At 44.0% G+C, this 576,716-nt stretch overlaps 5 protein-coding genes, 1 non-coding gene and 1 pseudogene across 6 annotated transcripts; 2 read left to right on the top strand and 5 right to left on the bottom strand.

The window, feature by feature from the left end:
• Positions 1-162,098: 162,098 nt before the first annotated feature.
• Positions 162,099-398,670, bottom strand: LOC136128512 (ATP-binding cassette sub-family A member 13-like). The gene is given in 52 exon segments (XM_065884331.1): positions 162,099-162,191; positions 162,835-162,914; positions 162,917-162,968; positions 164,192-164,297; positions 185,572-185,664; positions 197,883-197,986; positions 199,976-200,110; positions 205,533-205,683; positions 236,739-236,848; positions 239,136-239,328; positions 243,877-244,046; positions 244,048-244,131; positions 246,759-246,915; positions 250,755-250,870; positions 251,803-251,897; positions 251,900-251,979; positions 256,430-256,484; positions 274,188-274,323; positions 279,168-279,255; positions 280,996-281,042; positions 281,045-281,116; positions 283,313-283,386; positions 290,613-290,704; positions 296,938-297,186; positions 302,989-303,038; positions 309,444-309,655; positions 309,658-309,673; positions 310,058-310,215; positions 313,768-313,964; positions 318,076-318,284; positions 319,707-319,716; positions 320,501-320,681; positions 338,235-338,366; positions 339,960-340,061; positions 342,239-342,430; positions 342,433-342,465; positions 342,468-342,609; positions 343,868-343,982; positions 350,619-350,689; positions 350,691-350,929; positions 352,163-352,339; positions 366,304-366,364; positions 366,366-366,395; positions 370,737-370,850; positions 379,327-379,466; positions 382,394-382,547; positions 383,500-383,664; positions 387,257-387,451; positions 394,063-394,193; positions 395,342-395,421; positions 396,129-396,295; positions 398,665-398,670. Coding segments are annotated over 52 exon segments (6,111 nt in total).
• A 192-nt stretch (positions 398,671-398,862) lies between these two features.
• On the bottom strand, positions 398,863-417,842 carry LOC136128511 (ATP-binding cassette sub-family A member 13-like). Its single transcript, XM_065884330.1, is given in 15 exon segments — positions 398,863-399,092; positions 399,663-399,785; positions 400,227-400,403; positions 401,752-401,830; positions 401,916-402,087; positions 409,731-410,168; positions 410,170-410,521; positions 410,524-411,174; positions 411,177-411,221; positions 411,224-411,539; positions 412,409-412,553; positions 412,555-412,706; positions 412,708-413,696; positions 414,142-415,046; positions 417,712-417,842. Coding segments are annotated over 15 exon segments (4,905 nt in total).
• Positions 417,843-435,793: 17,951 nt separating this feature from the next.
• Positions 435,794-483,013, bottom strand: LOC136128510 (ATP-binding cassette sub-family A member 13-like; annotated as a pseudogene).
• A 967-nt stretch (positions 483,014-483,980) lies between these two features.
• UPP1 (uridine phosphorylase 1) lies at positions 483,981-508,989 on the bottom strand. The gene is made up of 8 exons (XM_065884076.1): positions 508,914-508,989; positions 500,406-500,469; positions 491,045-491,159; positions 489,264-489,422; positions 488,126-488,240; positions 485,319-485,528; positions 484,934-485,080; positions 483,981-484,179 (listed from the first exon to the last, which is right to left on the bottom strand). The coding sequence occupies exons 2-8, from the start codon at positions 500,447-500,449 to the stop codon at positions 484,040-484,042; spliced, it is 930 nt and encodes a 309-aa protein (XP_065740148.1). The 5' UTR covers positions 500,450-500,469; positions 508,914-508,989; the 3' UTR covers positions 483,981-484,039.
• Positions 508,990-510,200: 1,211 nt separating this feature from the next.
• On the bottom strand, positions 510,201-528,585 carry C9H7orf57 (chromosome 9 C7orf57 homolog). Its single transcript, XM_065884329.1, has 9 exons — positions 528,531-528,585; positions 521,285-521,470; positions 519,429-519,537; positions 519,007-519,163; positions 517,867-517,964; positions 516,185-516,390; positions 513,972-514,034; positions 513,473-513,544; positions 510,201-510,358 (listed from the first exon to the last, which is right to left on the bottom strand). Exons 1-9 carry the CDS (start codon positions 528,583-528,585, stop codon positions 510,201-510,203), a joined length of 1,104 nt encoding a protein of 367 aa, XP_065740401.1.
• A 6,760-nt stretch (positions 528,586-535,345) lies between these two features.
• On the top strand, positions 535,346-575,652 carry SUN3 (Sad1 and UNC84 domain containing 3). The gene is made up of 10 exons (XM_065884121.1): positions 535,346-535,467; positions 539,484-539,545; positions 548,385-548,488; positions 552,811-552,851; positions 553,898-554,069; positions 555,343-555,427; positions 562,802-562,917; positions 563,962-564,129; positions 574,249-574,341; positions 575,344-575,652. Exons 1-10 carry the CDS (start codon positions 535,346-535,348, stop codon positions 575,461-575,463), a joined length of 1,083 nt encoding a protein of 360 aa, XP_065740193.1. The 3' UTR covers positions 575,464-575,652.
• LOC136128679 (U6 spliceosomal RNA) lies at positions 549,873-549,979 on the top strand. Its single transcript, XR_010656262.1, has one exon. It is a non-coding gene; the product is annotated as a U6 spliceosomal RNA (small nuclear RNA).
• Positions 575,653-576,716: the final 1,064 nt, after the last annotated feature.

Raw genomic sequence — 576,716 nt, 5'->3', positions numbered from 1 at the left:
CAAAACACACCACCAGACACAGTCCTGCCCACCAGAAACACAGATCCAGCCCCACCCACCAGCACACAAGCACCAGTCCCCTCCACAAGGAAACCTACACAAGTCACTGAACCAACCTCACCCACTGAAGGCAGACACCAAAAACAACAGGAAATATGACCCTGCAGCATGAGAAAAGTAGACCCAAACACAGCAAGTTAAACAAAATTAGAAGACAGAGAAATATGCAGGAGAAGAAGGAGCAATGTAAAAACCCACCAGACCAAACAAATGAAGAGGAAATAGGCAGTGTACCTGAAAAATAATTCAGAGTAATGATGGTAAAGATGATTCAAAATCTTGGAAATAGAATGGAGAAAATACAAGAAACGTTTAACAAGGACCCTGAAGAACTAACGAGCAAAAAAAAAATGATAAACAACAAAATGAATGAAATTAAAAATTCTCTAGAAGGAACTAATAGCAGAATAACTAAGGCAGAAGAATGGATAAGTGACCTCGTAGGGAAAATAGTGGAAATAGCTACTGCAGAGTAGAATAAAGAAAAAAGAATGAAAAGAATTGAAGACAGCCTCAGAGACCTCTGGGACAACATTAAATGCACCAACATTTGAATTATAGGGGTCCCAGAAGAAGAAGAGAAAAAGAAAGGGACTGAGAAAATATTTGAAGAGATTATAGTTGAAAACTTCCCTACTATGAGAAAGAAAATAATCAAGTCCAGGAAGCACAGAGAGTCCCACACAGGATAAATGCAAGGAGAAACACACCAAGACAAATATTGATCAAACTATCAAAAATTAAATACAAAGAAAAAATATTAGAAGCAGCAAGGTAAAGGCAACAAATAACATACAAGGAATCCTCATAAGATTAACAGCTGATCTTTCAGCAGAAACTGTGCAAGCCAGAAGGGAGTGGCAGCGCATATTTAAAGTGATGAAAGGGAAAAAACTACAACCAAGGTTACTCTAGCCAGCAAGGATCTCATTCAGATTCAACAGAGAAATTAAAACTTTTACAGACAAGCAAAAGTTAAGAGAATTCAGCACCACCAAACCTGATTTACAACAAATGCTGAAGGAACTTCTCTAAGCAGAAACAGAAGAGAAGGACAAGAACTACAATAACAAACCCCAAACAATTAAGAAAATGGTAACAGGAGCATACATATCAATAATTGCCTTAAATGTAAATGGATTAAATGCTCCAACCAAAAGACATAAACTGGCTGAATGGATACAAAAACAAGACCCGTATATGTGCTGTCTACAAGAGACCCACTTCAGACTTAGGGACACATACAGAATGAATGTGATGTGATGGAAAAAGATATTCCATGCAAATTGAAATCAAAAGAAAGCTGGAGTAACAATTCTCATATCAGACAAAATAGACTTTAAAATAAAGAATATTACAAGAGACAAATAAGAACACTACATAATGATCAAGGAATCAATCCAAGAAGAAGATATAAGAATTGTAAATATTTATGCTCCCAAAGTAGGAGCACCTCAATGCATAAGGCAAGTGCTAACAGACATCAAAGGGGAAATCAACAGTAACACAATAATAGTAGGATACTTGAACACCCTACTTTCACCAATAGACTGATCATCCAAAATGAAAATTAATATGGAAACATAAGCTTTAAATGATACATTAGTCAAAATTGACTAAATAGATATTTATAGGATATTCCATTCCAAAACAACAGAATACACTGTTTGCTCAAGTACTTATGGAACTTTCTGCAGGATAGAGACTACCTTGGGTCACAAATCAAGCTTTGGTAATTTTAAGAAAATTGAAATCATATCAAGTGTCTCCTCTGACCACAATACTATGAGAGTAGATATCAATTACAGGAAAATAAAAACTGTAAAAAATACAACACATCGAGGCTAAACAGTACGCTACTAAATAACCAAGAGAAGACTGATGAAATCAAAAATGCCTAGAAAAAAATGACAATGAAAACATGATGGCCCAAAACCTATGGGATGTAGCAAAAGCAGTTCTAAGAGGGAAGTTTATAACAATACAATCCTGCCTCAACAAACAAGAAAAATCTCAAATAAACAACCTGACTTTACACCTAAAGCAAGTAGAGAAAGAACAAAAAAATCCCAAAGTTAGCACAAGGAAAGAAACCATAAAGATCAGATCAGAAACAAAAGAAAAAGAAATAAACAATAGCAAAGATCAATAAAACTAAAAGATGGTTCTTTGAGAAGATAAACAAATTGATAAACCATTAGCCAGACTCATCAAGAAAAAAAGGGAGACAACAGAAGTAGAAACACAAAAGGAGAAGTAACAACTGACACTGCAGTAATACAAAGGATCATGAGAAATTACTACAAGCAACTACATGCCAATAAAATGGACAATCTGGAAGAAATGCACAAATTCCTAGAAAAGCCCAACCTTCTGACACTGAACCAGGAAGAAATAGAAAATATAAACAGACCAATCACAAGTAATGAAATTGAAACTGTGATTTAAATTCTTCCAACAAACAAAAGTCCAGGACCAGATGGCTTCACAGGTAAATTCTATCAAACATTTACAGCAGAGCCAACACCTATCCTTTGCAAACTCTTCCAAAATATAGCAGAGGGAGGAACACTCCCAAACTCATTCTGTGAGACCACCATCACCATGATACCTAAACCAGACAAAGATGTCACAAAAAAAGAAACTCTTCAAGCCAGAAGGGAGTGGCAGGACATATTCAAAGTAGATAAAAAAAGAAAACAACAGGTCAGTATCACTGATGAACAAAGAGGCAACAATCCTCAACAAAATACTTGCAAACAGAATCCAACAGCACATTAAAAGGATAATACACCATGATCAAGTGGAGTTTATCCCAGGAATGCAAGGATTCTTCACTATACGCAAATCAATCAATGTGCTACACCACATTAACAAATTGAAAGGTAAAAACCATATGAGAATCTCAATAGATGCAGAAAAAGCTTTTGACACCCATTTATGATAAAAACTTTCCAGAAGGTAGGCATGGAGGGAACCTACCTCAACATAATAAAGGCCATATATGACAAACCCACACCCAACATTGTTCTCAATGTTGAAAAACTGAAACCATTTCCACAAAGATCAGGAGCAAAACAAGGCTGCCCACTCTCACCACTACTATTCAACATAGTTTTGGAAGTTTTAGCCATAGCAATCAGAGAAGAAAAAGATATAAAAGGAATCCAAATCAGAAAAGAAGAAGTAAAACTGTCACTGTTTGAAGATGACATGATACTATACATAGAGAATCCTAAAGATTCTACCAGAATCTAGCAGAAAAATACAAGAGGTAATCAATGAATTGGGGAAAGTAGCAGGATACAAAATTAATGCACAGAAATCTCTTGCATTCCTACACACTAATGATGAAAAATCTGAAAGAGAAATTAAGGATACACTCCCATTTACCATCGCAACAAAAAGAATAAAATACCTAGAAATAAACCTACCTAAGTAGACAAAAGACCTATAGGCAGAAAACTATAAGACACCGATGAAAGAAATTAAACACGATATGAACAGATGGAGAGATATACCATGTTCTTGGATTGGAAGAATCAACATTGTGAAAATGACTATACTACCCAAAGCAATCTACAGATTCAATACAATCACTTTGAAACAACCAATGGCATTTTTCACAGAACTAGAACAAAAAAATTCACAATTTGTATTGAAACACAAAAGACCCTGAATAGCCAAAGCAATCTTGAGAAAGAAAAACGGAGCTGGAGGAATCAGGCTCCCCGATTTCAGACTATACTACAAAGCTACAGTAATCAAGACAGTATGGCATAAAAACAGAAATATAGATCAATGGAATAGGATAGAAAGCTCAGAGATAAACCCACGCACATATGGTAACTTTAACTTTGATAAAGTAGGCAAGAATATACAATGCAGGAAAGACAGCCTCTTCCGTAAGTGGGGCTGGGAAAACTGGACAGCTACATATAAAAGAATAAATTAGAACACTCCCTAACACTATACACAAAAATAAACTCAAAATGGATTAGAGACCTAAATGTAAGGCCAGACACTATGAAATTCTTACAGGGAAACATAGACAGAACACTCTATGACATAAATCACAGCAAGATCCTTTTCAACCCACCTCCTAGAGAAATGGAAATAAAAACAAAAATAAACAAATGGGACCTAATGAAACTTAAAATATTTTTCACAGCAAAGGAAACCATATACAAGACAAAAAGACAAACCTCAGAATGGGAGAAAATATTTGCAAATGAAGCAACAGACAAAGGATTAATCTCCAAAATATACAAGCAAACTCATTTCTTTCTCTGAAGAAGATATACAGATTGCCAACAAACACATGAAAGGATGCTAAAAATCACTAATCGTTAGAGAAATGAGGATCAGAACTACAATGAGACATCACCTTACACCAGATAGAATGGCCATGATCAAAAAGTCTACAAACAATAAATGTTGGAGAGGGTGTGGAGAAAAGGGAAGCCTCTTGCACTGTTGGTGGGAATGCAAATTGAAACAGCTACTATGGAGTACAGTATGAAGCTTCCTCAAAAAACTAAAAATAGAACTACCATACGACCCAGCAATCCCCCTACTGGGCATATACCCTGAGAAAACCATAATTCAAAGAGACACATGCACTCCAATGTTCATTGCAGCTCTACTTACAATAGCCAGGACATGGAAGCAACCTAAGTGTCCATTGACAGATGAATGGATAAAGAAGATACGGCACATATATACAATGAAATATTGCTCAGCCATTAAAAGAAACGAAATTGAGTTATTTGTAGTGTGGTGGATGGACCTAGAGACTGTCATACAGATTGAAGTAAATCAGAAAGAGAAAAAAAATACTGTATACTAACATATATATGTAATCTAAAAAAAAAATTGTTCTGAAGAACCTAGGGGAAGGACAGGTATAAAGATGGAGACGTAGAGAATGGACTTGAGGACACTGGGAGGGGAAGGTTAAGCTGGGATGAAGTGGGAGAGTAGCACAGACATATATACACTACCAAATGTAAAATAGATAGCTAGTGGGAAGCAGCTGCATCACACGGGGAGATCAGCTTGGTGCTTTGTGACCAACTAGAAGGGTGGGAGGGAGATGCAAGAGGAGTCGATATGGGAATGTATGTATACATATAGTTGATTCGCTTTATTATACAGCAGAAACTAACACAACATTGTAAAGCAAGTATACTCCAATAAAGATGTTAAAAAATTAAATACAAAGCCATATCAAAAAAAATATACTGTCAGTGTTTACTTTTGAAGACAGGACTCAGACATGAAATGTGGTCAAGAATTTCACTTACGCTTTTGTATCCTTCTGTATTCTTTGCATTTTCTAATTTTAATTGTTTACCTATTTTACTTTAAATGTGTGTATCATTGATGACTGTTTTGAAGTGAGGTTAAGAGCTGTATTTTATGTTCGTGTCTGTGTGTGTCTTTTGTATTAAACAGACCTACTCAATGATATATTGAGGAAATTATGTTCCTCTGGGATCTCTCTTTTGTCTCATCTCTCACAATGTGTTGGGGAAAGTTAATTTTTCTCTCCCTTCTACAATTTCTCTCTTCCCTCTACATGACCTATATCCCATTACATTGTATCAGGAATGGGAATATTCAAATGTGAAGAAACTATTTTTGCAGTAAAATGAGATGCTCTTTCCTGTCCATGACTAGAGAAGGAATCTAAGATTTAGGGAATGTGTTTTGCCCAAAGCCAGTCTCTGAGAAAAGGCTTTAAAAGGCAAAAAGTTCAAGGAATGAGGAATGTTTCCCAGTTTCATTAATGTGGGATTATGACTCTCACCAGTCCAGTGGGAGGTTTTCCTCAAGGCAGTAGATGTTTTTCATTTGAAGTATTTGAGGAAGAATATAATCATCATGAAACATCTCACTGTCTTTCTTTTCCTTTCCATCTGCAAACCTACATGCTGCTTCAACAGGGGCAGCAGGAATAGAAGGTGGTGGACACCCATCATTCCATGGATGCTGGACCTTGAGGGATTTACAGACGCCTGAGGAGGCTAGCATTTGACAAAAATGTGGGGCGCTTTCTCGGAAAGTAAACCGTTGGACAGAATACGGGTTCAAGAGAGAATGGCGCTTGGAGCCTTGTGGGACTGGGGAGAAGCAGGGAGTAAGGAGCATCCACAGATGCGCCCTGGGGTGACACTCAGAGAGGCTGTTAGGAGACTCATCACCTTAGCCCCTGGCTTTGGTACTGAGCACAGTTGAATACGTACGTTCCATCATGGTAGGATTCCTGTTCACATTAGATGCTTGGGGATCGCGTGTTTGACCACCAGGTGTATCCCCTCCTGCTGCTCCAACTGCTGGCTCTCTCTGGAGAATTACCAGGGTGTTACCCGGTGGGAATGGTGCAGTCTTCACCGCCATCCTGAAGCCGGCCTTCAGCCGGTGACTAACCAATTGGGATGAAGGGTTCCCTTACCTCCAGGCAGGCAGGGCTGCGTGACTGTGGTCCAGAGCCCTCCCCTGGATGGGTCAAGTTCAGGCTGGCCTTTATCTACGGTTACATCCTCACTAGCTTCTTCCCTCTCCTCATTCCCCCCACTGCCCTTCTCCTTATGTTTCCCGGACAACACTGTCTTAGTAATTGCCAGGCTCCCATGCTCTGCTCACCAGGAACCCATCCTCAGCAAGCTCTGTGTACACGTGTGGCTTCCCACGAATTCCACAGGCCAAGGAAAAGAGGATTGTAGGCAGCTCAGTGGTCTTTTCATGTCTTTTCATGCTCTACTCTCACCCGCTTCCCGAAAGTGCCCTCTAATCCTGACTGCCAATCAGGTTACTTTACCCATTTTGAACTGTATCTAAATGGAATTAAATACGTGCAAGCCTTTGTGTGTGGCTGCTCCCACTCAATATTATGTTGTGATATTTGTCTTTATTGTTGTACAGTTATAATGTACTCATTAAATTGCATATGTAGGGCTTCCCTGGTGGCGCAGTGATTGAGAGTCCGCCTGCCGATGCAGGGGACATGGGTTCGTGCCCCGGTCCGGGAAGATCCCACATGCCGCGGAGCAGCTGGGCCCGTGAGCCATGGCCGCTGAGCCTGCGCGTCTGGAGCCTGTGCTCCGCAACGGGAGAGGCCACAGCAGTGAGAGGCCCGCGTACCACAAAAAAAAAAAAAAAAAATTGCATATGTAATAATCCATTTTATGAATGCTCTGATGAAATTTATTTGTCCATGTTACAGTTGATGGGCATTTGAAATTGTTAGATTTTGACCATCATTAGTAGCACTGTGATGAACATTCTTACCCATGACTTGATGCCCACATGCATACACTCCTGTGTCATGCATGTTTTTAATTGCATTGTTGTCTTTGTAAGACTTATTTAAGTATTTCTAAATACAAGCCTGTTGACAGCTGTGTTTGTTGCGGACATCCTCTACCATTCTCTTGGTCACATTTCACTCTCCCAGGGATGTCTCTTAAAGTACAGAAATTTGAAGTATAGATCAACTATCATTTCCTTTAAGGTGTATTATGTCTTCTTAAAACTTTCCCTATCCCGAGGTTGTGAAGTTATTCTCCTACAATAACATTTAAGCTTTTTTAGGTTTCCTTTTACATTTAGATCTAGAATCTACCTGGAATTAATGTTTATATTTGGTGTGAGGTAGGGATAAAAGTTATTTGTTTTTGTTTGTTTCTTTGATTTTGATAGCTAATTGACTCAGAACCATAACAAAAGAAGACATACACCCTTTTACTATTCTGAAAATCCAAGTTTATCATAAATCAACTGCTTATACCAGTACATGTCTGACTTTGGATTCTCTATTCTGCTCCACTGGTCTGATCCACATTCAGTGTACTGTTGCCAGATGAAGGATGTTGTGTAGCTTTCTAAGAGGTTTTGATATGGGGTAGAGATGTCTTCCTACTTGTTCTTCTCCTTAAAAATACCTTGCCTATACTTGTCCCTTTGCAATTTCATGTAAATTACAGAACCAACTTGTTGATTCACACATTCTCTCTCACACACACACAAAGGCATAAATGGATGGATTATTATTGTGAATGTGCTGAATCTATTGATTATTTTGGAGACTGACAACTTTGAAATATTTATTCTTTTTATCTATGAATATGATTTCCCTTCCATTTAATTTAAGCCTTCTTTATAATATTATTTAATAGTCTGATAGAGTTCTTAAACCATTTTTGTACATTTATTCTTATATATTTACATATATTTGATGTTTTGCTGCTAATGTGAATTATATCTTTTATAAACTTTATTTTACAGCTGCTAATCAGTAGCATAAAGAAATACATTTGATTTTATTTTTTGGCCTTAAATCAAGAGACCTATTTTTTAATTTTCATAATTATCTATAGATATTTTTAAATTTCAATGTGTCATGTGATGATATAATTTATTTTTCTTTCCTATCCTTATGTATATATAAATATACACACAAGTATGCATATAAGAATATATATGAATTTTGCATTGCTGAGGTCCTGCAGTGCAAATTTGAATAAGAAGTGGCAGCCACACCCCTGTTAATTAAACAAGGAGGCCATTAGACCTAGGCAGCTTTAATGCCTTAGCAGCCTAGCAAGCAAACCAAAACCTAAGCCTGTAACGCCTCAAGGTTAAGAAATCAAACACAAAGACAACCTGTCACAAACGCCAACTGTGCTTCCCAAATAAGGTAACTACTTAAGCTACAGTCAATCAAGTAATGGTCTTGCTTTGCTTCTGCTTCTTCTCTGAGTCTTTCCCCAGCTCTTGTGTGAGAAGCTCTTGTAAAACCTTGCATTTTGGTGCTGTACGACTCAAATCGATCTTTGCTCAAAGAAACTCTTAAAACTATTAAGATGCCTCAGTTTATCTGTTAGCACTCCCAATTCCACACATCGGCTTTCAGTATTTTACAATTTAGTGTGATGTTTGCAATAGATAAATTAGACATATGCATAATCAGACTAGCACATTATTAGTTAGCAAAGAATTTTTTTTATTATTAATAGATGCTAAATTTTATAAAATGTTTTATCTTCATGTAGTGATATGGTCATATATTTTTCTCCTTAATTCTGTTAATGCAGTGAATTACAATGATTGATTTTTTAGTGTTAAAACTGAGATTAAATTACGGAGCTAAAACTCCCAACTTCGTTGTAATATATTTATTCTATACTTATTTTTTAAACTTATATTTAAATATAAAATAAATTAAATTTGTATTTATAGATAGCTAGATACAGTTTGTAAATTAATTCTTGAGGGCTTTTTTGTCTATATGCATGGGTGAGATTCTTGATGTTGTTTTAATATCCTTGTCAGACTATTACATCAAAATTATGCTGACCTCATAAAATGAATCTCATAAAATTTAGTTTAGCCTTTGGAGTAGATTTTGTCTTTGTTAGTTGTTTACCTATGGGTTTAATCTCTATAGCATATATTAAACATTTCAAATTTTCCGTTTCTTTTACCTCAGTTTTGGTAAACTGTGTTTTTCTAGGACTCTGTTCATGTCATCTAAACTTTCAACTTTACTGGCATAAATGTGTTCAAATGATCCTTTTATATTTTTAATATCTGTCATATCCTAGTGATGCCCTTGTTATCATGAATGGTATTGATTATCATATCTCTCTCTCTTTCTCCCTCTCTCTCTCTTCCTTGCATCTTTACTCAGTCCATATAACACAGGTATTTTTTTTTCTTTTTCATTATTTCCTTTCTATTGTATTATTTCCTTTCTGCTGTTTACTTTGTGTTTATTAACAGTTACTTTACTCATTCTTTACATGGATTCTTAGAAAATAGATCTCCAGCCTTTGTCTTTTCTTTCTTCTTTTTTTTTTTTCTTTTCTTTTTTCTTAAACATCTTTATTGGAGTATAATTGCTTTACAATTGTGTGTGAGTTTCTGCTGTATAACATAGTGAATCTGCTATACATATATTACCATATCTCCTCCCTCTTGCATCTCTCTCCCATCCTGTCTATCCCACCCCTCTAGGTGGTCATAAAGCACCAAGCTGATCTCCCTGTGCTATGCAGCTGCTTCCCACTAGCTATCTATTTTACATTTGGTAGTATATATTAGTCCATGCCACTCTCTCACTTCATCCCAGCTTACCCTTCCCCCACCCTGTGTCCTCAAGTCCTGTATGTGTTTATGGCTATAATTGTCCCTGAACTCATGGCCAAGCTGCATTTACATGTTTGGTATTTAGCATTGTCCTTATCACTCAAATATTTTCTAACTTCTACTGATTTCTTCTTTGACACTTGGTTATTATAAGTGAATTTCTTGATTTCTTATAATGTGGGAATTTTCCAGCGTTATTTTAGTCATGGATTGCTAGCCTAATGCCTCTGTTTTTGTACAATATTTTATGTGTTTTAAAGGGAATTAATATCCTGAAGTTATTTAGTGCCGTATTCTATACATGTACATAATATAAAATTTGTTAATAATTTTTTTTTAAATCTCCTATGTTCTTGTTCTACTAGTTACTTACAATGTGTATTAAAAATCTCTCACTATAGTTGGGAATTTATCTGTTCCTTTTTTATTTCAGTCATTTTGTTTTCAGATATTTTGAAAATATGTTATTAAGTAAATAAAAACCTAGAAAACTCATGTTGATATTTTAATTATAACTTGAAATTAAATAAATATAAAACACATACTCATATGTACTATATGAGAATAGTAAAATATGTAATATAGTATAAAATCTACTTGTGTATAATATAAATACTAAAATATATTTCCTTATTTCTAATACTTTTTACTTAAAGCTTATGTTGTGTAATATTAAAATAGCTACAATAGCTTTCTTTTGGTTATGGTTTATATGTTATAAGTTTTCCACTTATTCTCTCCCTTTGATATTGTCTCTTATAAGAAATATATCATTGAATTTTGTTATAATTTTATTCTATCTGGGAAGATTGGTCTTTCAATGCTAAATCCATTCATATTTAGTGCAATTTCTATCTATTTAGGTTTTAGTTTATTACCTTAATATTTTTCAATTTGTCCTGCCTATTCAACATTCTTTTTAATCTATGCTATTTTGTTTGATTTTTTCAATTAATTGTATACATGTTCCTTTCCCATCTATTTGCTTGATAGGTATATATTCCTTTATAATTTTTTTGTAGTTTTCCTGAAGAATACTGAATGCAACCGTAACTTATTATTATAGACATGCACACACACACACACACACACACACACAAACACACACATACTGCAGGAACAATACAAAGATCTTAGAATATATTAGCTCCTTTTACTTTCTCTCAACTCTATACTATTATATATTAATTCTGTTTTTTTAATCCTATTATATATTATACAAATATTATATATGAAAATATAAATGCTTTCATAACATGTCTTAATACATAAAATTAATATGAATTTACTGAAATATGTAATACCTCATTACTTCATGAATGTTTTAGTCTGAGATCTTTTCCTTCTGAATAAAGGGTATCTTTAGTTTCTCTATTGAAGGGCTGTTGGTGAACTCTTATTGGTATTTCTTGGAAGTTTATCTCATTTTCTCTTTCTGTCTTAAGGGCATACTTTTAGTCTTTACATTTTAGTTTTTAAAAATCATATTTCTAGGTGTATTTTTTGCATGTATCCTTCTTAAGCCTCATAGTGTTTCTAAAATCTGTAGCTTAATAACTTGATACATTTTTAGAAAATTCTTAACCACTATCTTTTCAACTCCTCTTTCTTTCTCATTATTATTCTCTCCTGGGATCCCAATTACTTGTGGTCATTTTAACCTTATCTGATATACTGCTTTTGATTTTTTTCTGAATATCTCATCCTTTGGTCTCTTAGTTCATCAGTCTGGGTACTTTCCTCTGACCCATCTTCTAGTTCACTAATTCTTTCTTTTATACCCATGATATGGCCTCCCAAGCATATGTTTCTTTGTCTATAGTTTCTCTTGTGTTTGCATCATATATTCTTGCCATTTCAAATGACTTGTTATTTTTATTGAGTACTCAATATTTTATGTGAAATGTTGTATAGGTGATTTGAAGCTTTATATGATGCTGTCTTCCTCCAGGGGTACGTGGGATCCCAGATCAACGTAATCCAATCAGAGCTGAAAATGATTCCCAGCTGAGCTTCAGGCTTTGTGAGGAATGACTTATTCAGTGTGGACCTTTACTGCTAGTTTGTAGCTTTGTGGAGCCCAACACAAAGCCTGAGACTAATCAGAGCCCCTCCTCCCTGTGGTCCCTGAACTCTAGACTTTGTCTGCCTGTTTTCATGACTCTTTGAGAGTGCTCCTTGGCTTCTTGACATCACTGTAAAAGTTGTGAAATCAGTAAACACCTATAAAAGAGGCCCTGAATGACATACTTAGCTCTTGGCAACCCTCTTCTCCCAGATCTTTGTTCATACACTCTGAATGCCTTGATAGCTCTTGAATGTCTGTATTTTGGGGCCAGGGTGTGGTATTTATGTGGTCTAATGTTTTTATTGGATCTCAGTGTTTGTGTTTATCTGAACATCCTTACCCCAAACTGACATTGGCAGAACTCCCCACAATAATATCTTAATCTCTAATTCAGAAATATGGTGTCACGTACTAGCTCTTCTAGAATACCTAGATTCACCATTGTTTAAAAGAGATCCTCATATTATTTTATAACATTGTTGTTGATTAAATGCTGACAGTAGTAGCAATTAAAATTGTAAAGCATTAAAATTCCATTTAAAATATCTTATGAAGATCAAAATTTTATTAAAATGCAATTGACACGGAACGTGAATAGTATAGGAAGTGAAAAAGTCACAGTGAATGCATCTAAATGTTCTACGTCTCATCCCTCCAGGGTAAATTTTACATTTTCACATCTCTCGTAGCCAAGAGAACAGGATTAAAGTACATTTCTATATCCTTTTCTGGAATAATGTGGTAGTCATTCATCTGATAGGAGAATAATAGAACACTGTGCATCATGTTAAATTGGATTTAATGTGAAATGTATTTAACAAGACAATGCATGAGAAAATGTTATTAATTTTAAACGTATTCAATTTTTCATGCATCTTCACAAACGTTTTAAATGCAGGGACAATAGCACAGCACTGTTTAAGCACAAGGTTTTGAAACAGGAGGCTGAGGACTCTAAGGTTAATTTGGAGGAAAGGGGAACTTGCTTTCTAACCTAGCATAGTTCAGAGTCTGACAGGTTCCAAAATCTCTCAGTAGTCCTCCATGAAAATTATTTTTTTCTGATTTTTTTGTTATAAGGACCCAGGACTTAGCGGTTTTGTGCAGGTCCCCAAGTGCTGCAGGTAAGTACAGTAGAGATGGAAACTAACTTCTCTGCCTCCGTGTCACCAAGCACATAGCCTTCCACAATCTCAATTCTCTTCCTAGGACTATGGCGCCACCCTCTGTCCAGTACTTTGGGCACTACTGTAAATGTCAAAGCAGCCCATGTGCTCCTGTGATGGCTCTGTCGTGTCCCCAAACCAAACAGCAATGATCCTTCTGCACCCTCGATTTGGAAACTTACCGCAGGTGAGGACTGCCACTGTGTTGCAGCACAGTGCTTTCAGACACCTGCACATCCCTCTAGGAATAAAAAAGTCTGATTGCTTGTAGAAGAAAGGAAACCAATGGGGAGGATTCATCCTCAATCAGATTTGGGATATATTCCTTAGAGGAAGATGTCCTTTTGCCCATGGTTCTCCTAGTTAAATGTATTCATGTTGGGAAATTCCTTTCCTTATGTCTCCATATTTTTTCTTACTGCAAAAGAGAATGCAGGCACACCTTGTTTTATTATGCTGCATTTTATTTTGCTTTAAAGATTTTGCTTTTTTTTACAAATTGAAGTTTTGTGGCAACCTGGCATTGAGCAAGTCTATTGGTGCCATTTTTCCAATACCATTTGGTCACTTCATGTCTATGTGTCACAGTTCTCACAATATTTCAAATTTTTTCACTATTATATTCGTTATGGTGATCTGTGATCAGTGACCTTTGATGTTACTATTGCAAAATGATAATGACTTGTGGAAGGCTCTGATGATAGCAATTTTTAACAATAAATTATTTTTAATTAACGTATGTACATTGTTTTTTAGACATAATGCTTTGCATACTTAATAGACTACAGTGTAGTGTAAGAATAATTATAATTATGCACTGGGAAACCAAAACATTCATGTGACTTGCTTTATTTGATATTTGCTTTATTGTGGTGGTCTGGAGCAATATTTCTGAGGTATGTCTGTATTCCTTCAACTATATCATATTCCTGTAACTTAGATTTTGACATGTAGGTTTTGGATGATTGAAGAGGGCATTTTACAATGGGAATCGTGTTGTTTCAAAAGCTGTAGAATTTTTGCTGGCTAATTAATAACAATCATAAAATTGCAAAAACCCATCAGAAGGTAAATTAACCAAATTGACATACCTGAATTCAAACTTTCAAAATCAAGAGCTAGAGATTATTTTCAGGCCTGCTGATAGCTCTTCTGATAACACCCAGCTCCACATTCTGGCATGTGGCTCCTACAAAAGCTCATACCTTTGAGCTAGTTATGTAATGCACACATCTCTCCCCATAATCTGCAAGCCAGTGTAGCTCTGTCTTATCACGTAACAACTCTTTAACTCAGAAAGCATTTATTGAGCACAAACTGTATGCTGGAAACTTTTTCAGGCACTGGGAATAAAGTGGGGAAAAGACAGGCAAAATTCTTGACAGTATGGAGATTAAATTCTGGAGGGAGAAGAAGACAGTGACATTTAGACAAACAAAGAAAATGATATAATTTTAGATAGATGGGCTTTAAAGAGAATAAAATAGTTCCTTATGGCTTCAATGGAGATTAGGAGTTTCCACTTAGCCAGAAAGGTCAGGGGTCCGCCCTCTGAGAAGGTGACATTGCCTATATTATTTTGAAATTTCAAATGCTTATGGCTGCAGAAAAAGAGAGTTTCTTGTAGTAACTATGGTGCAAGGTATTTTTAGAGAGATCTCTGCTGACGGGGAAATAAAATTACAGAAGCTCATGAGTCAGTCCTCTTGGCACATCTAGGGCATTTGTATTGGGTTTCCATGGTTTTCTATCCTGTTTAATATTTGTGGGTTATTGATGGGAGAATGACAAATCACAACATTTTTGCTGAGTATTTAAGACTGTCTTAGCTTATTTTGTCAAGAGTGCCGTGGGTTCAATTCTTTAGCTGTAAAGATCCTCCCAATGTTCCTGCAATTAGAATTGCTAAGATAGCACTAAGGCCACCAAAGCACCAATCCATCCTCTCCCCTCAAATAAGTCAGTGCCAGACCAATGAATAATATTCATTATTTGATAAATAAACTCGTAATCAGAACTCCCTCCAGAATCGGTCGGATGTTAAATTGGTATTTGTACTGACATTCAGAAGGGTTCATTCTTCACAAAAGCATAACATAGCTGCAGAATGTATTCAGCAAACATGTAGAATCGCTCAGCTGAGGTTGGGAGGAAAGGTCAAGTTGATAAAATAAATTTGAGAGGAAGATGGATATCAAGGCATACTTGGGAAGTCTCATTGACCTTTATGTGCAAGGCAACATTGTTTCTAACATTTGAAAGCAATGCTGCTGGTTTTCTTTTTTTTTTTTAATTTACTTTTATTAAAAAAAAAAAAAAGCAAAAGTGAGGCCCTACTGTGCATATTGTCTGGTATGAGGTCAAGAAATTTGGAATTTAACCTGAGTCATCAATGTTTATAACCTTCTCTGCTTCTTTTGATAGGGAGAACAATTAACAATTGTGCATCATGTGCTGGGCACCGTTTATGACCCTTTAGTCACACACACATTCACTCCTCTTAACAACTCTATGAAATGGGGTCTAGTTTGTATCATTCTCATTTTACAGATGAGAAAATACAGGAAAGGAAACACAATTATAGATAAATTTGAGGGAGCATCAGTAATAATTAAATTATCATAAATTCAATGGTAAATAGTATTTGAAAAATTATGATAGAACCCTAAAGGGAAGGGCCTATGTGAGCTTGGTTCACGAGTGCTGTACCAGATGTGCATCCACGATAAGACCTAGAATCTGCATAACACGGAATAATGGTGCAGGAAGTTTGGTAATTATGCAAATAAATATCAAAAGGGAGAGATGCAGAAGTTAGTTTGAGGAGGGGGACCCCAGGCTGGGATAATGGGGAATGTGAATTCACTTAATATCGACCACGATGCTTCTAGTCCTGTTTGACAGCTTATACCAGTTGGATGCATTACTTTCATAGACATTAAACTACCAGAATACTTCCTCCCTCGGCCCCTACTCCTACACCCCCCTCTCTCCCCACTCACGCTTGCAGGCTGTCCCACTACTTGAAGGGCACAGGTGACCCTCCTCCTGCCGCATCAGGAACCACACTCGATGAATCATCTCCTTTCCCTTCGGCACCTTCCAAACGCTTCCTCCCACTGGCCCTTGTATCCTAACATATGAATCTGCATTTTTCTTCCATGGACAAAAGTCCTTCTTCAACTGTACATTCCCATCTGGCTAATGCTCTAGTCCTTTCCCTTCTCAGCTGAGACTCCAGAAAGAGAGGAAACCATCTCTCTGCTTCTCCTGAACCTACAGTTAGGTGATTTCCTTTCTTTCTTCTTTCCCGCCATGCTTGTTGAACCAGCTGGCTCCATGTACTGTTTGGGCAACTGCACTCTTATACCAGAGACCATGGGTTCGGGTCCTTTTTATTCTTCTCATGTGGGTAAGGCAGTTACACCTCCCAGGCATCCGTGGACACGTGAGTCTCTGTCCAACTTCTTTCACTCAACATAGCTTGTGAAATTCACCTGCATTCCTGCTTCTGGCGGAATTCATTTCCATTCATGTGTGGCTTTCCACAATTCATTTATCCATACTCTTGTCAACGTGTCTTTGGGTGGCTTTATTATTTATTTGTTTTACAATTACAAAAGCTGCTGCTGTAACTCTCATGTACATTTATCCAGGTTTAAATATGCAAGTGTTACTGTACGGTAATGTGCTCTGCTGGAAATGTTTCATCTTTGGCTGTTAAACTTTAATAGAGGGACTTCCGTGGTGGTCCAGTGGTTAAGACTCTACCTTCCAGTTCAGGAGGTGCAGGTTCGATCCCTGGTCAGGGAGATAAGATCCCACATGCCACGGGGTGAGGCCCAAACTAAAATAAATAAATAAAATAATTGAAGGAAATCTTTAAAAAAAAGGGGGGGGGGGGAGTTGGTGCTGTGCTTTCTGCCCAGCTCTCCTAAAACAAAAACAACAAAACTTTAATAGATGATTTCAAAGGAACTTGTAAAGAGATTGTAACAATTTTTCCCATGATCACTGTGTATAGTTCCTCTTGCATCACCTCTTTGTCAACACTGAAAATGCAATAATTGTTAATTTCTCCCAAACATGTGTGTGTGAAACAATGTCCCAAGGCTTTAATTTGTAATTCCCAAAGAATCGTAATACCTACTAAATTTATCATTAGGGGGATAAAGCGGTTTCATGTGGTATCTACTTAAACACCAACTTCGTTTCATGCTCAGACAGTTTCTGTTCGAGGAGAGCCACGAAGGAAAACTGGGAAGTGGAAATACAAGAACCGCAGACCCAAGCCATTCGGCTGCACCGTGTGTCTGTCACCTCGCAGTCAGAGAAGGCAGAGGGATGCTGTCAGAAACCTCACACGCTAGGAAAAAAGACGCAGTCAGAGAAGGCAGAGGGATGCTGTCAGAAACCTCACACGCTAGGAAAAAAGACGCAGTCAGAGAAGGCAGAGGGATGCTGTCAGAAACCTCACACGCTAGGAAAAAAGACGCAGTCAGAGAAGGCAGAGGGATGCTGTCAGAAACCTCACACGCTAGGAAAAAAGATTGAGAAAGGTGAAGTCTCATTTTTCTCTCCTTGATAAAAATACTTCGAGAACATAAATCCCAGCTGGAGGCCAAGTGGGAGCCATAACAGTATTTACCACAAATAAAGAAGGGAAAAGATAATGTGTTTCTGATTTCATTTAGCATCGAGATTGATTATTCTGTAACTTTAATGCCAGCAGCCTTCCTAATCAGGCTATTGGGGTAGGCGATAAATGACCTATAAGCAATAAACAGGAAGATTAGCTGGATAGGAAAATCTTAACAGCTATTATTACATGGAAGAAAGTAGGTTACAAACAGGATGTACCAAATGACCCCAACTCTGTGAAAAGATACACATAGGAATAAAAGTTCATGAATGAAATTCTAGAAATAAATACCCAAACATTTTTGAGAGATAGATGTCATTTCTGAAGTGTGGAATTACACATGATTTTTCTCATGTTTGCCAGGATGGACATGTACAACTCTTTAATAAGATAAATTACCAAAGAATATGAATGTCTGAGTACAACAAAAGAGCTATTTTACCCTGGCCAGAGGATACAATGCCCTTTAGCTCCAAAACTCGATTTGGGGTGTTGGGAAGAGTTCCAGGGAGGGGTGAAAAAATGTTCAGGAACAGAGAAGAGCACTTGCAAATATGTAGGGCTGTGTGTGTGTGTGTGTGTGTGTGTGTGTGTGTGTGTGTACACACTAAAATGGTAATGATTACTGAAGGAGGTGAGTTACGGGAGACTGTTATTTTGCACTACTTTCTTTTTTCTGTTTTAAGAATTCCGTTACACAAATTTGATGATCTCTTGTTGCATCCATGCTATAATGCTTTTGGTGGTGGTGGTGGTGTCCATGCAGCCTTGGAAATCATCTATACAACACAGTCTTAGGAGCATTTCAAAAATTTTCACCACCAACCATAGCATATGCATCCATCACACAGCAACATGGGCAATCATTACAATTACCAGAATTATTTAATCAGCTATGGAAGAATCTGGTCAATTTATAGATGAAAAAGGGCAAGGAGCTTTCTGATATTCAAGATGGTAAGTTTCACAGTTGAAGCTTATAATATTGATAAATTAAAAATTTATTAGATGTATAGCAAACAAAATGAATTTACAAAAATTCTTCTCTACATAATTTATTTATTCATTTGTCACACAAATAATGAATATTTATTATGTGCCAGTCACTGTTCTATGCTTTGAGGATACAGCAAAGAACCCAATAAGCAAAACTCTGCCTTCTGAAAATTGCATTTTAGTAGAGACAGGTAAACAATAAACAAATTAAATAGGTAAATTATATAGTGTGATGGAATGTGATGAATGCTGTGGAGAAAAATAAAGCCTGGAAAGAGAAACAGAAAAGGGGCAGGAGGTTGTGATTTTAAACAAAGGAACCGGGAAAGACCTTACACAGAAAGTAGAATTTGAGCAAAGACTTGAAGGACTAAAAGCAATGAGCCCTTCGAATACTTTGGAAAAGAGCATGGAGGTAGCGAGAAGAGCACATGCAAAGTCCCTGAGGCAGGAAGGAGGCTGGCCTGTTAGCAGAGCGTCAAGGGGATTGTCTGCAGGGGCTGTGGAGGATTCCATAGGTTCTTAGAGACCATTGATAAGACTGGATCTTGAATAAGATGGGAAAGACATTTGACATAGATTTTCACACAGTTGAGCAGGGGAAAAAAAGATGTACTATTATGTGCTCCATATTATGCTAAAAGTATGTACAAAGTGTTAGAAGTTTTTCCTCTTCTCTTAGGAGGAGGTAGGGGGTTCGAGACCCCACGTCTGTGCACTCCATCATGTTGACTGAGTGTGTCCACGTGACCACTTCAACCAATTTCAGTCTTCAGAGATTCTTGTCACCCTCACGTGTAGTAATGCTCACCTCACAAGTGTTTCAACGTCCCGCTTTTTGGTCACAACCTGTTTCTTTGCTCTCACAACCCAGAACCACCACAGCTCTGATCATGTAACTCTCACCATCACGTTTTCACTCGTAAGCCACTGGGACGTGAAGGGGAGCTGGAATGGCCAAGTCTCTGAAGCGGTGAGAAAGGTTCAAGTCATCTGAGAGTGAAGATGAAGCTGTCTTCACGTTGAAGGAGGTGCTGTAATAACCCCCTTCCTTAATTTTCTCCTTTAGCCCCACCCATTCAATCATTGGTTCATCGAACAGGCATGTATTGAGCTCCATCTGTGGCAGAAGACAATCCTGCATGCAAACATGCCTCTAAACTTAGAGTTTTGTAGCCTTGGCGGAAAGACACAAATATTGTGGTAGAGCTGAATGGAAAACTGGTACAAAATTTAAAAGAGAGGAAAGTCCCATTCAGGCAGTAAGGATGAGAAGAGGCTTTATGGTGGGTGATGGTTCTTGAATTAAGTGTTGATGGCCAGATATTAACCTCAGAGATGGGAAGGAGCATTTCCAGCCAAGTCACAGGAGCACTAATTCAGGGTGTTTCTTTAGGAACAACCAGGGCTCTTCTTTGTTTGATTTTTCATCCCTGGTACAATACAAAGCGCAACAGGAGGTAAGGATGTACATCTAAGCTGAGAAACCAAGAAAGCACAATTGTCAGAAATCCTGGGTTCCTACCTTCATGGCATATTTTTCAGGGAGAGTATAAATACCTAAGTCCTTATTCAGAATAACTGTTCTTCTCCGTGAGTTGCCTAATGGAAAGAACATTCAAAGACAGAGGGCATTACCATTTATGTGAAGAATTCTTAGCCCAGGTCACAATCCTGATGCCTATCAATGTCGGCTGAGCCATATGTACTGCTCCCCTTTTCTCTCTGCATGGCATGGGCACAGCTTGCTGGACGCAATCATACAGCAAGTGAATCTTGCACTGCCCTTGCCCTGTGTGGGACAGGGGTCTTAGGTGAAAGCTTGTGTAGGTCCCATAGGAGTCTGCTCTCGGGGAATACAGTTCTCTGGTCACTTCAGGTGAATGGCCAGGCTTTTCTGTAACAGCCACAATTTAACTCTTGCTTTGCAGGGAGACTCCTCCCACCCCCACTGGAGGCCTTCCTGGAGGAGGAGGGTGGAGGTTGGTCCATGAGGGGGACACATCACATTCTTCTCTGTTTCTCATCTAGAGCTTCTATTCCTCCTGCAAGACCATGCTGACCCTGTGTGCAGCCCTCACGGGAAGGTCTTACTTGACTGGTCCTGTTGTGCTGATGTAACATGGGGCTCTCTGGACGTGGCAGGTATTTATACCTGGCTCTTTCTCTTACAGGTACTGAGAATAGCTCCCTCTTAGCCCCCTTGCCATTGGTGACAACATCTTTCTATTTCTGCTGGTTGTGTATTCTTCCAGTGGCCTCAATCCACTCCATCTTGTTATACACTGAGGGCAGACAATCTCGTCTTTTGCAGGATCTTAGGCAGGGACATTCAGTCTTTCCACATTAAGTTTCATGCTGGCTAGCAACTTTACAGATGTCCTTTATGCTAATAGTTTCTTAGGGATAGATGTTGGATTTTGCCAAATTTTTTCTCAGCTTCTGTTGATGACTACATGGTTTTTCTTTTTAATGTGTGTATATAGTAAATGACAGTGATTGCTTTTTTATTGAGGTGACATTCGTATTATAAACAGTTAACAATTTCAAAGTGCACGATTCAGTGGCACTTAGCTCACCTGCAATGTCGTGAACCACACCTCGCTGTAGTTTCATATGTTTTGTCACCCCAGAAGAATACCTCGTATCCTTAAAGTAATTACTCCCCATTTCTCCCTTCCTTCACCCACTGGCCAACCACTGATCTGCTTCCTGTCCTTATGGATTTGTCAATTCTGTATATTTCATATAAAATGAATCATACGATTATGTGACACGTCAGATTCTTTCACTTACCATATATCTTCGAGATTCGACCAAGTTGTAGCATTTATTAATACCTCATCCCTTTTTATGACTCAATAATATTTAACTGTATGTACACCACAATTTGTTTAACCATTATTCTGGTGATGGACATTTGGGTTGTTTCCACCTTTTGGCTATTATGAATAATGCTGCTCTAAACAAGTGCATAAACGTTTCTGTGTGGGCATAGAAACTTGTCATATGTTTTTATTCCTCTTGTGTATTACATAAGAGTGGAATTTCAGTGTTGTATGGTAATTCTTTGCTTAACTTTTAAAATAACAGTCAGGCTATTTTCCTCTGTACTGCATGGTTGTACACCCCATAGGAAATGTATGAGTTCCTATTTCTACACATCTTTTCAAACACTGGTTAATTTCAGGTTTCTTTTTTGTTTTAATTCAAGGTGTCCCCGTGTGTGAGGTGGCATCTTTTTGTGTTTTCAATTTGCATTTGCATAATGACCAATGAAGTTGAGTGTTTTTCATGTACTTGCTTGTCATTTGCGTATTTTCTTTGGAGACAATGTATTCAAGTCCATTGCCCATTTTTAAAATTGGATTGTCTGTCTTTTTGTTGTTGAGTTGTGAGAGTTCTTTTGACATTCTAGAACTAAACCCTTATCTGATAAGTGACTTGCAAATATTTTCTTCAGTTTTGTAGGTTGTCTTTTTCTCTGTCTTGAGAATGTTCTTCAATGCAGAAAAGTTCTTAATTTTTATTTTATTTTTAATTTAATTTCATTATTATTATTTCTTTTTTGCAGTACACGGACCTCTCACTGTTGTGGCATCTCCCGTTGTGGAGCACAGGCTCCGGATGCACAGGCTCAGTGGCCATGGCTCACAGGCCCAGCCGCTCTGTGGCATGTGGGATCTTCCCGGACCAGGGCACGATCCCATGTCCCCTCCATCAGCAGGCAGACTCTCAATCACTGCACCACCAGGGAAGCCCAAAAGTTCTTAATTTTGATGAAGTCTAATTTATCTTTTTTTCTCTTGTTGCTTGTGATTTTAGTGTCAGTTCCAAGAATCCATGAATAGATTTAAGGTCATAAAGAATTATCCTTATGTTTTCCTCTAATAATTTTATACTTTTATCTCTTATAGAAGCCATTTTGAGTTAGTTTAGGTTTTTCTGAGGATTAAATACAATTATCACTGCTTCCCACACATAGTAAGAGCTTTAAAAACATTCGGTTTGATGTTATCATTGGGACCCAAATCTCCGACTTTATATTTACAAATTGAACAATTAGAAGCCCATAAATTCTTCAGGTGACCAAAAATACTATTTTCATTTTTCTTTCCTCCCACTCAAAATTAAAGGTTCTTCCAGGCTGTCACTCCATGCCCAAAAGCTCACCCCAAATTCAGGTATCTTCTGTTTTTCCAAATATTCTCCCTGTTAGCAAACAAAAACTCTCCCTAAGATCCTGTGTTTCTCCTCAGGATGTGGTCACTGCTGCCCTGAAAATACAGATTCCAGGGAAGCCCCACTGTCCAGGGTACCTGATGCCCCCTTATCATAACAATGTCACAACCCAGTCTCTCTTCCAAATGGAACTTCTCTGGATGATCAAGCAGGTTGGACATGAAAGGTGAGGAAAGATGGACCTATATAGATAAATTTTGGGGGGTGGGGGTTAGGAGAGAAATACTAGAAACACAGCATTGCAAATATTATACAGCTCCATCCTCATGTAACCAGATTGCTAGAGCCACTCCAAGGCCTTCAAAAGACCTGCACAGTTGAAGCCCAAGCTTCATCAGCTTCACAGTAGATCCTACTGGGTTTAAACATATTTGCTGATTCTTTTTTTTTTTTTTTTTTTTTTTTTTTTTGCGGTATGCGGGCTTCTCACTGTCGTGGCCTCTCCCTTTGCAGAGCACAGGCTCCGGACGCGCAGGCTCAGCAGCCATGGCTCACGGGCCCAGCCGCTCCATGGCATGTGGGATCTTCCCAGACCGGGGCACGAACCCGTGTCCCTTGCATCGGCAGGCAGAGTCTCAACCACTGCCCCACCAGGGAAGCCCCGCTGATTAATTCTTTAAATCCAACTACACAGTATAGCTTCTCAAATTTTTTTTTTTTCAATTTCCAGTCAAATGGTCAAGCAGGTTTTACCAGCTCAGAGTGGTACTACCACAATATTCCAACTTTGAATCCCAGCACTTTCCTCTCTGTGTGTCTACACCAGGCACACGGCCTTGACCCAGGCAGGGTCCTGACCCCAGCAGACCTTCTCTCCTGGGGTCTAGAAGCCCTTCAGTCTCACACACGGTCAGGGGTGTTTCCTTCTCTGATTCCTGATTATCTACACATGGGTCTTGTCTGATTCCAGCAGGAAGTGCTGGCACTCATTCAGGCAGTCAGTTTAAAGCTGTGGCACTGCTCACAGTTTTAACAGCGAGCTGCTTAAGAATCATACTTGTGCTTACTGTTACCAGGGCTAAGGTGGGGGGAGGGATAATTATATATTCTACTCTATATAGAATAGATAACTAATAAGGACTTACTGTAGAGCACAGGGAACTCTACTCAGTTCTCCCTAATGACCTACATGGGAAAAGAGTCTTAAAAAGAATGGATATATGTATAAGTATAACTGATTCACTTTGCTGTATAGCAGAAACTAACACAACATTGTAAATCAATTATAATCCAATACAACTTAAAAAAAAAAAGAATCATACTTGTGGAACTAAGATGTAAGGAAGCTTGGAGTAGAGGAAATGCCGAGCATATACTAGAAATACTAACTTTGGCTAGACACCAGGCACACAGGGCTACATGAGAAAAATACGGATTTGGTCCTCTTGAAATGTAAAGTCCAATAAACAAAGAGGAGAATAAGTCAGTAATTAATTCATCTGTTAATAAATGTTATGAAATAAATGCAAGCCAGACCTTTTTTTCATAGGGTAGTCAGAGATACAGAGCTAAAGCTTGTGGAATCTCTGCTGTAATCCTAGTGAACCAAATGCTTTTATTTTTTGGCTGCCTTGGGTCTTCGTTGCTTCGCGTGGGCTTTCTCTAGTTGCGGTGAGCGGGGGTTACTCTTCATTGTGGTGCGCGGGCTTCTCATTACAGTGGCTTCTTTTGTTGTGGAACACGGGCTCTAGGCATGCAGGCTTCAGTAGTTGTGGCACGGGAGCTCAGTAGTTGTGGCTCATGGGCTCCAGAGCGCAGGCTCAGTAGTTGTGACGCACAGGCTTAGTTGCTCCGCAGCATGTGGGATCTTCCCAGACCAGGGCTCGAACCCATGTCGCTGCATTGGCAGGAGGATTCTTAACCACTGTGCTACCAGGGAAGCCCACTAAATACTTTTAAATGTCACTCTACCCTAAGTGTTAGGTATTGCCATCTCTAGTTTAAATGAGGAAACAGGTTTATATAATTCTCCCAGAGTTAAAAAAAAAAAAAAAAAAAAAAAAAGAGCCACTGAATGTTTGAGCCCCCAAAGAAAAAGGACTTATTCCAATCAAAGCACAAGCTTTAAAAGAACCAGCTCAGATTGCTGGGCTTTTGCTCTAGGGGGCTGTGCTTTTTTCTGACAGCTACAGTTAGAATGTTAGCCGGTCGTCCAATATGGCAGTCACGGGCATATGGAAATAACTGTCAGCTTAAAAATGTTACTTAATGAGAGTTGAAAGATGTAAATAATTAGATGGTGGGATTTCTATCCTCTGTCCTGGGCCATTTCTGAGAGGTGATGGAGCGTGACCTGCTTTTTATGGCCGGCCTGGTAGAAAGAGTGAAAGTGCACCAAACACACAAAGGATACACCACAGGGGCAGAATTCCTCTGAAAAAACTAAAGGTCATTTATTCTAATAAAAATTGAAATTGAATACATCATTTTTTACCTGAAGAAACTGATGTTACCATCTAAAATCTAACATTAAATATCAACTTACTGATTCATAGGGTCCAGTCTGTCACCCCAACACCTGTGTCAAGTAGTACACCCTGGGTTTAAACTCTTAGGTTTGAGTTCCAACAATCTAATGTTAAAATTCTGAGTCCTAAACACAGGGGCTCCAAGACTTAAATAAGGGAACGCATATCTGAATAAGAGGCTCTAGAAGAGCAAGGCTGTTTTCTGAACTGTGTTAGGGTCCAATTTTAAGACTAAAGTTCCAAGATTTCAAATAATGAAAGTTTTGGTTGAAGAGAGAAAAGCACAGCAATCAAGATGTAAACTTGTTATTGTCTGAAGTTCTCCTATGCATTTGCCTTATAAAATATTCCTTCTACTTCACAGATGTTTAACTTAGTAGTTCCTACTAAAAGAAGTAAAGTTTAAAAAACTATATGGATGTAGGAGGTGGAAGAATGCCCTCCCTAATAAATGTCTGCGTCCTAACCCTTGGATCTTATAAATGTGTTACTGTACATACAGCTGTAGGAGAATAACGAGAGATGCAGCATTTCTGCCTTTGAAGGTAGAAGGATGGAACCAGGAGCCAAAGAATGTTGGCAGCCTGCAGAAAACAGGAAAGACAAGACGCTGAATCCTTCCCCAAAGCCTCCAGAAAGGAAACCAGCCTGACCCCCACCTTGATCTTAGCCCAGGGAGACTCATTTTAAGCTTCTGAACTACAGAACTTTAAGCTAATAACTTTGTACTTTTTAATCACAGACTGCTGAATTTGTTAGAGCAGTAATAGAAAATGAATATTATAGTGGAAATTCTCTTTTGTGAATAACTATAACCTCATTTCTATGTGATTTCCTTGTCAATGTAAAATAAATATTATGTCTTTTAAAATAAATAAGCCCTTTAATTAAAAAGATTTCAATTAACAGCATTGGGTATATGTCAAAGTTTCATATCTCACTTAAATTTATGAAAGAATATGCTTACTGTAAGAAGGGTTTTGGGCATGAAGCCAGGAAATTAGAAAATTGAAGCAAAAGGTAGCAGACAGTGAAATGTTTCCAATATTTTGTGTGTGTGTGTTTTTAAAATCAAAAGATAGAGGTTGCTAGAAATTCACTATCACTGGGAAACTTGCAGCCTGGAAGTTGGAGTGAGTCAGCACATGTTTTGCATGTGGTTGAGATAATTTTATTTTCCTTTTCAGTTGGATTTGTCAAAGGCTTATTAGGGATCAGTAAGAATCCCAAAGAATCCTTAGGGACCATACTGATCACTTAATGATCAGTATGAAAGGGTAAGCAGTTTATGCCAATTGGAAAAAGTTCTTATCTATTTTTCCAGAAATTCTGAGCAGTCTTTTGGAATGTGATTGCATAGGAATTCAACATAAATTAACATTGGTTTTTATGGTACCTAAAAGTATCACTTAATAGCATAGGAAAATATGTGACAGATGATATTTGAAAGAAGAAATGGGTTATAAAATTATCTGTATATATGATGTCAATTCTAAGAAAATTACACACAAAAAAACATATTGGCAGGAAAAGGTGTCCAAATGTTAACAATGACAATTCTTGGTAATGCTGTTTTGTGTTACTTTTCTTTTTCAATTTTTCCCTCTTTTGAATCTCATATACATTGCAAATTTCTACAATTAAATATAAAAGAACAAACAAATTGGAAGAAGAAAGACTAGTAGCATTTTTTTCCATAAACCCAAGGTCAGCTCAACATTAGAAAATCTACTTATGCAGAGCAAAGTGTTAAAGGAGAATAACAATATAATAATTAGACTTACATAGCTCATTGTATACCAGGCACTGTTCTAACAACATATATTCTACACTTGATATTCACAGCAATACTACAATGTATGTACTGTTAATATAGCCATTTATAGATAGTGGAACCGAGGCACAGTTTGTTTAAATATCTCATGTATGGTCTCACAGGAAGTAAGTGGTCAAAGTTGGAATTCAGACCCAGGGATCCAGATGCCCATGTGGGACAAAACGTTTACATTTTAAAGTAAAACTGTTATTGCAACATAAATAAGAAGAGGGCGTCCTTCAGATGCAAAATATCATGATCAATAAAGAAATACTCAAAATCAGATACAAAACAATGTAGTGTTTCAGCAAAACACTACAGATAGCAGAGAGCAGTGAGACAAAATTTTAAAACTAGTTAATATTTTTAGGGACTTCCCTGGTGGTGCAGTGGTTAAGAATCCACCTGCCAGTGCAAGGGACATGGGTTTGAGCCCTGGTCCAGGAAGATCCCACATGTCGCAGAGCAGCAAAACCCGTGTGCCACAACTACTGAGCCTGCACTCTACAGCCCGCGAACCACAACAACTGAAGCCTGCATACCTACAGCCCGTGCTCCGCAACAAGAGAAGACACTGCAGTGAGAAGACTGCAAACCACAACAAAGAGTAGCCTCCGCTCACCGCAGCTAGAGAAAGCCCGCTTGCAGCAACGAAGACCCAATGCAGCCAAAAATAAATAAACAAACTAGTTAATATTTTTAAACAAGGGAGTAAGATTGTAAATGAACAATTCTGTCAATTTTCTCACTATCAAGTATTACATTAGCTGTTGGTTTTATGTAGATGTTCTTTATTAATTTGTATAAAATCCTCTCTGCTCCAAATTTGCTGAGAATGTGTGAATGTGTGTTGGGTTTTGTCAAGTACTTTTTCTGCATCTATTGATGTGATTCTATGATTTTATTTTCTGTTAATGTGATGTATTATATTAGTTGATTTTTGAATGCTGAAACAGCTTTGCATACCTGGAATAAATTCCAGCTGGTCATGTTACAAAATTCTTTTTATACAATGCTGGATTCATTTTCTCATTCTTTAACAAGAGGAACCAAGAATCTTTGGAAAAGTGATTGATTGATTCTAGGGCTGAGGCAGGCAAATACAGTATGACCCTGGAGCAACTTTTAGTGCCAGAAAGTAAAGAATAGCTTTAAAAAAAGTGTGGCAATGACACATGAACCTACCTGAAAGACAGCTTACAGGGACAAAAGCAAGAAGACGCTGAGGAACAAAATAGATAACAATAATATTAAGTTGTAATCCAAAGAGTGAAATAAATATTTATGACTTTTGTACTGGTTGATAAATGATTGAATCTGCAAATAATGGTAAATATGAGCACACTTTTCTTAGAGAAGAACCTTAAACAATAAATGTGGAAGAAGTGAGGGAAGTAGAAAATCACTGTTAGAACATCAGAGTAATAGTTGCTGTAGGAACAAGCTGTTGATAAATGAAAACTCAGTAGAAAAACTTTTGTACGGGCTCAAATTATCTCGAAGTATCTCCTTACAAAGTATCTCCTTACACCATAGTAATTATGTGTTAATTACTATGGTGACTGTAACTTATGTTCACAAATTACATGAAACTTTTCTTTCCAGAAGGTAGAGCTGAATTACCCTGTCCTTCAGTAGAGGCTGGGTTCAATGAGTCACATCTAACAAAAAGGAGATTAGAATGAAAAATAACAACTTTTACTGGGATAGAACTTCATCAAATGATTGAGTTAATATCGTCAGTGGCAAATCATATTGACATTGTGTGTTCTCTGATTTGATGCAATGAGAAAAGCATTTTACCTCTGTGATAGTCTTCCCCCAAACCCATAACCCTGTCTAATCAGGTGAAAACATCAGACAAACCCAAACCAGGAAAATTTCACAAATTTCTGACCTAGTGCTTTTCAGATGTGTCATAGGCAAGAAAAGCAATAAAAACTGAGAAACTGTCACAGAAAGGTGGAGACTAAGGAAACAAGATGACTAAATGCAACATGGTTTCCTAGATTGGACATTAGTGTGAAACCTGGTGAAATTCAAATAAATAAATGATGAAATTCTATTTTAATTAAGAATATTGTACAACCTAAATGTCCATCGACAGATGAACGGATAAAGAGGGTGTGGTACATATATATGCTGTAATATTACTCAGCCATAAAAAAGAATGAAATAATGTCATTTGCAGCAACATGGATGGACCTAGAGATTATCATACTAAGTGAAGTAAGTCAGACAGAGAAAGACAAATATCATAGGATATTGCTTATATCCGGAATCTAAAAAAAATAGAGATACAAATGAACTTATTTACAAAAGAGAAACAGACTCACAGACTTAGAGAACAAAATTATGGTTACCAGGGGGAAAATGTGCGGGGGAGGGGTAGATTGGGAGTTTGGGATTGATATATACACACTACCATATATAAAATAGATAACTAACAAGGACCTACTGTAGAGCACAGGGAACTCTACTCAATACTCTGTAATAACCTAAATGGGAAAAAAATTGAAAAAGAATAGATATATGTATGTGTATAACTGAATCACTTTGCTGTACACCTGATACTAACACAACATTGTAAATCAACTATCCTCCAATAAAATCAAAGTTTAAAAAAAGAGTAGTGTACTGATGCTCATTTCTTAGTTTTGATAAGTGTACCAAGCTGATATAAGCTAAAATTGCGCAAGATCATGTTAGAAGCTTTAGTATCCTCATGAAGGAACCATAGTCTTCAGCTGAGGCAGAAGGCAGGAGGCTGGGGTGGATCAGAGGTGGCCTTGGACCTGGTGAGGAAGCTGGGGGTGTGCCCACCAGGTGGTCTGCTCTGGGTACATTGGTGGGCAAAGCTATGTGAGAAGTGCTGATAGAAAGGTGCAAGGACCACTGAAGGGATGAAAAGAATAAATTTGTGAATTTTGGAGGTTTAGGGGATTGGATGTAGAACTTAGTATATCAGCACTTAAATTTTCAGAGATAATGTCAAATAAAAACATACAGAGATGTTCAACCACATTAATAATATTTTAGTGAGATATTTTTATTTGGAAAATATTTTTTTAATTGATAGATAGCCAGTATTTGCAATAGTATGAAAATTCAGTGATCTAAGTCACTCTCGCTGTGAGTATAAATTGATAAAATTTCTCTGGAAGCAATCAAGCCATATTTTCAAATATATTCAAACAAATAAGAAGCAAGTCTCTACACAAAGAAATATCACTTGCAGGAACATATGTCAAAGAAATAAATAGAACTTGCAGATATGTACATAAAGACATTCACTGTAGCTATTTTTAATAACTGATTTTTAAAGTGTTAGATTTATAGAAAAATGGAGAAGATAGTACAGAGAATTCCCAAATACTCCACACTGTTTCCTCTGTTATTATTCCCATCTTAAATTAGCATTATACAGTTTTACAATTATGAACTGATGTTAATATATTATTAGAGAAAGCCCATTGTTTATTTAAATTTTCATAGTTTTTACCTACTGTCCATTTTCTGTTCCTGGACCCCATCCCAGGCACCAGATTCCATTGAGCTGTCATGTCACTTTGAGCTCCTCTTGCCTGTGGCAGTTTCTCAGACTTTCCTTGTTTTTGTGTTTTATTCCTTCTTTTAATGACCTTAACCAATTTTGAGGAATAAAATTAGTTTGATAATTTTCTCATGATAAGACTGGAGGACTTCCCTGGTGGTGCAGTGGTTAAGAATCCTGCTGCCAGTGCAAGGGACATGGGTTCAAGCCCTCGTCCGGGAAGATCCCACATGCCGCAGAGCAACTAAGCCTGTGCACAACTACTAAGCCCACGTGCCACAACTACTGAAGCCCGTGTGCCACAATTACTGAGCCTGCACTCTAGAGCCCGTGAGCCACAACTACCGAGCACACATGCCACATCTACTGAAGCCCTCATGCCTAGAGCCCGTGCTCCACAACAAGAGAAGCCACCTCAATGAGAAGCCTGCGCATCACAACGAAGAGTAGCCCCTGCTTGCCGCAACTGGAGAAAGCCCGCGCGTAGCAACAAAGACCCAACGCAGCCAAACTTAAATAAATTAAATTAAAAAAAAGAAAGACTGAAGTTATGGGTTATTGGGAAGAAGAACACAAGATGCAGTGCCATTTTCACCACATCATATCATGTCATCATGTCGTGATTTATGACTGTTGATGTTGACCTTGCCAACGTGGTAGGGGTTCTGTTTGTCAGGCTTCTCCACTGTAAAGGGACCCTCCCCCTTCCCTTCCCCACCGTACACACTGAAAGTAAATGCATCTGTGAGGTTCACACCTCAGGAGCAAGAGTGATACTCCCTTCCTCGAGGCTGGAGTTCCTATGCAAATAACTTGGAACTCTTCTGCATGAAAGGTGTGTCTTTACACCTTTATTTATTAATTTACTCAGTCACTTATTTGTATAAGTATGGACTCATGGATGTTTATTTCACACTTTGAGTTATCATTCAAAACTACTATATATATTTTGATACTAAAATTGATCCAGTTTTAATATGGGGAGCACTGTCAATCGGCTTCTGTGTTCCTTTGAAATACCCTCAACAGCCTGTGTGCATGTGCATGTGAGTGTGTGTACGTGTGAGTGCATGTGTGTATGCACATGTGGGCACACATTTGTGTGTGCACCTCTGTGTGTGTGTGTGTGTGTGTGTGTGTATTTGAGTGCTTCCTTACTTTCTAGCACTAGAGAATGCTCCAGGTTCATCTCTTTTTTTTTTTTTCACAAATTACCAAGGAGGCCTGGTTTCTTTTAGGGGAGAATATTACTAGAAACCAAAATCTGGTTACTGGATGTTTCTATTGTTACTGGGATTTTTGTTTCACCTCTCAGCTGACAGAGCAAAGAAGAGATGGGTTTCTACTAGCCCCTGTGCACCCGCATCTGTAAACACTTATACGTGTAACCACCTCTAACTGTATTAAGTAACCACGGTTCACATCGACATCTCTACCACAAGGATCACTCTGGTCTCCTTCTCTTGCTTTTTTGCAAATGCCACTCCCATAGTGAGAAACCTGACCCCACCCTCTGCCTTCCATTTACTTAATATACTCGCATGGGAAGTAACGCTATCGACTGGCGTAATGTGCTTATACACAGCTCCTTGTGCCTTTAGTGTCACAGACTAAATTCATTTCCAAAGTTACTTACACCCACACCTTCCCCACCCCGTTCCCTTCACTGAGACTCTTTCATAAGTTTGTAATACAATTAGATTCATTTCTCACAGTCTGCATTCCTTCCTGGGTCCCCAAACTCCTAAATGATTTTTTTTTAATACATTAAGGTTCAGTTTTCATGCCATAAAATTCTATGGCTTTTGTCAAATGCAAAAGGTCTTACATCCACCTTTATAGTTTCATACAAAGTGATTTTGCTTCCTTAAAATTCCCCGGTGATCCCCCTATTCACTTCTTCCCCCTCTCCTGAACTCTTGGCAGTCTCTGATCATTTTACTGCATCTATAGTTTTGCCTCTTCTGGAGTATCATGTAATTGTAATCATACAATGTATATGCCTTCTTACTCTGGCATTTTTCACTTAACAACATGTATTATCTTTCCCCTATGTCTCTTTTGTGGTTTGATAGCTCATTTCTTTTTATAGTTGAATAACATTCCATTGTATGATTGGACCAGAGTTTGTTTATCATTCACCTACAGGAGACCATCTTGTCTGCTTCTGGTTTGGTGATTATGGCTAAAGCTGTTATAAACATTTGTACAGGTTTTTGTGTGAACATAAATTTTCAATCAATTTGTTAAGGTTGGTAAGCCGATTGCTAGATCATATAGTGAGACCATGCGTAGCTTTGTATGAGATTACCAAACTGTCTTCCAAAGTGGCTGCACAACTTTGCATCCCCACCAGAAACGGGTGAGAGTTCCTGTTGCTCCCCAACCTCACCAGCATTTGGTGATGTCAGTGTTTTGGATTTCAGTCATTCTGATAGCTATATAGCGGTATCTCATTTACAATTCCTTGACAACAAATAATGGTAAGCATATTTACATATGCTAATTTGCCAAATGTGTATCTGCTTTGGTGAGGTACCTGGTTTGTTCCCATTAGTTTTGTGGATTTTTTTCCTTATTGTCGAGTTCAAAAGGGTCCTAGAATAGTTGCTGATTTTCAGTTTGTTCATTTTTTTCTTATTGTAAGAAGAGAACGACAACGTGTGAGCTCTTTACTTGTGGAAACTGAAACTGGAAGTTTCTGCAGTCATATTTCAATAGCAAAAGTTAAAAATAGTACTAATGTCCCAAACAGAAATCCCTGGAATGGTATCATGGTAATATGTCTACAGCATATGGTTAAATATCACATATCACGTGACTCCAGAATATGGGTGTATACAAACAAAGGAATCAGGGGTGAAACAGAAAACTGGTAGTTGATGGACTGATAATTTTAAAAAGGGTCCTATTTATCCATTCATTCATTCAACCATTATCTATGTTTGGGGGCCAAAAGAAGAAAATTTGCTAATTCCAAGAATTCTCAAATTGTGATGATATTAGCAGTGACTCATGGTATCTTGGAGGCCTAAATATTCTCCTGAAACCCCAGAAAATGCAATGGCAATAAATAATATAATTACCCCAGTGTCTATGACTCAGTTCAATGTGTTACCACTCTCATGTCTGAAGTCCTCAGCTCGGTCCTCAACTTCATAAAGAAAGGCCAAAGCTGGCACAACAGACAGAGCTCCCGGTGGGAAATAAAAATGTGTTCATTTAGTATGTGCCCAGTTGAATATCTCTTCTGAGATTCTATCGAGGGTATAGAATTGTTCCAAGTTAAGATAAATTCCAAAATCTCAAACAGACCCAGATACACAGTGATTTTCCACGAATATTGGTAAGTAACAAACCCTTTGTGGTACAAAGCAAGGTATAAAGGTATAAAGAGACACACTTCACATCCACCTCTCTCTCTGGCAGAATGAAGGAGTACAGGCGGGATGTATATTTTAGGAGTCCAACCTCTTCTAATACTTCTTATTGCAGATATTAAATTGCCCCCTCAGCTCCAAGCCCACCCTTCTGTCCCCTGCTCTGTGAGTTTGGGGCTGGGGTGCTTCCAGCACGTGAAGGGACATGGGGCTAGAGGAGAAGTGGGGGGCTCCTTCCTGTTTGTCCCCTGGAGTCCCTGGTGCAGTCCACAACAATGATGCCTCGTCTCCCCAGCAGCTGCACTCCTTTGGGAGGTCGGGGTCGCAGGTTCACAGCCTCCTCCTCTGGGCTCAGAGCGGGAGCACCTGATGACCAACCTCAGAGGACTGAGTTTCAACCACTCCTTCCTACTCACCACACCTTCCCGTAGATGCCTCCTCCCTGATAACTTAGAGTACACACTCTATGGGTCCAGTAGTTAACATTTTTATAACTAGTTAACAATTTTTAGTATTAAATTCTGACCAAACAGCTGGAAGTGTTTCTGTCTTTTGACTGATAGATCAATAAATTGATAAACATATTTGATTAAATGTCTATATGATTAAACATCCATATGATTAAAAGAAGAATATCCGTAACAGAGATAAAAGATGGTTGGAGTAGCTTCTATGTAACAATGTCAAGACCCCAAGAAACAAAGGTCATAAAGATACATGTTACCTATATATTTTAGACTACTGTTACTACTACTAGTAATAACAATAATTAAAAATACCTTGAAGAATAGAACAAACGTTTAAACCTAAAAACCTTACAAATTTTATGCAGCAAAATTTTTCATAATTACAATTGACAATGGCTTAATAACACATTCTAATACATCGTTCAGATCTGAAAATTGAAATATCTCTCAGAAAAGCAATTTGACACAGATTTCAAGAGCTGAAAAAGTGTCAAACCCAGTAATATCACTCCTGGGAATCTGTGATCAGAGTATTTTGAAAAAAAAACCATATAAGACTAAAAATAATTATTTCATTTAGTATTGTGTGTTAATAAAAATTGGAAATAAATCAAATCTCCAAAAATAAGATATTATTTAATTATACAAAGTTTACTGTGTTTATTGGTCTAATAAATATGATGTAGCTGTTAATGATTTTAAACACTATGTATTAACATGAGAAAATAATTATATTAGTATAAAGTAACTAAATGAGAATACAAAATGGTAACTTTGCTACGGTTATAAATATGTAAAACATATGAGTATAGAAAAAGAGAGATGGGAATGTGAAAACAAAAACAGAGATAAGAAGATTACAAGTGATTTTTTTTCTTAAGAGCTAAAATTATATATTTTTTAATGCTGATGTAGTAAATAAAATATGTTAAAATTTCATTATAATTTTAAAGCTTTATTTTCCTCAAGTGACTTTACAAATGCTAATTTTAATGAGCATACAATTTGAATTTAAAAGATTGTGAAAAGCATTGTTAGCCTCAATATTATAGAAAATCATCACCAAAGATAAGAATTCTGTTTGTTGGAAATGATACCGAAAGTGGGGGTCTGGCTGCTCGCCACTCAAAAGCCAATAAAGAGGCAAGGCTGGTGGAAAGGAAGGTTTGCTTGATTTCAGAGGCCAGCAACCAGGGGGAGAGCAGGCTCCTGTCCAAAGGCTGACTTCCCCCCAGTGACAACCAGTGGGAAAGAGATTTCATAGACAGAGGGAGGGGCCTACATGCAGAAACAGCACAGTCAGCTCTGACAGGCATCTTGAAACTGGTCATCGATGGCCTGACCAGTGTCATCTTGATTGTTTTAAGGACAGTTAGTCTTCAGTTCCAGGGTTGGTTTGTCCCCATTTCTTTGAGGCCAGTTCTCGGGATTGTGGTGGCTTATGTCATGGCAACAGTCTGGTCATCGTGTAGTTCACTTCTTCCATCTGCTGGGGGTTTCAGTATCTAGGAGACAGCTCACAGGACATGGCTCAGAATATTATCTGTAACCCGTAAGGAGGAACTAAAGGTCCTTGACTTTACCTAATGACTAAACTATTATTGTTTACTCTTGTTGGACTGTTTTCCTTTGTTTCTGCATTTTCTCACTTCTCTGATTAAACTTATTCTTTGGCTAAAGTTTTTCCCCAGACAAAAGGCAGGTGGAGGACATGGCGGGGCAGGGACCATAGGGTCCTGCTCCATTTCAGAAAGAGGAAAGGAAATGTTTTCTAAGGGTTAGGAAATAAATGGTGGTTTTTAGCACACATAGCTACTGAAAAATTTAGCCCTGACTCTTCATCAAATATATAAAATTTTGAAAAGTGCCAATGCAGCCCTGAGAATATTAGTTCACTATCAATTTTATGCAATTTCTTGTGCATCATTTGTTCCAGTGTCTAAAGATGAATTTTAAAATGATATATTTTTTAAAGATTTGCTGAACAAAAGAATTAAGTCGTCAAATAATGAACTCTGCGTTTTGCTGGTGAGTGGGAAAGCAAGGGCTGAATATTAAAAAAGACATGTGGCATAAACACATAAAAGACCCACAGAAATTCTAGTTTCTGGATCCTACTTATACCCTGACTCCTCCATGTTTTGGAAATGGTTCGACTTGTTGTCTGTAAATATCTTTAGCTGTAAAATTAATAAATCTCTAATACAGTCCTCAAAACAACAGTTTTTTTTCTGAGCTGTGCCTACTGCTAGGGCAGTTTGCATGCTGTTAACTAAGTGACAAGTCTGACACGATTCACTAGAGACTTTTAATATTAAAGATTGAATGATGACATCATTTATCCATTTGTAGCTAAGGGTGCTGAGGAGTAGGGAAGGAAAGAAAACAGATTATAAACATTATGCGACAAAATGTCATAGAGCACTGACTGCTACATTAAAATGCCGTAGGTTGTGTCTCAGAACAGCAGCAGAGCATAATGGTTGCACCAGACTCTGCTATTCAAGCAGCTTGTGGCTTCTCCGTGGGATGGATTTTCTTGGCTGCCTTAGTGACTGCAGGCTTGGCCACCTGCTTTGCTCAGCCCACTGAGAGCACAGGTACTTAGTTACCTGAGCCCCTGGGAGCAGAGCCTCTGAGAGGCATTGAACGGTTCAGCCACATCTTTCATCTCCTCTTCTCTGAGACAAGCAAGGTCTCAGGTCAGAGCTGCATGTTCAGGGAGGATCCCGGAGCAGAAACTGATGTGAGAAGTGCAGCTGCTGCCCACAGCTTTATGTTCAGCTTCAAAATGAAAATGGGAGACAATCCTAACACTCGTAAACAAGTTATAATATGTGGAACCGTTAAAATAATTTTAGGAAGGACACATGAAAGCATATTTATAGAGCATGATGCAACAAACATAAAACAAATCAAATAATCTAAAGCTACTCATGTAAAATGATTACGTTTAAATATGGCTTGAAAAGAAATCTGAAAAGAGGGGAACTATGGCACATTTTACTTTTTTTGCAAATTATTTTTTTTAATGAATACAGAAAAGGTATTGCTAAGATTATAGCATAAGCAATGTGACACTTTCTGGTGAGAGATGGCTGATTCTAGTTATTTATACACACACTTACAGTTTATTTTATATTTTTGAAGATTTAGCTAGTTAAGAATACATTTATGTTGTCTTCCATACCTACTTTGTTAAAAAGAGCACATGGGCAGAGATTGTACAAAAATCCTTTGAGAAGTGTTAGAAAAGCAGCAGTGAAAAAATGGACCACTATAACTATAAATCAAAGTGATGCATTGTCTTCACTTCCCACCCAGGTGCCCTAGAAAAATGAAACCACCCTGAGTATTAGAACAAGAGGAGAAGGTACCCACGCATTCCTTTGCAGGCCATGGCAGCAGTTGGAGAAAAAGCCCTCGGTGCCACTGCTTTGTAAATTCTCTTTCGATAGAGTCCCCATTTCTGTTTCACCACCTCCACATGGTGGATCCCATGGGAATGTTTTAAGAAGATCTTTGTCTTGGAATCATAATATTTTATTTCTGTGAAAGAGACTCTATTATAACCATTTGGAATAAAGCCAGAGTTAATCAAAGAGTCTGTCTAAAGGATTTGCATTTCTAAACACCATGTATGCATTTTAATGCACTTAAATAAGAAAATAATCTTGCACTACATTCTTAGTTTGACATAATGCATGGCGAACAGTGACTGCATTTAAAGGAATGCCTGGCACGATAAAGCATGCAGCTAAATGACATTTTTATGCACTGTGACAGCAATTCACTTGAAAACAGCTTTTTATTTAATACTTAGAAGAACAGAAAACAAACCATCTCTATATCACTCACTCCATATGCTCTTTGTGAGGCCACACGGAATAAAATCCTCACGTCTCCAATTCTGGAAAGCAGTGTTTCTATGAAACTAGTTAGTTTGCTCGTGTAGCTACGGGACTCTAATAACTATCCATGCTTTTCCTCTGATGTGGGATATTGAAAATTTAGAAACAGACTCAAAGCTGACTTCTAGAAATGTACGTGACTCTACACCTTGCATTTTATGGGCCCTGTGACCCTGCCACTGTTTTAATTTTTATCTTCATATGGATTTCTTCCACTTTTTTCTTAATTCCAATATTGTCTATATGTTTCTTTTAATTGTCTCCAGTCAAAGTAAAGAAAATAATAATTCCTGAACCTTTCTTTCATTAAAAAACATAAACAGTGCCTTTGACAAGGTTTCAGGACTTAGCAACCCGACCTGGCCTCCTGAGCTTGATGCGGACCAGATCCAAACACTTCCCAAGTGTGATCCCTGGAGAGAAGAGCCTGGAACACACTGGGACTCGGCTCCTGACCCCTCAGAGGCAACAGGAAACTGTCTGCTTGTCAGCTTCCTACCCAGAGTGCCAGGGGCTAAGTCAAACTTTCCTGGTCCTACACTCCCAGGAAAACCAGCTTGCTATCTACTTTTCTTCTCAAAGCTCTTACTGTTCTAAGGGCTCAAACAACTTTTTCCTTTCTTAGCAAGCAAAATCCTCTTTCAGAGAAAGTGATATTATTTGTTGGCATCTTACAGGGGCAATTCTTATCATTAATTTAATTGGTCTACAGTGGGGTTCCCTGGAACAGGCAAAGTCAACCAAGGAAATAGAGGCTGTACACTGTCTGCCCCCAGAGCTGCCTTCCTCACTCTTGACCTCCTGACCCTGTGCTGACTCCCAGGGCGGGGCTGTGGGCAGGACACAGAGGTCACCTGCCTCCACCAGACCTCCATGTCTGCCCGGGGTGGGGACGCTTAGCTCTTCACAGCATAGAGCTGGGTCTCCAATGTGTAGCTCTAATTGCCCTTTGGAACATCCTTAAAGAGAGAGCAAAGCTGAATAGCCCTGCCAGGTTGGCCTGTGGGCAGTACATCCCCTGCTTTCCTCCCATACTTGGCTGGGCTCCCAGACAAAGCAGCATCCCATGCTAGCAGAGGTGGGGTGTAGCCACCAAACGCTTGCCTCCCCCGTGCCCAACCCCACTTCTCAGGCAAAGACCTTGATTACAGAGCAAGATTAAGAGGACCTGAGTTCCCGGGACCTCATCCCCCCAGGCCACAAAAACAGGGTCACCTATAAGTCCCAGATTACAACCCTGAGCCCTCATCTAATAAATTACCATAAATTCGATCTGTTCCCTGTGGTCTCACGCTCAACTGTTTCTGAGAATTATTTCCCAGGTGATGCTGCTCCAGGGATGTTCCTGAGCTCACAGTGGGTGAAGTCCTTGCCTAGACAAATGCAAAACTGGAGACGAAGCATTTGGTAACTCTTATAGTAATTTCACAGATTGATGTTATGTGTTGAATATAACTATAAGTAATTAGGGCTGGTATTATGCTTTTTTTTGTTTTTAAAATTGTGTTTCTAGCATTTCATTTTTATTCTATTGTTTTAAAAGTGTTGATCCCTCACAGGTTAAGGAATAAAACAATGGAAAAGGGTCCTTTCCCACGGGTGGTTTGAGAAGCCCTGTGCCCAGCCGTGGCCGCCGTGAGGTCAGCTCTCACCCACCTGTTCTCTGCAGGGAAACTGGGATCCCGCCCAGACCTTGAAGCCGGTCTTCAAGCAGGTCCTCCTAACAGTCCAGCTCTAGTTTAAATAAATGAATGGAATCTGCAGCTTCTAATGCATGATGAATAACACAGCCAGCAACCATGTCCATGCCCTCACCTTCACCAAGACAAATGTTCTCGTGTTCGCAGAGCTGGCATTTCCATGACATTCGTAGCTTTGATATTAATGTATACATTTTTGCAATGTCATCTGAAAAATAGTGTGTGATACCAATGTTATTTTTATCTCAAGATTATTAAAAGGAATAAGGATAAACAGGCCTAACTTATCTGTTCAGATTCTGTAACTGGAAGAGCCGAGATTTGAACCGTGATATTGGGTGTCAGATTCCATGCTCTCACCAAAGCCCCAAAATCCGTTTTGATATAAGTAAGTGACACGTGGTATCTCCCTGTGGAATGATTGGCATTTCAAACTCCACACGTCCAGGACAATATTTTAATAATCCTCTCACCCCCGTCGACCCCCACTGACTTTCACTGAACCCCAATGATCCCCACTAACCCCACTGACCTCCACTAAGCCCCTGTCATTGACCCCAACTAACCCCACTGACTCCCATGAGCCCCGCTGACATAACTACCATCCCCCCACCACAGGAAATGGCGTCACTGATTTCTCATCCGCTCAGACCCAAACGTAGGAGCCAAGCTTGCTTTGTCTCTTTCTCTGATCACCCACAAAAACTCTCAGCAGAGATGTATGATTCTAATTCCCAAATCTCTGGAATGTATCTCTTTTCTCTTTGTCTCTGTTACTATTTGTATCAGTCAGGGTTCTCCAAAGAAACAAAAGCAATTGTGTGTGTGTCTGTGTCTTTGTGTGTGTGTGTGTGTGTGTGTGTGTGTGTGTGTGTGTGTGTGTGTGTGGAGAGAGAGAGAGAGATTGAAAGTGGTCGATTCATTTTGAGGAATTGGCTTGTGCAATCGTGGGGTCTGACGAGCCCCGGATCTACAGGGCAGACCAGCAGGGTAGGGACTCAGGGCAGAGCTGATGTTATAGCTTGAGTCCAAAGGCATCTGGATGCAAGTTCTCTCCTCCTCCAGGAGCCTCAACCTCTTCTCTTAAGTCTTTTAATTTATTGGATGAAACCCCCCCATCAGAGAGGAGAATCTGCTTTACTCAAAGTCCATGATTTAAATGTTCATCTCAAATAAAAAACACCTTTACAAAAACATCTGGAATAATGTCTGACTAAATACCTGGGTCCACCTGATGTGTAAAATTAGCCATCACGACATTCTAGCCAAGCCTCCAGGACGTTCACTTAGGTCCCTGTTACATCCCCCACTCGTGTCCTCCCACAAAACCTTCTCCTTACAGTGGAGAGACCTTTTCAAAATGTAAGCAGGGCGCCAGGTATTAAAACTTCCTGGGCTCCCCTCACTCTCAGAATAAAATCTGAACTTCTTTTCCCAGGGCTACCCGGCTGCCTGACTCAGCCCCACATGCCTTACTGGTCTCCTCTCTCCCCCTTTCCTCACAGTATTTCCCTTTCTTTTCATCCAACGGTCTCACTGCTGAAACCCAGTCTTCCTTTCCATCTCCCAGATCTTCCCAAGTCTCCCTCTAATTTCTTGTTTAGGTCTGAGTTCAATTGTCAGCGCAGAGAGTTTTTATCATTTCTGCGGTAAGAGAAGACACACAACACACGCTTGAAAGAATGAGTGAAGGAATGAATGTGTATGCATGTATGCACAGGATCCCCATTTGTCACGGCATTATTTGGTACCCGTCGGGATTCTCCCTTGGTAATCGTGGTAGGAAACAGTTAAATTCTTCTATCCTCTGCCTATAACTCTCCGAGGAGTAGTTTTTCACGTACACCTGGCAGAGTTATGGCAATAGAGTCTGATGGCCAGGAGTGAGTTAGGGACCGAATGGGTACTTGAGATGGAGAAACCTATCAGTCAAAGGGTGCTGCAGGCTCCTCTTTATTCCAGAAACTGAAAAGTTTATGAGCTTCATGTCTTAGGATCTTAAAGACCTCAGGGTGTTTTCTGAATGATGGTTTTAAAAGAGCAGAACCATTTTAACTCACTGATTAAGTCCGGAGTGTCGCAAACATAACCCTGTTACCTGGCCCCTCCATACCTATTAAAACACGAACTCAAACCTTATTTCATCAACACACACTGTAGACTTTTAATGGCTGCTCCTTATCAAGCGAGCTTTCTTTTGCCACGGGGTGTTTAGAACACTCTTGGGTTTTAAAGGGGAAATGACACCACAAAATAGAACACATAAATCAAAAAGGACATATTCGGAGAAAGAATTTAACAGCTGCTAAACAAATAACAGGAAAACTAAGATACTTTAGTGGGAAAAGCAGTCAGTTACCTTTTCTTTTCACCTATGAAGTAACATTTATTTAAGGGCATCTAGCGAATTTTTACACCTGTAACACAAAGCAAGATCATTTTGTCAATGACTTTGACATGATTTAGTCTATTCTTAAGGGCTTATGAAAATATTGTTAACATCTTCCAGGCACCAAATTATGTAAAAATGGAAGGTCATTTCACATTTTAGACATGCACTTTCTTTATGGAATTAATTACAGATCTGAAATAATTCTCATACCTTAGGCCCTTCATTGACACCTAAGGAAGCTGTAAGATCACAGAAGCTTTTCAAGATGGACACATAGGTAGTGACAGGTTTGCATCTACAAGGCAAGGAAGAGTCTTCTTCAGGTGCAGAGTTAGAGCAGGAATTACCTTCACTTTGAGTTATTACGGCAACGATTTCCTGTGAGCCTCTTGGAAAAGCCTGAAGACTTTTGGCTCCCTTTTCATTTGTTTCCGTCACCCTTGTAGACACACGTGGAGTGAGTGCCCAAAGTTCCCTGAATTGCACTCGATACTGAAAGTAAGCCTGGACAGGACCTGGTGTCTGCGTGGCAGAGGGTGAGCTCTGACGGGCTGGTGGATGGATAAAGGCATAATGTATACTTGCATGTGCTTCAGGTAATGAGAAACTGAGTGACTCGGATCAGCCGTTCTGACGAGGACTTTCAAAAATATTATGCGATATCACTTATATGTGGAATCTAAAAAACGATACAGGGAATTCCCTGGCAGTCCAGTGGTTAGGACTCCACACTACCACTGCCAGGGACTTGGCTCCAGGAACTAAGATCCAACAAGCCGTGAGGTGCAGCCAAAAAATAAAGAAATAAATAATAATTAAAAATTTAAAAAAAGAATAAAAAGTGATACAAATGAGGCTATTTACAAAACAGAAACAGACTCACAGACGTAGAAAACAAACTTAGGGTTACCAAAGGGGAAAGGGGTAGGGGGATAAAGTAGTTTGGGATTAACAAATACACACTACTATATATAAAATAGTTGAACAACAAGGACCTACTGTATAGCACAGAGAACTATGCTTAGGATCTTTTAATAACCTACAATGAAAAATAATCTGAAAAAATTATATATATACAAACTGATTCACTTTGCTGTACACCCGAAACTGACACAATATTGTAAATCAAATACACTTCAATAAAAGATATCTCAAACGTTTTACTGAAGGCTCTGAAGTAATAATAAGTTATTTAAGACTAAGCCACACTGGATGCAGTAGTGGGAGGAGCCTCACCTTTGGAGGTGGCTTTGCCTGTATCACTGGGAATCTGAGCAGAAAAGAGGCTGCATGGTGACATCAGAGCCCTGAATGCCCAGGAGGGAAACTGGCGTGACTCAAGGTTCCCAGTGGAAGGGTTCTGGTGACCCTCCCACGCCCTGGTTCGGAACAGAAGTGACAGGCCCTCCCAGCTCACTACTCAGCCTGGAAGCCCATCCCGCGGCCTGGAAGTTGGCTGCAGTGATGCCAGAGGGCCATTGTGTCAGGTACCCGACAAAAGAAAAGCAAACTCTCTTCAAAAAAAGGTAGAATTTTCCTAGACTTGAAATTATTTTTTTAACAAACTATATTTCAAATACGCAATCTATGGAGCACCGTTAAAAATAACCAGATAACTCGAAGGAAATTCAAAGGAAACAAACTATAAAAAGACATATGTAGGAAAGAATAAATAAGAATTCTTAGGTAAATACCTTAAAATAACCATTCTTATAATTTTTAATGGGATCAGAGAAAAGATTGAGAATTTTGGCAGAGAACTGGAAATCATATAAAAGAAACAAATACAACTTAAGGAACTAATAACAAAAACTAAAGACTAACTGAATGGGTTTAACAATAGATTAAACACACATAAAATAAAAATCAGCAAACTACATGATAGATCAAAAGAAAATAGAGTAAATCATGAAAAGACAAAAGTACAGAAAATGCAGAAAAGAAAGTAAGAGATATTGAGGATTCCATGAGCAGTCTGATATGTGTGTAGTCTGTGGCCAAGAAATAGAAGAAAGAATTTAGGGAAAGCAATATTTGAAGAGATCAAAGGTAAGGAACTTTCCAGAACTTATGACATGTATCAAACCAAAGTTTCAAAGAGCCTTAGAAACTAAGTTGGGGGGGGGGGGGCGGTGGGTGTTGATCATATTAAAAACACCTAAAAACAAAGACAAAAATAAATTACAGAGGGGGCAGTGGAAACAGCCATTGGGCTGAGACCTGATTCTCTCAGAAACAATAGAAGCCTGAAGAAAAAAAAAAAATGGATGATATCGTTAAAGCATGGAAGGAATATAACCCCCAGCTTAGAATTTTATAGCTGGTGAAAATAACCTTTAAAAATGAAGATGAAATTTTAAAATTTCAAACAGCCACACACTGAGGGCATTTGTCACCAGCAGATCTACAGGAAACAAATTAAAGGGTAGAATATTCTAAAGGAAAATAATAACGATAGAAGTTCAGATGCAGGATAAAGGGCAGCAAAATGTTCAATCAGTGGATAAGTATAAATGGACATTCATCTGTAAAACAAGAATAATAATTACTCATTCTATGTATTATCTTGTAACATATGACAAACAATATAAAATATGTATAACTAACATAAACAATAAATAAGGAAAGAATAAAAATGACTTAGACCAGGAAAAGTATTAAAATATCAAATAACATACATGCTGAGGAGCAGATGGTACCTAGTCTATCTCAGAGGAACTCTTTTTTTTTTTTTTTTTGAGGTATAATAACATACTAAATTGCATTGTTATTTATAACAACAAATGTTTTTTGTTAGTTTTACTTTTTAGTTTCTAATTTCTTATTTTTAACGTCTTTATTAGAGTATAATTGGTTAACAATGGTGTGTTAGTTTCCGCTTTATAACAAAGTGAATCAGTTATACATATACATATGTTCCCATATCTCTTCACTCTTGCATGTTCCTCCCTCCCACCTTCATTATCCCACCCCTCTAGGTGGTCACAAAGCACCAAGCTGATTTCCCTGTGCTATGGAGCTGCTTCCCATTAGCTAGCTATTTTACATTTGGTAGTGTATATATGACCATGCCACTCTCTCACTTTGTCATAGCTTACCATTCCCCCTCCCCATATTCTCAAGTCCATGCTCTAGTAGGTCTGTGTCTTTATCCCCATCTTACCCCTAGGTTCTTCATGACCTTTTTAAAAAATTTTTTCTTAGATTCCATATATATGTCTAAGCATACGGTATTTGTTTTTCTCTTCCTGACTTACTTCAGTCTGTATGACAGACTCTACGTCCATCCACCACATTACAAATAGCTCAATTTCATTTCCTTTTATGGCTGAGTAATATTCCATTGTATATATGTGCAACATCTTCTTTATCCATTCATCTGATGATGGACACTTAGGTTGTTTCCATCTCCTGGCTATTGTAAATAGAGCTGCAATGAACATTGTGGTACATGACTCTTTTTGAATTATGGTCATCTCAGGGTATATGCCCAGTAGTGGGATTGCTGGGTCGTATGGTAGTTCTATTTGTAGTTTTTTAAGGAACCTCCATACTGTTCTCCATAGTGGCTGTACCAATTCATATTCCCACCACTAGGGCAAGAGTGTTCCCTTTTCTCCACACTCTCTCTAGCATTTATTGTTTCTAGATTTTTTGATGATGGCCATTCTGACCGGTGTGAGATGATATCTCATTGTAGTTTTGATTTGCATTTCTCTAATGATTAGTGATGTTGAGCATTCTTTCATGTGTTTGTTGGCATTCTGTATATCTTCTTTGGAGAAATGTCTATTTAGGTCTTCTGCCCATTTTTGGATTGGATTATTTGTTTCTTTGTTGGTGAGCTGAAGGAGATGCATATAAATTTTGGAGATTAATCCTTTGTCAGTTGCTTCACTAGCAAATATTTTCTCCCATTCTGAGGGTTGTCTTTTGGTCTTGATTATGATTTCCTTTGCTGTACAAAGGCTTGGAAGTTTCATTAGGTCCCATTTGTTTATTTTTGTTTTTATTTCTATTTCTCTAGGAGGTGGGTCAAAAAGGATCTTGCTGTGACTTATGTCATACAGTGTACTGCCTATGTTTTCCTCTAAGAGTTTGATAGCTTCCGGCCTTACATTTAGGTCTTTAATCAATTTTGAGCTTATTTTTGTGTATAGTGTTAGGAAGTGAGCTAATCTCATACTTCTACATGTACCTGTCCAGTTTTCCCAGCACCACTTACTGAAGAGGCTGTCCTTTCTCCACTGTACATCCCTGCCTCCTTTATCAAAGGTAGGGTGACTATATGTGCATGGGTTTATCTCTGGGCTTTCTATCCTGATTCATTGATGTATATTTCTGTTTTTGTGCCAGTACCATACTGTCTTGATTACTGTAGCTTTGTAGTATAGTCTGAAGTCAGGAAGCCTGATTCCTCCAGCTCTGTTTTTCATTCTCAAGATTGCTTTGGCTATTCAGGGTCTTTTGTGTTTTCATACAAAGTGTGAAATTTTTTGTTTTAGTTCTCTGAAAAATGCCAGTGGTAGTTTGGTAGGGATTGCATTGAATCTGTAGATTGCTTTGGGTAGTAGATTCATTTTCACAATGTTTATTTCTTCCAGTCCAAGAACATGGTATATCTCTCCATCTATTTGTGTCATCCTTAATTTCTTTCATCAGTGTCTTACAATTTTCTGCATACAGATCTTTTGTCTCCTTAGGTAGGTTTATTCCTACATATTTTATTCTTTTTGTCGCAATGGTAAATGGCAGTGTTTTCTTGATTTCACATTCAGATTTTTCATCATTAGTGTATAGAAATGCAAGTCTTTTCTGTGCATTAATTTTGTATCCTGCTACTTTACCAAATTCACTGATTAGCTCTAGGAGATTTTTGGTAGCATCTTTAGGATTCTCTATGTGCATTATCAGGTCATCTGCACACAGTGAGAGCTTGACTTCTCCTTTTCTGATTCGGATTCCTTTTATTTCCTTTTCTTCTCTGATTGTTGTGGATAAAACTTCCAAAACTATGTTGAATAAGAGTGGTGAGAGTGGGCAACCTTGTCTTTTCCTGATCTTAGTGGAAATGCTTCGTTTTTCACCATTGATGATGATGTTGGCTATGGATTTGTCATATATGGCCTTTATTATGTTGAGGAAAGTTCCCTCTATGCTTAGTTTCTGGAGGGTTTTTATCATAAACGGGTGTTGAATTTTGTCGAAAGCTTTCTCTGCACCTATTGAGATAACCATATGGTTTTTCTCCTTCAATTTGTTAATATGGTGTATCACATTGATTGATTTGCATATATTGAAGAATCCTTGCGTTCAAGTGGAATGTAAGGATCAAGTGGAATAAACCCCACTTGATCATGGTGTATGATCTTTTTAATGTGCTGTTGGATTCTGTTTGCTAGTATTTTGTTGAGGATTTTTGCATCTATGTTTATCAGTGATATTGGCCTGTAGTTTTCTTTCTTTGTGACATCCTTGTCTGGTTTTGGTATCAAGGTGATGGTGGCCTCGTAGAGTGAGTTTGGGAGTGTTCCTCTCTCTGCTATATTCGGGAAGAGTTTGAGAAGATTAGGTGTTAACTCTTCTCTAAATGTTTGATAGAATTCACCTGAGAAGTCATCTGGTCCTGGGATTTTGTTTGTTGGAAGATTTTTAATCACAGTTTCAATTTCAGTGCTTGTGATTGGTCTGTTCATATTTTCTATTTCTTCCTGATTCAGTCTTGGCAGGTTGTGCATTTCTAAGAATTTGTCCATTTCTTTCAGGTTGTCCAATTTATTGGCATAGAGTTCTTGTAGTAATCTCTCATGATCCCTTGTATTTCTGCAGTGTGTTGTTACTTCTCCTTTTTCATTTCTAATTCTATTGAGTTGAGTCATCTCCCATTTTTTCTTGATGAGTCTGGCTAATGGTTTACCAATTTTGTTTATCTTCTCAAAGAACCAGCTTTTAGTTTTATTGATCTTTGCTATCATTTCCTTCATTTCTTTTACATTTATTTCTGATCTGATCTTTATGATTTCTTTCCTTCTGCTAACTTTGGGGATTTTTTGTTATTCTTTCTCTAATTACTTTAGGTGCAATGTTAGGTTGTTTATTTGAGACATTTCCTGTTTCTTAAAGTAGGATTGCATTGCTATAAACTTCTCTCTTTGAACTACTTTTGCTGCATCCCATAGGTTTTGGGTCATCTTGTTTCCATTGTCATTTGTTTCTAGGTGTTTTTTTATTTCCTCTTTCATTTCTTCAGCAATCACTTCATTATTAAGTAGTGTATTGTTTAGCCTCCATGTGTTTGTATTTTTTACAGATCTTTTCCTATAATTGATATCTAGTCTCATAGCATTTTGGTCGGAAAAGATAGTTGATACGATTTCAATTTTCTTAAATTTACCAAGGCTAGATTTGTGACCCATGATATGATATATCCTCGAGAATGTTCCATGAGCACTTGAGAAAAATGTGTATTTTGTTGTTTTTGGATGGAATGTGCTACAAATATCAATTAAGTCCATCTTCTTTACTGTATCATTTAAAGCTTGTGTTTCCTTATTTATGATCATTTTGGATGGTCCGTCCATTGGTGAAAGTGGGGTGTTAAAGTTCCCTATTTTGATTGTGTTACTGTTGATTTCCCCATTTATGGCTGTTAGTATTTGCCTTATGTATTGAAGTGCTCCTATGTTAGGTGCATAAATATTTACAAATGTTATATCTTCTTCTTGGATTGATCCCTTGATCATTACATAGTGTCCTACTATGTCTCTTGTAATAGTCTTTATTTGCTTCCTGGACTTGATTAACTATTTCCTTTCCCATATTAGGGAAGTTTTCAACTGTAATCTCTTCAAATATTTTCTCTGTCCCTTTCCTTTTCTCTTCTTCTTCTGGGACCCCTATAATTCGAATGTTGGTGTGTTTAATGTTGTCCCAGAGGTCTCTGAGACTGTCCTCAGTTATTTTCATTCTTTTTTCCTTATTCTGTTCTGCAGTAGTTATCGACTATTTTATCTCCCAAGTCACTTATCCCTTCTTCTGCCTCAGTTATTCTGCTATTGATCCCTTCTAGAGTATTTTTTATTTCATTTATTGTGTTGTTCATCATTCCTTGTTTCCTCTTTAGTTCTTCTAGGTCCTTGTTAAATGGTTCTTGCATTTTCTTTATTCTATTTCTAAGATTCTGGATCATCTTTATTATCATTATTCTGAATTCTTTTTCAGGTAGACTGCCTATTTCCTCTTCATTTGTTAGGTCTTGTGGGTTTTTACCTTGTTCCTTCATCTTCTGTGTTTTTCTGTCTTTTCATTTTGATTATCTTACTGTGTTTGGGGTATCCTTTTCACAGGCTGCAGTTTCGTAGTTCTCTTTGTTTTTGGTGTCTGTCCCCAGTGGCTAAGGTTGGTTCAGTGGGTTGTGTAGGCTTCCTGGTGGAGGGGACTAGTGTCTGTCTTCTGGTGAATGAGGCTGGACCTTGTCTTCGTGGCGGGCAGGTCAACGTCTGGTGGTGTGTTTTGGGGTGTCTGTGTCCTTTTTATGATTTTAGGCAGCCTCTCTCTTAATGGGTGTGGTTGTGTTCCTGTCTTGCTAGTTGTTTGGCATAGGGTGTCCAGCACTGTAGCTTGCTGGTTGTTGAGTGAAGCTGGGTGTTGGTGTTTGGATGGAGATCTCTGGGAGATTTTCACCATTTGATATTACGTGGAGCTGGGAGTTCACTTGTGGACCAGTGTCCTGAAGTTGGCTCTCCTACCTCAGAGCCACAGCACTGACTCCTGGCTGGAGCACCAAGAGCCTTTCATCCACTCGGCTCAGAGTAAAAGGGAGAAAAAATGAAAGAAAGAAAGTAAAATAAAGTTTTAAAAAATAAGATAAAATAAAGTTATTAAAATAAAAAATAATTATTAAGAAAAATTTGTATTAAAGAAAAAAAAATAATGGACGGACAGAACCCTAGGGCAAATGGTGAAAACAAAGCTATACAGACAAAATCGCACACAGAAGCATACACATACACACTTATAAAAGGAGCAAAAGGGGAAAAAATAATATATCATTGCTCCCATAGTCCACCTCCTCAAATTGGGATGATTCGTTGTCTATTCTTGTATTTCACAGATGCAGGGTACATCAAGTTGATTGTGGAGATTTAATCCGCTGCTCCTGAGGCTGCTGGAGAGATTTCTCTTTCTCTTGTTTGTTCTCACAGCTCCCAGGGTTCAGCTTTGGATTTGGCCCCGCCTCTGCGTGTAGGTCGGCAGAGGGCATCTGTTCTTTGCTCAGACAGGATGGGGTTAAAGGAGCAGCTGACTCGGGGGCTCTGGCTCACTCAGGCCGGGGGCAGGGAGGGGTACGGAGTGCGGGGAGAGCCTGCAGCGGCAGAGGCCGGCATGACGTGAGGCGCGCCGTGCGTTCTCATGGGGAAGTTGTCCCTGGATCCCGGGACCCTGGCCGTGGTGGGCTGCACAGGCTCCCCGGAAGAGGGGTGTGGATAGTGACCTGTGCTCGCACACAGTCTTCCTGGTGGCCGCAATAGCGGCCTTAGCATCTCATGCCCATCTCTGGGGTCCACACGTTTAGCCGCTGCTCGCGCCCGTCTCTGGAGCTCTTTTAAGCGGCGCTCTGAATCCCCTCTCTTCGCGCACCAGGAAACAAAGAGGGAAGAAAAAGTCTCTTGCGTCTTTGGCAGGTCCAGACTTTTCCCCGGACTCCCTCCCGGCCAGCCGTGGTGCACTAACCCCCTGCAGGCTGTGTTCACAACGCCAACCCCAGTGCTCTCCCGGTGCTCCAACCGAAGCCCGAGCCTCAGCTCCAGGCCCCGCCCGCCACGGCAGGTGAGCAGGCAAGCCTCTCGGGCTGGTGAGTGCCAGTTGACACTGATCCTCTGTGCGGGAATCTCTCTGCTTTGCCCCCTGCACCCCTGTTGCTGTGCTCTCCTCCGCGGCTCCGAAGCTTTCCCCCTCCGCCACCTGCAGTCTCCACCCGCGAAGGGGCTTCCTAGTGTGTGCAAACCTTTCCCCCTTCACAGCTCCCTCCCACTGGTGCAGGTCCCGTCCCTATTTTTGTCTCTGTTTTTTCTTTTTTCTTTTGCCCTACCCAGGTACGTGGGGACTTTCTTGCCTTTTGGGAAGTCTGAGGTCTTCTGCCAGCATTCAGTAGGTGTTCTGTAGGATTTGTTCCACGTGTAGATGTATTTCTGATGTATCTGTGGGGAGGAAGGGGATCTCAGCATCTTACTCTTCCACCATCTTCTTCTTTCTCTCAGAGTAACTCTTAAAGAATAATAACAAGAGTATAGAATAACCAACCTAATGCAGAGAAAAATACAAAAATACAGCAATCAGTCCAAAAGTAAAAGGGAGATAGAAAAGGCAGGGCAAACAGAAAGTTAAATATTTAAACCCCCCAATGTCAGTGATTCTAATTAATAAATACACTGAGTATTCTAATTAAAAGACAATGATTTTAAAATTGGATTTTAAAACATCAAACTATACTGATTTAAGAGATACATGTAAAACATAAGAATATGAAAACAGTGAAAGAAACAGTGTAGAAACAATGTATGTATCACCTAAACATGGGTTGATGGGGACCTGGTATGACTTCCAGATAAAGTAGAATTTAAGAGAAAAATATTACTAGATTTAAAGAATGATATCTCCTCTATCCATGAAATTATGAGAAATTTAAAATAATGGTAAATTTGTAGCTACTTCAAACATAGCCTAAAAAATATAAAAGGCCAAATTGACAGAACTAATCTAGAAATAGACAAATCCACAATAATATTGGAACATTTTAACACACTTTTCTCAGTAACTTAAAAGAAAAAACTATTAACATCATACTTTATGATAAAACACTAAAATTTTTCTTTAATGTGGACGATAAGAAGGGATACCAGCATACATAGCTCTATCCGGCGATGCCCAGGGTATCTCAGCCAGAGAAAAAGACAAGAAAATAAAATGGTATCAGGGTTGTAGCAGGTGAAACAGAAGTGTGTGATTCACAGATAATATAATGGCTTAAGTAGAAAGAGTCAAAAGAAACTACTGATAATGAACAGACGTGAGCTCAGCGAGATTGCCGTATTTGATCCAGGGTACAGTAATCTTTGACTTTTACAACGTATATAAGCCAAAGGGGATTTGTAGTAAATGAGACTGTGTGAAGAAATCCTAGAAATCCATGAGAAAAAGATGGAAACACAAGAAAAAACTCAGAGAGAATGTTCTATTCAGGAAGTCCCCAGAAGGTGACACCCAAATAATAGACAATGTGCTCTACCTCTTTAGCAATTCGATGAGTGCAGACTGTAGCCACAGTGACCTCATGTGAGGAGGAGGTGGAACAGTACGCATTGTGACACGTGGCTGGAAAGTCTGTCATCACTGCAACACGTTGTAAAGCCGTTTAACAGCAGCATCACCTGAATTTGACAATATGCATGTCCTATAACCTGCGGTGACCCCTTTCCTAGCTGTGTGTCCAGCAAAGCTGTGTGTGCGCCCAGGAGCGTGGGCAGGATGCTCACGGTGGCTTTATTCCAAATCTAATAGCCAAGAGCTGGAAACAAGCTAAATGCCCATTCACAACAGAGTGTACAGCCTGTGGTTTATTCAGACCCTGGAGTGTCAGACACCAATGCGACCAGGAGAGCCTCAGCCCTATGTGACCAACAACAGGATGAATGTCATGAACGTGACGCTGGCACGACCGGCAACATCACGAAGCTGTTACACCCCCTACGATTGGAACAGCAGGCGTCGAGGAAAGCGTTTCCTGGACCCTGGTAACTGAGCTGCAGAAGGAGCTGCCTGGAGGGAGGAGAGCAGCCACTGCCAGAAGCATCCACGGGGCTGAGGGGAGTCAGTGCCTTTCCCTGGCTGAACCCCCAGACAGAAGGGGCAAGGAGCGTGTGGGGAGCCCCCAGGTCAGGAGGCAGGCTGAGCAGGGGCAGCATCACCCCACAGCTGCCTCTCTGCCCACTCAGCCTCTACTCCCACCGCCCCTCAAGGGGAGAAATCCTCACGTCCAGCACAGCAGACACGGATCCCCATGTGCATTTCTCAGGATGGAAAGAGGGAGAAGAGAAACATAAGACATGGCAGCTCCTCCTCTGAATTTGCAGAGGATCACAGGCTGTCTCCCTTTTGTTATGCTAGCACCGTGGCTGTTTTTCCCTGGAAAGACGTCTAAGCCTTCCTTTACCCAGAACCCCTCCCTTCAGAGGGAATGACTTTATTGTTTTGCCTAAATTTCCTATCGAACATTATTGATGGTTTGGAAGGACCACAAAGCATGACAGTGAATCCCTTGAGTTCCAGACTCAGTCTTTTTTGAGCAACTACTCAACTTCTCCCTTGACATTTGGAACTGATGATCCTAGAATAGTAATCCCTGCGCATTGAGCGGAATGAGAGTCCCCACGGAAAGGTCAGGGCAGTCTCAGGATTCCTGATAATGGAACTGACTGTGATCCCTGGTAGAAAGATTATTTTCTAAGAAGCATGACTTCCCAAGCCCAGGAGGTCAAGGATACGGAAACAGAAAATAAGAGCTGAACTCGTGGGTGAGTAGGGGTAACACCGGATGAGGCCAATGCTGCTTTCACCACATGGTTCCCAGGCCGTGCATCCTGGTTATAAGGGAAGAAATTCTCCTTCCTGCCATTCTCCCACTGAAACTGGGTAGAAATACAGAAGAGGGCAATGTAGTCCATGGGGATCAGCACCCTGGGGCAAAAGTGAAGAGAGCAGCGTCATGGTGGAGTGAGGTGGACGTAAACAGAGCCCCCACCAGCCTGGAAAGTCAGGGGAGGCTTCCTGGAAGAGGAGGCACCTGAGCTGGCAGGTGAATGGCATGAGCCACTGTCATTTCTGCAATTCTGCCTGCCCTGGGCCTCTCAGCAAAGTCTACCCAGCACAGCCATCCACCCAAGGCTTCCTGTGCCGCCTGTCTGAACCTCACCAGCCCGGCCGGGATGGTCCGAGTCCGGCGTCAGGGCCTCACGCAGAATCAATGAGCCGGACGACCCTGTGCTGAGTCCACCCTCTTCCTCCGCCTCCGTCTGCACATCAGTTCCACTGCATCTGCCCCAGCTCTGTGCTGTGAAGTCAACAAAAAGAATGAAAGTCGTTTCGGGGGCAAACTTCTGGGCAAAACTGTCAGCATCTCTATCTGCTCTACCTTCCCCTTCTGATCACAGCTAGAGATTCGATCTTTGTATAACTGCCAACTATGGAGGTAGCCCATGAAATGCCCTTTGACTCAGAATAAAAGGAAGAGGGACAATACACGTGAGTAGCATGAGGAACCTGTTTTCCTCGTTCAAACAGAAAATAGTGGCTGGATCCCTGTGATATGAATGAAGCAGATTAAATTAAGTTATATTAATCAGGATTGAAATAACACATAAAAGGTTAAGACATGAAATGTTTCCTGAAAAGTGAGTTTTGTTCTCTTCACTGTGAAGAACAAGCAGAGTGTCAGTCATCATTTTACTGTCCATCCTCTGAAGACATAACATTCTCTACAATAATCCTTTCTGGCTTAGAACAAGAGATCTCAGCATCAGAACTAAGCCAGAGTCAAGAACGTGTAAATGCATTATTTCCTTCTAACACATGCAATTGTTTTCACTGATGCATAATTTTTAAATGCTGCAACTTCCTTGTCAGTATTGAGACAACAATACTGAACAAGTACGGCTTTGCCCCTTCCTTTCCTCTTTCCTTTGGTGTCTCGTTCCCCACAAGAAGCCCTCACCCTGGCCCACTCCTCCAGGTCAAACATTTTTCAGAGCCAGTCTGCACCTGGTAACTGGATCATCATTAGGAAGCCATCCGTTCAGCTATCTCTTCCAGGGACAGCTTGATCAAACATAAAGCTCATACTTGGCTGGTCACTGGGCAACTGCCTTATGAGCTCCCCAAGACCCCACACATCTGTGGGATTCATCGGCCTTTCTCCTTAGGTCAGGAATGAGCAAGGATTTCTCCTATAGACATGCAAATTCAGTTTTCTGAATACCATCAATGGAAAACTAATCAATCAAACTTAACTTCTTAAAGGTGGCCCCAACAAAAAGCACAGGAAAAGATGCTCAACATCACTAATTATCAGAGAAATGCAAATCAAAACTATAATGAGGTATCACCTCATACCAGTCAGAATGGCCATCATCAAAAACTCTGCAGACAATAAATGTTAGAGAGAGTGTGGGGAAGAGGGGACCCTCCTACACTGTTGGTGGGAATGTCGGTGCAGCCACTATGGAGAACAGCATGGAGGTTCCTTAAAAAACTAAAAATAGGGCTACCATATGATCCAGCAATCCCAACCCTGGGCATGTATCTGGAGAAAACCATAATTTAAAAAGATACGTGCATCCCAATATTCATAGTAGCACTATTTACAATAGCCAGGACATGGAAATGTTACAGCGGGCAGGTAGCTCGGTATGAGCAGAAACATGGGGGCAGGAGCCAGGGGGCAGGCAATCACGCATCTTGCAAACAGTGTGGGTCCATGGGCAGACCAAGAGAAGCAGGAACCTCCAGACTGACAGGAAACCACACGTTTTGGGTGATAAGAGTCCTGGAAGCAAAGAAAGGTGGGGGAAGGTGGGAATCTCCTACATCTGAATGTAACCTGTCACTCATTATGTCCTCATTACAATAAAATTAACCTGACCGATAAGAAGTACTCATCATGCACTGATGCCATGACATTTCTGATCTAAGCTAAATAAGGACAAAAATCCCTCCTCCCCTCGGGAAGATGGAGCTGGGATGGAAATCGGGGAATACGACCCCCAAACTCCTCCTTCCCCAGTGAATATTCTGTCCATTCATTTGTATGTCCCTCATAACCGGCTTGCCAAAGAAACCCAGGGCAGCAGCTCCTCACCTGTCTGCCTGTTCTCCCTCTGAGAGAGTATCCCTGCTTAGATAAACTCTCACTTGACTTTCTTAACCTCCTTCCTTCATCTCCGAATTCTTTCGTGACAAAGGAAGAACCTTAAATTCACTGGAAACAGAAGCAACCTAAGTGTTCATTGACAGAGGAGTGGATAAAGAAGATGTGGTGCATACATACAATGGAATATTACTCCGCCATGAAAAATGAAATAATGCCCTTTGCAGCAACATGGATGGACCTAGAGATTCTCATACTAAGTGAAGTACGTCAGACCGAGAAAGACAAATATCCTACGATATTGATCTTGGAGAGGAAGCAGTGAGTGGTGGCATGAAACGAGATCTTAATTCCCTGCCCCAGAATTGAACCTGGGTAGCCTGGAGGAAAACCAAGAATCCCAGCCATCACACCCCATGGCTCTTGCCTCCAGTGAAAAACGCATTTCTCACAGAGGCAAAACTGTAAAAACAGGTACAAAGCTTATTATTAGAGACATAGCACAACAACAAGTGGGAGAGCACACAGAGGAAGAGTTTATTTAGTGAAGATGGAAGCGAGGCAGAGATGCACAGCTGGAGAGAAAGGGTGTGAGCGCCCTCCCTAATGAGAAGGAGCCCAGTAAAGAGACGGTTGAGTCATTCATATAGGGCAGTACTTCCGCGTCTCTGTTTACCTCTGGACAATTACCTGGTTTCTTTTTCCACACCTGACCTGCCCTAGGACCCTCCCCAGCATGCATGAGCAACTCTTTTCCAAAATGGATTATAGCCCAGAGGCCTATGGGACAACCTTAGCATCACCTATTATGGGGTGGTGCCCTTCCTTTTTGACCCGCAAAGAGCATTTCTGCATATGTGCAATGTTTCCTTTGCCCCAAGGATGGGAAATGTATGACCCCTTGATCTTTTCACAGGGTTTAACCTCTCTCTGCCCCTGCCATAAGTGTCCAATACCCAGTTATCTACCCTATTCCTGTCGTTTCTTATATTGAAGTGCAAACCTTGAAATACAGACAGGAGTCTGATCATAAATATGGAGTCCTGGAGCCCATTTGTCTTTTGCCTCAGGAAATATAAACAGAGGGCTTGTAATGAATGTTTGGCCTGGAGCCCATCTTCTTCTCACCGCAGGAGGTGTGAACAGGAGGCCAGTTGTAAATGCCTACACTGGAGCCCATCTATCTTCTGCCTCAATATCACCCATATGAGGAATCTAGTTTTTAAAAAATTATACAAATCAACTTATTTACAAAACAGAAACAGACTTACAGACATAGAAAACAATTTATGCTTACCAAAGGAGAAATATGGGGGGCAGGAATAAATCAGGAGCTTGAGATGAACATACACACCCTACTATATCTAAGATAGATAACCAACAAGGACCTACTATATAGCACAGGGAACTCTACTCGATATCCTGGAATGACCTGTATGAGAAAAAAATCTGAAAAAGAGTGGATATATGTATGTGTATAACTGGATCACTTTGCTGTACACCTGAAACCAGCACAACATTGTAACTCAGCTATATTCCAATAAAATTAAAATTAAAAAAAAAAGGTGGCCAAGTGGGTGGGCCATGGAGATAAAGAAAGAGATCAGTGCTGTGAAGGAGTCAGAAGCTGAGACCAAGATGACCCCAGGGAAGCAGCTTTTACTGTAGTCTTACCAAAATTTCCATAATATATTTTTAATTTTAGGAAATCCTAGTATGCTCCTAAGTCAGCCCCCAGCAAAACTTCTCTAGGAGGGCATTAATGGAGAAAACATAGCCAATTAACATAATTAACTACAGCCTGGTGCCTGCTCTGATTCCCCTCTCAGCTCTCTGATCGAAATATCACCTGCTGTTTCCTAGGACACAGCTTGTATAAGACAAGATTAAAACTCAACATTCCCACTTTTCATAATCAGTTTCCCTGGCAACTGTTCAGCTTCATTTTGAGCCCAGTTTTTGGTTCCAGTGTCTCCGTTTGTCCCAACTTATTGTAAACAACCTACAATATCCAATTGCTAAGAGTCAGGGTGAGGCTCAGGTCAGCTTCAAAACTCAGGTGTCTAAAAAACTTAGTATTTAAAGTCCTCTTGCCCAGGGGTATAAGGCTGTCTCTGCAAAGCCATCTCTTGACCCTCCCAGTGTTGACACAGGGTTGAGAGTGATGGGTTTTTTGTTTGTTTGTTTGTTTGCTTGTTTTTTAATCTGGCAAACCCATGGAAAGTAAAATGTTGGTTCTAACAAGGCCAAGCCTCTCTAAATAAATAAATAGCACTGAGCCTTTGTCTGACAAGTTTCTGTAAATTCTACCTGTTCCACCTCCAATATTTCTGAGTTTGTTTCCTAGACACTGCAGCTCGATTATAGTCCAGAGTTCGTAATCCATGAATTACCTGTCATGGGTTCCATTTTACTCCTAAATAAATGCAAAAACTGAGACAAATTCTACTCATATTGAATTCTTTAGAAACAACCGCCTCTTTGTTGTTGTTTCTTTAGAAACAACCGCCTCTTTGCTAAAAAAAAAAAATCTATTTGGGGACTTCCCTGGTGGAGCAGCGGTTGGGAGTCTGCCTGCCAATGCAGGCAGGGGACACGGATTTGAGCCCTGATCCGGGAAGGTCTCACATGTCGCAGGTCTGCGTGTGCCATGACTGCTGAGCCTGTGCTCTAGAGGCCATGAGCCACAACTACTGAGCCCCTGTGCTACAACTACTGAAGCCCGCACGCCTAGAGCCCGTGCTCCGCAGCAAGAGAAGCCACCGCAATGAGAAGCCAGCGCACCGCAACGAAGAGTGGCGCCCGCTCGCCGCAACTAGAGAGAGCCTGTGTGCAGCAACAAAGACCCAATGCAGCCAAAAATTAATTAATTAATTTTTAAAAAAGTTTTATTTAAAAAAACTATTCAAAATCAAAGCTAAAATGGTACTTTGCCCTTGGAACACAATCCAGATTTCCCAAAGGTCATCTTTGGGAATTAACCCGCAACCCAGTACGTGAAGATAGCTCTTCATCATCCTTTATATATCAGCACTGACAGAAATATGACTGGTTCAGCAGAAATCTCTAGATTGCATTTATTCATTAATAATGTGTTACTTGGACTTCCCTGGTGGCGCAGTGGTTGAGAGTCCGCCTGCTGATGCAGGGGACGCAGGTTCGAGCCCCGGTCCGGAAGGATCCCACATGCCGCGTAGTGGCTGGACCCGTGAGCCATGGCCGCTGAGCCTGCGCGTCCGGAGCCTGTGCTCCACGACGGGAGAGACCACGACAGCGAGAGGCCCACGTACCGCAAAAAAATAATAATAATAAAAATAAAAATGTGTTACTCACATACCTGTAGAATGGGAGAGCTGGGAAAGTCATTACTCAGGCCAGCAATTACCTTTTACAGAGTGAAACTGAGATGTAGGCAGTGCCGTGACTGCACCCAAACCAAGAGGAGTGAAGCTTGTAGTGAACTCACTGTCTGGGACAGTGGTTCTCCACGTGTGGTCCCTGGGCGCGTCACCACCTGGGAACTTGCAGAAATGTAAGTTCCTGAGCCTCATACCAGAACTGCTAAATCAGAAACTCTGGTGATTTTAACCAGCCTTCCTGGTGGTCTTGACACAAACCAACATTTGAGAACCACTCACCTGAAGACTGGGATTCTCTCCAGCACAGGGAGTAAAATCGATGACTCATTTTCAGTCATCATTTATTAAGTAAAGGAATGAATTCCACATTCACAAAGCAAATGCAATGTGTTGGAGAATGAACGCAAAGACACGTGTCCTAATACCTGTGATGAAGCCCTTGTCACAGCAGCTGCAGAGCAGAGGGGGAAGAGAGGAAGATGCACTAGTCCCTCTCTGGATAATTTCTGGGAAGAGGGGCCTGTTTGTTTAGGACATGAGAGATTTCTGAGGACGGAGATGGGGTGAGGTCAGGGGGAGAGAATTTGAGGGAGTGACAACTGAACTCAAGTCAGGGGTTGTTCAGGTCATGGAGAGCAGCCTCTTGGGGCAAAGACCAGGGATGGTGTCAGGTGGAACATTTTGAAATTGAAACCTGGGACATTCAGTTCCTATCGAGTAATGGAATATTGGAGTCTTGATTTTATTTGTGGCTGAGGGGCAGTTTCCATAGTTATCACACGAGGAGTAATATGATGGAAGCTACAACCAGGAAGACAATCCAAGGGAACTTGCGAAAGGGAAGCAGAGGCTGAAAATGGGGAAAATAATTTAGGCACAACTATTAGAGACAAAACAAGAGAGTATAAGACATTGAGCTAGAAAATGATAGTAAAAAGAAGTAAGACTATAAAAATAATATTGTAGAAGGTGAAGCCGAAGAAGGAACTTGTGTCCCATGAGGACCGAAGGCTGTTGAGTAATGGTTTATTCCCGGCATCCAGAGGACACAGAACAGTCTGGAAAGTGGGTGGTGAGTCAGACTTGTTTGTGGTGAATTTGAAGGGATCTCAAGGTGAATCCTCGGGAGAACATTTTGAAGTAGGAATCGGTATTCCCATTGTACAGATGAGGAAAACTGAGGTTTAATAAGGCTCAATAACCCACCTAGGCTCACTCACCTGGAAAGTAGTGGAGCCCAAGTGCCAGACGCAGACTCGAGAGCTAATGCTTTAACCACTACTCAAAATGATATTTCAGGAGAAACACTTTCTTTCCTGCTCAGCGGTCCAGAGGGGGGATTGAGAAACCGCCCATCAAATGTGCAACCACCGTGTTCTTGGTGGCCTTTAAGTGTATGATTTCAGCAGACAGGAAGCTGATCGCTATGGAACAAGGCACCAGTGTGTGATCAGGGTGTGACACCAGGAATACGGGTCGCTTTTTAAGCGATTTTGGAGAGTGGGAGCCTAAGGAGGACAGTAAGGTGGCTGGGGGACTCACAGCCACTTGGATGAGAAGCCCTGAGTGTGTCATAGGCTGCGAGAAAGAACTTATGAAGAGAGAGTAAGGGAAAGAAATTCTGGTAATGTTCACGATTGAGGCAAAGGTTGAAAGTCGTGCCTTTTAAAAGAAGATAAGCATCTGAAATTTGGTGACAGGAGGAACAGGATGGGCATGCTATTTCTGCCAGTCTCCCTTCCCTACAAAAGCAAATCAGCGATGCTCATACAAGCAAAATGCTTGGTTGTGGGCAGGTGTCTGTATCCACTCTTCTGTTGAGGTCAGCCTGATGCCCTCAAGAGCCACAGGCAAGAAAGCCTAAGGCCAAGTCATCGAGTCAACAGAAGCAGGCCAGAGACACCCACAGGGTGCCGGCTGGTGTGGCCTGTGATCGTCCCGTCCAGTAGCACCCAGTAGGCCAGTCTTGACAGGGTCACCTTACAATGCCTGACTGACGGGCTGTCGGATTGGAATTGTCTCACTGTTTTGATTTGAGGCGGATAAAACTGAGGAGAGCAAAGTCACAGGTCTCAGCCGCGCCTGCAGAATTGAGGGTGGGAGGGTCGGAGGCGATGCAAGCTTCAGGCTCAGAAAAGATTTGCTGAAACAAGCCCTGGGATGCTCTCCACCCCACCCCCTTCTCAATTGCTATCCTGTTAGCCAGTTACCATATTTCAGGAACTTTAGTGAAACTTGACAAGCTCCCTGTGACATTTGCTGTAACCACAGCAGTGTTTCTAATATAACCTTTGAGAAAATTCAATCTGATACCAGAGACATGAAGGCTTTCATTTTGTCAAATTGCTCCGCATTCTGGCTCACGAACAGGGGAATAGGGCAGGAGATGCATACAGAGGGACGGTGGCAGTGTCCCTGGAAGCAGGCACACTCCAGGAGAATTTATTTCATTCCCCACACGGCTTTGCAATCCTCACTCTCAGCCTTCCCCACTTCTTCACCCCTTGTTCCAAACCCTTCTGTCCCCAGGATCCCCGCAGCTGACACGAGAAAAACATCAGGAACTCCTGGGCATCAGGTTCTACTTGGAAACGTTCTCTGCTCTTTAAAATATGTTCTGTACTCAGCCAACGTTTCCCCTGCCACTTCCAATTTTTGTTTTGCATCTTCTAAATTAAAACCATTCTGTTTAGGAAAAGTCAACAGACATGATGCAGGAAATGAAATTTAGACATATTATATTATATTACATTTTTATATTATACTATGTTACGTTATATATATTATACTGCTTTATATTAAAATGCATATTAATAGATTTACTTTTTTAATTTTTATTGGAGTAGTGTTGATTTACAATGTTGTGTTAGTTTCAGATGTACAGCAAAGTGAATCAGTTATACATATATGTATATCCACTCTTTTTTATATTCTTTTCCCATATAGGTCATTACAGAGTATTGAGTAGAGTCCCCTGTGCTCTACAGCAGGTAATAGATTTACTTTTAATGATTGTAAATTTGGGCAAAGTGCTTCACTCCCCTGAGCCCCAGTTACCTAGTCAATGAAGAAGTGGAATAACATCCCTGCACACGGATGTCGCGAGGATGCTGTGACACGTACATCCCTGTTGGGTGACAGGGGACAGCACTGAGTGGTGTCTGCCTTCATTTCCTCTCAGCTATGTGCTCCCAACACAAGAGAAGATAGTTTTATGCCATCATATCCAGCAAATGTAGCAAACTCGGGGGGATCGAGAGTCTAGAAGACAAAGAGCTCAGGAGTCACAGTTGGGTCCAAATTCCAGGCCTCCTTTACGCAGCTTATGTGCCTTCTCCCCGAATTGTGTGTCTGTGTCACAGCACCAGGGCAACACCTAAAACAGCTGTGTTCGCTCAGTGTCTATTGAATGAGGAAACAAATGAACGAATGAAGAAATGGACACATGAGCAAAAATCAGAAAATCTATATGACCAATGTGCTGCGGCATTTTTCCATTTTCTGACCCACGAAGAAACAACAGACCCCACACCCACCCGTGCTGCCGATTCCACACCAAAGTGTCTCTCCACCCAACTGAAGTCTTTGTGGGTGTCGAGTTCTAAACTGTAGCCCGAGGCTTCAGACTCTACCTAAACAGCACTTCTAAGACACCTGGTCCCCTGTTCGCTGCGTGACGCTGGGGAAAGCCCACGTACTCTGCAGCTTCAGCTTCTTCACAGATCAAATATATTTCTCTCAGCAGGACTGGAAAGAACAAATGAGAGAACAGTTATGAAAGTGTTTTCCTGAAAGTACTTTTACACACGCATACAGTCACCTCTGGGATTTCTTCCTCAGAGCACCCCCGACAGGGTATGTTTGAATCTAAGCTCATGAACATCTCCGGAGTGTCCCCACAGTGATGAGAAGCCATGCCTGTAGGGTCTCCCAGGCCTCAGTGATGACAGACGCCCCCTTTCCCCGGCCTTAGGGCCATCAGCAAAGCCTGTTTTACCTCCTTGAACCCCAATCTTATATACTTCCCGCTTTTCTTTTCTTCAATGTCTGTGTCTCCATGCTCAAGCACAGGGCTTGTCACCTGACTGCATGGAGGGTGTATTTAATATTTATGATTCGTCTGTTTGCTTATGCCTGCACGTTGTTTAGAAAAAATGGATCTGAGGCATTTGCATACAGTAGAATAGATTGAATAGCTAAGAACTTTGCATCAAAGAGAGAAAGGTAAACCACAGGTGAGGCATAAAGGAAATTTAATACATACTTGTCAGTACCTGCCATTCTTCTTTGCTAACAGAACTCTGTTTCATTTACCTGCTCTACCAAGTCATGTGTGAAGGGAACAGACTTCCAGCTCTAGGGGGATCCATCCCATAAGTCTAGCCCAGGGTTGGTCACCCCATCCCCTTCTGCTTGTTATTAGATTATGAAAAAGCGTGTGATACAATTTGCCCAGAGTCATGGGCAGAAGTCTGTGGACAGACTCCTTTTGCAGGCTTCAGCATGGTCATGTCTTCATGTGATGGGTACACCTGCCCGAGCTGTCCAGCACCATGAAGAGAAACCAACCACAAAAGCCAACATGCAGAGGCAGAAACACACAGACGGAAAGGAGGTGGTCTCATTGAGCCATCGAATTAACCAGCACCAGAACCACCACTGCTCCGGACTTCTTGAGTAAGTCAACACTTTTCCCATATTTCCTTTAATACCAGTACAGTAGGAGCTCCCCAGGACCCATATCCTAAATGTTGCTAAAAGTTAATACATAAAAGTGCATATGACAATGTGTTGAAATACTGTTCAATATGAATTACAACCGCAGCTAAAGCAAAGAGGTAAATAAAATTGTGATTCAATGCCCTGAATATCAAAAACCAACCATTTGTACAGAAAAAAGGAGACGCTTTCTGTGCTGAGACAAGAAACCAACAATCAAAAAGAGAAGCTCCTTCCGTGGGCTGTTATAAAGGGAACACAAGTTGATATGTTTGTGTCTCTGAAAAATCCTACACGTAAGCCAGGGAGGATGTTCAGGAAAACCACTCCCAGAAGTGAACAGAATGGTTACACGAGGGCAATGTTAGCTACGTGGTGACGTAGGATGTCTCCAGGAATAGTATTTCAGATACTCAGATTCTAGCAGATGGAACGGGGTGTATATTCCATAGTCCACAAATAAGTGTTTTATAGAGACCTGTATCTGATAACAAAGCTAAATGTTCTGGGCAGAATACGTGTATCGTTCAGTTATTCTGTGCTGCCCTCAGGGTCTGGCACATAGGAGATGCTCAATGTATAAGCTAAAATTTTAGTGGTAAACAGTCCTTTAATGTATTAGACACTCATTTAAATAATTATCACTCTGTCATTTTTTGGATTGCTATACAAATTTACTTCCTTTCATTTAATCCTCTAAATAGGCCAGTTGAAGACAGCCTTCCCATAGTTGAAGGCCTCTGAGGATATTTCTAGAATCCATCTTCATTGGACTTTCTCAGTCAGCAGTTGTTAATTGAATAATATCTGTCTGTTTGTCTCCCGAAGGTGGACATGCCAACCAGGGTCTTCCCAGGGCCTCCAGATCCAGCTCAATGCCCAGGTGGATCACCAATACATATTTTTCGTGACAATTAATAAAACATAAGACAAAACTTGTATTTTTCTACGAAACAAAACAGACTCACAGACATAGAGAACAGACTGGTGGTTGCCAAGGGGGACGGGTAGGGGAGGGATGGAGTGGGAGTTTGGGGTTAGCAGGTGCAAACCATTATATACAGAATGGATAAACAACAAGGTCCTACTGTAGAGCACAGGGAACTATATTCCATATGTTGAGATAAACCGTAATGGAAAAGAATGTTAAAAAAGAATGCATATACGTGTATAACTGAGTCACTTTGCTGTATGGCAGAAATTAACACAACATTGTAAAGCAACTATACTTCAAAACTTTTTTAAATATAAAAAAAAATAAAAGCATGCAAAGGGGAAAAAACTTGTATTTTTAGGTTTTTTAAAGAATAAGGGTAGATAATAAGGGCACTAAATGAGTACGAGTGGAGGTGAGGGCGGAGACAGAGATACTGAGAGAAGCTGAACACAGAATTGACCAGTTTCCCACCTTTCCCTGGCAGGAAGCACGGCTTGGCTCAAGGATCCACAGAGATTTTAGTTAGGCCTGCCCTGGGCTCTTGTAGATGTATTTGTTTCCATACAATAGAAAACAACCTCAACTTACCTCAAAGTCAATATTCAGGACGTTAGTTTAATTTCCAGTTGGAAGGCCCGATTGGAGAGGAAGTGTCATTATAATTTCAGCTTTTCCCACCCGTGTTCGTGCTACCATCAGGGACAGTAGTAACAGCACCTTGGTTTGCACGCATGCCCCATAGGGCACTGCACGAGCCTGTCCCCTGTCTGTCACCTGCGCTGTGAGTCAAGGTCACGACTGTCCTCAGATGTGAAACACGGGTCCAGGTCCCACAGGGCATCCAGGATGGCAAGCCAAGTGGGTCTGACTCCAAAGCAATGTTCACCGATTATCATTTCATTTTTGGTAACTTCCCTATCCAGTTTTCATCTAAACAGTTTTAAGTGCGTACCTTTTAAGGTAAATTATTGTTATTTTTTGCTGCTATTCCCACTGCTTCCTGCCATTACATTCAAGGCTGTTCCATTAGCAGCATTATGTCAAGTTTTGCCCATCTTATAGCCGCTTCTCCAGTATTTGCACCTCTCCTTTCTGCTGCGTGGCTGACTCCAATGTTGCCACAAACTCACACGAGCAGCCTCACTTGGGAGCATCTGATCCCCTAAATTCAGATCTACATCCAGGCTGCCGCATCTCTCAAAAAGGAGCTAAAACCACAAAGGGCAAATCTTTTTGTTCCTCCTAGGAGAAGATTGCCAATTGTTTTAAGGGGATTAATCACCAGGTCAAAAATGTCATAGTTTCTATTTAAAAAAAGAAAGAAAAAAAATTTAAAAAAAACAGAAAATGAGTCCTGCTGAAATCTATAATCAGCACCCCAAGCGTCACGGTTTATTAGGTGATTGTGGCCATGTGGCGTCTGCAATTTGAAGTGGAGAAAGATAATAGCTGCAATTAGGTGAACCCTCTCAAACTAATTTTAGCAAAAACATCTCAGAGATAGCTATAAATTTTCTGTTTAATATATGTAACTCTTCCGGTGAAATCACGTCTGTTCTTTGCAGAACAATTGATGCACAGGCAATGCTCATTAGATGAATTTAACACTCCCCTTAATTGGGCAATCTGGTATTTTATTAATTCCAAAGTAGCACTAATTTTCCAATATGGATAATTAAGATACACAAATATTGCTATCTTACCATCATCATTGAATAACGTTTGTGAACCTCAGATGCTTAGAAATTTCTCTAATAATAAGGAACTAAACTGATCCTAATAATACCTTAAATTATCACCATAATGAGATAAATATATAAAGTATCTTATAAAATAAAACAGTTCTACATAATTTTCCTCAATTAAATGTCACAACATTCTTGTGTGAAATTTAGAGAGCAATTCTATTGTCACCATTTATGATAAGGAAACAGAATTATAATCTAAGGTTAAAAAAAGCCAGTCAGGTGAATGACCCTGGCTTGAATTTGTTTTTTTTCGCTTGTTAGTTTTGTGTCACGCCATGCTTTTTCTAGTTGAGAAATCTCTTTTTTTAATATAGCATGGTAAAATGTTCAGATTCTTCTTTTGCGACATAGCAATGCATTGTGAGACTCCTGGTGCGAGAAAATAACTCTGTCAGTTGTTTCCTACACCTCTGGTCAAGCATAATGTGTAGAGTGCCGTAGAGGAGAAGCCCTGGGCAAAGAGCGGAGAAGTGGGCTGTGGTCCCTCTGGCCTCCTAACGCACGGTGGTTCGCGGGCTTTTCTGAAACTTAGCTTAATAGAATTTAAAATTAGCATAGTTATTATGGCTTATAGGTTTGTTGTGAAAATTAAATGAAATAATCTTATTAAAGCGCCTGACCGAGAGCTGACGGATGCATGATAAGATCTCCCAGACAGCGGAGAGCACGCGAGGAACCTATCCCAACACAGTCAAACCACGGTGCAATGAACCTTTTCTAAATGTAATGTAGTAGTTTCATGTTGCTGTTGTAACAAATGCTCACAAACCTAATGGCTTAAAGCAACACAAAAATGTATTCTCTTTCAGACTGGGAAGTCAAAAGTCCAAAATATATTTCACTGGGCTAACATGAAGGTGTTGGCAGGGCTGCATTCTTTCTAGGGGTTTTAGGGGAGAATCCGTACTCTTGTCTTTTCCCACGTCGAGGTGTCATCTGCATCCTTTAGCTCCTGGCATCTTCTTCCAGCTTCAAAGAAAGGGAGGTAGCCTCTTCATCCCTTTCTCTCCCTAATTCTCACCTCCCTCTTTCACTTGAAAGGATCCTTGACCCACCCAGATATTCTAAGATAATCTCTCCATCTCGTGATCATAAACTCAATCAGATCTGCAATGTGACTCTTACCCTATAAGGACAGGTAGTCACAGGTTCCAGAGACCAGGAAATGGACATCTTTGAGGGGCCGTTATTCTTTATAGCTACTAAGAACTGGCACGAAATTTACTGGTATGTAACCACCATTTATCATTAAAAAGAGATACATTTGTGAAGATTACAAATTGCTTGCATCGGATTGATATATGTGTAAATCAGAATACAAATTAATGACAGCAAGCTCCGAGCTGAGTGAGGATGGACAAGGCTTTGTTACAGAAGTCCTGGGGCCAACCTATATCTTTTATTTTTTTATTTTTATTTTTTTTGCTGTACGCGGGTCTCTCACTGTTGTGGCCTCTCCCATTGTGGAGCACAGGCTCCGGACGCATAGGCTCAGCGGCCATGGCTCACGGGCCCAGCCGCTCCGCGGCACGTGGGATCCTCCCAGACCGGGGCACGAACCCGCGTCCCCTGCATTGGCAGGCGGACTCTCAACCACTGAGCCACCAGGGAAGCCCCCAAGCTATATCTTTGACCTTGTTCAATTTTCTTTTCTTGAGCATCCAATTTTTTTCCAGATTTATTGAGAGATAATTGACATGATGTTGTGTAGGTTTAAGGTGTACAATGTGTTGATTTGATACATCTGTGTGTGTGTGTGTGTGTGTGTGTGTGTGTGTGTGTATATATTGCAATATGATTGCCACTGTAGCATTAGCCAATACCTCCATCACGTCACATAATTACCATTTCTCTTTTGTTGTGAGGCCATTTAAGATCTAGTCTGTTAGCAACTTTGAGGAATAAAACAGCACTGTTGACTATAATCACAATGCCGTGCATTAGATCTCCAGAACTTATTCATCTTCTAATGGGAAGTTTGTACCCTTTGACCAATATCTCCCTAATTCTTCCTTCCCTGGTAACCATCATTCTACTCTCTGCTTCTATGAGTTTGAGCTTTTTCAACTTTCACATCATCATTTTTGACGTCATAATAGAAGACCATCATCAAATTGTTGGCTATTGTGAAGTCTGGAAAGAATATAAGTTTCTGCTCATAGGTCAGTTTGGAAACTTCCTCAAAAGCTTAATTAATAAGCTTAACTTTGTGGGATAAATTTCAATGTGTGTATTCATGTAAAACAGCATGCCTGAATCCAAAATGACAATGGTGTAACCACAGGCTGATGTACACACACCCTTGCAGCAGGGATATCTAAATACTCACACGCTAAGGGTGTTTGCTATATCACTGAAGAGGATGTGCACTCCTTTCACTGGAATTATAGTCGTGGTGAGGCCCCACGAAGGAAGAAACTGGTTAAGACCAACATGAAGAAAAGCAGAAATACAGAGAAGAGACGTTTCTAGCCACCTTGATCCATGTGTACCTGAAGCCATTAGCCCTGGACTTTTCAGCATTGTCAGCCAATATGGCCTCTTGTTTTTAAACTCATTTGGGTTGTGTTTCTCTCACTTTCCACGAAGCACGCTGCCTATTCCAAACCTATGACACCAAGACACTTTGCCTGCTTTAGTCACATACTTGGATAATGTCTTTCTTTCTCGTTACAGTTGAGGGTATGCCTATGGGTTTAGTCCAACAGGAGTTTGATCACAGGTAGAGGTTTGCGGGTGAGCACGCTAATCTCTTTCCATTTACAATTTCATTTCATCCTCCCTGCAGCCCTTTGAGTTAGCGTCCGCATTTTGCAAGTGACGGAATCATAGCTTGTATGATTTTCCAATATTGTACACTTACCTAGTAACTCTCAATTCCTCAGTCCCAATGTGTCTGTTTGCTTACTTTATACTTGTTCATTATAACCTCACACGCTGGTCATTGTAAAAAGCTGAAACATAATACTCATCCTTGAGTTCTGTGCTTGAGTTGTCTGCTAAGGATGTGCTTCGCCAGAAACACATAAAGAACCAAGAATGTGTGTGTAAGTCATCCCAGTAAACAAACGCAAGGGTAGGGGAAAGTAAGTCAACAAAATGAGGAAAGCCCATAAAGAATGGACACTTGAGCTGTGAGCCACCAGGGGACTCTGGAAAACACGTGCAGTACGCCAGAGAGTCATTGCAACCAGTGGGGGATGTCGGCACATCTCTGGTCCAAGTTCACTCTCGATCCCAGTGCCACAACCCTGGGAAGAATTCCTCTGAGACTTTCTCCTTGACATTGATCAGCACGGACCCTAAGGGCTGTCAGCAGACCGCTTGGCAGGGACCCTGCAGAAGGAAAGGGCTGGTCTGAAGTGGCCGGGGCTGTACGGCTTCTCAGCAGCGTGTGGGCGAGGACATCCAGCCCTGGCTACGCATGCAGAACGTGATCCTTCAGTGACCTTGTAGCTCCAGCCCAGCCGGGTGATCGCCTTCCGTGCCCCTCTCACTGTGGACGCACACCTGTCCACTTGGGCGCCCCACACCCTCCCACGTACCCCCACATCTGCCAGGGCCCTGCGTCATTGCTTCCTGGTTGCTCGGCAACAGGGGATCAACTCTGACCCCGGGAAACCATCCTGCAGGCTGCACCTGTACCTGCTCCAGGGAAGTTCAGCCATGGGGCGGGGGTCCCTGACAAGTCTGTGCCCGTTAGGTCTTCTCCCTCCACCCGGGGTGCCTTGTGGAGCGTCCTTATACCTTCTAGTTACTCTTTGGCCACACGTTAATAATTACCCTCCAACTGTTTAAACCGCAGTGTGCTTTCTGTCTCTTGATCGGAACTGGATGGATATGGGGGCGCAGAGGAATCTGGAGCCAGCCCATCAGGTGAGGGCTGCTGCCTGGGGGATGCCAGGCAGGCACTCAGGCTGAGTGTTCAGGTGTTTCCCGTCAGGAATCTTTGCCTAGGATGGTGACAGCCAGGGGTATCGGGGAGGGTCAGGGACAGAGGTCTGCTCGATGCAGCCCCCATCCTGGGGACATGGTAGAAGGACGTCTGGGGTGCTGCTGGGAGGGGCAGGGGTGGCAGTCAGCAGGCAGGGTGGTCAGGCGTCACTGGAGCCATGCTAACACCGTGGTCCTTGCTCTCCTGCTCTCGGGGCCAGACGAGAACATACAGGAGGACATGAGGTGATACAATGCAATCTTCTGGAGCCCAGGGACCCATCCTCCTGTCTACCTCAGAGCAGATCTGGATTTGGACTGTGGCCCCACCGTTTTTTTTTTTGTTGTTGTTTGTTTATGGAAGTATAGTTGATTTACAATGTTGCGTGAATTTCTACTGTACAGCAGGAACTTGTGGTTGATCCACCCTTTATACCAGCTTACATCACCGTTCACGAGCTCTGTGAGGTGAACCAGCCGTCCTGACATCTCCTCTTTTCCGTCACCTGCACGGCAGGGTCAACAGTCCTCCCTCACAAATTTAAACTAAATTGCTCTCCATGCCCAGGGGTGTTTCGATGCCCCTGTTGCATCCACGGCTGATGAAGAAAACTCTACCTGACACAGAGGATGCTGCAGTCACGGTGCTAAGTTGGCCGGAGTGTGGAGACATAGGCCACCCTCGGATTGAGATGCTGCAGGCCTCTAGGGCTGAGTCTGGGATGAGGGAGGCTGCGGGAAAGGGCAGGGGGTACGGTGTTAACCCTGGAAACACCCACGACCAAGCACAGGCTGCCTAACATATATAAACACAGCCTGGAAACCGTGCAGTTAGCTACATAGCCTTGTGAGATGGAAGTGGACATCCCAGAGCCTGGAGTCAGGTAGCACATGAGGGGCCAGGGTCAGAATCAGGAGAATAGGGACAGGTGAGGACAGACCCCTCTGTGCCACCGTGGTCCTGGTAGACTCCTTGGTGGGAGGGCTGGAGTGCACAGGGATGCAGTTGGTCTGGAGTCCAGCCTAGGTCACTGACAAGTAAAGCACAAAGAATTCTCTTTGGGAGTTTGATGTCTGTCATGGATGAAAATCCCTTTGCCCTTTTTATAAAGATGCACTTTAGAGAAGTCCTTGTCCAGCCGTGTTATTCGCAGACAGGATCTGAATTGGGCAGATCATTCCAGACACTTAATCAAGCTCTTAATTCCAGAGAAGAAAAGAGAAGAAAACAGCTTTTTCTTCCAGAATGCTCTATGAAACGGGACTATTTCAATTCAGTAGCTCTACTTAATTATTACTGGGATGCATTGTGTGCTCTACCAAGGCTGTGCTGGTTTGCATTCCGCTGGCAATGGCTGCATGCCTGTCCCAGGCCACGCACACTGAGGCCCCAGGACTCACAAGGAGACGAGACTCATTGTCTGGCCTAGAATCATTGAGCCTCACTGGAGAGGACTGTGTTGACAGCATTCCAAAGTACAGGCAAGAGCAGGCAGTGGATACAGGGAAGGCATCAGGGAGGTGGCACAGGGCTGAACTAGAGCTGTAGATCGGCAGAAGATGAGAATTTCAAGTAAGCATTTCAAAACCTGAATTTCTGTCCTTGCACATTGTGACGGTTAATTTTATGTGCCAACTTGGAGGGTGTCTTTGGACAAGACTGACATTTGAATTGGTGAACTTTGAGTAGGCAGATCACCCTCCAGAAGGTGGGTGGGCCTCGTCTGATCAGTTGAAGGCCCGAATAGAACAAAAAGACTGGCCTCCGCACCACTGCACAGTGGCCAGCCGGCCTTGAACTTCACCTGCACCATCGGTTCTCCTGCGTCTTGAGGCCATGGCCACACTGCAGACTTGGACATGGCAGCCTCCAAAATCACGTGAGCCAACCCCTTATAATAAATCTCTTTATAGTATATATAAATGCACACACATGTATATTCACTCTCCATAGTTTCTGTTTCCCTGGAGAACCCTGACTAACACACGCGTGTTCGCATCAAGAAGGCAGCCTGAGGGTCCAACTTCATCTGCCAGCGTGGATCATGCACAGCACAGACAGGTGAGGTGGGACCTCCAGTGGCTGAAGCCCTTGGATAGAACTTTAAATCCACAAGACTGAAGCTTCCAGAAATCCAGGCCACCTGTGCCCCGAGCACTGTCAAAAGCTGTTATTCAACCAGGTATAATTGGAGCTTTTATCCCGTTTGGTAATTTTCCCAGCAATATGGATTGTCCATTTAGTTGGAAGTGGATGATTCCACTACCAATCAATTTTTAAATTGTTCCTTTCTAAGACAAATTGTGTGTCTGACACATGTGAAAAAGGATCTCCAAAACAGGTTTGGTAAAAAAAAAAAAAAAAAGAAGAAGTTTCAAAATAATGCACACAGTATGATTCCTTTGGATGAAGCCCAAACCCTGTTAAAAGTAAACAATATATTACTTAGAGATGCACGTATTGCTGGTGGGGTAAAGAGAACAAAGAAAAGCAAGGGGATACTTAAGATAGAATGTAGGACGGTGTTTCTCTCTGTGGGAGGACAGGGAGATACGAACAAAGAGGGCAGGCAGGAATTTCAGCAGCAAGGTCATTTCCTGCTTGTGTTTGAGGCTCATTTTAATATAATCCCTAAAGCGTGTGTGTGTGTGTGTGTGTGTGTGTGTGTGTGTGTGTCCATTCAAATTTTGTGCATGCAAACTAAAAGAAAAAAAATTACATGATAAAAAATGTACTTTGTGATTTCCTGGTCTAAAACAACTTAAAGTCTGATACAGGAACCCAGAAAATAATCCTAGATAGGTACACTTGTTCTCACAATGCATTCCAACGGTGGCTGCTGCCATGCTATAGTGTAATATTTAATTTGTTAAAGGCAATATCCAGCCTTTGTCTGAAAATATAAATTACTAAAACCATCCTTTGCCAATATATCATGAATAAAAGGTGAGCAAAGGGTAGAAAGCAGGTGAGATAAAAAGGCACATTTTAAAACGCAGCTCGTTCTAATGCAATGCATCTTGAAAAGACTAAGAGGATATTTCAAACTATTAAACTTGGGATGGGCTTTCAAAATCAGAAACATCACTGTGTTTGATTAAAAAAAAAAAAAAGATCCAGTAAGACAGGAATAAAGACACAGACCTACTAAGAGAATGGACTTGAGGATATGGGGAGGGGGAACGGTAAGCTGTGACAAAGCAAGAGAGAGGCATGGACATATATATATTACTAAACGTAAAATATAGAGCTAGTGGGAAGCAGCCGCATAGCACAGGGAGATCAGCTCAGTGCTTTTTGACCATCTAGAGGGGTGGGATAGGGAGGGTGGGAGGGAGGGAGATGCAAGAGGGAAGAGATATGGGAACATATGTATATGTATAACTGATTCCCTTTGTTATACAGCAGAAACTAACACACCATTGTAAAACAATTATACTCCAGTAAAGAAAGAGTGCATCACCACCTGTTCTGTGCTATTTGTAAGAGACATGTCTTATAAAACCAAACGGCCCAAAATGCTCAAAAAAATGAAAATATAGTGAAATGCATAAAAATAAAAAGCAAAAATGAAAGAATGGTCCTTTCATATTTTCATATGGTCCTTTCATAAGGAAGTCCTTATCAAATAAGAGAAAAATGAAGATATAAAGTATTAATGGAGCCAAAGAACATGAGTCTTCTCTATTTATCGATAATTGGTCCAATCTAGCACCCTGACCTCTTCATTCTTAGATGCCAAATTCTCAATTCAAGTTGCATCTGACTCCTCACCTCCACCCCTGCACAGACTGTGACTTCCACTTTACACTGGTCAATTCCTCTTCTCACTCTCCAAAACAACTCTCTCATTACTCATGATCTCAATCCTCCCTGACCCCAGGCTCTCTCTCAGCTCATGACGATGCTTTTTATTTCACTGGGAAAATAGAAGCTTTTGACAGAAAACCTCCACAACCTTCTACCCCTAGCATCTCTAAGCAGGTAGTCTTCCTTCACCGGCTACCAGGGGAAATGCTCCAATGCAACTGCCACTGACTCAACCTCAGACCCAAGCTCACACATCACCCCTCTTTTCCCCATTCCAAAGCATCTCTGGGGCACTTTCCCCATCTAATCCCAGAAGCAGCAGTGTTTACAGTGTTACTGGATCACGCACATCAGGATGCAAGTATGTTTTCATTTACCTGTTCTTTTAAAACCACAACGCGCAAAATCTCGATTACACTCCGGCTATGACTATACTCCTCTACTCTCGTTATGGAGAGTTTTCTGACTTGTCTGCACCCCCATCCCCATCCTGTCTTACATCCACTCTCCTTTCCCTAGACACTGCACTTGTGAAGGCACCAACTGGCACCTGCTAACTCCTGAGTCATGTCTTGGTCGGATCCCATTTGACACAGGGGATTTTTCCTTTTCTTGTTAGTGGATTATTTTCACGTGGCTTCCAGAGCACTGTACTTGCTTGCTTTTCTAATTTTCTCACTCGTCACTCCTTCTCAGGTTGCTTTGCTGGCCATCATCCTTTCCTTCAGCCTTTTCACAGTGGCGTGTCATGGGGCTCAATCCCCAAGGCTTCTTACTGTCAATTTCTACATTATTCCCTGTATGGTCCCATGTGGCCTCACATGTAAATGTCTTCCTTCTACACAGCAATGACTTCTACATACTTGTCTCCAGCATGGATTCCCTTAATGTCCAGAATTGCATGTCCAGTATCAGAGCCAACATTTCTCATAGATCTGTAATAGAACCCATGAATTTAACATGTCCAACACTGAGATCCTCATCTCCGTTAGTGGTAACTCTGTCTGGTGTTCAAGCCAAAAACATTGGGAGCCATAATTTTCTTCTCTGTTTTTAACCACAAAATATCCAGTATCAAAAACTATCTAGAACTCTGTCACTTTTTAGTACCCCCACCATTGGCACCCTGTTCTAAGCCAGCATCACACCTCCCTAATTCCACCCTTGATCAATTACTCCTTTTCCACTACCCACTGTCAGCAAGAGAGCAGCAAAAATCTATCATGAAAAGAGACATCCCATTATATTAAACTTCTACTCAACACAACCAGTAGCTACATATTTTAGTCCACGTAAAAGCCTAATTATTTTGTATTGATGTATAATTGACATATAACATTATGTTGGTGGCAGGTATATAACCCTGTGATTCAATACTGTGTATATTGCAAAATAATCACCATAATAATCTAGCTAACATCCATCACCACACAGAATTATGAATTTGTTTTATTGTGATGAGACTTTTAATATCTACTCCTTAGTCAGTTATTATTTTTCTAAAGCAAAATTACTTACCAAGTTCTCCAAGGCCCTTGATGACCTCTCCCCACCTGCTCTCCTGCTGCATTTTCCAAATCCCTACCTTCCTCTCACTCTGCTCCAGCTTTGCTGTTCCTGGGGTCTTGTATTTGCTTTGCATCCAGGTATGTATATATATGCTCATTCTCACCCTCCAAATGCCTCTGACTATATAATAAAATATACTTTCTCAGTAAGGCCATACTGGCCGGTACAGCTCAGTTGTAAGCCCACGACTCCTGTACTGTCTAGTCTATGATTCTGCTGTTGTTGTTTTCCATGATACTCACCAACTATGCTATTTATTGATCCATCGATAGTTTGTTAATTATCCTCCTCCCCATGTGAGAATGTAAGCCTCATGAGGGCAGAGATTTTTGTCTTTCTTATTCACTTCTGTAACCTCAGCATTTTCAGATAAAATAGAGATTGTTTTCCTCCAGCACATTCCCACCGTGCAGAGCCTGTCTGGAGGCACACAGGTCCTACTTCCACTTCCTAGATTATGTAGGACGTCTGTGTATCCTGCTTTCCTGTGCATATCTGGGGTCATATAATTGGGGTCTGACCCATGAAACGTGGGCAGGAGTGGTATGCATGGTTTCTGGACAGACCTGGCCACAGTACTGGAAAAATAATAACCCACACTGTCTTCTCCCCTGTGGAGGTGGATATTCATGTCATGTGATGAACCCAGATCCCTGGGATGCAACACAGGCAAAACTGGCCCAGGTGAAGCCACGTGGTCAGCATCAGACAGGACAGCAGTGAGGAAAAAGTTAACAGTGTGATGCTACCAATATTCGCATTTGATTTATAACTAAACTTAGTTTGGTACTGCCTAGCTAATGCACTCCCTCCAGGTAATTCTAAACCTTAAGGACACACTTAGACAAAAGAAAAGTGATCCCAGGAGAATTACCTTGGAGGCAAAAATGACAAGCAACAGAGAAAGTGAAAAATACATGAGTAAATCCAAATGAATATTGATGAATAAAATACAAAAAATAATACTGCTGTGGGAGATGAAATATTTACTTAAACATACCTAAGATCTAATCAAGATAATAACCTATAATTTGAAGTGCTTTTATTATCTAGGAAGAGCATAAAGTTATTATCTGAGGTTAAAACTAAGTATGAATATTAAATTTATAAAGTAACTCTTACTTACAAACAAAACTTCAGTCCACTCACCTGCTGGCAGTAAAGCCAATCTACTGACTCCAGGTTGTAATGGAGGGAAGTGCAGAGTTTATTGCAAGTGACAAACAGGAGGCACTGGCAGCTAAAACTCAAGAGACCTGAACTCCCTGCTGGCTTCCAGGAAAATGTTTTTAAAGAGAGGATGAGGGAGGGGTGTTATGGGTGCATGATCAGCTTGTGGACATTCTTCTGATTGGTTGGTGGTGAGGTAATTGGGAGTTGGCATCATCAACCTTCTGGTTCCAACCAGTCTGGGGTCTACGTGCTTCTGGGCAGCAAAAAGTTAAATTCTTCCATCTGGTGGGGACTTCAGTATCTGCAAAACAGCTCAAAGGACATGGCTCAGAATATTTTCTATAGCCCTTAGGGAGGAACTAAAGGTCCTTGACTTTGTTTAATGGAAAAACTATTATTATTTTATCTTGCTTGATTATTTTTCTTTGTTTCTGCATTTTCTCAATTCTCTGATTAAATTTGCTCTTTTGAACTTGGAGAAGGTCTAGGAGGCTAAAGTTTTTCTACAAAAAAGCGGCAGGTGGAGGACATGCGGGCTTTGTTCCAGGAAGGCCCTGTAGGGCCCTTCTTGGTTACTCCTGCATGCTTCTCAATAATAATAAAGTGTATAACTTCTATTTTTACAGGGGAGATAAAATATTTTAAAATAATCAGTCTAAAAGAAGGCAACAAAGGAGAGAAAAACATAAAGAAGAATAAAAAGATAGATTAATGAGTAAAAATTCAAATATATCAATAATTACAGCAAATATAATTGAACTAGAAGTTCTAATGGAAATATGAAGACTGTCAGATTGGAGTTGAAATACAGCTATATATTGTTTTCAAGCAATGTGTATAAAATATGAACACAGTAAATAAAATAAAATGAAACAAAAGCAATTTATGATACTTTTAATTTTTGTTTTCAGTGGTGAAAGAAAAAGATGATTTTTAAAAAGAACATGACACAGTATCCTTCTGAAGCCAATCTAATTACCATCAGTCCCAAATAATATATAAGAATAATTTAGTTGAAAATAACATAGGAGCCAAGATGGCGGACTAGGATGACACACAATTCATGTCTCTACATAATTAGGGCACTTACCAGACACCAGTGGGGGACCATGGACACACAAGGGGATGGGAGGAACCCCCAGTGACCAGTTGTTTCAATTACATTTTTATTTTTCCTAATATATATTTTATCTTTCTAATTTTATTTTATTTTTTATTTGTTATTGTACTGCTCCTTTTTTTTTTTTTTTTTTTTTTTTTTTGCCACACCACACACCTTGCAGGATCTTTGTTCCCAGGCCAGACGTCTGGTGGGAGTGCTGAGTCCAAACCGCTGAACTAACAGAGAACCTCAGACCCCAGGGAATATTAATTGGAGTGGAGCCACCTGGAGGTCCTCATCTTGGCATCAAGACATGGCTCTACTCAACTGCCTGAAAACTCAGGCCAAACAACCAGTAAGACAGGAATACAATCCCACCCATCAAAAACAAAAAAACTGAAATGACAAAAAAATATGTTACAGATGAAGCAAAGTAAAAACCTACAAGACCAAATAAATGAAGAAAAAATAGGCAACATACCTGAAAAAGAATTCAGAGTAATGATAGTAAAGATGATCCAAAAGCTCAGAAACAGAATGGAGAAAATACAAGAAACATTTGATAAGGATCTAGAAGAACTAAAGAGCAAACAAACAGTGATGAACAACACAATAAATTAAATTTAAAATACTCTAGAAGGGATCAATAACAGAATAACTGAGGCAGAAGAGTGAAGAAGTGAGTTGGAAGATAAAAGCGTGGAAATAACTGCTGAGGAGCACAATAAAGAAAAAAAGAATGAAAAGAATTGAGGACAGCCTCAGAGACCTCTGGGGCAACACAAAACACAACATCATTCAAATTATAGGAGTCCCAGAAGAAGAAGAGAAAAAAAAAGGGTCTGAGAAAATATTTAAAGAGATTATAGTCAAAAACTTCCCTAACATGGGAAAGGAAATAGTTGATCAAGTCCAGGAAGCACAGAGAGTCCCATACAGGATAAACCCAAAGAGAAACACACCAAGACACATAATACTCAAACTATCAAAAATTAAATACAAAGAAAAAATATTAAAAGCAGCAAGGGAAAAGCAACAAATAACATACAAGGGAATCCCCAAAAGATTAACTGCTGATCATTCAGCAGAAACTCTGCCGGTCACAAAGGAGTGGCAGAACATATTTAAAGTGATGAAAGGGAAAAACCTACAACCAAGATTACTCTACCCAGCAAGGATCTCAATCAGATTTGGTGGAGAAATCAAATGTTTTACAGACAAGCAAAAGCTACAAGAGTTCAGCACCACCAAACCAACTTTACAACAAATGCTAAAGGTACTTCTCTAGGCAGGAGACACAAGAGAAGGCAAAGACCCACAAAAAAAACCCAAATCAATTATGAAAATGGTAACAAGAACATACATATTGATAATCACCTTGAATGTAAATGGATTAAATGCTACAACCAAAAGACACCGACTGGCTGAATAGATACAAAAACAATACCCTTATATATGGTGTCTACAAGAAACCCACTTCAGAACTAAGAACACATACAGACTGAAAGTAAGGGGATAGAAAAAAGATAGTCCATGCAAATGGAAATCAAAAGAAAGCTGGAGTAGCAATACTCATATCAGATAAAATAGACTGTAAAATAAAGACTGTTACAAGAGATAAGGAAGGACACTACATAATGATCAATGGATCAATCCAAGAAGAAAACATAACAATGGTAAATACATATTCTCCCAATGCAGGAGCACCTCAATATATGAAGCAAATGCTAACAGCCATGAAAGAGGAAATCAACAGTAACACAGTAATAGTGGGGGAGGTTAGCACCCAACTTACACCAATAGACAGATCATCCAGACAGAAAATAAATAAGAAAACATAAGCTTTAAGTGACACAATAGACCAAATAGACTTAATTGATATTTTTAGGACATTCCACCCAAAAGCAGAAGAATACACTTTCTTCTCAAGTGCACACAATACGTTCTCCAGAATATATCACATCTTGGGTGACAAATCAAACCAGGGAAAATATAAGAAAACTGAAATCTTATCAAGCACGTTTTCTGGCCACAAAATTATGAGATTAGAAATCATTTACAGGAAAAAAAGAAAAGAAAAAACAGTAAAAAACACAAATACATTGCAGCTAAACAGTGCAGTGCTAAATAACCAAAAGATCACTGAAGAAATCAAAGAATAAATTTTTTAAAAACTTAGAAACAGGGCTTCCCTGGTGGCGCAGTGGTTGAAAGTCCACCTGCCAATGCAGGGGACACCGGTTTGTGCCCCAGTCTGGGAAGAGCCCACATGCCATGGAGTGGCTGGGCCTGTGAGCCATGGCCACTGAGCTTGCACATCCAGAGCCTGTGCTCTGCAACATGAGAGGCCACAACAGTGAGAGACCCGCATACCACAAAAAAAAAAAAAAAAGAAAAGAAACCTAGAAACCTAGAAACAAAGGACAATGAAAACACAATGATCCAAAACCTATGGGATGCAGCAAAAGCAGTTCCAAGAGGGAAGTTCATAGCAATTCAAGCTCACACCAAGAAACAAGAAAAATCTCAAATAAACAATCTAACTTTACACCTAAAGGAACTACATAAAGAAGAACAAAGAAAACCCAAAGTTAATGAAAGGAAAGAAATCATAAAGGTCAGAGCAGAGATAAATGAAATACAAACAAAGAAAACAATACCAAAGATCAATAAAACTAAGATCTCGTTCTTTGAGAAGATAAACAAAATTGATAAACCTTTAGCCAGACTCATCAAGAAAAAAAGGGAGAGGACCCAAATCAATAAAATTAGAAATGAAAAAGGAAGGATTAGAACTGGCACCACAGAAATACAAAAGATCATAAGAGACTACTCAAGCAAATATATGCCAATAAAATGGACAACGTGGAAAAAATGGAAAAATTCATGGAAAACCCAACCTTCCAAGACTGAACCAGGAAGAAATAGAAAATATTAACAAACCAATCACAAGCACTGAAATTGAAACTGTGATTAAAAATCTTCCAACAAACAAAAGCTGAGGACCAGATGGCTTCACAGTTGAATTCTATAAAACATTTAGAGAAGAGTTAACACCTATCCTTCTCAAACTCAAAAAATTATGGAGGGAGGAACACTCCCAAACTTGTTCTACAAGGCCACCATCACCCTGAATAAAGCCAGACAAAGATCACAAAAAATGTGTATATATAGACCAGTATCACTGATGAACATAGACGCAAAAATCCTCAACAAAATACTACAAACAGAATCCAATAGCACATTAAAGGGATCATACACCATGATCAAGTGGGATTTATCCCAGGGATGCAAGGATTCTTCAATATACGCAAAATAATCAATGCAATACACCATATTAACAAACTGAAGGATAAAAACCATATGATCATCTCAATAGAGGCAGAAAAACTTTTGACAAAATTCGACATGCATTTATGATAAAAACCCTCCAGAAAGTGAGCATAGAGGGGAACTACATCAACATAATAAAAGCCATAGATGACAAACCCACAGCAAATATCATTCTCAATGGTGAAAAACTGAAAGCATTTCCTCTAATATCAGGAACAAGTCAAGGAGGTCCACTCTCACCACTCTTACTCAACACAGTTTTAGGAGTCCTAGCCACAGCAATCAGAGAAGAAAAAGATACATAAGGAGCGCAAATTGGAAGAGAAGTTGTAAAATTGTCACTGTTTGCCGATGACATTATACTCTACATAGAAAATCCTAAAGATGCCACCAGAAAACTACTGGAACTAATCAATGAATTTGGTAAAGTTACAGGATACAAAATTAATGCACAGAAATCTCTTGCATTCCTGTACACTAACAATGAAAGATCAGAAACAGAAATTAAGAAAACAATCCTATTTATTATGGCAACAAAAAGAATAAAATATCTAGGAATAAACCTACCTAAGGAGGCAAAAGACCTATGCTCAGAAAACTATAAAACACTGATGAAAGAAATCAAAGGTAACATAAACAAATGGAGAGATATACCATGATTGTGGATTGAAGAATCAATATTGTGAAAATGGCTATATTACTCAAAGCAATCTACAGGTTCAATGCAATCCGTATCAAATTACCAATGGCATTTTTCACAGGACTAGAACAAGAAATTTTACAATTTGTATGGAAACACAGAAGACCCCGAATAGCCAAAGCAATCTTGAGAAAGAAAAACAGAGCTGGAGGAATTAGGGTCTCAGAGCTCAGACCATACTACAAAGCTACAATAATCAAGACAGCATGGTACTGGCATAAAACAGAAATATAGATCAATGGAATATGATAGAAAGCCCAGAGATAAACACATGCACATATGGTCACCTTATCTTTCACAAAGGAGGCAAGAATATACAGTGGAGAAAAGACATCTCTTCAATAAGTGGTGCTGGGAAAAATAGATAAATACACGTAAAAGAATGAAATTAGAACACATCTTAACACCATACACAAAAATAAACACAAAATGGATTAAAGACCTCAATGTAACCCAGACATTATAAAACTCTTAGAGGAAAACATAGGCAGAACACTCTATGACATAAATCATAGCAGGATCCTTTTTGACCCACCTCCTAGAGTAAGGGAAATAAAAACAAAAATAAACAAATGGGACCTAATGAAACTTAAAAGCTTTTGCACAGAAAAGAAAACCGTAAACAAGACGAAAGACAACCCTCATAATGGAAAAAAATATTTGCAAATGAATAAATGGACAAAAGATTAATCTCCAAAATATACAAGCAGCTTGTGCAGCTCAATATCAGAAAAACAAACAACCCAACCTATAAGTGGGACAGAAGATCCAAATAGACATTTCTCCAAAGAAGACGTACAGATGGCCAACAAATACATCAAAAGATGCTCAACATCAGTAATCATTAGAGAAATGCAAATCAAACTACAATGAGGTATCACTTCACACCCGTCAGAATGGCCACCATCAAAAAATCTAGAAACAATTAATTCTGGAGAGGGTGTGGAGAAAAGGGAACTCTCCTGCACTATTGGTGGGAATGAAAATTGATACAGCCACTATGGAGAACACTATGGACGTTCCTTAAAAAAACTAAAAATAAAACTACCATATGACACAGCAATCCCCCTCCTGGGCATATATCATGAGAAAACCATAATTCAAAAAGATACATGTACTACAATGTTCATTGCAGCACTATTTACAATAGCCAGGACATGGAAGCAAACTGAATCCCCATCAACAGGTGAATGGATAAAGAATGGAATATTACTCAGCCATAAAAAGGAACGAAATTGAGTTATTTGTCGTGGGGTGGATGGACCTAGAGTCTGTCATACAGAGTCAAGCAAGTTAGAAAGAGAAAAACAAATACCATATGCTAACACATATGTATGGAATTTTAAAAAGTGGTACTGGTGAACCTAGTGACAGGGCAGGAATAAAGACACAGATGTAAAGAATGGACTTGAAGGCACAGTGAAGGAAAAGGAAGCTGGGATGAAGTGCGAGAGTAGCACTGACATATATACACTACACACTACACATATGTACACAATGCAAAATGGGTGGCTAGTGAGAAGTTGCTGCTTAGCACAAAGAGATCAACTGGATGCTTTGTGGCGACCTAGAGGGATGGGATAGGGAGGGTGGGAGGGAGGCTCAAGAGGCATGGGATATGTGGAGATGATATATATATATATATATATATATATATATATATATATATATATATATACATGTAGCTGATTCACTTTGTTATACAGCAGAAACTAACACAACACTGTAAAGCATTTATACTCCAATAAAGTTGTGAAAAAAATAAAAGAAATAAAAACATACATGTAAACTATAGAAGAAAAGAAAACAACATAAAAAGAAAATGTGGCATGCTATCCAATGTTTTAATGCCAAAAATAATCACAAGTGTTAGGATGACCACATTCTACTGATAAAACATTCAGTTTGCTAGAAAAATATAACATAATGGTAGTTTTAAAACACACTTCTGAGGAAGAGGTACAACAAAGTACACAGGAGATCTGAGTAAACTTGCCCAAGCATCATAAAAAATAAAATAAATTCAATTCAATTATTGCAAAATACACATAGAATATATGACATCAACAAAATAAGACTACTTATTTTATAATTAAATTTTATAGAATTAAATACTACAGACTGTATCTCCTTAGCACAATGCAATTAGAAATCAATGAAAGAGAAATAACTAGAAATTCTTATATTTAAAAGATTGAATCCATAATTATAGATAACACATAGTCAAAGAACTAATATAAAAAAATGTAAATAGCTGTGAAACAAAAGATAATCAGAATAATACATCTCAAAATTGTTTGCAACTAAAGCCTTAACTAGAAGGAACTTTAGAATCTTACGTGACTTTATTAGAAAAAAATAAGGGAAGAAAACCTATAAGTCTCTGAGTGAAGCATCTCTCACAAAAGGATAATTTAAAAAATAAAAACAACAAAACAAAGCTCAATAAGTAAGCAGATATTATTAAACAGATGAGTAGCTATTAATGAAATAGAAAATGAGCATAAAGAGATGGTAAATAAGGCCAAAATTAAGTTCTTTGAAAAGAATAGTAACATATTTTTAGCAGACTGAGCAGGAAAAAGGAAAGAGGGGGGCAAAGATAACCAATATAAAGAATGGAAAAAGAAAGATTGCTATTGATTCTGCATATATTAGACAGATAGTAAAAGGATTTATGAATAACCTTATGGCAATCATTCTAAATTTTACCTGTAATGAAAAAAAATAAAAGTAATTGATTCAAAGAGAAATAGGTAACTTGGGAAATCCTCTAACTATTAAAGAACTAGAATCAGTAATCAAAAATCTTCCCACAGTGAAACTCTAGCACTGTGCGGTGTCATTGGCAAAGAGTATCAGATATTCAATAAAGAAATATTTCAATCTATAACAACACTTAGAGAAAACTGGGGGAAAAAAGTATAAAGACATACATTCTCCAACAAAAGTGAACTTACAACTCATCTCCTTTATAAATAAAGATGCATACATTCTAAACAAAATATTAGCAAACTAAATCCAGCAAAAATAAAAAGAAATCATATAATGACCAAGTTGTCTTTATTCTGGCAATTCAGTCAATGTTAAAATATTATTTCATCTAAGTGGAAAAAATATATGACCATCTTAAGAGACAGATTAAAAGCTTTTGATAAAGTTCAATTTTCGTTCAAAATTCTTAGCCAACAAGAAAGGGAAGAGTTCCTTCCGAAGTTTAAAAGGAAAAGGAAAAGGAAAAGCTGAGTTTAGTAACTAGCCTGGCAAATCAATAAGACCAGTGAGGCAGAGAGTCAGAAGCTTTCGCAGATAGATGGGCACCTGCAGACTCAGGACAGATGCCGGTCCCTGGCCCAGGCCGGACACCTTGCCAGGGAAGGAGAAGCCAGGCGAGATGAAGCAAGGCTGGATCAGGGCAGTGGGCACCCCCAGGCCCCAGACACCAACGTGAGTCCTGGGCTGCACGCAAGTGGGAGCTGGTCAGAAGCTGCTAACCTAGAAAGTGAGACTTGTGGGAGTATCTTTGCGCTGAAGCAAAGGGAAGGAGGTGCTCCAACACCCGACTGTCCCCCCTCAAAACATCTGCCCTATCTAAACAATCTAATAAAATATATTTCCAGAACTGACACATGGTGGAAGAAAAACCCAATAGAAAAAAAAAAAAAAACAACATTGGAAATAGTTGGGAAAATACATATTTTTAAGACTTTAAGAAGCAGCTTTCAAGTCTATCTCTTTTGTTTTTTATAGGCAATATTTTTTTCATAGTTTCCAGGAATGATCATATTTTGCTATATAACAAATTTTAGACTAAAGAAAAATAATTTTTTCAATCAATGCTATTATCCTAACACTGATACTGGACAAAGCACTCACAAAAATTATAGGTCAATCTCACTTACAAGCATAGCTTTATAGTAGGAAGAATAACATCCCCCTCCAAAATTTCTACATCTTAATTCCAGGACCTGTGAATACATCACCTTACATGACAAAAGGGACTTGCAGAGATGGTTAAAGTATGGATCTCGAGATGAGTAGATGCTCCTGGATCATCCAGGTGGCCCATTGTCATGAAGAAAGGTGCAGGCAGGAGGGCTGTGATGTGGGAAGCAGGGGCTGGAGCCATGGGCTTTCCAGGTGGAGGAAGGACCACAGCAGGAAAAGGCAAGGAATTCTCCCTGCAGCCTCCAGAAGGAATGCAGCCATGGAGACCCATGTGAGGATGCACCAGATCTGTAAGAGGATAAATTTCCGCTGCTTTACTCCACTACACTTGTAGTTGTTTTTGTAACAACAGCAACAGAAAATTCATTCGCAAGCTAAAATCAAAGCTTAACATTAGCAAACCAAATCCTCTAGTGCACTTACTTAAGGCCATCTGCCCAGAAGCAAACAGTAGGACAGATTCTGAGGCCAGTGATTTACTTAGGAAATGCTTCCAGGAAAACAGGTGCGAGAGGAGGGAAAGGTAAAGGGGAGAGGGAAGCCAAAAAGGGCACAGCTCAGGCAGAGTCCCAGGCACAGTGGCTTCAGCCACATCCTAGAGGGAGACTCCAGGGCTACTGGCATCCCAGGGATGCGTCCCAGCTCCAGGTGAGGAACTGACTGCTCTGGGGAATGTAAAATCGCAGGCACCCTGCTCTCCGTAGATCTACTAAGTGGCTCCAGGAGGTTCTAGTAGCCCAAGGGCAAGGCCCCAAAACACTTTCCAGGGGTGGGCTGTTCAGAAGCCGGAGGAAGGGTGAACAGAACCAGCAAATGGGAGCCCAGGGGATCTGGGCAGAGTGTGGGCAGAGTCCTAAAAGCCCATTTGACATGTAGTGTATGATGGTCACCTAGGGAATCACTCTGGAATTCACTGATAGTCTTCAATTAAGAAATCTATCAAAATAATCCAATAAATCAATAGCCAAAGGGAAAGAAATTATACGATCATGTCATTAATACTGTGAAGACATTCATTTATTCCTGTTGAAATTTCTTAATAAGGCGCATCTCTTTCATAAGTCATATTCAAATCTAGTGTTTACATGTTTTATCCCACAGTCCTTTCTGCCCACCACCCAGGCTGCATGCACAGGCATCCTTGCAGTTACGTATTTTTAAGGAGTGGCGTAAGGTGGGGTCACCAAAGGAATTTAAAGTAATGATAACAGAACTACCTTTACTCTTCAGGAAATTTTTACATGAAAATAAATGCCAGAAATTCTTTCAGGTAAACCTAGAATAACCAAATTGATTTATATTCCACCATTAGGGCATTTCACATTACTTTTTTCCCACAAACACGAGCATATCGTGTTCTGTTTCCTGTAACCCTCAGACCTTTCTCTTTATTGAATGCCCACTCTGTACCAGGAGGTCTATTTCTGCTGGAGTTATACCCTTGCAGTCAAGAAAATATCTACACAAAAATTTGTTTCTGTCTTTTATATTTTATCAGTTCAACTAAGATTACTGTATTATAACTTTTTTTAAGTCCAGCTTCTTATTACAGGGGATTTGGAGAGCAGCTGTGGAGTAGAAGCAACTGAAACGATCACCAAGCTGACTCATTTACCTGCACCTCACGATGGCTGATGGATTTAGTCTTCTCAAAGCATGAGGACTGCAGAACTGGAAGAGGTAAGGATGCTTGGCACACAGATCATGACCGGAGGACTGAGTGCAAGTGATTCTGACCCAACAATGTTCTCTGGACACAGTCAGGAAGTTGCCTCTGCTTCCAATATTTCAACATGGTTAACAGCTTGGACCAGTTCAGAAACCACAGAATGGGAATTCCAGAACTGTCAGCCTTCTGAATTCTCACTCTGCTAGGAGACATTATTCCAGCCAATAATGTCTTTCATATTTCTGTGAATATGTGTTTAACTTGGGTAACTCCCAAAAAGTGCAAAATTTTAAGCAAAATAAGAAAAGATTGGTTTTTCTTCTCCCATCTCAGTTATCAGGGCAGGAGAGAGGGAAAATTAAAATATTGGGTGAAATTCCACAGTGTTTTGGCCTAGGGTTACTTGCGTGGGTATCACCAAGTCCCAGCCATCGAATGTTTGCAGTGTTTGATGCTGAAGAGAACAGAAGATTCAAAATACATGAGCCTTGGGATTTCCCTGGCTGTCCAGTGGTTAGGACTCCATGCTTTCACCACGGAGGGCGGGAGTTCAATCTCCGGTCGGGATACTAAGATCCCACAAGCCTCGTGGTGCAGCGAAAAAAAAAAATACATGAGCCTTGAGAGCAACTCTTTGACATTCCAACAAGCCAGGTTTCTTCTTGGGTGTCCTTTTTTATCAGGCCAACTTAATTTTATGATGTACAACGTCATAAAACCATAAACTGGTGGCTGTAATCGTTATGTGGCCTAACCCAGGGTTCAAGAACAATGCTGAATGAATTCCTGGATTTAAGAATTGGGAAATTGCTCATAAAAAAAACTGGATTTCCAGCTTCTCTCTGAAAACTGGAAGTTCTGGCAAATCTGGGCTCATATTCCGGTGTGACCACGATCAGCTAAACTCTAGGACCAGCTGCTCCCTTTAAGACCAAGACATCGGGCTCCAGTCCCCACACAGCTGGCTTTCTTGATGGCACCTTTCCTACCTGGATCCTCCAAGGCTGCAGATCTCTTTTTTTAATTTATTATTTTTTTCACTTTCCTTCCAGTTTTATTGAGATATAATTGACATACAGCCCTGTAGAATTTTAAGGTATAGAGCATAATGAGTTGATGTACATACATCATGGAATGATCACCACTGTAAGTGTAGTGAACATCGATCATCCCATGTATATATAAAAATTAAAGAAATAGAAAAAAATTTTCCTTGTGATGAGAACTTTTACGATTTAATATCTTAACCTTCATATATAATGTGCAGGAGTGTTAATTATACTTGTCATGTGTACATCACATCCCTATTACTTACTCATAACTGGACGTTTGTACCTTCTGACCCGCTTCCTCCAATTCTCCATCTCCCTGAAATGGAGCAGGATCCCATGGTCCCTGCCCCCCATGTTCTCCGCCTGCCTTTTGTCTGTGGAAAAACTTTAGCCAAAGAATAAGTTTAATCAGAGAAGTGAGAAAATGCAGAAACCAAGGAAAACAGTCTAACAAGATTAAATAATAATAGTTTAGTCATTAGACAAAGTCAAGGACATTTAGTTCCTCCTTACGGGTTACAGATAATATTCTGAGCCATGTCCTGTGAGCTGTCTCATAGATATTGAAACCCCGAGCAGATGGAAGAAGTGAACTACATGATGACCAGGCTGTAGCCATGACATAAGCCGCCACAATTCCGAGAACTGGCCTTGCCGGGGACCAGCCCCAGCAGAACAGGTTTCTCCCGAAGGGGAGACGGAGTCGGCGTGGACAGAACGCAAGACACCTCAGAGGATGCAAGGATCTGCCAATTTATTGTTACAATTCCGAAGCTTTTTATACTGTGAGGCAATCTCACTTTCAATCTTAACATTCTAGTTCTCATACCAAAGCCACAAAATAAAGGTACACAACAGTAAAACCAAAGGTCATTTACATCAAAAGATTATATCAGCAGGTTAGGCAGGTTTTATGATCAGGTAATCCTCTTATCTCCTGTGGTCTCTTTCATCCCCTGTGGTTAGGTATATCTTGGTCACATCTAGGTCTGGAATTCTGTTTGCGGTTTCTTCACCTTTCTTAAAAGCAGATGTTCTTGTATTTGCACATTCTATTCAATCAGGCCGTTAATCAAGGTACAAACTTAAGCACATCCTTCTCTTAACAATTACAAACCCAAAACTCAAGCACATTCTTCTCTTAACAATTACAAACCCAAAACTTAAGCACATCCTTCTCTTAACAATTACAAACCCAAAACTCAAGCACATTCTTCTCTTAACAATTACAAACCCAAAACTTAAGCACATCCTTCTCTTAACAATTACAAACCCAAAACTTAAGTACATTCTTCTCTTAACAATTACAAACCCAAAACTTAAGCATATTCTTCTCTTAACAATTACAAACCCATACAGTAATAAAAATTCTCTCCCACAGGCTTTACACGTTCACCGTTATCCTTCAGACATCGCACATTTTTCCTTATAATTATTTGGGAGGCTTTGGGGGTGGACATTCTACCTTAAACCTATTAGCAAATTCCTTTACAAAATACTTACAATATATAATTTGTCCTTTATAAGCATTTCTGCACAAAGAGCAATGTAACTTGTATAAGCTTGCCATGTAGCCTACTTCATCCAGCTTTGAATACACCCAACGTAGCATAAGTCCTCCTCGCCACCTTACCCAAATATTTCCCAGCATATCTATTACTCCCCAGGGGGGCCATAGTTCATCTAGCTTTTCTTCTAACGTAAGCTCTTGCCACACAAATGCTCCTGTTGTGTTTCCCTGCACCCAATGTCCTGGCCTGGGAGTGGGGATTTCGGGTGTAGTCGTTGGGGGAGCCGGAGTCTTTTTTGGTTTTACCCTAAGTTGGGGTCTTTCCTTAAACCCTCCGTCGGCACTGGGGATATTTCCTAACATTAATAGTAATCCTATAAAAATCACTTTAAGCAAAACCAGGGGAAAACAAGGGGAACCACACAGAGGAGAGCTTTGCTTCTCCATATTTGTACCTGATAGTACCAGCTTTGCTAGGCACTATGGGTCTCGTCCGTGCTGAGACTCAAAGGCACTTCTTATGCGGCTCCCGACATCTCCCCCTTTTTTATTTTTTAAAAAGGCAGTATGCAATTCCACTTTGGTTCTATATACATTCTGGAGAGCAACTTGTATTAATCGGATGATGACTAGAAAAGAAATAAGAAGTAAAATTATAACTACTCCGGCAGCCCCATAATTTATTAAAATATGCATAAATGAATTACCATTAAAATAACTTTGTAAATTTTGTAAAAATTCTGCAGCAGCCTTAGAGGGATTCATATCATATTGTGAGGCTGCAATATCATGAATCTGTTTATGCAAATGTTCCAAATCAATTCCCAAATCACTAGAATTCCATACATTTAAAATATGCATTTGAATTTTTTCCCAGGAATACTCAGAATGATTTACTTTTAAGGGAGTGACACATATCCAGGAGTATTTTTTATGGCAAGTTAAGGATAAGCGAATTTTTAAGGCAGTAAGTTCTTGACCAATATGTAAAATTGCTTCCTCAAGGGCATCAACCTTAGTTTCTAATTTTCTATCTATAGCTTCTTGAGTAGCTAAAGCCAAGGATATATTTTTTGATAAATCATTAGCATATTGTGCTGTCTGTACCTCTTTCACTAAGGCATACGTTGCAACAGTAAAAGAGCTCAATATTCCTATCAATGCGGAAATCCCCAAAATTAAAGTAGCCACAAATCTTTTTGGCCTCATAAGTTCTCTAACCTGTTTTATAATTTCAGCTCCTGTATCTGTATACCATGGTTCATTAAGCATTACTGGCAGCATAATATAAGCTGGTCTTTTTAATAACATAATTGTTTTTATATTCATATTGGAGTTCACACAGGTTGTTAATGCACATTCATCACAAGTTATAAAAAACCTTCCATTGTTTTTTATAATTTGTAATTTTTCAGTTTTATTAGTCAATAATATGGAATATGGAGAAGTCACACAAGCCTGGATAAAATACTTATTCTCTTGAACATTAGGCCTTCTTAATATAATTGAACTTGTAGCTAAGGGCAATCTCCATAATTGTGGTTGAAAGGAAGTCTCATGGTTATTAGTAAATGTATATATAGGTGCTACCCATCCATGACTATTCCATCTATTTACTTTTATTTGTGAGGGAATCATAGATTCATTCCAAGCATAATTTGTAGCGTATTTTAGATATTGCCGGTAATTATTTTCAGGGGTATTAATACTCCAATCTGATACATAATACTTAGTTCCAGGAATATTAATATGAATTTCTTTATTATTCATACAGTATATCCAATAAGGATATCCACCACCATCATCAATCCATTTCCATTCCTCTGTTGCCTTACTTAAAGCATTATCACAATCTGGGTATCTTTGAGGATGTTTTGTGCTAACAAATTGTACTTTATTATTTACCTTATTTTGTCCCATAAATCTTCCTAATAACACCCATAAGTTTCTTTTAACATTATTATCCTCTTTAGGAGAATCAGTTAAAAAGGCTGAATTTACTATCGGTAAACATCCATTTTTTACACGATCTGATTTTCTTAACCTCTCAGAATTTAAAAAGAAACAAATCGGAGGAAAATCCGATTGTCCCTTAAAAGAAAAATTATTATTTATAACAAATTGTTCGTAGCCTTGTACATCATGAACACCATCAGTTAGTTCAGGAAATGAGGAAGTTACCGGAATAATAGCATCTTTCCATGTACAAGCATGTAGTATAGGAAAATCAGGAAAATAAGCCCAGTACGTATCGTTAGCATTTACCTGTACTGATAAAAGACTTAACATGGCCACAAAAAAGTTAGCGGTAGTCAAAGGTATTTTTTGAGTGTTTACAGCATTTTCAGCATCCTGGCAAAGCCTTTTTATAGCTCCCCACGTTACCCGTTGCGCATCTAAAGTAGAAGCAGCATATCTCCTCTTTTTTCCCCGGCGTTGGGTCCCAAGAAGCTTAGGCTCTAAATGCTCAGGAGAAGTTTGAGTCTCTCTATGACATGTGGACTTAAGTGATAATTGTTGCAGCGGGGGAACCAGCGTTTCTGTCATTGAGTCCTTCGGTTTCTCTTTCTCTGACATTTCGGGTGTCAGACTCATTTCCTGACAGACGCTTCGGTAAATTCCTTACCACCGGATGTCTAATTAGACGATCTGGTATCCAGATGGGTGAGTCAAAGGTCTGTGGAAAAACACAAGCATATCCTCTACCATTGGTTAGTAGTATGTTTGGTCCATTCCATTTTCCAGTTAACACATCTTTCCAAAGAACCATTGGCTTTGGTTTATCGTTATTAGCCTCCCAATGTATCATCATTGGAGTTTTTCCTTCATTATTCATATTTATATAATTGATTACAAATAAAGAATGATTTACAATATGATGAGGAGAAAAATATTTTAAATCTCCATTTTGCAATTTATAAATCATATTTTTTAATACCTGATTAGTTCTTTCAATTATAGTTTGTCCTTGTGGGTTATATGGAATTCCTGTATTATGAGTAATGCCAAACCTCTGGCACAATTGTTAAAAGGATTTTATAATTTCTTTTTGTATTTTATTAAAAGGTGGGGGCGGTGGAGGAGGCCCCTTTATGTTAGTCACTCCTTTTCCTAACTTTTTAGATTGAGAAGAAGAATTTTGAGAGGCTAATGGGGGAAGCCCCAACGCCCTAAAACTTCTTGACTGTGGTTTAGTTAAATTTTCTTCTCGTACAGGGAAAGCCCCAAGATCATACTTTCTTCTCTCATAATCATAAGCTGCTGCATCTAAATCATCTTGATCAGCAGGTGTTAATTCTTCATCATGGGTTGAATCTTTTAACAAAATAGGCTTAGATTTACCTTTTGACTTATTTACTTCCTCCTCTGAGTCAGAATCATAAATATTACAATCCTTCATAGCTGCCCCTACAACCTCAGCTTCCTCCGCAAATGACTTTGGAGAAAGTAAGGGTGTAGTTTCACTGACGTCCGGAGGATATTTATATGGATTTTTTTGACCTTCTGGTAACGGGGCCAAACTTTCTCTTATTAAATTCCACAAAGTAAAAGTATCTACAGGGACCTTTTCTGGCCCAAAATGATTATAATAAACCTGCAAAGTTTGTCCTACCTTTTGCCAGGTTTCTATATTAACCGTTCCTTGTTCTGGAAACCAAGGACATTGTTCCTGTACAAACTGAAAAAACTGAGTTAATTGCTTATTAGTTACCTTAATTCCTCTTCCATTTATCATATGTTTAACTATATCTATAAACAAGAGCCTCTCCTTGGACTCAGCGTGTCCCATTTTGACACCGATTACTCACCTCTCTTGCCAGTCCTTCTCTAACTGGGGGTCTGCAGCACCCTATGGTGAGACTCCTATCCGTCTGAAAAATATATATATACACTTACCCCTTCAGGTCCCTGTTCGGGCGCCACTTGCCGGGGACCAGCCCCAGCAGAACAGGTTTCTCCCGAAGGGGAGACGGAGTCGGCGTGGACAGAACGCAAGACACCTCAGAGGATGCGAGGATCTGCCAATTTATTGTTACAATTCCGAAGCTTTTTATACTGTGAGGCAATCTCACTTTCAATCTTAACATTCTAGTTCTCATACCAAAGCCACAAAATAAAGGTACACAACAGTAAAACCAAAGGTCATTTACATCAAAAGATTATATCAGCAGGTTAGGCAGGTTTTATGATCAGGTAATCCTCTTATCTCCTGTGGTCTCTTTCATCCCCTGTGGTTAGGTATATCTTGGTCACATCTAGGTCTGGAATTCTGTTTGCGGTTTCTTCACCTTTCTTAAAAGCAGATGTTCTTGTATTTGCACATTCTATTCAATCAGGCCGTTAATCAAGGTACAAACTTAAGCACATCCTTCTCTTAACAATTACAAACCCAAAACTCAAGCACATTCTTCTCTTAACAATTACAAACCCAAAACTTAAGCACATCCTTCTCTTAACAATTACAAACCCAAAACTCAAGCACATTCTTCTCTTAACAATTACAAACCCAAAACTTAAGCACATCCTTCTCTTAACAATTACAAACCCAAAACTTAAGTACATTCTTCTCTTAACAATTACAAACCCAAAACTTAAGCATATTCTTCTCTTAACAATTACAAACCCATACAGTAATAAAAATTCTCTCCCACAGGCTTTACACGTTCACCGTTATCCTTCAGACATCGCACATTTTTCCTTATAATTATTTGGGAGGCTTTGGGGGTGGACATTCTACCTTAAACCTATTAGCAAATTCCTTTACAAAATACTTACAATATATAATTTGTCCTTTATAAGCATTTCTGCACAAAGAGCAATGTAACTTGTATAAGCTTGCCATGTAGCCTACTTCATCCAGCTTTGAATACACCCAACGTAACATAAGTCCTCCTCGCCACCTTACCCAAATATTTCCCAGCATATCTATTACTCCCCAGGGGGGCCATAGTTCATCTAGCTTTTCTTCTAACGTAAGCTCTTGCCACACAAATGCTCCTGTTGTGTTTCCCTGCACCCAATGTCCTGGCCTGGGAGTGGGGATTTCGGGTGTAGTCGTTGGGGGAGCCGGAGTCTTTTTTGGTTTTACCCTAAGTTGGGGTCTTTCCTTAAACCCTCCGTCGGCACTGGGGATATTTCCTAACATTAATAGTAATCCTATAAAAATCACTTTAAGCAAAACCAGGGGAAAACAAGGGGAACCACACAGAGGAGAGCTTTGCTTCTCCATATTTGTACCTGATAGTACCAGCTTTGCTAGGCACTATGGGTCTCGTCCGTGCTGAGACTCAAAGGCACTTCTTATGCGGCTCCCGACATGGCCTCAAAGAAATGGGAACAAACCAACCCTGGAACTGAAGATTAACTGTCCTTAAAACAATCAAGAAGATGCTGGTCAGGCCACCGATGACCAACTTCAAGATGCCCGTCAGAGCTGACTGTGCTGTTTCTGCATGTAGGCCCCTCCCTCCGTCTATAAAAGGTCTTGCCCACATGTTGCCAGTGGGGGAAGTCGGCCTTTGGACAGGAGCCTGCCCTCCCCTGGTTGCCGGCCTCTGAAATAAAGCAAACCTTCCTTTCCACCAACTTTGCCTCTTTATTGGCTTTTGAGCAGCGAGCAGCTGGACCCCACTTTTGGTTACACCCCTACCCCCACCTCTGCTAACCACGAATCTGATCTCTTTTTCTGTGAGTTTGTCTGTTTGTTCTGAAGTATAATTGACCTACAGCTTTATATTTGTTCCTGTTACACAACATTTATTCCTGTTACACATTACGTTTTAAGCCAGAATGAATCCACACTGTATGAAAACAGTGACCATGGTGATTTGGAGAGAACATAAGACATAAAGTCAAGAGGACCAATTCACCGCTCCTCTGCTGTCTCCCACTTGTGTGACATTAGGAAGTTAATTCCCTCATTAGCAAAGTCATTTTGCAAATTTATTTGCTGAACGAATGTATTGTTGAATGCCTCTCATAAGCTTGTTTCTAGAATTGGGGTCCACAGAGACGTGACCTTGTACTTCTTGCAGGTCCAACACCGATCGCTTCTATGAGCTGCACTGATGTCGATGCCCATTCATTGTTTGTGTGGTGTGTTGCCCACTTCATTTTGCCTTCCCGGTGCTGAATCTTTTCTAGTTCTAGGTCATCAAAGAAGTGCTCTGCCGCTGTGCCAGAAAGTGCCATTGCCATGATCACAAACACAGCTGGATTTCAAAACAGACATGTGTTTGCTTGTGTATGTGTGTGTGTGTGTGTTTCTGATCTGAGGCACCAGTTTGAGAAGGAGATCTTGGGAAAGGGGTTTCGGGCACTTTGTCACACCATTAAATGCAAATAAAAGAAAACTTGAAAAGTGCGATTTCTGTCCTCTATCATGGATGGTGATTTAAGATTAGCAATATTTCTTTCAAAGCAGAATTGAAAAGACTTTACATTTTCTTGGAAGTATTGGAGGAAAAGAGCCACAAAGGTAACTGCCCATTCCCATGTCATGTTGTCTCTAAATGAAGAGGCTCTTCATTTAGTTCTATAAGTAATTGGTTTCGAATTTCAGTTATCTTTCCTTGTGCAATCTGGAGAGAGCCAACATTTGGGGCTGCTCTCAGTAGTTTATCTGAGTGCCCTCTGCAGTATGGCTGAACTTCGAAACCAGAATCTCATAATTGATTTAAGAGCAATGACTCTCAGTTGGACATACAATAGAAAAGATACGTTGTTGCTGTCTTTTAAAATTGCTTTACTATACAGACCATTTGAAAAGGGGGAAACAGCACACTTGTTTTGATCATAAGACATCGGAGTCTGCCTTACCTAAGCTGGCTGTGCCTCCTTTTTCTCTTCTGTAAAATGGCAATAATGGCAATGACCACATAGGGTTATTGTAGGGATTAAATAAATTAGTACATGTAAAGTGTTTAGGATAATACCAGACACACAGTAAGTGCTATATATGTGTGTGTTAAATTAAGGAGGAATAAACATTCTAATACATAAATCAAATAAATAATTATAATTAGTTAAAAGTAATAAATATCCTAGTTTTAAAGTTCTATTATTGAAAGCATGTGGTTTACTAGACAGGAGAAAACGCCTTTATCTGGCCTCTGGCACACACAAATGTGGGGTAAAGGCTAATATGGCCATTGTCAACGGTTTAAGCCAATATCAATACAATAGGGTCCCTGTCATCATCCAGGGAGAACACCCCACAGAACTGTTAAAATAAAAGCAGAGCAGAGCTTGGAGCCTAGAGAAGGGAAAAGTAGGGACTATTTCACAGATGCCGAAACTACAGGCATCCACATTAAAGGAGGAAGAGTTTGTCAGATTAAAAAGCAGTGATTTGGGCTTTCAATCAGAAGCAGGGAGAGGTGACAGCTCCGAGAATCAGAAGGTAAAGTGGGGCTCCTGTTTCTTTAGCAGGAGGGGAAGGCAGGAAAGGCTTGAAAATCACACTGGGGGGATTCACTTTGTCACGTGAAAACAGGAGGGTCCTTTGTGGAACCATCCTGTCAGTGGAGCCCTTTGGTTTTGTGTTCTTTGAGGGTTTTTTTTTTTTTTTCTTATTTCCAGCTAACAATACCCAGGTCACTCAAAATCACACTTTCAAAAAATAAACACGGAGTCTGGACTCTGTCACCAAAATGACAATTCTATTACACTTTTTTTTAATCTATTTTTATTGGAGTATAGTTGATTTACAATGTTGTGTTAGTTTCTGCTGTACAGCAAAGTGAATCAATTATACATATACATATATCCCCTCTTTTTTAGATTCTTGTCCCATATAGGCCATTACAGAGTATTGAGTAGAGTTCCCTGTGCTTTACAGTAGGTCCTTACTAGTTATCTACTTTATATAGTAGTAGTTATCTACTATATATATAGTATATCTATATATAGTTATCTACCATATATATAGTAGCTATCTACTTTATATATAGTAGTGTGTATATGTCAATCCCAATCTCCCAATTTATCCCTTCCCCCCCTTTCCCCCTTGATAACCGTAAGTTTGTTTTATACCTCTGAGTCTATTTCTCTTTGTAAATAATTCATTTGTACCATTTTTTTAGAGTCCACATATAAGCGATAACATATGATATTTGTCTATGACACTTTGTTAAAGACATAGGATGTTAGAGCTTCAGAGCTTAGACTTAATCAATTCACTTACTGATGGAGAGGTTGACCCAAGGAATACAGGAAATGGCTCAAATTCACCCAGCCATGGTCACAGAATCATGGCCAGAAATCTGACCTTTTAAATATCCATTGTGCTACACAGCCTCCCAAAATAAGGTCTCCACAACCCCTCCCCCGGGGTTGCATACAGACTATTCAAATGATGGATGTCTATCCCCCACCAATTCTGTAAAAACACCTTGTGCTCATGTCGAGTTTAGAGGACTTCACTCAGCAATCACTGGAAATAATCATTCAACCGCAAATCTCCTGCCAGTAACTGAATAACTCTGTGGTACATTGCAAAGTCATTTCTTAGAGTCTGACGGCTTCATCTGTTACCAAGGAGTGTAGAATGAAATTAGAGCTGTGCATGCCATGAACTGGGTCCTCGATCATTATCTCTGAGACTGTGGGCTGCAAGTTGCCTTTGAAAAAAAGACAACAGTGCCAGCTGATAGAACTGGGAAGAAACTCAGTGGCAGCATTTCTGAAGGATTACTTACATCTGTAGAAAATGATGAAGATCATACAAAGAATATTTGTGATAGGCAGAATTCTAAGATGACCCCTAGGGTTCTTGCTCCCTGGCATACACACCCTGTGTAAACCCTCCCTTGAGTGTGGGCAAGACCTTTGAATATGATGGAAGTCATTCTTGGAATTTAGGTTATATTATGTGGCAAAGGTGAAGGGATTTTGCAGATGTTCAATAATTAAGCTCACAAATCAGTTGATTTTTAGTCAAATGGGAGATCATCGTAGAGGGGTCTGACTTAATCGAATGCAAGTCCCTTAAAGTGGGACAGGGTTTTCCTTGAAGAGAGGTGCTTTCTCCCGCCAGCTTTGAAGAAGCAAGTCACCGTGAGTCCTACAGCTGCAAGAAGATGAATTCTTCCACAAAGTGAGGGAGCTTGGAAGGGGACCTAACCCCGGGCAAGCTTCTGACGGGAACGCAGCCCAGACAACCTTAATTGTTTGAAGCTGAACAGAGGACCCAGTTCAGCCAGGCCTGGATTCTTGCCTTCCAAAACTGTAAGATCATGAATGTGCATTCTTTCAAGCCAGTAATAACAAATAAATACTGTGCCCATGTGGGTGCTTACCGAGAGAGGATAATAGCTGGAATAGAAATGTCTATGTCCAGCCCTGATTCCTCACCCATGCTCTATGGGTTTGATGGGAAATAAAAAGAAACATACTGATTATTTGCTTGTCATTGACTTTCAGATCCAGTTTCCCCATTCTATTCTGTAATTTAGGGAGTTGGGGCCTAAAAATTACATTTCCCAGGCTCCCTATCCCACTGGTTTTCAGGCACATTTCATCAGTGGTGACTGGAGGGAAAGAGACGGAGGCTGTCTCTGCCCGCTCTCTGTCCAGGATGGCTCCCAGTGTGTCCCTGTCTCTCCTGTGGTTTAACGTCTTGCTGGGATGTCTGCACATCACCTCACCTTCCCCCAGCCTCCTTACTGCCCCAGCCTCCACCAGTTAACTCCCACTCCCGGAGCCTGATAAAGCCATTTCTTCATATACCCTTCCAGCCCTAGGGATGGCAGAGGTTTTGAGTTACTGTTTTTTTTAATTGTTAATCTGTTAAACTGTTCATCTCTGGGCTGCCTCGCTGTCTCATTTTTATCTTTTCCGATAACTTGGGAAGCAGTTCCTCCTATTAAATTTCCTCTTGTTGACTCTCCAACACAGGTGTGTGTTTTTTTTTTTTTCCCTTGCTACACCTTGGTTGACATGATCTGGGTCCTAGGAGTCATCTCAGAAAACAGACCTTTAAGATAAGATTTAGAGATTTGGTGGCTTAACATCTCAATTTTAACTACTTATGACCTCATCGTGGTTGGAAAATGAGATGCCAGCAACCAGTGGCATCACAATTATTTAAATTATCAACCATGCATGCTTGAGATAAAGCAGTATTTTATGATGATGGATTTGCGGGTCAGGTAACTACTTTGTTTTACTAATAAGGTAGCTATATGACACCACAAGGACTGAACAGAGATTGATTTATTCCAACTGTGCTGGAGAGGTTATGTTAAAAAAATAATAATAAGCTCAAGGTTTTAAACTCTTAGCTCTGGTCACAGTTAGCAAAACAAGATCTCCCTAGTGGACTTAAAAGAATCCCAATATTTTCCAAGTCTTAGAAAAAACTGAGGCATTAACTGGAAACAACTAAAAACCTGAGAAATGGATGGCAAGTTTGAATGACACTGAATCGAGCAGAGAGCTTGAGTCCCTGACACCCCGGGTCACTTCCTTTGTCTGAAGACTGGCTTTCTTGTGCTGATGAAGCTCAGGTAACAAGTTTACCTGAGGAAGTTCCCTCATCAGGTGATCCTGACTGTCCTCATACTTACAGTCACCGTCCTTAAGAGCCTCTGACTCGTGATGTGGGCTAGACACGACCCTCAGTGGAACACGAATAAAGTCTAATAAGGAAAGAGATTGGTAAGATCACATAGAACACATGTGGGAATAGATTCTCAGGCTATTGGAGAGAATGATGCAAAGCTAGGTCTGGCTGAATCAGTCAACACACATGCCCTTTCTCAAAATTCAGCATTTAATGTGCAAGTTGAGGTTAGAAGTACACTCGACTGGTTGGCTGAAGACTTGACTCAGTGATGTCCTATATTCAATAAAGTTGAAGACATCAGAAATTCCACGGTATAATAATATTTAGGAAGGAACAGAAAAGGCCTGCAGGTATTAGGATTTGGGTGCATCACGTAAACATGTTACACCTCCTCGGGGCCCCAGAGGACACAGCCTTCATGGAGGCCTTGTGACCTCCATCAGGGAGGGTGGATCACACTCTAGAAGCACCCTGCATGGCTGTGCTCTGTAGGAATGACGGGAGGGGAGTAGTAGCCGTAAATCATTGATTTTCTATGGCTTTGACTTTGGGGCCTTGCTGACTCTGGAGGGACTTCACCTCCCGAGGTTAACCAGCTCTCAGAGATGCTAAACAGCTGACCCAAGAACACTGGGACCAGGTAGCAGGGCATCAAGTGCTGTCCATACACTACAGAGCCTCCTGAACTCATTTAAAACAGACAACATTAAGCCTGCTTACCTTGCCTCGCCTGTTCCTTCTGGTAAAACCACAGTGAAGATTTTTGCCCAGACTTCCCTTCCCCCTCTGCCTCCTGGGAAATTCCAGCCCTAGTACCTCCCTGTGATCCCCTACAAGGCTTATCATGCCCCTTCATCTTGGGAACTGTGAGTAATAAACTATGTTTGCAATGGAATCGTCTCCTGGTCTGTTGGCCTTGCTATAACTTAAATGTTGTGTTTAATCGAAAACAGAAAACAGAAAGGCTGCATGGTACTGTGCTCTGATTTATAAATAATGATAAGATGTTACAATGGTGAGTCCAGGTGGCACTATTTAGCTCCCCCTCCCCCCAAGACAAGGCAGGCAAGATTTCCATAATAAGCAGGAGGAATAAAGTCTTCAAGCTGGTTTTACTCACAGGGAATCTATGCTGGTAGCCCTAATAATAAAATGTATGAGCAACCTACTACGGTTTGACTTTATAATTGAGAAAAGTAGAAAAAATAATCTCCAGACATCGATGAGCCATAAACATCTTAAACACATTTATAAGTCACCACAATGGAAACTGAACTCACTTTTTTCCCAATACACGCATCTAAGTCAGTTTACAAATCTGGACTCCTTGCCTGAAGAAGAGGCTAGGTGTCCTTGAGGAACTTCCTTTCCTCAAACACTGTCGTAAATATCACGTGTAAACCTTCCTCTCTGCTCTTCCCAAGTTGACCTGCAACCATGTCCCAGGGCGGCAGTGCTCAGGGAAAGAACAGTACTAAGGACTTTTGGAGGATTTTGAGGGAGTGACTCTTGGTTAATACTAATACCTGGGGTTCAAAGACATCCACCATTAGTGTGAATGAGGGCACAAGGGGGTCAGAAGATGAATGGATTTCTGACCCAAACCTCTGTCAAATGGGCTCAATGCCAGTGTTCACACACGTGTATAATACATATATATATACACACACATACACATGTACACACATGTGCATACACAGGGATACACACACACACACACACACACACACACACACATATATGGGTTTATTACAGGGAACTGACTTATGCGATTAGGAAACTGTGAGGCCAGCTAAGGATTCCAGTGTCTGTCATGTGGACGATTAGAAACGGAAGTGCCCAAGCTGGTGGGACCCCAAAGCCACAGGACACAGTCGTCCACGGCAGAAGCCTGGAGTCCTTCGCTCTCCCCAGAGAGGGTCTAAATCCATTTGTAAAGCCTTCTGGTTAATTAGGTCAAGTCCCGCCAATACAATCTCCCTAATTTAGGATCAACTGGGATTAGGGACTTTGATTACATCCACCAGACTCCCTCATGCCAGCGCTTAGATTCGCATTTGACTGAATAACAGGTGAGGGTGTGTGTGAACCTCACAACGGCTGCTGCTTCCCTTCCACCTTCCAGCTTTCACAAGGAATCGTTCTCGCATCCTCCTGAGAAAGAAGCCCAAAAGGGGGTTCTGGAGGACTTGGTTGAGTTGAAAAGGTTGACAGTCCACCAGCCATCACCGTCCACCCTTTGTCAACTTAGAACTCACCCACCACTCCTAACCCCGCACTCTACACACCCTCACTGACAGAGTCACACGTCTGCCTGACACGACACAACTGTCCTGTGTGCAAACCTAAAGTACGTTAACCCTCCCCCAGCAGGGATGCAAAGCCCTTGAGCAACGTTCACTCTTCTGTGACAGCCCGCGACTTACATGCCAAGATGTAAAATTAACTATAATTAGCATGTCTTACGTTAGATGATAAGAGAGTGAAAGAAGGAAGAAAACAAAACTATCATATATAAATTATATCCTATATTCTATGGACTGAATGTTTGTATACTCCCAAAATTTACATGTTGAAATCCTAACCCCCAGCTGGATGTGTTAGGAGGTGGGGCCTGTGGGTGGTACTTAGGTCGTGAGGGTGGAGCCCTCAGGTATCGGGATTACTGCCCTGACAAGAAGAGACATGGGAGCTTGGAATCCAACCATGTGAGGACACAGTGAGAAGAGGCTCACAAACCAGGAAGAGGCCTCACCAGACCCTGGACCTGCTGGAGACTCGCCTCTTGGACTTCCCAGCCTCCAGGCTGTGAGAAATAAATCATGTTGTGTAAGGCATCCTGTGTATGGTGTTCTAGTAGAGTAGCCAAACTGACTAAAACAGTCAAATGTTATATATAAAAATAAAAATAATAGTATTCACAATATTTTATATATATATATATATATAAAATATTGTGAATACAAAAACAAACATATTACTATTGAGATACAGGGAAAATACTGGTGACCTTTACTAACAGGGGTAGAGAGAGCAAACCTTCACAGGATCAGTAGCAGGACGCCGGGCACCAGAAACTTGTTACTTTGCTGACACGACACACCACATCTGGAACAGGGCCACAACTGGACTCATCACCTGGGTGAGTCGTTCCCGAGATCTGTTTGCCTCTGCGTGGCCAAAGGAAGTTGGATGCAGATGTGGTGGGAATCAGCATCCCCGTGAGTTTTAAGATCTGGATGGTGGCGCTGGTCTCTGCAAGTCATCTAGGGCCGTGGTGTTGGTTACCGTTTACTGTTTGTAGAGAGGGAGGCAACTGAAGTCACTAGACACACAAACATAGAACATACAAGAAAATTAATCACATCATTGCAGAGACTGGTAAGTATTATGGAAACTTGAACACTAGCAGAAACTGATGACTCTGGGGCGTTAAGGAAAGGCCTTAATTATATCTTAATTAAATGTATGTTTTCAAATGCTGTTTTAAAGGATTATTTCTAATTGATATCTAATATGGATTAAAAGCTACTAGTAGTCTCCATGCTTTTGGTATTTAAGACAGCTTTATCATTTGTGTAGAATCATAATATCATGATCACAGCTAATTAAAGAATAATTTTCTTTTTTTTTTTTTAAACATCTTTATTGGGGTATAATTGCTTTACAATGGTGTGTTAGTTTCTGCTTTACAACAAAGTGAATCAGCTATACATATACATATGTTCCCATATGTCTTCCCTCTTGCGTCTCCCTCCCTCCCACTCTCCCCATCCCACCCTTCCAGGCTGTCACAAAGCACCGAGCTAATATCCCTGTGCCTTGCGGCTGCTTCCCCCCAGCTATCTACCTTACTACGTTTGTTAGTGTGTATATGTCCATGACTCTCTCTCGCCCTGTCAAAACTCACCCTTCCCCCTCCCCATATCCTTAAGTCCGTTCTCCAGTAGGTCTGCGTCTTTATTCCTATCTTACCCCTAGGTTCTTCATGACATTTTTTTCCCTTAAATTCCATATATATGTGTTAGCATACGGTATTTGTCTTTTTCTTTCTGACTTACTTCACTCTGTATGACAGATTCTAGGTCTATCCATCTCATTACAAATAGCTCAATTTCATTTCTTTTTAAGGCTGAGTAATATTCCATTGTGTATATGTGCCACATCTTCTTTATCCATTCATCCGATGATGGGCGCTTAGGTTGTTTCCATGTCCTGGCTATTGTAAATAGAGCTGCAATGAACATTTTGGTACATGACTCTCTTTGAATTTTGGTTTTCTCAGGGTATATGCCAAGTAGTGGGATTGCTGGGTCATATGGTAATTCTATTTGTAGTTTTTTAAGGAACCTCCATACTGTTCTCCACAGTGGCTGAACCAATTCACATTCCCACCAGCAGTGCAAGAGTGTCCCCTTTTCTCCACACCCTCTCCAGCATTTATTGTTTCTAGATTTTTTGATGATGGCCATTCTGACTGGTGTGAGATGATATCTCATTGTAGTTTTGATTTGCATTTCTCTAATGATTAATGATGTTGAGCATTCTTTCATGTGTTTGTTGGCATTCTGTATATCTTCTTTGGAGAAATGTCTATTTAGGTCTTCTGCCCATTTTTGGATGGGGTTGTTTGTTTTTTTGTTATTGAGCTGCATGAGCTGCTTGTAAATTTTGGAGATTAATCCTTTGTCAGTTGCTTCATTTGCAAATGTTTTCTCCCATTCTGAGGGTTGTCTTTTGGTCTTGGTTCTGGTTTCCTTTGCTGTGCAAAAGCTTTGAAGTTTCATTAGGTCCCATTTGTTTATTTTTGTTTTTATTTCCATTACTCTAGGAGGTGGGTCAGAAAGGATCTTGCTGTGATTTATGTCATAGAGTGTTCTTCCTATGTTTTCTTCTAAGAGTTTGATAGTTTCTGGCCTTACATTTAGGTCTTTAATCCATTTTGAGCTTATTTTTGTGTATGGTGTTAGGGAGTGATCTAATCTCATACTTTTACATGTACCTGTCCAGTTTTCCCAGCACCATTTATTGAAGAGGCTGTCCATTCTCCACTGTACATTCCTGCCTCCTTTATCAAAGATAAGGTGTCCATATGTGCCTGGGTTTATCTCTGGGCTTTCTATCCTGTTCCACTGATCTATCTTTCTGTTTTTGTGCCAGTACCATACTGTCTTGATTACTGTTGCTTTGTAATATAGTCTGAAGTCAGGGAGCCTTATTCCTCCAGCTCCTTTTTTCGTTCTAAAGATTGCTTTGGCTATTCGGGGTCTTTTGTGTTTCCATACAAATTGCGAAATTTTTTGTTCTAGTTCTGTGAAAAATGCCAGTGGTAGTTTGATAGGGATTGCATTGAATCTGTAGATTGCTTTTGGTAGTAGAGTCATTTTCACAATGTTGATTCTTCCCATCCAAGAACATGGTATATCTCTCCATCTATTTGTATCATCTTTAATTTCTTTCATCAGTGTCTTATAATTTTCTGCATACAGGTCTTTCGTATCCTTAGGTAGGTTTATTCCTAGATATTTTATTCTTTTTGTTGCAATGGTAAATGGGAGTGTTTTCTTGATTTCACTTTCAGATTTTTCATCATTAGTATATAGGAATGCCAGAGATTTCTGTGCATTAATTTTGTATCCTGCTACTTTACCAAATTCATTGATTAGCTCTAGTAGTTTTCTGGTAGCATCTTTAGGATTCTCTATGTATAGTATCATGTCATCTGCAAATAGTGACAGCTTTACTTCTTCTTTTCCGATTTGGATTCCTTTTATTTCCTTTTCTTCTCTGATTGCTGTGGCTAAAACTTCCAAAACTATGTTGAATAAGAGTGGTGAGAGTGGGCAACCTTGTCTTGTTCCTGATCTTAGTGGAAATGCTTTCAGTTTTTCACCATTGAGGATGATGTTTGCTGTGGGCTTGTCATATATGGCTTTTATTATGTTTAGGAAAGTTCCCTCTATGCCTACTTTCTGGAGGGTTTTTATCATAAATGGGTGTTGAATTTTGTCGAAAGCTTTCTCTGCATCTATTGAGATGATCATATGGTTTTTCTCCTTCAATTTGTTAATATGGTTTATCACATTGATAGATTTGCGTATATTGAAGAATCCTTGCATTCCTGGAATAAACCCCACTTGATCATGGTGTATGATCCTTTTAATGTGCTGTTGGATTCTGTTTGCTAGTATTTTGTTGAGGATTTTTGCATCTATGTTCATCAGTGATATTGGCCTGTAGTTTTCTTTCTTTGTGACATCCTTGTCTGGTTTTGGTATCAAGGTGATGGTGGCTTCGTAGAAGGAATTTGGGAGTGTTCCTCCCTCTGCTATATTTTGGAAGAGTTTGAGAAGGATAGGTGTTAGCTCTTCTCTAAACGTTTGATAGAATTCACCTGTGAAGCCATCTGGTCCTGGGCTTTTGTTTGTTGGAAGGTTTTTAATCACAGTTTCAATTTCAGTGCTTGTGATTGGTCTGTTCATATTTTCTATTTCTTCCTGATTCAGTCTTGGCAGGTTGTGCATTTCTAAGAATTTGTCCATTTCTTCCAGATTGTCCATTTTATTGGCATAGAGTTGCTTGTAGTAATCTCTCATGATTTTTTTTATTTCTGCAGTGTCAGTTGTTACTTCTCCTTTTTCATTTCTAATTCTATTGATTTGAGTCTTCTCCCTTTTTTTCTTGATGAGTCTGGCTAGTGGTTTATCTATTTTGTTTATCTTCTCAAAGAACCAGCTTTTAGTTTTATTGATCTTTGCTATTGTTTCCTTCATTTCTTTTTCATTTATTTCTGATCTGATTTTTATGATTTCTTTCCTTCTGCTAGCTTTGGGGTTTTTTTGTTCTTCTTTCTCTAATTGCTTGAGGTGCAAGGTTAGGTTGTTTATTCGAGATGTTTCCTGCTTCTTAAGGTGGGCTTGTATTGCTATAAACTTCCCCCTTAGAACTGCTTTTGCTGCATCCCATAGGTTTTGGGTCGTTGTGTCTCCATTGTCATTTGTTTCTAGGTATTTTTTTATTTCCTCTTTGATTTCTTCAGTGATCACTTCATTATTAAGTAGTGTATTGTTTAGCCTCCATGTGTTTGTATTTTTTACAGATCTTTTCCTGTAATTGATATCTAGTCTCATGGCGTTGTGGTCGGAAAAGATACTTGATACAATTTCAGTTTTCTTAAATTTACCAAGGCTTGATTTGTGACCCAAGATATGATCTATCCTGGAGAATGTTCCATGAGCACTTGAGAAAAATGTGTATTCTGTTGTTTTTGGATGGAGTGTCCTATAAATATCAATTAAGTCCATCTTGTTTAATGTATCTTTTAAAGCTTGTGTTTCCTTATTTATTTTCATTTTGGATGATCTGTCCATGGGTGAAAGTGGGGTGTTAAAGTCCCCTACTATGAATGTGTTACTGTTGATCTCCCCTTTTATGGTTGTTAGTATTTGCCTTATGTATTGAGGTGCTCCTATGTTGGGTGCATAAATATTTACAATTGTTATATCTTCTTCTTGGATCGATCCCTTGATCATTATGTAGTGTCCTTCTTTGTCCCTTTTAATAGTCCTTATTTTAAAGTCTATTTTGTCTGATATGAGAATTGCTACTCCAGCTTTCTTTTGGTTTCCATTTGCATGGAATATCTTTTTCCATCCCCTTACTTTCAGTCTGTATGTGTCTCTAGTTCTGAAGTGGGTCTCTTGTAGACAGCATATATAAGGGTCTTGTTTTTGTATCCATTCAGCCAATCTGTGTCTTTTGGTGGGAGCATTTAGTCCATTCACATTTAAGGTAATTATTGATATGTATGTTCCTATTTCCATTTTATATATTGTTTTGGGTTCGCTACTATAGGTCATTTCCTTCTCTTGTGTTTCGTGTCTAGAGAAGTTCCTTTAGCATTTGTTGTAAAGCTGGTTTGGTGGTGCTGAACTCTCTCAGCTTTTGCTTGTCTGTAAAGGTTTTAATTTCTCCATCAAATGTGAATGAGATCCTTGCTGGGTAGAGTAGTCTTGGTTTCAGGCTATTCTCCTTCATCACTTTCAGTATGTCCTGCCACTCCCTTCTGGCTTGTAGGGTTTCTGCTGAGAGATCAGCTGTTAACCTTATGGGGATTCCCTTGTGTGTTATTTGTTGTTTTTCCCTTGCTGCTTTTAATATGCTTTCTTTGTATTTAATTTTTGACAGTTTGATTAATATGTGTCTTGGCGTGTTTCTCCTTGTATTTATCCTGTATGGGACCCTCTGTGCTTCCTGGACTTGATTAACTATTTCCTTTCCCATATTAGGGAAGTTTTCAACTATAATCTCTTCAAATATTTTCTCAGTCCCTTTCTTTCTTTCTTCTTCTTCTGGAACCCCTATAATTCGAATGTTGGTGCGTTTCATGTTGTCCCAGAGGTCTCTGAGACTCTCCTCAGTTCTTTTCATTCTTTTTTCTTTATTCTGCTCTGCAGTAGTTATTTCCACTACTTTATCTTCCAGGTCACTTATCCGTTCTTCTGCCTCAGTTATTCTGCTATTGATCCTATCTAGAGTGATTTTAATTTCATTTATTGCATTGTTCATCGTTGCTTGTTTCATCTTTAGTTCTTGTAGGTCCTTGTTAACTGTTTCTTGCATTTTGTCCATTCTACTTCCAAGATTTCGGATCATCCTTACTATCATTATTCTGAATTCTTTTTCAGGTAGATTGCCTATTTCCTCTTCATTTGTTAGGTCTGGTGGGTTTTTATCTTGCTCCTTCATCTGCTGTGTGTTTTTCTGTCTTCTCATTTTGCTTATCTTACTGTGTTTGGGGTCTCCTTTTTGCAGGCTGCAGGTTCGTAGTTCCCGTTGTTTTTGATGTCTGTCTCCAGTGGCTAAGGTTGTTTCAGTGGGTTGTGTAGGCTTCCTGGTGGAGGGGACTAGTGCCTGTGTTGTGCTGGATGAGGCTGGATCTTGTCTCTCTAGTGGGCAGGTTCACGTCTGGTGGTGTGTTTTGGGGTGTCTGTGGCCTTATTATGATTTTAGGCAGCCTCTCTGTTAATGGGTGGGGTTGTGTTCCTGTTTTGGTAGTTGTTTGGCATAGGTTGTCCAGCACTGTGGCTTGCTGGTCGTTGAGTGAAGCTGGGTGCTGGTGTTAAGATGGAGGTCTCTGGGAGATTTCCGCTGTTTAATATTATGTGGAGCTGGGAGGTCTCTTGTTGACCAGTGACCTGAAGTTGGCTCTCCTACCTCAGAGGCAGAGCCCTGACTCCTGGCTGGAGCACCAAGAGCCTTTCATCCACACGGCTCAGAATAAAAGGGAGAAAAAGTAGAGAGAATTAGTAGAAGTATGTGGAAAGAAAGAAGGAAAGGAGGAAAGGAAGGAAGGAAGAAAGAAGCAAAGAAGGAAAGAAAGGAGGGAGGGAGGGAGGAAGGAAGGAGGGAAAGAAGGAAAAAAAGACAGAAAGAAAGATGATACAGTAAAAATAAAATAAAGTATAATATAGTTATTGAATTAAAAAATATTTAGAAAAGAAAAAAAAAGGGACGGATAGAACCTTAGGACAAATGTTGGAAGCAAAGCTATACAGAGAAAATCTTACACAGAAGCATACACATACACCTTCACAAAAAGAGGTAAAGGGGGAAAAATCATAAATCCTGCTCCCTGAGACCACCTCCTCAATTTGGGGTGATTCTTTGTCTAAAGGAGGGAGGGAAGGAAGGAAAGAAAGAAAGAACGAAGGTAAAGTATAATAAAGTTATTACAATTAAACTTAATTATTAAGAAAAAGAATTTTTAAAAAAAAGTCATGGACGGATAGAGCCCTAGGACAAATGGTGGAAGCTAGAGTATACAGACTAGATGTCACACAGGAGCATACACGTACACCTTCACTAAAAGAGGAAAAGGGAAAAAAATCATAGATTTCGCTCCTAAATTCCACCTCTTCAATTTGGGATCATTCCTTGTCTATTCAGGTATTCCACAGATGCAGGGTATATCAAGTTGATTGTGGAGCTTTAATCCGCTGCTTCTGTGGCTGCTGGGAGAGATTTCTCTTTCTCTTCTTTGTTTTCACAGCTCACAGGAGCTCAGCTTTGGATTTGGCCCTGCCTCTGCGCGTAGGTCGCTGGAGGGCGTCTGTTTTTTCGCTCAGACAGGACGGGGTTAAAGGAGCCGCTGATTCGGGGCCTCCGGCTCACTCAGGCCGGGGGTTGGGGGATGGGGGAAGGAGGGGCACTGCGTGCGGGGCCGGCCTGCGGCGGCAGAGGCAGCGTGACGTTGCGGCAGAGGCCGGCGTGACGTTGCACCAGCCTGAGGCCCGCCGTGCGCTGTCCCGGGGAAGTTGTCCCTGGATCCCGGGGACCTGGCAGTGGCGGGCTGCACAGGCTCCGCGGAAGAGGGGTGTGGAGAGTGACCTGTGCTCGCACACAGGCCCCTTGGTGGCGGCAGCAGCAGCCTTAGCGTCTCCCGCCCGTCTCTGGGGTCCGCGGTTTTAGCCGCGGCTCGCGCCCGTCTCTGGGGTTTGCGCTTTCAGCCGCGGCTCGCGCCCGTCTCGGGGGCTCGCGCCCTCAGCCGCGGCTCGCGCCCGTCTCTGGGGTTCGCGCTTTTAGCCGCGGCTCGCGCCCGTCTCTGGAGTTCCTTTAAGCAGCGCTCTTAAACCCCTCTCCTCGCGCACCAGGAGACAAAGAGGGAAGAAAAAGTCTCTTGCCTCTTCGGCCGGTGCAGGCTTTTCCCCGAACTCCCTCCCGGCTAGTCGTGGTGCACTAACCCCTTCAGGCTATGTTCAAGCCGCCAACCCCAGTCCTCTCCCTGAGCTCCGTCCCAAACCAAAACCCGAGCCTCAGCTCGCAGCCCCGCCCGCCCCGGTGGGTGAGCAGCAAGCCTCTCGGGTTGGTGAGTGCTGGTCGGCACCGATCGTCTGTGCAGGAATCTCCCCGCTTTGCCCTCCGCACCCGTCGCTGTGCACTACTCCGCGGTCCCGAAACTCCCCCCTCTGCCTCCCGCAGTCTCCGCCCGCGGAGGGGCTTCCTAGTGTGTGGAAACTTTTCCTCCTTCACAGCTCCCTCCCACTGGTGCAGGTGCCGTCCTTATTCTTTTGTCTCTGTTTTTTCTTTTGCCCTACCCAGTTACGTGGGGAGTTTCTTGCCTTTTGGGAGGTCTGAGGTCTTCTGCCAGCCTTCAGTAGGAGTTCTGTAGGAGTTGTTCCACGTGTGGATGTATTTCTGGTGTATCCGTGGGGAGGAAGGCGATCTCCGCGTCTTACTCTTTCGCCATCTTCAAGGTCCCCCCCAAGAATAATTTTCTAATATCCATCCACATTCCCATCTCTCCAGTTCTACTATAACCCAGGCATCAGTATTTTCTCACGTTGTAGAGTGATCTCAATGCACAGCAGATATTGGGAAATCTTGCCCTATCCCTGTCTTTCCCGAAAGAAAGTTAGGTCTAGAGATTTGATTAGATTCACGTTAAACATCTGCCTTAAGAGATTCCCAGGTGATGCTGCATCTTTTCTACGAAACCACAACCATGGGCACGAGCTAGTCAGGACTCCCCACTACCAGTCACACTCAGATCTTCAGTGAAAGTCACATTTTCTCCTTTGCAATGAGCAAGTTATTTGTGGAGATTCTGTTTGCTTTCTGTGCCACAAAAATTCTATTCATCAGCAACCACCATGATTTAGCAACTGTTGAAATTTCTGCCTTAATTGAATTTTTCCAGAGTGTTGGAAAATTGTGATTTTTCTAATTCTCTCATTCTTCTTACATTTATGAGTTAGAATTATTCTTTAAAACAAAACATGAGCTTACCTTCATCAAAAGAGGTTTTTTTTAATCTTTAAAAATTTTTTTTAAACTGGACTGATGGATTTTTATTGCAGTATAATTGACCTATTACATTATATTAGTTTCAGATGTACTACATAATGATTCCATATTGAGAAATAATCACCCCAATAAGTATAGTTACCATCTGTCATTGTACAAAGTTACATTTTATTTCCTTTTCTTGTGATGAGGTTTAATATAAATTTTTATTGGAGTATAGTTGTTTTATAGTGTTGTGTTAGTTTCTGCTGTACAGAAGTATGGTTTATTTACAATGTGTTAGCTTTAGGTGTACAGCAAAGTGATTCACTTTTATATATACACACACATATATATACAGCTTTATATATATTCTTTATACATATATACATAATATTCAGTTTTTTATATATATTCTTTTTCAGATTCTTTCCCTTTATAGGTTATTACAAAATATTGAGTATAGTTCCCTGTGTTATACAGTAGGTCTTTTTTGGTTATCCATTTTATATATAGTAGTGTGTATCTGCTAATCCAGAACTCCTAATTTATTCTTCCCCCTCTTTCCCCTTTGGTAACCAGAAGTTTGTTTTCCATGTCTGTGAGTCTATTTCTGTTTCATAAATAAGTTAATTTGTATCTATTTTTTTAGATTCCACATATAAGTGTTATCATCTGATATTTGTCTTGCTCTGTCTGACTTACTTCTCTCAGTATGACAATCTCTAGATCCATCCACATCTCTACAAATGGCACTTTTTTGTTCTTTTTTATGGCTGAGTAATATTCCATTGTATTCCATTGTACCACATCTTCTTTATCCATTCATCTGTTAATGGACATTTAGGCTGTTTCCATGTCTTAGCTATTGTAAATACTGCTGCAATGAACATTGGGATGCATGTATCTTTTCAAATTAGAGTTTTCCCCAGATGTATGCCCAGGAGTGGGATTACAGGGTTATATGGTAACTCTATTTTTAGTTTTTTAAGGAACTTCCATGCTGTTCTCCATAGTGGCTGTATCAATTTACATTCCCACCAGGAGCGTAGGCAGGTTTCTTTCTCTCCACACCCTCTCCGGCATTTATTGTTTGAGATTTTTTGATGATGGCCACCCTGACCAGTGTGAGGTGATACCTCATTGTAGTTTTGATTTGCATTACTCAAATAATTAGCTATGTTTAGCTTCTTTTCATGTGCCTGTCTGTCATCTGTACGTCTTCTTTGGAGAAATGTATGTTTAGGTTTTCTGCCCATCTTTTGATTGGGTTGTTTGTTAAAAGGGTTTTTTTAATTACAGTATCAATATTACTACTTACATAATATGATTAATAGAACTATAAAATTCTTTTCAGTTTTTTTTTAACCCATAGGATGTAACCAGCTAAAGGGTCTATAATAAGATCACTGCATTTAAAATTGTGTACTTAATACTTAAAATAATTATTTCATTTTTGTGTTCACATTAACTATGGGTTCATTTGTTTCTTCTGTTTTCAGTTTCAGGGTGTGCTTTTTAAATAAATTTTATTTTTTTTAACATGTAAAATATTTATATGTTTCAAAAGTCCAAACTATATTAAAAGATACATGCAGGAAAGTCTTGGTTTCATCCCTATATCCTCTGTCCAAATTCTCCCTGCCTGCTAGGTAAGTATTTGAACCAGATTTTAGTTTATCCTTTGAAATGTTTTTTTCTCTGCAAATTGTAAGCAAATAATTGATCCTAGTGATCATTCCTTAATAAAGAGATTTCCTCATGCTTTTTCTTTATGGCTTGCTGAATTTTCAATTTGCAGAATAAACATTCTTTGTTCCAACAGAAAGACAGCGGTTATTGACCAGCAATGTCTGGCTTGGAGGAAGCACAATAAGTTCTGTCATAAGTCTGGGATATTTGCCATCCCTGCCTTACACCATGCTGTTTGCTTATAAACTTTTAAGGATTCGATTGTTCAGAAGTTATTCCTAAACTCATTGTATAATCAAAAGGCAAGGGGAAAATGTTATTAGTAGTTCTAATATGAATGCAATATTCTGAGACTAGACTGTAAAAATAATCCCTGGTGCACAAGGATGGAAGATTTGTGTGAAATAAAGTCATCTCTTGAAAAAACAGGTTCAGGATGGTCCAATCAGACTATAATAAAAGTGTCGTTTATTCATTCTTTCATTGACTCATTCATTCAGAATGTATTCAGTAAGTGCTAACTATGGGACAGGCAGTGAACTCAGCACAGGGAATACATGGTGAGCCAGACAGACGTAACACCCACCTTCATGGATATTACAACTGAATTGGAAAAACAGCCAGGAAGAAAGTCATAACAAACAAAAGGAAAACATTATTAAAGAGGGAGGTGGGACGAAACTGGGATATTTCATCCAATATATGGGTGAAAACATGGTTCCCAGAGGAAGTGATATTTAACTGAGACTTAGTGGATGTGCAGGACGGAACCAGAAGCCTGGGTCAGGCTGGACACTTTATGTGGATATGAACCGTTTGTGCAAAGACCTTGCCACAGAAAAGAGTTTGGTCATAGGTGAGAAATCATTAGCAATCCAGCTATGATAGAGCCCCTCACTGAGCTCAGCTTTCTCTCCAAAATGGTTCTTTCTTCTACTTTTCTTAATCTCACTCCTAAGATCCCAACACCCATCTGGAAAACAGAGCATCATCTTCAGTTGCTCTTTGTTCAGACCCCACTTCCACCCCCTGGTATCATCTGTTTTCTTCCGTCTCTTCCTCTCCATTGCTCTGACACTAGGTAATTCAGAGATCAGGAGCCACTCATCCAAATGTCAATTTTCGCCATCTTCAAATACATATAATGCATCTCTGCACAGTCAGTTCAGTTCCTCAGATCCTCTGTTAAATTCAAACATTATTATCACAGTCACACTCTGTTTCAAAGTGGTCACTTGGGCACAGAGGTTTCAGGGTACTTTTTCCTCTTACCCTTTTGCCTGATCTCACAATCAAGTCCCAGGGTGACAGAGGCATGATTTCCCTACTTCCTTACTCCTTTGTACATTTACACCCTTTGCCACGTAACTCTACAGTTTCTCCACTAAAGGGGGAAGGGAGCAAGGCTGGAGGCACCACCCCACCCTCTGAGGTGCATTTCCAGCAAAGGGCTGTAGTGACTGCAGGAAAGAGCTGACCTTGCCCAGGGAGGGCCTGGGCCCTTGCTTAACTCTTGCCCAGGGAGAGCCTGGGCGCTTGCTTAGCTCCTGGAGGTGACCTCTCATCCCTGGGATGTCCTGCTGGGCACTCTTAGCAACTTGTTTGGCCCTATGGTGAAACATACTGGGCCCTGTAAACCTTCATCAGGCCCACCTACCTGACACCTGCCTCAGCCGTCACCACTACTCCTGTGATGAAAGAATGGTGATTCTGAAAGTGAGACCACCGAGAGCTCACAGACCCCAGGCTCTATTCCAGGAGGCAGGTCAGCAGCCTGATTTTTCCAGATCGGATATCTTCTGAACACAGCTATTTCCACCTTCTTTCTTACAGATTGTACCTTTGCTGTGAAGCAGAGAGTGTCTTGACTTTAGTGGATGCAGATCTACAGGCACAATGAAAAACGATACAGTAAATATTGGTAATAAAAATATATTGCATTTTCATTTTCACAGTGACAATCTCTGCTCTGATCATTTTCTCAGGCTCTGCTGCTTACTCTCTGTGTGACCTTGAAGAAATACTCAACCTCTCTGGTCTCATTTATAAGATATGACAAATAACTGTAAGTAGCTTGAATGGTTGTTATGAGTTCAGTGAGTAAACACATAATACATACTCAGAATAATGCCTAGAACATTATTATACTATTGTGAGTATCCAATAAAACTAATTGTAATAATAATTATTATGCTCATATAAGAATTATTATCTGTCTAGGATGGGAATAACTCCTTAACTTTCCACACATGTCCTTCTCGGCTCTAGTCACAATGCTTAGAAGATCTTAAATTGGATATTTCATAGTATTAGGACTCTGAGGATAAAAGGTAATAATTGCTCACAAATTTTAAGGAGATCAAAAATGAACTGAATAGAACATAGTAAGTCACTCCATCCCCTTAAACCTAACTTCAGAGACAAGAGTTCAGAGCCGACTTCTGCTACCATCAGTACCAGGATAGCTGCTGTTTGACTCACCTGCCCATCTACCGAAACAAGAAAGTTGTGACAACTGCAGGAATCATTATCTGAAAGCATTAGAAGAAACTAAGACAAGGATCCTGCCTGCTAAAAGAGGAAATTTGAATAGGACAACATGCGGCAAATACAATCGGAAATCTCCAGCCATCCCAAGAACCAAGAACATCAGAACTGGAATCAATGAGAAAAGACCCTGAGATGATGCCAAGGCTGGGGAACCTGACAAGGATTTTAGAGCAGACGTCACAGAAATGCTTCAATATGCAGTTGCAAATTCCCTTGAAACAAATGACATGTTAGCAAATCTCAGCAAAAGAGTAAAAGGTATAAAAAGAACCAAATGGAAGTTACAAAACTAAAAATATAATAATGTTTTTAAACTTTCTGAATGAGCTCCATAGTAGAGATGACAAAATCAGTGAACTTGCCCGGTCTGAACAACAGTGAGAAAATAGACCCCTCCCCCCAAAAAGTGATCAGATCTTTAGGAATATATGGGACAATAATAGAAATTTCAACATGCCTATTTAAAGAAATAATGGCTAAAAATTTCCTAAATTTAGCAAAAGACGTAAACCTTACAGATTTAAATAATCTGAGTAAACCCCAAACAGGAAAGAAATCTACACCAAGACATATCATAAGTAATCTTCTGAAAATGAAAGACAATGAAAAAACTTGAAAGTAGCAAGAGAAAAATGACATTACCTATAAGAGAACATCATTTGCTATGAGAGTAGATTTCCCAGCTGAAATCAGAGAAACCAGAAGAAAGTGACACAACATTTTTCAAATGATATAAGAAAATGACTGTAAACCATGAATTCTATATCCAGTGAAACTACCCTTAAGTAATTGAAGAAAGAAAAACAACCTCAGACAAAGGAAAAGTTAAAGAATTTTTCACTAGCAGATTTACTGTTAAAGACTGAGTAAAGGAATTTCTTCAAAAAGAGAGAAAATAATAAAAGAAAGATACTGGAGCTGAGAAAGGAAGAAAGAATCAAAAAGCACAAGTACAGTGAAGTACGGTTTCCACAGCCCTCAGAGTGGTGCAATGTTGATACCAGTAGACGTGATAAGTCACGGGTGGTAGATGTAATGCCTAGAATAACACTAAGAAAACTATAAAAGAGATATACTCCAAAACACTATAAATAAGTCAAGATGGAATCCAAAAAGAAAGACAAATCAAAACAAAACAAAACTTCAAATAATCCACAGGAAGGCAGAAAAAGGGAAACAGAGAAATAAGAAATAAAGGGAACCAACAGAAAACTAATAAAATGGCAGATTTAAGCTCTAATATAGCAGTAATTACCTTAAAGGTAAATGGTCTGAATACATCAATTAAGACAGAGATTTTCATTCAGAGTGTATAAACAAACTGAATCCAACAATATGTTATCTACAAGAAATTCACTTCAAATGCAACAACAGAGGTAGATTGGAAGAAAGAAGAAACGGGATGGAAAAAGATATATCATGCAAACGTAATTCAAAAAATACCAGTTGCCTTAACTGTAGTTAAAGTTTTTAGCATTGAAATCCCTTTTTGGCATTTATAATATAAATATGTTCTAAGAGGTTGATATAACACAGATACTAGTAACTGAAGTTATCTGCTTAGAAATCAAATGTTTCTGCCTTTCCTGATGCTATTTAGAGGCAGAGAAAATTTATACACCTGCTAACTCAATCAACTTTGACAAGCTTAAAAGTGTCAAAATTTCTGTCAAAGACAGCCCCAGGAAACATATTAATGGGTTATCTGGGTTCCAGGTATGGTTAACAATTATCAGTGTTGTGTGCTAGAGAAAGATTTGGGTGAATATTGTCAACTTTTAAAGAGGAATACTGAATTTTACTGAAAGAAAAAAATAATAACCAATAATAATACATTTGGCTCTCTAATGATACAATTTTTTAGCTTACAGACTTATTCTCATGACTAGTAAAGCTACTGTAGAATTGGAAAAATGTTGACGGAAATAAATAAAGAGTAGAGAATCCTATAATCTTAACTGTAAGTTTAAATAATATTATCAGTCAATGAAAAAACAAGCAGGGCTTCCCTGGTGGTGCAGTGGTTGAGAGTCCACCTGCTGATGCAGGGGACATGGGTTCGTGCCCCGGTCCAGGAAGATCCCACATGCCGTGGAGCGGCTGGGCCCATGAGTCATGGCCGCTGAGCCTGTGCGTCCGGAGCCTGTGCTCCGCAACGGGAGAGGCCACAACAGTGAGAGGCCCGCGTACCACAAAAAATAAAAATAAAATAAATAAATAAAACAACAACAACAACAACAAAAAGAACATGCAAATAATATAAAAGATTGGAGCAATAATATTACTAAGTTGGTATAATTAGTATAACTAAAACTTGTACAGAAACCAAGAGTAGATGACTCTGTTTCATGTGCATACTTACTAAAGTTGATCAGATGTTGAGCCATAAAGGAAGTCTCAGAAATTCAGAGATTTTAGTCTGATCACAGGGAAATTAAGCTAAAATATGGTTTAAAACACCATTTTTAATTGTTAATAACAAATGTTGGCCAGGGCCTTGAAACTGGATCAAGACAGAATTTTTTTAAAACCTATATTACAGTGATCAATACACATTTGTAAAGGTACTCAGCACCATTGTTAGTCAGGAAAATGTTATTCAAAACCCAATGGGAGGGACTTCCCTAGTGGCGCAGTGGTTAAGAATCCGCCTGCCAATGCAGGGGATACTGGTTCAAGCCCTGGTCTGGGAAGATCCCACATGCTGCGGAGCAACTAAGCCCGTGCACCACAACTACTGAGCCTGTGCTCTAGAGCCTATGAGCCATGACTATTGAGCCCCTGTGCCACAACTACTGAAGCTCGCATGCCTAGACCCTGTGCTCTGCAACAAGAGAAGCCACTGCCGTGGGAAGCAATGAAGAGTAACCCCTGCTTGCTGCAATTAGAGAAAGACCACGCACAGCAATGAAGACCCAATGCAACCAAAAAAGAAAAAAAAAAAAAAAACAAACAAACAATGGGATAACATTACAGTCACCCTAAGGGCTGACATTTATAAAAACAGACAATGTCAAGTGCAGGGAGAATGTGGGACCATGAACCTCCAGACACTGCTGGTAGGGGAGAAATTGGCAAAACTGCCAAAATCTGCTTAGCACTAATTGATGCAGGCACAGTGACACAGCTGCTCCACGCAATGGAAATGCATTCATATATTTACCAAAATTGCTGCAAAATATTAATAGAAGCACCATTGACAATAGCAAAACTTTGAAACTACCCAAATGCCCATCAGCCGTGGAAGAGATAAATAAATCTTGGTGCATTTCTACAATGGAATATCACACAGCAAAAAAATCATTAAATGACTGCTACATGCAACAGCACAAGAAATTTCACAGATACAGTGTTGAGAAAAGAGATAAAAACAAAAATAAAATCCAGACACAAAAAAGTACTTACCACATAATTCAATTTATAGTAAATTCAAAAACAGCAAAAACTAATTTGTGGTGATAAACATGAAAATGGCAATTGTCTTCGGATGTGTAATGAAGGGGAGAGGTCATGAGAAAGTTTCTGGGGTGCTGACCATGTCCTGATCTGGGTGATAGTTACGTGGGTATGTTCAGTTTATAAAAAAAAAAAAAGAAAAAAATATCAATAATGAGATGTATAACTCTCAATCTATGTAGATTTGGGAGATGTAGAGATGTAGATTTGCTAATTCAATTGTATGTTTGCTTTACTTCAACAACTCTTAAAAAGAAATTAAAAGAGTCAACTCATTTTGAGCTCATCCAGTACAGCAAGTTACCATAATTCCACTGAATATATTGGAAGGGAGAATTGTCTTGATAAAACTTGAACTTAAAGGGAAATTCAAGATATCACTGAAGAAAGGATAAATTAATACTAAAAATTATAATTATCCTTTATGAATGTCAGTCACTTTTCATACATTATTTTTTTTGCTTCTTGCAATAATCCCATGGAATAGTCATAGCATATTCCCATAACATACATAAGGTAACTAAGGCTTAGAGAAATTAAAGATTATACAGCTTGCCAGAAGTGAGCTTTGAGACTTGCTTTATTCCAAAGCCTTTGCTATTACACAATAATGCCTTCTTTGTAATAATTGTCCCAAACTGAAGAAAGTTCCATCTTGTGATAGAAAAGCTTGGAATTCGAAGCATAGGACACACTCCTGTACAAAGGATAGAGCCAGGGTTGCCAGATTGAGTGCAGGAAATTTGGTTAAACTTGAATTTCAGATAAACAATGAATAATTTTTTAATGTAAGTATGCTCCCATTCAATATTTGAGATGTATTAAGCATATAAATGTCCCATGCAATTAGACATAGATATATTACAAATATATTTGTTGTTTATATGAAATTAGAATTTAACTGGGCATCACTTATTTTTGTATACTAAGTGTGGAGACCCCAGTTAGGGCATTGTTTCTCCACACTGGCACCAATGACATTATGAACTGGGTGGTTCTTTGGTGTGGGTGTCTGTCCTGTGCATTATAGGACATTTAGCATCATCCCTGTTCTCTACAGACCAGACACCACTAGCATCCTCCTGCCACAGTTGTGACAACCAAAAATTTCTGCAGATGTTGCCAAACGGCCACTTGGTGGGGGAGGCAAATGTCCTGAGGTCGAGAACCCCTGGATTTGGAAAAGTCAGGAAAGAGTCCACTCTGCTGGTGGTGCTGGTTAAAGGGTCCCACCAAAAACAGGGGCAGAAGAAGCCAAGCTGATATCAAGACTCAGGGTATAGCATTGCATCTGGGAAGTAATTCTTTCAAATGTTTAGGATAGAAATTCAAGTCATTTCTGCATAAATGCTTCCAAGGAGCTACTTCCTTCTGAGTCTTGGCTCACTACGTCACTGCTCAGAGTTTACATCCTCGTGGAAGTTATGTAGGAGAGCTCCTCCCTACAGCGTTTCTGGAAGAGGGACCTCCTTTGCCCTGAGGACACCTGGACCCAGATTCCTGCACCTGAGTTTATCAACCTCCATATTTCTCTCAAGGGGCTCCAGACATTCACTAACCAATCTCTTCAGCTGGGTGACCGAGGAAGCCATGTTTGCAGGAAGAGGAATGAAACATGAGGCTTTCTTACACTCCCAGAACCTCATGGTCACTTAGAACTATTTTCCAACCTGCCCGAATGAGAGTAGATTGAGCACTGCCCATGGAGCAGGCTGGCTGGGCATTGTGCATCCACATGGAGCATTCAGTGCGGGAATCTTCCCACCTGGGTTGTCTTTTTGCCCCAAACTTCTCCATCACCTCCCGAGAAGGCCAATGGGTCAGCACTCCCTGTCTGCAGGACAGGAGCCATGTGTTCACTTGGAACTTGGCTGCTGGACTTGGGAAGCCACTGATGAGTCTGTCTACCAAATGCTGATCCTCAGCAAGACCACATCCTGGATCACAGTGGAGAAAATGCACCATTGGCTCTGCTTCTATCATAGGATCGGCTGACCGGGGGCTCCACTCAGTGCACCGAGGGGCTGGAGATGGCCTTTTGTTTACAGGCTCAACTGCCTGAGAAACAAGCTTGCTTACCACCTGCTGGTACCACCAGTGGCACCCAAAGACCTGTCTTTGAATCACCATTGTTTTGGATTGGAAGGTGTGCTGCTGCACCCTGGTGACCAGATCACCTGGTAGGAACACCTCGTGCACGTTACCTGTCAGGGGGTTTAGGGATTTCATGGAGTAACCCAACTATGATGCAATCACAGTGCTCAGCACACGTCAGTTTCTGACTTTTTCCCTCCTCTAGATCTCGCTGCCCCTGGGAAGTGTGACCCTGTGCAGAAGTCCACTTTGCTGGGTCTCGGGACCCCATCCCATCTTCATGGGAACTGAACATGTATCTGTACCCACAACTGCTGGCTGGAGTCTGTCTTTATGACTAAAAGTCCCTCACACATTGGGCATCAAAACAGGAGCACGCCTGAGACCAGGCACGTCTCAGTGTCAGAAGCCCAGCTGTCAGTAGACTTTCCTATGGGCCAGGATCCCTGTTCTAGGCAAGCAAAGTCCAAAGAGGAAGCCTCAGAAGACCTTGGAGTCCAACCCTGGCACTAAGTCAGGCCCCTAAGCACAGCTGACTTTCCCATGCTTTGTTTTCAGGCCCCACTTCTTTCCCCAATGTCAACCCTTTTTGCAACAGAAGCCACTTTGACCAAAGTTTAAGACTCATGGAGTATCTGTCTGGAAACATCAGCCTCCAGGGGTCCTCTGCAGGGGACTCTTCCTTGAAGACAGCTCTTTAGGGACCCTTTGGAGCATCACTTCCATCCAGAGACTCTGCCCACATAAAGGGTCCAAGCCGGCAAATGCAGCTTCCTCATCAGCAGTGGGTGTTTATGCTCCAGCTGGGAGATACGCACTGGTGAGCCACAGGTGAACGGCCAGCGATGGAAGAGGTACTTGCAACCAGGTGTGCTGTTCGCAGACCGCACCCCAATCCCTGCCTTGAAAACAAACATGGTGCTTTGTGCATGTGAAGGTATATAGGTTGCCAGGAGGCTTCGAAGCAAAGGGGCAACTGGGACAAATGCATAGCATGATTTTAAAGGAAATGCATGAATAACAGATTTTGGAAAATCCAATAAATAGCTCTTTCCCCTTCTAATTTTAAGCCTTGGGTTATTTGTTTTCCTCAAGACGTTCATTAGCCTCAGACAGCATGTACTGTTCGAGTCTCCATTCTGTGCTGAGTGCCATTCAGAGAACATCTGTGCAGAGCAGCTCTTTCTCTGTCCCCCAGTCTCGCTGAAAGGGACCGGCCACACGAGTGCCATTCTCCGGGCCCAATCAGCCTGCCTCTTTCAGATGTTGAAATAGCATGTTTTCTGTACAAAGCAGATGCTCCAATCATTGATGACCAAATTATCTGAAGAGGTTGAGGAAAGGGTCTGAGGATGAGCCTAAACAGGAAGCTTTGCTGTAGATTTCAAAGGCTGCTAAAATTGGGCCTTTGTTTATGTAGAAAAGAAGGCAGTGAGAGAATAGGACAGATGATAAGTGACATTAAATTCCAACTAAAGCTGGGGAAGAAAATGAGCTCGTAGCTAGTTTTCTGTCACAAGGCACCATGTGACTGAGCTAACGCGGGTGTGTTGTTGAAATTCAGCCTCTGTGCACCAGGGCCTGATTAAATCTCGGAGGCAGAGTTTTGGGTGAAGTAGAAAAACATAGCTTTATTGCTTTGCCAGGCAAAGGGGGCCATAGAGGGCTAATGCCCTCCAGACTGTGTCCCGCCCTGGAGGGGGCAGTGAGGAGTCTTACAGTGTTCAAGAAGCAGGGTGTGGTCAGCTCATGGACATTCTTCTGATTGGCTGGTGGTGAGGTAACGGGGAGTCGGCATCATCAACCTCTTGGTTCCAACCGGTCTGGAGTCTCCGTGCCGGTGGGCAGCTTGCAGCTAACATCTCCCACCTGATACTGAGGTGGGGGCCTCAGTATCCGCAAAACAGCTCGAAGGACATGGCTCAGAATGTTATCTATAGTTCTCAGGGAGGAACTAAATGTCCTTGACTTTGTTTAACTGCTGAACTATTATTATTACTGTTCTCCTTTCTTTCTGCATTTTCTCACTTCTCTGATTAAATGTACTCTTTGACTAAAGTTCCTCTACAGACGAAAGTCAGACGGAGGATGTGGATGGGAGTCTATTATGGGAAGACCCCATAGGGTCCTGCTGGCTTACAGGTGGCCTGGCGTTGGCCATTCTCAAGGGTCTAACTAAAGGGGGCAGGCCACCCACAGGACAGCACCTGTAGGAGGGGGTTTAGCACTGTCTACTTGCTCAGCTGCCACAGGCTGAGGTGGCCGGTGAGGACTGTCCATGCTGCAGCATGAAATTAACATAGTTCTTCACTCTAGCAGCCCAGCTTGGGGTGGTGCACAGATTCAGTTCCCTTATTTATTATGTATTAATAATATGATTATTATTTTACAGATAGCAAGGTCATTAGAGGATGTCCCAGGTAGAGCCAGAGGAACAGAACAGACCTGGTATCTGCCCACAGAGGACTGAAGCTTTCAACAGCATGAAATAAGGGTGTATTGTTGAGAGGCTTTTGTAAGGCACCCAATTTAAGGCAGGTGCTCAGAAATAGTACCTGTTGTGTTTACTATAGTTTTTAATATTTTTTTGTGAGTTTGGGGATGGTCACCTTTATCCACAACCCATACCCAGCTCCTTTTAGACCCTCTTAAATTGTTCCTCTACCATCTGTTTCCCCTACTGGATTGTGAGCATCTTTTAAAGTCAGAGATATTCTCTGCACCAATTTTGTTCATCACCCTTTAGGGCCTAAAACTGGGCATTACACCAGCATTTATTTTAAAAAATATATTACATAGGTAGATAGATAGAGGGATGGATGGATGGATGGACAGAAAGATGGATGGATAGATAGATAGATAGATAGATAGATAGATAGATAGATAGATAGATAGATGATATACATATACATACAAATGTGTATGATCTGGATGGAGACCACGTTTGAAATGGGCTTTGAATCAAACCTCCCAGGAACACCACCAAGTGCCCGCTGTCAGTTCCCAGGCACACATCCTCATGTCCTTTACTACCTGGAGTCCATGAGCAATCGTCCCCTTCTCTTTTCATCAAACCTGAGGCCCACTTTTCTCGAGGCTGCCATGTGACCTTCTCTTCATAGCCTGGGGTGAAGGCAGCCTGGGCACATAGTGAGCTTCAAGAATACTCTTCTGTCCACTAAGCATGTGCATTTCAACACCACTCAGCTTGGCAAATCCCCCTCTGTGTCCTCACCCACACACCACACAATGCATGTGAGAGGTAAGTTCCTCCCCCAACTGATGGGTCAACCTAATGTCTCTTCCTCTCAGTCTCCATGTGATGGAACTCGTATCATCTGACACAAATTCCTGACTGGTCCATCCTCTATCCTTGTCCAGCTTCCCTCAAGGAATAGAATACACCCCCCTGCACTCTGTGTAGACTAAACCCCACTGGGGCCTCAGTCACCATTTATTTGCTCCTGGGTGGCTTTTGTTCTCCTCCCCCTGCAGCTATTTCACTTGTTTCTGGTCTTCAGATAGACCCTGACCTTTCCCTCTCTCTCAGCCTCTAAACTTTGGATGTGGGGAGAAAAGTACCATCTGAGACTGAATGCCTTTGGGACTTGCCTCTTTCCTTCCTCTCAAATGCAAAAATATCCAACTGAGATTGGAAGTCGACCTTCCCTTATCTTCTTGGATAGCAATCAGTCAAATAATCACAACATCCCTGCCCTTCCTTGACTTATGAGTGAGGTCAGGGACCACCCCTTATTCACGTCACCCCCATCTCCTCAATACCGCAATGATTTCCATGTCACGTCCAGACACCCACAGAAGGACCACTGCTTCTGCAGTCCTTCAGAGGTCAGCAATGGCTTCCTCATATCGATGCTCAATGAAACATTTCACTATGTAATCATTGGCATGCACAGAAGAAATATATCACATATGTAAATTAGAAACATTTAAAATGAAAACTTGCAAGCCCATTACCCACCTAAGAAAGAAACACCCAAAATATTTTAATTGTAACCCCTGGAAACTAGATAGCTCCTACCCATGTCATAATATATTACCTTCTCTTTTTAATAGGTAGTTTCATTCTCTTGCATTTCTATACACTAATGATGAAAAATCTGAAAGTGAAATTAAGGAAACACTCCCATTTACCATTGCAACAAAAAGAGTAAAATACCTAGGAATAAACCTACCTGAGGAGAATAAAAGACCTTTATGCAGAAAACGATAAGACACTGATGAAAGAAATTAAACATGATACAAATAGATAGAGAGATATACCATGTTCTAGGATTGGAAGAATCAACATTGTGAAAATGACTCTACTACCCAAAGCAATCCACAAATTCAATGCAATCCCTATCAAACTACCAATGGCATTTTTCACACAACTAGAACAAAACATTTCACAATTTGTATGAAAACAAATTCAAAACAAACTACAAGAGACCCCAAATGGCCAAAGCAATCTTGTGAAAGAAAAACGGAGCTGGAGGAACCAGGCACCCTGACTTCAGACTATACTACAAAGCTACAGTAATCAAGGCAGTATGGTATTGGCACAAAAACAGAAATATAGATCAATGGAACAGGATAGAAAGCCCAGAGATAAACCAACACACATATGGTCACCTTATCTTTGATAAAGGAGGCAAGAATATACAGTGGAGGAAAGAGAGCCTCTTCAATAAGTGGTGCTGGGAAAACTGGAGAGCTACATGTAAAAGAATGAAATGAGAACACTCCCTAATGCCATACACAAAATTAAACTCAAAATGGATTAAAGACCTAAAAGTAAGGCCAGGTACCATCAAACTCTTAGAGGAAAACATAGGCAGAACACTCTATGACATGAATCACAGCAAGATCCTTTTTGACCCACCTCCGAAAGAAATGGAAATAAAAACAAAAATAAACAAATGGGACCTAATGAAACTTCAAAGCTTTTACACAGTAAAGCAAACCATAAACAAGAGGAAAAGACAACCCTCAGAATGGGAGAAAATATTTGCAAATGAAGCAACTGACAAAGGATTAATCTCCAAAACATACAAGCAACTCATGCAGCTCAATATCAGAAAAACAAACAACCCCATCCAAAAATGGGCAGAAGACCTAAATAGACATTTCTCCAAAGAAGATATACAGATTGCCAACAAACACATGAAAGAATGCTCAACATCATTAATCATTAGAGAAATGCAAATCAAAACTATAACGAGATATCATCTCACACCGGTCAGAATGGCAATCATCAAAATATCTAGAAACAATAAATGCTGGAGAGGGTGTGGAGAAAAGAGAACACTCTTGCACTGTTGGTGGGAATGTAAATTGGTACAGCCACTATGGAGAACAGTATGGAGGTTCCTTAAAACACTACAAATAGAACTACCATATGACCCAGCAATCCCACTACTGGGCATATACCCTGAGAAAACCATAATTCCAAAAGAGTCATTACCATAATGTTCATTACAGCTCTATTTACAATAGCCAGGACATGGAAGCAACCTAAGTGTCCATCATTGGATGAATGGATGAAGAAGATGTGGCACATATATACAATGGAATATTGCTCAGTAATATAAAGGAACAAAACTGAGTTATTTTTAGTGAGGTGGATGGACATAGAGATTGTCATACAGAGTGAAATAAGTCAGAAAGAGAAAAACAAATACCGTTTGCTAACACATATATATGGAATCAAAAAAAAGAAAGAAAGAAAAATGAAAATGGTCAGAAGAACCTAGGGGCAGATGGGAATAAAGATGCAGACCTAGTAGAGAATGGACTTGATACGGGGATATGGCTTTGTTGGGGGAAGGGTAAGCTGGGACAAAGTGAGAGCGTGGCATGGACATATATACACTACCAAACGTAAAATAGATCACTAGTGGGAAGCAGCTGCATAGCAGAGGGAGATCAGCTCAGTGTTTCTTGACCACCTAGAAGGTTGGGATAGGGAGGCTGGGAGGGAGGGAAATGCAAGAGGGAAGAGTTATGGGGACATATGTATATGTATAACTGATTCACTTTGTTATAAAGCAGAAACTGGTACACAATTGTAAAACAATTATATACTAATAAAGATGTTAAAATATAAAATAAAATGCAAGTCTGATAAATAAAAATAAAACTATAAGACACTGATGAAAGAAATTAAAGATGATACACACAGATGGAGAGATATACCATGTTCTTGGATTGGAAGAATCAACATTGTGAAAATGACTATATTACCTAAAGCAATCTACAGAGTCAATGCAATCCCTATCAAACTACCAATGGCATTTTTCACACAACTAGAATAAAAAATTTCACAATTTGTGTGGAAACACTACAGACCCCAAATAGGCAAAAGCAATCTTGAGAAAGAAAAATTCAGCTGGAGGAATCAGGCTCCTGGTCTTCAGACTATACTACAAAGCTACAGTGATCAAGAGAGTATGGTACTGGCACAAAAACAGAAATATAGATCAATGGAACAGGATAAAAACTCCAGAAATAAACCCATGCACATATAGTCACCTTATCTTTGATAAAGGAGGCAAGAATATACAGTGGAGAAAAGAGAGCCTCTTCAATAAGTGGTGCTGGGAAAACTGGACAGCTACATGTAAAAGAATGAAGTTAGAACACTCCCTAACACCATGCACAAAAATAAACTCAAAATGGATTAAAGACCTAAATGTAAGGCCAGACACTATAAAACTCTTAGAGGAAAACATAGGCAGGACACTCCATGGTATCATGTGTTTTTAATAAATGTGTACAGTATGAAAAACTTGAAAATACTCATGAGTGAAAAATATTTAGGAAAAAAATAGATATTTTCATGCAATTATATACAGTCTCACTGTGTAAATTTCAAGGTAAGATTTTTGTTTCCCGTAAAACAGATCATTGTTCTATGAGAGAATGTTTTTTACTTGTCTTAGTGCATTTCTTTTGTCTCCTCCTGTGTTTCATTATTTTGCTCTATTCTTTATTTTTGTGTGTAAACAATATGCCAGTTAAAATGAAAACCATCTCACGTGTAGAAAAAAAGTCTGGATTTTAAAAACCAAGAAAAAATCCTTTCTAAATGACACCATCTGATTCAAGTAAAAAAATGACTTAAACACTAGTAGTAAAAGAAGACAAAACACATTTCATGAAGAATACAAAAAGAAATGTCTACTGAGTGTTTTAGTTCAGATGTTTCAGAATGCTGCTGTATGTTTTATGAGGAATCTGAGGGGAAGATTTCATAGCAGAAGGTGTTAGTGTGGTCTGTATTGACTTAAGTGGTGACCCAGCTGGACTGTGAAACTCTGGGATGCTTATGGATTCAAGCTGCTTGTTAAAGAGGAACTCCCCACTGTTGTTTAGAAATCCTTCCTCATTTCCTCTCTCCCTAAGCTTCCCATCCTCTACCCACTCAGTTTCTAGCATTTCAGTATCCTCTTTTCTGCTAAAGAACTTGTCCAGGTAACTGATGTAAGTGTTTTCCTTTGCAATTTGCTCTTCCTTCCTTACCTCACAACAAAACTGATGTATGAAAAAACAATCCTCCTCACCTCCCACAAACTGGCTATCACAAGAAGACTGGTACAAGCCTTCTAACTGAGCCAAATTGACCATTCTTATGGTCCAGCTTTCAGAGACACTGGAGCAGAAGGCTGCAATGTTGGCAAACAGCCAAGGTTCACCACAACTTCAGAGCATCCTCTCACCCTTGTCTGAAATGGATCTCAGCATCCGAAAGCTTCATCTTCGATGAAATTTGCAACTGTATCTTCACAATTTCAAAATCAATCATTCTGAACTATTTACTAAATCCCTCTTTGACAGTTTATAGGAAAAAAGAAAAACCCTAAATAAATCTGTGAAGAATTTTAGACAAGGAGTACACACAGTATCAAAAAAAAATTAAAAGATGAAGGAATGAAAGAAGGAAATTAAGTTTCATTCAAGGGAAAGATTAGTCATAAAATAAATACCATAATTTCTCATACATGTGCTATATTTGGAACAGAGGTCTAGCTTCTCAGCAGCCAGAGAAGAGGGAGGATCTTCTCAAATATTATTCAGAGAGTCTCACTGGCAACATAAACCAAGTGCATGGGTTTCACTGTTCCTAAGACAATGCAACGTTCGCAGCAAATACAGTCCCAGTGTCTTCATTGTAATTTGTCTAGCCCTGCCCCCGCAGTACCCAAGCCTGAGACTCTAGTCTATAAAAAAGATAACTATTTTTCCCCCCCACCATGAGTAACAAGACACACCAGTTCCTCAAGCTGGGATCATGTGTTATTAGCATCTGGGGTCTGAACTTCTTCCCCCAAGCTCTCACCTTTCTGTCACCAATTCTCCACTCAACATCTCAATTACTGTGGCTTTAAATTACAAGCAATAAAAAGTTCTAGTGAAAAGAGATATTACCCCCTCTAAGGTGTATTGTTTTGACAGCTGCTAGGAAAAGACAAAGTGGCTATTTATTAAGGTAAAATGTCCCACTCCATCACACCTGCACAGCAATTTTCCTTCTGGGTCTGGGCATCAATATTGCCCAGTAGTTATGCCTTTGTCGCTGCTAACATCACCTTGATTTTGCAGGAGGTCCAATAACTTAATGAGGAAAATAACAAATAGCTTAATAAAGATGCCTCTTTGTATGAATTATCATAGTGACAAGGAGCTGTAACAGGGACTCACAAGGAAGGTAAAGATACGTTTACTGCTACCATCAAATTTCAAATAATTACTTGGGAAAGATCAAGAAGGATACCTCTTTTAAAGAGCCCTGGGTTTCTTAAAAAAAAAATAAGCAAAGAAAGTGAAGAAGATACTTTCAATGCCATATGATGAATTAACACATGAATTTTTTTAATTTATTTTTTATTGAAATATAGTTGATTTACAAAGCTGTGTTAATTTCTGCTGTGCAGCAGTGATTCAGTTGTAAGTATATACATTCTTTTTTATATCCTTTTCTATTATTGTTTATCCCAGGATATTGAGTATAGTTCCCTGTGCTATACAGTAGGACCTTGTTGTTTATCCATCTTATATATACTAGTGTGCTTCTGCTAATCCCAAACTCCCAGGCCATCTCTCCCCCACCGCCCATACCCCTTGGCAACCACGGGTGTGTTCTCTAACACATGGATTTTTAAAAATCACTTTTGAGCTTATATAAAGCTCAAATTCTTCTAATTAGGGTTCTTTCATTTGTTTTCCTTCCCAAAGTTCTGTTCATATCTAAATAAAATTCCTCTTCTCATAAATATTATGAGTGAAATTAATTAATAGCTGTCTTATAAAGACATCAGTCATTGGATTTTGGTCCCATCATTGTGCTACAATATTGGAATAGAACTTTCCTTCCATGTTTTAGGCTTTGGGTTAAGCATTTTCTAATGTAGTTGTGCTTTGATGAAGGATCATAGCCTTCCCTCCTCCTAATCTCTGTATAACAGATATAGTAAATAGATTGGGAAGCCAAAGTCCTGATTTCTGCAGAGTTCGGTTTGAATCTTTGCTCTATCCGTCATGATATTGATGAACCCCAGCCAAATCAGCTCCTCTCACCCAAACCCCTGCCTCGGGGTTGCTTGTCTCAGGGTCTGCTTTTGGGAGAGCCCTCACCTAGATCATGTGTGGGGTTCCTGCCACAGAGGAGCCGCTCCCCATCATAACTTTCTTTTTGTGCATCCTTCTCTCCAAGCAACATTTCTAATCAGCATGTGTTTGAGAGGATTTCTTAAGTAATTTCCTTAAGTAAGTTTACAGATCCCAACCTATGTGAATTTGACTCTTCTCCTTATTTGTTAAAAGACAAACAGAATCCTATAGCAGTTTTATAGACAATTTTCTTTATTGCTATTTGTCCAAATGTGGCAAGATCTCGGTTACCCTGGGAAGTTTAAAGCAGACCCTCAATACTGATTTCCTGAGGTTTGTTTATCTGGGAAGGGAATCTCTAATCCGTGGCCACTGACACATGAACTAGTGTTAGGTAACAGTTTTCTCTACATTACTACAAAAAATACTGCTATTGAGATTAAAAACCATTCTGGAGAAAGCGAAAAAATCTAGGTGGAATTATTTATCTCTCCCAGCCCACTAGCTTACAGGACACTTGATTTTCAAGTTTGCTGTATAATCTACAGTTAACTTCTGTTTAAGAAAGTATACTGACCACCTGATAAAAACATGCATAGACACGCTGATAAAAACAAGAGAAATGAAACACCCAGTCTCTTTGTCACTCACAACCAAGGTATAATCAGAAAATTAAAACGCAAGGCTGTGTGTGCTATAGTGAAGCAGATACACAACGTGCTGTGGGGCGGGGGGAGAAGGGGCACATCCCCCCACACAAGGTTGGGTCCTGGATTCATGTACTTTCGCTGCAGACACCCCACCTTCCTAATCACTGCTCTGACCGTGACCTCATAGGACCCCAGTGCGTTATTTGTTGCGTGAATAGATGCCATTTTTCAGAACATTTTTGACCTAGGAAACATTGAGTCTGATTCAAGACAGATGCTCAGTAGATCATGATAGATCTGGATTGGTTTACAAACAGACTAGAAATGTGTTAAATGCAGCCATTTTTATCACGCTATCCCTGAGTATGAATTTTATTTAAAAAGCTGAAATGTAGGTGTTTTGAATGGCTTTTTGCTCATGTGTAATTTGGAGAGACTTTGTACAAATCCATATCCTCTTTGATGAGCTGAATACCTTCAGGGTAGACACCTGAACAGGTGATTAAAGTGTGTTGTCATAAGATGCTTATAGGGATGCCTTTTAGACCTCAGCAAAATATGTTCTTATAAAACACCTTCCTATTACGTTTAATTGGTTACCTTTAGAAATTCAAAGTCAGACGTGTATCTTTGTGGTGCTGAGGTACACTTAGAAGACACCTAGAATGCGTGAGGACACAGGCAAGTAATGGATGGCAATGTTTGCTTCCAAACACTTCTGCTCTTGTGATTTCCAAGATGGTGTGAAGAACAAAAGGAGCCAACCCACGAAGCTGGCACAATCGTTCTGATGGCACGTGCTGATGTTCATCAGATGCTGTTATATTTTCAGAGTAGGAAATAATGCATTGTATTTTTTTTTCAACAAAATGTCATGATCTGTTCTTTTTAATGTTTTCATGATCATTCTGGGTTTTTTTTTTACCCTGATTTATAAGAGTTATATGAATGTGTGATGCTTGACATTGGTGTTTTTTTTTTTTTTTTTTTGAATTAGTAGAAAAGAAATATAAGCACGCAATAGGGAAAAACCCAAAATAGATTGATAACTATATACTGTATATGAATGTGGTATACTTACTTTATCATAAAAATCCTTTTTTTCTGAGAATATTATTTTTTGCCATTTTCTCCATTTTATCAGATTGCAGAAGGATCCACAATGATCATTTCGTTTGATTTTCGTTAAACATCAGTACAACCTCCTGAATCAGAATGTATTATCATGGAATGTTACACTTCTTCAAAGTCATCTGGCAACTGCTCTTACTCTAAAAGAGGTTACCGGGTGCAGGAGGGGGAACTTGAGGTGAGAGAGCTTAAATAATTTACTGAAGACCCCAAGTGAGGAAAGTTGCTGTTCAAAAATGTCAAAATTTCGTTGCCTCTGAGTCCTTCTGTTCTTTCTCCCCTAAATCCACCACCTAAAGGAGAAAGCAAAACAACAAAATTAAGCTGTGCCAAAATAACCTCCCCATAGGATCCAATATTCCTAAACTATGGACGTAATTTCGTTGCAGACCCTGCTGCCTTGGGCACACTATGATACATCTGATGAGGTTCATGGTCAGAGAGAACTCGGGTCAAGTTCTATCTTCCCCTGTGTGACCTTCAGCAATTTGCCAACCTCGCTGAAGCTCAGTGTTTGGTCATGGTTTACTGGTTTCCATCTATTATTACATTGGAAAATGAAGGAAAAAAACAAAATTTAAGAGTAAATATTAAATGTGGAAAGGATACCAAGATATATGTCTAAGTGTAAAGCAAAATAGCACAGAGAATGAAATGAGGAGACCCACTGACATGTCCAACTTTAGGCTGTGCACCCCCAGGCGTGTGATTTTTGTTTTGGTTTTTGTTGTGTTTTGGTGTTTCAATTCTTCTTTGTTTATTGACTTGAAAACAAAACGTCACCTAATATAAAACTCTGAAATATTCTAGTGCTTTCTCGTCCCAATCTCCATAGGTCTGTACTGGATATATAAGACTATGATAACTCTTTTCATTTCCATAATTGATTCCACAATGAGAATCCATGTATTCTTTTTTTTTTCCCCCTTTCTTTAAAATTTTTACCTTATATTGGAGTATAGTTGATTAACAATGTTGTGTTAGTTTCAGGTGTACAACACAGTGATTGTTATACATGTAAATGTATCTATTCTTTTTCAAAGTGTGATCTTTGAAACTCTACCTTCCTGAGCCAGTTTTCTCACCTTGAAAATGGGTGTATTTGTGTCTGTCCAGCAGGGCCAGTGTAACATGGACATAATATACACTGTGGCATGTAACAGCACCGTTCACAGCTGCCTCATAGCAAGTGTTCACAGATGACTACAATATGATAAAATATTGTTTTACAACATTTTGTGATCATTCTTTTCCCAGAGGAAGGAATTTTTTCTCATGCAGACATCAGTATCTCACCGTTTGCACGCTGATTTGAACATTTCTTTTTTTTTTTTTTAACATCTTTATTGGGGTATAATTGCTTTACAATGGTGTGTCAGTTTCTGCTTTATAACAAAGTGAATCAGTTATACATATTGAACATTTTTTTAACATATTTATTGGAGTATAATTGCTTTACAGTGGTGTGTTAGTTTATGCTTTATAACAAAGTGAATCAGTTATACATATACATATGTCCCCATATCTCTTCCCTCTTACATCTCCCTCCCTCCCACCCTCCCTATCCCAGCCCTCTCGGTGGCCACAAAGCACCGAGCTGATCTCCCTGTGCTATGCGACTGCTTCCCACTAGCTATCTGTTTTACGTTTGGTAGTGTATATATGCTCATGCCACTCTCTCACTTTGTCCAGGCTTACCCTTCCCCATCCCCGTATCCTCAAGTCCATTCTCTAGTAGGTCTGCATCTTTATTCCTGTCTTGCCCCTACGGTATTCTGACCATTCTTTTTTCTTTTTTTTTTAGATTCCATATATATGGGTGAGCATATGGTATTTGTTTTTCTCTTTCTGACTTACTTCACTCAGTATGACAGTCTCTAGGTCCATCCACCTCATTAAAAATAACTCAGTTTCATTCCTTTTTGTGGCTGAGTAATATTCCATTGTATGTATGTGCCACATCTTCTTTATCCACTCATCTTCTGATGGACACTTAGGTTGCTTCCATGTCCTGGCTATTGTAAATACAGCTGCAATGAACATTTTGGTATATGACTCTTTTTGAATTATGGTTTTCTCAGGGTATATGCCCAGTAGTGGGATTTCTGGGTGGTATGGTAGTTCTATTTGTAGTTTTTTAAGGAACCTCCATACTGTTCTCCATAGTGGCTGTATCAATTTACATTCCCACCAGCATTGCAAGAGAGTTCCCTTTTCTCTACACCCTCTCCAGCATTTATTTTTTCTAGATATTTTGATGATGGCCATTCTGACCAGTGTGAGATGCTACCTCATTGTAGTTTTGATTTGCACTTATCTAATGATTAATGATGCTGAGCATTCCTCATGTGTTTCTTGGCAATCTGTATGTCTACTTGGAGAAATGTCTATGTAGGTCTTCTGCCCATTTTTGGATTTGTTTGTTTGTTTTTTTGATATTGAACTGAATGCGTTGCCTGTATGTTTTGGAGATTAATCCTTTGTCAGTTGCTTCATTTGCAAATATATTCTCCAATTCTGAGGGTTATCTTTTCGTCTTGTTTATGGTTTCCTTTGCTGTGCAAAAGATTTTAAGTTCCAATAGGTCCCATTTGTTTATTTTTGTTTTTATTTCCATTTTTCTCGGAGGTGGGTCAAAAAGGATCTTGCTGTGATTCATGTCATAGAGCGTTCTGCCTATGTTTTCCTCTAAGAGTTTGATGGTGTCTGGCCTTACATTTAGGTCTTTAATCCAGTTTGAGTTTATTTTTGTGTATGGCGTTAGGGAGTGTTCTAATTTTGTTCTTTTACATGTAGCTGCCCACTTTTCCCAGCAAATCTTATTGAAGAGGCTGTCTTTCCTCCATTGTACATTCTTGCCTCCTTTATCAAAAATAAGGTGACCATATGTGCATGGGTTTATCTCTGGGCTTCCTATCCTGTTCCCTTGATCTATATTTCTGTTTTTGTGCCAGTACCATACTGCCTTGTTTACTGTAGCTTTGTAATATTATCTGAAATCAGGGAGCCTGATTCCTCCAGCTCTGTTTTTCTTTCTCAAGATTGCTTTGGCTATTCGGGATCTTTATTGTTTCCATAAAATGTGAAATTTTTTATTCTAGTTGTGTGGGAAATGCCAGTGATAATTTTATAGGGATTTCATTGAATCTCTAGATTGCTTTGGGTAGTACAGTCATTTTCACAATGTTGATTCTTCCAATCCAAGAACATGATATAGCTCTCCATCTATTTGTATCATCTTTAATTTCTTTCATCAGTGTCTTATAATTTTCTGCATACAGGTCTTTTGTCTCCTTAGGTAGGTTTATTCCTAGATATTTTATTCTTTTTGTTGCAGTGGTAAATGGGATAGTTTTCTTAATTTCACTTTCAGATTTTTCATCAATAGTGTATACGAATGCAAGAAATTTCTGTGCATTAATTTTGTGTCTGCTACTTTACCAAATTCATTGAGCAGCTCTAGTAGTTTTTTAGTAGCAACTTTAGGATTCTCTATCTATGTTATCATGTCATCTGCAAACAGTGACAACTTTACTTCTTCTTTTCCAATTTGGATTCCATTTATTTCTTTTTCTTCTCTGATTGCTGTAGCTAAAACTTCCAAAACTATGTTGAAGAATAGTGGTGAGAGTGGGAAACCTTGTCTTGTTACTGATCTTAGTGGAAATGGTTTCAGTTTTCCACCATTGAGGATGATGTTCGTTGTGGGTTTGTCATATATGGCCTTTATTATGTTGAGGAAATTTCCTTCTATGCCTACTTTCAGGAGTGTTTTTATCACAAATGGGTGTTGAATTTTGTCAAAAGGCTTTCCTGCATCTATTGAGATGATCATATAGTTTTTCTCCTCCAATTTGTTAGTATACTGTATCACATTGATTAATTTGCATATATTGAAGAATACTTGCATTCCTGGCATGAACCCCACTTGATCATAGTGTATGATCCTTTGAATGTGCCATTGGATTCAGTTTGCTAGTATTTTGTTGAGCATTTCTGCATCTATGTTCATCAGTGATATTGGCCTGTAGTTTTTTTTCTTTGTGACATCTTTGTCTGGTTTGGGTATCAGGGTGACAGTGGACTCATAGAATGAGTTTGGGAGTGTTCCTCTCTCTGCTATAATTTGGAAGACTTTGGGATGGAAAGGTGGTAGCTCTTCTCTAATTGTTTGATAGAATTTGCCTGTGAAGCTATCTGCTCCTGGCCTTTTGTTTTTTGGAAGATTTTTAATCACAGTTTCAATTTCAGTGCTTGTGATTTGTCTGTTCATATTTTCTACTTCTTCCTGGTTCATTCTTGGAAAGTTGTGCATTTCTAAGAATTTGTCCATTTGTTATAGGTTGTCCCTTTTGTTGGGAAATAGTTGCTTGTAGCAATCTCTCATGATCCTTTGTATTTCTGCAATGTCAGTTGCTATTTCTCCTTTTTCGTTTCTAATTCTATTGATTTGTCTTCTGCCTTTTTTTCCTGATAAGTCTGGCTGAAGGTTTATCAATTTTGTTTATCTTCTCAAAGAACCAGCTTTTAGTTTTATTGATCTTTGCTATCGTTTCCCTCATTTCTTTTTCATTTATTTCTGATCTGATCTTATGAATTCTTTCCTTCTGCTAAATTTGGGGTTCTTTTGTTCTTTTTTCTCTAACTGCTTTAGGTGAAAGGTTAGGTTGTTTATTTGAGATGTTTCTTGTTTCTTGAGGTAGGATTGCATTGCTATATACTTCCCTCTTAGAACTGCTTTTGCTGCATTGTATAGGTTTTGGGCCATTGTGTTTTCGTTGTCATTTGTTTCTAGGTATTTTTTTATTTCCTCTTTGATTTCTTCAGTGATCACTTCGTTCTTAAGTAGTGTGTTCTTTAGCCTCCATGTGTTTGTATTTCTTACAGATTTTTCCTGTAAATGATATCTAGTCTCATAGCATTGTCGTCAGAAAAGATACTTGATATGATTTCAATTTTCTTAAATTTACCAAGGCTTGATTTGTGACCCAAGATATGATATATCCTGGAGAATGTTTCATGTGCACTGGAGAAGAATGTGTATTCTGGTTTTTTTGGCTGGAATGTCCTATAAATATCAGTTAAGGCCATCTTGTTTAATGTATCATTTAAAGCTTTTGTTTCCTTATTTATTTTGATTTTGGATGATCTGTCTTTGGTGAAAGTGGGGTGTTAAAGTCCCCTACTATGATTGTGTTACTGTCGATTACCCCTTTTATGGCTGTTAGTATTTGCCTTATGTATTGAGCTGCTCCTATGTTGGGTGCATAAATATTTAAAATTGTTATATCTTCTTGGATTGATCCCTTGATCATTATGTAGTGTCCTTCTTTTTCTCTTCTAATAGTCTTTTTTTTAAAGTCTATTTTGTCTGATATGAGAATTGCTACTCCAGCTTTCTTTTGATTTCCATTTGCATGGAATATCTTTTTCCATCCCCTTAGTTTCAGTCTGTATGTGTCCCTAAGTTTGAAGTTGGTCTCTTGTAGACAGCATATATATGGGTCTTGTATTTGTATCCATTCAGCCAGTCTATGTCTTTTGGTGGGTGCATTTAATCCATTTACATTTAAGGTAATTATTGAGATGTATGTTTCTATTCCCATTTTCTTAATTGTTTTGGGTTTATTATTGTAGGTCTTTTCCTTCTCTTGTGTTTCCTGCCTAGAGAAGTTTCTTTACCATTTGTTGTGAACCTGGTTTGGTGGTGTTGAAGTCTCTTAGCTTTTGCTTGTCTGTAAAGCTTTTAATTTCTCTGTCAAATCTGAATGAGGTCCTTGCTGGGTAGAGTAATCTGGATTATAGGTTTTTCTCCTTCATCACTTTAAATATATCCTGCCACTCCCTTCTGGCTTGCAGAGCTTCTGCTGTAAGTTCAGCTGTTAATCTTATGGGGATTCCCTTATATGTTACTTGTTTTTATCTTGATGCTTTTAATATTTGCTCTTTGTATTTAATTTTTGATAGTTAGATTAATATGTTTCTTGGCATATTTTTCCTTGGATTTATCCTGTGTGGGACTCTGTGCTTCCTGGACTTGATTAACTATTTCCTTTCCCATATTAGGGAAGTTTTCAACTATAATCTCTTCAAATATATTCTCAGTCCCTTTCTTTTTCTCTTCTTCTTCTGGGACCCCTATAATTCGAATGTTGGTGCATTTAATGTTGTCCCAGAGGTCTCTGAGACTGTCCTCAATTCTTTTCATTCTTTTTCTTTATTCTGCTCTTCAGTATTTATTTCTACTATTTAACTTCCAGGTCACTTATCTGTTTTTCTGCCTCAGTTATTCTGCTATTGATCCCTTCTAGAGAGTTTTTGATTTCATTTATTGTGTTGTTCATCACTGTTTGTTTGCTCTTTAGTTCTTCTAGGTCCTTGTTAAATCTTTCTTGTATTTTCTTCATTCTATTTCCAGGTTTTTGGATCATCTTTACTATCATTATTCTGAACACTTTTTCAGGTAGACTACCTATTTCCTCTTCATTTGTTAGGTCTCATGGGTTTTTGCCTTGCTCCTTCGTCTGCTGTGTATTTCTCTGTCTTCTCATTTTGCTTAACTTACTGTGTTTGGGGTCTCCTTTTCTCAGGCTGCAGGTTCGTAGTTCCCATTGTTTTTGGTGTCTGACCCCGGGGGCTAAAGTTGGTTCAGTGGGTTTGGTAGGCTTCCTGTTGCAAAGGGCTAATGCCTTTGTTCTGGTGGATGAGGCTGGATCTTGTCTTTCTGGTGGGGAGGTCCGCATCTGGTGGTGTGTTTTGGGGTGTCCGTGGCCTTATATTATTTTAGGCAGCCTCTCTGCTAATGGATGGGTTTCCTGTCTTGCTAGTTGTTTGGCTAGGCTGTCCTGCACTGTAGCTTGCTGGTGATTGAGTGGAGCTGTGTCTTGGCGTTGAGATGGAGATCTCTGGGAGATTTTCACTGTTTGATATTATGTGTAGCTGGGAGATCTCTTGTGGACCAGTGTCCTGACCTTGGCTCTCCCACCTCAGTGGCACAGCCTTGACGCCTGGCAGGAGCACCAAGAGCCTGTCCTCCACATGGCTCAGAATAAATGGGAGGAAAAAAGAGAAAGAAAGGAAAGAAAGAAAGAAGATAAAATAAAATAAAACAAAGTAAAATAAACTTATTAAAATAGTAACAAAAAAATTTTAAGTAAAAAAAAACAAAAAACACAATAAAACGGACAGACGGACAGACAGAACCCTAGGACAAATGGTAGGACAAATGGTAAAACCAAAGCTATACAGACAAAAATCTCACACAGAAGCATACACACACAAACTCACAAAAAGAGAAAAAGGGAAAAAAATAATAAATCTTGCTCTTAAAGTCCACCTCCTCAATTTGGGATGATTCGTTGTCTATTCAGGTATTCCACAGATGCAGGTACATCCATTTGATTGTGGAGCTTTAATCCGCTGCTCCTGAGGCTGCTGGGAGAGATTTCCCTTTCTCTTCTTTGTTCACACAGCTCCCTGGGCTCAGATTTTGATTTGGCCCCCCTGTGCTTGTAGGTCGCCTGAGGGCATCTGTTCCCTGCTCAGACAGGGGTTAAAGGAGCATCTGATTCAGGGACTCAGGCCGGGGGGGAGGAGGCGTATGGATGAGGGGTGAGCCTGCATCGGCAAAGGCCAGCATGATGTTGCACCAGCCTGAGGCACACTGTACATTCTCCCGGGGAAGTTGTCCGTGGATCACGGGACCCTGGCAGTGGCAGGCTGCACAGGCTCTCAGGAGGGGCGGTGTGGCCAGTGATCTGTGCTTGCACAGAAGCTTCTTGGTGGCGGCAGCAGCAGCCTTAGCATCTCATGCCCGTCTCTGAGGTCCACGCTTTAGCCGCGGCTCACGCCCATCTCTGGAGCTCCTTTAAGTAGTGCTCTTAATCCCCTCTCCTCGTGCACCAGGAAACAAAGAGGGAAGAAAAAGTCTCCTGTCTCTTTGGCAGGTCCAGACATTTCCCAGACTCCTTCCCAGTCAGCCGTGGCGCACTAGCCCCTTCAGGTTGTGTTCACACTGCCAACCCCAGTCCTCTCCCTGGGATCTGACCTCCAAAGCCTGAGCCTCAGCTCACAGCCCCACGCGCCACGGTCGGGGAGCAGACAAGCCTCTCGGGCTGGTGAGTGCCGGTCGGCACCGATCCTCTGTGCGGGAATCTCTCCGCTTTGCCCTCTGCACCCCTGTGGCTGCGCTCTCCTCCGCAGCTCCAAAGCTTTCCCCCTCCGCCACCCACAGTCTCCACCCACGAAGGGGCTTCCTAGTGTGTGGAAACCTTTCCTCCTTCACAGCTCCCTCCCACTGGTGCAGGTCCCGTCCCTATTCTTTTGTCTCTGTTTTTTCTTTTTTCTTTTGCCCTACCCAGGTACGCGGGGAGTTTCTTGCCTTTTGGGAGGTCTGAGGTCTTCTGCCAGCGTTCAGTAGGTGTTCTGTATGAGTGGTTCCACGTGTAGATGTATCTCTGATGTGTTGTGGGGAGGAAGGTGATCTCCACATCTTACTCTTCCGCCATCTTGAAGCTTCTCCATAAACATGTTTTTATGAAAGCATTATACAACCTGGTAAGGAGCGGAGTTTCTCTTGGATATCGGATGCTCACTCTGACTTCAGTGCTGCCTGTAGCAACCACTATTTCAATGCTCGTCCACGTGTTACTGGTTTTATCACACTGGACCAGTCAACTGCCTGCCTGCAGTGTCCATTTCCTATCTTTTAACCAGAATCCAGCCTCCTGTGGGTCACAGAGACCCCAGTTGCAGAAAGATGGTGTGCAGAGGCCCCATGCCAGTGGTTTAGAGTTCAGGAAGAGGCTACAAAGTAAGCATTTTCCAAGGTTTGGCTTCAACATCCTCCCCAGCCAAAACATCAGGAAAAACAGAAGTTTTATCTTGAACAGATGGGATTGTTGAAATCAGAAAGAACCACGTCCCAGCCCCACAATGGTACCAGCCACAAGCACTTAGAGCATCAAATATTCAGGCAGTACTAAGCTGATCCAAACACAGCACAAACAAACAAAACACAAGATGTTCTTTACTGCCCCTTTCTCATAAAAGGGTGAACAAGATTGATAAAGAGAAAAATAACTTTCCGTGGATGTCATTTTGCAGAAATCATTTTTATGGTAAAACTATGTGAAAACACCTTTCTTAGACAAACTCCTACGTATGTAGACAAGCCGTTAGTTGCAATAGGAGATAAATAGATTGAACGCGTGCTCCAAACATTGCTTATTTAATAAGGCAATTTTTCAAGGCCCTCTAACAAAGAGTAGCCAGGGCAGAGCAGCTCCAATGAAGCTGCCCTTTGGCAAGAATGTCCCCAAACTGAATGCACCCAAAGGGGCAGTGTGCCTGCCTCTGGGCTTCCCCGGAGGTGGGCACATGACTTTTTTGAATTCTAATCTTGTCAGAAAGTCTGGACGCCTCTTTTGATTCCATGAGTCAACTTTTCTCCCTGAGAAAAGTTTCATGGCAATGAATGTGCATTTTCTCTGTCATTTTTTCATTCTAGCAATTTGATGGAGCTGATCTCTGGTTACAGTTAAAAAAAAGAAGTCATCCATGGAGACCTAAGCAGTGTTCAGGCTTCAATGAAGCATCTTGGCTTTATCTGTAAAAAAATTTCCAGAAAAGGACTAAACCTCCAAAAATTCCTTTCACCAAAATTGTGCTTGCTGCAAATACCTTACTAACTAGATGAATCTTGTTAACATTATCAGTTATGTTAGACTTTTGCAGACACCATTTTTTATCTGCTAAGACAGTGTTGTCTTTTAGGGAAATGTTAGTACCTAAAGGATATGCTGAAATTTCCACGTAATGAAATTTGAATTATATTTTCTATTCATTGTATAATGTGGTTTTTACAAGAAGTGATTATTCTTGAGATTACTAAAAGAGGAATCAAGAATGCTCCCTTCTGTAACTGAGCAAATGCACGTGTTTACAGAATTACATGTCATCTGACGACAGCAGGGTAAATGTTCTCTTTTGTGTACGACAATCCCTTGGGCAAGAAAGTGGATGCGTTTCAGAATTATTCACAGTGAATGAATCTCAAAATGGTAATTCTGTGAAAATCTCCCATCTTAGAAAGTGTGTGCAATGCATTTAAGAATCAGAATAATTAAAATTTAAATGGGTCATGTACCGTTAATTCCATGTCTCTACTTGGAGGACTTCAGTAAAATTATAAGAAGGTTAATTCCTAAGTCAGCAGGATATAGAAATAGGCATAGACATGTGTGTGTGTGTGAATATTCTTAATAAACTAGAATAACCATTCAAGGTCCACACGGCCACTCATCCCCTGGGAGATGTGTCTTCTGGAGGCTCAGATGAGGACAGCAAACCAGTCCTAACACACGAGCACGTCCAAGTTGGTGCATTGTGTCTGCAAATGTTTCACTGTCCAGAGCAAGCGCCACAGATGAGACCAGGCTCACAGGCGTGGATGCAGCTAAGTCTGGACAAATCAGGCTCATTGCTTCAATCAAATGGCCACAGTCGGCATTCCATGGACCATCGTGTCTTTGGATGAGGAGCCCAGGACACGCAGATTACAGGATATTCATTCAGTGTCTCACTCAGCAAGAGTTCATTACACTTGTTTATTACACTGCAGGGGTTTGAATAAGTCACCCCCCAAAATTTATGTCCACCTGGAACCACAAATCTGATTTGGGGGTAGGGTCGATGCAGATGTAATTAGTTAAAAAGTGGTCATCTTGGATTGGCATGGGCCCTAAATCAAACGACCGGTGTCCTAAAGAGGAGAGACACAGACACACAGGGAATGTGCCATGTGACGGGGAATCGGAGACTGGGATCATGAGCTGGAAGCTGGGGACACCAAGGACTGACAAGAGCCGCCAGAAAGAGACAAGGAAGAGACCCACCCAGGACCCTTCAGAGAGAGCAAGAAATTGCCAAACCTTCATTATGGATTTTGATAAGAGAATAAATATCTGCTGTCTTAGGCCATCCGGTTCGTGGTAATTTGTAACAGCAACACCAGGAAACAAATACGTCTGCTAAGTGCCACAAACTGTTTTTCAAGAGCTGACAGCAGATGAGCAGGTGACCAGATGAGCAGGTGAACAAGTGACCAGGTGTACAGGTGAGCGTGGCAGCCTTTTGCAAAGAGAGGCTGAGGAGAGCACATATGGCAAATTTGACCCCTTGCATCTCGCCCTTTGCTTTCTTTTTCATGTAGAATTATTAATTCAGAAGAGAAATCTTGAGAAAATGGAAATTATGCCTCATAGTGGAAAAAAAAGAATTGTTTTAGAGTCAAATACATCTTAGTTTGAGCTGCGTCTCAACTATTTGCTAGGTAACCTAGTGAATACCATTTTTTTTTTTCTGTTACCTCATCTGTAAAATGGACATATATAACCCCTTCTGGACAGTGTCGTAGGAAATACGAGGTCAGTTAAGTCATATAAAGTGCCTGGCACAGAACAAGCAGGTAACGCAGTTGGTTAGTTATGCTTGGTTTCAGCTCTCTAGACAGACGACTTACAATTTGAATTTGTGTCTGATTTACCATCATACTCTCCTCCCTTGAGGCCTCAGCTCTTTACCCGGTACTTATCATCACCGTACAAAAGTGTGTGACCATTAAAGGAATGAGCACGTGAATGAAAGAACAAACCTCTGGATGTGTCTCATGGTCTCCTGTCTGAGCTGACCTTGTCTCTGTGCTTTTCTAGCAACTTCCACTTACCCCTCTGAAGGGCTCTCTCTCTTACCAGATCATGAACACCTTGAGATGCCCCTTAAACTCTGATCAAATAATGCCATTAATGGAATTTAATCCAGCAGAAAAGACAGTCTGAGCTCTGAGAGGCTTCTTTCATCCCGAAGCCTCATGAATTCTCCCTTCCTCAGTTCAAAAGATGCGGTCTTAAAATTGCTAGATGATTTCTTAAAATTGGTTAAGGTTTAAAAAGAAAAAGAAGAGGGGTCTGGTGTTAGCACAGTACAAATTGGGAGTTTCTTAAAAGCAGTCAGGTACATAATTGAAATCTAATTGAACGTTCTAATCCATATGCATGAAAAACAATTTGCATTGCTTCATTAATTAAAAGCAGTGCAAAGATGAGGGTGCTAGTGTCTACTGGATGAACGTTCTTCTGAGGAAATTCAATCAAATGAAGCTTAACTCTTTATATATTGGAAATACCTAAATATTGCAAATAACCTGTGTTTTGATTTTGATTTCAGATTAATAAAAATTGTATCAGAGTTAGTTTTGTCCATCGCTTACTTCATAACAGAATTCAAATCTTGAGAGCATTTCTTCTAGGCAGAGAAAAATAGACAACTCAGTGTTCAAACACACTTGCATTGAAACCTCCGTGAATGTATGCGGGATCAGTAGTTCTAGAGTATTATTGGTTCCGAAAAAGTGAAGGGAATTCAATGGGATGCCATGCACAGAATCGCAGGACATCACCACTGCCCCTGCCCTGCAATGTCAGAGTCCTTAATCTGGGTCAAATCCATGCTGGACATTTTGACATAAGTTTTGCTACTTAATTTAGGTGCAATTCAAGTAGTTGTGGACTCTCTTCCAAGGATCTTGTTTACTCTGCTTCTAAGATATCCTCTTCATACCTCAAAGTGAGAGTCATTGTACCTTGTTGTTTGGAAAGCTCTGGTATTCTTACTACCTGGTTTTTATTCTCCTCAGTCCAAATGATCTTTACAGAGAGACTTTTGTTTCTGATAGGATGGAGGAACCAGGAACCAGGAACCAGATTTGCCTTCCCACCTTAAAGAATTAAAAGGAATGAGAAAAAATGTATATAAAACAATGGTTTTCAGACACGAGAGATCCCTGAGAGAAGGGAATCAAAGCATAAAAGCTCTACACCTGCCCCTGCTTCCCACCTGGGGAAGGACTCTGGGTCGTGGCAGCAGGAGTAGGAACACAGATGGAGACTAGCGATTGCCCGGATGTCAGGAGATGGAGCGGTGAGTGTGGGGAGAGCAAGATTGAAGGGCCGAGAACCATTGAGAGCAGGGTGTGTGGTGCATGGTCTCCAGAGTTTACAGAGGGTCCCTCCAAGCACTTAGCGAGGGATGACTGGGGCACGCACTGGGGAAGATGCCTGAAGCCTGTGGAGAACCACCCCAAAGGAGCAGGTAGAACCATCTCCAGTGCTCACACAGGTCAGGATGTTTGGTGCTTCCACTGTACAAAGTGGAAAGAAATCATAATACACAGAGGATTGGGAAGAGTAACCCATGGGAGGGTTTTGCTTCCGTCGTGGGGAAAATACACCCCACACTAAATGCTGATCTGGATCAGTCTAACAAAGTTGAAGAACAAGTCTCAAAAAATATCCCACTGTTTCAAAGTAATTTAACCGAATAAAAATGAAGAATCGTTTAAAGTAAAAGGAGATACAGAACTCAAAAAAGTAAAATTACGATGTCATCAGGCATCTAATTAAACATTTTCAGACATAGAAAGAAGCATAAATATCAATCAAATCTGATCCAGAAAGAGATGCCGATGACAGAATTATTGTAGTAGGGACATTCATACACTCATTATAACTTTATTTGATATATTCAAGAAAGTAGAGCACAGCAAAGTACGAGACATAGAAGACATAAAAAATGAAACTCAAATTGAATTTCTAGAAAGGAAAACTACAATGTCTGAGATGAAAAATAACTGGGTAAAAGTGAGAGCACATTTCTGCTCAACACAGAGGGAACAGATTAGCAAAAGTGAAGACACAGCAAAGCATCTGAAAGGACACACAGAGAGACTGAAAGCAGAAGAGCCTCAGTGAGCAGGCCTGGGTCTTCAGTAGTGTTTGGATATTTCCAATTATGTGACTGAGGTCAGGGACTCAGGATGAAAGTAACTTAAGTCTCACAGCAGGAAATACATATATGTGCCTAGTGATTTATATGCATAATCATCTGGGCAAAAGCAAAGAGGAAATCATTTCTGGGAAGTAAAGGAAGGCTTCAAAGTAGATGGTATCCAATGGCAATGGAGGAGGGAAGGATTGGGAGTTTGGGTTAGCAGATGAAAACTATTATATTAATATATAGGATGGATAAACAACAAGGTCCTACTATATAGCACAGAGAACTATATTTAATAACCTGTGATAAACCATAATGGAAAATAATATATATGTATAATGGAATCACTTTGCTGTATGGCAGAAATTAACACAACATTGTAAATCAACTATACGTCAATAAAATTAATTTTTTAAAAAGTAAAAAAAAAATAGGATGTTATCTGTGTTGGACTGTAAATAATAATAACAATAACAACAGTGTTTTGGACAGAATGTTTGTGTCCCCCCCAAATGTTGAAGGCCCCACGCCCAGCATGGCTGCATTGGAGATGGGCCATTACAGAAGTAATCACAGTTAAACGAGGGCACCGGGTGGGGCCCTGGTCAATGGGATCAGTGTCCTTAGAGGGAGGAGCCAGCGAGCTCGTTCTCTCAGAGAGTTCACACCAGCTGAGAGCTCAGCCAGGCAAGCCAGGAAAAGAGCCCAGAATCGGACCTACCCGCAGGCACCTCAACTGGGGACCTCCAGCCTCCAGAACTGGAAGAAGTAAATGGTTGTGGTTTCAGCCACCCTGTCTATGGCGTTTTGTTATGGCAGCCCTAGCCCTAATGGAATAATGCAAGTAGTAATAACAATGATGTTTATTAAGCGCTCACTGCAAGCCAGCTCTACCTTTGCTATCTTGCTGAATTCCCACAGTGGCCCCAAGCACCCGGATAGTTTAGGTAAGAGTATAATCACAGTCAATTAAATAAACTTTCTGTAGTACCTACAGCCAAAGCCCAGGCTATTCATGACGGCATGATCCTGCCTCAGGATTGATTCCTAGGACAGCTAATATCATTCAACATTCACTCCATGCCAGACAGTGGTGAAGAGGGCTTCAGCATTAATGATCAAATTCAATCTTCAGAATGGATAAAGACGATGTGGCACATATACACAGTGGAATATTACTCAGCCATGAAAAGGAACGAAACTAGGTCATTTGAAGAGACGTGGATGGACCTAGAGACTGTCATACAGAGTGAAGTAAGTCAGAAAGAGAAAAACAAATACCGTGTATTCACGCATATATGTGGAATCTAGAAAAATGGTACAGATGAACTTATTTGTAAAGCAGAAATAGAGTCACAGACGTAGAGAACAAACTTATGGTTACCAAGGGGGGAAGGGGGACAGGGATAGATTGGGATATTGGGACTGACATAGATACACTATTGATACGATGTATAAAATAGATAACTAATGAGAACCTGCTGTAGACCACAGGGAATTCTACTCAGTGCTCTGTGGTGACCTAAATGGGAAGGAAATTCAAAAGAGAGGGGATTTATGTATACGTAGAGCTGATTCACTTTGCTGTACAGCAGAAGCTGACACAACAATGTAAAGAAACTATAGTCCAATAAAAATTAATTAAAAAAAATTTTGATCCTCAGAACAGCCCTCTGAGTTGGAGATGCCCTCCATGTTCATCACAAAGAGGAACAGAGGCTGGGTAATAGAGGTGGGAATAACAGCCAGAGACGCCCCACTATTCTCAGGTGAAAGGGGCAAGATTTGAGAGTAGGTCTTTCTTATTTCAGAACCCATCTTCCCACCGCCCTAAATTTTACAGCATTTCAACAAGGAGAGGGGAAAACATGCTTTTCAAACAGAGGAACTACAGAGAAAATACTCAGATACTTTGAGGTACGGAAGGGCAGAGTCCTTCAGTAATGGGCTGGAAAAGATCTCACTCAAGTTGGAAGCAGAGCCAGATCTGCTTATGCCCAGCTGGTGACCTTCCCTCAACACGTTGCCTGACCCCAGCTCATCACCCTGATTCGGTTTAGTTTTTGCAAAGGCAAATGAAGTCTTCATTAGCTTACGTTTGGGTAGAGCAAGCCCCAATGTAACACTGAGGGTAACTATGAATAGGTGAAAAGCAGTGACCGATCAACCATCATGACACTACACAAAGGGTTTGTCTGAAGTTACTTCCCAGTGTTTAATGAACAAAACCACAACTATATCCCCACAATTTGGTAACACATGGAATTCAGCATACAAAGCCATACTCATGGGACATAAGTGCCACGGCAAATATGGTATTCACGATGCCTTCCATTTGAAAGATGGGCTCGTGAAACTTCTAGATGTGTTTTTTAACCAGTACATTTTGCTAGGTTTGAGACATGCATTTAATGCAGTAGAATTCATTTTTTCTTAAAACACTTGAATGTAAAGAAACATGTGATAAATTTACTGATAAAAATAGTGAAATGGGGCTTCCCTGGTGGCGCAGTCGTTGAGAGTCCGCCTGCCGATGCAGGGGACATGGGTTCGTGCCCCGGTCCGGGAAGATCCCACGTGCCATGGAGCGGCTGGGCCCGTGAGCCATGGCCGCTGAGTCTGCGCGTCTGGAGCCTGTGCTCCGCAACGGGAGAGGCCACAACAGTGAGAGGCCCGCGTACCGCAAAAAAAGAAAAAAAAAAATAGTGAAATGTCTCCCATGCAATGACAAGAAATAGCAAATAATTAAGAAAAATGCTTCTGACTTCTTTCAGCAATTTGAAACCCTTTCCAGCAAGAAAAATTTATCCATTAAAGGTCTCAATAGGAATTCTCACAGTGAGAAAATGACAGTGTCATTTATTTAGCCCAAATTGAAAACATCCATAAAATTCTTTTATCTATTGTTTCAATTTGATAATGCTTATAAATCCAAATGGCATCTGATCTACAGATTTTAATACACTACTCTAATTCTGAAAATAATAATACTTTTAGAACCTGGGTTGCCCAAAAATAGTCACATAATTTGAAATTACCTAGTTCACTCAACATGGCCAAAATTGATTTCATTCTGTTCTCACATGAAACGACCACAAAACTTGTTATGTGCTCCTGTAGTAGAAACTGCTGGCTGCCTATCCAGTATCTGTTTTTTTCTTCTTGCATAGAATCAAAAGCCACATTTCATTTAAGGTCCACAGCTAAAACTGTACTGCCCAAAGAGTTGCAGCTAAGATATGGCCACGTGACTATTTCTGGCCAATGTCATATAAGCCAGGAGACCTCTTTAAATGGTGTGATTTTCCCCCTAATCCAATGTATTTTTTCTTGTCTGTGTTGACTATTTTGCGATAGCTAGAGCTCCAGCGGCTACGTTGGAACATAAGGGAAATTCTAGAGGTGGCAGAGCTGCGCTCTCCGTGCTATGGAGCCATCACATCAGCTCCCTCCAGAGTCGTAGGCAAATAGCCACTGCTCACTGAGTAGTGTTGATTTGCTCTGAAATTCTCTTACCTTCCAATATCCTTCTTCCTGTTCCCCATTTGTGCGGGCCCATCCAGATGGCGGGGACTCCACCAGGTCTGTACCCACACCCTTGGTTGGAGAGCAGGGTGTGCTCGGGGCTTACAGACCTCACCTGCCATCCCCACCAAACTGCCTGCTTCTCAAGGACAGAGGCTGGGGCTTTGCACTGTGAATCCCTCACGTGCACGCACACGTGTGTGACTGAAAAGGCTTGGACTATTCAAGGCTGTGAAACTGAGTTGAAACATACTGTAAACATATCAGCCCCAAACCAACACTGAGCTGGATAATGCAACACCCAAGCAATAGCCAAAGGAGGGAACACGGTCACACCCGTTTGGAAATTTAAAATGTCTATATCCCCCATTTGGGTAGAAGAATCTGTGATTAAGCTGAAGTATGCACGTCCTACTTACAAACACTAAATATTGAGGGGAGGGTGTGTGTGGTGCAAGTATTTTGTAAGATGCTTTGGAGGGATAACGTTGAGCCGTTTTTTAATTCAATATCCACTAAGCGAAGCTAAGTATTAAGTTTAAGGCCTTACTCTTTACCATTCCAAAATTATACTTCTTGTTTGAATTTTACACTCTTGACTTTGCATGAGGGCTTTACTACATCATCTGTTTAAACATCTGGGTAAAGATAAACTATATAATAAGAGCCAGATCAGTGGAAGTGGAATCGTCAAGGTTGTCTCTGCCTTACAAAGTACTCCACTCAGAATGCTTTCAAAAGACGGTAGTTTGTTTAAAAGTCTCAGCTGGGTGACATTAAGCCCAAAGGTCTTAAGACAAATGTTTAACTCCAAAGGCATAACATATCTGCATGACTTATAAATGCAATGACATTGTCAACATTAACAGAAGATTTGACCTTTTGTGTCCCGTATTCTGGGATATGGCGTTTTAGCACATTGGGTTTCTCTTTTTCTTCCTGTTTATTGTTCAAAGGCATACCTTGAAGCATGAACTTCATGAGGACAGCAACTCAAAGCCTAGAAAAGGATCCCTAAGAGCAGAACATAGCAGAGTAAAACACAATTAAATTTTAACCTTTCAAGCTTTAAAAGATCCTAGTAGTTTCATTTCCTCCTTACCAAAATTAAATTAGATTCCTAAAGATGCAAGGAAATATACTGGCAGAAACACAATTACATTAAAGCACACTTCATTTATTCATGGCAGTATAAACATGTTTGTGTTTCACAAATGTTACTTATTGATTCAACAACAACAACAAAAGATTACATCTTTCATTTTGACAATGAGACAACGGTAGAATTGGGAGAAAAATCATAAAACCCTAAATTGTAACTTCTTTTAGAAAGCATAATTCATGTGATATATGTGAATCAAAATCATTCAATCAAAACGATCCATAATTGGCTTAATCCTTAACATTTAAAAATATCTCTAGTACAGAATTATGTTCAGGAAAGATATATTTTAATGAAATCTGGCTTCAGCAAAGAAATACCACAAGAAAGTGTTTTTCTTTGATCACAAGCTACTGTCACTCAAAAACTTAATTGGATACGGTTAAGTTGTAAAATAAAATCAGTGCAGTCCTCCATTGGGATTTTAGAAGAATGTTACTCAAAGCAGGTTGAGAAATATTTCAACTCTGAAGTGTCTGATTGGAAACCATTTTGAGGAGCAGACACGGTGATTTGATGTGTTTTACTAACTATAAAATGCAAACGGTGAGGTTTACAAAGACTTTTAGAGCCACATCTGAGCACTTTATATTTTAAAATACTCTGAGGACAATAATTCTGAGAATGACAGAGTTTTAGAAATATAAAAATTGTTTGAAAATTAATGTTTACTACATATGGTGCTAGTTTTGCTTGTATAATTAGAAGGTACCTAGATATTTCCTTAGACCATTGGTATTCAAACTGGAATGTGCTACAGAAACCAGGGAGACTTGTTTAAACCGAGACTGCAGGGCTCCTACCCTAGAGTTTTAGATTTTGGGGTTGGGCCTGAGAACCTTCATTTCTGCCAAGCTCCCAAGAGATGCAAATGCAGCTCTTATGGGGACCAACACGCTTTGAAAACCACTGACTTAGAATGACTTTAAGAACGGTAATTATTAATCCAAATTAATAAAAAGAAAATACATCTATATTATATTTCTTTCTATATTCCCCTAAATTTATAATCTGTGAAATTCTGGTCACACTTTTTGTAAATGATACAGAGTACCCAGTTCAAATTATTTAATTTTGCTAAAGCATTGACTGAAAAGCTCTTTAATTCCTATTTTTTTAAAAGCATCTTTTGTAAGAAAAAATGGTACGCTTTCATCTCATAACATATAGTGTCATCCAGGGTTAGAGAAACGGTACATTTAAATCACTGAATTGTTATTTAGACACATGTAAGCATAATCTAGTAAAAGGACAACAAAAAATAGATTAGCCTTAGGGGCCTCAGTTTCCTTAAAATTAAAATGGAATGTTTGACCTGGACAAACTCTGACAGCCTTTCCAGCTCCAGAAGGAATGTCAATTCCTTCCCATGTCCCAGGAAGCCGGCCCATCTCGCCTTGGCAAAGACAGTAACTGAATCGGAGGAACTGCCCAAAACTCTGCAGAAAAGAATGACCTTTCAGTGTGTAATTAACAAAGAGCTTCAAAAAAGAAAATGAAGGAGAGAATGAGATTGGACTGCCTGCCCTGCGTCTTCCGGCTCCTCTGCGCCCACTCGCTCCTTTGATCTTTGAATCTTAATTATAACAAACGACGAGGTTTTATTTCTCTGAACAGCGTCTTCTTCAGCGCTTACACAGGCAGGTTCTGTGGGTGCTCACGGCCGGTGGACGGTCTTCAGCGCTTAGACAGGCAGGTTCTGTGGGTGCTCACGGCCGGTGGACGGTCTTCAGCGCTTACACAGGCAGGTTCTGTGGGTGCTCACGGCCGGTGGACGGTCTTCAGCGCTTAGACAGGCAGGTTCTGTGGGTGCTCACGGCCGGTGGACGGTCTTCAGCGCTTAGACAGGCAGGTTCTGTGGGTGCTCACGGCCGGTGGACGGTCTTCAGCGCTTACACAGGCAGGTTCTGTGGGTGCTCACGGCCGGTGGACAGTCTTCAGCGCTTACACAGGCAGGTTCTGTGGGTGCTCACGGCCGGTGGACGGTCTTCAGCGCTTAGACAGGCAGGTTCTGTGGGTGCTCACGGCCGGTGGACGGTCTTCAGCGCTTACACAGGCAGGTTCTGTGGGTGCTCACGGCCGGTGGACGGTCTTCAGCGCTTAGACAGGCAGGTTCTGTGGGTGCTCACGGCCGGTGGACGGTCTTCAGCGCTTACACAGGCAGGTTCTGTGGGTGCTCACGGCCGGTGGACGGTCTTCAGCGCTTAGACAGGCAGGTTCTGTGGGTGCTCACGGCCGGTGGACGGTCTTCAGCGCTTACACAGGCAGGTTCTGTGGGTGCTCACGGCCGGTGGACGGTCTTCAGCGCTTAGACAGGCAGGTTCTGTGGGTGCTCACGGCCGGTGGACGGTCTTCAGCGCTTAGACAGGCAGGTTCTGTGGGTGCTCACGGCCGGTGGACGGTCTTCAGCGCTTACACAGAGAGGTTCTGTGGGTGCTCACGGCCGGTGGACGGTCTTCAGCGCTTAGACAGGCAGGTTCTGTGGGTGCTCACGGCCGGTGGACGGTCTTCAGCGCTTAGACAGGCAGGTTCTGTGGGTGCTAACGGCCGGTGGACGGTCTTCAGCGCTTACACAGGCAGGTTCTGTGGGTGCTCACGGCCGGTGGACGGTCTTCAGCGCTTAGACAGGCAGGTTCTGTGGGTGCTCACGGCCGGTGGACGGTCTTCAGCGCTTAGACAGGCAGGTTCTGTGGGTGCTCACGGCCGGTGGACGGTCTTCAGCGCTTAGACAGGCAGGTTCTGTGGGTGCTCACGGCCGGTGGACGGTCTTCAGCGCTTAGACAGGCAGGTTCTGTGGGTGCTCACGGCCGGTGGACGGTCTTCAGCGCTTAGACAGGCAGGTTCTGTGGGTACTCACGGCCGGTGGACGGTCTTCAGCGCTTAGACAGGCAGGTTCTGTGGGTGCTCACGGCCGGTGGACGGTCTTCAGCGCTTAGACAGGCAGGTTCTGTGGGTGCTCACGGCCGGTGGACGGTCTTCAGCGCTTAGACAGGCAGGTTCTGTGGGTGCTCACGGCCGGTGGACGGTCTTCAGCGCTTAGACAGGCAGGTTCTGTGGGTGCTCACGGCCGGTGGACGGTCTTCAGCGCTTAGACAGGCAGGTTCTGTGGGTGCTCACGGCCGGTGGACGGTCTTCAGCGCTTAGACAGGCAGGTTCTGTGGGTGCTCACGGCCGGTGGACGGTCTTCAGCGCTTAGACAGGCAGGTTCTGTGGGTGCTCACGGCCGGTGGACGGTCTTCAGCGCTTACACAGGCAGGTTCTGTGGGTGCTCACGGCCGGTGGACGGTCTTCAGCGCTTAGACAGGCAGGTTCTGTGGGTGCTCACGGCCGGTGGACGGTCTTCAGCGCTTAGACAGGCAGGTTCTGTGGGTGCTCACGGCCGGTGGATGGTCTTCAGCGCTTAGACAGGCAGGTTCTGTGGGTGCTCAAGGCCGGTGGACGGTCTTCAGCGTTTACACAGGCAGGTTCTGTGGGTGCTCACGGCCGGTGGACGGTCTTCAGCGCTTACACAGGCAGGTTCTGTGGGTGCTCACGGCCGGTGGACGGTCTTCAGCGCTTAGACAGGCAGGTTCTGTGGGTGCTCACGGCCGGTGGACGGTCTTGGGCGCTTAGACAGGCAGGTTCTGTGGGTGCTCACGGCCGGTGGACGGTCTTCAGCGCTTAGACAGGCAGGTTCTGTGGGTGCTCACGGCCGGTGGACGGTCTTCAGCGCTTAGACAGGCAGGTTCTGTGGGTGCTCACGGCCGGTGGACGGTCTTCAGCGCTTACACAGGCAGGTTCTGTGGGTGCTCACGGCCGGTGGACGGTCTTCAGCGCTTACACAGGCAGGTTCTGTGGGTGCTCACGGCCGGTGGACGGTCTTCAGCGCTTAGACAGGCAGGTTCTGTGGGTGCTCACGGCCGGTGGACGGTCTTCAGCGCTTACACAGGCAGGTTCTGTGGGTGCTCACGGCCGGTGGACGGTGTTCAGCGCTTAGACAGGCAGGTTCTGTGGGTGCTCACGGCCGGTGGACGGTCTTCAGCGCTTAGACAGGCAGGTTCTGTGGGTGCCCACGGCCGGTGGATGGTCTTCAGCGCTTAGACAGGCAGGTTCTGTGGGTGCTCAAGGCCGGTGGACGGTCTTCAGCGTTTACACAGGCAGGTTCTGTGGGTGCTCACGGCCGGTGGACGGTCTTCAGCGCTTACACAGGCAGGTTCTGTGGGTGCTCACGGCCGGTGGACGGTCTTCAGCGCTTAGACAGGCAGGTTCTGTGGGTGCTCACGGCCGGTGGACGGTCTTGGGCGCTTAGACAGGCAGGTTCTGTGGGTGCTCACGGCCGGTGGACGGTCTTCAGCGCTTACACAGGCAGGTTCTGTGGGTGCTCACGGCCGGTGGACGGTCTTCAGCGCTTAGACAGGCAGGTTCTGTGGGTGCTCACGGCCGGTGGACGGTCTTCAGCGCTTAGACAGGCAGGTTCTGTGGGTGCTCACGGCCGGTGGACGGTCTTCAGCGCTTACACAGGCAGGTTCTGTGGGTGCTCACGGCCGGTGGACGGTCTTCAGCGCTTAGACAGGCAGGTTCTGTGGGTGCTCACGGCCGGTGGACGGTCTTGGGCGCTTAGACAGGCAGGTTCTGTGGGTGCTCACGGCCGGTGGACGGTCTTCAGCTCTTACACAGGCAGGTTCTGTGGGTGCTCACGGCCGGTGGACGGTCTTCAGCGCTTACACAGGCAGGTTCTGTGGGTGCTCACGGCCGGTGGACGGTCTTCAGCGCTTAGACAGGCAGGTTCTGTGGGTGCTCACGGCCGGTGGACGGTCTTGGGCGCTTAGACAGGCAGGTTCTGTGGGTGCTCACGGCCGGTGGACGGTCTTCAGCGCTTACACAGGCAGGTTCTGTGGGTGCTCACGGCCGGTGGACGGTCTTCAGCGCTTAGACAGGCAGGTTCTGTGGGTGCTCACGGCCGGTGGACGGTCTTCAGCGCTTAGACAGGCAGGTTCTGTGGGTGCTCACGGCCGGTGGACGGTCTTCAGCGCTTACACAGGCAGGTTCTGTGGGTGCTCACGGCCGGTGGACGGTCTTCAGCGCTTAGACAGGCAGGTTCTGTGGGTGCTCACGGCCGGTGGACGGTCTTCAGCGCTTAGACAGGCAGGTTCTGTGGGTGCTCACGGCCGGTGGACGGTCTTCAGCGCTTACACAGGCAGGTTCTGTGGGTGCTCACGGCCGGTGGACGGTCTTCAGCGCTTAGACAGGCAGGTTCTGTGGGTGCTCACGGCCGGTGGACGGTCTTCAGCGCTTACACAGGCAGGTTCTGTGGGTGCTCACGGCCGGTGGACGGTCTTCAGCGCTTACACAGGCAGGTTCTGTGGGTGCTCACGGCCGGTGGACGGTCTTCAGCGCTTAGACAGGCAGGTTCTGTGGGTGCTCACGGCCGGTGGACGGTCTTCAGCGCTTACACAGGCAGGTTCTGTAGGTGCTCACGGCCGGTGGACGGTCTTCAGCGCTTACACAGGCAGGTTCTGTGGGTGCTCACGGCCGGTGGACGGTCTTCAGCGCTTAGACAGGCAGGTTCTGTGGGTGCTCACGGCCGGTGGACGGTCTTCAGCGCTTACACAGGCAGGTTCTGTGGGTGCTCACGGCCGGTGGACGGTCTTCAGCGCTTACACAGGCAGGTTCTGTAGGTGCTCACGGCCGGTGGACGGTCTTCAGCGCTTACACAGGCAGGTTCTGTGGGTGCTCACGGCCGGTGGACGGTCTTCAGCGCTTACACAGGCAGGTTCTGTGGGTGCTCACGGCCGGTGGACGGTCTTCAGCGCTTAGACAGGCAGGTTCTGTGGGTGCTCACGGCCGGTGGACGGTCTTCAGCGCTTAGACAGGCAGGTTCTGTGGGTGCTCACGGCCGGTGGACGGTCTTCAGCGCTTAGACAGGCAGGTTCTGTGGGTGCTCACGGCCGGTGGACGGTCTTCAGCCCTTACACAGGCAGGTTCTGTGGGTGCTCACGGCCGGTGGACGGTCTTCAGCGCTTAGACAGGCAGGTTCTGTGGGTGCTCACGGCCGGTGGACGGTCTTCAGCGCTTAGACAGGCAGGTTCTGTGGGTGCTCACGGCCGGTGGACGGTCTTCAGCGCTTACACAGGCAGGTTCTGTGGGTGCTCACGGCCGGTGGACGGTCTTCAGCGCTTAGACAGGCAGGTTCTGTGGGTGCTCACGGCCGGTGGACGGTCTTGGGCGCTTAGACAGGCAGGTTCTGTGGGTGCTCACGGCCGGTGGACGGTCTTCAGCTCTTACACAGGCAGGTTCTGTGGGTGCTCACGGCCGGTGGACGGTCTTCAGCGCTTACACAGGCAGGTTCTGTGGGTGCTCACGGCCGGTGGACGGTCTTCAGCGCTTAGACAGGCAGGTTCTGTGGGTGCTCACGGCCGGTGGACGGTCTTGGGCGCTTAGACAGGCAGGTTCTGTGGGTGCTCACGGCCGGTGGACGGTCTTCAGCGCTTACACAGGCAGGTTCTGTGGGTGCTCACGGCCGGTGGACGGTCTTCAGCGCTTAGACAGGCAGGTTCTGTGGGTGCTCACGGCCGGTGGACGGTCTTCAGCGCTTAGACAGGCAGGTTCTGTGGGTGCTCACGGCCGGTGGACGGTCTTCAGCGCTTACACAGGCAGGTTCTGTGGGTGCTCACGGCCGGTGGACGGTCTTCAGCGCTTAGACAGGCAGGTTCTGTGGGTGCTCACGGCCGGTGGACGGTCTTCAGCGCTTAGACAGGCAGGTTCTGTGGGTGCTCACGGCCGGTGGACGGTCTTCAGCGCTTACACAGGCAGGTTCTGTGGGTGCTCACGGCCGGTGGACGGTCTTCAGCGCTTAGACAGGCAGGTTCTGTGGGTGCTCACGGCCGGTGGACGGTCTTCAGCGCTTACACAGGCAGGTTCTGTGGGTGCTCACGGCCGGTGGACGGTCTTCAGCGCTTACACAGGCAGGTTCTGTGGGTGCTCACGGCCGGTGGACGGTCTTCAGCGCTTAGACAGGCAGGTTCTGTGGGTGCTCACGGCCGGTGGACGGTCTTCAGCGCTTACACAGGCAGGTTCTGTAGGTGCTCACGGCCGGTGGACGGTCTTCAGCGCTTACACAGGCAGGTTCTGTGGGTGCTCACGGCCGGTGGACGGTCTTCAGCGCTTAGACAGGCAGGTTCTGTGGGTGCTCACGGCCGGTGGACGGTCTTCAGCGCTTACACAGGCAGGTTCTGTGGGTGCTCACGGCCGGTGGACGGTCTTCAGCGCTTACACAGGCAGGTTCTGTAGGTGCTCACGGCCGGTGGACGGTCTTCAGCGCTTACACAGGCAGGTTCTGTGGGTGCTCACGGCCGGTGGACGGTCTTCAGCGCTTACACAGGCAGGTTCTGTGGGTGCTCACGGCCGGTGGACGGTCTTCAGCGCTTAGACAGGCAGGTTCTGTGGGTGCTCACGGCCGGTGGACGGTCTTCAGCGCTTAGACAGGCAGGTTCTGTGGGTGCTCACGGCCGGTGGACGGTCTTCAGCGCTTAGACAGGCAGGTTCTGTGGGTGCTCACGGCCGGTGGACGGTCTTCAGCCCTTACACAGGCAGGTTCTGTGGGTGCTCACGGCCGGTGGACGGTCTTCAGCGCTTAGACAGGCAGGTTCTGTGGGTGCTCACGGCCGGTGGACGGTCTTCAGCGCTTAGACAGGCAGGTTCTGTGGGTGCTCACGGCCGGTGGACGGTCTTCAGCGCTTAGACAGGCAGGTTCTGTGGGTGCTCACGGCCGGTGGACGGTCTTCAGCGCTTACACAGGCAGGTTCTGTGGGTGCTCACAGCCGGTGGACGGTCTTCAGCTCTTAGACAGGCAGGTTCTGTGGGTGCTCACGGCCGGTGGACGGTCTTCAGCGCTTAGACAGGCAGGTTCTGTGGGTGCTCACGGCCGGTGGACGGTCTTCAGCGCTTAGACAGGCAGGTTCTGTGGGTGCTCACGGCCGGTGGACGGTCTTCAGCGCTTACACAGGCAGGTTCTGTGGGTGCTCACGGCCGGTGGACGGTCTTCAGCGCTTACACAGGCAGGTTCTGTGGGTGCTCACGGCCGGTGGACGGTCTTCAGCGCTTACACAGGCAGGTTCTGTGGGTGCTCACGGCCGGTGGACGGTCTTCAGCGCTTACACAGGCAGGTTCTGTGGGTGCTCACGGCCGGTGGACGGTCTTCAGCGCTTACACAGGCAGGTTCTGTGGGTGCTCACGGCCGGTGGATGGTCTTCGGCGCTTACACAGGCAGGTTCTGTGGGTGCTCACGGCCGGTGGACGGTCTTCAGCGCTTAGACAGGCAGGTTCTGTGGGTGCTCACGGCCGGTGGACGGTCTTCAGCGCTTACACAGGCAGGTTCTGTGGGTGCTCACGGCCGGTGGACGGTCTTCGGCGCTTACACAGGCAGGTTCTGTGGGTGCTCACGGCCGGTGGACGGTCTTCGGCGCTTACACAGGCAGGTTCTGTGGGTGCTCACGGCCGGTGGACGGTCTTCGGCGCTTACACAGGCAGGTTCTGTGGGTGCTCACGGCCGGTGGACGGTCTTCAGCGCTTACACAGGCAGGTTCTGTGGGTGCTCACGGCCGGTGGACGGATCAGGAGGTGGTGCAGTTTGTTGCTGCACAGTCACAAAATTAACAAATATCTGAAAGAAATGATGAAAATAATTAACTTCGAGGAACACTCAACCCTTTGTTCTCAACTATTACAGGGAACATCTTCTCCAAGCCCTGCCCGACTTTTCCTAAGACCCATAACCATTCATTCATAGCGCCCCTTCCTAAATCACCCTCCACAGGTAGGTCTTCTGAGGACCCAACTCCAGGAATGATAAACATTTCTGGAAAATTAATAAATCGTCAGGAAATTCTCGATGCCTTAAGCACGGCTTTAGATTGAACCTGTGATCTGATTTCACCTTCTGGGACTCAGGGAACCAAGCACTTTTCTTCCCGAAGTCAGCTCACTTACAGTGGAGCCCCTTTACTTATTGGCGGGGGCCGGTGGGTAAGTGGGGATGGGAAGGCTGATGGGGCCTGATCTGTTTACTGAGTGACCAATGAACTTATGAGCAGATGGAAGCCCTGAACGTCGAATATTTACCTTGAGTGGAGAGCACACAATAAATGGGGCCCCTCACACTCACCATCTTTATCAGAATTTTGCAAACTCAAATGGTGATTGATAAAAGAAATGGTGATCTCAAGAAGTATAATCTGGCTCATTTTTAAGTCGGCTGGAGTAGGCCTCAAGCAAAACCACGTGGTGACACCTTTGAGGTACCAGACCTGCTCCAGACGGGTGTGCTTGATGGAGTAATATTTGATACTCAGGAAGTTTTTATTGTCCTCCAGAACTCTGAACAGGCTAAGCACGCCCATCTTTCTGGCACATGGTATTCCGATAAATTAAGGCGCTGCCCCTAAAAGAAAAAAAAAAAATTGGATCACAGGATTGGAATCTTAAGCAAAATTGATCACACTGTATTTAATTGCCAAATAAATTATCTTTTTGCAAACCACACCTTTAAATACTAACTAGGTGTGGGGGTCAGTTTTGTGAGTCTCCAGAGAACGGTCATGGGCTACGATTCACCACAAGGCATATTTGATAAGAGGTGTCCCCCTGGGTGGGGTGGCCTCTCTGCCCCTTTCTGCCCCCCCTCGCCTTGCCACAAACCTGGAAAGCCCTCTCTAGGGGAAAGAAGACACCTATCGAAAGCTGAGAAGAAGGAGGTATATGTGACATCACAGAGATGCACAAAGACGCCTGAACCTCACACGGGAGCACCCGGCCATCCCCATCGTTAGCTGACCAACTCCTGGTGAGATGTTTAACTGTTCTGAGCCTCATTTCCACGGGTGCACATGGAGATCCCAACAACGATTCATGGGGTAGTTTAGAGTGACCCTTGAACCACTGTGACTTGGAGGGCATGCTTCTCGCCGGGTAGGATTTTACCAAATGGTCGTGGATGAAATAGACACACAATGCGTAGCTCCTTTACGGACTACAATCTATTAAAAGTTACGACAAACTGGAATCATGGGGTCATCCAAGAGAACTGCAGGTGGCGCTTCTCAGACATTTGTGTGTACAAGGATTGCCTAGTCCCCTTGGTAAAGTGCAAATTTGGGGTCAGTATGCTGGGGACTGAGATGCTGCAGCTCTCACCTGCTCCCAGGTGATGAAGACCTGCTGGCTCAGGGACCACACTTTGCATCAAGTGTGTAGAGGGTTGTGATCTCAAGCCCAGGGCCCTTCCTGTGAATTAATGTTGAAATCCCTGAGTCTACGAACCCCACAGCAAATGCATGGGAGAAATTAACTTTTGTATCTTCCGTCCTCAACAAAACAAACTGTGTAATGAAGTTGTTCCCACAGAAAAGGGGGGATGAGTAACCACCATCTGCTCTGGGTGACCCAACAAGGGGAAAAGCAGGCTTGTCGTCCTTCAGCAAGGTCAGGTGAGATCCACCACCCCTGCTATTTTGCGGGGAGAAGTGTGGCCTATACTTTGCAATGAGGCCAGAACGATAAGCGATATCTTTTGACAGCAAATAATTAAAACAGGGGAAAATACAAGTACACTCATAAGATGTTTTTAGCTCAAAACAAAGAAGTAATGTACAATATTAGCACTACCTTAAACTGGATTCCTGGAAAAGAGAGCTTCAAGCAGTCGGAAACAGCATTGTGTTGATTTGCTTTGTTGCAGACCCAAACCTTGACTGTATAACCATCACCAAACCTGAGAGTTGAATTTTAAAACTAAGGTTACTATTGTATAGCCCTAAGATCGATAAACTCTAAGTCCATTTTCACAGGAAGGCAGAAAAAGAAAGTAACTATTCCAAATTGTTGGAAAATTTTGTGTTCTCAAAAATAGAATATTCAGGAAGTAATTACAACTCACTTGTGCAGTTTGCTGTAATTCATTGACACAGAGACTGATTTATCTTTTCAAAAAATCAGCAAATTCTGGAATCAACACCTAGTCCATACAAGAGGGAGGGTGAAAGTGTGAAAGCAAAGTACTGAGTTAAGAAGACAGAGCTGGGCTGGAGACAGACCCTGAGAACATCCCAGCTTCAAGGGATGACAGCGTGGCTGGGAAGGATGGAAGGGAATAGGGGCTGCTTACGGGATGAAGCCAGGCATTCGTTTATCACAGGAAACAACTCTCCCAACTGTACTTAACCCTGCGGGCCCCTCGGCCTGACTACAGGGGCCCCTCGGCCTGACATTGCAGAGCTGTGGGCGGTAGGTCTGCTGGGGTCTGAGCGACCAGACCCGAGGTTACGTTCGTACCATACACAACCTCAAACAGTGACCTCCAAGAATGCATAGGGCTTCCCAAAACCATGAGTGTTTATTCTACTGCATACCCCAGATGCCCCGCATCTCAATAAAGATCTATTGAATGAAAGCAAATGCACAAATATATCAAGATGTTAGCAATTTTTCGTTGGTTTTCTTCACTGATGTATGTACCCCAAGTACCTAGAACTAATAAATATTAGTCAAATGAATGAATGAATGGATGAAAAAAGGCATGCTCAGAGCCTTACAAGCACCTTCATTTACAAAGCATTGCTGGGGAAATGGTTACATTTAAGGAAGTTTTCCGTAAGTGAGATTGACTAACATGTTTATGGGTAAAGCACTTTTCCGGTGAATCTACCTGGTGAAGAAGAGGCCAAAGGTAGTGTGGCCACGCTTCAGGGACATGGATCAGCCTTGTGAGCACCCAGAGATCCTCGTCCTGGTTCTGTGTCCCAGCGTCCTGCCCTGCTTTCAGATCCCCTGAGACCTGTGTGACTCCAACGGTCTCCCGCTATTTCGAGCTAACGGTTTCCAGGCCACTCAGGGCTGACAGGTTGCTGAGGACAGAACATCGGTGAAAGCAGCCGGAGACGCAGGTCGCCTGAGTTCGCTCTCGGGACTCTCTGAGGCCGACCCCCACCCGGGTCAGCACAGGACGTGTGTGTTCTGTCGCCCCGCCAGCTCCGGGCCCGTGTCAGACGCAGTGCTGCCGAGGTGCAAGGGTCCCAGCTCCATGTCCACGACAGCATCCGGGGCAGGTGCGCATTTAATATTCCCCATAGGGAAGAGCTGAAGCCCAGATCCTTGAATGGCCCCCACGGGGAGGGGCTGCTTCAGGAGCTGCTGCCCATCAGAGAGCTCGCAGCTGTCCTGGGGGGGACAGGCTGGAGGGGGACACCTGAAGGATGGAGAGGTGCTCCTGGTCAGGTGGTGATGACGATCCTGGGGGCAAAGGTCAAAGCATCTGGATAGCCTGGGTGTGATCCAGCCCCCTCTCCCCAACCCCCATGCTCACTTCAGACCTCTGACCCCAGGGAGTCAACTTTTCCCACCTCGGTTCCTTCATCTAGAAAATGGGATCATGAAACCAGCTCCCCGAGGCGGCTGTCAGAGAACAGAGTGCGTGAAACCCTGTAGCTTAGGTGGGACAGTACCTGGAACTGAGGAAGCAGGTGAATAAATGTGCAGTGAAACCAAGGTTCTGCCCAGGACGTGGCCAAAATGAAGGAGCCCTTTCTCTGGTGTGAAGATGCTCACAATTTATCTGGGGAAGTTAGATAAAGCAAATGAAAAATCAGAACACAGATGGACCTAGAGGTTATCATACTGAGTGAAGTAAGTCAGACAGAGAAAGACAAATATTATATGTTATCGCTTATATGTGGAATCTAAAATATGACACAAATGAACCTATCTATGAAACAGAAACAGAATCGCAGACATAGAGAACAGACTTGTGGTTGCCAAGTGGGGGTTGTTGGATGGAGTGGGAGTTTGGGATTAGCAGATGCAAACTATTATATACAGAATAGATAAACAACAAGATCCTATTGTAGAGCACAAGAAACTATATTCAATATCCTGTGATAAACCACAATGGAAAAGAATATGAAATAAATCAACACAACATTGTAACTCACCTAGACTTCAATAAAATAAAATTTAAAAATCAGGACACATATTTGCTACATAAAAATACAAGGGTGAGAGGCAACACTGAGTAAGCAGAAATGACTTTGCTCTTTCATACACGCTACGATCTAATTCACATTCACAGGAATGGCAGCCCTCCAGGCGTATTTTCCTAATTCATTTTAAAAAATGCACACTAAATTCCAATAATTGTCTAACAAGTTCTCACTATAAGAATATATACATATTAATGTTTAAAATTCAGCTTTACTCTAGAGAATCTGAATTACACAGTTCTTAGGAAAAAAAAAAACTCAAGAGAATATGTTTCTGAAATTGGTTGGCAAATTCCTGAGGACCTCTCTAGAATACTCAACAAGACATGTAGACAGAAAGTTATAAAAGCACAGCATCTTCAATAACTAAGAGAATCTTTGCAGATTATCAAATGCATTCACGATGCGAGTATCTAATTTATGTTAGCCTTCCTTTCTCATTTCTGCCTATAACCTACACACATTTATGCCAATGATCTAAATTCCACAAAGGATTTATTTGATTCATGTGCTTTCCAGTCTAAAAGCTTTCAAAGGAACCAAGGAGTTATTTGCTTATATAGTTTCTCATTCCTCTCACATTTCCAGACAACAGATCATGTCCACATCATTTGCAAAGTCGACGATTACATAAAGATAAATAAACAGCGTCATCTACCAGTGAAGGCACCTGTAAGAAGCATTCGACCACTGCTGGGATACAACATTTAGGTACCACAAACATTCAGTGTAATACACCTAATAGATGCTAAAACAGGGGAGCAGGCAACGCACTAATGGCATAACAAACACACACACGTGTATTATAAAAGCCAATGAGAGAATAAGGAGGGCTGGCTGAGTGATGGATACTTGTCGGTTACATTCAAGCTCCAAACAGTCCTCTCTAATCGCCCACGAGCAATGGCATTCTTGATATGAATACTTTCACATCAAGTACTCCATTATATTATATTATGTTATATTAATTACAGTAAGTCCCCTACATAAAAATGAGCTCCATTCTGAGAGCTCATCCATAAGTCCAATTTGTTCGTAAGTCCAACAAAGTTAGTCTAGGTACACAACTAACCCAATCGGCTATATAGTACTGTACTGTAATAGGTTTATAATACTTTTCATACAAGTAACACATAAAAAACAAACACCAAAAATAAAGAAAACATTTTTAATCTACAGGACAGTACCTTGAAAAGTATACACTAGTATAGTACAAGAGCTGGCTTTTCTTAGCAGTACCAGCTACATCACTGCTGCTTTTACGCTTGCTTCCAGACACCCTGGGCTTGAAATAGAGATACTGTACTACTGTACTCTACACAGTCCCGTACAGTAAAGTACCCAAAAGCACAGCCACTTGTAGAGGATGCACACATGTGACAATGTACTCCAGACACTTGAAATAACTTATGTGACTGGACGTGCAAACGTACGTTCCCATCTTTGAAAGTTCACAACCTGAAGGTTGGTATGTAGGGGAATTACTATATATTAGATTAGATTAGATTAGATCATATGATATGATATCATATCATATCATATCACATATTTATAATAATACTGTGAGCCCCAAAGAGGTCTGGGCTTCTCACCATGACTCAGCTTATCACTAGCAGAGACGGGACTACCCAGGCCTTCTGACTCAAAACCACGTCTTTCCAGGGCCAGGGCCTTTATTACTTCCACTTCAGTTAAGTTTGTTTCAGAAACCTTTCTAACCACTGCAGATGCAAATCTGAACGGTCCTGAGAAGTATGCAGGGAAGGCATTAACATAAAGAGAGCCTCCCACTACTGGGCATATACCCTGAGAAAACCATAATTCAAAAAGTGTCATGTATCAAAATGTTCATTGCAACTCTATTTACAACAGCCAGGACATGGAAGCAACCTAAGTGTCCATCAACAGATGAATGGATAAAGAAGATGTGGCACATATATACAATGGAATATTATTCAGCCATAAAAAGAAACGAAATTGAGTTATTTGTAGTGAGGTGGATGGACCTAGAGTCTGTCACACAGAGTGAAGTAAGTCAGAAAGAGAAAAACAAATACCACATTCTAACACATATATATGGAATCTAAGAAAAAAATAGGTCATGAAGAACCTAGGGGCAAGACGGGAATAAAGACACAGACCTCCTAGAGAATGGACTTGAGGATATGGAGAGGAAGAAGGGTAAGCTGTGACAAAGTGAGGGAATGGTATGGACATATACACACTACCAAACATAAGGTAGATAGCTAGTGGGAAGCAGCCGCATAGCACAGGGAGATCAGCTCGGTGCTTTGTGACCGCCTGGAGGGGTGGGATAGGGAGGGTGGGAGGGAGGAGACGCAAGAGGGAAGAGATATGGGGTTATATGTTTATGTATAACTGATTCACTTTGTTATAAAGCAGAAACTAACACACCATTGTACAGCAATTATACTCCAATAAAGATGTTGGAAAACAAAAAAAAAAGAGAGCCTCTGACAGCGAACGAATGAAAAGCAGCCTTTGGCAGCTGGCACCAGCATACCTCCCAGGGAAGAAAGGGACTTTGGAAAGAGCCTCTGTGAACTTCTGAGTTTAAAGGCAAGATCTCGGGGGGCAGGTGACACAGCCTCACAGTGAAGAGAAGGTTGATCCATGTTCACACACCTCTGAGCATGAAGATTCCTCTCTACAGCCAGGATGCCAGGTTCTTAAATGACCCCACCAGCCTCAGATCCAGAATTCAGAGCACAGGTCAAAGCTGCCACGAGCAAAGGCCAGCAGAACTGTCTCAGAACTTGGAGGCCATGCAGCCTTCACCGAAAGATTGGACATCTTCCCTCTGAAGTCAAGCTCCTGAGGCAACTATTATGTAAAGAGAAGAGAGAAACAAAAAGGTCCTACTGTAGAGCACAGGGAACTCTATCCAGTATCCTGGGATAATCCATAATGGAAAAGAATATGAAAAGAAAGGATATATATACATGTATATCTGAGTCAGTTTGCTGTGCAGAAGAAACTAACACGACATGGTAAATCAACTAAACTCCAATAAAATCTAAAAAAATAAATAAAGTCAAACTCTTGGACTCAGCCTGCCAGGCTTTCCATGACCTGAAGCGTGCCCTTGCCTTCAGCTTTTCATTCTGCTCATACCTGATCCCTTTTCTCCATTTATTCAACGTGTTGATTTGGTGCTCCTTGTGCAAGGTCCTATGCTGAGTGTGGAGGCCTTTGCCTCCAAAGGTTCCCTTGGGCTCTCAGGGTCAGGATGCCCTTCTCCTGTGCATTCCCATGTGTGGAGCATCCTCCTATTTGATCAGCTGCTACAGCAAAGCTGCTCGAAGGCAAGGCCCATCAGCTCTCCTGCCTGGCGTCCAGGTACTGTTTGATGAATCAGTGAGTGGATTAAATTTTTTGTTAAAATTTCTCTCCTAAATGAAAAGCAAAATGGGCTGAATATTTCTATAGGTTTCCTTTTCTGTGGGGGAGAATTGAAAAGGACCATTTTTAAAGCATGAGGAAATAGTCAGGTCAGAAGGATGGTAAAGTAAGCACCCACTCCTGCAGCAGTAGACCCCTGTCACCTGCCCAGCCAGCACCATGGACCACGTTGTTTTCAGGGTGTTGAGATTTCAGCTTAAGACCAGGGCCCTCATCCAGCTTTCTGCATTTTTTTCACGATCTCTCAACATTTTTCTTCATTTCAGAAATGCCTTAGAATCTAGAAAGATAAAAGATACATTCTAAGGCTGGTAGTAGTACATGTGATTTTCTATATTTCTCAATCCTGATAAGTAGACATTTCTTTTTTTACTCTTTTCATTTTTAAAGAGAAACTTGAGATATAAGTTTAACTACTATCCATAAAGTTGAAGCCCTGACACCATGATTTCTACTCTGAGTAACAGAAGATAACTTTCACTCAGAGTGTGAAGGGGGGAGTCAACAGAGGTCTTTATTGTTGAAATAAATTATTTATGTGATTTTCTGATCAATAGAAGCATAAAAAAGTTTCTAAATGTGTAAAAATCCTCCTCCATAAAAGTAGGGGCCAAGGGCTTCCCTGGTGGCGCAGTTGTTGAGAGTCCGCCTGCCGCTGCAGGGAACACGGGTTCTTGCCCCAGTCCGGGAAGATTCCACATGCCGTGGAGTGGCTGGGCCCATGAGCCATGGCCGCTGAGCCTGCGCGTCCGGAGCCTGTGCTCCACAGCCGGAGAGGCCACAACAGTGAGAGGCCTGCGTACCACAAAAAAAAAGAAAAAAGTAGGGGCCAATAGGAAACTACAAAAATTATTTCACTGAGCAGGTTGGTTCAGTTTAGTAGAAAACCACATAAGCCATCTGAAAACAAATAGAAAACAAATGTCCTAGCATTGGGTGGGATTCCTGGCACAGCCCCACTGAATCTCAGTAGGAAACACAGGCCCTAACTGGGAAATGTTACAGAGTGGCACGTTTTCCTAAAGCAAACACGATCAGAAGTTTGATCGTGAAAGAGAATGGCATTTCTGTGGTTTAGGTATCTGTCCATCCTGGGTGACATCAGTACAAGAAGGGAAGAGTCTTTGGGAAAAGGAGACATTTCGAGCAGCTGGATGGATGTCCTGTCACATCAGACTTCATAACACGGCAAACCCTGGGGGTCTGCCTGCTGACAGACTCAGCGGCCTCACTGTGTTCACTCCACCGCCCCCGCAGAGGTGGTGGGGACTAAAGTAGTCATTCTCACCTTGATTTTTCTCTCTGAGCCTTTCAACGCAATTAAGCAAATGCCCCACGGAAAAAAGTCAGGGCAATTTTCCTCCCGGCTGGGTGAGTGCTGCCTGGAGAGGCGGCCCAAGCACTCACAGGTGAGACCTCGGGAGGGAAACAGCATCATTAAGATGGGGAACCTCAGAGCCTGCACTCCGCTCAGCTGCCCTGTGGGCAGTGATCACGGCTTCGTAAAGCCCTTCCGGGCAGGGCGAGGGCTCGTCTCCCTGCCCACAAGCAAATGCACTCGATTCTGACTGGCCGCGGTCTGGAGGTGTGGAGGGGGCATAGAAGGGATGATCCTCTCGGAAGATGCAATTAAAGCTCTTCTGAATTTCGTTTCCCAGATAATCTCTGTGGACGCCAGTCAGATCCCATGTAATACAGGCTTTAAAACAATAATGGAATAATGAGGAAAATGAATGATTTTCTTAGCAGAGAGGAATTAAGAGGCAGCCTCCCTCCCTTTGCTGAGAAAATGCTTCAAGAAGCCAGACCCAGGGAGGAAGTCTCTGGGGCCTCAACATGGCTGAAACATTCCTGCTGGACAGCAGGGTGGGTACATACTGACCACCAGAGGAGTCTGGCCAGTGAGCAACAGAGGGCACAGGACGGGACCGGGTGGACAGGAAGCTCTGTGCGGCGCTGGGCCCGCCTCCCCCTCAGCTCCACGTTCAACAACAACAGGCAGAAGACTAAGTTCACAGAACACTGGAGCCTGACGCGTTTGGGGAGCGAATAATGAGAGAGGCACACAGCTGAGCCGACGTGGTCCCAGGCCCAGCAGCAAGCACATGGGGTGGGGGGCCCATAGGTGCACAGAGACAGTGGGGTGTGTGACAAGGTGATGAGGCACCAGGAACTCACAGGGCCCCTCGGACAGGGGACTCTGAACCCTTGCTGCCATGAATTCAGGCAGGTATTCCCATTCCCCATGGGCAGAGAAGACCCTAATGATACATGGGTTGTGAAACAAGTCATCAAGACAGTAAATATTTTCTCAGTATTACCCTGGATTCCTCCAAACATGAATTAAAAACTAGATGATCCATATCAAAGAAAATGTTAATTGGGATCATAAATTCTTCTAAAAAATAGAAGAGGAAGAGTACTTCCCCACTGATTTTATGAGGCCAGTATTACCAGGATACCAAATCAGGTAAAAGTATCAAAAGAGAAAAACAATATCTGTTTTTGAGAGACCAATATCTGTTATGAACATGGACACAAAAATGCTCAACAAAATACTAACAAACTGAACATAAAAAGCAATTACATACCATTATCAAGTGTGATTTATCCTAGGAATGCAAGGTTGGTTTAATATCTGAAAATCAGCTAATATAATACAATATGATCATCTCAATAGATGCAGAGAAAACATTTGGCAAAAGCCAACACTTTTTTATGATTAAAAACACTCAACAACGCAAGAATAAAAAGGAAGTTTCTACCTAGAGCCATTTTGTAAGAAAAATAAATAAAAGGCATCCATATTGAAAAGGAAGAAGTAAAATTACATTTATAAACAGCGTGAGCGTATATATAGAAATGCCTAAGGAATCCACTAAATACTGTAGGAACTCATAAATGTGTCCAGCAAGGTTGTAAGATACAAGAGCAATGCATAAAAATGACTTCTACACACTTGCAACAAACACTTAGAAAATGAAAAAAATTTTTAATTCCATTTATAATAGCATCAAAATAAATAAAACACTTACGATTAAATTTAACAAAAGAAATGCAGAATTTATATTTTATAACTAGGAAACATCGTTAAAAGAAATTAAAGAAGATTTAAATAAGCAGAAAAGCACACCACGTTCATGACTCAGAGGACTTAACATTGTTAAGACGACAATACTCCTCAAATTGGTCTAGAGATTCAACACAATCTCTGTAAGAATCCGTGTTGAATCCTCTGTGGAAATTACAAGCTGATTCTAAAATTCATATGGAATTGCAGTGGACCTAGGCTAGCTAAAACAATCTTACAAAAGAGGAAATAGCTCAAGGACTAACACTAATTTCAAAACTTACTTGAAAGCAGTGATCAAGACAGAGTGGTAGCATCAGGAATAGATACATGGGTCAATGAAACAGAATTCGGTCCAGAAATAAGCCTGTGGGCCTGTGGCCAACTGATTTCTGACAAGGTGGCCTGGACCATTCAATGGAAGAATCATCTTTTCATCAAATAGTTCTAAGAGAGCTGGATGCACATGCAATGCCCACAGTTGATACCAAAGCTTATGCAAAATGGATCAAATATCTAAATGTAAGTGTTAAAATGATGAAAATCTTAGAATCATGCAGAGTGGAAAGTCCTCATTGTCTCTGATTTCACAACGGATTCTCAGATATGACACAAAAAACATGAAAAACAAAAGAAACAATAGATAAGTTGGGCCTTTTCAAAATTAAAAACAACTGTGCTTCTAAGGATGTTATCAAAGTGAAAAGGCAAACCATGTATCAAGAGACAGTATCTGCAAGTCATCTATCTGAAAAGGGACTTGTACCCAGAGTATGCAACTCTTTCAAATACATAATAAAAAGACAACCTAATTTCTTTTAAATGGGCAAAAGATATGAATAGACATTTCTCCACAGAAGACATTCAAATGGGCAAGAAGCACATGGACATATGTTCAACATCGTTAGTCATCAGAGAAATGCAGCTCAAAATCACAGCGAGATACTACTTAACATTCATTGGGATGGCTGGAATGAAAAGTCAGAGAATTAAAGTAACAGTAAGGATGTAGAGAAAAGGGAACCTTCATTCACTGTTGACAGGAATGTAAAATGGTGCAGCCGATTTGGAAAACAGTCTGACAGTTCCTTCGAAGGTTAAGCACAGAGTTACTATATGACCCAAAAATTTCGCTCCAAGGTATATGCCCAAAGAAATAGTGAAAGCCGCCAGTCAGAAAAGACCACACACTACGTAATTCCATTAATATGTTAATAATAGACAGAAGACAGACTAGTGAGGGCTTAGAACTGGAATGAATAGAAGGGGGTTAGCTAAAGGGATAGGGTGTCTTTTTGAGATGATGAAAATGTTCTAAAATTGGCTGTGGAGATGGCTGCTCATAACTGTGAATGATACACTTTAAATGGGAGAGTTACAGGACATGTGAAGTATATCTCAATTCATCTGTGAAAAAGCAAAGAAAGAGGGTGGCTACTGCTTAAAAAAAAAATTAGTGACAAATGTTTGGGATTGTAGTAGTTTGTAAACATGGCCCCAACTCTCTGCACCCTCCCATACCCACACCCTTCACCGCATAACCTTGCTGTGTTCTTGCCCTAAGAGGTTCTTGCCCTACTTTTCTACTCTTTTTCTTTAGCCACATGACTTGGTTTGGCAGGTGTGATGTGACCTCAGGCTTGAATCGTACTTGTGCAGTTTGGCCATTCCATTTTGTAGCCCTACTGCTGGGAGGCTTATCCCAGGAGAAGGATGAGAGACCGTTGGGACAGAGCCGCCAACCTGCAGCTTCAGGAGGACGAATGATGATCATATAAGCCACTGCATCTTATAAACTTCATTTTGCTGCTCTATGTAACAAAATCTAACTCAGGGAAAAGTTGTTTTTTTTTTTTTAATGCTTTTGATAAAAGAGAACCCAAAATCAAATTTGTAAAATGCTTCTCAACTATGAAACCATGAAATGTTACAAGTTCATGCATTTTTCTCTGAGTGCACACACACATCTAAATTTTAAGCTAACTGAACCCAGAGTAAATAAACTTCCCAAACCCCAATCTTGAATTATTTGAAAATGGAAATATAGTTCTGGCCTAAGAGAAATCCATTTCCTTGGCTAGGCTGGGTCTTCTCGTGCTGAGACCGTGTTTAGAATCAGAATTCACCATCCCGTGGTGCACGTTAAGCTTTGGAGGCATGTTTTCGCTGTCTGCATCGCACGTTAGTTCTTGGCAGGTCGGGGTGCATCAGGGCTGAGTCTGGCTACCCCGCAGAGAAGTGACAGGAGAATACTGCCAAGGCTGTGGCAGCAATTAGGCCTGAATCATGCACCTGATGGCTCCTGTTAATGGGGACACTGAGTAAGACAGAGCCTGCTTCTAAAAGCAGACAACGGAGGATGAATAACACAGAAGCTTCTGAGAGAAAAGCAGGTTTCACCCCATCCAGAGATCAGTGGGATCGGAATGGAAGTCTTTATCAAAGGGGTTGGTTGCTGTTATTAGTAGTTGTTCATTAAGCTGGACAGACCCCAAATGCTCCACAGCCTCCTCTGATTCCTCTTTCTAAGGCCAGTCGGAGAACCTGGAAGAAGATAGCGTTTAGTAAAGACCCCCCCCATGCACTCTGGACTTTACATTCCTTCACTCATTTATTTATTTGCTCAACGAATACCCTGAGCACATGTCATGTATCGGGCACTGTCCCAAATGTCAGACATACAGTAATAAACAGAAACAAAGGTCTACCCTCAGAAGATTTATATTCCATTGGGAAGAAGTTGAAAATAATCAGGTAAACACACCAATGCTGTGTTTCACATGTCAGAGTACGTCTGTTCAGATTTACAGATGAGTGACAGAAAACCCAAAGCAGCAGGATATGAACAAGCCTATAGTCTGAGGTCAGCCAGTGCAGAGGGGTAAGGCCTTCCTGTGGCCCATTCTGTCCCATTGCTCTGTTCACAGGCCTCCATTGCCGAGGTTGCTTCATCTCTAGCCATTACATTTGCATTCAGGTTGGAAGGAAGGAAGGAAGGAAGGGCAGAAAAAGTGTATGCCCTTTCCTACAAAGTCATATCCTTGAAGTTTCTGGCACCTCTTCTATTATCTCTGTGCCCACACGTAGCGGTTGGTCGTGAGAGCTGGAAAATGCATTCTTATTTCCAGGTGGCCGTGATGCCAGCTAACCTCCAGGGGCTCTTCCGCTGCTATGGGCGGGTGGACTAGATACTGGAGACCCCTCTGGAGTGGTAACTGTTTAGAGAACTGAGGGAATAAACCACGCATTCATCTCGGGAAAAGAGGACATCACGGCCTCAGGTGGGAAAATGACTGGTGTATCCGTCTACTTCTTTTCACAGTATTACCAAATATGTATGATTGTCTCCATTAAGAGAAAAAACCAGCTTTCAGAAATGTGAAAGAACTTTTACAAGCTCTAGAGGTGGTGTTACAAGTTTGACTCTAAATCTCAGCTGTCTCATCCAAGGGGGTCGGTCTGTGTTTCAGGAAGAGGGGAGTCTGTTTTCTCAGTAGACGCAACAGAAGAAGGGTCCACTCCCCTGCTGCAGCACTTTGTCGATCCATCAGTTTGGGGTCAGGTGAGTGGGGATGACAGCTGTAGTATGAAAGGGATACGGAACTCAGGAGTCGAGCATTGAGTTTGAAAACTGCTTCTTTCAATTGTAACTCTGTGTTCTGAGCCAACCGCCTAAATTCTTTAGGTCTGAGTTTCTTTAGAGTGAAGTGGGTAAACTCATAGCTATCACATTGTAAGGATTAAATGAGATAATGCACAAAAAGCACCCGGCAAATGGCCTGAGTTTGGTAACCTTTCAATAGATGTAAGAGCATGGATGAGGGCCCCGACCTGTCATATCCGTGTTCACAAACAGTGATGCAAAGGTGTGAAGAGCCTGGCTATCCTCTCCCTCTGTCGCCCAAGAGTCAGCCGTCACCACCAGCTTTAGGCTTCTTTCCCTGGCTCCTGCCAGGACGAAGGGCACAGGGCAGAACACAGAGCAGTTTCTTCCTTATGAAGCCCCCAGGCAGCTCCTGGAGCTCACAGAGACATGTCTCCGCTCCCCCCCACCTCAGCCATCCTGGCGCCCTGATTTCTCCCCGACAGCCCCATCTTCCATCTCCCAAACCCGAGGGTTAGTGACCATGATGGCTCCTCCCTCCCTGACTCCCCAGACCAGCCGGCTGTAAAGCTCTATTCTATTGTTCTGCAAAGCCCCCCACCAAAGCTTTCTTCCCCACACGCCCTGTCCCCAGCCAACTCCAGTCCATCTTAATTAACATCCAGCTAAAGAACAAGAATCGCCTTTTAATTGCCATTCCTGCTCCTGTTTCTCATTCCTTCCCTTTGTTCCCTAACGTTTCACCCCAGCGTTTAAGTCTTCCTTGGTTTAACCCCAAAGACTGTCTTCAAATGGATGCCCCGCTATTCACCCGGGGCCTGTGTGACAGTCCAGCTCTTGTCAAACTCGATTTGTGCTGTTTACCTCCAGGTCTCTCCCAGCACCAGAAACGCATGCATAGTTGAGTCACCTCCCACGAATACACTTGGTTGAAATGCCTCCTCTTCCACGAAGCCACCCCACCAATCCATCACTTAAAACACTGGGCTAGTGTTGTCTCTTCCTAACCCCTACTGGGTGCAGCACTTACAGTCTCTTGTATAATTTCTGATTTGTTCTTTAGGGTTCATGCCTTATTCATCTCTCCAGCTCAACACCCTGTGACTACACAGACACCCCAAAACATTTGATGACTGTTGCATCACACAGCGTTTTGTTCACCAAATCACCACAGCGTGTTGTGTTTACGTTTCTGTGTATGCCTGTCCGTCTGACACCAGACTTACTGACTCGGGGGAACCACACCTGCGTTGGGCTCCTGAGACAGGCCCTCAGCAAACGTGCGTGAATGAACAGGAATCACGATGTGAGTCTGAATCCAGGGAGAAATCTCTCATCACTTCCGTTCCCCATCTTCACCGTGGGTGAGAAGCAGTCTATTCGTTCTTGAGGGAAAATGACAGCACGGTGCCCCCTTTGGTAAGGTGACAGCTCTGGATGACGTCACTCATGAGCTGAACGCCCAAGACCAGGGGCATCCACCCAGAATGCCCAGCAGGAGAAGAGCACGCAGATGAGAAACTCTTAGGGCAACGCTGACCATGTTCACGCAATGCGGTGTCATGAAGGCAAACGTGATGACGAATTCCGCGGGTCAGCCAGGTGTCCACAGGCTGAGGAGAGCTACCTCCTTTCTGAGGAGTAAAAGAAATACACTTGATAAAGGAGCGAATTGCTCCCTCAAAAACAGGGACAAAGAAAGTGAAGAATGATAAATAAGTATTTTGTGAGACCTCACTGAGGCATCTCTCAGGTTAGGAACATGGTAAGTGGGTGGGTGTCAGAAACTTAGCGACAATAGAGCACACGGAAACACCGCCAAGAGGAAGATCGACAGGGGAGAGCAACTGGCCCAGATGTGGTTGTAGACAGGGCAGGGTCTGCATCCGTACACGTCTGCACAGCCCCAAGATGCACCCCAGCGGGAAGCAGGCTGGGTGTGAGGCGACCGTCCTGGGGGCTCAGGAGTCAGATGGCCACAAGTGAGTCCCAGCCCCATGATGGCTTCACTCCCTTTACTTGTTACATAGGGGTGATCATGAAGATACACGTCGCAGAACAAAGTGGAACCAGAGTGCTTGGGTTCATCCAACCTTTCCACTTACTAACCAGTGACCCTGGGAATGACACTCAACCTTTCCAGTCTTATTTTCTGTGTCTGTAAAAAGGGGTCATATAACGATGGCTACTGGGTTGGTGGTCATGAGGAATAAGCTACCTGATACATGTAGAACACTCAGGACTGGTGTCTGGAACGCACTATATAGGTGTCATCTCATGCTAGATAATCTACACACAGTACTTACTCCAGGAGGGAAGAGAACATGTAACCAATGGCTACCAGATAAAGGGTGAGACCTGGGACTCATAGGAGAAGGGCTGTTCCAGAGGCTGTGGAAGTGAGAATGGAAAACAGGAGTGACTCCTGGGAAGGGGACCGATCACCGAGGAGAGGGGGTCTGAGACTGCAGGTTATGGTTGCGCTCTACAAATTTCAGAAAAGACAACTTCCTTAGCCGGGGCAAAAGGGGGAGGGACGTATACCCAAATTTCTTGAGCCTGAAGGGGGTCACCCAGGGGCACTGGCACCTCTCCTGTTCCGACTGGAAATGGGGAAAGGAAAGCCACAGACGGCATCCAGGCTCCAGGGTCACTGAGCACAGGCAGTGGAGGCTGGGGCGGGGGAGGCTTAGGGGAGGGCAGGCCCTCCAGGAGGAAGGAAGACGTCATCATGGGGGGATCCAGCCGAGTGCGGAGAAGGACTGAGTGAGAACGCAGCTGAGGAGGGTCTGAGAGGAGCTCACAGTGGCAAGAGGCCTGCGGTGGAACAGGGCAGGGACCACATCGCACATCACAAGGTTGACGCAGAGGCTGGAGGGCTCAGAGTGGGGGGAGATAGGGGGCGTGGAGGGGGAGAAAATGCCACTCTCCCCAGAGAGACCATGCCTCGGAAATTCCCTACTCTAGACCCTGTCTGTCCTTCTGGCCAACCAGTTCCCACTTTTAGACAAATCGGGATGGGACGCCGTCTGAAGCTGGGATGAGCAGGACGCAGCCCCGAGCCAGAGCCAGGAAAAGTCCCTTAGTAACTCCCAGAAACTGAAATCTAGCATTGGCTTCTTTCCTGAAACGATAAAGTATGACTCCATGATTGTCAAACTTGAACTTGGCTGGTTCTTTGTTTATGAACACAAAGAACATTCAAAAATATATTAGAATGCCAACTCTACGGTTAAATACAGTGTTTAATTATTTACAGCTGTCACTTAAGACACCTTAAGAAGTTAAAAGAAGACAGTCTTGAAGTTGAGGAAAAAAAAAAAATAGGACGGCTAATTAGGAAAGGAGTGAATTTAGAGTCTGGCAACATTAGCCCTCCTGGGGGATCAAAGCCTAAACACTTCAGGACCCTGTGCATCCTCTTTGGAATAGTTCTCCTGGGTTCCCTGGGCCCGGGGGTCCAGGGCCAGCTGCTGCTGCCCCCAGGCTCCATCCCTGAGACAGTAAGGATGCCTGTGCACAGAGCCATCCTGGGGCGGACAAAGGACAGAGGTTGTGCTCTCCAGGAGCGTAGGGTCTAATTGGAACCAGGCAGGATTGGCACAGACAGACCTCCTGGCAGGGAGGATGCAGTTACCTGCCAAAGAAGAGGACAGGTTGTCGCTGTGAGGAGAAAACAAGGAAGGGAAGTGCGGAGCCTTGGAGAGGCCATGGGTTCCCCCTACAAGGAAGGAGGACGGTGCTGGCAGCTTGGCAGGGATGCAGTCATGGCTGGGAGGTGTCTGAGAGAGGTTGCAAAGGCGGGACAACGGGGCAAGGGAGAGATATTCAGAGGATGTGGGGGGCATCCTGGTGACCTCTACCTGTCAACTTCCCAGTGCCCTCCAGGCCCACGGGCTCCTGGATGTCATTTCTTACATCTGAGCTGGGACCAGACTGAGGTTGGAAGGAGAGGAAGATGCTTTTCTCACTCAGACCCTGAAACTTCTGCAAAATGAGGTCACCCAGGGCCCAGGGGATCGACTTGTGGGATGAAATGCCCCATGTGCGGAGCTGGCCCCTCTTCAGGCCTGTTCCCAGTTCCTCCCGTTCACTGTCCCTCCCCTGCCAGCCCGGAGAGCCGAGCAAGAATTCAGTGCCCTCCTAACCAGATTTACTCGGAGACTTCCCTACATCCTCCAACCAAATCTCCCCGCCACCAGATGCCACGGTTGGTACTTCTCCTGTGATGCATACCTATTAGGCCTGTGACACCACAGGTGATGTGAGCCTCGCTCCCCGGGTGACGGGCACCCAATGGGAGAGACTCCATGGGACCAACTGATCCCTCCTCACTGGGCTCACGCACGGCCCCTCCTCTCGGGAGCTCTGACAAACTCTTCGGTCCAATCATCTCCTGATAGGGTGGCCTTACACACCTCACATTTCCTACAAATGCAGTTAATGGATCCCGGAGGGCGGAGGCAGTCTGGGTGGGCAGCAGAACACTGGGCTGTGATGCTCAGAAAGGAGTAGGGGAAGGGACTCGCGTCCTTTGGAGGAATATTCTCTGATGGGGGAGGATGAGTGGGTTGCCCTTTGGGCCCAGGAAAGGAATTCAAACGAGCAAAGGTGGAAGGAAAAGAATCAGGGCACTGAGAGTCGAGAGTGGATGAAAAGCACCCAAGAAGAGGGAGTGCAGCCTGGGATGGCCTGGACCTGGTCTCGCCTGCAGGCTGGGGGTGACGTGGCGGCTCTGAGGTCTGGGAGGCACCTCTCTCCCCTGCACCATCTCCGGGGCTGTGCCGTCCCAGTGGATGGGGCAGGGAGGGCAGGGCCTGTGCTCTCCTTCTGTGTCTCTTTTTCTGTCTGTTTACCTCTCCTACACCCTGCCCACATGCTCTTCCACCCTTCCTACTTCTGTGGCTCCTGGTTTTACCCATCCCTGCATCCTTTTCCCCTCCCGCCCCACCTGGAAGATGGATTCTGTGCCCAGTTGAAACGGAGCAGGACTCTATGGTCCGTTCCCACCGTGTCCTCCACCTGCCTTTTGTCTGGGGAAAAACTTTAACCAAAGAGTAAGTTTAATCAGAGAAGTGAGAAAATGCAGAAACCAAGGGAAACAGTCCAACAAGAGTAAACAATAATAGTTTGGTCATTAGGCAAAATCAAGGACCTTTAGTTGCTCCTCAAGGGCTACAGATAATATTCCGAGCCATGTCCTGTGAGCTGTCTTGTAGATACTGAAACCCCCAGCAGATGGAAGAAGTGAACTACACGATGACCAGACTGTAGCCATGACATAAGCCGCCACAATTCCGAGAACTGGCCTCAAAGAAATGGGGACAAACCAACCCTGGAACTGAAGACTAACTGTCCTTAAAACAATCAAGATGACACTGGTCAGGCCACCGATGACCAACTTCAAGGTGACTGTCAGAGCTGACTGTGCTGTTTCTGCACGTAGCCCCCTCCCTCTGTCTATAAAAGCTCTTGCCCACTGGTTGTCACTGGCGGGGAGTCAGCCTTTGGACAGGAGCCCACCCTCCCCCTCCCCAGGATGCTGGCCTCTGAAATAAAGCAAACCTTCCTTTCCACCAGCCTTGCCTCCTTGCTGGCTTTTGAGCAGCAAGCAGCCAGACCCCACTCTGGGTTGCACAGTGAGCTCTTATTTCAGCGGGGCCCCTGGCTGCCATCAGCATTGCATTTTCTGGGATTTTCCTGAGGGTTTCCAGTGGCTGATGATGGGTCCAGACCAGCACTGGGATTCGGAAGCTGAACAGGGGCTAAACCTTCACTACCTCCTGGCTCCCCACTCCTCTGTCTCTCTCTGTGGGCTCTCCTGCACCTGCCCTCGTGGTTAGGGGATTCCCAAGGACACACCCCGGCATCGCCCCTCTACAGGGTTTCTGCAGCTCCCGCCCTCAGCTTCCGCTTCAGACCATGTCTCCTGGCCCAGGCAGGACCCAGCCCAGCCACCTCCATGTCTCCACAGGGAAAGCCCTAACTCAGGTCTGAGCCCAACCTCAGGTCCATCTCTCAAACATCGCTTCATCCTGAGTTCTCTCCTCAGAGACCCCCCACCCCTACTCTCTCTTCTTCCTTCTCTCCTCACTCTTTACACATTCCCTCTGTCCCCAAATCACGGGATCACCCTGGACTCTCCTCCTCGGCTGCTGCCTTTGCTGACATGCTTAGCATCACACTGTCTGGACTCGGGGCTCAGGAACATTCATTCCCACGGCTTCATCCTGGCTTTCATCGTCTCTCACAAAACCCATCACAGAAACTCTCTCTGACCCTCCTATATCCTGACTCTCTCTGGGGGCACAGTGGGATGGGTCACTCGGGTCAAACTGCCTGTCCCAGTAACAGCAGCAGGCACCCCAGCATGACCGAGCAAGGCCCTCTTCTAAGTTCTCTTACATGCGTGTGGTCCTCACGACAACCATCCCACAGCTGGGGAGACTGAGACCCAGACACCCTGTGACAGGCTCCATCCAGGGGCAGCCAGACCAGGCCTTCATCTGCCAGGGATCCCCCTGCAGGAACCCAGCAGGGCATCCACAAAATGGTCCAAATCGTACCTCTGGACTCATCACCCAAGGTCACAGCAGACACCGGGCAAGAAATCTCCTTCTGCCCCGGTAACAAGCCTGCTCATGTAGTCAGGGCAACAAGGCTGGAAGCCAGGAAGCTGGTCCCCTGTCTGCTTCACCACCCTCAGGGCAAGCGAGTGCAGGGACTGAGGGCCTCAGGGATGTTGGGGGATGCTGGCAGAAGGGCAGGGACCGGGTGGAGGGAGGAGCCTCTTGCAGCCCCCCACACCCCGGGGATGGAAGTGGGCACCACGTTGATGACCCCCAGGTTTAGGAATCCAGCGTTCCATAAAAATGATCAATCCTGTGTTCTCCATCTCAATATTATGGAAAGACATGTAGTCAGTTTGTCACAGGAAAATACCAACTTTACAAACTATTTTTAAATGTATCAAGTTCAAGGTTCCAGTGACTAACCCACAAGCCATCTGTTAACAGAATTCTATGGTAAACATTGCTATGTTCAAATTGGATAACCAGCAGGGACATACTGTAGAGCACAGGGAGCTCTGCTCAATGTTATGTAACAACCTCGGTGGGAAAAGAATTTGAAAAGGAATGGATACATGTATATGCATAACTGGAAAAAAAATGTATCCTAGGGGGAAAAAAAGAATTCTACAGTTCATATTTACTAATGATCCATCCTCACCCCTATTACACATGATCAGACCTAAAACTCAGAGGCAGACGAGAACGATGAGCACACAGACCAGAACAGCAAGAGGATGCATCTCCCCACAGCCTCCCCTCCCCCGCCCCTTCCAGAGACATCGGCAAACCTCTTGAAAGGCAAGTAGCTAAACTCAGACATACATTACCTGACAATCAGGCAAGGACTATGGAACTTTATGTGAGCATTCATAAAGGCGAGGGAGCGTGAAATATTATTTTTCTTTTGATGACCCTCATTAAAGGTGAGCAGAGCCCATGTTGAGAAGAGTTTCCAGCGGGTTTATCTGATGAAGGATTGACATGAAGCGACAGTGAGCATGACCAACCAGCAGCGCCCGGCTCTCAGCTGCTGGAGAATTGTCGTCCACTCCCCAACGCGGCATCTCCATCCAAACATTCATGGTATTTTCTCCATAAAATAAAAATATTTCAACCTAATATATATATGAATTTAACAAATCTCTACTTGGGAATTCTTACTTTAAACACGTTGAATAACTGAAAATGAAAAGAGATGTATCAACATATATGAATAAATTATATCAAAAGGAACAGATTAAACAACAAATTTAAAAGAAATTAGAGGCATACCTTGGAGATACTGCAGGTTCCATTCCAGACCACCACAATACAGCAAATATCGCAATTAAGAGAGTGACACAATATTTTTGGTTTCCTGGTGCATATTAAGTTATGCTTATACTATACTGTCTTCTAATAAGTGTGCAATAACATTATGTCTAAAAAATGTACATAGCTTAATTTAAAACAATACTTTGTTGCTAAAAAATGCAAACTGTCATCTGAGCCTTCAGTGAGTCATAATCTTTTTGCTGGTGGAGGGTTTGAAATATTGCAAGAATTACCAAAATGTGACACAGAGACAGAATATGAGCAAATGCTATTAGAAAAATGGTGCCAACAGACTTGTTCAATGCAGGGTGGCCACAAACCTTCAACTTGGAAAAATGCAGTATCTGTGAAGTGCAATGAAAGCAAAGCACAATAATACATGGTATGCCTTGTAAACTCTGAAAATAGCTTAGGCAACACTGAATTTAAAAAAAAAAAGTTATATGGGGACACAAAAACACTCATACAACTTGATAACAAAATCATTATGATTCCAAAAGGTAAATGGAAAACAAAGACAATTAACCAGGAAGAAATCTAAGCGATTAAAGCGTGCTAGGTCTCTAGTCTGTTAGTTGAAATAAGAAGCAACCACAAGGACCGTCTTTCACCCTCTTGAATCAATGGGGGCCTTTCTCCAGGTGCAGCACTGGCTGCTGACCCGCTCTGGGTGAGGAATATGTCAGAACAATCTTTCTATGTGGTATTTTGTATCAATGAGGATACTTTTGGTCCTTGTTTCACCTTGACTGTGTAATGGTATTTCCAACCCTCCCAGTGTCACCGCAATGACAGCATGTGTCTTCATGGGCAGAAGACAGTAAGACCTTGGTCGGGTGGTGGGGGAAGCTGGGCTCTGCAGGGTGATGGTGGGCACCCTTGGTGATGGTGTTTCACACACAAACATGCCCCTCCCCTCTCAGCCTCCATCTCCCCTTCTGTGCCCCTGAGGTGCCTGGACCTCTGGTTATAACCATATCCAGCTACAAATTCACAGGAAACATTTAAGTGGAAAGATGGCAACGCACCTGTTTTTGATGTGCTGTGGGGAACTCAGGCACTGGAAGCTGTCATGGACCATGATGGCAAGTCTCGGGCACACGGCCCCACACTCCTCCATGCTGGGGAGACAAGACCCAGGGGTGAGCCATGGCCCCAGGCACAGGGCTTGAATCAACAGTGAGATGAGCAAGGAGACAGATATACCATTACTGAAAAGCAGCTAATTTCCCATAGAGGGACCTCACGAAACCCAAAGTACTTTGGAAATGGATAAGACTTTATTTAGGTGGCCAACTACACAACTAACAAAATATTAGTAGCCTTTCCATATACTAGGAAGACCAGTTACAAAATATGTAGGAGAGAACCTTTAAGCAATAATCCAAAAGAGCAAAATAGATCAGAATGACCATCATAAAAAATGTGAAAGTCTTATGGAAAGAAAGATTGGACCTAAATGAAATCTTGAATCAATGGAAAGATGTGTCAGAAAAAGGGAAAAGAATGAACATGTTTTAAATGGGAAATTATTATAGTATAAAAATTATTGTAATATAAATTTGTAAGTTTAAAATATAAGTATAAATATAAAATAAATTTTGTATACAATATAAATAAAAATCATATTTTAATGCAGTATGTAATACATAAATAATAAATAATACAGTATATAATACATAATAAATAGCATTGTAATTTGTAACTATAATTTAGCTTGTAATATAATTTAATATTATGTTGATATAAAGTATTATATCAAGACTTATAATTTACAATTTTATTATTATAAGTATGTAAAAGTATGATACAAATTATAAGAAGGATTTAGTATAATATTGATCAACATTTTAAGCTTACCACTCCCCATAAGAAAAATTAAGAAGCAGAAGAAGGTCACACAAGAAGAGAAGTGAAAGAAGACTCACCCCAGAAAATATTAATATTTTCTTAAATAATTAAAGTGAGACAGTATGCTAAGGAATTACAAGACAGGTTACTGGAACAAGATAAGACACTGCAGATGAGACATTAGTATTTTAAATACATAGGGGACCAGAGGATGGAAACATTCTAAGCATAAGAGCAATGGAAGAAACTGCAAAGGAAAAGTTTGATGTACTTGACAATGCAAAACTACAAGCTTCTTTTTTTTTTTTTTTTTTTACATCTTTATTGGAGTATAATTGCTTTACAATGGTGTGTTAGTTTCTGCTGTATAACAAAGTGAATCAGTTATACATATACACATGTTCCCATATCTCTTCTCTCTTGCGTCTCCCTCCCTCCCACCCTCCCTATCCCACTCCTCCAGGCGGTCACAAAACACCAAGCTGATCTCCCTGTGCTATGCGGCTGCTTCCCACTAGCTATCTACCTTACATTTGGTAGTGTATATATGTCCATGCCTCTCTTTCACTTTGTCACAGCTTACCCTTCCCCCTCCCCATATCCTCAAGTCCATTCTCTAGTAGGTCTGTGTCTTTATTCCTGTCTTACCCCTAGGATCTTCATGACTTTTTTTTCTTAAATTCCATATATATATATATATATATATATATATATATATATATATATATACATATATGTTAGCATATGGTATTTTTCTTTCTCTTTCTGACTTACTTCACTCTGTATGACAAACTCTAGGTCTATCCACCTCATTACAAATAGCTCAATTTCATTTCATTTTATGGCTGAGTAATATTCCATTGTATATATGTGCCACATCTTCTTTATCCATTCATCCGATGATGGACACTTAGGTTGTTTCCTTCTCCTGGTTATTATAAATAGAGCTGCAATGAACATTGTGGTACATGACTCTTTTTGAATTATGGTTTTCTCAGGGTATATGCCCAGTAGTGGGATTGCTGGATCATATGGTAGCTCTATTTTTAGTTTTTTAAGGAACCTCCATACTGTTCTCCATAGTGGCTGTACCAATTCACATTCCCACCAGCCACGTAAGAGGGTTCCCTTTTCTCCACACCCTCTCCAGCATTTATTGTTTCTAGATTTTTTGATGATGGCCATTCTGACAAGCTTCTAATAAGTGTGTCAAAATGCAGCAAATTAACATTAAAAAAAAACTGCAACAAACACAATGGGTAACATTTGATGTACTTATTATAAAGAACTCATATATATTAGCATAAAAATAAACAAAAATTCAAGAGAGGGAAAGGGGTAAATAACATATAGAGACTTTCCCCCCAAGAAATGTTCATAGGTAATAAACATAACAATAAATTACAAACTTAAGCAGCAAATAAGCAATCTTAAAATTATTTTCTAGCCAGGCAGGCATTTGTCATGTATGCCAGTGTGTGTTGCAGAGAAAAATGCTTTTCCCCCATCTCCAGTGTGAATAAGAACAAGAATTCTCAGATCCAAAAAATACCCCAAAAGCTAGATATTCTCTCAATTAAAGATGTCATTTCATATACTACTGCTGGGAATGAAATATGGACATACCTTTCTGAAAACCAATTTGGCAATAATTCCTTACCTAGGAAATTACCTTAGGAAACACAGAAAATATAAATGCATATAACAACTTACTTAGAATATGAAAAAATCTAGAAACAGCTTGCACAGTAAAATAATATAATACTCATATAAATGAGGGTGCATCTGTGTGTGTGTTAGCCATTAAAATGAGGGTTTCTAGAGTCAATTAATTGTATGTGGAAAAGGTAATGATATAGGAATGGTAAAATGACAATGCATTATAGGAAAATTGCACATATATGCTAGAAAACTGGGAAGACAACATGGGAAAGGAAATAGTCAATCAGGTCGAGGAAGCACAGAGAATCCCAAATGGGATAAACCCAAGGAGAAACATGCCGAGACACATACTAATCAAACTAACAAAAATTAAACACAAAGAAAAAAATATTAAAAGCAGCAAGGGAAAAGCAACAAATAACATACAAGAGAATCTTGATAAGATAAACAGCTGAGGTTTCAGCAGAAGCTCTATAGGCCAGAAGGGAGTGGAAAGATATATTTAAAGTGAAGAAAGGGAAAAACCTACAACAAAGATTACTCTACCGAATAAGGATCTCATTCAGATTCGACGGAGAAATCAAAAGCTTTACAGATAAGCAAAAGTTAAGAGAATTCAGCACCACCATACCAGCTTTACAACAAATGCTGAAGGAAATTGTCTAGGCATTAAACACAAGAGAAGGAAAAGACTTACAAAAACAAACCCAAAACAATTAAGAAAATGGTAATAGGAACATACATATTAATAATTACCTTAAATATAAAATGATTAAAGGCCTCAACCAAAAGACACAGACTGGCTGAATGGATACAAAAACAAGACCCATATATATGCTGTCTACAAGAGACCCACTTCATACCTAGGGCCACATACAGACCGAAAGTGAGGGAATGAAAAAAGATACTCCATGTAAATGGAAATCAAAAGAAAGCTGGAATAGCAATACTCCTATCAGACAAAATAGACTTTAAAATAAAGATGATTACAAGACGCAGTGAAAGACACTACATAATGATCAAGCGATCAATCCAAGAAGAAGATATAACAATTGTAAATATTTATGCACCCAACATAAGGGCACCTCAATACATAAGGCAAATGCTAACAGCCATAAAATGGGAAATTGACAGTAACACAATGATAGTGGAGGACTTTAACACCCCACTTACACAAATGGACATATCATCCAAAATGAAAATAAATAAGGAAACACAAGCTTTAAATGACACATTAGACCAGATGGCCTTAATTGATATTTATAGAACATACCATCCATACCAAAAGAATACACTTTCTTCTCAAGTGCACACAGAACATTTTCCAGGATAGATCACATCTTGGGTCACAAATCAAGTCTTGATAAGTTTAAGAAAATAGAAATTGTATCAAGCATCTTTTCCAACCACAATGCTATGAGACTAGATATCAATTACAGGAAAAAAAAAACTGCAAAAAATACAAACACATGGAGGCTAAAAATTACCCTACTAAATAACTAAGAGATCACTGAAGAAATCGAAGAGGAAATCAAAAAATATCTAGAAACAAATGACAATGAAAACACGAAGATCCAAAACCTATGGGATGCAGCAAAAGCTGTTCTAAGAGGGAAGTTTGTAGCAATACAATCCTACCTCAAGAAACAAGAAACATCTCAAATAAACAACCTAACCTTACACCTAAAGCAATTAAAGAAGAACAAAAAAAACCCAAAGTTAGCAGAAGGAAAATCATCATAAAGATCAGATCAGATCAGAAAGAAATGAAAAAGAAATGAAGGAAATGATACAAAGATCAATAAAACTAAAAGCTGGTTCTTTGAGAAGATAAACAAAATTGATAAACCATTAGCCAGACTCATCAAGAAAAAAAGGGAGAAGACTCAACTCATCCGATTTAGATATTAAAAAGGAGAAGTAACACTGACAGCACAGAAATACAAAGGATCATTAGCGACTAAAAGCATCTATATGCCAGTAAAATGGACAACCTGGGAGAAATGGACAAATTCTTAGAAAGGTACTACCTTCCATAACTGAACAGGCAGAAATAGAAAATAGGAACAGACCAATCACAAGCACTGAAATTGAAACTGTGATTAAAAATCTTCCAACAAGCAAAGACCCAGGGCCAGATGGCTTCTTAAGTGAATTTTATCAAACATTTAGAGAAGAGCTAACACCTATCCTTCTCAAAATCTTCAAAAATATAGCAGAGAGAGGAACACTCCCAAACTCATTCTACAAGGCCACCATCACCCTGATACCAAAACCAGACAAAGATGTCCCCAAAAAAGAAAACTACAGGCCAATATCACTGATGAACATAGATGAAAAAATCCTCAACAAAATGCTAGCAAACAGAATCCAACAGCACATTAAAAGGATCATACACCACGATCAAGAGAGGTTTATCCCAGGAATGCAAGGATTCTTCATTATACAATCAATGTGATACACCATATTAACAGACTGAAGGATAAAAACCATATGGTAATCTCAACAGATGCAGAAAAAGCTTTTGACAAAATTCAATACCTATTTATGATAAAAACTCTCCAGAAAGTGGGCAAAGAGAGGACCTACCTCAACATAATAAAACATATGACAAACCTACAGCCAACATCATTCTCAGTGATGAAAAACTGTAAGGATTTCTTCTAAGATCAGGAAAAAGACAAGGGTGCCCACTCTCACCACTATTATCCAACATAGTATTAGAAGTTTTAGCCATGCAATCATAGAAGAAAAAGAGATAAAGGGAATCCAAATTGGAAAAAGAGAAGTAAAACTGTCACTCTTTGAATATGACATACTATACATAGAAAGTCCTAAAGATGTCACCAGAAAACTACTAGAGGTAACCAATGAATTTGGTAAAGTAGCAGGATACAAAATTAAAGCACAGTGTATAGGAATCTTTTGCAGTCCTATACACTAACAACGAAAAATCAGAAAGAGAAATTAAGGAAACACTCCCATTTCCTACTGCAACAGAAAGAATGAAATACCTAGGAATAAACCTACCTAAGAGGCAAAAGACCTGTATGCAGAAAACTATGACACTGATGAAAGAAATTAAAGGTGATACAAACAGTTGGAGAGATATACCATGTTCTTGGATTGCAAGAATCAACATTCTGAAAGTGACTATACTACCCAAAGCAATCTACAGATTCAATGTAATCCCTATCAAATTACCAATGGCATTTTTCACAGAACTAGAACAAAAAAATTTACAATTTGTTTGGAAATACAAAAGATCTCAAATAGCCAAAGCAATCTTGAGAAAGAAAAATGGAGCTGGAAGAATCAGGCTACCAGACTTCAGACTATACTACAAAGCTACAGTAATCAAGACAGTATGGTACTGGCACAAAAACAGAAATATAGATCAATGGAAAAGGATAAAAAGACCAGAGATAAACCTATGCACATACTGTCACCTTATCTTTGATAAAGGAGGCAAGAATATACAGTGGTGAAAAGATAGCCTCTTCAATAAGCTGTACTGGGAAAAATGCTACCTGTAAAGGAATGAAATTAGAACACTTCCTAACACCATACACAAAAATAAACTCAAAATGGATTAAAGACCTAGCTGTAAGGCCAGACACTATAAAACTCTAAGATGAAAACATAAGCAGAACACTCTGTGACATAAATCACAGCAAGATTCTTTTTGATCCAGCTCCTAGAGTAATGGAAATAAAATAAAAAATAAACAAATGGGACCTAATGAAACTTAAAATCTTTTGCACAGCAAAAGAAACCATACACAAGACGAAAAGACAACCCTCAGAATGGGATAAAATATTTGCAAATGAAGCAACTGACAAAGGATTAATCTCCAACATATACAAGTGGCTCGTGCAGCTCAATATCAAAAAACCAAACAACACAATCCAAAAATGGGCAGAAGACCTAAATAGACATTTCTCCAAAGAACATATACAGATTGCCAACAAACATTTGCAAAGATGCCCAACGTCACTAATCATTAGAGAAATGCAAATCAAAACCACAATGAGGTATCACTTCACACCAGTCAGAATAGCCATCATTAAAAAATCTACAAACAATAAATGCCAGAGAGGGTGTGGAGAAAAGGGAACATTTTCTGCACTACTGGTGGGAATGTAAATTGATACCACCACTGTGGAGAACAGTATGGAGGTTCCTTAAGAAACTAAAAATAGAACTACCATATGACCCAGCAATCCCCCTCCTGGGCATATACCTTGAGAAAACCATAATTCAAAAAGATACACGTACCACAATGTTCATTGCAGCACTATTTACAATAGCCAGGACATGGAAATAATATAAATATCCACCGACAGATGAATGGATAAAGATGTGGCACGTATATACAATAGAATATTACTCAGCCATAAACATGAATGGCATTGAATTATTTGTAATGAGGTGGATGGACTTAGAGTCTGTCATACAGAGTGAAGTAAGTCAGAAAGAGAAAACAAATACCACAAATACTGTATGCTAACACATATATACGGAATCTAAAAAAAAAAAAAAACGGTACTGATGAACCTAGTGGCAGGGCAGGAATAAAGACACCGACGGAGAGAATGGACTTGAAGACACAGGGGTCCGGTGGGGGAGGGTCAGCTGGGACGAAGTGAGGGAGTGGCATGGACATATTTACACTACCAAATGTAAAATGGATAGCTAGTGGGAAGCAGCCACATAGCACAGGGAGGTCAGCTTGATGTTTTGTGATGACCTAGAGGGGTGGGATAGGGAGTGTTGGAGGGAGGCTCAAGAGAGAGGGGATATGGGGATATATGTATACATATAGCTGATTCACTTTTTTGTACAGCAGAAAATAGCACAACATTGTAAAGCAGTTATACTCCAATAAAGATATAAAAAAATTTTAAATTAAAAATAAAAATATGCAATAAAAATACTGGGAAGGAAAACAAAAAAACGTATGACTATAAATATACAAAACATTGAAATTAATAGTGGAATTTCTTTCCTTCCTTTACCGTGCTGTACTATACAAATTCTACAGGAAGTATGGTAGTTTTCCTACTGGAGAATGGACATACAACAGTCTGCTTATTGGGTCAGTGTATGTTCAGATCAAGATCATACTGGTCAGACTTCCGTGCAGCCAGAGGTGGACATGCAACCCATCAGGTCAATGCGAAGGACAATTTCCGGGTCATACTGAAGTAAGGCAAGTCACTTGCCCTGGGTTTTGGATCTTTCCACATTCCATGAGCTGGGATGGGGACACAGCTAAGGAGTCAACTCAACCATGAAGCTGATGAGTAAGCACCACGGTGGAAAGAACCTGAGTCCTTGGACGACCTTAGGCTCCGACACAGCTCAACAACGTAAACTGTGAATGCAGGAGAGAAAAGTGTGTCTGGTTTCAGCCACTGTCATTTGGGGTCTTTGTTATGAAGTCTTAGGGCTATAAACATCCCTAATGTGCTTTATATATTTTTCTGTGCACACGTATGTTTCTCTATGTTTCTTCAATTAATTTCAATTTAAAATAAACTTACCATTTTTATTAATGCATAGTAGGTCTCTAATTAAAGTGGGAGAATATGTAGTCACTTCTATATTACCTCGCTAAACACGGATCCCAAATCACAACCGATATTAATTAAGGCCGCAGAGCAATGACTCGGAATTTCCAATTGAATGAGTATCAGCTATCAAACAGCTATGCTCCAAACACGTGGGATTCTACTGAATCTCAGGCTAGAGGCAGAGATTTGAGATTCTGAGGGTCTTCAGCATCAAAATAAATAAACCAAGTCAAGGTGTTACAACAGAGAAAGGAATCTCTGATCATTTACTCAAAAATAAACACGATGTTTCCTTTTGGCAGTTAGGCTGACCAGGACAGAAGTAGGGCAGGTGATGCAGAGGCTTAAGGGTTTATATTGGAGTTTCTCAGATCAGCGTTTGACGGATGAGGAGGAAGCAGTCCTGGTCCCTCTTGGTTGGGCTGATTTTAATTCCTCATATAGAGTAAATTAGGACCCAACACTCCTGCCCTTGGTGCCCTGCCCCCTGCTCCCCCCGTGGCCCCCAGGATAAGGCATGGGGGAGGGAACTGCAGTTCAGAGACTCCTCAGCTGACGGCACTGCTTTAGGATCAGGGAATCGATCCAAGGCTGCCCTGCTCCTCATTTTCACTGAGTCATTTAGATCTTTGTGTTGTACAAATAGAGACAGATTTTTGGAAATAAAGATACATCATTAATGTGAAACCAAATGAGCAGGGAGACATAAAAAAGAAATTACAGTGATATGAGAACTGTCTGCAATAATTATACGTTATATGAAAATTACCAGGAATTTTTAACATGACACCTGCGTACCCAATCTCAGAACTGACACACCAGCACAGGGACTTCAGTGCTGGCAGAATGACTACAGAAATACAGAGTTTCCTGAAATGGCACAGCAAGAGGGACACTGGAAGCAAGAACCGTGTATACATTATGATAAAGTAGAGAATTTGCCAAATTTAATTCATTTCGATGTAAAATTTTCTTTTCAGAAGAGAAACAGAACAAAGACAAAAAAAGAAAACAAGGTCAGGACTTCTGGCTATGGTCAAGGGTAGACATGGACAGAAGACAACTATGAAACTGGACAAAATGAACAAAAACAATATGTTTCAGAATTCTGGAAACTGACCAAAGGCATATGATAACATAAGAGACAGTTACAGCCGACAAACTGCTGAACCAGGTAAGAAGGAGGTGGTCTGCAGCATTCTGGCTTATAACATGCAGCCCTAGCAGGTGGGCCAGGCTGCAAAGCTCAGTAGCCCCTCTGCCCCTGTTGAAGGGTGCACACACTGTGGACCACCGGGCCATGCCCACACCCAACAATACGGTCAGCATCCCGGCTCTTGCAGAGTCCAGCAAAAGGAAGGGCCAACAACTCAGGGTCTGGCCTGTGGCCTTGTCATGCACGGAGACCGTGAGGCTGCGTGTACAGCATGAGAGGCCGGAGAGGCCCAAGCCAGCCACAGACTCCTCGTGAGCCCAGAGGCCCTCCTCCTGCCAACCACGTGCACCCTGCAGAGACCAGAGGAAGCAGGAAAGAGAAAACTGAACCAACGAGAAAACAGCCTGAATTTGGAATGCTCTGCCCCACCCTCATGCAGATCGTGGCAGAGACAGAAGAGAACCCTTGTTGGCCTGAGGTGGTAAAGCACAGGCTCTGCCTGGCAACTGGCCTGTATACAAACAGCGTGACTCTGAAAAACTCAGGCTTTAAAAAATGAAAACAAAATTGAGAAAACCAACTAGGCAGAGGCACCAGGACCTACTCACTGCAGGGGAAAGAGTTGTCATAGATCCCTCCCAAAGAAACGCAAACGAGCCCCAGGTAGGACAACAGAGATCTACATCCAGACACATCAAAGTTGAGATGTTGAGAGTCACTGAGAAATCTTGAAAGAGTCAGACATATGTGACTGATGATGTCGGAACCATTAGTGGTTGGCTTCTTATAAGAAGTAACGCAGGTGAAAAGACAGAAGGTGACATGTTCATTAGGAAAATGTCAATTAAAACCACACGTCACCAGGATGGCTACAGTCAGGAAGATAGTGCTGACAGGGGTGAGGAAACACTAACAACTTCATCACTGTTTCCAGGGATAATAAATGATAAAGACACTTTGGAGAAGAGCTCTGCAACCTCTTCAAGTGCTAAACACAACCTACCACACAACCCAGCAAGAGACCCCAAAGAGAAACAGAAACGTGTGTCCAAAGACATGTATGAGACTGTTCACAGCACATTGTACTGAACAGCCGATCTGGGAATGATCCAAAGGGCCACGATGGGTGAGTGGACGACAAATGTTGCCCTGCTGTCCAGTGGACTCAAGCCCACTGCTCGGTGCCACATGGTGACGCTCAGACACATGACAAGTGACAGTCACATACAGACAACTATAGGTCACGTGATTCCATGCAGATGAAGTATGCAGGAAAGGCACATTTATAGAGACAAAGAGTCTCTGTAACGGCGGATGGGGGTTAACTGACAACAGGCACTAGACACTCCGAGGTGATGGGAATGTCCTGAACTGGGTGGTGGTGACCCAGGCACAGGTCCGCAGTCTGACTAAAACCTCACAGAAAGGTGCACTTAAAGTGGGGAAATTACATGGTATGTCAATTATACCTCAAAGAAACTTAAAAAAAATGGTTAGTGGTTAGTCTGACAGTAAAAAATTCAGGAATGTCTGGCAACGGGCAAACCATCAGTGAATAAGTTAAAAAAAAAAAAAAAAAAAAAAAAGGAAGCAGTGGTGTGAATGGCATGGTTCCTTCACAGTGGGTCGACTTTGCCTGGACCTGAAGGGTGGCCACCGGCACTCACCACGGGATCTGGTTCTGGGATTTCCTGCAATGGGATCGTGCTCGTGGATTGACAGCACCAGTGTTATTTTCACGTAAACTGGCACTGCTGGAGCCATCAGCAAAGCCTCTGAGACCCCCTCAGGGACCTCCCATTTCGAATGATGGTCTGGCTTTGCATTTCACGTCTAGCAACAAGGAGCAGGCCGCTCACGCCAGCTCAGACTTATCGGAATATCTGGGGGTCCCTCCTCCCCCACAGGTCTTGCTAGGAACCCTCAGCCTGCAAGGTCCCGGCTGGTCTCCACCTGGCCGTTGGCCACAGCTGTGGCTGCAAAAGCAACCTCGCAGAATGAGGGCCAGGCACAGAGCCGGCCAGCTTGCCAGCTGCTATAGAGAGGAGGGTCTCCAGGTTGGTGTGTATCTCCTGTCCAAGAGGCCCCCCTCCGTGCCTGCAGCATCCCTGGGTGACTCGGGCTTAGGGAACCAGGTGACTTTGCTGACACCAGAGGCTGTTCTCGCTGTGAATAATCGGCCTTTTGTCTCTGACCCACGAGTTACCTGTCTCCTGGAAGCATCCAAGAACCCCGAGCGCCAAATCTGTAAGCTTGCAAGTAAGGAAGAATCCCAGACCCTCAGTTCTTGACACTTAGCTCCTCGCACATTTGACTCACAGGTAGGAAGAAAGCACGTGTAAACTCTAAAGCCTGATCTCCGCTTTAGTACATATATACACACTGTATACAAAATAGATAACTATAGAGCACAGGGAACTCTACTCAGTACTCTGTAATGGCCTATATGGGAAAACAATCTAAAAATCAGTGGATATATCTATATGCAGAACTGATTCACTTTGCTGTACGCGGAAGCTAACACAACCTTGTAAATCAACTATACTCCAATAAAAATTAATTAAAAATAAAATAAAATAAAGAATGTTTATGAGCCAACTCACAGCACTCACTCTCCATCGGGGGGCTTAAGAAACCTAAGAATTGCTTTGCTATGTGGCCTGGAACAGTGCAGTGTACGGCTAAAAACAACCCAACGGTTTTGAAATCTCACTGCAGGACTAGTTCTGTGGGGATGAAAATATGAGACCCAATTCAGAAATGTATTGGGTTTTCAATTCGGGTTAGTCTAGTGCTGATATAAAGGGGCAGAAATGTGATCGCAGGAGGGCCCGAGGAAGGCGCCCAGCTGTCCAGCAGCTACGGACACACAGGGTATAGTAGATGAGGGACCACTGGCTTCAGAGTCCAGCTCAGCCACCTGCTGGTGGAGCGGCCTTTGCTGTGTCCCTCGGTCTCTCTCTGGTCAGTGTCCTGACCTATGTCAGGGGTGAGCAGTGACATCTCCGTGGCAGGGTGGTATGGGGACAGCGGGTCGTGTGGGGAGCACTGCGTCTGGCCTGGGTGCCCCCCGGCTTTGAGGGGCCGTGCTCACCTGTGGGAGCTCTGGATCACGGCACAGCCCTCCTGTGCCTCATTCGTCACCACCTCCCACAGGTGCCGCTTCGAGCAGGGATCCATCTCCGAGCTGGGTTCGTCCTGAAGGACAGAAAACACAGGGTGAGGGGCGCAGGGAGAACCTGCTGCCCTCCAGGCCTGCGAGGGCAGCAGGTCCAGCCCGGAGGGAATGCCTGCCTCGGCTCCAGGCCACGCTCCACACCCAGCAGAGGCCGGGGCCCCTCATGTCAGCCGGGCCCGCCTAGGGATCTGGGGAGTTAGGCCGGCCTGGATGCACCCCAACCTCTATAAAATTCCAGAAGGAGCTACCCGAGAAAGACGTAGGAGAGCAGAAAAAGGCTTTGTTGATTTCACGTTGTCAAGTAAATTGACATTTCTTGAAACTCGAAGCTTTCTCCTTCAATAAACACTGAAGCACTACTTATCCGAACCACTTTTGAGAGAGATGCTTCTAGGCTGCATGATGCGTTTCTGTGCTTTTGTAGTCAGGAAGTACCGGACACATTTTTCTTAAGAGCTGAGGGTCATCCACTGCCCCAAAGAAAGAAACAGAGGAAAGTGGACACAAAATGGCACTGAGCAGGAAAGCAGACACCAGCAAACATGGGTCTTTTCTGCAAATCGCGTGATACAGTGTACAGTTAGTTATAAACCAAGTGGACGGAAGGTGTGACCAGGCATTGTTCCCTGAAAGAGTTGGATGCATCGTTCCCACACGGGTGTCGTCGGGGAGATGCTTGTCCGGTCTCAGGGGAGGACGCTAAGGGCCCTTCAATGCATGTCCGCCACCAGATGCTCTGAACACTCACTGTCACCACCGTCACTAAAGCTCAATGAGGAGGATTTCATGGGCTGCCTTCAAGGACTCTGATGGACAGACACTGTCATCAGGACCATTTCACACGAGGAGAAAATGTCCACACAACGTGTGAGTCCCCACCCTGGTCGCCACGCCCAGGCCTGGGTGAACACGGGTGCCGAGAGCAGGGCTGCAGGACGGGAGAAGCTGACTGGCTGCGGTGAGCCGGGGACCCGCTCCAGGAGGGAGGCCCCATCCCGACCCAGGAGACATGGGGGTGAGGCTGAGCGGGCAGTTCTGCTGAAGGTAAGGAATGGCCCTGTCGGGAACTCTTCAGGGCAAGCCGGCTTTCTTTGGTAAGGAAAACGCGTTTGCAAACTGCAAAATCATGCAAGTGTTAGGTTTTCATTACCCGATTTCAGAAGATGCAATTACACAGTAGTCCTTGATTTCGGACCTTGCAAAAAAGCAAGCTTGGTGCAAGTGAGAGGAAACTTCAGCTCAGGTTGCGGAAGACAGTCCACGAACCATGGGGTCATTTTTCCATCACAGGTCTTCTGAGTCCCCTTTAACTCCCCGCCCTGAAATGCTGTTTCCAGTTAATGAACAAGAGCAGGAAAAGAAAGAATGTATCTTGTTTCCCATACTTTTCCATGTTCCTCATACCTTCTACAATGCAAAGCCCTGGGGAGCTCTCTAATGATTAGAATCCAGTCCATGGCTCACAAATGATGACTTCGATTTACTATTTGAATGATACTACTTTTCGCTCTTTTGAAATGCAAAACAACTGGCTCTATTTCTTGACACTTGACCACCTCCAATTCATGTTTGCATCCAGCCAAACTGGATTAATTTCTGTTCCCAAGGCCACTGCCCGTGCTCTGCTCTCCCGCCAGACGCCCTCCCCTCCCCCCTCAGATCCATTCGGCACCCTGACCCCCACCCTCAGATTCCCCATGGACAGAGTCCCTACAGCTCCGACCATCATATCTGCAGGTAGGAAAAGACTTAAAGCAACAGACCAGAGGAAAAGTGTGCATCGGTTTTCAGATTACAAGTGAATTCTGGTATTCTTTTAAAATATTGTCTTCAACGTTAAAATTGTATCAAATCTTCAATTGGATAAATAAAAGGGAGTCAAAGAGTCTGTTTTGGTTCTGTAAAATGCCAATGTTGCCAGTTTTGAACGTCCTCCCCGGAGGAACTCTGGTAGGTCAAAGCGTCTTATTTGCAGACACGGGCATGTCCCCGATACATCAGCTACTCGCCAGTAAGAGAAGGTCGGGCTTCTCCAGCAGGGCCAGGGCTGTGGACAGCTTCCTCTTGGTCCCCCCGCTGTAGATGGACACAGGTTTGTCCACGTGGGCTTCCAAGTGGAGGAGCCTCGCGAGATCCCCGGCCACCTGAAGGAGAGGGGCTCTCTTTGAAGGCACCCCCATTCTCTGAGGGACCCGCCACCCCGTGACACGTGGCTCTGGGCCTGGAACCCTGCTCCCTTTGGCCCCTCCCCTGCCCACCTTCCCACACTCAGCCCAGCTCCTGAAACACCCCCTCCAGGACACAGGGATGCTGAGAATGAACAGACGGGGCTCTCCTGGTTGAAACTGAGTTTTCTGCACCTGTGAGTCACGGAAGCGACGGCCAGAACCCTGAGCTCAGGGCTGGTGCTCAGGGAGCAGCCCGGGAGAGAAATGTGGTGGCCGGGGTGGGCCAGACACACCTCCACACTGAGGTGAGCAGACACAGGTGAGGCAAACAACGACAAAGGAGGATCTGAGTGGGGATGAAACCCCGAGAGAGGGGGCTTCAGGTGGCAGAGGAGCAAGGGGGAGCCTTCAATATCCCCCAGGAAAGAAAGAGCCCTCTCAGGACACTGCACACCCAGTTCAGTTTACAAAGAAGAGTCAGGGTCCTGCTTATTTGCAACCACTGGGCATCCTCGTAGCAAAACCAGAGGATGGTGACTGTCCATCACCAAACAGAGCCCCTCGGCCCCAGGGACGCCCCGGCCCCCGTACATCGGGCACGGCCACCACTCCTCTTCCTCCTTGGTCGAGCGGCTCACCACTTCTTCATACGCCCTTGGAGTTCCAGATCCTTTCATTCTCTCTCCTTAGAAGAAAAAAGCATGCCCCCCAGCCCCACCTTAGCTGCTCTGCACTCAGTTCTGTCTGCTTCCGGGCTGGGCTGGCTCCTCTGGGAGCTGAGATGAAGAAACTTCCTTGTTTCCATCTATGCGTGATTTTAAAATGCTGTAAACTGTTTTATTTAACTCTTGTGACCCTAGAAGTATTAACAAAGATTCGGTTTTCTCAATATCATCATGTAACCAAATTGGTCAAGATTGTATCTTAATTCAAATATAAGAGAAGTGGGAAAAACTCCACAGGACTCTGGCGGTGGGCTAACGGGTACGCATCCTAAACGATCCAGTACAGCAGAACTTTAAACCAATGTACACACTTTTTTGGGATAAATGCATAAAAGTTGGGATAGTAATAATAATAGTGATAATTACAACGATGAAATACTAAGGACTTCTAAAAAGATTACGATAATATTTATGCTACCCAATGAAGAACTCCCAACATAAACTGCTCTATCACTTTATTGGTGCAGCCTCAAGATGACCCTGAAAGAATTAAGAGTCTCAAGGACTGGCCTAGCTGTCAAAAAGTATAAGTCAAGGAAGTGCAGATTTCAAGGCCCCAGCGATTCCTGAAGATGGTCTTAAGTCCCCTGATATCTGCTAAAGAACATCATCTTGGGGTCAGTAGTTTGTTCTTCTCGGAAATAGCGTCGGTCTCCCAGATTGGTTTATAGGTACTATCCTTACCACGGCTCCATTCAGTTCAATAATTTCAATTAACATCAAGTAAATAAAATGGATTGAAATAAATAAAAAGTTGTTCAAACAAAACAAGTGATTCAAGACAAGCAAATAAAAAAATGTATGAAAGGCACTGCTGTGAGAGGAATGAAGAGAGGTGACGGCTGGCATTGAGAGAATCAGAGAGGTGTAGACTGTGGTCACGTTTCCCTTGGACAGGGTCTTCCAGAGAATAAGACCAGCCCACGGGTGGACATTCACATGGAAGAGGAAGGAAGGCAGCCAGAGAGGCTTCCTGGAAGAGGAGGCTCTGTTCACTGAAAAAGGATGAACCCAGGAAGGTCAGAGCCAGCTGGGAGGTTTACCTTCTGGAAGGCAGTGCCACCTTCCAGGTCAGAGCCAGTTGGGGGGCTCACCTTTCTGGAAGGCAGTGCCACCTTCCAGGTCAGAGTCAGCTGTGGGGCAGCAAGAGTGACACACTGGGAAAATGACATTTTAGGTTAATTTTAGATCCATAGAAATTGTACCAGAAAAGAGTGGAAATATGTGTAAGTATTAGAAAGAAATGTTATTTCACTTCCATCCTCCTAATTCAAAGGCTAGTAATACATAAATAAAAACTGATAAACAGAAAAATGAAACAATCATAAAAGTACAGCCTGTTTCTATAGAAAATGCACTTCAGAATAAGCAAACTTTGGAATAAACCTGCCAAACTATTATTGATTATTTTTATGAAACCAGGAAACATGTGTCACGTTTTTCCAATTTCACAAAAGGTTAAGTGTTACAGCCTGCAAATTCCGGACTGGTTAACCACGCGAAGGAATCCAGAATATACAGGAACAGATATTGGTTTGATCTGCTTTCTGAATGTCACGTTTTCAGAAAAATATCTGAAAATGGTCTAATAAGAAGTGTTTTGTTGCAGTCTTTCCTGCACACAGGATTCTTGTCAAAATAATGGCAAACGTAATGCCTTAGCAAATGTGGTTGGAAAATACTATCTAAACGCCAAACTGTCAATAGTTAATGGACTCTCTCTATGCTATTAGGCGCTTTTTTGCCAGAAATTCTAGAAATTGTACTGCACTTAAGGCAAGAGTTCGGGATTATTCATTTCTATAGCCCCAATCTCTAATCATCTTTGAGATGATTAGACATGACGGGACGTTTATAAATATCACTGGAATCAAAATAAATTGCCCAGATATTCCCACGTTCATCCACTTGATCCCAAAGCCAAAATTTTTCCACTAGCACACGTGTTGGCCACACTGAAATTCTCCATGAGATTAAAGATCAAAATGAAGTGTTAGTAAGAATTTAAGGATTTAAGGCAGAAACACCTTTCTTCTGACTCTGACTCTTTCCTCCTGGCCCCCATCTCTCCTGTAATAATTTCTAGCTCCTTCTAACAAAACCGTGAATAGAAGAAAGCTTTGGGAGAAAAGTAATATCTGTAGAGAAGACAAGTAGTGAGATGCAGCAGGAGTTTCCCTGATAGGTATTTGTAGGTATTGACAAAGGCGAGATGGCTAAGGGCTGTACCTCGTCTCTTCCAGGGAAAACAAAACTACAGAAATTCCAGCCCCCGTCCCACTGGCAATGGGATGCTTTTGGTATGACTCTCACCCTGAAATTATCTTACATGCTCCTCTAGCAATCCAGACCATGTTGTTATAATCACTTTGTTATAACTTGATATAAGGTTTGTTTAATCAGGTTAATTGAATTCAGGCTCATACGTGGACACCGTCCAACACTATGTAGTGTGGACAGTGGGGAAAAAAATTAGAATGATTACACCAACCTGCCAAGCCTAAGTTCAAGCTGAATGAAGACAGCATCCTTTTCTCACCTAAACTGAACTTCTGGAGGGTCGGGTAAGTGAGTGAGTGATATGTAGGAGAGACCAGTCAGCTGGAGCCAGATGTGAGTGAGGCCCCTGGGTGAGCTCTGAGCAGGGACGCTTGGAGGAGGGCCATCCCGAAGGACCTTCCCCACAGCAAGAGGGGCTCTGTCTCCAGAATCACAGAGGAGACAACTGTGGGTGCTGTGTGGCATTGGGGACAGGTGGCACCTGGGGAAGAGGACTCAGGTGACAGCACACAGGCTGGGAGAGCGTCCTGCCAGATCTGGGAGTCCTGAAACCCAGGGCCAGTCAAAGGAGCCCACACATAATCTCATGTGGTTTCCACTTCTTCAGCCACCAAAGGGGTACAGAAAACCAGATGGAGCCATTCAACACACTGGAAGCATCTCCTCACCCAACCAGCCACCTGAGTATGCCAAGAACACCACACTGGAGCCAGGTCATCTGCCCTCAAAACAAACTCCCACATTCCAGCCAGGGACTTGGCATGGGACTCCCACCACTTCTGAAATGCGGCCTAAGCATCTTACCCACCTCCTATGGCTGCTGTAAGACAGAACAGTGCCTGACCCAGCATAAACAAGCTACTGTTTTCTGTTATTTTATAATAATCCCTCTCGTCACCCAGTGATAAGCCCGGTGGAACAGATATGCCTGTTCTATATTTAAAATATTTCCAAAATCTACAGGAAAGGGAAATTTGCCATCAAGGGAGCTAACTCCTCTGGAAACGCATGTGCTGATGTCCTAGAAGCCTCTGAGCAAGCAATAACCCTGTCTGCAAAATCAGTTGCGGTTTCCTGAAAGAAGTGAAGCCAGTTCCTAACTGGCGACCGTTAAGCCGTTAGACAGCTGAGGATCACATGCAATTGCCCTGGATGACAGCAAGCAGCAAGTCTTACTGTATTAACAAGAACACTTTCAAAGGGCACGCTGCCCCCGGGACAGTGGAGGGGCAGCTTAGAGCGTCTGCCAAGCATCCACCTCTTTAGTCAGAAACCAGCTAGGAGAGCTGATGGAGACAAACACCCATTAAAGACAGAGCCAGCGCGTAGCCCCAGATGTCAAGAGCTGCTTAACTGCAGTGAGCAGGGTCCTGTGGGTGGACACCTGTCTTGGCTCTATTGAGGTGGGAGGTGGTGAATGGACCAGGACCCCTCCGGGGACGTGGAGAGATCTCATTCTGGTTTCACTTAGAGTCACAGAGCAAAAATAAGAAAGGAAGGCTGAGGCATTGCAGAGCAGCAGCCAGAATGTATTTTCACGGACTGGTGAAGGACACGGCTGTGGCTTTGTCTCCTGGGGACCCCACGACGCTCATGTCCTGCAGAAGCTCACTGAAAATGCGTCCCATACGCCCCTTACTTCCGCTCCAAGTTCAGAATCCAGACGTGCAAGCAGCACCGCACACTGCCCGCAGTGAGGTGGTGAAGGTAAAACCTCTCCTGTGCACCTGCCAGTCCGAGGCCGCCCAACTGGACCGAGCTGTCAGTCAAGGCTGTCAGCCCCGCCTCGCCGGCTGCGGCTGGAGCCAGACAGAAGGGCAGCTGCCTCCGGTTCTCTCGGTGGTATCTGCCCTCCCCACCTCCCACAGACGGGGGCTGGCTCTACGGCTACCCCAGGCCTCCGTCCTCCTGAGGCCGCCACCCCGCATCCCGCCAAAGGAGGCCAGGCACGCGCGCTGGCAGCCCACCCGCCGGAAGTCATCCTTTCCAGCCACCCACCAAGTCCACATGCGCTATGAGCCCTTCTCCGCCGCGCCTGGGCATCCTACTCTATGATGTTTGCTCCTGAATACAAATTAAGAGCCCAGTAAGCGTAAAAGATGCTTCGTGGGGAAACTGTGTAGGAAATAAAATTGCAGACGACGGTATGCTTTCCCTCCTACCCACCACTTCCTCTCCGTGCAGGGACCTATTCTAAATATACAACATAAATATGACATAGACGTATTTGACTGTGTTTCCTTCAGCATCATCATACTGGAAATATGTTTCAGGGACATTTATTTGATACTGCAGTTCCTTACCACAGGATGAGAGAGCTCTGTTGGGACTGGGGGTGTCGCCAAGCATTCTTCTGCGGGTCCCTCTTTCTGGACACCCTCAGAGGCTCTTACTTTGGGGATGCACTGCTTTGGAATCCCACGCAGGCTGCAGTAATAACGCAGGTGTTCCCAGCCGGTCAGGAGCTCATCCAGGGCGTCCTGCTGCGGACAGTAGCCAACGTGGATGCCAGCTGTGCCAGCAAGAGCCAGATCCACATCCTCTCTGCCAAGAGAAGCAGCAGCACTGTCCAGAAAATTCGACTTTCCCAACAAACGTCACCCATTTCTTAAATCTGGCTTATCAATCAGAAGTTCGTTGCAGTTCGTCTAACGCAATTAAATGGGCTCAAGGAATGAGTAGCAGCCCCTGTGTCAGTAGAATAGACTCGGCTCTGAGGCCACGATTGCTCTGGATGTTAAAGAACATGCATAAGACACTGAACTTCGTAGCCGTCATCTGGCAACAATGGCTACAGCTCAATAAATGGCCATCATGGCTATTATTCCCCAGCCAAACACCTCATAAATCATTCAGTATCAGATGTTTTAGAAATCATTTTTATGATAACAATAATATATATGTCATTGAACATACAGAAAAATAGGAACCTAAAAAGAAAAATCCGTGGTCCCGGCCCTCAGTAACATCTACCATTGACGTTTTAGTGTTAATCCTTTGAGTGCAGCTATGCTCCACGAGTGCAGAGTGAGGATTATACAAAACCGTATGTACTCAAAGGAAAAGAAGTCTTGTTCTATTTCTAATTTTAATATTAATATATACTCATCATGGAAATTTGTAAACTACTCAAATGTGATCACATTTAAACTTTTAAGCTATTCAACATCACATTTCACATGAAACATTGACGTGTTTCTATGCATTTCTACACAGATGAAATCATAAAGTCTGTAAAGATTCTTGAGAATGCTCCAGAAAGGAAAATTCCTATTTCCTAAATGGAAAATAATGTAAAGAAAGACTTGCTGAGAAATCATGACTGCTACAGAGGTTATTATAAGCATCTCTCATTAAAAAAAAAAATGTAAATCTAGTAATTCAATATTTATTAATAGTTTATTGGGTTGGCCAAAAAGTTTGTTAGGATTTTCCATAAGAAAAACTCAGACGAACTTTTTGACCAACCCAATAAGTTTTTTTAAAGTGACACATGCACCTGGTGACAAGCAAACAATGCAAGAAAACTTGGCTTTGAGTAAAATTTTGTGTAAAATTTTAAGTTCCCCACTTCATTTTGCTTTTTCTTCTTAATCTTGTAAACATTATTCCCTCAAACATTTTTTCCCTAAATTTCATAGAGCAAAAGTTTATTTCAGCCTGATTTTTGCTACTCTACAGAAAATATTTTTTTTTCTGTTCAATCACTCTTAGGAATTTTCTGTATCAGTGTATTTAAGAGATTTTACAAGAAATATATTGGCGTGCATCTTTTTCAGGAACTTTACTGGAATACTACAATTTTGTGATCTCAATATATAATATCAGGCTCTGTTTTGAACCACTACTTCTGGAAAAGTTTCACTCAGTAACCTTATTTTTCTATCCTCTCTTTTATCTCTCATGGCAGTAAAATACGTATAATACAAAATTTACCATTTTAGCCATTTTAAGGTGTAAAATTTAGTGGCGTTTTAAGAGAATTTACGATTCTATGTGATCATCGTTGCTATCTAGTTCTATACCATTTTCAATGTCCCAAAAGAAAACCCGCAACTATACAAAAAAACAACAGAAGCCTTAATTAAACAGTCAGAAGACCAGCAGGGGAAGCTCTCGCGCCCTGTGACAACAGCAGAGCTTGACCGAAGAAGAAAGACTCCTCTTCTCTCCAGGTGAGGATTCAGCCAATGGAAAGTCGTGAGCTCTTTGTTTACTACACCCGCCCACCTTCCCTTCCCTTCCGCTCTATAATAGTGTTCTCTCCATTTCTGCAGGGGAACTTGCAAATGGATTGCCAGGGCTGCAGACCCCAAATTGCAATTCCCTGATGATCCTGAGAAACCCACCCTTGCTGGGGAAATAACCAGCAGTCTATTTGTTCTACTTGTTTTAGGTCAACACGCATGTATTAGTCACTCCTCACTTCCCTGTCCCTCCAGCCCCTGGCACCCACTAATCCTCTTTCTGCTTCTGTGGATTTGCCTGTTCTGGATAATTCACTGTAAACTGAATGACAAAATATCTGGCTTCTTTCACTTAGCATGTTTTCAAGGTTTATCAACAATACAGTACTTTATTATATTGTCTTTTAATGGTAAAAATGCACACTGCATTTTTTTTTAAATCACTACTTTCCATTCTGTACATGTTAAAACTAAACCCAACAAGGCACAGCTGGCCCCAAATTGACCACAGAACTGGTTCTAACACCTCTATATGTCCCATACAAGTCCACCATTGTTTTCATTCTTTGACACTTAGATACAAACATAAAAGAACTAGATAAAAAGGAAGAGAAGAGGTAATTATTTTTTTAATTAATAGCCTTAATTTTTAGAGCAGTTTAGGTCTATGGGAATGTCGAACAGAAAGCACAGGAAGTTCCCATATAACCCTCTCCTCTCACCTGGAATCGCCCCTGTTATTATCTTCATTGCTATGGCACATTTGTTAAATCTGGTAAATCAATATCGATACTCTCATTAACTCCACGTTAATGTCCATACTCCACGTTAAGGGTTGTGTGTTGAATATCCTATGGGTTTTGTGAGATTCATGATGTCAGGTACCCACAGCATCACACAGAACTGTTTCACTGCCTTCAAGTCCTCTGTGCTCCACCTGGTCACGCCTCCCTCTTCCCCGGCAGCCACTGATCTTTTACTGTCTTCATAGTTTTGCCTCTTACAGATCATCATATAGTTGAAATTATAACAGTATGTAGCCTTTTCAGATTGGCTTCCTTTTCTTAGTAATATGCATTTAATACTGAACTGTACTCCTAAGGATTGTTAGGATAGTACAGTTTATGCTGTGTGTGTTTTACAACAATTTTTAAAAATGATATGCTATGTAAACAGTATCCAAAAGCATGTTGCAGTGGCTATACTAGTATCAGACAAAATAGATTGTAGCAAAAAACTTGATACTAGACACACAGAAAAACATTTTATAAAATGTTTATAAAGGCATCGATTCCTTAGGAAAACATAACAACTATTAACATGTTTTCACCTTAGAACAGAGCCCCTTAATACATGAGGAAAAACTGACAGAAGTAAAGAAGAAATAGACAACTTAACAATATCAGTTGGATTATTCAATACATCACAGTTAATAATGGATAGAAAAGTCAGGCAGAAGATCAAGAAGGTTACAGAGGACCTGAACAACACTCTAAACCAACTGGACTAAGAGATTTTCAGAACGCTTTGCCCACGACAGCAGATGTATGTTCCTTTCTGATGTTCATGGAACGTTTTCCAGATAGAACATTTGTGACCTCATGAAACAAACATCAATAAATTTTAAAGAACTGAAATCACAGAATATATGTTTTCTGACTACAATAGAATGAAATTAGAAATCAGTAATAGAAGGAAATTCGGGAGGACCGCAAATATGTAAAAATTCAATAACATGCTCCCCCCCAAAAAAACAATAGGCCAAAGAAAGAACTGAAGGAAAATTCTAAAATACTTTGAGATGACGAAAACAAATGCACAATGTATAAAAATTTATGGGATCCATCCAAAGGAGTGCATATAGGGAAAGATATAGCTGTAATGTATATATTAAAGAAAGATCATTTCAAAACAATAACCTAACATTCCCCATAAGAAATTAGAAAAATTACAGAAAACTAAATCTAAAACAATCTGAAGAAAAAATAAAATAAACTTACAACAAAAATTAATATAAAAGAAAATAGGAAAAATAAAACAATAGGGAAAATCAATAAAATGAAATGTTGGTTCTTTGAAAACAAAGTTAACAAAATCTACAATTCTTTGGCTAGGCTGACCAATAAGAAAGGAGAGAAGATTCCAATTACTAAAATCAAAAATGAAAGAGAAGACATTGCTATTCAATATTAAACTTACAGAAATAGAAAGATTTATAAAGGAACACTATAAAGATTGCAGGGTCTTCCCTGGTGGCGCAGTGGTTGAGAGTCTGCCTGGCGATGCGGGGGGCGCGGGTTCGTGCCCCGGTCCGGGAGGATCGCACATGCCGTGGAGCGGCTGGGCCCGTGAGCCATGGCCGCTGAGCCTGCGCGTCCGGAGCCTGTGCTCCGCAATGGGAGAGGCCACAACAGTGAGGGGCCCGTGTACCGCAAAAAAAAAAAAAAAAAAAAAAAAAGATTGCATGACAAAAAATTAGATCCCCACTTCACCCTATAAATAAAAGTCACAATCAATCAAATACCTAAATGTAAAAGCCAAAACTATAAAACTCTTAGAAGAAAACATACATATCTATATCTTCCTAACCTTGGATTAGGCAATAGTTTCTAGACACAACACAAAAAGCATAGCATAAGATAGAGTCTATCTAGACTCCACTAAAAAATTTTAGAACGAGTGATCAAATTCAGTAAAGTTACAGGATACAAAATCAGTATACAAAAGTCAGTTATGTTTCCATACAATAACAATAAACTAACAGGAAGAGAAATTAAGAAACCAAGAGCAGGGTGTGGTGGTGGTGGGATGAATTGGGAGACTGTGATTGACATGTATACACTGATGTATATAAAATGGATAACTAATAAGAACCAGCTGTAAAAAAAATAAATAAAATTCAAAAATTAAAAGAAAAAGAAAGAAACCAAGTGCATTTACAGTTGCATCAAAAAAAATGTAGGGGCTTCCCTGGTGGCGCAGTGGTTGAGAATCCGCCTGCCAATGCAGGGGACACGGGTTCGAGCCCTGGTCTGGGAAGATCCCACATGCCACGGAGCAACTGGGCCCGTGAGCCACAACTACTGAGCCTGCGCGTCTGGAGCCTGTGCTCCGCAGCAAGAGAGGCCGCGACAGTGAGAGGCCCGCGCACCGCGATGAAGAGTGGCCCCCGCTCACCGCAACTACAGAAAGCCCTTGCACAGAAACAAAGACCCAACACAGCCAAAAAATAAAAAAGAAAAAAAAAAAAATGTAATACTGAGGAATAAATTTAACCAAGGAGGTGAAAGATCTGTATAGTATAAGATATACAATGACAACTATAAGATATTGATGAAACAAATTGAAGAAGACACAAATAAATGGAAAAATATTCCATGTTAATAGATTGGAAAAATTAATATTGTTAAAATATCCATAATACCCAAAGGAATCTACAGATTCAATGCAATCCCTATCAAAATACCAATGGCATTTTCACAGAAATAGAAAAAAAATCCTAAAATTTGTAGGGGACCCCAGAAGACCCTGAATAGCCAAAACAATCTTGAGAAAGAAGAACAAAGCTGGGGGCATCACATTTCCTGATTTTAAACTATTTTACAAAGCTATAGTAATCAAAAAAACTATTGTATTGGCATAAGAACAGACACATAGACCAATGGAAGAACAGAGAACCCAGAAATAAACCCACCCATATATGGTCAATTAATTTATGACAAAGGAGCCAAAAATATACAATGGGGGAAAGGACAGTCCCCTCAATAAAAGGTGTGTGTTGTAAAAACTATATAGACATGCAAAACTGTATAATAAACAAAAAGAATGACACTGGATCTCTATCTTACACCACATTAAAAAAAAAAACTCAAAATGGATTAAAGACTTAAATTTAAGACCTAAAACTATGAAACCTTTAGAATAAAACATGATGAATAAGTTCCTTGACATCAGTCTTGGCAATGATTTTTTGGATTTCATGCCAAAGCAAAGGCAACACAAGCAAACATAAGCAAGTAATACTTCACCAAACTAAAAGGCTTCTGCACGACAAAGGAAACCCGTCAACAAAATGAAAAGGCAATCTACTGAATGTGAGATAATATTTGCAAATCATAAAGCTGATAAGGGGTTAATATGCAAAATACATAAAGAACTCACACAACTCAATAGCCAAAAAACAATCTGATTTTAAAATGGGCAGAGGAATTGAATTTTTCAAAAAAAGGCATACAAGTGGCCATATAGGTACATGAAATGATGCTCAACATCACTAATCATCAGGGAAATGCAAATCAAAACCACAATGAGATATCATCTCTCACCTTTAGAATGGATGTCATCACAAAGACAAGAGACAGCAAGTGCTGATGAGGATGTGGAAAAAAGGGAACCTTTGTGCACTGTTGGCGGGAATATAAACTGGTACAGCTGCCACTGAAAGCAGTATGGAGATTCCTCAAATAATTAAGAACAGAACTACTATATGAGCCAGCATTTCCACTTCTGGGTATATAGCCAAATGAAATGAAAACACGATATCAAAGAGATATCTGTGCATTACAGCATTATTCACAATAGCTAAGATAGGGAAACCACCTAAGTGTCCAACAAAAGATAAATTTGGAAAAAATATATAGGTATAGGAATATTATTATAATAATGTTCCATATACACGATGGAATATTATCCAGCCATGAGAAAGAAGGAAATCCTGCCATTTGCAACAACATCGATGGACCTCGGGGGCATATGATGCTGAGTAAAATAAGTCAGATAGAGAGATATTCCACAGTGTCACTTACATGTGAAATATTTGGGAAAAAAAGAAAGCAAACTCTCAGAGAGTAGAAAAGTGGTTCCCAGTGTCTGGAAGTAGGGAAAAATAAGGAGAGGTTGGTAAAAGGGTACAAACTTTCAGCTGTAAATGAACAAGCTCAAGGATCTAATGTAAAACATAGTATCTATAGCTACAACACAGTTCAATTATATAATTAAAATTTGCTAAGAAAGTAGAACTTAAATGTTCTTACCAAACAAACTATAATAAATATGTGAGGTGATGGATGTTTTAATGAAGTAGATGGCAGAAATCCTTTCACAATGTATATGGATATCAAGTCATCACCATGCACATTTTAAATATCTTACAGCTTCATCAATTATACCACAATAAAGCTGAAAAAAATATAAAAAAAGATAAATTGTATAAAATCAAAATTTATTTTTTTTATTTCCAAGGACACTATCAAGAAAATAAAAAGACAACTGTACAATTGGAGAGAATTTTTATAAATCATATATCTAATAATGGGCTGATCCTAGAATGTAAACAACTAGTACAACTCAAAAGAAAAATAAAAGGAACTCAATTTTTGAGATGGTAAAAGGATGTGAATATATATTTTTTCAAAGAAGATGTACAAACAGACGATAAACAGAAAAAATCGTCAGCCTCATTAATCATTAGGGAAACACAAATCAAAACCATAATAAGGTACTACTTCACATCCACTGGGATGGCTATAATCCAAAAAATGAACCATAATAAGTGTTGGTGTAGATGTGGAGAAATTAGAACACTTGTATATTACGATTGGGAATATAAGATGGTGCAGCTTCTTTGGAAAACACTTTGGCAGTTCCTCAAATATTATGCTTAGCTAGCTATACGACCCAGTAATTCCACTCGTAGTTATATGCTCAAAAGATGTGAACATTTATATCTAGATAAAATGTGTACAATAATGTTCATAGAAGCATTACTCATAATAGCAAAAATGTAGAGAACTAAATGTCCTTCAATGGATGAATGGATAAACAAAATTTGGTAGATTCCTACCATTGGGTATTGTTCAGTCATAAAATGAAGTGAAGTAGTGACACAGGCTACAACACAGATACACCCTGAAAACATGCCAGGAGAAAGAAGCTAAACACAAAAGGCTACATATTGTGTGAGTCCATTTATATAAAATGTCCAGAATAGGCAAATCCATAGAGGTAGAAAGTAGATTAATGGTTGCCAAAGGCTGGGGGAGGACAGACAACAGGGAGTGGCTGATGTTTGCTACAGAGTTTCTTTTCAAAGTGATAAAAATGATATGGAATTAGTAGAAATAATTGCACAACTTTGTGAATTACTACAAACCACTGAATTGTTACTACAGAGTTTCTTTTCAAAGTGATAAAAATGATATGGAATTAGTAGAAATAATTGCACAACTTTGTGAATTACTACAAACCACTGAATTGTTACACTTAAAAGTGTGAATTTTATACTATGTGAATCATATCATGACAGTTTGTCCGTATCTACAGAGGCTGAAAATGCACCTGCTCTATAGGAATAACTGTGTTCCTTAATATGTATACAACCTTAATACCTTCATGTGTTCACCAGCAAATGCTCAAGAACATCCACAGTGCATATCCGTCAATACTAACCAAAGCGAACTAGTGCAACACGTAACAACATGTATGCATCTCACAAATGCCGTATTGTCGAAAAGAAGCCACTCACCAAAGAGCATACTCTGCATGACTCCATTTATATAAAGTTTACAAACAGGCAAAACTATAATATATGATGATAAATGTCAGAACAGTGCTTTAGTTTTCATAGGGTCTTGACTGAGTTCATGATGGGGACTTCCGGGTCCTGGCAATGGTCTATTTCTTGCTTATATGCTTATATGGATGGGCTAACATGAAAATCCATCAAGCCTTACACTGAGGATTTTTAGGTAACTTTAAATATCTCAATTTAAAGTTTATATTTTAAATATTGCTGTACATGTTAATTTACAAAACTCCTAACACAATGTTTAGTGTTTAAAAAGTTCTACCTTAAGTTCTGCTGGAAAAAGTTTTCATGGTTTCCTGTAACAACTTTCCCCATCTCAGCTAGTTTAAAGATACGATGCTTGTACGAAATTAAACATTCGAAACCATTTACAGAGATGGGATAACTCTTTAAATTACCCTTTTCAGTGTTCAGTGGCCCCAGGGCACTTCCTGCCTCTGCACTGCATGGACCACACCTGCGCCTGTCCCTTTCCAGTTGGTGTCTCTGCACTTCAGAATAGGTGAACAGTTCCAAGGAGGTGATTGAGGCAGGTGCAGGGAGTGACGGAAAGAGGCTGGTGTCTACGCATCACCTAGTGCAGTGACTGCTGCCTAGTTTTTGGTTACACGGGAGTATAGTCTTTAACCAAGGACAAGATTTCACATGGAGTGAAATAAAGAGCTTTTCCCTGTCCTTTCGGAGGGGGGCATCTCCCATCTGCTATGCAATTAAGACCCTTGCATTTGCTTTGAGGTAGTAGGAATCACCTCCCCACTCACATCTATCAGTCCTATAGTTTTTATTATGAATTGGCATCCATCCCTGTGGGGCTCCTGAACCACGGTGGAGCTAGGGATTCAAAGAGCATTAAAGACACATGAAGTCAAAGCATGTCCTGGTTTCCCTAACTCTATTTCATTAGCTTAAATACCTGCTGCTCTGTGAATAGAGAAAATTTTTATCAAAATTTTGGGGAAAATAAGGGTCTAGAAGAGATCAACCTGACACCTCAAGGTTCATTTTCAAAGACGTCATGTTATAATCCAGACGGACACACTAAGAGGGCACAGCCTTGTGACAATGTGCGAACAAAAGGGTGTCATATGACAGTGAAGCTCTGCAGTGAAGCCAGAGTTTCAGGACCAAACCAGAGTTCATTCTAACCGACCTAAAAGATGAGCTCATGGATATAAATCTCCCAGTGATGCTAATCAAACACTTTCTAAATCAAAATCACTGTCAATCACATCTATGTGCTATTAGTAAATGCTCACATCTATTTTTCAGTTTCCACATGCTTGCATTTCAGCTACCTCAACCTCATAAAGGAGGTCATAACATTTCTGTATGCTTTATGCTCCAGCACCGATCAGAAAGGCAAGACATTTTTCAGTCGAAGGTCTGACAAAAATGAACTTTAAGTGGCTTTTATCACAATGCATGCTGACTAGCTTTTATTCTCTTTATTTAATGATATAACAGATCAATAAATTCTGGAAATTAAATAAAATGTTTGGAGCATTCTGAGAGGCCTTTGCCAAACCAATAGTTTAATATTTGAAAAGGTTTTACCGAGGTTCCACTCCTCACTTCAGGCATCTAATTTTATTTGTATTATCAGCAGTTTGTAAGCTGCCAAAGTAGGTCAGAAAGAGCCAAGAAAGAACCATGCAATGGCCCTGGTTGGATTTGCTTTCCCATCAGTATTTTAAACCTGTTTGTCTTCAAAATGCCTGATGTTTTGCTGCCACCATCCACATTTCACTGCAGGTTTACCCACGAATTCACCCCATGTCCTGCTGTCAGGTAAGTGCAGGGCTGCTTTCCCGACTGGCTCCCGAGTCACTGGACTGTTTGTGAGCCAGTCTCACTGCCACCTGGGCGTGAGTCCTGAGTCAGGAGAAGCCCCTGAGCCCGAGAACAAACCCAACAACTGGACTTCCGGGAGCCGAACCCCCATAACGACTTGACACGGTTTTAGAATACGATGCTGACGTGTTGCTTTGTTCCTTAAATAGAAATTAATAAGCTGTTTTAACTCCTTCTCTGAAGACCAGAATAAAATCATTACCCGGGTTCAAACTTAAACACACAGACACACAACACAAACACACACATTTTAAGTAATGTCCTTTCAAAGCAGTAAAATGATACCTATTTATATTTTCATATGGCTGAGATTTTGCCTTCTTGCCCAAGACAATGCTAGGAACTTCTGGCAACAAAGTGGCTCGTTACCTTACATGCATTCCTCGTGCAAAGACCTTCCATCTACTCACTCACTCCAGGAAGAGATGAAGTTAATGCATCAAAGACTTGTTTCTAAAGAACAAACGCTGGCTTCTGCCTGTCACCTGTTCAACTGTCACTCAGACTGTCCATTGGATGCTTTTTCACTTGATATGTCACTATTTATGACACATGCTTGTCCACTTCAAAATCCCACTGAGACCAGTAGCACCACTCAGTCCTCAGCATTGTTTGACCAAACACACCTTCTCCTTAGGTCAGGGGTAAAGGTCAAGTAAGTCATCGGTGAGGTCACAGAATCAGGAGAGTAGACCTGAGGGTCACTGGTTCATAGGATAATTCTCTGCAATATGCCCTGCACTTGTTTGTACTTACGTGGATTCAAATTATATTAAATGTACTATGAATTCCATGATAGATATTGTCAGGAAGAGTGTTTTTTCAATTTAAACAGTTCAAATTATTCTAGTGGTAGGTATCTCTAATGTTTAAAATTATACAAAGAATCTTCATATAAATACTAAAATCTAGGTCATTTATTAAAAATTGACAGATTGAGAATGTTGGTATAACTATTCCCTACTTAATATTTTGAATATTTAAGCAGGAACAGGCAAATTTGCCATGGTTTTTATTTTCTCAAAGTGAGATTTTAAAAAAATTCCTACATTAGAAGTATAAATTATTTTACTATGTCATGTGTCAAAATCTACTGAGTCACTATCATAACAAAAAAACAAGTTGCAAATAAGACTGTTAGCAAGAAAACTTCAAACTGCTAATAAGCTGTTGATAAACAGTAGCTACAAGACGACCATGCCTCAATTTTATAGCATTCTTTAAAGTTTTCAGTCTTTCAGAAATGTTAACATGTTTTTCCTTAAGAAAAAATACAACATAGAGAATTCAATGTTGTTATTATTTTACATATTTAGAAGACAGTGTATCCTGTATAAGAGGTACACTGCCCCACGTGGAGATGCCGGTAAAGGTCTGGGAGCCAAGTCCCACCAAAGCCTCTGGCTGTTGTCCAGTTCTCACTCCGAGATCAGCGATGCCATATTGCCTTTCCCCCAAAAAATGCTAGGAGTAAAAAGATGAAAGGAGAAAACCCATTAAAAAAGAAGAGAAGGGGTGATGTCTGGAATTGAGAATATACGAATTTTGCTATTGTTTATTCTGAGGAGATAATAGAGTCCCTATAAAGAAGTATAAAATTAAGCATTATACATAGTTATATTTGTAGAAGAAACTGGAGAAGCTAAAGACCATCTGAAAGCCCTCCAAACTGTCAAAAGAAATGGGGGGCCGTGCAGAAAACAAAAAACAAGCATTCAACAAAAACAAACAAAAGTAGACCAAGAAGAAACAGGACATACGAAAATTTCCTGTTGAACGAAATAAAACCAGCCAAAAACAAAACATCATACAACTTTGAAATGTCAAAGTAAAAGCTCTTTCTGAAAAAGAAAAATCAAATGACTTTGCCAACTATCTGGAAAATAACAAAAATGAAGTCATGTGGAAAATTATCGAGAACAGCGGTCAGAGGAAAGTGCATGGATTTAAATATTTTCAGTAACAGAGAAGAAAAAATTGGAATTAATTAATTAAGCATCATACTAAAAAAGCTAGAAAATTTTATAAAGGAAATTTGGAGGAAAGACTGAAGTAGAAATTAAAAAATTAGGAAACAAAACATTGTAGAACAAATAAACAGGTGATTTCATGAAAAAAGTAGACAAATCAGCCATTCCTCAAGGGCAAAAAAAAAAGTAAACATCACAAAATGTGACATAAAAATGGTGACATTACAAATATAGAGGAAATTAAAACAATAAGAAGACATTATTTTGCACATATCAAAGCAAATAAACTTATATTTGGATGAAATTATTTTCCAGGAAACAGAAATGTCCTCCCTGACCCCAGATTGGCAGCCGACACGAAGACCAATGACCGTTTCAGAAACTGAGAAGCTGATGTTGACAAGGGACCCTGGCTCACTCCCTCTCCTGCCATGTAGATCTGCACACACAGGTGCACAAATGTAAGCAAGAAGGCCCTGGAGGGGGACGGGCCCACTGGGGTACCCAGGTACACTATAGTCTATAGTCTTGGAATATTTCCATCATGTGTATATCCAAAAATATTTAAAATGAGGATGACAAATGCTAAAGCAACATTACAAAAATTCTTTACCTGATAAAGGGAATGCAATAAGGAAACTGATATTTGAGACCAAAGTCGTATCCATTCAAAGAGCCCACAGCCTTTAAAATACACTCCTTTGTGATTTATGTAATAGCTCGAAGCTAAAAAGCGTCCTCCTTCTCCATGGAAATTATAATACATTAGTGTTGTTACAGGTAATACCAAATGTTTACTGTTTATGCTAAATCATTTGGGTCATCATCTGCCATATTCAAAGGCAACAAATTATATCAAAAGCACAACTTCATCCCTGTCTCGGGATGCATATTTACCTTTTACAGTTTTTTCTATGAAGGAAAAGGAAAAAGAGCATGAATTATGGTGCATTAGTTCCTTTAAAAAAAGAGCATTATTTCAGGGAAAATAAAATTGAATAAAAACCAAACTGAATAAAAAACTAAAAAAAAACAAAAAGAAGAAGAAAGAAGAATAAAGACCCCCTCTTCTGCCCCCAATGGTTCCTTTTCTGCATCCCCTACTGCTGGTTAACACTTCATTCTTCAGAAAATCCTGTCGCAAACTTCTCAACCTCAAAGTCATACTTGACTCTACTTTTTTCAATACCCTTGTTCAGAATTTACAGCACCATGATCCCAAAACTAATTTGCCCTATTTCCTTTCTCCTTGACCCTCAACCCTTCTCACCTGGTTTGGTTTCCATTGAACCTTGCCTACATCTCTGAGAAAAAGCAAAAAAAAAAAAAAAAAAAAAGTTAATTCATATTAACCCACATTAATTCTCACTTTACCTTGTTATCAGAATTACTGATCACAAGCAGAGGTCAAACTTCCAGTTCGAAATTACATCTCTAATGTTTACCTTAAAATGCCCATAAAATTCAACAAAATTTCATCACACAGAGAAGCAATGTAATAGTCTTAGAGGGCATCTTCATAGTTATAAGACAGAAGGACTTAGATTTAAAAAAAAAAAAAACTATTAAAAAACCAGCTCATAATAAGGATTCAAATCATACAAGGGAGTATGCGGGGGAAAAGGAAGGCAAACTTACACCCACCGTCCCCCAACACAGACGCAGCACCTGGATCCTGGCTCTGAGAAGTGGCACACGCACCAGAAGAGGGGGCTGCCCTGAGACACAGCCCGTGTCTATGTTCCACCCTAGTTCTGAGCTGCAGGCAAAGGCAGTGAAGGCGAGAAATGATGCTACCTCAATACAAAGGACGAACAAGAGGTAAAAACCTGCCAGCCACCAACACTGACCGGGGAGCTGGGCAACTCCAGCAGACCTCCGGCTGCATCTCTAAACTCTATACGCAGCCATCCCCACCTGTGCAGAGGGAATCCTGCAGTTGAGAAACATCAACTTAAGAAAGATCAGGCCTTGTCTAAGAGAAGTAAAATGATACCCCCTAAAAATAGTGTTGAAGAGTGGAAAGGGAGCAACAGACAGAAAATTCAGCAAGAGGGTGTCTGAAAAATTCAGGAAACATGTAGACACTCCCTAGTAGAACGTGAGATGCGGCACCCTTAGCGAATGAGAAACATCAATCCATGGGGGAACTGACAGATAAAGTAGCATCCAAATGAAATTCAAAGTCTCCTAGGATAAGAATAACTCAAAATAAAGAAGGACTGTGAGGAAACCAAAACCACTTTCTAGAAGTTAATAAAAAAAATGTATAAAAGAGGGCTAAAAATAACCCCAAAATGAAAATATTATGAAGACAATAATTCCTGAAGAATAGTTAATGGGCTTTGTTTTCTTGCTTGCTTTTTTTTTTTTTTTAACATCTTTATAGGAGTATAATTGCTTTACAATGGTGTGTTAGTTTCTGCTTTATAACAAAGTGAATCAGTTATACATATACATATATCCCCATATCCCCTCCCTCTTGCATCTCCCTCCCACCCTCCCTATCCCACCCCTCTAGGTGTTCACAAAGCACGGAGCTGATCTCCCTGTGCTATGCGGCTGCTTCCCACTAGCTATCTATTTTACGTTTGGTAGTGTATATATGTCCATGCCACTCTCACTTTGTCCCAGCTTACCCTTCCCCCTCCCCGTATCCTCAAGTCCATTCTCTAGTAGGTGTGTGTTCTTGCTTGTTTTGGTAAATTTCAGAGCATAGAAAATGAAAGATATGAATATCTGAACGGATAGCAAAGTGAGGCTGGCGGGCAGAAGGCGATGGAGCAACATTCAGAAGCTTCTGAAACATTTGTGCACCCTGGTTGTCTCTCACAGTGAAAGAAACTAAAGTAACTCTCTGATATTCCAGCAATCAGAACATACATCTCCACACCTCAGTTATCCTTCATTAAAACAAAGATCCCAGTTTATGTGATCAAGCCTGAAGAGGAAAAAGATCTGGTTACCCCTAGACTTAAGGGAATGGAATTCAAAAAGTGTGTCACTACTGGTTCTGGTAATTCAAGTTTTTGAAAGGTTCAAACAAATAGGACATGGTTAAATGGGGTCACAGTGGCAATGCAAAGGTAGTTCCTAGTTAGTAAATCTAGACATCCAATTAAAGATGGGGATTAAATTTACATTTGCCTTTACTGCCCCCCTAAATTACATGAAACCCAGTTAATATACACTGTATATGAGTCCATATAGAGTCTTCATTAAGATTTATAGTGCTCAAGTATAAAGTGTAAGCAAATATCCAATGAGCATTAGTCATTTGAAGGAAATATGTGACATGAACAACATAAACCAAAGCAAACAAGCAAACAGAACAGGAACCTGGATTGGAGACAAGAGAGAGAGATGATTTTAAAAGTATATCAATATTTTCAGAGGTAAGAGATGGTGCCACATTTATGAAAAACAAATAGAATGTCATGCTTCATAAAAAGATAACCACAGAGAACAAAGAGCTAGTGACAATGTAAAAACTATGATTAATATAAAATACTCAATAAACAGTTGGAAGGTAAAGTTGAGAAAATCTCCCAGAAAGTAGAACTAGATGATGAAGTTATTGAACAGAGAAGAGAAAATGTTTCATTCTAGGAAACATGACAGCTGAATAATGGAGACCAAGGAAGAGACAATAAAGAAACACAAGCGGGAGAATGGAAAAAGAAAAGAAATCAAGACGATGTCTTAGCACCAAAGGAAGTAAGCTTTCACTGATTAAGAGAACCCATATAGAGTCTTCATGAGGACTTTTAGTGCAAGAAAGGAAATGTCGTGGGGCTTCAGGGCTCAACTCTGAGCAGTATGTATATAATCGTAATAGTATAAACACTGAATAAGTTAACCACTGTCTATATGTATTCCTTAAAAAATATAAAAAATAATATAGTCCAAAGGATGAAAACAAGATCACTGACAGTCATGATTTAGATAAAATCAGCATTCATTCCTGAAAAAAATTCCAGAAAAAATTCTGGAAAAAAATCCAGAAAATTTTTTTCTGAAAAAATTCAGAAAAAGTGAGTTCTTAGTAAAAGATACTTATTACCAATGCAGGTTTAAGCATAATTCTAGTTTAAATAAAACAATGAAAAATATATAGAGGTATAAATATTAGAACTTAAGAAGTAATATTTTTCTCTACCAAAAAAGTGGAGATACCCAACTAAGAAAATATTAGATCAAATAGAATAATTTAACAAAATGGTTGGTCAAAGCTTGAAAAAAGATAGTTTCCTTGTATGTCAACATTCACCAATTAAAAATATAAGAGAAGGAAAGTTCCATTCATGGCACTATCAAATTACATAAAATGAAATGTGGAGGAGTATCCAGAACATGAAATATATAAGTTATATTAAAATTTAATGAGGAATCTGCTAGAAAACTCTTAGTGACAATAGTCCTAAATGAGGAGACTCAACATCATCAATCTTTTCAATATTTTGACAACTGTTTCTATCTCTGTAGATTTCACAACAGGAAAATTCTCATGGCTAATAATGAAGGGACTGGCTTTGATAGTAAAACATGTTATAAAACCGTAGCTTAAAAAATAGGGTAGACTTTGTGCCAGAAAATGCAAACAAGTTCAAAATTAAAAGCACATAAACATATCAAGTTCATATAAACATACCTAACAGTGTATTAAATAAGTGGGTCATTTCAAATCAATAAAGACAGACTGTTGAATAAAGGGTATGGTAGGTAATAAGTGGATAACCTTTTTTTTAATTCAAATCTTAATTCTGTCTCACTCTTTTAACCCTGAATAAGATACAGATCCATAAGAATTTAGATATAAACAAACAAGGAACTAGAATTTTATCTTGGGTGACTATCCCTCCTTAGGTGGGGAGGTCAGTACTATGCCTTCCTGTGCGTTACTCTAGGGTCAAAAATCAACCACACCAGGTAGAGATCAAGCCACTGGAATAACTAGAAAGGAAAAACTAACTAACATCATCTCATCTCATCATCTCATCACATCAACTCATCTCTAATCATAAAGGGATATCTGGGAATTCAGACTGTTGATAATGTCAACTGCTCCCATGTGGATGTTAAACAAAAAAAGTGGTGTGCGTTTAGTTGGCTTAATTTTGTGGTTCATTAGAAGTGTTTAGAATTATATTATTTGTTTTCTCTCAGAATGCATTTCCAGTGCTCCTGCTGCAGAGGGTGGGTGTGAAGAGTGACATGTGTGGGCCCCTGTTCTAGAAGGTTGCCCAGCTCTGCTGTAGAGCCCACGCACTGTGGTCAGGCACGGACCGAGGCTTTGCCCTTCACCACTGCACTGCAAGACGTTTGAGTGTTGGGTTTATTCCGCCAGGTTTGATGCAGACGAAAGATGAAGTGTGTATGAACGTTATCTGCACTAAAGTGACAGTGTGAAACGCACCGTGATTAGATCGAAGCAGAAAGAGAGAAAGGGCAACGTCTGTTCAGTTCCCAGTGGATGTGGCTTCTGTGTGGTGCACACTCAACACCTTAGCTTTTCCAGAAAAGAGGAAGAAGTGAGTGGAGAAGAGGGAAGGAGGGAATGGTGGGTCCAGGGAGGAGGAGGACAGAGAGAAGAGAGCTCCACGGACGGTTCTTTTATCCCCATCTGCCACGTGACTGAGTGAAGCCCTGTGGGATGCCGGCTGGGGGCACAGAGCAGCGATGACTTGTCTCCACGTAGAAAATGTGAAATCCTAACCCCCAGGGCCTCAGAATGGGATTGCCGGCTGCACTGGGGATGGGCCCTTGGAGAAGTAACTAAGATCGAATGAGGTCATAAGTGTGGAGCAGAAGGACTGGTGTCCCTATAAGAAGAGAGACAGACAGGCCCCAGGCAGCGTGAGAACGCAGCAAGAGGGCGGGCCGTCTGCAAGCCCCGGAGGGAGGTCTCCACAGAGCCCAACCCGCTGACACCTTGACCTTGGACTTTTCATCTTCAGAACCGTGAGAAAATAGGGAGGGAAGGGCTGGGAGTTTGGGGTTAGCAGATGCAAACCATTATATACAGGATGGATAAACAACAAGGTCCTACTGTAGAGCACAGGGAACTATATCCAATGCCCTGTGATAAACCATAATGGAAAAGAATATGAAAAAAGAATATATATATATATATATATGTATAACTGAGTCACTTTTGCTGTACAGCAAGTTAACATTGTAAATCAACAGTACTTCAATAAATTTTTTTTTAAAAAAAAGAACCCTGAGAAAATAAAATTCTATTGCATAAGCCACCCACATTTCTATTGCCTAAGTCTGTTAATTTGCTGTAGCAGTCCTAGCAAACTATCACATATATAATAGCGTAATATTACACACATACGCAAACACACACATACTGTTATTCAACCAGTGGTGATATCCACTGTGAAAAGAAAAAGAATTTTTAAAATTTATTTCCATAAATGTCAAACTGCAGCTGGGAGGGAATAGGCACTGGGTATCACTTCAAACTCTACGACTAAGGCAAGTCTCCCCGCCTCCCTGGCCTCCGCTTCTCCACCTGGACAATGAAAGGGTTGATCATTTATTGAGGAAAACGACACTCATCAGGGAGTTCACCCTCCAATAAATGGACGACCAAAGGTGAGACACAACGGGACAGGACAGGGCATTTCAACAGGGATACGCTCAAGTCCAGTCCTAGGACGGAGCTGGGGATAGTCCTACCGTCCTAATGGGAGTCTGATGACCTGTTTGTGCTTGACATTGGTGGGGAATCAGGGCTCCTCGGGTGAAGGGGGCCTGTGGGGAACATAGAGAGAGAGTGCTGAGGAAGGGGCAGAGACAGAACCCGCAGGATGCTGGGGCCGGCTCAGCCACCATGTGGTGGGAGACCAGCAGCGGGGAGAAGGGTTCACAGTTGCAGGGGGGGCAGTTTACAGAGAGCGAGTGAGCTCAGACAGTTGACTAACTCTGAGTTTAATATTCGAAGCTCATATTTGAACCCTCGTACAGCTCAATATATAAGCTGTAAGTTTGTGACTTTTTTTAACTTTTTATTTTATAGTGGAGCACAGTTGATTAACAATGTTGTGTTAGTTTCAGGTGTGCAGCAGTGATTAGTTACACATGTTCCTGTATCTATTCTTTTTAAAATTCCTTTCCCATTTTAGGTTATTACAGAGTCTTCAGCAGAGTTCCTCTGTGATTGTCTTGGTCATTTAAAACTCTCTGGATGAAAATCAAATACCCGAAGCTGCTGTTCCGACCACCCCCTACCCCTAGCAGCCTATTCTATTTATTAAAGAAAATATGGTTCTATGTTACAGTAGCCTTAGAAAAAAACATATTCTCAATTTATAGAGACCTCCAGCAGGCGTTTGTATTTCAGTGTCTGAGAAAGGAAGCGGTTGCCTCCAATGTCCTTCTTCAGTGAGCATTATACCTTAATGAACAAAATGCTTAAGGACACAGCTCTGCCAGGGGACGTTCAGAGTTCTTCTAATACGGATTTGTAATGAAACACGGAGATTACCCAAGATGAGGCAATTATAGTGGCATATCAGGCCAGGAGTACAGAGCAATTTTGTTGGCATAGGATAAAGTTATATCAAGAAATAATAAAACCCGCTGCACACTCTGTATGAAAGGTCAGCAGTCCTTTACATCTTGAAGGTATTTTTCATTACAAAAATTACAGTCTCAGCTCCAAAATAATACTATTATTGCAACTATGTATTTATGTATGCATGCATATGTATAGTTAGATAAATAGATTTCTTTTGCAAAACTGAGACTATGAGAATAAAAATAACTTTAATGTAAGATTAAAGAGGGATTTCCTTCATTGTTTTCCTAGCTGTATTAGTGTTGTTAAATTGCCATTTAATTTAAAATGGAAAGGCATGTTCATGTCATTCCTAGCTGATGTGGTTATGATTTGACCTACTTCAATTTGGGATTCATGTCAGTCTAAAGGAAGATAAGGCTTTTATAAGCAATAAAGGAGCTCTATGTATTTTACATAGATATTGCAGTAGCTTAAATGAAGCAGAGGAATCTGTTTATCGATTCCTAAGTGCTGTACCCATAATATGATCAATTTGATGGTGTTACAGCACTTAATACTTACTGCTCCCACAAATTCTATGTTAATGATCATTTAAGACAGGAGGAAACTAAGGCCAAAAAAAGTCCATCCCACTTGCACATATGAAAGCAGAGCAGGCTCCAAAAATGCTGGTCTGAAATGTGAAGAGAAAGCCTTGTGTCTTAAAAGCGTTTTCCTATTGCTTATTTATTTAATTACCTGACAATTTAACACATGATCATGATACAAGATTTGAAAAACACAAGAAGGAATAAGGAACAAATACAAATAATTGATAATTCCCTACCTAGATGTAATGACTGTTGACCTGTCCAGAAATTCCAGCTTTTTCATCCATGCTATTATTCCATGATTTCTGTGTATATTCCTACTGCTAAGGAGGTACCTTTGGTGAAATTCCTCACTTTCCAACAGAAATTCCTGCAACCACGGAAACGTTCTGCATCTGTGCCGTCTGAAACAGAAGAAACTTGTAAGCTCTTGAAATGTTGCTAGTGCTACCAAGAAATTAAATTTAAAATTAATTTAATTTATTTAAATTTAAGCTTAGAAGCCATGGGTGCTTAGTAATGACTATTTTGAACAGGGACAAGTCTAATTCCACACCCTTACGATGATCTGTGTTTTCTCTCTTTTTTTCTCTGTTTTTGGAATTCTGCAGTTTTACTATAAAATGTCTAAGTATGAATATCTTCTTCTCTGTTATGCTTTTCAGCCTAAAGAGTCATCTTTTTTATTAGTACTGAAAAATTCTTAGCTATTATTTCTTTCAACAGTGCCTTTATTCCATTCTCCCTGTTCTATTGTTCACAAATCTGATTAAACACATGTTGGATCTTCTCTTCCTATCCCTCATCTTTCTTAATGTCTCTTTCACATATTTTTCATAAGCTGGGTATTACTTGTTTTCAACACAAGAACTAGGTTTTCTTTTTGATTTCAATGACCATCTTTTTCAATCCTAGAAGGTGTTTATTTCAAATCTGTTCTTTTTTATGATGTCATGTTGCTTCCTTCATGTTGTACGTTCTGTGTGAGGTTGCACTTCTATTGTATTAGATTCTTAGTAGGCCAACTCTCCCCTTTGTCATATCCATCAATGTATATCCTCAGTGGATAACTTTCTGTGAGTTTTGTAATGTTTGATTGCAAACTCTATTTTAGTGGCACTCTCTTTTTTAAATTGAAATTCCCATAAAGTGTAAGTTGTGGGAGCTTCCTTTCAAATAAGTTTTGTGTTTTCTTCTTCCAGGTGCCCACGGGGACCATGTTTTATTTTTTTTTTTTATATTACATTCTTTATGTTACATTCTTTATGTTACATTCTTGGGTAGGGAGAGATGAGGGTCCTTGGCCACAGTAGTTAATTTTTTTTTTTTTTACATCTTTACTGGAGTATAATTGCTTTACAATGATGTGTTGGTTTCTGCTTTATAACAAAGTGAGTCAGTTATACATATACATATGTTCCCATATCTCTTCCCTCTTGCGTCTCCCTCCCTCCCACCCTCCCTAACCCACCCCTCCAGGCGGTCACAAAGCACCGAGCTGATCTCCCTGTGCTATGCGGCTGCTTCCCACTAGTTATCTACCTTACGTTTGGTAGCGTATATATGTCCATGACTCTCTTTCGCTTTGTCACAGCTTACCCTTCCCCCTCCCCCATATCCTCAAGTCCATTCTCTAGTAGATCTGTGTCTTTATTCCTGTCTTACCCCTAGGTTCTTCATGACATTTCTTTTTCTTAAATTCCATATATGTGTGTTAGCATACGGTATTTGTCTTTCTCTTTCTGACTTACTTCACTCTGTATGACAGACTCTAGGTCTATCCACCTCATTACAAACAGCTCAATTTCGTTTCTTTTTATGCCTGAGTAATATTCCATTGTATATATGTGCCACATCTTCAGACTCCCCTCCTCACAGGAGGTAGAATCCCAGGGTTTCAAAATCCAGGGGAGACCTTGCATTTAAAACTCTGAGCCTCAATAGAAGCCAACAAGTTTTCTTATCATCTTTCTCTGCCATTTTTTCAAGAGCCCATTTACCAGTGAGGATGCAGCCCTTCAGTGATGCTAGATTTATACAGGGTTTCGGTTCAAAGTTTCCCCTTGTGCAAAGCTGCAGCCTCATCTCTTCACCTTCAGGGACCTTAAAACCTCAGCCTCCAATTCCCAGACCCACAGTCGCTCTGCCCCTTTGTCAGGCAGCCACAGCACCAGCCCAGGCTATCACTCCACTTTGTGAGCTTCTTTTTCCTTTATAGAACCAGGATTCCCTTTCTTTCTTGCGGCCTCAGATAGGCACTTATAAAATAACTGTGGTTTAACCTTCATCTAGTAATAGAGCATTTTCAGGTCATGCTAATCTTTCACCTTAACTGTCATTAAATATTGCTTAATTGACTTTGTAACTACTCTATATATTATGTCTCTCTATTCTCTGTCTTTTTTGATCACTGTTTTTGTCTTTAAATTTCAGTATTTTCACATACAAAAAAAGGTAAAACTTCCACATTTAAATATACCCATATTTTATATTAAGAATTTTATATTAATGTTCAGAAATAATTCCCCATTGAATAATGAATGTTTATATTTACTTGCATTATTTCTAGGTTTCTATGAGAAACATTACACACCGGTCTCAGGAAAATTTGGTAACACTATTACCAAGGTACTAGTAACATGGAATATATGAAGTGGTGAGGTTTTTGAGTGGGAGGTTAAAAGAAGTTAATTGCTGTTACCAGAGAAATTATTTATAAAGATGAATCAATGACCTACACTTTTTAAGTACAAAATAAAACACTTCAAGTTTCATAACCATTTCTGTGGGCAGCCTGTTCACTCTTTAAAGTGCAAATAAAAGTGTCTGAGTTTTACCAAAAAAATTCATAACGAGTATATATTCAGATAAGTACTATAATTTAAGTGTATCTATGAGAAAGATAGAAGTGTTGGTATATATCTTTCTGAAAGGAATATTTAAATATATACATTTTAACATATACTATATATTTAATACATAAGTATATGATATATAAATATATATAATATATTTAAGATATAAAAACATATATGTAGTTATTGGGATCAGAAGGTATTACTGAGATCAGAATAATTAGGGTGTGGAAAAGGAGGTTGGTCTTAGGATCAAGAACAGATAAGAGAGGTGAAATGAAAGGAAAAATGCAAACAGGATTTGGGGTTGTTTCTTTTTTTTCCCACCATGTAAATATTTACTTGTGGATAATCATCAATCAGTAGGACCAGCAGAAACTGATGCAGCCTCCACAATGCTGACGGGATATGACACTTACAAACACGCTCAACACGCACAGGGCCTTGTTCCAAAGCTGTTTTACACCCCCCGAGGAGCCTCCAAAATCTCATGAGCCTCCGAGCTCATTCTCAGGAGGGACCAGTCAGGTCGGCTGGGCTCTGAGTCAGCACCTCAGTCCTCCTGTTAGTCCAGTGCCACAATCATTGGCCTAAATCCCAACTATCAGTTGTTTGGTGACTTGTACGTTGTGAACATGGGTTCGAATCCTCTGCCCCTCCCTGGAAGTCTGCGCTCCACTCAATCCTCTGAATCTCAGATTCCCAATTTGCTAAATTAGGGTAACAGCCTTTTCCCAAAGTTGTTACAATTATTAGGTGATATTGAGAAAGCCAAGCCCCTAACACAGAGCTGGTGAGCATTTTAACACTGTGCTCGCCAAACAACAGGGCAGGTGGGTTTGGCCTGTGGTCTTCCAATTTGTGACCACTACCGTTATACCAGGAGCTCGTGATACTTTAAACCAAATTGGAATAGTCAGGACATAGTCTCAGGTTTGAGGATAAGCATTCACAAAAATTAATAACATGTCCTCAAACAAGAGACAAAAGGAACCCTAATCTAACAAATGACTGAATTGCTGTTATTTCAATTAGGTAGCAGTTAAGTTATGAGGTTCCTGGGCAGAAATATACATACCAACTGTCTAAGTAGTTAAAAATTCCATTGTGTTCTAATCATCCATTTAATCCCTTGAATACCAATGTGCAATTAACATTACAAATAATCAGTGTTAAAAATATAATTAATGCAAGAGTGATCTAGTTATAATTAAACTAATTACACAGACATGTAGCATAATAAGGGTCTTATAGACCATTATGGGGATGTAAATTTATTCTTCCTTTCAAGACCAGCTATTTGAATTTCATTTTCCAATTACTTGACAAATGATGGAATGGGATTATTAAGGAGAGAAACAGCCTTCCAGGGCTGAAAAAATAAACCATATACTTTTGTTTCCTTTTGACATTCTGATCCTTTTGTCCATATGTACTTGTAAAGAGAAATCAGGGGAAAGAAAATGCACCACACAGTCAGCAAAAACTGCGGAGAAAAATCAGCAACATAACACTTGAGAGAGCTTCAACTGCACGTGGCATGGTTCCCTTTCCGGATGGTAGCTGGGATCTACGACCCCAACCCCACAGAGCTCGTACACTCACTCAACTGAACAGTTCTCTCTATTTTCTGTTCTTGAACATAGTTAGTTCCAAATATTGACTTTTTATCAATAGTCATAGACTCACTGAAGTTTAATTGTATTCTCTGCCCACAGATAGCAATGATTATAACAGTTAAGAACCATATAAATCACCTATAATATAAAATAAAAATTAAATTAAAAACAAACAAACAAGAGCCAACAGATAGCACAACGTTCAAACATGCAGAATTTGGAGTAAGACAGATATGCTTTCAGGTCTCTGGCTGTCCTCACGGAAGCTACGCAAGGGAACAGTCCTTACGTGAGGAGTGCATGCCAGCTGCTGGACATTGAGACCTTGCTGAATCTTCCATGTCTGAGCCATCATCATTCCTAGTACAAGGATGACGAAACCAGACTGGGGGGAAGGGGAGAGGCAAGAAAATGCCCCCTTAAGAAGTGAAAGGGATAACGAAGCACAAAGTAACCTTCTGATATATTTTAAATCTATCAGAATAATACAACAAACAAGCAAACAACTCCTAATTTTTCACCTCTGAGGGTGATTGGAAATCAATTGATTATCTTGAAAACGAGTAGATAAAAAGGGAAAACAAAAACAAGCGTTTATCTGTCCTTTTTTATATAAACTATACCTCTGGGTAGTGAAATAAAATGTAGTGACAGCAACTCCTTATAAAATTATTCCAGCTAGTAAATGAAAACAAAATGATAAGAGTTAGAATACTACCATTTTGCAATCTCCAATGAATTAATGCATTAACCTTGGCATTAGACATCAAAAAAGGAGTGAAGACCAGATATCAGATGGTTCTTGATGGAAAAAAAGAAAAAAAAAGAAAGAAACAGAAACATTACCTCCTGCTTATTTATGTCAAAGGATAGACCTCAAGCCTGATTATACCTCTGGATCCAGCTGCAACTTGCAAGAAACAGGACAGAGCATGTTAGACCTCAACGATTGTATGCAATTAGCACAGTTCACAGGCAGGTCTCCGAGTCCAGTGGCCCAGGATCAAAGGTAGACTATAAAGAAAAGAAAAAAAGGAAGAGGGGACCTGTAGACTGAGGGTCTGAAAGTCCTACGAGGTCTTTACAAATGAGCAAGGTCAAACGCTGATGCCCAGGGACACTCTGGGGTGATAAAGCCGCACAGGATCCTCTGGTACAGGGGTGTGGTTGAGGCAGGGCAGGCTGACTGGCTTCCCAGTTAGCTGCCAGAGTTCTGGGTCTTGGCCTGAGTCTTGGTTATAAAAGTTTGCCTTATAAAAATATACTAAGCTACATTAAAAAAAATCTGGATAGGAGTTACCTTTGAAGGGGAGAAATGACTGGATAGGGATTTAAGGGGCCTTGTGCTGTTTCTTGAGTGAGACACAGATTACAAAAGGGTTTCATTTTATGAAGATTCATTGAGATGTTCTTTTCTACAACATCAATAAAAATTTTTTTAAGAATTTTTTTTAAATATATTAAACCAAGAAACACAAGATTTTGAGTAAGTATAAATATTCTTCTATGTAAATTTTGGAAAGACAAAATCAAAATTATATATGTTATTTATAGAATAATGACAGCAATAATATCACACATTAAATGTTTAGGGTCAGAGTAAAGCTGTACAAAGAATCATATTTATAGACAATGATTTGATACTTTATTTAAAGAAAAAAAGATTTTAAAAATCGTTCAAATCAAGAAGTTAGAAATAAAACCACAAAACTAGATTGAGAAAAGCACGGTAGAGAGGTTAATAAAAATGACAAAATTTAATAAATTTGTCTGAAAAAATTTGAATTGCTGAAAAACTGAAAAAGAAATTGAATTGCTAAATAAATTCAATCTTTCATTCTTTTTAAAATAAAATAGTCAAAGTCTGGGAAGTACAAAGACATTTTTATAGGAAAAAAATCACAAGTTATACAGGCACAGAGAAGAGAAAAAATATAACTATTAAGATAATGATAGTTCTAACTCCATGTAAGTAGTTTAAAATTTTTAATTAAGTAAATAAGTTTATTAGAAAACTTAAATTGTCAAAATAACAACAAAAATTAAAAACAGGAGTAATCTAATAGTAAGGATTTAAAATGAGATTTTTCAACAACAAACTAATTTTCATGATGAATCGTAAGTTTAAAATGCTATATAAAATTTAGCAAATAAGAAAATATTTAAATCCATGACAAAATAAAGTATACCACAGAGGGCTTCCTTGGTGGCACAGTGGTTGAGAGTCCGCCTGCTGATGCAGGGGGACACGGGTTCGTGTCCCGGTCCGGGAAGTATACCACAGAAAGATAAGGACAGATCAATAATCAGAAATTTTTATTTGTGACATAAACATGTCACAGGGATGAAATGTATGTGTGGGGAATATAGTCAACAATAACGTAATAACTTTGTGTGGTGACAGATGGTAACTAGACTTATCATGGTGATACTGTTGTAATGTATAGAAATATCAAATCACTATATTTTGCACCAGGACCTAACACAGTGTTGCAGGTCAATTATACTTCAGACAAACAAACAAACTCACAGAAAAAGAGATGAGATCTGTGGTTAGCAGAGGAGGGCATAGGGGGAAGGGGAACTGGGTGAAGGCCGTCAAAAGGTACAGCTTCCAGTTATAAGGTAAATAAATCAGTACTAGGCATGTAATGTACCACGTGATTAATACAATTAACACTGCAGTGTGTTATATATGAAGGTTGTTTAGAGAATACTTCCTAAGAGTTCTCATCGCAAGGAAAATATGTTTTTTTCTTTTATTTTATACCTAAATAAAATGATGAATGTTCACTAAACTTGTGATAAACATTCCACGATGTATGTAAGTCAGATCATTATGCTGTACTCCTTAAACATATATCGTTTATAACTTTATACTGTTATGTCAATTATATCTCAATGAAACCAAAAGAAAAAAAATAAGTGAGTTATAAGATACACTGCTATTTAACATTGTTTCAACGGTTTTAGGGAAAGCAAAAAGGAACCTGGAATCAGAGGCATTACCACAGGAGGAAAAGGAGATGTTTCATGAATTACTGGGATAAGCATTGTATCCTAGATGGATTAAAATACTTTTTAAAAGGAATTAGATTTATTTCAGTGAATGAAAAATATACAACGTTTGCAGAAAAGAAGACACAGCATTCACATGCCAGTTCTTTTCAAATTAATCTATAAATGCAACATAAAATCAATTAAAATTCCAGTGAGAATTGTGAACACGATGCTTTACACTTTTTTCTCCACATTAAAAAAATAAAATGATTCAAATGAACTTATATACAAAACAGAAGCAGACCCACAGACATAACAAACTTACGGTTACCAAAGGGGAAAGTGGGGGAGGCATAAATTAGGAGTTTGGGGTTAACATAAACACACAGCTATGTATAAAACAGACAAACAACAAGGTCCTGCTGTATAGCCCAGGGAACTATATTCGATAGTTTGTAATAAACTATAAGGGAAAAGAATCTGAAAAAACATATATACATACATGCATATAACTGAATCACTTTGCTGTACACCTGAAACTAACACATTGTAAATCAACTATACTTAAATTAAAAAGAAATGACTAATAGATATTTATCTACTTCATTCACTGCTCTGTAACAAGCGTGTAGAATAGAAAAACACACTCAAAAATAAATATCTCTGTGCATCAGAAACAAGAGAGTACAGGACGTAGGGTCTGAAGCCACTGGTCACTGCGTTCTGACCTGAATTACACACAGCAGCTAGGAATCGGGCCCCTGCGAGGTAACGGGGACTAAATGCACTCGTATAGGGATGCAGAGGGACCAGAGCCCAGCTTAGTGTGTGACACCTGGGTCTAGAGCCCCACCTCTCCCGGGAGGAGGAGGCTGAGAAGGTGACGTGGAGGCTGCTCATCTTCCAGGCCAGGTCCCAGAGTGAGACCAGGATCTGGCGATGCAAGGACTCACATGGGCCATCCACCTGTGGCCGCAGGACGGGAACCCCAAACTTTCAACATACGACCTGGCCCTGGACGAGAGATCTAGGGAGTAAATAGTGGAAAGAGCGGCAAACTGATACACGGAAGGTGACAGCAAAAGAGAGAATGAGAGTAAAATCACATAAACTCACTCGCGAGGTAAACCAGCAAATTCTCTAGCCATGAAAAAACCAAAGAAGAAAGTCCCGAAAAATAAACAATTAAGACATGAATTACCTCCTGATGAAGACAAATTCATCAGGATGAATAAATCTAAGATAGATATGCAAGGATTCTATAAAGAAAAGTGCAACATACTGAATTGATGCTTTTTAAATGACCTGAATAAATGGGTAACTACCAGACTTAAGGATAAGGAAGACAAAATATCATAGAGATGCAAATCTCTTCAAATTATAAAATAAATTTGATTCAATTCCAACCAAGATTCAAGTATTTTGACATTCTTATACAGGTTACCAAAATGATTCTAAAATAATACCTCGTAAAGGGCCCAAAGTAATCCAGACTGTCCTGGAAATGAAAAACCAGGAAGACAGATAGGTGGTGCAACCCACCAGGATGCATCTGAAGCAGGAGATGGTAAAGCTGAGTCCCAGCCTGGCTGAGCACTCGGTACAGAGCAGAAGATGCTTCCAACTGACAGACAAAAGACACATAGCTGTAAAAATGGCCTTAGGCAAACTGGAATTTGGGATCAGAAAAAAAAATCAGATTGTTTTTCCATTACACCATATATTCAATTATAAACTCCATATAAATTAGAAACATGAATGCAGAATAGAGCCTCTGAAAAGAAACTATGGAGAATAGTTTTATTACTTTAGAAAGAGAATTTCCTGAGACTCAAAAAGCAAGAAATAGCAAAGGAAAAAAAAAGAATAAATCAGTCTTATCAAAACTGAGAACCTCTACACACACAAACTTTTAAAACAGAGTTAAAATACAAGGTACCACTGAAGCTAATACTTAAAACATATAAAGCACGCAAAGGATTAATTACTAGTTGAATGTATTAAAAACTCGTACACAATGAGTAACAAAAAGACAACCTTATAAGAAAAGAACAATGGTCATGACAGTCGACTGGCAGAAAGAAACCCCGGGCAACAGCTAAATGTGGGGAGAGCGTTCCGTCAAGTTCATGAGTCATCAAGAAAATGCAAATTAATCTAACAATGAAATGGCATGCCCACCAGGCTTCTAAAAAATTAAATCTTTTAATAAATATTGTTGAAGAGGATTATGAAATGTTCATCCAATAAGTGTAAATGAAGTCTACACAATGATCTTTATGATCGTGTCTGATTTTAAAATACACATTTCTCTACATATTTAATCACCTATATTTCACATACATACACACACACACGCAGATAATAGATAAAATTAGATATATACACACAGATATCTATGCATGTTTAAATTAAACTAGTAGGAGACATACAAATATTAACACTGGGTTTTAGGATCACAGGAACAATTTCTGTCCTCCTGGTGCCTGACACATCGTAGATGGACAATAAACTATTTGTTGATGCCAAGAATCAGCTAATTAATGGATGATTATGATATTTTTGAACTTTTTTCAATTATGATATTTTTGAACTTTTTTCAATTATTGTATTTGAACCTATATAAGAAAAATCTCAAGTAAATTACTTCCAAGTCTACTTAGGAGTAACTCGAGGATCCCAGGTAGACAGACTGTGAAATCAAGTCCAGCACTGAGGACTTGGTGGCTATTTATATCATGACCTTCAGAGAATGTAGCACAAGGCATGTCTCTTTCTTTATGTCAGTTCAACGACAGATTTCTAAAATCTGTTATCAAGTTACAATGAATTCACTATAGTAGGAAAAGCAGAAAGATAGAGGCCAGGACGTCATCACACAGCACTGAGAATCAGAAGAGCGGGGTAGAGGACGGGATTTGGGAGCAGTGATAGGATTGGGACGCACACGAAGGGCACGCTATTGGAAGACTAGCTGGAAAACTGCTGTACTGCCCGAAAGATGAGGTCCGGGTGGGGAAACGATGAAACCACCATGCCCCTTCTGGTCCCTGCACTGGGGGAGGGTGTCTGAAGCTCCAACAGATGGCAAAGCAAGAAGAGCCAGCCCCTGACTACTCCTTGCTCACCTGGGTTCATGGGGCAGAGCAGCCAGCGCCCCTGGAAGGGGTCAGCCCTGGGCAGCTTTTGCCAACACCTCCTCTACCCTCTGGCCGGAAACGTCAAGTTCATTTCATTCCCATCTGGAGGCTCTTTTCCCCCTTGTGAGGAGTGGTCATTGGAAAGTAAATTGGAGGGAAATGATCTCCTCTGACTTTAGTGCACAGGACTGAAGGGAGGCAGGGGGTCTCTGGCCTTGATGATTATCTCTACAGGCAGCAAAACAATTAAATCTGATTAAATCTTACCCCATGGGAGTCCTGAGGATGGTGTGTCCCGAGCTCGGAGGCAGGTCCCTGGTCAGCATTTTGAATGTGGTGGTTTTCCCAGCTCCGTTCACCTGTAGAAGCCGAAAGCACTGAGAGGAGAAAACAAACAAACCATAAAATCAAAATTATATCGGAAACAGCACTTGCTTTCACCCAACTCTGAGTTGATATTTTTGGTTTGTGTTATTTGTAGACTTTTACAATCGTAAAATAAATGTATAACGCGTTTTATAGCTCATGCAGTACTTCTGAAATCACCGTGGCATTTGAGTGGTGTAATTTCAGTGTTAATTCACAGACAAGTAAGCAAATTCACGTCTGGAAAACTCAAGAGGATGAGAAGTAAAGGCCAACGACCACAAATTATGCTGAAATTTCCTGTCCTATCCAGGGTGCATCCAACAGGCTCCCAACTATGTCCCTCTGGTAAGCGCAATATTTTTTAGGAGTCACATCATCGTTATCATTATTATTCCCCTGCCTTCCTCTCTGTCTCTGAATCTCTCCGTCTCTCTGGCTCTCTCCTCTCACTCCAGCGCTGACACTAATCAAGAAGGCCCTCTATTCCTATACTCTCGCTCAGCACCAGGTCACATCTGCTTCACTCTGTCTTACATTCCGTGGAGGAAACAATGGCCTCGCTCTTTCACGGCCCCAGCCTCTACCTTGAACCTTTGGATATCCTTAGCTGGGGATTCTGTGGTGGAAGCTGAGACGTTTTCATTCTTACTGATCTCCTTCCAGAACACTTGTTTCCCGATGTCTCCTGACCTAAGCTGGCTTCCTGGTTCCCTGAACCCTGGAAAAGAGACTGTTCTGGATTTCTTCTGGCCAAGCCCACCTGATTATCACAGAACCCTATTTTGTAGCTCCAGGTGCCACCTGCTTCAACACTCACGCTTCCCCCACCTTGACTGGGTCTCTCCCAGACTCTGATATAGGGGTCCATCCTGCTGCAGACCCGTCCTGTCCCATGTCACTCGTGTCACGGACCACACCTGAGCTGCTATCCCAGGTACAAACCATCAGCCTATCTGAACTCTATCTACCCTCCTGGCTTAGGCTTAAGTTTACCTGAACCGTCCTTTTTCATAAAGTTCTGCACACCCCCTGCCTTCCCCACTCCCACGGTGCTCCCGTTCCTCCTTCGAGGCCCCCTCTCTGGACGTACAGCTCCGAGGCTATTCACTCTGTGCCTTTGACCCTTGCCCTGCTGTTACGCAACACTGTGTATGTTTGTGATCTCCCATTTCCCACCCGATTATTAATTCCTAGAGGGACGGGGACACATCTTAGCCACCCGTCTCTTCTGCAGGCTCTTGCATAGGACTTTACATCTAAGTCGTTAAACTCAGATGCTCATAAACAGCCTAGTGAAGAGAACCCAAAGGTAAATGCATCTTGGATCATTTCAGAGACTTGGAGCATCTCTCATAGGAAGTTTTCCAAGTTTTTCTCTCGCACTTTAGTTTAAAACTAAAGGAGAGGTAGTAGCAAGACAGAAGTTTATATTTTAAAGCAAGGGTAAGAAAACATTTCCATAAGATGGCAAAAATCACATAGCTAGTCTTAGAGTTGAGTAGCCCACAACTGCACAAACCACTTCTTTAACCTCTGTCCCATTTGACCACACACCTCGGTGAGGGTCTAAGGGTCCCTGGATGGATCCAGACCCATCTCTTGGCTTCTCTTCACCTCAGATCCGCTCACAAGTAGAGCATGGATGCCAATCAGATAACGATATAACATATTTTGAATCTCTCAGAAGCTTGGTACAATGTGAATGCGAGATACTCTTTTTCTTTTTAACAGTTAATTAAAGGTAATCATTTCCAGAACTGATTTCCCTTTATGCATTAAACACATGTTGGGAACAATTTGTATGGCTTCTGTCAGTTCAGATTAAACATTTCTACTAGAATTAATGACACACACATTCATGGAAAAACAACTCTGAGCTATGGCTATAGTGTGTGAGTGTTTCTACCTTTCCAGAATAGCATATTACTAGACGGGCTTAATTGGCCACTTAAAGAGTACTGAAGTCCAAGCAGGAGTTAGAAGTGGTTTCCTTAATTAATTGGATTTATAAAATATTTGCACTCAATAGAGTCACCCCATAAGCCAAACTAATTAAAACTCCCCGATCACTTACATTTTAAAAATTATGAAACAGAAAAAACCCCATCACTCAATCAGCAGAGTTTTCACGAGGGAAAGAGCCAACCGACTCTCCACCTAGACCCTGCAGAGATTCCTGAAATGTGAAGCTGCTCTTAGTTTCCATTTCGGATATCCTGAGACTAACACGAACAGATGGACAATTAGAGTGACGCCGGTTTGCAACAGAAAAGGTACAAAGAGAAGCTCTCTTACCTCTCCCCTGTGTAGGCCCAAGCTAATATCTGACACAGCGGTGGCCCTCTTGAAGAAGCCTCTGTAACCCTTACTAAGGTTGTACAACACGAGAATGTCTCCACCAGTTCTGCCTTCCAACACCCTCACTTGCTCTTTTTCAACATCTACGTCCTTGGAAGATGTGACTGTGCCTCAAATGGCAGAGTGGCCCCTGGGAGGGTAAGTCAGAGTTGATTCACATTTGGGAAATGGACTGGAAGAATCTAGAGGGAGAGAAAGGTCATACGTCATCTGAACAGAAGACGTGGTCCCCAGAGTCTGCGGTACCGGCTCTGGCCCACGCACCCGAGTTCTGCATCCCGTTGGCCGGTTACTATCAGGGGTCAACATTCATCCTCTAACGCAAAGGAAATGTACATCAGCCTAAAAGACAGTGACATGGATGGACACCAAACTCAAACTACTTTTCAATTTTATGAGCAATAAAGTCATGCCAGACTTTTGTGCTAGAGGACAAGTAATTTATCGCAAAGTTATAAGAAATCAACTTTGACCCCTTTTAGCAAACAGGCTCTTTAATAAAGTAGATTACTCACAAAAGTCCCCAAACACTACGGCTCCATAGCACGTGCTGGATGGTGTAGAAGGGTGTACAGCAAGCACTCAGCAGACACCTGTCAGATGAACATAAAGTGAAGTTTCACCTCTGATTTGTTGACTCAAAATCTGAGCTAGCTCACTTTCCAATCTTCCTGATGATTTTCTTTCTGGTGAATTTTAGCTTTCAAGTAAATCTCAATTTCTGCAAACTGTAATATGCCAATATTTTAATAACCAAATGAGTACAGACAATGAGACAGTATTGTACCAACATCAATTTCCTGGCTTTATCAATGTAACATTGTGATGTAGTGTATTATTACATTACCACAGTATCACTGGGAGGGCACATAGGCTCTGTCTGCACTAATCTTGCTATTTCTTGTGAGCTTTAAACTATTTTAAAATTAAAAGGTATTAAAAATAAAATAAAATATCCATATCTAGATCCCAGTGGCCCCAGCTCCTTTCCCTGTATTATTTTTTCCATACCTGTAATCACCACTGGACAAACATATAATTTTTCAAGACCCAACGTAGATGATGAGAAGACATAGCTACTCAGGAGTATGTGTTATATGGTGTAATTTACGTAATATGCAAAAGCATGAGAAAGGAATCAGTGGTGATACAAACAGCAGCGCTTATCTACAGAGTGGGGTTGACCCGTAGGGGACTGTGGAGGGCTTCGGGGCTGCTCCAGCTCCTGTCTGGGAGAAGGGAACACAGGTGCGCTCAGTTTATGAAGATCCACTGAATTGTACACTTTTCTTCCTGACTGTTGTCCCCCCCTTTCCCAGGTGAGGGTGCGTCCCTGGCCCTTCAGCCTGGCCTGGCTGTCCAGAGGTCGTCTCTCCCTGTACCAGGACGTGGTGCCATCTAACCCATCCCTGTTTCCGAGATGCATCAGTTAATTCTCCTCATTAGCGTCACCTGGGAAGCTTTACACCTGCTCCCTAGTCTTGTCCCCAGAGGGCGTCTGCCCCCAGGGTTCAGGTACAGATGCCTACTGGTTACATCTCAAGTGGTTCTGGCGGATGAGGGGCACTGAGCAAGGTCACTGCTTGTCAGCCTCCTCTCAGCAACACACATGCAGCTCATGCCCCTGCGCTCAGAAATGGGCCACTTGGCCATCTTCCAACTGCCGATCATGAAAAATGGCATCTGCGTTACAAAGGAAGGATTCTGACGGGCGCTGGTGTAGCAGGACTTTGCAGGGATTCGGTGCAGCTGATGTATCTGAAGGGAGACGCTGCCCTGGGCTGTGTGGCTGCTCGGACCCAGCCAGGGCCTGGGGTACAGAGAGCAGAGTCCAGCCCCAGACCAGAGAGAGAACAAACAGGAACCCCCCAAAGCCCACCCAACCTGACTCGGGTGTGGCCGGAGCTCAGGTTCTTATGGAGACCCAGATCTGAGCAGACAACGCTGGCGGAAGCAGGACTGCAGGACGGGGACAGGTGCCGGGCAGGGAAGGGCACCTGGGCAGGTGGGGGACACGCCGCTTGGGAGGGGACACAGGAAGCATCTGCGTAGATGCAGAGGGCAGGGTCTTCCTATTCTTTCCATGATTTGACTGCGACGGTGTAAAACAGTTCCTGCATGAAGGAACGCGGAGTCAAGCAGAGGAGAGTAACAGACAAACACTGTGAAACAACACTGGCACAAATGGCACTGTGTTGAAATAATGCCATTTGCAGCAACGTGGAAGGACCCAGAGATTTCTCATACTGAGTGAAGTAAGTCAGACAGAGACAAATACCATATGATATCGCTTATATGTGCCATCTAAAAAGAGGCTACGAATGAACTTATCTACAAAACTGAAATAAAGTCACAGATGTAGAAAACAAATTTATGATTACTGGGGGGTAAGGGGGAGTGGGATAAATTGGGAGATTGGGACTGACATATACATACTACTATACATAAAATAGATAACTAATAAGGACCTGCTGTAGAGCACAGGGAACTCTACTCAGTACTCCGTAATGACCTATATGGGAAAAAAAATCTAAAAAAGAGTGGATACATGTATATGTAAAACTGATTCACTTTGCCGTACACCTGAAGCTAACACAACCTTGTAAATCAACTACACTCCAATAAAAATGTTAAAAAAAGAAAAACACAGACGGCCCTGATGGAGAAAACAGGCTCTACTGGAAACACGGGGAGGACATCAAGCCTGGCCTGGGAGACGGGAGGGGCACGAGGAGGGTCCTGGAGGCGGGGCAGTCAGTCCTGACAAAGGACCAGCCCAGGCAGGGGACCAGACGCCAACGTCGGGGGTGGGGGCAGAGGGGACACCCCATGCAGCATCCCTGGGTGTGAGGGGCCAGACTGGAGGGGCCTGGCTGAGAACCGTGGACCTATCCTTCAGCCAATGATTAGTGACCTGGTTAGATCTGGATTTTCAAAACACATGAATTTGGTCAAACCATTATTGTGGCAGTTGTTCATAAAGGAGTGATAGGCAACTAATGTCCAAATTACATTAACTTTCTGAACTCTGTAACCTTCACATTGGCAAAGAACAATAAATATTGACTATTTACTGTGAATAACAAAGATGTTATTCTTTTTTAAATAAATTTATTTATCTTATTTATTGATTTTTGGCTGTGTTGGGTCTTCGTTGCTGCACGCGGGCTTTCTCTAGTTGCTGCAAGAAGGCGCCACTCCTCATTGCAGCATGCAGGCCTCTCATTGCAGTGGCTTCTCTTGTTGCGGAGCACAGGCTCTAGGCGCATGGGCTTCAGTAGTTGTGGCATGCCGGGTCAGTAGTCGTGACTCACAGGCTCTAGAGCGCAGGCTCAGTAGTTGTGGTGCACGGGCTTAGTTGCTCCGTGGCATGTGGGATCTTCCCGGACCAGGGCTCGAACCCGTGTCCCCTGTACTGGCAGGCAGGTTCTTAACCACTGCGCCACCAGGGGAGCCCTGAGGACGTTATGCTAAAACATGGTTTCACTTATACTTTACCAAGTAAAGGTAATACCGGAAGTCTTGAAAGAAAGATCTTTCAGTGCTGCGGGAGGATGGGACACCCTGAAATCTGCCGGAGGGGATTCTACAGAACAGCGTTCACAACAGATCAAACTAGTGAGGGCCAATTACTGAACCAATTACGCTTGAAAGGCACTCAGAATTCTATTTCAAACGCAGTCAGTATTGGAAATCTACAGATTCCAGAGGGATTGTGGCCAATTCTAGAGCTTTGTGATGTGTGTTCAAAATGGTTCTCCACTTGAGCAGATTAAAGGGGTTCTAAAGGAGGTACGTCTATGAAGTGACTGAGACAGGGAAATCCTATAAGGAAATCACCACAAAGTGCTAACAGTGTGTCTATAATCGTTAATAGGTTCTCCTGTGATATGGCCCTAATTAGTGATTTCTCCAGAAAGGATCCCTTTCTTGGAAAGAGCAAGTCGACAGATTCAGGCCACGAGCATTACGGAGGGAGAGACACGCATTGTGGACCCTACACAGGAAAGCACATTCCTTCCTTAATATTTAAAATGCGTTATCTGACAGTACTTCAGATCTCCTTGCAAAACCACCTGAAACCCTATCGAGGATACAGGGAGGTGGGTGTAAGGATGCTGTGTGGCACAGGTACACACAGATGCGTGTGGTCAGCCCACACACGCACGTATACCCCTTGGGCTTTCATCCTCAGCTAAAAAACAGGAGAACGTTATTAGCATCGTTAATTAAATAATATTAAATCAATAAGAAGTACATGGTAAGCAGTAGTAGCAACAGGGTAAGTGGTTATCGGCACTGGGTTTCCATACATTCCTGCTTTTAAGAGTTGATGCCATTTCACCATCAAAGTAAATTATATTATGGCATCAACCAAATTCACCTTAGATGCTACAATCAAAATAAGAGGAAAACTGAGCAATACTAAAGGAGAAAATTCATCGAGGCAATTGAAAAACTGGACCGATTATCTCACAGGTTGACACCTTGCTCTTGACATTCTCCTTCCTAATGTCGTTCGTTCACTAATAAAAAAACAAATAAACAAAAACAAAGCAAACAAAAAACCCCATAAAATCCTAACTAGCAGAAGTGTGTATGACACTGATCAGAGCGTTTCTTGTCTTGCAGCCTCCAGGCTGGAGTGGCCATCAAGGACGGGCCCCGAGGGACATACCTGGGCCACTGCCAGAGGCCCCCATGCAGCAGGGCCCTCAGGAGGAGAAGGACCATCCCTTGTACCGCCAGCTGCACAAAGATCCAGCCCAGGAAGCTCATCTCGAAGAGGCTCATGTACAAACCGATGCCAAAGTTGTGGGTCAGGTTGTATCTGGTCTGATTGTAACAAGAGTTCTATCAGCCCCTGACCCAGGCAGAATTGAGGGAAAATAGTGAAGACCGACTTGAGGACGTCGCAGATGTTCTGCAAATTCTGTACAATGAAAGAAAGAGAAAGCAAATTAAGAGCTCTTTGTAGAGAAAGATTATAAAACCGCCAATTATATATCTCATACTCAGTAATGTCCAGTTCTCCCTTATCATGCAAATTTATAGCTGTCCACAATGTGTAGTCTCAACTAGTGTGATCTGGAGACAATAGAAAATTCAATGAAGACTTTTAGGGGTATGTATTGTTATTATATTACAGTTTATTGTCTTCTGCATTATAGACATGGGGAAACCATGAAAGGTTCATTTAATTTTCCCTTAGTTCTGGTCTTCACTGACTACCACTATTTACAGATTTCCTCCAGTCCTAAAGGAATGTATTAATCCCACTTTTCATAAAACTATGTCCCTGGATCAAATAATGTACGACATGAAAGATTTTTGTCTTCCTAGTTATAAGGTGGAAATAAGAGACTATTACAGCTTTTAAGTCAGGATCTTACAGTTCAGGAAATAATTAATAATGAGGACTTAGATCTGACTGTAAGGGATTCACACTGGTGTCTATTCCCATGTGAACAAAGCTGTTCTAAGGCATGACACTCAGCAAATAATCTACACGCGTGACGGGCGTGGCTACACAAATTCACGGAACAGCAATTTATGAGTGTCTAATTCACAATATGTGGCGACTGATCAAGTAGAGAAATAAATTACTGAAACTATGAGTTTTTCATCTACCTACATCGCCCTCCCGTCAAAAGACAGCCTCGGCGGTGGGAGAGAGAGATGCTCCACATCCCGAGTTAGAACCCAAAATGCCTTTTCTGTACACATCAGCTTAGAAACTGTGATTTGGTAAAAAGTAAAATGCTCATATTAATGTTGTCGTTTGTATACACAATGGCTAATACCAGTTACACTGGCATTTGATACTGGTCTGAAAATCTAGTCACCTTTCTTGTCTTATTCCATGATTTCATAAGAATATATTGCCCCTTGAACTTACAAAGGAATATTTGAAATCACCCATTTATCACGTTGACTTTTTTAAGCAAACTATATCAAAATAAAGAGCAAAGGAAAATAAAGACCTTAACAACAGCAATGAAATGCCTTTTATTATCTGTTAACAATTGAGTTTGACCCATTTTTTTGCAAACAACTTCCTGCTTGCTGATTTCTCTCCAGGTGAGTGATGCTACTTACAACGGGAGGGAACAAAGCCTCCCACTCACCTTAGCCTTAGAATCTCAAGATTCCTGACCCTTCTCTTCTGTGTGTGACCCGTCCCCTGGGGCGGGGATTGTCTCCCTTGAGTCTGTCTTCCTCCCCCTTTAGTTCGTGACCAGGACCCACGTCATACCTGAGCTCCGATGGGGATGAGGGAAACCCTGTTCTGCCTCCTCCAGTTTCAATGCTCTCCTCAAGCTAAAGCCAGTGACTCATTTTGCTAGCTGCTATTTAAAGGCTAAAGACACTAATACAGATTAGTGTCAATAATAGATCTATAAAAATCACCAAAATAAATTGTTTCACTGGATGCATAACGAATGTTTACAGAGCTCACTGCTTCTGTACAAACGTGAGGTACAACAACAGCAAATAAGAGGACCCGTCGCTGCAGAGCTGACCAATTCCCGGCGCGTCCGCGCACCAGGAAGGGAGCCCGTCCCGAGGGAACAGGCCTCCGTCCCGGACTCGCCAGACACCGCTCCAGAACTGGGAGGCCGGGCCTTTCCCAGGCTGTTTCCTCAGCCCCTGAGTCGATCCAGCCCCAGGAGTAGAGAGGTACGGCATCCACGTGGACAGCAGGGGTCAGGAGAGACCTGTGTGGTCAGAGCCAAGAAAGAAAGCAGGAAAGAAAAGTATGGAAATCCGGGGCAAAGGAGGGTGCAGACTGAAATTCATTCCCACAGGCAGCTCAGGGGAGGCTGAGCAAGACAGAAGATGAGTTAAAGCAGACGCGGCCCCGACAGGCCTCACCGGGAGGAGCATGGAAGGACAAGAGCGGGGTGCCAGAAGAGCTGGTTTCCACTGGACCTCGACGCCTGCTGGGATGACACCCAAAAGGGGCCTCTCGATGCAAACGGCCTGCTGGAGGGGTTCCCTGAGACAGGTACTTCCTCACCAGGAGTAATGGTCCTCGACTAGGAGTCCAGTCTCTTGGAGACCTCTGCTCCAACACCCTGAAAGCAGCAAATCTAAACATGCCCCGGGGCTCAGAGGACAGAATCGCCCGGACAATCCAGACCTGTTGTGGCCTGACAGTGTGGTCTGCACGGGGGCCAATCCCACGCCAGAGCAGCTGACCCCGAAGAGAGGAATGTCTGACCCCTGTGCCCCTGACGCCAGCACAGGACACGCTCCACACACAGAGCCACTCTTCCAACCATCGATTGGCAATTCACCCGCAAACAGGGATGCGCTGTGAACGCGCGGCTCAGCCTACCCTCCACTCACAAAGCGGGTACACAAACTGCTCATCTTGTGCCCGCTGCGGCCAGCCTGGCTCTGGGCTTATCAAGGCACAGGGGTTTCTGCGAAGCAGAGTCAATGTCTCTTTCTGGAGGTAAAGACAGTGGAAACCAGCACATCTGCGCTGAGCTCCAGCTGGAAAAGCAACAGTAGTCTAGGCGTGAGTCCCAGAGCCTGTGGGAGGTCACTAACCTGAGCCTTGGAGACAAAGGCCAACAGCCAGGGCGTGACAGTCATCAGCATGGTGCAGAGGCCGAGGAGGAAGTTCAGGGAGATGTAGGAGATGAAAGCCACGTCCGAACTGAAGAAGATTCTGGAGATGAGATACATCCACGGAAGAGACGCGCATCTGAAATGTCAAGTGAAAAGTCGTGTTCCTTGTCCTGTAACACTTACTTCTATACATTGATTTAAAGATGAGATTTTGCTGGCCTGGTTATTTTTCCTCCCTCAGTGGACAGGAGCAATTGTTACTTAATAAACCCGGCAGTTATTTTCTAAAGACAAAGCACATTTTCCATAATATATGAGCAGAGCCCTGGGCAGGGTCCAACCCGGGCTAGGACGTGCGACCTGGAGAAAGCCCCAGTGTCCCCTCCCGCACAGGGCAGGCCTGGCCTCCCTTTCTGCTCACAGCCTTCTCAGCAGAGCAGGGATACACCTGTTTTTCAGAGAAGATTAAATCACTAAAGCTACCAAGGGTGGGAAGCTCTATATAAAAAGAGGACGTACCATAGAACTGGAAAGCTTCCTTTCCGGGGTGCCCTGTGCGTGGGCTCCATGCCGTATGCCTCCAGGGTGTTCCGTGATCCTACAGCCCTGAAGGCGGGTGCACAGCCCCATTTCACAGATAGGACACGGGATGGACGCGGCTAAGATACCTGACCGAGGACCCACGGCTGAGAAGCAGCAGCTGAAAGCGGGGGTGATTTGTGTGTGAGCCCGAAGCCGTGGCATGAGGGCTGGATCCGAAAAGCGGCCCCCGGAAGTCTCAGATGACCTCACACTCTAAGAAGATGCCCAAAATGGTCCTCTAAAGAAAACACCTCTTCCTTCTTCCTTCTCCAGAGCACAGAGCCAGGGCTCATTCGCGGCCGACTCACCTCAGGCTCCTCTGTGACCCCCACCCTGCCCCGCCCCAGGAAAGGGAGCCACAAGTACCGGCAGAAGAGTCACTTACTTTATTGTCTTTATTTTTATTCTTTATGCAGCATTCTTCCCATTTTCATGGAAAGGAACAGTCAACAGAAGTTTATCAATTGAAAATATATTAGGTCGTTATAAGAACCAGGATGATATATGTATACATTTATGAATACGGTCTGCTTTATTGACAGAATGTATGAAACAGCTGAAGTCACTGACTCGAAGTCACGACCTTTCCCTGAAGACCCCGTGTGCTCCCATGTGCTCTCTGCACGCTCAGTGCAGACCTGTCACCATTTTCTCAGGCTGATTTAGTGGTTTCGCTTGAAATACCTTGGCAGCTTCTAAATGCCTGAGGTTTCGTTAATACGTTAACTAGCTCTGAAAAGCATGAGACTTCAAAATGATGCTAGGCCCTCGAGATAGCTTTTGATTTGAGTACGGTTCCTTTTCCACGTGAAATCTCTGGTATTCGTCCCTGGGTCAAAAGATACACCCTCGTATTTCAGAAAATAGGAGATATATATGTGTGTGTGTGTGTGTGTGTGTGTGTGTGTGTGTGTGTGTAATAGTATACATAAAACCATATAGCTGTCAACAGCAGTCTGCTTCATAATTCAGGCGTGAAGAAAATGGTTCTCGAGCATACAAGGTAGAGGTGAGTGCTTTAATGCAACTGCTCTTAAATATCAATGCTTGGTGCAAATAAACATATTGGTGGCTCCAGTCTTCCTGTTTTTTTCTTTTCAAGGAAAGAATTAAATTGGCTTAAAGTGCATAATTTATTTTTTGGTAAAACATACGGTAGCTTCAAGCTACCGTATTTTAATGATTAAACCTGGAGGGTGGCAGCCCGCTCATAACTACTCTACCATTTATGGGGTTTTCCTCCCTCTGAAACCGGTCCCACCTCCACATTGCAGGATTTTCCAGACGTGGACCAGGATTCTGTGACCTCATCTTCATAATCCTTTAGTACTAAATGTGCACCAACTATGCAGTTAAGGCTTCCTTTTTTTATATAAGCCAGATTCTCTTTTCTGTCTGAGATTTTCAGGTGTTATTTTTTCCTCTTTTGATGTGAATTCTCCTCCCTTTCCAGCTTGAATATCAAATTTTCCTCCACAGAGAGTAAGAAAATAAAGAAAATATAAAGGAAAATTGTAACTGGGCACTTTGTCCTATTATGTCTTGTGAGAGTCTATTCATTTACACATTCCCCAATGTTTCCAGATTCCAGACAAACAGCCCCATTTAACGCCTGACCGTGTTCTCAGTCTCAGCTTATTCTGGGATGCAGCCTTTCTGTGATGGTTCTGGGCTCCTCGTGGGGACAGGATTGCGAGCCGGCACTCTCATCCACTGGGGCCCCAAGGGCCCCTCCTCTTGCTGGGGGGTCACCGTGTCAGGTTGTATGCAGGCCTGGCCTCCAGTGGAGGAAGGACCACCCTTTAAACCTGAACTAGCCCCTGGAGGGGTCACCCTGAGAGTCCGGTCAGCTCCCCCGTTGCTCTCGTCCACTGGAACCGGCCTGGGGCACCTTTCCAGGTCCTCTGGGCCCCTCTCACCTAAGACCCCTCCATCTGAGATGGCCACCATGTTGGGCCATGAATGTAACTCGAGAGACCTGTGAGTCCCCTGAACTTGTTTGAAAAGTGCTGTAATCATGAATGTGGACAGAATTCTAGCTTAATTCAGATTCTTAAAGGAAGCAAAGCAAACAAGCAAAACAAGGTTAAGGAAAATTCCTAAAACTACATTTTTTTAAAGAGCCTCTCACCATGTGACTTTCTCTGAGTTTCACCTTAATTTTTGAAATCTACTCTCTAAAGTTCAAAAATAATTTACAGCAAAACATATTTTACTCACACTATAAGGAAACATGACCACAGTGTGCATTCAACTGGATCAATAAACTGAAATCAAATCATTTCTTTAGAACCAGGAGCCCACGTATGTAGATCGTTATATCCAGCTGAGTATAGAAAACATGTCTCTACTATAGGCATGCTTTAGAGCTTAAGACATAATAGCCTCTAAATATTAAAATAATTCTTATAGTAACAATAACAGCTAAATGTAACTTAATGGGAACCCTTGACGGCCACTGTAGAGGAGGTTTTTCTGAATGACCTAATATCCTCTTCACAGCAACAGAATTGTATTCTACACGGAAGAAAGCGAGGCTTAGAGAGAGAAATGAACACTTCCAAGGTCACAGAGTTAGTGGCAATGTCCGTATTCCTAAAAAGGTTTCTCTGTCTCTCTCTTTGCACCCCATCTATCCATCCACCCATCCATGTATCTATTTATCCAATAATGGTATAATTTGTCCCTAATTAGATGCTTTGAATAAGTCTGGATCACTGATACAACTGTCATCTATGTAAAAATCATTTTACTTGTAATCTTTGGCTTAGAAAAAAGCAGAATGCTCTGTTTAAAATATATATATTAGCCTTAAATTAAAATAAATCAGCACTTTAATTATTTTCCCTACTATTAGCAAGTATCTCTCACATACTTAGCCTAGATCTATAGCCAAATATGCATGACCTGTAAGAGAGGATGACATTATGTATTCCTGATATCCGGCAGGTATAATCTGGGGACTGCTAACAAGGATCCTTATTAGTGTGTTCAAACGAGAAATTTGTAAAATGACTTTTCTGGTTTTGCTACTTTTCCTGCGAGAAAAGAAAAAGTGATAGAAGTTAGACAAAACATTTCCAAACTACTAATGTCAGGAGAGAGAAAACTACAGTAGACATAGAGCTTCACGGGCTCCCCGAGGACAGTTTTGGAGCTGAGTGAGTAACGGACACTGAGCTGGAACCAAAGCTGCTGCCATCACCCACCCCCCGAGCAGGGGCCCCAGGCGTCCTGCTCAGGCTGGTCGGCTCCACGCCACTGGAAGAAGCAGCATAATTGCTTGGAAAGAGAGAAAACCATGAAGCCGACAGCAGGTTCAAAGCCGCCCCAGGGGGTTCTGTCCTTCAGAAAACACACCATAATTCTGCAGCTGTGCTTCTCATCACATACCCAAAAAGTACCAGCAGGAGGGCCGTGGCTGCCAGGTTCTCCCGGAAAGTGAAAGCCGTTAACTGGAAGGTGAGGATCACAGCGACACACAGGCAGACAGAAACCAAGTAAAAGAGCTGAGAAAATCAAGGGAAGAGGGCCTGTTACGTCAGGGGCTTGTATACCACCATCTCCGGACCCTCCGGCTCTCAGGTCAGCTCCAGCTTAGGTCTGTGTCCTGTGTGGCCCGGCACACGGTCTGCAGCAGCAGACTCGGGCCTGGAGAGTCCCCTTCCAGATCCATGTTAAATGAGGTCATTAAGATGGGCTTGGATCCCACAGGGCTGCTGTCCTCGTGAAAAGAGGAGGTGAGAACACAGGGTGAGGACAGAGAGAGGGCAGCCGTCCACGTGCCCAGGACAGAGGCCTCAGGGGGCACCAGCCCTGCCACACCTGGATGCAGGCCTTCCAGTCTCCAGAAGGCGATTAGATAAATGTCTGTGCTCTGTGCCTCTCCGCAAGCCGGGGGGCCACTAACACGGCCGCCCACACCCACCTCCCACGGGGAAGGGGCAGGAATCCAGCCCCCTCCCAGGACACACAGCTTCTTCCCACACTCAGAACCAAGGGCAGACCCCCCGCCCGGCAGCCAGCACCTCTCCACCACGGGCTGACAAACCCCGGTCTCCCCTGGGGGCTTGCTCGCCATCCCCCCTTCTCTGGCTGCAGGAACCCTCCCCAGCTTTGCTCTGAAGTCACCCTCGATCCCATGACCCTCTTTCATTCTCTTGATAAACCTAGTCACAAGCCAATTGCATCTTGTGTATTTATTTATTTTTACTTGGTTATTTGTTTTCTGCTTCCACTCATAAGGACACAAGTTCCTCAAGACGGAGACCCTCTCTGCTTTGTTCATGGCTTTGTCCCCAAGACTTCAGACACACGTCCAGGAAACCGCCCTGCTTCTATGGATCACGTGGGGCGGCCACACACCCACACACACGCAGGTATGTGCACACACATGTCCCCCGGGTGCAGGGACACAGAGGAACATGGCCCCGAGTCCTACCATGTCACACAGGAAGATCGTGAGCCAGTAGGTCCTGTAGCCCAGGCCGCTCATGTGCTGGAGCCTTGTGGCCCCAGTCACCCTGTCCCGCACACGGAGCTGCTGATGGACGCGAACAGGATGGAGAATCCAAGCACGATGCACAGGGTGATACCGCACTGGCGGAAGCTCTCCAGGCTGCAGGCAGAACAGAATGGCCATCAGAGGCTGGCGGGGACCCGTCAGTGATGAGAGTCACAGCGGCCGGAACCATTAATTAGATGCAAACTATTATATACAGGATGGATAAACAACAGGGTCCTACTGTAGAGCACAGGGAACTACATTCAATATCCTGTGATAAACCACAATGGAAAAGAAGATGAAAAAGAATATGTATATGTATAACTGAGTCACTTTGCTGTACAGCAGAAATTAACACAATGTTGTAAATCAACTATACTTCAATAAAGTCTAAAAAAAGAATCTTTCATTCACTTTGAAAAAATGTTGAACGAGATAGATCAGGCATCCTTTCTCTACTGACTTATAAGAAGGTTTCACGATGTCAAGAAAATTAGCTGCTGTCAGATGTGTAGCAAATATTTTTGTTTCTCCCTTCACTTCTTAAAGTTTATTTTTCAACACAGAATTAACTTCCATTTATAGATTTATATTTATATAAATTATATAACACATTCTTTACTTTCACTTTATAGGCTTTGCATAGAAAACTTTCAGTTAGCCAAAATTACAAAAATATTTAGACCTTTTCTTCCATTCTCTTAATGCTTTACCTTTAACTGTTTGTTCCATGTTGATTTTTTTAACATCTTTATTGGAGTATAATTGCTTTACAATAGTGTGTTAGTTTCTGCTTTATAGCAAAGTGAATCAGCTACACATATACATATATCCTCATATCCCCTCCCTCTTGCATCTCCCTCCCACCCTCCCTATCCCACCCCTCTAGGTGGTCACAAACCACCAACCTGATCTCCCTGTGCTATGTGGCTGCTTCCCACTAGCTATCGATTTTACATTTGGTAGTAAGTATATGTCAATGTTACTCTCTCAGTTCCAGCTTACCCTTCCCCCACTCCGTGTCCTCAAGTCCATTTTCTACATCTCCGTCTTTATTCCTGTCCTGCCCTTAGGTTCTTCAGAACCATTTTTTTTGTTATTCTTGTTTTTAGATTCCATATATATGTGTTAGCATGCGGTATTTGTTTTTCTCTTTCTGACTTACTTCACTCTGTATGACAGACTCTAGGTCCATCCACCTCACTACAAATAACTCAATTTCGTTTCTTTTTATGGCTGAGTAATATTCCATTGTATATATGTGCCACAACTTCTTTATCCATTCGTCTGTCGATGGACACTTAGGTTGCTTCCATGTCCTGGCTATTGTAAGTAGAGCTGCAATGACCATTGTGGTACATGACTCTTTTTGAATTATGGTTATCTCTGGGTATATGCCCAGTAGTGGGATTGCTGGGTCGTATGGTAGTTCTATTTTTAGTTTTTTGAGGAACCTCCATACTGTTCTCCATAGTGGCTGTATAAATTTACATTCCCGCCAATAGTGCAGGAGGGTTCCCCTTTCTCCAACCCTCTCCAGCATTTATTGTTTGTAGATTTTTTGATGATGGCCATTCTGACTGTTGTGAGGTGATACCTCATTGTAGTTTTGATTTGCATTTTTCTAATGATTAATGACGTTGAGCATCCTTTCATGTGTTTGTTGGCCATCTGTATATCTTCTTTGGAGAAATGTCTTTTAGGTCTTCTGCCCATTTCTGGATTGGGTTGCTTGTTTTTTTGATTTTGAGTTGCATGAGCTGCTTGTAAATTTTGGAGATTAATCCTTCGTCAGTTGCTTCATTTGCAAATATTTTCTCCCATTCTGAGGGTTGTCTTTTTGTCTTGTTTACGGTTTCCTTTGCTGTGCAAAAGCCTGTAAGTTTCATTAGGTCCCATTTGTTTATTTTTGTTTTTTTTTCCATTTTTCTAGGAGGTGGGTCAATAAGGATGTTGCTGTGATGTATGTCATAGAGTGTTTTTCCTATGTTTTCCTCTAAGAGTTTTATAGTGTCTGGCCTTACATTTAGGTCTTTAATCCATTTTGAGCTTATTTTTTTGTATGGTGTTAGGGAGTGTTCTAATTTCATTCTTTTACATGTAGCTGTCCAGTTTTTCCAGCACCACTTACTGAAGAGGCTGCCTTTTCTCTATTGTAGATTCTTGCCTCCTTTATCAAAAATAAGGTGACCATATGTGTGTGGGTTTATCTCTGGGCTTTCTGTCCTGTTCCATTGATCTATATTTCTGTTTTTTTGCGTACCATATTGTCTTGATTACTGTAGCTTTGTAGTATAGTCTGAAGTCTGGGAGCCTGATTCCTCCAGTTCCACTTTTCTTTCTCAATATTGCTTTGGCTGTTTGGGGTCTTTTGTGTTTCCATACAAATTGTGAAATTTTTGGTTCTAGTTCTGTGAAAAATGCCATTGGTAGTTTGATAGGGATTGCACTGAATCTGTAGACTGCTTTGGGTAATATAGTCATTTTCACAATGTTGATTCTTCCAATCCAAGAACATGGTATATCTCTCCCATGTGGATTTTATTTTAGGTAAAAATTTTATTTGAGGGCTGCCCTGGTGGCACAGTGGTTGACAGCCCGCCTGCAGATGCAGGGGACACGGGTTCCTGCCCCAGTCCGGGAATATCCCACATGCCGCAGAGCGGCTGGGGCCGTGAGCCATGGCCACTGAGCCTGTGCGTCCGGAGCCTGTGCTCTGCAGTGGGAGAGGCCACAACAGCGAGAGGCCTGTGTACCGCAAAAGAAAAAAACGTTTATTTGAGGTAAACATGCAGATTTACTCATTTATTTTTCAAATGCCTAGTGAGCTCTGTCAACATTGTAATAATAAATGTATTTCCTCAAAAAAAAAAAAGTACTTAGGACCAGCCAGCGTGTTGGCTAAGGGTGTGGGTTCTCTCATTAAATCCCCTCAATGACCTTTCAAGGCCTGGGTTACACTGCCAGGGGCCTAGAGGACACACAGAGGAGAGTGAAGGTAAGAGGCAGGTCCCCGTCTGCCCACCTGGAGCCCAGTCTTGACACTGAACCCACCTCCTAGGCAAAATGAAAGGCTCCTGCCTAGTGGCCTCCACGCTGAGCGTGGCCTCTGCCCTCTTAGGGCCACCTTGCTGGACAATAGCTCTTGCAGGCAGGGGTGGTGTTTTGCTCCACACATGGCAGCCCCACCTCTGAATCTAGTCTTTCAAAACACCAGAATATTCTCTAGTAGATGGAGGTGCTTGGCGATGACATGCACTGCACTTTCTGTGTCACTTTTAACTGGAGCACCACCAACACCTCTGGTCCATCACTGCCTCCCTTTTGGGGACGGTCAGGGCACAGCTGCCTCTGGTAATGCACAGATGCAATGGCTCAGCTCAAACCCTCCATCACATCTTACTTCATAACCAGGGTCAATGGACGGTCAGGGCACAGCTGTCTCTGGTAATGCACAGATGCAACGGCTCAGCTCAAACCCTCCATCACGTCTTACTTCATAACCAAAGTTGATGCACCCATACTTAGAATCCCGACAGGTGTCAGCTAAAGGAAGGACCCCGAGAGTCTGTATATGAATATGAGGACCACCTGCTGCATTCGGGATGAGAGGGGTGATCACCCATCAACCAGATCTGTGTTCTCCCACTCTTTCAGGTAGGTCGCAGAAAGTACATAAAAAATACTTCTACTTATCAATTTTTAGCTAAAAGTTTGTCCACCGTATGGCAGGGAAGGGAGATGGGGAAAAGGAGGAGACACTTAGGTCTGCACATAAAGGACCCTAGCCTCATCAGCACCGTCTCCGTCTGGACGGTGAGGACAGACTTACAGGAGAAACTGTCAGGAGCCATCACTATGTTTACCTCTGTAAATGCCACGTTTAAAACTTTAACTTGAAAAAGATGTTGGGTCCCATGAGCTTTGGCAAATCAGCCCCTTAGAACTATTGCTACTTAGAAATAAGCTGCATGACATGCTTATCCATTTTTGTTTTGTTTTGTTTTTGTTTTTGTTTTTGTTTTTATGTTTTGGCTGCGTTGGGTCTTCGTTGCTGTGCGCTGGCTTTCTCTAGCTGTGGCGAGCGGGGGCTACTCTTTGTTGCGGTGCGTGGGCTTCTCACTGCGGTGGTTTCTCTTGTTGCAGAGCCCAGGCTCTAGGTGGGTGGGCTTCAGTAGTTGTGGCACATGGGCTCAGTAGTTGGGACTCACAGGCTCTAGAGCACAGGCTCAGTAGTTGTGGCGTATGGGATTAGTTGCTCCGCAGCATGTGGGATCTTCCCAGACCAAGGCTCGAACCCATGTCCCCTGCACTGGCAGGCAGACTCCTAACCTCTGCGCCACCAGGGAAGCCCTGCTCATCCATTTTAGACTCAGTCAATGCACTTTCTCCTTTAACCATCCCTGTCCTCACACTTTGCACAGAAATGCCCAAGCCTTGTTCCACTAGGTGCACCTGCCAACCTCACTCAGTGCAGAAGCAGAAAAGGGATGAGAATCACCCCTAACAACCCAGAGATGTTGATCCACATTCGGCTCCCCCACCAAGTGTTCCTTTAACTCACAACTTGTCCTCGTTCAGCAAGGCTCCTCCATATGGGTGGCTGTAGAGCGTGATTCCTATGAAAGACAAGTTGAAAGTGAGCCTGCAAGTCTCTGCCTGTTGTCCGGGGACAGCCCCCCTCCCAGACACCCGGGGCACTGTGCCCAGTGTCACCCGCCCGCCTGGCCCGGTCCCTCCACCCCCCCAAATGGAAGGTCCCATCCAGCAGTTCAGCCACTCTGTGCTGGGACCTCTGTAGTCGCCACTCCCGGAAATCACCCGCATGTACTGAACACACCTGCGCTACGTCACAGGCACTGTGCTAACATGTCACCACACTGTACCGTCCAGTCCCTGTGGCTTAAGTGATGTATCATCCATAATGTACTCTGCGGAAACAGACTCAGGAAGGCCAAACAACAAACACCAATGGGATTATTTGATGGAAACCAGGGCAATACTCAAAAATTCACCTCTAGAACAAGCCAGGTGTAGACAGAAAACTGAAGCACTTCACGGGTCTGGTTTTGTTTTAGGAGTTTTGTTTTGCTTTTTGGGGCTTCTGTATTAGCGTAATGATAGCAGGCAATATGGAGAAATTGCCATCAACTTACCAATTAAAACGGTTTCATCGTGAAGGCCGCTCATGACACCCACATGTGCTCTCAGCGCCCACAAACTCCAGCCATGTTGTATTGAGAAGAACTCCAGGGCTTCAGGCATTTCGTCTTATTGTCAACGATAAGACCAATCACGTTTCCTGCTCTGATTGGCCGTTTCAGGCGCATGGAAGCCATCCCAGCATCCCTGCCCCACCTCACGTGCTTCCCCTACGCTTCTCCTCCTCCTGTGGCTCGAATGTGCCCTGTCGCATTCTGCACTCTCTTACGAGGGCACATCAAATCTTTACAGAAACACACGGGGTAGAAGTGAAGATAAATAAATGAAAGGCCTGGCGCCGGAACGGACTTCAGAACTCGGGGTCCCACCAGTTCTGCCACCGGGCATCCTGACCCCCCTCCACCCATCCCCCTTCCCGCTCCAGCCACACCAGCCCTTTTCTCCTCCATCCTGGGCTCAGCCAAGCACCACAGCAAGTTCTCTCACAGCAAAAAGAACAGTGGGAGCTACGGTGCAACAAAAAGCCCCCCGCACAGTTTCCAGAACGATTTCTGGACTCGGAACTCATCCCGTCTGAGCGCTCTGCTGAAGGCTCCCAGGGTGTGGGCTGAACGCCCACAGTGGGTTCCCGCCTCCGACACTTGAAGTGCACGTTTGCCACGAGCTGAACTGCCCTTCTGGACCACTGACACCACCTTTATGCCTTTCTTCGCCTCCGACACTTGAAGTGCACGTTTGCCACGAGCTGAATTGCCCTTCTGGACCACTGACACCACCTTTATGCCTTTCTTCGCCTCCGACACTTGAAGTGCACGTTTGCCACGAGCTGAATTGCCCTTCTGGACCACTGACACCTTTCTTTCCCTGAACGAGCCTCCACTCCCTCCTTAGGTATCTGCAAGCTCCCGTTCCTTCCAGCTCCCAGTCATGGGACAAGCGGCCCAGCACCCACCAGCCCTGTCAGGAGGCGGCCCCATAGCTAAGGGACTGAGGACCAGTTTTATAATGTTCAGATGCTGCCGAAACCCAGCAAGTGCCCCACGGCATGCCAGAGCCTGAGGGGGCGAGTTTGCAGTGCTGTGCACTGCTTGGGGCTACGTGGATGAATGAGCGTGCTGTAGGTGAGAAAACATCCAGAGCAATGCAGCTAGCTGAGGGACGGTTTGGAAATTATATTATTTTGGGAACACGAAAGTATATTGGACTTGCCTAATCTGAAAATACCCCTGGGGCAAGAGGGAGCTGGAAAATGCCTTCAGGTAGCTACAGGATTGTCATGAGCACAGATGACGGACTTGATCTGTAATGTTCTGGAGGAAGAAGACAGTCCAGGGAGATAGATTCAAAAGATATTAAAAAAAAAAAAAAGCATGTGGTCTAGAGGGTTGAAACTCTGGGCCAGCCTGACCTCTGAGGGGAGAGGGTGAGTCTTAAGCGCTTCTGTGTTTGTCTGGCCCTCCCAACTTGCATCCTTTACAATAACACTGTGGCTGTAGGTCCATTGCTTCCCTGAGTTCTGTGAGCTTCTAGTGAATTCTGTAAGGGGATGGAGTCCTGCAAACCCTCAAGGCTGCAGTGAGGAGGTCACAAGTGGGGCTGGCTCGGTACCCTTGAAGAGAGGCTGGTGTCAGAGGTGAGGCGGCCTTGTTGGGGACGATGCCCTCTGACCTGTAGGGTCTGCATCAACTCCAGTGGTTGGAGTCTCACTGAGCTGCCCTTCATGCAGCCAGACGGCACACAGCACACTCCTCAGCTCCGCATCTAGAGGGCACAGAGGCAGGCATGGGGTCCCCCCCCGGGTTCCCTGCTCTGCCCCCACTCTCCTTGGGGCTTCTCCAGCCTCCCCTGCTGGCTGCGGATGTCCCCTACATCTGCCCCGCACACCGCAGGGTCTTACTTCCAGAACAATCTGTGTCAGCTGCCGACGTGCTCCTCCTTCAGCTTCTCCACGGCTGTTAGTGTCCCACGTCCTCCCAGCCCACAGGCTCAAGCACTGAGTCATCATCGTCCCCCCTCTCCTGCACCCCACAGATCCGACAAGTCCCTGCACTGTGGCCAGTCCACATCCCCTCCACGCCGCAGCCCCTGAGCCATCCTAACCCACATCGCCTGTCAGCTCTCCTCCCCTGGCATCACCACCCTCCCTCCAGCCCTAGAGAATTTCCAGTAAGAAAAAGAAAATGTAGCGTCCATATTCTTTATCTGGACATGGATGCTCTTGTCACTCTGCTGTCCCACTGCTCCCACCTGAAGAACTCTACTGCTGTCATGTTCCCGCATGCCAACCCCAGGTGTACCTCACCTTTGCCGTGTTCACCACCCCGAGCCCTCCGTACCTCTGCTCCGTCTGCCCCGGGACAGGGTTTGTTTCTGACCACCTTCCTTTAGAGGGACCCAGAGACATAGAGGGAACAGAGGTGGATGCGGTTCTCAACATCCTTGTGAGCAGAGGACAGGCTGGTACCCAAAGGAAATGCAGGGCAACCTGTGGTCACATGATGTGTGTTGGTCAGGACATTCGGCTATTAGTCTAAATTCTTACAGAGCAGCATTGTCACAGCCAGGACAGAAGCAGCCTCTGGAACGCGGAGGTTTGTGAAAGTTTCCCAGGACTCAAGCCCTGGGCTGCAGGCACCACAACCCACATCCCCGCCAGCGTGTCCCGTGCACTCCTGGTTCTGCAAGTCTGCATCTGCATCTGTGCAGGGCAGGAGGTGGCGGAGGGCGAACGGCCCTCCCTTGCTGGTTCTGCAGTGAGAAGCTGCAGGCCACTTTGTGGCGAGTTCAACAATGAAATTTTAAACGACTGTGGCTGGACCTTTATTTTCATCCAGCTGCATAAATATCTGTACTTGCTTTAAACCATTAGAGTAACCATGGAAAGTTTACGAATGTTCTCTAATATTTGCTTTCTGTGCCCTCTTTCCTCTGTTATGAATTTATGGCCCTTCATTTTCGCCCACATCCTGGATTTTGTCATCCTTTTAGGGTTTTCGTCTGGGAGGCGAGGGTACCCCAGTCCCTTCCTCACTAATGAAGTGACTGAGTACTCCTGAGGTTGGCAATGCCACCATGTGCCAGGCCATGTTCTGGACACTTTCAGTATCTCCTCATTCAGTGTCTGGTGGTAGATGATGTGATTCAGAGACCAGGACAGCGTGCACAGCCTGTAGATCCTCCAGGAAGGGGCCTCCCAGGGAGCGGCCCAGCCTGGACTCACCCCTATTATCCAGAGGCTGAATAGGGAGCAGAGGAAGAGCCGGTGACCTGCTCCTGACACAGGCAGCAGCCAAGCATCCAGAGTCCCAGGGGAGGCTCGCTCACCAAATCACAGGACATGGGGAACCTTGTGTCTACACGGAGAACTTTGTGTCTACAAGGAGAACCTTGCCTCTACTCAGAGAACCTTGTGTCTACACGGATAACCCTGCGTCTACACAGAGAAACTTGCGTCTACATGGAGAACCCTGCGTCTACGTGGAGAACCTTGCTTCTACATGGAGAAGCTTGCCTCTACGCAGAGAACCTTGTGTCTACACGGATAACCCTGTGTCTACACGGAGAACCTTGTGTCTACATAGAGAACCTCGTGTCTACAAGGAGAACCTTACCTCTACTCGGAGAACCTTGTGTCAACACGGATAACCCTGCGTCTACACAGAGAAACTTGCGTCTACATGGAGAACCCTGCGTCTACGTGGAGAACCTTGCTTCTACACGGAGAAGCTTGCCTCTACGCAGAGAACCTTGTGTCTACACGGATAACCCTGTGTCTACACAGAGAACCTTGTGTCTACATAGAGAACCTCGTGTCTACAAGGAGAACCTTACCTCTACTCGGAGAACCTTGTGTCTACACGGATAACCTGTGTCTACACAGAGAACCTTACATCTACACAGAGAACCTTGCATCTACACAGAGAACCTTGTGTATACATAGAGAACCTTGTGTCTACAAGGAGAACTTGGCCTCTACTCAGAGAACCTTGCATCTACACAGAGAAGCCTGCGTCTACACAGAGAACCCTACATCTACACGGAGAACCCTGCGGCTACACGGAGAACATTGCTTCTACATGGAGAAGCTTGCCTCTACAGGGAGAAGCTTGCCTCTACACGGACAACCTTGCGTCTACACGGAGAACCTTGCGTCTGCACGGAGAACCTTGTGTCAACAAAGAGAACCTTGTGTCTACACGGGAGCTGCAGTGGGTGCCAACAACACACCAGTGAGAAGCAGGAAGCAGCCTGACCCACATGGTACAGAGGCTGCCCTCCCTCCCCGGGGCCTCTGCTCAGAAATCTCTCAGGCCCCAGCTTTCCATTCAGCACTGGCTTTCGAGTCCCTTCGTTTGCATATTTTACAGAGTAAATATTTTAATCTAATCTCCTGAAGACTCGCATGCCTGGGGTCCTCTCCAGGGACCTGCAGGGAGTCCTACCAGTCCTGGACCTGGCACCTGCTTGGTGCTCAAGGCCACAGGGAGACTGAATCTCACATCCACCCGGAAATTAGAAATTCTCTTTAAAAGTAAGAGATGGAGAAAGAAAGGGCCTGAGACCACAGTGTTTGAGAATGGAGACCATTACATCAGCAGGAAAATCCCTCCACAGGCTTTCAGAGACCCAACTCTCCTGCTGGGCATTTACCACCAGCTTTTCTAAGACAGCAGCTCCCCACTTTGGACCCCAAGTCAAACGACATTCTGATTTTATTCTGATTTGGGGTGGAAATCTGGGTACCAGACATCAGTGGAGCTTCACCAATGGTAAAGAGCGATTGGACACTTCTTCATTCCAAGGGCTGAGAATTCATTTGACACACACCTCATAGGACCCCAGGACCCAGCAGCCAGTGGGCAGGGTTCCCCAGCCCTGGGGGCACCTGGTCCACTCATAGGATCCCCATAAAGATGAAGGAAGGAATTGGGCAGCAGGATGGGGAAGGAGGTGGGGGCTCCCTGGGGAAGGATCTGCTCCTGCAGCTCTGGGGTTTCTGAATGCTGGCAGGCTTTTAATTCTGATTCTTCCATTTGGTTATCACTACGTCAGATGCTTTCAGAACCACAGATATTCTAAAGGTAGAAGTGGCTCTGCAGGATTAAACTTATTTCAAAATCAGGTTAACATTCCTCTACATCTGTGCTGAGATTTTGTTTGTATTTTGCAAAAGCGGGAAGGGACTTAAGAGTTACTGCAATAGGGATGTGTATGCCTGTTTTCTCAAAACAAAAGAGTCATGAGAGACCACAGGTGGAAGGTACCCCTCTCCCTGGGGTCCGTGTGCCCCAGGACCCGGGAAGGAGAGTTGGCAGGTGGCAGTGGACATGCCTGCCCAGGCCCGCACTCCCACCACCTTCTCCCCAAACCCCTGATCCAGACAACAGTGAAGCGTTAGGAATCAGAGATCCTCCCACAGACTCCAGGAGAGAGACGGGGCCTGGGATCCATCTCACACACCAGGAACACTGCTGAGTGCAACTCCCCGGGGACAGAGAAAGTGCTGGGGGTAGGAAACTGAGGCAGAGGACGTTCTGGCAGCTTCTCTAAGGCCAAACACAGTACAGAGTGAGAGGCACAACTCTGACTCTCCAGACCCCAGTTTATGCATTTTCTGTCCTTACAGCCTGTGATGCCCTAGTTGCAGGGACACACCACTGCAATGGGCAATCTCTGTAACTGGGCTGTTTCCATCGCATTGTGTGTGGTCGGAGCTCCATTTAGGTAACAACTGCAGTGTAATAGGATCTCGGGGCTGATGACACCACAGAAAGGCCCAGAGTCCATCAGGGAAGGACCACAGTTCCAGCACCACAAGGGAGCAAAGGAAACCACTCAAATCTCTCTTCAGTGTCACCTCCAACGGTTTTCAGAAATGATGTTTCCAAATGTACATTCTGAAAACGCTTGAATGATTTTTGTTTGATTACTCTTGTCATTTATATTCCAGCTTTTCTTTCTAAGAATTGGCCCACGGCAATGTATAAATGTATAAAAGTAATGTTCTGATTTAGTATTCTCATTAGAGTACGTCTTCTATGGTTTCCAGATTCTGTATATTTGTCATTTGTAAAAATGCACATTTGTGCTTTTGTCCAATATTCATTATGATAACAAAACACTTATCTTGTCTCCAATTCAAGTAGTCACTTTTAGGTTCACTCCTTCTATAAAATATATCTTTGCAAGTATTGATGCCCAGATGTCTGTAAACATCCACAACTAAAGAAAAGACTGATTTTGGCATCAACACGTGCAAGAGTTTGTGTTCTTTTAAATAATTCACTATGAGTCATTAGTGAGATAGGGAAGAGTTCAATTAATCTGACAGAGTATTGAGAGCAATGCATGCACTTTCCCGACTAGAAGGCATTTTGATGGCTTTCTCTCTCTCCCTCCTCTTAATCTCTCCTGGAAAAGAAGGTTTTGTTCTCAATATTAATGCTTCTTGAGTAGTAGATGCCAATGGTAACAAGGTTTTAAATAAAGAACAGGGAAAAGAGTAAAATTAAAATAAACCATAATCCAATCCCAAACCAACCAGAGTTAATCAGTATTTGCATTTTGACATTACTTATTTCAAAATGTCCGGGGTTTTCTCTACATGAACATAATTATTATTGAATTATATTTCACATTATGTATCTTCTATTTCATGGATCACTCATGACCTTCAAATAATTTTTTCACTGCATGCATGCAAACATTTGCATAATCTATGTGCTTCACGAGAATTGATGTTCACCAATTGATTCATTCATTCTCTGGATTTAATATTTTTGTGATCTTACTTTTGATGAGTCGCTCTGGGACTGTCTCTGGGCCCCATTTTTACTGGGGATACTGGCGGCATGTCTGTGGTCTGTTCTCTCCATGAGCAAACGCCTTCACTAGGTAGGGAGTTTGGGGTGTGTGCCTTTTTCTTGCCATGTTCTGTAGGCAGCATTCCAGGGCCCGCTGCCTCTGGAGATTGTGGTTAAGGAGGCAGAGACCAGACTCTAGTCCCTCCACGTGGAGTAGTTCCAATCCCCCCAGGTCCTCTCCCTTGTGACCCCAAACCCTGGACATTACAGTACACACAGGAAGGTTCTGACAGGTGGGAAGGAGGACACGGGGAAGGACACCTCCGTGTGTCCCCTGGTTTCCTTACTGCCTCCCACACATGAAAGCCTATGGAAGCCTCCAAGTGGGAACAGCCAATGGATCCCGACAAGAAAAGGTCCCTCCACCCCGACCCTTGCTCCTAAAGACAGTGAAGCTTTAGGAAGCAGAGCTCCTCCCACAGACCCCAGGAGAGAGACAGGGCCGAGAGGAAAGCTGAAGGAGCAGAAAATGTGGCCTAGCAAAAGAGCACACTCCTGGCAATGTCCACCCCTCAGTCCATCCAAACTCTGCTGGGAAACTGCCCCACCCTCTGCAGTTTCAGCAGGTCCCATCTGGAAGTGGACTTCCTGCCCACCTGACAGAGACAGGGAGCACCACAATGCCCCACTCGCATCCAGAGGTGAGCCGAGCCTTCTCCCGCACCTGGCCAGTGAGACGAGCATGGCAGAGTGAGGAGAGTCACCTCTCCATGCTGCACAGCCCCTGCCCCTCAAGAGGGACCAGCAGGAAGCCCAGCCCCGCGTCCACCTGGCGGCACCAACGACATGGCCACATGGAGCAGGGCTGTCAGCACCGCTTCACCTCCACCCTCTGCCCTGCCATCTGGCTGCGCCCACTTCCCACCCAGCATCACTGACACTGAAGGGGGCCACGTGGAGGGGGTAGGTACAGCTGGTCCTCCAGTACCTGCCCCCAGTGTCAGGGGCGGGCCCTGGGGGATGAACGTAAACCCCACTGAGGAGCCACGAGATAGTGCGAGTCAGTGCCTTCTTTTGCCATGTATGTGTCAGCAAGGTTCAGTGGTAGATCTGGACCCCACCCCCCAGATCTGCAGCTTTTTCCAGGAGGGCATCAGCAGAGCCCGCTGGTAGGTTAAACAGACATATCTACCTAGTTCTCAGGCGAGACTTCAACAGAAAGATTGCCTGCTTCAAAACAAAACAGAACCACTTAATGGGATTCAGAATCTCATAATCTGGCGTCCAAAATACCCAGGATTCAACTGAAAAAATAGCCTTCATGACAAGAACCAGAATAATCACAACTTGAAAGAGAAAAGACAATGAACAGATGCCAACAGTGGGACGAGTCAGGATGTGAGGGTTATCTGACAACGGGGAGCATAAAGATGTTTCAATGAGTAATCGTGAATTCCCTTTAAATGTAAAAAAAAAAAAATTAATTTATCAGTAAAGAAACAAAAGTGATAAAAAATAATCAAATGGGAGATCTAGAACTGAAAATAAAGTGACAGAAATTAAAAAAGAAATAAAAAACTTGCTAGATGTACTCAACAGTTGGGTTAAATAGAATGATAGAATCAGTGAACTTGAGGATGAACAACAGAATTTACCCATCCTAAAAAACAAAGAAAATAAACCCTGGAAATTCAGGGACCTATGGGAAAATAACAAGAGAGCTGACAGTTTTATTACTGTAGTCTGAGAAGGAGAAGAGAGACAGAGGGATTGAAAAAGTACTTGAAGACATAATGACAGAAAAGTTTCCAAGGTTGCCAAAAGGTGTACATCTACAAATTCAAGAGCTAATGAAACTTAAGTGAATCCCAAATAGAAAAACCCAAATAAACCTATGCCAGGATATGTTATAATTAAATTTCCCAAAACTTAAGACAATAAAAAAAGCCTTAAAACCAGCCAGAGAGAGAGAGATGGGAACACAAACTCAAAATACAGTGGATTTCTCATTTGAAACCATGGTATCCAGAAGGAATTGGTACATTTTCGAAGTGCTGGATGTTTCTTTTCTGACAACCATGAATTATATATTAGTGAAACTATCTGTCAAGAATGAAGGAGAAATAAAAACATTCTCAGTGGAAAGAAAACTAAGAGAATTTGCCATTAGCAAACCTACTGTGAAATAGCAAAAGGAAGTCTTCTAAACCAAAAGGAAATCGATCATAACAGAAGAAGGCTTAGAACTTCCAAAAGGAAAGGAGAACAGCAGAATGTGTTTACAATGGGGGCAGGGACTTCCCTGGTGGTCCAGTGGTTAAGACTCTGCACTTCCATTGCAGGGGCACAGGTTTCAGCCCTGGTTGGGGAACTAAGATCCCACATGCCGTGTGGCACAGCCAAAAAAAGAAAAATAAAGAGAACCTAGTTTGTTACCAACCAATGTCTCTAATATGGCAGAAAATAATGAATAAATAGGTAAATAAATAAATAAAATGGGGGTAAATATAACAGACCAGCCTTTATCTCATGAGTTTCTCAAGTCATTCTCAGTGACATAAGCAATAATTAGAACACGGTCCAAGGTGGTGCTCAAGGTATAAGTAAATACCTAAGACTGTTATATCGTAGAAGTGGAGAGGGCTAAGGGCCCTAAGTGCAAGCAAGGTTTCTACACAGTACTCAAAGTGGCAAATGCCAATACCAGTAGATGGTAGTAAGTCACCCACATACATTGTAATACCTAGAACCACCACCAGGAAAGCTAGATCAAGGAATATACTCAAAATACGACAGACAAATCAAGATGGAATCCTAAAAAAAACTGTTCCATAACTCACAGGAAGGCATGAAAAGAAAAAAGAGAGAAAAAACAAAACAATAAAGTGTCAGATTTAAGCTCACTGATATGTAAATCCACTCAATGTAAATGGTCTCAATACACCAATTAAATGGCAGAGACTGGTAGAGTGGATGAAAAAATATGATCCAACTATATGCCGTCTACTCAAAAGTCACTTCAAATATAATGACATAGGCTAGAAATAAAAGGATAGAAAAGATATACTGTGCAAACATTAATTTTAAAAAGTAGGAAAGATTATATTAAAATCAAATAAAGTAGACTTCACAGCAGCTGAAATTACCAGCAATAATGAGGGATGTTACACAATGACAAACGAATAAGTCCACCCAGAAGGCACAACTATGTACCAACCATCAGAGCCTCAACATACATGAAGGAGAAATGGGTACAGCTGAAAGGAGAAACAGACAAATCCACAATTATACCTGGGGACTTCAATAACCCCCATTCAGCAAATGACAGAACTACAAGACAGAAAACCAGCAAGTACACTGATGAACTGAGCCACATAACCAGCCAATAAAACCTAATTGATATATATATAGAACACTCTACCCAACAACAGCAGAACACTCATTTTTTCATCCTCCATGGAAACTTCACCAAGATAAACCGTACCTGGACCACAACACAAACCTCAGCCAAGCTAAAATCATTAAAATACGCAGAGTGTGTTCTCTAACGCTGATATATCAAACAAAACATCAGTGACAGAAAGGTAACAGGAAAATTTCAAAAACCTAGAATTTTAACAACACACTTCTAAATAATCCCTGAGTAAAAGAAGAGGTCTCAAGGGAAATTTCTGGAAGTCAGAAGCCAATCTTATTTGTATTCCTGCAAAAGTAATCTGTTACAGCTTTGTAAAAGAGATTGTCCTTTATCTTTGAATTCTAGAAAACTCACCAGCCTTTGTTTTTAATCAATAATTGCTATCTCATAATTTCCAGTTCAGGAATTTTGCCTGAATCATGGCAAACCCTTCCACTGGCCCAGAGTTGTGTTGTTTTGTTTTTGATGCACGTTTTCTTCTCTCATTGTTCCTTGTTACTTTAATTATTATTTGTCTGCTTTCTTCCTCTACCTAATCCTAATAGCTTATGACGTCATCTTTTCCCTCTGTGTTCTGAGAAGACTGCACATGGGGCAGGAAGATTTGCCATCAATATGGTGACTCTGCATCCAGTGAAAATCTATGTCACCACCTGCATCTCAGCAGTTCCCTCTGACCCTACCCTGCAACTCAGGCTGGCTTTTCCTTCATCCTTCCTCTTCTGTTTCATGGACTTCACACATCTCCCTGTGTCTACACGGATGTGAGCTCACACCAAGACAGCTCCTGTGCTAACACCTTCTTAGTGTATTCAGCGTGCTCCTCCCACGAGGCGTGGGGCAGGTCCTTGACCCCATGCTGGGTCAACAGCTGGTTTTATTTGTATTTTTTTCCAACTCCTCCTTGATGGGGGCAAGGGCTGGTCCTGACACCTCAGTGCTCACAAGCCTTCCCAGCCCAGGGTACTGGTCACCTCCACTCGAGTGCGACCAGATCCTCTCTCTCAAATATCTCCATCTCCCTGAGGTATAGACTGAAGGCCACTACTGACGGCCAGTTCCTGATACCCAACAGCTCTTCATGCAGAAGCTCTGATAAACAGACCTGAGTTGACCTCCTGTTCTCAGGCATGGGCTCTCCCACTAGGAGTCGGGGGTTTATCCCCGGGGAGTGTGTATCTTATTCCATCAAAAGTAAGGCAGTGAAGTAATTTTGCTAAACAAATTTTTCTCCTGATAGCTCTTAGGAAATGGCCTTGTACTTACTGCTCTATTCCAGGCTTTGAACAGTGAAATTCTGTATGATAAAAATTCTGTGGAGAGCTACCTAAATGCTCTTTACTGTGAAACATTGATTTTTTTCCAGTCTTTTTTTTTAATTATAAAAGTTATGCATATATGGGAGAAAATTCATAACGTACTGCAAGGCACACAGAAAATTTTAAACATTTCCTGTGAGTCCACTACCCAGAGAAAAAGCCACCATTATTATTTCTGATTGGATGTGTGTGTGTTTGTGTGTGTGTGTGTGTGTGTGTGTGTGTAGATATATACACACACATACTGTCTCTCTACGCTATTCCACTATATCAAATTCCTGCTTAGAGGCATGTATGTGGTCATAATTCATTTTCTTGATTGTTTCGTTGAATTAAGCCAGACCCAGAACAAATACTACATGACCCCACTTACATAAGAAATCTAAAATAGTTTAACTCCCAGAAGCAGAGAACAGGATGGTGGTTACCAAGGGCTGGGGGAGGGGGCTCAGTGCAGTACAGAGCCGAGAGTTTAAAACACTGTGTTGTGGACTTGAAAATCCGCTAAAAGCATAGATCTTATGTTGGTTTCTTTTCACAAAATAAATAGATAAATAGATAGATAGATAGATAGACTCTAGATGGACAGATGATATAGATGCTAGACAGATAGATGCTAGATAGATAGATATAGACTCTAGATGGATAGATGATATAGATAGATGATAGATAGATAGATAGATGATAGACTCTAGATGGATAGATGATATAGGTAGATAGATGTTAGATAGATAGATGATAGATAGATAGATAGATAGATAGATAGATAGATAGATGATAGATAGATAGATAGATGATAGATAGATAGATAGATGATAGACAGACAGATGGATGGGGCAGAAGGAAACTTTTAGAGGCAAAGGAAATGTTATGACTCTGATCGTGATGATGGTTTCAGGGTGTATACTTACCCCAGACTCATCAAGGTGTGTATATTAATATTTACAAGTTGTTCTATGTCAATCCTGCCTCAGTAAAGGTGTTTTAATGTAGAAAGTTGAGCAGAAATGCTTAAGGTGAAGAAGGGTGGGAGAGGGACTCTGGACAAGGCAGAGCAGGATCCGGGCCCGTGGGGGCGGCAGGTCGTCGGGGGGACATTCTGGCTGCACTGACGGGGAGCACGGCGGGAGTGGGTGCAGTGACAGGTCAGCAGCACGTGAGAAGATGGCCTGTGTCACGGGAGGAAACGTGACCCCTGGTGCCCTGAATATGGGGCAAGGACAATTTCACCACTTTAGAAACGCCTCCTCCCAGCAACGTGTCAGCATCTTTACTGTGTCTTTATTCTTGAATCAATATCAGTGGAATCTTAACAAAAACGCTGCCCAAGGGGAGCACCCAGAATAGGGGGGACTCAGACGTACACACAAGATCGAAGCGTGAGGTGAGGTGGCCTGTGACTGGCAAGCGGGACTGAACCTGGGTTTGGGTTTGGGGATTTTCATTATTATTATTAATTATTATTATTTCTTCCAGGAGGGTGTGACAAACAGATCAAGGGAGGCGGGACCTGTGGTGAGCACAGAGGGGATACCTGGAGAGACAGCAAGGGGCCCGTGGGCCAGAGGCTGCACGCGGGGGGAGGGGTGAAGCAGTTTTGGGGGAGGCTGGAGGGGGGCTTCCAGGCCAGACAGGAGTGGAGCGGGGGTACAGGTCTCAGGGAGGAGCCTTTTATTCGGCTACAGCAGATACAGGAAGCCGGGGGTGCGTGAGCTGAGGGCCGTGCTCTGCGGGTGGCCCTGGGCACTGGGGCGTGTGACGCTGTGGGGTTGGGGGCACACGGGACCCCAGGCACCTGCCAAGAGGCTGTGCAGGAGCAGGTGGTGAAGCGACTGAAACGTGCCGATTCGGGGTCCCGAGGGCAGAGAGACTCGCCGACTAGCCGTGCAAGGCACAGGAAGAAGCCATCGAGGTTGTGGTGTGGCCTCAACGGGCCTTTCATTTCCCTTGGGACCCGGAAATATATCATTTCATGACATCACGTGTGACTAACCCGCTGACATGAGAACAAAGCCTCTAAGGTGACATGTACTCTGTGTCCCCCACCCCTGGGTGAACTAACGCCGCGTCCACGCCTATAACCCATGGGCGTCTTGGCCACCTTCGATGGCGGTGGAACAGGACACCCGGCCCGCACGTGGACTCACGCAGCTGGAAGACTCAACCTGGAGGGTCACTGCACGAGCACGTCTCTTCAGTCAGGGCTGTTCCAGCCTCCTAGCGGATTTAACAATGATTCCAATGCTGGCTAGGCTAGTAACCTGCTTGACGTTGAGTTTTACGCTTAAAATCGGGGGCCCTGACAAGCTGCACAGTCGCTGGGGCTCCGCAGCGTGGCCTGGCTGGGTCAGGGCTCAGAAAGTCCCTCCATCTAAGGCAGGGACGTCCAGGTGTGCTGGGGCCCCAGCACAGGACTGCAGGGACGAGCAGCAGGGCATGTCGTCTGCAAAGCGGTTCCTTCGGCCTTGTTGCCGGGATGCCCACTGAGCCCCATCCCCGGGCTGCTGGGCCCACAGCACAGGCTCCACCCAAGTCCCACGGCCCGTGAGTGCTTGTTTCATCATGAGGGCTAAGCTAGCAGTTCCATGTCCGCCTGTGGCAGATGGGCACCAAGGCACATGAGGAGCCCTGCTCATCGGAGCCCTTACTCAGTACTCAGGTAGTAAGTCCCCACGTGTCCTCCGGAGGGGCTGCAACATGCACGCTCCCGATTTACTGCACTGACCCTCCTTCTCATGAGGGCTGCACACACACGCCAAGGGGAATCGGAAGGTTGACATGAATAAAATACTGTTAAAGAAGTTTCCAGTAGCTGAGAATACATGTCTTTATCAAGTCGACACAACTTTCCAACAACGGAACACGAAGTCCACTCCTACCAGTGGGTGTTTCTCAGCCGAGCTTCACCAGGAACGTCTGGGAAACAGGGCAGACGAGACACAACTGGCAGACACCTGCGGGCCAGTCAACGCTGTTCCCAGGTCCAAGCTCTCCTTATGCTACACACACGCACACACGCTTCCCCGCTCGCCCTTCTTCACTGACCTCCCGCAAAGCTTCCACCTGGCTTCCTAAATCCCTGGAAGAGCCTCTCCCACCTCCTTCCACCCCATCCCGTCTGCATGTCACCAGCCCCGCAGAAGCCAACGTCCCAGGCACCACATCCTCGTTCTCCCTGGAGATTCTGGAACTTGGGAAAATTCTTCTGCTCTTCCTGACCTCTACCTTTCCCTGGACTCCGTGCCGAGACCCTCCCGCCTCAGGGGGGCTGCAGCCCCTCTGCCTCCTTCCCCGCCCCAGCCTCCTGTCTCTGCAGCTTCGACCACGGTAGGATCTGACCAGAGGACCAGCGGAATCTACCACCTGTGTGAAGGTTCAGGCTAAATGGTTTACTCAGGACCCTCTCCTGACCTTGTTTCTCCAGTTCTCTGAATCGCGCCACACGCTTATTTTCATCTAACATGAAACCCACCACCTCGGAACCTGTATAAATCCCTTTCTCCGTCTTCTTCTCCTGAATCATTTCTCAGGTCGTCAGCGCTGACCACAAAGTCCTTCATTCTTAAAAGCTCACGTTTACATTTTAACCCTTTAAACTCTTACTCTAAACTTCTTTGTGTCAGGTTCTTTATTTTTCTTCCTTTCCCTATCCCCAAGGCCCCAACCTTTTCTCCCACCTGTTTGAACTTGACAATTTCACTATTTGCCCCGATGCATCCTGGCTTTGCCTGGGCCACCTCTAGACTGTGAGTAGCATCCTTCCGACAGGTCCCATGGTTGCAGCAGGGACCCTCCCTTTACCACGTGGATCCAGATTATTCTTCCTAAGATACTTCTGGGACGGCGTCATCCTCATTCTCAACTGTAGACAAAGCCTATCTGCTGCCTATTAAGTAAAGGCCAGCTTCCTCCCTCTGACAGGCAAGGTCAAGCAGAATGTGGCCTCAGACACCCCCTCAACAATGTCTCTCTACAACGACCCTCACAATGAGGTCAAACCGTACTTCCCCACGGAACCCGAACAGATGCTCGGATTTCTCTCACATCAGCACTAGTACCCACAGTAGCTTCCTGACATCGATCAAACGTTTGCTGATGTGTTAGGTCCAGTGTTAGTGACCCCCCTCCACAAAGCATGTCCTATCCGTGCCCATCAGAAGCGCCCTCTCAGTTCATTGCAGTAGAAAAGCAAAGGCTGTGTCATCAGCTGGACCTAGAATCAAACCAAGGCCCCCTCACCCAACCTTCTCAGAGCCACAGCCGGTGGGCAATTCCTCTGAGCCTCCGTTTTCTAATCAGTGAAGGAGGCAAATAGCACCTACCTTACAAAACTGCCACAAAGACTAAATGAGACCATGGATATAAAAATATCTAACGTCCCTCAGACATTTCAGACACAACAAACATCACTGCTCTCCCTCATCCATACAACTTTATGCTCTTTGGTACTTTACTTGGGCATACACGTTTTCATATTACTTACTGTCATTCCAAAACAATTACAGTGCCACAAAATAATTAAATGTTTTATTTTAAAAATTGGTGGAGGGACTTCCCTGGTGGCGCAGTGGTTAAGAATCCTCCTGCCAATGCAGGGGACACAGGTTCAAGCCCTGGTCCGGGAAGATCCCACGTGCCACGGAGCAACTAAGCCCGTGCGCCACAGCTACTGAGCCTGCGCTCTAGAGCCCGAGAGCCACAGCTACTGAAGCCCGTGCGCCTAGAGCCCGTGCTCCACAGCAAGAGAAACCACCGCAATTAGAAGCCCACACACCGCAACGAAGAGTAGCCCCCGCTCACCACAACTAGAGAAAGCCCACGCACAGCAATGAAGACCAACGCAGCCAAAAAAAAAAAAAGAATGGTGGAGAAGGGAAAACAAATATGGAAGAATAAGACAAGGCTGGGGTAAAGTCATAGCATATCGGGGTAATCGCTTAGCATTTATTTCCATGTGAATTAATGCTTCGACAAATATATCTTGTGAATCAATTATGATGGCTATGGCCTGCTGGTATTTATACATCTGTTTGCTTTCTTTCTTTATTTTTTAAAGAACTGAATGAATTTGATAAATTACAACTTAGCCCACCCAAATGAGACATATAACATCCCCTTAAACCAGTAAATTCACTCTGGGTTCCAGAAATGCACCTGTGTCATTTACACGGGTAAGAAATAAGAAAGCACAGGTAGTGAATCCAAAGTCAACACAGATAACTTATGAGTTGAGGGCTCGGCATAAAGTAAATTATGATAAATTATGATCACCTTCCCAACAATCATGGTGATCTGGGTCATCTATAACAGTTTTCTGTACGATAGTGTCTTTTTAAAGAGAGAAATTCTTCTTGCTTCTGGAAGACGCTAAGTCGCTAGGAGCGAACTCTCTAGTCACCTGAGGTTACAACTTCCAGGAAGGTAAAGACACCGAAAGACACACACACACAAAAGCAGCCCGGGCCTCCCAATCTGTACCCGTTTCTACATGGACTGGCTGCCAGCAGAAAACTCTCATCACGCTTCACGTCCCTATTCAGAATTTCCTCTGTTTCTTTCCCTTAAAAACACTGTCTTTGGAAAGCACTGAATTACAAACTGCATTAAAAATAACTTTACCGTACTGCCTGCAGTCTGCCACAGGGGGTAAGAGCCTTCACAAAATAAGGTTGTTGAGATGACTTAGGTAGGATGGCAGGGAATGAAAGCCCTTCTGATTGTACCACACCCAACAAAGAAAGAGAACTTAATGGCCCTCATGAAATTAGTTCTGACGTCTATTCATCAGCGGTTCTTGGATGCGAGGAACACATGTAAACTAACTTCACCAGCACCTGAACGCAGGCCTCGGAGTACTGGTCCTGCATGGCTGATAGTGAGCGGTGAATGCCAGCCTGCTAATTCTGTATTTATCTCCAGCATATAATTTACGGCTAAAAATAGATTAATTTTCCGCAGAACAAATGTTGAGTGTTGCTCTATAATTATATTCTCACAGCAAAAAGGGAATCTAAGACCATCATTTTTTTTCTTTCTCAGTTGATAAGCTAATGAAATTTGACCTGCAAATTAAAAGCAAGCAAATGATAAGAAAAAAATGATTACTTTCAAATTAATAACTGAACGTGGAACGTTATTTCTCAAAATAAATTGAAGTGAACATTTGCTGAGCGTGGAGAATAAGGCAGCAGGCCTGGCAGGCAGGAGAAAGGTGAAGCAGAAATAGGAGACAGACAATGCTATTAACATTGAAATAAGAAGTAGCATAAAAAATACTAATTGAACCATCAGTATCTATATTTCAAAAGACCAATACTTTAATAAAAACTTTTTAAATGTACTCGGTTTGGAATGCTGGTGAGTGTCTTTAAAATTCTGACCCTAATTCAAGTTCACTTCTCTAGATGATACCACCTTCTGTGACAGACAACCTTCTTTGTGGGACTAGAGCTGCTCCCCAGCAAGTCCATGCTCGAAGGAGGCTGCGTAGGTTCTCACAGTTTGTGCAAGGTCAGGGCCACATCTCAAGTCCCTCGGCTTCCGACCCAATCCCCCCACTCTCGTCACAGGGTGACCAGTCGTTTTCCGCCAGGGTCCTGTGTTCACGGGGACAGCTGGGCTACCACTCATGAAAATGCCAGTCTACACAGGACAGCGACCCCGGTTATTCCTCAGAGAGCCCACATCACCAGGCAAGGCAGGAAGCAGCAGATCCCTTCCTTCTTTCACAGCAGCTGTCACTACACACCCCCTTCTTCAAATATTTTCTTAGGTTCAGGGAAACCTTAGCAGTCATTCTTCCCAACTCCAAGGAAGAAGAAATGCCACTTGAGACCAACTATCCACAGACCCGGGGCATCCAGGTGGATCTGAGACTGGTAACAAAAGCCGCCACAGTTTCGCAGTGTGTGCAATTCCGACACGCGATTCTGAAAAGCAGGGAAAAGTGTGGGTGTCCCTGACGGGGCAGCTCTCCCTGCACTGAGGTCGCCTGCCAGGGTATTCACCCGCTCCTGTGCCCGGCACAGCGACCCTGGGTCCTGCAGGCCTGGGCCGGGCCCCTGGCACTCCCACCTCAACCCCACACAGCCACAGATGTGCTGACACTGAGGATCTAGCCGTGTTTTTGGAAAGGATACAAGCGCAAGCCTCTGTTAAAGTCAAGGGGCAGGCTGATACAGTCGGAACCCCGGCGTGTGGACGGGAACCCCCAGGACCACGGTCCATGACCTCCCGACCCCCAATCTTGGCTCCTGTAACTGCTTCACTGGAGGGAAATGTATGAAAAAGGCAATGGTAGTCTTTGCCCTGGATCTGGGGTCTTCAGATGTTTTGTTTCATTTTTTTGTTTTAATTTTTGTTTTAAAAGCAGGGAGATTTTTTTTTCCAGCTTAAGAATGACACTGTATAAAAACGTGGAAACTGGAGTGGGGCAGCTGTGTGGGCCTGGGGGACCCGGGATCCTAGGCACCCTGCAGCCCCTCCCCGTGGGCTTGTGGCTTTTGTGTCAGGTCCCGTTTATGCCCCGCTTCTTCTACGCCCTTGGCTGAGGGACTCTGATGTCCTCCCTCTGGTCCAGGCTCAGCCCTTACGCCTCTGCTGTCACTGTAGCGCCCAGCCTGGCCGCCAGGACTGGGTCCGCACCGCCATGCCCGCCAAGGCCAGCAGCCAGCAAACCTCTCCGCCCAGGTCCCCAGTCTCCAGGCCCAAGGTCGAGAGGGACGCCTCCGTATAGAGACCAAGTCACAGGTGTGGCCGTGAAACTCTGTGACAGTTGCTGACGGAGGGGTGGTGTTGAGTGACCCTCTCAGGGGACGAAGGGGTTGAACCCGGAGAACCCTGACTTCACCAAATACCAGTGATTAACTCCAGAGGGTGCAGCCTGAACTAATAGGATCCACGATGCAGCCTGTGGACCTCAGTGAGATGATGGAAAGGCCCGGGTGCTTCACGGGGGCGAAGTCAGAGGGCAGGGGCGCTGCCACGCTGGACCGAGAGGGCTCCAGGCCAGCTCTCTACAGGAAGGAGACTGGCAAGGAGTTGCTCCAATGGCCTGTTTCCAAATCTCCACCCGTGGCTGTCAGGGAAGATGGGAGAAGCGCCCAGCAGAGTCAGGGGCACCGAGGATGTGGTCGTGAGGACAGTCCCAGGGGGCCGGCGGGGTCTGGCTGGGGACACCTCCCCACCCCCGGGAGCGAGGCCTTTGCTGAGCCCTGCTCTGTGAAGGCCAGATGCCAACGGCCCTGTTGGCCGTGACTGCCCGCCCTACAGCATCTTTCTGGTGATGGGTGACTGGCGCACAGAGTTTCAAGGAACAGCCTGAACTTCATTTTGGTTCTTCTATAAATTGACCTTCGCTTGGGAGAAATTTTATAAATTCTTTAAGCAATAGATGTTTCATAATGACCTTTAAGTTAACATTTAAGGTTAAGCACAGTTCAAAGGAAGAGCTTTTCTTTTTCTTTTTTTCTCTTCCAAGAATGCTTCCCTGAAATACTGGACCATTCTCTGGAAGTAAGTCGTGGGATTTCCCTCCCTGCCGGCCCGTAAGTCAGGACACAGTGAAATCCAGTAACCGAAGGAGGGAGTCAGCCTCCTTTTAGGGACACATCCTGACACCTCAGAACAGGCCTTCCATCTCAGGATCCCGAGTAAGAGTTCCTCAGAAAGGCAACTGAGTAACTGTAGGGAAAAAAATCACTGGATGGATATTTAAATGGCTAAAAGTCTATGTGAGAATAGAACGAATGCCAAACACCAGGAGTTTGGCCTTTTTAACTGAAGTGCATACCTTCTAGAGGGTGTTTAATTAAACCAGTCTAACACTCAAGATGTGAATGAAATAACTCATAAAGGTTCCACGAGAGACCTTCTACAATACAATGAATTTATAAGTATTAAGCCTGTTCCTATGCAAATTGTCCATTTTCTCCTCAGAAAGACCATGAAAATCACTCCATGTCTTATGACTGTACCCCAAAGGCCAAAGTTAAAGGCTGGTGGCTAATTACTGAAAGGTTAATGCAATAATCTGACACAATATCAACCACCAACAGTGCTAGAGGGATTTCAGACAACAGACGCCCTTTGCAGCCAGTGCGGTATCATGACTACTGGGCTTCCTGGAAAGAAGCTCCATCCCCAGAGGGCTGCATACCATTGGCTTGCACGCCCGTGCCTGGCCAAGTCCACATCAAACAACATTAAAAGCTGCAGAAGTCACTAGTCAAACATGTCAATACAGAAGACAAATAAAGAGAGAAAAGAACAGGTGCCAGGGAGACACAGGGATCCTGTGCCCTCATCACAGAAGCAGAGATGCAGGGAGACCCCAGACCCTGAAAGCAAGGACACGACAGCCCACTGTCAAGAGAGGGCTTGGGATTTGGACAGATTAGAAAGTTAAAATGTTCTGAGAGGAAATGAGTAGATTCCTTCTACAACTTGGGTTGATTTTAATAACAGCCACATCCCGTGTTCAAAAGCCAGCAAACGTATTTTAGTTTATTTTTCTATCAAGCTATGAATCTTGATATTTTTGTATTAAGCTATAAATCTCACGCGTGTGGCCTACAAGGTAAGAGGTCTGAACAAATCTCAGCTGAAAGAGGGGTTTCTGAACAGTCCACACGGGGACTAAAATTTTTCATCAGGGATTATGTTGTGAAATACGACTGTTAACACTTTTTTCTGGAATTGCATCGTGAAGTATGAATGTTAGCATTTTCCTCAGGGATTACATTGTGAAAACCTGTAAAGAACATTTATTCCAATGAGTAAGCCTGCACCGGGCACAAGCCCAGATCTTGATAATCTTTTCTGTGTCCCCAGGAACCATGAAGGTCCAGCACAAGGTAGGGACATTTCATTAGTGATATGACAGGTTTACAAGCAGACACTTCACTCCCAGGATCAACTCTCTCCCAATTTTTCTCTCAGTCGGGACCGACACCAGACAACTATTTCCCCAATCGCCGAAGACTGAAAGCTTCGGATGTTTCCCCATCTTAAGGTTGTACTGACTTCTTTCCTTGGAGAAACCTGTCCTGATTCACCACTTCTAAGTTCCCGCTGGTGGGTAAGGGCATCTTTCCTCTATCCCAGCTCTCCTTCCCTCCCAGCCACTTTTGGTGATGCCAGGGAAACTTTCCTCATTCACAGGGACAGTCTCCGCAGGGCTTGAAAATCCAGCGCCTGGGAGGAGTCCACCATTCTTTTTGTGTCCATCCAGCTCTGGGTCCATCCAGCCACCAGGAAGAGGAGGAATTTAAGTGCACGTACCAAGATCACCATTATCGTGACAACAAATGTCTTTAAACACAGATTATTCTCTCATTTGCTTTAGATCCATCAGATGCATTCTGATCATAACAAAAGACAGTGACCTATTTCATATATTTCTATACAGCCTAAAGGAAAACTAAAAGTAAATTCATTTTCTCTTTCAAGGGAATGTTTATGAACAACCGGTTTTATTTCTCAGTAAAAACACCGGGATTTGGTTTGATTCCGCCTGCACCCACAAAGGTATTTACAAAGCAAGTCTCTCTGACTGCTTTCTAAAACAAGAAGAAAAAAGAAAAAAAGAAAAAATATTACCTTTGCCAAAGTTCTGGGTTTTGATATATTTGAATGTGCGTCTTGAACCTAATCAGGGATTCTCACTCCAAAAGACCATCCTCCAAGCCTGCTGACAGTAAAGGCGGTGTTAGTGTTTGAACCAGGCAGCACCAGGCCTTCCTAGCAGAGGGCCTCCCCCACCCACTGGTCACAGAAGCCTCAGAACAGCAGCTGCTGAGCCCCCAGGCTCCGTGTCGTGGTCTCACGGGGCTCAGCCTGCAGGAGGACGTGGCCTGGCCGCTCTGAACTTACCAACGTGTTAGGAAACACATGCCATGTAAGGACACGGCTGTGGTCCCCTGCACCACGGTTATTTTAATTAACTGTTGTTTCTCCTACAAATCAGCTTTTAGAATCACTTAGTCTGTGGGGCTCCTCTGAGTTACCCTGTTTTGAATTGTCTTCTCTTTCCTACTCTTGCTTCTTTAATCCTCAGTGCAACAAGGCCTCCTTCAGGAAGGCATCCCCAGCTTCTTTGATTGGGGTGTATTTCCTTCTCTTCGGGGTTCTCGCAATACCCTACATTTCCACCTATTGTGTCAATTGCTAATCTGGGTTTTAACTGTCTTCCTGCTAGCTTATCTCTTATGCAGCTCCGTGAGTCTCTCACCGGTACCGTGTCAATTGCTACTCTGGCTTTTAACTGTTTTCCTGCTAGTTTGTCTCTTATGTGGCTCCATGAGACTCTCCCGGGTACCCTGTCAATTGCTGCTCTGGGTAGGTACTGTCTTCTTGCTAGTTTATCTCTTCTGAGGCTCCGTGAGTCTCTCGCGGGTACAGTGTCAATTGCTACACTGGGTTTTAACTGTCTTCTTGCTAATTTATCTCTTATGCAGGTCTGTGAGCCTCTAACAGGTGGGAATTACATCTTTTGTCTCCCTATCCCTTGGGCTGTGTAGTATCTGGCACTCATGAAGCTTCTAAAAATATTGGACCTTAGAAATAAAAGCACATATTAAACTTTGTCTCCCAGTCTCTGATAAAAGGAGCTTGAAAAACAAACGTCCGCCGTTGTGCCCGGACTCTCAGCAGAAATTTGGGGGCACAGGAATAAGGGGGCATTCCCACCCGGCTCCATCTAACTCATGCATCCATTCACTCATTTCAGAGACATTGATTGAGTGTCTTTTGCATGACAGATACTATTCTAAGTCCTGGACACACAAACTCCAACCTGCAAAACGCAGAGATTCTGGGACGTGTTTAAAGACCTGAGGAGTGGGCAGCAGGGGAGATTCAGGCAAAGTTCAGTGGGGGCTGGAGATGGTCCAGGAAGGACCAGAGATAAAGAGAGTCTGGGAGCAAGGGGGTTGTTTCAGGCACCTTGGACACACCATGCAATGATTTTGCGTTGGGGTCTCAGGAAATTTGATGGGGTGGTGAACGTGATTTCAATTCAAAGCAATGAGAAGCTCATCCCTACCCCCTCAACCTGGATTCACCCTCTTAGGCTCACGGAAATGCAGCACAGAATGAAAGCTTTCCCCAAAATCGCAGGAGAGGAATCTTAAGACACCAGGGAGACCATTATTTCATTATGCTGTTAACGTCTCTGGGCTCATTCTCTAAAGCTCTCAAGCTGCGTCTGTCTCCCCAGGTGACTCTCCATGGACGGGATTCCCCCAGGGCAAGAGAGAAAGTCGGCAGGAGGAATCTGATTAAGGCCTGCAGCATTTCTTTGGAATTCTTATGAGCATCAAAGCTGGTACTAGACTTCTGAGTTTTGAAGAGCGTCAGCATTTGAAACACTTGGATTTCTGAAGTAATTCTGGAAACAGGGAAGAGCCAGCGCCGGTTTCAAACCCACCTTGGTTTTTCCTCCGGCGCCAGCAAATACTCCTCCGGGGGGGGGGGCGGGAGAGGTTGAGCAGCCTGTGGCCCAGGCGGTTGGTCAGGTAGGGAGCCCTGGTGCTTCCACTGGGGCACTTCTGCAATTGTTTCCAGAGACGTCAAGTAGAAGCTTATTCATAACCCACACACAGGTTTACTGACATTAAAGTAAACGTGACTTTTCCTCCCTGTCACGTTTTCAATGAATCATCAGTGGCTCTTTACATGTCCTCAAATCTCTTTAAGAGTCACCTGTTGAAACATTTGAGAACTATGCTAGAATTCCACTGCAACCTTTGCTGTCAGATTTGGGAACTTCCCAACATTTTCCTGTATGTAAGCTTGGGCAGATTTGTAAGAATTCAAAAGATGAAAAATGGTTTCACTGGGGTGACCTCGCATTTGACGAACCAGAAAGAGAGTCAGAGGATGATGTGCAAAAAATTCAAAGGAACGTGTTTCTTCCCTAAATGCCTCACAGGCTTAGAGTCAGGAAATATTTGCCAAGCAGGGACCACCCCGACTCCCCCTTTCCTGAGGGCCTCTGACTCCTAACAGAGGGACCACAATTCCTGCCCAAGCACACAATGCCACAAAAAAACGGATTCTTCAGTTGAGTCGTTTGCAGGAAAAGCTGCATCTTTTCCACCCCTTGTGTAATGATTCATACATGATAACAGCATCTTGCAAGAGCTACAGCAAAGAGACCTGTTAACCAGGGCTTTATCTGGCATTTCTGAAGCTGCCTTGGCTATGGAGCTTTTTCATGGGAAATGCTTTTCTTCTTGCACACATATCACTGAGGTCTCACATGAGGTTCACGTGAGTTGCAGTGAATTCACATCAACCACTTGGTACTTGTTCATTCATTCCTCTGCCACTGACACTCAATCTCGTTCCAGTAAATTTTAGGGAGCTGGTAACAAAAGGTACCAGTCTAACAGGATGATTAGATCAAAGCCACAGAATAAGAGCATGGAGTGAAAATTTACAGGGTTCATGAGTTAATGGAATAAACAAGACGGGGAAGAAATAAATCACTGTGTCCTAAAAGAACTTGAGCAGAACAGCTGGTCACTGCAAAGGAGCACCAGTCAATCGTCTCTGGTGGGTCCCACCTGGACATCCCCCTCACTGCTGTGTAACTGCCTCACTTACATCCAGACATTTGGTCTAGGAGAAGAAAGCAGACCAGGTCCATTGAAAGGAAGACTTCCTAAAGTCACTAAACTATTAGGAGGAGTGTTTCCCACAGGCCACTAAACGGAAAGGCCATGTCAACATGTCCAAGTGGCCGTTTTCTTAATAGATCCTGAATTTCAATTAAGATTTTGCCTTTCCTTTTTCAGTAAATTAAGATTGCCATATCAGCTTGTGCCTTTTATGAATTGCCTTTTGAGATTTCCTTTGAAATGAGTTCCAACCAGTTTTCCATAGAAGTTTCACTCCATTCTCCTCCGCAGACTAGACAGGGGAAAACCCACTTCCGTGTGCTCTTGTACTGATCAACCATAGTTAGGGGGCTTCCCTGGTGGTGCAATGGTTAAGAATCTGCCTGGCAATGCAGGGGACACAGGTTCGCGCCCTGGTCCGGGAAGATCCCACATGCCACGGAGCAACAAAGCCTGTGAGCCACAACTACTGAGCCTGCGCTCTAGAGTCCGCGAGCTACAACTACTGAGCCCACGTGCCACAACTACTGAAGCCCGCACACCTAGAGCCCGTGCTCCACAACAAGAGAAGCCACCGCGATGAGAAGCCCATGTACCACAACGAAGAGTAGCCCCTGCTTGCCGCAACTAGAGAAAGCCCGCGCACAGCAATGAAGACCCAACACAGGCAAAAAATAAATAAAATAAAATAAAATAATTAAAAAAAAAAAAAAAAACCATAGTTAGAAGAGCCTAGTGCTATCTTAGCTTTTAAAATCTAGCTCTCGAAACTCAAATAAAAATACAACAAGAGCTTGAGGTCATCCTGCCTTGAAATTCTGGGAAACTTCCCCCCAAAGGGCAATCCTAGCTTCCTCAGCATTAATTGGAGAAGATTCTTTGCTTCGTGAACACTGCTGGACAGTCACCGATCATGACCAGTGGGCAATGAACAGGAGGACCACACTGGAAACCATGTCACAACACCTTTCCAAGAAGCAGCTAATCGAGTAACCCTAAAGGTCATTTAGTTCAAAAGTTCATTTAGTTAACAAAAGTGAAGGTTTTTCAGATGGGGGTGAACTCATCTTTGTTCCTTGAGGTTTAGACTTTTTAGAAATAAAAAACACGGTGGAAACCTACCAGGTAGCCGCAGGACTCCTGGACTTCTGGGTGAGAGAAGAAGGGGTCCATGCACCAGCAGGAAGAATTCCCCCCGACACAGCGAAGGAGAGATGGGGTGATCCTGAGATCACAGAGCTGCTGTATTCCCATGAAAGCATCCCCCAGACTGGAGCACAGCTCATGAGAGCATCATCTCGCGCTGCAGAAGGCCAAGCGTTCACATCTGTTTTCACAGCTTGAGCTGTTAATCTGAGGATAACGTCCTATTGCAATGACAATATTTCCATTATATTAAATGATGCTCACTTTGTTCGTGCGTTGAATGTATCACCGAGGCTCCTGGGACCTTCAGCAGGGACTCGGGGGGCTGTCGTGAACCTTGGGGCTCCTGGTGGCTAAACCGGGAGCCCTCAGCACCAGTGTAGCAATGAATAAACACAGGTGGTTGCTAATTCCTTTTCATCGTGTGACACTGTAATTGAATCATCATTTAAAGAAAGGTAACTGGTATTAAATTTCCATCATGAAGAACCACAGTGCCGCAGAAACTGCTATGAAAACAACTTACAGCAGACGTTCAGAACCCTTTATTTTTTTCTTTAATTTTTATTTTATATTGGAGCATAGTTGATTAACAATGTTGTGTTAGTTTCAGGTATACCGCAAAGTGATTCAGTTATACATATACATGTACCTATTCTTTTTCAAATTCTATTCCCATTTAGATTGTTACATAATATTGAGCAGAGTTCCCTGTGCTCTACAGCAGGTCCTTGTGGGTTATCTATTTTATATATAGTAGTGTGTGTATGTTAATCCCAAACTCCCTCCCCCCGCCACATCCTTGCCCCCGGTTACCATAAATTCATTCTCTAAGTCTATGAGTCTGTTTCTGTTTTGTAAATCAGTTCACGTGTACCTTTTTTTTTTTTTTAGATTCCGAATGTAAGCCATATCGTATGGTGTTTGTCTTTCTCTGTCTGACTTGCTTCACTTAGCATGACCATCTCCAGGTCCACCCATTTTATTCCAAAACTCCCTATAACTTTTCTCCTTGTTAGGCCTCATACTTTTTTTTTTTCACTAATGTTTGTAAATCAAAATCTGCTTTAGTAATGATAATTGTGTTTTACTCAAAAATTGGGGGCGAAGGGAGGAAACTGACATTTACTGAACTACAGGTGCCCCACTAGGTGCTTTTACTACAACCGCTTCAGCCTCACTTTTGGGAAGAGGGAGTGGGGTTGTCAGAGGCCGGGGGCTCACCCAGCATCACACTTTGGAAGGCGGTCTTTTGACCTCCGAGCCCTCACTTTTTGCTCCAACGTGAGAACATCAAGGTGAAACACATCCAGTCCCATGAAAAGAAACCTACCATTTCTATTAACAAGGTTAGCAAAGTACAATTTCCATGTAAATTTCTGAAATAACAAAAATAATTTCAAGGCTTTGCTGGTGTGACTTTCTTGGTTAAGCAGACAATGGGGACTCCAGTTTGAGTCTTGAAAGTGAACAGGGAAATATCACCTAAGGCAGTGATGTGTTTCATCAGACTGCTTGCTGTATCTGATAATTACTTGGGGAAAAAAATAACTCCATTTACACTTCTTGAGCTCAGGGCCTCCCTTGCGTTAGCCTCAGGCCTTCAGTGACTGTGGGCAAGCGTTCACAGCATAATGAATTTCTCCAAAAAGTCCTCTTTGTCCCTTCCAAATCCTCCACTAGTTCTTCTCCTGGCTGCCTGTTAGAGAGTAATAAGATGTGACCCGCAGAGCTGAACAGAGACCAGCCACAGCACTGCACAGATTCTGGATTTGGGAGCCGCCCAGCCTCCAGGAAGTTCTGAACTGCAGGAACCACGTGAAGTTGCACTCACAGGGGAGGATGGAGGGGAGGAAACGTGAGGATCAGACACGTCCACTTCCCTCCGGTGTCAGGACCCCAAGCGCCCAGCCCCTCAGCTTTTTGTGGCACCTGGCCGGGCTCTGCAGGACACACGAGCAGTGACAGTCATCCCGAGTGACGTGCCTGACACAGTCCCTCCGTCCGCTGGGTTTGGCAAGGCTGGATCAAAGGCTGGCCTCTCTGACACAGGCCCGCTGCCTGCAGTTTCAACTGTCAGAGTGCACTTTGCATCTCAGCATGAGGAAGGCATTCTCAGGACCTACTCCTAAGAGAGGAAGTTTTGACACAAACTCTCCTAAAGGAGCCAAAAGCCTGGCACGGGGCCACCCTGTGGTCCAAGGTGACACTTGCCTTCTCTTGAGAAGTGGGCGCAGGGTGATGTTAATCGAGCAGAGGAAGGTAAGTCAGGACCCAGATCACACAGGGAGGACGAGGCAGAGCTGGGGTGTGGGCTCGTGCAGCCCTGCCCAGAATCTGGGTCCCACCTTTTCCAGAGTGCCGGACATGTGCCCCTCTGGGTGCTTTTGCTCCTGGACCTCAACTTTCCATCTCCCCAGGCCCATCTGAGGGAAGCTGTCACAGCCGTGCCAGGAGCGAGGGCCCGACCTCGTGAGCCAGGGACTCTGGCATCTCAGAGATCATTCCTCAAACTGCTGCCGTCTTACCATGGACACGAACCCGACCCATCTCCCCACTCGGCTTTGAACGTGCAATAGAAATATACGATTTGCTCACTACCACTCTGTTCTATACAAAGCAGTATCAAGAATGAGTGGGAAAAGTGACTGTTTTACTTCAGGGGTAGTAGGGAAATCACGGCTGGAGTGTCACCAGACACAAGCCCTGGGACATAAGCCTTGGTATTGAAATCTCCCAGTCTGCTTCTAAAGGCTGGGAACTTCAGCGCATTTTAAAATATTAATTAGGCATCATTTACTATAATGGGAAAATGTAAAGTTTAGTTCATTTTTATACCACAATAGCTTTTTCTGGAGATTTTTACTGCCTTCTGTGTGAAAGGAAGTAAAGGCAGGAGTTCAACTTGGCTCCCGCAACCTGAGCTCAGAGTCTGAACAGAAAAACAGTCAATACGCAGAATCTCATCTATCGTTTTAAAATGTTTCTGTTAATTTATAATCAAACGATGACTAAAGTCTGCCTAAAACGGAATATGTAGATATTGAATTCAATGTTTTACACTTACAGAAGGACACCTATTTGTTTTAAATAAAACATTTTGCTTCGATCTGGGATTTCAGTAAATCAAGCCTTTTTGTGTAACATGGACAGAAATTATTATTGATAGAAGGATCCAAAGCACCCCCTTGTATAAGGCACCCCGCCCCCCAGCTTTTTGTCATGCTGACCAAGGAAAAGAGTAGAAATGGTTACAAATTAGGAATGAGTTAAGAGATGAGGATTTCACAAAGAAAGAGGCAGAAACAGAAACAGACCAAGAAGGCAGAGGAAAGTTGAGGGCGGAACAGTGAGCATGGTCTGCAGGCTGGGGGAGGGGGGGGGCACAGTTCTGGGGACCGCTGCCCTTCCTCCAACAGTATCTGAAGGTAAAACAGACGTCTGAGCAGAATTCGGAAAATGTTCCGCTCCCTGAGCATTGACTCTACTTCCTTATCCCTCTTGAAAGACTAGATACTCCAATTAAAAAAAAAAAAAATCTCCCAACAAACTAAAGCCCAGGACCAGACGGCTTCACAGGCAAATTCTATCAAGTATTTAGAGAACAGCTAACACCCCTCCTTCTCAAACTCTTCCAAATTATAGCAGAGGGAGGAACACTCCCAAACTCATTCTATGAGGCCACCATCACCCTGATACCAACACCAGACAAAGATGACACAAAAAAAGAAAACTCAGGCCAATATCACTGATGAACATATATGCAAAAATCCTCAAAAAAATACTAGCAAACAGAATCCAACAGCACATTAAAAGGATCGTACACCATGATCAAGTGGGGTTTATCCCAGGAATGCGATTCTTCAATATATGCGAATCAGTCAATGTGATTCACCATATTAACAAATTGAAGGGCAAAAACCATATGATCATCTCAATAGATGCAGAAAAAGCTTCTGGAAAAATTCAACACCTATTTATGATAAACACTCTCCAGAAAGTGGGCATAGAGGGAACCTAACTCAACATAATGAAGGCCATATATGACAAACCCACAGCAAACGTCATTCTCAATGGTGAAAAACTGAACACATTTTCTCTAAGATCATGAACAAGACAAGGATGTCCACTCTCGCCACTATCATTCAACATAGTTTTGGAAGTCCTGGCCATGGCAATCAGAGAAGAAAAAGAAATAAAAGGAATCCAAACTGGAAAATAAGTAAAACTGTTACTGTCTGCAGATGGCATGATACTAAACATAGAGATCCCTAAAGGTGCTACCAAAAAACTATTGGAGCTAATCACTGAATTTGCTAAAGTTGCAGGATACAAAATTAATGCACAGAAATCTCTTACATTCCTATATACTAACAATGAAAGATCAGAAAGAGAAATTAAGGAAACAATCCCATTTACCATTGCCACAAAAAGAATAAAATACTTAGGAATAAATCTACCTAAGGAGGCAAAAGACCTGAACACAGAAAACTATAAAACACTGATGAAAGAAATCAAAGATGACACAAACAGATGGAGAGATATACCATGTTCTTGGATTGGAAGAATCAATATAGTGAAAATGACTGTAGTACCCAAACCAAATCTACAGATTCAATGCAATCCCTATCAAATTACCAATGGCATTTTTCACAGAATTAGAACAGAAAGTTTTAAAATTTGTATGGAAACACAAAAGACCCTGAATAGTCAAAGCAATCTTGAGAAGGAAAAATGGAGCTGGAGGGATCAGACTCCCTGACTTCAGACTATACTACAAAGCTACAGTAATCAAGACAGTGTGGTACTGGCACAAAAACAGAAATATAGATCAGTGGTACAGGATAGAACGTCCAGAGCTAAATCCATGCAGCAGTGGTAACCTAATCTATGACAAAGGAGGCAAGAATATACAATGGAAAAAAGACAGCCTCTTCAATAAGTGGTGCTGGGAAAACTGGACAGCTACATGTAAGAGAATGAAATTAGAACACTCCCTAACACCATACACAAAAATAATCTCAAAATGGACTAAGACCTAACTGTAAGGCCAGACACTATAAAACTCTTAGAGGAAAACACAGGCAGAACACTCTATGACATAAATCACAGCAAGATCCTTTTTGACCCACCTCCTAGAGAAATGGAAATAAAAACAAAAATAAACAAATGGGACCTAATTAAACTCAAAAGCTTTTGCACAGCAAAGGAAACCATAAACAAGGTGAAAAGACAACTCTCAAAACAGGAGAAAATATTTGCAAATGAAGCAACAGACAAAGGATTAATCTCCAAAATATACGAACAGCTCATGCAGCTGAATATCAAAAAAACAAACAACCCAATCCAAAAATGGGCAGAAGACCTAAATAGACATTTTTCCAAAGAAGATATACAAATTGCCAACAAACACATGAAAAGATGCTCAACATCACTAATCATTAGAGAAAGGCAAATCAAAACTACAATGAGGTATCACCTCACACTGGTCAGAATGGCCATCATCAAAAAATCTACAAACAATAAATGCTGGACGGTGTGGAGAAAAGCGAACCTTCCTACACTGTTGGTGGGAATGTAAATTGATACAGCCACTATGGAGAACAGTATGGAGGTATCTTAAAAAACTAAAAATAGAACTACTGTGTGATCCAGCAATCCCACTCCTGGGTATATACCTGGAGGAAACCGTAATTCAAAAAGATACACACACCCCAATGTTCATTGCAGCACTATTTATAATAGCCAGGACATGAAAGCAACTTAAATGTCCATCAACAGAGGAATGGATAAAGAAGATGTGATACATATATATAATGGAACATTACTCAGCCATGAAAAGGAATGAAATTGGATCATTTGTAGAGATGTGGATGGACCTAGAGTCTGTCATACAGAGTGAAGTACATCAGAAAGAGAAAAACAAATATCATATATTAACACATATTTGTGGAATCTAGAAAAATAGTACAGATGAACCTATTTCCCGGGCAAGAATAGAGACACAGACATAGAGAATGGATGTGTGGACACATGGGAGAAGGTGGGGAGCTCAGCTCAGTGCTCTGTGATGACCTAGATGGGTGGGATGGGATGGGAGGGGGAGGGAGGTCCAAGAGGGAGGGGATATATGTATACATATAGCTGATTTACTTCACTGTTTGGCAGTAACTAACACAACATTGTAAAGCAATCATACTCCAATAAAATATATATATACCTTTTTTTCTGCCAACTGTTCTTTCTTTGTTGCCAGGTTGGGCCCAGACTACACCCTTCAGGGCCACAGGTTATATTTCAATTTCTCAAAGGTAGACGCTTTGTACATCCTGTGTGTTTCTTTGGACAGAAGGGAAATAAAAGCATCACTATGGAAGCTTTTATTTAGCTAAAAAAAATTACTTTCTTTTTCAAGAGAAAACTAAAGCGAAACAATGTAATTAATTTTCTATTAATTCTTCCTCACTGAGACTGCTAACAGTTACTCGGTCTTGTGCTAATCACCAACATGAGTAATGCACAGAATGTCATCCCAAATTAGGAAAACATATGCCAATATTGTATTACTGTCTGGATTTGTATATTTATTACGAAAACCATACACTTTAATACTTAATACATCATTATGGTTTTTATCACTTTCCCCGTTTGTAAATCCTTGAGGCGGGGGCCATGTGCTCCATCAATCCTGGTTCCTACAACAACATGATATTTATAGTAGATCCTCAATAAATAACAGTCGAGCAAAATAAGAAAGAGAAAAGAAAGGTATGTTTATGAAGAAAGGCATGTTTTATCAAGGTTTCATGAAAGGTCATCTCTATAGTATCATTTGCAAAACCTAGAAAACAAAGTCTTCAAAGTAATTCACACCCACACTGATGTTACGGACTTTTTCACTCCCTTTAGTTAAAAAAAGTACAATTAATCTTTTCATAGGTACAAGTTTACCCCAAAAGCAAACAACAGTTACTACATATTTCATACTTAATTGCTACCTTATTCTTTTAGCTTTGTTCTTTGGGGGTTTTAGTTAGCAAAGGGAATGTTATTCATTATTAATTAATGTTTTTTGCAATGATATAAAGCATGTATTCACCAAGGAAGGGAAGGGGCGATGATGAAGCTTATTTCAGGTCATCTTAGACGGCAGCACCCTCAGGCCTGCTCAGTCTCAGCCCTACAGCGAGAACAGGTGGCAGAGTCCTGGAGAAGCCAGTCCTGCCAGCCTGGGGGCGGCTGGCTGGAGGCTGCATTTCTGCATCGGACACTTACAGGTCTGAGTGTAAGTCAGCACAGAGCAGGTCCTGATCCCCAAACTTCTGCAAAAGCATGCGGCCGAGCTCCATGTCACCGTTCTCACTGCTGCTTGTCATGAGACAAAGGAAACAAGGTGGGAGGTGAGTAGTTGCCTGGGAGCTCACAGGACAGTCTGTCAGAGAGAGCCCAGGCCAACTGTCCAGGCACATGTTCCTAGCAGCACATATAGAGCTAATCGTTCACCTTTTTTATGATGAAGCCAAACCAGCAACCGGATGAAGAAATGTCTTAAAAGCACAGTTTTACCACCACAGATAATGCATTTTTATATACTTGCATTCAAGTGTATTATTTTTCTCATCCTTTCACTTAAAATTATAATATTACCAACTCTGGCATTTTTGTATGTTTTTTAAAAATTAATTTTAAAGGCTGCATTGTATTACATCATGTTAATACATTAAAGTCTATAAAACTATTCTCTGACTGCTAGAGCTCTGATATGCTATCAGTACGTGTCCTATAGCATAGCCCTGCAACAAAACAACTTCTGTTTTTCATAAAGTAGTTTAATTTTTTTATTTTATTTATTTATACTTTTGGCTGCACTGCACAGCCGTGGGATCTTAGTTCCCCGGCCAGTGATCAAACCCGTGTCCCCTGCAGGGGAAGCACGAAGTCGTAATCACTGGACCTCCAGGGAAGTCCCACAAAACAACTTCTTCTACCTGTTTTCTTGTGTGTTTCTATATGTGAATTATATTGAACATCTTCTTGGTAAGAAGTCCTATGTATGCTCTAAGGACACAATGAATTATAGTATCTCTTTTACTGGCACAAATCTCAGAAGTCTGTTCACAGTTCAAGCAGCATCCATGGGAACCAAGGCCACCAAGATGGAATCTCCTTATTGAAGACACCATCAAAGATAAGACACACTATTCTTATAGTCTGGGAGAGATACAGAAACAAACTCTACATTAAATTTTATCCATCAATTGTAGGAAATATCTCGGCTTGAGAAAATGTAAAGGAGACGATATTTTAAACCTGGCTGATTAGGAGTGGGGCTCATTTCAATTAATTAAAATTCTGGATGATAAGTGTTTATGAAAGAATAGAGATTTATGTAATTTACAAAATGCTTTTGAATAGACATCACTGGGAACACTTATCCTCAAAATAAAGGAAAAAATGATAGATCATTTGCACGTGAACGATGACCTCAAATTTTTGGAAAGAAGCAGTATATAAATTAATAAATGAGCATAAATGTTTTTTTCTAAAGAACGTCAACATTAGCTTCTCTGAAGAAATGTAGACACTGCAAAGTAACCTTCAACCACTGAGTCTTCTAATCGATTTCTTTGTTTATAGACAAAGCAGAGTTGACACCTGAACACCTTTTGACCTTCTACCAGCGATTAAACCTGGGGAGGTCTGGATAGGTGAGGTTCGTGCACCCCACTTCCTGAAAGTACACGTCAAAGCCCAGAATGAGGCGCAATGTCCATCCTCGAGCAGTGCAGCCGCAGCACAGACGGGAACTTTACAGAGATTCCCAATTTCCATAATCGGCAGTGAGCCTCTCATGCAGCAACCTGGTGTATTCTCTGCTCAAAATATATCACTGGTTCCCTGTCACCTATGAGCCTTGAAAGAGTATTCAAGTCCCTCCCTGCTCTTCCCGACTTTCTCTCCCAGAAGGCACCCCGGTCCAGCCCAGTGGAACCGCCCTCTGACGGGGCAGACCAGCTCCCTCTGAAGGGCATCCTCTTCCCTGCTACCTGGTTGGACACCGTCTCCAGCCACTAAGCCCCAAGTTCCTCCTCCTGTGAGCCCCCATCTGCCACCTCTTGTATCCCGTTTCCTCCCAGTGGCTGCAACATCTCCACTGGCTTAACTGTGGGCTTCTCATCGCAGAACAAAACAATCCATGAGAGAAATGGGAAGGCTTAGGACAGTAGTCAGAACACAGCCGATTCTCAAAAGCACTCTGTGGAACAAACTGTCATCTTGCTAATGCACTGAAATCGTAGGCCTACTCCTTCATCTCTACCCAGTTATTTTACTTCCCGCAATGTGATCTTCCCAGACCTCTTACCTTTCAGAAAGGACCGATTATAAATGGAAAAGAAAGAACAGCTCACTACACCGAGCTGAGGACAACTTTACTTTCAGGCCTAAGTTGGAATGTGAACACCGCTATAGCATCCAAAACCAAACAGAATAACTACGGGCTTCCCTGGTGGCGCAGGGGTTGAGAGTCCGCCTGCTGATGCAGGGGACACAGGTTCGTACCCCGGTCCGGGAGGATCCCACATGCCGCGGAGCGGCTGGATCTGTGAGCCATGGCCGCTGAGACTGCGCGTCCAGAGCCTGTGCTCTGCAGCGGGAGGGGCCGCAACAGTGAGAGGCCCGCGTACCGCAAAAAAGAAAAGAATAACTATTTATAGGAAAACACCTTCTTCCCCACTGCATGAAATACAACCAAGATTTTTAAATATCCAGGTGGTTTACAACTGGCCTAATCTGATTCCATACAGCTGTGTCCAGAAACACACAGGGATGAAAGATGCTGAAATTTACAACAAAGCTATGTCTCATAAGTAGGCAGCGTGACCTCTGTTTCTGACAAATGAGAACACACTTTTAGAAGGAAAGGGACGTATTTTCCATGGAAATGTTGCCCATAAAATGAAAACGTTATTTGTGGCATCTGTGGAAATACTCTGAATAGCTCTCTTTTGGCCCATTAACCCAAGAACAAATATGAAAGTTTGAAATGTTTTTTTTTCTGAAAAAAAAAATATTGATCCACAAAGTAGTTTACTTGGAATAATTACTAAGAGCAAGTTTCAAAGTTATGGTTTACTTTTTACTACTTTTTGGCTTAGGTCTAGAGGTCACTTGAAAAACAAGGAAAAAAGAACTCGCTTTAAATGAGCCCTGTTGCCATACAATACAAATGCTTGTTCTTAAACGATTTCTTTTTGGTTGTCTTCAAACTCTTGGCTGTATTTAAAGTGCTGTTAGAAGCACATGAAGCCTGTCCTTACCAGACTCTAGGGATTGGAAAGAGTGCTCGACTGGGATTCCTGAGGCATTTCCTACACGGGGCACTGCTTCCTCTCCATGTCAGAATTTCTCAAAACTCCACGTGCAGCAGCGTGATCAGGGGCTTGCTTGAACCAGCGCATATTCTTCACCAGCGCCCCAAGGGGCTTCGTGTTAACAAGAGTCCCAGATGACTCTGACGCAGATGGAGATCAAACCAACTCGAGAAAGCAGCCTGCGTGGGCCTCCCCCCATACCCCTGCCCCGTGCCAGCCCTGGACTGACTGGCAACGGCTCCGGGGGTCCGCGGGCTCCGTGGGAGCTTCCACAGGCAGAGGTGCCTCAGGCCAGGCAACACAGGGACGGCATTTGAAGAACAGGTGCAAAGCACCCGGAGTGGGGAGGAAAAAGGGCCATCCTGCAGAAGGTGGCCCTCGGAGACCTGCGGACTTCAGCCTCCCTGGTCTCTTGGCCCGAAGGAGGAAAGCAGACGCCTTCTTACTCCTGAGCCAGGGAGCGTGGCTGCCTGGGCATCTCAGGACAGACACGGCCGAGGGTCCCAGCAGCCAGAGAAACTCAAACAGCGCAGATGCTCAGTGAATATAATGTGGATACACTTAAAAATAGCTCAAATGGTAAAATTTGTGTTGTATATATTTCACCACAATAAAAGCAAATTCGCTGGATGAATAGACACCTTGAACCAGAACTAAATAAATAAAGTAACAGCAACTGAGAGTCACTTGCCTACACAGGACTTTCTTTCTGAAACTAAGACACGGTTCCCAGGACACTTCTGAGAGTGAAAGGGCATGATTGATATGGATGCCAAGATGACAGGCCTCAGCTCTGAGCAAAGCGGGACACGTGGTCACCCCACTAGAGCAGAAGGAGGACACAGAAGGAGGTAGTGGTGTCCATGCTGAGCCTTAAGCAGAGCAGCTGTGCAACCCGAAGGGGTAGAGGCCCCTCCTCGCCCACGAGGAGAGCCCAGAAGAGCAGGGGAGTCTGCATCCGCATGAGCCATCTCAGGCAGTGTTTTATAGTTTCCCCTCATAACTAGGTAGACTGCTACTCTACGAAACAAAAACTAACGACACGGAAACTCGTTCTTTCTGCTTAGTCTGAAACTAAAGGTTAGAAGAGGGGAAATACGCAATTTCTGACAGAACACACACCCTATCCTATGGCCCGGCCCGTCTGTAAGGATGAGAAAATGAGCAACAGATATGTAAGAAGCCTCCTCAGCTTCTTAGAAATGGAAGGAAATATGAAAATATCTATCATTCTCAGACTCAGTGTATTTTGGAGTGCATTCCTTCTATGAGAGATTAATACTGTGAGAACAGGAAAAATGCTCCCAGACAAAAAAAAAACATAATTACCAAATGAATAACGCAGTGGAGAAAGTGAATGGCTATTTGCAATCATCTCAATGCTGTTTGAAAATGGTTTCAGTGACATGAACGCCATGTAGAGAAATCTTCACCTGCCTGAAAAGAAAAGGTGAAGAGGGGAAGACGGGGCAGAGGGGAAGGGAGATCACTGAGAATGTGACTTAATCGCGTGGGATGCTCAATCCATTCAACATGTAAAGTGCAATTTAAAACAATCATAAAGTGACTGAGAACATTCAGTCTCAAGAGTAACCTAAGAGCCGCCTAACAAAGCGATGCGTCAGCAGGTCTGGGCCTCAAACGCAAGAGTGCAGATTTAGAGAAATAAGCTTCCTCTCTCCCACGAATGTGGGGATTCGGGCCTGTTCTGTTCATACGCGTGTGACTACCAAGAATGGTACGTGGCATGTAGTAGGTGCATAATAAATACTTGTTGGATAAAAGAATCAAGGGTTTTATGGGGCTGTAAATTGGTGCACATTTATAAGGATAATCTGGTAATATGCATCCTGAAAATACTGACGTTACCCCTGAAAAACTTGTGATGGAAATGTATGAAGGTGGAAAACAACGGACAGTTGCAATTTTGTAACTGAAAAGCTCAAAATAGTCACAGCTCTTACATACCTGAGGAGTGCAACAGAAATCTGAACATCTGGCCGGTAAGAAGCATTAGTGGACATTCTCACACATTTAACCATTCCATAAATGAGGGGTGAGAGCAGGTAAATAAAGCACTGGGCCAGAGAGGAGGACCCCTCTTGGAAAGGAATGCTCGGGACAGATGCATGGTTCTTCACACAAGGCTGGGGGGGTGGGGGGATCCCGTTACCACGGAGATAGAAGCCAACCAAACAGTTCATTCTCGACTTTTCCTTTTGTGCCTCTATTTGTTTAACTCCGCAACACATACCGTTGTAAAAGTGGCGAAAGATCAGCAAGGACTCAGAGCCTAGACAATGCAGCTCAGTACTTTCATCAAGATATGCATTTGACAAAAGCAAACCTACCCCCGACCTCCTGGCTGCCCACACCATGCTTGGCCCGATGAAGATGCCTGCTCAGCGTGGACCAGGCGCCCCGAGTCCGGGTCTTGGCCCCGATGGGACTGAGCAGGGCCTGCTGGAAGGAAGATGGTCCAGGGTCGGCACTCGGTGTAAAGACGCCCAGATCCCGGCCGCGGCAGATGCTCAGCGAAGATGCTCTGAACTTGGTCCAGAGGGACCAGCCCACCCAGGGCGAGGCTCTCAGGAGGCCGGGACCTCTCTCGGGTCCCCAGCCCCCCATGGGTGAAACAACACCCCTGGAGGCTCTGAGAATTTCCTACATAAACTCATCTGGCAGCAACACTCAGACTGGCCTGAACGTATTGGCAGAACAGGACTTAATCTGGCTTGGGGCTGTGCCGGGGCCCCCTCCTGTTTAGAGAGAAAATCCAGACATTTCTCTGCAGAGGGGGGCATGCAGCTAAGGGCCAGTGTCCCAGAAGCAGCCTTGGAGGGTTTGTGAAATAGACAATGTATATATTCTTCTAAAGTCCTAACCACTCTGGACCACATGCAGCCCTCCCAGTCCCAGCTCAGGGCCCGTGGGCGGTTGTGAGCCCCACTCTCTGCATGTCAGCGGCCGTGTCCCCTTCCACCAAAGGGAGCCCGGGGGGCACAGAGGTTGGACCAGGCTTGCCGCATCTGTCCTCAGCATGTGTCGTAAGACAGGCCCCGAAAGAAGCAGGAGCTTCTCAGTGCTCACCCTCGGGAACACTGACCTCCAAAACGATGACAACGCATGTATGTTTGAAATTCTTAAAGAATCAGAGCTACTGTTATTCCTAATCTGTCCTGACATAATTTGGAAATAGAAGGGAAGAAGCCAAAAAAATGTTCTTACCTGAAAAAGTAGGTTTTGGCCATGTCATAATGGCCAGGTGTCAGTTTGAGGGGAGGGCAGCCGACGGCCAAAGGCCTCACCATGAGCAAGCCCATCGCCAAGGCCACGAAGAGCACGGGAAGCAGCAGGTCAGAGGCGGTGCCCTTCCAGGCCCGACCCGAGTGGCGGAGCCACTTCAGCAGGAGGGCGGCCGTCTGTGCCCAGAGCAGGGCACCGCCCCGCACCAGGGGGGCCCAGCAGGCGTGCCATCTGAGGGGACGGGAAGATACGGCTGGTCAGTGCCTGGGGCCCACGTGGCATTCCCGACACGCCGCCCGTCGTGCAGGTCCCTTCACTGATCCCTGAGCCCAGGAGCACCAGCAGCTCCCACTCTACCCTGAGGACACACCAGAAAGTTACACACACGGGGCGTCTCACGATATGAAACTCAAGGACAGAAGTCTCGGTGGCCCCCACTCCGCTCCTACTTCTGAAGGGGGGCAGGCAGACGCAAAAGGATGGGGAGACGGGGCTTGTGTTTATTCTCACGGGTTAAAACAAAGCCTGCGACATGAGCCTGCATTCTCGCACAAGAAGTACGAAACCAAGGCTTCCCTGGTGGCGCAGTGGTTGAGAGTCCGCTTGCCGATGCAGTGGACGTGGGTTCGAGCCCCGGTCCGGGAAGATCCCACATGCTGCAGAGTGGCTGGGCCCGTGAGCCATGGCCGCTGAGCCTGTGCATCCAGAGCCTGTGCTCCACAACGGGAGAGGCCACGACAGTGAGGGGCCCGCGTACCGCAAAAAAAAAAAAAAAAAAAAAAAAATTAGAAAACCAAGACGTTCCAAGGTCCCCGAGGGAGGGGTGGGAGGTGGCAGAGAGGGCACCCCCTCTCCTGGCTCTCCTCCTCTGTTCTCACCCCGTGTCTTCCCCCTCGCAGGTTACATCCTGGTCAGGATTCGGGCGGCACCATGCCTGCCTCTCCCCAGGTCCCTGCGAACCCCCGCACCCTGCATCCTCCACCACATCCGGGGCATCCCCGGTGAGGAGGAGCTGGGGCAGCCTCACGGGGCCAGGGCAGGGGGTCCCGACCTCGCCTCAGCACCGGCCTCCCTTCCTTACGCGGCAAATCTGATAACAGCCCTCCTCAAACAGAGAGGCAAAAGGTAAACCCGGAAAGCACAGCACAAACTGGGCGACCTGGCCCGGCCCTCCTGCCAGGCTCCCTCGTAGGGTGGTCATTGGGGTCCACAGACTCTGTGCAGTGAACCTGCCCCCATTCCGGCCAAACAGCCCGTGAGAGCAGATTCTGTATACAGCTGATGATGCAAAGTTGGGAGCAAACAGAGAGGCCCATGGACTGCAGCCTCCAGCCAGGCACATCTAAAGGACGACGCACTGAACCTCGGCCAGGCCCACGGACCCCCCCACTGGTTCCTCCTAAAGTATCGCACAAGAAAAGCGGCCTCTGAAAGAACAGATGTGGGAGCTCCCTGGCGGTCCAGTGGTTAGGACTCTGCACTTTCACCACCGCGGCCCAGGTTCAATCCCTGGTCGGGGAACTGAGATCCCACCAGCCATGCAGTGCGGCCAAAAAAAAAAAAGGAAGAAACAAAGAACAGATATGCTAAATTGACTGTACTGCTTACAAACATCAAACTAAAATACAGTTAATAAAAGAGCAGTGAATAAGTTTAAAGTCCCGGAAGAAAACATTTTTAAAGAAACTACCATCTTGAAAGATAAAAGATTGATAATAGCACTGAGAGCAGAGCTGCAGAGGCACAGCTGGAGAAGAAAATGCGTATCTGAAAGAACCCCCTCATCTGTAGATCCTCCCTGAGAGCCAGCGTGTACAGGCTCTGGCTCTTTGGTTTCTGTCCTCAAAAAAGGTGTAACACAGGGATTGAGATAAAAATGTAAACAACCCAACACACTGTAAGCTAATGTAATGTGGTGGGCAGTGCTTCAAGGATTGGAATCAAAGACGCAGTCCTGGGAGGTTTGGGGGAAAGTGGGGACATTTAGGCAGAATCCTTAAGACCCACCAGGAGATGTTTGAAGGCAGTCAAGGAAATCTGGATGTTTAAAGACCAGCACATGAGCTATTAACCAGTGTGGCATATTCGGCGGATAACTGTGTGAAGCACTGAGTACGCGTGGCAGGTGGAAGAAGGTGAAGCCCTTTACCAGATGCTTTGAAGATTAGGGTTGACAGGCTTTACTGCACTGAAGGTCACATGATGAGAGGCACATTATGATACAAAGTAACATTTTATTATAAAACAAGCAGCGCTCTCTCATGAGGCTGGGCTTGTGGTGAAAATAGTGGTTAATACTTCCGGCTACATTTCAGATTCACCTGGGGACCTTGTTTTAAATGCTGATTTCCAGGTCCCACCTCAGACAGAATCAGATTTTCACAGACTCAGAGATTAAAATCTGCTTTAAAAAGAAAAAGAAGAAAACAAAACTTCCCAGGGGATTCTAATGCTCAGCTGGGTTAAAGAATTGCTGATTTGGGCTTCCCTGGTGGCGCAGTGGTTGAGAGTCCGCCTGCCGATGCAGGGGACACGGGTTCGTGTCCCGGTCTGGGAAGATCCCACATGCTGCAGAGCGGCTGGGCCCGTGAGCCGTGGCCGCTGAGCCTGCGCATCCAGAGCCTGTGCTCCGCAACGGGAGAGGCCACGGCAGTGAGAGGCCCGCGTACCGCAAAAAAAAAAAAAAAGAATTGTGATTTAATGCACAACTAATGGTGATTCACATATAACTCTCATAAAGCATTATTAAATCAGCAGATAGAGAGACTCTAGTGCTAGAAAAGGTATATTAAGCTAAATTTGATCCTTCATCATATAAACGTAGACACGAATACAAAATACCCCCTTACTGATCATTTTAGGAGATTCTAATGCCGGATAACACTGATGCATGGCATTATGTATGCAGACCTATTAGGGCAATTACATGAATTATCTAACTCAAGCAGAAATAACTGAGATGTTGGTTGCCAGACCCCTAGATTCCAAAATGACTGCTGAGATGATTGCTTGCTGTCCTCACGGCCTCTGGCTCAGGAGCTGTTTCACCGCCAAGACAGACGCCTCACTGTTTCCATTCAAGAGGACCTGAAAGTCACCGGTGGGCCCGGGGGCTTGTGCCTCCACCACACCTCTGGTCACTGCCCGCCGGAAGCCACACCCCTCGGGTCAGCATCCTTCGACTGCACATCTGGCCACCGCAGCTGCTACCACACTGTGCACCTTCTCACATACGTGCACCACAGGCCATGACTGCAAACCCCTGTTCAAGTCACAGCGGGCGCTACAAAATGGAAAAAGCACGTGACCATCTGGGTGGTGGATTTGCCTGGTGATAGAGGAGCTGGGCCCGGGTCAGACTACGTCCCTGTGCCCTCTGGCCATGCTCCAGAGGGGACCACCACAAGCGTCACTGTGGCGTGGGGACGGCTCCATCTTTCAATCCATGTAAACCAGGATTTGAATCCAGTCTCAGCCACCAACATGCTGTGTGACTTCTGGAAGCTTACCTAACCTCTCTGGATGCCATTTCCCCCAGTTGTAAAATAGAGACTTGTAGTATTTTCCCTTGAGGTAATGAGGATTATTATTACCACATTTATGAAACTACCAGTCCTAGTAAATGCTCATCAGACAGCCTCAGTAAGTCCGTGGGGAAAGGTGTTTCTTATATTAAGAAAAACAAATTTTCCCCACCTTCCCATATATGTTAATTAGACACAAATTGGAAAAATAAAGAGCTAAGATAGTTGATGTCAGTTATCCAACCACCAATCAAATATTCACAGCTAAACTCATGAAAGTATTCGTATGAATAATTGAACAGACAAAACTGGAATACTGGACCAAATTGTTACAAATTATCTCATTTGACTTATGAGTGCAATTATATTCAAGGACTCCAGTTACATCCATAATTATTCATTCCCATTTACACTGACCATAAAATTGCTTAGGGAAGATGTCCAAAGACTCTTTTTGGTCAGGTGGCTTCAATCGTTAAAAGATTACTTAAAGACTCAGCATCCAGCCCAGAATGCGATCTCCACGTTGCCAAGTTCATCCAAATATTCGTGAAGATTTTAAAACAAAGCATTATAAATGTAATGCCTTCAAGTCAATTTTTGAAAAATGAATGTTCCAAAAGAAAACAGGGCAAACAGCATGCCTGAATATGCAGTTCCTTTTTAAAAAAATACAAAATAACTAATATATGTTTATTGCAAAATCAGATATTTTATGTAAGAAAATGTATCTGGAAAATAAATTTTCAGATTATCAATATGGTAAGGATTAAAAACAATGTCCATCCCTATTATTACTGAGTGTTTTAGGAAATGGGCCTTCTTAACAGTGCTGCTGGGAGAACAGACCTGTTCAGTCTTTCTGGGGGAGGCAAATATGAACCACCTTTGATCAGCTTAATTCCAATCCAAGAGCTGGATTTGTCAAAAAGCAATAGAAATTCATCAAATATAGCAAACAAGGTGGTTTGTTACATCTTATAAGAATAGTAGCAAGAAGTTGTCTGACACAGGGGATTAATTGAACAATTTAAAATACAACCACTCAATGGAGAAAAATGTGTTACAAAATAACACATATAGAATGAATATAATTTACTAACAATACTAATATTAAACTAGAAAAATTATTACTGTTTTGGTGTATATACTTTAGTGAAAAGTTGTTGTCTTTTATGAAATAATTTCTACACTCTGTACACTATTTGAATTTGACCAAGTGATTTTTTAGATTCAAAAATTAAAGTGGTACTTCCCTGGTGGCGCAGTGGATAAGACTCCGTGCTCCCAATGCAGGGGGCCCAGCTTCCATCCCTGGTTAGGGAACTAGATCCCACATGCATGCTGCAACTAAGAGTTCACAAGCCACAACTAAGGAGTCCACGAGCCACAACTAAGGAGCCCATCTGCCACAACTAAGACCCAGTGCAACTAAATAAATAAATATCTTTTTTAAAAAGTTAAAGTACTATATACATTTTCAACCTACCGATTAAAGATTTCTATTTATTTGTGTGGTGAGATCATGCTACTTTTTCTTCTTCACAGTTTTCTGGCTTTTTGAACAATGAATATTTATGCATCTTGTAATCAATAATTATTCTGTAAAGACTGTATACTTATTTGGGAGATGCACGATTTTGTGAAATAGAAATAGTATCTTTCTTTGTTCACTGAGTTAAGAGAATTTTAGAGTTGTGGATCTTTAAAATAATGTAATTCAAACCTTTCACTTATTTATAAATACACACAGTTCAGGAGAAATTGTGAAGTGAGTTAACTTGGGAGAACAAAGCACAGCATTTATTACGTGTTAAGTGCTATGCTAGTTCCTTAGGTTTTCTCTTTGAATAAAGTTCTCAAAGCTTTTAATCTTCTAATAGAGTCAAACGTAATGAAACATGACAATTGACCAACACAGTGTACTGTATTTAACAGTGGGTCAGACTTCTCCAAGGGGCTGCCACTGCCAGGAATTCAAGGAGTAAAAGGTGTTCTCTGACAGGTAGGGAGGGTGCTTGGCGTGGGGAAGATCTCCGTGGAGTAGACATGGGTTCTGAGTCAGAAACATGGTACATCAGGTATTAGGGATATGGCCAACCCTCCATATCTGCCTCAGAAAATATTCAAGAAAAAAAAACTCCAGAAAGTTCCAAAAAGCAACACTTGTATTTGTCACACACTGGTAACTATTTACTGAGCATATATATTGTATCAGGTATTATAACTAAGCTAGAGATGATTTAAAACATACAGGAGGATGTGTGTAGGTTATATGTAAATACCACACCATTTTATATAAGGGACTTGAGCATCTAGGGATTTTGGTATTCACAGGGGTCCTGGAACCAATCCCACCTCAGATGCTGAGGGATGACTATATTTTCTACTGCACCCCAGTCATGATCTGGGACTCCAAAATCATTAGCAGACAGGAAAAGGCTTAAATCATTTCATCTGTTCTCACCAATCCAGAAAACAGAATCAGCAAGCTGTATGGAAAACTAACAGTGCCAGATGGCTCCTGGGGTGTAGGCTTTTAATCAAACAGGTAAACACCTGCAGATGGGCATTAATGTTGAAAATGTGTCCCAGCACCAGGACTCGGGAATCCCAACCTCGTGTGGACACACTGACGTCTGCACAGGCAGTGTGCCGCCAGTGACCCCATTCAGGGCACAAAAGACGTAGGTGGGGTGGTCCCCAATCTTTGTCCTGGTAAAGACTATAATTGTATGACATTTATGCAAATTATGACTGAATTATGAATAATAATTCATACCATTTAAAGAAGAAAAACTAACAAAATCAAATATCCTCCTATTAAGAGAGGAAGGAAGGGGGGGACAGGGGAGGGAAGGAGAGGTAAAGAGAAAAAAGAGAAAATCGAAAAAAATGGGAAAAAAGTAAAAGGAAAGGAGAAATTTTGTGACACATTGGTTTGCTTATTAATATAACATAAAACCCAAAATACAGGGCTTCCCTGGTGGCGCAGTGGTTGAGCGTCCGCCTGCTGATGCAGGGGACACAGGTTCGTGCCCCGGTCCAGGAAGATCCCACATGCTGCAGAGCAGTTAGGCCCGTGACCCATGGCCACTGAGCCTGCACGTCCAGAGCCTGTGCTCTGCAATGGGAGAGGCCACAACAGTGAGAGGCCCGCATACAGCAAAAAAAAACACAAAAAAACAAAAACCAACAAAATACAATTATTTCTTAAATATTAAACATGGTGATATAAAAATATACAAAATTTAAAACCATGCTAGATTACTGTAACCTTGCTTTTGAAAAGTAAAAGGAGTAGTATGTTTAATTCTTTAAAAAGCTAACAAGTAGACTATATTTATCTATATTGTTTTAATAATAATCTCACAGCTCTATATTACCCAACTTTTATGATGCTTTACCTGTTTTCTTGTAACAATCATACTATTTTATTGTACATGATTTTTCTTAAAAAAAGAGAAAAATAGGTGATAGTGTAATTTTCTACATGAAAAGCCACTGAAGGTTCCAATTGCTGTACAGGTATATATCCTTGATCTGATTCTTTGAAAAGCACTATGATTGTTGAAAAGATGCTCAACATCACTAATTATTAGAGAAATGCATATCAAAACTACAACGAGATATCACCTCACACCAGTCAGATTAGCCACCATCAAAAAATCTACAAACAACAAATGCTGGAGAGGGTGTGGAGAAAAGGGATCACTCCTACACTATTGGAGGGAATGTAAATTGGTGCAGCCACTATGGAGAACAGTATAGAGGTTCCTTAAAAAACTAAAAATAGAACAACCATTTGACCCAGCAATCCCACTACTGGGCATATATCCAGAGGAAACCATTTAAAAAGATACATGTACCCCGATGTTCACTGCAGCATTATCTACAATAGCCAGGACATGGAAGCAACCTAAATGTCCATCAACAAAGGAGTGGATAAAGAGGATGTGGCATATATACACAATGGAATACTACTCAGCCATAAAAAAGAATGAAATAATACCATTTTCAGCAACATGGATGGACCTAGAGGTGATCATACTAAGTGAATTAAGTCAGACAGAGAAAGACAAATATCATATGATATCACTCATATGTGGAATCTAAAATATGACACAAATGAACTTACCTATGAAACAGAAACAGACTCAGAGACGTAGAGATCAGACTTGTGGTTACCAAGGGGGAGGGGGTTTGGGGGAGGGAAGGGCTGGGAGTTTGGAGTCAGCAGATGCAAACTAGTATATATAGGATGGATAAATAACAAGGTCCTACAGTAGAGCACAGGGAACTATATTCAATATCCTGTGATAAACCACATGGAAAAGAATATGAAAAAGAATGTATGTATATGTATAACTGAATCACTTTGCTTACAAAACACTATAGATCACCTATACTTCAATAAAAATTTTTTAAAAAGCATTATGATCGTGACACCCAAAATGTTAAAAGAATCAAATTAGGATTTCACTTTGGAATAGGGTCATCCCTTACACCTAGCCACGTTTTTTGAATAATTTAAAGGTTGCTGAAACTCCTTTGTTTAAACCTGCCTTGAAAAGATAGTGACTTGACCTTCAGAGAACCAGGGTACAGCCTGGCTCTGCCACCAACTACATACATCCCCTGGGCTGGTCGCAAGCTCAGAATTTGGGCTTTCTCTTAAATGCACCAAAGACAGGTCCTCCTGAAGCTTCTCAACAGCCTCACACTTGGGTTTTCAAACCTGAGCTCCCTCCAAAGTTCTAACAGATGGTTAGGAAAAGGACCTGGGGACACCTCCGGCTGCATCTCCATCGCGACCTCAGCCTTGGCCCTCACCTCTGGTTCTGCTCTGCGTGGGTCAGATGGATGAGGGACGGATGGACGCTGACCAAATGCTGTACCCAGCACCCCCGTCTGTTTCTCACCTCACTGAACTGAGGCTCTCCCCAACCCCACCCCAAGGCCATTCTTCCTACTTGGGAAACACCCCCTGTGCATTTCCCCAGACCCCCACCCCCGACGTCCTCTCTCGGCTGTAACAGTCATGCCTGATGGGCCTCACACAAAGCCGTCTTCAAGCCACCAGCTGTGGGTCCATCTCAATCTGATTTCAATCAGTGTAAACAAGAACGCTGAAGTGGGTGATGAGGCAAAGAGATGAGTTTGTGGTTTTAAGAGAGGCAAAGAGAGCTGCTCAGACACCCCACGGCATCTCATGCCATCAGGGAGGAGGGAACGGAGGTACCGGTTCAGGACGCCCGGCTCACCCCGCCTCTGCTCTGGCCAGGAGGTGAGTGTGGAGGAGGGTGCCCTGGAGGGCACGTCTGTCTTCAGCTTCCTGAAGACTGACAGGCCCACAAAGGTTTCCCCAAGATGTCCTGTTGTTAAGTCTGAGGCAGTGACTACCCTAAGAGAAGTAAAACACATTCTTTGTCAAATATTTCATGAGAAGATGTGATTCCAGTTCAGGAAGTGAGGATTGTAACTATTCACCACCAGCCTTAGGCACTTTCTCTGGCAGGTCTGATCTGCGCGCTGGCGAGAACTCCGTCTCCACACACTTTCCCTGCTTCCCGAGGCCTCAGCGGAAGCTGCTGCTTTCTGGCACCAGCATTAACCCGCCCAAGTCTATTTCATTCCCATTTTCATTCTGGCAGACGGTTTTCTACAAAGCACCCACGGTCAGCTCTCTGCTGATTTTAGCGAACGCGGCACACAAACCTTCTTTGGCGTGTATAACTGGCAGCAGACACGTCTCCTCTCCACCTCTCCTGCATATGTTTGAAGTTTGAGGAAATGGGGACGAAGAAGCAAAGACAGCTCTGCGTCTAACGCCACAGCCAAGCCTAGGAGACACACAGAATCTGCAACAGCTCTGTAAAGAGGCAGAGAATGATGGCCTCCCGGGTAGGATGGGCTGTGCAAACAGGATGGTCTGAGAAAGCAAACGAGAGGCTGCAGATCCTCCAGATTAATCGTTGCCGAAATCACTTCCCATAATCACAGGAAGGGGCAATTAAGAATGAAGCACAGGCTCAGCTCGGTGCTCTGTGACGACTTAGAGGGGTGAGACTGTGCAGGGAACGGGAGGGAGGTCCAAGGAGGAGGGGGCATATGTAGACATGAAGCACAGGCTCAGCTCGGTGCTCTGTGATGACTTAGAGGGGTGAGACTGTTCAGGGAACGGGAGGGAGGTCCAAGGAGGAGGGGGCATATGTAGACATGTGGCTGATTCACTTTGCTGTACAGCAGAAACTAACACAACATTGTAAAGCAACTATAGTCCAATTTTAAAAATGAATAATAACGAAAAACAAACTAAAACTTCTCAAACTGCATTATGGTGATGGCTGCACAACTCAGTACATTTGCTAAATATTAATGAGTTATCTATTTAAAGTCAGTTAATTTTACAGTATGTAAATTATACTTGAATAAAGTGGCTTAAAAAAAAGAATTAGGGCTTCCCTGGTGGTGCAGTGGTTGAGAGTCCGCCTGCCGACGCAGGGGACGCGGGTTCGTGCCCCGGTCTGGGAAGATCCCACATGCCGCGGAGCGGCTGGGCCCGTGAGCCATGGCCGCTGAGCCTGCGTGTCCGGAGCCTGTGCTCCGCAACGGGAAAGGCCACAACAGTGAGAGGCCCGCGTACCGCAAAATAAAAAAAAAAAAAAAAAAAAAAGAATGAAACACAGAGGACTAAACGGAGGGAGAGAAGAGAAGTTTAGGTGAAGTGATGCAGGCAACCATAGTGTTATAAGAGTCTCAGTGCATCTCAGATCTCGCACGGCGGGGGCGGGGTGGAAACATGGCTTCTTAGAAAAAAGGCACAGCAGAGTCTTACAGGCAGAAAACAACAGTTTCCCAGATTCACTCTCTATCAGATGGGTTTGCGAAGTTTCACATCAAATTTGAACTTAAAGAGATGCTTATAGGGTGTTTTTCATAGCAGTGACCACAGACCACCTAAACCAAAGGAAAACTGGGGTGCTTGCTTAAAAATGTAAATGTCTAAGTCTTTGGAATCAACATTTGTGGAAAATGGGCCTAAGAAACTGCCAATTTAATAAACATCAGGTTATCTTGTTTTTTATATGTGTGTGTGTGTGTATATATATATATATATATATATATATATATATATATATATATAAAAAGTAGCCATCCTAACACACGTGTGGTGTTGCCCATCATGGTTTTGAATTCTGTTTCCCTGATGTTAGTGATGTTGAGCATCTTTTCACGTAACTGTTGGCCATCTGTACGTCTTCTTTGGAAATATGTCTGTTCAGGTCCTTTGCCCATTTTTAAATCAGGTTATTTGTTTCTTTGTTATTGAGTTGTAGGAGTGCCTTATACATTTTGGATATTAACCCCCTATCAGATATATGGTTTGCAGATATTTTCTTTCATTCTGTAGGTTGCCTTTTCATTCTGTTGTTTCTTTTGCTGTGCAGAAACTTTTGGCAAGAATATGGAAAGGTTAGAGCCCTTGTACACTCATATATATATATACATATATATATATATATATATATATATATAAAATGGAATATTATTTAGCCATAAAAAGGAGGGAAATCCTATCACGTGTGACAACATGGGTGAAGTCGGAGGACATTACAATAAGTGAAATAAGCTGGACCCAGAAGGATAAATAATTTGATTCCACTTATGTGAGGAATAAACTAGTCAAACTCATAGGAACAGAGCATAGAATTGTGGTTGCCAAGGTGCGGGAGGGGATAGGGGATTTGTCGTTCAACGGGTATAAAGTTTCAGTTAAGCAAGATGATTAGATTCCAGAGCTGTGCAGGCAACACCGTGCCCAGAACCAACTTAAAGTGTTTACTGAGAGGGCAGCTCTCACATAATGTGTTCTTAGCACACATAAAAAAAAAGAGGGAGATGCACGAGAACATTTTTGGATTTGTGAATGTTTACTACCTTGATTGTAGTGATGATGTCACAAACTAATCAAACTGTATACATTAAGTATATGGAGATTTTTTATATCAATTATACAATAAAGCTTTAAAAAAAAAAAAAGCACCCAGGGGACTTCCCTGGTGGTCCAGTGGTTGAGACTCCACACTTCCAATTCAGGGGGCAGGGGTTCGATCCCTGGTCGGGGAACTAGATTCCACACACACACACAAAAGCATCCGGGTGATGTTTTTGTTTTTGTTTTTGTTTTTGTTTTTGTTTTTGTTTTGCGGTACGTGGGCCTCTCACTGTTGTGGCCTCTCCCACTGCGGAACACAGACTCCGGACGCGCAGGCTCAGCGGTCATGGCTCACGTGCCCAGCCACTCCGCAGCATGTGGGATCTTCCTGGACCGGGACACGAACCCGTGTTCCCTGCATCGGCAGGCGGACTCCCAACCATTGTGCCACCAGGGAAGCCCTGGGTGATTTTTTAAAGATTCCTTTAAAAAGTTCTCTTCTCTTAAAACTATATCCTGAACACAGCACCTGGGGCTGTGACACATCAGTGAGCTGTCTGTCCCAGGACCTGCTCCTCCAAAGACCAGACATGCCTGCAAAGAAACCACACCCACCCCGAGGGGCTGGTGCCGGCCGGCTCTGTCCCAGGGAGAGGGGAGCAGAGTGGGGGGCACATTGCTCCCTTGCGTGACCTTCTGCACATCTTTGCCCACCGTGGGCCGGGACTTCTGGGCAGGACTAGGTCCACAGTGGAAAGAGAAAGGCGCCTCCAGGTGAGGAAATATGACCAGGCAGACTCCCGCTACTGAAACTGTTTGGACAGCCAGTGATTCTGGATTAAAGACACCAAAGTTCTCGAATATAGAAATGCTATTTCCCCTAAAGAACCACAGTCACCTGTCGGGTGTATTAAACGCCAGTCAGAGCTGGGAAATGAATGAAAATGCACAGCGTCCCCATCATGCCCAGAGAGGCAAAGCACGAATCAGAAAAGCCTGCTCGAGCAGCTTTCATCAGAAGGTACCTCTTCTAAGCTGGTGTCTGAGATCCCATAGCCCATCAGGTACAGGTGGTGAAGGTTCTGGTCCAGGGCCTGGAAAAGCCCTGTGAAGCAGGCTCTGTCTGCATCCTCAGGGATCGTGTAGCTCAGCTCGCCCCAGCTGCTGCCTCGGAGGGATGCCTGTGGGATGTAGGTCTGCATCGGAGACATGGCACAAGCTGTGTCCTTCGGGTCCCGGCCTCCAGAACAGAAGGCTATCCAAAAAAAAGTCAGGGAACAGCAAGGAATGTAAACCCAAACATACCAAATTTACATCAACTGATTTCACATCTATCCCTAAGCAAATTATTTTGAAATTCCAATTCTTGCTCCACACCCACCAGTGTCCATAATCTGTTTCTCCCTTTCGCAGGCACATCGTTTCCTCCATAAGGACTGAGACCCCAAGGACCTTGTGTCCTGTTCTGTCACCTCCCCGAGACCTACAGCAGGCAAGGCCCAGGCTGGATTTGGAATAAACACCTGCTGAGCGACCTGACCCCAACGTGGAAATGTTGTGACCGGGGAGCAGTCTGGATCTGTCTCCTCTGCCCCCCGAGGAGGTACGTGTCTCCCTGCAACTACCCCTGGGGTCTCACCTCCTTGCTGAGCATCAGGCAGAGCCCCTGCCCGTGGGCCTGGGTCGGGCTGGAGAGGGGGCCACAGCACCGCAGCCTCCCCTGCTGCAGCACTGCCACGTGGTCACTCGGCACCTCGGCCTAGTCCACGTGGTGGGTGGTGAAGATGACAGTCCGGCATCAGACCCACACAGCATGCCAGGGGTCCATCTCGAACCTCCGGTGGGGGAAGCCCATGCGGGAGTGGGTGGTGTCGAGAGCATCACAGGGTTTTAGGTTAGCCGAGGTCACCCCCCAAATCAGAAGCCCGGAAACGCCTCTGGGTTAGGACACGGCTTCTGCAAACCCTCCATCGTGAAGGGTGACACTGAGAGACAAGCCAGGGAGTCCCCGGGTCCAGCCGCCCCATCCAGAAGAGCTCACGGCAGCTGTGGCCACAGAGAGTGTGTTTCAGGCAGGTGGCAGGTGGCAGGTGGCAGGTGGCAGGTGGCAGGTGGGGGGGCCCTCCCCAGGAAGAAAGGCCCCACCGAGCACAGGGCGCGTTGCCCCTTTTTGCAGAAACGAACGTTCGGCTCATACGTGTCCTCTATGAATTCTCTCGCTTGTCGAGTTTCACTACGTTTGCTGGGGGAGGAAAGGGGCCAGACTGACCTCAGAAGGCCAGAGGCCCTACAAGGTGTTTTCATAAAGTTCACTTCAGCCACCTGAAGGGAAGCCCTCAGGGCTACATCGAGCCCGTGCTACCTATTCTAGTTTACTGAATAGAAATAAACCCATTGATTGATTCTCACCTCAAAAGCAAATTTTCCAAGAGAGAAGCCCAAACACGTTTTTAACTCTACCAGATTTTATATTTTTAAATAGCAGAGAAAGATGGAAAGACCAAGATTCTCAATTCATTTTTTTTAACTGCATCTAAAAAGAAACCATGATATATAGACCCTAGAGCACAGTGGCCAATATCGCCACAGATGCGTCCCAAAGACCAAGGCCAACCCCCTGGCATGAGAGGTCCTTCGAGGCTAAGATAATGTGCTCAGTCCCTGATCTGAGGTTAGAGACAGTTTAGAGGCCAGATGATGTGTTTCCAGACGATCAAGTCATCTGAAAATGAAAGTTAGCTGGAATGTAAATTCCAAAAAAATGTAGATTAAGTTCACAGATGTTTGATGCTTCTCAGTGGACATTTAGGAAATTCAAGACACCCCCAAACCTCAAAGGACAAGTGTCGCTCAGTAAGACACCACTTTAGCGTTCCCCCAGGTCAGGTGGTGCGTTTGGTCCCCTCTCCTCGGAAAGTGGTCCTTCCCCAACCACTTCTCTTGCCTGTTTTAACAACAGTGATGAGCGGCCACTGGCCGAGCACCCACGTACCAGGCACTGAGCTGTGCGCTTCCACACACTCACTTCACACACAGCCCCACAAGGCGCGTGACTGTCTCCGCTTGCGAACTGGAGTCCAGAGGCGTGGGATCATTTCCCAGGTCGTCCAGGATGTGTAGAGCAGGAGGGGGAGGAGTGGACCAATTTGCTCTGGTACCTTTTCCGTCATTATTGGTCCTCCAAGGGAGGCCTGGAATCGCTGGTCCCAGGGTTGACCAGACCTCAGCACCAAGCATCACTCAGCAGGAAACGCGGATCGCATCCCAGGGAGTCAGAGCGCCCAACGCCCCGTGTTCTGCCAGCAGAGCCTCCTTCTATTCAGCAGGGATCACTTGCTTTTGTGCCGCCCTTAGTTCTGGTTTACAAAGCTGTGGCACAGCAGCCTGGAGGTTTGGGGCTGTTTCCAGACACTGCTACATGCTGATGCTTGAAAACCTATTTCCCTGCTGGTCCCACCCATCTTATCCTACTGATTTCACATGTCCGTCAGTGCGCAGATTCTTCCAAAGGAGCCTCCAAAGACAACCATTGCCAAATGACCTAGAACAGCAAGAATATGTTTAATTTATAACAACGGAATTTGAAGAAGCTGCCTGTTTCTGGGACTTTTATCATATCTGGTTTTCTGTGCAAAGTTACAGTTATGCTCACGACTCAAACGTTCTGTCAGCTGAGCCCTGAAGGCCCCAGCTGATTTTTAAAATAAACAAGAACCAAGAGCCTGTGGTGTTTACTGCGCACTGCAACTCAGGCGAGCAGAGTAACAATATCTTCTGACCTGCCCGCCTCTCACCCATCCTCTTCATCAACCCCACTACCAGGGCAGGGAAAGGATTTACGTTCATTTTATCTCAAAACATCACCCGTCCCTTTAAGCGGTGTCCAAAGTCTCTTGCACAGAGGGTCACGATTTCTCGTCCTACTTTTCTCCCCAAAGGGCCTCAGGTAAGAGGAGAGAGGGGCGAGCTGTGATCTCAGGGCAGTGGGCAGGGTGAGGGGCTCGGGCCCGGTGTGGTCAGCATCCTCTGGCCCCGGGTGATGACCAGGACCACCTGGTCCTGTCCCCGCCCCTGTGCAGCAGGGCCTCGGACAGGGTCAGCCCACGGCACGGGGCCCTCTGCTCCCCCGGGCCCCTCGGTCCTGCTGACCGCCAGCCCCCGAGTCTCCCCCGGCTTCCAGGGCCCACCTCACCCCTGTAGGCAGCATGCCTGGCAGGCTCTGCGCCCTCCCAGTGCAGAAGCCAGGGACTGTGAAAGTGCGGGACAGGCACCACGGGTGCAGCCCTGGGCCAGCGTCCCGCTAGGCCTCATGAGCTCTGATGTGGCTGCACCGGGTCGGGAGGACCCCTCACCCCTGACCACCTCATGGTCCCGGAGCGGTCTCCCAGCCCAGGGCGGTCTGTGGCCTTTTCTGTCTTCTCCCTCCACGACCCCCCTAGGTTTCTGCAACAGAAAAGGACAGGGTGGTCCTTTCGGGTGTCCTCCCCGACCCCGGCCTTTAAGCTTCAAGGGATGAACAGGTGCATCTTTTCTGCCTTAAGGAGAGAATATGACGACTTTTCTCTGGTCCCTTCTCCCTGCATTTCTTAAGAAGCAAATCCTAATCTCCCCCAGGGAGGTGAAGGTCCCAGGTTAAGTCAAAAAGGCTTTGTACTCAAAAGTCCAAAAAGAAAAGAAAACCTTTTACAAGCTTCCACGGTAACCCTGCCGCCGTTGCTCCCATGCATGCCTAGCAGCAGCATTGGGTATGTTTCTCTCTTCCCGATGCTTTCTCCAAACTCCGGTGTTTCTGTGTGAAATGCAGTGCTTCCTGGCTGCAGTGCTTCAGAATCACAGCAGGAAATCAGAAGCCGGAAGTCAGTAACTACCCATCTAACGCCCTAAGTTGGAAGTACTATACACAATAACACAGGTGAGAAACACGAAACTTTCAAAGCCCAGCCCAGGCTCCACCCTTGGCTCGGGGAACCTCCTCTGTGGCCGTAAGCAAACCCCAGCCCTTATCTCTGTGACTCGGTTTCCTCCCCGAGAAAATGGAGGGCCTTTTCCAGATTATAGCTGGGACACCCCTCCTTGTAATCCCAGAATTACTCCAGAATGGAGCCCAACGTGGATGCGTGCAGTGTCCACTGACATCAGGCGTGACAAGCTCGGATGGCCCCACTGCTAAGCTGGCTGAGCAACCCCCAGAAGCCCGGCACCACAGGGATGCTGCACGACGGGTGTGTCTCCGTGCGCTCCTGGGAAATTTCTTTCCCCGAGAAGGATGACGTATTGGGATACGCCCCTCGCTCCCCTCCACCACGGCGGTACAGCGGGAGGAGAACGCGGAGCGCTGCCTGGTCCCGCTTTCTTGGTATTCGAGGAGCATGTCCCAGACGCCACGGCAGGAGCAGGGGTCCACCCTGCTGGTGGGCTCGTCGAGGACCACGGTCCTCAACGCCTCGAGGAAGGCGATGCCGAGGGACAGCTTCCTCCACGCGCCCCCTGAGAGGGCGCGGGCGTGTTGGGGCTGGTGCTGTGCCAGCCCCACGTCCTGGAGAGTTCTGGAACGAGAACACAGCCCTCACCTCCCCGAACTCCTAATCCCACTCCACAAACAATGCCTTGTGAGGACCGAGCTCTTTCTAAGTGGCCCAGAAACACGGAGGAGGCCCAGGACCCACGTTGCCCACGAGTCGTGAGGCGACAGCACCAGCCTCCGAGGGGCCCAGATGGAGCCACATCAGGGGATCCAGCGCGGGGCCTCGTGAGCAGGACCTTCCCTTAGGTCCCGTTTGTAGGAAATACGTGCTGTCTCCTCTCTGGGCTTCACTCACACCTGCTGCCGAGGGCCCTCAGTTCCCTCGGGACTCTGTGGAGGCCGGTGGGGTGGCCAGAGCAGCCCACCAGGCGCGTCTGCGGAAGGTCTGGACTCTGGTCCACGTGCGCTACATCTGGAGCAGCCCCTTCCTGACTGAGGAATGACCAGACGCCGTTAGAGTGGGGATCGGCCCCCTCTTACCTCCGGGAGCCTTCAGTCTCCACGCTGATTTCAGACGCCCGGCATCTCCCAACGAGAGGAGCCACCGCCGTCTTTCCTCACAGGTAACCTTTCACTCTGAGTCCCGTGAACTCTTGGGAACACTTAGTTCCCCCCACATACTTAATGTCACTCTCTGTGCAGCCCCTCTTAGAGCAGTGCCCCCCCCCGAAACCCTCCCCTGAGCACCTACAGCCAGTGGATTCCCTCCCATGGAGCTGCAGGCGGGTCACAACTTCCTGGAGGCCACGGAGCAGCCAGAGAGGATGAGGCGTGGGAGGGATCACAAGGTACCACTCAGCCTGGCTTCAAGACGGTCAGCTCCTAGAAACTGCAAACCCCCAGGCAAAGAGGCTGACTGGTAAAATCCCAGGGACCCGCCCGCCTGACCACCGAGGAAATGCTTCGTGTCCGTTTCACTGTTTGAGGATTTCTCATCCCGACCCAGAAGGAGCCCAGGAGAGCTTCTCAGGTCTGGTTGTCAGTCTGCCCGCCTGACGGTTGGTTAGCGTCCCCGTGCATTCCCTGCAGGGTGAACCTCAACTTACATTTGGAGCCATTCTCGCCCTTGTTTTTCAGGTGCTCCCACTGTGGACAGCAGCCCAGTTGGGAGGAAAAGGACAAGCGGTCCATCTCAGCAGGGGACTGCCTTCACCATCATTCCCATTAGACCCCCAACCCCTCCCCGGCCAGGTGACTCCAACACCAGAGGAGGTGAATTTATTAAGCCCACGTTAGTCCCACATGGACTGGCAGAGAAAACCAACAGCAAAACAAGGCAGTGAGATGTCAGATGTTCTCAAACACGCAGGTCCTAATTCCATTTCTATGTTATACCAAAACCCTGCCCGTTCTCTCTCCACCTTGAACTCAGCACACTCATGCGATCCACGCCAGGCCACACCCCGGACCCAGCTGCTTCCGGCAGCCGCAGCTCCACCAGAGGCTCGATCCCACGCGTCCTCCTCTGACCACATCCTTTCTCCAGCCATCGCTCACCCACAAAACCCGACTCTCCTCTGGGCCCCCCAGCCCCTCCCTGCCCTCTGCGTCCACAGGCTCTGCCCCCCGCAGAGTCGCCCCCCCCACGACAACCCTCCCCGCCACTCCCAGGACGGTGCCCAGCAAGCCACCGCCCGCATCTGCCTCAGTGGTTCACTCCGTATTCGAAACACCCTCTTCTCTTCCATCTTGATAACGTCCCATTTCTTTGCTCCCTTTTGCAGCAAGACTCCGGGGAAGAAGTGCGGTTTCCAGCCCCCTCCTTCCGTCCTCTCTCTACAGACTCCAGAGAGACCTCCCTCCCCACTGTGCTACTGAGATGTCTCTGCCCAAGTCACCAGCCACTTCCTTACCCTAAGTCCAGAGGTCGTGTTTCAGTCTTCATGTTAGCTGACCCTCCTCAATGGACTGGTCCCTCCTCAGTCCCCACCGGTCCCTCCCCCTCATCCCTGGCAGGTCCCTCCTCATCCCTCCATCCTCTTCACACTGCAGGGTCCAGGGCTCGGTGCCCTGTCCTCTCCCCATGTCCACCTGCACACCTGTCCTCTTGGGTCTCTTCACCATTGAACAAGCCAGCCTGCAGCTGGAGCCCTGCGGTGCTCACCAGAATGCTCGACACTGACGCTACCTGCATCACGGCATCCCATTGATAAAGTGCCTCCTTGACTTCTCCTCCCTCCTCCTCCAAATAAAAGGCAGAACAGTAAAGACCTGACTCTTGACAAAGGTTCCCTCTGAGGCGTCCACCCAGGATTCCGTTTGCCTTGAACAGGATTGTAACGAAGCTCCTCATTAAGGAAACCAAGCACTGCCACGGGAGCTGACAGTGAGTTCAGCTGCGAGTCAGGGGCTTCAGCCGCCGCTCCTCTAATTGAGAACAGCTGTCCTAAAACATGATCGCACCCCGACCACCTCTGTGCACAGCAGCCTCGTTGCCAGGTAACACGCAGCAAACTGATAACCACCGAGGTTGCTGCACCCACATCAAAAGACGGAGCCCGCAAAGCGTCGTTAGGAGCTACGTTGGGACCCAGCCACTAGCAGAGCAGAGTCTGCCATGGTCCAGGGTAGGCGCACACTTTGAATGAAAATTGGTGCCCCGTGACTTTTATAAAAATGTAGGTGGCACGTAACCAATCTGTCCTTTAGCAACACGCGTCACTTCTCTGCAAGTACCTGCTGTCGTTTAGGATGGGCTTGACTAGTGCAAAGGAGATATTTTCCTGTGTCTTCGAGACCCCACGGTCACTGGCGTGGCTGTCATCAGCAGCCACTTCTGAAGACGTGTTGTGAGCCCACCCCCTGCAGTGGAGAACAGCCTCTAGACGCCACTTACCGGCCAACAATGTGAACTACGGCACCATCTCTGATTTAAGGACTCGTGTCCCCTGAGGTTGGGGCTGCCTCGGTTCAGACTTAATTCGCATCTGACCCTGCGAGCGTGAGCGTCCACCTGCATCTGACCTGCTCCACACCCGCTGTCCCTAAACACAGTCCCCCGTTTCAAGGGAGATCATCCAAAGAAGCACTGCTCTCTTCCAGGCGTGGAGAATACACCTGCCTGGAGACGGGCGCTGCTGGAGAGACAGGGGGTTGTTCTCCAGCACTGCTCCCAACCGCAAGGTTTTTCTGTTTCACGTGGTGAGGAACAGGGTCTCTGGGGACGGAGCACTCCCAAGCCCTGCACGCTTTCTCCTTCACTACCCGCTGACTGTAAACCCTCACTTTACAAAATGAATCTTGCAAAACTATTTCAAGGCAGCGATACGCGGTCACGTGTGACAGTTCCTTAGATGCCCGTTTTCTTCTGAGGCCCGTGCAGTACTGACCATCCGTCCTCACACCCCGGCCCCAAAGCAGCATCTCCCCGCTGCGGGTCAGGCCTGCCTGACGTCCTGTTTCGTGAAGTCGGCCTGAGAACAAGGAGCCTCCACACTGGCCCGGCTGTGCATCCCCCCGAGGGCCAAGCCCAGCGTGGGCCACGCCCTCACACCCACGCCGGCCGTGTCTTCTACATCAGTGGCTCCCCTGCTGGCTTAAGGCCCCACCTGGCCCTGTCCTTCCCCCTCGCCCCCTTCCACACCCACCTCCCAGAGACGCCACTTTGTGTCCTGACCAGGAACTCAGGTCCCCTCTGCCCTCTGGGCTCAGCTTCTGCGCATCCCGGTGAAATGGGAGGAGCTTCCGTGGCCTCCCAGCCCGCCCCGCTGCCCAGCCCTTCCTCCGCTCGCCACACACGTCCCCCCAGAATGCATCCTGACCCCAGACCCTTCCTGGCCCCACCTTGGACACCCAGCTGGTCAACGTGGTCTTGAACAGCCCTCAAGCCTGGGCCTCCGTCGCAACCATGACCCAGGCTCTCAGCGGCCTCTCTGCGTCCCGTCCCTCTCAGGGCTGGCACCCAGCCAGGGCCACCGGTACACCCGCGGCGCTGCAGGCTGCTCGGCCCCTGCTGCCTGTAACCACCTGCCCGCAGGGTAGCATCCGGGCTCCTCGGCAGGACCGCTTAGGCTCCTCCGCCCTCTCCTCACCCCCTCCGCCCGTCCTTTGCACCTTGGGACACCCAGAAGCACCCACACCTGTTACACACCCACACAGGGCAGGCGGCGGGGGCAGAGGTGGCTGCCCCTCACCTACGGACATGGCCACGCAGCTCCTGATGGGTCCCCCGTGGTGCCTTCAGGGAGGGGGATAGCAGCAGGTGATCGAGCACTGTGAGGGGGGCAAACAGGACGTGGCGCTGCGGACACGTGCCCAGCTCTGCCCTGACCGAGGGTGCCTCTGTCTGCAGGTTCCTGCCATTGACTGCAATGGCTCCGGATGGCAGCGGGGGTAGAGCCCCCTCAGCAAAGATCTGCAGAGAAAGAAGACACGTAAGTGGGGGGGGGGTGCCGCCCTGACCCCCAGCGGTCCCGGGGACGCCTGCAGCCTGCGGGGGGTCGCACCCAACCTCCCGCCTGCTGCCTCCTACACACGGAGGCAAAAAATGGCAGGAGCTCAGCGGGACGTGGGCCTGCGGTCTGTTCATGCTCCCCTGGGAGGTGCCGTGGCCACCGACCTCAGAGCTGCAAGTGTAGGATGGTGACTCCGAGTCTGTCGTCACAGACGAGGAAGCAAGCTGGAGATACAGCCAATCACCCAAGTCCTCACTGGATGTGAGGCGAGCAGAGATGCAACCTCGGCCCCCAGACCTGCAGCCAGGCCTCATTCCTCTACAGGTGGCTGGAGCCACCTGTCTGCCACGTCAAATCCACGACAAGCCGAGGCCCGTCTCCAGAAACTCCTGTCTGCCTTGCCCACAGGACACCTGCGGACTGCCCAGTCTGCTAGTTCAGGGAGTTTATTATTCATGCTTTAGACTATGTTCTTTTTCTCCAAAGTGAGCTATACACCCACCACAAGACCTAGCAAACCACTCCTAACTAACTTACAGAAAGAAATTAAAATGTGTGTCCACACAAAGGGGTCTACGTGAATGTTCCTAATCCCCAAAACCTGGGCACAACCTCAACGGCCACCAACAGGTGAAACAATAAACCAACTGTGGGGTTTCCACCACGTGGCATCCTCAGGACCAGACAGCTGATGCGACAGTACCACACATGGGTCTTCGAGCGGCGTGCCAACGGGGGACCCAGCACAACTCCACTTATAGGAAACGCTAGAGAATGCAAACTGTGTAACAGCAACAAACAGCAGGTCTGGTCGCTCGGGGGCTAGGGTCCAGGAGACACAGGGGCCTTGGGGCGGGGAGCGGCACAAACGTCGGAGTCCTGTTCCTCCCCCAGCTGCTGTGCAGCTGTAGCTAAGCCTGTCGGCCCATCAGATGCACACCTGGACACATACGGTTTGCTGAATGTGAAGTGCGCCTCAGTAACTTTGACTGACAACTGTGTGCTCTATAATGTTCAGACCTCTTCGGGGGATGCAATGGGACCGTGTGTACACATCTGGATGAGTCTCAGAGCTTCTCATTTCAAGCAGTGACCACCAGCCAGTGAACAGGCCTCTGAGCCTCTCCTCTGAGACCTGCCAGGAAGAGACATCCCTGGGGTGACTCACAGCCTGCTGCAAACAGGCACAAAAAATGCCGCAGTCAGCGACCCTCGAAACATCGAGAAACTCCTGATCTAATTCTCATCGTTGTGCTGAACACAAACTCCAGGTTTTCTTGTAGGAAATGTGCATTAGTAAAAGCGCAGTGTGGAGGCTGGCTTTCTGAGTCATTATTTGAGCGACGTTTCCTTTCCTGATCTGAAAACACTAAAAAACTACTCAGTGAAATCTTCAACTCTATTTCAGCATCCGAGGAAAGTAGAAACCTTTCCACGTTTTCACAGTAAAAGATTTCTGAAGCTTTATGTTTTCTACCTATAAGAACTCTGAAGCAAATACTCCCTTTTCTTGCTTTAACTAAGCATATACTTTAGTCCTACTCATAAAGAACAGAAAGACAGTCACTTGTTCAAAAGAGACATTCAGTAATTTGGGTGGTTTGCCCTTAAACACGCCCCATTTCCACAGTCAGCTCAGGGCTGTTTTGTGGGCCATGAATGTTTGAGCTCGTCCTTTCTCTGGGATCACATGATTTGATTCTTTAAACAAATCTGGAGCCATTGGATCCCAAATCAAAAATAAAGGTTTCACACAAACACAACCACACAAAAAGCAGAACGTGAAAAAGAAAAATACTCAGGTGTTAAAAAATTTGCAAACATCATTGCAAATTTCATCTTCCTCTAGATATGCAAGCAGAGTTAAACTTAGTAGGAGAAAAGAAAATGTCATAGGACTTTCAAAGGCCAAAGTGAAACTGTGAATATCTTTTAGGGAATAAAATAATTAAATTTATTTTTAAAAGTCCCTCCCCCACCCTTGAGTCTGCTCAGACCCACGGCACCTCTAGTGAGAAGTCTGTCTTTCTGCTGTGTCATTAAACTCTGTACTGAGCCAAAATTAAAAAAAAGAAGAAGAAAAGGGATCTAGCCTCTGTCTCACAGGTAAACTGGTATCTGTAAGAACCAAAGCCTCAGGTTTCAGGAGGGGAGTGGGACGTACATGACAGTGGTCTTCCCAGCACCGTTGGTCCCCAGCAGGGCAGTGATCTGGTACCTGTGGAAGGTCAGGGTCAGGTCCCAGAACCCCGCCTGGTGGTGATCATGTTCCTTGGTCACAGAAAGCAGGACAACACCTGGGAGGCCTCCTTCCAGCTCTCCTTCCCCATTTTGCAGGGATGAGCCTGTGAGGAAGATGCAATTCACCCTGAGGGGAGTTCAAAAGCCCCCAAAGTAACGTTCACAGTTAATAACTCAGTGGCTGCCTCGGGCTTGAATTCTAGTTCTGTGAAACTTGCAAAGCAATTCAAAAATCTTTCCCTACCAAAATCGAGAGGCAGATTATACGATGGCAAAAATTAAGTGAAATCACTGACTACAAAGTTTTGTACCCTATGCTACACATTTTGCAAGAAAATAAAAACAAGCACGCACGCACACAGGTGTTTGTACGTATGCAGAGGAATGATGGCAGGCAGGTTAGTTACACACACGACTGACAGTCTCCAGAGAAGGTGACCATTGCTAGGTGGTGTTGTCCCAAATTTTCTGTGAGATTCGTATTTTACTTGGGCAGTCAGAAAAAAAAAAATTACAATATTGACTTACAGTATAAAACCGTCACAATGGGAGCTTGTTTATCCATAGATTTCCTGCTAAGCTGTGCTCTGTGGACAAGCCCCAGGCCCCGACAGGACTGGGGTGGGGACCAGCGCCCCCCGCCAGTCTCCTGGGAAGCACATCCCCATTTGTAGGGGCAGCGATAGTCTCTCTCATGGAGCCTCAAATAACCTAGCACTTGTGAAACACTCTGAGCATTCTGAAGTGTGTTACACCTGGGACTCTTGCTTCTAGTTATTACGCAAATTCATGTTAGAAATGAAGCTTCATTTGCTGAATTACAATAGATGCACAAATGCACATGATGCACAGAGGATGCTGTAAACAGTAACACTAACACTGGGGTTCCTGCCCACGAGGGGTGGAAAGTGGGTCTCTGGGCAGCGGTGCACACACGGTTACAAAGGCTCAACCAGAAATGATAAACAAAACCAAACTGGCCAGAAGGAGAAACACGCCTCCAACTACACTCCTTGTTACCAGCCTTGACTGTCCACGTCCCCACTGAAGAAGAACAGGTGAGGACCCCCATGATCTGCCTTTTCACCACCACCCTATGTGGAATCTAAAAAAAAATGGTTCTGATGACTCTAGGGGCAGGACAGGCATAAAAACACAGATGTAGAGAATAGACTTGAGGACATGGGGAGGGGTAACGTTAAGCTGGGACGAAGTGAGAGAGTGTCATGGACATATATACGCTACCAAATGTAAAATAGATAGCTAGTGGGAAGCTGCTGCATAGCACAGGGAGATCAGCTCGGTGCTTTGGGACCACCTAGAGGGGTGGGATAGGGAGGGTGGGAGGGAGATGCAAGAGGGAGGGGATATATGTATGCATATAGATGATTCACTCTGTTATACAGCAGAAACTAACACAACACTGTGAAGCAATTATACTCCAATAAAGATGTTAAAAAAAAACCCTACAGAGAAGGATAACCCACAGTGCTAACATTTCTATATGAGGTATATCGCCATTCTTCAAACAGATCCTCCAAATTAATTTCATCCACTTAATGGTTACTTTGCCCCATTATATGTTGAAATGAAAGTGGATTTAATTATTAATGCCTATAATTTTTCTTTTAACACAGCCTAGCTTATGTTTGATGCGTGGTCTAAGTTCTACAAGTGATTGAAGAGATAAAGGCCTCCATGCAGACTGTTTTATATTTTAGCACTTTGACCATCTAGCACAGAAGAGACACACAATCACACACACGACTCAAAAGATTCAAAGAGGTGACCGCAAAGGAAAGCATGGGGGTCCCTTGTCTTTTGATGTGACGGAGGATGCTGAGCTGGTATTTGGTCCAGTATTTACCACCTGTTACAGGTTGTTGGAGTCTTAGCCCTGGTACCTCAGAATGTGACTGTATTTGGAGGGACAGTCTTTAAAGAGTGGTTAAGGTAAAATGAGGTCACGGGGGTGGGCCCTGATCTAATAGGACTGGTGTTCTTAGAAGAAGAGATCAGGACACAGACACACAAAGAGGCATGACCATGTGAGGACCCGGGGAGAAGGCGGCCATCCACACACCCAGGAGAGAGGCCTCGGGAGGAGCCAGCCCTGCTCACACCTGGAGTCTGGAGCCCAGAGCTATGACAGAATATGTGTCTCCTGTTTAAGCTCTGCAATCTGTGTACTTTGTGATGCAGCCCTAACCAACTAGAGCAGGTGGAATATACCCCAAGATCCCACACACTAATAACCATCCCTCGGGGGATGAGGGGGAGTAGCAGGCGGGTAATTACATCACATCACAGCCGGCACTGCCCCTGCACTCTGTCCCGGACACCATCCAGGGTCCTACAACCACACGACATGGGCACACGGCTGTCTCCTCTCCTCCCCAAGCAGAAGGGGGACAGCAAGGCTGTCTGAGGACATGAGGCTGCAGAAGCCACATGGTGGGATTGGTTCAAGATGGCAGAGGAGAAGGACGTGCTCTCACTCCCTCTTGCAAAAGCACCGAAATCACAACTAACTGCTGAACAATCTTTGACAGGAAGACACTGGAACTCACCAAAAAGGATACCCCACATCCAAAGACAAAGGAGAAGCCACAATGGGACAGTAGGAGGGGCGCAATCACAATAAAATCAAATCCCATAACTGCTGGGTAGGTGACTCACAAACTGGAGAACACTTATAACACAGAAGTCCAGCCACTGGAGTGAAGGTTCTGAGCCCCATGTCAGGCTTCCCAACCTGGGGGTCCAGCAATGGGAGGAGGAAACCCTAGAGAATCAGACTTTGAAGGCTAGCAGTATTTGATTGCAGGACTTTGACAGGACTTTGAGAAACAGAGACTCCACTCTTGGAGGGCACACACAAAGTAGTGCACGCATCGGGACCCAGGGGAAGGAGAAGAGACCCCATTGAAGACTGAACCAGACCCACCTGCTAGTGTTGGAGAGTCTGCTGCAGAGGCAGGGGGCGGCTGTGGCTCACCACGGGGACAAGGACACTGGCAGCAGAAGTTCTCAGAAGTACTCCTTGGGGTGAGCCTTTCCAGAGTCCGCCATTGGCCCCAACAAAGAGCCCTGGTAGGCTCCAGTGTTGGGTCGCCTCAGGCCAAACAACCAACTGGGAGGGAACCCAGCCCCACCCATCAGCAGGCAAGCAAATTAAAGTTTTACTGAGCTCTGCCCACCAGAACAACAGCCAGCTCTACCCACCACCAGTCCCTCCCATCAGGAAACTTGCACAAGCCTCTGAGATAGCCTCATCCAGCAGAGGGCAGACAGCAGAAGCAAGAAGAACTACAATCCTGCAGCCTGTGGAACAAAAACCACATTCACAGAAAGACAGACAAAATAAAAAGGCAGAGGGCTATGTACCACATGAAGGAATAAGATAAAACCCCAGAAAAACAACTAAATGAAGTGGAGATAGGCAACCTTCCAGAAAAAGAATTCAAAATGATCATAGTGAAGATGATCCAGGACCTCAGAAAAAGAATGGAGGCAAAGATCAAGAAGAGCAAGAAATGTTTAACAAAGACCTAGAAGAATTCAAGAGCAAACAGAGATGAACAACACAATAACTGAACTGAAAAATACACTAGAAGGAATCAATAGCACAATAACTGAGGCAAAAGAATGGATAAGTGACCTGGAAGACAGAATGATGGAATTCACTGCTGTGGAACAGAATAAAGAAAAAAGAATGAAAAGAAATGAAGGCAGCCTAAGAGACCTCTGGGACAACATTAAATGCAACAACATTCGCATTATAGGGGTCCCAGAAGGAGAAGAGAGACAGAAAGGACCTGAGAAAATATTTGAAGAGATTATAGTCTAAAACTTCCCTAACATGGGAAAGGAAATAGCCACCCAAGTCCAGGAAGCACTGAAAGTCCCATACAGGATAAACCCAAGGAAAAACACACCAAGATACATAGTAATCAAATTGGCAAAAATTAAAGACAAAGAAAAATTATTGAAAGCAGCAAGGGAAACATGACAAATAACACACAAGCGAACTCCCATAAGGTTAACAGCTGATTTCTCAGCAGAAACTCTACAAGCCAGAATAGAGTGGCATGACATGTTTAAAGTGATGAAAGGGAAGAACCTACAACTAAGATTACTCTACCCGGCAAGGATCTCATTCAGATTCAATGGAGAAATCAAAAGCTTTACAGACAAGTAAAAGCTAAGAGAATTCAGCACCACCAAACCAGCTCTACAACAAATGCTAAGGGAATTTCTCTAGTGGGAAACACAACAGAAGAGAAGGACCTACAAAAAGAAACCCAAAACAATTAAGAAAATCGTAATATGAACAGACATATCGATAATTACCTTAAACGTGAATGGATTAAATGCTCCAACCAAAAGACAAAGGCTCGCTGAATGGATACAGAAACAAAACCCATATATATGCTGTCTACAAGAGACCCACTTCAGACCTAGGGACACATACAGACTGAAAGTGAGGGGATGGAAAAAGATATTCCATGCAAATGGAAATCAAAAGAAAGCTGGAGTAGCAATACTCATATCAGATAAAATAGATTTTAAAATAAATAATTTTACAAGAGACAAGGACGGACACTACATAATGACCAAGGGATGAATCCAAGAAGACGACATAACAATTATAAATATATATGCACCCAACATAGGAGCACCTCAATACATAAGGCAACTGCTAACAGCTATAAAAGAGGAAATCGACAGTAGCACAATAATAATAGGGGACTTTAACACCTTACTCACACCAATGGACAGATCATCCAAACAGAAGATTAATAAGGAAACACAAGCTTTAAATGACACAACAGACCAGATAGATTTACTTGATATTTATAGGACATTCCACACAAAAACAGCAGATTACACTTCTCAAGTGTGTATGGAACATTCTCCAGGATAGATCACATCTTGAGTCACAAATCAAGCTTCAGTAAGCTTAATAAAATTGAAATCATATCAAGCATCTTTTCTGACCGCAACGCTATGAAATTACAAATTAATTACTGGGAAAAAAAGTGAAAAATATAAACACATGGAGGCTAAACAATACATTATCAAATAACCAAGAGATCACTGAAGATATCAAAGAGGAAATAAAATTCCTAGAGATAAATGACAACGAAAACACGATGACCCAAAACCTATGGGATGCCGCAAAAGCAGTTCTAAGAGGGAAGTTTATAGCTATACAAGCCAAACTCAAGAAACAAGAAAAATCTCAAATAAACAATCCAACCTTACACCTAAAGGAACTAAAGAAGAGCAAACAAAACCCAGAGTTAGCAGAAAGAAAGATCATAAAGATCAGAGCAGAAATAAATGAAACAGAAACAAAGAAAACAATAACAAAGATCAATAAAACTAAAAGTTGGTTCTTTGAGAAGATAAACAAAATTGATAAACCATTAGCCAGACTCATCAAGAAAAAGAGGGAGAGGACTCAAATCAATAAAATTAGAAATGAAAAGGGAGAAGTTACAACAGACACCGCAGAAATACTACAAGCAACTCTATGCCAATGAAATGAACAACCTGGAAGAAATGGACAAATTCTTAAAAAGGTATAACCTTCCAAGACTGAACCAGGAAGAAATAGAAAATATGAACAGACCAATCACAGGTAATGAAATTGAAACAGTGATTAAAAATCTTCCAACAAACAAAAGTCCAGGACAAGATGGCTTCACAGGTGAATTCTATCAAACACTTAGCGAAGACCCATCCTTCTCGAAGTCTTCCAAAAAGTTGCAGAGGAAGGAACACTCCCAAACTCATTCTATGAGGCCATCATCACCCTGATACCAAAAGAGACAACGATGTCATAAAGAAGGAAAACTACAGCCAGTATCACTGATGATCATAGATGCAAAAATACTCAACAAAATACTAGCAAACAGAATCCAAAAACACATTAAAAGGATCATACACCATGATCAAGTGAGATTTATCCCAGGGATGCAAGGATTCTTCAATATACACAAATAAATCAATGTGAAGCATAAAAACCATATGGTCATCTCAATAGATGCAGAAAAAGCTTATGACAAAATTCAACACCGATTTACGATAAAAACTCTCCAGAAAGTGGGCATAGAGGGAGCCTATCTAAACATAATAAAGGCCATATACGACAAACTCACAGCAAACATCATTCTCAATGGTGAAAAACTGAAAGCATTTCCTCTAAGATGAGGAACAAGAAAAGGATGTCCACTCTCACCACTATTATTCAACATAGTTTTGGAAGTCTTAGCCATGGCAATCATAGAAGAAAAAGAAATAAAAGGAATACACATTGCATAAGAAGAAGTAAAACTGCTACTGTTTGCAGATGATATACTATACATAGAGAATCCTAAAGATACTACCAGAAAACTACTATAGCTAATCAATGAATTTGGTAAAGTTGCAGGATACAAAATTAATACACAGAAATCTCTTGCATTCCTATACACTAGCAACGAAAAGTCTGAAAGAGAAATTAAGGAAACACCCCGATATACCATTACAACAAAAAGAATAAAATACCTAAGAATAAACCTACCCAGGGAGACAAAAGATCTGTATGCAGAAAACTATAAGACACTGATGAAAGAAATTAAATATGATAGCAACAGATGGAGAGATATACCATTCTTGGATTGGAAGAATCAATGTTGTGAAAATGACTGTACTACAGAAAGCAATCTACAGATTCAATACAAACCCTATCAAATTACCGATGGCATTTTTTACAGAACTAGAACAAAATATCTTAAAATTTGTATGGAGACACAAAAGACCCAGAATAGTGAAAGCAGCCTTGAGGGAAAAAAATGGAGCTGGAGGAATCAGACTCCCAGACTTCGGAGTATACTACAAAGCCAGAGTAATCAAGACAACATGGTACTGGCACAAAAACAGAAATATAGTTCAATCTAACAGGACAGAAAGCCCAGAGATAAACTCACGCACCTATGGTCAACTAATCTATGACAAAGGAGGCAAGGATATACAATGGAGAAAAGACTGTCTCTTCAATAAGTGGTGCTGGGAAAACTGGACAGCTACATGTAAAAGAATGAAATCAGAACACTCCCTAATACCATACACAAAAATTAACTCAAAATGGATTAAAGACCTAAATGTAAGACCGGACACTGTAAAACTCTTAGAGGAAAACATAGGAAGAACACTCTTTGACATAAATCACAGCAAGATCTTTTTTGATCCACCTCCTAGAGTAATGGAAATAAAAACAAAAATAAACAAATGGGACCTAATGAAACTTAAAATCTTTTGCAAAGCAAAGGAAACTACAAACAAGACGAAATGACAACCCTCAGAATGGGAGAAAATATTTGCAAATGAATGAATGGACAAAGGATTAATCTCCAAAATATACAAACAGCTCATGCAGCTCAATATTTAAAAAACAGACAACCCAATCAAAAAATGGGCAGAAGACCTAAATAGACATTTCTCCAAAGAAGACATACAGATGGCCAGGAAGCACATGAAAAGCTGCTCAACATCACTAATTATTAGAGAAATGCAAATCAAAACTACAATGAGGTATCACCTCACACCAGTTAAAATGGGCATCATCAGAAAATCTACCAACAACAAATGCTGGAGAGGGTGTGGAGAAAAGGCAACACTCTTGCACTGTTGGTGGGAATGTAAATTGATACAGCCAGTATGTAGAACAGTATGGAGGTTCCTTAAAAAACTAAAAATAGAACTACCATATGACCCAGCAATCCCACTACTGGGCATATACCCAGAGGAAACCATAATTCAAAAAGACACATGCACCCCAATGTTCATTGCAGCTCTATTTACAATAACCAGGTCATGGAAGCAACCTAAATGCCCATCGACAGACGAATGGATAAAGAAGATGTGGTACATATGTAAAATGGAATATATATATGTACTCACTAAATATATATATTTTAGTCAGCCATATAAAAGGAATGAAATTGGGTATTTGTAGAGATGTGGATGGATCTAGAGACTCGTACAGAGCGAAGTAAGTCAGAAAGAGAAAAACAAATATCGTATGTTAACACATATATGTGGAACCTAGAAAAATGGCACAGATGAACCAGTTTGCAGGGCAGAAATTGATACACAGATGTAGAGAACAAACGTACAGACACCAAGGGGCGAAAGCGGGGGTGGGGGGTGGGGGTGGGGGTGTAATGAGTTGGCGATTGGGATTGACATGTATACACTGATACGTATAAAATGGATGGCTAATAAGAAGCTGCTGTATAAAAAAATAAATGAAATTTAAAATTTTTTTAAAACGGCATTGGCGACTTAGAGTGGCAAATTAACATCAATAATATAGATTATGATGCCAAATCCTCTCAGCTTCTATCGAAAAGCAATTATATTAAAATGTTCTACTCTCCTAAATGTTTTAGGCCTTATATTACTGAGGTTTTGTGTATTTAAAATCTAAATCAAGAAAAGTATTTTGGAATGTCCTATTTCATTGGGTGGAACGCAATCCTTCGGGCCAAACGAAAGGCAAGGCACTGTAGCCGGTAAGAGCATTGGCTATGTGCCAGACTAAGTCTGAATCTCAGTTCTGCCATTTAAGTTTTAAATAACCTCTCTGTGTCTCAGTTATCTTATCGTAAAAATGGAGATGATAATGAGCATTAAGTACCTAAATGAGTTGATATTTACCAGACAAAGCAAATACTGTAAGCGATCGCTCTCATTTTTATTAATAAAATTATTGCTGCTAAAAAAAAAAAAAAAAAAAAAAAAAAAAAAGCCACTCGGGGAACCTCCGGGCGGCCTCTGGTGGCACCTGCCCACCTGCACACAGGCTGCTGCCGCTTCAAGTCAGCAGGGAGCCTCGCCTGCCTCAGCTCCTGGGCCCCACTCTCTTCAACCACCCAGTGGGAGCGAGAGTCAGGTCCTGGACACTCGTGTGAATGATGCGTTTGCGGAAACAGAAGGAGAGGATGAGCAGCGAACGCATCAGGAGACCCGGTCTACGGGGCCGGCGGCGCCTTCTGGAAGCGGTTTCCTGCTGGAAGCACACCACCCCCACCCCCGCTTCCCACCCCGGCTGAGCGATCGCCGGAGACAACCCGGCCAGTGGGAGGGGCACCGCCTGGTAGAAGAGCAGGCGGGGTCAGACGCTGGGGATGGAGTAGACTGTGGATCAGCAGAGGCGGGGAGGCCCCCAGAGGCCTGGCGAGCGCTGGGGGACGCTGGGTGGACCAGGTCTGGTGCGCGAGGCCCGGGCCAGGGTCCCGGCTGCAGGCCATGCCGAGTTAGAAAACCAGGTTAGAGATAAACTGAATATTAATGGTCTGCCCGGACTTTTAAATGCTCCTAATTAACCTATTAATCTAAGCGGATGGGGAGCTGCCGAGTCCCAGTTGGCACAGAGGCCACTCGGCGCTCCTCCACCCTGGGCTTTTGCTCCTAAAGTCACGCCTCATTTCTGGGCACCTGCTCGCGTTACCAAGTGTTGCGGGAACTTTAACGCATGCCAAGGCCCTCAGTTCCTCCCGAGCTCTGCTGCCCGAGGGGGGACACCGGAGCCCAGGGAGCCGGGAGGCTGATCAGCGCTGCCCCCAAGCGGACGGTGGCGAAGGAAGAAGCCGGGGATGTTGGACGGATAGGGCAGAATCCGATCCCACTGGAGGCATATAAAGAGAGTTTATGAAACAAAACTCCCGACTCCGGGAGGACCAGATGCTTGCTCCTGAGCTGAGTGAAGTGCACGGCCCTGCAGGGGACACTGAGCCTGCAGGCAGGGCGAACATGTGATGTATGACACTGGGTCTGCAGGGCGCCCCCATCTGACACTGAGCCTGGGAAACACTGGGCTGCGTTCCTAGACCATCGCTTCAACAAAAAGACAAGGGAATGCAGAGAAAGCACCGGTGTGGCGGTGTATATACCTGTGTGAGTGTGTGAGAGAGACAGGAAGTTCCCACCCTGCCCCCAACCTGGGGAGACCCTCCTACCCGGGGAGACCCTTATACGGTGACTGTCCTGATCCCCAAGTGGCTAGGAGCCCCCAGGGCTGTCTTGGACCCGTGGGAAGGGGGGCTTTGGGTGGGCAGCGTGAACGAGTAGTTTTAAACGTAGACTTTATTATTATTCAGGCAAATGAGGCCAGCAGAGTCTCTGGTTGGCACAGTTCTCAAGAGGAGGGGATGTCCCTCACCCTGCAGGGCCTCACAGGGAAGCAGCAGGGTCAGTCGGGGGGCAGAGGAAGCCAGGGAAATCGTGGGCAACAGCCTCTATTGTGGTTTCCGTGGCAGCAAAGTGCAAGCAGGCTTAGGACCGGCCAGTTTGAGTAATGCCCGTGGGCTCTGGGCACAGGGCTGCCCCGGTCGCCTGGCCCTGGCCTGGGTGAGGAGAGCAGGGGACAGTGGCCTGAGTGTGGGAACCTGCAGCGGAGGCTGTCTTGAGTGTGAAAGGCGTGCCCACGGGCAAAGCCTTCACTGTCTCCAGGGATTAGCTCGCCCTGGGGGGCCATCCCTCCACAGTCAGGAAGCCCAGGATGTCAGATTAGTAGAAACACAGAAAATGAAAAGGTCTGATGAGTGACTAAGGGCTGCACAAATCCCCTCCAGTGGGCAGGCATGTGGGAAGGGAGGAGTCCCACAAGGCGCAGAACCCAACCCAGCAAAGACCTGTCCTTGGCCTGCATCCTGTGAGACCACCGCACACACTAGCGCAAGGGACAAGCTCTTATGGTCACGTGAGTGCAGGACACATAAACCCAAAGTTCCTGGGCAGTTCCATTATACACTGAATTTTCCAGGAATGCAACCACTTTAAAACCCAGTGAAAGATTATTTGATGGGGAAGTTGTTCATCATTTCAGAAAACCTCATCCCATCATGGGTGTGATGCCAGCTCGCTGTCTGAGTCTGTGGTTCAGCACAGCTGTGGCTACGGCATAGCCCGTGACCCACGGATACATGTTAGAGCTGAGACGCTTCCAACAAACGTGGAACCAAATGCTCTTAAAGTTAGCATAGTTTCATGAATGCGCTAAATTTTACTAATAAAGGTTTTCTGAAAACTATTTTACGTTGCTGTCATTATATATATATATAAGCATTATAGCACAATAAGAAATCCATTGTATAAAAATTACACATTCAAATGATTCATAGGGAGGCTTCCTGTTAGATTTCAATCCTGTTCTGATGCTGTTCCCAGGGATCTCCCTGTGTCTTCTCCATGAACCCTCTTTATTACTGTTCTTTCGTCCAGTCTACCCTCCATTTCCTGACACTGACTACAGAATATGATAACCAAAGTCTAAAAATCTAGAGTCTGAATGGAGGCCCTGACATGGGGTGGAATTGTAAGACGGATGTATCTGCCGTTTCATCATTATCAGCCCCCTGAGATGACATGGGATCATCTGATCGCACACTTTTAAATAAGACCCAGATCACTTACCAAATATTCTTTCATCCGGTCCATTTGTGTCTAATTTTTCCTACTTTAATTAAAGTTATTTCCATCTTTTTTATCATATACAAGTGAGTCTTATCTGTCATTACTTACCTGAGTATTAGCTTTATTCTACTCTCTATCTTTATCTCCTCTGTTTCTTTTACTTTTAGTACCAAATGCTTTCTGATCATTTTTTTAAATTTATTTATTTATTTATTTTTGGCTGTGTTGGGTCTTCGTTTCTGTGCGAGGGCTTTCTCTAGTTGCAGCGAGCGGGGGCCACTCTTCATCGCAGTGCAGGCCTCTCACTGTCGCGGCCTCTCTTGTTGCGGAGCACAAGCTCCAGACACGCAGGCTCAGTAGTTGTGGCTCACGGGCCCAGTTGCTCCGCGGCATGTGAGATCTTCCCAGACCAGGGCTCGAACCCATGTCCCCTGCATTAGCAGGCAGACTCTCAACCACTGCGCCACCAGGGAAGCCCTTTTATCATTTTTCTTCCCTTAAACATATAAACTTACTCCGAGCATCCGAGTACCTACCTCATTTTGTGTTTTAATAAAGTCATCGCTGAGCATTGAGAATTCGTATATTATTTCATTACGAATTACTTTTTCTTTCTCTTTTATATTACAGTTAAGACATTACACTGATTTTTAAATCATCTGCAGGTATCACGTGTGCAGGTAAGCTTTATTATCTGTGAATTTCATCTCAAGACAGTCAAGGGTGTGTTACAAAATATTTGTCTTAAAAAGAGCAAACTTAGTCAGGGAGCACCTAGAAATTGTAATTACTACTTATGGATCTGAGAGCCCACCGATATTTTCTAGCAATTTTATTTTTTGTTATTATTGGCAGACTTTGTCAAAGTTGAAAATAAATACTATGTGTTATTTAAGGATATATAAATTACCAACTATAATTGTTCTTTTAACTTTTGAAACAGAAGCATCAGGAATTTCATGATTAAAAAAAGGAGAAATATTTATTGCCATCTTTGGCCGACTGTGTCTTTTTGTTTTTATACCTGTGTTACAAAGATCTCGGAGTTTTGATCTTTGATTTTGGAATAGACTCTGGCCTTCCTAACTAGCCAGTAGTTCAACCACCCAGCGTGGCCCCCAACCCGATGCCGGCAAACCCCGGACCCAACGTGGCCCTCGTGGCCTTGGTCCTTCCAAAAGATAAGCAAATTGGGCTCTTAGGTCTCCTGGCCTCTCAAGGAAGACAGCTTTCCCTTCCCTTCTGAGCCCCAAGTTGACCTGATTTACCTTTCAGAAAAAAATAAAATGCTCTCTGGGAACCGCCAGCTTGGCTGATAGTCTGCTGACTCACATGATAAGGGATGACTCAGCACTTCCTCACCAACCAGCATTCCCCCCATCGCTCAGCTTTTCTGGGCCAACTTCCCCTCCTCCATGAGCTCACCCAAGCTCACTTTTCTCCCCCTGAAACATGATCTACAAAGCGGGACTTGTGAGCACCAGACACGTCCCTCAAGAGCTCAGTCTTTTTTTTTTTAACTATCGTAAAGTATGTATCACACAAGTTACCACCTTAACCATGTTTAAGAAAACAATTCAGGAATGTGAAGTACATTCACACTGCTGTGTAACCACCTCCAGAACTGCTTTCACCTTGTACCATCTGAACACCAATCCCCACCCTCCCCTCCTCCAGCCCCTAGTGACCCCCATTCTACCTTCTGTCTCCATGAGTTGGCTACTGCAGGTATGTCACTCAGCAATCTCCAGAGAAACAGAATCAAGGAGACATATATACATACGTGTGTGTGTGTGTCCATAGACAGAAGTTTACTATGACGCATTGGGCTCATGCAATCATGGAGGCTGAGAAGTCCCACCATCAGCCATCTGCAAGCTGGAGGCCCAGGAGAGCCAGTGGTGCGGTTCTAGTCTGAACCCGAAGGCCTGAGAACCAGGGCGGGCTGCTAGTACAAGTCCTGGTCTGAGTCTGAAGGCCCAAGAACCAGGCACTTCAGCGTCCAAGGACAGGAGAAGAGAGATGCTCCAGCTTAAGCACAGGGAATATTCACCTTTCCTGTGCCTTTCTGTTCTATTCAGACCCTGGGCAGCTTGGGGGATGCCCACCCATATTGCTGAGGGGCACTCATTCTAATTTCTTCTGGAAACACCTTCACAGACATACCCAGCAACATGTCTCACTTGCTATCTGGGCGTCTTTTAGTTCAGGCAAGTTGACACATAAAATTAACCATCACACTAGGTATTTCATATAAGTAGAATCATACAGAATTTATCCCTTTGTAACTGTTTATTTCATTTAGCATATAATATCTTCAAGGTTCATTCATCTTGCAGCAAATGTCAGAATTTCCTTCTTTTTTAAGGCTGAATGACATTCCATTGCATGTATAGACCACACTTTATTTACACATTCATTCAGCGATAGACACTTGGGCTGCTTTCACGTTCTGGTCACTGTGAACAACGTTGCTATGCACGTGGGTGCCCCAATATCTCTCTGAGACCCTGCTTTCAATTCTTCCGGGCTCAGTGCTTTGGGTGTTTGCTGCTCTTGCAAGAAGCCTCTTCTGATGGCAGCATCTCTCTGGTCTGTCCTGCCCCTGAGCTTTCTCCACCAACTCCCAGACCCTGGTCTCCAGGGCATCTTCTGGAAAGTCGTGGTCACATCACCTCTCCACCCTGCACCCATTCATCAAACCTCCCCTCCCTCGAGGCAGTGCTTGGGGAACTGGACACAGCCTATGGCTAGATGATTGGTTCCCAGTGTCCAGAGTTGCCAGACGCAGCAAAACTTGGAAAATTAGTGAAAACCTCATTCTGAGGAGATCCGGAGGTCCAAACAAGAAGGACCACATCTCTCTACAAGCCCAACATGCAAACTCATCACTGGAGCAGGAAGCAGAGCCAGGAGGTGGCGGGACGGGCACAGACCGGGATGAGGGGAGAGGGGGAACACACACGTGAGTTCTCAGGAGCCGGGCGGGAGCGCCGAGCAGACAGGACCAGCTCAAAACCGGAGGATCTCAGCGCACATGCGCGGTCCATCTCGCCTCCAGGGCACATCGTCACCTTTCGAAAGATACCTGCTCGCAGCACGTCCACATTTCACTCAAGGGTCTGTTCTTTCAGTTCCTCCGGGAAGACAGAACCAAGCCTCTCACACTTTTTAAAGGAAGAGTGGGAAGAAAGAGCATTTCATCGACAAAACCGCTGAAGTAAACTCTTTCGGCCAACACCAGGCTGCTTTGCTCCGAAAACATGTCTCTCTCTCTTCTACGCTGTTGTATGCACCACCACCCCTCCAATCTTTTCCTCTTCTTAAATTATTTAGCATTCTGAGAAAAAAAAAAAAACATATAGTCAATTTTTACAGTCTATCTCCTGTACTAGTTATTGTAATTTTTATCATAGAGAAGAAAAAATTGTCTTCTATGTATGTGCAAATTTATGCTCCTGCGTGCTCATTAAACCTTTTTATAAATTCACTAAATATAAACTTTCCTTTTTAATAAATGATTGGTTCAAGTTATTTGCTAGGATTTCCTCTGAGAATTATGTTTTTAAACTTTGACCTGAGAATTTCAATTTTCTTTCATAACTTTGCAAAGCATATTGCCATTTTTCTTTGGAAACTTTGAAATATTCATTTAAATTCTTATAATGAAAACTAGTGATTTTTATTGCTTATGTCCTTGGCATGCTGTTTTCAAAGGCCTTTCCTCTCTTTAAAATCATACTTTTCCTATTTCTTCATTATTTTTAATGCTACTTATTTTGATGAATTTATGAATGAGCAAAACATTTTCTCCCTAATAGACTGACTGTATTACGTATCTTTTCTCCTCGATTAAAAATACCAACTTTGATTCAAGGTCAGCACCACGGGGGGATGATATGCTCCCTCTGTCCACCCCCTTCAATGTGCAATTCGTAAAACACCCACGACTCAGCAAAGGTTCTTCTGCCCAGTACACCAGGACCCTGGAGAGACCCTCACACCTGCCTGTCTGAAGGTATAGAGGAGGCGGGGCCTGCGAACCTCGTCCCCACTGGGGCCACAACAGCTGAGCCCACAGCCCGGAGAACCACTGCACCTGGGAGGTGGGGCACAGGATCCCAGGCTCGCAGCACAGAGGCACCCACAGCCACAGAACGGCACCGACAGCCCCGGGCCCTTCAGCCACGGTGGCACCCATGACTCCAGCCGCCCCATCTGACAACCCCAGACCTGGGGGAGACATCTGCCACCCAGGCCCCTCCCTCCCCCCCCCCCCACCTCGCCATGGCAGGCCACCTGGGATGCAGGGGAGGCATCCTCCAACCTGGTGCCCCCCAGTGGCAATGCCAGTGGCAGAAGGAACCAGGACTCCAGAGACGCAAAGAGCAGGAACAAGGGCAGTGGGGACACCTCTGGCAGAGGCCGTGGACGGGTGGGAAGTTCTGAGTCTCAAATGCAGCCGGGGGCTGCTCAGATAAGAGAAACCAAAAACTTGAGCTACAGCACCACCTACTGAAAAAACAAAAAAGGGCCTCTAATCACCAAGCTGTTGAACTGTTAGAATCAAAGTTTAAAAATGCTTTACCAAAATAAAAAAGGTGTTCGCTACTTCAAGTGTGCCAGCAGAGAAGAAATTCATCCAGCTCCACAAAAAACCATAACATGACAGCACAGAGAGAAAGGTGACAATTCTCCAGAAACCAAACTTAAAGTCACAGAAGTTTGTGATCTGATAGAGAATTCAAAATAGCTGTCAAGAAGAAACTCCACAAGCTGTAAGAAGACTCAGAAAGGCAGTTTAATGAGCTCAGGAATAAAATTAATGAACAGAAGTAATACTTCGCCAAAGAGACTGAAACTCTAAAAAAGAACCAAACAGAAATTCTGAAGCTGAGGAACTCAATAAATGCGAGGAAGAATGCAATAGAAAGCTCTGGAAATAGAGCATATGGAAGAATTACTGAGCCCAAAGATAAAAATCTAGAAATGATTCAGGTAGAAGAGGAGAGGGAACTAAGATTCTTTAAAAAATAAAAAAATTCAGGACTTCCCTGGCGGTCCAATGGCTAAGACTCCTCACTTCCACTGCAGGGGGGGCGGGTTCAATCCCTGGTGGGAGAACTAAGATCCCACATGCCATGTGGCACGGTTAAAAAAATAATAATAATGATAAAGTAAAAATTAAAAACAATTCTACAAGAACAAGGCCCTTCACCACCTCCACACAGGACGCCACTGACGCTCTGGTTTGGAGGGGCTGCCGACCCCCACCACCCCCCCACTCAGCTGCCTCGTTCCCAGCCCAGCTTCCCTCCAGGTTCTGCCACCCGCTGACCTGGCTGAGAATGAGGTCCTTTCATTCCTGCTGCATGGCACTCTCTGAACCCCTGACCTCGATCTCCAGGGGCCCAGACTCTCCTGCCCTCACCTCCTCACCCCCGGGTTCCTCAGACACAGGATCTGGGGAATCAGGGTGTCTGCTGTTCCGTCTTCAGGAGGCCCCTGCTGGGGAGCTGCGTGGTGAGCTCAGTAGGCCCCTCCAGCACCTGTCCTCACAGGGTCGGTGCTGTCAGGATTCAGAAGCACCACCTTTTCCTCAAGCATCCACAGCTCCCTTTAAAACACGGCCTGGGCTTCCCTGGTGGTGCAGTGGTTAAGAGTCCTCCTGCCAGTGCAGGGGACACAGGTTCGAGACCTGGTCCGGGAAGATCCCACATGCCGTGGAGCAACTAAGCCCATGCGCCACAACTACTGAGCCTGTGCTCTAGAGCTCGTGAGCCACAACTACTGAGCTCACATGCCACAACTACTGAGGCTGTGCTCTAGGGTCTGTGTGCCGCAACTACTGAGCCCACATGCCACAACTACTGAAGCCTGCATGCCTAGAACCCGTGCTCCACAACAAGAGAAGCCACCACAATGAGAAGCCCATGCACCGCAATGAAGAGCAGCCCCCGTTCGCTGCAACTAGAGAAAGCCCGCATGCAGCAATGAAGACCCAATGCAGCCAAAAATAAATTAATTAATTAATTAAATAAATTAAAAAAAAAATAAAATAAAACACATCCTATCAACTCCCATTCTGATGTCTTATTTAAAGAATAAATAATTATCTTAATGTTCACATACATCAGTTCAAACTGTTTTTTAAGTTGATTTTGTCATCTTATAAAGTGCAGAATCCTTACCAGGAATCAAGTTGTTCAAGTACCATCCACATAAGAAGTAAAGGCCTGAATCAAACAGAATCATCCAGCAAACCCAGCCAAATGTCATGCCCACTAGGTCCAGAGACTGGTACATATTATCCCACTGAATCCCTGGAAGGAAGAGTAAGGTCAGAGTCAGAACTGCTCATCCTCTTTCAGGCAGACTTTGGTGAGGTGAATTCATCAGTTCTGGAGGCAAAGCTGAGCACAACTAAAACAAAAGGAAGGTCAAGGCCATGGGCCCTTTACCTCCTGTGAAATGGTAGCTTCATCTCACCCTGATTCAGGGACAGCAGGTGGGTGACCATTATCAATGCCTGAATACCTAACATTTTAAAAAGTTTAAAGTTTGCCTTACTTATATCTATATACTATCTATATAGTATATATATATATATATATATATGTATATATATATGTATATATATATATGTATATATATATGTACATATATATACTATATATATTACTTGCTTAACTAAAACAATCTATATTTAGGGAAAATAAGCATGTTTTAAAAAAAGATGACGGCTCCTTGAGAACCCAAACTCTAAATTATACTATTCTTCTCGCTCTTGGAAAACATATAAACAGGATATATAGGATCTGCCATAGGAAAGAATCATTCTCTTATTACAATATGTTTGCAAGTTATTGCTGGATTAAAATATAATTTGTTTTAAGAAAAATATTCATCTTTCTCAATTTTCCTATGGTACTAACCTAGAACTCGATAAAATAAATGTTTTAACATTGTGTACTTGTTGGAATTTGGTCCAAAATATTCAAAGACTCTAACAGTGACCATTTTTCTGCCATATCCTTATGATCCAATTTTGTTTAAAAATCAGTTTGAAGAATTCAGGATAGGTCATTTCAGGATTACTCATCTGTTTTAATACATTTTTAGTGTAGTATCGTTCAGAACAGTTCAACATGTTTTACAGAAAAGTCGGAGAATTTCAGGACTGGCACAGATTAATGAGCTAATGTAATGCTATCTGGAGTTCAGTTTCATATGTGGCATGTATTTTCCCTGTGTTTTCAAAAACACACCACAAAAAGCTATATAAACATCTAAGAAATATGTGTCTGTTCTGGTCTAGGGTTTTAGTTGACAAAATCTCAATATAAGTGAAAAACGTTGCCAACGAATTTTTGTTTTAATTATCGTAGGCTGAATTAATAGGAATAAAATACAGAGAAAAGAGGAGAGATAATTGCTCTATGCTGGTTAGATCTCCTTCTGGATCATGGCTTCAAGAAGGATCCAGAAACCCTGGAGGTATATAAACAGCTGTCATGTGAAAGAGGTGGTTAGAAAGAGAAACCAGGAACAGTGGGCAGGAAATCCAGAAAGACAGACTGCAGCTCAATAACTGTCTAAGAGACGAGACCCTGCACGGCCTGTTCAGGGGAGAATTCCGAGGGTCACTAATTGACCAAGTGTGTTTCAGGGGTGTCACGGGGTAGCCCCAGGCACTGGCTCAGCGGCCAACCTGGAGCACAGGAGGCCAGGACTGTCCTTGTTCCTAAAACCAGGGTAACTGGATGGAGGGAGGGGTTTACATCAGCTAAACCAACGCAAGGATCTCCTTCCAAACCTTCCGCTTTGTAACTAATGCTCTCTACTGTATCGCCTGCAACACGATAACTAAATTTCCAAAAACCTGAGTCACATTTTTAAAATCTGCATCTTCTTACCTGCCTCTTGCCCTTCCAGGAATGTAACCAAAAGTACTCCTTGTCTAAAGGCAGCTGTGGAGAGGAGGTACTGCTTGCAGATGGAGGGGGAGAAGAGAAAAACTGCAAGTTAGTGCCCGATTGGGCCACAGGAAGTCCACAGCCCTAAGTTCAAATAACGAAACCACAGCACATTCAGGCTCTTAATGATGCCAAACCATCGCTCCAGGCGGCCACTCCACATCTGAGCCCAAGACTGGGCCGCGCATCAGCCTGTTCCGAAAAGCATAATAACAAGACAGTTTTTAATGTTAAAAGGAATTATCGCTCTTTACTGCAGTGCTTGAAGTGTGGTAAATCCAATGCACCGTACACGGAAAGGTATAACACAAAACAGTGGCGAATGGAATAGAGCAATTTCCTATGTATTTTTATTAAGTGAACGCCCTGGAGCACACTGCAGGCAGACTGATGGAGACTGCACACGAGAAGAGGGCGCACTGGAGGAAAATGTGATTTCATTTCCAGCAGCGAGGTCTGGTGTTTAAAAAAAAGGAAGCTCATTGGAAAAGTGTCTTACGTTTAAAAATGTAATGTACCAGAGTTAGATCCTTTGTTTGCTAGAAACCATTTCAACATGTAAAAAGGAAATCAGACTTTGTAGACATAAAACCTTAAATCTAAGGATTGAAATAAAAAACAAAAAATACCTGTTGAAATTCAGGCCGGGTGGTCAGTGGCTCTTTTTCTGTATGTAAGGAATACCTGGTAGGGGCACTGAGTGGTCCCAGTTGTTTTCATTATTCTGAAAACAACCAATTAGCACACAAAATTACTGACTACCGGTGTGACATAAACTAACCCCAACTGGATAACATACTGATGAATACCATGCAAATCTAGGCATACGAGTCGAGCCGTGCAAACCAGGGCGGACTGAAGGGTTTACTGGTGCTGGAGAAGAGTTAATTTGGCTTTCATGGAAGCATTTTACCCCGAGGCCCGAAATGAGCAGAGACCTTCACCCCACCCACAGCGGTGAGGCTGGCTGGCCCAGGACGGGTGACCTCTGAAGGCCTCAGGGGCCCCCTGGCAACCCTGGGCAGCTTTGTTCTAATAACTGAGGTATAGGTGTTAGTCCAAGTGAACAGCATCGTGATTCGATGTTTTAATAGATTATCTTCCACATAAAGTTACAATAAAACAGGGGCTATATTCCCTGCCCTGCACGCCACATCCTCGGAACACTTATTTCATACCTAGTACTTTGCACCTCTCACTCCCTACCCTATCGTGCCCCTCCCTCCACCCCTCCCTCGTACCCACTAGTTTGCTCTCTGTATCTGTGAGTCGGCTTCTGTTTTGTTATATTCGGTCGTCTGCTGGATATTTTAGATTCCGCCTTTGAGTGAAAACATACAGCGACTGTCTCTCTCTCTCTGACTTCTCCCACCTGGTCCCACCCCAGATTCTCCCTCAGGGACTCCAATCACACTCCCCGCAGGGTGCCATGAGGACGTGCCCTGCCCTTGAGCTCAGGGATGTTTACGTGATGACAGGGCTGTGACGCAGGCCCTGAGACATGGCTCCACCATCCCTTCCAATGTACTGTGTGTCCCTGCTGTGTGTCCCAGTGCTGTGTACTATGTCCCTGCTGTGTGTCCCAGTACTGTGTACTGTGTTCCAGTGCTGTGTACTGTGTCCCTGCTGTGTGACCCAGTGCTGGCCCTACTGCGTGTCCCAGTGCTGACCCTACTGTGTGCCAGTGTTGGGTACTGTGTCCCTACTGGGCGTCCTAGTGCTGTGTACTGTGTGTCCCTATTGTGTGTCCCAGTGCTGTGTACTGTGTGACCCTACTGTGTGTTGGCACTGAGCTCACCAGGTAACAGTCACCAAGAATGGATGAGTTTCTGTCTTCTACGTATTTATAGCACAGACTTGGACATATTCTAATGCTTTTGGGGAGGTACATTCTAAATGGATAGGTGACTCTGACACTGCCAACGGAGAGATCTTTCCAGCTAATGTGATGTAATTTGTGATGCTTATTTTTTACTTCTAAAATAGCTTTGGAGACCTGTTTCCTTCCATGTGTGAAACAAAGAGAAACTGAAGTCATGCGCTTCCTTTAGGGCGCTCCCGATTTCTCCAAGTCTTCAGAGGAGAGTCCCTATTCCATGAAAAACACGTTTTTCATGGGCCGCCCCTCAGCAAACCCTCCGTGGTGTCAGTAAGCCCACCACCGCGAGGCTGCAGCTGAGGGTGGGCACACACCGGCGAGGTGGGGAAGCCCCACACACCCGACAGTGATGCACTGAAACGTGCCGCGGGGTACACGGCAGCCTCGTTCTGCAGTTTCACAAAACAACGCACCAACGAGGGAGGCCTGCAGGCCGGCAAGATGTAGGGCCGGAAGCTGGCCGCGTAGGGCAGGCTGCTGCGCAGGGCGGCTGAGCTCGCCCGGCCGAAGGATGCGCTCAGGAGGTAGCTGACACGGACACCCCGGAGTCCAGGAGGAAGAGGATGCCATCCAGGTGCTGCTGGAGGTGAAGACGCCGCTGACCCCGAGGACGAGGGCCAGGGCGGCGCGGCTCACCGTCAGTTTGGCTCCGTGCTCCGGGAGCCGGGCCAGCAAGTGGACGGCGGGGGACAGGCCCATCATCTTCACATACTGTCCACACAGGGAGGACCGGTCATCACGGGGTTGAGAGAGGACAGGGCAGGTGCGGCCGGGGGGACAGTCGAGCCAGGGCTCATCCCTCCCTGTGGCCGCCAGTGTGGAAACACGGCCTCGGAGACGCCACGCTGGACGCTTCCTCCAGAGTCAGTCATTGATGCGAATGAACCCCCTGCAGAGCAGGTCGCTGGCCATGAGGAGGGGAAGAAGGGGGACGAGGTGGCCTGAGAACAACCTCACAGCTGTGAGAAGGCAGCTGCGAAGGGGAGTAGACCCCAGACCCCAGCCTGACCGGCCGCAGTCTCGCTACATTTCCTGGTTTATAGAGCTTTTGTCGGTTTTGTTCCCTCTTTTTTTTTGTCATTTGGTTTGTGTTGGTTTTGTTTAATAACAACAAAGAGAAAAATGAAGGGGGAAACACTGGGCCTTAAGCTCTTCACTTCGGGGGTGACTGCTCAGGTTCTAGAATGTGTTTTGCAAAGTAATTCAGTTTGAAGTAATAACACTAAAATTAATCCATCCACTGAAATGACCGCTTGCTCACCTATAACATGGTGATACACCAGGGTGTAGGGCTGGTTACTTGGCAGTGAGAGCAATTCATATGCACGCCCCACGCTGGTGGCCCCGGGCAGGGAGCTCAGGACCACCAACGCCCAGTCCCAGGCCTTACACCTGGGGCCCAGCTGGATGGGGAAGAAACACAGAAATCCAGGAATGCGTTCGTGCTACACAGGTGAACACCACGCTGTACAACAGTGCAACTCTAGTCGAAACTGAGTGACTCTCTGCACTTGTCCTTTGCTTTAATAAATGAGTGGATACCATGTGCCGGCGTGTCTGCCTGGCTGAACGGGAAGACAGGTCTTTACCAGGCGCTTTTATGAACTTTCATTCTTAAAAGCAGTTTTGATAGTTTCAAGTTTTAACAACACTGGGACAAAAACAGCAAAGCTGTACATAAAGAATTCCAGCCGTAAACAAAGACAGGAATTCTGTCCATGTGTTTGTCTGGGTCACGTAAACACTGCTGAGTGAGGGACTCTCGTGGGCCCGTCCTCAGCCTCCTTTCCTGTCCTGGACGGACTAGACGTGTCACCTGTGCAGCTCTGCCAGGGCCCTGGGCTTCCGTGCAGAGCGAGTCTCCTGGGACGGCGGGACCCAACCAAGCGCACGCGGCATCCCGTCCGTGACGGGGCAGCCGTCAACCCCCAACCCCCCAACGCCCCCTCCCGTCCCCCAGGCTGTTCACCTCCTCCAGCTGGATCTCCCGCTCGTAAAGCAGCCTGCGGACCACGCTGGCCACGGACACCATCCACGTGAGCACCGCTATCAGCGGGAAGAAGGAGCCGACGCTGTTCAAGAACCTGTGGGGACAGTGCGGTCAGCATCCACCGCGGCCCTAAGATGCTCGCGGTGAGTCCTGCTCCCACGCTTCGTCCCGCTGTCCTTACGGCCCCAGGGCTCGCTCAGGACCAAGACCTGTCTGACCCTGTGCCTGGAGCAGAACCGCTGTCGGGCGTCCTGATTTATAGGTGTGCAAACTCACAGAGCACGAGGAAACTTTACAGATGCAGAGGACCTCCTCTATGTCTGTAAAGGAGAGAGTCATGAGGGGCCTGGTATCGCATGAACCCGACTCTGGGGTCCTTGGAGCAACCACCCCGGACCCAGAGAATCTGGACGCTCTGCACATACCTGTCTGAGTGAGGCCATTTAGTACAAATTAAAGACAATAAGAAACTACAGAAGAGAACTCACAGTACATGGTGTATAGCTCAGGCCTTTCCTAATCTGCTCCTGGAAACGAGTCCAAATCAACAAGAGAAGGAAAAACTGCCATTGCAATTCTGATACGTGTTTGGGGAGCGATGGCCAAATATTTGAGAAAGCTGCTAAAAATAATCAAGCTCATATAGGAGTCACACAAAAAAGTAGAGACGAGAGGCGTCAGCAGCAAAACCCCACCCTCTGGAGGTCTAGAATGTGCCATCAAAACTATACTTAAGTAAGTAGTCACAAAAGTGATTCTTTCTGTTCTAGAAGGAATATCTCTATGTTCCTGTATCTCCTATGTCTCTGTTATGGACTGAATGTGTCACCCCCAAATTTGTATGTTGAAACCCTAGCCCCCCAAAGTGATGGTATCTGGAGGTGGGGCCTTTGGGGGATGATTAGGTTGTGATGAGGTGATGAGGATGGGGTCCCAGGATGACGCTGGCGTCCTCAGAAGCAGAGGAAGACAGACCAGAGAGCTGTCACTCTCTCCAGCCTCTGAGGACACAGCAGGAAGTCTTCACACCTGAGAAAGGGCCCTCGTTATAAACCAAACCTACTAGCCCCTGGACCTCTGGAACAGTGAGAAATAAACGTCTGTTGTTTAAAAAAAAACACTACACTTCCTAAAGCCCAGGGGCACTCTAGGGGCACAGTACAGAGAATAGCAGGTGTTAAGTGGGTGTCCACTGCCTGTTAAACTGGGTGGTGTCAGGAGCCACTCCCACCTAGAGAGGGTCTCCAGGGAGACAGAGGAGGAGGGTTATGTTCAGAGTATGTGTATTTGCAGGAAGCACTCAGTCTTCGTGGCCGTGGGAGAGAGCCTTTGAGCTCTGGGGGCATTCATGTCCCTGGTCCTCACCACTGGCTGGAGCCCCTTGCAAACAACTGGCCAGGAAGACCCGAGTCATTCAAGATGAGTAACAACGGCAACAGAAATCTAGCACAACAGCCACATGAGAAATAAAAGTAGGTTGAGAGTCTCAGAATTATTAACAAATGAAGAACACATGCCAAAACGATGGTGACATGAAGCAGATGAAAATAGCCAACATCTCTGCCACCAGTTTAAAACTATTTACTAAGGCAATCCCCTATAAAAACACCATACCACAGGAGTGTTATGGTTCAGTGATGAGATGCTGAGGTGGCAGGAAGACACAGAATGTGAGCTGGAAGAGGCTGGGGAGAAACAGAAGGTGGAAGATAGCCGCCAGATGGGTAGAGACAGGATGAGGGGCACAACAACGGCAAACGACACTGCACACACCCAGTGAGAGCCATAAAACACACGTGAGAACGCAGCTGAAGGGACAGAAAGAAAGAAGGAGCTTAATAGAATTAAGGGGATTTTGTTGATAAGAAACACAGGGGGGAAGTCATGCAACTGGATTCCCTTAAGAAGAAAAACCAAATACTGCAAGAGAATAAATTGTAATGCTAGAACACACCAAGAGTTTCCATTAAAAAAAAAAAAAAAAAAAAAGCTTAAGTCTTACACATTGAAAGAACTCATCCTGTGCCTTGGAAAACTGTTCTAGAATGGTCAACAATTAAGTGTATCCTAGTAAATTATTGAATTTTCAAGTTATTAGCAATTTGTCAAAATTACCAAGTCAGATAAAAGAGTGAAAATATCAAGGTGGCCTCAGATTTCTTTATAATAACCTGAAAGCCAAAGATAATGGAGCTATTTCTACAAGATACTCAAGGAAAGAGTGAGCCCAGGATTTCATGTCCAGCCAAGCTGTCTTTCAAATATAAATGCTGCGAAGAATTTTAAGTATGTAAGAACTCGGGTTAAATTGTCTCATGAGATCTTCTTAAGGAAATTACTAGAAGACAAACCAGCCCACAGAGGGGTGACTGGTAAATCACAGTGAAAGAATAATGGTAAGAAGTGGATTTACTTCCAGTAAAAATAAGACTAAAACAAGAATGAAAAATAAGATGACAAGACATATTGGAAATGTTTTGTTCCCTGAAATGTAAAAATGATACAACAAACAAAAATTGGAAGGTTGGGGAAATTCTTCAAAGAGGAAGAATGAGTTGGTAAATGCCAAAATCAAAGGCTTTTTAACGCTGACAAATGTAGGATATAAGTATAGGCATCTTTAACGTACAAAGGAGGACACTGAGATAATAATGTTAACTAAAATTGCATGATAAAAAAAGATGTGATGGAAGAAGAGAAATTACATTGTTTTTTTATTGGTCATGGTAAAAAAAAAAAAGAAAGGGTTGATATTATTTGTACAAAGTTATAACTATAAGGGAACCACTAGAACAACAGCAGAACATTCCTAAATAATGGTATAAGTATAGAAAAATATATTACATAACTAGGACCATATATACCTGAAATTCCATTTCATACTGTTAAACAGCTAACCTCCCCTGTGTATGAAGCTATGTGATGCACACAAGAGACGCCCCTAAAACAAGACACTTCAGAAAAGTTTAAAATGCAAGGATGGGCAAAGGCATGGCAAGCAAACTGTGAATCCAGAGAGAAGAAAGGGGGAAAAAGCAGAGGTCATTAATTTAATTTTATACAAGGTAGAATTACGTCCACAAAGCATTAAGGAAGACCCAGAACACAATTACTCATGGCTCTGCACGAAGTGACTCAGCCCCAAGATTCGAAAGGCCAACACCAGAGGCAAAAGCAAGGGGATGTCCCAGTAACAGGAGACTACAGTTTATCTACCTTAGCTCAGCACAGATGAAGTGGACACAAATAAGGACAGAGAATTCCTAAACAACAAAGTTAATGTGGATAAATTCTGTACTATAAAAATAGGAAATCAGAAATTTCTTTTCAAGGGCCCATAAATCATTCACAAAAGTTGATTATATAATAGTTGCCTGAGAAAAATGCAATAAATTCAAAAAGTGGAAATGATAAACACAGTATTTTCTGATGGCAATGTACAAATTAGGATTTATTAGCAGTATTTGGCAATTTAGGGTATGATGCGATTTTTGGATTTTGTCAATCTGATTTTTAAAATGCTGTCACAGACTAGTTTTAATTTGAATTTTTCTTACTATAAGTAAGTTGAGTAACTTCACATGCTTAAAATTCCTGAGAATTTCCACTTGGGAATTAAAAGACACTTAAACAGCTCTTGGGTCAAGAAGACAGCAGAAACCCATATTGCAAGTGTCTAGAAAAACAATGAACTTTTAGTCATATATCAGATCCATGGGACATAGTTGAAATAATGATTGAAAAGAAAAGTCATCACCTTAGGTCACTACACACATTAAAGGAAAAAAACACTAAAAATAATGTATCAAACATGGGTCTCAGGTATCAGAGAAACAGCATAACACATTGAAGGTATATAAAAGTAAGGAAGTAATAAAAATAAAGACAGAACAAGTAAGTTAGAAAAGACAAAAAAAGAGAATTGATAAAGTCCATGTGTGGTCCTTTGAAAAAAGTATCAACAGAACAAGAAAATAATGAAACTATGTGTGCACCAAGTGAATTTTTAAAATGCAGAAGGAGGAAGCATGTTGAAGGTAGACTAACCACAGAAGGAGGGGATGAGGGAGAGGGAGAGGAACACAAGTGCTCTGCTCGACCTCAAATCCTCCCTCGGACCTTAGGGAAGAGACTGGTGTCTGACGTGGACGCGTGTGCCCCTCCACCAACTTCCCAACTGGGCGGCGAGAGGTCCTGTGACTCCCATCCCTGGGGAATCCCACAGGGGAGGGTGACTGCGGTTCTCCAGGCTCATACGGTCCTGGTAACCCCTGGTCTGCAAGCTCCCAGAAGGCAAGGACGACACCTTTTTCACCACCAAGTATGACAGTCACGTGCATACATGACACATAGCAAATGCTCCATAAATGGCTTCAAATGAAAAAACAGCCCAAAAACTTTCTCTCTTAGCAAGATGTCATGAGTTCAAGGTCACGGAAGGGAAAAATGGTCACCAAACAAACAAACAAAAAACAACTGATGCTTTAGAAGAGGGTATGAAGTATGCCTTTTTTCTCTACTTTCTCAACTTTTGATAACCATTTGTTTACAAAACTAACACTGAAAGGAGAAACATATTAAATCCAGGATGTCTAAGTGACCTCAGAAATAGGACTGTCTGTCACCGCCCTGTTATCAGGTCAGCATGAATCCAACAAACATGCCCCAGATTCTTCCGTGTATTTACCCCTACTCTGGAACCCAAACAGAAGCCCGTCAATAAACTTGGAAATTAGGAAATCCAACATTCTCATTTGTTTAAACCTTTTTAAAAGGTGACTCTGATCTTCATAAACGTTTCGTTGTCTCCACGTCTTTTTCTGAAGGTGGCAAATCCCTGACTTGCATTTTTAATAACTCTTATTAACAGTGTTCCTCGGTGGCTTGTCTCTATTAGCCATGTCAGACAGAAAAGGATGAGCCTGTTGTATCAAAATCCCACATACAGGGACAGCCACGTGGAGGAATCAGCTTTTTTTTTTTAACACCTCTTTGTTGGAGTATAATTGCTTTACAATGGAGTGTTAGTTTCTGCTCTGTAACAAAGTGAATCAGTCATACATATACATATGTTCCCATATCTCTTCCCTCTTGCGTCTCCCTCCCTCCCACCCTCCCTATCCCACCCCTCTAGGTGGTCACAAAGCACCGAGCTGATCTCCCTGTGCTATGAGGCTGCTTCCCACTAGCTATCTATTTTACTTTTGGTAGTGTATATATGTCCATGCCACTCTCTCACTTTGTCACAGCTTACCCTTCCCCCACCCCATGTACTCAAGTCCATTCTCTACATCTGTGTCTTTATTCCTGTCCTGCCCCTAGGTTCCTCAGACCCATTTTACCCAGCAATCCCACTACTGGGCATATGCCCTGAGAAAACCATAATTCAAAAAGAGTCATGTACCACAATGTTCACTGCAGCTCTATTTACAATAGCCAGGACATGGAAGCAACCTAAGTGTCCACTGACAGATGAATGGATAAAGAAGATGTGGCACATATATACAATGGAATATTATTCAGCCATAAAAGGAAACAAAACTGAGTTATTTGTAGTGAGGTGGATGGACCTAGAGTCTGTCATACAGAGTGAAGTAAGCCAGAAAGAGAAAAACAAATACTGTATGCGTTAACACATACATATGGAATCTAAAAAAGAAAAAAGTGACTCAGCTTTTGTTTTTGTCTCTTGAGATGCATGACTCCGGTGCCAGTGCAGGGTGGTGACCAACCCCCAGCCCCTCCCCACATCACCCCGGCTCTGCCTCCTGCCCTTCTCCCTCCATCCACCCCCGCCCCCAGGACCCTGATCCCAGGCCCAGGACTATGCGGGCGGGGGGTACTGCTGAGAAGGACTGAAGCTTTCTCCCCACCCCGAACCTCAGGCCAGCGGGCTGATGCAGGTCCTGTGTCTCCACCGCCCTCCCCGGCACGGGAAGGGGTGAATCAGGGACCCTCAGGCTCACGTCTGGGCTGTGTCCTCCCACCAGCCTGTGCCGGAGTCACGCACAGAAGAGTGCGGCTCCCCAGCCGAGGGCAGGGTGTGCTGTCATCCTCCTCTTGCCCAGTCCTGCTTGCTGACCCGTCTGGGAAAGTCAGGGAGGAGGGGGCTCGTGAATGCACCCCTTTCTGAACACAGCACCGCCCGGAACATTGCCCGGGTCTCGGCTCCGAAGCATCTTACACGGAAGGACGTCCCAAGGGTGAGCGCTGCCCCGAGTCCCTTCGACTGAGCTTCCCCTCACTCTCACCCTGAGGGTGTCGGAGCTGCAGTCACCCGCTGAATCACCCAATTCAACTCGTGTTCTCGGATGACGCGACCTACGAGGTCACCCGCCCCAGGCCTCTGGGAATCCCTCCATCCCTGCATGTGGGTGGCACAGGCCCAAACTGTAAGGATTTGGGCTGAAGAGGAAATAAGCTTCCTCTGATTCCCTAGTTCAGATGGGAGGAATCCCCCGTGAATATTATTCGTCAAATTTATTCTCAAGGGTGTCTGAAGCTACAGATGCCTGGTGTCAAATCTAACTGACCACATTATCTCCACAATTGTTCTTCTATCTGGATGGCTCAGCCTTAGGAAATTAAAAAGGAGAATGGATCGTCTCTAAATGCTCTTTGGTGCAATGGCTATACAAAAGCTCCAGGATTTTTCTCCACCTGGTTTCCAAACGCAGGGCCTCTCCCACTGTCGGAGGCCCTCAGGAGCTCGGTCCCACCGAGTACTCACAGGTGGCTGGTGTGACACGGGTACGGGATGGCCTGCACCTGCACGGCCAGGTTCAGGGCCTCCTGCCCCATCTGTCTGCACTGAGATGATAGCTCTTTCGATCATGTCTTGCAACGGGACAAAGATGTAGTTATACTTGAACCCATTGGCTGGGAGGCTCTGAGGGTGGAACTTCCAGAAAGGGTTTTGCACCAGATCCGTCCTCAAGCTGTACAAAATGCTGGTCCGGATGCTGTACGTAACCTGGGGTGGCAGCTGGAGAGATTCTGAGCTGAGGCTCTTACCTGCTGAGGAACTGTTAAAAATGATACCTAAGGTCAGAAAAGGACAAACAAGGGGTCAGCACAACCTAGGAGCGGCTCACACCACATCAGCATGGGTCTGACCGGAAGCCCCAGGACATTCAGCTCAGTGCCCCCGTTGAGAAAGGGGCCGCACCCCAGGGAGGGGAGGCTGATTTTCTGTGTGACACAAGCCCTCGGCGCTGAGGTAGCACTAAGGCCTCCCAATTCCCAACTCCCTCCTAAAATTAAAAATCCTCTTTTTTATTTTAACAAAAACACACAGTGGTGTCATTAACACAAAGAAATTACTTGTTTTGCATTTTTGCAGGACTTGAAAAATTACATGAGGCTGCACAAATAATAGGATTTCCTTGTCTGTGATTACAGATGTCCCTAAGAACCGATGTCTTTGGATTCTGTGTTCTGCCACAGGAATTCTTCGCATTTCATGTACAAAGCCGCTTGTGGGCTGAATTCTGCCCTCCCCAAATTCACAAGTAGAAGTCCTCACCCCTAGCACTTCACAATGTGACCTTATTGGGAGATTTAGTGTTTACAGAGATGACCAACTGAAAATGAGGTCACGGGATGTGCTCTAAGCCAGCATGACTGGTGTACTTAGAAGACAGGGAAGTGCAGACACACACACGCACAGAGGGAAGATGAGGGAGCAGACAACCATCCATATGTCGAGGACAGAGGCCTCGGGGGGAGCCAGGCCTGCCCACACTTGGACTCCAGAATTATGAGAAAGTAAATGTATGCTGTTTAAGCCACTTAGTCTGCAATTCTTTGTCACACCAGCCTTAGCAAACTAATACAAAGCCAAATAAAAACAATTCACTGTTTATTCAAAAGGAATACATCATATTTATGTTGAATAAGTGAACAACTGATCGAAAGACTTGAACTGGCCACTGTCTCTTCTCCCCTGACCCTAGGACATCCAGATATACCTGATAAAAATAAAAGGGATGGAAGAAATCAGAGTACAGCTTTAATCAAGAAAAATATAACCTATCACATGAGATTTAACCATAAACTGGTAAACTAGTCCCGTAAACTGGTAAACATGGATGCAGGGAATAGCACTGGGCCTCGGATGACGTACGAGGCCCATCTTTTCACCAACTCAAGGGGACCAGTTCTGCTTTGTTCATTTTACCCAGAAAGCACTGTTTTCTATCGGTGATAAGACACGTTTGGGGAGAAATATGCAAATATTGCCTTTATGAGCATGTGTGTTCACTGAATACTTACTGGCCAAGAAGCTGTTCTTCCGCATGAGGGCCTGTGAGGTCGCCTCCAGGCAGGTGGCGGAGGTCAGGCCCTGGAAGAGGGTCAGTAGGACACAGAAGGTCAGGTTGGCCAGGATGCGGCCCAGGGAGCGGAGGCGTCCAGCGCCCATGAGGTTCAGCATCTGGCCCAGCTTCCCTCCTGAGGACATGGAAACGAGGACATGGCAACTTTTCTCTGGGCACAGCACGTATCCTTCCCAAGGCAGGGACTTTGCAAATAAATTTCTTCATGAGAAAATTTATTCAGAAGAGTCAAATTCCGTTCCACGCAAAATCTGCTACTTATTTGCTGAGTGCAAACTCCACCTTTCCTATATGGTCCCTGTAATGCTGATACTTACATGTAAATGGAAAGAAAACAGTTAAATCATAGAGGGTGAGGTTGCAGACCACAGCTAAGTCAACAGCAGGAGCCGGAAAGAATGAACAACAGAGGGAAGGACGTGTGAGAGACACGGCTGGAGTAACCCAGCTCCAAGCAGAGAGGGTGGCCCTGTCCCCCTCAGTACCTGCCCACTGGGCAGCGGTGGCAGCAAAGGGGACAAGATCCAGCTTTGCCCCCATAGCAGCTCTCCTGTGATTCCATGTTTACCCTGGAAAGTTATCTTATCCGTCAAAGTTTGTTTCTTCATCTGCAGTGTGAAGAAAGCAGAATCCCCTGCGGGATTGTCCTAAGGATTAAGCCAAGTACCTCGTGTGTGTAAGTGCTTACTGAGGGCATCCTGTTGTCATGGTTACAGCTGCCGAAGAGGAGAGCTAGGCGCCAGCCAGTTATCCTAATTTAATTCCTCCCGATGAAACTAAGCTAAACAACTAGAAAATAGGAGACCAAAAAGTGCATTCCACGCTCTGAGGGGCTCTGAGCGTTTGGGATTTTTGTTTTCTCGTTTTTGATAGAGAACTGGAAAGTGTCCGATTTTACAGGATGGGGCAAACCGGGAGCACTCCTATATTGCTGACCATTTGTCGTCTGAATGTGTGCTCTACAGGCTCACCCAGTAAGTTCGCTGACGGCTTCACTGTGTTAATTCCAGCGGCTTCATGGAATAAGGAGTGACCTGGCCTCCGCAGAGTGTGGCTTTAATTGTGTTCCAGGGACAGAACCAAAGCTGCTTTGAAAAGGCTTTGCACAGCTGAATCGTTCATATAATTGACTATATCCATGTGTGTGTATATGTGTGTGCGTGTGCGTGTGTGTGTACATGTGTAATGTCAGGAATTAGAAAAGCAGTTCCACACAAAAATTCCGTGGGCTTTAGCACCCCTTGCAGAGGTCCTTGCCCGAGAAGAAGGCAGCAGCAGCTGTTTGGTAAGAGCTCTCGCTCAGTGGAGTGAATGTAACACAGGTAGTTTCTCAAGTCTCCACCACATGTCCTCTGACTCTGGACTCCTCAGTGCCCTCCCCGACCCAATGGGGGCGCTGGGGTGGGGGGCACCTCCACAGGAAAGGATGGAAAACAGGACAGGGACACAAAGGTCCATCGTGAGAGGACTAGACCAGGCCGCTTCTCTCTCCTGTGTCCCCATCAAACGTAAGAGGTAGTTAAAGACAGGCTGAGAGGAAACACACAGGTCTGTGGAGCAGAAGGTGTGGGAAGGCCCCAGCTGGCAAGGGCAGCAAGAATCGGAGGCTCACACATGCACGGGGTAAAAGACTCTGCGAGGATTTCAGCTGAGCTCTGGCCACGAGAAGCTGTGCATTGTCCCCATTTGACATCTACAGCTGACGACCTGAGACACGCTGGCGTTAGCCATGGCCAACTAGGGGGTTTGAGATCCCCTGTTTCTAGCCCTAAACATGACGTCCAACAATTGCGTCCATCCTATTTCGTCTCTCCTAAATGAGGGACAGCTTCTCGACATTTGGGGCCAGAGCTATATGTTAGGGGAGGCTGTCCTGTACATCACAGGGTGTTTAGGAACATTCCTGGTTGGGAGCATCTCACCAGCTGTGACAACAAGAAATGGCTCCAGACCTTGCCAAATGCCCCAGGGGACAAACTCCCCCTCAGCTGAGAACCACTGATGGAAACAGAGTCCCGATAAGCTCCCCGCACATGAAAAACATCCTATCAGGCTTCAGTGCCTCATTCTTCACCTCAACAGACAGTTAAGCAAACTCTCCGACATGAAAGGGAGAACTCAAGATAAATGAATAGAGCTAGACCTTCAAGATGACAGAGGAATAAGATGTGGAGATCACCTTCCTCCCCAGAAATATATCAAAACTACATCTACATGTGGAACAACTCCTACAGAACACCTACTGGATGCTGGCAGAAGACCTCAGACCTCCCACAAGGCAAGAAACTCCCCACGTACCTGGGTAGGGCAAAAGAAAAAAGTAAAAACAGAGACAAAAGAATAGGGATGGGACCTGCACCAGTGGGAGGGAGCTGTGAAGGAGGAAAGGTTTCCACACACTAGGAAGCTCCTTCGTGGGCAGAGACTGCGGGTGGCAGAGGGGGGAGCTTCGGAGCCACGGAGGAGAACGCAGCCACAGGGGTGCAGGGGGCAAAGCAGAGAGATTCCCGCACAGAGGATCGGTGCCGACCAGCACTCACCAGCCCGAGAGGCTTGTCTGCTCACCTGCCGGGATGGGCGGGCCTGGGAGCTGCGGCTCAGGGTTCGGAGGTCAGATCCCAGGGACAGGACTGGGGTTGGCTGTGTGAACACAGCCTGAATGGGGCAAGTGCACCACAGCTAGCCAGGAGGGATTCTGGGGAAAAGTCTGGAACTGCCTAAGAGGCAACAGACCATTGGTTTGGGGTACACAAGGAGAGGGGATTCGGAGCACCGCCTAAACAAGCTACAGAGACGGGCACGAGCCGCAGCTATCAGCACAGACACCACAGACGGGCATGAGACGCTAAGGCTGCTGCTGCAGCCACCAAGAAGCCTGTGCAGCCCACCACTGCCAGGGTCCCGTGATCCAGGGACAACATCCCCGGGAGAACACATGGCGCACCTCAGGCTGGTGCAACGTCACGCCGGCCTCTGCTGCTGCAGGCTTGCCCCGCATCCGTACCCCTCCCTCCGCCCGGCCTGAGTGAGCCAGAGCTCCCGAAGCAGCTGCTCCTTTAACCCCGTCCTGTCTGAGTGAAGAACAGAGGTCCTCAGGTGACCTACATGCAGAGGTGGGACCAAATCCAAAGCTGAACCACAGGAGCTTTGCAAACAAAGAAGAGGGAAGTTTCTCCCAGCAGCCTCAGGAGCAGTGGATTAAATCCCCACAATCAACTTGATGTACTCTGCATCTGTGGAATAGCTGAATAGACAACGAATCATCCCAAAATTGAGGCAGTGGACTTTGGGAGCAACTGTAGACTTGGGATTTGCTGTCTGCGACTGACTGGTTTCTGGCCTCATGTTTACCTTAGTTTAATATTTAGAGCTTATTATCATTGGTGGATTTGTTTACTGATTTGGTTATTCTCTTCTGTTTTTTCTTATATATAGCAACATATTTTTTTCCTTTTTCTCTTTTTGTGAGTGTGTATGTGTATGCTTCTTTGTGTAATTTTGTCTATATAGCTTTGCTTTTACCGTTTGTCCTAGGGTTCTCTTTGTTTTCTTTTGTTCTTTTTTCGTTTTTTTACAGTATAGTTTTTATTGCTTGTTATCATTGGTGGATTTGTTTTTTGGTTTGGTTGCTCTCTTCTTTCTTTCTTTCTATTTTTTTCTCTCTTTTCTTCTGAGCCATGTGGCTGACAGGTTCTTGGTGTTCCGGCTCGATGTCAGGCCTAAGCCTCTGAGATGGGAGAGCCGAGTTCAGATCATTGGTCCACCAGAGACCTCCCAGCTCCACGTAATATCAAATGGCAAAAGTTCTCCCAGAGATTTCCATCTCAATGCTAAGACACAGCTCCACTCTATGACCAGCAAGCTACAGTGCTGGACGCTCTATGCCAAACAACTAGCATGACAGAAAAACAACCCCACCCATTAGCAGAGAGGATGACTAAAATCATAATAAGGTCATGGACACCCCAAAACACACCACCCGATGTGGTCCTCCCACCAGAAAGACAAGATCCAGCCTCATCCACCAGAAGACAGACACCAGTACCCTCCACCAGGAAGCTTACACAACCCACTGAACCAACCTTAGCCACTGGGGACAGACACCAAAAACAATGGGAACTATGAACCTGCAGCCTGCAAAAAGGAGACCCCAAACACAGTAAGATAAGCAAAATGAAAAGACCAGAGAAACACACAGCAGATGAAGGAGCAAGATAAAAACCCACCAGACCTAACAAATGAAGAGGAAATAGGCAGTCTACCTGAAAACGAATTCAGAATAATGATAGTAAAGATATCCAAAATCTTGGAAACAGAATGGAGAAAATAACAAGAAACGTTTAACAAGGTCCTAGAAGAACTAAACAGTGAACAAACAAGGATGAACAACACAATAAATGAAATCAAAAATTCTCTACAAGGAATCAATAGCAGAATAACTGAGGCAGAACGGTGAAGTGACCTGGAAGATAAAATAGTGGAAATATCCCCCTACCGCAGAGCAGAACAAAGTAAAAAGAATGAAAATAATTGAGGACAGTCTCAGAGACCTCTGGGACAACATTAAATTCACCAACATTCAAATTATAGGGGTGCCAGAAGAAGAAGAGGAAAAAAAGGGGACTGAGAAAATATTTGAAGAGATTATAGTTGAAAACTCTCATAATATGAGAAAGGAAATAATCAAGTCCAGGAAGTGCAGAGACTCTCATACAGGGTAAATCCAAGGAGAAACATGCCAAGACACATATTAATTAAACTATCAAAAATTAAATACAAAGAAAAAGTATTAAAAGCAGCAAGGAAAAAGCAACAAATAACATACAAGGGAATCCCCATAATGTTAGCAGCTAATCTTTCAGCAAAAACTCTGCAAGCCAGAAAGGAGTGGCAAGACATAATTAAAGTGATGAAAGGGAAAAACCTACAACCAAGATTACTCTACCCAGCAAGGATCTCATTCACATTCAACAGAGAAATTAAATAAAACCTTTACAGACAAGTAAAAGCTAAGAAAATTCAGCACCACCAAACCAGCTTTACAACAAATGCTAAAGGAACTTCTCTAGGCAGGAAACACAAGAGAAGGAAAAGACCTACAATAACAAACCCAAAACAATTAAAAAATGGTAATAGGAACATACATATCAATAACTACCTTAAATGTAAATGGATTAAATGCTCTAACCAAAAGACATAGACTGGCTGAAGGGATACAAAAACAAGACCTGTACATATGTTGTCTAAAAGAGAGCCACTTCAGACCTAGGGACACATACAGACTTGAGATAGAGGGGATGGAAAAAGATATTTCATGGAAATGGAAATCAAAAGAAAGCTGGAGTAGCAATTCTCATCTCAGACAAAATATACTCTAAAATAAAGACTATTACTGGGCTTCCCTGGTGGCGCAGGTGTTGAGAGTCCGCCTGCCGATGCAGGGGACACGGGTTCGTGCCCTGGTCCGGGAAGATCCCACATGCCGCGGAGCGGCTGGGCCCATGAGCCATGGCCACTGAGCCTGCGCGTCCGGAACCTGTGCTCCGCAACGGGAGAGGCCACAACAGTGAAAGGCCCGCATACCGCAAAAATAAAATAAAATAAAATAAAGACTATTACAAAAGACAAAGAGGACACTATATTATAATCAAGGGATCAATCCAAGAAGATGATATAACAATGGTAAATATTTATGTACCCAACGTAAGGGTTGCACCTCAATACATAAGGCAAATGCTAACAGGCATAAAAGGGGAAATCAACAGTAACACATTCTTAGTAGGGGACTTTAACACCCCACTTTCACCAATGGACAGATCATCCAAAATGAAAATAAATAAGGAAACACAAGCTTTAACTGATACATTAAACAAGATGGACTTAATTGATATTTATATGACATTCCATTCAAAAACAACAGAATACACTTTCTTCTCAAGTGCTCAAGGAACAGTTTCCAGGATAGATCATATATTGGGTCACAAATCAAGCCTTGGTAAATTTAAGAAAATTGAAATCATATCAAGTATATTTTCCAACCACAATGTTATGAGACTAGACATCAATTACAGGAAAAAAAAATCTGTGAAACATACAAGCACATGGAGGCCACACAATACACTACTGAATAGCCAAGAGATGACTGAATATATCAGAGAGGAATCAAAAAATATCTAGAAACAAATGACAATGAAAACATGACAACCCAAAACCTATTGGATGCAGCAAAAGCAGTTCTAAGTGGGAAGTTTATAGCAATACAATCCTACCTCAAGAAACAAGAAAAATCTCAAATAAACAACCTAACCTTACACCTAAAGCAATTAGAGAAAGAAGAACAAAAAAAATCCAAAAGTTAGCAGAAGAAAAGAAATCATAAGATCAGACCAGAAATAATTGATATTTATAGGACATTTCATTTAAGTCCATTGTGTTTAATGTATCATTTAAATAAATGAAGGAAACAATAGCAAAGATCAATAAAACTAAAAGATGGTTCTTTGAGATAATAAAAAAAATTGATAAACCACTAGCCAGACTCATCAAGAAAAAAAAGAGAGAAGACTCAAATCAGTAGAATTAGAAATGAAAAAGGAGAAGGAACCACTGACACTGCAGAAATACAAAAGATCATGAGAGATTACTACAAGCAACCATATGCCAAAAAATTGGACAACCTGGAAGATATTGACAAATTCTTAGAAAAGCACAGCCTTCCGAGACTGATCCAGGAAGAAATAGAAAATGTACACAGACCAATCACAAGCACTAAAATTGAAACTGTGATTAAAAATTTTCCAACAAACAAAAGCCTGGGACCAGATGGCTTCACAGGCAAATTATATCAAACATTTAGAGAAGAGCCAACACCTATCCTTCTCAAACTCTTCCAAAATATAGTAGAGGGAGGAACACTCTCCAACTCATTCTACAAGGCCACCATCACCCTGATACTAAAAACAGACAAAGATAGCACAAAAAACGAAAACTACAGGCCAATATCACCGATGAACATGGATGCAAAAGTCCTCAACAAAATACTAGCAAACAGAATCCAACAGCACATTAAAAGGAACGTACAACATGATCAAGTGGGGTTTATCCAAGGAATGTAAAGGTTCTTCAATATATGCAAATCAATCAATGTGATAAAGCATATTAAAAAACTGAAGGAGAAAAAGCATATGATCATCTCAACAGATGCAGGCAAAGCTTTCAACAGAATTCAACACCCATTTATGATAAAAACCCTCCAGAAAGTAGGCATAGAGGGAACTTTTCTCAACATAATAAAGGCCATATATGACAAACCCACAGCCAACATTATCCTCAATGGTGAAAAACTGAAACCATTTCCACTAAAGATCAGGAACAAGACAAGTTTGCCCACTCTCACCACTATTATTCAACATAGTTTTGGAGGTTTTAGCCAACGCAATCAGAGAAGAAACAGAAATAAAAGGAATCCAAATCAGAAAATAAGTACAACTGTCACTGTTTGCAAATGACATGATACTATACATAGAGAATCCCAAAGATGCTACCAGAAAACTACTAGAGCTAATCAATGAATTTGGGAAAGTAACAGGATACAAAATTAATGCACAGAAATCTCTTGCATTTCTATACACTACTGATGAAAAATCTGAAAGTGAAATTAAGAAAACACTCCCATTTACCACTGCAACAAAAATAATAAAATATCTAGGAATAAACCTACCTAAGGAGACAAAAGACCTGTATGCAGAAAACTATGACAGTGATGAAAGAAATTCAAGATGATACAAACAGATGGAGAGATATACCATGTTCTTGGATTGGAAGAATCAACATTGTGAAAATGACTATACTACCCAAAGCAGTCTACAGATTCAATGCAATCCCTATCAAACTACCACTGGCATTTTTCACAGAACTAGAACAGAAAATTTCACAATGTGTATGAACACACAAAAGACCCCGAATAGCCAAAGCAATCTTGAGAAAGAAAAACGGAGCTGGAGGAATCAGGCCCCTGGACTTCAGACTACACTACGAACCTACAGTAATCAAGACAGTATAGTACTGGCACAAAAACAGAAATATAGATCAATGGAACAGGATAGAAAGCCCAGAGATAAATATACGGACATTTGGTCACCTTATCTTTGATAAAGGAGGCAAGAATATACAGTGGAGAAAAGACAGACTCTTCAGTAAGTGGTGCTGGGAAAACTGGAAAGCTACATGTAAAAGAATGAAATTAGAACACTCCCTAACACCATACACAAAAATAAACTCAAAATGGATTAAAGACCTAAATGTAAGGCCAGACACTATCAAAATCTTAGAGGAAAACATAGGCAGAACACTCTATGACATAAATCACAGCAAGATCTTTTTGGACCCACCTCCTAGAGAAATGGAAATAAAAGCAAACAAATAAAAGCAAACATATTTGCAAATATTTGCAACTGACAAAGGATTAATCTCCAAATTTACAAATAACTCATGCAGCTCAATATCAAAAAACAAACAACCTAATCAAAACATGGGCAGAAGACCTAAACAGTCATTTCTCCAAAGAAGATATACAGATGGCCAACAAACACATGAAAGGATGCTCAACATCCCTCATCATTAGAGAAATGCAATCAAAACTACAATGAGATATCATCTCACACCAGTCAGAATGGCCATCATCTTAAAATCTACAAACAATTAATGCTAAAGAGGGTGTGGAGAAAAGGGAACCCTCTTGCACTGTTGGTGGGAATGTAAATTGATACAGCCACTATGGAGAACAGTATGGAGGTTTCTTAAAAAGCTAAAAATAGAACTACCGTATGACCCAGCAATCCCACTCCTGGGCATATACCCTGAGAAAACCATAATTCCAAAAGGGTCATGTACCCCAGTGTTCATAATTCAAAAAGAGTCATGTACCCCAGTGTACATGACTAGCCAGGACATGGAATAGCCAGGACATGGAAGCAACCTAAGTGTCCATCGACAGATGAATGGATAAAGAAGACATGGCACATATATAGAATGGAATATTACTCAGCCATAAAAAGAAATGAAATTGAGTTATTTGTAGTGAGGCAGATGGACCTAGAGTCTGTCATACAGAGTGAAGTAAGTCAGAAAGAGAAAAACAAATACCATATGCTAACACATATATACGGAATTTTTTTAAAAATGGTTCTGAAGAACCTAGGCACAGGACAGGAATAAAGATGCAGACGTAGAGAATGGACTTGAGGACACGGGGAGGGGGAAGGGTAAGCTGGGGCGAGGTGAAAGAGTAGCATTGACATATATACACTACCAAATGTAAGATAGAAAGCTAGTGGGAAGCAGCCGCATAGCACAGGGAGATCAGCTCGGTGCTTTGTGACCGCCTAGAGGCATGGGATAGGGAGGGTGGGAGGGAGACACAAGAGGGAGGGGATATGAGGATATATGTATATGTATATCTGATTCACTTTGTTATAAAGTAGAAACTAACACTCCATTGTAAAGCAATTATACTCCAATAAAGATGTTAAAAAAATAAAAATAAAAAACAATGATCAAAAATTGAACCTAAAGGTAGAGATGACATTTTTTTAATACAGGTGAGAAATTCAAGGAAATGACAGGAAAATACCTGATACGTGAAAGAAGACTATCTACAGACTTAAAAGATCCATTATTAAAGTCAGAATGATGGACAACTTGCTGAAGACAAACAACTAGAAATTATGGATGATTTTTTTAAATCTGTGTGAAAGCTTCCAACAGCTACCAAGGCTACAAGGACTTGACGGTCTGAGGTCCTCAGGAGAGGGCACAGGAGTCTGGTACGTGGGATCCTGAGGATGGAGAACCTGAGCCTACTGGGTCCTGCGGGGCCTGAGTTCAGGGGCTCGGGTGTTGAGGGTCTAGGAAACACCCCAGTTTTATCTGAGACCCCTCCTCACCCTGACAGGACTACAGCAGCAGAGGAAAAGCTCCCAGTAAGACTGAACCTCCATCAATCAACTCAGCCTCTGATCAGATTCAAGGACGTGGTCCCAGCCTAGCTCTCTGCAGGGAGCAGAAAAACAGCATCAAGAGGAAAACAGCACCATCAAGGAAGAAAAAATTATTTCTACAATTTTCATACACAACGTCTGGTAGTCAATGAAAATATGATTAGTATTTCTGAATTATTAAATATGATTAATATTGCAGTTAAAAATATGCACATCAGAAATCTTTGAACACAATTACCGAAAGTTAGATGAAAATAGGGAGAATTTCAGCAGAGAACTGAAAACTATTTTTTAAAAGAATCGAATTATAAGGTTAGATTGGGAAATGTGATAACTGAAATGAAAAACTCTCAGCTGAGGAGATAATTAGTGGATTTTTTAAAAGGTAAGAAAAAAATATGTCAAACTGAAGCACAGAGAGAAAGAAAAAGATGGGAAAACAAGAGAATAGGATATAACCAGCATATGGACACAGACATTTTATCGTATTTAACTGGAGTTTCAGAGGAGAACAGAGATTGAACTGATCAGAAGTAATATTTTAAGAGATAATGACCAAGACTTTCCCAAAATGTAAGATATCAAGACACTGATTCAAGAAGTGCTGGAAAACCAAAGCGGGAAACTCGTGATGGAAAACACACCTCAGTAAGTCAGAGTGAGATGCTGTGGGGAGAAAAAAGAAAAATTTTAAATACAGAAGAAAATATAAATATCTCACGTTCTCAGTAGAAAATAAAATACAGCCTCAAAACAACTAAAGCCTCAAATGACAGAATTAAAAAGAAATAGACAAATCCACAATCAAAATAGGAAATCAAAACACACAATTCTAATAACTGATAGAACAGGCACACAAAAATCAGCAAGGATACAGAGGAGATGCACCCTCCAACCTAGAACCGCTACACGCAGGATGCAAAGCTGACCATGTGGGACGTTAACAAATTTCAAACAAATGAAATCATACTGACTGTACATTCTCTGACCACTGAGACCTAAAGCTAGAAGTAACACAAAGATAAACGGAAAATCCCAAATACTTCTAAATTAAGCTATAAAATTTCAAATAATTAGAGAATCAAAAGAATTACACTTCACTGAATGATAATGAAAACAGAACATATGAAAACCTGTGAGATGCAGTTAAGGCAATGCTCAGAGGGAAAAGAAGGGTCATGAATACATACAAGTATAAATTTAAATACATGAGAAAGAAGAAAAGGTAGAAATCAATCATCTAAGTATCTATCTCAAGAACTTACCAAGAAAAGAGCAGGGGGAGGTGACAAACCAAAGAAAGTAAAAGGCAAGAACCAATAGAGAAAAAAGCAGAAATCAATGAAATAGAAAGCAAACATAAAAAAGAAACAACAAAGCCAAATATTCATTTTTTTGAAAAGACTAATAAAATTGACAATTCTCTGACCAAAAAAGGGGAGAGACAGAAAACACAAATTAAATTTATCAAGAATGAAATACGGAATGTTTTTCACATATCCTTCAGATATAAAAGTGAATTTACTGAGTAAAATTACTCAGGAAATTTTCCTCTCACGCACCCTTTTCCATAATTCTGAATATGAAGCAAGAAAACATGGTAATGAAAAAAGAAAAATGGGAGGATGGAGAAGGTAGGAAACGTAGCCTCCAGTGTGGGAGAAGAGACGGACACAGAGGTAGGCTGGCCCAGTGGGAGGGGAGGGGGGGGCCTGGCTGGGTGTCTGCATGAACAAAAGGACCCCAAGTCAAGGGGACATGTTGGCAAACTGGGGGTAGGGGTGGGCGAATGGACAGCAAATGTTACACCTGAGAACAAGGTAATACGAACCTCTGGGGAAGGGGAACCCCGGGAAAAGGAAATTTCATTCTATGTACCACGTGGCTCTGCATTGGGTGACATGTATCCAGTCCAACGCTTCACGACGTAACTAAAATGGACACATAACCTTCATGGGGCGGGGAAAATGACCTGGAGAAATCGATGATTATTCCTAAAATGAACAGATCGAGAAACACTAGTGTAAGTGCAGTGTTCAAAGATGTAGCAACCAATCCAGAAGAAACAGTCACACAAGTTTAAAGCAGTTCCCGCTAGGGACCCTCAGTAACAGAGCCAATTTCTATGAACAGTTTACAAAATGATACGGACAGTATAACCATTTTTACAAAAATACATGCACCTAAGTTCATATAAGCCATATAATTACTTCTGAAAAATTACTCCAAGGCTTCTACAATGACTGTCTCTGAGGATGAGATTATGGGTAGATTGCTTTTCTGGTTTATTTGTATTTTCTATCACTTCCACAACAGACAATTACTTCTGTGATAAGCAAAAAGTTATTTTTTAAAAGTTAAATAATCAAGAAAAACAAAAGCATGATTGGCTAACATTCCCAGGAACCGCATTAACGAACCTTCAAGTAGTCATTCTGCCCCAGTCTCCATCGACTAGGAATAGGCAATTTCAGAAGGATGCCCAGAGTAAGGTGAGTTAACTCTTTAACCAGGGAGTTACAAAAGGAGACGTGCATCTAGAGGGTGCCCAAGCCCCCGGCACACCTGCGCCACGGACAGGCCTGTGTTCACACCTGGCCTGCCCCCAGAGGGCTGTGCAGAGTCAGATGGAAGATGACCATCATTCTCCACCTCAACAAGAGGGGCTTCACCTTGGGTGGGGCAGTGAGAAGGGAGGAATCACACCTCACAGGTCTCAGAATTCCATCTGAATCCCACACTCTGGCTCCAGACACATTTGTAGGAAAAGCTCAGTGTCTGAATTTCTGTTACTGTTTTTCCCGCGAACTTTATAATAGAAGTTTACATGAGGGAAAACCTGTTCAAAGGTGGTGTGCGTTCTCAGCGAGGAGCTGGAGGATCCCTGGGCCCTCTGGCCCCGAGGTGACATGCCAGCGGGGCTGCAGGTGCAGAGTAATAAGAGCCTCTGCGGCGCGACAGGAAACCTCTGGTCCTCACCCCACCGCTCAGGATGCAGCCGCTGCTGTAATGAGCTTTCCAGAACTACTGCGTTTGTAAGTGTGCTTTAGCTACGTGAAAACACCATTCAAGGCAGTAACATTTATTTATTTATTTACTTACTTATTTATTTATTTTTGCGGTACGCGGGGCTCTCACCGCTGCGGCCTCTCCCGTTGCGGAGCACAGGTTCCGGACGCGCAGGCCCAGCGGCCATGGCTCACGGGCCCAGCCGCTCTGAGGCATGTGGGATCCTCCCAGACCGGGGTACAAACCCGCGTCCCCTGCATCGGCAGGCGGACTTTCAACCACTGCACCACCAGGGAAGCCCAGTAACATTTATTTTAAAATACTATTAAACTTTCTAAAGTAGTAAATTCACCAGAAATTTTTTTTTTCATAAAGGGAAGTATTGTGCCTAATATATCACCTTGCCCTCCACTAATCCTCGTGCTCCAAGCGGACGCCAGCCCTCGCCCTGGGTGCAGGCACAGTGGCAGGTGCCGGGGGCCTCAGATGGCCTGACACCCTTCCTTCCCTCCCGGAGCTCTTTCTTTCTTCCATTCTGCCATCCCTCTGGCCTAGCCCCCCAGAAGCATCCCTGGGACGCGCCTGCCAAACCACCGCACGGGGGCTGGGGGTCTCCAGATTCTCGCTCAGAGCCTGACTCTCCTGCGTGTTCAGAAAATGGTTGTTGAACATCTAAATGAAGTCACCGATTAATAAACTACAAACATGCGATAAACGTTTGCTGATTGATGAATTTTTTTAATCTAAGTTTCAGATCTTCAAATCAATTAACTGCTTTCAATTGACTATTAACTCAATGATAGCAATTTCTTTTATAAAATTGTGTTATAACTCACAATTCCTGTATTTACATCAGAGGCCTTCCTTTTTAACTAAGTTCCTTACTATTCGAGCCCTGAGTCAGCAAATCAGAAAACTTCAGTTATGAACAAACTTGGGAGTATATTTAACTCAAGCTCTGCATCTCAAAGACAAGAAACCAGAAACTGGGGGAGGAAGCAGTGACTCATCAGTGTCACCCAGAAACTTCATGGCCTGATGATGGATCCACCACAACGCCCGCTGCACTTACCGAGTGTCTGGAGCTTTTCCGTCCATTTGTCTACATCAATGTGCAGCTGGCTTTCTACAAAGGCTTCTTATAAATTTGTTTTTCAGGGCTTCCTAAAGGAACATAATGTAGTTTAACAAAACTAATCTCACCATTCCTCTTGTTGAATAATACTTGTTAGGCTTATTCCAAGTTTCATGATACAGGAAAAAGGCACAAAAAGTGCAAAGAGGTCCTAAAACATCCCAGTAAATAGGATTACATTTGCTTAGGACTTTATCTTGAAAAGTAAACAATTGGGGATATAATTGTATGAATAAATATGCACTAATACTGAAAACAAAGAATGAATTAAGTGTTGATTTTTTGGTAAAACTTTCTAATAGAACTATATCGTGACCCTTTACATAAATCTTTTATATTGCCTTTTCTGTGGGCCGGTTATAAAGAGGGGGTCACTGTTACAAGAACACTGATGAAAGGTTCAGCATTTTCCCACACCCTCTCTTAAACGTGCAATATTCAAAGCCTTATCTTTGGAAGCATGTTTCATATCATCATCTGTATCTTTCTTCTTTCACTATTGATGGTTCAACTCCACCTCATTTGTCAAAGGCTGCACTGTGGAAGGTTCTCCAAGATTACTCCCATCAGCTTGATGGCACCTTGCATACTAATTCTGCAGCTGGCACGCATACACCCACAGTGTGCTGCCACGTACCTACAACAAGCAACAATCTACTGAGGGTGGAACACAGATGCAGTGGGGCCAATGCCAGGATTAAGCAAAGGGGGGATCTCTTTTCCTTTTAATTTTTATTGGAGTATAGCTGCTTTACAATGTTGTGTTAGTTTCTGCTGGTCAGCAAAGTGAATCAGCTCTCTCTCTCTCTCTCTCTCTCTCTCTCTGTATATATATATATATATATATATATATATATATCTTCACTCCCTTTAGGTCACCAAAGAGCATTGAGTAGAGTTCTCTATGCTGTACAGTAGGTTCTCACTAGTTATCTACCTTATACATAGTATCAATATTGTATATAGGTCAATCCCAATCTCCCAACTCAACCCAATCTCCCCCTTCCCCCTTGGTATCCATACGTTTGTTCTCTATGTCTGTGTCTCTATTTCTCCTTTGTAAAAAAGATCATCTATACCATTTTTTTCAGATTCCACATATATGTGTTAACATATGGCATTTGTTTTTCTCTTTCTGTCTTACTTCACTCCATATGACAGACTCCAGGTCCATCCACATCTCTGCAAATGACACAACTTTGTTCCTTTTTATGGCTGAGTAATATTCCATCATATATATATGTACCATATCTTCTTTATCCATTCATCTGCTGATGGACATTTAGGTTGCTTCCATGTCCTGGCTGTTGTAAATAGTGTTGCAATGAACACTGGGGTACATGTATCCTTTTGAATTACCTTCTCAGGGTATATGCCCAGTAGTGGGATTGCTGGGTCATATGGTAGCTCTACTTTTAGCTTTTTAAGGAATCTCCATACTGTTCTCCATAGTGGCTGCACCAATTTACATTCCCACCAACAGTGCAAGAGGGTTCCCTTTCCTCCACACCCTCTCCAACATTTATTGTTTGTAGATTTTCTGATGATGGCCATTCTGACTGGTGAGAGATGATACCTCATTGTAGTTTTGATTTGCATTTCTCTAACAATTAGTGACGTTGAGCACCCTTTCATGTGTTTGTTGGCCATCTGTAGTCTTCTTTGGAGAAATGTCTATTTAGGTCTTCCGTCCATTTTTTGATTGGGTTGTTTGTTTTTTTGATATTGAGCTGCAAGAGCTGTTTGTATATTTTGGAGATTAATCCTTTGTCAGTTGCTTCGCTTGCAAATATTTTCTCCCATTCTGAGGGTCATCTTTTCATCTTGTTTATGGTTTCCTTTGCTGTGCGAAAGCTTTTAAGTTTCACTAGGTCCCATTTGTTTATTTTTGTTTTTATTCTCATTACTCTAGGAGGTGGGTCAAAAAAGATCTTGCTGTGATTTATGTCAGAATGTGTTCTTCCTATGTTTTCCTCTGTGCGTTTTATAGTGTCTGGCCTTACATTTAGGTCTTTAATCCATTTTGAGTTTATTTTTGTGTACGGTATTAGGCATTGTTCTAATTTCATTCTTTTACATGTAGCTGTCCAGTTTTCCCAGCAAACAGTTGTTTTACCAAACAACTGTATAACTTGGGGACTTCTGATGAGGAATTTTCAATAACACCCACCTTCTGCATTTAGCTCTTTTATTTCTCACATCTCCCTGATACCTGATGATTTTATTGACTCTTGTCTATAGACGACAAGATTTCATGATGAAACCTCAGTGTCTGATTTTTTTAAATCTTATTTTTCTTCTTTCACTGGGCACTAGCTACTTGCCCAACATTATGTGATGCACTTCATATGCATTAGTCATTTAATCTCGGCAACATCTCCATGGAAAGATGCTTTTAACTGAAGGAAAAAGTAAGTCAGGGTCGCGGGCATCAGTGAAATGCTAATCTAGCCCCCTGAGGGCAGAGCCCGACCTAGAGCCCAGGCACCAGTTACTGGAAATCCAAGGGCACTACAGATACTCTTGAATGTGATCTCGAGGCTAAGAAATAGAGCCACTCACCACAATTCATTCTCTAAGTAAAAAGGTCTTCAAGTGATTGAATAAGCGGCTTTAATTTCTAACTTGACTACTCGGTAAACAGCACTCAGCTAAACTTAAGACTTCTCCAACAAACCACCTGCTTCTTTTTTTTATCGAAGTATCAATATGTCTGATTTACAATGTTGTGTTAGTTTCAGGTGTACAGCAAAGTGATTCATATATATATATATATATATATATATATATATATATATATTCGTTTTCAGACTCTTTTCCATTATAGGTTATTACAAGATATGGAGTATAGTTCCTCGTTCTACACAGTAGATCTTTGTTGGTTATCTGTTAGATATATATCAGTGTGCATCTGTTAATCCCTAACTCCTAATTTATCCTTCTTCCCACAAACCACCTGATTCTTGAGACGGAGTTGGCACTGTTACGTTCTCACACTACTTTGTAGAGACTCAACCTGCTGTTTATTATACTGCATATAATTATCTGTAGTTACAGCAGTCCCCTTTTCAAAGCCAGAACTATTTACCAACTGATTCATTACAGAAAACGCCTACTGATCCCTGTATCAGCAAATTAACTGAGCAAACAAATTAAAGAAGAAGAATAACAATAATAGCCATGGCCACCATGAGAATAAGCTTCCCAGACTCCCAGCTCCAGGAACGGCAACATCCAAGGCCCTCCGCTGTGCTCTGAAATCCATCTCAGTTTGCCCGGAGGCCACACCTCCCAGGCTGCTCTTAGCCGTGACCACGCCAAGGCCACTCCTAGGAGCCACGGCTCCCTGACAGAGGATCCCCCATGATACCCGACTTCAGCTGGATGAGAGGTGTCCTCTAAATGCAGGGCCCTGTGGGATGTTTCCACCCAGCCCCCACCCCACCCCCCGTCCCTTCAGGACCAGACCTCCCTGGCCTCCCCGGCTTCCCCAGCCTCAGCTCCAACAGCTCTTTCCCTGACAAGATTCTCACACATGTAACCTCATCTCGGTGTCTGCTTTTGGGAGGACCCAGACACAGAAGCATCTCCTACGTACCAAACACTATTCCAAGTGCTTTACATAATTTAAGTCAATTTACAGCTCATAACTATGGTTATTTCCTCACTTCAAAGGTAAGAAGCCCAAGGCACAGAGAAGTTCAGTGACCAGCTCAAGATCACACAGCAGTGGGGGCAGGGCTGGGAATCAAACCCAGACCATCTGGCTCTGAGTCCCTGCTCAGAACCACCTTGAACTACTTGGTCAGTGGATTAAAAATAAGCCAAACAAAAATAAAAATGTAGTTGTATTTTCTCATGCTATCAGACGCAGGTTAAGCCAGAGTTACACAGATGCCCCAAAAGGTTCTCATGTGATCTACCTTGATGAAAGTTTTGTAACTAATGACTGTCCTGCTGAGAAGAAGTCAGGCCATTAGAAACTACAGCCCACGTATTTTGGAATATATTACATTGTCAGTACAGAATATTGGGGAATGATAATTGTTTTAATAGACCCACAGTTGAAAAGCACCCAAAAAAAACCACCCCAAAAAGCTTTAATTTAACATGGAATTTAAAGCACAAATAAATACTAATGAATTATTGATCCTTCCCACAACAGTAACATCTTGCCTGGGCAAAACAACTGATCACTTACAAAAAGTTTTCACACACATCCAATTTTACGTCAACATTACCAGTCAGCTGGGCAAGCCACGCCCCGGGTGGCTCTGCAGAGTCCTCTAAAGGACCACTCTGGTTTTGCAGACGCACCTGAGCGTGGGCTCCCCCAGCCCTCGGTGGCAAAGGGGTCACCCCTCCCTCACCTGCAGTTGACAGAGCATCTGACCATTTCTGCTGCTCTGAAAAACACTGGACAAGCTCAGCAGTGTTTCAGATAAAGTCTTCAGCTTGTCCACAAAATCAAAAGTACGATTTGCCTGCAAGATAAAGAAGATTTGGGTACATCTCTAGCTCAGCCCTGTTGCATTAGGAAGGTTCTTCAGCGCTGTGGCTGCTACAACAAGGAGACCAGCCTTGCGTGCGGCTCAGCCATCAGAGCGGAGATCTTCCAAGGCCACCTACCCGGATACGGTGACCATCCCAAGGCCCTCCCCCCAGACTCTTTCCGTCAGGTGCTGTCCACGTGGTCACCGTGGTGTCCTCAGTGTATAGGTCATTCTCGCGGGCAACAGACGTCCCCAGTATACACTGACTGAACAAGACACCTGCTCACACTTCCGTCTCAACAATACCTTCTCAACTAGCATCTACGATTTGTTTTATGATGCCCAACTCTATTTAGGATAAAACGAAACCGCAGTTATTTATTTATGGCTGCTGGCAGAGCAAATGAGCGTAAGATTTTTGTAAAATAATTTGGTGTCATAAAAAATATTTATGGTCACTGACCTACAAAAAAACACCCCTGCCTTTTTCTCTCAAAATAAAAGGACGCCATCCTGAGGAAATCATTTAAGTGAAATACAAAGCTACACCCATGAAGATGTCTATGGCAACGTTACTGTGTTTTTATACTAAAAACAGTCTATATGCAAAGAGATAAGATTAAGGCGGGTCTGGAGTCCAGCCACACCCCCCTGGGGTCACAATGGCACAGGTCACACCAGCTCAGGGGCCAGAAAGAGAAGAGAGGCTCTTGCTGCTATAGTTCCCAAGACGAGCCCAGGACAGCGCGGAGCCCCTCGTGGGCACGGCTGCCTCGGCTGCTGCCCCTCCCCGCCTCGGCTGCTGCCCCTCCCCCACTCGGCTGCCAGGGGTCTGACCGGCAAAGGAAAGCCGCAGCCTGTCCAAACGCCGCCCTTCCGCCTTCACATGAGCCTGAGCTGTGGACTCACTCGACGTCTGTGTCTCGCCCACCCACCAACGTGAGATCCTCTGTTGCTAAGGACGAGCAAGCAGGGAAACACCAGGGGCCCATGAAAAGACCCGTTCTGGTCAAAATAAACCTAATGAAAGGCAGGAGAAAATGTAGAAAGTATCTACTTTGTATTTTCAAGAAACATCCAGGAGCACAGAGGAGGTGGCAACGAGGAGGAAAACAGCCCACGTGAGGCGGTTAGACCCAGAGACTGAACACAGGCTGGGAATCAAAACAAGGGGGACAGATGGGGCAGTGGAGACCCCGCCCCAGCCCTCAGAGGAGGGCAGAGAGACAAAGAAGGACAAATCAGAGACAGTCCGGGACAGATGCAAGAGATCTAAGCCAAGATGCAGAACCCAGAGCACAGAAGGGGCCAAGAACAGGGTCAGTTATCACAGGAGGGAGAAGACCCACCGCTGCCAAGTGTGCAAACCTGAAGACCGTTTCCCTTTTTTTCTTTTTCTTTAAGTTCAGTTGCTGCACTATGTATATATATAAGTTACAGGTGTACAATATAGTGATTCACAGTTTTTAAAGTCTATACTCCATTTAGAGATATTGTAAAATATTGGCTGTATTCCCTGTGTTGTACAATGTATCTTTTTTGCTTATTTTATACATAAGAGTTCGTACCTCTTAATCCCCTACCCCATCCTGCCCACTTCCCCTCCCCACTGGTAACCACTAGTTTGCTCTCTATACCCGTGAGTCTGCTTTTTTGTTATATTCACTAGTTTCATTTTTTTAGATTCCACATTTAAGTGATATCATACAGTATTTGTCTTTCTCTGTCTGAATTATTTCACTTAGCATAATGCCCTCCAAGTCTATCCACCTTGTTGCAAATGGCAAAATTTTGTTCTTTTTTATGGCTGAGTAATATTCCATTGTATTATATCTCTATATCTATATAGATATATATGCGTATGTATGTATATGTATACACACCACATCTTCTTTACCTATTCATCTGTTGATGGACGCTTAGGTTGCTTCCATATCTTGGCTACTGTGAATAACGGTGCTATAAACATTTCTTACACAGCAAAACAATAGTAACAAGAGACTAGTGCTAGCATACCTTGTAACAACTGGAATTCTAACTAAAAGAATAAATATATCAGCCTCAAGGAGAACACAAGAAGCCTGTGAAGAAGGAAAAACAATAATGTCGTTTCAGAGAGTTTCTCTGCAAAATTAAAGGTCAGTAGACAATGAAGCAGAATCTACTGAGTTTTCAGGGAGAAATAACATAAGCCAGGAATTCTTATGTCCAGCTGAGCTATGGTGCAAAGGTGAGGACCTCAGATATCCAAGGACAAAGAAATGATGCTACCTATGAATGCTCCTGAAAAAGTTACCTGAACACACCTGAGTAAACAGTTCAATCAATATGAGAACACTGAAATGATGATGAGCCATGAAACCACTCAAATAGAGAATTAATTTTAAATAATGGTGAGCAAGGTTCTGAATTGAATCCAAATGCCAATAACAATTCTTGAAAGAAAAAAATTATAATAGAAAAGTTACAGTAAAATTATACACACCAGCTGCTCACTCTGACGATTGTTAACGTGTCTGACTGGTTTCAGACTCTGTCGATACAAGAGATCCATGGTGCGGGAGGAGAGGATGGAGTGACAGCAAAGGTTCTCACGTAAGAAAGAAGTGAGTCTGGGCATTGACAACTGGGAAGAGGACAGACATGACATTAAAAAACAGAAGACAGAAAACAAAGGAGGAAAAGAGACCCTAAAGAACAAATTCTTCTGGCAAAAGAGAGGAAAAACAGTAATCACCAGGACAGGTATACATTTCAAAACTATAGAGGAGGATGACAAAATAGCTCTAAACTTATCAGAGTTATGAAAAGAACTTCAAGTAGGTTAAAATATCGTAATTCAAAGGCTAAGATTTTCAGACCCATCCCATCAAGTTACTCAATAAACATTTACCAAAGGTCTTTCAGCCAGGCATAAGTGTAGGTGCTAAAATTATAGCTATGAACAAAATAAAACGCTTTTCTTAATTAAGATTATGTTATATGGCAGAGACAAAACTATCAAAGCCAACTGTATTTCTATACTGAATCAAAAACAAAAGATCTCAAAAATCAAGCAAAAACATAAAAACTAGAACTGTTAACAGTAAAAAAATCAAATTCATTGCAAAAAGGATAAATGGAATGACGATCATTTTATTCTGAAATAAATTCAGAATTTACAGTGACTAATATTTCTACACACTGTAACACATCAATAAAAGATACAAAGTAAATATGACTAGAAATAAGGCAGAATTTTGTAAGAACTGAACAGTAGACAACATGAACATATGCACTGCACTGAGCCTCTGAAAGATCACACCGAGAGCACTTAAAAATGAAGTGGTGAACAAGGCCTCCCCATCCCGGGTTATTCGCTTGGTGGTCTTAGCCAAGTTACTTAAACACTGCTTTGAAAGGACACATGCACCCCAACGTTCATTGCAGCACTATTTACAATAGCCAGGACATGGAAGCAACCCAGGTGTCCATCGACAGATGAATGGATAAAGAAGATATGGTACATATATACAGTGGAATATTACTCAGCCATAAAAAAGAACGAAATCTTGCCATTTGCAGCAACATGGATGGACCTAGAGATTGTCATACTAAGTGAAATAAGTCAGACAGAGAAAGACAAATACCATATGGTATCGCCTATATGTGGAATCTAAAAAATTAAACAAATGAACCACCATAACAGAACTGAAACAGACTCATAGATTCAGAGAACAAACTGGTAGTCTCCAGTGAAACAGGTGAAGGGGATTAAGAGGCACAAACTTCCTGGAGAAACCCCTCTGCCCCTCAGGCGGCAGCACCGGGAACCCGTGGAAGCTTCAACGGCACCAGAGGAACCAAGCACTAAGCCTGTGATGATTAAACTGTCCTTGGAACTGCAGCCCACAAAGGACGCTGAGACCTGTTAAACCTGAACAGGAGACTGTCTGCAAAAATGAAAGGTTTTCTTACAGCCAACATGCCCACAATACAGCTGAGCATCAGCCACCATGCAAAGAACTGGAGAACTCACAAGAATCAACCGATGTCAATAGTGAAATAAATCTGATGTTGGAATGATCTGGCAAGTATTTTAAAGCCGTCATCATAGAAATACTTCAACAAGCAATTAAAAACTGTCTTGAAACAAATTAAGTAGCAGAAAAGCTCAACAAAGAAATACAAGTTATTAAAAAGACAGCTAAGCACGGGGTAATACAGAACTGAAAAATGCCATAACAGAAAGTGTTTTAAACTTGCTGGATGGTCTCAAGTAGAAATGACAGAGGACAGAACCAGTGTACTTGAGGACAGGTCACTACACTTCACCCAATCCGAGCAAGAGGAAAAACAGACGACAAAGTAACCAGAGCTTCAGGGACCTGCAGGACAATACTAGGAGTCCACGTTTATAACTTTTGAGTCCCAGAAAGACAGGAGAAACAGAGTAGGGCTGAAAGGCTATTAGAATAAGTAACAGCTGAAAACTTCCCCAAACTGGTGAAATACAAAAATTTACAGAATCAAGAACTTGAGAAAAACCTTCATAAGATTATAGGGAGACAATGCGCACGGAGCTCGGAGCCCCGCCCAGAACTGGGGCACAAATCTCAGAGATGCCACAACCTCAAGTCTTGTCTTCACTTTTATACCACTGGGAGAAACTACTTGGGCTCTGTTTTCACCTACGTACCACCTAATAACTGTTGATTTTAGAAAATGCCCTAAGCCTCTTTTCCTTACAGCTCATTTTTGTTTAAAAATAAAAAAGAAAGAAGAAGGTGACTGGGTCAGAGCATAAGATCTTAGCTATGGGTTTACTTTTCCTGTTGTATTCATCATTTTCTTATTTATATCACCCTCCTCAGCATTCAGACCATTTGCTTATTGCTAGGGGAATGAGACAGAGGAATCTGAAGATTTAAATAAAAGAAAGGATTTTTTTCTGACCTGGCCAGAACCAGGAAGGGCAGAACCCGGGAGGGAAGAGCCCCTTCCCCACAGCCCATTTCTCTCTAAAGAGGTCCTCCCTCCGCATCTCGGCAGGATTGGGAGAAGAGAGGAAGGTCGCCCTGGGGCCCCAGAAACAAAGGGACCTGGGCCTGACTTTCCCCAGAACAGAGGGCCGGCTGGACTGGGCATCTCGGTGGAGCGGCCTGGCCGCATCTTCAGGATGACAAAGCACACACGCGGCGCTCTGCCTCCTCCCCGCTGACACGCCAATCCACCGCCACACAAGACAGCAAGATGGAAAGACTTCCCGGGACGCTGTCAGACGTGCATATCTTGCTGCTTCTAGCCGATTCCGAGTGTTCAAAGGGCTTCGTGAAAAGCTCGACGCCCTTTCCACTCTGCGCCCCAGGAACCACGTCCCAAACGCAGAGGAAGCGCTGCCAGCAGCTCCCTGGACGTCGTCCTGAAGCTGTCTGTACACTTAGGAGCACAGGTGCCCACGTGTGTGACCCGCTTTTCGTCACTGGGACACCCCACGCTCCTCCCCACCGCCCTGAAATACAGTTAACAGTAAGTCCTGGAGGCCAGTCTATATCTAGATCAGTCTTTTTTGTAAGCTGCGTATTTTTCATTTCATTAATGTGCCAGACAGACCAGGCCCCTGTCTGGCAGCCGAGGGGGCCGCCGGCCTCACCCGCGGGAGCGGCCCCTGGGAGGCCTGGCCTCCCCTGCAGCCGCCTGCCCGGCCTTGCCCGGCCACAGCAGGTCCTCAGGGGAGGCCCGGCTCCCGCCCCCCGTCTCCCCCTCCCGCCTGAGCCCTGCGCTTGGGCCACCCGTGGGCTCGGGACCAGCGGCCGCCCCTCATCCAGACACACACCAGGCCGAGGCCCCTCTGCCCTAGGCCGCCCGCCGGCCCCCAGCCCCGGCGCAGCACGGCCCCCGGGAGGGCGCAGCCGGCGCGCGCCAGCCCAGCACCCCCCGGGCCCGGCCGCCCCTGCTCTGTCTGTCTGCTCCCCGGGGCCCCACCCGGCCCGACAAGCCCTTTCGTTCCGGCGTCCCTCAGCCTCAGCACGCCGACCTTCCCCGCTGAGGGCCAGCCCCGCGCCCGTGCGGCAGCCGGCGGCTTCCCCGGGCTCCACCCCAGATGCCGGCAGTGAGCCCCGGCTGTGGGCGGGGACAGGAGCGTCGCCGGACGCTGCGGCAGGCGCTCTGCGGGCAAAGCTGCCACCCCCCGGCCCTGAGAGCCGCTGCTCTCCCGGCCGCTCCTGCTTCCAGAGGTGACCTTCAGTCCCCACCGCCCTGGGGGCAACGCCTTTCCGGAAACAGCGCTGGCGGAGGAGAAGGTTCGGACTACGCTCGTGGCTCCCAGAAACCGGGGCTCTCCCTCCGGCCTCCGTGTTACTGGGAGGAAAAGGCTTATTGAGAGGAACGGTGACAAGGGACAGGTCACAGGCGCGGGGGCACCCCCGGCCTAGCCCCGTGCACACGTGTTTCTCTTCACGACATCGTGCCGCTTGGTGCTTTACCCTCAGAGTTACAGGTCCAACCAGAGGAGATGACCCATTTTATACATTTTTTTCCCACGAAAAAATGGCAACTTCACGTGTTCCACCTAATGGGAAGTAATGGGGAGAGTAAGACCAAGTAGTAGATGACATGCAAGACAGGCCCTTCCACCATGACAGGTGATGTGCTTCACACACCGTAAGCTGGCAGAGCTTCTAGGCTCTCCCAGCCACGTGGAACGTTGGACCGGGAGTCCAATGAGCAGAACCAGTTTCCCCAAAGTTAAATAGAATCATTCGGCCTGGCTCCAGCGCCACGAAGTTTAGCTTCATACGTACAAACCAGGACACCCTCATGCAAAGTCGTCAGCCACAGCGAATGCGTGCAAAAGGCACCAGCGCACAGCACTGCCTATGACGTGTACGGGGGACCAAGCAAGAGCCAGGGAAATGTCTGCTTGTTCTTCCAAAACTTCCGTCATTCTCAGAACGCACGGGGCACACTCACTGCCACATCCCTGTCGTGGCCAAGCCCCCTCCTCCCGCCCCCATGGAGGCCTGCACATGCCCTCCCTCGGAAGGCTTTTCTAAACCCTCCTTTCCAGGAGGACTAGAAGCTCACCTCCTGTGCCCTGTGCCACACTGAGCGAATCTCTGATCACGTTAGTTCTGAATTATTTCTTCAGATGTTTGTCTTCTCTTTCCCCACCGCAGGGTGAGCTCCTCAAAAGCAAGACTGTCATACTAACTGTTGTATCACAGAATATAGCACGGTACATAATCCTACAGTACATTTTATATACCATCAATAATATCTTTGTGTAATAATACATAATATAATAATAATAAAGTCATGGCCCATTTTTTAATTTGAATTTAAAATAAAGCTGTGCTACAGAGACATTTTCTGCGAAATTTCTGAACTTCCCACAGCCCTTGCAAGCTTAACGCAGGGAGATCATCGGAACGACACTGGCTTTGGCTCCAGGCCCCTCGGAAGCGCAGCCCTGGAAGGATGAGCTCCTGACGTACGTCTAGATTAATGTCATCTCACTGTGACAGCCCAGTCCAAATGGACAGTCCCAGACGTTATTAAGCACATTCAGAATAAACTGAGGCAAATACAGCCCCTGAGCTAAGCCCCAGGCAGGAAGCAAGAGGCCACGTGGCAACCACAAGGGCAGGAAACATGAATCTGTAAAATCTACTTTGACAAAAATAACCCAACTGCTCGGATGACCACACCCCATCGCCAACTTTTTAGCTTTTAAGTTATTAGTACTATTTGAAGCTCGGAAGTTTAGCATTAATAGGGCTTGATGTCTCCTCCTCTGGTTTTGACAGACCCCATGGCCTCCTGAAGTCCCTCACAGGTGCCTGCAGGCTCATAAGCCACCGTCAGACAAGGAGAGAAGACCTTGGGAAGACACAGCACCACCACCATGTCAAAAGAAAGTGCAAATATGAACAATGATAAATCCTGAAGCTAACGGGTTTGAGAAGGTAAGAAACATAAGGAAAGGAAAACATGCAGAGCTGTGCGATGTCCAGACGCCTCCAGGGAAGCTCTTTGGCTTCTTCACCTGGGCTCACCCGCCATAGATGAGGCCAACAAAGCCTCGCCGCCGACTTGGGAAATGTCACTACCAGACCCAGACCACGAACACTGGGTCAGACTCCTCCTTCACCACCAGATGCACCAAGCAAAACAGATGCGCATGTGTTCTCCACATCTTCCTGGGACCACCTGAACCGGCCTCCTTTGTCTAAGTGTCCTGCCTGCATTAGTTACTCCAAATAATACCTCCTGCCCCCAAAATGTCCTCTGAGAGAACGACGCGACATGTCCGAGTTCAACAACGACACGAACAGGAAAAAAATACCCAGGGGAAAATAAATTGTAATCAGCATAAGAAAACTGTGTGTAATCCAAGCTATACAACAATCACGTTAAATATTTTAACAGACTGCTTCCCACTGTACTGCTTGTATGGTCTGTAACATCCTCATTCATTCAAACTCACCTTTCTAATGACCTTATTAATCTCTGGAGTGTTTGGTGTGTACAGTGTTCTTCCATGTAATACAGGTTTTAGGAAGGACCACACCAAAGCACCATTTGGAGACTGTAGTATTTCCTGATAAAGCTTCAAGCAAAAGGGTGCTGTCACAATTTAAAAACAACAAAAAGTGTTGCTCATGATTGGGGATGTCCAGGATAACAAGGACATTCACGTACAGAGCCATGACGCCTCAATTTCCGATGAGTGGCTTATATATTTTTTTCATGACTCAATTCTGATTTGGGGCAGTAAGTTCAGAAATAATTTTTCTTGTCCTTGTCTTTAGCAGCTCTTGTCTCGAAACTCTGAGACACCATGTCCCCTTCAATAATTTGAAAGAGAGGAAAGTATGACCTTCACATTTTTAAACTAAGTCATCGGTAAGAGTACTAAATAATGACAAAGACACCTAAAAATTAAAACAGTAATGCAAAAGGAATGCATCTGGTTTTAATCTAGAAAATCTTCTTTTCAACAGTCACTGTACTGAGACTAGAATTAGGTTTTTCTTAAGAAATTAGCTTTATAAATTGCTACAGAATTTCCTTTGTTGCACCTATACAGAACTATTGCACTGACTGCTTTTGTTACATTAAATCACCTTGTTTTCACCCAAACATCAGTTCCTCATGTTGGCACTCATACTGCTGTGGTGCTGGTTGGTTTCAATGGAAGGTTTATTCAACCGAACCAACAGGTACTAATGAAGGTGGACCCTTCACCACCATTACGATTACTAATCAAGTAAGAAAGGTTTTAAGCCAGTTAGTGACAAATACTTCAGTATAACCAGTTCTTTTACTCCTGAACAGAACATTTAAAATGAAAATATTATCTTAGCTTTGATATCACAATCCGTAACACACAAGGTAGGAAAATTACTGTTGCGGTAATTTTCACTATCAGTTGCATTTTCCTAAATTCCCCATTTGAAAAGAAAAACAAATTCTTTTTATTCAACAAATACAATAAAATTGATAGAAATAATTCCGTAAAATATAAATTAAGGGCATGACTACATAATGACTTCTTATAGCATTAATTATAGAGGTTGTTCTTACTGATATTTTAACAACTTACACTTTAAATTATAAGCTTAATATAGACGGTAGCAATTTTTACTTTGGAAAAGACATAATCATACATATGAACAGAACAAGAAATCTGAAACCAGGAATCCCAATATCTGCCACTTGTGAGCTGTGTGAACTTGGTCAAGTCACTTAACCTTCTCTGAGCTCCTCTCGTGTCACCTGAAAAATGAGGGTACTAATATTGTCTATGGTTCGTGTGACCGTCATTTAAAATAAATGTATGAAAGGACAAAGAAAAACTGGTCCTCAGTGTTAGCTGAACAACCAGATGGATGGAGCAATGGATGGAAAGATAGAAGGATGGATAGGTGGGTGGATGGATGGATGGATGGATGCAGGATGGATGGATGGGTGGATGGGTGGATTAATTGACAGATGATGCATGGATGGATGGAGCAATGGATGGAAAGACAGAGGGATGAATAGATGGATGGATGGATGGATGCAGGATGGATGGATAACTGGATGATTGGATTTGATGAACAAATTAATAATCCTCAAAAAACCCATATGCAAGAAGAAAAGAGGAAATGAGGATTAGGAAAGAAGACAACAAAATGATTCCATATGAATAGCCTTAATGTGTATCTATACTGCCACATCATATTTTGTTCGACAGCTCTCCAAATTATCCATCAGCTGATGAACACAACGACACACTGTCTCTAGGGCAGCTCTGAGGACACCCTGCAGCCCCATCTCTACATAATTCCCCTCTCCTCCCTGGTCCCACCAACACGTCTGTCCATCCCAGGCACAGGTATATAAAGAGGTGTCTTGGGCACAGCAGGCAGAAGTCTAAGGCAGCCTCATAGCCTTGTTCTGCAGATAGAACCTGTAGATATGATGGACGCCACATCCCTGGTTAGCTTACACGGCCACGGCGCAGGGATTCCGACTTGGAGTTGATCGAGGTGGAGGTTATCCTGGTTGAGCCATCAGCTAAACCCTTTAAGAGACCAGAAGCCTCAGAATCAAAGAGATACTCTGCTGTCCTTGAAGACGCAGCCTCCTGGGGTTCTGCCGCTGCAAGGAACTGAATTCTACCAACAACTACCTCCAATGAGACCCCAGCCCTGGCCATCACCTTCACTTCAGCCTCATGCGATCCCTAGAGAGGACCCAGCTAATCAGTGCTCAGACTGTGACCTACAGAGACCATGAGATGACAGGTGTGTGTCAGACCACTGACTTGCCGTACGGCGCAGAAGAGTGATTAATACACTAGGACACAACCGCACCACCGTCCTCAACAGTCGGTAGATATCACCCCCATCACTCCTCACGACAACCTTACAAGGCAGGTCCTATGTTTCCATGTCATACATGAGATGAACACGATTCAGGGACGTGATGTCACAGGACCGAAGACATGCAACTTGGTGGTGGGGCTGAGCAGTCTAAACCCAAACCCTTAGCTGTGCGTTTCATCTCTCTTCCTAATCATAATGCACCAACTTACAGTGGGGCCGGGGCATCACCTTTAAGTCTGCTGTTATTTGCTAGGGAGCATTATATAGAAGGCAAATCTGTAGGGGACCACGTACGGCTCTCCTGGCTGTGAGACAGCCATTCTGCAAGAACCAAAATGCTGCCCCTGGTCTCCGGGCCCGGACCTCTCGCTGTTACTGGCTACCCAGGGGTCCCAAAAGGGCTGGGGCTTCAGGTGCACTGGCTTTTAAGACCCAGTTCCTCGGCGTCACAGGTGAGAGAATTAGCCCGTGCTCAAGGGTGCAGGGGTCTTTCAAATCCAACTGCGATGCCAGCATTTGCTGACCTTACAGAAAACGAAGGATACAGGTTAGAGGGTGCAGGTAGGAAATTCTTTGCTCATATGCACCCACTTTCTACACAGACAGAATATCTTGTACAAAGCAGGGCTAATTATCAAAATGCAAATTAATCTAAACAAATATGGATTACAGTTTTCTTACTTGAATCTTCAGGAATGTTGAATTTTTCCTTGTCGTCTCCTAAGAATTCATTAACTCTAGGCAAGTGAAGAAAGATGTCAGAGTTCCTAAAGAAAGAGGCTTGGTCCTTGCAAACCACCTTCATCACAGACTGGAAAGGACCAAAGGCTGATGCCTGAGAACATAAGAAAAATAAACCACAGGCAAACAGTGACTTAGAGGGACTCCCTCCCAGGCTCTTGAAACTTCGGTCCCTCCTCCAACTGATTATATAAGATTGTCACCAAGTCGAAAGTATGAAATCTCAGCGACAGTCCTTCTGTCCTTGAAATGCTACGCAAATCACAGCAGTGATTTTTCTGGTCTATACGGTTGAAGAGACAAATGTCTCACACTCTCACACACACACACCAGCAAATCTCTGCTGTCTGTCCAGTGATAAATCATTAATCCATAAAGTACCACGAACTCAGACTAATTAATAGTATGAATATCTACAGCTAAATTTCCCAGCTACCCGAGGGCTCTCCACTCACCCCTCAGCTGAATGAACACCCCGTGTCCCGCGTCCGAGGCAGGTCCGAGGATGCACCATCCATCCCTCACCCTGCGCCTCGCCCTTCACAGGCCCCACACACAACCCCCTTCCCCATCGATTCCATTCCAGGCAGAGAGAGTCCAGGCACAACGAACATCTGGCTACTGACCTCATTCAACTTAGAGCTTGTATTCGCAGCAAACGATCTGTAATCTGCAAGCCAATTACTTGTGTGCAAATAAACGTATTAAGGTTTCTGAAAGCGAGGTACTCTCTGAGTCCAGTTAAACAGGGCCCTGGAATCTCCTCTGTGAGGGTAGTCCATCCAGTGACTTCTGACATCACAGAGAACGCCTGGACTGTCACCTCCACGTGGGTGCTTGTGCGTCCCGCTTCCTCTGGCTCTGCAGGGGACCCCAGGCCCTGCTCCTCGACAGGCTGCTGCCTCCAGAACCATTAAGAGGTATCCTCGTCCCTGTGCTTTGTCACCACATGCGCATTTTAGACAGTGGAATAGAAAGGAAGGCAGAGGAGCAAACACAGACACAGCAAATCCGCACCTTCCCCAGGGCCAAGGCCAAGCGCCCACCTGTGGGAAGTCGGGCGTGTCCAGCAAAGCAGCGATCTCAAGTTCTCGGGGGAATTCGGGAAGGTGTTCGAGGACGCGGCTGGTTCCGGGGAGCAGATGGCCGAGGCTGGACCCGACGTCCAGCAGGGAGCTGAGCGGGCCGCTGGCTTCCACAGGGAGCAGAGTCTCCAAGGGAAACACAACACGACCTAACCAGCGCTGGACGTGGCGCCTCACAAGCATCACTGGAGCGGGGCAGAGAATGAAGAGCGTTACTTGATTTTATTCTCTTGAGCCTGGGAGACACCTCTGCTGTGCCGTAGAAAGCCCTCTCTACTGGCTCCGTTCTGGGAGCACGCTCAACCGTACTGGTATCGTCAGAACATGCCAGGAGCAGATATGACTGGCTGTTAAAAGTCAAATCACTTTCAAACAATTTTTTTCTGTCTTTGAGGTGCCCGGAGTGGCTATTTAAGAAGAGGGTCACAATAAAATGATTCTTATGTGTGAAAGTTTCCACCTACCTACAGCTTCCCTGTGTCACAGCGCACAGTCCTCCGAACCCCTGTGGGCTGTGTGCCAGCGCTGATTTTGTGGATGAAGCAACTGAGCTCAGAGAGCTTCAAAGGCTTCCCGCACCATCACCAGCTGGAAGATTAGGGCCAGGAATGCACCCTGGGTGCTTTAGAAGCATCAGTGGCTCCGGACGCTGGGACCCACCTGTGCTGTCACCACTGACACACTCTGTGTTTTACTTATTCACTGCATCCTCTCTGTTCGGGGACAGGCAGGGATTTTTGCCTGTCATGGTCATTGATGTGGCCACAGCTGCGAGAACGGCCTCTGGCAATACTGGTTGCTTAGCACAGGGAGCTCTACTCAATATTTTGTTATAACCTGTAACGTGAAAGAATCTGAAAAAATAGATATGTATGGATGTGTAAGTGAATAACTTTGCTGTACACCTGAAACTAACACAATATTATAAATCAACTATACTTCAATTTAAAAGACTAAAAAATTAAAGAAAAGATTCTGTTATGAGAAAATGTCAATCAATTAATAAACATTTCCAAAGGGAACCCTCCTACACCGTTGGTGGGAATGTAAATTGATATAACCACTACAGAGAACAGTATGGAGGTTCCTTAAAAAACTACAAATAGAACTACCATATGACCCAGCAATCCCACTCCTGGGCATATACCCAGAGAAAACCATAATTCAAAAAGACACATGCACCACAATGTTCATTGCAGCTCTATTTACAATAGCCAGGTCATGGAACCAACCCAAATGTCCATCGACAGATGAATGGATAAAGAAGATGTGGCACATATATACAGTGGAATATTACTCGGCCATAAAAAGAAACAAAATTGAGTTATTTGTAGTGAGGTACATGGACCTAGAGTTTGTCATACAGAGTGAAGTAAGTCAGAAAGAGAAAAACAAATACCGTATGCTAACACATATATATGGAGTCTAAAAAATATATATATGGTTCTGATGAACCTAGTTGCAGGGCAGGAATAAAGACGCAGATGTAGAGAATGGACTTGAGGCCCCGGGGTAGGGGAAGGGAAAGCTGGGACGAAGTGAGAGAGTGGCATGGACATATATACACTACCAAATGGAAAACAGATAGCTAGTGGGAAGCAGCCGCATAGCACAGGGAGATCAGCTTGGTGCTTTGTGACCACCTAGAGGGGTGGGATAGGGAGGGTGGGAGGGAGATGCAAGAGGGAGGAGACATGGGGATATATGCATATGTATAGCTGATTCACTTTGTTATACAGCAGAAACTAACAACTTTGTAAAGCAATTATACTCCAATAAAGACCTATTAAAAAATAGTAATAATATAACAAAAAAATCAATAAACATTTCCAAAAAATACTATTATAGCTGCTTAGGAAATACGTGTTGGATGAATGGGTAAATTAGCACACACTGCCCCTTCCCACAGAGGGGGAGGACTCACAGCCACCCTCCCCACTGCTTTCATCTGCATTCTGAATGTCCAGGTTTTCAAACTTGGGCCCTTAGGGTTCTGCACCTGCCCCTCAGCTGCTGGCTCTGCCCTTGACCTGCAGGACTGAGACCCCTGCTCCGTCTCTCACTCTCCCTGCACACAATAATGTGCCCGTGTCGTCAGTTAAGGCAACAGCCTCCTCGGCAGGAGCCAGGGGTGCAGGCTCCTATCGTTTTCCCACTCGCCTTTCTAACTGCAGCTGCACATCAAAAGTGGCCCTCGGGGCACCGACCGATGGGACCGACCTGCATGGAGTCCCAGCACTGACGGCCAGAGGAACGCACTGGACGTTGTGCTTTGTGAAAGGCATCACAAATCCACTGTCAGCCGAGGGAAGCTGGGAGTGAGCCCAGCCTGCTGGACCCCAGCGCTGGTGTGGCTCCCCGAGTGCGCCTTGATGGCTGACACCTCTGAGCAACACCGCATACCCATCAGCTTCCCTGGAGCTGCGCGGGTAGGAGGGGCTGGTGTTCTTAATGGAGGTGTCGATTCCATTGTGTGTGGGAGACCAACTCCAACCCAGTGTCTCATCCTTTCGGCCCTTCGTCCAAGGCATTATCGGGGCCTGAGAAGCACCAGCCTCAAGTCGGTGGCTTCTGTGGACCTAACAGAACTGGCCGCCAGGGGTGCCCGCGGTGAAGCAGAAGAGTGGCCGTGGGAGTGGATGCAGGACTCACCGGCCTACGTTTGAGCCGCAGGCATGGATCCCACCGCGAGGCACGTGGCCTTGCAGAGCGTGGGGACCTTTAGGAAATGTCCATCCTCCTGCTTATGGGTTGGAAATGAAAATTCTGAAATTTTCAGAATTAATTCTCATTCTGAAAATTAATCTCTGTTCTCAGCGTGTATATCACCCACCGGATTCCTGAAGTTATTGAGGAGAGGGAGACCATGAAGGACACTGGGCTGGAAGGGCAGATCTACCCTTTTCCTGAGTCCCCAAACTGTCCTTCCGGGTGTGGGGCACCAAAGCCGTCGCTGACGAGCCCAGGTGTTGGCAAATCCATCCCTGGGGAGAAACCTGGAGCAAGAAAGTCCCTAAGGGTCAAAGGTGAAGGGTCTGGAGACACAGGTAACGATTCCAACAGTGGAGGCTGGAAGATGAGGGACTTCAAGAAGAGGCAGAGACAGGGCCGCGAGCCGGTGTACAGCCCAGGGCACAACTCCTGTCTGCAGAAGGTAACTGGGCCTGCCCTCGGGGCAGCTGTCCCCGCGGCCACTTCAGCCCCTTCCCGCACACCCACGTGCGTGTGGGCATGTGGAGGGCAGGGAACAGCTGGTTCACCCAGGGAGGGGCTGCCCCATGTCCCCCGCCATCTGCACCCCTCTCCCGGACAGGCCCCGGCAAAGGTGAGCACATCCCCTCTCGGGACAGAGCTCGCGGGCCCCAGGACATGACAGGGGGCAGAGGCGGCCACGGCCAAGGCGGGGGAGTAGCTCTGACTCAGAGGGGCCGCCAGGGAGTTGGGGCGGGGGCCACAGCAGAAGCCAGCCTCCCAGGTAAACTCCAGTCAAGCGCTGGTCAAAGAGGAGGGAACCTGGTGCTGGGCTCCGGTGGGGACTTCGATCACTGGTCCTTCCCTGTTGAGCACATTGACTCCAAGGACCCTGGAAAGTCTCCCGGACACCCCTCGATTCCGAGCCCCACCCCGAGGCTGCGGGGTCTGCGCCTGCCCTGCTGCCCCCGACTCATCCCCACGGGCCCTGCTGGCCGACCCCGGCCCGCGGCCGTCTTCCCCTTACTTTGTATACGAAATTCCGCAGGTCCAGGTTCCAACCCATCAGCACAATCAGGGAAAACACTTGGGCCCCGGGCAGCCGGCACAGCTCCCTCGCTGCAGACCCAGACTTTCCATCCTCAGGGAACTTGAGAAGCAGACAAAGAATGTCCCCATCGCGCCTTCGAGACAAAGCCACCGTCGGGGCACTGGAGAGAAACTGTGTCAAGGCACGAGGGTCGGACGTGACTACAGCTGAGTTGTGTGGCCCCCAGACTCAGAGCTCCCCTAATGACGAGCCCCTTGAAGACCTGTTTTCCCAAAACGCTGAGGATTCACCTGAAGTTTCATGGATCCCAAACCTCTGTTCCATTTCAAACACTTTGAATGGAAAGGTTTCTAAAATGTGCACGTCATTCCCTGACCCTGTAAGCAGCCTACCCTCTATGATGGCTTGGGAGCCGCTCAGAACTAGCGTCCGCCCTCCACCCGCAACGTTCTCAGGAGAAGACCCTCTCCCTCCTGACATTAAGTCTTAGCCTTTGCTCTCAGATTGTCAGTTTTCATTTTTCATTGGCATCAGTGTGAACTATTTTTTTCTCCTCCATCTCCAAAATTGAAAACCAGATTTCCAAGCCTGTTATCATTTTTGAAAAGAAAAAGAAAACCAAGTGAAAAGGAGGGGCTGAGGACAGCTGTGCTAGTGTCTGGTGCATCACTGTTCCCTCCGTGAAAGGGCCAGGGCTGCGTCTCTGCCTAGCAATGACTTTTGATTAAACATCTTTGTAATAAGAAAAATTATAAAGCAGAATATAAAAAAGGAAAAAAAAAAACAGACTTCCCGTTGTGTTTATACTCTGATGGGTGTGATTACTGCGAAATTGTTCGGACCAAGCAAGACCTTCTGTGAACAGAAGTTACTGTTCCCTTACTAGGAGCCTTGTCAACAGGGAGAACTCATCAGATGCTTTCATACAATGCCACAAAATGCCCCCAAAATCATTAAGAAATAAAAGAAGGGATTAATGGGGGTTCTCCAGAGAAAGGGAACCAATAGGATGTGCATATTCTGGGAGATTTTTTTAAAGGAACTGGCTCACTCAATCGTGGGGCTTGGCGAGACCAAACTCTGCAGGGTCGGCCGGCATTGGGAGGCCCGGGGCTGACATGGCAGCTTAGCCCCAGCAGCCATCTGAAGGAGGAATTCCCTCACCCTGGGGTCACCTCAGTCCTTCAACTGATTGGACGAGGCCCACCCACATCACAGAGAGTAATCTGCTCAAAGTCTGCTGATTTCAATGTGAATCTCATCTAAAAAATAACTTCACAGGGACATTCGGATTGGCATTAGACCAAATGTCTGGGTACCACGGCCCACACATATAGACATACAAATTAACCATCACAAATGGTTAGGTAATCTAATATGCTGACGTACATTTTCAATCTCTGAGAGAGATGTTAATTGTTTTCACACGTAATTAACCAAAACCCCTTTTTCCACAGGGGACTTATGTGGTACAGACGTACCTTGGGAAAGATTTCCTCATTCCACTGTTTCCATCGTGGTCTCTAAGGGAAGGTGGATGCCTTTGGTTGAGAGAGGGTTTCAAAGCGGAAGCAGGAGTGGGGGGGGTATGCACATCCACCCTTTGCTTTGACTTGGGAGGCCCCTCTTTGATCAGTTCTGTAAAACGGGCTTCTGTGGAAGTTTTCCTTAAATTGGGATCATTGCTCCTGGTCTCGTGTGGGCACCAGAACTGGCTGGTGAGGGTCCCTCTGCACCTGCAATGGAACCCTGGTCTTAGCCACCATCTCAGCATCACCCGTGGTCCCCAAGCAGGATCACGTTCCACGCATCTCTTAGAATTTAGCCCCAAGGCAAACATTTTCTTAAAACTTGTGTACACCTCTTTTCAACCAACAGGGAGGTCCCGGGTGCCATCGCGCGGAAACCCCACAGTCACGCCACACGCAAGAGGAGCGCCTTGCAGCATGTTTGCTTCCGCACCTTCTCTGTGCTTCTCTACTTTACTCTTTATCTTTATTTAATCTTACTATGACCATTTTCCCTGTTTGAAAGGCACCTGAAGCAGGCAGGGAATAAGAAAAACAGAGATAATACTCAGTTTTGTTGGGCTGGAAATATCACGGGTGAATCTGTTTTAAAGTGAGGCAGGCATCTTTCAGCTCAGGCTTCGCTTAGGCTGGTCCAGTCAGTTATCAGACACACGGATGCCGTGCTGCTGGTGCCTTTCCTACACGTCCATGTCCGGCTTGGGAAACTTCAAGGCGCCAGGGATCTAGGGCAGGCAGCTCCCCACCACTGTGACCCCAGCACACATGCACGCACACACACTCAGACAATTTGATAATTGAGATCACAGACTCCCTGTAAAAGTGAAAGTGATCCCTAGGCAAAGCATTTGCATTTTTAGCAGGAGCTTGTTTACTGAGCATCTGCCATAACCCTTACTGTGCTCAGAGCAGCATCCCAAAGATGGTCCCCATTTTGCCCAGCTGACAATTTTAGACTCAGAGGTGCAGAGAAGCTTTGGAAGCGATCACTGTTCTCAACCTAATTATGACCAGAAAAGGAACACCAACAGTGACGGGGGTGAACTGGAAATAGCGGGGGAGGTGACTGTGGCAGGTCAGGCCTTGTCGAAGCAAAGAAGTGGGATCGATACTAAGAGCCACCTTCCACGTGACAGACAGGAGCCGGGCCTTGCTGCCCGTGTCCCGGCGGGCTCAGATCGGCTCGCACAATGAAGAGGGCTGGATGGGAATGAGCCCAGAGGGCAGGAGACGGCTCTGAGGGCCATGTGGAAGGGCTGCAGCCCCACACGGTGGGAGGAAGGCAGGGGGGACTCAGGCAGGGCCCAGGAGGAGGGCGACTCCTGCTACTGCCGTGGGACCACCCAGCGGCTGGTGGCACCTGCAAGCCTCAGCTTGCCCGTCTGTGCGGAAGAGGCGGCGATAAGACCCACAGGTGCTCCAGGGGGACCAGAGGAGATCACTGTGAAAGACACACAGCCCAGGAACATCCACCAGGACTGACTGGAGTCTATCGGCACAGAGTTTTGATTAACAGGAAATCTGAAGAAAGATGAATAAAAATTAGATGTGTTTGTTGACTGAAAAGTATTAAATTTAAGAGACAGAGAGAGAGTTAAGCTAGTAAATTCCTTCCTTTTTTCCATACTCCACCGAGAAGTCTGTGGGTCAGCACCATGCACCCCTGCCCTACCCTCGCCCCCCGCCCTGCACCCAGCCCACAAACTGGCCCAGGGTGGGCGGCGTAATGGGGTGCCCACCCACTGAGATGCCCGCTGGCCCTTCTGTCCCAACCCCAGTGCCCTCCCCTCCCTCTCCTCCTTCCTAAACCAGACCCTAACCCCCTCCTCCCAGGGCTTCAGACAAGATAACAGTCCTACTACCCACAGATAATGTCACTCCTCGTGTGAATTCTGATCCTGGGTTCTCCATGAGCCCTTCAAGAAAACGGCAGTTGCCGAAACCATGTTGAGAGAGTCGCCATAAACGGGCCAGATCAACACAAAGTCATTTTCTTTCGAAGGCAAAGTTATCAGACTAATGAGTTAGCAGGACCCCAGACGTGCTATGGCTCATTTAAAAGCCCAAAGTATTAAACAGGTGTGGGCATCCCCAGGCTGTGGGCATCCTTCCGCACGAATGACTTGAATAGAAGACGTGCTCGTCTCCTTTGTGACTGGCCAAGTTGAGAGACAAGTGACACTTTGCAAAGTAGATCAGGATCAAAGATACCTCTAAGGTTAGAATAATTGGCCAGAACCAGTAAGAAGTACTCTTTGTAGAGGTCAGTGCACTCAATCCTGAAACTCAGGCTCAAAAATATTTACCTAAGTGTAAGTAGGAAAACAGAGGCCCCATTAGAAACAGCCGCTTACTTTTTTCCGCTGGTGGTGGAGGGTCTGAAGTTCCCCAAGTTAAAAGGACCATGACGCCCATCCGGATGGTGTGGGAGCAGGGTGGTCTGCAGGACTTAGAGCCCAGGACGAGCTCCCTCAGGATCTGACGCTCCCAGTGACCGGCAGTACCTCCCAGGGCACGTGGGGCCAGGTTCTTCGGCATGGGTCAGAAACCCTTAGCTCCGCTCACACACTGATTCTTTCTTTCCCTCTCACGGAGGGAAAAAGCCAGAATGAGCCAGTTTTTACCAGTGTCTACTCTGACATGAGTCCCGCCAGCAACCATCCACTGCAGCTTTTACCCAACGGAATTGGAGGTGCTGGCGAATCCCTGCAAGGCATCTCTCTCACCAAACCGTGTGCCAGCCAGGCGTCCCTGATGCTTTACGGAACCACTTCAAGCGACTGAGAGAGGCTGGGCCAGATCCACCAAAGGCACTATTTCCTGCCCAAGGGAAGTAAGGCAAGGTGTCAGGATGCTTTCTCCCTCCGGGGGGGCCCGCACAGAAGAGATCATCACTCCCGGGCATCCCTCCCACACCTCCGTCTGTAAGAACCTGGAGGGTGGGTGGGCAAGTCTGCTGAGGATGGTGGGAGCCTGTCTCCCAGGCCCTCCGAACACGCTCAGTCGTGGAGGATAGGGGGAGACAGACCCTCTGGTCGCCCTCTCGGTCTATTTGGTCCTGACTCTTCGACCTCACTGCTGCCTTTAAAAGAATAAAAATGTGGCCTGGAACACAGAGGGAGGAAGTCGCTGTTGATACGGCACTGCAGCCTACGAGGCTTGGGTGCATCCAGGGTGGGTGGAGGGGATTCAGTCCAGGATGGCAGTGGGGGAGGTGAGCTCCAGGGTCCGGCAGTCTGAGATTTGGTTTCGACGGGAGCTGCCAGGGTTCAGGATGGAGCGCGGGCAGAGGGGAGCTTCCCAGGGGCACCGCGTCCCGGAACAGCTGGCCCAGCCCCTTCCCTTCCTGCTGCCTCTGGCACTTGGACCCGAGGCCTCCACCCTGCGACTCTCCCGTCGCTCTTCACAGCCAGCGGCTTCTCATCACGTCCGTCTGAGCCCCCAGCCCCGTCTGCAGGGCAGCTCCTGGGCCCGGTGGCCCCACTGCTGTACACTGAAATTCCACGGCACACGCGCTTCTGGACTTCGCTGCCCATACGAGTCTGTTGATCTGGCTAGCCAGCCCGCAGGCACCGGCTCCCTTCGGGGGCTGGGGGCTCCAGCTTCTGGAAGCTCACACAGCGGGAAGGGAGATTTGCCGTGAGTGAATGAGTGCGAGCTCCTGCCATTTTCCCAGGACCTCGTGCCAAGGAAATGTGCCCCCCGGGAACGCTGAGGCTCTGACGTGGTCAATTCAGCACTGACTGAAAGTAAGGCGGAGGCGCCCAGAGAGAGAAACAGTGAAAGGTCACTACAGGTTAGATGTAGTGACACGTAACATGTGCTGCCAACCTCACCACGCAGAAAAACCTAGGCCCCAAACTGTCACCTACCAAACATGAATTTGTAACCTAAGACACACGTGGGTTCATGGATACACTTTACCCCAGCGAGTAACTTCGTTACTTATTTGAATGCCAAGAATGCAAGCTTTTTTAACGCCCCCGCCAACGACCAAACCGTCCAGCCACTCAGGGGACCGCCCGCAGCGACTCACATCGTGAGAGACACGTGCACGCAGGAAGCACCGCACAGCCGCTCCTGCAGCAAAGGCACCTCAGAACGCGAGCCTTCTCCAGGCCCAGCGCTCCCACCACGGAGCGTCAGCGACCCCCGGTGGCCACTTGCTAATCGGGCAGCAACCACCGGGCTGAGAAGATGGTAACATTCTGAATCTACAAGGGCTGGAAGTCAGCTAACCTGATGCTCCTCGCACAGCCCTGTGGGTCAGCTACTGAAATCAACTCACTGCTCCATTCCCATCACAAGTTCCCTGAATAAAGATTTCAAACCAGATCTGACCACTGTTTACAGTTAAGGCGGCCGGCGAGGCGGTGTCCCCACCCCACCCTGACCCCCGCACACCCGTAACGCGTGCCGTCCGATAAGCCGCCTCTGACATTTTCTTTGAAGACCCATGTGACTCACCGCAGACGACTTGAGACCGTAACTCGAATTTGGGGTTCCTAGCTTCTAATCCGTTCCTTTCTCAATGCAGGTTAACTCTTGAGTAACTCATCTACTTGTCAGGGCTTGCGTTTAGCCCCAGGTGACAGGAATCAACATGAAAGTGAATGTCCGTTGAGGCCCAGGTGATTGTCAATAAAAATGGTCACCTGAGAGCCATCTTCGTGGCTAGTGCTTCTGGCAGGCCGTCTGCACAGGAAAGTAAATCCCCACGCCATGCGCTGAAAGGTCATCCCAGCGAAGTCCCTGCCGAGGATCCAGGTGAATTCACCGGCTCCTCCCTCCGCGGGCAAACCCAGCCCACCGCCACAGCCCGCGTCCCCACCTCCTTATTTCTGGGGCCCTAATCAGTGTTCCTCACCCACCGTGGGGATGACACGGCCTGACTGCTCGCTGCTGTCACACTAAGCGGCTCCCACGGAGCAGTCAGACTGGACCCGGCTCTCCCTACTGAAAGGAAATCAGGTGCCCAGGCTGTCGTGCGTCAGTCTGGGAATCAGTGAAATAATTATCACCACCAATTTTATCCTTTCTAACCCCAACGAAGACAACATTACAAAACTGAAGACCCCACGGTGGTGGCAGAGGACGATAACGCCCTTGGGTGGCCAGCTTGTCCTCTGATCTCCTGTCTGCCTCTTTACATCATTCCCACTCAACCCCCAGCCACGCGGGGAGAGGGGAGAAGGGACCACACGAGGCCGACAGCTCCAGGACGCCGAGGGCTTGTGAGGCGGGAGAAGCAGCAAACTGTAGCTCTGAGCGGGAAACGTTTGCTTCTAACACGCTGCTGATAGTTTCATCTGAGATGTGGAGAGAAGATCGAAGCTCTTCAGTTAACTTGGTGGTGTTCTGCACCAACTCTTTTACTTTTACGTCTGAAAAATAATCAGAAGGAAGGAAATCTTGTAAGAATAGGCGTTTGGGCTATTCCTGACTGTGAAGACAAGATTTGACATTAAAACCTGGCAAGGAGGGCTTCCCTGGTGGTGCAGTGGTTGAGAGTCCGCCTGCCGATGCAGGGAACACGGGTTCATGCCCTGGTCTGGGAAGATCCCACATGCCGCGGAGCGGCAGGGCCCGTGAGCCACGGCCGCTGAGCCTGCGTGTCCGGAGCCTGTGCTCCACAACCGGAGAGGCCGCGACAGTGAGAGGCCCACGTACCGCAAAAAAAAAAAAAAAAAAAAAAAACCTGGCAAGGGGCTTCCCTGGTGGCGCAGTGGTTGAGAGTCCGCCTGCCGATGCAGGGGATACGGGTTCATGCCCCGGTCCGGGGAGATCCCACATGCCGCGGAGCGGCTGGGCCCGTGAGCCATGGCCGCTGAGCCTGCGCATCTGGAGCCTGTGCTCTGCAACGGGAGAGGCCACAACAGTGAGAGGCCCGCGTACCGCAAAAAAAAAAAAAAAAAACCTGGCAAGGACGTTTCCTCCACTACATCCAGCCCATAATAAGCACTAAATAAAGTCATCTCTTACACTTCTGGGAGGAACTGAGATCATTTTACCGGAAGTAAAACAAAACCCCAGGTTATGGGGTATTTCTACTCCCTTGCTTCCTCTAAGACCTGTGCATTTGACACTCAACTCTCGAAGGAGGTGTTTTTTCTGAGGGAACAGTGACCAAGGAAACGCACTTCTCTCCACGTATCCATTCATCTCACTTTTCCTAACAAGAGGAGATTTGCCAGGATTCTTCAGACTTGACTTGTTGATGCTGCAAGGGCTTCAGGAATAGCAAGACTGGACAGACGGGGAAACAGAGACTCCCAGATGTGCAGGGAGGGAGGGCCAGGGAGACACCCAGGCCACAGAAGCTTTTCTCTCTCCCCGTCTTGATTTTGGTACCCAGGACTTTAGGGTTTCCTTCTCAACCCCAAATACATCAGACCTGGCAGGCTCTAAATTGTTATTTATCATATATAGATAGCATAACTCTACCTTAATAAGTTTTATTTTAATAATATATTTGTGTGAGAAACTAAATTTAATTTTTAATCAAGCAAACTTGGAGGAACTACGTACTTACCCCCAGTTACTGTGAAATTGCGAAGAAAAGTCATAATGGGATTCCCAGACAATAAAGTCTTCTCGAGGCTTTGGGCCAACCTAAAATAGCAGAAAATTAAAGCTAATTTAGGTAAGATAAAACACCAGGAACAGTGCTGGAGTGAATATGCTGCCTCAGTTCCCAGGAAATGAACTAGAGAACAATACTGCCTTTCCATAAGATTCCTCAGAGATTCCGACACACGATGTCTCTGTGTGCAAATACCCGTCAATACCGGGTGCCTGCCAGGCAAGATGAGTCAGGGGAATAAGGCTGGGTAACAAACGGCTTCTCACAAATGCGAAAGGAACCCATAGGATAGACCGTGGCAAGTATGAGAAATCGGGATATCGAGAAGTCAGAAGAACATCATTCCTTCTGTGAATAAGTCACTTGCAGAACACGAAGGCCCCAATTTCCTCTTCTGGGGGCTCACACTTTTGAGAACACAGTACAAAATGAATCCAGCGTGAAGGTCATTTGAAAAATCGCTGACTACTCTTATAGAACCATTCCAATACCATATTGTAATCTCAGATCTCGACACGTTGATCCAGCTTCTTGATCCCCAGTAAAGCTAGCCTTAGCACTAATGCTGCTCCTACAGTTTACAATTTAAAAAGTTAAAGTCAGGGGAAATTTTGGTGTTGGTGAGAAAACACATGTGTTAATGGTATATTGTACACATTATTGTCTGAAACTCATAACTGAAAGTGCATCGTCTTCATGAAGGGAGACTGAGGAGGTGGGGGCCCCGCCAGAGGGCACATACATGTGCGTGTGCAGCATGGAGGCTGGTCCGGGCTGGCATTCACAGCCCTGCTCGCTGGCATCTTCCAAGCTGCTCCTGAAGCTTTCCAAGGCGCTGGACAGATTCCTGATAAGACCTTCACAACTCAGCTGATGGGGAGAGGTCCCTATCTTGTCCAGCTCCTAGAAAACACAGCAACGATACAGTTAGAAACATATTTACTCCTCGGTATGAGCTGAAGTCTGGAGACCAGACACGCATGCATCCTCGCCGGGCATCACGTGGATTGTAAGCTGTCAGCCTACTGTCCTCGGTCTCAGAAAGCACCTCAGAGAAGATGGAGGATGTCTGATCCTGTCCAGTTGCCCTTGGGCACTGCTGGGCTTTGGAGGGAGCCCTTGGCCGGGAACCCGGAGAGCCCAGCTCTCAGCTGGCTCTGCCATTTACCCACAGACAAGAGGACACGGCAGGGACCAGCACCTCCCAGCTGAGGACCTGGCACATGGCCTCCTGGCCCGAAAACTGAAGCCTTTCAAAATCCACAGCCACAAAACCGATGACTGAAAAGAAAACACGTCTATTTCTCCATAGGTCTGCCCCCCTTGAAGGTCTGCAGGGCAGCCTGGAAGTCTCCAGGCCTCCCCTCGGCTGGGGGTGCAGCCCTGAGGACTTGGAGAAGCACCGTGGAGGAACCCCCGGTCTCGGCCCGACTGCATGGATACATTATCAGCATCTTTTACAAGCACAAACAGTTTTATAAAAGACCAATCATTTTGCAAAATATATGTATACCTATAAATTGATAAAAAGGTAAAATATCTATCATTTGTTAAATTAACTGACAAGTATAGGTAATTTAGAATGTAAAACATGCCAAAAAGCAGCAGACACTCATATAAATCTACGTACATTTCCCTGGACACGGCAGTCCTGCCGTATATCATGTATTTCACATCATCAGAATTTATTCATTTCATCACCCAGTTCTTCCTGATGTTGGAAGCACAGTCCCAGGTTGTGGTGATTACGTGAAGGCATCAAACATAAATCAATACATAATATTTTAATAAATAAAACTTCGAAATATTTTTCTCAAAAGTGCCATTGGTTGCTCTTGCAAAGGAAAATCACAATCATTCAGACGATCAGAGAACTAACAAGTGTATGTTCCAAGTGAGTTAAACGTGAAGAATCCTGAGGTGTCACAGTCGAGGGTCCTGAGCTCTGAGTCCCCCCTTCGGGGGTCCCCGGGCACAGGGGAGCTTCCCAGGATGTGATCCGAGCACCCAAACTCGCGCTGCCTCGTGGGGCCACCAGCAGCACGGAACCTCCGGATCGCGGACCAGGGCGGGCGGGAAGCCAGGGTCCAGCGTGTAGAGAGCACGAGGCCTTGGCTGGAGTCCTGTCCATCTGACGCCCCGGGGAGGACAGAGCGGGGAGGCGCCGGGCCATTGGGCCAGGCTCTCTGCCTCCTACTTGGTGGCAGGACTCCTGGACACGTGGCTTCATTCCTCCCTCGTCCCCTCTGCCTGCTGGACCCTCAGACGTCTGCCACCCCGGGAGACAGGCTGCTCCCTCCCACACGGTCACTGCCCCTAAGACAGGCGCACAGACCCCTCCTTCACTGACCACGACACGACCACAGGAGAGCAGAAGGGGAAGGATGGGTGAGGGGGCACAAGACCCAGGGATGCCCAGGCCCCCTCCCAGGTGCAGGTCTGTGCGTCTGATTCTGACAACACTCGTAGAAGCCCCTCGGGCCTTCACTCTCTGCTCCCCTTCTGGGCAGGGAGCTCTCCAAGCCACCCCCAATCCTCCACCCGACACTTCACAGCCCTGCCTTCTCCCTCCTCCACGGAGGCCCTCATCCTGGCCCCCAGGTGCCCAGATACATCCGGATCAGAGCCGCAGGTACAAACAAGGCGCCTCATTTCCGAGAACGCAGGCTGAACAGAGTGTATTGCACTGGGGAGGGTTCCCTCGTAGAAAAGCACCTCTGGCTCATAATCTGTACCTATACGCAAATTAAATCTAATTCTACTCATTTATAGCACTCCCGCTATAGCAGGATTTTATTCTTAAATTTAACACTGTGATAATATTGACATGCAGGAAGCTGTAGAGAGGAAAGAGCACCCCCCCCTGCCAGCAGCAGAGACACTAGGAGGAAAGCTCCGACCCCTCCTCACGGGCACAGGGGCTCCAGGCGGGCGGTGCCATGTCGGTGGGAAGCCTGAGCCCGGCGCCCTTGAGGCGGAGACCACACAGTGGACTCTCCCTCTCGGGCTGGGGCAGGTCTGTAACCGTCCAGGCACTGGACCATCCAGACGCAACGCTGCCCACAGCGGGGATGAAAGGTCCAGATCTGGGAGGTGGTAGGAGACCCCCAGCTCAACCTGAGGTCCGGCCACTTTCTCCGACTCTGCTCACCCCGGAAGAGCACGTGCTGCCACCTTTTAATGTAATTTCTGATCCCCATCGAGCTCCTTACGGCTGTTTTCAACCATTTAGAGCAAGGAGTGAAAGGGGGTAAGGAGCTGGCACCCCTAACCTTCATCGTATCGACTCAACCTCTGGAGACTCTCACTGCGCATGGCACTGAGACAACCGTACATTAGAGCATTTATGTATAGATATTGGAGACGGACAGCGGCGCTGTGCCCTGGCAAAACGTTTTCTCTCTAATTGAAACAAATATTAGTTCTGTTACACATAAAAGTCCATTTCGCTTTCTGTAACATGAAGACACTTACAGGCACGTGCAAAGCTGCGTGCTGGGCGCCCGCAGGCCCGTGTCAGCCCTGGCCCACACGATTCCAACACGCTGGGTCTGCGCATGCGTCTTGGGGTTCGTGGTCCCAGCGGGCCCCGCGCTGCTGGAAGCTGGGCGCCGGGGCGGGGCCGAGCGCCGGGGCGGGGCCGAGCGCCGGGGCAGAGGGGGGCGGGGGGGCAGCCTGGTTGCGGGAGGCACCTGTGGTCCTGGGAAGACGGGTGAGGAGAGCAGAGTGCCGGCGGGATGGAGGCTGCTGGCCAGAGTCCATCACTGACCCCATCACCAGCCGCCTCCTTTAGGGAGAGCTCGTGGTTCCGGGCGGCAGCGAACTGGCAGCGGCGTGGGGCGGGGGCAGAGGGACAGGCCTGTGAGGAGCAGGCCCACATCCTGGGCGTGACCTGGTCAAGGCGCAGTGGCGTTAGGAGTGTTCAGTGACAGCGGAGGCGTAGGCTGGCTGTGACGGGCAGGTGGCGCCCCTAGTGGAGGATGGGGGGCCTGCGACCCACCTTCAAACTGCGGCCCTTCTGCTCATCTCTACTCAGGCCGTAGGTGAAAACCAAGACTGCCCTGAGCAAACCTCATTTGTTTACGTTTGTTTGCGAAGGTATTTGACATGCTGGTTCCTACCCAAGGCTGGCCTCTCCTCCCGACGCCCCAGGTGGGGGCTGATCCGACTCCTGGCTCCCAGTCTCTGCCGCCTGCATCCCCCAGTTAACCACCCTGGGTCACCGGACTGCTCTCCCTGCGGTGGACCTGGCCGCGCCTGCCCTGCGTACCGAGCAAGCTCTCCACGGTGTCCTCCAGCCCCGCACACCCGTTCAGTGACACACCTGGGCCCATCCACTGCTGGCCGTGGCCGGACATTCCCTCCAGGACGTCAGCGTAAAACCGCACGGATCCTGCACAGGCAAGAGTCCCAGGGGACAGAGATACAAGCAGTGAGGGCTCCTGGCATGTGCTCATTCCGTCATTCAGCAAACATCTGCCAGCATGTGCTCCAGTCCCCACACGCTGGGTTTCTGCTGATCAACAGGCAGGCCTGGTCGTGAGGAGACCATGGGCCGGCCGCCCCGCAGGGCACAGCCAAGGGGCCTAATGCAGGGCCCCTGACCCCAGGAGTGGAGGCCAAGAAGAGCTTCCCAGAGGAGGTAACACCTATCTAGATAATAACAACAGCCTGAGAGTAAGTCAGGAGGAGGAAGCAGAATAGACGGTGTGTCGGATGCACCTGGGACGGGTGCAGGGCCAGCCTGGTGGGCTCCACGCAGGGCCCAGGGCTCACGGCCCGCTCCGCTGACCTCAGCTCCTCTCTTTTCCTGATCAGCCCACCCTTGGCTTACCCATGTCCTCCTCTGCGCTCACACCCGTCTCTGCAGCACTCCTGCTGCCCCTGCTGTCAAGGACCTCAGGCCCGACAGCAAGGAGAGGGTTCTCTGCAGCCTCATTCAGGAGACCAGGCGTGAAAAGGCAGCAACACACGTGCATGGGCAGAGTCACTCCAGTACTGCTGGCCCAGTCTACGGACTCAGAAGTGCTCAGAGACCAGAGTTTACACCTTAGAGAGAGTCCTGAAAATCACCCAGCAGCCCTGTAAGGCCGCTCATGGCACTTTCCTTCAGCAATGGCATGAAGAGGAAATTTCACTGAAATCTGTAGTCGTGGATTTGACAAGCAGGATCTCAAACGAGTGAACTCATTTACAATATAAGTATTAATGACTCACTAGCATAGACTCTACTCTGAGTATCATGGAGACAGAACTGAATGAGTGACAGATCCTGCTCTCAGTGAAGCTGCAGACGACTGCAGGAAGGGCCACAAAAAGCTAAATTACAAGCACTGAGTGCCAGGACTTTAGAGAACATGTTCTGGGACTCGGGTCACTGCATGGGTCACCCAGCCCCGGTCAGTGGAACGATCTTCTACCCCAGGCACTGGGCACATGCAGGAGAGGAAGACAAGGATGCTGCCTTCAAGGAAGACTGACGCCGGGGGAGGGGGGAGACTTAAGAAATAGGAGCATTAGGGAAGTGTGTTGGAGAAGCCTGAGAAGGAACAACTAGAGAGAAGCAGCATTCAGAGCTCAGGAGGTCTCACCAAGTGAATGGGAACTAGTCAGCGCTGGGAAGAGGGTAAAAGGCAAAGGACTCATCAAAGGTCGGCCACAGCAGGCAGGGGACTGGCAGTCAGTGAGAGCGAGCTAGTCCTGGCACGGGAGTTAGTTGCACTTGCCTTGATTTACCATGTCTGTGCCAGAATTCCATTGAGCTTTGCTCTGTAAGGTTTTGCTGACACATGGAGCTGAAGGTTGAAGTCAAGAGAGAAGTGGTCACCATCCAATCAGCCCATGTTGCTTGTAGCTGTTGCCATGTTGTAGGTGTGTGTTCATGGCCCCATCTGCTGCTAACGGTGAGTCATTCTTGCAAATAAAGATCAATACATCATATACGTTATACAAATCCTATGAGTGGTGTTACAAAAAATAACACATCTGGGAAGCAAAACAAATGCTTAAGTTGGCAGCTTCTTCACGTGACTCTGGCAGTGCTGTTAACCTTGCTGGGAGATATGACTGTTACCTTATTCAAATACTTTCTACTAATGTTCCCCCACGTTTATTCAGTGTTTGGATATCCGCCATAGACTGTAGTTCTCTGTAATACCACCAAACATAATATTTATTATTAAATAAATTTGTTTCCTATAGCCATAAAAAAAAAAAGAAATAGCATTAACACTGCATTCGATAGAGGTCAACTCAAGGTCACTGCCAGCGAAGGGGATGCAGGCATCCCTCTGGGAAGAGCCGCCGGGCTCTAGCCACAGGGCACAGCTGATGGTCAGGCCACAAACACAGGGAAGCACATTCCAGGAGCAGAGACACAGCCCAGAAGCCGAACTCGGGCAGGGAAGGGCCATTCAGCTGACTGGAGAAGGTCGCAGCCTGGGGGTGGGGAGGCTGGGGAGACTCAGGGCCTTGGAAACCGGCAAGAAGGCTGCACTTGAGCCCAGGAGAAACTCAGGGGCACCTGACCACCTCGCTGCCCGCCCGGCGGGGCCACTGGGCAGCCCTTCTCCCCAAGCAGCCCACCTGCAAGAAGGACGAGGACACGCTGGACCAGCATCTCCACTCTCCACAGAATCACCTCGAGGTCCTGGGGGCTCCGAGGCTGCGGGAAAGCCCGACACGCTTCCGCGGCACTTAGGGGGAAACAGCGGCGTTAAGGTGAGGATCTGCTTCTCTGTGCGAGAACACGTCGTAACACTCGTGAACGAACCGTTCCCCTGCTGGGCCAGCTCGCTCCACAGACATCCGAGGACACAGCCTAGGAAACGGCAGGTCTCCTGTTTTCGTTCAGAGCGTCATTTTGTTGCCAACAAACGTGACATTTGCTCTCTCTTCTCGTCTGAGGCCGTCCTCTCGAAATGCAAAGGTACATGGTCAGAGTGTGAGAGAGAAAGGAGGAAGCCAGGTGGGGATTCTTACGTTTTCCACGTGGGTATGGAAACCCACCTTTACGTAAGGAAGACTCTTATTTTTAAACAGACTCCTGGAGTGCCATAGTGTGTGTGTGCGCGTGTGTGTGTGTGTGTGTATGCGTGCGCGCAAGTCTCTGTGTTCGCATGCGTGCATAGGTGTACTTGTGTGTATACACCTGTGTGTGTTGGTCTTTATGGAGCCAGCTCCGGTAATGTGGCAAAAAAGCCTCCCGACCAACTTTGTAATAAGCTGCCCTGGCTCAGAAGCGCTGAATTCTTCTTCAGACTTAGGTCCTAACGCCACTGAGGTAATGGGCTCAGCAGCTCTCAGCTTTAACCCTTATCTTTCTAACCCCCCAGACTCTGGTCTCTCAGCCTCTGAGATGAGGAACGTGGTCCAGAAGAGCAGCTCACACACTGTCGCATCTTAAGCCCCCCATGGCTTTTGTTCCTCCCTCAGATGAGTTTCTATATTCTTTACAAAACTCAAAACCATCCCAAACATCAGACACACTGAACATATAAGTAACATTATCTGGGAAGCACTTCGAAAAGAAAAATATGTATATATTTTTTTTAACTGTGGGCCACATTGACTAATTAAGGCTACAGCTGCCCAAGGACATTCCCTGAAAATAAATATCCTTGACAAGCCCTGGAGATTGATTTAAAAAAAAAACAAAGGCCCGTTGGCTTCTCAACGGGCCAGCCCCTTCGACATCAGGCTGAGTCACCCCGTCCTGGGCTCTCTTGCTGGGGCGGACACAGCAGCATCACTGGTCTGAGAAAACATCACCGCGCTGGAGAAGGCACCAGGATGCTGGGACAGCCTGCAGCATGGCTTCCGGGGACCACAGCAAAGTTCCATTCTTTTATATGCAATTCAATATTTCTACAGCATGTTGTTCTAAATTTACTCTCCTCAGAGGAAGAATGAAACTTTCTATAAAAATGTTTAACTTTTCATTCTGCTGTGATGTTGGCGTGACCACAGAACAATCTTGCTTAGTTCAACACACCTGAGGGCTTAGCAGGGCCACCTCCCTCGGCAAACGTGAATTTTCCTTCGTTGGATTATTGTGTCTTGGTTGTCAGAGTCCAGCCCGTCCTTAAAGAATGCAATTCTCATGTGCTAATTCGGAAACTTCAGCGTGGTGGAGCTGTGTGTACCTATCAGGACACAAGCAAGCTCAGTGACCAAATGCACGTATGGACAGGGCGCTGGGATGCTTGAGGTGATGAAAACTGGTTTCTTTACAGTTATGGCAATTAACTGTGGATGAAGAGAGTAGGAAGCCATTTGGCGCTTTTGAAGGTCAGGTGGAATTATACAAAATCCTCTAGGGAAGCCAGATACAAGAGCAAAGGATTACTCCAAACAACACACAACATAAAGTTAATTTTTCAACTATAAAAAAATATAGCTGAATTGGAAAATAACTGGGGATGGGAAATAGTTATTAGCAACTTGTTTTAGCCCCAGAGAAAGATGAGCTTACATGTAATTTTTTGTTTCTGGCCAGAAGAAAACCATAATGATGTGTAGGGCCATTTATTAATCCCCATCAGGTAATGTTATATATAGACTTTGAGTAAATTGTGGGATTTTAATGACAGCATTTTAGTTGTGCCCCAAGCGTTGTGGGCCTGGAAGGAAGGGTCAGATCTGACGGTCCTTGTGCGGCCGCCACTGGCCACTGCCGGCCTTGCTCAGCAGAGCTGCCTCAGGCCCTGGTCTCTCAGCCTCTAAGATGAGGAACGTGGTCCAGAAGGAGGCTCACAAACCCTCGCATCTTAAGGACCTCCTGGCGGCCCATCGCAGGCTGTGACGGGGCAGGTACAAGGCAGCTTGGGATCCTACGTTTCCAACCAGCTCCCAGGTAAGGCTGCAGGGCCACCACCTCACACGGGGGCAGAGGGCCTCTGGGGGTGGGGTGCACGTCCCCCACCCTTCTCCAGGGACTTGCTGCAAAGGCTTCAGACACAAGGAGGGAACAGAGCCAGGTACTGCCTTCTGTTTCTGACCCCCGTTGCCCCTGCAGCTCACTGGCCTTAGTGCTATGATAGATTTAGGGACTGAGGAAGAGCCTAAAAGCAGCACTCACTTCCACAGGGGGCTGGGCTCTAATGGGACATAACACAGGTGGTGACACTCGCTGCTGAATGAGGCCCGACCAGAAGCGGGGAGATGACATAGGGCCAGAGGGTTCCTTGGGACAAAAACAGTGGATTCAGGTCTGGGACGACCAAGCTTCTCTTCTCTATATAACTGCAGGCACTGAAGCAGAGGCAGGAGAAATGAATTCTGCCCAAATTTGCTCTAGATCCCTGACCTCTGCCATCTGGGAACTTGTAGTAAATCTTTAGGATATTAATGGACCTTTCTACTTCTTTAGGAGTTTTGTTGTTCTTATTATTTTAATTTTAAGCTAATGTTTTTGCCTAGATGTCTGTGGTTGTTGTTTTATCCCTAATATGCTTCATGTCTTAAACCCAAATTAATATGCATGTTAAATGCATAGCTTACGTTTATTTTACTGTAGAATCCTTACCATACCCCCAAAAGGTATCAGTGTTATCCCTGTTTTATACACAAATAAAGGGAGGTTCAGAAAGTTTAAAGGATTTGCCTTGATTCAGAAAGTTAGTGAACTGTAGAACCAAAACTCACATCCAAGTCAGGCTAGTCTGACCCTAAACCCACAACAGGTGCATTTTCTGTTTTAGACTTTTTGTATCTTCCTCATTCAAGAAGGCCATGATCAAAGAATAGTGAATACAGGAGGAAGAGTGGAAGCAAGTAATCACTAAAGTAGAATGAAACTGGGCACCAAGCCTTGCAAATTTAAAAACTGGGGTGGTGACTACACCCAGTCAGCTCACAGCCCACTTTCAAGTCTTGGGGTCACAGTGTAAATCCACTCCGTGGAGAACTGGAAACAGTAGGTGAAAGCCAGGACTGGTGAAGAGCAGGGCTTGCCAGGACCAACTCCAGCTGAAATGAAACTTCAGAGCCGAGTGTCGAGTCAAACACAGTTTAGGATCAGAAACAATGAGGCTCTGAAAGCCATCATTCAAATTCCAAGGCACCAATAGTTCTTTGTGCCAACAGACACATGCTTCAGTATCCAAGGAGATCCTTCCAGGTTATTAAAAAGGAGTGGATTCAAGGTGCAGCCGTGTGGCAACAGGACTAACCGAGAATAAGTCAGGCTACCTGGCAGATGAGAGAGGGTTCACTTTCAATCTCCCTGTGGGACTCAGAGACCACAGACCACCAGAACCGTACTGTCACACAGAGAGGATGGGCTGGGACACAGCTGCACACGCCCTCATCCTAAGACAGCAGATGACCCCCGGAGCATGACAGCCAACAGCGCTGGGCCTTCCGAGAGCAGGGTTTCCCTGACCTACTATTCGGGGTGGGCGGCCAGTGCTTGGACATAGATCAACCACAGAGTCGGGTTGAATCTAAGGAGGGAAGAAGCCCGGCCCTGTGCAGGGGGCAGTTACCCTTGACAGCACAGTTTTCTGTGTGATGTGAATGGCCTCAGATTTTTATCTGCATATCAAATAGCAGAACCCTCGGCTGCCAGAGCAGGGGAGCAGAAAAACTGGTTACATACCTAGTCTTGGGGCACGTGAATAGAATAAGACGTTTTTACTTTTGAAAAAATAATTTACTTTGGAGAAATTTAGGATAAATTCAAATCGTATGTGAATGCCAAATAACGAGGCAAATAGCGACAAGAGACTGGGCATGAGCCATGCCCTGGGGAAGCCAGCTTCAGAGTGTAAGGAAGGTTGAGCTCAAGGAGTACTGCTTACCCTGGTTCAGTGCAATTCCTGCCTGATTCTGTTTTATAGTTACTGCAGGGGAAAATGAAGCAAATTCACTGTTTCATTGCCTTGGATGGATCAGTGAGACCTTTTGCCAGTATCCAGCCAACGCAATCAATCCCTTCTGGTATTTCTCAAAACGTGATCATGGTTTGAGGACATCAGGAAAGTCAACCAGCTCTTCCTTGGTCTTCTCATCTTTTCTTGATCTGCTATCCTCTCCAGGGGTTGCATTAATAAAAATTTCAAAAATGTGCTAAAACAAAGTGCTCAAGGAGTGTGTCTTCTGAGAGCTGTTGAGGAGAAGCTCTTGACTCACGAGAGCTAGTCTACTTAACACGCTCTGGACTGCTTCTCTGAGTTGTTGGTGAGTCACGTCCTGAATCAAAGAAGTGCTGGAAAGCAAAGCTTTACTCAAATCACCTCTGTTGTCACTTTTCAACCCACTGGAGGCCTTTCCAACTGCTGTTACGGTTTTCAAAAGGTCATTTGGATGTGGAGCCAATGTCAGCAACAGACTAAGAACATCCTTGTTGTCCTTCCCTAACTTATGCCAAAGCGCTTCTGAGGTGAGGTCGATCACCTTTCTCAAGTAAGTCCCTAGTTCCATGCTGTTTCGTGATGGTATTTCATGCAAAAACAGGATCACTTCACGAGTTCTTTCCCCTTTTGTATCTTGAGGCAAATTATGAGTGGAAATTGGATTAGAATATAAAAAGTCTTTGTGATTGATGATGTTATTTATAGGAACTAAGCAATCCAGGATTTCTTCCCATAAGTTGACAGAATCCACAGAAAATATTTGGGTCCCATTATTAAATGCTGCCACGAGACATTCCATGTCTCCCAAATTGATTTTCACAGAAGTTAAAAATTCAGCTATTTCTTCCCTAATATCATAAATATCTTTGGACTGGATCACATATGTAAATATGCTAGATGACACATTGAAAATATCAGAGTCTTGGGAAACAGCAGGTTTGACTCCAATCATCCCAAAGGCCAAGTCAAGAAATGGTGTCAACAAGTCATCTATATTTTCAAATATTAAACGATCTGCTTTTTTCAAAGTAATCATTTCATTGGCAACATCTCGAACACTTTGTTGAAAAATGGAATAAAGGGTGTCCAAGAAGTTCATGGTGTCATTGGCTGTGAAGAAGAAAGGCATTTCAAACATGGCAGCCACCTCTCTTGAAGTTTTCTCGGCCAGCTTAAGAAGGTCCACGGTGGAGGTGATGGAGGTGGCGAGACCTCTCATTTTGGCTCCATCGTCCACCAGCATGGTCAGAGTTCTGGACATTTCTGAGAGGGGGTCCAGGGCATGACTGTCTCCACCCACTCTTGCCCTTGAGATAACACCAAGTAAGTGCTTGGTAATTTCTAACGTTACTCTGTTTCTTAAGGGGGATGAACTATTTATAAAGGAAAGCAAATCGGTTAGATTAGTGAGTATAACTTCTTGGAGGGCAGGGTACAGGGCATGTAAGTCCTTAATAGGAGAGTTTAAAAGAGTGTCCACGAGATGTGCTATCTCTATTGACGTTTCTCTCACGAGGTGAAGAGCAGACCTGAGATCTTGATTGAGTTTGAAAAGGTCCTCAGAACTGTTCATATGGGAAAGCAACTGATTCACCACCGTAAGAAACTCCAGATTATTTTCAGTCTCATTTTTCATTGAGGTTTCCCTTAGAAGAGTGTGGAATAAATCTCCCATTAACTGCAATCCTTGAGGATTATCAAAATAAAATTCTCCACCGTCTAACATAAATGAGCTTTTGATTAGGTGATACACAGCTTCCTTTAAAGATGAAAAAATATTCACCAGTCTGTCCTCTTTCATGGAGATAAGAAAATGATCCAGTTTCAAATTTTCTAGAATTTTATCATTTGGGACAAAACTCTAAATATATATATTTTAAATTTCATGGTTAGTAATGAAAAGATTGAAAACATACACAGTTGACCCTTGAACAACCCGAAGGTTATGGGAACTGACTTTCTTTTGCAGCCAGCCTCCATGTCTGTGGTTCCATATCCACGGATTCACCCAACTGTGGATCAGGTAGTACTGTAGTACCTATTTATTGAAAAAGCCACTTATAACTGGGCCCATGCGGTTGTTCAAGGGTGAACTGTAGTGATTTTTTTTTTTTTTTTGCTTTACAGTAGCATCATGGGAGGATAATACTGACTGAAATACTGAAATGCTAAAATACATCCCAGATGAAAATTAATGTTTTGTTGCCAAATAATGAAAAGATTGGATGGATTTCATGTATAAATCCATTGCAATGCCTCAAACCTAACATCTTAAAAAGCCATGCACTTTGCTTTTAGAAAGGAAAGGAATGTGAAATGACCGTACAATGATTCTCAGTGTAACAGGTAATGTCCTTCTGAATGTTCCAAGACCTAGCGAGCCACTCAGTGTGGCAGGGGCTCTGTGACTTGTCAACTCGGTTGGGCCGAGCCCCAGTTTCAAGCCCCAGAGCCCCTTTCTTGTGTGCTTCTGGTCTGGTGGTTTTCACAGGTGATTTGCTCATAAGAGTGCATGACAGCCACTTTGTAGCATCATAAACACTAACCTAGGTGCAGCTGGAGGGGATTCATCAGATGTGACTGAAGACCCCAGACAACCAGCTTTAAGTCAGGGAGAAGATATGCTGCCCTGGGGAAGCCTGACCTCACCAGTCACAAGGTCTTCGAGAAGGTTAGGACCTCCCGGACCCAGCAAGCCCACCCTCATGTGCAGCTGGATACCTCCTTCCCCATCGCCCCGCCCCTGCCCCCCAACGGCCCCCTGTGGATGGGCACCTGCAGCTCCTGCCTGTTGGACTCCAGCTTGTTTCCTAACAGCCTGCCCTGCTGACTCTGGACTCCCTCAGCCAGCCCCAAAACTGCGGAAGCCAATTCAATCCCTGTATGAAGTCTTTGCTCTGGTTCTGCTTCTGAGGTTGAGACCTGACTGATATGGACATCACAGAATAAGGTAGAATCTCCCTCCAGCCTTTTCACTGGCAAGCTTCAAAAGGAATGAAAAAATAATATATGAAAAAACATAATGTGACTCTGAGTTTTAAAATTTTGGAGTTTTAGCAATTCCAAATATAAACATCAGTAGATTTATTGGAATGAAAATACTTAAGCCCTTCATTTGTGATTAGACAGTTAATGCATTAATATGACCATCACATATATCCATATACATATATAATAACAGTTTTTCAGTTCCATATAAAATAGAATTTTATAATTATTTTCATAATCCAAAACTGTAATAAGGCATAATAAGTGATTAATTCCCAGGGGCTAGGCTTATATACATATATTTACTAGTTAGATGACAATCATCAAAGTTATTTTACCTTGATTTTTATAAAACGTTCATTAAGACAAAATTCACTTCAAAGATCATTCAAAGGTGTTGGTACAAGTGCTGTCATTGACACTATAAACTCCAGGAAATAAACTGGATTGTAACGTGCAACTACAAGCACTATACAAAGCAAAAGTAAACTCACCTCATCTCTGCAATGACATTTTTGTGGAAGTCTTTCAGCAGAAGAGATATTTTGTCCCTAGAATTTTCCTTTAGTAAAAAGGGGAAGAATGTTTTCAAAAGCTGTTCCAAGAAATCCACTATGCTTCTTGGAGGGAGAATGATTCTCTCATCATTTTCTGACTGTGTATGGTTCAAGGCGAGGTTAATGAAATTCATTATTTGAAGGTTGGTATCACTTAAATTCAAGGCTGCTTCTCGAGCACTCTCAGCTAATTTGTTGATTGAATTAATTAGGAAGCTTTCAAAAAGCAGCTGAACAACTGAGAAATTAATTAGCTGTTCTTGGTTTAGCAGGCGAAGAAGTAGGGCAACATCAAAATTATCTTCTCTGGAAACATTTTAGAGATTACCCCAAATGGTAGCAATATCTGTAGGCAACGAAGCTGTATCATCAGTTGTTAGCTGTAAGAAGAAATAATGTTTGTATCATTTTGGAGTAATCTTCATTTGCATGTTTATGAAACCAGTTTTTTATGACCAATAAAAACTCTTCAATGATTTCTAATGTCTTCAAGGATGATGAATCCAGGCTTTCGAAAAAATGGGCAAGTGGCAAAGTTAGGTTTTGAAGAGCCACTGAATTAGTAATTTGTATTTCTTCGTTAATTTCAGAAAACAGGGATCTGATACTAAAGTTATGGGTTAGATCTTTCATGATTTGTTCAAACTCAAGCCATAGTTCTTCAAAGTTGTAAGTTGTTTCACTTTTTTTAATAAAATGTGATAGTGCTTCTAAACTACAACCATTTCATTCAGAAATGTCATGAATGGAGAGACTACAGAATTAGCACTATTTTCTAGGCTCTCATCCCTAGAAAGCAAGTTTATTATCCTTTCCAAATGTAAGGAAATATTTCTAACAGATGATTCTGTTCCTTCATCAACGTTAAGGATCTTGTTTAAACTAGCCAGTTTATCAAGGAGGTTTTCATCTGATGTGGCTTTTGTAAAGTTGCCTTTTTTAAATTTTTCTATGATTTGCAAAGCAATTTGCTTTATGGAACCACCGGGACAAAGTTCAGAGATGCTGCTATTGCTTTAATTTCCAGAAAATGGGACAAATGGTAACACCTTATGCCAAAATTCTTGCACAGTTTTCACAAGCAAAGTTTTAACATGGAAGACTTTGGACAGCTCTAGAAGAATGGAATTCCAATCCATTAATTCATGAATTACACAGGCTACTTTCCTAGTTATTTCCACCTGTGAGCTTTCATTCCAACATTGTGAGTCTTCACCTGGGGAAGACAGGTGGAGGTGGTCAAGGATACTGGTCACTTTGCTGTAAAAGGAAGGAGACGTGAGCTTGTGGGCATCACAGGCTCCTGACCTTGGATTCTGCTGAAATCCAGAAGTTGTGTGATTCCAGCACCAAAACACAGGAAGACAAGTTAAAGCCTCTGAAGGATGCCTGGTTGATCTGATATTAATTCAATTGTGTCCAAAAAATTTTAATCACAATAGTGAAGTCTTCCTTGGTGACGTCTGAAAGGTTTATGCCATGCAGGAGCGTAAAGTTACAGACGTCCTTGAGGGCCTCCATGATGTTTTTGTCACCCACGTCCCACAGGAGCCTCATGGCACAAGGGAGCACACAGTACATGTCGACGGAGACATCGGAGTCCTCTTTAGGAAGCAGGCGTGAGAACCTCAGCAGGTGGTTAACACTCCAAGAATGTGAGCTGTTGACAAGTTTTTCCATCAAGTCAACAAAGAAGCTGACCCCCAAACTGCCAGTACCTAACCTACTGACATTCTTAAAGAAATCTCACACCGGTCAGAATGGCCACCATCAAAAAGTCTACAAACATTAAATGCTGGAGAGGGTGTGGAGAAAAGGGAACCCTCTTGCACTGTTGGTGGGAATGTAAATTGATACAGCCACTATGGAGAACAGTATGGAGGTTCCTTAAAAATCTAAAAATAGAACTACCATAAGACCCAGCAATCCCACTGGGCATATACCCTGAGAAAACCGTAATTCAAAAAGAGTCATGTACCAAAATGTTCATTGCAGCTCTATTTACAATAGCCAGGACATGGAAGCAACCTAAGTGTCCATCAACAGATGAATGGATAAAGAAGATGTGGCACATATATACAATGGAATATTACTCAGCCATAAAAAGGAACGAAACTGAGTTATTCTTAGTGAGGTGGATGGACCTAGAGTCTGTCATACAGAGTGAAGCAAGTCAGAAAGAGAAAAACAAATACCGTACGCTAACACATATATATATGGAATCTAAAAAAAAAAAAGGTCATGAAGAACCTAGGGGCAAGATGGGAATAAAGACGCAGACCTACTAGAGAATGGACTAGAGGATATGGGGAGGGGGAACGGTAAGCTGGGACAAAGTGAGAGAGTGGCATGGACATATATACACTACCAAATGTAAAGTAGATAGCTAGTGGGAAGCAGCCGCATAGCACAGGGAGATCAGCTCGGTGCTTTGTGACCACCTAGAGGGGTGGGATAGGGAGGGTGGGAGGGAGGGAGATGCAAGAGGGAAGAGATATGGGTACATATGTAAATGTAAAACTGATTCACTTTTTTATAAAGCAGAAACTAACACACCATTGTAAAGCAATTATACTCCAATAAAGATGTTTTAAAAAAAAAAAAGAAAAGAAATCCATCAGGTTTTCACTTATCTGTTCCAGCTGGTCTACTAGCAGGTGTATGTCTGTTTTCTTGACCATGCACAGGAGAGAAGTTACCTTCTTTAAAACTTGAATATTACCTGGCTCTTGTGGAATATCGTGATAAACTGAGGGCGTCGGCTTTCATTAATCCATGAGAAATTATCTGGGGTGAATTTTGGAGATCATGAGATAAATTGAAGGCAAGGTAACTAGCTAACTGATAAAATGAACAGCCTGATCTGTGTATACTATTTTCCTTTGGACTGGTAGCAAATATGTTTAATTTTTTTTTCAGTTTTAGAAGAGGTGTTCTTTTCCAGGATGTTAGGGGAAATATCTTTCACAAGTTTTTGAATTTCCTTCCCCAGAGCTACTAAATGCAGCCAAGTACTTTGAAACTGACGAGGCATTTCATCTGACATTTCTATGGGTTTTAGAATTAATTCAGTAAAACGTTTCCAGTTGGATTGAGGCGCAGAATCAAAGTCCCTTGTTAAGTTGTTGATAACCATCCTTACTTGGTTTGTGGAATCATTTAAAAGAGTTAATAAAATCTCAGATTTTGGTACCTTTTCTTTTTCAAAGACTGCATTAAGTATAACGTTCAGAAAGTCAGTCACATTTTTTAAGTAAACGTTCACACAATTTATTTTTGACATATTCAATGAACAATAAGGTCCCATCATTATAGTCAACATCCAAGTAACAAGCTTCAAAGGAGAGTTCATTTTGTTTTCCACATCTGGAAATATTCCCTGGCAGCTTTTGGGAATTTTCACATCACTTTCCAGTGCAGCCAAAATCTGAGTGAGACCAACACGAAGAGGAGTGAAAACATTCGTGTCCAGCTGAAATATTTGAGCCAGTCGTCCACAGATCTGGGCCCACATTTGCAGCCATGAAATGGTACAGTGAACGGCCGTAAACTCATGGAACTCACTGCCGTTTGCTGAGAGGTTTGAAAGGATTTGTGCCCACGGGAGAATAGATGAAGACCCCTCATCTATTGAATAATTCACGGAAGAAACGCTTTTATTATCCAGAACAAAGCGTTCACTACCCAGCAGGGCTTCTGCTGAGCCATTGACGAGTTGGCTCACATACTGAAATAAAGAAAAAGTAGAGTGGATCACTTCCACTGCGGGGCCCTCTGTAGACAACAGGGATTGGACTTGAAGCTCCAAAACGTTAAAAATTAAAAGCAACTGTTGACAGTAAGATACTTCAGAAATTCCCCTAAGAAACCCTGTTGTCTCATATAAAAATGCAAATGCTGGGGCTTCCCTGGTGGCGCAGTGGTTGAGAGTCTGCCTGCCAATGCAGGGGACACAGGTTCAAGCCCTGGTCTGGGAGGATCCCACATGCTGCAGAGCAACTGGGCCCGTGAGCCACAACTACTGAGCCTGCGTGTCTGGAGCCTGTGCTCCACAACGAGAGGCCGCAACAGTGAGAGGCCCACGCACCGCAATGAAGAGTGGCCCCCACTCGCCACAACTGGAGAAAGCCCTCACACAGAAACGAAGACCCAAACACAGCCAAAAATTAATTAATTAAAAAAAAAAACTCAAACACCCACATACATATATTCAACACCTGAAATCCGTTCCAATATCAGGCAAGATTGAGATTAGCTGCTTAATAACAAGTTCCCTATCTCCTTCTCCCGTTTCCTTCATAAAAAAAAAAAAGAAAAAAAGAAAAAGAAAAAAATGCAAATGCTTCACTGATGTTTTGGAAATTAAATTGCTTTATGATATCTAAAATGTGTTTTGAGATTTGTGTAAGGAAAGACAGCAAAGACCCTCTCCTCTGAATGCTCAAGAATTTATAAATATATTGGTAAAATGAAGAGTAAATCTAGAGAAGTAAAGCTGAATCTTTGTCCTGGAAGACATTTAGATAGACATGAGTCAAAATGTTATCAATGTCTTGTTTTTGAGGTTCAGAAAGGGCTGAGAAAAGATTGGATGTATTCCTCATAGCATAGACTGTGCCTACAGCTTCTGTGATTTGTTCCTGCCTCAGAAATCCTAATTCATAGAGATTATTTATTATCACTTCACTTAAATGAACAAAATCCGTTTTCCTGGCTGGCGACTGAGGCCAATCTGAATGGAACAACTGGGAAAATTTAAAGCTTTTACTATGAATCCTCTCATTTTATGGATCAGAAAAATTTACAAGTGTAGACAAGATTCCCAGTTTAGCTCTTTCTCCTTTTGAAGCGCCATGCATCCACAATGCCAGGATCTTGGGATTCATTCCCAAAAGTATTAGTTCCATAAATCTCAATATATTTCTTGATTCCTTCCTTATCCAGAGACTTTCAAGAGCTTGTACCTTTTCAATCATTTCTTTGCCGAATTCCGGAAGTTTCTGAGTACCAATACCAGGTGTGTCTCTCTCTAAACTCTCTAAATGATTTATCTACAAATGACTTATATTTAGAATCGTCTCAGGGAGAGATGAGAGGTTATGGAATTTGGGAATACTGGGTGAGCCGAAAGGACTGGGCGATAATAATTTCTCCAAAAATCCCGTAAGAGATAAAAAGAAGTTCATTTGCTCATCCTCAAGGGTCTAAAACTTCTTTTCCGTCATTAGAAGTGCCTTTGTGAAATGTAAGACCCTACAGTATTAACAGAACTGATGCAGTGTCAGAAAAAATAAATAAATTCAAGACAAATTCAACTTATCAAATTTTTAGATAATACTCAGATTTGTTTATAGTAAAACATAAATGAAATATTTACTAGGCACTATATTTTCCCAACCGGGATTCATGTGAACATTTGAAAATCTTTTAGAAATCTACAATGCAGTTGCATACATTTAGCTTAAAATCTGCTTCTTGCACCAAAAACAATGCATTTTAAGTTCCTTTACTCAGTGAGTACATATGTGTGATCATTAAAGATAAGTTTGCTGTTTATGCCAGAGGCATCTTAGGATTCAATTCCTTATTACATCTCAGAATGTCTTGGTGAAAGAGCTCGTCCAAATTGCAAGATGGTTTGAAATTGCCCCTGTATGATCTAAGGACAAGCGTTAGGATTTCTCATTCTAGAAAGCAACTGCAGTGATCTTTAAACAATGCTGTACTTCCCACTATCAGAAACTCATCATTTCAGATGGCGTACGTCCTCTCCGGGGGTTTATTTTTTTAAATACAAAGCGGTCTCAAAGGAGCAGCTCGACAATTAAGACAAACCCACACTTATAATAGGAGCCCTCACTTGAAGAACTGACTGACTCAGGAGCTACAAGTCCACTTCTGAAATCCTTGGGGCCCTGTGTGTTTCAGACTTTAGAAAGGGAGCCTGTGCAAGTATCACACATGCATTCATGGCCCCTCCACCAGGGGCACCGGGGCAACCCTGTATCAGCTCACTGACACTTCTGCAGGGACACCTCCGAACAGGTTCAGTGGGAGGGGCAACAGATCCCTTAACACTTACGTCTGCAGAATGAGTTGCGATGCCGATCTTGAGAAAAGCTTCCATTTTCAGACTTCTGCAGATTTCAGAATTTTGGATACAGGATTTTGACCTGTATTGTCTCTTAATGCCCTAAAGGGTGAATTACTTTCTAAACCTCCTTAACTCTGTAATTCTGTTGTGTAACACAGTCTGGCATAGAATACACAGAGGATGGGTCAAGTGCAAGGAATTGTTTTCCTCTCTCACAACTGAGATCTGAAAGCCGGAAAAATACAGGCTTAATTTACTTTATTGTCATTTGTAGAACAGACAGCGGCTAATCTGAACCATGGAACATCGAAAACATTTCCTGGGAAAAAATTAGATCAGGAAAGAGAAAGCTACACTCTGAAGACTTCAATATGAACCTTACTCAAATCCAGCCCTGCGTAGAAATATATGCACAGCTACTATGTGAGTAATCGTGTATTGGTAGAGCAGAATGCAAATGGTCTTGTTTTTCATTAGGATCTGAGAGGTCATGGGGTAGTAATAGTAGGATGAGTAAGGGCCGAAGCAAAACTAGTACTACTGGTAGTGATATTGCCACACACGTTTATATCACTTTACAATTTTTAAAGCACGTTCACCACTATACTCTTGGTTCATGCCTATGACAGCCCTTTGAGGTACACATCATCATTTCTATTCCATGTGAAAAGAAACATTTCAGGATTTTTTTTAATTAACAAATTCAAACTGCTATTGTATGGCAGGAACTGGAATATGGGCCGGGTTTTCTCATTTCAAGCTCAGCTTTCTTAATATGAACTCTGTACTTATTGTCCATTCTTATTCATTCATTCATTAAGTCAACATCTAGTTACCTAGCCCCTATCATGAAAGATACTGTGCCAGCTGCTATGAGTCTACAAATATAAAATTAAACATGTCCTTGGAGCATATACAGACTAGTTTCATTGCCATCTTTCTGTGCTATTAAATAGCTGTGAATTTCGGGGAAGTGAGGTATTATAAATCCAACACGATCAAAGGACTGATTCTCCAGAGAGTCCATCACCTTCTCTTCCTCCTGTACCCATTAATAGCTGAGCTTAAAGTCTCCCCAGGAGTGATGAATCCTGGGTCTAGACAGATGCTGTGGGGTGCTGCTTAAACTTTGGCTTGCACCAAAACCACCTGTAGAATTTTTCGTATCTACAGAAACCTGGGTACTACACACAAGCAAGATTTAGCATGTCTGGGGCGAAGTTCAAGCGTTTGTATTTTTAGCAAATTTCATAGATAAATTTGATCCATTCCCAAGTTTGAGAACTACTGCTCTAAGACAAAGCTTCTGTCCCATCACATCCCAACACACCCCACAGACAATAAAGTATGCTCTTAAACTATACACAATATCCATAATTATACATAAAAATGTCCATTTCAACACATGTGCTGAAATAGCCAAGCGGTATATAATCTGGCAGATTTAGCTCCAAAGATCAATTCTCTCTCAAAAGTCTCCAGAACTACCAGGCTCTTAAATCATCGATCCCGAGTCTAAACTCTGAGCAACTAGATAAGACTATTTTTCAAAGAAGGATTTTATTTTGGGAGTATTTTATAATAAATTATGCTCTCAAGGGGAAATCTTATTACCGTAATCTGTTTCTTTTCAAAATCCATGGAAACATGAGTCATACATTCTATGACACAAATATTTATTGAGACCCAAACACATATGAAGTGCTTTATTGAGAGCTAAATCAGGATCTCACATCTTAAAGCAAGTGCCTCCCATAATTAGGTTTTGTTTATCTTCAGATAATAGCTAAGTGAAGACCTAGAAGTTGAATTCTGAAAACTCACCTAGATATGGAAGCTATTGGAGTCTTGATCAAGTTATTCAAAAATGCGAAATAATTATCACCAATGATTTTCCAATCCATGATTTCTTCATAACAAGGAGATTCCTCAGAGAAAGCTAAATAGGAAGGCATTTCATATATTGATTTCGAGTTGAGTATAAAAGTCAAGTCTAGTAAAGTGAGAAATGCTACAGTGTTTCAGTTAACATGGTTGAAAATATAACAAGAGAGGATTAGAAGTCCTTCTGATTTGACTTCCGCTTCTGGCCAAGATGAAGTGCCACTGACCGTCAAGGAGTGTAGGACAGAGACCCATGAACAAACGGCAGAAAATGAACAAGGTGAGGCCTTCCCCCCCGTGACTCAGAAGGCAGAGCTGGAGTCTGGTAGGCTTCCTGAGTTGAAGGGAGGGGGTTTAGAGTCCGAAAGACAGGAGGGGTTCACAGGACAGAGTAGCCGCCCAGGGAGGCATCTGCTGTCTGCTGAGGACAAATGCGCCATGCATGAGAAGGAGCTCCCTGAGACCAGGGAAAGAACCACCCAAAATTAAAGATAAGGGGCTAGTGATCACGCAGGGCCAGGAACAAACTTTGTTCCTGTTATCCAGACTAGAGCAATCCATGATTTGTTAGACATCGAGGAGAAGATGCCAAAAAGGTCTTGACTCAGTGACGGGGAATATTTACAACCTCTGAGCACTGCTCCAGCCCCGCCTAACAAATCTTAAAAGCAAGACCCTAAAGGATCAAACTGTTTCAAGCAATGTTTTCGATAACGTAGGAAAACAACGTAGCAATCACAAAACAAGGCTAAATTCGTAACATTTGGCATTCAATCAAAAATTGCCAGGTGTGCACAAAAGCAGGAAAATGTGACCCATAGCTAGGAAACAAATTAATCAATCAGAGCTTACCCAGAACTGACAGAATTCAGGTAGAATTACTAGAGAAGAGCATTAATCACATAAAACAGTTTATACTATTTAGTTTATACTGCATAGTTTTGTTTGTTTGTTTTTGTTTAAATTAATTTATTGATTTATTTCTATTTTTGGCTGCATTGGGTCTTCGTTGCTGCATGTGGGCTTCTCTCTAGTTGTGGAGAGCGGGGGTTACTCTCCGTTGTGGTGCGCAGGCTTCTCATTGCAGTGGCTTCTGTTGTTGCAGAGCACGGGTTCTAGGCACGCAGGCCTCAGTAGTTGTGCCTCGATGGCTCTAGAGTGCTGGTTCAGTAGTTGTGGCTCATGGGCTTAGCTGCTCTGCGGCATGTGGGATCTTTCTGGACCAGGGCTCAAACCTGTGTCCCCTGCCTTGGCAGGCAGATTCTCAACCACTGCGCCACCAGGGAAGCCCTATACTCTATAGTTTAAATAACCCAACAAAAATGCAAAACTTGTCAGGTCAGATAAAACAAGAACCAATTATATGTTGCATGTACAAAATGTACTTGAAATAAAAGACATAAATAACTTAAAAGTAAAAAGATGTAAAAGACGACATACCACACTACATTAATCAAAAGGAAGCTTTCAGGTGAAGTAGATTCCAGATGATAATATCATTATTATTTCATAATCATAAAAGCATCAATTAATTGAGAAGGCATAACAATTCTTAATCTTTACGCACATTATAACAGAGTTTCAAAACACATGACACAGGGACTTCCCTGGTGGTCCCATGGTTAAGAATCTGCCTTCCAGTGAAGGGGACGCAGGTTTGACCCCTGGTCAAAGAACTAAGATCCCACATGCCGTGGGGCGAGTAAGCCCGTGCGCCACAACTCTGAAGCCCAGGCGCTGCAAAGAAGGATCCTGCATGCTGTGACAAAGATCCCAACACAGCCAAATAAATAAATATTTAAAAAAAAAAAACCACGACACAAAAACTGATGAAATACAGGATAAATAGACAAATCCACAGTTATAGCTGGAGATTTCAATACCCCTCTCCAAATAATTGCTAGAACAGGAAGATAAATATCAGTAAGGATACAGATTTCTTGATCTAACTGATGTTTGAAGAATGCCCCACCCAACAACAATATCGTACACATTCTTCTCAAAAGCAATGGCACATTTTCCAAGGCGACCATATTCTAGGCTATAAAAAAGTCTCAATAAATTTAATAAGATTAAAGTCATACAAAGAATGTTCATTGACTAATTCAATTAGAAATCAATAACTAAATATAACTGGAAAATCACAAATATTTGGGAACTAAACAGCTCGTAGATCAAAAAAGAAATCAAAAGGTAAATTAAAAAGTACTTTAAAATTAGATGAAAGTACAATATGCCAATATTTGTGAGATGCCACTAAAAAAAAACAGTACTTAGGGAGAAATTAAGTACCTATATGGGAAATGAGTAAGGGTCTCAGAGACTTCAACTTCCAAGTCAACTTCCAAGTTAAGAAACTAGAAATGCAGAGTCAGTTAAACCCACAGTAAGTAGAAGAAAGAAAATAATAAAAGTGGAAACTAAGGAAATAGGAAAAAGAAAAACATTAGGGGAAAATGAACAAAACCAAAGGCTACTTCTTTGAGATCAATAGCACTGACAAACCTCTCTGCAGAGTGATCACGAAGAAAGAAAGGCACACATCACTGATATCATGTATGAGAGAGGTAAAGACTATACAGATTCTGTAATATTAAGAGAATAACGTGGGGGTCAGGGATGCCAACCCTCCATGCAGTAAAAAATCCTCTTATAACGTACGGTCAGCCCTCCAAATCACATCCCCCATACCTGCGGTTCTGCATCTGTAGATTCAACCAACAAGAGATGGCACAAGTGCTGTAGTATTTACTCCTGAAAAACATCCACACGCAAGCGGACCAGCGCAGGGCAAACCCATGTGGTTCAAGGGTCAGCTGTATTATGAGATACGGATGACACTAAATTAGACAATTCAGATGAGAGAGAAAAATTCCTTGAAAGACACAATCTACCGAAGCTCATTTAAGAAGAAATAGATAATCTGCATAGCCCTATATCCTTTAAATAAATTGAATTTGTAGTTAAAAATCTTCCCAAAAAGAAAACTAAAGGCGCAGATGGCTTCACTAGTGAATTCTACCAAATGTGTGAGGGAGAAACAATACCAATTCAACACAAACTCTTCTAAAAAAACTGAAAAGGAGAAAGTACTCTTCAACTCATGAGGCCAGGATTACCCTGATAACAAAATAAGACACAGATGTTAAAAGAAAGGAAAACTACAGTCTAATATCCCTCATAGCACAAATGTAAAATGTTAAACAAAATTTTAGCAAGTTGAATCCAGTAACATATGAAAAAGAGATATATCTTACCAACTGGGATTTATCCCAGTTATGCAAGGTTGTTTTAACATTTTATTTATATATATACTTCGCTAGCATTTCAATAGCATAGAAATATTTAAATTTCTACAGTGAAAACTACAAGTTGTTAAGAGGAAATAAAGAACACATAAATAACTAGAGAGATATACTATGTTCATGAGTCAGAAGACTCATTATTACCAGAAAAAAAGTCACTCTCCCTAAATTTATCTATAGATTCAGCTCAGTCCTGGTTAAAATTCCAGCAGAATTTTGAGACATTGACAAGCAGATTCTAAAATTCATATGATAATGCAAATGACCTAGAATAGCTAAAAAAATTTTTTTAGAAGAAGAAAGTTGGAAGGCTTACACTACTTGACTTTAGGACTTACCATAAAACGATAATAATCAAGATCAGATGATACTGGTGTAAAGATCAACAAAGAGATCACTGGGACAGAGTAAACAGTGAAGAAAATGACCCACATATATGCACAACTTATTTAACAGAAGTACAAAGGTAATCAGTGGAGAAAGGATTATCTTCACAACAAATTATTCCGGAGCAATTAGATCTCCCTATGCAAAAGATAAAATAATAAAATCTGATATGCACCTACATCATATGCAAAAATTAACTCAGAACGCATCACAGATCTACTTTAAAACCTAAAGCTATTAACCTTCTAGAAGAAAACACAGGTGAAAATCTTTGTGACCTCAAGAGTTAGCAAAGATTTCTCAGCTATATTACCAAAACCATGATCCACTGGAAAAAAAAAAAGATATATAGACCTTGATCAAAATTAAATCTTTTGCTCCTGAATGACACTGTTGAGAAAGATGGAAAGACAAGCTTGAGACCAGGAGAAAATATTCGCAAAGCACGTATCTGATAAAGGGCTTCTATCTTGCTTTACAAGGAAATTTTAAACTCAGTGATAAAGAAACACACAGCCCAATTTTTAAAGTGGGGGAAAGATTTGAATACACAATTCATGACTAAAGATACACAGACGATATATAAGCGCATGAAAAGATATATGTTCAAATCACTACTCATAAATGCAAATGAAATCCATTACGAGATACCACACCTATTAGAATGGCTAAAATTTTCTAAACCGACCATACCAAGTGGAGGAATCAGAACCCTCTGGCAGAAGGGGCTCTGGTTGAAACTGTAAAATGGTACAACTTTGAAAAACAGTTTGTCAGTTTCTTAAAAAGTTACACATGCATGTGCCATATAATCTAGCCATTTTACTTCTAGAGAAAAGAAAACATATTTCCATTAAAAATTGTATATAAATGTTCCTCGCAGGTTTATTTGCAATAGCCCAAAACAGGAAACATCCCAAACTGTGAGTCATGTGAATGAGTAAACAATCTGTGATACATCCACGCAGCAGAATAGCTCTCAGCAATCACACTGCCTCATGAGTGAAGCTGAAACTAATTAATTACACGAAGTAAAAGATGTCATAGAACATACTATGTAATTCCATTTATATAAATTTCTAGAAAAGGAAAAAACTAACTGATGATGACTGAGGGCAAATCAGTGGTTACCTGGGGACCGGAGCAGGGGCTGGATTCACAGGAGGGGGGATTACAGGGGAGCAAGAGGACACTTTGGGGACAGGTGGACACGTTCCCTGTCTCAACTGTAATGACAGCTTCACAGATACACACATCAGAACCTAACAGATCGTACACTTTAAACACAGGTGATTTGTTGCATGCATCAATTATATTTCAATAAAGCTGGTTTTTTTAAAGAAAGAAATCCTTCTAATTTAAAACAAGTAATTTAACCTCTCCAGCACCCATTTCAGAGGCAAAATTACATAAAACTTGCACTTTTTATACTTCACTGAGTTCCTGCTGCAATAGACTGACTTATGTATATATAATTTTATAAGTGTTTAAGGGGGGAAAATGTGGCAACAATCTTGAAAACTAGCGCAGATGTGTGTGATTAATATCAGATATTTTTAAAGCTAATGCTACCAGAAAACCAAGCCACTTGGAATAACTTTTTTAAACAAAAAAAGAAACATAATCCACCACAGTGAATTCCGTGGCCATTCCTTGTGGTACATTATTATTCTGGAATCATTTCTGTGGGGAGAAAAAGGAATTAGTGTCTATGGAAACTGCCCAAAAGTACTGCACTAGGAATTTCACGTACATTAGCTTACTTAATAAGAACCCTGTACAGTAGGCCATATAATTTCTATGTCACCAAGGAGAAAACTGATCGCAATGGGAGGCCAGTAACCCACTCAGTAAAATCTGCATCAGAAGCAGGGTCTGCTCCCAGCTCCATCTGCCTGCAAAACTCACTGCAGTCCATGATTTAAGTACTTAGAGCAGAATCCAGTTACTAGAAAACGTAATTCGTGTTTCTGTTATAGATAAATAACAAGTTCTTATCATGTGCAGTTGGTTTTGTTTTCTACAGGAGGAAGGGAAAATACAGAACGTATAACCGAGAGTTAAATGCTGACTAACAGGTTAGTTGTGCGTGTAACCCAGAGCTCCTCACACTTCCACATGCTCATAGACCACCTGGGTGTCGTCCTGAAATTCACACTCTGACTCCATAGGTCTGAGATGGGGCCAAGGTTCTGTATTTCTAGGAGGCTCCCAGATGGTGCTGATGCCACTGTTTCAGGGACCACACTGAGTAGCAAGGATGTAAGTGAATCAGGTCTGTGTACTCATCCAACACAGGCAGTAAAGGGCCCAGAGCCCACGAATTTCCCTCGGTTATTGCTCATCCCCCCAGTGGTAACTACCCATGTCTCCGAGTGGTAATCAAAATTGCTTTACACTATACTCCCTACCCAAAATCTTAAAATATAAGTAAGTTCAATATAGAAAGATCTGTGAGTCTAACGTAAAACACAACGTATCAAAATGTGTGGAATATGTACGGAGCTTTGCGTACAGAAAAATGTATAGCCCTGAAAGTATATGTTAGAAAAGAAGAAAATCTGAAAATCAAGAATCTAGAAATAAAGCAATTATACCCCAATAAAGATGTCTAATAAAAAAAAAAGAATCTAGAAAAAGAACATCAAACTAAGTTTACTAGAAGGAAGGAAATAAAGACTAAAAGGGAAATTAGTGAAATAGAAAATAAATGTGCAGTAGAAAACAACAAAACTCAGTTCTTTGTCAAGAGGAGTCAGTCATATTTCTGCAATGGAGCGTGTTTGGGCAGAGTTAAGCCCCTAGCAAGGATCCGTCCAAAGGGAAGAGGGTGGTCAAGCTCACAGGCTCCACAGCGAGCCTTCCCGGATTGGACACTTAGCAGTTTCGTGACCTACTCCAAGAATACTATCTCCTCGAGCTCCAGTATTCTCGTCTGAAAATGAAGTTGTACCCAACTTACAGGCTGCCACATGGATTGAATAAAGCAGTTCCCTCAAAACACAGCAAATGTGTGTGATTATTGGGACTTCCGAACCTGAGCCCCTTGCTGACGATGAATGTAACAGTTTGTAGCCTGTATTTCTGGAAATGGTAAAACCGGGCAGAAATAAGTGATTAACAAAAGGAGGGCAAGGTGGTAAAGCAGAAAGTTAACATGTAGGATGAGCACCCAACTCAAGAGAACACAGCCAGCCCACTGGAGAAGCCAACACAGACCCAGCACTGCTGAACAGGACGCTGAGCCTGGCAGTGTAACCACAGCAAATGCAGGGACCCCTCTCGTGGGTGGTGAGTCTGATACCAAGAGCCAGAGAGAGAGGGTCTCTGGCAGCCCCTAAGACAAGTTTGAGGAGGAATGAAGGAAGGAGTGTTAGGTGGACATGAGCACAGAAAAGGAACAGGAAATCCCATCCCCAGCCCCAAACCCCCTAGAGGTCCAAGACACAGGTGTTCCAAGGAGATGCTATGACCCCATGGGACAGAGCCCGTGGAACACATGGGAAACCAGGGCATGTAATTCCCATGTTGAAACTGGCATATTTGTGGGCCTAGTAATGACCTCTTGCAAATGATGACCCTTAAAAGGCAGAGAGAACATTGCTTGTGGTACATAAAGCAATGAAGCTGTGGGCATCTGTGATGCAGCCTCTACCCATTCTTACTCAGCTGGGGGTCCCTTTGAACTGTGCCCCGTACGGCTGGGACCACCTGGTCCTGGTCCTGGTCCTGGACTTGAGTCTTTGTTCAGGTGAACAGACCCCACATACAGCCTCAGACAGCCACAAAGCAGAGAGCACCCAGGCATCAAGCCCGTCTGTGTTGGCCTGTCCCCCACCTGACCCCAGTGGGGCAGACGTCCCAGCACCACGACCCTGTAACCGCACCCCATGGCTCATCAAGGCTGGGCTGGGGCCCCTGTTAACCAACACGGTGCAGAAGGAGGGACACAGCCCCTTTCTGAGGAGCAGCTCCCAACCCCTCTCTCGCCTGGGATCCCCGGGCTGCTGGGGGACCACACAGACAGGCCACAAGGATGGAGAGACCCTGGGGCTTGGAGGAGACGGGACCAGCTCCGCACCGCCCCTGCTCCCGGTGCCCTAGTTGCGTACCCAGAGTCCCGCAGCTACGAGGGAGGGGTCTGCTAGAACCAGCAGAACTACCCGCCGAGCTGCGGGGTCATCCCTTGGTGATAAACAACCTAAGGCCCAGCAGAAAGGATACCTACCCTGCACATAATACAGAAACATAACTGCGCCGTGACAGAGGCTTCATAGATACAGAGAAACTCGGGTGGCTTTCTGTCAGGAGAGAGCTTACAAACCAAGAGCACAAAAGCAACCGTGCCAGGGCTTCCCTGGTGGCGCAGTGGTTGAGAGTCCACCTGCTGATGCAGGGAACGTGGGTTCGTGCCCCGGTCCGGGAAGATCCCACATGCCGCGGAGCGGCTGGGCCCATGAGCCATGGCTGCTGAGCCTGCGCATCTGGAGCCTGTGCTCCGCAACGGGAGAGGCCACAACAGTGAGAGGCCCGCGTACCCAGAAAGAAAAGAAAAGCAACCGTGCCAGCAGGCGATGGTTTTCCTACCTGCACACGCTTTCCCTCTGCCCGGCGCCCTCCCGAGTTCTCCTTGCTTCAAGTTACCCGCCTCCTTAAGGGCTCATGCTCTCATCTGGGAAGATTCCCAGATGCCGCCCTCTGAGGACCCAAGCTTTTCCACCCTCCTCGGCCGGGGCAGCACGAACCCTTCTGCGCATGAATACGCACAGAGCAAATGTGCTGAGAAAACGCTGACTGGCTTGACACACCACTGCCCTAACTGGCACAGTTCATAGTTCACTAGTTTCATCGTTCCATTGATCTTATTTCATGGTTTATAAGGAAGAAGATGATAAACATGAAACAGGTAATACTGAAAATGAAATGAACTACGAAAAGGTGAACGTCAATATGTTTAGTGCTCAGTAAGAGAAGTGCAGGCAACAGTGGACATGATCCTTTGCACTAATTCTCGACACCCTGCAGCCCTACACTGGGGGGCTGGGGGGCACGTGGGGAGACCACGCCCCCCCCAGGCCTCCGGCCCCTGGAAGCTACAGCTCAGCCCCAAGCCGACTGCCCACCAGACATGCCTCCTCCTGTTGTAGCCTCTGCAGCTAGAAATGGAGCAGGATGGGGAACCTGGACACAGGGAATCAGATGCGACCTGGGGAAACATTCTGGGTGCCCTTGGGGAGGCTCATTTAACACCAAGCAGATTCTGGCCATGTGGGTGGCACACAGCCTCTTAAGGTGGCCTCACAGGAGGGGGCGCCCAGGGGCAGCTGTCTTGTAAGACTGAGGCTCCAGTGTGAGCATCTTTGGTGAATCGAATCTACCTCAGAAATGAGCCCCCAGTGCCCGGAAGAGACCAGACAGTGGATACTCACCACATCCTCCAGTGACTCAAGCAGCTCATGTAAAGCACTGGCCTCACTGGAGGAGTGGTGACCACAGCCCCGCCCCTCGGGTGGTCCCGGGAGGCAGGGGAGCTTCCGTCTGGGACAAGCGTCCGTTCAGGTACAGAACAGTGGCGTTCTTCTTCAACCGCAGCTAAAAGACGAACGAGAGCCTGAGGGGCCACACGGAGAGGGGCTGACATAGCTTTCTGAGAGCCAGAGCCCCGCAAACAGAAACCAGAGCTTTAAAAGAAAGCAAAGTGCTTCAAACACTGCTCTTTATTACACTAGCACCATTCATAACAAGAGCAAAAGGAAATACTGCCTGAGCGTCTGGAATGTGCTATCCCAGGTGCTTACTTGTGATTCTTTGCTAGGATTTACCTGATTTAACTCCCCAAAAAGCACGTCCTTTTCCAGTTTTGACTGGCCAGGCCCAGCGGGTCCAGAGTCCTTGGAAAATGTCTCCAGGCGAATGAGGATTTCTGTAGGATGGACAGACAGATGGGTTACCATTCACCCCCTGCCAGCTGCTCCATGCCCGACCCCTCCCTCACGTGGCTGTCAATCGAGAGGCTGAATCCTGGCAGCCGGCCAGTCAGCCTCTGGACCTGCTATCAGACACTTCACGTCCCCCCGAGGGGGGGGCCTGACAAAGTCACCCAACTCCGGCCCCTCTTTCTGCAGACACACGAGCCTCAGGCGGCTGCTCCATCAGCCGTCTCACTTCCTCCGTCCACCGTGAGAAGCAGCAGAGTGCAGACGGCCACCGCCCGGGACCGCAGTCAAGGAAGGGCGTCAGGGCAGACGAGGGGGACCTGCTATCCCCACAGATGCCGAGGGGCAAGGAGTGGGCAGAGGACGGGGTGTGGATGGGACGGCAGAGAAAAGCCTGTCCAGGCCGCAGGCCGGCTGACGGGAACAGCAGGATGTGGTCCCCACTATGACACGCTACTCGTGCAGCCAGGATGTGCTGGATTTGAGACATCCCTGGGCACCATCGACAAGCACAAATATGTATGCACGCCCATACCTCACTTCCAAAGCTGACGGGCGGCTTCGAGCCTGCCTTCCAGCCGCTCCCATGCTCGCCATGATTTGAGTTGGGGACAAATAACCCTGGAGCTGGTTTACCTCGGACAAGGTGTAGATTCTGGGCCGCCACACTCCTGAGAGCCCCGTCGAGCTGGAGCAGTCTCGTCAGGGCCGGCCACGGGGGCAGCTCCCAAAGGAGGCGCTGCAGTTTCTGCAGGGGCAGTAATCTGAGGGCAGAAATAAATAAATGAAACGTAACGGGAAGCAGTTCAGTATGCCTCCTTGGGAAACAAAACTTCCACTCACAGGAAAATACCCCACGGCTTTGGGACTTCACAGACCAAAGTCCCACTTTCCCCACGTACACAGATAACCAGGTTCTTGACAGGTCGTATCGCTCGAATTCTCTGATTTGGGGATTCCTTCAGGTACTGAATATGGATTAAACACTCTCTTTACCCCAAAACAGAAACGTATATCCCAAGTAGTGGGTAGAAGAGGCGAGGGTTAGGATAAAGCTCCAGGTGAGTTTTAAAAATATTTGCCATGATTATGGTTCATGATATGACCCCAAGGTAGAGAGAGGAGGGGACAGAACAGAGAAATCCAGAAATGGATCCAAATGTAAATAGGAATTCAGAACACAAAGATGAAAGTAACTTGAGTCAGTGGTGGTGTGGGTGAGTAATGGAGGGTTTAACCAATCTTTTGGAAACATCTGACAATCTGTGGCTATTTGGAAGAAATCAAGTTGGAGCTCTTGGACTTCCCTGGTGGTGCAGGGGTTAAGAATCCACCTGCCAGTGCAGGGGACACGGGTTTGAGCCCTGGTCCGGGAAGATCCCACATGTTGCAGAGCAACTAAGCCCGTGAGCCACAACTACTGAGCCCGCATGCCACAAGTACTGAGCCCATGAGCACAACTACTGAAGCTCACGTGCCTAGAGCCCATGCTCCACAGCAAGAGAAGCCACCGCAATGAGAAGCCCGTGCACCGCAATGAAGAATAGCCCCCGCTCGCCGCAACTAGAGAAAGCCCGCGTGCAACAAAGACCCAACGCAGTCAAAAATAAACAAATAAATAAATAAATAAATAAATGTGTGTATATATATATATATATATATATATATATATATATATATATATATTTGCCATGAAACCTGCGGTTACTAGAAAATATTTTATACGGAAGCGTGTTTCAAGAGCGCTTCAGTGTCCAGACGGCGTGTGGCCGAGTGCAGGCTGCCCGCCTCCGACCAGACTCCGGCCCCCTGAATGGGGCCGGGCGGGATGACCGGAGGCGGGTCACGTCCCTGCAACTCTGGGTCAGGATCGGGAGAAGGATACCTGCGAGTGGCTTCGGTAGGTACTTAGAGCAGGATGTGGCCACTGAGGCCTCTGATCCCCAAGGAGCCAAGAGACGGGGAGGGTCCCCGGGGCTCCTGGTCTATGGGGGCCCCAGCGGGACCCAGGGCGGAAGGGCCACGACGTGCTGGAGGCGTGTAGGATGGTCCAGGGCGACCTAGCGTGGCGTCTCTACTACTGTGTGTTAAGTAACAGAGATGTTACTTTCAAACAGCTTCAAAACGGGTAACGAAGCAGGGAAGCCTTCGACGCCCACGCCCGGCCCCCTGCGCTGTGCTCCACGTGCAGCTCTCATGTGACAGAACAGTGTACCCCGTCCTTTCTCCAGCTAATCCTGCAGACGTCCGTGGCCGGCTGCCCGCAACCCCTCCTCAGCGCCCTCGGCCCGCAGGGAGCCGCACTGCCTCCCCCGCCACAGTCCCCATGTGCCCCGGGCAATCTCTTCAAAAGCAACGCCCTGCTTCCTAACTGGCTTTCAGAAAAAGAAAAAGGGTCGGCAGTGTTTTCAGTTACCACTTGTTAGGTGTGTCGTTAAAAACCCCATACCGGGCTTCCCTGGTGGCGCAGTGGTTGAAAGTCCATCTGCCGATGCAGGGGACACGGGTTCGGGCCCCGGTCCGGGAAGATCCCACATGCCGCGGAGCGGCTGGGCCCGTGAGCCATGGCTGCTGAGCCTGAAAAAGACATACGTACAGCGCCGTACAATTCGCACATCACAACTCCCTCTCCACACCGTACGGGGAGCAATACTTTCTATGACACACAGTTTGAAATGAACCTTTTGTGACAATATGAAGAAATCTTATTGTCCTCTTCCAAGGAAAGCCTTACCTTCAGGAGTTTACTAAGATTCATCAAGTTACTTCAAACAGCCGCACCTACCGAAGAAACAGACCCCGTGTGCACTAGACTGCATGGTGTGTGTGAGTCAGTCTCTCTACCTTAAAAATAAAAACACACGTCCCACCTTTCCTACTTCTCACATATTTCTGGACCCTATGTAAACATTTCAACTACACAAAAAGTTTAAATAAATAGGAAAACAAGTAGTTCCTTACAGGAAAGGACCTTTAAACTGTCTTTCTTCATTTTTAAATGAATGTCAAAGACGTTAAGACCTAAGGTCCACAATCTGAAAACCCTCTCAAACATCGTGCCCTCATTCGATTGCTTTTCAACATCTGGACAGGCATCCAGATTGCTGCAAACAGTCCTACCAGGGTCCACAACGCAAGCCTTGCATTTTCCAGTTGCTAATAACTAGCAGTTTGTTGTCTAACCGGGGCTACCTGGAATGCCTTCGTAACAGTCTTGTCATGCACACTTTAAAATCAGGGTTGCCTAGCCTAATCCACCAGGAAATGTGCCTTACATCCTGGTAGGTGTGTGGCTGCCTTGGGGGCCGTCGACTGCCACACTGTCGTTCAGGAGGAGAAGGGCAGCCTGCAAAGCTCCCGCCACCGTCCAGGCCTGGCTCCCTTCCCCAGACTGAGTCCCCAGAGCCTCCAGCCCGTGGCCAGTCCCCGCCAGGATCGTCTGGAAGAGGCTGCCCTCCTGCCACTGGTCAAACACCTGCACACTGAGAAGCAAGGACATTGTTATCAACAATAAAATACTGGAAATAATAGTGTCTGGTTAAGAAATAGTAACAAACTATTCTAGGTGACAGACGGCCCAATTTTATGTGGTTGGCAGGTTGAGACACCTGTTGACAATGGTATTATGCTTTAATTTCTACTCAGAAATTAAAGATTACAAATTGCAACAATGGGTGCATGCAACTTTTTTGTTGGTCCGATTTCTCTCTTTCCTTCCCCCCTTCCCATTTTCAAAAGAAAAAGTGATAACATACGTTTCCAAACAAGTGAAATATACCTTAAAAACTAAACTGACATGGGATAGCATAAGTATATTCACATGCCTTAGAATTCTATCATAATTAATACATAGTTACTAAGTACCATTTCATGTCACGAACTTGGGGATACTAAAGGCAATTCATATTGTGGATTGTCAACATTGTACCAAAACAGGTCCTTCCTGCCCAAACTGAGAGAGCGGGGGATGCAGGGTGAACAGGGATGTGCCCTGAACAGATTTCATGTCACCACGAGCTCACCACCCGGACAATACGCACGGCCAGGGCTTCCACTGACCGTGCTGCTGCTGGTCAGCTCGATGCTGTCCCCTGATCATTTAGCACCAGATAAACTGAGTGCCTCCAAGTGGACAGCCAGACCTGTATTTTTTTTTTTTAAGGACGTTTATCCGTTATTTGAGAGTTTAACCTTTACCGGTGAGACATATTAGGAAAAAAGGTACAGAGGTGTGCTCTTTGAGAAAACATGTGATGGGAAATGCAGTGCCCAGTAAAGTGAACGGGGGGGTGGGTGGGTGGTAACAGGCCTCTACCTCACACCTCTCCCTGGCCTCCCCCAAAGCAGAAAGCTGTGAACCAGCCAGGGTCCCGCAGTTTCTGAGGCCACTGGCTGTGTGAGCACTCTGGCACTCCGCACACACCAGCGATCCTGGGAAGACAGTTTCCCTTTATGTTACAGTCACTATTCAAGCAAAGGGCTTATCGAAACCAGAGTGAAGAGGCAGGCCCTTCAGCACCCAGTGCCCAGGGGTACCGAATCCCTGCACCAAACGCCCAAGGAGGGCGTCAAAGGAGCCCGATGGAAATCGCACATGCCAAAAATAGATTATGGTTCTTGCAATTGCCAGGTGATGTTTAAGTCCAAGAGGGACTTTATGACGACGGCATATAGGATGGATAAACAACAGGGTCCTGCTGTAGAGCACAGGGAACTATATTCAATATCCTGTGATAAACCATAATGGAAAAGAAGATGAAAATGAATATATATATGTATATATATATATGTAGAACTGAATCACCTAGCTGTCCAGCAGAAATTAACACAACATTGTAAATCAACTATACTTCAATAAAAATTAAAAATAAATCAATAAAGAGGGCCTCTCTGGTGCCGGCTGTGTTGAGTGCCCAGCGAGCCGAGGCCGGCAGATGCACGTGGAGAAGGTGCACCTGGTGTCCAGCCTGCGGGGTCCTCACGCTTCTCCCCGGGAAGGACGTGAAGTCAGAGAGTGAATGTCGCGGCGGGGGCGCAGAATGAATGGGCTGGCCCCTGTAACGCTTCAGTGAGCAAGATATGCTGGCTCTGGGGCTGTGCTGTACAGCCTGTGCTAGTGTCAGCAGTGCTGTGTTGGACACTTGAAAATCAGTGAGAAGGTAGATCTCAATGTTAAGGGTATAAAATTAAATTAAAATAAATAAAATCACCAACAAGGACCTACTGTATAGCACAGGGAACTATACTCAATATTTTGTAAGAACCTATAATGGAAGAGAAGCTGAAAAGGAATAGATATACGTGTGTGTGTGTGTGTGCGTGTGTGTGTGTGTGTGTGTGTGTGTGTGTGTGTGTGTGTATAACTGAATCACTGCACTGCACACCTGAAATGAACACGATATTGTAAATCAGCTATGCTTCAATTAATTTTTTTTTTAAAACGTCAAACTCGGGCTTCCCTGGTGGCACAGTGGTTAAAAATCCACCTGCCAATGCAGGGGACGTGGATTCGAGCCCTGGTCTGGGAGGATCCCACATGCCGCGGAGCAACTAAGCCCGTGAGCCACAACTACAGAGCCTGCGCGTCTGGAGCCTGTGCTCCACAGCGGGAGAGGCCGTGACAGTGAGAGGCCCGTGCACCGCGATGAAGAGTGGCTCCCGCTTGCCACAACTAGAGAAAGCTCTCGCACAGAAATGAAGACCCAACACAACAAAAAATAAATAAATAAATTTATTTTTTAAAAAAAGTCAAACTCAGGGAAAAAATCCAAAAGATAAATAAATACATAAACAAACAAATAAAATCAAGCAGGGAAAGATGCAGGAGGAAAGTGCACGGTCTGGACACGCCACGACACAGGTGTCTGCTGGGGGGCGGCACCTGTTTGCAGAGGCGCAGCTGGCTGGTGGTGCAGAGCAGGTAGTTTCTGGCCGCTGACCACCTGGGGTCGCAGTCTGCAGGGTGACCCCCCCACCCCGTTCCTCTTCATCCTCATGGCAGCTGGACAAGGCTGAACACAGCATCCGCCCCAGTGAACTGTCTGTGGGAATCTGGCAACGATACGGAAAATATTAAGAAATCAAGGGTCTTTTATCCTGGGATGTTTCTCTCCGAATAACACCCCAATCTTGCCAAAGAAAAACCTCCGACATTTGCTTGACTGAAGTCGTAACAGGGTGATAGAGTGATAACGTCCGTGTGAATCTGCCTGGAAGGGAGGCCTTTGGAGTTAAGGAATAAGTTGATGACATTTTTCAGGAGAGCTGCTGTTTCTCCAGGACTCGGGGATGGTTTCAGATACTGTTTGTCTCCACTCTCGGGCCAAAGGCAACCATGGGCCGGCCCAGTTTAACTGATACCTTGGACTAACAAATTTGCTTTGCCAAAAACATCTTCTTTTCTAATTATCTATCAAAGATGGATGAAGTTGGAAGGGTTCAAATTGGAGCTGTGAGTCAGAAATTGCTTAATATTTTGAAACCAAACCTCCTTTATTTCTGTAAATGAACTTCTCTAATATGGCTCCATAAAAATACTTCCGTTCATGTTGGACGAAACCATGTTCCTCTATTACAGAGTTTTACGATTGTGGCATCATCTTTCAGAAATCCCATTGGCGGCAATGATCACAAAGCATCGAAGCCCCATTCATTCCCTCTGTAGTTCCCTTCAGGATCCAGATTAAAGCTACTCCCTGTGACTATCAAGGCACAGACTCCCTCGTGGTCTCTGTATTGTTTCTTTTTTTTTTTAATTAAAAAACAAAACACAAAACACTCAGCAATACCACGTGGCCTGTCAGAGGAATATAGCCCTGTCCCTGCCCTCAGGACCCGAGCGGTCTGTCTGACGACACGCAGTGGGAAGACGCCCTCTCCCAGGGCAGCAGACGCAGAGACCCCAGGCAGGCCGGGAGCAGCAGGGCCTGGAGTCGGCAGGACTGGGAGGACCCACACTGATGCCGTTGGAAGGCAGGTGGTGGAGCCCAGAGATGCTCCTGTGTGAATCCCCAGAACCTGTTAATGTATCATGTCGCCTGGCAGAAAGGCCGTGAGGTTGCCGATGGAATGATGGGTGCCTATCTGCCGACTTGAGATGAGATTATCCTGGATCGTCCAATGACCTGAGGAAACTATGATGGTCCTGAGAGTCAGGGTGATGCATTGTGAGAAAAACTCAACCAGACATTACGGGTTCTGAGGATGGGAAGGGGTCACCAGCTACTGAAAGCAGCTGCCTCTAGAAACTGGAAGAGGCAAGAGAACGAAGCCTGCCTGGGAGGCTCCAGAAGGCACACAGCCATGCAGACCCCTTGATTCCTTCCTGGGCTGTCGTTTGTTACAGCAGCCATAGAAGACACACCTGCGATACATGATGTCCACGGAGCTCTGTGGACATTCCGTGGTATGTCCTGATCGTTTTCCTTTAATTCTAATCTCAAAATAGTTACCCTTCTAAGATACAAGTTTTACATAGTTTAACTCAAACTATACCCTAAAAATAACGTGAAGACAGGTCACAAAGTGCGGAGAAAACTGGAATAAAAAAGTCAGCCGACTGGGGTTTCACATCCCACCTACAAAAGCACCTGTGAGAAATGCCAGGGTCACAGTTCCAAGCCCAACAGGAAGTAGATGGTTAATAAAATTGCACCAGGTGTGAGACAGAGACATCAAACTCCTTATACAGCAGCCAAGGCTACGACCTTCCCGGCAGGAGGGTCTTTCCAAACCCCAGGCCAGCCCAGGAGTCAGCAGTGCATTGGGGGAGGGGAGCCAACTTCTAAACCCAGACCAAGAGCCCTGGCCCGGAGCCCAGAGGTGGAAAGCCTCAGTCTGCACCCAAAAGTGCTGTCGGGGAAGCACCAGGTCGTGGGAATCCTGAAACGTGACCAAAATCCATGCCCTGAGTGCAGACCCCGAGCCCAGAGGGAGGGCCTGGGTCTCCCCAGACATTAAGGACCTCGACCCTGACCCAGGGTGTCCCCCTGAGGTGGGAAGGGGGTCTTGCAGGGCAGTCTGTGCAGGGAAGGGAGACAGGTGTGCCATGCTTGCGTCCTGCCCCACACGAAGCAGAAATGTCCACGGATGTGCCAGGTGACTAAAGGGACGTCAGCTGAAGGCCTCCGAACCTCGGGAGCTGCAGCGAGCAGGGTCTACGGGGTCAGCTGGTCTGACCCCGACGCCCTGATTACACAGTTTGGAGAGTGAGGCTCAAATCTGGTGACCCCAGCTGTCCCGAGGACCTCCACCTCTGCTCCCCAAGAGTCTCTTTGCCTGGAAAGCAGTCCTCTCGTGCCCCCGCCCCATCTGGCCCCCGACTGGCCTCCAGAACCTCCCAGCCTCAGGGCCTGGCTTCTCCCCCACTGCTGCTGAGAGCAGTAAGGTGCCCTGTTACTTCCAAACTGCCTTTGAGGCAGGGATAACACGGAAAACAGCGGAATAATTCAGGATTCGTTCTGCGTGAAGGTCATCAAAACCAAATAGGGATTTCAGGTCAGCCTGAACCTTCTGTGGGTCCCACACCAGCTCCTTCAAGGACAGGCTGTATCCTGACTCTGCAAGACAACTAATGATTTATACTGTCAGCTGCTATAACACTGTCACACGGGCTTCCCTGGTGGCGCAGTGGTTAAGAATCTGCCTGCCAATGCAGGGGACACGGGTTCGATCCCTGGCCCAGGAAGATTCCCACACGCTGTGGAGCAATGAAGCCCGTGCGCCACAACTACTGAGCCTGCACTCTAGAGCCCGTGCTCCGCAACAAGAGAAGCCACGACAATGAGAAGCCCGCGCACCACTCACTGCAACTCGAGAAAGCCCGCGCACAGAACAAAGACCCAACACAGCCAAAAATAAAAACAAATAAATAATAATTTTAAAATAACACTGTCACAGGTCGAAAGTCATTCGGAAAATGATGTCTTCTCCACTTCGAATGGAAAGGCAAATGCAGACCAAAGGCCATTTGGACGGTCGAACAGGAAAAGCAAACAAACAGAAGCTGGTATGGGATGCTATAGTGCGGTGACATGGCACATGCTTCCAGACATAAATGACTGCAAATTTCTAGAGGTTAATTCGATAACGTAGCTCAAGAAACATATGAAATTCACATTATTGGACCCAGTAATTTTATTTTAAACATATCTATCTCAAGAAACCTAATAAGGTACCTGAGGGAAAAGTCATGTACCACAATGTTATTGCATTGGTTTTGTACTGATTAAATATTGAAAACCAGTACAGTGTCTAGCACTGGGAAGAAAGGATAAATTACGGTATATTTATAGCATAATATATTCTGTGGAGTCTTTAAAAACGTATTTATAAAAACTATTTTAAACCAAAGGAAAAGTTTCCCCTAACAGAGTAAATCAAGATATAAAACTCATAAAGCTTCCCAAGCAACCCAGCCATGCCATGCAGAAGTGGCACCCCCAGAATACACATCTGAGACATCCAAGGTCAGATGACCTCTGGTGAGTGTGGCCTGGCACCTGCGAACCTAAAAGCACATAAATTCCAAGGTGGCCCTTCATCTGAACACCCAGCTCAAGGTGTCCAGATCACGACTCGACAGCCATCAGCTGAGCACTACGTGCCAGCACCGCAAACCCACCTGCTGCTGCGTGACCCCACGTGCCCTGAAATTAAGGCTGAGGGGGCAACAGAAAAGGCCCAGTCACAGGGAACTCCGGGGAAGTGGTGAAGTGGGGGACCCGGGAATCCCGGCTGGGGAACAGACCTTCAGTTTCAGAGGATTGAGTTCTGGAGGCCTCCCGCACAGCACTGTGACTACAGGTGGTAACACCCCATTGTACACTCGAGATTGACTCAGAGATCGTGATCGCCCGAGAAGGGCAACCATGTGAAGTGATGGACGTTTTAATTAACTTGGTTTAGTAATCATTTCGCAACGTATGCATATATCAAATCATCACATTGTACACTTGAAATATATATAATTTTATTTGTCAGCAAAATACAATAAAATGAATATTTAATGAGAAAAAGAGAGAAAGGACACCTGGGTCAAGAATAGAGCTAAACAATCCCACCTTCCCCTGTGGAAAGGCTGTCTATTCAGTTGGGGGCTTTCTAAATCGACATCACCTGCCCCCTCTCACTGGCCTTATTGATTTTCAAATATTTCTTCCTAATAGGAATTCAGTAATATGCGTTCAGAAGGGAGGAAATGTGAAAATCAAAGAACCAATGACAGGTCTATGCTTAGAGGCCATCAAGTCCAATAACTTTAAAATCAGCTATTTTTTTAATTATAAATAACATTTTTATTTGCAGCGACTGCAGAATTTCGACAGTGGTAGGAGGTCAAATTGCTCTGATTCCCAAATTTTCAGTCTCGGTCTCTCTTTTACGAACAGAAACAACCAATTCTTTCTTGCAGTTGATATGTTAATTAAATCATTTCTCTGAACAGCGTTTTCACTCTGTGGTGGCTGCCGATGAATATAACCAGTGCAACAGTGAAATGTCACAACAACAGCTGTTAAGACACCCACACCCATGGCCGCTGCTCCGTTCTCCTGCAGCAATACCAGCGTCGAGATGGCCACGTGCAGCGCCATTGCAGAGACCCTGGAAAAGGTGTGGCTGACTGGCAGCCAGTCTAAATGTTCCAGAGCTGAGAAGGAACTAGAAGCAAAGCAGAACCAGAACACCATCAGCAAAACAGGTGGCATCCCCCTGACCCGCCCCGCCCTGCGCAGGATGTAGCTGCAACTCACACGTCCACACTCCCCACTCCCGGGGCTGTCGGTGCCACCCTGAGTCCCTGGACCAGGAGCCAGACATGAGAGGTAAACGCTCTCCTGTGTTCACCCGGGCAGCTGATGGGCGCAAAGTGCCGTCCCCTCAGAGAAGCCCGTGCGCAGCAGCCTGCCCGCTCCAAGTTCCCACTCTCAGCCTGACACTGGGGTTGGGGTGGGACACCTGCTGCAGCGCCCCTCCCCCTCCCCCCACTGTCCTCCCCCCGCACCCCCGCATCTGGCTGTGTCAAGGCTTCAGTTACCGGTTTTCACACTGCTTCACAGAACAAGGGAGTCCACGTGTCTACAGTGTTCATTCTGTTTCCTAAGAATCAATATCTTATAACTAATTACAATGAAACTTGTAAATTAGAAAATCCATTCAATCCAAGTGGGAACATGTCTAGTTCTTTGCAACACCAGTAATGCCTAAGCTGTGCTTCAAAGAGGCTATTTTCCGACACTTCTCACTGAGGAAGCACATCCCTGTGTAGGGAAGAGTCTCCCTAGATAACAGAATGCATCTGGAACCTCGTTCCACGTGCAAATACTTAATCTCTATGAACGCGGACTTTCTTGATACTTGTGCCACCAAAGTAAAGTGTAGAAATAAAATTAATGCTGGAGCTTATGTGGTTCAACAGCTACCACCAATACCTTCTAATTTCAAAGGTTGTCTTGCTCTGATGGGGGCCCTCGGGCTCTCGTGTCTACTGCTGACCGTCCAGGGCTCGGGGCAAGAGACCAAGGGAAGCACACCAACCACGTTCAGATATTCACGTTATAAATCAAACCAACAAATGTCAAATATGCCCCACTGTCCCATGTTGGCAAGCACACCTTCATAACAAATTGGGAAGCCCTGTTCAACTTCAGAATGTAACACACCAGGGGTGGGAGTCCTGGTCCCAAAGCCACCCCTCCCCAGCCTGGCCCCCAGCTCTGACTGCACCTCAAAGGCCTCGTGTACATGTGTGGATGCTCGGCCTGCACACCCGAGCACCATCCACACTCCTGCCACTAGCTGCCACTGGACACCCCAGGCCTTGGGTGCACACTCCAGTGGTGAGAGCTGCCCTAGGTGGGCTCTGGCCCCGGGGGCAGGGAGCTCCAGGGTGGGGGGCTCTGTGGACACACGCCCTTGCCCCATGGGTTTCCTGAGCCATGGCTGCTTCAGAGGCCAGAGTAGGGCCCCCTTTGGAGCAAGGACCCCTCTCGCCCTGGCCTGGGGTGGTCTTGGCCACTCCCACTGATGGCAGATAAGACAAGTAACAGTTAAAAATCTGGAAAGAATATCAACTTTTACTAATAAAACACCATATTCATACAACAGGTTTACACAAAAGAGTTCAACTGGAGAGCAAACAGACCATGTTATTAAAATGTGGGAAACCCACCATGGGAAGGGGTCATCTCAAAGGTCACCCCTGGGTAACGTGGGGCCAGGCCCATCGAAGGAGACAAACGTGCTGCTCACTGAACCGCAGGAGAAAGAACTGAGTTAGCAATTCTGGGTAAGACTTGGGGCCACCGCGGCAGCTTTTACTAAGAAACTAAGGTATCACGTTCGTGTGACATCTCCAATAATGAAAAACTTAGAAACAACCAAAGACCAGTTATACGTTATCAAGAAAATTACGGTCTATGATACCTTATCAAAATGGAAAGTTATACTAATAATGATCATCTGAAGACTATCAGGACATAGGAAACATTAATGATATAATGTTGATTTTTTCTTTTAATCAGGGAGCACGTGCTCTGAACATCACTGCACTTACGTAAAATATTTATACAGGGAGATGAGGGGCAGGCGTGGAGATGCATTTTCAAGTGACATCATTCTGCATGGTTTTCTTGTATCAATCACTCAGAGAAATAGTTTGCCATTAAAAAGTGAGGAGGAAAAACCAAATCATCTGTAATTAGTTATATTTCTCGTTTTCACTTACCTCAGAACCCAGTGGAGTAGGTGTCCTCCCCCGAGGAGGCTGTCTTCAACACGGACATTGTTTGCATAGAGTCTCGGCAGTAAAAGTAGAAAATCCCAGACTGGGAGGCTGCCAGTGAAGACTCTCCAGCTTAGCAATCACCTCCTCAGTCTTACTGAGATCCATCTCATAGGGCAAAACACCAAGTAGATGATGGGGGGCGGGTAAGGCTGCAAAAGTTGTAAGAACGCAGAACCCCTGGGGTCCAGAGTCATGCCTAGTAGGTCACGATTTTGAACAGACCCGATTTTTTTTTTTTTTAAACATCTTTATTGGGGTATAATTGCTTTACAATGGTGTGTTAGTTTCTGCTTTATAACAAAGTGAATCAGCTATACATATACATATGATCCCATATGTCTTCCCTCTTGCGTCTCCCTCCCTCCCACTCTCCCCATCCCACCCTTCCAGGCTGTCACAAAGCACCGAGCTAATATCCCTGTGCCTTGCGGCTGCTTCCCCCCAGCTATCTACCTTACTACGTTTGTTAGTGTGTATATGTCCATGACTCTCTCTCGCCCTGTCAAAACTCACCCTTCCCCCTCCCCATATCCTCAAGTCCGTTCTCCAGTAGGTCTGCGTCTTTATTCCTATCTTACCCCTAGGTTCTTCATGACATTTTTTTCCCTTAAATTCCATATATATGTGTTAGCATACGGTATTTGTCTTTTTCTTTCTGACTTACTTCACTCTGTATGACAGACTCTAGTTCTATCCATCTCATTACAAATAGCTCAATTTCATTTCTTTTTAAGGCTGAGTAATATTCCATTGTGTATATGTGCCACATCTTCTTTATCCATTCATCCGATGATGGGCGCTTAGGTTGTTTCCATGTCCTGGCTATTGTAAATAGAGCTGCAATGAACATTTTGGTACATGACTCTTTTTGAATTTTGGTTTTCTCAGGGTATATGCCAAGTAGTGGGATTGCTGGGTCATATGGTAATTCTATTTGTAGTTTTTTAAGGAACCTCCATACTGTTCTCCACAGTGGCTGAACCAATTCACATTCCCACCAGCAGTGCAAGAGTGTCCCCTTTTCTCCACACCCTCTCCAGCATTTATTGTTTCTTGATTTTTTGATGATGGCCATTCTGACTGGTGTGAGATGATATCTCATTGTAGTTTTGATTTGCATTTCTCTAATGATTAATGATGTTGAGCATTCTTTCATGTGTTTGTTGGCATTCTGTATATCTTCTTTGGAGAAATGTCTATTTCGGTCTTCTGCCCATTTTTGGATGGGGTTGTTTGTTTTTTTGTTATTGAGCTGCATGAGCTGCTTGTAAATTTTAGAGATTAATCCTTTGTCAGTTGCTTCATTTGCAAATGTTTTCTCCCATTCTGAGGGTTGTCTTTTGGTCTTGGTTATGGTTTCCTTTGCTGTGCAAAAGCTTTGAAGTTTCATTAGGTCCCATTTCTTTATTTTTGTTTTTATTTCCATTACTCTAGGAGGTGGGTCAGAAAGCATCTTGCTGTGATTTATGTCATAGAGTGTTCTTCCTATGTTTTCCTTTAAGAGTTTGATAGTTTCTGGCCTTACATTTAGGTCTTTAATCCATTTTGAGCTTATTTTTGTGTATGGTGTCAGGGAGTGATCTAATCTCATACTTTTACATGTACCTGTCCAGTTTTCCCAGCACCACTTATTGAAGAGACTGTCCTTTCTCCACTGTACATTCCTGCCTCCTTTATCAAAGATAAGGTGTCCATATGTGCGTGGGTTTATCTCTGGGCTTTCTATCCTGTTCCACTGATCTATCTTTCTGTTTTTGTGCCAGTACCATACTGTCTTGATTACTGTTGCTTTGTAGTATAGTCTGAAGTCAGGGAGCCTTATTCCTCCAGCTCCTTTTTTCGTTCTCAAGATTGCTTTGGCTATTCGGGGTCTTTTGTGTTTCCATACAAATTGCGAAATTTTTTGTTCTAGTTCTGTGAAAAATGCCAGTGGTAGTTTGATAGGGATTGCATTGAATCTGTAGATTGCTTTGGGTAGTAGAGTCATTTTCACAATGTTGATTCTTCCCATCCAAGAACATGGTATATCTCTCCATCTATTTGTATCATCTTTAATTTCTTTCATCAGTGTCTTATAATTTTCTGCATACAGGTCTTTCGTATCCTTAGGTAGGTTTATTCCTAGATATTTTATTCTTTTTGTTGCAATGGTAAATGGGAGTGTTTTCTTGATTTCACTTTCAGATTTTTCATCATTAGTATATAGGAATGCCAGAGATTTCTGTGCATTAATTTTGTATCCTGCTACTTTACCAAATTCATTGATTAGCTCTAGTAGTTTTCTGGTAGCATCTTTAGGATTCTCTATGTATAGTATCATGTCATCTGCAAACAGTGACAGCTTTACTTCTTCTTTTCCGATTTGGATTCCTTTTATTTCCTTTTCTTCTCTGATTGCTGTGGCTAAAACTTCCAAAACTATGTTGAATAAGAGTGGTGAGAGTGGGCAACCTTGTCTTGTTCCTGATCTTAGTGGAAATGCTTTCAGTTTTTCACCATTGAGGATGATGTTTGCTGTGGGCTTGTCATATATGGCTTTTATTATGTTTAGGAAAGTTCCCTCTATGCCTACTTTCTGGAGGGTTTTTATCATAAATGGGTGTTGAATTTTGTCGAAAGCTTTCTCTGCATCTATTGAGATGATCATATGGTTTTTCTCCTTCAATTTGTTAATATGGTTTATCACATTGATAGATTTGCGTATATTGAAGAATCCTTGCATTCCTGGAATAAACCCCACTTGATCATGGTGTATGATCCTTTTAATGTGCTGTTGGATTCTGTTTGCTAGTATTTTGTTGAGGATTTTTGCATCTATGTTCATCAGTGATATTGGCCTGTAGTTTTCTTTCTTTGTGACATCCTTGTCTGGTTTTGGTATCAAGGTGATGGTGGCTTCGTAGAAGGAATTTGGGAGTGTTCCTCCCTCTGCTATATTTTGGAAGAGTTTGAGAAGGATAGGTGTTAGCTCTTCTCTAAACGTTTGATAGAATTCACCTGTGAAGCCATCTGGTCCTGGGCTTTTGTTTGTTGGAAGGTTTTTAATCACAGTTTCAATTTCAGTGCTTGTGATTGGTCTGTTCATATTTTCTATTTCTTCCTGATTCAGTCTTGGCAGGTTGTGCATTTCTAAGAATTTGTCCATTTCTTCCAGATTGTCCATTTTATTGGCATAGAGTTGCTTGTAGTAATCTCTCATGATTTTTTTTATTTCTGCAGTGTCAGTTGTTACTTCTCCTTTTTCATTTCTAATTCTATTGATTTGAGTCTTCTCCCTTTTTTTCTTGATGAGTCTGGCTAGTGGTTTATCTATTTTGTTTATCTTCTCAAAGAACCAGCTTTTAGTTTTATTGATCTTTGCTATTGTTTCCTTCATTTCTTTTTCATTTATTTCTGATCTGATTTTTATGATTTCTTTCCTTCTGCTAGCTTTGGGGTTTTTTTGTTCTTCTTTCTCTAATTGCTTGAGGTGCAAGGTTAGGTTGTTTATTCGAGATGTTTCCTGCTTCTTAAGGTGGGCTTGTATTGCTATAAACTTCCCCCTTAGAACTGCTTTTGCTGCATCCCATAGGTTTTGGGTCGTTGTGTCTCCATTGTCATTTGTTTCTAGGTATTTTTTTATTTCCTCTTTGATTTCTTCAGTGATCACTTCATTATTAAGTAGTGTATTGTTTAGCCTCCATGTGTTTGTATTTTTTACAGATCTTTTCCTGTAATTGATATCTAGTCTCATGGCGTTGTGGTCGGAAAAGATACTTGAAACAATTTCAGTTTTCTTAAATTTACCAATGCTTGATTTGTGACCCAAGATATGATCTATCCTGGAGAATGTTCCATGAGCACTTGAGAAAAATGTGTATTCTGTTGTTTTTGGATGGAGTGTCCTATAAATATCAATTAAGTCCATCTTGTTTAATGTATCATTTAAAGCTTGTGTTTCCTTATTTATTTTCATTTTGGATGATCTGTCCATGGGTGAAAGTGGGGTGTTAAAGTCCCCTACTATGAATGTGTTACTGTTGATTTCCCCTTTTATGGTTGTTAGTATTTGCCTTATGTATTGAGGTGCTCCTATGTTGGGTGCATAAATATTTACAATTGTTATATCTTCTTCTTGGATCGATCCCTTGATCATTATGTAGTGTCCTTCTTTGTCCCTTTTAATAGTCCTTATTTTAAAGTCTATTTTGTCTGATATGAGAATTGCTACTCCAGCTTTCTTTTGGTTTCCATTTGCATGAAATATCTTTTTCCATCCCCTTACTTTCAGTCTGTATGTGTCTCTAGTTCTGAAGTGGGTCTCTTGTAGACAGCATATATAAGGGTCTTGTTTTTGTATCCATTCAGCCAATCTGTGTCTCTTGGTGGGAGCATTTAGTCCATTTACATTTAAGGTAATTATCGATATGTATGTTCCTATTTCCATTTTATATATTGTTTTGGGTTCGCTACTATAGGTCATTTCCTTCTCTTGTGTTTCGTGTCTAGAGAAGTTCCTTTAGCATTTGTTGTAAAGCTGGTTTGGTGGTGCTGAACTCTCTCAGCTTTTGCTTGTCTGTAAAGGTTTTAATTTGTCCATCAAATGTGAATGAGATCCTTGCTGGGTAGAGTAGTCTTGGTTGCAGGCTATTCTCCTTCATCACTTTCAGTATGTCCTGCCACTCCCTTCTGGCTTGTAGGGTTTCTGCTGAGAGATCAGCTGTTAACCTTATGGGGATTCCCTTGTGTGTTATTTGTTGTTTTTCCCTTGCTGCTTTTAATACGCTTTCTTTGTATTTAATTTTTGACAGTTTGATTAATATGTGTCTTGGCGTGTTTATCCTTGTATTTATCCTGTATGGGACCCTCTGTGCTTCCTGGACTTGATTAACTATTTCCTTTCCCATATTAGGGAAGTTTTCAACTATAATCTCTTCAAATATTTTCTCAGTCCCTTTCTTTCTTTCTTCTTCTTCTGGAACCCCTATAATTCGAATGTTGGTGCGTTTCATGTTGTCCCAGAGGTCTCTGAGACTGTCCTCAGTTCTTTTCATTCTTTTTTCTTTATTCTGCTCTGCAGTAGTTATTTCCACTACTTTATCTTCCAGGTCACTTATCCGTTCTTCTGCCTCAGTTATTCTGCTATTGATCCTATCTAGAGTGATTTTAATTTCATTTATTGCATTGTTCATCGTTGCTTGTTTCATCTTTAGTTCTTGTAGGTCCTTGTTAACTGTTTCTTGCATTTTGTCCATTCTACTTCCAAGATTTCGGATCATCCTTACTATCATTATTCTGAATTCTTTTTCAGGTAGATTGCCTATTTCCTCTTCATTTGTTAGGTCTGGTGGGTTTTTATCTTGCTCCTTCATCTGCTGTGTGTTTTTCTGTCTTCTCATTTTGCTTATCTTACTGTGTTTGGGGTCTCCTTTTTGCAGGCTGCAGGTTCGTATTTCCCGTTGTTTTTGATGTCTGTCTCCAGTGGCTAAGGTTGTTTCAGTGGGTTGTGTAGGCTTCCTGGTGGAGGGGACTAGTGCCTGTGTTGTGCTGGATGAGGCTGGATCTTGTCTCTCTAGTGGGCAGGTTCACGTCTGGTGGTGTGTTTTGGGGTGTCTGTGGCCTTATTATGATTTTAGGCAGCCTCTCTGCTAATGGGTGGGGTTGTGTTCCTGTTTTGCTAGTTGTTTGGCATAGGTTGTCCAGCACTGTGGCTTGCTGGTCGTTGAGTGAAGCTGGGTGCTGGTGTTAAGATGGAGGTCTCTGGGAGATTTCCACCGTTTAATATTATGTGGAGCTGGGAGGTCTCTTGTTGACCAGTGTCCTGAAGTTGGCTCTCCTACCTCAGAGGCAGAGCCCTGACTCCTGGCTGGAGCACCAAGAGCCTTTCATCCACACAGCTCAGAATAAAAGGGAGAAAAAGTAGGGAGAATTAGTAGAAGTATGAGTAAAGAAAGAAGGAAAGGAGGAAAGGAAGGAAGGAAGAAAGAAGCAAAGAAGGAAAGAAAGGAGGGAGGGAGGGAGGGAGGGAGGGAGGAAGGAAGGAAGGAGGGAAAGAAGGAAAAAAGACAGAAAGAAAGATGATACAGTAAAAATAAAATAAAGTATAATATAGTTATTGAATTAAAAAATATTTAGAAAAAAAAGGGATGGATAGAGCCTTAGGACAAATGTTGGAAGCAAAGCTATACAGAGAAAATCTTACACAGAAGCATACACATACACCTTCACAAAAAGAGGTAAAGGGGGAAAAATCATAAATCCTGCTCCCTGAGACCACCTCCTCAATTTGGGGTGATTCGTTGTCTAAAGGAGGGAAGGAAGGAAGGAAAGAAAGAAAGAACGAAGGTAAAGTATAATAAAGTTATTACAATTAAACTTAATTATTAAGAAAAAGAATTTTTAAAAAAAAGTCATGGACGGATAGAGCCCTAAGACAAATGGTGGAAGCAAGAGTATATAGGCAAGATCTCACACAGAAGCATACACGTACACATTCACAAAAAGAGGAAAAGGGAAAAAAATCATAGATCTCGCTCCTAAATTCCACCTCTTCAATTTGGGATCATTCCTTGTCTATTCAGGTATTCCACAGATGCAGGGTATATCAAGTTGATTGTGGAGCTTTAATCCGCTGCTTCTGTGGCTGCTGGGAGAGATTTCCCTTTCTCTTCTTTGTTCTCACAGCTCACAGGAGCTCAGCTTTGGATTTGGCCCTGCCTCTGCGCGTAGGTCGCTGGAGGGCGTCTGTTTTTTCGCTCAGACAGGACGGGGTTAAAGGAGCCGCTGATTCGGGGCCTCCGGCTCACTCAGGCCGGGGGTTGGGGGATGGGGGAAGGAGGGGCACTGCGTGCGGGGCGGGCCTGCGGCGGCAGAGGCAGCGTGACGTTGCGGCAGAGGCCGGCGTGACGTTGCACCAGCCTGAGGCCCGCCGTGCGTTGTCCCGGGGAAGTTGTCCCTGGATCCCGGGAACCTGGCAGTGGCGGGCTGCACAGGCTCCGCGGAAGAGGGGTGTGGAGGGTGACCTGTGCTCGCACACAGGCCCCTTGGTGGCGGCAGCAGCAGCCTTAGCGTCTCCCGCCCGGCTCTTGGGCCCGCGGTTTTAGCCGCGGCTCGCGCCCGTCTCTGGGGCTCGCGCTTCCCGCCGCGGCTCGCGCCCGAGTCGGGGGCTCGCGCCCTCAGCCGCGGCTCGCGCCCGTCTCTGGGGTTTGCGCTTTCAGCCGCGGCTCGCGCCCGTCTCGGGGGCTCGCGCCCTCAGCCGCGGCTCGCGCCCGTCTCTGGGGTTCGCACTTTTAGCCGCGGCTCGCGCCCGTCTCTGGAGTTCCTTTAAGCAGCGCTCTTAAACCCCTCTCCTCGCGCACCAGGAGACGAAGAGGGAAGAAAAAGTCTCTTGCCTCTTCGGCCGGTGCAGGCTTTTCCCCGAACTCCCTCCCGGCTAGTCGTGGTGCACTAACCCCTTCAGGCTATGTTCAAGCCGCCAACCCCAGTCCTCTCCCTGAGCTCCGTCCAAAACCAAAACCCGAGCCTCAGCTCGCAGCCCCGCCCGCCCCGGCGGGTGAGCAGACAAGCCTCTCGGGTTGGTGAGTGCTGGTCGGCACTGATCGTCTGTGCAGGAATCTCCCCGCTTTGCCCTCCGCACCCGTCGCTGTGCACTACTCCGCGGTCCCGAAACTCCCCCCTCTGCCTCCCGCAGTCTCCGCCTGCGGAGGGGCTTCCTAGTGTGTGGAAACTTTTCCTCCTTCACAGCTCCCTCCCACTGGTGCAGGTGCCGTCCTTATTCTTTTGTCTCTGTTTTTTCTTTTGCCCTACCCAGTTACGTGGGGAGTTTCTTGCCTTTTGGGAGGTCTGAGGTCTTCTGCCAGCCTTCAGTAGGAGTTCTGTAGGAGTTGTTCCACGTGTGGATGTATTTCTGGTGTATCTGTGGGGAGGAAGGCGATCTCCGCGTCTTACTCTTCCGCCATCTTCAAGGTCCCCCCAGACCCGATTTTTAAATTACTCTGTCAGGTTGGTTTTTCAAATTTTGTGGAAGTTTGGACAGGAGAAGAGATGTAGAGGTCTGTTTTTGTAACAAGCTGAATGAATTTCTAAGATTTTGAGACAGATTTTGTAAATAAATGATAAGCTGTTCATATCTGGACAAAACTGGAATAGCTACTGTCATTTGGGGGCTTTCTGTTATTGCAGCTGAAGACGGTCATGACTGATATAACTGAGTACTTCCACCTAGACAAAAGCCCCTCCTCCATCCCCACCATGACACCAAAAATATGTCCAGACATTGTCAAATGCCCCTGGGAAAGCAAAACATCCCCCCATCAATAACTAGTGCCTTAACTGAAGGCTGTGTGCCTAGCGCTACTCAAGGGTTTGCGCCAAACACAGGGATCTCCAGCCTAATGAGATCAGCTGGACCACACGCCTGTCTTCTAAAGCCACTCTCTCTGGGTCACCCACCACCGTCCGGCCTCAATGTCCACCTTCTGCTTTTCTAAACCCAGAGCCTTACTTGAGAAAAGTAAAACTCGTCTTTCATCACTCATTCATCTCTTGAGTGATTCCGGCTGTCTCAAATACAGCTTCTACGTAGTGTTACTAACAATCAAAGCATTAAAAAGGCATGTTTGAAAAATAAATTAAAATCAATGTTTTGAACTTAACCATTGTGGATGAAAAATGTTGCCTGTCATATCGGTAAACAAGGGGCATTGCGTGGAGAAAAGCAGGACACTGGCCACAGGTAGCTGAGGCGCGTATCCAAGAAATGATTTCAGTGAGCCCAGACTCTTGCATCTTCCCATACATAGAAAAGTGCTGAGTTCGTTCACTTAAGATGCTTGTTTTTTCTTTAATTTACAGTACTCTTTTGATGCTCCGACTACCTGGTCTTTGTTGCAAAAACTCCTATACATCCTGGCTCCCCCTAACCTCTTTGGAGGAGTCCCTCAGGGTGATCAGAGATTCTGTGTCCCAGGCTTAAGTCCTCAGAAAATCCAACAAATAAAACATAATTCTCAACTTCTAGGTCATGCATTTTTTTTTCAGTTGACACCGCTATGTCTCTGAAGATTAAGTTTCAAACTTTTGTTAAAATACTTACTGTTAAAAAACTGGAACCATAAGAAGAATCTACAATAAAGGTGTCAGAGGTATCAGCTCATTCGGCAACCAGAAAGCATGTGCCGGGCAGCTATTCTAGTTCCAAAATCAAATGGATGATCACAGAGTCCTGATTACACAAAACCGAAGAATAAATCAGAAGGAAACAGTCACTTTCGACTTCCAAAACACATTGATATTAAGTAAATTCCTGGAAAATGATTTAACTAGTAAACCAAATTTCAACAATTTGCCAAAAAGTATTTATTATCTTATCAATCTCTAATCCACAGGCGTTGTGAGCATTCTGGACAGGATAGAGAGGGTGAAAGGAAAATAAAGAAAAACAAAGAGAGAAAGAAGTTGAAGGGGAGAGAAGAGTGAAAATACGATTTTTCAGATTATATTTGGAATCCGGTTGTGATAAAATAAGAAATGTATGTTGGTCTCTGTTCTCAGTTCCTAACACAGGCTCCTAAATTCTCACCATTTCCTGAGGGATGGGTGAGACAGGAGCATCTCTTTTTATACTAGTCCTTGTTCCCTACAGGAGAGCTTCTAAGGCTCTTGCAATCTACCAAGTGACAAGAGTGCCTCTGAACGCTAATGACATGCCTGGGGCTGGGGCCCCCAGCTGGCTTCAGTTCTGAGACAGGCTGGGACCTGAGATCTTTGCTGCAGTGCTTGCAACTGCACCAACATCTCCTGGAGCAACAGATACAAAGAAACTATAAGGGACTAAAAATAACTGCAGGCCTGCACAGTTGGGGCAAATATGAACAAGATATGGAAAGGCCAAAACCCAGCTGCTGCTTCTGAGGTGTCAGGAGCAAAAGCAGGGCCCCACCAGGGGGGCGGGCAGACCACCCAAGCTGCCCCGCTGGCCCGACCCCAGCACCCGGTCCCACCCTCAACACCTGCCCCCGCCAGCAGGAGCGAGCAAGGTCGTGGGTTATTTGTTCTTGCTCCCCCTGGTGCAGCCGGAGCCCCAGTAAAGCCTTGCCTGGGTTCCTCACCTGGCCCCTCGTCCATTCCTGTTGACTGAAGAGTCCAAGAGCCCACGTCAGTAACAATTAGACTTGGAACTTTCATCTCCCACCCCGCAACCCCAACCTCCAGGGAGTGGAAAAGGGCTGGAGACGCAGTGTACCACCAATGATCTAACCAGTCACACTTGCCTAATGGAACCTCCACAGAAACACGAAATGATGGCTTCAGAGAGCCTCTAGCTGGTGACCACATCCACACACTAAGTCCAGAGGGACAGACACCCCGAGCCCCGGGACCCTGCAGGCCCCGCCCTGTAACTTGCTCATCTCGCTGTTTATCTGTAGCCTTTATGATAAACTGCTAAAAGCAGGTAAAGTGTTTCCCTGAGCTCTGTGAGCCATTCTAGCAAATCACAGCACCTGAGGAAGGGTTGTGAGAACCCCCGATTTATAGCCAAACGGGACTGAAGTGTGGAGACCCCGGGCACCCACTCCTTGCTATTGGACTCTGCAGTGAGAGCAGCCTGTGGGGCTGAGGCCTCCCCTATGGGGTCTGTTAGAACCGGATTAAGTCACAGCACACCCATTTGGGGTCCACGAGAACTGGGAAGTCACTGGGTTTGGAGAACCCAGGCATTTGGTGTCAGAAGTGCTGTGAGCAGAGTAGGTTTTCTTTTACACATAAACCACGGGAAACGGCTCAGACAGCAGCAAACTGAAAACCAAGTGGGGTCTTCACCTCAAAACATTAGTTCCCCCCTAACAGAACGTTGGAGACCTCACTGGAAAAAAATTTTATGAAGGTAGAGTGACCCCATGACAGCACCTCATATAAGAAACCCATCCTTGGGTGTTTAAGCTACTCTGGTTTTTTGTTGTTGCATTTGGGTCCATTGTGGACAAAGCGGTCCACCCTGGACAAAGGCACTGCTTCCTCTCGTAGGAATAACACGTAATGTTTATTATCTCCTCTGAAGAGCTCTTTCTGTATTTTCTGCCAAACGCTTCATTCCATTTTCCTGTATATATTCCATGGGGGGGAAATATATATATATATGTATGTATAAGTATAAAAATTCAAGGTGGGTACTTAGGGTTGCCAATTTAGCAAATGATAACATAAGATGCCCATTTAAATTTTTACTTTAAGTATGTAATATTTGGGACATACAGTAAAAAGTTATTTGTTATTTACCTGAAATTCACATTTAACTGAATGTCCTCTAGTTTTCTGGGTGCTGTAGATAGGGTAGTGTTAAAAAAAAAAAAAAGAAAGGGCAGGATAGCTGTGCCCCGTTTATTGATGAAGTCTGTAGGTATTAACCTGGCTGTGTGAAGACAGGCAGTGAGCTGCCCCTCTGAGGGGCTTCTCCACTTGTCAGCCAAGCTCGTCAAAACCTATAGCCACTGAACTTTCTTTACTGGGGACTTACAAATAAGAATTGGCCTAGACTGTGGACATGCTTCATCGTGAACAGAAATAATGCAGCCCAATAATCCAAAAGGTCTGCTATCAAAGCAAGCTAATCGTGAGGCCAGAATCACAGTGTTACCAACAAAGACCAACCAAGTCTACAGGGCGGAGGAAAGGAATCAGAAGTGTGTGTGTGTCTGTGCGCATGCCTGTCTGTGTTTCTGTCTGTGTGTGTGCTTGTGTCTGTGTCTGTGTGTGTATGTGTGTCTGTCTGTCTGTGTCTGTATGTATCTGTGTGTCTCTGTGTGTGTGTGTGTTTGTGCGTGTGATACCTGGGGACAGACTTTAAACACAGAGGAAGAGGGAACGAGAAAGGACGTTAGCAACAGAAGAAAGAGAAGGAGAAGGACCAATGGAGGGAGGGGCCCTGGACCCTCGGAGACAAGGGGGAAGGGCTGCAGCCCCTCTGAGGGCTGTGCCCCAGGGCCGTGAGTGAGGGAGCGGAAATGCAGCCCAGGCTCCCCACCCGCCCCAGGTGCCGGGCCTCGACCCTGGAGGGGGGGTGGCTTTTTCTAAGTCTCACAGCAACGGCTGCTGGAGGGGGTATGAAGCATTAACAGGATTTTACAGACATCCTGGGTTGTCACAGGGCCCCACCTAAGCCTGTGACCAGGGACGGGGTGGAGAGTTTCAGAGATTTACTTGCCTGGAGTCTTGGATCTTTCTACCCAAAGTTTTTGTAAGTTTCTCGCCTTGTCCATCATTTCATAAACTTCCTGGGCAAGGGCCTATACCTCTTTTAAGAAGGCCAGGTCGTCAGCCTTCTTGTGAGAAGGCTGCTGCAGTTGGGAGCCTAGAAGAACTTTAAATAAATGGAGTTAATACCCGAGTAGAACTCTTCTACAGGCACAAGTTTCCTCAGCAGTTTAAGGAGCTTTACACACCCAAGGCCAAAGTGTTCTCAGCTAACCCTGTGCCCGTGTACACTTCCACCAACGCCCCAACAGCCCACTTTACTGGATCTTCGTCCAGAATGGAATTTGTCATTTTAAAAAACTGTGGCCAATTTAAAATTAGAAAGTTGTCCTCAATCGCCTTATTATTTGTGAGGCTCAACCATTTTATATGTTTACTAGCTACTTCATCTTTTTTCACTTATTCAACACATATTATACCACTTCCCCTGAGCAAGGTGCTGGGAGCCAGCCCAGCAGTGAACAGGGGCCCCACACGCGGAGGGGATGGGATGAGCCCCCAGTGACGCCTGGTCATTACAAATGCCGTTGGGTCGAGGCCCCAAGGACAGTCAAACGCAGTGAGATAGGGAGTGAGCAGGAAAGTCTGCAGTGGAGGGAGGGTGGGTCGCCCCCTGCCATGGCACAGGGAAGACAGGGTGTCAGGCAGAGGGACCCTTGGGGGACGTCCAGGGAGGGTCAGAGGGCAGCTCCCTGTGAGGGGTCAGCTGGGGGGGCAGAAGTGGGGGCGTGGCCAAGACCCAAGTCCACGGTCACCTGGACACCAAGGACAGAAGTCAGGCTCGGTCACACAGGCTGGCAAGCAGGAGGGGGTGCCACCCACGCTGGCTGGTCAAGGCCATGACCCGGTTTTCTGCTGGGATATTCCCTGTCTTCTCACGCTTGAAACACAGCTTCCCTTTATTGAATTTGTAAGAAACATCCTCTCCAGGTTTTGTTTTGGTTTTTTGCCTTTAATTTTATTTTAGCTTTGAGTAATTTGACTACTAGAAGACACTAGTAAATGTGAAATGTGTAAACAATAATGTCCATCAAAGCAACGATCTAAAAGAGAAAGATGTAGACACAAGGTAAACGTCCAGTTCTAGGAGAAGAGGTAAGCGCATAACAGCACATGCTTGTGAAAGGGTTTCCTTTTGTCTTTAAAAATGGGGCTCCTGGAAACAGACTCCTGCAGAGAGAGTCAGACTCTAGTGGGCTGATGGACCACTGAGGAAGCATGTGAAGATACAGACTCTCAGCCTCACCTCCCATCCGCTGCCTGGAACCTGTCCAGGACCCTGCATTTTAACCCACACATCCTAGTGGTTCTAATACAGACGATCCTGCGCTCATCCCATGGTGTGGGGAAAGGCACGCTGTTAGAAAAGAAATGACAGGCCCTGGATGGAGTCCCCTGTGCTAGAACCAAGACTTAATACCTAACGTAACTGCAGTTACAGCTTTCCCCAGGAATATAACCCTGGTCAGTGTGAAATGTTCTGATCAACACCAAAGAGGTAATCCCTTCCACCCTCCAAAGAAGGATAATTTGGCACAGAGGCCCCTTCTGTCCCCGACACAGGTGGGCGACCTAAGCCTGAAATAATCTTCTTTGTTTGTGGCTTCCTTGTCTTGCCTTTAAAAGCCTCTCCCTTTCTGTAGCCCTTTGGAGCCCCTCTACCTACTAGACGGGAAGCTGCCTGATTCATGAATCATTCAATAAAGCCAACTCGACCTTTAAAATATACCTGGGTGAATTTTTATTTTAAAAACATTATGTAATTCTAATGGAAAAATGATGATTAAATTGCTATGTTTTTTCCTAACTTTACACATACCATGTATGGGGGGAAAATATTTCTTTTCTAGTAAACAAGAGAAAACATTCTCACGACCTTGAAAGTCAGCACCATCTACCATGTCTACATCTGATCTCAAATTCAGTGGGGATTTATCTTAATCAGAAAGAAAACACTGATTTAAAATAAAATAGGGACTCATTTCACAAGTTGCTGAAAGCCTGTTAAAGAAAGCCAGTGTCCGGTCACATTTAGCATATCCGAGAGGAAAAAAAGGGGGAAACTTTTCTTGATTAAAAGATTATAGAACCCATGAGATATTTTTTAAACTCCCAAACCCTTTATTTTACAAATTCCCGAACACGGTGACTGAAGGAAGAGTCGTCAACAGGTAAACCCACCACAGAAGAAAAGCAAAGCTGCATCATCCCCAAGCCCACCAGAGACTGTCACCACCTATAAGGAAGTAAAGGAGGGTCCACAAGGGTTTAGTGACGAATAATATAAATTCAGTGCCTCTCAGGTCAGTCCACTCAGAGACAGACAGATGAGGCCCAGAGAACCAAAATGAATTTGCCAAAAGCAAGGGGCTGGATAGGGCAGAGCCAGGGCTAGGCCCTGATAGCCCAGCGCTGGTTACACTTGACGGAAATCTCGCTGTTTAAAGTGTGGTCTTCACGGTGAGTGACTCAGAATTCCAGAAGCACAAGGAATCAGTTATTACTTCTGTTGTGGCCTCGGATTAAAGGATAAAAATGACCCCTGGAGGCTGTGGACAACACTCTCCTGCCTCACCCACACCTGGTCGCACCCTGGGAACCACAGAATCACCAGATCATAGAGATTGATGTAATTCAAGGGGAGTTTTCCTGTGATAACGACCTGGTTTTATGTTATTTTTCTAATTATTATTCCAAAATTACCTCAATTTGTCCTTAAGACCAGTTATGAACTATTACTAACGTGAGAAATGTTTATAGCAGAAAACAATACATAGTAAATCCTGGATTAAATGTGTGTGTGTGTGTGTGTGTGTGTGTGTGTGTGAGAGAGAGAGAGAGAGAGAGAGAGAGAGAGAGAGAGAGAGAGAGAAAGAGAGAGAGAGAATGAATTCTGCAGCCCCAGAGAAATCCCAGTGCTGTAATAGGATTTGGGAGGAGACCAGTTTCCTCCTTCCTGAGTCCCTTTCTGTGGTCTTTTTATCAGGTGACATTGCTCCCTGCCTGGTATGGGAAGAGCTGTGAATGGAAGAGGGGGGCAAAGAAGATCTGATGCAGGAAGACAAGAAAAGGTCTCCTACTGGTCTGGTGGCCCTCAGACCAGTAGGAGACGACCCTCTCAAAGGGCCAGGAACCATCCAGCAACCCCTGTGCGATTTCAGTGAAGGACTTGAGGAGAGCAGAGGTGGGAGGAGTTGCTCAGGGTCCTCCCTCAGTCTTCAGATGAAGAAACTGAGGCCCAGTGAGGGACCCCAGGAGCCAATTCTCAATTCTCACCAGAGATTTCCAAGCCAGTCCCCAAAATGAAGAGCTCCTGTGTTTGTTTTCAGGGTAGGCTGGAGAAATAAGACCTGCAGTGTACTTACCAGTATTGTGCCAATGTCCATTGCCTGTTTTTGTTGTTGTTGTTGTTGTTAATATTTTATTTATTTATTTGGTTGTGCTGGGCCTTAGTTGCGGCTCACGGGCCCCTTAGTTGCAGCATGCAAACCCTTAGTTGTGGCATGCATGTGCGATCTAGTTCCCTGACCAGGGGTCAAACACGGGCCCCCTGCATTAGAAGCACAGAGTCTTAACCACTGGGCCACCAGGGAAGCCCCCATTGCCTGTTTTGATATTGTCCTATAGTTATATAAGGTCTCACTATTTGAAGAAGCTGAACTTGTACTATTTAACAACTTCCTTTGCATCTATAATTATTTCAAAATGAAAGTTAAAACATGAACAAAGTCAAATAATAAATGACAAACTCCGGAAAGAATATTTACAACTCATGTCACAGATGAAGGGTTTAACTCCCTAATATGTAAGGAGTCTCTAGAAATCAAGAAGAAATATAATAAATGAGAGAAAAATTGACAAAGGACATGAAAAATATTTCACAGGAAAGTAAGTATAAATTGTACACAGAGATATGAAAATAGGTTCAACATCCCCCATAATGAGAAAAATGCAATTAAAACTGCACTGAGATATCATTTCTCATCAAGAAATTAATGAGAAATCAGATTGGCAGAAATCTAAAACTTCGACAAGACCCTCTATTGGCCTTACTAGAGAAAGAGATAGCCTCATATCTTGGAAGATAGAGTGCAATATATTACAATCCCCACATAGGAGCATTTAGACAAGGCCATTAAGATAAAAAATGTATCTACCTCTTGACCTGCAGCTCTACTTCTAGGAATGACTCCTACAGATACAGGTACACTAGTATGAAATTGCATAAACCATTAGAAAAATACAACAAAAGGTACAGTTCATAAGTCAATAGTAGAGAAGCTTTAAAGAATAAGAAATATTCAATTTACATAAACAAAGGCGACAAAGAGGACAATAGGAGTACAAAAGAGACGGCGAGAGTAGAAAACAAGTGCAAAACGTAAATCCAATATATTAAAAATAACTGGTCTAAACACTAAAAGGCAAAGACTGTCAGACTGAATAATAAAGAAAGAACCAACTATATGGTGTTTGCATTTTAAATATAAAGAAACAGATAGCCAAAAAGTAAAAAAGATGGAAAAAGATATATAACACTAATCAAAAGGAAGCTACAGTACTTACGTAAATATCAACAAAGTAGACTTCAGAGAAATACAACCAGGGATAAAAAGATTATATATCACTTTATAACATATTATGTATTATGTATTATAATATTTTATATAGTGGACGTAATGTAATGTGTATATTGTATTTTACATGACACGTTGCATATATAATGTGCTGTATGCGTAATGTATAATGGAGATAATTGGATAAAATTATATCATGATAAATGCGTCAATATAAGAAAGATTTAACAATCCTAATGCATATGCACTTATACCAGAGCTCCGAAGTAAATGAAGCAAAAACCAGTAGAACTGAAAAGGAAAACAGAAAAATCCACAATTATGATTGGAGATTTCAAATCCTCCCTTGATTATTTATAGAACAAACAGAAAATTAGTAAAGATACTGAAGACTTAAACAGCACTCCACCCAACAACAGCAGAAGGCAAGTAGTCGCTTTAGGTAACGTTAAATATTTATCAAAGGAGATCAGACGCTACGGCCATAAAATGAGTCTCAACAGATTTAAAAAGACCTAAATCACATAGAATTCTCTGACCACAGTGGAATTAAGCATAAATTAGTAATAAAAAGATTTCAGGAAAATCCTCAAATATTTAGAAGCTAAACATCTGACCTACAAATAACCCATAAGTCAAAGAAGAAACCACAGTAGAAATCAGTTAATACTTTTAACTTAATGCAAACAGAAATACAGCAAATCAAAATTTGTGAGATGAAGTTAAGGTAGTGCTCAGAAAGAATGATAAGGCTTTTAATCTTTATATTAGAAAAGGTCTAAAATCGATGATCTAAGTTTGAACAAAAAGAAGGTAAATTAAATTGTACATAAAAGAAAAAGCATCCAGGTAAGAAAGGATAAAGTGAAACTGCATTTCCAGGTGATGTGATCATGTATGTAAAAAATCTTAGGAGATATATTAAAAAGCCACTAGAACTGATTGTCCATATTTAGAAGTTTTTTAAACAATACCAAAAACCACAAACTATTTAGGAATACATCTAACAAAATGTGTATAAAACTGAAAACTACAATAACATTCCTCAGAGACATTCAAGAAAACCTAAATAAATAGAGATATCTATCATGCTCATGGATTAGAAAACTCAGTGTTGCTAAGATATCAGTTCTCTCCCAACTAATCTACAGATTAAATGTAATCCCCTGAAACAGCTGGACATCCACATGGAAAAGAATGAAGCTGGACCCCTTACTCACACCATACACAAAAGTCAACTCAAACACCAAAATATAGGAGCTACAAGTATAAAGTTCTTAGAAGAAAACATAGGAGTAAATCTTCATGATCATGAGTTAGCCAAAGACTTTTAGATATGACACCAAAAGCACAAGCAACAAACAAAAAAAATAGATAAGTGGGACATCAACAAAATACAAAACTTTGTGCTTCATAGGATACAATTAAGAAAGTGGAAAGACAACCAACAAAACAGGAAAAAACACATGTGAATCATATATCTGTTCAGGGACTTGTATCCAGAATATATATAGGGCTCTTACAACCCAACAATAAAAAGACAGATAACCCAATTATAAATGGGCAAAGAACTTGAACAGACATTTCTCCAAAGGAGATATACAAATGGTCAATAAGTACATGAAAAGACTATCAACATCATTAACTATTAGGAAAATGTAAATCAAAACCACAAGAGTTACCACTTCTCATGGCACCACACACGTGAACGGCTATAATCTGAAGGAAAGAAGCATACGTACTGGTGAGCATACAGAGACACGGAACCCCCGACACTGACAGTGGGAGGGTAACATGGCGGAGCCTTTGGAAAACAGCCTGACAGTTCCTTAAAATATTAAGTATAGAATTACCATATGACCTCGCATATACTCAAGAGAAAAAAACACATGCCCATACAAAAAACTGTCCAAGGGTAGCGCATGCATAGCAACATTATCCATAATAGCCAAAAAGTAGAAACGACTGATAGGACCATCAACCTCTGAACAGATAAACCAAAGAATATGGTATACAGTGGGACGTTAACTGATCAGCAATAAAAAGAAGTACTGACACCTGCTATAACACAGAGGAACCCCTGAGACATTATGCTACATGAAAGAAGATAGTTACCAAAAACCCAGAGCTGCATAATCCCACTTCCATAAATGTCCAGAACAGTCAGTTCTACAGAGACAGAAAGTCAGTGTTCAGACGCCTGAGCCAGGAGCAGGGGAGACGGTAGAAAAGGAGTGAGCGCTAATTCACACAGGTTTCTTTTCGGAGTGATTGAACATTTTCTACGGTTGATTGTGGTGATGGTTGCACAACTCTGTAAATATTCTAAAAACTATTTAATTTTATGCTTCAAATGGGTCATTTTATGGTATGTGATGTAAATCTCTATAAGGCTATCTTTTAATGTAATCCTCATCAAAATCCCAGCAGGCTTTTTTGTAGTACTAAATAAGCTGATTTTAAAATGTATATGGAAATTCAAAGAAGAGCTAAAATATTTTGGGGGGAAACAAAAGCAAAGCCGAAGGACTCATAGTACCTGATTTCAAGACATTTGCCCTAAAGCTATAGTTAGATTATCGGCCTAAGGACAGTCCTAAAGACCACTGAAATAAAAGCGGGCAAAACCAGATCTGCATGGTATTATCACATCAGTTGGTTTTCACCAAAGGTGCCGACAGCATTTAGTGGGCATAGAATAGTCTTTTCAACAAATGGTATTAGAACAACGGGACAACCATATGTAAGATAAACCTCAACACTTATATATAAAAATTAACTGAAAATGGATCGTACACCCAAACAAAAGCTAAAACTACAAAACTTCTAAAAGAAACTGTAGTGGGCAATTGTAATGATCTTCAATTAGGCAAATACTTCATTGTTAGAGAAAAATACAAAAAGCACAAACCAGACATGCAGATGGCCAAAAGGCACGTGAAAAATGCTCAGCATCACTAATTATTAGAGAAATGCAAATCAAAACTACAATGAGGTATCACCTCACAACAGTCAGAATGGCCATCATCAAAAAGAAGAAATGCTGGAGAGGGTGTGGAGAAAAGGGAACCCTCCTACACTGTTGCTGGGAATGTAGATTGGTGCAGCCACAATGGAGAACAGTATGGAAGTTCCCTAAAAAACTAAAAACAGAGCTACCATACGACCCAGCAATCCCACTCCTGGGCACATATGCAGAAAAGATGAAAACTCTAACTGGAAAAGATATATGCTCCCTTATGTTCATAAGCAGCACTATTTACAATAGCCAGGACATGGAAGCAACCTAAATGTCCATCAACAGATGAATGGATGAAGAAGATGTGGTACATATATACAATGAAATATTACTCACCCATAGAAAAGAATGAAATAATGCCATTTGCAGCAACATGGATGGACCTAGAGATTATCATACTAAGTGAAGTAAGTCAGAAAGAGAAAGACAAATATCATATCACACCACTTATATGTAGAACCTAAAAAAAGGATACAAATGAACTTATTTACAAAACAGAAACAGACTCACAGACATGGAAAATAAACTTATGGTTACCAAAGAGGGGGGAGAGGGATAAATTGGGAGTTTGGGATTAAAATATATACACTACTATACATAAAATAGATAATCAACAAGGACCTACTAGAGTTCCCTACGCAGGCAACTAAACTCAATATCTTGTGATAACCTATAATGGAAGAGAACGTAAAAAAAGAATATACACGTTTATATACATGTATATATATATATATATATGTATAACTGAATCATTTTACTGTACACCTAACTAACACAACATTATAAATCAACTATATTTCTATTCAAAAAAGATTTTTTTAAGGCACAAACCAAACCAGAAAAAGGTGATAAACCGTATTTCATCAAAATGGAAAAAACCTCTGCTTTTCAAAAGACAAGTCAGAAACTTGACAGAAATATTCACAATACATCTTTCTGATAAATGATTTACAATCAAAATATGTAAAGAACTCTAAGGATTCAGTAAAACCAAAAATTTTAAATTAAAAAAATTGTAAAAAGATTTGAACAAGCACTTTATACACAAAAAGATTCAAAGGGCCGATAAACATACGAAAAGACGCTCCACATCACTCATGATTAAGGAAACGCAAAGTAAAACTATAATCATATCACGCTTAACAAAAAATATGCATGGCTTTTATGCAAAAATATTATAAAGCTATAAAGTAAATTAAAGGATGTGTCATGTCATTGAATTTGACGCAACTCCAATCAAAATCCCAATACAGTTTTTTCATTGACCTTGACAACAAGTTTGTAAAATTTATATGGGAGAACAGAGACTTCCCTATATACACTATTGATACTACGTATAAAATAGGTAACTGATGAGAACCTACTGTAGAGCACAGGGAACTCAGTGCTCTGTGGTGACCTAAATGGGAAGGAAATCCAAAAAAGATGGATTTGTACATATGTAGAGCTGATTCACTGTGCTGTACAGTAGAAACTAACACAACATTGTAAAGCAACTATACCCCAATTAAAAAAAAAAAAAAAAAGACCTCGGCCTCAGACACCACTAGGCCCGGGAGGACCTGTTTTTGGCCATCAGCGTCCAAGGCTCTGAAACAGCCTGTGCGATCACCTGGTGTCAGCAAGTGGACGGGGAGGACAAGGGCCGAGCTCTTTCCCGATGTGGAGACCCCAGTGTGACTGCTACAGCCAGAGCAATAAGGATGGGTGAGTGTTACCTCCCACCGCGGGAGGGCTTCCTTACCACCTACTTTAACACTCACAACAGAAGGTGAGTGAGAAGCAGATGCAGAGACAGTAAGGAAGTTGCACAAATGCACACAAGAAGTGACAGGGCAGGTAGAGTTTGGGTGCAAAGCCCCACTTTTCCGACTTCAACTACATTCAAATTTCCCACTCTGAGCAACGAAGAGATATAAGAGAGACCTGAAATGGCAACTCTGATCAGCCTCAATTGCTTCTAATTTTCCCAGGAAGGCACTTTCTTCTCCACACATGCAAAAAGATCACCAAGTATTTCAGGGTTATGATTTTAGACTACGTCCAGATGATTTTCTTAATACCATACTTTTATATTACCTCTCTCAAAAATTTGTAAGAACCGTTGACAAATATTGTACCAGATGTGTCCAAAATTATCTAGAAATTTTTCATTCTCTTCTTGTAACTTAGAGTTGAAAGGTAAAGATCACATATTTTAACAGGCTTTACACTTAAATATGTTAGATTGTTCAACACCAGAAAGGAGAGAGGAAGCAAAGCCAGATTATTCACACGAGAAAAACTGAAACTATCTGATGAATCGGTCACTTCCTTTCATTCCTAACTCCGCTGAGAGAAGTTTCCAGAGCCTTCAGGGTGCTCTAAGTTAAAACCCCCTTTATTTTGACTCTTTTCACACAAAATACCTCCCCTCTTTCTCTTTTTGGTCTTTGGTGCAAACTGTCGCCACAGGCAAACACAAGTCTGGTTCAGCATCTAGAGTCACAACAGCTACTGTCACCTGGTCCAGGTGAGTGGCTCGATTGTATCTCAGCCGCGAACAGGGTGCTGGTCCAAAACAGCACAGCAGGAAAAGCCCAGCGGGTAACTCAAACACATACTTGTTTGGGGGCATTTGGCACCAAAATGAATAGCTGGCTAAGCAGGTGATTTCAAGGTCAGAGTTTTAACCTACAGAAAACAAAGTATGACAAGCAAATGGCATCTGCTAATCAGTAATCACTTTGTGATTCTTTGAACAGCAGTGGAAAGTCCTGCTACTGGAAATGAACCGTTACCTGGAGTTGTTTTCATGTGAGTGTGAATTTAATAAAACTGATTTTCTAGTAACTCTAAATTCTGTGTTGTTTATGATCTCTGGCTCACCCCAAATGATGGAAGCTGTACGAAAAGCCTCATGCCCGTTCTATACAGCATCTTCCCATGAATTCTGAAAAGGATGTTTGTGTTTCTCTTACCAAAAATGCTGCTCTGTGGCCCATTGATGGCTTGTGTTCCTGCACCTAGACCTGGTGTTGCAAAGAAGGCCTTGGACAAAGGGGGAAATGCCCCGGCTGGGCAGATCCCGGGGTTGCAAATAACCTGGATGTGGATACAAGGCAGAAATGAGTCCATATGACTGGTCCCAGAAATGGAATACCTAGTGAATTCAGTAACATGTAATGCCATGTTGTTATATTATTAATCCTGCTGTTTATTTAAAGGAGATCTGAGCAGTCCAACAGAAAAAAGAAAAAAGGTAAGAAACCGTTTGCAATAACCGCTTTCCCCCAGGGTCTGCACACAGGCTTCAAGCCAGGACAGCTCTGCCTGGCCACATCTTCCTGCCAGAGAAGTGTCAATATCTCTGTCAGGCACCCTCACCTATGGATGCTGTGAACAAGCCGTAGGCGGGAAGAATCAGAGCAGACACTTCCTCTCGTCTCATACAAAAAACGGAGGAATTCTTAGTCTGGGAAGTTTTTCAAGTCTCACACACCTTGGATTCTTAATGTTTAAGTGTAGTTGCTAAAGATGATTTAATGCAAAGATGTTTAGAAAAAACAGATAGGGTCCAAGGTCTTTCGGGACAAATGTTGGTACAATAAAGCCACTTCCTGGAGAAAAGGGAACCCTCCTACACTGTTGGTGGGAATGTAAGTTGGTGCAGCCACTGTGGAGAACAGTATGGAGCTTCCTTAAAAACTAAAAATAGAATTACTATATGACCCAGCAATCCCACTCCTGGGCATATATCTGGGCAAAATCATAATTCAAAAAGACACATGCACCCTAATGTTCATAGCAGCAGTCTTCACAATATCCAAGACCCGGAAACAACCTAAATGTCCATTGACAGATGAATGGATAAAGAAGATGTGGTACATATATTAAAATGGAATATTACTCAGCCATAAAAATAAACAAAAGAATGCCATTTGCAGCAACATGGATGGACCTAGAGATCGTCATACTAAGTGAAGTAAGTCAGACAGAGAGAGACAAGTACTATATGGTATCACATATATGTGGAATCTAAAATATGACACAAATGAACTTAGCTGTGAAACAGAAACAGACTCACAGACATAGAGAACAGACTTGCGGTTGCCAAGCATGTGGGGGGATTGGGATAGATTGCGAGTTTGGGCTCAGCAGATGCAAACTATTACATATAGGATGGATAAACAACAAGATCCTACTGTACGGCACAGGGAACCATATTCAATATCCTGGGATAAACCATAATGGAAAAGAACATGAAAAAAAGAATGTCTATATGTGTATAACCGAGTCACTTTTCTGTACAGCAGAGATTGACACACATTGTAAACAACTACACTTCAGTTAAAAAATTAAATTAAATTAAAATAAGCCACTTTCCTCCATAAACTGCTGGTCACATGGGCCCCCCACTCCCCCTTCACATCACCATATGGACGGAAGAGTCGGGGTGCTGACGAGTGCAGACAGCTCAAGCAGCACTAACCCAGTATGCTGTAGCTCGTAAAACCCTGGTGAAAGGCTTTCCCCTCCAGTCTGGTTTGGTCTGGGCGATAATCTTACTCTCTGGGACTTGGGAACCCGCTACGCCCAGCATTCAGCTCAGTGCTTTGCCCATGACAGTCAGTAAATGTTCGATGAATGAAGGAAAGACAAATGAGTAGGCTTCTCAGCTGAAGGGGCAGGGGAGTTCTCAACTCAGGACCCGGCCCTGTCCTAGCACTGGAGACCACGAAGGGATGGGGTCACATTCCAGCTAGTAACTGTGATTTCTGTTCCCGTCTCCCTCGGGGACACGGCAGGAACGGTGGTCACCTAAACGGGGTGTACAGTAACACCAGCCACCCCAGGACAGCGGGCGTGCGAGAGACGGGCGTGGATGTTTGCTGGTCATCTCCTCTGGGCCACACCCTGTGCCGGGCACAGGCTCGGGACCAGCTTTCTCACTGAGTCGTCGGTGCAGCCCTGAAGGCAGGTAAAATCAGCTGCCTTTATGGAAAAGAGACTCACAGGGCTAGACCCCTCGCCTGGGCTCACACATCAGGGTGTGGCAGATGGGGCTTCAAAGTGTGGTCCTCAGTGATTTGGGCTCAGGACCCCTCTGAGACTGAGACAAAGTCTTCTCTTCCCTGCACACGCTCACCTGCGTCAGCCTCTAAAAAACATCTCCAATGTTCCCAAGGCCACTTCTTCGTCGGGACTATACTCCTGACAAAAAGTAAGAGCTTGGGTAAATGCTGCAGCATGGGCATCATCCTTTAGCATAAGGAACATCCTAGGCTGCTGGTCCCACGTGCGGGGCTGCCCTGTAACACATGGCGCTGTAGATTTCATGCTCTGTTATCAGTGATGAAATCACTCAAGATCTTCATCAGCCACTGCTGACCGGGGTCTGGCCCTCAGTCCTTGATGGCACGTCATCCACCTGTGACACCGACATTCCCCCCTGCTGTCTTGCCCCCAGCAGCGGTCCCGCCTTATTTCTCCTGACCTCGGGGCCCATGCAAAGCCCTTCTGTTTGTTGTCTCTTTTCACTTTCCCCTTTGCCTCCCCACTTCCTGCCCAGCCCTTGACGCAAGCCACACCCAATGCGTTTGCTACAGGTCCTCAAATATGTATGCACACAACCTTGTGAAAGGAGCTTTGTACCCTTGCATTTTTAAAGTATATAAATGACACGCTATTTTTTTAAAAAGACTTTTCCAAAATACCCCTGTCCACTTTCAGAATGCATATTTAGATCAAGACTGACAGTTGAGGACTTCCCTGGTGGTCCAGTGGTTAAGACTCCATGCTTCCATTGCAGGGAGTGTGGGTTAGATCCCTGGTCAGGGAACTATGATCTCACAAGCTGCCCGGCGCGACCAAAAAAAAAACAAAAAGAAAAGACTGACAGTTGGTATAACTGAGAAGGAATTATTTATTCAGGCCTTACAGTTTCTCACTGCAAATTCCACATCACTCTTCATGTCACTGCAGCCTGTCTTCCATGTCCCCACCCACCGAGCTGCCCTGGGCAATGGCACCAATGCCCCCGACAGGACATGTCAGCCCTCCCTCTGCCCACGTGGCAACAACACCTGTGACTGCTCACCGTGGCCAACCTGAGTGCTCCCCACGTGGCTCCATGGCCTCCTCCTGTCCCTCTGGCCTGCCCCCCGTGTGCCCCTCACGAGGCCTGGTCCCAGGAGCTTCTCCCCTTCGGGGGTCCTCCCGGCCACACGGAGCACAGCCCCCGAGCCCCTCCTGTGTGTCCTCGGTTCAGAAGGGTGCCCCTCCACCCAGGTGTCCCAGTGGGAGGCCCCCTCTCCTCACGAGCCCCAGCCCACTGTGGTCCCCGCTTCGCCTCTAAGGAGCCTGTCCTCTTCCCCCGACTCAGGCCAGGCCTGGTGACGCAGTGCCCCATGACTCACCTTGTGTTCCCCGGTGCCCAGCCCCCCATCTCAAATGCACCTCTGCCTGCACCTAGAGCACTGCCCCACGTACTCCTCCCAGGAGGACCTTCCTGAAACCGTTTGGTGGCTGCTCGGTGCCCTTTGGGAAGTCACCACCCTCAACATCCTTCAAAGTCTTTACTGACCTGAGCCTGCTTGTCCCTCCATCCACACTCTGCTCCTTAGTCATACTGAACTCCTTTTAGTTCCGATCTTCCCCACGCTGTCCGCCCTGCCCAGATCCTTCCTCCCTTGAGCTCTTTTATCTGAAAAAGTTTCACATTTGCTAACTCCTCAGAAGCGTTTCCCTAGAATGGAGCGGCCACCTCTCCTCTGTGCTCACAGGCACCCTCTACAGGGTCCTATCATGCCATTGTCCCACTGATCATAATAGTCTGGCCCTACAGTAAGTCCCGGAAGGGCAGGGAAAATACCTTGTCCACAACTTCATCCTCAGCAAGGCCTGGGACACGAAGGCACTCAAAACAGTATTTGCCAAATGAATAAATACATTAATTCACTATTGTGAATGGTGACATACTATTTTAGATAAAAACCATCCCTTAGTAATTTTTATTCATGTAACATTTTTAGAATTAACCACATTATCCATATTTCAAGTGGGCGTAAGTCTCATAGAAACAAAATAGGCAAACATTTCTCAAGGAGGGATGCTGTTGAGGTTTCAAACCAGATAAACAAAATGGTCTTGACGACAAAGCGCCTGGAGCAGAGAAAGTTATTAAGAATGGTTCCTCAGTGCATCACTGCTATCACTGTTATCACCATCACCACCACCATCACCACCATCAGCACCATCACATCATCACCATCATCACCACCATCATCACCACCATCACCACCATCACCACCATCATCATCACCATCACCATCATTGTCATCGTTATCGTCGTCATCCCATCATCACCATCATCATCACCATCAGCACCATCACCACCATCACCATCATCACCATCATCACCACCATCACCATCATTGTCATCGTTATCGTCATCATCCCATCACCATCATCATCATCACCACCATCAGCACCATCATCACCATCATCACCACCATCAGCACCATCATCACCATCATCACCATCATCACCATCATCACCACCATCATCACCACCATCACCACCATCACCATCATTGTCATCATTATCGTCGTCATCCCATCATCACCATCATCATCACCATCACCACCATCATCACCATCATCACCACCATCACCATCATTGTCATCATTATCGTCGTCATCCCATCATCACCATCATCATCACCATCACCACCATCATCATCACCATCACCATCACTGTCATCGTTACCGTCGTCATCCCATCACCACCATCACCATCATCACCACCATCATCGCCATCATCACCACCATCACCATCATCACCACCATCACCATCATTGTCATCGTTATCGTCGTCATCCCATCATCACCATCACCATCACCATCAGCACCATCACCACCATCACCATCATCACCATCATCACCACCATCACCATCATTGTCATCGTTATCGTCATCATCCCATCACCATCATCACCACCATCAGCACCATCATCACCATCATCATCACCATCATCACCACCATCAGCACCATCATCACCACCATCACCATCATCACCATCATCACCACCATCACCATCATTGTCATCGTTATCGTCATCATCCCATCACCACCATCACCACCATCACCATCATTGTCATCGTTATCGTCATCATCCCATCACCACCATCACCACCATCACCACCATCACCATCATTGTCATCGTTATCGTCATCATCCCATCACCACCATCACCACCATCACCACCAACACCATCATTGTCATCATTATCGTCATCATCCCATCACCACCATCACCATCATCACCACCATCACCACCATCATCGCCATCCTCAATATCCCACCACCATCACCACTATCATGTTGAAAAACTGAAATGCATCTGCCCCCTTTTACCTCTCCCTCTATTCTTTCTATATTTATAATGACTTATATACCTATTCCCAGATTAAGGCAGTTTAGTTCAAGGAATAAATCTATCTGCTAGATAGAGCAAACATGTGTGAATACCCCAGAAACAGAGATTACGATATTACAACAGAACTCTATCCATTCATTTCACTCAGGATGCAGAATTTATAAAGGACAACAACAAAAAAAGAAGGCTGCGTTTTCTTCTTCCGATGTTTGTAATTCAAAAAGCGTAATAAAAGTAAAACTCACAATTGTCTCTGTGTCTGGGAGGTTCTTGAAAACGAAGTACCATCAGAATCATAAACAGAATACACGGCCAGGAGAATTCAGCCAGGGAGAGGGCCTGGAAAGTTGCAAAAAAATAGTTAGTGTTTGAATGAGCCGAAAAGCATTACAGTATCTCCATCTCTTGAAGGAGAGTTTACAGGCCAGACCAGGCTTCCTTTAAAGGAGGTCATTGTCATCCCTACTGTGTGTCCCTGAGAACAATCATTTGAGACGAGGCCCCACGGAGACGGCCCCAGTTCCCTCGTCACTGTATCCAGATTCACGACCGTCAGTTCCCGGTCCTTCTCCCACCAGACCTGGCTTCTGCTCCTTCCCTGTTTCTCCACATATTTATTTATTGCAGACTTTATGACATTAAAGACACTAAACAAACAACTTCGTCCATATTTCTCACACTCCAACAAATTCACTAGTTTATTTTTCTAATTATTTTAACATTCCTGACTTTTCCATCCAAGTAGATATTTTCCCAAAGTTGGTGGTGGCAGCCACTTACCTTCATTTTATGAATATTTTCTAACGATGCCACACAAGGTTCATAACCATCATCTTACTGGTTATCTAACACTCTTACAAATGAATATATCATAATTCACATTTTTCTATCAATTCATTTTTTGTGTATAAATAATTTTTCTTTTAAATTACTTTCTTCAGACTGGAACAAACTCTGAAAAATCAGGTTATTGGAGTCAAATCTCTCGACACAGACTGCAAAAGAGCTACCCATAGGGATTGAAATAATTTGTGTAACCCTGAATTTTCAAAGTCGAAAGAAAAGGAACTGCCATCTATACACAGAATTTAATTATTTGAGAAAGAAATACCTAAGGTATAACTCAGTGAAAAATTAATTAATAGAAAATCCTCAATTATCACAAGATTATTTTTATTGTCATCATTCTTCACTTGTTTTTTGGTGGACAGTGTTCTTCTATTGGCTTCCACTCAGTTTACAAATTCAAAAGTTTACAGCCAGACACAGAACAAGCAAGGCATTTAATACCACAGAAACAAAACCCTAAAAATCTGCGGGTTAGGTTAAGGACGCTGTCAACACTAAAAAGCATGTCTTGTTCTTTCAGACTCTTGAGTCATGATGCTTTGAACTAAAGTGAACTTCCTGTCACTTTACTGCCTTGGTCTTTGAGCTGCCAGGCCTATCCCCCTGTCCCAGCCCTTCCTGGTAAGGTCGAGCAAACAGACCTACGTGTGCCCAGGTGAGTGTTATGTGGCCTGAAACCATAAAGACAAAACCCAGATGGGAAAGAATGTTTCCATCCCTGGTGTAATTAAAGAAGAAAAGAAATCACCCTCTTGGAGACGGGTCACGAGGAAGTATTTCTTGTGCCAGAAAGTGCATCATTACGGAAAGTTCTCTCGAAAGTGCTGATATCCAATACCATCCACCCTGATAACAGAGAAAACGCCCACAAGAGGGCACCCTCTGGCTCAAAGGTAGCAATTAAACCAGAAATAAGGGTCACAAACACACAGAAGACCATAAAACTTAAGTCACCTGTTCATTCTCTGTAACAAATGAGTCATTTCTTGGAGTACGGGTTGGGGCAGGGGAGAGTCCTTAATTAATTCTGGCTGAATATAAATGTGCAAAATAGAAAATATACCTCAGATTAAACAATAACTTGACACCATTAAGAAGAGTCAATATATAGTTAATTAGGATTTTTTTTAATTTTTTAATAATATAAGAGCCATTTTTAAGACAAAAAAGTACAAGAAAAACAGAGCCAAGACTCACATAGCTACTTTTGATATTATAAATAAGTAAATATATGTATGGTTAGGAAATTCAAAAAGTACAGGAAGAATGCAACCACTCTCCCAAAAGATACATTATTCGAACGGTTTTCTTAATTCATTTTTTTAAAGACATAAATAAATATAACAAGTGTTTTTGGAAATTATTTGTCATATCAGCACTTATAGATCAGCCTCATTGTTTTTGAAGACTATATAATAATCTACTGTAGAATTTAAGTTACTTAACCAATCACCCATTTATGGAATTTGCGAAGTTTTCTGTTTGGGGCCAGTGCTATCATGAGTTTCCAAACAACCATGAAGTCCCCTCCTTCCTGCCAAGAGTCCCAGGAGGGAAGATCCCCTGGGAGATGGCAGAAGTGCCAGTCCTGCACCCCCAAATTCCACATCCCACAGCAATGGTTACGGATGCCCTTTCCTCGGTTCCCTCAGAACAGCTGAGACACCACTGCATTTTGGGGGGCCCTTAACAATACATGCATACAAATACATAAATAAAGGAGCCCTGGGTAAAATGGTGTATTGAAATCTTCTCACAGACTTTTTCTTTTCCCAGACAAAATAAGAGGGAGGAAAAGGAAAAGAAATGAAGTCAGAGGAGACAGCTGTGGGGGGAGGTGGGGATCTCACAAGCCCACCCGGGTCAGTCCCAACTCGGCCCGAAATCTGCAGAGCAAGGGACTCTCCCCCATACACGCATCAGTGGAGTCAGGGGCCCTGAAGGACCCCTTTTCTCCTTCTTCTGACAGTGGAGGTAGAAAAATGGCTGCTGGAACATTCAAACTATGACACACAGAAAGTGAACAAGGAGCCTGACTCTGCTGGAGATACCCCCAGGGACACACATAAAAACAGAAAAAGAATCCAAAGTTGGAGATCCACTTCCCTAACTGGATGGGTGAATGTGGTATAAAACCTTTAACAAAATCTCAAAGGAGAGCATGGAGCCTGGCTAGGCTAATATGCCTGCATCTCATGCCCACCATCATCCCAACCATCCCTCATGCTGGAGAAAACTGGCACATATAGGATGTGCTCAAACACTGCATCAGAGTTTGAAGGAGAGATCAAACTTGTCTCTGGATTACTGAAAAGAGAGTCAAGGACAAATACAACACCTGGGCTAAGCGGCCCAAGCAGCAGTCACATGAAAACGAAAAGTGAAACAGCGATCTAAACATTCCGGAGGGAAGCAGACAAGCAAAGCCAGCAAAAGAAAGCCATGGCCATGGCTGGAAAAGAAACAACTCAGATAAAACGAAGAATTTCTTTACAACTGTTTCATAAAGAAGAACAATTTAGTAAGAACAAACATTCAGAAAACAAGAGCTGATGAAAAAGATGATAAATAAATAAATGAAAAGAGAAGTTGCAGAACTAAGGGATAAAAATAACCAAAAATCTCATTACTGTGGAACTCTAAATGACTTAGAAACTACAAAACAAAGATAACAACACTGCTTTAAAAAAATAAAACAGTTTTAAAGGCAAAAATATCAACACAAAAAGCTAACAGAATCAGCTTTGAAAAACAAAAGACTCCACAGCATAAAGATAATTGCCATCCCTGAAGCAGAGAATCCAACAAATGGAACAAAAAATATGCTCAAAGACATAACACAGGAGAATTTCCCTAAAACAGAGAAAACGTTATTTCAAGACTGAAAGAGTATGCCATAGGTCTGAAAACTAAGCTGCAGCTGAACTAGAGCTGTTGAACCTCCAAGATAAAGGAAATGTACTACAAATAGCCACACAAGAGGAAATACCTCTACCTGGCCTCAAACATATCCTCAAAATATTCAATGCTAGATAGCAATGCATCAATAGTTACAAAGTTCTAAGAGAAAGGAAGTGTGATAAAAATACAATACCCAGCCAAAATGACCCTTAAATAAAACCAGCATACATACATTCTCAACCATAAAAGAACACAGATGATTACTAACCATGAACCCTAAGGGGAAAAAGGCTTAGCAATGAAATCCAGCCGAAATGAAAATGGGACGAAACTAAAAATCCGATTAATATCACTCTGCTTCCAATACACTGACCAGCAACAATAGGGCAACGCCTGCTGGAAGAATATAGTTCTGTCGCATTGCTGATCTTACAGAAATGAGAGAGTAAAAGAAATCTCCTAAGAGCTCGGAGGAGAGAACTGACAAAAGAAATTAATTAAAAAGAATAAAGAGGTCATGAGTTGAATCTTTAACTGCAAGGCTGAATTACAAAAGAGAGCATACCCCTCAAGGGGGATGGAGAGAAAGCAGGTGAGGCATTTAAATAGCTAATGGCTGAGAATTCTCCAGAACATATAAAGTGCACAAATTTCACTGATAAAAGAAATATAACATACCAGGAAACATAAATCCACATTAACAGCTTCAGCACAAGAGTCAATGAGGAGATCCCAATAAGCAATTCAAGAAATAAAGACACACTAACTCAAAGGAATAATTAGACTTATCAAAGACTCATTAACAGCAGGAAACCAGAAGACAATTAAATATCTTTAGATTACTTGGAGAAATTTGGTTGATCTAGAATTGGGTACCCAGAAAACTCATCTCTCAAAAATGAGGGTAAAAGAATATTTTCAGATAATCAGAAACCAAGTTATCCAACATAAGGACACAGACTGGACGAAAGTAAAGAGGCAAAAAATATATACTAGGTAAATAGTAAACAAATTAACTACGGTAATATCAGACAGGAGACTTGAAGACACAGAGCATTATTAGATACAGGGAGGATCACTACATAATAAAATAAGTGATGCAATAGGAAAATATAATAATTTTATGCATTTATATGCTTAATAAATGTAATCAAAATATATAAAGCAACAACTGAGAGAACTACAGAAAGAAAATTCCAAAGTTACTTTCGTAGGAGAATTCAATCCTATCTCACCATCATTCTCATAATTTTCAGTAAGAAAGTGTTTGTTTGTTTGGCCACACGGCATGCGGGATCCTAGTTCCCCAGCCAGAGATCAAACCTGTGCCCCCTGCAGTAGAAGCAGGGAGTCTTAACCACTGGACCACCAGAGAAGTCCCAAAAGTGTATTTTTAAAATAAAACACCATTACAGTTCTTTTTTTCTATCACCTATTCATTGTCATCCAAGAGTTAAGACATTAAAGATGCAGCAAGCTTATAAAGTACTATTTTCTAAAAGAAATAGAAGGAATTTTCATCTTTATTATCTTACTTTGGGTCATGCAAACATTTTGATAATATAAATCTTTATGTCCCCCACAAATCTGGTCAGAAATCACTTTTGATTTTGTTGACTAAGTGAAACAGTCTATAGTAGGATAAAGTACTGAGTACAAGTGGTCTGAAGCAAGATAAAAGACTACAATAAAAATGCTAGATCTTAAAAAAGAAACTGGTATATGCACTAAACGTTTTGTGCCTTGGTTTAGTATTAACACGATGTCTGTGTAAAATGACAAAAAGAACCAGTGTTGAATCACGTTATATTTCCTGTCATTCTGCATTATCCCAGATTGCTAAATGTGTTCTTTCTGAGAAGCCTGAGTGAACAACTATATACGTTTACTTTCCTATGTGACAGCTTTTTCATTGCTAGATATTTCAGTAATTAAAGCGGGAAACAGAAGCTTAGGTTATTTTCCTTAACAAAACTGTGCTCCTTGGAGCTACAATATTATGATGGTTTCGTGCTCTTATACGTCGGATGTCTTAAGCTGAGTGCGGTTTAGGGGATCCTCTGTAATTAAAGGAAGGTCCTTCTTTCTTTTAACACTGTGATCCAATGTGTGACAGATCTGTACTATATACTATGTAAATGGCTAATAAGTCAATTACAAACCAACTGAATGTACCAACCTTAGTGCTGGTGCTGAAATCTCTTCAGAATAGTCATCGTGATCTCAAAGTTTGTTTCCTAAGAGTCAATCAAAACGGAAGATGAGACACTAATGCGTGTTAAATTCTCACGCTCTAGGTGTATTTCCTTTTTTAGAGTTTTTCATTCTTTGCTATTTTTACCATACTGTTTCATTTAAATTTCCTACACGCTAACTTTGTTTGTGCAATTGAAATAAAATTGCGGTATATACAAAAATAAAATAGGATACCATTTATATTATCAATGAAAAGTTAAAGTAACTGGGGGTGGGGGGAATCTAACCAAAATATGTGTAATTATTTCATGAAGAAAATTATGAAACTTTATTAAAAGGCACCAGAGAGAACCTAAATAAATGAATAAGCATTGTTAATGCATAAGAAATAGCAATATCATAAAGATGTTAATTCTACCCAAATTGATCCATAGGTTCAATACAATTCCAAGGGAATTCCAACAAGGTTTTGTTTGTTTTGTTTTGATTTTGCTGTTGTTGTCAACTTTAATGAGCTGACATTTTTTTAATGCGTAAAATTATTGGGGAAAACAAAGGGACTTCCCTGGTGGCCCAGTGGTTAAAACTCCGTGCTTCCAAGGCAGGGGGTGTAGGTTCGATCCCTGGCCAGGGAACTAAGATCCTACCTGTCACGTGGCATGGCCAAAAATAATAATAATAATAAAATAATTAAAAAAAAAAAACAGAGGGAGAAGAGTAGAGAGTGTGAGAAAAAAAAAAAGCAAAGAAAACAAAGACCAAAAAATGTCCAAGACAATTTTCAACAACAGATTAAAAGAATCTGTCCTCCCATACATCAAGACTTTATATAAAATGACAGTAAGTAAGACCACTTGCTATTACTTCAACAATATGGAAACTGACCTAGGGAACAGTGCATAGAGCCTAGGAACAGAGGTTTGTATACTTGGAAACTTGATGCAGGAAAACAGGTGGTCAACGGACCAATAGGAGAAAAACTTGCTATTCAACAAATTGTGCCACATAATTGGTTATCCTCAGAGTGAGGGTACAGAACTCTTAACGCGGAGAAAAGAAATTTTTAAAATGTTTGCAAGAAAACATAGAGCATCTCCTTCAGTTTTCTTCATCTTAAATAATACACACCCACACACAACCCATAGACCACAAAGGAAAAATAAGCCATGTTAAATTAAAATCTCTGATCCTCAGAGAAGCTATTTGAAAAGTGAGATTCACCACAGACTTGAAGAATCTATTTCAACATACACAACAACAAGATAGTATCCAGAATATATACACATGCCTACAAATCAATGAGGAGATAATCCAATAGAAAACAGCCAAAAAACAGGAGAAAAGAAGAGCAAATGATGGGCCCTCAGAAATATACTCGCAGATATTCCATCTCAGTAGGACTCAGGCAGACACAAATTATCCCCAGGAGATACCATTTTACATCTACCAGTTTGGGAAAAGTAAGAAGTGTTGGTGAGGATACAGATCAACAGGATCTCAGAAGGCAGCCTGACAACATTGTTAAGCTGAAGATGTGCAAATTCTATGACTAAGCAATTCGACAGCTATGTAAGAGGTTGAACCCTATTGGTTTACCTATATTAGACTAGCTTTCACCTATAAAAAAGTTCCACCTAATAGTTACTTTTTGAGAAGGCATAAATAAGTGTGAACCAAAGGCGTGCTCAATCCTGCTGACAATAGCATTATTCGTGAACGAAAAAAATTTGAGGAAATCATGCAAAGAAAAAAAGAGGATGGATCGATAAATGCTGTGCACTAGAGCAGTAAAACAAGTGACCTCATTCCTTCCTCAGGCAAGGCGCTGGGGAAACAGCAGAGAACACACACGGGGGAGGGGGTGTGAAGGCCTGTGAAGTATTTCCCTGGAGCCCAGAGCCCCTGAAGGAGGTGCTGCTGGGGACGCAGCTGTAAAGAGGGCCAGGCCCTCCTCCCGCCTCTCGTTTGCATCCCCTGAGTGCTTACGAGCTCTCGCTCATCCATCACTTCATCCTCCCAACATCAGTGAGGTAGGGAACCCTGTGCCCGTTTTACACACTGGGGAAGGAAGCTGCAGTCCAAGGTAGAATCAGCCTGCCGCCCTTCTCCTTGGAAACAAAGGGCTTTGCAATAAGCGTGAAATTCTACTGTGTCTCTTTGGGGCGCTTGGGCCTCTGGATACCCGCCGCTCAGAAGAGAAGACTTTCCCGTAAGTATTACGAGGTCCTCGCCATAAAATACTGCAAGAAAAGCGGGTTCCAACAGAGTGAGAGCCAAAGCCCAAGGGCAGCCACCAGCTGAGCTGGTCCAAGTCCACCGCAGGTCAGAACCGGGGCTTCTGACTATCTCTCCCTCACAGTCCGAACTTCCCTCCCCAAGAGGACCTTTTCCAAACCTTTATGCTGGTTATGGAGTTAGTTTGGTACTGAGAGTAAGACATGAATAAACTCTCCCTTTCCTTAATATTTTTGAGCTTTATACTGAAAAACAGTTGCTTTTCTTTCAACAAACATGCATTAAACATTCATTTAACACTTTGCTCTTTCCAGCACTGCTCGGGGGACTTCAGAGTGAGTCGTAACGCTGAATAAGAAATAAATTCTTCCCTCAAGGACTCGAAGCAAACAAGCAATCATCCACGTTAAAGGGAATACTGGTAGGAGATGCACACTGGTACAACCTTTCTGGAAGTCGGTGAACTGTATGTTTCAAAATAGTAGATGAAGGGCTTCCCTGGTGGCGCAGTGGTTGAGAGTCCGCCTGCCGATGCAGGGGACCCGGGTTCGTGCCCTGGTCCGGGAGGATCCCACATGCCGCGGAGCTGCTGGGCCCGTGAGCCATGCCCGCTGAGCTTGCGCGTCCGGAGCCTGTGCTCCGCAATGGGAGAGGCCGCAACGGTGAGAGGCCCGCGTACCGCAAAAAAAAAAAAAAAAAAAAAAGTAGATGTGTAGACTTTTAGAAACAAAGATTTCAATTCAATGGATGTTTCTAAGGAGACAATTGAAAAATACGTACTCCCCCCAAAAAGTGATTTTGATATTGCTTCCTTCCACAGTTAAGTCCAGTGATCATACAGAAGGCTACAGCCAAAAGGCTGACTGAGGTCACGGAAGAGGAGAAGGGCAAGGGGACCAGCATCCAGGGACGGCGTGCTCTGTGCATAGGGACACAGATGGCCCCGGATGACCGCAGGGCACACAAGAGAGGAGGGCTGAGCCCACCCTCTCCCCTCAAGCACCTGCTCACACTGAACACATCCCTGATCCAAATTCCAACTGGCCTTGTTTTTTAACTCAAAAATGATACTAAAATATAATTGGTGAGCACATATGCTCCAAAAGCAGAGAAAATTCTGAATGAAAACCAAGAGCTATGAAAGATTATAATCCTACAAAATAGTAGGACATAGTAAAGTATCGATGCTTTTTAAAAAATGAAACTGGTGCAAAAATACAGGTCAATGAAACAGCATGGGAAGCCCAAAAATAGACTCTACTGAGTTTCAAAACACATGACAAAATAACCTTTTTGATACAATGAAGCAAGGAAGAATTCACCCGTGGTGTCAGGCCACCTGAATTCGGATCTTGTCACAAAGGTAAACTAAAGCCTTACACAGTGCTCAGAAGTGCACTCTCCATAGACAGAAGTCCAGAACAGTAAATTTAACAGTAGAAATACTAGAAGAGAGGAGGAGAATATTGGTCAAACCTATGATGAATGAAGCATGTAATTCCTGCCATTTTGGAATTACAAAAGATGTACTTCAAAGAGAAGGAGAGATGATAAGATATACAAATTTTATCTAAACAATAAAAATAAGGAAACACAAAAAAAAGAACAAGTAGCTGTGGAAACACTGGTAATACATGTAGCAAGGTCTTAATAACCAAACAGCAAGAGAGAATGCCAAGCCTCTAATTATGAAATTGGAAGAGAGTTTGATGTGCAGTTAATATAAGGGACGATACATATTTTTTTAAATGCTCCTTCTTACACTGAGCACTCAAGATAGAATATTGAATAAGCTTTACTCTAAGCTACTTGCCCAGGTACTAAACCTGCAAAAGCACAGACCACACACACCCTCACAGCTGGAGAACCACTGCAGGGCCAGAGGACAGAGCCTGGACACACCAGCAGGCATCACGGGGCTTGACATCCCTTCTGGAAAGAAGCCACTGACAGGTAGCACGAACCATCGAGATGGATGGTAATTTGAGCCCCCTTTGGCTTATGTTACTATTTCGGATTTATTCTAAGACCATTGCTTTTAAACAGGCTGGGAACCAGGCAGCCCCCACGAGAGGGGAGCTCAGTCCCACCTGTGTCTGGGGCTGACACGCCACACCAGCTGCGTGACTGACAAGAGTTCAAGGCTGTGCTGGAGATGGGTCCCTCTAGCAGCCCCTCGGAAAGACCACCAAACCATCCCCAGCCAGAAAAAGTTTCCTAATCCTTGCTGTTTGTAGCGTCTTGTCCTATTCAGCCACGCTAGTCTTCAACAAATATACCCAACACGTGTTTTTTCAAAGCTCTTCCCTGGAGCAACCTGGGAGAGAGCCCTGGGGCTCCAGGCAGCGTGGACCAGACCCAGGCGGTGAAATGGGACCGGGAAGGCCCACCAGGCAGGCTGAGGGGAGACCAGGCGAGCCCCGATCCTGGTCTAAAGAAGATGATGGTCTGACCCCGCTGGGCTTGGCAGCCGTGACCCAGGCACAGGTGAGGGGGGACTGGCAGTGGAGAGACTCCATGCTCACAGGCCCACCCAGGTCCAGTGCAACTCTGCTTTCACTCTCGTTTTCAGTCTTTTATGGCAGCCCCTTGCCCCACACCCAGAGGTGATTCTCTAAGTCTGAGACAAAGGTCAAGATGGGATGCAGGCACCACGCCTCCCCTCCCCTTTGGTGGTGGAAGGGGTCTAGGGTATGCAGGTCAGACTCTGCCAGGAGCTTCAGCTTCATACCAACCCCTGCTGGTGGGCGCACCCCGGGGACCAGGGCGCACAGGCACCGTGGAGGCCCTCGGGGGAGCGCTGATATGGCTGCAGCAAGCAATAGTCCCCAGTGGGTGGGAACCAGGGGGAGAGAAGGGTGCACACTGAGTGGAAAGCGCAGAGCTGACCTCAGACCGAGGCCCTGCAAAGCGGTCCTCGGAGCTCCTGGCTGGAAAACGTGCTCTTTGGTCTAGAAGCTTGCCCAGGAGACAGCCTCAGCTACAATACAACCTCATCAAACAAACCTCGAGGTCCTCTGCCTCTCTCTCTGCCGTTACTGTTACTAGGAGGTTAGTTTGGTTTTCTTAATCTTTCTTATACTTGAAAAACCAGGCCTATCTGGGCCAAAGAAAGCAACTATTAATAAATAAACCAGGGAAACAACAGGATTCCCACCAAGTAAGAAGGAGGCGGCTTGTTTTGTGATTTTTGGGTGTTTGATTTTTTTTTTTTTCATAGAAGCTACACAAACCCACCGTCCTAGAAACAACCTTCCAGACTAGCCTTCTGATAATCTTGTCATCTTCCCTCCAATATTCTGGTAGCAATTTCAGCAAAGGGGCAATGTAAAGGAGGTGGGTGTACCTAGAGTCTGTCATACAGAGGGGAGTATGTCAGAAAGAGAAAAACAAATACCGTATGCTAACACATATATAGGGAATCTTAAAAAAAAAAAAAAAAAAAGGTTCTGATGAACCTAGGAGCAGGACAGGAATAAAGATGCAGATGTGATGAATTGGGAGATTGGGATTGATATATATACACTAATATGTATAAAATAGATAACTAATAAGAACCTGCTGTATAAAAAATATATAAAATTTTAAAATTAAAAAAAGGCACAGGTGTGGAGAATGGACTTGAGGACACGGGGAGGAGGAAGGGTCAGTTGGGATGAAGTGAGAGAGTGGCATGGACATATATATACACTATCCATGTAAAATAGATAGCTAGTGGGAAGCAGCTGCACAGCACAGGGAGATCAGCTCAGTGCTCTGTGACCACCTAGAGGGGTGGGATAGGGAGGGTGGGAGGGAGACGCAAGAGGGAGGGGATATGGGGGTATATGTATACATATAGCCGGTTCACTTTGTTATACAGCAGGAACTAACACAACACTGTAAAGCAATTATACTCCAATGAAGATGTTAAAAAAAAAAAAAGAAAAAAACCTTGGTGGTGTTGTGAGATAATAAGCATATATATCTGGCCTTTATCCTGGTTCAGAAACCCTTGCAATGTCTTTTGTTACAACTGCCATGGACTGAATGTCTGTGTCCCCCTGAAATTCATGTTTGGAAACCCTAACTCCCAACGTGATGGTGTTTGGAGGTGGGGCCTTTGGGAGGTGATGAAGGTTAAATGAGTTCATGAGGGTGGGGCCCCCATGAGGAGATGAATGTCCTTATCGGAAGCAATCTGCAGGCTGGGTTGAGGGCCTTCACCTGGGACCTGAATCGGCTGGCACTTTGACCTTGGACTTTCAGCCTCGCTCCCTGCTCCCTGCGAGAAATGACTTCCTATCGTTTAAGCCCCTAGCCTAGGGTATTTTGTTTTGGCAGTCCCCAGCCAACTGAATAATAACAAACCCCTTTCCACCGTATCTGACCCCCGGGGAGGGGAGGGGAGCAGATCTGGAGATCGGGTTCAATCCTGTGGTCAATGGTTTATTGGATCATGCCTAGATACCGAAAACTCAATTTAAACGCTCTGAACGCCAGGCTTGAGGGAGCTTCCAGTTGGTGAAAATGTGGATGTACAGAGGGAAGCTCACACTGACCCCTGCGGACAGGTGCGCCTGCATCCGGGACCCTCCTGGACCTGGCCTACCTGTTGGGCTGCTCACTTACAGCCTTTATGATAAAATGGTAGTCGTAAGTATAACACTTTCCAGAGCTTTGTGAGCCATTCTAACAAACTATCAAACCTGAAAGGTTATGGGAAGCCCCCAGTTTGAAGCGTGGGTAGCCTGGGGACCCTGCTTGCAGCTGGCGTCTAAAACAAGAGCAGTATTGTCAAGTCAAGACCATGCCCTTCAACCTGTGGGATCTGACATAATTCTAGGTAGTTCACTGTCAGAATCGAATCAATCTGTAGGCCACCCACACACCCAGTGCTGGAGATTGTCAGAGAAGCACACTAGGGGGAGGGTTCCAGAACTTTCTCATCTTCCCAAACTGAAACTCTGTCCCCATTAAACACTAACTCCCCATCTCCCTCCCCAGACCCAGTAACCACCATCCTACTTTCTGTCTCTACGGACTTGACACTCTAGGGACCTTATGTAAGTGGAATCCTACAGTAGTTGTCCTTTTGTGATGGGCTTATTCCACACAGCAATGTTCTCAAGGTTCATCCGTGTTATAGCACGTGACAGAGTTTCCTCCCTTTTTAAGGCTGAATCATTCCCATTGTATGGATTGACACACTTTGTTTATCCAGTCATCTGTTGGTGGACACTTGGGCCGTTTCCACATTTTGCCTGCTGTGAACACAGCTGTACAAACATCTGTTCAAGTCCCCCCGGGAGGTCAAGGCAACTGAGTGCCATTCCTTTCCTGCTTGGTGAATGTCCGTCTGCGCACCCACGTGTGCACGGGGCCTGCGCGTGTGTGGGTACATGTGTTGTGTGTGCCCGTTTGCACGGGGGCGTGTTCTGTGCGGGCCCGTGTGTGTTGTGTGTGCACGTGCGCACGCGTGTGCGCAGAGCACGCCACACCAGCGCGGCCGCACCGTCTCTCAGACCTCCTGAACCAGCTCTCCAGCTGCCCCGGTCCTCAGCTCCGGCCCCAGTTCTCTCTGGCCCAGGATGGAGGGAGAGACGGACCCGGTTGCTGGCGAGCGGTGAGGGCGGGGGAAGCACCGTCAGCCCCGGAGTCCTCCCGGAGACCACACTAGTCCACAACTTAGGCTGTCGTGGTGGAAATGCGTGTGATCATTACTTTCATCCCGTCACAAGAGTCCGACCGGTGTTCCCCGCGGGTGGGCACCATTCAGCCCTCGTGGGGCCGTCACGTGGCCTCACAAGCCCCCCCGCCCCCCGGGGTGAGGAAGGGCGGGGTCTCCCCCGACGGATGGGCAGGGCCCCTCCCCGCCATGGCCAGCAGAGGGCGGCGCAGGCCAACCCGCGCGCCTCCGCGGGGCCTCAGCATCTGTAGGAAGAGCCTTGTCCAGACTTCATCTGCCGCGGCCTCGCCCCAGAGGAGGGGGTCGGTGTGCAGGTCCGGGTTACCTCCCAGCAGTGGACGCGGGGCTGTGGCCGTGGCCGGGGAGATGCCGCAACGACAGCGGCCGAAGGAGAACCGGCCGTTCTCAGGCTGTAACAGCCCTTTGGGCTGCCAACCGCCCAGCTTCTGCCTCCCCCCCAGCCCCCCACCCCGCAGCTTCACCACGAGGAACCCCGCGGCCACACCTGCCTGGGAGGGGCGCACACAGGACCAGCCCGCAGGTCCCCCACGGCCCCTCACCCGGGCCTGGGGCCTAGTGACCACAAGCACCGGGGGCCCAACCGGACACGTGGGCTGCAGGGGCCACCGGTCAGCCGGGCAGCCGCGCGTCCAGAGGGACCGACAATGTCTCGCTGAAGTTGGGGGCACTCGGACTTTGGGGGCAGATGGGAGCCCGGTGACAGGAACTTGGGCATAGCTCCTGCAGCTTGTGCCAGGGCTGGAGGCCGCCAAGAGCTGGTGGACACACACATTCTAGGACCTGCCAGCCTCCTGGGGGGTCTCCAGGCGGCTCCCTCCTGGGCAGCCTCAATTTTGGGGTGCAGCAGACACCTCTCTAGGGTGCCGAGGGAGAAACCGCAGGCATTCCCTCTCCACACTGCAGCCTCCAGCACAGAAGCGGGGCCAGGAGGGGGTTCTAGCATCTGGACCGGTGCCTGGCTCAGTGGGTCTCGGATGACCTGATTACCCACCCTCATTTTGGGGTGACCCTAAGAATCTCAGGGAAGAGGGTTCTTGAAGAGTGTGTGGACCATACTCGTACGTCAACACCAGGGTCCCCGCGCGGTTCCCCGCACCCCGAAAAGTCACAGAGCTACCTGCCAAGTAGCACATATGTGCAATCAGTAAATAGCACGCCTTGGGCACTTAAAAGAGTGGAACACTAAACACTGTCACACGGGTATAGATGTGCCAAGAAGACAACTGGGGCAACTGTCCTTGGGCTGGGGGGACACGGGGACAGCCCAAAAGCAGCTGCCAGACCCACCTGAGATAGGAGGGGACACCCTGGATTCTCCCTCTGCCTGTCCCCCAGTCTCCCAGCTGGGGGGTCCTGACTCCCCAGGAAGAAGCCAAGGGACACGGGGGCACAGATGCAGGGGAGGTGTCAGGCCAGGGCAGACGTGACTTCTCTCTTAGTGAGTGAAATCTGACAACTATCAGAATTTACAAGTCTGAAAAACCTCCCTAAAAATATTTCAAATACTCAGAGGAGCGTTCTTAAAGAAAACCCAAATGAGGCTAATGTGGTGGAAATTCTCCCATGAAGCTTTCAAAAAACAAAAACTCCTGCGTAGTTAATGCAGGATTCTTTGCCTCTGAAACACAATCAGTTCCCCAGACTCTTCTACAAAGGATGCAGGAAGTCATACAGAAGGAGACTGTGGCAATGATTTTATTTGCTGCAAACACCAACGCTCATGTCTGGAGATTTGGGGACCTCAGGCTGCCGCGAGGCACTTCTTGATGAAGTGGCCCACCAGCCGCTGGGGCCGCTGCTGGTACTCGACCAGCACCTCGTGGGGGCTGCTGATCTGGTCACCTTCCAGGCGGTTGAGGAGCGTGACGCACACCACGGCCGCTGCAAAGAGCAAACGCCAGGTCAGTGCAAAGAGTGGGATTCTAGCTTAGCTCACAGAGACCAGCATCCAGGCCTCAAGGGAAGGGGCCGACAGTGGCTTCTGATAGACGGAGAACACGAAAAAGCTGAGGGGGCCACACTATCCTGTTCTGTCCTTATCCTTGCCTGCCTTTGTTCCCAGAGATTCCCAAGCAAACCCCAGGACCAGCTCGGGGGGCCCTGCACTGCCTTGAAAGGCAAGGTGACGTGAAAGCTGTGAGGCAGGTATCTGGAAGGAAGAGCTGGACCTCGAAGGGTAAGGCCAGGAACTGCGGTGGATTAGCCCCAATTCAGAAATCCAAAGATCTTTGAAGGCCAGATTCATTGTAGAGTCAGCAGCGAAGCCTGCCCAGACCCGAAGGGGGGACTTTCTCATCTTTCTGGCCTCTCAGTGGCACGTGAATCCCTGCAGAGACACTGAGGACCCTGCCTTGGACCACGTGACAATCCAAGGAGGTCCCAGCGCAGGGGTCCAGAAACACGCCTTGGGGGCAGGGCGGGTGCAAGGCCAAGGCTGGCGTTGGGCCGCCTGGGAGGAAACATGCCTTGGGGGCAGGGCGGATGCAAGGCCAAGGCTGGCGATGGGCGGGGCCTGGGAGGAAACATGCCTTGGGGGCAGGGCGGATGCAAGGCCAAGGCTGTCAATGGGCGGGGCCCGGGAGGACGGGGGGTGGGGGGGGATGGGGGGGCAGTTGGGGGAGCCTAGGGACCCAACCTCGGAGGCCGCAGGCGTTGCACATGGCGGCGAATACGGACGACTCCATCTCGATGTTGCGGATGCCGGCCTCGTAGGCCGCCCGCAGGTACTCCTGCTTGTCCTTCTCCGCGTAGGAGCAGAGTGCCCCGTCCAGGCGGCCTTGCCCTGGGAACGTGGAGAGCCGATGCTGGCCCGGGAGCGCCCACCTCCCATTCCACCGCCCTCCACCCCCGGGCACTCAGTAAGCGCCTACTGCATGCCCTCCCCGCCCCCCAGACAGAGATGCTTTCCAGCCCGACGGGCCCTGCCTGTCCTCGACCCACTGGCCCGCGAGGGAACCGGTGCTGAGACGCAGGGCCGCAGCGGTGCGGACCCCCGGGCGGGAGACCAGCGCACTCCTCACCTTCATAGAAGTCCAGGGTACACATGGTGTTGCCCACGACCGTGGGGAACTCGCCCAGGTCCGCGGAGCACCGCACCAGCTCCTGCACCAGCCAATCGTCCAGGTGCGTGTTCCGGACCACGCGCTTCCCGAGGACAATTTGCTCGAACTCCTGCTTGAAGCAGCCATCCACTGCCTGCCGGGTGATGACCACGGAGCCGGGCTCCACACCTGCAGGAAGAAGCGGGTGTCCCGGCTGCAAGGGGCGGTTAGGGAGGGGAGGGCCCCGTCCACGCACTGTGACACTGAAGGGTCAGTCATGCCCTAAAAAGAAATAGGTAAGGATCTCTTTTCAGCACCAGATTTTTTTTTTTTCCTGAAGGTAAAGTAATGAATGCGTAGACGCTGCAGAAAATACAGAAAAGTGCAAAGAAGAAAGTGAGATTGATGGGCGGCCCATCCCCAAAGCAGCGTCTTTCTGTCGCTGCTGGAACTGTCTGGGGCTCCCTTTACCAGTATGTGTTCAGCTGCTCCCTGTTTTGTACCTTATCATTTCAGGTTTTGAGTAAGGAACACTGGGGCACCCCAAACCTGGCTCCTGCGGTCACCAGCTCTTGACACCCTGGCTTCCCTCCAGGACTGACCCACCGGAGGTCCTGCTTCCTGTGCCTCCCTGGACATCTCCAAGATTGTACAGGCATTACTCTGCTCCTTGCTCTTTGGTTTTGTAATAACTTTGAGTGGGATTTGACCAGGAGCCTTTCCTACTACTACACTACTACTTACTTTAATGTGATATTGGTTTTCCTAAACATTTAGGGAGGAGGAAGGAGCCAGGAGATCTGTCCCAGAGCCCCACGTCAGCCGCTCTCATGAAACATTAAAAAACGTGGCCATGGGCTTCCCTGGTGGCACAGTGGTTAAGAATCCGCCTGCCAGTGCAGGGGACACGGGTTCGAGCCCTGGTCCGGGAAGATCCCACATGCTGTGGAGCAACTAAGCCCGTGCACCACAACTACTGAGCCTGCGCTCTAGAGCCCACGAGCCACAACTACTGAAGCCCACGAGCCACAGCTACTGAGCCTGTGTACCTAGAGCCTGTGCTCCACAACAGGAGAAGCCACCACAATGAGAAGCCTGGGCACCCCAAGGAAGAGTAGCCTCCGCTCGCCATAACTAGAGAAAACCTGCACGCAGCAACAAAGACCCAACATAGCCAAAAATAAATAAATTTAAAAAAATAAATAAAGTATAAATTGTGTCTCTAGTTTAAAAAACAAAAAACGTGGCCAATTGCCAAGCTCTGGCTCTTCTTGCCCCCTGCATGTTCATCTGGACTTTCTCTCCCTTGCTGCTTTGTCCTTGTTCTGGTCAACGTAGACTCTCCTCAGGTGTCTCCCCACACCGAGTGTGGACCTGGAAAAAAGCTCAGATGGCGGCTTTCATGAACTCATGGGACCTAGAATTTTCAAGCCACTTCAGACCTCAAATTGGAGGGCGCAGGACCCCTCCCAGTGTCAGCTGCTCTTCCTCACACAGGCCCTGCCCTCTCCCGGGATACCTGTTGGCCATTTCAGAATTCTCACATCTGACAGAAACGCTGGAGCCACCCAGTTCTCCCTCCCGAGTGGCGGCCCATGCCAGCCACCCACTGTTCCTATTTTGGGATTTGTGGGGACACCATGTCACACTGTTGTCGGGGGTTTGGGGTCTGGCTCTCTAGTTGATCTCTCTATTTTTATGGGGCAATTTTGGGAGATTCAAAATCCACCCTACTCCCTCCAGAATTCTCTCTCTGATTATTGATTTTAAAATCCCTCCAAAGCAAGAACTCAGGAAGGATTTGCTGGAGCTCCTCGCCCACGCTGATGCGATGTGCACAGCCACGAGTCCGTTGGGTCGATGGTATCACAGACTAAGTGTGCACAGCCTGGGAGCTCGTGGTCATTGGGGTGTTTTCCCGAGAACAACTCCTTTCAACTTTGAATTACAATCTGCAAACACGGATGTTAACCATCAATCTGTCTATATAGTGAAAAGAAAAATGAGATAACGTATTGAGAAGATTTAGGACCTACAGCGATCCTCTATCACAGCGAGAAAACCTAAATTTTCGAATTACCATAAATGCAGGGGAGGTCAGGTCTAGGCAGTCAGAAACAAATGCACAGAGGCCAGGCTGATGACAGCAGACCTCCTTCCAGCAGCTCCAGCTCCTCAGCGGGAGCGAGAATTACTAGAACCCAGTTTTCTGCAGAAAAACCGGCCCAGAGGTGGGACATCAGAGTAAAACAGGTTTGCCTCAAAGACTTTGGCTGAAAACTCAACATGACGTTTAGCGTTTTACTTTCTCATTGCATCCTCTTCTTTCTTTGTTGTCTTTGCGATGTTAAAAAAATTATGTTGCGAACGGGGGGCTTTTACGCAACTTAAGGACACATCTTAATTTTGTATTGCATCTCTCTCTTCCCCCTTTGATTTTCCTGTAGGTTTTCTCATAAGGTGCTTCACATCCTTGCAGGAATAAAGAGGAGGAGTGAGCAAAGTGAAGGAGAAAGGCAGAGAAAAGAGGGATTAGCAACAATAAAAAGAGAATCAAGCAAACAAGAAGGCACATGTTGTATAACTCCGAAAGGACGGGGTTTCAGGTGCGCGTGGCCTGGTGCCTTTCTGTGCCTATTTCTGGGGTATGGGTTGGGAGAAGTAGCTGGACCAGAAAAAAATAACAAAATGCCTGCTGCTGCTGAGCGCTCCTTGGGCACGGCCCAGGGAGGAGCTCTGGGTCCCCACGCTGCCCACCGGGTCCCAGTGGCGCTCTGCGCACTAACCTATCCCGCCAGAGGTGCCGATGCGGATGAGGGTGACGCCGGAGCACCGGGCGTGGTACAGCAGCTTGATGAGCTCGTGCAGCATGATGGCGATGGAGGGGATGCCCATCCCGTGCTAGAACCAGGGAGAAATGCCAGCGTCACACTCTGGTAGCACCTCTGTGTGTTCTGTGCTGCATTGCTAACTGGTGGTAAAGAAGATGAACTTCCTAACGTACATTTAGAAACTATGAACACTCGGGGAAGTGTAAAGGTTTGCACGACGCTGTCGAGTGGATGACCCCTTTGATCCACACCACCCGTGGAACAGATGGCAGCTGAGGACCAGAGGGCTGCTGTTGCTAGGTAACAGACATCCCCTGGCGTGGGAAGCCCCGCACACGTTTTCCCTTTTCTCCACACGCTCTGCCACAGCCAAACTCGGTAACTGGCTGGTGGCTCCACCGCCGCGGTTCTGCCTGTGCCGTTTCCTCCACCTCCGCATCCCCAAAACCGCCCTTCTTCAGAGGCCCTCCCGGTGCCACGTCTGCCAGGAACTGCCCCTGTGGCCAAGCCCTCTTTGGAGAATGTGTTCGTCCTGCAGTCTTACTTGTGGGAAGTGCTTCCATGGATTATCTGGACCTAAATACGTCTTACTCTTGGGTGTGTTGCGGGTGGTTAGTACCACCAGACGTCTCAGCTGCCCAGAGGGCTGGGCCCCTGTCCCAGCCTCAGGGGCAGCCTTACTGTAAGGCAGCACTTCCTCTAAAAATGTTCACCTCTGCAAAGGGAACCAAAACTGGAAAACGAGAACACCAGAGGTTTGTGTTCACCCATTGCTGAATCGCATGTGTGTGAAGTAACACGGGCGGATGGTGTGGGGACCACTTGGTGCCCGGCTCTCCTCGTGGCCCTGGTCCAGGCAGAGCACCATCTTCCTGGGTCTCCAACCTGGGTGCTCACTGTGTGCGCACAGCTAGGTGGGTGTGCGCGTGTGTTTGTACGTGTGTAGCTGTCTCTCCTGGAGATGGGCTCCACTACCTCTGCAGCCCAGCCCCAGGCTCTCCTCGACTCCTGTTTCCTCTGTCAGGCTGTGTGCAGGGCGGGGATGGGGCCTGCAGAGCCAAGGGCTGAGCCCACCACGAGGGCAGGTACTCACGCTGACCGACAGCACCGGGCCCACTTTAAACATGGCGTAGCGGTCGGTGCCCTCACAGATGTCGGGATACTCTGCACCTGGGTGGTCAAGGCCCAGCTCCACGGCCACGTACTTGATGAAGGCTTTCATCCGGGAAGGGCTTCCCCCAACACACACAAACTGCAGACAGAGAACAGAGCCCCCATCAGCACAGGCACTGCACCCCGTCTGTACAGCGGGGGTCCTCAAAGTGCCCCCCGCCAGCAGCGGCCGCATCTCCTGGAACTTGCTAGAAATGCAGGTCCCTTCCCTGCCCCCCCCCCCCGCATCTGGGGAGCCAGTAATGTGTGCATTAAGGAGCCTCCTGCTGATTCTGACACTCCCTTGAGTTTAAGAAGCACTAGTTCATGCACTCACCGCTCGCTCAGTGCAAGAGGCCCCAACAGTGCAGAGCAATCAGCTCTACACAAGCCAGGACGACCACACCCTCGCCCTCTCCAGCAGGAAAGCCCAGGCTCCACGCCTGCCCAGGCTCCGTGCCTCGTGTGCACAGCAGCCCACTGCACTGGAGAGAGCCGGCGTTTGGAATAAGATGCTGCGGGCCCCTCAGTGTGCAACCAGGGCCCCACAGCCCATCTGTAACATGGGCTTCTAACTGCTGTTTCACCGGCTGGCAGAGGCCCAAATGGCCAGCCTGTGGAAAGAGCCGGGGGCCGGTGGGGGCTCGGGGAGCCGCAGCTGTGCGGTGAGCAGGTGCTCTCAGAGAAGTCGAACCTTCATCTGCAAAGTGTCGTACGCGAAAGCGTCAAAAGAAAACAGGTAAATAAGCCAGTCTTAAGGACTTGGTGATCAAAGAGTTAGTAGCCTCTTAACATAAAGAGGAAAAACTCTATAGCCTAGAAAAAACTACAGGTTAAACTTAAGGAGAGAATGAAAACAGAATGAGCTAAGAACACACGGAAAGGAGGGGAAGGGATAAATTGACAGATTGGGATTGACATATACACGCTGCTGTATATAAAACAGATACCTACTAAGGACCTGCTGTATAGCACGTGGAACTCTACTCCATACTCCATAATGACCTATATGGGAAAAGAGTCTAAAAAAGGGTGGATATGTGTATATGTATAACTCATTCGCTTTGCTGTACACCTGAAATTAATACAACATTGTAAATCGACTAGACTGCAATATAAATTTAGAAACGAAAAGACAACAACACGTGGAAAGTCGTCCCTCGGTTTGAAACGAACAGCACAAAAGATCTGGGTGGCTGACAGGATGTAACCTGGTTATGACTTTACGATCGCATGAGGCAGCCCCGGATCTAGGGTCACTGGCTTGTTTCAGTTTTGAATTCTAAACGTTAGCCCACTTTTCCACACGGGGATTAGACACTTTAAAAGTCCTCTGCGAGGATAAGTCAGGACCAAACTAGCTAAACAGATGGATGTGCATCTTAAATGAGAGACAGCAGACACATGCGACTGCCCCTCCTGGGTATCCCTTGCTCCCCTAGAAAAGGATTAGTGTCTGCTCCTTTCTAGTCTCTCAGTGAAGCATTAGGAAATTTATTTTACATTGTTTCAGTTATAGGAACCAATACTTCTTTATGATAGTTTTCTTTCACTCAATAGTTCATATTCTTGAAAGGTAACAATTTGCAAAACTCCGATCAACATATAACTTTGAGAGCCTGTCCTCTGTCACCTCCGCCCTGTGTGGCGCAGTCTACCTGTGTCACCTGAAAGGGGGGTAATCTTGGGCCAAATGCCCAGAATCAAAACCCCTGCTTTTACCTTCACGTCTCCAAACATAGTCGGGAAGTCGTGCGTGCTGGTGCTAAGGCTGAAATGGTAGAGGACATCTTCTTTCATTGCAGCCACGTGGGGATTGCAAAGCTGTACAAAGTCACTGTCCCAAAACAGGAAAGGAGGCAGTTTAGAGAACCAGCGTCCAGGGGCCGGCAGGACCACAGCGACACCCTGTGCCAGCGAGGCGCATGCGCCACAGCGGGCAAGCCGATCCCAGCCTGCAGAGGCTCCCACACTGTCTCCGTTCCTCCCTCTCTCCTTCCCCTCACCCGCTCTCCAAACCCATGGCTTCTTTGGAGGATGATCAGGAAGGACTCAGAAGAACACCAACCAGTGGTTAGGATTCCACATTCTCACTGCCAAGGGCACGGGTTCAATCCCTGGTCAGGGGACTAAGATCCCCGAAGTCGAAAGGCTCCACACACACAAAAAAAAAAAAAAAAAAAAAAAAAAAAAAAAAAAAAAGTACAAAGATCAAAACGCCAAATCATCCCATATAAAGCATGTAGCCAGTTGCTACCCAACCCAGGTTCATTCAACATATAAACTTGGCTTCAATTGAAAAGTAGGGCTTCCCTGGTGGCGCAGTGGTTGGGAGTCCGCCTGCCAATGCAGGGGACGCGGGTTCGTGCCCCAGTCCGGGAAGATCCCACATGCCACGGAGCAGCTGGGCCCGTGAGCCATGGCCACTGAGCCTGCGCGTCTGGAGCCTGTGCTCCGCAACGGGAGAGGCCACAACAGTGAGAGGCCCGCGTACCGCAAAAAAAAAAAAATAAATATATAAATGAATAAAAATAATACATTTATCACAGGAAATATGGATGGATGAGAAGAAAAAAAATAGCCTCTAATTCTCCCTCCCAGAGATAGCCTTTCCAATCTGAGGCCTTTCTTTTTCGTTTTGTTTCACTAGCCAGCACTTTGCCGGTACAATGTCCCAAGGGAGTAAAGAGACAAGACATCTTTTCATTTTGGTTTTTCTCGGCGCGGCTGCTCGAAACCTTGTGTGGCTCACATTATATTTCTCTTGCACAGCACGCTGCTGGCCTGCAGTAGGGGTTAGCAAACGTTTCCCATAAAAGGCCAGATAGCAAATATTGTTTCCTTGCAGTTCATAGGGGCTCTGTTGCCACTTCTCAGCCCTGCTGTTCGCCCATGAAAGTGACCACAGACAACATGCAAATGAGTGTGGATGTGTTCCAGTACAACTTTATTTACAAACACGATGCCCAGGTCTAGATTGCATCTCCAGCCTTAGACACGCCTCCTTCCACAGCTGTGCCTTCCTGACTCCACTCACAGGTGTGATGCCAGATGCCACTGGCACAGAGGGAAGCAGCCATGGGTCCCCAGCAATCAAGACTTTCTGTTTCTTCCTTCAGAGTCACACTTTCCGCCCCGAACCCACGGATCACATTTCCTTCTCAATCTAACTCTGTGAGAAAAAAACCATACAGGAAGAGAAGTTCTCAACAGCCTGTGATTTGTAAACACCTATTCTCTCTGGAGTCCATCGGTCGTCAACCGTAGATGCCCAGGCTCCAGACCGAGGGCACCTGCTTCTCTCTCTCCTGCATCTCCTCGCTTCCTACTTTCGTGCTTCTCACATTTCCCTCCGATTTCCCTAGAATGGCATCCAAGTTAACTCACAGGCAAACAGTCTCAAAAGGCTGATGTAGAAAAGATGCGAACAAAATACTGAAGATAGACAGATCTTTTTCTAAAGGGGAGGGTGCTGGTGGACTGGCCAACACCCTGAGCTCATCACTAAACTGGCAGCAGGACCACTAGCAGACTGTGTTATTGGCACCGGGGCAGGGATGCGAGAGTCTCCCTCAGGAGGGGCAAGCAACCTGCCCAAGCCAGAGTCTGCACTGGACCCCGACCAGTCCTGACCAGGCTTACTCTCCTGGGGCAGGGAGGTCTCTTTTCAAGGGACCAAATCCAGTTCGGACAAACCCCAAGCTTTCCCAGAATGCCTTCTTGATCTCCAGACCAAGCTGAAATTCTAAGTCATAACACAGCCAGAGCATCTGAAGCTCCTTTAAAGACAACTATTTTACTGTAATTACGGTACTTGTTCTCCTTCAGGATGTTATGAACAAAGAGTACAAAGAGAAGGAGGGCTAACGGCCGAGCATTGGAACTGACGAAACAGAATGAGATAAAACAAATTTGTGTCATATTTCAAAATAGAAAACGTTTCTTTCCTCTTTCATTCCAGGAAGAGGAGAAGGAAATATGGCGTAACTGTGAAGACCAACAAGGATTTAAAAATATGTAAATTGGACGCGTAACAGTGAATAGAACAAGTAGTTTTGTTACTGAGGTATAGATAACTCACAGTATTGTATTAGTTTTAGGTCTATAACATAGTGATTCAATTTTTTATAGATTAAACTCCACTTTTTAAAGGATTTTAAAATAACAAGTCACAGACATATTACTTGGAAAACTATTTTCCTAGTCTACACACGATGTCAAGTGACTTTATCCTGCTTTACTCTGTCACTTTATTCGTTTAACAAATATTCGTTGAGCACCTACTCTGTAAAAGAATTGGGTGAGATGCAAAATGAATGAAACTCGGCTTCTGATTCCAGGAGTTTATCAGCAGGGAAGGGAAAACACGACTGACCATTAGACGAACTGGCCCAGACATCTTGCGCTGTATGCTCAAGGGACTGGCAGAGAACGAGGAAGGGGCTCTGGGGCAGGGAGGAGGGGGACCCTCAGCCGAACCTCACACAAGCACGCATCAGGCCCTGTGCCAGGCCGAAGGGATGCAGAGATCAGCAGGCTGGAAGCGGTGGAGACCACGTCATTAGTGGTGGTGCGTATAAGTCATTCGACACCGCAACTGCCACAGAGGCTAGGTTCTACCAGTCCCCGTCGTGAAGGCTCAGGGTCACACCTTTAATAAGAGGCTGTGCTCATGAGCTGGACTTCAGGGCTCCTCACAGGACACGCTGGCCTCTGGAGGGTGGACCATACAAGCTGGTATTGACCATAAAACGACGGAGGGAGGGGAAGATAATGACTAACCAACGGGGAGGGGTCACTGTTCAGTGGAGTCACATCCAGGGCACCTGACGCCAGGCCTCCCTTCTCCAGCCTTCGTTTCAACCACCCGCTCAGCCAGCCTCCAGGATCCTCAACCTGGGAAGGGGGGTGGGGCAGGGAGGGGCGGGGCGGGGGGGCTCGGAAAGTGGGGACAGGGCGTGTTTGCTTGTCAGTGATTGAAAGCACCAGGGAGGGACTTCCCTGGTGGTGCAGTGGTTAAGAATCCACTTGCCAATCCAGGGGACATGGGTTCGAGCCCTGGTCGGGGAAGATCCCACATGCCGCGGAGCAACTAAGCCCGTGAGCCACAACTACTGAGCCTGCACTCTAGAGCCCACGAGCCACAACTACTGAAGCCTGCACACCTAGAGCCCGTACTCAGCAACAAGAGGAGCCACCGCAATGAGAAGCCCGCGCACCGCAACGAAGAGTAGCCCCCGCTCGCTGCAACTAGAAAAAGCATGCGCGCAGCAACAAAGACCCAACACAGCCAAAAATGAATTTATTTTTAAAAAAAAGCACCAGCGATCCTACTAGTTCAATTAAAAATTCTCTCTGCAAGTACTCTTCTCAGGGCAGCTCCAAAACTTGAAAATGGACCTCAGAACCCATGGGGAAGGAAAGGGGGGGACAGGTGTCCGTGTGAAATTAGGTGACCCACACGTGCAAGTATCCAGAACAGTTCCTGAGGGACCTCCCAGAAGAGAACCAAGGAGCCCTAAGCTGGGTCCCCAGAGGGCAGCATACAGCCCTGGACATCATCAAGGCGAGAGGCCACCAGAACCAGGAGAGGCCACTGCCCAGGATGGGGTCTCCCAGGGAACCCCAGCAGAGGTGGGTGGGGAGGAAACTGGGAAAAGTAGTGGATTTCAAGTCCATGTAGGAATTGGGATTAAGACATAAAATTCTTGCTTCTCCAGTGATGACAAAAATTTGTGTTTTAGGGCAATATGAGAACCTTTTAAATATAAAATTGTCCTCTGCCTGTTTCCGCCACCCCCCACCCCCACCCCCACTTTACTGTCGATTGTGAATCTGCATTAACCAGACCTCCTTGGGAGATGACCTTCCTTCTTCATCCCGTGAGGGGCCATGACGACCCATGACCCACTACTCACTTTGTACCTGTAGATCTGGATTGTGTTCACTGTCAGCAACACATCATTTGACATATAACCCTTTGTCTCAAAAAGTTGGAACTGAGGGCCATAGTTAAAGAATTTCTTAAAGCCAGGGAGGATCCTCAAATTTTTTGTGAACGGATTACCAAGATGGGAGGGCACTGGTCTGTGGTCTGACGAAACTGACCAGAGCTGATACTCAGAGCTTGAGAGAAATTTTTTTTTGGGGGGTGGGGGGTTTCTCCCCTAAGCTAAGTGAGGGAAAGTCAAACATTCCAACATACATGAACGGGCATGTCAGTCCTCTGATACACTGAGAAGGCCACCCAATTCTTTGAGGAACGAAAAACAGCTGCCCTTGTTTTACAAATCTAGTCTTTACAGGACCTGAGGTGTGCCTTCAGAAACATCTCAAAGCTTACCAATCCTTTCACCACTCCAAAATCCTCCCCTATTTATCTTCAGAGGCTTGTAGGCATTGAAGAAGAAAAAAAATAATCCTGGCCTTAAGGGAACAAAGTCCTCCTAGGAGGAACTTGCCTTTCTCCCTCTATGCCTTTGAGATGCAAATATTCTACCTGATCACCTCCAGAAAGATTCGTGATCTTTTTAAAATGCAGATTTCAGGAAAGCAACTCTTATCCAGAGAAAAAAACAAAAGGGGGATAGGTAATTTGGAACTTGACTTGTCAAGGACGCGCAAATCTTAAGTGTCTTCTTCATAAATATTAGTAAAAAGGGTTTGGCCCTCGAGACAGGCAACCCTGTTGCATCTGCCAGAAACCCAATCTGAATCCAACTTCTTTTGTAACTGAAGGGATTTCTATTATTGTTCCTGACTCAGGGCTGAAATTGCGGAACTTTGGGAACCATGGGGTCTCTGTCTGTGTGTCTGTATGTGTCTAACCATATTGTCGATGTGTAGTACTGCCAAAATTAATTTGTATAAGAGCTCTATTTAATTGGCTTAAAGGAAGTTAGCTGCTACTTATATACATACCTAGAAATATAAAAGAAACTGTCTCGAAAGAATTTCAGAATCGTGTGAGCTAGGATTAATTTTAATTTCATTAAAATTAATTTTAATGAAAGCAAATGGTTTAATTAATACAGACATGTCTTTACAGTCACCAACATTAAGTATAATACTCTTACTGTGCCCAGGTTCACTAGAAATCACATAAGATCTTATTATTCCTGTTACAAAATTTGTCAGCAAGAAAAATGACTTGGTATGCTAAACTTTTAAGTGAATTAAATGGAAATGGTGAGAGTTTTGGTGTAAACTCTAAAGGAATAATTATGTTTTAGGAATGTCTGCTTAAAAATAGTCTCTCCAGATTTAGATAACTTGAAACCTTAGAGTTTTGTTAGATTAAGTTAAATGATGGGAATTCAATGACTATCCAGAATTTATTTCCAAATAAGATACTGAAACATTAATTACTGAACATAAGCTTCCTTTTACAGAGAAACTAAAGATATTTAGGACTATTAATAAAAATACATTTGGTGCCACACTAAGACATTTTCTGTTAGACAAAAAAACCATGTGTTTTCTAGAAATGGTAAATAGTATGTATACGTTTGCTAACGTGTGGGATGCTAATGTTTGGGAAGACAGTTCATAATTACCTATTTGTTAGTTTCTGCTGGATACTAGGTTTTAAGGTTAAGAATTATAATATATACGTAACTAAAGCCACTAAAATAAGGGAAACATTTCAGTATGCAAGGAAAGTAGGAGACATGTTTTCAGCCAAAGAAGGTATGAGGAATGGAAATCATTTTGTTCAAGGGAAAGAAATTAATTCTGTCCTAGAGCTGTCTTTTTCTGCATAATCAATAAGGGACAAAAGACAGGACATTATGGAAGGTGTGTGGAAAAGGGAACACTGAGAAAAGAGTTCTGTGTGTGGTGAGGCTAGGATTGCATTGAATTGAATACAATACATTTGTTATTAAGAGTAGCTGATGCAAGGCTGGAGTTTGGTTTTCTCTCTGTTAAGAGAATAAAGTTTTCTTGGAACATTGAGTTGCTTTTGGTAATGGATTATGTACGTTTCTTTGCCTTTTTTTTTTTTTTTTGCGGTACGCGGGCCTCTCACTGTTGTGGTCTCTCCAGTTGCGGAGCACTGGCTCCGGACGCACAGGCTCCGCGGCACGTGGGATCCTCCCGGACCGGGGCACGTACCCGCGTCCCCAGCATCGGCAGGTGGACTCAACCACTGCGCCACCGGGGAAGCCCTCTTTGCCTTTTAAGTGAGCCTTCTGAGTGAGCTGTGTTTGCCTGTGAAATATTTTATTGTCACTTTGGTTAAGTGAATTAAGTATTGTTCCTCAGTGACCTATATCCTATTTGACCAAGTGTTTTAAACCTTTTTTGATATTTTGACAAACTCCCAAATATCAAATTCTCCCTGAAGTTCTTTTGACCTCTAGCTAACTTTGGGGTTCTTCAGAGAGGACCCCTGAAGCATCTCAGAGAGAGGAATATTAAACTAATTAGGCTTATTTGGTATGTTAAATTACATGGGAAGCATTGTCAAATGAGTGGTGATAAACCTTCTTAGGTTATATTGGATGGGTAAATATTATTAATATACATATTCTAGAAATTATATGGAGCTCCTAAGAACCTGGTACGTCCTGGTAAATGTTTATAGTCATAATTCTAGTTCTTGTCTTAAAATGTTGTATGACAAAGTAATAACCAAGTTTCTTTGACAATTGCATTGTAATCAGATCTTTAACCTTGCTTTTTCAAGTCTTTTGTCATTTATAGACTGCTTCATCTTCAAAAGATTCATAGAAAGGACTTTTGGGGAATTCCCTGGTGGTCCAGTGGTTAGCACTAGGTGCTTTCACTGTGGGGATCTGGGTTCAATCCCTGGTTGGTGGTTTTGTTTTCCGGGTTTTGTTTTGTTGTCTTTTTTTGCCACGCTGTGCAGCTTGTAGGATCTTAGTTCCCCAATCAGGGACTGAACCCGTGCCCCCTGCAGTGAAAGCACAGAGTCCTAACCACTGGACCACCGGGGAATTAATTCCCTGATTGGTGGTTTTTGAATCTGTTTTCCAGATATAAGGAAACTCTTCCCGTCAAGCTAATTATGACTTACAGCAATTTGGGTAAATTACTCCCATGTAAGTGGAATCGAGACATTTATCTTTTCTTTCTACCTGATCTCTCCAGAAATTGAGAACTCCTGGGTTCCCAGTAGCTTTATCAGGTAATAAAATTAATTACCTGATAGTTGTTAACTGAGGTCTGTATTTACTGCCTCAGACTCACTTCTCAGATGATTCCTTGTTGCTATGTTACATTACTGTAGAGTTTGTTTCTGAAACTTATCTCAGTCATCTATCTTCAGATGAAGATCACATGTGCCATGACCTGCAACCAGGGGATTATGCATACGGGAAAAGATATCAGATAAAGGACTCTTTACAGCCACCTTGGAAGGGACCATATCAGGCCTTCTTAGACTTCCACTGAGACCAACACTATATCAACACCATTCAAGCTAACATTATCACCAATATCACTAAGTGAGACCATCCTACCTGGCCAATTTAATGACACCTGTTCTGAACTTGGCCATAAATACTCCTTTTCACTAGATGTTAAATATTGGGTAGCTCTTAACAGGACTCAGTAGACCTACAGAAAAGTTTATGGCCTTGGCTTTCCCTGGGTTGGTTAGGAAGATGCATAGTTGCTTTCCCTTGGGCTTAAGTTCACCTGCAGGTATCCTTGAAAACAACCCCTGCCAATCTGCCTTTAATATGAGGACTCTGGGTTCCTATCAGTTTTCCAGTGGTGTGACCATTTGGCCGAGATATTTGTTAACTCGTCTTATGACATATGAAGGATCAAATTTCTGTTCTGAATGATCATCTTCCAAATTTAGTAAAAATACTAGGAAAATGCTTTGGTTTAGGAGGATCTTCGCTTAAACCCTTACTAATGACATTAATTTTACCGTCAATTTTGATCACATCTATCGCTCACTATAAATTAATGAACAAGCACAAGGTACATGCAAGGTTAAATTGGCATAACTTCTACTGGACAACTTGGAACTGACAGTCCTTGCCAGACATCTTACTAATATAACCCCCTAAAAGGAAAGTAAGGAGCAGGCTCTTAGGTCTGGACATCAAGGGACATGATGAACCCAGGGCAGGTAAGCAACCACCCTGGCATCAAAGGAACAAATATTTGATCACCTGAGGCTTTCTATCAAAAGATTAATGATCAGAATGGGAAAATTGATGAAAAAGTTCATATTTTAAAATTTAAAATGAGAAAAATTTAAACATAACATTTCCTTTGTCCATTTGGATCTCCTCCCTTCCCTTTAGTGTGGGTTGTGCATGTGTACTAGCCAGACCTCCTTAGGAGACAGCATTCCTTTTTAATCTCATCAAGGGTCACAACTCCTTAAGAGATAACCTTCCTTCTTAATCTTGTGAGGGGCCATGATGACCCATGCCCACTACTCTGTACATGTAGATCTGGATTGTGTAAACTGTCAGTAACACATCATTTGGTATTATTACCCTTTGTCTCAAAAGCTTATATAACCGTGCTTTGACCTCTTATGGGTGAAGCAATGCTCAGAGCTTTCTGAAAAACTGTCTCCTGGGTTATAATCCTCAGATTGGCTCAAATAAAATTTTCCATTTCTTTCTTAGATCAACTACTGAGTAATTTTTTTTCATCAACACCAGCAATGCACAAATATACATAAAAGAGTGGCCATGTGAATCACATAGTGGAATAATGAAAAACTGCAAAGAAATAAGGAAAGCATTGAAAGGTCAGAACCAAGAGAGAGCTGGGAAAGAAGCAGGGACTGTGACTCAGAAGAGTGTCCAGATGTAAAGAAACCCCACTGGACACAGGTCTGGGCACCCCAAGCAAGTGCCCAGACGTCCTTGGGAAACAAACATCCCAAGGCTACGAGCAGCGGCCCTGGCACCAGGTGCCAGGGGTCTTCAGCCAGCTCAGCTGTATGCCCACCGAGTGGTCAGTCCTCCAGGCTTCAGGCTCTGACATGAGAACCAAGGTGTCCACGTGTGTCAGCTCTTAGAACACTGTATGGCTCAAAGTCATCACAGCGAGCCCGAGCCCCGCAGCGTGCAGGTCAGAGCCTTACTTGTGATTTCCAGGTTTCTTTGTTTCAGCCCCTGGCGAGGCCATCCCTCAGCTGAGGCAGGACCCTAGGAGAAAACAGCGCAGAGTCTGTTAGAAGTAATAGTCAACATTTTATGAGCTTATTTGAGCGCACTTCGATTGGAGTCAGTGGTTGACAAGGGAGCAGGGGAGCGGCAGAGCGTGAGGCCCAGGGGGCCTGTGTGATGATTGGTTGTTCATAGCACTTTGATTTTGTAGCCTGGAGGCATTTACAGCTTAGATTTCAGTGTGCTGACACAGGCTGCCTCGGCATTAGAGACACCTCAGTCCAATGGGCTCCTCGTTTAATTAGTTGAACACTAGTGGATCCCCCCAATAGGAACCAAGGTCACTTGGACCGTCAGCAAGGCCACACTAACCTGTGGAAGGTCAGTGCCATCAAGAGGAACTCGACAAATTCACATCACATACACGTACATACATAAGACCTGGAGGGTTGCTAATTTCAGAGAGGAGCTGGCGGAAATGTGCCCAAAGCGTGCCTGGGTTGGCATCTCCTACTCTGGTAGAAAACCCTTCTTCACTTCCTGGTCCCTCAGACAAGACTGCCTTGACCCAACAGACCACACCTGGGTGCCTCACGCTTCCAGAATTTTAACTCTCCTCCAGCAGGCCTCAAGGACAGCTCAGGGGGCAGAGAGGGGCCCGGCAAAGGCACCAGCTCTTGAGGGCCTGCCATGAAGGGAAGGGAAAGACCTGGGGCAGGTAGGGATCAATCCCTGCCCTGGTCCCACTCCAGAACCAGAGGAAGGGAAAACCATGAGACACAACCGCAGTTCTTACTGGGGCTCAGCCACCAGAGCGCTGACCCGACACCAGTGCCTGCGGAGCTGAGCCCGAGCACCTGCTGGGTGAACTCGGTGAGTGGTCTATGGTGGAGCTACCTCCCCCATCCCCAGGTCAGGTTCTCAACCTGCTACCTCACCAGCCACTTACCAGAAAACCAGCCTCACAAAGCTAAAACCCAAAGCCTGCTTTTTGGAAAAAAGGGTTGACGGCCACCGTTACACTCAGATTCTGACCATTTTTGGCAAATTCTGAAAACCAAAGCGTATTGTCCTAGCTGGGTCTGGAGCACAGATTTTCCTGCAGTGCTGCCTTGTCTCTCTTCACCTAGCCTTCATGCTCCCTTAGCGTTTACAGGACACTTCTGAGGAAATGTCAGCCTGTGAGTCAACTGCAAATTGATTGAACCCAAGGAGGGGGGTTATGGGAACCTCCTCTCTGTAGCCAGTGGGTCAGAAGCACGGGTGATAACCTGGACTTGTGATGGGGGGCGGCTGCGGGGGAAGGCGGGCAGTCCTATGGGACTGAGCCCTTAGCCTTTGGGGTCTGACACTGTCCCCAGGTAGACAGTGTCAGAATTGAGTTGGATTGTAGGACCCCCTGGTGTAGGAGCTGGTGTGGAGAATTGCTTGACGGTGTGGGGAAAACAAAGTAGAATTGTACTTGGTGATCAGAATCTTAGGTCATAATTTGCCTTTACAGCATCCATCAGACAGACTGATGCAGACAGCCCAGCTTCTGAAGAAGTCTGGCTTCCAGGAAATGCAACCCTGGGCACCTCCGCCCTGCAGTCAGCCGCTGCTATCCCTCTGGGATCCACCTCACTGTCTGCAGTAAGTGCAGACGTGCCTTCCGGCGAAGCCAGCCCACAGCCCTCATTATCGGCTCTCCCTCGTCCACTGAGAGATGAAGTAGGGCTTGGGGTCACCTCCTCCTGCAATGCATCCCCACCTGGCTGCTGGCTCTTCCTCTGTGGGTAGGGGGTGGGGAGCTCAGAAAGAAGAAGAGTTAGAGGCACCTTCCCACGGGGCAGAGGCTGAATCAGAGGTGCACAGTGCACCCCAGAAGGTCCCCAACCCCTATTTTCCAGGAAAGGAAGCTCAGCCACAGAGAAGACATCCTGTCTGGCCTTGCAGAGAAAGTGTGGCTCTCTAGGCCGGGTGGCTTCTCCTGCCCCTGAACCAGAGAACCGTTTTCCCTGCCTCGGCCTTGCCCTCTGCTGCCCCAGACCTGGGCTCCTTCCCGAGTCTGCTCGGGGTCTGCTTCCCCTGGTACTCTCAGTGCCAGGTGATTGTTCCCCTCCAGGCTGCGACCCCGCCCAACCCCCACCCCCAAAGTAACTCCTCCTTGGGCCTGAGCCTCATCCTGGGGACAGCAAGGCTTTACTGAACCAACTCTGTGCAGAGGAAATCGCAGACTTTTGCAATGTCCTAATTGGAACTTTCCCCACTAAATATCTTAAGACACTTATAGGTGGGGCGAGCACACAGGCAGGTTGGCCTGGGAGTCCCGGTATAGTCACCAGAGCCACATTTCACTCTCGGAAGGACCTGGGTGGGAAGGACCTGGGTGTGGAGGATCAATGATATGGCCACCCCCACCCCCACCCCAGCCCCCACCCCGCCCACTGAAAAAGGTCAAAGGTGGGGAGGAGGTGAACCTCTCAATTTACTTCCCCTGAGACCAGTTAGAGTAGGAGGGGGAGCCCAAGAGCCACTCTACTCTCACTGGCAGGCTGGTTGCTCACCCAGACTCCCCCTTATTCCAGAGGCCACTAGCGAGGGGAGCGGGCCCCACTGCTGTGAAAGGAGACCCTGGTGATGATTAAGAAGGGAGTGATAACCACGCAGGGGCACAGGGCGATGGTGGAATCTCAGAAGAAATTTTCAAGTTAAAAAAAAAAGTGCATAAACTTGTAGGCAAACGAATGGCACCAGTCATTCCTGTAAACGGGGAATGTTACCTCCATCAGCCACTGCAGCAGCCCCCATGGTGCACCCCGAGGGGACTCAGGATGGAGAAAAGAAGGACACTGGCCCTAGGTAGTGAAGATGCACATCAAAGGAATGATTTCCATGAGCCCCGACTCTTGCATCTTCCCATACACAGAATAGCACTGAAATCATTGAGATGCCTGCTTTTCTGATTAGCAGTAATCTTTTAATTACATGTTTGTTTGTTTTTCAGCAAAACTCCCTCTCTATCCTGGCTCCCCCCTTACCTCTTCGGAGCAGTCCCTCGGAGCTCTCTGAGAGGCTGTGTGCTGGGCTAGTCCTCAGTGAGGCCACCGCATAAAACATACTTCCCAAATGTTAGGTTGTGCTTTTTTTTTTTTTTTCAGTCAGCAAGCTGCATTATTTTTTCCAACAGTCAAAGGAATCAGGAAACAGGCCCAGGGGATGCTGCAGTCCCTTTACCAACGAGGCCAAAGTTTGGTCCACTGGGGGTTTAACACGGAGAGGAGGAGTCCCCCAGGGTCCACTGCAGTCTGTTCAACTCCGGGTCACAGCTTAAGGCCTAGACAAACACTCGTGGGGGGATGCCCCACCGTCTGCTCTGCACGCAGAGGCCCAGGGCGGGCACTGTCCAGCACCGCCCTTGTGCAGTGCTAACTAGGCGAGGCCATTCATAGGTGAGCTCATTCAGAGAATTTAGGGAATGTTTCTGACAACCGCTTTTTCAATTGTTTTACTGAATTAATGTTATCATGCACCTGGACCTGTTTCCTCCAACAGATAACATGTATGTGCCTTTCCTAAGGACACACGCTTGACATCGTACAGCGGACTTCCAGCCTGGACGTCATCCCAGGACGAAACCCGTGGAGCATACACTTCGTTTCCTCTGTGGCCGAGAAAATCCAGCTTGCCAAACCCCATCACTGAATTAGCGTCGCAGCGCTGTCCAACCAGGAAAGACTCAGGGTGGTTGGTCTGTCTGCCCCGCCTCAGCCCCTATGGCTGTGGGTGGAACTGCAACATCAGGGGGGATTCGGGCACTTGCCTGCTACTTTTAGCTCACCTTTTCAGTAACTGAATGCCTTTCTAATTAAGTATTATCTGTAAGAGAGCAGAAAGTTCTAAGCATTGCACGCATTAGTCATCCAACGTGTAAAATCCCCAACAGGTAGCTGTCCTGGCTCCTCAATGTGTACCTATTCAGGTTAGAACCCGCACCCGCTGTGGTGTGTGTGATCTGAAGGGAGATGAGAAAGACCCAGGGCTCTGAGAAGCTGGAGTCCACTGCCGCAAACATGAGTGACCATGAGCTCCAGTGCAGGTCGGCTGACGGAGAGCCAGGGAAAGGTGCAAACAGCGCCCGGAGGTCTATCTAGTTCAGCGTGAGGAATGGGTTGTTTCTTAGTGGTCCCTGACTAGGAATAGCCAGGAAAAGATGTGGCAGAGAGAGGACAGGACTAACGGTATTTACAACAAGGAGACGTGAAGCCCCATGAGATATGTGGAGGGTGCAGAAGAAACAGCTCAGCCAGCTCGGCATGGGGAGATGGGATTCGGGCGCTGGTTAGGGGCCAGGTGCCCAGACAGCCGCGTGTCAGCCGCGTGTCACCACCGACAACGTGACACCGTCCTGGGGCTGACTGGGGGACTCGGAAAACCTGGAAGCAGGGAATGACAGTCAGAGGTTTGTATATTGGATCCACACAAAGGGCTCCAGAATAAGCCACTGTCACATAACAACTATTCTGAGCTGAAGACTTTGAGTTCCCGAAAGCCCGTACCTGCCTGAACCTAGAGACTTCCAAACATGTCACCACCCCTCCTGGGAAAAAAACTCTTTTCTCTGAAAAACACCCAAATAGATATTGTCCTATCTTATATCTCATCTCTTTTTCTAAGGGACCATTTGTCTCTCAGAAGTCCTCTGTGTTTCCCTAAGTGCCCTTTTGGCCCCACCCCCTTCTGTCATTTCCTCTCCCAGAAGTGCCTCTCCCCACCCCTTTTTCTCTTTTTTTTTTTTTGCGGTACGCGGGCCTCTCACTGCTGCGGCCTCTCCCGTTGCGGGGCACAGGCTCTGGACGCGCAGGCTCAGCGGCCATGGCTCCCGGGCCCAGCCGCTCCGCGGCATGTGGGATCTTCCCGGACCTGGGCACGAACCCGCATCCCCTGCATCGGCAGGCGGACTCTCAACCACTGCGCCACCAGGGAAGCCCTCCCCACCCCCTTTTAAGATGGTATATCAGCCCCAAATTCCAACTACCTCCTGAAATCACGTTTTTTTTCTGAACTCTCCCATACACATGTAAATAAAAATCTGTCTTTTCTCTTGCTAATCTGTCTTTAGTCTTTTTAACCTGCAGTCCCCCAAGAACTGAATCTAAGAGGATAGAAGCTTTTCCTCCCTGCAGTTGGATTTGAAGGGCACACAGAGTGAGCAGAGATGCAATCAGAACAGCAAAGTGTGGCACCTTCCACATCCAGGAGGCGAATCCAAAGGGCTGGAAGGTGGTATCAGGGTGAGGCTGCCAGGGATGCCTGTGTCGAGTGGGAGGACAGGGAAAGAAGGCCACAGTGTGATGTCCCAAGCAAGGGGTGAGGCTGGACGTTTCGTCAGAGGCACTGGGTTCCTGCGCAAGGTGCCTGCAGCCGTCACCCGAGGCAGAAGTGCTGGGGGATACGGGGCCGCCGGTAGGAACTGGGCGCCTGGGGCCGAGTCCAGTACTAGAGAAGCATGGACTTTCCACTCTGTCTTTCAGGGGGCAGCAGGGTCCCAGCTGAGCCCTGGTCCAGAGACAGGGCTTCCAGGAGAGCTGACGGCTTTCCCACAGCCCGACCGACCAGTGGCGTGAGACCCCCCGACCTGGAGCCTGTCTCAGAAAGCATTCCTTCTAACAAACACTGTCCCAAGGGCCGCGGGTGTCCTAAAGGTGTCCCCTCTCACTTTCCAGGACCCCATGTTCTCTAAACAGGAGGGTTTCACTAGATTCTGGCCGGGAGGTGCCACCTCCCAGAGAACTCTGATCCTGGCTCTGGGGTCTCAGGCTCCTCGACTGCTAGGGGACCCGATGGGCCCACTGCCTGGGGCGCTGAGCCAATAAACACACCAGGTACTTCTGATTAAAGCAGGAGCCTTTACCGCTGGTAACAAGTAAGGAGACAGGGAGCTAGCCGTCCAAGCACCGTCTCCCCAGCAGCAGGATGGGGATGCTTTAAGCCAAGGGCACATGCGTACTCATGAAAGGGCACACGTGACCTTCCGTGTAGACGAGAGTTCTAGACGCCCTTGCCCAGCGGACAACATGCCCCAACACACAGTGCCTGTGCAAACATGGCGGCAATCCCACCCTTGGGGCAGATATTTTAGCATTAAAAAGAGGTAAAGGTCACCCTAGATTGACAAAATCCAGGCACCTGATTGTGGGTCCCAAAGGTCAGCATCACCATCCCTTAGGCACCAGTTAATCTGGAGGTTGGGCGCTTAAAGGGGTTTGGATCCTGCAAAACAGCTCAAGAATGTGCTTCAGGCCATCTTTACCTTTGAAACAGAACTGAGAGTCTTTATGACTGATTTCTTGTCTTTGCTATGGTGACTTCTCTTGCCTGAGAACAGTTGGTTGTTCCTGAACTATTTGTTCCTTTTTAAATCATTAATTACTGAGAACCACTCTTTGTTTCCACCTGAGACACAGGAGGCCATCGCTCACCTTCCTCCCAACCACCAGTGAAGGGAACACAGTGCAAACCGGAAATTCGCACTCTAGCTCTTAATGTGGGCCTGTCGGCGCACGTTACAATTTCTCTGTTGCCTGTTCTACTTCCATGAGATACGACATTATCTGGTTTGACCCCACCCCTTCCTTACTTAAGACTGTCTCAGCAACACTAACTTTGCAAAATCAAAACACCCTCCAGTTGGTTTTGGTTTTCTTGTTTTGTTTTTGTTGTTGTTCTGTTTGATTTTAGTTTTAACCCACTAAACCAAATTCAGACAGGTGGGTTACTCTGGCATATAGCTAAGTGTGTAAATGTTTATAACTTTTTTTTTTTTTTTTTTTTTTGCGGTACGCGGGCTTCTTACCGTTGGGGCCCCTCCCGCCGCGGAACACAGGCTCCGGACGCGCAGGCTCAGCGGCCACGGCCCACGGGCCCAGCCACTCCACTACATGTGGGATCCTCCCGGACCAGGGCACGAACACGTGTCCCCTGCATCGGCAGGCGGACTCCCAACCACTGTGCCACCAGGGAAGCCCATAACATTTTTTTTTAAATGAACGTATTTCAAAAGCGAATGTGTGTGTGTATATGGGAGGAAGTGAAAGAAATGTTCAGGGTTTACCTTTAAGAAGTGGGAAAAGCTGGAAGTTTCACTTTCTGTTATATGTTAGTTTTGGTTCCTTTTTTTTTTTTAGCAATGAGTTTGTATTAATTTTTTGATTAACGAAAAAGTCCACTTGGACAAAAGCCAATGTAAAGAAAAACTACTTTGTCTGTTTCAACTAAAGTGTTACTTCAGTGCCCACCAGGGCTGAAAGTCCTAGAAAAGACTATAATTCATGCCCGATAAACCTGGATGAATTAAGGAGTCTAGTAGAGAGATAACTAGAAGGTCAGTTTGGCCTCTGAAAAGGGAAAAAAGTCATGGAGGACTGGCTGAGAAGTGGGAGAGTGGAGCCCAGTGCTGAGAGCCTGGCAGAGTGAAAGCAGACAGGATGGAAGGGGTTGGCAGGGTGGGAAACCCAGATGGAGACAATCTTTCTATTCAGGGAAATCGCAAGTCTTTTAAAAGCCAAGGTCACAGCCAACGAATAGAACCGAAGGTCTCTTTGACCCGGAAAACAGAATAAGTGGGGAAAGATGGGCCAAAGTGAGGCCAGGCTAGTCCGGGCAAGGTGGCGGAGAGGCAGACAGAAGGACGGAAAACAGCCGAGGGGAGTGCAGAGCGCAGGGTCGCCACGCCTGGAGCCGGCCTCGAAGGCCTTCCAGGAAATGGCCCTGTTCTAACCTGGATTTCAGACGGGGTTTCTCTGCAATTCACCATGGGCGGGCAGCCGCCCAGGGCAGGCCCGACCTCTGGCGGGGAGGGCCAAAGACCGCCAGTCCTGGAGGAAGGGCGGTGGGGGCAGGGAGACTTCGGGCCGGTGACCTTGAGTCCCCGGGTCACGCCCCGACCCCGGAGCCGGCGAGGCTGCCCCAGGTGCCAGTCTTAAGAACAGCCTGCTGCGTACAAGAGCTGCAGATGGACCCGCTCCCCGCTGCAAATCGGATTTGTGTCAGATACTCTGTGACTTAAGTTTCTCTTTCGACCTGCCGGACACCTCGACGCCAGTATTTTACGCTGTGACACTTTGTTGTCTGTTGGCTCAAGGCGCACACCTGAGTCCATTTGAACTCTGCAAGTACGGTAACACTCATTCTCCAAAACGTAATTTCCCCTCTCCCCCGACAAGAAGGGGACGTTCCAAATGCTCCCGATTCCCTTCCCGCTCAATTTGAACTGAGGAAGACCTGCCCAGCTCCTCCACGCGCGAATCGCCTCCGCCAGGTGGACCAGCATCCGGACGGCGCCCCTCCGCGCAATCCTCCCCACCCGCCCTCCCGGCACACCCTCCCCACACATCCTCCCCGCGCGCCCTCCCGCGGGCCCTCCCTGCACATTCTGCCCGCGCCCCCTCCACGCACAGCCTCCCCGCAGATGGCCCCGCGTCCGCGAGCCCGAGTCGCCTCACCGGCAGGTCGATGATTCCTGAAAACAGGACGCTGGCCGCAGACACTTCCCGTGCAGGGACCGCCACGGGTTGCGCCCGACGCCTGCCGAGAGCTACCGGCGAGCGAGTGAGGTAGGGCCGCCCGGGGGTCCCCGCCCGCCCGCCAGCCCCTCCTCCTCTCCCGGGGCCCCTCCCCTCCCGGCGCCCCCGCCCCACCCCCGCCTGGTTTCTTGTTCCGCAGCGGGCGGCGGCGGATGACCAGCAAGTTACTCTTGAAACCAGTAGCCCCGCCCACGACACCTCCCTGCGGCTTCCTCCCCGCCTGACAGCAGAGACGTGGGGGACGGAGGTGACTACCCGAGGTCACCGCTCATGCCAGAGCCCGGCTGTCCGCGGGGCCCACCCCGAGCGCGAGCCGGGGGGCCGGGGGAAAGTGGCAGAGAGGATGAAGATGGGGAGCCCTGGGCCCCGGGGTAGGAGTGGGGCCGGGCAGGCCAGGCGCGGTGCGCTGGGTTTCCCTTTGGGACCCTCCTGGTCCTGGGAGCACCCGGCACCCGGGAAGGCCCGGGAGGAAATGACTCATTCATTCAGAACCACCAGCTGAGGCGGCGGAACTGCCTCCGGGTCTCCTGCCAGCGCTGCCTGTCCCGTCACGTACCCGGACAGGGGTGGGGGGAGGAGGTGCGGGGAGCCCTGTTCTCTGGGGCGGTGGATGGCACTGGCCTGCTACCCCTGGGGGATGAAGGCCTCCTTTTCCTTCCTTTCCAACAGGCTGCACACGAGCCAGAAAACCAAATACCAAAGACTTACCTATTTGTTAAGTTACACCTGGTAAATGTGACACCTGGAAACAAGTTGTGTCCAGCCTTCTCTAAACCACACGGGTGAACCCAGCCCAGCCCCGGCCAGCTCCAGCGCGGCTCCCTCAGCTAGCAAAGCCAAGGACACCCCGCCGTCACCGCCCCAGGCCAGTCCAACCCACCAGAGAACTCCAAAGGTTTCTGCAGAACTGGTCGCCCTGCACCAAGTGGTGACACCCACTCAGTCGGGCTCACCCAAACCCCAGAGTGATTCCAAGCTCGGATTCTCCCAAAGCTGAGAGTATTTCAGAGATACTCAGTGAGGCTTCCTGCTGCTTCCCACCGGCCAAGTCCCTCTCCAGCCCAGGGCTGCCCTACTTCCTGGATGCCTCTCAGAGTGACGGTGGAGACCCTGAAGAAACCCATCAGGAGGTCATGAACCAACATCATGGGGCAGAGCCAGCATTTGACCCTTAATGAGACAGGATGGAGGAGAAAAGCACCCCTCCTAGCACACGCGATGGGGCGGAGGGGGGGTAAGGTACCTCCGTGTCACACAGGGTATTCTCAGGCCGCCCACCCAAACATTCAGGAGTGCCCCCAGGCACCTGATGGATGCCACCTGCTGACAGGCTGGCGCCCACTGGGCCTTCACCTGCAGGAGTGCTGCGGGCAGATACACAGGAAAGGGCAGCCCCCCCACCCCCCAGTGTCCCCTCTGGGACATCACACACAGAGGCGCATGAGAGCCCAGGGTTATCCACATGGCTCTGCCTGCAGGCCGTTTTCCACCAGCTTTCTGCCCCATTGCTTTCACTCTAAACCATTAACTGGTGCTGTCTGTAGTGAATTTTCCCTCATGTGAATTACCCTGCTGCCCTTGGCCGCACTGCGTGCTGGCCGGTGACTTGCTGAACTCATCCCTCAGATGCGAACGATGCCCATTGCTGCAGGGGTCGACGAGGGTCAGATGAGATACAAAAGCCTGTTATGATTTTTTTTTTAATGTATTTATTTTTGGCTGCGTTGGGGTCTTCGTTGCTGCCCGTGGGCTTTCTCTAGTTGCTGCGAGCCAGGGCAGCTCTTCGTTGTGGTGCACGGGCTTCTCATTGCGGTGGCTTCTCTTGTTGTGGAGCACGGGCTCTAGGCGCACAGCCTTCAGTAGTTGTGGCACATGCGCTCAGTAGTTGTGGCTCACGGGCTATAGAGTACCGGCTCAGTAGTTGTGGCGCGCGGGCTTAGTTTCTCCGCGGCATGTGGGATCTTCCTGGACCAGGGCTCGAACCCTTGTCCCTTGCGTTGTCAAGCAGATTCTTAACCGCTGAGCCACCAGGAAGCTCCTCTGCTGCTTTTTAATGTACAATCTGGCCAATTTTTGAAGATGTTTCCTGGGCTCGAGTTAAGCCCTTTGTAGGGTGCGAAGTACCTCATTCTCTTCCGTCATCATATCTGCTCTAATTCCTGACATTTATTTCCACTTTCTTTCCATGGTGCCTTACTTGTTACTGCACTGCTCTGCATTCTCCTCCTTGAAGCTATTCTCTGTCTTTCCTCTCTTCCACTAACTTCTACTTTGCTTTTCATAGAGCGTGACCTCTGGGCCCATTTCAGGCAGATCTCAGGCTCTGTACTAAATCAGTTAACAGAGGTTAGAATCCCAGCTTTCTCCAGGGATGCTGGCTTTCCTATGTGTATCTGGGGCTCCCTTCATGGGCAAGTCGACCACCAAATTGAATATTAGATTTATGAAAGCTGAGAGAATGAGTACAGTGTCAGATATTGTGTCAGGAACCCTGTTGAAACTTATTTTGATTAATCACCATGACAGCCCTTGGATAGGAAGTATCTCCTTTTTATTTACGTATTTATGTATGTATTTAGTGGCCGCACTACATGGCTTGTGGGATGGCCCGTTGGGGCTGGAATCCGTGCCCCCTGCATTGGAAGCGCAGAGTCTTAACCACTGGACCACCAGGGAAGTCCCAGAAGTATCTCCTTTTGATAAAGGAGGAAACCAAGGCTCAGAGCTAAGCTCTGTGAGCTGGGCCGTGTTGAGTTGAGGTTGCCAGATGCCTGTCAGAAAAACATCACGACACTGGAAGGGTGTGTGTGAGTGTGCATGCACGCACATACGTGTGAAAGTACTATCTCATTAAACAATTTTTTTTGCTGGTTTTAACTGACAATTTATATTTAGTATGATCTAGCTATATTTTTGATCTTTTGGCAAAAGTGCTTTACTTCAGAACAATTAGATGGAATGTGCAAATCTTCTGTTTTCATAACGTTTGTTTTCTATTACCAAGCAGAAAGTTAACTGCACGACTGGCTTTTTCAATAACAGACCCCAGGTGCCCTGCATGGAGCCGAGATCTGGTCACAGGTCTCTGCCCCAAACTCTGTCCTCTCCCTAAAACCACGGGTTTCTGCTACTCTAATATCCTCAAAATGGATCGAAGGGTCTTAAGCTACTGATACCTGTTCCTGATGGTTTTTTCTTGGGGGGGGGGGGTTGAGAAGGAGGTAGGGATTGAAGTAGAGAAAGGAAGGGGGAGGGGAGAAACCAGGGACAGTCGGCACCTTCCTCTAGAGCAGGCTCTTTCCCTTCACCGCACGCGCCACTCACGTCCTCTGAGCTGCGTAGTTACCCAACCACACGCATCCATGCGTTCAGTTCAGTATATCGTTTAAAGAATTAAGTGAAAACGTTTAGATTTTATGTGCGCAAATGCATGATAAGTTTATTCTGGGAAAGAAGCGAAAACATCTCTGAACTTACTTGGCTCTCTGAAAATCTTCCAGCAGAATATTATTATTTTATGAGTGAATTAAATGTACAAAATATAAAACTACATTTTTATGCTAATTACATATAAATAGCAATGAAATTTATAAACTGAGAGAATTGTCTGAGTAGTAAAACATTTTTGTTAAGACTACTAAATTAAATATTTAAATTAAACATATTTTTACTTAATACAAAATAATAAATGTTCACTATTATGGATTTCAGTTTATACCAAAAATATTTTCAAACATTTAAAACTAGCAAATGCTACAATGTTTTCATACTAAACGTTTAACATTTCAAGGCATAACAAATTAATCTATTTCTTAATATAAACTATTGCACAATATTCTGGAATTAAATACTTTTTGTAACAGAAAAATTATTCCTACAAAGATTACGGGACCAAATAGTGAAAAAGCTTTTGGGTGAGTTATTTCCAGTTAAGAGTCTAAACCGTAGATTTCAACAGAAGTGGTGCCAGTAGAGGCTCACACGCGGGTGGTGACGTCGGCCGAGGGTGGGAAGGAAGTGGCCTGTTCCGAGACCCTGGGACTTCCCAGGCCAGCGAGGCGCAGCGGCGCAAAGCCCACGCGCCTGGCGTCCCAGAGGGATGCAAGAAACAAAACCCAACACTGGCACCATCTACGCAGCAGTGACGTCAAATCTGTTCTAAGATGGATCATTTCGTGAGAATCCATGTTAACAAACTGTAACAGGAGCCTTGTAACTATAGCTGTTACATAGGTCCTAGCTGCACATCACAGCGGGGTTTATCTGCGCTCCGCGGGCGCTGAGGCAGATGGAGGTGCTACTGGACCTGCAGTGCAAAATAAAGATAAGACTTTAAGGGCAAAGAGACAAAAGATGGCGCGTTTTATAAATTAAAAAATTGACCCTATTAATTTTAACTAAAAGAAAACATGTACCTCTGCATCTATTTATAAGGATTGTTACTGAAGTCTACACAAAAGTCTAGTGCACGGTCCTACCCGCAGCCAAAAATCGCACGTCGGAAACATCAGCCTCCAACTTGCAGGTGGCTGGTGATCGCTGAGTCAAGCCTGCAAGTGCCGGGAAGGTTCTGCTGACACAGGAGGGCGGAGCTGAACGCGCAGTGGGGCGCGGCCTGGGCAGGGGGGCGGCTCAGCTCCACCGGGCTGTTGCGGCCCCAGGGGATGCTCCGCGGCCCCAGGGGATGCTGCCCGGCCCCCACCGTGCACCCCGACACCGCACCCTGCGCACCCGCGTTAACGGTGCCACTCATCTAAAAGGCCAGCTAGCTATCTGGCGTGTCAGAAACACCTCGAGCGGCTGCAAAAATTGCAGTGAAAAATGATAATCCTGCGACAGGTGGAGGGAAAACACACTAAAGAAGCCTTGCTGAGGTCCGGACACTTGCAGCGGCCGGCTCGGGTCGGAAAAGGCAAGCTCCGGTGGGCGATTGCTGTTCATCACGTTAAAATCCAGGATGGACAGAGCAGGAGGTACGGGAGACAGAGGGCAACGAGTGGCCGAGGTCAGCCCCGGCGCGCCGCGGCCGGATCTGAAGTTCTGGGGAGGGCGGGGCGGCACCCGGGCAGTGACACCTCGGCGACGCAGAACATGCGCGGAGGCAGGTCTGCTCAGCCAAACGGTGATTCTTCCGGGTTACAGGGGCTTTACCAAGCCTACTTGGTCTTCCACTAATTTTGAACTGTTAAAAATTTCCTCTGAGATTAAGGGGGTCTTGCTGCTAATTTAAACACGTGGATTATATAGCACTGCAGTGATTTATTTCCCAGTAGAAAGTGTATCACCTTTATGTCCAACGACAGTTCCTTGACCAGATCAGATATTTTGGTGGTGGTGAGGTAAATTCTATCTACTTAAGACCATGCAGAAAAACAATACTAAAAACCCTCAGAGACCCTGTGCAGGTGGGTCTGTGTGCCTGGGGCATCTGTATTTATTTACGTATTTGTATTTTTTTAACATCTTTATTGGAGTATAATTGCTTTACAATGTTGTGTTAGTTTCTGCTGTATAACAAAGTGAATCAGCTATACATATACATATATCCCCATATTCCCTCCCTCTTGCGTCTCCCTCCCTCCCACCCTCCCTATCCCCCCCCCCCAGGTGGTCACAAAGCTGATCTCCCTGTGCTATGCGGCTGCTTCCCGCTAGCTATCTATTTTACGTTTGGTAGTGTATATAGGGGCACCTGTATTTAAATCAGAGGCCTCTCCTGGCCTTTCACTTCTTTACCATTATTTAAACCCACATTCCTCACGTAGTGTCTAATAAAATGTATGCCTCTGAAGTAAACTGAAATATGCTTTATCTTGTGTGATATGCATAAAAGAGTAATTCTGTTGTAATAATGTAAGCGGTCCTTCTTTTGCTGTCCCCAAACTGTGTTTCTAGAAGTCTGACTTTTTGTTTTCGGCCCCTCTGCGCAGCATGCCCATCTTAGTTCCCGGACCAGGGATGGAACTCGTGCCCCCTGCAATGGAAGCGCGGAGTCTTCACCACTGGACCGCCAGGGAAGTCCTAGAACTCTGACTTTTTAAAGACATAGATGTCCCCAGCTTTTGTAGTTAGAACACGGGTGGTTTGGAGAGGGACCTCACAGGCTTCCGAGATACATCATCGTCAGAATGAAGAATGTCCATCAATTGTTTTTGTGTCTGAGACACTTTTTATACTTGGCTGCAGGTCAGTTTCTCCATAAATACTCACTTGGAGAAGACTCTGTAATAAAGGACAAGTGCATTAGTTGTTCAATTTAATAAATGAGGCTAAATGTAAAAGAATTACTCTCAATAATTCCTTAAAAATCAGTAAAACTTTGTATGACTTAAAACGGCATCATGATGACAATGGAGAGAGGGTATCATTAAGACACTGGCCAGGCCAGCGTGGTGCCCACTGGCCTGGAAGACGGGCAGAGCTCATGTTTACAAAACATCCCATAAAACACTTGAGATGCTTGAAGAGACACAACACAGCTCCTTCCTCCTCAATCAGAGAAATGAAGCCTCGGAGTGAAAATAAGTTTCCTAAAGGCAAATGGTCAATAAGTTCTAGACACAGCTCCTTCCTCCTCAATCAGAGAAATGAAGCCTCGGAGTGAAAATAAGTTTCCTAAAGGCAAATGGTCAATAAGTTCTAGAGCTACGGAAACGAAATATCATACTCGATAGACCTTATGATGGACACGGCCCCAAATAAGACTAATTGTCCCTGTGACGGTGATTGTTGAAAATCAAACTAATAAACTTTTTTGAACAGCTAATTTCAGGGAAATGTCTAAGCTATTCAAAGTTTAATGACAAAGTTTAAGAAATGCTGATAATGGAACAAATTCAAGCTTGAACTGTGAGTTCTTTCCAAGAACTGGGGCTTTATCTGAAGCTGCCTCAGAGAGGACCAAGCATTGCAGGGATCAGAATCTTTTGGACCCAGGAGACTAAAACTGACATCATGTGTGTGGTACAACACATAAAGCATCAGAATTTTTGACAACTAAAAGAAAATGCAAAGCCACAGAAATAATGACTTTTGCTATTCATCTGAATAAAGAGGAAAGAAGCACAATATATATTATCCTCATGTGTAACTGTAACCTCAATAACTCTGTAGGCTTTTTATGTGGTTTTTAGATCACTCATTATGATATAGGCAATGAGACAAGGGGTCTCAGGGGCCGTGCACTTCACCTGGGCCTTCCTTGGCGCCTTCCGGAGCCTCCGGGTCTGGGGGCGGCTCGGCGTCCCACGGAGACTGGGACGGAGACGAAGCAGAGGCCCTGGATGTCTGCGGGGTCCTCTTGTCTGGGTCTGCTTGCTGCTGTGACCACTCAGCGTTATATCCATTGCTAATACGTTTGGAAAAGTTTGTGGGTGAACTGGTTTTTTGACCAGGCCTCAAAAAGAGAAAAATTAAGTACTTAAGTACAAAGGTGAAGGGTAATCCAGAAGCGTTCTCAGCGAACACACTGATGGTAAATTAGATGCGTTACTGTCCCTGAAGACACAACAGAGATGCTTCTCCCTCTCTTCCTCTATCTCTCTTTCTTAATCTCTCTCCACTTTTAAGCATAAGGCAGTAACCTCCAAGCATCCTTGTACACAGTGAGCGCATACTTAGTTCAGTTTCCAAAACCTTTCTTCAGAACAGCCAATGAGAAGAAGAATTCCAGCATTTCCCAGGGATGCCTTCTTCTGAAAGCACTGCCCCTTCCCTGGGGAGGGATGAGTGACTCAGACTCTACCACTTTCAAACAAATTGTTACTTTCTTAATTAGTTCTTCCCTGTTCATGTGAAAGATTATCTGCTGCTTCTTTACACACTTCTGTCTTCTCTCTGTCATTTACATCTTTGAAGACCTTATCATAACCTCCATTAGGAGAGGCGGGGAGATCGGATGTAAAACAGGTGACACATATCAACCTGTGTCCTCCCACCCTTGGGTTTCTTACTTGTAAATCACTCTGTTGTCAAGAGTCTTCCTAATGGCTCTGGCGGGCTCTCTCTCTCTCTCTCTCTCTGTATATATATATATATAGATAGATAGATAGATAGATAGATAGATAGATATAGATATAGATATATAGATATAGATAGATAGGTAGATATAGAAATATAGATGGATATAGATAGACAGAAAGACATAGAGGTATACAGATATAGGTAGATAGATAGATAGACGATGGATGATAGATAGATATAATTTTTTTGCCCTCCCAGTCTGAGTGTGGTGCTTTCATGGCATTTGTCGCACAATGTAACGGATTGGTTGCTCCTCCCCCAGCCTCACTAGAGGAGAAGCGATTGTAAGAAGTAGTCAGACAATTAACGGCATTAATTCTAGCACTACAGTGAGATTCTGGGGAAGGGAAGAGAAACAGAAGGCCTCGGGGACCCCCGCTCCAGCTGGGCGAGTAATGAAGTGTCAGGGCGCCTGACAGGTGTTCCAGCTGAATGCAGAGCCGAGGACTCACTAGGCGCAGACACCAGGGTCCAGGCCTTGGGGACAGAGAACGTCAGGACTGAGTAGCACACACATGTGGCCCCAAGTTTATAGGGTGAGCTTGGGTGACACAGGCTGACAGAGGAGAGAGCTCAGCTCGGCGCTCAGGGCGGGGGAGGATGGGGTCCACAGGGGCCCGGGGGGCACCCAGAGGGAAGGGAAAATGGAAGAGGAGGCCAGTAGACAGGGCCAGGCCATGCGAAGTTGTGCCACTGAAGTCACATCACCACAACCTGCTGCTGGGAAGCGAATACTGTTAGGCCGGCATCAGCATCGAGTATTGGAGCCGTGGTTGTCACTGTTGTCACTTGGACCAAAGACCAAACCCAAACCGAACCCAGACCACGCTGGCGCGGCCTGTGCACTTACATGGGGGGAAAGGACAGTCTGCTTCCTGCAGGGTCTTTGGGGCCAAGCGGGGTCCCGGCTTTGCTCGGATACTTGGACTCGATGGCTGGTAGCCTCACCTGTACAGAGAGACACACGAATCCCTGACTTAGAAGCGTTTGCTCACTGCACTTTCTCAGCCCCTGCATGGCTCTGTCAACGGTTTGGCGGCAGTACAGCGTCCAGCCTTTTATAGGGCATGGACACCGTGACCCTGGTTAGCATCCGAAGCCTCTGTTTATTGCTGGGAAGTGTCGCCGGGAGCGGCCCGTTCACTGAACATGCCAACCCCCCAGAGCCAGGCTCAGGGCTGGGACAGGGTGTCTTGAGGACAGACAGCCGGCCTGCTGCACGCAGCTGACACTGCACAGTGCTCGACTCTGCGAGCCCCGGAATAAACTTCCAGGGTTTCTCTTCCAAGCAGACACTGCGAAGCGGGCTGGGGTCAGGCGAGGAACCTGCCAGCCAGCGAGGCCGCTCCCCTGTCGTGCGGGGGGAGGGCGGCCAACCTTGCTCATCGTCAGGACCCACTGCCGGTTTTAACATGAACGCCACCAGTTCACCCACAGATCCCCACGTCCCAGGAGCCACGCCAGCCCCGTGAACCGAGACACCGCCACCAGGAAGCCACTGACCCGAGATGGCCTTCACGGGGTGCCTTTGAAACAGAAATGCCTTGAAAGTGTGTGCCCTGCAGTCAGTGCTCCTTCAAGGTCAAATACAAATACCCAGGGTTTGCACAGAAGAAAAGCAGCGTCTCCTCTTCCCTTCTTGTCCGTACAGAGTATTCCGGGGAATTTTAACTTAAACCCTTAAACAGAACGGGCTTGCTCAGAAACTGGATAATGTCCTTTCTATCTGGGCAGATGAGAAGTGACGGCCAACTTTCCCAGAGATGAGTGTCAGCTGGTTAAAAGACACTCCGTAAAAGGCAATCTTCCCTCAAGGGTCGCATTCATAAGGAGAAGAAGGAAGCTAATTTCCCGTGGCCTCTGGCCTTTCAGCAGATCGAACTTAAGATGCAGATCCCGGGGCCACGAGACACACCCTGCGGACAAGCACATCGCGGGGCGTGCTCCGGGCGGCAAGCAAAGCCATGCCATCTAGTGGGGCTCCAGTCACCTTTCTTTTCTCCTTTACCAGTCCCTCTGCCTCTCTTTGCCAAACCGTCTTCATGTCGAAGTCGAAGGGCCCCCTTCTGGACTCGTAGTTGCCACTGGCGTGATCGGGGTTAGACTCTTCATAAACCATGTAATCCGGTATGGACACAGCGGGGACCCTGCAGAAACGGACGGAAGGGCCCCGGCCCGCGGCTTAGGGCCACCTCCTGACCTCCCCTCCAAGGAGGGGCCCTCCGGGATGCAGCGGCGGGGAGAAGCTGGGCAACCAGCCGACCCCCAGCAAGGACGGGACGGAAGAGGGCGCCCAGCCTCCCGGAGACAGTGGGCTGCAGGGAGGCGGCGGGCGGAGAGGCCGGACGCGGAGGTCAGAGGCTGGGGACGCAGGCCTGGGCGGGGCCGCAACGCGGGGGTCTGGATACTCACTGCCTCCGGTCGGCCGTCGGCGGCTGGCTGTGGTGGACGTACCAGTCTGGCAAGGAGTAGGCCACGGGGGAGCTCCTACTGGTCCCGGGGGCAAAGTGCTTCAGCAGATCTCGAGGCCAAAAAGACACGGCTGTGAGCGGCCTGCGCATTACCAGCGGGCAGGTCGCAGCGACGAGGGGACCGGCTCTCCTCCTGGACTCCACTGGGCCGGGGGACAGCACGCCGGGGTGTCCGCGGTGTCCTCACCCGCCAGTGCTCGTGCTGCCTGGTGCCCAGAGGACATCCCTCCTGTACCCCTGCCCCGCCGCAGGCCACCTCCTCCCTGTCTCTGGGGGGGAGGGGGAGGGGTCCTTGCCCCAGGGCGGTATCTGCGGGGACAGAACTCCTCGGGGCCCCCGGGGGGCTGCGCCCTGGCTCCTCTCTCTGGCCAGGACAGTCTGTTCTCCACCCCCCACGCGGCAGTTCTGGGGTGAGCCGCCCCCTCCAGGTTTCCGGTGGGAAGCGGGGCACCGGCCCCTCTAAATCCTGGGGGCAGGGGGAGTGTTAACCGGTGCCCCGCTTGGAGCCAGGCTGAGAGGGTCAGAGACACGCTCAGGCTTTAGCTCCCGCCGACCCCCCACTTGCTGCCAGGTCTTCGTCCCCCTCCCCCGGCTTGAGGGCTTTTCCCAGGCCGGGGTCAGTCAGGCGGGGAAGCGGGAGCGACCGGTCTTGCCTGCTAAGCGGGCGCGACGGCCAGCATCGACTGTTCGACTGTTCTTACTATTAGAAAGATATGTTTAACTATTTTCTTTTTTGAACTTTCCATTTTTAAATATTTCAGACTTAGACAAAAGGTCCAAAAAATGGTATGAATTCCCCTAAACCCTTCACCCAGATTCCTCAAATGCTGCGTTTCGTTTCCCATTTGCTTTACTGCTCTTTCTCTCCCCCCCCATTAGTATTGTCACTGTCATTGCTGTTTGGGGGACCGTTGGGAGGCTTCCAGAGACAGTTATGACATAATCACAGTGTAGTGATCAAAATCAGGAAATTAGTGTGATGCAATCCTTTTATCCAGTTTACAGATCTCGTTCAGATTCTGCCAGCACTCCCACTAATGTCCTAACTGGTAGCTGGGGAGTGGGGAGGTGGTGGGCCTTCTGTGCTTTACACGCAGTGAATCACATGGTCTGTTCCGGGCTTTTGACCATTAAAGCCAGGTGCTGCCCTCTGCCATGTCGCCCACTCTCCCCGTGACAATCTCCACAGCAGGAACAGGGGTCAGAAAGAGAGAGAGAAAGGTCAGCGTTTCTCAGGCTCGTTCACCGCAAAGGCCAGCCAGAAGGTGTGCTAGATAGATGTGACTCCGAACTTGACCAGCAACTTTAATTAGCACAGCTGAACAGGCCTTTCTCGGTTACATCATGGATAGAAGCGTGGTGTTCATAAACATCACCATGGACACTCATCCCTGGCCTCCATTACAAAGAAGATATTAATACACAGGATGAGGGATGACGAGACAGAGCAACAGGAGCAAAGATGCTTCACAGGCGACTGGGGAAGGGGTGGCCCTGAGCTGGGCGGCTGCAGCGCAGAGACAGAGACTGCAGTTAGACAGGGAGGTAGGCACGGGAGTCACCACAGGGGTGTCTCTCAGAAGGAAAATCCCAGTTCGGTGAACTCACAGCCTAGTGGGTCTTTCCCATAAACGGCAGCACACCCCTGAAGAGTCTGTACCCTGAACTGTATCCATTGACCTGGACTTCCTACGGCCTTGGGCAAAGCTCACACACTTCACATATTTTTACAGGGAAGACACAATGACCAGACGACCGTGTCACTCCCGCCACAAAGCACAAGGCTGCGGTGCTCACCGGGCTGGCCGCCTTGCTTCGCCAGCTTCACGTACTCTGAGTCCGTTTCCTTCACCCAGTACCTTCTTGCCCCGAGCGTGTGCCCACTGGGGGCTGCCCTCAGGTCACTGAGGCCTGGGATCTGGGACGCTGGCGGGGCATCCACAGCTTTCTCAGACCGCTTCACAGGAAGGTGGTAATACCAATCTAGGGGAGAGGAGGCCAAGGGTCAGGTCATTACTTACGGAATCCAGGCTGGTTTGGTCCACTGCTCAGAAGATAACTACACCAGGGAGGGCGTCACACCCTCCCAGGACACCAGAAGAGGACGTCAACACGGGGCACCAGCACAGGCGAAACTGCCCTCTTGTAAACGCCTGTCACCCGAGGCATAACCCTGCCAGTCGTGTAGTTAACAGTCCCTAAAAGCCACGAGCAGCAGCCACGGCGCCCGGCAGATGACGAGCACCTTCTAGAAGGCCTGCTGGCCCCTCTGCTGCTGGCTGCCCCTCTGTCCCAAAGCAGTGAGAGCAGAGCCTTTCCCTGGGGTTTTTAGCCTCCCAGTGAGGTATCCAAATCCCCTACATGTGCAGCTCTCTCTCTCTTCTCCTTCAGTCCTCCATGAATTGGGACTAGACTGCATTTCCGGGAGTACACATCCCTGAAAGATCCCAAAGCACTTAAAACGTGGGCAAGCCTCTGGACTATGTGACCAAATGTTAGCCAAGATTTGATCAACTTAGAACTTTAAAAACACTGAGATATCTTGAGAAAAACTCTTACCAAAGTGGGCACAGAGGGACCATATCTCAACATAATAAAAGCTATTTATGACATACACACAGCCAGCATGATACTCAATGGTAGAAAGCTGAAAGCCTTCCCACTAAACTCTGTAACAAGACAAGGATGCCCACTCTCACCACTTCTATTCAACATAGTATTAGAAGTCCTAGCCACAGCAATCAGACAAGAAAAAGAAATAAAAAGTTTTCAAATTGGTAGGGAAGAGGTAAAATTGTCATTATATGCAGATGAAATGATACTATATATAGAAAACCCTAAAGACTCCACACAAAAACTACTAGAACTGATATATGAATTCAACCAGGTAGCAGGATACAAGATTACAGAAATCTGTTGCATTTCTTTACAGTAACAATGAAATATCAGAAAGGGAAAGTAAAAAAAAAAAAAAAAAATCCCTTCTAAAATCACATCAAAAAGACAAAAAAAAAAAAAGAACTTAGGAATAAACCTGACCAAGGAGGCAAAAGACTTATATGCTGAGAACTATAAAACATTGATAAAGAAAACTGAAGATGATTCAAAGAAATGGAAAGATATCCCATGCTCTTGGGTTGGAAAAATTAATACAGTAAGTTCCCTACATACGAACTTTTAAGTTGCACACTTTCAAAGATGTGAACATGCATCTGGTTCCAGCAAGGAACCAGAACCTGTGCCATCAACATCAGGCATGAGTGAAATTGCAGCTTGCCCTCCAACTCCTATTGCTCATGATCCTTCAGCTCTACCATCTCCCACCTCCTCTCCATCCTCCAGTCAGTAATTCTTCTTGCCTGTTAACTGGATGCCAGCCCCTGGATGCCAGCTGTTGTACTGTACTTTTCAAGGTACTGTACTGTATGATTAAAAATATTTTCTTTACTTTTTGTTTGTTTTTTATGTATTATTTGTGTTAAAAGTATTAAAAACCTATTACAATACAGTACTATATAGCCGATTGTGTTATTTGGGTACGTAGGCGAACTTTGTTGGACTTATGAACAAATTGGACTCTCAGAACAGAACTTGTTTGTATGTAGGGGACTTACTGTATTGTTAAAATGGCCATACTACCCAAAGCAATCTACAGCTTTAACATGATGCCTATCAAATTACCCATGACATTTTTCACAGAACTAGAACAAATAATCCTAAAATTTATATAGGACCACAAAAGACCCAGAGTTGCCAAAGCAATCCTGAGGAAAAAGAAAAAGCTGGAGACATAACTGTTCCAGACTTCAGACAAAACTACAAAGCTACCGTAATCAAAACAGTGTGGTGTTGGCACAAAAACAGACCTACAGATCAGTGGAACAGAATAAAGAGCCCAGAAATAAACCCACACACCTAGGGTCAATTAATCTGTGACAAAGGAGGCAAGAATAAACAGTGAGGAAAAGACAGTCTCTTTAGCAAGTGGTGTTGGGAAACTTGGACAGCCACATGTAAATCAATGAAGTTAGAACACTCCCTCTCTCACACACAAAAATAAACTCAAAATGGCTTAAAGACTTAAATATAAGACATGATGCCATAAAACTCCTAGAAGAGAACATAGGCAAAACATTCTCTGACATAAATCGTAGCAAAATTTTCTTAGGTCAGTCTCCCAAGGCAATAGAAATAAAAGCAAAAATAAACAAGCGGGACCTAATCAAACTTATAAGCTTTTGAATAGAAAAGGAAATCTAAGCAAAACGAAAAGACAACCTATGGACTGGGAGAAAATATTTGCAAACTATGTGATGGACAAGGGCTTAATGTCCAAAATATACAAACAGCTCATACAACTCAATAACAAAAATCTAAACAATCCAATCAAAACATGGGCAGAAAACCTAAATAAACATTTAGAAGACACACAGGTGGCCAATAGGCAAATGAAAAGATGCTCAACATCACTAATTATTAGAGAAATGCAAATCAAAACTACAATGAGTTATCACCTCACAACAGTCAGAATAGCCATCATCAAAAAGTCTACAAATAATAAATGCTGGGGACTGCCCTCGTGGTGGAGTGGTTAAGAATCCACCTGTCAGTGCAGGGGACACGGGTTCAAGCCCTGGTCCAGGAAGATCCCACAACTAAGCCAATGTGCCACAACTATTGAGCCTGTGTTCTAGAGCCTGCAAGCCGCAACTACTGAGCCCTCGTGCCACAACTACTGAGCCCTCGTGCCACAACTACTGAAGCCGCGCTCTGCAAAAAGAGAAGCCACTGCAATGAGAAGCCCGCACACCACAACGAAGAGTAGCCTCTGCTCAATGCAACTAGAGAAAGCCCATGCACAGCAATAAAGACCCAACGCAGCCAAAAATTAATTAATTAATTATTTTAAAAAATAATAAATGCTGGAGAGGGTGTGGAGAAAAGGGAACCCATCTACACTGTTGGTGGGAATGTATATTGGCGTAGCCACTATGGAGAACACTATGGAGTTTCCTTAAAAGAATTAAAATAGAGCTACCATATGATCCTGCAATCCCACTCTTGGGCATGTATCCGGAAAAGATGAAAACTCTAATTCAAAAAGATACAGACACCCCTGTGTTCATAAGCAGCACTATTTACAATAGCCAGGACATGGAAGCAACCTAAATGTCCATCAACAGATGAATGGATAAAGAAGATGTGGCACATATATACAATGGAATATTACTCAGCCATAAAAAAGAATGAAATAATGCCATCTGCAGCAACATGGATGGAACTAGAGATTATCATACTAAGTGAAGTAAGTCAGAGTCAGAGAAAGACAAATACCACATATATCACTTATATGTGGAATCTAAAAAAAAAGATACAAATGAGCTTATTTACAAAACAGAAATAGACTCACAAACATAGAAAACAAACTTATGGTTACCAAAAAGGAAAGGTGGGTGGGAGGGATAAATTAGGTGGTTGAGATTCACATATGTACATTACTATATATAAAATAGATAATCTATAATGACCTACTGTATAGCACAGGGAACTCTACTAAATATCTACCTATAATGGAAAAGAATATGAAAAAGGATATATATGTATAAGTGAATCACTTTGCTGTACACCAGAAACTAACACAATATTGTGGATCAACTATACTCCAATTGGAAAAACAAACAAACACTGAACCAGAAGTAAGAGCCTAACTGAACAGGTTTGCTCATTTGACAGGAGCAGAAAGATGCAGGACTGCGCGCCGCCATCAGGGAGGCTTCACTGGCAAACAATGTTATCTGAACCCCACCGCTTTCCTTTTGCTTGAGGCCAAAGCGGGACATCCCGAGTCGTCAGACAGGAAGGGAGAGCAGCACTCAGGAGGGTGGCTGAACGGGGCGGGGCAGGGGGGCGGGGCTTTGTCCCGGGCATCCTCACGCTGTGGGAAGCGTCTGGGGCCGCAGACTGGCAGGGGTGGGCTGCGTGTGGCTTCCATGGAAACATCAAGTCTGGTCCCACAAGGGTGAAGCGCGGTGAGTGTAGATAAAGGTGTGGGATTTCTAGGGGAGAGGGTCCCGTGAAGAGGAGGGTGGGAGGACAAACGGGGGTGGTGAATGAAGGCAAGCTTGCTCCCTGCTCTCCGTCCCCATCGATCTGAATCCCCCGCCCCACCCAGAGTGGCCGCGGGGTGGGGTGGGGGCGGTGTGTGTGTGAGCTGAACTGGCCTTGTCAGAGCCCTGAGGCCCCCTCAGTGGGCACCCAAGTCACAGCCCTGAAGGCTGCTTTGTGACCACCTGTGAGGGTCCCTGCCAGGAGCGAGAGGTGTGGGCAGAAGCCCAGGGACCTGTCGTGATCAGGCCCACTTGTGGCTCCACAGAGAGAAGACCCTGGGACACTCGGGCTCTTGGTGTTCTGGTGACTCTTTGTGTCCGAGACTGATTAACCGCATGTCCAAATATAAGAACAAATACCACAGCTGATTGAAAACTCTGGACACAAAATCCAGGAGTGTGAAATAAGAAAGATGCCACTATCATAGCACAAGTAACTCTTGCATTTACGAGCTTACTGGAACCAGCTGTCAAAAATGCATGGCGTTCAGGGAATTCCCTGGCAGTCCAGTGGTTAGGACTCTGAACTCTCATTGACGAGAGCCCAGGTTCAATCCCGGTCGGGGAACTAAAATCCCACAAGCTGTGCGTCGTGGCCAAAAAAAAAAAAAAAAAAAAAAACTGGCTCCTGGCAGGTGTGATGGGTAATTTTATGTGTCGCCTTAGCTAGGCCACAGTTCCCAGATGTTTAGTCTGGCACGTTACTGTGAAGGTGCTTTTTAGAGGAGATTAACAGTCAAATCAATAGACTTTGACTAAAGCAGATAAGTCTCCCTAACGTCGGTGGGCCTGATGCCATCAATTCAAGGATTTAGGAGAAAAGACTGAGGTCTCCTGAGGAGGAAGGAATTCGGCCCCCAGACAGCGTTTGGACTCAGGACTGCAGCATCAGCCCTTCCCTGGGTCTCCGGCCTGCAGATTTTGGACCTGCCTGCTACACAACTGTGTGAGCCAATTCCTTAAAATAAATGAATCTCCCAGTCAATCTCCCTCCCTCTCTCTCTCTCTCTCTCTCTCTCTCCACACACACACACACACACACACACACACACACACACACACATCGTTGGGCTACGGAAAACCCTGGCTGGTACAGTAGGAGCACAGGAAAGCAGTGCTGAATAGATCCCTTTACACAAGCACACATGGATCCCAGGAACAAGAAGTCACCGTCCTCTGAAGCTAAAAGTTAGCCACCCAATCTGTACTTGGAACTAAAGCTACTTCCTTGCATAACAATGAATGTCCATGGAAAATCTTTTACATCTAAAGAACAGTAATTAGACGAACAGTATAGTGGAAACATTGTAGTTTTGAAAATGAGAAACCACCCCCTGGGAAAGCTTTAAAGAAGTGTACCCAAGCTCACAGAGAAGAAATGTAAGAGCTAGGAGGATGGGTAGGACCACTTATCTGATTGTATTCAGCTCAAATATTTTCCTTTAGAGGGAAGGCATTCGGTTCCAGCTTTATTTTTCCTCTCTGTGTTTTGATTACTAATTAATCCACAGAGAACAGAGTAGCTTCTACTTCTCATTACTGGAAGTTTTGGGCAGGCACTGAGCTCTAACCTAGCTGGCTGTTTATCACTGCGTGCCCTGCTCAGAGAGCCAGCACGCGAGTCACTGTGAACCAACTGTCACCACACACACACACACACACACACACACACAGGGTTAAAGAGAACTGTCTTGTCCTCAAACATTATCAGTACTTGTATGGCACCAGATCACTTAACTACCATGTAGATTTCTTTACGAGCTCCCTTGCCCCCTCGCGTGCTTGCTTCATCCATAAGGAGCCAGGCTCAGAGAGACCGCAAAGTGACTCAGCCCCATAGCTCTCTGGTGTCTGAGGGCACAGCCCACGGGGCTCTGGAGCCCTGCCTTTGGGCCGCCGCGGCCTTGGAGAACAGGGCAGCCTCCTGAAACTCTGAGCCTCGGCTTCCTCACCTATAAACCAGGGCTAAGGGCCCCTCGGCAGGTTGTTCTGAAGTTCAGTGTTAGCGTGACAGTGTTTAGCAGAGCACCTGGCAAGTGTCGCCGTCTTCTGCGCTGCTCACACGGGGGGGCCACACACTAAGGCACTGAGACGTCAGACCCAGGCTGAGAGCCCACCGTGGAGACGGACACCCAGGCCTCCTGTCCCCTGCCCCATCCCCAGCACAGCCACGGACCCACCCATAGTGGCCACAGCAGAGCTCCAGGCAAGAAGCACGTTGAGACTGTGAAGAAGACCACGCTTGGTCCCACTGCCCGCAGCCCCCCCTGCCACCCTCACCCTGCCTTTCCCAGCAGAGCTCTGGGGCTCTCTTCTCCTCCCTCCTTCTCCAGCCCTTCTCGAGATGGGGCAGCGTAAAAATCAAGGCAATATCAGACTCCAGCACCCAGGTCTTCCTCCTTCCCTTCTGCCAGTTTCACAGCGAGAAGCCCAGCGCCGTGGGAGCCTCCACCAGAGGCTTGTTTCCTGTGTCCCACTGCTTAAAGCAGGAGACACAGTTACCCTGGTTGGGGTCTAAATTAGGAGCAAGAGATAGGTGATCAATGAAATACATGGGGATGCAGCTGAAAATGAAAGTGCCCAAGCCAACATACAGGGAGACCCCTGTGAGACTTAAACAGGCTTGCTGTTACAGAGAAATTTTCAGAGACGCTATCACTCCAAAAACTGAGGAGCTCCAACAGCAGTGGGTAGCCTGGCTTTCTTTTGTTGAACATAGGGAAAAAACAAACAAGCAAACTAACAAACCTAGTTTCCCCCCCATGCTACCCTTTAAGCCTTGCTTACACTGGGGCATAGGGGCAGTGCGCAGCTTTCTCTGAGGGTACCCCTTGTTGTCCTGTCCCCTCCCGGCAGCCCCCGCTGGTGTGAGCCAGTCCAGCCGAGCCAGTCCAGCCGCAGAGCAAACGCGGGTTTCCTCTCCTTGGGTCACTCACCGCAGGGAGCATAGCGGCTCGTGGCGCCGTGCAGCTCCTTGCTCGTGTTCCTCATGCCGGGAGACACGCTGGACCGGCTGTTCTCTGTTCTCGGGTGAACCAGGAACCGACGCGGGGGTTGAGCTGCAGAGGCCGGGTCCCCGTTCCTGCTCTATCTGTCCTCCTCCACCTGACAGGTATGCAGGCGTCTCACTATTCGGGACATGCGGTCAAGTCCAGGCAGGGTATACATCAGGGGCACATCCACACGGGTATACAGCAGGCACACGTCCAGGCAGGGTATACAGCAGGGGCACACACACGCCGAGTAGACAGCAGGGGACAGCAGGTCCCGAGGTACCCCGCCCCCGGCCCGGGTGACGGGTGGCCCCCTCCCTGCCCCGACCCCACTGGCCGTCTGACCCCGCTCACCTGCCGGCCTAGGGTCTGGGTGATTGCCACCTGCAGCGTCCGAGGCCCCTCTGTTCCAGCGGGCGGCTGGGACCAACCCCAAACTCCCAGCGCAGCGCGGAACCACAGCAACCCGCGTCGCCGGGGCAACGGCCTGGGCCAACCGGAGGTCACAGCGGGAGCAGCGGCAGCCAATCGGGGCAGTGTGAGGGGCCGCAGCCGGCCAGTCAGCTCCAGGGGCAGAACTCGGGCTCCTACTGCCAACTGCCCGGCGCCGGTGCGTCGCCTCGGTGCTGGCCTGGGCGTGGCCGCGCTGCTGGCCGGTTGAGGCCTCAGGGCGTGGCGGGGACGTGACTGAGCTGCTGACAGAGGCGTTGCCTCGGTGCTGGCCTGGGCGGGGCCGCGCTGCTGGCGGGGCGAGGCATGGGGCGTGCTCGGGGCGAGGCCGGCCTCAGAGTTCTGGTGCGCCCTCCCCTCCCTGCCGTCCAAGAAATTCGACAGAGATTTTCTTGTCAATCTCCCATCCATTTAAATGCATTAAAAAAAAAAGAGGAGAGGGCTTCCCTGGTGGCGCAGTAGTTAAGAAGCCATCTGCCAATGCAGGGGACACGGGTTCGAGCCCCAATCCGGGAAGATCCCACATGCCGCGGAGCAACTAAGCCCATGCGTCACAACTACTGAGCCTGCGAGCTAGAGCCCGCGAGCCACAACTACTGACGACCGCATGCCTAGAGCCCCTGGTCCACAACAAGAGAAGCCACTGCAATGAGAAGCCCGTGCACCCCAACGAAGAGTAGCCCTGCTCTCTGCAACTAGAGAAAGCCCATGCGCAGCAACGAAAACCCAACGCAGCCAAAAATAAATATTAATTATTTTTTAAAAAGGACAAATAAGTACCTGGGAAAACTCAGCACACAGCCATTTCTGCCAACTGTGTATCAGTAGTAAAATTACCATGTAAACGTCTTCCACACACTTTATTTTTTCAGTATTTCTGGTTTGGAAATTGAGAGATCCTTTTTAAAAAAGTCTTTGGCGGTGTTTCCTCGGAACAGTGTTCAAAGTCCCAACGCTTGACTTCAGTGCGAACTTTTGTCCCACCTGGATTCGGTCTCTGTTGTGAGTCGTGCTCCCCACTCTGCTCCGTGAGCCCAGAGGCCGCAGCAGGGGCCACGACGTGGTCATCAGACAGAATGATGGAGAGGACTAGCCGCTGGAGACCCTGGGGTTCCCACCACCCGGGCAGTAGTATGGAGCTAAGGTTTCCTTTAGCAGTGAAAAGAAAAATCAAAATGTCTTTAAAGGTGGTCATTTGGCAACTTGAAGTAAACAAGGTGCTGCTTCTGCTACACAAGTAAAGCCCTAGAAATCTAGCAGAAGACAGGTGATGTACAAATTGGGTAACGAGAGGATAACTCTTGTGATGGGAATTAACCCTAACTGAGGTTTATCCAGCTCTCATGTAATATTTTCAGGATCCTCAGCTGGCCCAGTCTTGGAAGTAATCAAGACTTTGTTTTTCAATGTCCAATGTTTGCTCCACTGCAGGTAGAGGCACGTAGACTGTCACTAAGAACAACAGGGCTTCCTTTTGTATAAGTCACAGCATTGTTTGCCCAGGGATTAGGGTTAGTGAGAGGATGGCGTCTGGGAACCAGGAGTAGGTTCTCACCAGACCTGCTGCAGCCTCCAGAACTGGGAGAAGTGCATTCCTGCTGCTTATACATCACCCAGTCTGTGGCCTTCATCATGGCCTAAGACAAAGGCTTTGCATCATGTTTAGGATTTCAGGAGGAGCTGGCTTTTAGAGCTATGGATCATTCATCTGAACCAGAAGTTCCCATAGCTTTCACAGCTTTGAAACTGTTGCACCTGGAGACTAACAGTTACGACTGCTTGGATAAGTGGTCCCGCACACCTTCTTTACTTGCCTTCTAAGCCCTGGGACTCTGCTGTTTTCACTATAACGCGCAAGCTAATTCTGCAAGCTAGTCTTCATCGCTGGATCCTACATTTCTTCCTGGCATCTATATTTTGGAGTGCCATAGACCTCAGTCTTTGGACATCTATCTCTGTGTGCTATCCATACTCACTGGTTATTCAATCTCCTCCAGCTCCCCCACCCCCTCCCACCATATGAGATGACTCCCAAATTTTTACTTCCAGCGTCAACACTCCCCAACTTTTAGCAGGGATGGCATATTTCTCTTGCTCCTGGCTCAGTTGGGAACAGCTAGTAACTGGGCTGGGAAGGTCCTGAAAAGAAAGGGTCTCAGAGGGCACAGCCAAGCAGGGCTGAGGAAGAGAAATGTTAATATCGATTATGGCCAATCAGAATTCCTTCTGAACCAAAGAAACTGTAATCTTAAATAAAATAATTGACAAATTATAAAAGCAGGTTGAGTTTATTTGGGAATAGCAGAGGAATTGCAATCTGGGACAAACAAGCTGTTGTCGACTGGAAAAAAAAAAAAAAGCACAACCTAAAAGTCGAGATTTATGTTTTATTCAGTGGACTTGCTGAGGACTTAAGCAGAGAAGACAGCCTCTCAGATCGCTCTGAGGGACTGCTCCAAAAAAGGTAAGCGGGGAGCCAGAATATGTAGGGGTTTTTGCAACAAAGACCAGGTAGTCAGAACATCGAAAGATTACCGTTAATTAAAGAAAACCAGATATCTCAGGGTAATGAATGTAGCGCTTTTGTATGTATCGGAGGATACAAGAGTCTGGGCTCCCTGAAATCATTCCTTTGATGTGCACCTCAGCTGTCTAGGGCCAGTGTCCAGATTTTCTCCCTTCTGGATCCCCTCAGGGTGCACAGTGCATGAGACTGCAGTGGCTGATGGCTTTTGAGGGCCACGTGTCCTGTTTACTGACATGGCAGGAGACATTCTTTGTCCACACTGTGGTGAGCCATAGGCAAGCCCCAAGAGACAAAGGGAAGGTCAGTTTTTATTAGGTTTTGGGCGGAAATTGGGGAGGGTTGTTTTGAATAAAAGTTCATTAGAAAAGAACAAGAGTTCCAGTTTCTTGTTGGCTGCAAGTTGTGGTTACTGCATTGTTACTGGGGTGGGGAGGGATCTTCCTTCCCTTAAAATCAGGAGAAGAAATTCCCATGTTGAAGAATGCCCTCCTTGTGCCAGAAGAAAAGTAGCATTCTTATTATCATGGATAAGAAGTTGAGACCAAGACAATTCTACACTAACAGACCTTGTTACAGCAATTCTTACCTCCCTCTTTCCTCCCGGCACCTTCATGAGAGCTCCCCCTTCAGGAGTTCTCTGATTCCATTTAAAATGAGGTTTTTCTGACTTGTTTTCATAGAAGAAAGGAAACCCAGTTGCAGGTAGGAGGCTGAAAGGTCTGTGTCACAATACTGCTTTTAAAAATATGTTGGGGGGCTTCCCTGGTGGCGCAGTGGTTGTGAGTCCGCCTGCCAATGCGTGGGACACGGGTTCGTGCCCCGGTCCAGGAGGATCCCACATGCCGCAGAGCGGCTGGGCCCATGAGCCATGGCCGCTGAGCCTGCGCGTCCGGAGCCTGTGCTCCCCAAAGGGAGAGCCCGCAACAGTGAGAGGCCCGCATACCGAAAAAAAAAAAATATATATATATATATATATATATATATATATATATATATGTTGGGGTCTTCTGAAAAATATCAGATTTGGGGTTGTGGTCTCAAGTACCTCCTTATTCCAAATTTATAACAACAATAGACAAAATACAAATAGAAAAAATTTAACAAGTCTGGAAGTCATGGGGGTGCCAATAAACACGGAAGATCAGAGATGGGAGTGAAACTAGGAAACTCCCCACTCAAAATATGTCTGCCATCCAAAACTCTAAGTCACTGAGGAAACAGGCCATGGAAAGATGGTGACTAATCAGGAAATGAATGATCTCCAGACAGATTTTATTTTTAATCCAGTTGTTTGAAAAGGGTTTTAAAATGAGTACACACTTAAAGAAATAAGTATACACTTAAAGACATAAATGAAAGAATGATAATGATTTTAAAAATAAATTTCCAAGCAAAAGAAACAAAGAAAAGACAGGTCAACAAAACAAAAAAAAGCAGAACCCAGGAGAATTTGGGTCTTAATCATGTGGGAAAAAGAAAGCTCAAACTCACTCATCAGAATGCAAAAGGAAACTGTCCTGAGGTACAGTTTTTTAAAAGCTATTCAACTGGCAAAGATAAAAAGGTTGGTAAAACACCATGTTGGCGAACAGGAGCAAATCTCATAAATTCCTAGTGGAAACTTAACTGGTAGAGCCTCCGCAGAGGACAAAGGCAACATTTAACAAAATTACAAACACACAGAGACTTTGACCTAGCAGTTCTTCCTCTGGCTGTGCATTCTTGCAGATGTACTCGTACCCTCAGAATAACTTCAGCACGTGCTTATTTACTGAACACTGTTTTCAGCATAAAGATGGTCATCAGGGTAAACTGTTCAGTGCACATTCGTACAATGAATTCCTAGGCAGACATGAAAGAAGGAGGAAGATCATCTCAAAGTGAGTCAGAAAAACTTCCAGGATATATTTTTTCCTAGTATGAATTAATTTATTATACTTGGCAGATTTTAGAATATATTTTTAAAAGATTAAAGACTCTTTGGAACTTTCATAAACCATTTACTGAGAGAGAAAAGTTACTACCCTACAATCAAAGCTATTATTTACGTTTCTTCTTTTTTCCTCACCACCACCATTATCATGGTCACAAAGTTATATCTTCACGTGAAAAAAGCAAGATGCAGAGCATGGTTCCTAGCAAGCTACCATTTACTTTCAACAAAGTGAAGAGATGAATAGACAGATAGATGGAGAGAGATAGATACACACATATATACACACATATATTTGTACATAAGTATATGTATTTTACATATGTATTTGTACATGCATACCATATCTTTGAAAGAAAATGGTCCCATGGATGCAAGGAGGGTGGAGAACTGATAACTACCAGGCAGAAGTGGGTTAAATAAGGCAACACTTTGCTATGTATCATTTTGTATCTTTTGAATTTGGGACCATTAGGTAAAAAATCAGGAATCTTGGGATTTCTTGGGATAGGTCTATACTTCACAGAGTTAAAAAGAAAATTAATGGGACTTCCCCGGCGGTCCAGTGGTAAAGACTTTGCCTTCCAAGGCAGAGGGTGTAGGTTCGATCCCTGGTCCAGGAGTTAAGGTTCCATGTGCCTCATGGCCAAAAAACCAAAACACATTTTAAAAAGTAGCAATATTGTAGCAGATTCAATAAAGACTAAAAACAGTCCACATCAAAAAAATTAACCAAAAAAAAAAAGAAAAGCAGTGAATTATATACTAGCATTTACAAATTTACCCTGAAATCAGCATAGCAAAGACAGATAAACCAAAAAAGAGAAAAATATCAAAAACAAATACAAAGGGACAGTCGAGCGCTATGGAGAATAAAACAATAGGAAGTCACAAATGTCAGCAGGTGGGACATCATAAGAAAAGAGCCACAGAGGAGAAGCTTCAAGATGGCGGAATAGGGCTTCCCTGGTGGCTCAGTGGTTGAGAGTCCGCCTGCCAATGCAGGGGACACGGGTTCATGCCCTGGTCCCGGAAGATCCCACATGCCGCGGAGCAACTAAGCCCGTGCACCACAACTACTGAGCCCGTGTGCCTAGAGCCCGCGAGCCACAACTACTGAGCCTGCATGCCACAACTACTGAAGCCCAAGCGCCTAGAGCCCATGCCCAGCAACAAAAGAGGCCACCGTAATGAGAAGCCTGCGCACCACAACGAAGAGTAGTCCCCGCTCGACACAACTAGAGAAAGCCCTCAAGCAGCAACGAAGACCCAACGCAGCAAAAATAAATTTTAAAAAGTACTGAAGCAAACACAGTGAAACATTGATTTGTTGTAGCAGAATAGTGGGTACGGCGACTTCCCTGGCAGTCCAGTGGTTAAGAGTCTGCATTTCCACTGCAGGGGGCACGGGTTCGATCCTTGGTTGGGGAATGAAGATCCTACATGCCGTGAGGCATGGCCAAAAGAAAAAAAAAATTTAATAAAAAAAAATTGAGAACAGTGGGTATGGGTACCCTGGCATTTCCTGGTATGTTTGGGAGCTGCTGCCGTAAAACACTGTGATGTACACTCAGGATGTGTGCTGGCTGGTGGAGGGGGCCGCGTGCACCTGCTGTGTGGGGCTGGGCCATTGTGATGTGTCACAGAAGGTGATGCAACAGAAGAGCCCGAGGCATCTCAAGGTTTGTTCACTCGGTTTCCTCCTCGAAGGACAGCCACCTGAGAAGTAAGAAGACAAAACCCAAACCAACAAAAAGCGCATTATGGATCGCATCACGTTTTCCATCAAGTAGCAAAGAGACAGCGGACGGTGTTCCATCTACCAGCAATTTGTTCCTCGTGGGGAAAATGAGTGGGAGACCCAGGTCGAGGTGGAGCGCCTGGCTCTTCAGGGCTCCTTCTGAGGAGGCCAGCAGCGGCCCGGGCAGGAGCACTGTGCTCTCCGAGCAGGAAAACCCTGACGCCAGCGGGTACGTACCTGCAGGGGGGATTCCGTAAGATCTGGTGGTGTACGTGTCATGTGTCCTATGTGCTCTGTTCACCTGGAAAATAACCCTCCTTTATAGAGAAAGCCTCTGACGTTTCTCTGAATCCCAGTACTTTCTGTGGACTGCTGTCTTCTTTCTATGGCAGGGTTTTTAGGTTAATTACAGCAAGTGGGGGACAAGGGTTATAAAAGAGAAGACATTCTTTTTTAATGTCACTTTGGCAGCAGTGTGAAATTATGTGATTGTAACCTGCAGCATCTCCGGTCATTCGTCAGTGGCCTCTTGCCCGGTCTCTGTCGTGTGCAGGGTCCAGCGCTGAGCTTTACGACTCTGGACACAGAGGGCATTTGTTACGTCCTTGGGTGAGAATTGACTACACAGGCTGTTAGTGGGTACACATTTTGAGCTAATAACTGTCTCCTCTAGTTAGAGCACGTGAGGAGACAGCAGGAAAGCCCCGGCCACTTGGGTGGCCCAAAGACCCAAGACCCTTCACCTGCCCCCTTGGAGCTGCCTGCTGGGAAAACAAAACAAAGAGTAATGAAGTAACGGTCCCCATGGTGACAGCTAAGGTTTAATCAAAAAGCTTAGTTAACCTTTGGTTAATGAGGTATGTGGTAATTTTCATTAAGCCAGTCCCTCGGGAGGGATCCATGACCTGAGTAACTCTCTTTAGACAGTGGATCCCCCAGGTGACCAGTGAGATTTCAAGGGGTATGGTGGTTTTAAGAATGCACGTTCGGAGAAGAGGGCTGGGAAAACCTTCCTCTCTGTTGCTTTCAGCACATTCTCACCACCCTGGATGGACAATAGACATGATTGCTTTTCGTAGATGGATAAGCCACTTAAAGATTCTATATGGGGGAAATTAGGTGGCTCATTCTGTAGAGGAACAAAATTTGCCCCCCCCCCATAAAATATGTCTCTTTGGCATGAGGGTTCATTTAGGCCAATTATTTTGAAGAAACAGAAGACTCAGGAGGTTCTTTTTACCTTCCCCTTAGCTGTGTAAAGAACTGAGATAAAGGGACCGTCCCTGGAACAGAGCTATCAGCAGGGAGGGATGTCTGCAAAGAATTGGGGCAAGGGGTGGGGACCGGCAGGGCCCAGACATCAGAGTCCACTCTGTGTCCCACTGTCTCCGCTTTTATGTACCAGACACTTGCTTTTCCATCCCCATGTGAACTGCCTCCCTCCCCTTTGAAGTCCCAACCCTGACCTCCTCTTCTGCCTTTAGCTGAAGATGGTATTTGAGGTGAGGGTCTCAGCCATCTGGGCGAGCGACTCCGTTTTCCTGGCCTCCCTCACACGTACCTGTTATAAAACTTGTGTTTGCTTAATCTGTCTCAGGTCCATTTAATTCTTAGACCAGCCAGAGGAATCTAGGAGGGGAGAGGAAAATGTTTTCCTCCCTGAGGGTCCTGAGTCTATACTCCCCGCGGGGTCTGAGCTGCTTCGGGAGCCGTCAGGTTACAAGCCCAATGGACAGTACAGCTCAGGAGCAGATCCCTGAGGGAGTAAATCTGTCCATTTGGTCAACTAGCTCAAACGAATTCAGGAAACCTGCTTCCTGTCTGGTTCGCATAATGTTAAACAGCAACGTTACTTTCTGTGGCCTGGGGTTTTAGGTTAATTACAGCAAGTGGGGGACAAGGGTTATGAAAGAGAAAGACATTCTTTTTTAAAACATGCTCTTTGGCAGCAGTGTGACATTATGACTGTAGACTGCAGCCTCTCGAGTCATTCATTTGTCAGTGGCCTCTTGCCCCGTCTCTCTCGTGAGCAGGGTGCAGCGCTATGAATGAAGCAGCTTCCAGACTTGAGGTCCCTTGCTCAGCCATTCTTCATTCGCCTGGAGCAGGGAATTCTGCCTTTCTGTTGATGGCAGCTAGCTCATAACAGGTCAAAACCCCAAACTCAAACTGCTCAAGGGACTTGCTGAAACGCAGGCCCAGCAGTGCCATAGGGGCGGGGCGGGCAGCAGGCCGCTGTGGCCAGACTGTGGGCACACGTCCGTCTCCAAGGGTCCGAGGGGCCTGGTCCCCATTTGCGTGGCCTGAGGAGGCTGAGGGCCGGTGGGGTCCTGGGCACCTGGCTTCCTCAGTGATGATGGCTGGGCAGGCCTGGGAACCTGGCCCTGAGGGCACAGCCAGCTGAGATTCCTCAGCGGGGCCTGGGCACCGGCAGGAAGACCCAGACTGTGTGCTGGATGAGCGCCCCCTGGCAGGGTGACCGACCCGCCCAGGGACCCCCGTCCCCTCAGCCATGGCCTGGACCTCGGAGGGCGAAAGTCAAGACGTGGGACCTGAACAAGTAAGATGTGGGGTGATGATGCCGCAAGGACGCGTGGAGAAGGAATTTGATGCCTGTCTTTCTCTTTATTGTCTACGACCTTTAAGAGCATTACACCTTTAGATAAAAACTTGCAGGACAGAGGATAACATTTGTTTTGATGGAGGTTTATAGGAACATTGTGACCTGACCTTCCCAGACAGCTGCGAGAACAAAGGCTCTGACACCAAGAAGCCTGCAGCAACCAACCTCGCCCATCCCCCGCCTTTCCTACGAAAGGGCTTAGCTGAAAGGCTTCAGGGAGTTCTGAGGTTTTAAGGCGTGAGCCACCCGTCTCCTTGATCGGCACTGAAATAAAACTTTCTCTGCTCCACGCTCCAACGTTTCTGTTTTGTCTGCCCTCACTGTGCATCGGACACACAGACTTACGTTCAGTAACAACGCCCCCTTTCCTAAGTTGAGACCCAGTGCCTCTCCTGCTACGTCAAGGTGCCATCTGTAATTAATAAGTGATTCATCTTTACCTAGTTTTTCGTACGTTTTAAATAGAAATTTCATTCTGCCACCTTAGAGTACTTTGCCCCAAAGCTCCTAGCCTTCTGTCTTAACGTGATTCGCCTATTTTAGCCATTTTCTTTTTTTTTTCTTTTTAAACAATCTTTAAAGTTGGATGTGGAAAGGTTATAACTGGGATCACATTGTAAAACTCTTTGGAAAAATCTACTGAGGCCGAATATGCACAGACTCTACCACCCAGCAGTTCCTCTCTTGGGAGTTCACCTAAATGAAATACACACGGTGTGTTCATCAAAAGCCACGGACAAGAGCGCTCACAGCAGCATCGTTTGTAAGACTGCAACGGTGTTGTGCATCACGGCCCCTAACGCCCACCAGCATCAGGATGGTACCCGTCTGTGTACTCACACAGTGGGGTACTCTGCAGTGATGAGAATGAAGGGGCTCCAGCCACGCAGCGTGAGGCCATGGATGGCTCGCAAACATTCAGAGGATCAGCCACACATATGTTCCGTTTACGATTCTTCCCAACCAGGAAGCCTACTCAGTGGGCACAGAGCCTGGGAGAGAGGTGCCCTTCAGGGACGGGAAATGCAGGGTCTGATGGGGGCCCAGAGGGGCTGCTGACCAGCCCCTGTGCTCTCTCCTTGTTCTGGGTGAAGTTACATGGATACGTTCATTTTGTGAAGGTCCACCGAGCTGTGTGATGGTTTGTGCTCTTTTCTGTATGTATGTTGTACTTCAATAAAAAGTGGGGAAAAAGGTTAGGATTGCTTTCAAGAATTTTATCAGATAGTTGCTCATTGTCATAGTTCTTTAGCTTAATACCGAATTTCCACAGAATCAGACTCTGACTTTTCTTTTTTCTCTTTGGCTCACGCTACATTGCAGACCTCTAAGAAAACAGACCTCTGTTTTCTTCTTTATAAGCATTTATAGGCATAAAAACATGCAACAGCATGACAGCAATGTGTGTGAAAGAGAGGGGTATGTATGTATGTGTGAATATGTATATACACCAGCCTGAATCCTGTTTTCCCTCAATTTCACAGATAGTGGATTAGGAATTAAATTAACTCACATACTCAGCCTAGTCATGTTTCTTGACTTGGTTGTAGAGGTTAAAGTTCAAATTAAAGGTTAAGGGTGGTGTGCTGTTAAATTCTTTTTGCTGTTCTTCTTCTTTTTAGGTTAACTCGATCATGGAAGACTGTCACGAGTATGGTGTTTATACTGACATTTCTTCTTCTAGGTGAGTCTTCCTAAATAATGATCCTTGAAGCCATTTCACAGGATGTGTGTGGTGAGAGACATCACCGTGGAATGACTCACATTTGTAATAGATGCCACAGGAGCCTGGAAGTGACTGCACGCTCTTGAACCATTCCTTTTTTTTTTTTTTTTGTCTTTTATTTCTGATCGTAAAAGTAATATGGGCATCTTTGTGAAAACTTAGCAAGTACTTTATTTCTCTTAGAATCACAGTTTAAAATGAAAGAAGTTGCTGTGAAGTTAAGAATCCTTTATATTTTTATTGCAAACACATACCATTGACCTTTTCTAAATCTGGGTGACTCATCTTATGGGATTTTGACAACCAAAGGCTCTGGCTTATCATAGGATTCTTGAAGAAATGATGGAGCATGCAGTTTGCAGTTTTCTGACTGTAAATATCACCCATCGCAAACCCTAGCACACCGGAAAACTGCTCTGTGGTATGCAGACAACCTGAAGTGTAGACTGCCCATGAAAGAGTTCCACCCAGTTTCACCACGAAATGCTGTCTTACATGGCACTGGAGGCTATTTAGTTGGGACTGCATGCAGATACCTGGACCGAGGGCTCTGTGAAGCTTGCACCAGCCTTCCTTTAGCTGCATCTTAGTGCCCTGAGCACCCACCCCATCTCAGCAGACCTCTAGACTAGACTTTGAATATTCCAGTTCCTACCGAGAACTGCACGCTTCCTGGCTCTGCTGCTTCCAGCTGCCTGGTCTTCATCTCTCCTGATTTCAGTCTGTGAACCTCAGGGGGCCGCCGCCCCCGCACCCCCGACCCCTTGCTGCTGCCCGCCCCTGACTCATGAACCCTCTGTGATGAGATTTCCCACAGCTCCACCCTAGCCCCATGTACAGTGATCCACGTCTGCTCTTCTTGGGCTCCACCTCCCTGCCTGTGTCAGGAACACGCCATGTGAACGGTAGAACTACTTGTGCTCAGGATTTTCCTTGTTTTGGAAATGAATACCGTATATTCCTTTGATATCTTTTAAGATACATCCTCACAGTGCATGCAAACTTCTTCTTTGTCTTTCCCCACTGTAAGCTTGCCCACTTGCCCACAAAGGGGCCAGATCCATTTTAGACACCACTGATGTGTGAATTATTTCAATAGAATTAAAGTGGACTCAGATCCTTTTTTTTTTTTTAATTGATTTTCGGCTGCATTGGGTCTTCGTTGCTGTGCACGGGCTTTCTCTAGTTGCAGCGAGCAGGGGCTACTCTTCATTGCAGTGTGCAGGTTTCCCATTGCAGTGGCTTTTCTTGTTGTGGAGCACCGGCTCTAGAGCGCAGGCTCAATAGTTGTGGCACATGGGCTCAGTAGTTGTGGCTCATGGGCTCTAGAGCGCAGGCTCAGTAGTTGTGGCGCACGGGCTTAGTTGCTCTGCGGCATGTGGGATCTTCCCGGACCAGGGCTGGAACCTGTGTCCCCTGTATTGGCAGGTGGATTCTTAACCACTACGCCACCAGGGAAGCCCCTCAGATCCTTTTCTTTTATCTACTGGGGTGAAATCCACATAATATAAAACTAACCATTTAGAAGTGAACAGTTTAGTGGCATTGAGTGCATTCACAGTGTTGTACAACTACCACTTCTAATTCTGAAACATTTTCATCAACCCCAAAAGAAACCCCACACCCATGAATCAGTCACTCCCCATTCCCCCTCCCCTATCTCCTGGCAACCACCGATCTGCCTTCTGTTTCTAAGGATTAACATGCTCTGAATGTGTCACATAAACGGAACCATACAATGTATGACCATTTTTGTCTGGCTTCTTTCACTAAGCATCGTGTTTTTGAGGCCCATCCATGTTGTAGATGAATAAGTGCTTCATTCCTTGTTGTGGATGAATAACATTCCGTTGTATGAATAGACCACAGTTTGTTTATCCAGTCAACTATGGATGGGCACCCACTGCTTCCACCTTTCGGCTGTTGTGAATAGTGCTTCTATGAACATGTGTATAGATGTACTTGTTTGAATACGGTAAGTTCTCTACATACGAACCTTCACGTTGTGAACTTCCAAAGGTTTGAATGTACGTTCACATGTCCAATCACATAACTTAGTTCGCATGTCTGGTGTACATTGTCATGCGTGTGCATCCTCTATAAGTGGTTGTGCTTTTGTGTACTACACAGTACTGTATAGAGTACTGTAGTACAGTAGCTTTATTTCTTGCCTGTTCCCTCGATGCCAGCCCCTGGGTGCCAGCTTTTGTACTGTACTGCTGTACTTTTCAAGGCACTGGACTGTAGAATTTAAAATGTTTTCTGTATTTTTTGTGTTTGTTTGTTTTTTATGTATCATTTGTGGGAAAAGTATTATAAGTATTTGGACTTATGAAAAACTTGGACTTACAAACTGGCTCTCAGAACAGAACTCGTTCACGTGTAGTGGACTTGCTGTACCTCTTTTCAATTCTTTGTGTTATATTCCTATTAGCAAATTGCTAGGGAGGAATTGCCAAACTCTTTTCCAGAGAAGCTGCACCATTTCACTTTCCCACCAGCAATGTACGATGGTCCCAGTTTCCACACATCCTCACCGACACTTGTTATTCTCCATTTTTTAGGATTGTAGCCATCCTGGTGGATGTGAAGTGCCGTCTCATTGTGGTTTTGATTTGCATTTCCCTAATGATTGATATTGACTAATATTGAGCCACTTTTTATGTGCTTGTTTGACATTTATATATCTTCTTTGGAGAAAGTCTCTTCTAGTCCTTTGCCCATTTGATTGGGCTTTTGTCTTTTTGTGGTTAGACTTGTAAGAGTCCTGTATATTAATATATTCTGGATATTAGACCCTTCTCAGATATATAATTTGCAGATATTTTCTTTCATTCAGTAGGTTGCCCTTTCACTTTTTGAGTAATGTCCTTTGATGCACAAAATGTTTTAATTTTAATGGTGTCATATCTAAGAATCCATTACTAAATTTTCAGTCATGACAATTTACTTCTATGTCTTTTCTGAGAGTTGTATGATTTTCGCTCTTATATTTAGCTCATTGATCCATTTTGAGTTAATTTTTGTATATAGCATGAAGTAGGGATCCAACTTCATTTTTTAGCAGTTATCTCAGCATCATTTGTTGAAAAGACTATTTTCCCCATTGAATGGTCTTGACACCCTTGTCAAAAAATTCAGTCAGCCATAGATGTATGGGCTTATTTCTGGATGTGAAATTCTATCCCATTGGTCTATATGTCTATCTTTATGCCTGGACCACATTGTTGGAATTTGACAGGGATTGCTTGGAATCTATAGACAGTTTCAGGTAGTATTGTCATCTTAACAATAGTAAGCATCCTGATTTATTTACATCTTTAAAAAATACCTTTCAGCATTCTTTTATAGTTTTCAGTTTGAGTTGTAAAATGTGTCTCCTGTAGGCAATATATAGTTGGATCATGTTTTTTTAATCCATTCTGGCAGTCTTTATTTTGATTGGAGAGTTTAATCCATTTACATGTAAAGTAATTACTGATAAGAAAAGAATTCCGCCATTTTCCTATTGTTTTCTCTGTCTTATACCTTGTTTGGTCCTCATTTTATTCATTATTACCTTTTGTGTTTAATTTTTTTTTTGTTTTTTTTTTCTTCGCTGTGCCGCACAGCATGTGGGATCCTAGTTCCCTGATAAGGGATCAAACCTGTGCCCCATGCAATGGAAGCACACAGTCTTAACCACTGGATCACCAGGGATGTCCCTGTAGTGTACTGTTTTGATTTTCTTCTCATTTTGTGGATATGTTTTAGAAGTTTTCATGGTGACTACCAGGGAGATTACAACTAACACTCTGAATTCATAAAATATAGCCTGAATTGGTACCAACATAACTTCAACAGCATATAAATACTCTGCTCCTATACAGCTACATCCCTTCCTCTTTTATGCTGTTGTCAAAAATTACACTCTTTTTTTTAACACCTTTATTAGAGTATAATTGCTTTACAATGGTGTGTTAGTTTCTGCTTTATAACAAAGTGAATCAGTTATACATATACATATGTTCCCATATCTCTTCGTTCTTGTGTCTCGCTCCTTCCCACCCTCCCCATCCCACCCCTCTAGGTGGTCACAAAGCACGGAGCTGATCTCCCTGTGCCATGAGGTTGCTTCCCACTAGCTATCTATTTTACATTTGGTAGTGTTTATATGTCCATGCCACTCTCTCACTTTGTCACATCTTACCCTTACCCCTCCCCATATCCTGAAGTCCATTCTCTAGTAGGTGTGTGTCTTTATTCCCGTCTTACACCTAGGTTCTTCATGATCTTTTTTTTTTCCTTAGATTCCATATATGTGTTAGCATACGGTATTTCTTTTTCTCTTTCTGACTTACTTCACTCTGTATGACATACTCTAGATCCATCCACCTCACTACAAATGACTCAATTTCATTTCTTTTTATGGCTGAGTAATATTCCATTGTATATATGTGCCACATCTTCTTTATCCATTCATCCAATGCGGGACTCTTAGGTTGCTTCCATCTCCTGGTTATTGTAAATAGAGCTGCAATGAACATTTTGGTACATGGCTCTTTTTGAATTATGGATTTCTCAGGGTATATGCCCAGTAGTGGGGTTGCTGGGTCGTATGGTAGTTCTATTTGTAGTTTTTTAAGGAACCTCCATACTGTTTTCCATAGTGGCTGTATCAATTTACATTCCCACCAGCAGTGCAAGAGTGTTGCCTTTTCTGCATACCCTCTCCAGCATTTATTGTTTCTAGATTTTTTGATGATGGCCATTCTGGCTGGTGTGAGATGATATCTCATTGTAGTTTTGCTTTGCATTTCTCTAATGATTAATGATGTTGAGCATTCTTTCATGTATTTGTTAGCAATTTGTATATCTTCTTTGGAGGAATGTCTATTTAGGTCTTCTGCCCATTTTTGGATGGGGTTGTTTGTTCTTTTGTTATTGAGCTGCATGAGCTGCTTGTAAATTTTGGAGATTAATCCTTTGTCGGTTGCTTCATTTGCAAATATTTTCTCCCATTCGGAGGGTTGTCTTTTGGTCTTGTTTATGGTTTCCTTTGCTGCACAAAAGCATTTAAGTTTCATTAAGTCCCATTTGTTTATTTTTGCTTTTATTTCCATTTCTCTAGGAGGTGGGTCAAAAAGGATCTTGCTGTGATTTATGTCATAGAGTGTTCTGCCTATGTTTTCCTCTAAGAGTTTGGTAGTTTCTGGCCTTACATTTAGGTCTTTAATCCATTTTGAGCTTATTTTTGTGTATGGTGTTAGGGAGTGTTCTAATCTCATACTTTTACATGTACCTGTCCAGTTTTCACAGCACCACTTATTGAAGAGGCTGTCTTTTCTCCACTGTATATTCTTGCCTCCTTTATCAAAGATAAGGTGACCATAGGTGCGTGTGTTTATCTCTGGGCTTTCTGTCCTGTTCCATTGATCTATATTTCTATTTTTGTGCCAGTACCATACTGTCTTGATTACTGTAGCTTTGTAGTATAGTCTGAAGTCAGGGAGCCTGATTCCTCCAACTCCATTTTTTGTTCTCAAGATTGCTTTGGCTATTCGGGATCTATTGTGTTTCCATACAAATTGCGAAATTTTTTGTTCTAGTTCTGTGAAAAATGCCAGTGGTAGTTTGATAGCGATTGCATTGAATCTGTAGATTGCTTTGGGTAGTAGAGTCATTTTCACAATGCTGATTCTTCCAATCCAAGAACATTGTATATCTCTCCATCTATTTGTATTATCTTTAATTTCTTTCATCAATGTCTTATAATTTTCTGCATGCAGGTCTTTTGTCTCCTTAGGTAGGTTTATTCCTAGATATTTTATTCTTTTTGTTGCAGTGGTAAATGGGAGAGTTTTCTTAATTTCATTTTCAGATTTTTCATCATTAGTGTATAGGAATGCCAGAGATTTCTGTGCATTAATTTTATATTCTGCTACTTTACCAAATTCATTGATTAGCTCTAGTAGTTTTCTGGTAACATCTTTTGGATTCTCTATGTATAGTATCATGTCATCTGCAAACAGTGACAGCTTTACTTCTTCGTTTCCAATTTGGATTCCTTTTATTTCCTTTTCTTCTCTGATTGCTGTGGCTAAAACTTCCGAAACTATGTTGAATAAGATTGGTGAGAGTGGGTAACCTTGTCTTGTTCCTGAGCTTACAGGAAATGGTTTCACCATTTTTCACCATTGAGGATGATGTTGGCTGTGGGTTTGTCATATATGGCCTTTAATATGTTGAGGAAAGTTCCCTCTATACCTAGTTTCTGCAGGGTTTTTATCATAAATGGGTGTTGAATTTTGTTGAAAGCTTTCTCTGCATCTATTGAGATGATCATATGGTTTTTCTCCTTCGATTTGTTAATATGGTGTATCACATTGATTGATTTGCATTTATTGAAGAATCCTTGCATTCCTGGAATAAACCCCACTTGGTCATGGTCTATGATCCTTTTAATGTGCTGTTGGATTCTGTTTGCTAGTATTTTGCTGAGGATTTTTGCATCTATGTTCACCAGTGATATTGGCCTGTAATTTTCTTTCTTTGTGACATCTTTGTCTGTTTTTCATATCAGGGTGGTTGTGGCCTCATATTTTGTATCCACTAACATAGATCTATAATTATTTTTATGCATTTGTCTTTTTAATCATGCAGGAAATATAAAGAGTTACGAAGCCAAAATACAATAATACTGGCTTTTATATTTACTTATTAAAACTTATAGTTGCCTTTACTGGAGATATTGATTTTCTCCAGATGACATTGACTCTCTAGTGCCCTTTCACTTCGGCCTGAAGGAGTCCCTTTAGCATTTACTGTAGGGCAGGTATTCTGGCAATAACTTCTTCAGTTTTTGTTTTCTGGGAATGTCTTAATTTCCTCTTCATTTTGAAGGATAATTTGGGTGGATATAGAATTCTTGGTTGGCATGTTTTGTTTTTTTTTCCTTTCAGCATGTTAAATATGTCATCCCACCAACTTCTGGCTTCCATAGTTTCTGATAATATTCAGAGATCTGATAATATTCTTATTAAGGATTCCTTGTACTTGACAAGTAGTATTTATCTTGCTCTTTTCAAGATTCTCTGTCTTTGGACTTGAGGACACAGTGGGGAAGGGGAAGCTGGGATGAAGTGAGAGAGTAGCAATGACATATATACACTACCAAGGGTGGGAGGGAGGCTCAAGAGGGAGGGGATATGGGGATATATGTATACATATAGCTGATTTACTTTGTTGTACAGTAGAAACTAACACAACATTATAAAGCAATTATGGTCCAATGAAGATGTAAAAAAAATTTTTTAATTCTCTGTCTTTGACTTTTGACTGACTGATTATAGTGTGTCTTAGTATAAGTCTCCTTAAGTTTATCCTAGTTAGAGTTTGTTGAGCTTCTTGGATGTGTAGATTTATGCTTTTCATCAAATTGGGAAGTTTTCAGCTATTATTTATTCAGATATCTTTTGCTCTGTCTTCTTCTGGGACTCCCATAGTGTACATTGTTAAGTTTGAGGCTGTTTGGCAGGTCTCTCAAGCCCTGTGTACTTTCTTTATTCTTTCTCCTCCTCATCATCATACTTGACAATTTCAATTGTTCTGTCTCTGAGTTCATTGAGTCTCTCTTTTGCCTACTCACATCTGCTGTTGAGCCCTTTCAGTGAATTTTTTCTTTTCAGTTATTGTACTTTTCAGCTCCAGAATTTGTATTTGGTTCCTTTTATAATTTTTCTATTGGTATTATCATTTTATTCATACTTCATTTCTTTGGTTTTCTTTAGTTCTTTGTCCATGGTTTCCTTTAGTTTTTGAGCATATTTAAGACAGATGTGTTATAAAGTTTTTGTCTAGTTAGTCCAATGTTTGGGCTTCCTCAGAGATGTCATGGCCAGTTTATGTCTTGAAATCTTTCAACAGACATTGCAGCCTCCCAGAAAACTGTTCTAGCCCAAGGGAGTGGGTAGAAACAAAGGTCAGCCTCTGCACCAGCTAATCAGGGGAACACTAGGCAGGTCAAAACTCAGAGTCACACTAGTTGAAGAACAATGTCTGTATTAGACCCCTGGCACAACATCTGCACCAGAAACATTGGCTGCCATCTGCACAGCCACTGCCACCATTCTGGGGAGTGGGAGATGGTAGGGCAGGTGAGCAATAATGCCGCACTGTTCTCTTTCCAAAACTAATCTGCCCTTTTCTTCAGTCCTCTGGTTGCTGTAAGTTTGAGATTAGATTTCAGAATCCCAATAAAGTTGGTCCTGTTAGTCTTTGCAAGCTTATGATTGTTTCAATGAAGGAACAAGTTCTTGAGCCCCTTATGCTGCCATTTAAAATTATTGTCACCCAAGAATCTGATATAGCTTCCCTGCTTAGAGAAATCTCTATTAATATATGTTGTCCGCAAAAATTCAATTAACAATCAGGTTAAGAAGGAAAAAGAGGAATTTTATTCAAGGCAAACTGAGGATTATATCTCAGGAGACAGACTCTCAGTAGTTCTGAGAACTGTTCCACCTGTTAGAAGTCGAAGGCACATATACATTTTTGAGACAAAAGCTCATACGTCAAAATGACATGCTGATATTTATATAAAGTTCACTCCCGTCTTTGAGGAACCCTGGATAATGTGTAATGCAGATGCACACTGCATATTAGGGAGGGAGGGAGGAGGCCCAAATGGACACAGAGAAAGAACTTAAATTTTTTTTTTGTCCTGCCTGAAAATATAAATTTTGTTTCATCAATGTAAAATATCTTATAACTGTTTCCAGATAAACTATTTAATCAAAGTCAATCTTTTCCTTAACAGGATTTAGAAATCACATGAGGCTTAAAGAAAAAGAGTTTCCTCAGAAATCCAGACAATTTTATGCTGTAATTGCAGAATATGGTTCACAGCTTTACAATTACCAGGTGATGTTTTGTTAAATCATTTTGTTTGTCACTCATTTAAAATCTAATACACTAGATTTGTGATTCATTACCCTTTCTTTCTTCCCTGTTTCTCCCTTTTGCAATGGCAATGTCTATCCTATGCTGCTATGTTTGAAAGCAGTTAATGTGTTTGATTTCACAGCCTCATAGCTGGAGGGGAATTTGCTTCAGGATGAATTGTACCTGGGGTCTCATCCATATCTGACTTGGATGACATTTAGTTGAGGCTTTGGACTTTAGACTTTTAAGTTGATGCTGGAATGAACAAAGACTTTTGAGCTGTTGGGATAAAATGGATGTATTTTGTATGCAAGAAGGCCATTAATTTGGGGGGCCAGGGTTAGAATGTCACAGGCTGAATATTTATGTCCCCCCCCAATTCATATGTTGAAACCTAACCCCAGGTATTAGGAGGTGGGGTCTTTGAGAAGTGATTAAGTCATGAGGGTGGAACCCCCATGATTGGGATTAGTGCCCGTTATAAAAAAGATAGCCCAGGGACTTCCCTGGCAGTCCAGTGGTTAAGATTCCACAGTCCCACTGCAGGGTGTGTGGGTTCGATCCCTGGTCGGGAAACTAAGATCCTGCATGGCACATAGTGTGGCCAAAAAATAAAAACAAAAAATAAAAAAAGATACCCCAGAGGGTTCCCTGCCCTCTCTCTGCCATGTGAGGACACAGTGAGGAGACACTGTCTATGAACAGGAAGTGGTTCTCACCAGATACCAAATCTGCTGGTGCCTTGATCTTGAATTTCTGTCTCCACAACTGTGATAAATAAACTTGTTATTTATAAGCCAACCAGTCTCTGGTATTCTGGAGCAGCCTGAACAAACTAAACCAGCACCCCAAGGGAAGCTTCAGCACATGGAAAATGGCAACTAACACTTCAGTTAACCACTGCCTGGAGCTGTGGACAGAATGGTCTCCCATCTGTCCTGAAGCTAGTTAGAGCAAAAGGGACTGAGCCTGAGATCAGACACTGGTGTCCTCTCTCTGGTGCACCCCAGCACTCCAGATGTTACCTCGTCTATCCTATGCTTTGGCCTCTGAAGATGAGAGAAAGGAGGAAGGACAGGAGCTTCGGTCAAGTCAACCACTGCTCCACAGAAAGAAGGGACAGACCAATGAACTCCATCCAGTCAGTGACCTTGGACCTGAGCTGGTGCCCTCTTCCCTGGAAGTTATAAGGTTTAAAATTAGATAACGTGTGGCAGTTTTGTTATAAAAAAAAAAAAAGTACTGGCCACGTGAGGCATTTGTGAACACTTGCATCCAATTTGTCACAGCTCGAAGTATTGGAGCCACATTCTAAGGCATAAAGCTTTGGGTCTCAGTCGACATTACCTGTAAAAACAAAACAGTACTCACCGAGGCAGTGCACATACAAAAAGTGGACCAGTACAGAGAAGATCAGCACGGCCCCTGAGCAAGGATGACTAGCAGATTCATAAAGGCTTCCATATTTTTAAGAGTAAAATAGTTAACAATGACTAACAAGGCTGTGGCCCTGCCCACAGCTGTTTCTCTGCCTTTTCTACTCAGCCCTGTCCTTTCTCAGGAGGCTGTTGATTCCACACCTGTCCAGTTGACTGCAGGTGCCAACTGGTCCTCCTTCAATGGGCATGTTTTGGGTCAGGCAGCAGGTGTTTCATCAGGAGCTCTGTTGGAGATGCTGTGCAGTCCTACTGAAGGCACTGGACATCTGTCCTAACCTTCCATGGGGCTCTGTACACCTGCCCGGAAGGAAGCTCCAGAAAGGTTCTTAGGAGCCCCAGCACCATTCTTATCACAGGACTCTCGTGGGAGGGATGGATCACCAGCCGTACCCAAAGCAGCCTCTGCTGCATCTTTGAGGTTTTCATTTTTCCCTGTGGATGCTGACCCATCTTTCACATGTTATCTTCCTTTCCCAGTCCTTCTTTTCTCTTCACTTTCATTTCCTCACTTTTTTTTGGTCTGATGGCTTTTTATTTTTTAATTTATTACTTTATTTATTCTTGGCTGTGTTGGGTCTTTGTTGCTGTGCACGGGCTTTCTCTAGTTGCGGCAAGTGGGGGTTACTCTTCGTTCCAGTGTGCAGGCTTCTCATTGTGTTGGCTTCTCTTGTTGTGGAGCACAAGCTCTAGAGCACAGGCTCAGTAGTTGTGGCACACGGGCTTAGTAGTTGTGGCTCATGGGCTCTAGTGTGTAGGCTCAGTAGTTGTGGCTCGTGGGCTCTAGAGTGCAGGCTCAGTAGCTGTGGCACACAGGCTTAGTTGCTCCGTGGCATGTGGGATCTTCCCGGACCAGGGCTGGAACCTGTGTCCCCTGCACTGGCAGGCAGATTCTTAACCACTGTGCCACCAGGGAAGCCCTGGTCTGATGGCTTTTTATACTATATTTGCTCCTATAGTGGCAGCCACCTAAAATCCTTTTGGAAATGAGGCAAATAAAAATGCTTTTAAAAATCCAGAAAATGTTAGCTTTCAAAGAACTCTCAAATATATTTATCAGCAAATTAATGAAGGCATATTTTCTGTATGTTCTTTTAAGGTTAGAACAGAATAAAAGTAACAGAAGTGCAACACACTTCCTCTACCGACAGGAAACCTATTCAAACGGAAACTGAAAAACTAGAAATAAGAATTTCTCCCTACCAAAAATAAGCTCCCACATCCACATCCACATCAAAAGAAAAATGTTGAGGAGAGCCTATAAGAAATGAAATTGTCCACTAATGAGAACCTACCGTTTAGCACAGGGATCTCTACTCAGTGCTCTGTGGTGACCTAAATGGGAAGGAAATCCAAAAAAGAGGGGATATGTGTATACATATACCTGATTCGGTTTGCTGAGCAGTAGAAACTAACCGGGCATTGTAAAACAACGATACTCCAGTAAAATATATATATATATTTTTTTTGCGATACGCGGGCCTCTCACCGTTGTGGCCTCTCCCGTTGCGGAGCACAGGCTCCGGACGCGCAGGCTCAGCGGCCATGGCTCACGGACCCAGCCGCTCCGCGGCATGTGGGATCCTCCCGGACCGGGGCTCGAACCCGCGTCCCCTGCATCGGCAGGCGGACTCCCAACCACTGCGCCACCAGGGAAGCCCTCCAATAAAATATTTTTAAAAATTTAATTGCTCAGCAGAAAAACAAAAGCGAGATAATTGCTTACTGTGTGGCGTGCTGTGTTCCACTCCACTCCATTGTCAAACACCAGTGTGGATGAGACGTCCCTCCTGCCTTGCACCATTTTGGCAGAGCAAACTGATGGGAAGTCAGAGTCTTTGAAACAAAAAAGCAAACTTGTCCGTTTAGAAGGATGGAACATTATTTCCCAGATAACTCATGGTTGGTCACTGCAGTGGGTTGAAAGTGACCCCCAAGAAGCTATTTCATGGCCTGACCCCCAGAACCTGTGCATGGAACCTTTATTTGGAAAAAAGAGTCTCTGCAGATGTGATTAGGGCTCCTGAGATGAAGTCATCCTGGATTTCCCAGATGGGCCCTAAACCCATTGACACGTGTCACACAGCTGATAAGAGACACACAGAGGAGAAGCACCTAGGGGAGAAGGGCGTGTGGGGACAGTGCAGCCACAGCAAGCCCGGGAGCCTCCAGAAGGTGGAAGAAGCAAGAAATGGAATCTCTCTTGAGCCTCAGAGGAAAGTACGGCTCTGCTGACACCCTGATCTCGGACTTCTGGCCTCTAGGGCTGTAAGAGAATCCACTTCTGTCATTTTAAGCTGCTGGGTTTGCAGCCATTGGTGGGGGAGCCTGGAACCCACGAGGTTCGTGGAACTTCACACACAGAGGAGCTGGCAGAAGGAAGCTGGGTGGGCAGGGGCTGCAGCCTGGGAGCAGACCCTCTGTCCGCTGTCCCATGTGGACCTCCTCTGCCACGCCCCATGTGCATCCTAAATGGTAGCAACGTCGTCAGCCTGGCGGGGCACCCCTGTTCAGACGTGAGACGGTCCTGTTGGGACACCCTGCCGGCATGAGGTAAGGGCCTGCAATGTGTTTGAGGGCATGCTAATGGAATCCAGCCATCGGCTTCCTTACAGAGAAAGGGGATGCCCCTCGCTGTTTACAGGAACAAACCTCAGGTCTGGATGCCTCCGCATCTCCTCTAAATATAACTATTTGCAGGAAGATGCAGGTGTCTTAGAGGCTGTGGGTCCCACTTGCCACACGTCTCTATCGAGGGTGGCAGTGTGATTTCCTTCCCCTTTACAAATAGAAAAAATAACTCCACCTGAGTAGGCAGGATTTGGAATGATTTTGTTTTGTTTTGTTTTGTTTTGTTTCTTTCAGGCCAGGCTTCGAATGCCAAAAGAGCAACTGGAACTTTTAAAGTGAGTGAGATGTTCTCATGTGTGGGACTTTCTGGTGTGGGTCCAAACACTGAAATGCTTTTGTAAAATTATAAAACTAATTTCTACTTCTGTGGATCATTCTTTAAGGAAATATACACTGGGAGGTGCTTTCAATATTATTTATTATTTTTTTAAAAAAGGAAACAACCAAGATGAGAAAAACAGGTCGAAGGTTAAACATGTGGAATGGAGAATTATGAAGCCATTAAAATAATTCTAAAATATGTTTACTGATCTGGGAAGTGCAGTGGGACACAAAATTATTTTGTAACAATGTTTTTGCATGAAATAAAAACTGTTACAAACACACCAAAATTTAAGTTTTTATTTCTTCAAAATTTTATATTGTTTCACAAATGGGGAGAAAATACTAGATAAGTAGTGCTTCCATTTTTTTCAGCATAAGGAAATACCCATTGGCTTGACATTTTCTTATTCTTTCTAATAACTTTCAAACTGTACAAGTAGCAGAGTCCATACTTGGAAAGTAAAATCTTGCACTCTGGAGCTGGTGAAAGGCAGCTGCCCCCCACCTGCACCCATGGCTGGATCCTCCAGCCCCACCCCCCCCCCCCCCCCCCCCCCCCCCCGCCTCGCACGCCCGAGGCTGGTCCACAGAGTCTCAGGGCTTGTCTGGGAATCTCCAGCTCTGTATCCCACTCAAAGTACAAGGTGTTCCCCATCCTAAGGAGGTGAGAGGGGGATTTAAGATCCACACTGTGAGATCACCCAGCTCAGGTCAGGGTGGCTGCACTCACCAAGGGAGGGATGGGCCGTGCCTACACAGAGCACGCCCCAAGCCCTGGGATGTCCGCAGGACAGCTTCCCTGAAAGCCTTTGCTTTTCACATGTGGGGAAGGGCAGTGCTTTAGACGAAGGGGCATCTCCTGAGCGCCCCTCACTTGGGGTTTCTCTCTTCTGCAACGTAAAGCACCTCTTTGTTTTGCTGGCCCTGAAGCCCAGCTCTGGGGGCCGGCAGGGAGCCCACAGCTTCCTTCTTTCACAGTGAGGATCTCCATTCACAGGAAGGAAAGCCAGACTTTGGAAAACAACTTACGCGAAATTCTATTCTTAATTGAAGAAATAGACGTTCTGAAGGCCTTACTTAGTGATATACGGGATGGTCTGCACAGTTACAGCTGGACAGCAGATGGAGACTCCGCTGAAGGCTGGGACCACACTGAAGTTGTGGACGAGGTGATGTGGGCATTGGCAGGGAGGCGGGGCTCGTCCGACCTTCAGTTGTCACATCCACAGCTTATGTGAGTGGGGATGGAGCGATAGCTGGGGTGTGGTCTGTGCCCTCTTGAAAATTCTTCCCCGGCAGTAGCTTACATTCACTAAAGCTTGCCCCTGGAAACACACTTTTTCATAATTGCTGTGTCACAGGGAAGATTTTGTATTTCAAGAAAACTGACTTCCCACCCAAATAAGTAACTGATTCTGTCTTATTTTGCAGTTAAAAACGAAAGAAGACAAACAAAAGCTCATTCAGAAATGACAGTCTCTGAAAGTCCATACACAAATACTCAAATAGTAAAATATTTTTATTCAGGGACCTAAAGCTCGTGTATTTGACCTACTTAGCCCCAGGTCGGGCAACATTATGATGAAGACCAATGAGATTGGTTTTGCCTCTTCTCCCCCCTTATTAGCACTAGCTTCTTTCCTTTCCTTAGGTTCTGCTTTTTGAAAGACACAGAAAGCTGACACTGACCACCACTGCCTCAAGGCCCCCACTGCCACGGCCCTGGGACAAAGTGCTTCCTCAGTTAGAACTCAGACTGTTATGTTCTCTCAGGACACTTGCTTTTCTAGACTCAGAACATCCTCAAGAACCCAATATTAATCCAAATGATGAATAATTTCTCACACAAGCAATCACGTACTCTATGTAAACTGCCTTGATCCCCAAATACCTACAGGGAGTTCCCTGGCGGTCCAGTGGTTAGGAATCTGCGCTTCCACTGCAGGGGGCACAGGTTCGATCCTGGGTTGGGGAACTAAGATCCCACAAGCTTCAAAAAAAAAAAAATATATATATATATATATTTAACCAAATATTTACAGAACATTCAAGCCTTTATTACTAAGCAGAGACACTATAAGGGGCACCCAGCAGGTCACACGCATCCACATTTGACTGCCCCTCCGTGACAGCGTGATGGAGTAGTTGTCAGGCCTTCAGAAGGGGCTTGAGTCCAGCCTTGCTCTGTGGCCTTGGTGAACGGCCCGAACATCGCAGGTTGGATAACTCAGCTGCCTGAGAAACACCGAGCCCACTGACCTGGGAAGGTGATGTTAAGAATCTGTATGCGGTGCTGGGCTCCATCTGCAGCTTGGTCAATGTTCAGTGTTGTTATCATTTTGCAGATTAGGGAATTTGGGTTCAAATCAACAAAGTAAATTGTCAAAACTCAAGCAGTTGACAGAGATTGTTAACAGGAAACTCTTTTTAAAATTTGTACAGGAAATGTCAAACTTGGTAAATTATGTACTTAAAAAGTGGAGAGGAGATCAAGTCCAGATGGCCGATTACGCCCTTAAGTCTGCAGGTGAGTGAAGGAGTGACAAGGCCAGTATAAAAAGTCGAGGCTTCAAAAGCATCTATGTCCTCTGTGTTACTTTATCTGGTGTTTATCTATCTGGTAACTGGAGAGGGAGAAAAAACTAACAAACCTAGACAATGAAGAGGAGAATAGAAATGGTTGTGAGTGCAGATGTGTGGGTAAAAGCACCACAGAGAAAGTGCGCCTGCCACAGGGAGGCTGGGGATGCATCACAAACGTTACAACATTCTATCCTCTATATACTAAAACGACTACTAATGACTAATCTAAATGCATTATTAGTGATTAAGTGATAGTGTCTCAAGACTGTATAGAATGTTCTTAGTATCCTCCAAAAATATATTCTTAAGTGCTTAGGCTGTGAATCGTTAATCTTAATATTGCCTAGAAGCCCCTGCCTGTGGCAGTGTATGACCATGTGCTCAGTGAAGCATTGGGGGGGGGTGGGGGGTGGGAGGGAGGAGGGGGAAAGGATGCAAGAGAAAGAGGGGGGAAATACAAAGCACACAGAGGAGCGCTAATTTTTATCAAGTGACAAAAGTCAAACTAATATTGCGGAAATAAATTTGTGTCCTGCATGGAGCAGAGAACATTTGAACCAGCATGATTATTAGTCGTGTGTGTGTGTGTGTGTGTGTGTGCGCGCGTGCGCACGCGTGTGTGTGTGTGTGTGTTGAGAGACAGAGCAAGAGGACAGAAGTCTGACTTTGAATTCCCTGAAGCCTGAGAGGCATGAGCTTAAATAAGGTGGGAAGGTAACTCACAGAATGCTTTTTTTGTTTGTTTCCTTGGGCATAAATTTATTTATTTATTTTTGGCTGCATTGGGTCTTCGTTGCTGTGCACAGGTTTTCTCTAGTTGCGGCGAGCGGGGTCTACTCTTTGTTGCGGTGTGTGGGCTTCTCATTGCGGTGGCTTCTCTTGTTGTGGAGCATGGGCTCTAGGTGCGTGGGCTTCAGTAGTTTTGGCACGTGGGCTCAGTAGTTGTGGTTCACGGGCTCTGGAGCTCAGGCTCAGTTGTTATGGTGCACGGGCTTAGTTGCTCCGCGGCATGTGGGATCCTCCGGGACCAGGGCTCGAACCTGTGGCCCCTGGGTTGGCAGGCGGATTCTTAACCACTGCACCACCAGGGAAGTCCGAGTCTTGGCATTCTGATACAGCCTTTTGATGCCTTCTTCCTATTCTGTTGAATATACTTACAATTCCATTTGGAAAAACCATAATGACAAAGGTCCGTAGATACCCTGTGTAAAACAAGGAATGGCAGAAAACGTTATGGCTTCTGAATAAATGTTAGCATGATGCACAGCCAGCTTCTGGTTAGGATGAGATGGAGAAAAGCCCAGGGTAGCCTTTCTTCCCTGCTGATGACATACAACTAAAAGAGTTGGACAAAATATAAAAAGCTGCTACCTGAGTATGATGAAAAGTAAACAAAAGGAGGCAGATTGTGGAGGGAAGTAAGAGACTGGAAATGTGGCCCATGCGGGGGTGAGTTTACTGTTTTTCTTTTCTCTCAAAGCTTGAGCTGAGGCTTGAGCTGCAGTGACAGAGCCGCAAGGTGGTGACAGCGCGGTGGGTGACTAAAATTATGAGAGAAACTCCACCGTTCTAGAAAGAACCAGAACAAAATAGTCCTGTTGGCCAGAGAGTGTAGGAGGAAGGCTTGAGAAGGCCGGACAGGAGAGCAGACGCCCTGACCTCATGTGTGTGGCCTGATGCCGGCTTGCCTCATAGCTTCTCTTTCACGGAGATGGACCCACGGCAGCACAGCAGCGGCTCTGAGATTTTGACAAAGATTTAGCCACAGCTCAGGTCTTAGACTGTCCACTGAGGGGCACATGGGCAGAACATGCCTATTGTAAAGGTTCTGAAAATGGAACTGAGATTGTTACCACCTCCCATAGAAAAGGAGGGGCATTTATGGTCTGAACATTTCCGGTTGATTGTGTGATGAAACAAACAAAAGCACCCAGAGTCTCCCAATATAATATTCAGTATGTCTAGGATACAGTTCAAAATTAGTCGACATACCAAGACCTAGGCAAGTGTGACCAATTTGCAAGGGGAAAGAGAACCAGCAGATGCCAACCCACTCCATCAGGACACAGATGTTGGATTATCACACAGAGACTCTGAAGGCAGGTAGTGTAACTAGGCTTCACGTGGTAAAGGTAAGTAAAGCTAAAATGAATGAAAAGATATGATCTCTCAGCCAAGACAGAGAAACTATAGAAAATAACCAGATGAAAATTTGAGAAATGAAAATACAACATCTGAAAAAAAATTCATTATATGGGCTTAATAATAGGACAATGACAAGAGAAAAGAATTAGTGAAACTGAAGAGCAGTAGAAATTATCCAATCTGAAGAAGTGGGAAAAAATGGAAACAATTTTGAAAAAAATGAAACAGCTTCAGAAACCTATGGGACATATATGAAAAGGTCTAACGTTCTCATCCTTGTAGTCTCAGAAGCAAATAAGAGATAAATGCAGAAAAATAATTTATTTGAAGAAATAATAGCTGAAAACATCCCAAATTTTGTTAAAAAAGTAAATTTATAGAGTCAAGAAACTGAGGAAATCAGAAACAAGATAAAGTCAAGGAAAATTATATCCAGACACATCATAAATTTCACAAAACCAAAGATGAGGAAGTCTTGAAAGCAGCTAGAGGAACAAAACACACACATTAATATGGGAGAATAATGATACAAATGACTGCAGATTTCTTATCGAAAACCAAGGAGACCAGAAGAGAAGGGAACTACACTGTAAAGCACTGAAATAAAGGAAATGCCAATGCAGATCCAGTAAAAATATCCTTTAAGAATGAGGATGAGGGACTTGCCTCGTTGGCGCAGTGCTTAAGACTCCATGCTCCCGATTCAGGGGGCCCAGGTTCAATCCCTGGTCAGGGAACTAGATCCCACATGCATGCTGCAACTAAGAGCTCACATGCCACAACTAAGAGCTCACATTCCACAACTAAGGAGCCAGTGTGCTGCAACTAAGGAGCCCACCTGCCACAACCAAGACCCAGTGCAACCAAATTAAAAAAAAAACAAAAAGAGAATGAGGGTGAAATGAAGTCATTCTTAGATGAAGGGAAACCAAGGGACTTCTTTGTCAACAGATCTGCTAAAGGAAGTTCTTCAGGGCTAAGGGAAATGACACCAAAATGAAACTTGGAACTTCAGGAAAGAAGAAAGAACAACAGATAAGACAAATATCTATAACTATGAGACAATTTTCTTAAGTTCTTTAAAATAGGTATGACTGTTGAAAAGAAAAATTATAACATTAGCTGATGGGGTTTTAATATATGTAGATGGACAATTCTTAAGGAAAGGTCAATGGGTGAAGTTAAAGGGACCTCTTGGTAAAATATTAGCTCTAAATTGACTTTGAAAGGTTAGTTATGTGTATTAAGATTGCCAGAGCAACCACTAAAAAAATACAGAGACAAAGTATGTACAGAGGGAACACACCTCAACATAATAAAGCCATATGTGACAAACTCAGAGCTAACATCATACTCAACAGTGAAAAGCTGAGCACTTTCCTCTAAGATCAGGATCTAGACAAAGATGCCTACTCTCACCACTTTTGTTCAATGTAGTATTGGTAGTCCCAGCCACAGCAATCAGAGAAGAAAAAGAAGTAAAAGGTGTCCAAATGGGAGAAAAAGAAATAAAACTGTCACTATTTGCAGATGACATGATACCATATACAGAGAACCATAAAGACTCTACCAAAAAACTATTACAACAAATAAATGAGTTCAGTAAAGTTGCAGGATACAAAATTAATACATAAAATTCTGCTGCATTTCTATGCACTAATAACAAATTATCAGAAACAGAAATAAAGAAAACAACTCCATTTACAATTGCACCAGAAAGAATAAAATGCCTAGGAATAAATTTAACTAAGGAGATGAAAGAACTATACTCTGTCCTAGTCAACACTGTACTAGAATTCCTAACAGTAAATTAAGACAAGAATCAGAGAGAGAAGGGGAGGGAAGAGTGGGGGTGAGGAGGGGAAGAGAGGGAAAGAAGAAAGAAGCAAGCAAATTGGAGAGGAAGAAATAAAAAACTGTATTCACAGACAACATGATGATTTATGTAGAGAATCATCAAAAAATCTATTAGAACTAATAAGTGAAGTTAGTAAGTTCAACTGTATATATATAATTTTTAGATGCTAGTAATAAGAAATTGGAAAAATAAATTTTAAAAACAGTCTTATTCACAACAGCAGTGAAAAACATGCTAAAAGCAAAAAAAAACCCCAAAAGACCACTAATGAAAGAAATAACAGAAGACCTAAAAAAGTGGACAGATCTTCCAAGTTTGTGTATTAGAGGCACCAATATTGGTAAGATGGCAATTCTTCCTAACCAGTCTATTGATTCAACACAATCCCAGTCAAAATCTCAGCGTGATTGTTTGTAGAAATCTACAAGCTCTTTCTAAAATAGCCAAAACAGTTTTGAAAAGAAGAACAAATTTGGAGGACTCACACTGATTTGAAAGCTTACTATGAAGTTACAGTAATGAGGGAATGTGATGTCGATTAAATTAATGAAACATAATAAGAAGTCCAGAAATAGTCCCACACTAATTAACTTTTGACAAAGGAGAAAAAGCAAGTTGATGGTGCTGGAAGAGTTGGACATTCGTATGCAAAAATAAACCTTGACTCACAGCTCACACTTTAAAAAAGTTAACTCAAAATGCGTTAAATGTAAAAAGTATGATCTAAATATAAAGCTTAAAACTGTAAAACTTCTAGAAGAAAAAATAAGAGAAAGTTTTTGTGACTTTGAGTTGGGAAAAGATTTCTTAGACACAATACCCAAAATGTGATCCGGAAAAAGAAAAGAATGGATAATTTGGACTTCATCTAAATTTAAAACTTCTGCTTGGAAAAAGCCATTGAAGAGAATGAAAAGACAATTCACAGGCTGGGAGACAGGATTGCAAACCAAATACCTGACAAAGGATTTATACCCACAATTTATAAACACTCAAATTTCAGTGGTAAGAAAACAGCCAATCCAATAAAAAGTGAGCAAATGATTTGAAAGCCACCTCATCAAAGAAGATATATACATGTCAAAAAAGCACATGAAAAAATGCTCATCACTAGTATCCATTAGTGAAATGTAGACATACCCATTAGAACAGCAAACAAACAAAACCTGACACGTGAAATGGCGGCAGCAATGGAAAGCAAGCAGAACTCTTACACAGGGCTGGAGAGAACGTAACGGTGGTACAGCCATTTTTGGAAAACCATTTGCCAATTTCTTTCTTTCTTTTTTTTTTAAAAATTGAAATATAGTTGATTTACAATGTTGCATTAGTTTCAGGTGTACAACACAGTCATTCAATATTTTTATAGCTTATACTCCATTTAAAGTCATTACATATAAAATATTGGTTATATTCCCAGTGCTGTGCATTATATCCTTGTGTCTTATTTATTTTATACCTCGTAGTTTGCACTTCTTACTCCCCTTCCCCTATCTTGCCCCTCCCCACAGCCCTCTCCCCTTTGGTAACCACTAGTTTGCTCTTTTGTATCAATGAGTCTGTTTCTGTTTTGTTATAGTCACTCACTCGTTTTATTATTTAGATTCCACATATAAGTGAAAACATACAATAATTGTCTTTCTCTGTCTGACTTACTTCACTAGGGTATGACATTTGACAATTTCTTATGAAGTTAAACATAACACGTATGAGACAGCAATTCCACCTCTATGTATCAATATTTACCTAAGAGAAGTTTAAACTTATGTTCACAATAAAACCTGTCTGAGAATGTCTACGGCAACTTTATTCATTGTCACCAAAACTGGAAATAGATGAAGGAATAGCTAGTTGTGATGTATCCATACGGTGGAATGTTACTCAGCAATAAGAAGGAACACATTCATTATACCTGCCAGGAAGCTCAAATGTATCAATTGTGCTAAGTGAAAGTAGCCATATTCAAAAGGCTACTACTGTGATTGACTACAAAGAGACGGCAAGAGAGAAGGTCCAGAATAGGCAAAAGTAGAGAGCAAGTAGGTCAGTGATTGCCTAGGGTTGAGGTGGGGTTCGGGGGAGTGACCGCTGAGTGCAATAGCGTTGCTTTGGGTGCTGATTGAAAGTGTTCTAATGTTGATTGCGGTCATGGTTGTGCGACTCTGTGAATATGCTAAAAACCACTGAATTGTACACTTTAAATGAGTAAATTGGGTAGTATGTGTATCTCAATAAAGCTGAATAGAAACTTAAAAAATGAGAATGAGAAAAGTGAATTTGAATTACTTAAAAACTCTACCTGCCACAATTAGCATTTTCTGAACTAGATTATGGCTGGGGTGGGGTCAGTCCTCACATCAGTATGTGGAAGTTTAATTCCCGTCCAACCAGTCAGTCCAGCAGGAAAATTCATTGACCAAGCAGACCGTATCAGCACTCAAAAACAAGGTACTCACAGGGTTGCCAGGTAAAATAAAGGATGCTCAGTGAAATTTGAGTTTCAGGTAAACAGCAAACAATTTTTTAGTATATGTCCCAGATATTGTATGGGACGTAACTGATTATTCATAGTTTATGTAAAATTAAAATTTAACTGGGAATCTTGTGTTTCTACTTGCTAAGTCCTGCATCCCTGGGTACATTCACTATTTCAAATCCTACCATCTTAGAAAAGGCACTGGTGATCTGATATTCACCACGTATGTGTCTTTTTAATGTTGCATTGTGATATCCAGATGGAATTTAAGGAAGTGATTTGCATTTTCTTTATTTCTTATGTATCAGATACATTTTGCTTCTAAAATGAAGTAACCTGAAGGGATAATATTTGATGAGTATATTTTATATTTCTTTGATTAAAATGAAAGCTCAATAAATCTGCAGAATGGCTGTTATGAATACAACTTGTTAGTACATTTATGACATTGCTGGTCATTCTGCTTTTGTTTTTGATTGAATTGGGCTTATTTATCACATGACTTGTTGAAGTATGGGGATCCATATGTCTCCTTAGCTAATAAATACAGTACACATAATATTTCCATGTCTAAATCAATTGCTCCAGATTTCAATTTTTTATTGTAATATCAGTTCCAGAAATTTTGTGAAACCACACAGAGTAAGAATGGTTTTCTCAAAGTGACAAAATTTCAGTGGTAGTGAAAGCTGAAAGTCATCCTTTTCTTATCAGTTTCCTGGTATGAATTTTACCTTATTTGTAAGTTGCCCGGTAATAGTTTCCCAACAACATTAAAATCTAAATGGTGTTTTGAATTGTGTGATTTTTTAATTTTAAAAATTATTTTATAATTTCAGGAGCCTCTGTTCTTGAAGCTGGGACCTCAGAAAGTTACAAAAATAATAAAGCAAAACTCTACTGGCATGGGATTGGGTTCTTAAATTATGAAATGCCTCCAGATATCATTCTCCAGGTAAAAGCTAGATTTAAAATAACCTGTTTATATTTTAGGATTCTGTTCCTATCACTTACCAGGAAAAATTTTAATGTCTGAAATGGCAACAACTCTGAACTTGTCAGGGAAACTGAAACTGTACTCTTGCATTTTTACAGTCATCAAAGTACGTGAAATATTTCCTACTTATGGGAAATGAACTATGATTAATTAATTAATTAATAATTATTTATTATTCTAAGATCAGTGAACTACAGTAGGTACTTCTCAAATAAAACGTACACATTCCATATCTTTTCTTTAAGTTGATTCCGTGGTCTTCCTTTTCCACTGAAAACTTCAGTCACTCAACAAACACTTGTTGAAGATGCATGACCCCTAAGCGCAAGTACTGTGCTATGTGCTGTTCAGGCCAACACATTCTTATAAAGTCCAATTATAATAGGAGAAATTTCCAAGTAAGATTTTCACTGTCATTTCAGTTCAATTCAAAAGGCATTAGACACCAACTGACAGTGCAGTTCTTCTTAACTATAACTACACACCTGCATTTATTTCCTGTTTAGAAATACCTTCAGTGGCAAATATATAGATCTCACTCCAGAGTACAGTCTAGATCTAGAAAATGGTAGACATCATCTTTCTTCCTTACCACCAGTATAGCCAGCTTCGCCATCACCACTACTACCGTCACCACCTCCATCACCATCATCACCTGCCATCATTGTCACCACAGTGACTGCCACCACCCTCTTCATTACCACCACCGGCACTGTCTTCACCAGTGCCTTCACCACTCATACCAACTAGCTGCCTGTAGCAACTTACAGTCCAGTTAGAGCAATAAAAGAAAACATACTCACACAATAAAAGGCTCTGATTGACATCAGCACAACCAAAACTATGGGTATCATGGAAGCTTTCCTGTTTGATACATCCCACGCAGTGCCTTCATATTATAGGCATAAGCAAGTTCTTCGGTCAATAGTGATTAGCTGGCCAACATTGTAGGAGTGGATTTATATAAGCAGGTAAAAGATTAATGCAGTGTTGTCTTTCCAGCCGGATGTCCACCCTGGGATGTGCTGGGCCTTTCCAGGTTCCCAGGGTCATGCCCTAATCAAGCTTGCCAGGAAGATCATACCAACTGCTGTCACCATGGAACACATCTCAGAGAAGGTGTCTCCCTCAGGAAACATCTCCAGCGCACCCAAGGAATTTTCTGTCTATGTGAGAAGCTGTCTAAATCTTCATTCAGAAGGGGTTATAGTAGATGATTGGTTAGGAGTTGGGAGCTGGGATCTCATCTGAACTGTGCAGCTAACCATTTGTATCACTGTAAGAAAATCACTTACTTCCGGGATCTCTGTTTTGTCATCTACAAAGTAAAAGGGTTGGACCAGATGATTACTATTACTTAATTCTATTGTTTACTTTTATCAAAGTTATACGAGTATAATTTAAAAAGAAACATTTCGATGTTTATAAGGAAACATGATTTCCCCTTGTCCCACTTCTCCCACCCCAATTTTTACTCTCTGGAAGCTTCCACTTGCAACAGTCTTAGCTGCTTATGTCATTACTGACTTCACGTTTGCTTTTACTGTTATTCCTTGATTTTTCAGTTTTGATTATTATCTACTGACTTCCTCTAATGGAAAATGGAGATTAGTTCTCTTCCATGCCTCTCCCATTCTCCCAAAATGTTTATGTCTTAACTTAAAAAAAAACCAAACAGGTTTATTGAGATATAATTCGCACTCTGGTGATTCAGTCATGTAAAGTGTACACTTAGTGGCTTTTGGTATATTCACAGAGTTGTGTAACCATCAACATGATCAATTTTAGAATATTTTTACTATTCTCCAAAGAAAGCCTGCACCCCTTAGCTGTCACTTCCCATCCCCCACCTCACTCCCCCAGCCGCTGACAACCACTAATCTACTTTGTACCTGTAGCTTTCCCTATTTTGGATATTTTGTATAAAATGGAATCATATAATATGTGGTCTTTTGTTTTTTTTAATTACTTAATTTTTGGCTGCTTTGGGTCTCCATTGCTGTGCGCAGGCTTTCTCTAGTTGCAGCGAGTGGTGGCTTCTCTTTGTTGCAGACCGTGGGCTCTAGGCACACAGACCTCAGTAGTTGTGGCTTGCGGGCTCTAGAGTGCAGCCTCAGTAGTTGTGGCGCACAGGCCCAGTTGCTCCGTGGCATGTGGGATCTTCCCAGACCAGGGCTCGAACCTGTGTCCCCTGCACTGGCAGGCAGATTCCTAACCACTGCGCCACCAGGGAAGTACTGGTCTTTTGTGAATGGCTTCTTTCACTCAGCATGTTTCCAAGGTTCATGTATGTTATAATATGTCAGTACTTCATATTTTTAATTGCTGGATAATATTTTCTTATATGGATAGACCCCTTTTATTGATCTGTTCATCAGTTGCTGGACATTTGAATGGTTCCCACCCATTTGACTATTATGAATAAATCTGCTGTGAGGAGCTGTGTACAAGGTTTTCTGTGGACCTCAGGCTTCATTTCTCTTGGGTTTGTGCCACAGAGCGGAATTGCTAGATCACATGATGAATCCGTGTTTCATGTGTGAGACACTGCCAGACGGCTTATCTCAGTTTCAATCCATAGCCAACATTTTCACTGTGACTCTGTGAACAATATTGTTTTAGTTGAGTCATACAATGCACTGGAATACTATTTTCTTTACATGAAAATTTTGATGTTCTTGAGGATAATTGCCTCATTTTAATTTAATTTGCTTAGTTATCTATATTTCTATCATGAAAACATTTCCAACCTCTTCTTCAGATGTGTAAATATCCTCCCATTCTGCCCATTCATGTCAGATACTTTATAAATAATTTCTTTTTTATTTTTTAAAGATATCCTCTGGAGCACTGCTCATCTGCTCCAACCTGGTTGCTGGCCAGGCCTAATGCACAATTGTTGTCAGGGGGTTTCATGTCCACATCCTGGGGATTTGACTTATCTAATCTATTTTTTTAAACATCTTTATTGGAGTATAATTGCTTTACAGTGGTGTGTTAGTTTCTGGTTTATAACAAAGTGAATCAGTTATACATATACATATGTTCCCATATCTCTTCCCTCTTGCATCTTCCTCCCTCCCATCCTCCCTATCCCACCCCTCCAGGCGGTCACAAAGCACCGAGCTGATCTCCCTGTGCTATGAGACTGCTTCCCACTAGCTATCTATTTTACATTTGGTGGTGTGTATGTGTCCATGCCACTCTCTCACTTTGCTCCAACTTACCCTTCCCCCTCCCCATATCCTCAAGTCCATTCTCTAGCAGGTCTGTGTCTTTATTCCTGTCTTGCCCCTAGGTTCTTCATGACCATCTTTAAAAATTTTTTTTGGATTCCATATATATGTGTTAGCATAAGATATTTGTTTTTCTCTTTCTGACTTACTTCACTCTGTATGACAGAATCTAGGTCCACCCACCTCACTACAAATAACTCAGTTTCATTTATTTTTATGGCTGAGTAATATTCCATTGTATATATGTGCCACATCTTCTTTATCCATTCATCTGCAGATGGACACTTAGGTTGCTTCCATGTCCTGGCTATTGTAAATAGAGCTGCAGTGAACATTTTGGTACATGACTCTTTTTGAATTATGTTTTTCTCAGGGTATATGCCCATTAATGGGATTGCTGGGTCATATGGTAGTTCTATTTTTAGTTTTTTAAGGAACCTCCATACTGTTCTCCATAGTGGCTGTATCAATTTACATTCCCACCAACAGTGCAAGAGGGTTCTCTCTTCTCCACACCCTCTCCAGCATTTATTGTTTGTAGAGTTTTTGATGATGGACATTCTGACTGGTGTGAGGTGATACCTCATTGTAGTTTTGTCTAATCTATTATTTTAAAAATCTTTTCTATCTCATTTTTCTTCTTTGTTTTCTGTTCCACCTTCTGGAATATTTTATCAATTTGTATTTTAAACCCTATGCTAAATTTTTCATTTCTGCTGTCATGATTATTCTAAGACTCTTTTTCTATAAATACTCCTTTTTCTAGAGTGTATATGTTTTCCTATATTACTGGATGCAATTACAGTTTTGTTCCATGTTTTTAGCTCCCTCACATCTTTACTCCCAAGTACCGCCTTTCCTATTTGTTAACAGGGGCTCCATGTTTCTTGTTAGTTGCTTTCCACATGTGTCTGGTGGCTGGCTTTTGCCGCACACATGAGAGGCAAGTCAACAGTGAGCTTCACGGCTAGATGGTCTGGTTGGAGACTGCAGAGTGTGGTATCCAGAAGTTTGACCCCAGGAATCCTGCAACCTTGTGCCCAGGGGGTTTCAGCTTGGCCAATGTGCTGGGTGTGGAGGTGCACAGCCCACCATTCATGCAGAGGTTATACCTTCATCTCTTAGTTTTGCAGGGTGCTCCTGAGGTTAACATTCCTAGAGCTGGGGGGAAAAGGATAATCCTTTTCTGGACAAGGGCAGGGGTGATGACCAGGGTATAACTGCTTCTGAAAAAGACAGTTAGCCCACTCTCAGATGTGGGGACCCCTCAACCTCATGCTGGGCCCCATTGCACGGCCCCAGCTCTGGCCCCTTCTGGGCCCTTGCAGTAAACATCAGCACCAGCATGCTGTTGATTCCCCCTACAGCCAGGGTAGCGTGAGTTTTTTCCAGGCCACTATACCAGTCACCATTTGGCCACCTCCAGATGTTTTTCTCTCAGTGTCTGCTCCCATGTTTTCCTCAGAGGTTTATGCCTTACTTCAATCCCTTCGTGTTCCTATCCAAAGGAGGGCTCAGAGTTAAACAAGGGTGCTCAGCCTGTCTTGTGTGTCATTCAAACCATTAAATGCCATGGTCCTGGAGTTATAAAACACAGAGACTACTGTCCTTTGATGCAAGCCTGGTGCCATCCACAGTCAGTGTCTGCAGACACCTATAGTTGAGCTATGTTGGATTTGAGCAGATCAAACCCTGTCTCACAAAAGTGTGCACAGTTGCTCATTATAGAGGGATTTTATGGATGAATCCTTCAGGCAAGAATCCTTTAGTAAGAAAAATTACTTCTCATTGTTTTTCTCTAATATTAGTGAATTTCTGAACCAAGTGAAATTAAAATAGAATGATAAAGAAGGTGGAAATAAAAGTAGCATGCCTCTCAACAGGCTAAAGGAACTATATGAGACTTTATATATATATAAAATGTGAAATATGTATATTGATATGTCAATATATAGATGAATGTATATATTATATATAATATATATAATTGAATATATTATATATAATTGAATATAAGATATATTAGAAATAATTGAATATATATTATATAAAATTGTGAGTGCATTATTTAGTCATTATGTATCCAATTCTTTTAATAAATTAATTTATAAATAGTTTAAATGTTGATATTATGATTTTCATTATATTGAATAAAATGACTGAACTCATGAAATCTTTATTTTGTTGTGTTACTATGATTCAGGGAACCTAACAATAAACTTTAGATTTACAGGGTAAATTAACTTCCACCAGTGTGCTCTCCTCTCAAAAATCTTCAATTTTAAAGGGTAGAGAGAAGCAAGAAGAACTACAATCCTGCAGCCTGTGGAACAAAAACCACATTCACAGAGAAATAGACAAGATGAAAAGGCAGAGGGCTATGTAACAGATGAAGGAACAAGATAAAACCCCAGAAAAACAACTTAATGAAGTGGAGATAGGCAACCTTCCAGAAAAAGAATTCAGAATAATGATAGTGAAGATGATCCAGGACCTCGGAAAAAGAATGGAGGCAAAGATCGAGAAGATGCAAGAAATGTTTAACAAAGACCTAGAAGAATTAAAGAACAAACAAACAGATGAACAATAAAATAACTGAAATGAAAACTACACTAGAAGGAATCAATAACAGAATAACTGAGGCAGAAGAATGGATAAGTGACCTGGAAGACAGAATGGTGGAATTCACTGCTGTGGAACAGAATAAAGAAAAAAGAATGAAAATAAATGAAGACAGACTAAGAGACCTCTGGGACAATATTAAATGCAACGACATTTGCATTATAGGGGTAGCAGAAGGAGAAGAGAGCAAGAAAGGACCAGAGAAAATATTTGAAGAGATTATAACCAAAAACTTCCCTAACATGGGAAAGGAAATAGCCACCCAAGTCCAGGAAGCGCAGAGAGTCCCATACAGGATAAACCCAAGGAGAAACACGCCGAGACACATAGTAATCAAACTGGCAAAAAATAAAGACAAAGAAAAATTATTGAAAGCAGCAAGAAACATGACAAATAACACACAAGCGAACTCCCATAAGGTTAACGGCTGATTTCTCAGCAGAAACTCTACAAGCCAGAAGGGAGTGGCATGATATACTTAAAGTGATGACAGGGAAGAACCTACAGTCAAGATTACCCTACCTGGCAAGGATCTCATTCAGATTCCATGGAGAAATCAAAAGCTTTACAGACAAGCAAAAACTAAGGGAATTCAGCACCACCAAACCAGCTCTACAACAAATGCTAAAGGAACTTCTCTACGTGGGAAACACAAGAGAAGAAAAGGACCTACAAAAACAAACCCAAAACAATTAAGAAAATGGTCAAAGGAACATACATATCGATAATTACCTTAAACGTGAATGGATTAAATGCTCCAACCAAGAGACACAGGCTTGCTGAATGGATACAGAAACAAGACCCATATATATGCTGTCTACAAGAGACCCACTTCAGACCTAGGGATACAAACAGACTGAAAGAGAGTGGATGGAAAAAGATATTCCATGCAAATGGAAATCAAAAGAAAGCTGGAGTAGCAATACTCATCTCAGATAAAATAGCCTTTAAAATAAAGAATGTTACAAGAGACAAGGAAGGACACTACATAATGATCAAGTTATCAATCCAAGAAGAAGATATGACAATTAAAAATATGTATGCAGCCAACATAGGAGCACCTCAATACATAAGGCACTGCTAACGGCTATAAAAGAGGAAATCAACAGTAACACAATAATAGTGGGGGACTTTAACACCTCACTTACACCAATGGACAGATCATCCAAAATGAAAATAAATAAGGAAACAGAAGCTTTAAATGACACAATAGACCAGATAGATTTAATTTATATTTATAGGACATTCCATCCCAAAACAGCAGATTACACTTTCTTCTCAAGTGTGCACAGAACAGTCTCCAGGATAGATCACATCTTGGGTCACCAATTAAGCCTCAGTAAATTTAAGAAAATTGAAGTCATATCAAGCATCTTTTCTGTCCACAACGCTATGAGATTAGAAATGAATTACAGGGAAAAAAATGTAAAAAACACAAACAGGGCTTCCCTGGTGGTGCAGTGGTTGAGAGTCCGCCTGCCAATGCAGGGGACACGGGTTCGTGCCCCGGTCTGGGAAGATCCCACATGCCGCGGAGCGGCTGGGCCCGTGAGCCATGGCCACTGAGCCTGCATGTCCGGAGCCTGTGCTCCACAACGAGAGAGGCCACTGCAGTGAGAGGCCCGCATACCACAAAAACAAAAAACAACAACAACAACAACAAAACACAAACACATGGAGGCTAAACAATACATTACTAAATAACCAAGAGATCACTGAAGAAATCAAAGAGGAAATCAAAATATACCTAGAGACGAATGACAATGAAAACATGATGATCCCAAACCTATGGGATGCAGCAAAAACCTTTCTAAGAGGGAAGTTTATAGCTATACAAGCTGATCTCAAGAAACAAAAAAAAAAACTCAAATAAACAATCTAACCTTACACCTAAAGGAACTAGAGAAAGAAGAACAAACAAAATTCAAAGTTAGCAGAAGGAAATAAATCATAAAGATCAGAGCACAAATAAATGAGATAGAAACAAAGAAAACAATAGCAAAGATCAATAAAACCAAAAGCTGGTTCTTTGAGAAGATAAGCAAAATTGATAAACCATTAGCCAGGCTCATCAAGAAAAAGAGGGAGAGGACTCAAATCAATAAAATTAGAAATGAAAAAGGAGAAGTTACAACAGACACCACAGAAATACAGAGCATTCTAAGAGACTACTACAAGCAACTCTATGCCAATAAAATGGACAACCTGGAAGAAATGGACAAATTCTTAGAAAGGTATAACCTCCAAGACTGAACCAGGAAGAAATAGAAAATATGAACAGACCAATCACAAGTAATGAAATTGAAACTGTGATTAAAAATCTTCCAACAAACCAAAGTCCAGGACCAGATGGCTTCACAGGTGAATTCTATCAAACATTTAGAGAAGAGCTAACACTCATCCTTCTCAAACTCTTCCAAAAAACTGCAGAGGAAGGAACACTCCCAAACTCATTCTATGAGGCCACCATCACTCTGATACCAAAACCAGACAAAGATAATACAAAAGAAGAAAATTACAGACCAATATCACTGATGAATATAGATGCAAAAATCCTCAACAAAATACTAGCAAACAGAATCCAACCACACATTAAAAAGATCATACACCATGATCAAGTGGAATTTATCCCAGAGATGCAAGGAGTCTTCAATATATGCAATCAATGTGATACACCGTATTAACAAACTGAAGAATAAAAACCATATGATCATGTCAACAGATGCAGAAAAAGCTTTTGACAAATTCAACAACCATTTATAAAAAAAACTCTCCAGAAAGTGGGCATAGAGGGAAGGTACTTCAAGATAATAAAGGCCATATATGACAAACCCACAGCAAACATCATTCTCAATGGTGAAAAACTGAAAGCATTTCCTCTAAGATCAGGAACAAGGCAAGGATGTCCCCTCTCACCAATATTATTCAACATAGTTTTGGTAGTCCTAGACACAGCAATCAGAGAAGAAAAAGAAATAAAAGGAATACAATTTGGAAAAGAAGAACTAAAACTGTCACTGTTTGCAGATGACGTGATACCATACATAGAGAATCCTAAAGATGCCAACAGAAAACTACTAGAGCTAATCAATGAATTCGGCATTGCTGCAGGATACAAAATTAATGCACAGAAATCTCTTGCAGTTCTATATACTAATGATGAAAAATCTGAAAGAGAAATTAAGGAAACTCTCCAATTTACCATTGCAACAAAAAGAAAAAATACCTAGGAATAAACCTACCTAAGGAGACAAAAGACCTGTATGCAGAAAACTATAAGACACTGATGAAAGAAATTAAAGATGATACCAAGAGATGGAGAGATATACCATGTTCTTGGGTTGGAAGAATCAATACTGTGAAAATGACTGTACTACAGAAAGCAATCTGCAGATTCAATGCAATCCCTATCAAATTACCAATGGCATTATTTTACAGAACTGGATCAAAATGTCTTAAAATTTGTATGGAGACACAAAAGACCCTGAATAGCCAAAGCGGTCTTGAGGGAAAAAAACGGAGCTGGAGGAATCAGACTCCCTGACTTCAGACTATACTACAAAGCTACCGTAATCAAGACAATATGGTACTGGCACAAAAACAGAAATATAGATCAATGGAAGAAGACAGAAAGCCCAGAGGTAAACCCACGTACCTATGGTCAACTAATCTATGACAAAGGAGGCAAGGATATACAACGTAGAAAAGACAGTCTTTCCAATAAGTGGTGCTGGGAAAACTGGACAGCTACATGTAAAAGAATGAAATTAGAACACTCCCGAACACCATACACAAAAATAAACTCAAAATGGATTAAAGACCTAAATGTAAGACCGGACACCATAAAACTCTTAGAGTAGGAAGAACACTCTTTGAGGTAAATCACAGCAAGATATTTTTTGATCCACCTCCTAGAGTAATGGGAATAAAAACAGAAATAAACAAATGGGACCTAATGAAACTTCAAAGCTTTTGCATAGAAAAGGAAACCATAAACAAGACGAAAAGACAACCCTCAGAATGGGAGAAAATATTTGCAAATGAATCATCGGACAAAGGATTAATCTCCAAAATATATAAACAGCTCATGTGGCTCAATATTAAAAAAATAAACAACCCAATCCAAAAATGGGCAGAGGATCTAAATAGACATTTCTCCAAAGAAGACATACAGATGGCCAAGAAGCACATGAAAAGCTGCTCAACATCACTGATTATTAGAGAAATGCAAATCAAAACTACAATGAGGTATCACCTCACACCAGTTAGAATGGGCAGCATCAGAAAATCTAGAAGCAACAGGTGCTGGAGAGGGTGTGAAGAAACAGCAACCCTCTTGCACTGTTGGTGGGAATGTAAATTGATACAGCCACTATGGAGAACAGTACGGAGGTTCCTTAAAGAATTAAAAATAGAATTACCATATGACCCAGCAATCCCACTACTGTGCATATAACCTGAGAAAACCATAATTCAAAAAGACACATGCACCCCAATGTTCATTGCAGCACTACTTACAATAGCCAGGTCATGGAAGCAACCTAAATGCCCATCGACAGACAAATGGCTAAAGAAGTGTGGTACATATATACAATGGAATATTACTCAGCCATAAAAAGGAATGAAAGTGGGTCATTTGTAGAGATGTGGATGGATCTGGAGACTGTCATACACAGTGAAGTAAGTCAGAAAGAGAAAAACACATATCATATATTAACGCATATATGTGGAACCTAGAAATGGTACAGATGAACCAGTTTGCCAAGCAGAAATTGTAACACAGAAGTAGAGGAAAAACATATGGACACCAAGGGGGGAAAGCGTCAGTGGGGTGGGGGTGGTGGTGTGATGAATTGGGCAATTGGGATTGACATGTATACACTGATGTGTATTAAATGGATGACTAATAAGAAAAAAAATATTTGATAGTGGAAAAAAATAAATAAAGGTTAGAGAAGGAAGGTCAAAAGCACAAGGGTAATTGCATACACAAATCAACAAAAGCTTACTTTTTGGATGGAGCTATTTGTGTGATCAAAGTTTGGCAAACTGGTTAAGTTTCACGCATATTGGGTCAATATGGGGACTCATTTGGTGTTTATTTTATTCAAAGTATAGCAAATACATTTATGAGGCCAAAGTCAATTTTGGAATTTGCTCTGTCATCTCTCTTTCTCACCTCTTTGCTTATCTCTCTATCTGAATCTATTCGGCCCTTTGATTAGCCTGTTTCTTGCCTAAGGGCTCCCCCACCAGAGTTAAACACCTTTTGGGTTTATAGGGCAGTACTGGCAGCTAGCATAGCGCTGTGCCCCGGAGGACACCCAAAGATGTCTGGAGAATAGTTGCTACTTGAACAGACCCTTGCCTCCATTTACTGTAACTGAACACCCATTCATTACAACCTCTGTGTCTGTTGTTTTCTTTACAGGGAGTCTCGAAACAATGTGAAGGAGAAGAAATTTTCCTAGGTCAGTTTATATATAATAAAACAGGAACCACCGTTCAAACATTTGTGCTCCAGGTAATGAGACCCTTGGGAAAAGATAGGGTATCAGTGACTCCATCCCAGGGAGGGATTTGTTGGGATTGCTTGATGCAAAGTGGTGTGTGTGAGAATAATTATGACAAAAGTATGCGATAAGCAAAGCTTGTCTGAATTTAAATTCTTAGCTCCAATCATGTACATAAGTTTTAATGCAAAAAATAGGCAAATATAAAATTTATTTCTAAGCCAAATTCGTCATCATTTGCTATCACTTATATATATATATATATATATATATATATATATATATATATATATTCTCTTTCTCATCCTTATCTTACTTGTTAGATTCCCTTGATTAGATTAGGTGTGATGGTCACTATCATCTTCTTTCCGTAAAAGGGATGGGGATGATGATGGTACAAAATGATATGGTTGGGGGCAGAGAGGAACTTGGAGAGAATAAATATTTAATACCAAATAATATAAGTAACACTTCTCACCCTAACTCAATGGGGAAAGAATACCAACTGGTAACTTAGAAACCCTTGAAAGTCATTAAGGCATATGAAATATATTTAAGCATTTCTCGTTAGTCACAGGAAGTAATGAAGAGATGCAGAAGGCATCTCAAACCATGTAAAAACAAGTGTGTTACTACACTTCTTGGCCAATGGTGAGAAAATCTAAGCTGAAAGCAGTATATGTGTCAGAAATGAATGTACTTGTAGTTCACATTCAGTTGTATACCCACATCCCTCCCTGGGGCAGCCAACAAGGAGCACCACGGATGCTGGACAAGGCAGTGAGAGGCCTCGAAGTATAGACCACCATGTTATCTCCCTCCCCTGTATTTGCCTTTTTACGAGCTCTTTACTTACAGTAGCTCATTACATCATCCATTAGACTGGTACTTGAAAGTACTTGACTTAGAAGGAAAGACAGTGTTTTAATTTTTTATTACATCAGCATGACTCAGGGTTCTTTGAGAAGGTTTATTTTATAAGACATTAATTTCAATCTTTTCTGTATTTTCAGCATGAAGTTTCTGAATTCTTATTATATATGAAACTTAAAATCCTTAGCAATTGGGGACACCCGAAGTATACTTGTTTATATAGATTCAGGGTTCATGGCACCCCAAGAGATGACACCTAGAAGAACTGGTGCAGAAGCCCATGACCACATGTCCAAAATATTCAAGTGATTCCCTTAGTTTACACCACACCTATAGGAATAAAAAATCAGAAGTGAGAAAGAAACCTCCAAGTGGTTGCTACCTGCCAGTAAAAAGTGAATGAATTTTACTAATAAAAAAATAAAAAAGTAAATTCAATCTCTCTGCATTACTGTGTTTTTAAAAAATTTTTAGCCACAGGGCATGTGGGATCTTAGCTCCCCAACCAGGGATCAAACCCACACCCCCTGCAGAGGAAGCTCAGAGTCTTAACCACTGGACCGCCAGGGAAGTCCCATGTTAGTGTAGCTTCTGAGGATGAATCATGTTGTTGAAGCACTAAAAAATGAGTTTGCATTTAGAAGAAGATAGTATTGTTCAACAGTCTTTCACATAATAGCATCTTTGCCTTCATTTATTATTCATCCATACCGGGAATGGATGTTTGCTGTTAAAACTGTTATTTAACACTGATCTGGATACACTGTCAGCGCAATTAGAGAAGCTAATAAAATTAGAGGTAAAAATTAGTGAGGAAGTCCAACCATGACTAATTTGCAGATGACTTGATGAATTCCTTGAAATGCAATAAATTCGATTAAAAAATACATTACAAACACAGATGGAGACAAAATTATCATATATAAATCAAAATCATTCATAAATGCAAACCACAGCCAGTAAGAGGATATAATTTACAAAAGCCACAACAAAGATTTAAAAAAATCAAATGAAAGAATTAACCTGTATGAAGAGCCAATGAAAGAGAAGTGGATAATGAAAAAAAGACTTCAATAACTCATAACTCAATAACTTCAATAACTCATCTGTGGATGCAAAAACTTCATTGTCAAGAAGTCAGTTCTCTCTAAATTGATCTACAAACTCAATTTGATCTCAGTTAAAAGCCAGAAAAAAAGTACGGTATTTATGAGACAATTATGGAATATTAAGGAATTGTTTTTAAAAACAATATTTAGGTTATTATGGTATTATGATTTTGTTACAACAAAGAATTCTTATCACTTAGATTTATAATATATGTTTTAAAATTTACAAATGAAATGATATACCTGGGATATGTCTCAAAATAATATAGAAGGAAATGGGTGGGAGGATCAATGAAAAAGATTGGTCATGAAATGATCATTGCAGTCAGGTGTTGGTCCACAGGTTTCACTTAATACTATTCTGTCTACATGTTTACATGTTTGACATTTTCAGTTTTAGAAAG

This window comes from Phocoena phocoena, chromosome 9 (assembly GCF_963924675.1).
Source record: "Phocoena phocoena chromosome 9, mPhoPho1.1, whole genome shotgun sequence".
Lineage (NCBI taxonomy): Eukaryota > Metazoa > Chordata > Mammalia > Artiodactyla > Phocoenidae > Phocoena > Phocoena phocoena.
This window is presented reverse-complemented; position numbering and strand designations above follow the sequence as displayed.

Excerpts from the sequence above, each read along its gene's own strand:
- UPP1 (XM_065884076.1), bottom strand. The coding sequence starts at position 500,449 with ATGGCCTCGCCAGGGGCTGAAACAAAGAAACCTGGAAATCACAA. Across the intron at positions 491,160-500,405 it reads AAGAAACCTGGAAATCACAA|TGACTTTGTACAGCTTTGCA; the intron begins GTAAGGCTCTGA and ends GTTTTGGGACAG. Across the intron at positions 488,241-489,263 it reads GCCCGGTGCTGTCGGTCAGC|CACGGGATGGGCATCCCCTC; the intron begins GTGAGTACCTGC and ends CCCTGGTTCTAG.
- C9H7orf57 (XM_065884329.1), bottom strand. The coding sequence starts at position 528,585 with ATGAGGAACACGAGCAAGGAGCTGCACGGCGCCACGAGCCGCTATGCT. Across the intron at positions 521,471-528,530 it reads GAGCCGCTATGCTCCCTGCG|ATTGGTATTACCACCTTCCT; the intron begins GTGAGTGACCCA and ends CCTCTCCCCTAG. Across the intron at positions 516,391-517,866 it reads AGACTGTCCTTTCCCCCCAT|GCCTGGTCAAAAAACCAGTT; the intron begins GTAAGTGCACAG and ends TCTCTTTTTGAG.
- SUN3 (XM_065884121.1), top strand. The coding sequence starts at position 535,346 with ATGAGTGGGAGACCCAGGTCGAGGTGGAGCGCCTGGCTCTTCAGGGCT. Across the intron at positions 548,489-552,810 it reads CACAGCTTTACAATTACCAG|GCCAGGCTTCGAATGCCAAA; the intron begins GTGATGTTTTGT and ends TGTTTCTTTCAG. Across the intron at positions 564,130-574,248 it reads CCAAGGAATTTTCTGTCTAT|GGAGTCTCGAAACAATGTGA; the intron begins GTGAGAAGCTGT and ends TTTTCTTTACAG.